The following is a 576,716-nucleotide window of genomic DNA, read 5'->3' on the forward strand; positions in this document are numbered from 1 at the left end:
AGGTGGAGGACAGGGGGGGCTGGGACACAGGAGGAGGACAGGGGGGGCTGGGGCACAGGAGGAGGACAGGGGGGGCTGGAGGCTACAGGAGGAGGACAGGGGGGCTGGAGGCTACAGGAGGAGGACAGGGGGGGCCGGAGGCTACAGGAGGAGGACAGGGGGGGCCGGAGGCTACAGGAGGAGGACAGGGGGGCTGGAGGCTGCAGGAGGAGGACAGGGGGGCTGGGGCACAGGAGGATGACGGGGGGGCTGGGGCTACAGAAGGACCGGGGAGGACAGGGGGGGCTGGGGCACAGGAGGAGGACAGGGGGGGTGGAGGCTACAGGTGGAGGACAGGGGGGGCTGGAGGCTACAAGAGGACAGGGGGGCTGGAGGCTACAGGAGGAGGACAAGGGGGGCTGGGGCACAGGAGGAGGAAGGGGGGCTGGAGGCTACAGGAGGAGGACGGGGTGGCTGGAGGCTACAAGAGGACAGGGGGGGCTGGAGGCTACAAGAGGACAGGGGGGGCTGGGGCACAGGAGGAGGACAGGGGGCTGGAGGCTAAAGGAGCAGGACAGGGGGGCTGGAGGCTACAGGAGGAGGACAGGGGGCGCTGGAGGCTACAGGATGAAGACAGGGGGCTGGGGCACAGGAGGAGGACAGGGGCGGGCCGGAGGCTACAGGAGGAGGACAGGGGGGCTGGGACACAGGAGGAGGGCAGGGGAAGCTGGGGCACAGAAGGAGGACAGGGGGGGCTGGAGGCTACAGGAGGAGTACAGGGGGGCTGGAGGCTACAGGAGGAGGACAGGGGGGGCTGGGACACAGGAGGAGGACAGGTGGGGCTGGAGGCTACAGGAGGAGGACAGGGGTGGCTGGAGGCTACAGAAGGAGGACAGGGGGGGCTGGGGCAAAGGAGGAGGACAGGGGGGGGCTGGGGCACAGGAGGAGTACAGGGGGGGGCTGGAGGCTACAGGAGGAGGACAGGGGGGCTGGAGGCTACAGGGGGAGGACAGGGGGGCTGGGACACAGGAGGAGGACAGGGGGGGCTGGAGGCTACAGGAGGAGGACAGGGGGGACCGTGGCACAGGAGGAGGACAGGTGGGGGCTGGAGGCTACAGGAGGAGGGCAGGGGGGGCTGGAGGCTACAAGAGGACAGGGGGGCTGGAGGCTACAGGAGGAGGACAGGGGGGCTGGGACACAGGAGTAGGACAGGGGGGCTGGAGGCTACAGGAGGAGGACAGGGGGGCTGGGACACAGGAGTAGGACAGGGGGGGCTGGAGGCTACAGGAGGAGGACAGGGGGGCTGGACCACAGGAGGAGGACAAGGGGGGCTGGAGGCTACAGGAGGAGGACAGGGGGGGCTGGGGCAAAGGAGGAGGACAGGGGGGGCTGGAGGCTACAGGAGGAGGACAGGGGGGGCTGGAGGCTACAAGAGGACAGGGGGGCTGGAGGCTACAGGAGGAGGACAGGGGGGCTGGAGGCTACAGGAGGAGGACACGGGGGCTGGAGGCTACAGGAGGACACGCGGGCTGGAGGCTACAGGAGGAGGACACGTGGGCTGGAGGCTACAAGAGGACAGGGGGGCTGGAGGCTACAGGAGGAGGACAGGGGGGGCTGGAGGCTACCGGAGGAGGACAGGGGGGGGCTGGAGGCTACAGGAGGAGGACAGGGGGGGCTGGAGGCTACAGGAGGAGGACAGGAGGGCTGGAGGCTACAGGAGGAGGACAGGGCGGGCTGGAGGCTACAAGAGGACAGGGGGTCTGGAGGCTACAGGAGGAGGACAGGGGGGGCTGGAGGCTACAGGAGGAGGACAGGGGGGGCCGGAGGCTACAGGAGGAGGACAGGGGGGCTGGAGGCTACAGGAGGAGAACAGGGGGGCTGGAGGCTACAGGAGGATGATGGAGGACAGTAGTGTACAGGAGGATGATGGAGGACGGGAGGTTACAGGAGGAGGCTCCTGGACAGGAGGCTACAGGAGAAGGCTGGAGGACAGGGGGCTACAGGAGGAGGCGGCTGGAGGACAGGAGGCTACAGGAGGAGGAGGCTGGAGGACAGGGGGCTACAGGAAGATGCTGGAGGACAGGAGCTTCAGGAAGAGGCTGGAGGACAGGAAGCTACAGGTGAAGGCTGGAGGACAGGGGGCTACAGGAGGAGGCTGGAGGACAGGGAGCTACAGGAGGAGGCTGGAGGACAGGGGGCTTCAGGAGGAGGCTGGAAGACCAGGGGGCTGCTGGAGGACAGGAGGAGGCTGGAGGACAGGAGCTTCAGGAGGAGGCTGGAGGACAGGAAGCTACAGGTGAAGGCTGGAGGACAGGGAGCTACAGGAGGAGGCTGGAGGACAGGGGGCTACAGGAGGAGGCTGGAGGACAGGGGGCTACAGGAGGAGGCTGGAGGACGGGAGCTACAGGAGGAGGCTGGAGGACAGGAGGAGGCTGGAGAACAGGAGACTACAAGCGGGGGCTGGAGGACTGGAGCTACAGGAGGAGGATTGAGGACAGGAGACTACAGAAGGAGGCTGGAGGACAGGGGGCTACAGGAGGACGCTGGAGGACAGGGGCTACAGGAGGAGGCTGGAGGACAGGGGGCTACAGGAGGAGGCTGGAGGACAGGGGGCTGCTGGAGGACAGGGGGCTGCTGGAGGACAGGAGGAGGCTGGAGGACAGGAGACTACAAGAGGAGGCTAGAGGACTGGAGCTACAGGAGGAGGATGGAGGACAGGAAGCTACAGGTGGAGGCTGGAGGACAGGAAGCTACAGGTGGAGGCTGGAGGACAGGGGGCTACAGGAGGAGGCTGGAGGACAGGGAGCTACAGGAGGAGGCTGGAGGACAGGGGGCTACAGGAGGAGGCTGGAGGACAGGGGGCTACAGGAGGAGGCTGGAGGACAGGGGGCTACAGGAGGAGGCTGAAGGACAGGGGGCTACAGGAGGAGGCTGGAGGATGGGAGCTACAGGAGGAGGCTGGAGGACAGGAGGAGGCTGGAGGACAGGAGACTACAAGAGGAGGCTGGAGGACTGGAGCTGCAGGAGGAGGATGGAGGACAGGAGACTACAGGAGGAGGCTGGAGGACAGGGGGCTACAGGAGGAGGCTGGAGGACAGGGGGCTACAGGAGGAGGCTGGAGGACAGGGGGCTACAGGAGGAGGCTGGAGGACAGGGGCTACAGGAGGAGGCTGGAAGACCAGGGGGCTGCTGGAGGACAGGAGGAGGCTGGAGGACAGGAGACTACAAGTGGAGGCTGGAGGACTGGAGCTACAGGAGGAGGATGGAGGACAGGAGACTACAGGAGGAGGCTGGAGGACAGGGGGCTACAGGAGGAGGCTGGAGGACAGGGGGCTACAGGAGGAGGCTGGAGGACAGGGGGCTACAGGAGGAGGCTGGAGGACAGGGGGCTACAGGAGGAGGCTGGAGGACAGGGGGCTACAGGAGGAGGCTGGAGGACAGGGGGCTACAGGAGGAGGCTGGAGGACAGGGGGCTACAGGAGGAGGCTGGAGGACAGGGGGCTACAGGAGGAGGCTGGAGGACGGGAGCTACAGGAGGAGGCTGGAGGACAGGAGGATACAGGAGGAGGCTGGAGGACGGGAGCTAAAGGAGGAGGCTGGAGGACAGGAGGAGGCTGGAGGACGGGAGACTACAGGAGGAGGCTGGAGGACTGGAGCTACAGGAGGAGGATGGAGAACAGGAGACTACAGGAGGAGGATGGAGGACAGGAGACTACAGGAGGAGGATGGAGGACAGGAGACTACAGGAGGAGGATGGAGGACAGAGGGATACATTATGAGGAGGATAGAGAACAGGGACCACACCATGTGAGGAGGCTACAGGAGAAGGCTGGAGGACAGGGGGCTACAGGAGAATGCTGGAGGACGGGAGCTACAGGAGGAGGCTGGAGGACAGGAGGAGGCTGGAGGACAGGAGACCTCACCATGTGAGGAGGGGTGGGTGTAGGGGTATAGATAATATTATGTGTAAGTTTAGGGAGATAAATAAAAGTGGAAAACGAAATGTAAAGGGAGGATAAAATTAAAGAGGGGTTTTATATGTTGCAGATTTGCATTAGCGGGTATTATACGGGTGCATGGGGGTGGGGGTGGCCAAAGTAAGAGTCATCGTACAATGTGGGGACCGTCACTATGCATTAGCGGGTATTATACGGGTGCATGGGGATGGGGTTGGCCAAAGTAAGAGTCATTGTACAATGTGGGGACCGTCACTATGCTTGTGGGTGGTACAATGGGCGTGGTTTAGAAAAAGGGGGAGGGGCTTTTGTCCCTCTTTCTCTCGTCCAAAAGTTGGGAGGTCTGATACTGTGTGGGTATGTTCAAGTTCATGCGGCAGCCTCACAGGTAAGGTATGTAGGGTGAGCTACTCACTCCTGACCAGTATATTTCCCAGGCACATTTTCAGGGGCCTAGATGGCTTTTTACACCTAAATAACATTGATGGTGGGGCGTGGCCTAGCGCTTGATGTAGGAGGACGTGGGATACGAGCGCTCCTCCGCAAGTATCCTGAACACCCATTCTGACCCCGCTGTACCTGGGTGATAAAGTGCTGGTCCGGTGCCGGGAGCCCTGCGGAAGAAGCGGAGCAGGGAATTGAGGAGATGACGGGTCCCCGAAACAAGCGCTCGGCCGACAAACCTGCCGAGCGCACGATCCAAGATGGCGCCCGGACTCCAGGCGGAGGCACTAGGGGATTGCGTGCAGAGACAGCAGCGCGCCTCGGCAGCTTTGCAAGGCAGTCGGGGGAGAGAACCCCTGGAAAGCGGTCGGATCCACAGCCGGGGAGCCTTGCTCTTGGGTCCAGGTACGCAGCGCTGGCAGAGGAGGAGATGGAGGATGAGAGTGAGGAGGAGATGGGGGAGCAAGGAGAAGCTCACGTGGTAGGGGAGGAAACTGCTGAACCAACGATTGCTGATGTGATGAGGGCCCTGCAACAGAATACTGCTACTCTGCTTAAGCTAACTGGCCAAGTGGGGGGCCTTAAAGAGGACATCTTGCTTTTGAGAAATGATGTGCATAAAGTGGCAGAACGCACCACAGCAGTGGAAGGGTGATTGCTGGAAGTGGAAGAGATGTTTCCCCCAATACAGCGTGAGGTGAGGGATCATTCCCAAGCAGTTATGCTCCTTCAAGCAAAGGCGGATGATTTGGAGAATAGACTGCGCCGAAATAATGTGCGGCTAGTTGGGGTGCCGGAGCGGGTGGAGGGGCAGAACCCGGATGACTACTTTGAGAAATGGCTCTTGGAAACATTCGGCAGAGAGAATCTAACACTGCTGTTTGCGGTGGAAAGGGCACACAGAGTCCCTACTCGCCCAGGCCCGCCTGGCCGCCCACCACGTCCTGTGCTGGTGAAACTACTACACTATAAAGATAGAGATAAAATCTTGCGCCAAGCCAGAGAGCGCCAGGATATAATGATAAACGGTGCCCGGATGCAGTTTCTGGATATAAAGAAACGCCTGCGGGCGCTCACAGTGCCATATTCAATGCTATACCCAGCGAAATTACGAGTTGTAGCCCTGGGCACTACACATTTTTTTGAAACGCCCGGAGCTGCACTTCATTGGCTAGACATCAATGAGCAAAGGCTGAGAAGACCTGCGGGGAATCCTGAGGACGCCTGAACACGGAACTGTGTGGGGTTCACGGTCGCTACCAGGGGACTAATACGTTTGGTTTAATATTCATTGGACAGTGTTGGGGAATGGAAGCGGACCTTCTATAATATCTGAATTGGAGTGGGGTGGAGAGGAAAATGCCGCTGAAGTTTGAAGAGGCTGTTATATAATTGTTTTTGCTTATATCTAGCATTATTCCGCCCCCTTTTTTTCTTCTTTCTCACAGGTACAGGGGGGTAAGGGAATTGTAGCGGAGGAGCGATCCGCTAAGTTACAGTTATGAGAATGGGTGATTTGTCTGTTAAGACGATATACTCTGCCCTGGGGGAACCCCTGACAGTTACAGGGGTAACCTTACGGGAAAAAGGAAGGAGGAGACTGTTGGTGGGCTGGTTGAGGGCTAGGAGGCTACAGGATAGCCCGTACCCTCTACGGAGGGGAGGTTTACAGTTCTGTTTAGGGGGGGAGTTGGGGGGGCAAGGGGAGGGATGTGATCTGGTCTCTAAGAAGTTATGTACTGGTCATATATGATGGGTGAGATCTTCTACTGTGCGTCCTGGAATGTCCGGGGCTTAGGCGCTGCAAATAAACAAAGGGCCATCTTTAAATATATGAAAGACCATTCAGTTTCCATAATGGGGTTACAGGAAACGCATTTAACGAAGGATACAGTGTCGGTACTGCACCGTTCGTGGATTAGCCACGGGTTTCACGCATTCCATTCTACCTATTCGAGAGGAGTGAGCTTGTTGGTCAAACAATCAGTACCTTTCCGATGCCATGCTTCCTTTGCTGATCCTGAGGGTCGATTTGTGGGGGTGCATTGTAGAATATACCGCTGGGATTGCATTATAGTTGTGGTATATGTTCCGCCACCCTTCTCTAGCATAACGCTGAGGGCCATATTGGAACGTTTGTCCTCTTTACCGGAGGCACCACTTATTATTATGGGAGATTTTAATGCAGTACTGGATGAAAGCATTGACAGGTTCTCTAGTGGGGGGTGGGGGGGGGGGATTACAGGTTCCACCTTACTGGCGAGATGGTGTGAAGAGTTAGGTATGCATGACTTGTGGCGGGTACGACACGTGGGAGTCCGTCAGTATTCTTGTGCCTCTGCTACTTATAGAACTATGTCGCGCATTGATATGATACTGGGCTCTGAGAGGGTGCTGCCGGTGGTGATGGAAGTGAAGTATTTGCCTAGAACCCTTTCGGATCATTCCCCAGTTGTGATGCAGGTAAATGGAAGTGGAGAGAGGGAAGTGGTGAGTAAGAATGGTGGGGTATGGAGACTGAATGCGTTTTGGTTAAAACTGTTTGAAGGGGTACGAATGAAGGAACAACTGAGAGAGTTCTTTGCCCTTAATGAAGGATCTGTGCCTAGACGGGTATTGTGGGATTATTTTAAAGTATATTTGCGAGACAGGTGTAAAAGCGAGATCAAAAAGCTTAAGGAGACTTCTAGGCAGATAGGGGCAGATTTACAAAGGAGGGTGGTGGAGTCAGAGGAGAATCACATTATGGGGGTCATTTACTAAGGGCCCGATTCGCGTTTTCCCGACGTGTTACCCGAATATTTCCGATTTGCGCCGATTGTACCTGAATTGCCCTGGGATTGTGGCGCACGCGATCGGATTGTGGCGCATCGGCGCCGGCATGCGCGCAACGGAAATCTGGGGGCGTGGCCGAACGAAAACCCGACGTATTCGGAAAAACCACCGCATTTAAAAACCGAAAAAGTGTCTCTTGGGGAGCGCTTACCTTCACCTGGTCCGAGGTGGTGCATTCCGGCGCGATGAGATGACTTTCAGCGCAGCAGCGCCACCTGGTGGACGGCGGAGGAACTACCTTCTTAAATCCCGGCCGGACCCGAATCCAGAGCAGAGAACGCGCCGCTGGATCGCGAATGGGCCGGGTAAGTAAATCTGCCCCTATGTGTGGTACCCCGGAAACTGAGAAAGTGTGGATGGAGGCAGAACATCAGCTTACAAAATTCCATTTAGAACAAGCTGATAATAAACGTATGTTCTTGAAGCAGCAATTCTATGCGGAAGGAGAACAGACGGGAAGGTTGTTGGCAAGGATGGCCCAGGGGCAAAAAGAAAATAACTTTGTGCATAGTATGCAGAATGAGGAGGGGGAGTTGCTTACAGACTCTAAGGGTATCTTAGGAGTCTTTGAAACTTTCTATGCCAGATTATATGCATCCAGGGTTAACTATTCAACGGCTCAAGTGGAGGAATATTTTGGGGGGATTGCAATGCCCAGATTGGGACAGGAGGCACGGGATATGTTAGAGGGCCCCATAACAATGGAAGAACTTGAGGAGGTGGCTATGGGCATGGCCAATGAGAAGGCCCCGGGTATGGATGGCATACCGGCTGAAATTTATAAAGAGTATGGGGATATCCTGTTACCTCAGTGGTGGGAAACCCTAAAGGAATGCTTTGAGGAAGGCTGTCTTCCTGCCTCATGTTATGAGGCATTGATAGTGGTGCTTCTGAAGGAGGGGAAGGAGGCCCAAGTACCTGAATCCTATAGACCGGTCTCCTTGCTAACGTCTGATATTAAGATTCTGGCGAAAATATTAGCCAATCGGCTGAGCAGGGTAATAGGGTCTGTAGTACATCACGACCAAACGGGATTTATCCCATCCAAATCCACGGCTATTAATATACGTTGCTTGTTTTTAAATCTACAAGTACATCAGGAGGTGGCGGAGGAGGCGGCGGTGATATCTTTAGATGCCGCCAAAGCCTTTGATAGTATAGAATGGGAGTACCTATGGGCAGTGCTGAGGAAACTGGGCTTTGGGCCACATTTTATAAAGTGGGTACAGATGTTATATAGGGCTCCCGTGGCTTGTGTCCGAGTTAATGGAATGGTGTCTGGACGCCTGTGCCTGCGAAGGGGTACGAGGCAGGGATGCCCGTTGTCCCCACTATTATTTGCTATGGCTATCGAGCCCTTGGCCTGCCTGATAAGACAGCACCCGGACTTAACAGGGTTTAGATATACCGGGGGGGAGGAACGGATCGCATTATATGCAGATGATATGCTCCTTTTCCTGGCTGGAGTAGACCGAGGCTTGCCCACGGTAATGAACCTCTTATCTCAATTTGGAGACTTCTCAGGGCTGCGCATTAATTGGACGAAGTCAGCATTAATACCTTTATGGGCATCTAGTTCTACCAGCATGCAGAGGTGGGGGATACCGGTGGTGGAGAAATTTAAGTACCTGGGCATATGGGTCACAAGTAGAGATGAGCGAGCACTAAAATGCTCGAGTGCTCGTTATTCGAGACGAACTTTTCCAGATGCTCGAGTGCTCGTCTCGAATAACGAGCCCCATTGAAGTCAATGGGAGACTCGAGCATTTTTCAAAGGGACCATGGTTCGGGAATAAAATGTGTTAATTAATTGAAAAAGAATGTCTTCTGATAAGTTAGCAGATGTATGCAAACATCTGCAATCTATTCTTCACTGTTCCGCGCGTATATTATCTCCCGACAAGTTAACAGATGTGAAGAACAGTGAAGAATAGAATAAAAACAGTGAACACAGGATCATTTAAGTGAAAAACACAGTGAAGAATAGATTACAGATGTTCTGCACATCTGCTTACTTGTCGGGAGATACGCTGTCCCGGGATCCGCTGCTCTTCTTCCACTGAAGTCTCCCCGATGTCTCCGTGCCCTGATGTCTCCGTGCCCCGATGTCTCCGTGCCCCGATGTCTCCGTGCCCCTATGTCTCCGTGCCCCGATGTCTCCGTGCCCCGATGTCTCCGTGCCCCGATGTCTCCGTGCCCCGATGTCTCCGTGCCCCGATGTCTCCGTGCCCCGATGTCTCCGTGCCCCTATGTCTCCGTGCCCCGATGTCTCCGTGCCCCTATGTCTCCGTGCCCCGATGTCTCCGTGCCCCGATGTCTCCGTGCCCCGATGTCTCCGTGCCCCTATGTCTCCGATGTCTCTGCTGCGCCAGATGTGTCTCTGCTGCGCCAGATGTGTCTCTGCTGCGCCAGATGTCTCCCTGCTGTGCGATGTCTCCCTGCTGCCGTTCCGCGCGTATCTTCCGACAAGTAAGCAGATGTGCCGAACATCTGTAATCTATTCTTCACTGTGTTTTTCACTTAAATGATCCTGTGTTCACTGTTTTTATTCTATTCTTCATTGTTCTTCACTGTGTTTTTTTAATTAAATGCTCGATCTCGAGCAGGGGAAATACTCGTCCGAGCAACGAGCCGTCTCGAGTACCTTAATACTCGAACGAGCATCAAGCTCGGACGAGTATACTCGCTCATCTCTAGTCACAAGATCTTTGGCGGCTTATATAGATTTGAATTTGGCCCCTCTGCTGGGCAGAATGAGGTCCCGAGTGTTGGTGTGGAATAAATTACCCTTATCGGTGCTGGGTCGATCCAACCTCATTAAAATGATTTTAATGCCACAATTACTCTATATATTACACAACGCACCAGTTTGGATTCCGAAGTTTTGGTTCCGAAGGATACATAGCTTGTTTAGAGACTTGATTTGGAAGAAGCGGGTCCCCAGAATTAAGTTGGAAAAGTTACAGCTTCCTAAGGGCCAGGGAGGTCTAGCAATCCCAAATGCATGGGTATATTACCTTGCAGCACAATGTCAGCACCTCGGGGGGTGGGATATGCCTGGCTCGGAGTCATGGTGTCCGAGGGTTCTGCAGCATTTCTGTGGTCCATTGTCTCCAATGGCAGCTTTGGAGGCGGGGGTCTTTGGGAGAGTAGCTAGGGGACACCCGACAGTGCTCTTGGTTCAGAAAATATGGGGAACTTATAAGAAGATAATGGAAATAGGGCCCATTACAAAATATACCTCTTTATGGGATAACCCATACCTGGGGGAAATATATATGCTGGAAGGTATGCAAGGGTGGAAACAGCAGGGAATAAAAATGCTTGCACAATTATATGACCAGTCTGTACTGAAATCATTTCAGCAATTGGTTGATGAATTTGAGCTACCCCGTTCGTTGTTCTTTCAGTACCTTCAGATTCGCCACGCTGTGCAGGCTCAATTCGGCCCTGAGGAAGTGATGTTTTCTTCCATCAAAGTGATGCAGGGGGTAGTGTCTGCTAAGCATATGAGGGGGCTAATATCTCTTTTATATATGGTCTTACTGGATAAGGTGTTGGGGGACCCAATGGCAGGGGTTAGAAGAAAGTGGGAGGAGAGAGTCGGGAGCATGGAGGACGAGGAATGGGGGGAAATATTGTCACCTCCAAGTACGCTGTCTATAAATGTGGCACAGAGGCGATCACAGCTGTTCTTACTCCATAGAGTATACCGGACGCCACAGGTGTTGCAAAGGATGGGTTTGAGGGGGGATGCCTGCTGTCCGAGGTGTTCAGAGGTGGATGCAGACGGTGCTGGAAATGATACACAGGGTGTTTGAAGTGGTGGTGCCAAGGAATCCAAAAGTGTGTATGTTGGGGTCTGTGGGAGAGCTCGAGATTAATAAAAATACAACAGCTGGAGATTGCTAAGGTGTTATATCAGGTGCGCAAATCTATTGCCATGCACTGGTTGGATGCTGCCCCGCCGAGGGTGAGGGAAGTGCAGAAATTATTGAATAATACCATATGGTTGGAGCTGAAGGTGTATGTGAGAAGAGGTGCGGTGGATAAATTTGAGAAGCAGTGGGGAAAGTGGCTTGCATGTCCGGGGATGGCATCGGAGGAATTGTCGCGGAGCTGGATGCGGGCCAAACCAGGGGGAGAGGTAGGAGTTTAGAAATGATGGGGTATCCTAGTGGAGGTGGGGACAGGAGGGAGTGGGTTAGGAAGATTGCAACGGTGGACCAGATCACAGGGAGGGAAAGGGTTCTGGGGAGGAAAAGGGGTGGGTTTTATTGCATTATCATTATTTTCTCTTTGATGCAGTTTGTAATATGCTTGAAATGTAAAGCTGTAATTTACTCTGAGATATCTGCGTTAATAAAATGATCTTTGATTTAAAAAAAAAAAATAACATTGATGGTTATATTATATAGAATTTTCTCCCATAAATTTCTTCCTCATCCAATCCATTCCCTTCCTTGGTTGGACTTGATGGACATGTGTCTTTTTTCAACTGTATAAACTATGATACTATGATCCTTTATCCATCTACCTGACTTACTGATTTGGCAAGCCCTGTGTAGCGCTGCATAATCTGTGTGTGCTATATTGACCCCTAGGCGCACCAGGACATTATACTACGTACTACATTATAACGTCCAGCTTCTGGGACCGGCTCACGAACTGGCTCAGAAGCTGCAGCTGTCTATCACAGCTGACACAGCGCGCTAACACCCGTGATCGGAGCTGACTCTGATCGCGGGTGTTAAACCCTTACAAGCCGCGGTAAAGCATGACAGCGGCGTGTAAGGGTGTTCCTGCTATGGATTGGATCCCCCGTGCTGCTTACCGGGAGATCCGATCCACTTCTGGGCAGCCCCGAAGACTGCCTAGTGCTCCGGTGTCCCTGGCACTCAGATCCCTTCCGGGTCTGACTGTAAACTGTCTGAGCATGCGCCTGCAATGAAAAAGTATTGTAGAGCAGTGTATTGGACTTGAACCAGCGATCAGAGCATCGCTGGTTCAAGTTCAAGTATGTATAAGTAAAAAAAGTTAAAAACACAAAAGTACTAAAAAATAAATACATGAAAAATATAGGACCCTAAAATGACACTTTCCCATAAAAACACTTAATAAAGTATAAAAAACACAAACACACAAAAAACCGCCTCAAATTTGGTATTGCCGCATCCGTAACAATCTTTATAATAAAACAGAATCGTTACTGGACCTTCACGGTAAATGCGGGGGGGGGGGAATAACGCAAAAAACGTTCCGAAAAAAGATAATTTTTAATTAATACCTTTTAAAAAATGCTCTAAAAAGTGATTTAAAAAAGTTACGCACTCTAAAATAAGACCACTAACCAGATTTGTAAGCCGAAAAATAAAAAAGTTATGCATATGAAAGTCGGTGATGCAAAAATTTACATTTTTGCCTAATTACTTTTTATTCAGTCAAATGGGAATAAAAAAAAAAAAAAACTACCGTATATACTCGTGTATAAGCCAAGTTTTTCAGCACAAAAAATGTGCTGAAAAACGTCCCCTCAGCTTATACACGAGTGTATTACCCCCAAAAAATTACCCACTTAAAAAAATAAAATTAAATACTCACCCTCCGATGTCAGCGCGGCTCCCCGATGTCGGCGCGACTTACCGATGTCCCCGATGTCAGCGCGTCCCGTCTACTTTCTTCTCCGTGGCTCCTCTTCTTTCTTTCTTCTCTTCATGGCCGCGCATACTATGACGTCAGCAGCGGCTGCGTCATAGTATGCGCCTGCTAGAAGAAAACAAGGGGGCGCGAGAAGAGTGAAGAGGAGCGGCGCTGACATCGGAGGGTGAGTATTTAAGTTTATTTTTTTAAGGGCCGTGGGCAGGGCCGATTCTAGCATATTTGCTGCCTGAGGCGAATATTAAAATGCTGCCCCCCCCCCCCCCCGCTCCCTGTTAAGTAAATCCTTAAACTTTACTAACAACCCTACAGACAGCTCCCTGACACTGTGTGACTGACTACAGGATCTGAGAGGCATTAGTGGAATCTAGTACCTTATAGATGACAATCTCTTCCATCAGGAGGACTTTATTCCGGGTTCTCCAATCCATGACGTATCAAAGGTGAATTCACGGCCGGATATCTTCAGCTCTGCGCAGCACATCTCCACCCGGCGTCCCTAAAAATACCACAGTCACTTACAGTATAAAGTCTCCTGGATAACAACACTGCGCTCCTAAATAATATATACCCCTCACAACACAACTGACCGCAATCTCCCCACATATAACACATCCCTTCATTATCCCTGCTCTCATATATTTAAAGGCCTCGTTATTCACCACCCAATTAAATTATATACAGCTCCAATATACAGATCCCCTACAGCTTAAATAAAATCTTGCCCCACATATACATCCCCCCAGCTTAGTAATATACTGTATCCCATATACATCCCCCCAGCTTAGTAATATACTGTACCCCATATACATCCCCCCAGCTTAGTAATATACTGTACCCCATATACTGCCCCCAGCTTAGTGATATACTGTACCCCATATACAGCCCTGCAGCTTAGTGATATACTGTATCCCATATACATCCCCCAGCTTAGTAATATACTGTACCCCATATACATCCCCCCAGCTTAGTAATATACTGTACCCCATATACTGCCCCCAGCTTAGTGATATACTGTACCCCATATACAGCCCTGCAGCTTAGTAATATACTGTATCCCATATACATCCCCCCAGCTTAGTAATATACTGTATCCCATATACATCCCCCCAGCTTAGTAATATACTGTATCCCATATACATCCCCCCAGCTTAGTGATATACTGTATCCCATATACAGCCCCCAGCTTAGTAATATACTGTATCCCATATACATCCCCCCAGCTTAGTAATATACTGTACCCCATATACTGCCCCCAGCTTAGTGATATACTGTATCCCATATACAGCCCCCAGCTTAGTAATATACTGTATCCCATATACATCCCCCCAGCTTAGTAATATACTGTATCCCATATACAGCCCCAGCTTAGTAATATACTGTATCCCATATACATCCCCCAGCTTAGTAATATACTGTATCCCATATACATCCCCCCAGCTTAGTGATATACTGTACCCCATATACAGCCCCAGCTTAGTAATATACTGTATCCCATATACAGCCCCCAGCTTAGTGATATATAATATATAGCATCCCCCCCCCCAGTATAAAATAATTATGGCCCCATATAATATATATAGCATCCCCCCAGTATAAAATAATTATAGCCCCAAATCCCCAAATAAAATATAGCATCCCCTCCCCCTAGTATAAAATAATTATGGCCCCAAATAATATATATAGCATCGCCCCCCTAGTATAAAATAATTATGGCCCCAAATAATACATATAGCATCCCCCCCCTAGTATAAAATAATTATGGCCCCAAATAATATATATAGCATCCCCCCCCCTAGTATAAAATAATTATGGCCCCAAATAATACATATAGCATCCCCCCCCCAGTATAAAATAATTATAGCCCCAAATAAAATATAGCATCCCCTCCCCCTAGTATAAAATAATTATGGCCCCAAATAATACATATAGCACCCCCCCCCCCCAGTATAAAATAATTATGGCCCCAAATAATATATATAGCACCCCCCCCCCCTAGTATAAAATAATTATGGCCCCAAATAATACATATAGCACCCCCCCCCCCTAGTATAAGATAATTATGGCCCCAAATAATACATATAGCATCCCCCCCCCCCCAGTATAAGATAAGTATGGCCCCAAATAATACATATAGCACCCCCCCCCCCCTTAGTATAAAATAATTATGGCCCCATATGATATCTATAGCGTCCCCTCCTCCCCCAGTATTAAACGTTTTCTAGCCCTATATAGTACCCCCCCTCCCAGTATAACATGAAACCTCCCCACATTTAATTAAAGTACATGAAAAATAATAAAATCGTACTCACCTGCAGGCAGCTGCTCCCTCGGCGCGGCTCCCGTCTTCACGCGGCCTTCACTCCGGTCTTCCTGTGTGCCGCCGCTCCGCACAGTGACACAGGCGCATGACGTCATGACGCCTGTGTCACTGCTTAGGACGGAGCGCGCAGCTGCCGGAAAGGCGCTGCGTCGCTCCGCATATAAATCGCGCCTGTGTCTTAAAGAGACAGGCGCGATTTATTTAGCTGGTGGGCGATTCGGGCGTTAATGGACGCCCGAATCGCCCACTTTAGAGCGGCAAATTTCGCCGCCCTTTACAGGGACCCGCATTCTGCCGCCTGAGGCGAGATTTTCATCTCGCCTCATGGCAGATGCGGCCCTGGCCGTGGGGGCAGGCTGTATACTACTAGGGGCAGGCTGTATACTACTAGGGACAGGCTGTATACTACTAGGGACAGGCTGTATACCACTGGGGGCTGCTGTATACTACTGGGGGGCTGCTGTATACTACTGGGGGCTGCTGTATACTTCTAGGGGCTGCTGTATACTACTAGGGGCTGCTGTATACTACTAGGGGCTTGCTGTATACTACAGGGGGGCTGCTGTATACTACAGGGGGGATGCTGTATACTACTAGGGGCTGCTGTATACTACTAGGGGCTTGCTGTATACTACATGGGGGCTTGCTGTATACTACATGGGGGCTGCTGTATACTACTAGGGGCTTGCTGTATACTACAGGGGGGCTGCTGTATACTACTGGGGGCTGCTGTATACTACAAGGGGCTGCTGTATTCCTCTGGGGGCTGGCAGGCTGTATACTACTGGGGGGGTTTGACCAATGCATTTCCCACCCTCGGCTTATACTCGAGTCAGTAGTTTTTCCCAGTTTTTGGTGGTAAAATTAGGGGTCTCGGCTTATACTCGGGTCGGCTTATACTCGAGTATATACGGTATATAAATTAGATCTTTTCATAATCATGGAGACCCATAGAATAAAAATAATATACTATTATTATGGTATGGTAAATGGCCAAAAAAAAAACACCAAAAAAGTTCCTAAAAATTGATGATTTTCATTTCCTCTACCTACAAAGAGTTAATAAAATCTCACCAATTAGCTATAGATGCCCCAGAATTATGTACCAGAAAAGTGCATCTCATGTGGCAAAAAATAAGCCCCTATAGGTCCACAATAAGAAAACAAAAAAAATTATAGCCTGTATAATGTGACATATCAAATCTGATCTGCATGGCGCCTCCTTCCCTTCTATGCCCGGCCGTGCGCCCATACATCAGGTTACCACCACATATAGGATATCGGTGTATTTGGGAGAGATTGGGTATCAAACTTTGTGGAGCCTTTTTTTATTTAATCCATTACAAATGTTTAATTTTCCACCCAAATGAGTGTATTGTCAAAAAATATTACAATTTGTACACCACACCTCCATTTTGTTTTAACCTCTTAAACTTCTTAAAAGTGGTTTTTCATACGTTGAGGTGTGTAGTTTCCATAATGGGGTCAGTCACAATTCTAGCTATTTAGGCCTCTCACAGTCAATAAAAAGTTGAGAAGGTCCACCTAAATATTAGTTTTGGTGATTTTCCCAAAAATTTTAAAAATGCCACCCAAATTCTGAGCCTCATAACATTCTAGTAAAATATGTGGAATCTTAAAAAACCATCCAACATAAAGCAGACATTTGGGAAATGTAAGTTATGAATTTATTTGGGTGCTATGACTATCTGCATCAAAAGTAGAGAATTTAGAACTTTGAGAAAAAAAGAATTTTTCAAAATTTTTTCCAAATTTAGTTTTTTTTCACAACTAAACACAAAAGATTTCATCCAAATTTTATAAACTAATTTGAAGTACAATGTGTCACGAGAAAACAATCTCAAAATCCCCTGGATATCTTATATTGTTCCAAAGCTATAACCACTTATATTTCAAGGATGCGACGTTTCGGTGTATCCACCTTTTTCAAGCATACAGCATAGTGACCAGTACGTATAATCTGTACGTCCAAAAATTGAATCATTTCGGTCGACTGGACCAATGTAAATTTTATGTCTTGATCATAAAATTTACATTGGTCCAGCCGACCAAAATTATTCAACTTTTGGACGTACAGATTATACGTATTGACCAGGGTCTAACTACAGACTTATACACAAAGCCGACCGATAGAAACACCCTCCTGCGCTACGAGTGTAGTCACCCTCGACCTATGTTAGATTCATTATTACCCCTTAGTCAGTTCTTATGGGAATAACCATTATTATATTTTGATTAGAGATGAGCGAACACTAAAATGCTCGGGTACTCCTTATTCGAGACAAACTTTTCCCGATGCTCGAGTGCTCGTCTCGAATAACGAGCCCCATTGAAGTCAATGGGAGACTCGAGCATTTTTCAAGGGGAAGCTTGGCCAAACACCTGGGAACCTCAGAAAAGGATAGAAACACCACGGAAATGGACAGGAAACAGCAGGGGCAGCATGCATGGATGCCTCTGAGGCTGCTTAATCGCACCATTATGCAAAAATTATGGGCAACAGCATGGCCATGACAGAGTGACCGAATGAGGCTAGATAGCATCTAAAACATGCAATAATTGACTCTGACACTCTAGGGGACGGCATGCAGAGGCAGCGGCAGCAGTGGCAGGCTAGAGAGTCTCATGGCGACATACCCTAAATGGACTCAGGTCTCGGAAAAAGAAGGAGGTGAAATGATTTCCTATGTGAACAAAAGGTTGACGGTATATATAGTCGATAACACAGCATGGTGGCGACATAGTGACCAAGTTCCATAACGTATCTGGTGAAACACCCGAAAAATGAGCCTGACACAGCTCTTTTGATAAGGGGACGACATGTGAGGCTTTCGCCAATCCAAGCCCCTGTCTCTAGGCTACTCCCTAAACAGCACTTCTAAGAACCTTTTGTATAAGATCAAGTGTAGTAGCGTTCTTATAAGTTTAGGATATGGCGGGTGAGGGGAATGTAAACAGATGCGCAAGAAGCGCTGAAATAATATCAGTAAATGATAAAAGTTTGCCAGTATATTTTGTGGATTACACAGCAGGGTGGCGACAAAGTTAACAAGTTTGATGTGGAAGCCATGAAAACAACCCAAAATTCTGCCTGACACAGCTCGTTTGATAAGGGGACCATGTATGGAGGCAGTGAACTAGTAGTAGATTAAAGGTGCTGCAGTTAAAACTATGTTAGTTGGATCTTGAGATGGAGCTGGCGCTCCGCTGCCAGGCGAGCTTTCGCCAATCCAAGCCCCTGTCTCTAGGCTACTCCCCAAACAGCACTTCTAAGAACCTTTTGTATAAGATCAAGTGTAGTAGCGTTCTTATAAGTTTAGGATATGGTGGGTGAGGGGAATGTAAACAGATGCGCAAGAAACGCTGAAATAATATCAGTAAATGATAAAAGTTTGCCAGTATATTTTGTGGAATACACAGCAGGGTGGCGACAAAGTTAACAAGTTTGATGTGGAAGCCATGAAAACAACCCAAAATTCTGCCTGACAGCTCGTTTGATAAGGGGACCATGTATGGAGGTAGTGAACTAGTAGTAGATTAAAGGTGCTGCAGTTAAAACTATGTTAGTTGGATCTTGAGATGGAGCTGGCGCTCCGCTGCCAGGCGAGCTTTCGCCAATCCAAGCCCCTGTCTCTAGGCTACTCCTCAAACAGCACTTCTAAGAACCTTTTGTATAAGATCAAGTGTAGTAGCGTTCTTATAAGTTTAGGATATGGCGGGTGAGGGGAATGTAAACAGATGCGCAAGAAGCGCTGAAATAATATCGGTAAATGATAAAAGTTTGCCAGTATATTTTGTGGATTACACAGCAGGGTGGCGACAAAGTTTGATGTGGAATCCATGAAAACAACCCAAAATTCTGCCTGACACAGTTCGTTTGATAAGGAGACCATGTATGGAGGCAGCTATATGGACGACTTTTGGAGGCAGCTATGGCAATGACGTGTGGAGCCAGCTAGAAAGACGACATGTGGAGGCTGCTATGGAGACAATTTAATTTGGATAGTGCCTGTATGTGGCAGTCCAAAAAAGTTTTTAAACCAGAGGAGCAGGTAGGTGGTCCTCCAGAAAAATTAAAAAGATTGAGTGCCTGTATGTGGCACTCCCAAAAATTGCTTAAAACAGAGGACCGGGTAGGTGGCCCTCCAGAAAAATTAAATACATAGAGTACTATAGCTAGAGCCAGTTGGCCCTGGCAAAAAATAGCCAGTTTCCTATGCTTTAGTGTACAAAGAGGAGGAGAAGGAGGACAATGAGGAGGAGGAGTGCATACATTATTCAGGTTGAGCTTCTTTCACCTGGTGGAGAATGAAAATCCGGAGAAATCCAGGCTTTATTCATCTTGATAAGCGTCAGCCTGTCAGCGCTGTCAGTTGACAGGCGTGTACGCTTATCGGTGATGATGCCACCAGCTGCACTGAAAACCCGCTTGGACAACACGCTAGCGGCAGGGCAGGCAAGAACCTCCAAGGCGTACAGCGCCATTTCGTGCCACATGTCCAGCTTTGAAACCCAGTAGTTGTAGGGAGCTGTGTGATCATTTAGGACGATGGTATGGTCAGCTACATACTCCCTCACCATCTTTCTGTAAAGATCAGCCCTACTCTGCCGAGACTGGGGACAGGTGACAGTGTCTTGCTGGGGTGACATAAAACTGGCAAAGGCCTTGTAAAGCGTACCCCTGCCAGTGCTGGAAAAGCTGCCTGCTCGCCTACTCTCCCTCGCTACTTGTCCCGCAGAAGTACGCCCTCTGCCGCTAGCGCTGTCAAAAGGGAAATACTGTTTCAGCTTGTGCACCAGGGCCTGCTGGTATTCATGCATTCTCACACTCCTTTCCTCTCCAGGGATGAGATTGGAAAGATTTTGCTTGTACCGTGGGTCCAGGAGAGTGAATACCCAGTAATCGGTGCTGGAATAAATTCTTTGAACGCGAGGGTCACGGGATAGGCAGCCTAGCATGAAATCTGCCATATGCGCCAGAGTCCCAACGCGCAAGAATTCACTCCCCTCACTGGCCTGACTGTCCATTTCCTCCTCCTCCAACTCCTCTTCTTCTGCCCATACACGCTGAACAGTGAAGGACTGAACAATGGTCCCCTCTTCTGTCTCGCCAACATTCTCCTCCTCTTCCTCCTCATCCTCCTCCACCTCCTCCGATATGCGCTGAGAAACAGACCTAAGGGTGCTTTGGCTATCAACAAGGGAATCTTCTTCCCCCGTCTCTTGTGACAAGCGCAAAGCTTCCGACTTCATGCTGACCAGAGAGTTTTTCAACAGGCCAAGCAGCGGGATGGTGAGGCTGATGATGGCGGCATCGCCACTGACCATCTGTGTTGACTCCTCAAAGTTACTCAGCACCTGACAGATATCAGACATCCACGTCCACTCCTCATTGTAGACTTGAGGAAGCTGACTGACCTGACTACCAGTTCTGGTGGAAGTTGACATCTGGCAGTCTACAATTGCTCTGAGCTGCTGGTAAACTCTGGATAACATGGTTAATGTTGAATTCCACCTCGTGGGCATGTCGCACAACAGTCGGTGAGCGGGCAGTTGGAGGCGGCGCTGCGCTGCCCTGAGAGTGGCAGCATCTGTGCTGGACTTCCTGAAATGCGCACAGATGCGGCGCACCTTCGTGAGCAAATCAGACAGATTGGGGTATGTCTTGAGGAAACACTTAGCGACGGCACTGCTGCTGTGCCTAGAGCTACCGACTGATGGCGCCATGCCCACGGATGGTAATTCGGAGGAGGAGGTGGAGGAGGGGTGGGAAGAGGAGGAGGCATAGTAGGCCTTTGAGACCTGGACCGAGGTAGGCCCCGCAATCCTCAGCGTCGGCAGTATATGAGCAGCCCCAGGGTCAGACTCGGTCCCAGCCTCCACCAAGTTAACCCAATGTGCCGTCAGCGATATATAGTGGCCCTGCCCGGCAGCACTCGTCCACGTGTCCGTGGTCAGGTGGACCTTGTCAGAAACGGCGTTGGTCAGGGCACGGATGATGTTCTCTGACACGTGCTGGTGCAGGGCTGGGACGGCACATCAGGAAAAGTAGTGGCGGCTGGGGACCGAATACCGAGGGGCGGCCGCCGCCATGAGGTTTCGAAAGGCCTCGGTCTCTACCAGCCTATAGGGCAGCATCTCCAGGCTAAGCAACTTGGAGATGTGGACGTTGAGGGCTTGGGCGTGTGGGTGGGTTGCGCTATACTTCCTTTTGCGCTCCAGCGTCTGGGGTATGGAGAGCTGAACGCTGGTGGATGCTGTGGAGGATCGTGGAGGCGAAGATGGGGTTTTCGCACGGGAGGTGTTTGGGCCGTGGTCCTGGGCAGGGGGCTGACTAGCAGATGACACAGGGGAAGGAGCAGTGGTGTGCCCGGCCGGAGGTGAACGGGCTTGGTGCCATTGAGTGGGGTGTTTAGCATTCATATGCCTGCGCATACTGGTGGTAGTTTAGCTAGTAGTGGTGGAACCCCTGCTGATCCTGGCTTGGCAAAGGTTGCACACCACAGTCTGTCGGTCATCCGGTGTTTCTTTAAAGAACCTCCAGACTTCTGAAAATCTAGCCCTCGCCACGGGAGCTTGACTACGGGCAACATTTGGCGCTGATGCACCAGCTCTGGCCCTGCCTCTCTGTCTGGCCCCACCACTGCTTCTTCCAACCTGTTCTGCTATAGGACTCGCCTCCGTCTCAGAAGCACTGTGTTCACCTGGCCTATCAACCCAGCTTGGGTCTGTCACCTCATCATCCTCCGATCCCTCAGTCTGCTCCCCCCTTGGACTTCCTGCCCTGACAACAACTTCACCACTGTCTGACAACCATGTCTCCTCATCGTCCGACACCTCTTTTCACACTTCTTCCACTACGTCAATAATGTCATCATCACCCACAGACTGCGACCGGTGGAAAACCTGGGCATCGGAAAATTGCTCAGTAGCAACCGGACAAGTGGTTTGTGACTGTGGGAAGGGTCCAGAAAACAGTTCCTCAGAGTATGCCGGTTCAAATGCCAAATTTTGCTGGGAGGGGGCAGACTGGGGGGAAGGAGGCTGAGGTGGAGGAGCTGGAGGAGTGCTGATTTCGGTGACATGGGTGGACTGCGTGGAAGACTGACTGTTGGACAAATGGCTAGAAGCATTGTCCGCAATCCACGACATCACCTCTTCGCACTGTTCTGGCCTCAACAGTGCTCTACCACGAGTCCCAGTAACTTGAGACATGATGAACCTAGGGAGTGTAGCTCTGCGGCGTTCCCCTGCTCCCTCATCAGCAGGTGGTGTCTCACCCCGCCCAGGACCACGGCCTCTGACCCCTGCAGTAGTTGGACGCCCACGTCCACGCCCTCGTCCTCTACCCCTAGCCCTCGGGTTAAACATTTTCAAAATTAAAGTGTAAACTTCAAATTTTTTTTTGTGTGTGTTTTTTGTGTTTTTTTTTTTAAACAAAACGATGCTATCCTATTGCCATGGCTAGTTTCTAACCTACACTGACAGCACACAACTGGATTTTGTGCTGTGCCAGATGACTTTGAGTTATAAGATAAATAAACGTAAAAAATAAATAAATCAGCAGACTGTGCCTAATTCAAATCAAACCCCTAATAAATTGTCCCACTTCGGTGTTTGAGGTGGATATGTGTGTCACTAAGAGCTAAACACAACGGTCGCAAGTCTCCCAGCAAATTCCTCACAATATGGTACTAGCTGCACTAGTAATGCCAGCAAGCCCAGCCACAAGCACACAAAAAAAAGGAAAATATAACGCTATTGTAGGCCTAAATAAGCCGTTGGGGTTCTCCTATGGGTATTTTCTAGCCTACACTCAAAGCACACTGCTTTGCCAAATAACTTTAAGTTCTAAAAAGAAATAAACGTAAAAAAAAAATAAATCAGCAGACTCGGCGTAATTCAAATCAAACCCCTGATAAATTGTCCCACTTCGGTGTTTGAGGTGGATATGTGTGTCACTAAGAGCTAAACACAAGTCTCCCTGCAAATTCCTCACAATATGGTACTAGCTGCACTACTAATGCCAGCAAGCCCAGCCACAAGCAAACCAAAAAAAAGGAAAATATAACGTTATTGTATTGTATTGAGGTGGATATGTGTGTCACTAAGAGCTAAACACAAGAAGGACTGTTGGGTTCTTGTAGAATCACTCCTGCCTAACACTATTCTAATAGAACACCCTAACGCTTTCCCTGACCAGCAGCAGCTCACTCCCTAGCGGCATCCAGACAGAGAATGACGCGAGCAGCGCGGGCAGGGGCTAGTCTATTCCAGGGTCACCTGATCTGGCCAGCCAACCACTGCTATCGACGTGTAAGGGTACCACGTCATGCTGGGTGGAGTGCAGAGTCTCCTGGCTTGTGATTGGCTCTGTTTCTGGCCGCCAAAAAACAAAACGGCGGGAGATGCCATTTTCTCGAGGGGGCGAAATATTCGTCCGAGCAACGAGCAGTTTCGAGTACGCTAATGCTCGAACGAGCATCAAGCTCGGACGAGTATGTTCGCTCATCTCTAATTTTGATAGATCAGACATTTTGGGACGTGGCGATACCTAACATATTTATGATTTTTACTTTTTATTTAAATAATTATATCAGTTCTAGGGAAAGGGGAGTGATTTAAATGTTTATGTTTTTTAATTGTTTAATTTTTTTACTTTTTTAATTAATTTTTTTTTTACTATTTTTCAAACTCATTAGGGTACTTTAACCGGTTAAGGACCGGGCCCTTTCCTGTTTTTTCATGTCCATTTTTCACTCCCCACCTTCAAAAATCTATAACTTTTTTATTTTTACACGTAAAGAGCTTTACACGTGTGACAGCTTGTTTTCTGCGTAACAAATTGCACTTCATAATGATGGTATTAAATATTCCATGCCATGTACTCGGAAGCGGGAAAAAAATTCCAAATGCAATGAAAATGGTGAAAAAACGCATTTGCACCATTTTCTTGTGGGCTTGGATATTACGTCTTTCACTGAGCGCCCCAAATGACATGTCTACTTTATTCTTTGGGTCAGTACGATTAAGGGGATACCAAATTTGTATAGGTTTTATAATGTTTTCATACATTTACAAAAATTAAAACCTCCTGTACAAAAATTATTTTTTTGATTTTGCCAACTTCTGGCGCTAATAACTTTTTTATACTTTGGTGTACGGAGCTGTGGGTGGTGTCATTTTTTGCGAAATTTGATATTATTTTCAATGATATCATTTTTAGGACTGTACGACCTTTTGTCACTTTTTATAGATTTTTTTAGATTTTTCAAAATGGCAAAAAAGTGCCATTTTCGACTTTGGGCGCTATTTTCCGTTACGGGGTTAAACGCATTGAAAAACCGTTATCATATTTTGATAGATCGGGCATTTTCGGACGCGTCGATACCTGATGTGTTTATGATTTTTACTGTTTATTTATATTTATGTCAGTTCTAGGGAAAGGGGGGTGATTTGAAATTTTAGGATTTTTTATTATTATTTTTTTTTTTTTAAACTTTTTTTTATTTTTATTTATACTATTTTTCAGACTCCCTAGGGTACTTTAACCCTAGGTTGTCTGATCGATCCTATCATATACTGCCATACTACAGTATGGCAGTATATGGGGATTTTCTAACTCATTCATTACAATGTGCTATCAGCACATTGTAATGAAGGGGTTAAAACGAAATAGCCTCGGGTCTTCGGAAGACCCGAGGCTACCATGGAGACGGATCGCCGCCCCCCGATGACGTCACAGGGAGCGGCGATCCCAGGTAAGATGGCGGCGCCCATGCGCCGTTATCTGTTTGAGGCTGCCGGCAGCCCACGCTGTAAAAACACCCGCGATCGGTGCTAGCACCGATCGCGGATGTTACCGGTAAGCCTTTGCTGCAATATGCAGCAAAGACTTACCGGCTATGGAGAGGGCTCAGCCCGTGAGCCCTCTCCATGTAGCGCGACGCGACCGCCGCCGTGAATACACGGCGGGTGGTCGCGAACCGGTTAATTGTCTGATTGATTCTACCACATACTGCCATACTACAGTATGCCAGTATATAGGGATTTTCCACATAATTCTTCACAATGTTTAAATCACACATTGTAATAGATGGATTAAATCGAGGGAGTCTCAGGTCCTTGTATGACCCAAAGCTGTCATCGTAACTGATCGCCGCTTCCGCTGACCTCACAGGGTGCGTCGATCAAATCCAATATGGCAGCACCCACACATTGCGGGAATTTAAATGCCTGCGGCAGCTTTGCCAGAGGCATTTACATGGTTACCACCACCCGACCGCAGCATTTACAATATGCAGCAAATACCCAAATGGTAAAGAGCTGACTAAGCCTGTGAGCCCTCTCTGTCCTCCCACTCCCTACTTGCGTCATACTATTACATTGCGCTTCTGGAAGGGGTTAGAATAGAGTTATGGCTCATTAGAAGCCTAACGAACTTGTATTTAGCAATGTATTTATAAGATTACTCTAGAAGCCATTTTCTTTGACTTTTTTTTACATATAATGAATACAATTAAATATTATATTAAAATGTATATGAAAATATTTGGTAAATTTACACAATATTTAATATAGTAATACAATAATTTGATACTGTAATAGGGCATTCAGTGAAATTCAATAAAAACAATATTCATAGTGAGTGGTAAATGGCATAAAAAACCTAGCACAATCACTTACTAAGCAAAGTATCTGAATCCTGGTATAGAAACAACTGTAGCAGGGTTTGCCAGACTGGTACTGAGTGACTCCTGAAGTCACGGGGGAGTCTGAATCTGAAAGATGTCAATGTTGTTAAGAGTTGTTTTTTCTTAACTACAACCACAGTACTCAAAATTCCTGTGTTTACAATTTATCGTATCATAGTATATAAGGCTGGAAAAAGACGCAAGTCCATCAAGTCCAACCTTTAAGAATTAAATAAATGTTTTATCCCCATAACCCGTGATATTTTTTCTCTCCAGAAAGGCATCCAGGCCTCTCTTTGCGATAAATATGTGGGTTTTGGATTACTGTTCCAGCACTTGGTCTCTAAAAGGTTGGCCGTCACTGTTCAAGATGATGTGGATATTTAACTTCATGATTTTTGCTACTGGGTAAACAATAATTTTTCTCTAAACCTCTTCTGCTCCCACAGGATGACAACCATGTTTATAATGAATACTAACCATGACTTGCAATGCCTTCCACAACCTGTCCCCTCCAAATGTCTCTGAACTCATTAACCAATACCGTCCCACACATAATCTCCATTCATAGTATCATAGTATATAAGGCTGGAAGGAGACGCAAGTCCATCAAGTCCAACCTTTAAGAATTAAATAAATCTTTTATCCCCATAACCCGTGATATTTTTTCTCTCCAGAAAGTCATCCAGGCCTCTCTTGAACATGTACATAGAGTCCGCCATAACAACCTCCTGCGGCAGAGAGTTCCATAGCCTCACTGCTCTTACAGTAAAGAACCTTTGTCTATGTTGATGGTAAAATCGCCTCTCCTCTAAGCGTAGAGGATGCCCCCTTGTCCTGGTCACAGACCGAGGTTTAAAAAGATCTTTGGAGAGATCCTTGTACTGTCCGTTCAGGTATTTGTACATTGTAATGAGGTCTCCCCTCAGTCGTCTTTTTTCTAAACTGAATAATCCCAAATTTTTTAATCTGTCAGTGTATTCTAGTTCCCCCATTCCCCTAATAATCCTGGTTGCTCTCCTCTGCACCCGTTCCAGCTCTACTATATCCTTTTTATACACTGGTGCCCAAAACTGTACACAATATTCCATGTGTGGTCTGACCAGGGATTTGTATAAGGGCAAAACTATGTCTTTATCATGAGAATCTATTCCTCTCTTGATACATCCCATTATTTTATTTGCTTTAGCAGCAGCCGCCTGGCTCTGGTCACTAAAATTAAGTTTACCATCCACCAATACCCCCAAGTCCTTTTCAGCTTCAGTTTTACTAAGTAATTGACCGTTTAGAACATAATTATACTTTTTGTTTCCATGGCCCAAGTGCATAACTTTACATTTATCTACATTAAACCTCATCAACCATTTCTCTGCCCATCCCTCAAGCTTCCACAAATCCCTCTGTAATGCTAAACTATCGACCTCAGTATTTATTACTTTACACAGCTTAGTATCATCTGCAAATATTGAAACTTGACTGTGTAAACCCACTACAAGGTCATTAATAAAAATATTAAAAAGAAGTGGCCCCAATACTGACCCCTGTGGCACTCCACTGGTAACATCAACCCAATCTGAGAATGTGCCATTAATGAGCACCCTCTGTTTTCTATCACTAAGCCAATTACTTACCCAAATACACAGATTTTCTCCTATTCCCAGCAGTCTCATTTTATATACCAACCTTTTATGTGGCACGGTGTCAAATGCCTTTGAAAAGTCCAGATATACAACATCCACAGCGTCCCCCAGATCCAGTCTTGAACTTACCTCCTCGTAGAAACCAATCAGATTAGTCTGACAGGAGCGATCTCTCATAAACCCATGCTGACGCTGGGTTATAAGGTTGTGCACAGTGAGATACTCCAGGATAGCATCTCTAATAAACCCCTCAAATATTTTCCCCACCACAGCAGTTAGACTCACAGGTCTGTAGTTTCCAGGATCGCTATTTGATCCTTTTTTGTATATTGGTACCACATTTGCTATGCGCCAGTCCTGTGGAACATAACCAGTCCTCAGTGAATCTTCAAATATTAAAAATAACGGTTTGTCTATCACCGTACATAATTCATGCAGAACCCGGGGGTGTATGCCATCTGGCCCAGGTGATTTATCTATCTTAGTGGTTGCGAGGCGGCGCCATACCTCTTCCTGGGTTAAACTGTTGACATTATAAAAAGAATTAACATTATTCCTCATTGTGTCTTCCACCAGGGGATTTTCCTGGGTAAAGACAGTTGAGAAGGCGACATTCAGTAGATTGGCCCTTTCCTCATCTCCTTCCACCATGACCCCCATGTTATTTCTAAGGGGACCCACACTCTCTGTTTTTAGTTTCTTATCATTTATATACTTGAAAAATAATTTGGGATTATTTTTGCTCTCCCTGGCAATATTTCTCTCAGTCTCTATTTTTGCGGCCTTTATCTGCTTTTTACAGGATTTATTTTTCTCTCTATAATCCTCTAATGCCTCATCGCTACCTTCACGTTTTAGCACCTTAAACGCTTTATCTTTCTCGCTTATTGCTTTCCTTACAAGACTAGTTAGCCACAAAGGGTTTTTCTTGTTCCTTTTATGCTTTTTCCCATAAGGTATGTGTTTCTCACAGGACTTTTTCAGAATATATAAGAAAAAGTCCCATTTTTGGGGTGTACTTTTGTCTTTGAGAACATTATCCCAGTCTATGCCTTTAAGGTCTTCCCTTAGTTGCTGAAAATTTGCCCTCCTGAAGTTTAGAGTGTTGGTCGCCCCTTCACTAACGCTCTTAGTAAAGCATAATACAAAATCAATAATATTATGATCACTATTCCCCAGGCTCCCCCCAACCTGTAGTTTTGATACCCTATCAGGTCTGTTGGTAAGGATAAGGTCTAGCAGTGCCCCCCCTCTTGTTGGCTCCAGGACTAGTTGCGACAGGTAATTGTCTTTTGTTGTTGACAAGAACCTGCTACCTTTGAAGGACCTGCATGTTTCTGCCCCCCAGTCAATATCTGGGTAATTGAAGTCCCCCATGATAAGTACTTCACCTTGCTCTGAAGCCGCATCCATTTCACTTATCAGCATCTCCTCTGCTGCCTCCATTATATTTGGAGCCTTATAACAAACCCCTAGTAATATTTTATTATTCTTTTTCCCTCCTCTTATCTCCACCCATAGGGACTCCACATTTGCGTTACTGATGTCATCTCGCAGGACGGGCTTGAGGCGAGAATTCACATATAAACAAACCCCTCCCCCTTTTTTATTTATACGATCCTTTCTAAAAAGACTATAACCATCTATAGCAACAGCCCAGTCATAGCTACTGTCCAGCCATGTCTCGCTGATACCCACTATATCATATTTCCGCTCCAACATCAAGAGTTCCAGTTCCTCCATTTTGTTTGTGAGGCTTCTGGCATTTGTGTACATGCACTTTATATGGTTATCCCTGTCCGTATTCCTTTTGTCCTTATTCCCCAATCTCAGTCCAGCCCCCCTTCCTCCCCCATGGACTATGACTCTTCCCAGCTCTCTATGTACACTGTCTATTTGCCCTGCACAAGTGTAGTTGCCCTCCCCCCAGGTCTCTAGTTTAAACACTCCTCCAACCTTCTAGCCATTTTTTCCCCTAAAACAACGGCCCCCTCCCCATTGAGGTGCAGCCCATCCCTACTGTAGAGCCTGTAGCCGACAGAAAAGTCAGTCCAGTTCTCCATGAACCCAAAACCCTCCTTCCTACACCAACTTTTGAGCCACTTATTTACCTCCTTGATCTCCCGCTGCCTTTCTGGTGTGGCACGTGGTACAGGCAGTATTTCGGAGAAAATTACCTTTGAGGTCCTTGCCCTGAGCTTATGGCCTAAATCTCTGAAATCATTTTTAAGGACCTTCCACCTACCTGTTACTTTGTCATTAGTGCCAATGTGGACCATGACCGCTGGTTCCTCACCAGCCCCTCCCAGTAATCCGTCAACCCGATCCGCAACATGCCGAACCCGAGCACCCGGCAAACAACACACTGTTCGGTATGCACGGTCTTTGTGACAGATTGCCCTGTGTGTTCCCCTAATAATCGAATCTCCCACTACCAGCACCTGTCTGACCTTGCCTGTGCTTCCATTCCCCTGGTTGCTAGCGGCCACGTCTTTCTGCAGCATTGCTACCCCAGAGCTGATATCCCCCTCATCCGCCAGCCTGGCAAACTTATTGGGGTGCACCAGATCAGGACTAGACTCCCTACAACTCTTCCCTCTACCCCGCCTTCTACATGTTACCCAACTAGCTGCCCAGGACCACAGGACCTGCAGTTTCACTCTATTACCAGCTGCTCTTCCCACAACCTATCCAGGACTTCTCTTGTGCATCTCCCATACTCTGGACCGCTCTACTAAAATGTGTCAGACTGTCCCCCCACCTTCCAAACCTTCAGACGTAACCTGAAAACTCTCCTATTCAGGATCACCTACAATACACAATAACTGCTCTGCTCCCTCACCTTGTCTCCATCTTCCCTCCCATATAGATTGTGAGCCCCCATGGGCAGGGTCCTCCTTCTGCTTGTCTCCTGATCACGGAAGTTTTGTATTTTGTACTTGCATTTGTTTTTGTCTTAATGTAATGTATGTGAACCCCTTACTGATTGTACAGCATCATGGAATTAATGGTGGTCTATATGGATGGATGGGTATAAATTAATCTTCAGATGATTTTAAGACACAATGCACTTTTAACAAATTGGATAACTGGTGACTTAATTTTAGTTCTAGTACCATGCCAGGTCATATTTACCAATAGGCACTAGAGATCCTGTGCCTAGGACATCCAGTTGTGGAGATGGTGTCCAGAGGAGCAAAGTATTTTATTTTTTTAATCTCCTCCCAGACCAGACTGACAGGGTGTCATAAACTTTAGGTTTTGGTAGGGCTACCATGGGGGTGAGTACGGCTGATACCCCTCTGAGCTGTCTGGTCAGAGCACTGAGAAAAGCTGGATGGTATTGCAGAGCGGTAAGTGCTTTGACTATTTTGGTAGAGCCTCATCATTACTTTTAATTTATTTAGTGAGGAGGGACTCCCCACTGTCGGACTATTATATATATAGTACATTAATGCAGTGAATTAGAGATGTATAGTAGAGAATAATGGAAGAATATAGTCTGGTCAGATGAGACCCAAATGCAACTTTTTGGATTCCATAATACATACCATGTTTGGAGGCCAAAAGGTACTGCATATCATCCCAAAAAGCACCACAGCAACTGTAAACTTGGAGGTGGGAGCATCATGGTGTAGAGCTGTTTTTCAGCATACTGACAGCCTTCACATGATTGAAGGAACGGATGGATGGACAAATATAATCTCAATCAAGGGACAATAAAATGATCCTACCCCCAAGTGCTACAAGTGTAATGGCATTTACTCTTCTCTCCTTACATTGATTGTCCTGTTTCTTAACACGTATCTCATCAACTATAGCCTGTGTCCATTTGTATACAAATTTGTTTTCTATTTAGATGTTGTCTTATACTATACCTGATGAAGAGACCTGAGTAGTCTTGAAAGCTAGCAATTGTCAGCTTTTTTTTAAGTTAGCCAATAAAAGGTATCATCAACTAAGGACTATCATCTTTCATATTTTTAACCACTGGCAAACACAGTACAAATAATCTCGTAGCGTTTCAAATCTGCTGCCAGCTACCAGGATTTCATCATAACAATCATCCTAAACCCAACCAAGGAAACGCTCAATTGCTTTCAGAGAAATTATAATTCATTTATTTAAATAGCGCACACAGATTATGGAGCGCTGCACAGAGTTGCCAAGTTGGTTCCTGTCCCCAAGGGGCTCACAATCTAAGCAACTTACCAGTATGTTTTGGAGTGTGGAGGGATCTGGAGGACCCAGTGGAAACACAAGAGAACATACAAATGCTTTGCAGATGTTGACCTGGATGGGACTTGAACCCAGGGCCCAGTGTTGCAAGGTTGTAGTGCTAACCACTGAGCCACCTTGCTGCTGCTAGAGAAAGAAAATAAAGCTGCTAGAACGGCCCAGCCAATGACTCCAATAGAAAATCTATGGAAGGAACTAAAGCTAAGTCTTTATAGAAGGATGGAAGGATGGAAAGATTTTAAGAGTGGTTGCAAGAATTGTCCAAAATCCTACCTGATCAATACATGTGACTAGTTTCTCAATACAGGAGGCATCATGAAGCTCTCATCACCAATAAAGGCTATTGTATGCCAAAATTGGTATTGGTATAGATGCACATATTAACAGTTACAAGCAAAAGGGTACCAATCTGTACATCTCATCATCCACTACAGCTTTGAATGTGAAACTACCATAATTTTATAATTCAGAAATTCGACTAGCACCAATTTAGCATATGTCCGGTTTTGCAAATTCTTGTGTTTTGCTCCTGGTGGTGGAATAATATTTTTCTTCTTGAATACTACAAATTGCAACCTGTTCTCAGAGTCCCTAATAGCTCATTTTGTTATGTGGTTGATTCCCAAGTGAAAGGTTACTGTTTCATATCAAGTAGCAGCCTTGAAGAAGATTTCCCAAGAAAAACAGCATCATCTAGCTCATAGATTGTAGATTCTGAGCCAAGAAAATCGCGAACAGCATCATATGAGTGCCATAACAATAAAAACTTAAATCCATGCGCATCATTCTACAAGTTGATTTTAGATGGATAACAACTACAAACAGATTACTACACTTACAGTGCCTGAATATGTGATTAACCTTGTTTTATCATGCTTTATTTTGATAGTAGATTTTCTTTAATTTAGATATAGTATATATGTAGCCCAGCACACTACCCTTGTATACTGTATATGTAGCCTGGCACAATCCCCCTAGTATATATGTAGCCCAGCACACTCCAGCCAGTTTATATGTAACCCAGAACACCCCCCCCCCCCAGTATATAAGTAGCCCAACACATGCCCCAGCATATACTGTATGTAGTCTATTACATGACCCTATATATATTTAGCTCAGAACTTGCCCCCAGTATATAGGTAGTCTGGTACATGACCCCATATATATGTAGCCCAGTACATGTCCTCAGTATATATGTGGTCTGGCAAACGCCCCCATTATATAGGTAGCCCAGAACATGACCCTTGTATGAATGTATCCTAAAACATGCCCCCAGTTTTTAGGTGACAAAGCACATGCCCTCAATTTATATAGAGCACAGAAGAAAATTTTAAAAAATTTATACTTACCTACACAAGCTCCCTGCTGCCTTGCCCTCGCACTTTTTCTCCTCCTGGATACTGGCAGCATAATGATACCCAGCACCCCCTGGGTCATACAGAGGGAGCATACAGCATGCTTCCTGTGCTTTTAGTAATCAGCTACTGTTGACTACTCCTGATGGCCAGGACTGCACCCCCCAGGATGGTGCCCTAAGCAATTGCCTACCCTCACTTACTCCTCATCCCAACCACTTGCTAACTGCATGCAACTTTAACTCTTTATTAACCAATTCTGGGTATTTCCCTTGTCTGTTATCCGGAAAATGCTTCTCTGTAGTCCCGCTGACTTTGTATATATCTTTACATCTTTGTAGAAAGATATAATATACTATATCAATCTCGGTAACACTGTCTTGTAGTTTCTAATATCTGACACAAGATGGCGCCATGAGTTTCAATAAAAAATACAGAGACACTTGAATCAATGTTGCATGTACACTAGAGACAGACCTTGCAGAGGAGTTCAGTGATTGGAGGTTCCTATTTCCCTTTCCTTCAGGTGTAAAGAATATTCACAGAATGACTCAGCACCACTGTCTTAAGAAAACAAAGGGCATGAAACTGCCTGTCCCAAGATAAATGGACAGCAACTTTATAAGTAAGCACTGAAGTAAACACACTACAATTGCGGTTCAATGTAGGTTGTGAGTCGGAATTACAAGAATCTTTAGGATATAATGTATGTATACAGTAACTTCGCCAGCAGAATAGTGAGCACAGCTCTGGAGTATAGTATAGGATGTAATCAGGATCAGTACAGGATAAGTAATTTAATGTACGTACATAATGATCCCATTCGCAGAACGTTGATCGGATGCAGCTCTGGAGCATAATACAGAAATATAATGTCATGTATGTAAAAAAACGACTCCACCGGCAGAATAGTGAGTGAAGCTCTGGAGTATGAAATAGAATGTAAATAAGGATCAATACAGGATAAATAATGTTATATATGTACGCATGGGGGTCATTAATCAGTGCTTCTATGCCTGAAAACTGGTGTAGAAACCCTGAAATAATCGCAAATGCAAAGGTTTCAGTAGGACGCTGCATAGCTGGCAGGAGGGGCTGCGACATTATCATACACTGGAGCAATCACCCCCATTGACTCCACCAGCAGAATAGTGTTTGCAGAAATAGAATATATTATAGATTATTAACTCAAGCCAAGTATTTTTTTGTATGTGTACAGGGAACCCCCACTCCCACCTTACCGAGTGCATAGATGGCGCTACAGGGGGTGTGCAAACATTAAAATACTAAGTTTCCTAAGGCGCTTGGGTGACATAGCCTGAGCTCCCCAAGCTAATTGGCATAACTTTTATATTTCTCTTATCGTGAGATATAGAGTTATAATAAAAGTCGTACTAGGACACATCTACCATCACTAAACTGACTTTGTCCCAGGCGACCGTGACAGTGGGACAGAGCCCAAAAAACAGGACTGTCCCTCTGAATCCGGAACATTTGGGAGGTATGTACTCATTGTGCCCCAACAAAGACACTATATAGACTCACTGGGGGTCATCGCCTTTCAAACGGAAAACTGGTGGTGTTTTTTCCTTTCTCTTGCGCCTTAATTTATGAAGTGTAGGCACCACAATATTGGTGTTTCCCGACACTCTCGCCTTGTTCTTTTTTTGGACACAAAATTGCATCACCGCTGTAGCCACACTGTCCCCTCCCCCTGTAGCCTCACTGCCCCCCCTCCCCCTGTAGCCACACTGGAGCGTGCAGCTGCCTTCTTTCTTCGGCATGTGCCTGCAGTACACGCCGGCTCTGAAGCCGGCACACGTGATCTGATGACATCATCATGTGCGCTGACTTCAGAGCCGTCGCATACAGTGCGGAGTGCCGCTTCTGGGGAACGTGGAAAGGTTAGTTTTGGATTCTGCCTCTATACTGCTCTCCGGACGCGCGCAGCATAGAGGCAGAAAAGCACACAAGCCGGATGGTGGTCATTTGTATCAGTGTCTTAAAGTGACCCGGCACTTCCCCGGGTTAGCCGGGTGCTGGTGCCAGGCCTGTTTCTGCCAGAGAAGTGCAGGGAGTGCCAGTTTCATGAAGAATGTGTGACACATTTCATGAAGCTGTCGCACACTGCACCCTCTACAGGCAAACTGCACATAGTGCAGTTTGCACAAGTTTTGCCAAATGTGGGCTTATACATGTATTTTCATTCATTGGGCCACAACCCGGAAACTATATATATACACTCACTGTACCCCAACACACACACTGGGGCACATTTACTAAGGTTTTTGCGCCGCTTTGCAACGCAATTTAGTCGGACTGTTCACGTTCTTCTAGGTTAAGTGTGTGTACCGGGATTGTGTCAGAGTCAAACACCTTTTGTGGCGCAGCTGCGCTGGCTTCCATGCAACACAAATTAGGGGGCATGTCATCAGATAGTCTGACTGATTTGGACCGAGAGTCGTATTTAACTTTTACATTGTGTTGCCCACCCTATGTTAAAGGTGCACTACAAAAAAGATGGTAACTCTGTAGGACCAGTGCAGGGAAGCGACATATTCGTGATTTCAGGCTACATTAAAGACGGACGATGCACTTTCAGTGAACTCGATTGACCTTGTAAATAAATGGGCCCCACTACCATTTATATTGTATACACTTACTGTGCCCCAACACTGACACTATTGCCTAGATTAACTAATAGTGTGGCAAACTGTACTAATGTGCAGCGGGTATTCATGAATTCTGGTGTACTCAGTTCAAGGGGCGTGTGCGGTGGCGTAACTAGAAGCTGATGGGCCCCAGTGCAAAGTCTGTGCCAGGCCCCCGACTATAATGTATGGTTTATAGTAATAGTTTCTTCTCATATGTGAAAGTGACACCATAAGGGCCCCCTAAACCACTTGGGCCCGGGTGTGATCGCAACCTCTGAACCCCCTCAAGTTAACCCCCTGGGCGTGTGCCAACATAAATGTGGTGTCCAGTGCAAATATGCAGAGGAACGTCCCTTTCTGTGCACATGATTGTGTCATGCCGTGCATAGTGTACCTACGACATAATAATAGCACAAACACTTCATAAATAGATGTGCAACCAGTTTGTACACATATCGTACTTATGTGCAGTCTACACGAGAATTCAGGTGCAGACTGCTTAGTAAATGTGCCGCTATACATCCTATAACTGTGCTCCAGCACAGACACTGGGGCCCATTTACTAAAACTAAATGAAGTTTGCCTCTGTATAGTGCAGGCCTTAGTAAATGTGCCCCACTTGACTTATTGATTGTAAGGTTTAATTTTTACATTGTAAATGTTTGTGAATGTTTGGACATGTTACTACAATAACTGAAACTAAAGCCATCAGGTAGCCATAGCCTTAAACAAAACACAGCACCCATGAAGCATCTCCTTGTGTGGTCCTGTATAAGATATATATAATGTCATGTGTCTATGGAGTGCACCCACCTATCACACTATCCCCACTAAGGGTTAAAGCAGCAGCCCTGTGTCCAGATGTTGCAGTGTGACCAATCAGGGAGAAGCCAGGAGGAGCCTGCATGTTCCTGTCTCTCCAGAACAGAAAACTCAGCTGTTCCTGGAACTGCAGTTCTCCAGCAAGGCTCTGTGGACCTGGTGTCTCCCTGCACCCCTAATCATTGCACCCATGACTACCCCACCCCTAATCACTTCATACCAGAATCCATGCAGCCTCCCCTGCTCATTTCACATCTTACCATTGACCCCTTGATAACTGCACCCCTGGATCTTATGCTCTCTGGAGGCTGCAGTTTGCTGCTGAGAAGAGTCATCTCTGTGCATAGAGCCAGGTATGAAGCCAGTGGTGTTGCGTCATGTGTAGATGGGGGGGTCCCTGTCTGGGGTATAAGCTTAGTGTCCTTATGTACCCTCTGCCAAATACCCTTCTCCTCCACTGCTACAATAACCCCTCTACCCGTGTATCTTCTACTCCATAACAATAGTCCTCTATTTGTACAGTCATGTACAGGCAGTCCCTGGGTTATGTACAAGATAGGGTCTGTAGGTTTGTTCTTAAGTTGAATTTGTATGTAAGTCGGAACTGTATATTTTACCATTGTAATCCCGGACAGAACTTTTTTTGGTCTCTGTGACAATTGGATTTTAAAAGTGTTGGGTTGTCATAAGAATCAGGATTAACAATAAAGCTTCATTACAGACACCTGTGATAGCTGTTACAGCTGATCAATGTAGCCTAGGACTAAAGTTTGTACCAATATCCAGAGGTCCGTTTGAAACTAGGGGTCGTATGTAAGTCGAGTGTTCTTAAGTAGGGGACCGCCTGTATACAGTAATTCCTATAATTTCCATCATAAACCTTCTCCTGGCTACTTTCTACTCCATTACCTTAATGCCCCTTCAGCTGATGTACCCTTTGTGTTATCACTATAGTAATGTATGTCCTCTTCTGCCCAATTCTCTAGTGCTACAATCAACACCTATTTCGGGGCTCATGTTACTAGATTAACACTTTCCTAGACTGTACTATTTTTAGTGTTCTTAATTACTACAGTAACACCTCTCCTCATTGCCCTTTGCTCCGTTACAACCATAATCCCTGTACCTCTCTTTTGGAGTGATCTTTACTTTATTCTTACAGAAACCCCTTTCCAGGACTATGATTTACTATATTTCTGCAGTATCCTCATTCTTTGGGTGCCCTGGGCTGTCCTATAATAACAATATTTATTTATATAGCGACTTCCTATTCCCTAGCGCTGTACAAATCCTATGTTCCTCTCCAGAGTAAGCCTATGCTTCCTGACTCATAACTTACCTCCTACTGGGTTCTCTATAGTAACCCTAAAACAATTCTCCAGGCACACCTTCTTGTGGTTATTCTTTATTTAAATAAACTTACCATACATTTATTATCATGTCATAACACTACTAAACTAGTACTAACGTACTACTACTACCTACTTCTACTACTACTAACTACACTACTAACACTACTACTGGCTAACACGTTACACAACTTTTTTCTTGGAACACTACTAAGGTGCTGTAGACTTTGGGAATCTCATGTTCAACCTCAAAAAGTGACAAAAATGAAGATTGTAGGTTCAATATTCTGCAGGTGTGATCTACAGCACAGAGATTTAATCTATCATCCAGAGGCGTCATCTGCCCTTTCAGCATTTCTGTCTCTGAACCTCAGATCCTAAATTTAGAGTATGTTGTGTAAACTTTGTAATCCAACCAGTGTTTATAAGGGAAGGGGTATCCTCTGTATGGCCCTGGGAGCAGGAAATGTCAGACCAGTGTGGCACCAAACACAGGATACAGTCCTTTTAAATGATACTAACATAACTGCAGTGTATATAAAAGCTTAAAAGCATGTAAGAAGAAAGTGACCAACAGTAAAACATTTTACATATAAGCTGCAAAGACATTTACTTACACCCCTATCTGACTGATTGCTGCTATGTATGTGCTCCCGATTGAAGGACTGTTGTTACTTAAAGGACATTTACCACCAGGATGAAGGACTGTAAACCAAGCACACTGACATACTGGTCTGTGTCCCCTTTAGACAGGATCTGCTCTTCTTTTAGATTCTTATGCCCTTGTTTTTAATGAAAAAAAAGACTATAAACAATATGCAAATGAGCATGAGGGGCTTCAGGTTCCATTGTCACCTATGGAGCCTAGAGCCCCACAGGTTCATTTGCATGATTTTGAAACACCTTTTTTTTAAACCAGGGCAGAAGAAGCTAAATGAAGGGTAGATAAGATAAACCATATTAAATAGGTTATTGATCAAGACTCATAGTGATGGCAATGATGGTATTGAAGGCTCATAATGTTCCATTATTTCTTATAGACTGTGAGAGGCTAGCCACAATAGTCTCTGGAGCTATGATTAGCTAAAAGATTATATAGTGTATAGATTTACAAATATTCTTGTTGCCATAGTTGTTGCCTCCATCTTGCCACTAAACATGACGGGTGGATATGGGATGGACCCTCACTTTATTTCAACAACTTAGACAAGAGAAAAACACGGTATTTGAAAAAAAATACACAATCACATAAATTAATGGGTCAAAATGGCCACAGCTTTATTTAAATTACTGGAATAAAACAATCAGAGGAGGAGTCAGGTGACATGCTAGGGGTGGGATTCCCCAATACCCCAATCTAAAGCTGCCTGACATACAGCACCCGGCCAGACATCAACAAAGGGGGGCGGCACGCTCTGGCTGCCATTCTGACAGAGCCAGTATACTTTAAGGGCACCAATGACCCTAGTGAAGATTATCCATTGTGTGCTTCACCACCGTGCCCGCCCCTGGCTGCTTTTACCATTAACAGACCCTTGAGGCTGGCCACTTCCAAAGCTCAGCCTGTTGACCACCATGAGGTTTTACATCCTCTATAAGTTAAAATAGTCCACCAATAACTTGCCTGCACCTTCCACTCCTCCACCGCAAAATAAAAGCTGCGACAGATAAGAAAAAGCCAAACTTTATGGCCTGACATTGACTATTCCTTTCATTTTTCAATTTTTTTTTTTTTTTGCGAAAGCCATGAGAGATTTTAATGTCCAGGCAGAAAATTTTTTAACTATGGGCAAACTCCGACTCACAAAGAGTCATCCCACAGCGCTCAGAAGAGGAAAACCCCCCTGTGGAGGAAACCTCTAGGGATTCATGGCTGAAGGATCACCCTTCCCCTGGGCTTAGGAGGATAACCCAACCTCATCTCATCAACAATCAATTAAAAATTTTACATCGTACAAGATAAACAGTAATGATAAACAAAGTCAAAATCCAACAAATAACAGTTACAATCAGTTTCATATCATTATACTTGTAATAGTTAAAATAACCAGTTGTAGAATAGTGATAAAAAGTGGTTGGGTGGGAGATACATGTTTCTATCTGTTCTTCTAGAGAAAGAGAGATATGGGACAGGAAGTGACATCTACTCCTGAGCCCCGACCTTCTTACATCACTGCACTGTACACCACCTACCCTGTTCTCTTACATTACTACACTATCCCACCTACTCTGTTCTTTTAACAAGGACCATCATCTTACATCAATACTAGTACATTAAATTCAGGTGTTATAGGTCCCCCCCTACCACTGTCATGTTCCCCCTTTGCCTATGGCTCCGGAGTTGTCATTCTGTCTGCCAAACAAAAACAGGATGGAAAGACGTAGCAACTGCATCTTTTTATTATCCTGCAGCCTCCGCCGGCGCAATGTATAAACTTAGCGGACGCAATGGCCGGCTATGGGGAGCAGATGCAGTAGGTTGCATCACTCCCCACAGCCCTGCCAGGTGCACACGTCCCTCAGCAGGAGGGAGCACCCGGTGATGTCACTGTCCATATCAGGACAGTGACACAATAGGGGGAACACCCTGTTCATCGACGTACACTTGTCCCCCTACATTAAGGTGGGAGGGGGGCCCCGGAGGACGTATCCCACTGTTTAGGTCTACGTCGGAATACTCCTGATGTGTCCTTACAACGTATGACACAAAATGTGATGTGAACCCAGCCTTACTTTTAGGTTTCAAGTTTCATATCAAGCATTAAAAACCAAAAATTGTTTCCTTAATTGACCTACAAAAGGGGATGTTCAAAACAAGAAGTCCTGTTTCCCCAGAGTCTGAAACACCTCATACCCAGGTACTCACTTTACATCTGGAGGTGTCTCTTTATTTTCATAATATCATTATATTTATAGACCACATCTCCATATATGAACAGGTAATGTCAGCTGCTTTGCAGATAATGACAAGATTGCAGGGTTCACAGGTAAATCCCTAAAACATGAAGTTGGACACTAACAGATTGGGCAATTATAACAGACTCACAATCATTGACAGAGAATAAAATCACATCCGATCACTATATGGTGAGATGGTAGGGAGAAGGGAGTACATATTTTTAAGCAGTGACTCTGCTTAATACATGGGTCAGTGGTCTCATTACTTGTAGTTACTTTCAGCAGTGATGGGGTTAATGATACCACCTTGAAATGTGCCCAGAGCTCAGTAAACTTTCCAATTAAATCCAAGATGAAAGATATTTAGAATTGCAAGGTCTTGTTGCCGGGATGATGCCAGCTCCATGGTAACCGATTTCACTGGGATTGAGACAAAAAAAAGAGGTTTGTGCAAATCTTTGGAACGAAAAGCAACCAATGATAAAATCAGAAATGTGCAGGGTGCTAGGGGCCAACAAGGTTTATTCTGCAGGCAGCTGGACCCAGGCTAGCATACGCTGCCCACATCTGGGGACTCATCAATCCCAAGGAGCCCTGTCTGGTATATCCTACTTGCAATTAAGGGACCTGTCTGTTATATGTAAACCAAAGCCTTGGGCCTATATATAATACATGAGGCCCAGACTGGTATATCACACCTGCACCAATATCCTTATTAGCAGTCACTTTATCATGGACGACCTCCACCAGAGCAGGTAAAGCTTATGGTACAGGTTTGGGCGTGATGGAACTGTTCCAATGTGCGCTGCCATATGATGGATGCCCTGCCCCAGACCTCCTGATCTATCTGACGGGTAGCTACATCGGCGGCCAGAAGTACACCAGCTTCTAGTGGAGTCTAAAAAACACAGGGGGGATTTATCACTGCTTCTACGTCAGATTTCTGGTGTAGAAGCAGTAAATAATTGCAAATAAGTGCATGAAGTTGCGACTTTAACAGTGACTACGCCACTTCCACATCATGTTTACGTGGATGGGGGTGTAGAGAGGCGCGGTAGTTGACGGTGTGAATGGGCATAGAACGTTCCCGCCCTGTGCCTTTGTAAGTTTGAAAAGCTTTCATTCGCAAGTTTTTTCACAAAACTCCCCCAAAGACTGAATGAATGTCTGAATGCAGCTATGTGGCCTCTGCTGACCATGGATAGACATGTGAAAAGGCACAGGTATAAGTTATAAGTAGTTATAAGTAGAATTGTAGAATGGAGCAGCTGGTTTACAGGCGCAGCATTACTCCATTATCTCCATGGGACTGTGATTGGCTGCTGCAGATGTTCAGGGTGTGTTTTCAAGTGATTTCACTGTCACTTATCTGTACAGTGACTTTACTGGGAACCTCCCTATGAGGGTGGATGCAATACATTGCAACAGTCCCCTGTAGGCTCCAATGGCCTCCGCTGAGCGTATATACATCACTCAGCATGAGGGAGGTGGATGGAAAGGCACTGCTTACAAAAAGAAATGCCTCTGTCTGCCAGTATATGACTACAGATACTTTGGGAGCGTATTTACTGAACATATGAAGAAAATGAGATGTGAATGCAGCCTTACTGGAACATTCATCATTTACATGTGACTAGTGTGGTTTCCTCTTCACTTATAGGGATTGCTGTCCTAGAAGTGAATATAGAGAATGGTGGGCAACCTAGCGTGCCACTACTCTAACCATATGTGCCACTTGCAGACCATTAGGACCCCAGTGATCAGACGTCCTTAAAGAAAGAAGTCCTGTGGGTTTTCCCACGAAAAAAGTTAGGGCTTATCTTGTCGATTGGTGTGGGTCTCAGTGATAAGACCCCCACCGATGAGCAAGTTAGGCCCTGTAGGGCCTAAATTAAATAAATGTATAGATATATGTGGGCCTTGTAGCTATTTTGAAGGAGCATCATCTCACTTAGCAAACTACTTTTTTCTAAAGACAATGGGGCTTATTTACTATGGTTCCCGGCTTTCACGCAACACAAATCGGGGGGTGGGCCGACGGACAATCCAACGGATTCGGACAACACGCAGGATTTAACATTTAAAATTTTGTAACAAGCCAAGCACTTACATGCTCCGGGAAGAAGAAGGTGAACTCCGGCGGACCTGATCGGGGAAGCGATAGATGCAGGATATCGTGTGCACGCTGGTTGTGAATCCCGGCAGACTTCATTCTCTTCGGACATTCCGGATTGGGGATCACGCAGGGACCAGGTAAGTAAATGTGCCCCAATGTCCCGCATTTATTAAAGCGTTCGCGCCAGTTTTCTGTCTGACTTAGCTCTAAAAAGAATGCGTAAACTGCTTGCACATGTAATCAGGGCCGGATTATAGGCGGGGCTCCCACCATTTTGCCCCCCCAGGGGGCCCCCACCAGATCGCGTCCCCCGGTCCCTGACTCCTCAGTCGCCGCCTCCCTTAGTTGTCCGCCCGACCTCGGCACATGTCACCACCTCCACGCATATCCCCTTGCATGGCCTGCCCGCCCACCTGTCCGCCCCCCGGCACAAGTTACGCCTCCCCGCCCTTCAGCTGCATGGCCGAGCCGTCCGCAACCTTCCCGCCCACCCCGCTGCATTGCCAGGCATCCCCGCCCGCTCGGAATCCCGCTCGCGCTCCCCCCCTCTGGAACAAGCAACCTTACCTTGCATCCCCACGCCGCCACCCCCCCTTCTGCCCAAACAGACAGCCATCCTCGGCATCCTCCACTCCTCCCCGCTGAAACATTCACCCGTTCCCCGCGCCCCCCCCCCCCCCCCCCCCGCCGGAACATCGAGCCGTCCTCCGCTCAGAAGGCCACCAACCGCCCAAGCTGGAACATCGAGCCGTCCTCGGCTCCACGCGACCGCCAAACCCCCGCCCCCCCCCTCCCGCCGGAACATCTAGCCATCCTCCGCTCAGAACGCCCCCCCCCCCGTGGAACATCGAGCCGTCCTCCGCTCCACGCGAACAACCCCCCCCCCCCCCCCGCTGCCAGAGCTAGAAGTCGTCCTCCGTTCTGCCCTCCCCCCCCCCCCCCGAACAAGCTGGCATCCTCCGCAAGGCCCCCGATGCCAGCCCTACCCCCGCCCGCCCGCTGGAACAAGCAGCCGTCCTCAGACCCCCCAACCCCCCCGCCCGAACACCCTCCTCACGGGACAGCCGAACACCCTAAAATGGTAAGTATACATTACATATTTATTTATCTGTGTGTATATATGTATATACTGTGTATATGTGTATATATGTATATACTGTGTATATGTGTATATATGCATATACTGTGTATATGTGTATATATGCATCTACTGTGTATATGTGTATATATGCATCTACTGTGTATATAAAGTGTATATATGTATATACTGTGCATTTGTGTATATACTGTGTATATATGCATCTACTGTCTATATATTTATATACTGTGTATATATGCATCCACTGTCTATATGTGTATATATGCATCTACTGTCTATATATTTATATACTGTGTATATATGATTCTACTGTGTATATAAAGTGTATATTTGTATATACTGCAGGCCCGGCGCCAGCACCCGGCCAGCCCGGGCAAGTGCCGGGGCCCCGGGGTACTGGAGGGGCCCACTCGGGCCCCCGGATCAATTGTACCAGTGTCGCTATAAGACACTGGTACAATTGATCACCATCCGGATGGATCACATTTCTGCCTCTATGCTGCGCTGGTCGGGAGCGCAGCATAGAGGCAGAATCTGCAACTCACCTGTCCCGGTTCCCACGATGAGGCGCTCCGCAGGGTATGCGACGGCTTTGAAGCCGGCGCACATGATGACGTCATCGGGTCACGTGTGCCGGCTTCAGAGCCGGCGCGTACGGGAGGCCCAGGCCGAAGACAGCTGCAGGTGCTGCGCCGGGGGAACCAGGACAGGTAAAATACTTCTTTCCCGGAGGGGGGGTTTCAGTGGGTCCGCAGGGGGAGGGGGGAGGGATGGAGTCAGTGTGTATAGAGGGGGAGGGGGGGTCAGTGTGTATAGAGGGTGAGGGGGGGTCAGTGTGTCCGCGGGGGTTGGGATGGGGTCAGTGTGTATACAGGGGGCGAGGGGGGGGGGGTCAGTGTCTCCGCGGGGGGAGGGATGGGGTCACTGTGTATACAGGGGGAGAAGGGGGTCAGTGTGTCAGCGGGGGGGTCATTGTGTCAGCGGGGGGGGGGGGGTTCAGTGTGTCTGCAGGGGGGAGGGGGGGTTCAGTGTGTCCGCAGGGGGGGGGTGAGGGGGTCAGTTTGTCCGCAGGGGGAGGTTGGGGGGGTCAGTGTGTCCGCAGGGGAGGGGGGGTGGTCAGTGTGTGGGGAGGGGGGGGGAAGTGTGGCCACTGGAGGGCGGCCCACGGAGGGGCCCACTATGGCTCTGTCGCCCAGGGGCCCACTAAAACCTGGAGCCGGCCCTGATATACTGTGTATATGTGTATATATGCATCTACTGTGTATATGTGTGTATATATGCATCTACTGTGTATATGTGTATATACTGTGTATATATGCATCTACTGTGTATATGTGTATATACTATGTATATATGCATCTACTGTGTATATATGTAAATACTGTGTATAGATGAATATACTGTATTTATACACGCATATATTTGTACAAGCATATATATATGTGCACATTTAAATATATGCACATATATATATATATATGTATATATGATGTATGTTTATATGCTGTGTATATGGTATGTATGTATATGCTCTGTATACTGAATGTGTGTGTGTGTGTGTGTGTGTGTGTATTTCCCGTATGTGTGTGAAAATGCTGTATATACTGAATGTGTCTGTATTTGCTGTATGTGTGTATATTCTGTATGTATATGCAGCATGTGTGTATATGGTGTTTTTATACTGCATGTATATGTATATATGGTCAGTGTATACTGTATGTGTGTATATATATATTGTATATAATGTGTATGCCGTATGTGTGATGTATATATACTGTATGTGTGTATATACTTTATGAGTTTGTGAATACTCTGTGTATTAGTGTATAAATGTATATGGGTACATAAATGTGTGTGTGTACTTGTATATATATGGGTGCAAGCATACGAGTGTAGAACTTTATGTGTGTATATAAAGGTGTGGATATATCAGTGTATAAATGTGTGTAATTGTATAAACTGCGGGACTGGATGTCTGGTGCGGGCTAAGGTGTATGTTACATGGGACTGCATATCTGGTAGGGGTGAAGGTAGATACAAAGATGTGTTACTGGGGTGAGGCGGCTGTGTATAGCTGTGTTACTGGGGGTGAGGCGGCTGTGTGTAGCTGTGTTACTGGGGGTGAGGCGGCTGTATGTAGCTGTGTTACTGGGGATGAGGCGGCTGTATGTAGCTATGTTACTGGGGGCCAGACGGCTGTGTGTAGCTGTGTTACTGGGGGCCAGGCGGCTGTATGTAGCTGTGTTACTGGGTGCGAGGCGGCTGTATGTAGCTGTGTTACTGGGGGCCAGTCGGCTGTATGTAGCTGTGTTACTGGGTGCGAGGCGGCTGTATGTAGCTGTGTTACTGGGTGCGAGGCGGCTGTATGTAGCTGTGTTACTGGGGATGAGACGGCTGTATATAGCTGTGTTACTGGGGGTGAGGCGGCTGTATGTAGCTGTGTTACAGGGGACCAGTCAGCTGTATGTAGCTGTGTCACTGGGGGCGAGGCAGCTGTATGTAGCTGTATTACTGGGAGCGAGACGGCTGTATGTAGCTGTGTTACTGGGGGTGAGGCGGCTGTATGTAGCTGTGTTACTGAGGGCAAGGCGGCTGTATGTAGCTGTGTTACTGGGGGTGAAGTGGCTGTATGTAGCTGTGTTACTGGGGGTGAGGCGGCTGTATGTAGCTGTGTTACTGGGGGCCAGGCGGCTGTGTGTAGCTGTGTTACTGGGGGCCAGGCGGCTGTATGTAGCTGTGTTACTGGGTGCGAGGCGGCTGTATGTAGCTGTGTTACTGGGTGCGAGACGGCTGTATGTAGCTGTGTTACTGGGGGCCAGTCGGCTGTATGTAGCTGTGTTACTGGGTGCGAGGCGGCTGTATGTAGCTGTGTTACTGGGTGCGAGGCGGCTGTATGTAGCTGTGTTACTGGGGATGAGGCGGCTGTATGTAGCTGTGTTACTGGGGACGAGGCGGCTGTATGTAGCTGTGTTACTGGGGGCGAGGCGGCTGTATGTAGCTGTCTTACTGGGGGCAAGGTGGCTGTATGTAGCTGTGTTACTGGGGGTGAGGCGGCTGTATGTAGCTGTGTTACTGGGGTTGAGGCGGCTGTATGTAGCTGTGTTACTGGGGGTGAGGTGGCTGTATGTAGCTGTGTTACTGGGGGCAAGGCGGCTGTATGTAGCTGTGTTACTGGGGGCAAGGCGGCTGTATGTAGCTGTGTTACTGGGGGCAAGGCGGCTGTATGTAGCTGTTACTGGGGACGAGGCAGCTGTATGTAGCTGTGTTACTGGGGGCAAGGCGGCTGTATGTAGCTGTGTTACTGGGGGTGAGGCGGCTGTATGTAGCTGTGTTACTGGGGATGAGGCGGCTGTATGTAGCTGTGTTACTGGGGATGAGGTGGCTGTATGTAGCTGTGTTACTGGGGGTGAAGTGGCTGTATGTAGCTGTGTTACTGGGGGCAAGGCGGCTGTATGTAGCTGTGTTACTGGGGGAAAGGCGGCTGTATGTAGCTGTGTTACTGGGGATGAGGCAGCTGTATGTAGCGGTGTTACTGGGGGGGGGGCTGTATGTAGCTGTGTTACTGGGGGTGAGGCGGCTGTATGTAGCTGTGTTACTGGGGACGAGGCGGCTGTATGTAGCAGTGTTACTGCGGGGATAGTGGATAGTGAGCAGGAGGACGTGTATGCACGCTGCACTGAGTGGGGGCCTCCACCAGATTTTGCACCCAGGGGCCCCCACCAACCTTAATCCGGCCCTGCATGTAATTATTAAGTGTCTGCACCAGTTTTGTGTAGTGGCTGCACTGTATCTGACAACACAAATAAAAGTCTACACCTAAAGAGGCGTGTTATTGTTTGCGCCACATTTATTACTGATGCCACAGTTCTGCAGCTTGAACAAAGTTCCCCCAAAAAAATAATGGTGCACAATTCCTGAGCAGTGCAGGGAGCACTCGTCACACTCGACAGGCAAACTGCATATAGTGCTGTTTGTACTAGTTTCAATAGAAACTAGTACAAGCAAAGAGCAGAGAACTAGCCTGAGGACAGATTATTTGGGATCCTGCCTCTATATTGTGTGCAGTTTCGAGGGTCATTTGGTGAAGCGCTGCTTTATAATAACATTATATCCATGGATAATGAGGACACAATCCCCCTGCCTTAATCAGCACACTCTCTATGAGGAGGAGAGCTGGAAATCTGTCTCCCGTACGCCCACACATATCAAGTCCCAGTTATCTCACACCCCATATCCAGTCAGCTGTCATCACCAACACATGAAACACAGCTTATTCCTACACAGCGACCCACGCAGCAACCCAACAGAAACACAGGTAAGGCACGCAGGGTTAACAGGAGAGTGTACAGTAGTTCTACAGACTATTACACAACTGGATTCTCCATAAACCTGCAGAGCATTGCACTGTTCTCTTAGTATTGTTTCAGATTCATTGTAATATATTTTGTAGATTATTGCAACACTGTCCTCATTAAAGAGTTAAAATGAACATTGTTCTGCTCCATCCTGACCCATATATATGTATTAATTGGTATATAGCACCGACATATTCCACAGTGCTGTGCAGAGATTGCATCTGCACCACACTTACATGACACATGATCTGACCTATCTGTCAGATAAGTAATTTCTCATATGAGACCCTAGAACCTGCCTATGTGCAAAATAAGTCAGTATCTAAATCTATAAGCTCTCTGCAATCCAGCACTCTCTGTTTCAGACTTGGGCTGAGGAGGGGGCAGGGTTTTCTGCCCACAATATAAGGTTGATCTTCTGATTCTGTTCAGAAGTGACCTGAGTGCAGTCATCCAAAAACCAGGGAACTGAAGGAAATTACAGAAGAGTGAAGCAGTTTACAGTCTATTGCCCTGCATGAATGGGTGTAATTCTTCTAAATACACACAGTACTAGTCCTCAGCTCTTATTCTGTATATATGGACACTGCACAGTACCACTTCTCTTGTCCTGTATACTGGGTGAAATTCTCAGTATCTGCTCTTATTCTGTATATATGGACACTGCACAGTACCACTTCTCTTGTCCTGTATACTGGGTGTAATTCTCAGTATCTGCTCTTATTCTGTATATATGGACACTGCACAGTACCACTTCTCTTGTCCTGTATACTGGGTATAATTATCAGTATGTGCTCTTATTCTGTATATATGAACACTGCACAGTATCACTTCTCCTGTCCTGTATACTGGGTGTAATTCTCAGTATCTGCTCTAATTCTGTATATAAGGACACTGCACAGTACCACTTCTCCTGTCTTGTATACTGGATGTAATTCTCAGTATCTACTCTTATTCTGTATATATGGACACTGCACAGTACCACTTCTCTTGTCCTGTATACTGGATGTAATTCTCACTATCAGCTCTTATTCTGTATATATGGACACTGCACAGTACCACTTCTCTTGTCCTGTATACTGGGTGAAATTCTCAGTATCTGCTCTTATTCTGTATATATGGACACTGCACAGTACCACTTCTCTTGTCCTGTATACTGGGTGAAATTCTCAGTATCTGCTCTTATTCTGTATATATGGACACTGCACAGTACCACTTCTCTTGTCCTGTATACTGGGTGAAATTCTCAGTATCTGCTCTTATTCTGTATATATGGACACTGCACAGTACCACTTCTCTTGCCCTGTATACTGTGTGTAATTCTCATTATACACTCTTATTCTGTATATATGGACACTACACAGTACCACTTCTCCTGTCCTGTATACTGGATGTAATTCTCAGTATATCCTCTTATCCTGTATATATGGACACTGCACAGTACCACTTCTCTTGTCCTGTATACTGGGTGTTATTCTCAGTATCTGATCTTATCCTGTATATATGGACACTGCACAGTACCACTTCTCTTCTCCTGTCCTGTATACAGGGTGTAATTCTCAGAATCTGCTCTTATTCTGTATATATGGACACTGCACAGTACCACTTCTCTTGTCCTGTATACTGGATGTAATTCTCAGTATATCCTCTTATCCTGTATATATGGACACTGCACAGTACCACTTCTCCTGTCTTATATACTGGGTGTAATTCTCAGTATCTGCTCTTATCCTGTACATATGGACACTGCACAGTACCACTTCTCTTGTCCTGTATACTGGGTGTAATTCACAGTATCTGCTCTTATTCTGTATATATGGACACTGCACAGTACCACTTCTCTTGTCCTGTATACTCGGTGTAATTCTCAGTATCTGCTCTTATTCTGTATATATGGACACTGCACAGTACCACTTCTCTTGTCCTGTATACTGGGTGTAATTCTCAGTATCTGCTCTTATCCTGTATATATGGACACTGCACAGCACCACTTCTCTTGTCCTGTATACTCGGTGTAATTCTCAGTATCTCCTCTTATTCTGTATATATGGACACTGCACAGTACCACTTCTCTTGTCCTGTATACTGTGTGTAATTCTCAGTATCTGCTCTTATTCTGTATATATGGACACTGCACAGTACCACTTCTCTTGTCCTGTATACTGGGTGTAATTCTCAGTATCTGCTCTTATTCTGTATATATGGACACTGCACAGTACCACTTCTCTTGTCCTGTATACTGGATGTAATTCTCAGTATATCCTCTTATCCTGTATATATGGACACTGCACAGTACCACTTCTCCTGTCTTATATACTGGGTGTAATTCTCAGTATCTGCTCTTATCCTGTACATATGGACACTGCACAGTACCACTTCTCTTGTCCTGTATACTGGGTGTAATTCACAGTATCTGCTCTTATTCTGTATATATGGACACTGCACAGTACCACTTCTCTTGTCCTGTATACTCGGTGTAATTCTCAGTATCTGCTCTTATTCTGTATATATGGACACTGCACAGTACCACTTCTCTTGTCCTGTATACTGGGTGTAATTCTCAGTATCTGCTCTTATCCTGTATATATGGACACTGCACAGCACCACTTCTCTTGTCCTGTATACTCGGTGTAATTCTCAGTATCTCCTCTTATTCTGTATATATGGACACTGCACAGTACCACTTCTCTTGTCCTGTATACTGTGTGTAATTCTCAGTATCTGCTCTTATTCTGTATATATGGACACTGCACAGTACCACTTCTCTTGTCCTGTATACTGGGTGTAATTCTCAGTATCTGCTCTTATCCTGTATATATGGACATTGCACAGTACCACTTCTCCTGTCCTGTATACTGGGTGTAATTCTCAGTATGTGTTCTTATTCTGTATATATTGACACTGCACAGTACCACTTCTCCTGTCCTGTATACTGGATGTAATTCTCAGTATCTGCTCTTATTCTGTATATATGGACACTGCACAGTACCACTTCTCTTGTCCTGTATACTGGGTGTAATTCTCAGTATCTGCTCTTATTCTGTATATATGGACACTGCACAGTACCACTTCTCTTGTCCTGTATACTGGGTGTAATTCTCAGTATCTGCTCTTATCCTGTATACATGGACACTGCACAGTACCACTTCTCTTGTCCTGTATACTGTATGTAATTCTCAGTATCTGGTCTTATTCTGCATAGATGGACACTGCACAGTACCACTTCTCTTGTCCTGTATACTGGGTGTAATTCACAGTATCTGCTCTTATTCTGTATATATGGACACTGCACAGTATTACTTCTCTTGTCCTGTATACTGGATGTAATTCTCAGTATCTGCTCTTATTCTGTATATATGGACACTGCACAGTATTACTTCTCTTGTCCTGTATACTGGATGTAATTCTCAGTATCTGCTCTTATTCTGTATATATGGACACTACACAGTACCACTTCTCTTGTCCTGTATACTGTATGTAATTGTCAGTATCTGCTCTTATCCTGTATATATGGACACTGCAAAGTACCACTTCTCCTTTCCTGTATACTGGGGGTAATTCTCAGTATCTGCTCTTATTCTGTATATATGTACACTGCACAGTACCACTTCTCCTGTCCTGTATACTGGGTGTAATTCTCAGTATCTGCTCTTATTCTGTATATATGGACATTGCACAGTACCACTTCTCTTGTCCTGTATACTGGATGTAATTCTCAGTATCTGATCTTATTCTGTCTATATGGACACTGCACAGTACCACTTCTCTTGTCCTGTATACTGGATGTAATTCTCAGTATCTGCTCTTATTCTGTATATATGGACACTGCACAGTACCACTTCTCTTGTCCTGTATACTGGATGTAATTCTCAGTATCTGCTCTTATTCTGTATATATGGACACTGCACAGTACCACTTCTCCTGTCCTGTATACTGGGTGTAATTCTCAGTATTCTCTCTTATCCTGTATATATGGACACTGCACAGTACCACTTCTCTTGTCCTGTATACTGGGTGTAATTCTCAGTATCTGCTCTTATCCTATATATATGTACACTGCACAGCACCACTTCTCTTGTCCTGTATACTGGGTGTAATTCTCAGTATCTGCTCTTATTCTGTATATATGGCCACTGCACAGTACCACTTCTCTTGTCCTGTATAGTGGTCCGCAAAGTGCCAGCATAAGGCACAGAAGTAAATATCCTGTTCTTGAAGCCACTTCCAACAGCCTAACCCTTGTAAACCCTTGCCCTCCCAGGCAGTGGTCCCAGCTGCAATTACACAGTTCCCCACTTTTGGAGACCTCCTTGCGAGCTGATCAGTCTCCCTAGGCAGCTCATAACATTGAGAGGGCGCTAATCGCAACAACTACCTACCCTATGCATCGGCAGGGTTGTTGCACTTGCTTCTTCTCTGTGTTGCTCCTCATCTTTGCTGAGGTCCATGTTATCTATCTGTTTAAGGTCAGGAGTCCTTGGTGTAAAGTAATAGTCATGTAATTTAGAAATGGTGAGTGTTTAATATACAGTATAAATTGCAACAGCTTCCTAAATTTGATGAGAGATTTGCAGTTCATATTTATTCTTAACAATGAGACCTTCAGCACAGTAATATCTGCTTTGTAAATGTCAGGATGTGGAGCTGCATTGGGGTCCCAAGGGTGTGGGGTGAGAGAATTAACACATTATTATATCAAAGTAAATGGAATTAATTTATTGGGTACCATGTGAGTATGGTATACCTAGAATTTCATATCTGAAAGGGTTTAAAAGGTAACGTCAGGCCGACCCGACCCGAGTATAAGCCGAGACCCCTAATTTTAACCCCAAAAAACTGGAAAAACCTTTTGACTTGAGTATAAGCTAAGGGTGGGAAATGCATTGGCCACAGGCTCCCAGTATATAGCCAGCCCCTGCAGTATATAGACTGCCAGCCCTTGCAGTATATTGCCTGCCAGCACACTGTAGTTTATAGCCTGCCAGCTCCCTGTAGTGTATAGCCTGCCAGCCCCCTGTAGTATACAGCCTGCCCAGCCCCCTGTAGTATACAGCTTGTCAGCCCCCTGTAGTATACAGCTTGTCAGCCAGCACCCTGTAGTATATAGCCTGCCAGCCCCTGTAGCATACAGCCTGCCAGCCCCCTGTAGTATATAGCCTGCCAGCCCCCTGTAGTATATAGCCTGCCAGCCCCCTGTAGTATATAGCCTGCCAGCCCCCTGTAGTATAAAGCCTGGCAGCCCCTGTAGTATTCATCCTGCCAGCTCCTGTAGTATATATCCTGCCAGGCCCTTTAGTATAAAGCCTGTACTATTAGCTCCACATCAATATGTCACTTCCTGATGACCTGGAAGAATTTCACCTACCATCCAGTGAAAGCCTGACCAATAGGAGTTAGTAGTGACATCAATATGTCACTTCCTGATGACCTGGAAGGGTTTCACTTATCATTCATTGGAAGCCATTGGCGGATACATCTATCAGTGATGTGTTGCTTGGCAACTATAATAAACTTTCATACTGATTGGCCAAAGTGACATTTTGATCCCACCCAGAAATGATTTATACCCTCCTTAGCTCCTCCCACGAATCAGTAGCCCCGATCCCCTGATGACACTGGTGCTCCAGCGAAACATGTCATGGGGGAGGGGGCTCGTGAATGTGTTTTAAGGTGTCTTGTTTGAGGCTGCTTAATTATGTCAATCGCTGCAGAGATACACTTAACGAATACACTAGTTTGAGGGGAATTATTCCCCCTAAAGGGATTTGTTATGTGTAGAAGCCCCAGCAAGTATTTTTAACATTCTTTATTGAGGGAATTACAGCAATGTATATTTTTCTAAGTGAACATTAACAAAAGTTACGTTTTAGGCCTGACCGATAAGGCTTTTTCTGTCTTAGGACAGTTTGTAAATAAGTATATTGGTACCTTGGCAGTCCTAAAGAGGGCTAGCGTTTCTATAAATTCAAAACTCTAAATTACCTTTATGTCTATGTTCTTCCAGCACCTCTCACTATGAACCCTAAAACAAGATGAGAAGATGATATCACTAAGTGAAAAGTGTGTCACTCACAGATCTCAGTGGGTATCATTTAATGATGATGGGACCTTACAAGGTAAACAAGAATAGTGAACAAATACTAGAAAACTAAACCAAATTTCTGTCTCTTTTTCTCGGTTCCCTAGATGTCCTCGTCTCTACCTGATCAATAAATTAGCATTACTAGATCTGCCATTTTGCTTTCCAAAATATCTATTGTTCATTTTGTGTATTAGATGCAGGGCTGGATTAAGACCACCACAGAATACAGCACTGTAAAACTAAGCTTACGGCTCTAGAAAACTATTTGATTACCCTTTAGATAAAAGAAAAAATATTTATTTTATTTATTTAATTTATATAAAAAATAAATAAAAATCGCTGTTCTAAAAAAAAATTGCTTAAGATTATTGTACTTTTATTAGCCTCAAAAACATCAACATGGAGATCCCAAGAACACTGCCAGTCCAGGACACCACCATTACACTCCCAGAGCAGCACAGAGGTCTATGAGGACAGCAGCACAAGCATCGGACCCCACAACGATGATACTGCAAGTGAGAATGCCTCTGGGACTGGTTCTGCAGGTAATTGTCATGTCTCCATGTATAATATATCATAATATTGTCTTCCCTGTAAAAGGTGATGTTATAAATGTTAATAATATAAATATTATTATTCATTTGTTTATTTATAGAGCACCGTTAATTCTATGGTGCTGTATAATCAATGAGGGGTTCACATACATTACATTAAAGGAAATCTACCATTTGTTTTCATGCATTGTGAGCCAAACATACCTTGAGAATATGATGCAGAAACATATCTTGTTCAATCCCTGATCCGAGTGGTTTTGCTCTAAAAACAATTATAGAATTCAGGATCTTGGGAAAGTTGGGTTGCATGCTGCCTGCCATTCATAAACACATTACACGGAGCTTCCTGAACTGTCCAGACAGGACTAATCAACCTGAGCTGGATGACTCGTAAACAGCACCTGGGGGATGGTGCAGCAATTGATTACTTCTGCCTATCAGAGACAACACAGTGATAACATCATTCTCTGGAGCAGTGCATTATTACGGTGAGAGGAGATGTGCCAGCAGAAAAGCCAGACACAAGAGCGACTAGCCTCATTAGCATAATTTTATAATTGTTTTTTTTTTTCAGAAAAACCACTCAATTCAAGGATTAAACCAGATATGTTTCTGCATCAGTGTAGCTACAGCATTCTCAATGTATGTTTGGTTAATAATGCATGAAAACAAATGGTAGATTTCCTTTAAGACAAGAACAAATGCAAGTACAAATACAAAACTACAGTGAACGGGAAAAAAGTGAAAGGAGGACACTTTCCATTAGGGCTCACAATCTATATGGGAGGGAATATGGAGACACCAGATGAGGGAGTAGAGCAGTGCAGTAATTGTGCATTGTAAGCGATTCTAAACATTTGGGTTTTCAGATTACATTTGAAGGTTTGGAAAGTGGGAGACTGTCTGCCACAGTCTGGTAGAGAGCGAAACCACTGAGAATTCAGAGGGCAACATATTGTCAGGATATTTGTCAGGTTCACCAGGGTGGCGACTTTAATTGTTCCAATGGAGACAACCTCGCTTGAGTCTGACTACCATGTCTACTGAGTTAGAGCATGAAGGGAGCAGCCATACACTTATAACATATAACATATAGCAGTGATGGCGAACCTTTTAGAGACCGAGTACCCAAACTACAACCAAGGCCCATTTATTTATCGATGAGTGGCAACACAGAAATGTAATTAGTGATTTGTACTCCCTGCTCTGTCACAGCTCTGATTCATATCAGCCACCAGATGACACCAATAAAGCAGAAAATAAAAGAAATTTGGATGATCATTGTAGCTTCCCTCCAGGGTCCCATAAACGGGAAGAATTGTCAGGACAGGAGCTACAATGATAATCTAGATCTGTCCACACCTTCCCACTCCTCCAGTAGTCCCAGGTACTCCTGTCACTTTAAAGGGAACCTGTCACCAGGAGACCCATTTTTAGCACTCCCCCAGTCCCCACAGAGCATAGTACATACACTGCCAAGGTGTTTTTATATAAAAAAAAATAGGTTTTACAGAAAAAAAGATATGTTATATTGTACCTTTCATTAGCATCTGCTGTGTGACTAGGCAGTTGCCCAATAGGAGGGGCTGGAAAGGAGCAGTTTCCCCCCCCCCCACCCACCCACTCTTGGGAAACATGTGACGTTTTCAAATATATGAATAACTCCCCACACTCGGGATTGGCTGTAGAGGAGCAGGGGGCGTCGCTAAGCCAAGTGATGGGTATTTTCATATATTTGAAAAGGTCACATGGAGTAGCTGTTCCCCAAGTGTGTGTGTGGGGGGGGGGACTGCTCCTTTCCAGCCCCTCCCATTTGGCAACTGCCTAGTCACACAGCACATGCTAATGAAAGGTACAATATAACATATCTTTTTTTCTGTAAAACCAATTTTTAATACAAAAACACTTTGGCAGTGTATGTACTATGCTCTGTGGGGACTGGGGGAGTGCTAAAAATGGGTCTCCTGGTGACAGGTTCCCTTTAAAATAGCTCTGTGCACAGCAAGTTTTGGGCTGTCTGGGACTGCAGGAAGATACCTGGAATCCTCTCTGGTGATGGCCTGGGTGCCCACAGAGAGGGCTCGGAGTGCCACCTTTGGCACCTGTGCCATAGGTTCGCCACCACTGACATATAGCTTGTATTTTCTTATTTATACTTCAGAAGAGACATTACCAGACACCCACTAATAAAGGGATCATTGCCCTAGTTCTGAAAGTAAAGACTTGCTGTCAGTGAACTGGAACATTTTGTTCACATTCAGATGTTGAAAACCTTCCCAATCCTACAGGAGTCTTGCTCACAATGTAGTTAACATGCCCACACAGTCCCTTTAAGCTCAACAATTCAGAGTGAAACATTGTAACAAACTATCAGGATAAAAAAGGAACTTGTGCAGGTGATATGACACTAGCTATGTCACATGTGGGTAATAATCCCAGTCTATTAAGAATATGCAGAACGTTTAGTGCATCAAAACATTATTACATTTGCATTGCACTCTAGCCTGCATATAGACATTTTAAATTTTAATCTGGAAACTCCAGTAGGTTACCTGCACACAGATGTTGCAAAAATTGGCAAAAAAACAGATGTTAACATCTGTTTATTACGTCTGATTTACATCATATTGGCTTCCTTTTTGGATCCATCGATTTTTAACAGACAAGGGAATTGCATCAATCTTATAATCCATGTTTTAAACGTCCATTAAAAAAAAGGTGATTTTTTCACATTTATTCAATCAGGCAGCACTGGGATGCCACCAGGACAACACAGGGATGTCATCAAAGTGCTGTCCTTTTTTTATTATCTGACGCATTGACATTTGACTAGGACATCTTCTACTTGTTGGCAGAATGGATGCATGTTCCAATAGAATAACGGACATATGCATTGATTTATTAAAAATTATTGCATTGAGTGCAGCCGTGTGCTATCTGTTCAAAAAATGAATGGCAAACAGACATTTTTAACTGTCATGTGCTTCTGCCCTTAAAATCCTGTTCTAATACATGTGGATTTTAGACACAAATTATATGTCAGTTTTCAACTGGCATGCTACAGATTGCTAACTCTCATTAACCTGAATGGTACTGTATTAGGCTGCTTACACATAGACCCAGGACCCGGATGTAGCATATGTTTGGCTGTAGTATCTTTTTTTCCAGCAATGGCCATTCATACAGCTAGAACACGGCCACCATATACCTCATGTTAAAGGGGCCTTACGCTTGGTTTTTCCCCTCCTAACAATCCATTAATGGGCAATGGGGCAGATTTTTCTGTGCTTCTACGCCATAAAAACTGGTGTAGAAACACTGAAATAATCACAGTCACAATTTGGCTACTACACCATGTGGACATGGAGGGGGACAGAGGGGGCAGTTGGCAGGTGGGCAGGGCCTTTATCATAAAATATGCGTACGGAGCTATGATAAATGTACCCCCCATGTGTATTCACCCAGAGTTTATCTCATTACCTGTGCAGTTGAATATAATTTATTGTTCTCTGTTATCAGTCATTTCAGGCTTGTTTGTAGCTCTGTTGACTGTATTACTTGCTTCTTTGTTGTATCTGTGTGAATGTTGCATACCCTGCTGTCTCCTGATGAAGATGAACTAACACAATTTGCCCTTCTTACAGCAAAAGTGTCAGGTTCATTCAGCATAAAAAGTATCCTGTAGGTTTAGCATTGCCGCAGAATAAAATGTGTCTGAGAATCTTGGGGACTAAATAGAGGAGCAGCTGCAGGGCAGGAAGGGGCAAAAGAGTTGGATAGGGGCCCCAGCAATAATGTGTGATGTCAGGGACACTAGGAACAATGGGTTCTGGCCTGGATCCTGCTGGAAGCCTCTGTGCTGCAGAGCATTGTGGGGCCTGGAACACAACTCTCTGCCGGCTTTGTATTTGGTTATTGAAGGGAAAAGAGAAGAGATCCTTGGGAGATTTTCGTCTGTATAGAAAGAAGTTTGTGACCTGCAGCTGCCACCACATATAGTTACACACAAGTCATGTATGTCCTTATGCAGGGCTTAGCAGGTTCATTTGTGTAGTGTTTCATTGGGAGTCAAGTTGTATTTGTATAGTGGCAGGGGAAAAGGGTTCATGTGTGTTGTGTGGCAGGCTAACCAGGTCATGTGTGTGGGGTTGTGTGGCAGGATAGCCTCGCAGGGGTCAGTGAGGTTAAGTGTGTTGTGTGGCAGGCTAACCAGGTCATGTGTGTGGGGTTGTGTGGCAGGATAGTCTCACAGGGGCCAGACAGAATATGTGTGTTATGTGGCAGGCTAACCAGGTCATGTGTGTGGGGTTGTGTGGCAGGATAGTCTCACAGGGGCCAGTCAGGTTATGTGTGTTATGTGGCAGGCTAACCAGGTCATGTGTGTATGGTTGTGTGGCAGGATAGCCTCACAGGGGTCAGTCAGGTTATGTGTGTTGTGTGGCAGACTATCCAGGTCATGTGTGTAGGGTTGTGTGGCAGGCTTAGCCTCACAGGGGTCAGTCAGGTTATGTGGCAGGCTAACCAGGTCATGTGTGTGGGGTTATGTGGCAGGATAGCCTCCCAGGGGTCAGAGAGTTTATGCGTGTTATGTGGCAGGCTAACCAGGTCATGTGTGTGGGGTTATGTGGCAGGATAGCCTCACAGGGGTCAGTTAGGATATGTGTGTTATGTGGCAGGCTAACCAGGTCATGTGTGTATGGTTGTGTGGCAGGATAGCCTAACAGGGGTCAGTCAGGTCATGTGTGTTGTGTGGCAGGCTAACCAGATCATGTGTTTGGGGTTGTGTGGTAGGCTTAGGCTCACAGGGGTCAGTCAGGATTTGTGTGTTATGTGGCAGGCTAACCAGGTCATGTGTGTGGGGTTGTGTGGCAGGATAGCCTCACAGGGGTCAGAGAGTTTATGCGTGTTATGTGGCAGGCTAACCAGGTCATGTGTGTAGGGTTGTGTGGCAGGATAGCCTCACAGGGGTCAGTCAGGTCATGTGTGTTATGTGGCAGGCTAACCAGGTCATGTGTTTGGGGTTGTGTGGTAGGCTTAGGCTCACAGGGGTCAGTCAGGATTTGTGTGTTATGTGGCAGGCTAACCAGGTCATGTGTGTGGGGTTGTGTGGCAGGATAGCCTCACAGGGGTCAGAGAGTTTATGCGTGTTATGTGGCAGGCTAACCAGGTCATGTGTGTAGGGTTGTGTGGCAGGATAGCCTCACAGGGGTCAGTCAGGTCATGTGTGTTATGTGGCAGGCTAACCAGGTCATGTGTGTGGGGTTGTGTGGTAGGCTTAGGCTCACAGGGGTCAGTCAGGATTTGTGTGTTATGTGGCAGGCTAACCAGGTCATGTGTGTGGGGTTGTGTGGCAGGATAGCCTCACAGGGGTCAGTCAGGTTATGTGTGTTATGTGGCAGGCTAACATGGTCATGTGTTTTGCGTGTCAGTGTAAATAAAGGGTCAGTGAGGTTATGTGTGTTTTGTGGCAGGGTAAGCTCAGTCATCAGTGTTATATGTCAGGGAGAGCCAAGTTTATTGTATGTATATGTGTTTTGTGGTATGATAAGCAGGGTCATATGTATTGTGTGCGGGGGTGAACCAGGTCAAGTGTTTGGGGTGAGTCAGGTCATGTGCGTTAATGTAGTAGGGGAAGCTGGATTATGGTTTGTGTGTGGCAGAGTATTCTTTGTGTCTTAGTGAGTCAGGTCTTGTATGTTGTGTGCCAGGATGATTTAGGACATGTGTAATGGGTGGCAGGGTTAGTAAGGTCTTGTGTGTTTTGACTGGGGCTACAGATGTGAGTGGTGTGTGTACATGTGTGGTGCAGCTGGCAGGGGGAATGTATAGAACAGGTGTGGGGAGGGAGATCTGCCCCCTGCAGAGTGAATCATCACAGACAAGTGACTGAGGTGGAGCTGGAGGTGGGGGTAAGGGGGCTGGTTTCTTGTGAAGGGGGAAGGGGTATTTGCTCCATTATTTTAGTGTAGACCTGTGACTGCTGCTGTCTCACTCATACATTAGACACAGGACAGGCTGACCAGACACTATGAGGCTGCTCCCAGGTAATAACATCTACCATATCCTGATCAATACAAAAAGAAGGGAGGGGGGTTACAAAGTATCCATGTCACATGACGGTGCAGAATACACAGAGGCGGATATATTGTTTCATCTGATCCCTATAATCTACAGCTTCAGCCCTAGTTTATGTAGTAACCCATACAAAATGATTGTGCACAACAGCAAGGCAGTCACCCAAAAAACAGGGTTCATGAAAAGAACACATTTTTTTTCAAAACCTTTCCCATTTATGTGCAACTAGTAGTACAATTCAGCGTTCATAATATTGTGTAACCTGTTTGTGTCAATGATAACAACATTGTAGCAGAAAGCAAACTTTTTTGACAATTTGCTGGAGCTAAACCTTGGTTACCCCCTGTATTATACAGTTTATATAAAAAGATTACCTTTATAAGCTGCAGTCACTTTGTTTTATGTTACAGTAAGTACCGTTAATAAAGGGCCTTTTAACAAATAGCTGCACTGGCATAGCTTACCATATTTAGACGATAAAATCTCAACAATATTTTGTTTGATTCATACTGATCTATCTTTTTGATGCATCTCTGTAAAAAGGGGAATTTTAAAGACACTGTTGGGGACAGTAATCATTTGTTTCGCAGGGTCTGTTTTTTGGTGCACAAATTGTCTGGTTTGGATGTTAGATTGCAGCAAGAGGGCTTAATGAATTGGCATATGAAAGAAAAGTGTCTGAATTGACTCCATATTCATGAAGGTGAACTAAAACTTGGTAGAGCAGCTTTTTGTTGCTCTAATTAAGTGCCAAAATCAGTGCCAAAAAAAGTGTCAGGAACCGAGAAGTTCAGACTCAAAAGCTCTGCACCGAAACGAAAGGTGCAATTGTAAAACTTAGAATGTGAGAAAATACTTCTTGTTCAAGTCAACAAATCCTTTATTAATTGTTCATAGCTCGCTCTCATCAATTTCTTATTTAGTGTAAAAGACGCTGGATTTCCTGAGGAGATCCCTGGACATAAGGACCCGACCAGCAAAAAGGGAAGTTCTGAAATGTGAAATAAGATGTTAGTTGCATTCAATGAGAAGACCCTGGGTAGCCATGGACAGTGGTCATCAGGCAAGGTGTAAAAACCTCACACACGGGGATGGCAACAGAGGGGTTAATAAGGGAGCTGTTGTGGCCTGACCAGAGACTTCTGAACCGCGAATCCCTTGAGTGGCATTATTATTTCTTAAAGAAGCCCAAAGTGGCTGCCTACCTTTAAATGCACAGTAACTACACTAAAATGTGTGGTGTGTAGGATGGTGTAACCACTAATTTCTTGACCTTCAGAGGTTAATGTGGGTGTCCTTGATGATAAGGGCCAGGAAGCAGGCGAGGCAATCCAATGGCTCCATTTGAGTAAAGCTACCCGGTTACATTTGTCCATTACATTGAGGCACATACGCTACATTGAGGCACATCCTTAGATGATAATTAATGTTATGTATGTAGTGAAGCCAACAGTGGAATAGTATGTAGTGAAGTGTAGTATGTAGTGAAGCCAACAGTGGAATAGTGAGTGCTGCTTATGTACCGTTTATTATAAGTAACCTGTAACTTGGTTTTCAATGAATATGAAGTTGGGGTGGGAAAAAACATACTTAACCACTCCAATCCCAGCATCACCCCCATGGGACTATTTCAACCAATGAGTTGCAAGATGTTACTTCCTTTTCCAGGGGACTTCACTTCCCCTGGGGAACCCCCATATTATTGTATCTACTTGCAGGTCCCCAAACCCAATGTACCAGAGCACTTATGGAGCATGGAGCCAGAGCAGGATAAGTATGTGTTTTTTTTACCACATCGTCCCCCCATATTCATGGAAAAACACTTCAAGAACTTTATTCTGGCCATATATTATATAACAATTTGTGTCTCATCAGAGTATATTGCATTCACCACACGTTTAGGAGTATGATGTACATCACAATCAATTCTTAAAAGGATCATAATATTAACCCAATGGAAAGAACGTGGGAGTGCCGCTTATATCCTTTTGTATGTGGTTAAGTTGCTGTAGAAGTGACTTTGACTCCATGTTTATGTGATTTGGGCTCTAATATCTGTACCGCATTTGGAGAACAATAGTTACCTGTGCAGGCAGAGACTTGAACATTACATCTGTGCAGACATTAGAACCTGAGCTCAGACCCCGCAGCAGACAGGACACGCCAGGACATGAATGCACACAGCATTTAATGGATGCTTACTATATTGCTAAATGTATGTGTTCTGTTCTGCTTTTAAAGGTGCCCATACACCTTAAACTAAAGTTGATATAAATGGATGACTTGAACCAAAACTTGAGCTCATTAATAACACACTGTCATCATTTGCATAGAAGGTAGTCATATTCAATATTGTCAGAGCAGGGGACTTAGACTGTACAGAAGTCTACATCTCACCTAAATAACAAAGTGCTGGAATTGTAGGAAACACAGAAAAAAATGTAATGTAAAAAAAACCACCCTGATTTTATATGAAATATGAAATCATCCCGGAAATGTCTGCACATGAATGTTCCCAATGCAGAATAAATGTGGCTAGGGTAATCTTTTCTGGATAAATATATCTTGACCAAACCCAAAGTACCAAGTCATGGCAAGATTTTAGCTACATTCAAAACACATGACTGTGCAGTGGGCAGATTTTACACACTGAACATACTCCTAAGGAACGCATTCTGAGCATTGTAGTCGAAAATATGATGATGCATGGAGTCAATGCTCACTGTCCTGTCCTCGGCAGTGAGTTTTGTCTTTAAAACCATGGCCCACAGAAGGGCCATGCGTTTTATCTTTTAGATGAAGCTACAATCTAATTATAACTTGGTAGTTTGGGTTTGGTCGAGAGCCCTATTCTTCAAAATTACATAGCCATACTTGCTTCAGTGAGTTCAGGTTTATAGAGTGGGAGATACTAAGTCAAGGGAATGCACACTGATACTCCTGTGCCACAATCTGGGCCACACCTGCAGAAGATGCTGAAGGTCCCCTCATCTCCTGGCACTTGAACATTTTCCTTAAATATACTGCAATAACCATTGAAGTCTTTCACAACCTTTTGAACCTTCTCCAACTTTATACAATTGCATCCAAGAACATCATTGCAGATATCAGGCTTCAGAGACCCAAAATACTGATGATCTATCCTATGGATCATTATAAAATTCCTAAAAATCTCCTTAAATTTTCTTAAGCTCCAGTTCAAAATGTGTATTTCCCATCCTGCACATGAAAAGTGCAATATCACGGGACACATACAACGTGGACGTGGGTGTACGCCAATGACAGCCCAGGCAGTTGGCTCCTGCACATGGAATCCATAGCCATATGGATGAGCCCATAGAAATGAATGAGGATGTGGGCTAGCATTTCAAACAATAGCTGGCACACATACCAAATACGCGCTTATGTGCAAGGGGGTCTATATTTGCCAATCAGAAAAATTTTCATGGTGTCCTTGTCTTTACTGGCCTACTCTGTGTCAAGTGTTTACCTGAGGCGCGACTTCAATATTACTTGGGTGACTTTTGCCCCCACAGTTCCTGTCACTGTTTGCATTCAGGGTGTGTTGTGACGTTTTGCGGAAACTGCAGCTATAATTCAACTTTGCTCTTTTAATTGTCTTCATCTTGTTTCCTTCTCTATTTATTATTATAACCATTAGATTATTCTCACTTCATGGAGCAACTTGGCCCAAGAGCTCACGCTCATCCAGGGAAAGTCTTCTCTCTCACTCCTTCTTTCATTATTCCCTCCAGTCTGTGCCCTCCCCTCACTCACATGAAAGGGAATGAATCCTCCCCTGAATGACGGCTCCTTGCTCAAGCATGCACAATGCATACCTCACCCCACACACACATTGCTCTGCACAACACAGACGAGGCTCTGCGGGGCTCAGGGTGAGTGTACCACTTACTTGGCAGGTACAGGAGAAAGTTATCATATGTGCTGGATGTGGTATGGACAGGGGTAGGTGTTATGGACAAGTTCACAGCTCAGGTAAGTGCGGCTCAGCACACCTTGGTTTTATAATTAACTGTTGGCAGCCCAGACTGGAGCAGTGGAACTAGATATTAGCGATTTGAGTTTTGGCAATCATTGTTTCTCAGTCCATAAATCATCCGGATATAGTAGTGAAGCAATTTGTTGCCTATGATTTGATTTTACAAGAATTATAGAAAAATCTTCAAATTGAACTTTTGATTTGGTTCTATCTAAGAGTGGATTAGTAAATCAGGTGAAGTCATCACTATTGCATCTATCAACTTTAGTGGTGCTGCATATCTTCACCTGCACACATAGGCTTGTGCACACTATGCTACTGTGTTATATGGTTAGGGTCTAGGGACAGGAGTTTATTTTTGTTCAATAGACTCTGCAGCATATGTTGTGTATGAAGATACATGGAGAAAAGCAGCCATCTGCTCCCCTGTCATCCCACAGTAATCATAAAGAAGGCGGCATTAACTTTGTGCAGTGACAAAAATCTAAATTAGAAGCACTTGGATTGTAAGTTCTGTAGACAAGTCATTTGTGCCCCAAGGTAAGCACCTACCGTAATCTGTACCTTGGAATTCAGTGCATCTTATTTATTCTCAATACCCTTATTTACTTAGTGCACACACATTCCATGGCACAGTACAAAGGCTAACATTACTATATCATAAGATGTGTGAACCATCAGCTTCCCATCACCGCAGGGAAAATGTCATTGTGGGGCAAACATTGATGCAGGTACTTTTCTTGAGTGTTTCAATGATGCCAATACTCACATGGATGCAAGACTTTGGCTTGAACTGAAATACCCTTTGTTATGGCCGACCAAAGGCAACGGATGGACTGACTCATGTAGCTGCTGGGTTCCGGGGTTGTACATTCAGCTCTGCTGGTCTCTCTGTCAGATTATAGTCCCCGCGCCAAGTCACCACTAGAAAAACCTGTTTTGCTTGTCACTTGTGAAAAGAGCTTGAAGTGGAATCACATTGAAAATAAAACAAATGTATACTCAGGAGCCAAGTATAGATTTGCAGGATTACATAATGATGCCATAGAGGGAGAATGTATGAGGAAGCATCTTAAAGTGGAATCTCCTAATTAAAATCACTGCTTGTGGGGAGGAAAAGAGAAGAAAAAGAAAAGAGAAGAAATAAAACTATTGACTACTATTGTGCTTTATGAATGGAAGTCACACAGCTGCACTAAATACTATACATGTTAAATCAGTGCCCGCAGTCATTATTTTACTGTATGAACTGTGAGAACAATCAGTTAAAAAGGAAAATTGTCAAAAAGAAAATTGCTGTAAAAAAAAAGACAGTAACATTCAATGGGGCACATTTACTAAGGGTCCGTTGGACACATTTCTGTCGGGTTTCCGAATACTTCCGATTTGCCCTGAATTGCACAGGGGTTTTTTGGTGTATGTGATCGGATATTAGTGCATCGGCGCCGGCTTTCATGCGACACAAATCTGGGGGCATGGCTGTCGGACAACCCGACTGATTCGGACAAACCCCGGAATTTAAAATTCAAATTGTGTCACAAGACATGCCCTCACGTACACCGGGAAGAAGAAGGTAAACTCCAGCGGACCTGAGCGGGGAAGCGACACATGCAGGAAATTGGATGCACGATCTTAGTGAATCACGGCAGCTCCGACGGGTAAGTAAATGTGCCCCATTGTGTTCATTTGCAGGTAGCATTAGAATCTTATAATTGTCCAAGAGATTATTACAATGTGGGGGAATTATAAAAGAAGCAGTCTCTAATATTATGGAAAGATCTCTGGAGACTTTATCAGTGTAGGAGAATCATAAGAGGAGCTGCCGATATCAGTGATTGTAGGGAGAAGGGCGGTATCTACAATTCTAATACTTATTCTGTCATAGAAATCTGCTTTCCCCAATAATAAAATGTTGATAACAGGGAACTAACCTATTAATATAATAATAGTGTGCTCTTTTTCCCCTAAAAATTGTTCAGAAGTGCATGGTCCCTTTAGTGTCTCTCAGAGTGATGATCTATTAAATCCCATTGATATTGGTGGCTAAGTGGGTAACACTACTGCCTTGCAGCAATGGGGTCCCTGGTTCAAGTCCCACCCAGGTCAACATCTGCAAAGAGTTTGTATGTTCTCTCTGTGCCTGTGTGGGTTTCCTCCCACACTCCAAAAAACATAGTGTTAGGTTTATTAGATTGTGAGCCCCATGAGGACAGGACCGATTTGGCAAGTTCTGTGCAGCGCTGCGTAAATTGTAGACGCTATATAAATAAAGAATTATTATTATTATTATATGGCCGCCATAAAACTTCTATTGAACTTGTCACTCTTCTTTTCTAAACCCCAGGATGGCAAATTTGCTAAGTTCTATAATGATATACCCAAAACTGGATGTTCATATGCCTGAAGAAACTAAATAAAAACATTTGTTGGAGCACAACTGTAGTCCATGCTCTCCATGGCATGCTTAACCTCATATTTTGCTCTGCAGCCTCATTGGCTCTGTTATTGACCAATGTATATTCATACTACTCCATGCTTTGTCAGTGTCATGCAAAATTAGATTTTAGAATGAATTTTGGATTGCGGAGAGATGTGACCCATGGTCATGAAATGTTTCATGCAAGGTGCCAATGGGTGGAGACTGAGGAACTGCCAGTGTTGGGCAAGGGTCTTGTACTGAGTCTATAAATTAGTGTACTTAGGCCTCAGGGAGACTTGTCAAGAGTCATGGGTCATGGAGGGTTTAGCCTGACGGTTGTTCACGTGCCTCATTAGTGTTTGAGAATACAAATAGAATGAGAAGTTTTCCCTTCAGTGCGGGTCATACCAGCAGATGATGCAGGCAGATAAAAGATGAAGTTTTGCCATGGAGGCTACCACCTTACTGTGTTTACAGGTAGTATTCAAAATTAAGTTGTGCCCTTTAGTGCCGCAGAAGAACTTTAATGCCTCCTACACACAGGTACAGACTCATTTCACACCAACTGCACAGGAAATTCTGACAAAAAAAATCTGCTGTAAATCTATATGGAATACATTCAGATATACTGCAGGTTTCCATGCAGCCTTTGGCTGCATATTGTACAGAGAACTCATCATCTGCCATTAGGAGAGGAGAAATTTAAAGTGTATTATCAAAATTATTTGGTGCAGTGTGCTCATTAACTTAAAAATCCAATTGATATCAAAGCTACCCTAATTAATAGGAAATTTTCCACCCAGAGAAATAAGCTTCCAGTATCTGTCCTGAGTGGAGGAGACCAGTTAACCTGCCGCAAGTTACAGAGTGCATCTGCCATTTATGTGAAGTCAATTCTGAGGGTTGATGTGTAGCAACACCAGTGAATATGGAAGTCGGTGTCTTATTATTCCAGAGACAGATGAAGACTGTGGGAAAAATAGTACTGTAAGGTACACAACACTGCAAAAGTGGAGTGTGCCAGATTCATGAATTGTGGAGCACGTTCTTCAGAAATCTGGCGCTCCCTGCACAGCTTTAACAGTACACCAACTATTTTTGGTGCACCTTTAATATAGAGCGTGTGACACAATTCTGTCGGACACTGCATGATAAATGTGGTGCACAGTCCGACTTTGCACCGGAACGCCCCTTTCAGTGCAGAAATTTGTGCTGTGTCGGGAATAGTGCCATGGACACTTCTTAAATAAATGTGCAAGCAATTTGCACTAAAAAAAAGGTGCAAAGCCTAATAGAAAACTGGCGCAGGGGCGAGAATGTAGTTGGGGCCACACCAGTTTTTTGCATAGTGGACATGTAGAACCGCCCCTGTGGCCACTACCCTACGATCCCATTTACTTAAAGTGGTGCACCATTTCAGTCTGCTTCTTCCACTAGGACAACCTTGCTCCTTTCATGTGATCTTGTGAGAATTGTAACACTATAAATATATTAATATTTCTAAAACCATCATCTAATAGCATTGAGATTCTATTAGTCTGGCACAGAATAATCCAAAAAACAGGAAGTACTGGAGCCTGTTATTTCCCGTCTTCTGTAGTGACGGATTTTCTAGGTTTTTTTTTATCTTGTGCTTAGCATTTGCCCTCTGGAGGTTTGCTACTCAGGCACCAATATCTTATCTAAGGACTAGGTAAACATTTTATCAGGCTAAGCAGTATCTATGCAGTATCTATGAGGCTTTATGTGTAACAACCAATCCACATAAAGAGCCAGACTGTCTACTAGCCAAACTTATAAACACATATGCAATATCATACCATCTCAGTACAAGCTAATCATTTACACATTAGTAGGCAAGTTAGATCAGAGCCCTGAGTGTATATATATATACAGCATTATAAAACAGTTGTGGTAAAACCAACTAAAATGAATTTTCCTGAGTTTTGTGTGCTGGTTATGTGTTAATTTGGTCACAGACTACATGTCATGCCTCTCTTGTTGTTGTTTGGTTGTTGTTGGTTACACACAGCAGGTTTATAGACTTTTAAGCTGAAGCTATTTCCCCAAAATTGCAGAATGTATAACCATATCAATATGAGAGAAACACCAGGATACCATAGAGCTTTGGAAGAAACCAGTGAGAGCGAGAGCAGCTTCTGAGACAACAAAACAGAGCTGTGAATTAGCATCTCCTAGAAAAGGGAATGATTCCATGGTGTAGTGATGGATGGATGAAAAATGACAATTAGTAATCCATTATTTCACTAATAGTTAATAGTTATGTGTTAACATGGAACATAGAGCTATGGCTAATTTAGAACCTCTAAAAAACTGTGTGAAATTCATGAGTGAAAATACTTTTGTAATTGTCAAATTACAGCCTCACTTTCATAGCCATATCTTTACCATCTCATGCCCAAAAATCACAATAATGAGTAAACAGAGTTAGAAAAGTAGCGATTCATTCTAGAGGATTGAAAGAAAAAGTATCTTCTCACAGAAAACCCACGAATCTATGATTTACCTCTTCACAAGCAGCATGATAGAGTATGGAGAAAGATAGAAATTCTATTTTTTGTTAGCTCATTCATCTACTAAGGGTTTTGGCGTCTGGACTGCTGGTGACATCATATGTTTGGTGGTGATGTCATCCAATGGGTGAGGATGTTTGCAGCTGTGGTTCCCTCATAGGACCTATAAAAATTGTTTGAATCTAATCCTTAGCCAAAGGGAGGCAACTTTGTTAACCCTGAGCTGTGAGTCCGGATATTAATGATTGTATCTATTCACTGTTATCATATTAAATCCATTTCAATGATGGTGGCTGTAAGAAATATTTCTCACGAGTTGTAAGGCACCAGCACCATTTGTACTATTTTACTGATATTGTATTTCATCTAGAGGCTTAACAGAAAGATAAAGATGTCATTATTTTAATCATACAATCAAACCTGTGGTTATAATGTGTGGTTCTGATGCTTGGCACCAGCTGCACTATTCTTATTAATGGGGCAAATTCCTTGATGCCTTGGATACACCAAGTGCAGGAGCTCTTCTGTAATAAACTGAATATGTTAGTACTTTCTAGCATCAGATCTGCCCTCGGCGCCCCCTCCCTGCCTCCCTATCTGGGTGTGTGGCGCAGTTTCCCAGGCTCCTTCATAGAACAGAACAGATTCCCTCTTAGCTGCCATAGTAACAGGTGGCGGGATTCCTTCTCTGCGATTCTTTGTATCTCTGTTGTTTCAGGGATTCTGAAGGGAGGGATTCTCTATCCAGTTCTTGTCCTGGGGGTGGGGACTTTTTCCCCCTATTGACCCCTTTCTTCTCTATTAACTCTTTCCTGTCCAAGCCTCCAGGGTATGACTTCGTCTAGCAGGTGTAAAGATCTGTGGGAGCATTCAGAAGAAGACCAAATGTCTATTCACAACAGCAGTATGTTTAAATATATGTATTTGTGCTGTGAAATTCAGGCAAACGTTCAACCCTATATAAAAACTTGCCTTATCCTATATATGTGGCCATAATGTTTAAATTCATAGGTTTCACAGGTCACAACTATTATTCCAAATGAGACTGAGATCACATCACATTTTTTGCCATACGTTGTAAGGACATATCGGGGTGATTCCGATGTGCCCTTATACAGTGGGATATGTTGCCCGGAGACCTCTCCTCCTCCCTGACTATAGAGATTGGCTGCTGCCGATGTATGGGGGTGTTTCCCCATTGATGTCACTGTCCTAACATGGTCTCCCCTCCTGCTGTGCAACGTATGCGCTCAGTGATTGCATCCGCGCCCATAGGCTTCTACTGCCTTCGCTGACGTCGCTCAGCAGGAGGGAGGTAGATGGAAAGATGTAGCTTGCTAAGGGTGCATCCACCGGCGGGGAATCCCACCTTGCTCTGGAGAGGAGGAGGTGGTGACCCCTCTATCTTTTACCGGTGTACGGCGTAGAACCGTGCCACACATGTGTGCCTGTAAGTGATCTCGGCCAAAAACTACTGTTTTAAAGTGGTTGATTTCCTTCTGCACTAAGCTTATTACTACAAGGTTTACACTAGGCACGTTGCAATGTGTTCATACAAGGTGCATTACTAGAAGTCTGAGACTAGGGGTCTTAATCTATGGGGGAGATTTATCATGCACTAGCACTTTGTGTGCCAGCGTATGATAAAGCCTTGTTGCCATGGCTTAGACCTCATGATGTATCTCCCGTCCGTGCTGGCAGACAAAAATGTGCTGTGTCCGACCTGGTGTAGTTTTGCATAAAAACCTGAGAACATTTAGCGGTGGATGTTCTCAGGTTTTTAAAAAAGAATTCAGGCACGGGGCAGAAATCCCAGCCCACTGCGACCCTTCATACCTCCTTCATGCCCACATGAAGCGGGCAAGAATTATCAACTATTGCAGGGCCTCTACAATAGAAAACTGGTGTATAAGCACTGATAAATCTCCCCCATGAGTCTCACACTAGAGGCATTAATATGAATGCAGGATACTAGCTGCCTTATCCTGTTTCGGGAGCTGCAGGCTGAGAGGGAGACCATAAAATCATATGTATGTGATTGTATAAAATGTGAGAGCTTGCGTTTCTGTGTGTGTGTTATATATATATATATATATATATATGTGTGTGTGTGTGTATGTGTGCGTTATTTACGTGGGTGAGGGGTGAAATTTGTGTGCAAACACTGAGCTATTGTATTATCTCCACGAATGATGAGCAGTAGAAGTTTGTGACCTTTCTCTGATGGAATATGATTTACATGAATCAAATCCCCGCCCCCCCCCCCCCCCCCACACACACACACCCCTCTTCTACCCCAAATGCCTTGATTGGTTCTTGTTTTATTAAATGTCCATTGTACATTATTTATGGCGTGTTTCACTGCACCATTAATGAACAGAAAACCATCTACAACAAGTGAAAAGATGTTTTTATCTGGAGGCTAAAAAACTGTTTTTAAAACTTTTGAAAACACAATTGAAGTTTTTTCTTAGTTTGTTCAAAACCCATTTTCCCTTCCATGAAACGTTTGTGTGTTTATCACACAGAGAATTTTTTTAAATACATTATTCCAAATCTTCAGCTGTGAGAGTATTAGATCAGTACAATTTAGGATAAAATTAAGAATACAGTACTCAAATTCACTAATAAGGGATCTTGAAATTGTCTAGAAATAACTAGATAGTTGTGATACTGTTCATTACCCAGGGGCAACTGTTTAAAGAATTCTGATTTTTGGTTTCAGACCTAACATTGCAGTGCTCATGATATTTTAGTTGTCAGGCTAAGATTTCTGATTGTGCCCCTGCTCACAACACTTCTCAGTACTCATAAAGAGTTAATGTCATTAGACTCTGAAAACAATAAAGGATTCCAACTCCTGAGTGTCAATGCCCTGCAGCCTCCGCCTGTTAATACTTGGGCATGTTAAGACTCAGGAGCCTTGTGGACAGTTTCCAAACCAAAATTCCCACCTAGGGCAGCACCAGTCATCAGGAGCGTCCTGCACTGCCCTGGGGGTGCATATAGTCTACATGAGCATGTGATTAAGCAAGCAGAATACAAGACATGGGGCATTGGAACAGATATGAGGGTAGAAGATGAAGTGTATATAAGGCCCCCTGCACACAACTATATATGGGAGCTATAAGATAGCCGCACAAATTGTGGCTAGCTCACAGCCCACATGGTGGGGTGAGACATGGTGCCTGCATGCTGAGTGGCCATGCCACAAAATATACTTTCTCCTATTAGTGGCCCATATTGCACACATGGCCATGTGCATGTAGTAGCCTAATAAAGGGACAGGTATCTATGTACAAAGTTCAAGAGAATTTATTTCTGTTAAATGCACTGAAAATGGTTCTTATTTATCATCCTATAATACTTAAGGCATTGAAATTCCTGTCACAGACTGTACAGAGTCCCATTAAGGGCTAACCACTCTGTATATATAGCTATGATGTAAGGAATCCCATTCCCATAAGTGTGGTCAGCCCGAAACACAGGACTGCCCAGACCGTGATGGGAGCCCCAAAACACAGGGGGTTGGTATTCTTTGTACAATTCAAAGGAAAAGGTATTCCTGTATAATGTAGGGACAGTTATTTCTATAATACATAGAAGGCAGATGTACAAGATAATTACCTCTGTATCTAGATCTACTAATTCAACATTTTTTTTTGTTTAATACATTTAATACATATATGGGGTACGATGAAAAGGATACTATAATAAGTTGCTTATTACACTTATAAGGGACGACAGGTTCATTGAAATAATTGAGAGTGGGTCACTAGTTGTTTCCTGCTATAGGGATTATGGTAACTAGAATATGGAGGAAAATGAATTTATATCATAAATCCTAGGAATTAGATGCTTACATGTATATATACAGCCCGTGGGAAATGTAATAGGAATTGGGGTAATAGGAAGAAATGGACATATGTATATTGTCAATATCTAGAAGGGCATAACAGACACTATGGACAGGAAAGGGGCTCATTATTAGTACAGGCAGTCCCCTACTTAAGAACAGCTGACTTACATACGACCCCTAGTTACAAAAGGACCTCTGGATTTTGGTAATTTTCTGTACTTTAGTCCCAGGCTAGAATAAACACCTATAACAGTTATCACATGTGTCTGCAATTAAGCTTTATTGTTAATCTTGGTTCTTATGACAATCCAACATTTTTAAAATCCAATTCGGTCACAGAGACCAAAAAAATCTTGTATGTAACCCGAGGACTACCTGTACCACAATTTTTTACAGGATATGAGATGCAGAGTGAGAGAAGATTTTGTTTTCTCCCTTTGCAGCGTCCTAGGTTACCAAGATAGTGACATTGCACCCGCTCTATTAGAGACAGGAGAGGACGTCAGACACAGTAGGCTAGAGAAAGTGCAAGGTGCCGCGAAACAGGGCAAAAACTGATTAGATCAAAGTCAAATATTTGGCCATATCACCATATGTTGCTACAGCTATTTTGCCTAACTGGAAAACTGCTATTTAGGAGTTGAAAGAAAAATTTGCGTAGATCAATACAGCATCAGAAATTGGCCTCCATCCATGGGGTACATATTCCATATGGGAAAGAAGTTGGGTTTGATGGAATTTAATATCATGAATCATCTTTTTTGTCTAACTCCTGGTGGTAGTAGGTGTGGGGTGATCTGAGGGTTTAAAATAAGGGAAAAAAGAAACATTTCATATGATATTAATTGCAATTGGAATGTTATCATGATATGATTGGATATAATAATTTGTTCTTGTATTTTATTTTATTGTAATTTGTTTGAAAGGCAGAAGGTTAAGATTTCTAGGGAGCATCATAAAAATGGTAATTAATTGTGGAAGATATGTTGGAGATATGTTTATATATTTAATCTATGTGACATAGGCACTGTCAGGATCAGTGTCAGTGGATCCTCTGTACCACCTCGGACAATGACTTAACCCGACACCTGGGACCGGAGTCTAAGTGGTACCTGGTTTTCACCAGAGGCTGCCACAGGCAGGAGGTCCAGACAGGGAGCACTGGATCAGACTCGGGGACGTAGCAGAAAGTCAGGATCGGTGCCCTGGCCCTTTAAATTGTGCAGAGTCAGGGAAGCACGCAACAAGCCACGGGAGACACCGCTGCAACCTGCCGAGGTGAGAGGCGTAGTGGGTGACATGGAGGTACACGGGTTTGCCTGCGACCCGAGACATGGGTCGCAGGGGCACCCTTGACAGGCACACAATATTGTCCTAAATAATTTGCCTTGTAACTGTTTTCCAAAAGTTAAGGAGCAGTATTTATTATAGTAGTTCAGATGGATGAAAGTTTTTTTTTTTACCGCAAATCAATAACTCTTTGGATGTAGAATAACTTTGCCTATTATCTTTGTTACCTATATCCAGATTGCTGTACCCTCAGATTATCTTAGTACTGAAGTAGCTCCTTTCTCCGCCTGTGCTGACAAACCTTGGAGTCCCTCCTGTTAACAACTCTACCGATTCATGGACAGGTAGGGTCTGCTGCTTCCTGCTAACAGAGGAGGCGGTCATGTGACTGTGATCTCTGTGTATGTAGCAGGGCTGGAAGTGTTCATGACTGTGGATACATATGTATGCTACACAGAATAGTGAGGTACACAGCACTGTGTAGAGAAGCTGTTAACCCTTAGTATTCACACTATACACTTCATGTAATGGATTTACTTATGATTTCTACCACTTATAACATTTTCCATGCTCCTCCATGTGATGGAAGCTGCCAGCCTGTCACCATATACATATTGTATGTGCAGTGTTCAGTGGATTTACTTGTGGGATTCTAAATAAATTTAATGCTAAATTACTTTGAGAGAGTACACAAGGCATCATGGGATCTGTGGGCAGATTGAATTGACCTCAGTTTGAGGGCATAGACAGACAGACATTAGTCTCTGGCCACTTTACCTCTGGTGAGAAAGATTTTTGTCAAACACTTTCAGAACAGAAAATGCCACTTTGGAAAGAAAGGGGTGAGCAGCATAATATGGGCATCATTCTGTTTGATTTTAGAGTTACACTTTAAGTTTCATATTTATTATGTAATGTTTTATTCTAAATTTAAATAAATAAAAAAGAAATACATTTACATTGGAAGCAGTATAGTTTTTCATAGATTGAAAACATAAATTGTGCCCCAGGTCTGGGGAAAACAGTAGAAGGAAAGTTCTATTCTGTAAAATGTTCCCCGCCTCAGTGAGCTAAAAGCTGCTGTGTCCTCCTGCAATGCTCTGCAGTATGTGGCGATTGTTTTTACTGCAGCACATCACAGCCAATGACCCGAATGTTATAGTAATTGTTGTTGTATGGGGTCGAAGTATTGTTATTGTTACTATGCCATGAAATAAGTGAGGTTTGTGAATGTATTTTAGAAGCATATTTTATCATATAGGGCTATGGTTTGTGCAGGTCTCTAAATAGCTCACCACAGAATCACAAGGGGCTGAAGCCATTACAGCACTTCAGTTTTCTTCTCTTTAGGTATTCACGTTAGAATTCACTGCTGCAAGTGACACCTGTGTTCTATATGCGACCCAGTTTTCATCATGTTTAGTTGCTATGTGATCTGCAGGCTGGAAAGGTTTGAAAGGTGCCCATGCTGGAAAAATAAAGACTAGGAAGGGCAGTACAACAAACAGGCTTACAACAAAGTTTACTGAAGCTTAACGGAGTTGTCTAGGATCATAAATTTATTTATTGTTGGTCCTTTGTGGGATGTATATACGTCGCCATATATACATTGGATATATGTCCCCTATATGTATGGAGCCGTATGGTGCAATGAAAAGATAGGACATGGCCTATCTTTTCTTGGCATATCGCGCCGTGCACCATGTTCCTCTATGGAGAGGGGCAGGGGTGAGCGACTCCTCAGTGAGCCTCCTCTCCTCGGTGCCGACGTATGCCCACCATGCTACGGTACGGTCCAGTGCTGCCCCTTCTGTCATTGCCAGCCAGCAGGAGCCAGAGGCTGTAGGGAGATGTCTCCACTCACCCAAACTATACCAACAGATGCCTGCAGTGAGACGAGGCAGTAAACTGAACCCAAACAGCCTGTGACAATTACTGTCCCAAAAAGCCAACAGGTTCCCTTTCGAGGCACAGTGGAATTGTTGACATAAAACAGCTTCTCAATAAATTAGAATATCAGCAAAATTTTTTTCTTTCAGTAATTCAATTCAAAATGTGAAACTCACATATTCATTACAAAGTGAACTTTTTCAAGTATTTATTACTTGTAATGTTGATGATTATGGCTTACAGCCAAGCAAAACACAAAAGTCATTATCTCAGAAAATTAGAATATCTATATAAGAACAACTGGATACATTTTTTTTAATACAGAAATGTTAGCCAAATGAAAAGTATGTACAGTAAATGCACTCAATACATGGCCGAGCTCCTTTTGAATGAATGACTGTATCACTGCGGTGTGACATGGAGGTGATCAGATGATGGCGCTGCAGACGTGTTATGGAAGCCCAAGTTGTGTAATAGCAGCCTTCAGCTCCTCTGCATTGTTCGGTCTGGTGTCTTATCTTTCTCTTGACAATACCCCATAGATTCTCTATGAGGTCAAGGTCAGGCGAGTTTGCTGGCCAATCAAATTCAGTGATACTGTTTTATAAACCAAGTATTGTTACGCATGTCAGTGTGGACAGCTGTGACCCGTCCCTGCATGGTGTCCTACAAAGCTTTCTTGCAGGTTCTCCATGTATAAATATCCTCCTCAGTGGATAAAGTTGATTTTTTTCCTGATTAATGTCTTCTAATTACTCTTATATATTACTGTCATATACAGTTTTGTATAAATATCAGCAGCATTAGAAAGTGTTATCACACTGTATATAATACACAGCCTCATGATATTCTGCAGCACATTACACCCAAGTAAAATGAGCAGTATCCAAACAGAAGCTGCTTCATGCAAAAATCTAAATGTGGGAACTGTCCCCTGATGAATCAGTGACACCACAGGTTCCTGGAGACCCTCATGTCACTATATGAAGCATGGGCATGTCATTAAGAAGTAGTGTCAGCTTTCAGAAACGTGGCTGAATCTGGATCCTGTAAAGAAACTGCACTGATTAATGATATGTGTGGATGTAAGCCACCGCATGTGCTCACCACAAGGGGAAGCCACAGAAAATATATCCCTATTCCTATAAAATGTACACCACAATGCAGTGGCTAAAAGCAGAGAGTAAATGTGATTACATGTCATACCGGATCCCGACAAGATGAGCAGAAACCCCTTTTTATGGCTGACAAATATCACCACATTTTAGATCTAGTTATACCTATAGAATCTACATATTTTATTTCATTTTAGCTCTTTATAGTGTTGGTGCCAATTGTCCCTTAGGTTCCCTTCCGCTAAAATGTGGGTGCCAAAGGCTCCGTGAACTGAACGGTTATGTCTCAATTACACACAGATTATACCATTATGTGGTGCTTTCTAGAGGTAGTGAGTCACATGCTGACAGCTGTCTTGTCCTTGTGTATCCCCGGAAATCAACACGAATTCATAAATTACAGCTGTTGTAGGTGCCGTTCTTAAGGATGCTAATCTTCCATACACAGCAGTATCACACCTGATAGTCTTAAAGGGGTATTCCAGGAAGAGGCATACATTATACACAAATGGGAATAGAAGCTAATATGTAATTAGTTGTTATTTAAAATTTTGCTCCTCTGAAAATGCTGTGGAAATACACTGTAATGAGAAATTAAAATGCTACTGGCCCTTTAATCAGTCCATTGATTTTCTCTGCATGGAGAAGACACAGGACCAAAGATGGCCTCTGGTCACATGTCCACATCACATGTACTGCCTGGGAAGGTCATGTGATCACTAATATGTTTGGCTGTAGTCAGTTGGTTGTAGTGCATTCAGTATAGCCAGTGTTGTAGTGAGACACCATTTCTGTGAGGTAATGTGCATTGATGGCAGTTACATACATCATTACTATGGTAACAGAGCAGGACAGTCTGTTACATCATCACCGGGAGCAGAGCATAAGAACGAGGAGGAGTTACTGAGGACTAAAGGGTCATGGGACTTGTAGTTTCCAGTGGAGGCCATCTTGGTGATAACTCCGCCTACTTGAGAAAGCCCATAACATTTTGTGAATCATACAATCAAACTATTTAAGCTCCATGTTGTGCCTAATGACATTGAGTTTTGTTATATTCATTTATTTATAGCATTCTGCTATACATCAATTACAGCAATCTGTAACAATTTGTTTGACAATAAGTTCCATAAATTACCCATGTAACAGATAGTCATGCCAACAATGTCCACTTTCTCACCCAATGTGTAGAAAGTCACAACATTTTCTGGAAATTCTGGTCTGTAGGGCTGGTAACAGAATATACCCAAGGGATTGGCCACTGCCTATTTTTCCCAGTGAAATTTACTCAGTAATAACTAAGGAAACTACATGAACTGAGTCTTTACTCATCTTTCCGGAGTCACTACCTCGGAACAGCAAAAAGCGCCTAATTCTCCTCTTATCTAAGCACACACTCCCTGCTCCTGTCACTGCCTCTTCCTGAGCTAATGAGGGGTCACTGCTCCGGCTGTCGATGAAGAGAGTCTGGGAATGAGCATTACGTCCTGTTTACTTCATCTGCAACCAGCTTGTGAACATTTTGTTTCACAGCTCCTTCCCATAAAACTGAAAATCACAGCAAATATCTTTGCAAGTCTCCTTTTTTGTACAGGTATCAAAATTGTTAAACTTGTTTAGCTATAATTATTTCTATTTGTGTCTAGAAAAGCAGGGCCACACTTACAAATATGGCGTATGTTAAAGCTCCCACCGTATTCCAGTTATATAGACAGGCATTGTGTTACTAAACTAGTAGACGATAACTGTGGATGCTGGGAAGCCCTATTGGTACTCATGTGACCTCGTAGGGTAACATCACATGTGTGGGAATAATTCATGCAAATTCTTTGCTAATATAGGGCCAGGTATAAAACAGATGAGATAAATTTTTGTTAAAACTACAAGTGCTCAAGATTCAGATGCAAAACAAAATAGAAATAGTGGGTTTCTGGATGTGGAGTAGTCTTTGTACATGAACCTACTGCTGTATCAGGATGCCAGATTGCATGACCAGTCAATGTTATTAATATCTCCTCAACAAATATAATATCTAAGCAGGTTGGGGCATTTAGTGCTCTCTATTTTAGGACTTCAATTTGTATAACCCTAAATGATTAAATTCCTCTGTATCCTTCAGGTTTTCCACAGCAATTTTAATAATCATGTTGTAATTCCTTCTTCCAGATAACTCATCTTTCCAGGAAGATGAAGACCTAGACATGGAAACTTTCAACTGGCCTGGTACAGTCAATGGTCACCCGGAGCCACAAACAGGGACTCGTTTCCCCAGCTGGGTCACCTTTGAAGATGAAATCATAACACCCAGTCCAAAAGACTCTCTTCACAAACCAACAGAAAACCCACAATCACCCTCTACTCCGGACAGGAACTTTAATAGTGTCAGAGCATTAAAAAAAAGAGAGCGACCCAAGAGCTCGCTAGTTGACTTCTCCAGAACTCAGAAACTTGACTTTTCCACATTGCACAGACAGCTTTCACTAAATTCCACTCCAACCAAGGCTCCAAATCCATTTCTTGACGAGGCCTTGAAGGATGTGCAGCCTTCCCCAATTAACCCATTTAGCTCCTTCTTTGAGGAGCAGGAAAAACGCTCTCAACACTCTTCAGTATCCACTGAGCCAGGTTCAAGCCAAAGAAATTCCATCTCTATTCTTGCTGAAGAACTCGATACAGAACAGTTTGAAGACTACCGGAAGAAAGTCCTACAAGCGGATGTCGTAGAACAACTCAAGCAGATTCAAATTGAGGATCCAGATTCTCCTGGCAGCCCTTCTCTACCAGATGACCCTTTAAAATTTGATGAATCTATCGGTCCCTCTTTGACATTTACCAAGCCTCAACCAAATGAAGGATGGCCAATGCTATTAAGAATTCCAGAGAAAAAAAACATTATGTCTTCTAGACACTGGGGTCCCATCTATGTGAAAGTCACAGGAACTGGATTTCTACAACTCTTCTATGAAAAAGGTTTGGAAAAGCCATTTAGAGAATTTAAGCTGGAGGTCAACCATGAGATCTCAGATCCTAAGCTCCAGAACTACGATGAGAGTGGAAGGATTCACACTATCCGTATAGACCGGGTACTATACAAGGAGAAACGCAAGTATCAGCCAATGCCACTTGTTACTCACACAGGAGAGAGGGAGCAAGTAATAAAGTTGGGAACAACTGATTTTTCAGATTTCATCAGCTTTATCTCAACCGTTCAAGATGTTTTGTTCCACCTACCTGCCACAGTGGACCTAAGAACCATGCACCAGAATTACAATGAGGAGGAGATCACTGTAGATGTCAGAGATGAGTTCAGAGGAATCCTGGCCAAGAAGGATAACCAACTTCTTCAACACTCTGTGGTCACACATATTAATGTTCTTAGTTTCATGTCAGGAATGGTAGACTGCAAAATAGGACTCAATGATGTCCTCATAAAAGGTAATGAAGTAGTGTCCAGGCATGATATTATGCCAACCACAACCACCAAGTGGGTACAACTACATGACTGCCAGTTCCATTCATCAGTAGATGAAGAGGCATTCCACAGCTCCAGAGCTATTGTGTTCACCCCACTTGATGCATGCAGATTTGAATTAATGAGATTTCAGACTGTATTTTCTGAAAAGACTTTGCCCTTCACCCTCAGAACTATGGCCTGTGTTCGTGGAGCAGAGGTTGAGCTACAAAGCTGGGTGATCATGTCTACTGGCTTTTCCTCTAACAGAGATAGTCTATCCCAAGTTCCCTGTGAAAATGTTACTATTCGACACCCAGTGCCATCAGAGTGGGTGAACTATTTCCGACGAGACAGTGTACTTGGGGAGAAGTCCTTAAAGGCTAAAGTCAATAGGGAAGCCAGTTTTGGTTCTCCAAGCTTCTCTGGCTCAGAGCCAGCCATGAGAGTTACACTGGGAACTGCAAAATATGAAAACGCTTATAATGCCATTGTATGGAGGATCAGCAGACTTCCTGATAAGAACTCAGGTAAGAATAACTCATATCAGATAATACACTATAACTATCTTATATCAACCTCTTGAAGAACCAGGCCTTTAATTTGGATTCATCCATAATTAAAGGGAACAATTAAGGTCCTGAAATGCCAATGTTTTTGTATTGTGGCACAGAGGATTATTGGTTCTTTGGAGTTTGTAGTTCTTAGGAGTTACTACAGCTCCAGATTAGAGATACATTAAGTCTTATTAAAACCACTTAAGATAAAAGGAAAAAGTTTTTTTAAATAGATGATTAGTAACAAGCAACTTAGAATAGATGTAGTGTAAGTCCTGGGAATTTCTAAAGAGGTCTCTTTTCTTTTAGGATGGAGCCATCCCCACTGTTTTTACTGCCACTTGGAGTTAGGCTCAGACAGGGAAGTGCCTCCAGCCTTTGCCAAGTATGTAGAGGTGGAATTTTCTATGCCTGCAGCATCTGCCTCCAAGACAGCGGTGCGTTCAATCTCAGCAGAGGAGAGGACAGAACTCAAGAAGTGGGTGAACTACTCTGCTCATTACCACTACAAGGTAAGAAAGTGTTACAAATTAGGAGACCATCATGAATTACGACCATTTTTGACTTATCATTTATTAGAACTAGTCTAGAAATATTGTAGTCTAGACATAAAGACATGGATGCCAATTTGTGATGCAAGGATGGTCCCTCCTTTATTGTCTACTATCTTGTAAAGGAAGGTCATGAAACTTGCCTAATTTCTTTTTTTCTTTTTCAGGTGGAAATTGAGCAGAAGAAGACTTTGAACCCTGATGCAGATGAAGAGACTATAGAGAATCCTGCTGAATGTGTTGCCCAATAGGTTTTCAAGAAAATTCAAGTGGGTCAATTACTGAGGCCTTCATGATAATGAAAAATAGAAGGCGCCCATCTTCATGTGTGGCAATGTTTAACCACCACAGGAGGTGATGTAAAGCTGACTGTTGGATAACACATCCTGATTAGCTGCTGATCAAATTGACATTGTTAAGATTAAAAGTTGCACTAGAGGACTTTCATAGAGGACCAAGGAACAGGGAGATGTAGAGCGCTGTACTATAATGCGGAGGATCGCACAATTGGTCTGTAGTCACCTTCTTCCACTGATGACCTGATATAATTCTGCCAGAAATTACCTTGGGGGGGGGGGGGGGGGGGGCACCCAGGTGACATACAGAAACACCCTGCTCAAAAATTCTCATTAAATTGAACAGAATTGATTTGCAGAGGAGTTAGTTTTTATAATTTTGTTTTTACTTTATACAGGTATACTGTGAGCTTCCAGGTTTGTTTGGCTTCATGTTTTATATATATTAGAGCATATTTATTCAAAGTGTCTCAAAGTTGGTGCAAAGTTAGACTTGACAGTCATAAACTGCAGAATGATCATGCTGAATGATCATGTTCACATTGTGGTATAAAGTGTAATTCTGATTTTAAAGCATATCTATCATCAGATTACTGGTAATATACTGTCCATAAGGGCATGCTCCTTACCCCTTGGGGTTGATGGAATCGTTTTTCATTAAATCCAGCACCTCATTAAGGTGACGTCACCTGAGCGCCTCATGGCTCCTCAGTCTCCTAAAATATTCATGTCCCGTTCTACACCTACACATACACTCCTTCCCTCCCATTTATCCCAGATAGCCAGTGATGTCGGCCCCCTGTCTGCACAACTCACGCATGCGCGAGAAGTCTATCCAGCGCAGCCGGCAGGTTACCAGTGAGGCTGTGCAAGGAAAGACTTCTCAAGCGTGAGCGCGTTTTGCAGATAGACTCCTGATGTCACCGGCTGCCTGCGGTAAGTGGGAGGGAAGCAAGGTTGCATGTAGAGTAGGAGAGGGCGTTAATATTTTAGGAGAAATCGGAGCCATGAACAGCTCATTTACATATATTTCTAAACTTAATTTGTTTGCTATGATGTGGTGCTGGATTTATTGAAAAACAGTTCCATCAACCCCTAGAGGTAATGAGCAAGCCTGTGAGGACAGTCTTCTATCAATAGCTCTTATTATGCAAGACAACTTTGCTTATGACTATAAAGTTGTTGCATCCTCTGTGCTGCTTATCTATTTGAGACCATAGTTTGTTTAGTATAGACTCTAACTGCTGGATGGGAGTGGCTGCTGCTCCATGCTCACTCTGGAGCAGGTCAAGTGTAGCTAGCATGGAAGCCTTGTGTTTGTGTTTCTCTCTGCATGCAGAAGTGTCCTTTTTTTTGTCTCTCTCTAGGCACCTCACACTTTATCATAGACTCTTCACTCCTCGACCAGTTTCTGCTCTCCAGACACTATCTTCACAGTATGGGAGCTGTTAACCCTTGTTGCTCAACCAACACAGACAATACACTTCATGAAACTTTTTCACTGCTGGCTCCTACTAATTATTCCATGATCTTCCATTTGATGAAAGCTGTAGTCACTGTATATATCCTGTACATGCAGGATTTTCCAGGTGGAATCTCATTGGAATTGCTGCTAAGTTACTTTATAAAAGAACGCATCATGGGAACTATGTAATCTGCTCAGCTCAGTGCAGATAGAGGAAGAGGGCAATCTCTAACCACTTCTCTGAGGAATATTTTTGACAAGTAGCTTCAGAACAAAAATTGCCATTAATCTGGAAAGCAACTTAATGTGAGCATTATTCTGTTTGTTTGAAAGGGGGAATCATATAAGACAAATTTGGTAAAATTCATTCACATGAAATCAGAGTTACACTTTAAGTTCATCTAGATAACATTTGCACCTCACTTTGTTGATTTAGAAAAATTTGCCAATTTTTTGAAACTTAAGTCACATCTCTTTTGTGAGACCACACTCCATTTTTCTTTTAAAAAAAAAACCCTAAATATTATATAGTATAACACCCTCAATTATTGAGGGAAAGATATCTTGACCCAAATGACAACAGATTTCTGCCCAAGGGAACCAGTGTAGTTTATCTGCACAGTCAGAGCTGCGAAAACATCATCCATGCTCCCATTATGCACTGCTTTCTGGTGACAGGAAACTACTGGAGAAACTGGATGTGACTGTGGTTAAATACAGAGTGTTAGTCCCCATGCACACGACTGGGCAGTTTATATGGCCGCAAAACTTTCTGCAATATCCCGCCCCCACAGAGGTCTATGGCACCCGCAGGTGTCTTTAGTGTTGGCTGATCGGCTTTCTATGAAGAGAGGAGAGAATGAAAACGTCTTCCTTGATTTTCCTTCATTCTCTGATCCCGCCATATTTCACAACATCTTTTGCAAGTCATCATGCACTTAACTCTCCTGCCAGAAGTTGGTTGTAATGTTATTATAATTATATAATTACCAATCCTGGCACTGGCGTACAGTTCTTCATACTCAGTGTCCACTTTGCCCCTGGTTATAGGCGACATGAGGAATGTCTCTGTAACTTTACATATTGCACTATATAAGGTTTACACTTTCTGCATTGATATATGGTGGTTTGCTTCACTGGTTAAAATGAACCTGTCACCATAAAATCTGAAGGGAGCATGTTATAGAGCAAGAGGACCTTATTCCATGAAGTCATGGAGGCACTTATCTCTGTGATTGACAGCTTTTTACTTGTATCAGTAATCCAACAAGTAGAAAATTAGACTTGGATCCTGTCTTACATTCCTGTAATTTCAGCACCACCCAGTACACAGTTAGAGGGGGAAGTGCTCATAATTAGCATAACTTTAGAAAGCAAAAGGCCATGGATAACAAATATTAGATTACCACAGTCACAGTGCCTTGATCTAGTCCCCTGGTTTATCATGCTTAACACCTTACCGCCAATGTTACTTAAGGGCTTAGCTATCAACAAGTGATCTGTTCCCAGAAGCCAGACATCGACCCCTTAAGGACACAGTCTTTTTTACGTTTTCATTTTTCATTCCCCATTTTAAAAATTACATCAGTCTTTTAAAATTTTCTGTCTACACAGCTGGAAATAGCACTTCCTCGTGATGGTATTTATTATACCATACCATGTACTGGGAAATTGCTAAACTATTCCAAATCCAGTGAAACTGATGAAAAAACACATTTGCACCATTTTCTATTGGGCCTTGTTATTACAGCTTTCACTGTGCGCTCCAGATGACACATCCCCTTCATTCTTTGGGTCGATATGATCATGAAGATATTAAATATAGATATATATATAGGTTTTATTATGTTTAAGTAGAATTTTTAAAAATGTAAATATTTTGTACAATTTTTTTTTTAATTTTTCCCTATTCTAGCAAAAACTTTCTTGAAGTGTTGCACACTTAGGAGTTACCCAGGTCCAGGAGCGGTCCACAAAAGGCCCTATAATAAAACAGAAAAATATTGACCAGAGCTCCAAAGATTCTTTGTTTGATACTTTGTATCTCCAACCAATGATCCACATTTACTCTGATAAAAATAGGTCACCATTCAGACCAATAGCATTGAGTTTTTACTCTTCCTTCATTGCCTTTATTCCTGGTGACGAATCACTGGCAGAAATACCCTGGGTTTCGCCAACACGGCTTATTCCGGGGCGTTGGAAGAAGCCGTGTTGGCGAAACCAAGTGTCGGGCGGACATGTGAGGTTGGTGTCCCATTTTGTACTTTTGATATGTGCATTTTTATATTCATTTTGAGTATATTGTATTCTGAATAAATGTAAAACTTAAATGACGTGCTACGCTATCCATTCGCGTATTTCTTCTAGTGATTCGTCACCAGGAATAAAGGAAGAGTAAAAATGCAATGTTATTGCTTTGAATTGTGACCTATTTTTAGCATCTGCGGAGTTGTTCTGATCATCGGTAGGAGATACAAAGTACAATGGTTGCTGGTGGACATTGGATGCATATAGAAAATCTTTGGAGCTCCAATCAGAGTAAAAAAAAAAACTATATTTTTCTCTTTTATTGTTTTTCGTATTCTGATGCCAATAACTTTTGCAGACTTCAGTCTAAAGGGCTGTACAAGTTGTCAATGAGATGACATTTTTATTGCTACCAATGTGGAGACCTTTTGATCACTTTCTATGAAAATAATGTAATGTATAGGTGTGTTGGAAAATGGCAAAAAAGTGTTGTTTAAGACATATGGGCAATATTTTCCGCTAGGGGGTTCACCACCGGGACTAACCATTTTTATATTTTGATAGATCGGTCATTTCGGGAGATGACGATATCTTACATGTTTATTTTATATTTCATTTATTTATTTTTATATCAGTTCTAAGGGAAGGGGGGTGATGTAAACTTATTCAAAAAAAGTTTTTTTCTACTTTTTTTTTTTTACTGTATACTTAGACCCCCCCTAGGGTACCTAAACCCTAGAGGGTTTGATCAATGCTAACATATATTGCAATACTACTCTTATATATGGGGAGTTTCCTATGGCACACTATTATAGATCCTGCTGAATGACAAGCCTGAGAGTATTAAAGGGGTTGTCCGAGACTTTTAAAAAAAACAAAAGGTGGCCGGGAGGGGGCTGCTTAAAACAATAAAGATGTACTTACCTTCCGGCGCCTTCCAGGCCGCGGGAGCAGTGCTGGACAGAGCTGCGAACTACACAACCAACCGTCCCGCATATACAATGCTGTGAATAGGGACGGGTGGGCGTGGCTGGCCACGGCCGCCCGAAAGCTGAGTTCAGCACTGCTCCCGCGGCCATCTTTGATTACATGGCACGCGAACTGGAGCAACAGCAGCGCGGGACACCCAGAGGACACTGGAAGGCAAGTACATCTTTATTTTTTTTAAGCAGCTCCCTCCCGGCCACCTTTAGTTTTTTTTTATTAGTCTTGGACAACCCCTTTAAGCCCCTTCCACACTGGCGTTTTTCACGCGCAGAACTTGCATTGCACTCTGTCCCATTGTATTCAATGGGTCTTTCTTCATTAGCGTTGGTTTTCACGCGCGTCAAAATCGCAGCATGCTCTACTTTTGCGTGTCACGCGCGTTTTTCACGCCCCATTCAAGTCTATGGAGATGCATCAAGAACGCATTGCACTCGCAATCATTTCAAGTGCAATGCGAGTGCAATGCGTTTTAAACGTAAGGGTTGCCAGGTGACCAGAATAACAGTATTTCCCCTGCTCGCGATCGAGCATTTAATTAAAAAAACACAATGAAGAACAGTGAAGAATAGAATAAAAACATTGAACACAGTGACCACAGGATCATTTAAGAGAAAAACACAGTGCAGAACACAGTGCAGAATAGATTACAGATGTTCGGCACATCTGCTTACTTGTCGGGAGATACGCGCGGAACGGTGCGCCCAAAATAGCATGTGAAGAACAATATATATGTGTGTGTGAAGAACACATTGCAGATGTTTAAATACATCTGCAATGTGTTCTTCACACACATATATATTGTTATTTTATTCTATTCTTCACATCTGCTAACTTGTCGGGAGATAATATACGCGCGGAACAGTGAAGAATAGATCGCAGATGTTTGCAACTTATCAGAAGACATTATTTTTCAATTAAATAACACATTTTAATCCCAAACCATGGTCCCTTTGAAAAATGCTCGAGTCTCCCATCGAATCGCGCGTGAAAAACGCGCCGAAAACGCAAAAACGCTAACAACACGTGCGTGAAAAACGCAAAAACGCTAATTACTCCAAGGAAAAATGGAACAAAAACCCAGCCAAAAACTTCAGTTTTTCACGCATTGCACCCTGACGTGAAATGCAACGCTAGTGTGGAAGAGGCCTTAATCATACTCCCAGTCGTCACAGCAATGGATCACAGCGGAATGAGGTCACCGTGTGAGGAAGTTGGGGGTCTGTAATGAGTTCGTGATCTGGACCAGCAGCTCCTGGCAGCTTTTCCTGGTCATTTAAATGGTTAAAAACCAGGCCCGTGGGCCTCTTCATACACCCGCTGCCGCACTATGACAGTGGGGAATGTCAAGGGGTTAATACTGTCAAAAGTTTGTTGCCTCTACCCCTAAATGGTTACTGTAGCACAAGTAGGCCTGTAACATGCCCTAGAAACTATTAGACAGCAGTGTTCATTCATTCTTGACTGAAAAGTCACAAAGTTGCTTCTAGATTTCAAATTTTCCTGGTAAGGATTTTCTTCAAATTTGCAACGTTTTGTTGCATTTTACAATTGTGTCTACAGCATCTGAATCCACATGATAAATCTTCATTAAGGTGTATGAAATGAAAAGTGCAGTGGGTTGGTAAAAAGTCATAAATTTGGCTTAAATCAGGCAGGTTCCAGACATTGGGGCACATTTACTAAGGGTCCGAACACCCCATTTTCATCAGGTTTCGTGATTTTTTTTCTGTTTTGTGCTGAATTGCCCCAGGTTTTTGGCGCATGCGATCGGATTGTGTCGCATCGGCGCTGGCTTGCATGCGGCACAAATCCGGGGGTATGGATATCGGCCAACCCCACTGATTCGGACAAATTGCGGAATTTAAAAAGCAAATTGTGTCGCAAGATCAGCACTTACATGCATCGGGAAGAAGAAGGTGAACTCCGGTGGACCTCAGCAGGTAAGCGACACATGCAGGAAATTGGACGCACTATCTTAGTGAATCGCAGCAGACCCGAATCGTCGGACAACGCACGGCAGGTATCGCGACGGGACGGTTAAATAAATGTGCCCCATTTTGTTTCTATCATCTACATTTCCATGATGGTGGCTAGTCTTATCATAGGGATAATGTGGCAAATAATTGCAGTCCACCTTTCTACCAAAGGTAAGGCCATGATAGAAGAGAACTGGAGGGGTTATGTGCAGTGTTACCAGAACTCAAGCCCTAGGGACACAGCTAGAAAACCTAATTTAGCACAAAAATATACATAAAAGGTCTAGATTATAGAATGTATTTGCTTATTTTTTTACATTTAAGGATTTCTAAATAAACATTTAAAGGAAATCTACCAATTATAGCTGCATTCCCCCTTTGATGCTGCTGGGTAGCTTTCAGAAGGGTGAATACAGTTATAAATTTATTAAGACTCCTGCTCTTATAGTTTGGTTAAAATGTACTTTACTTTTCATTAGATAAGCTGTGGGGGTCATTACCAGAGCCTCTCTAGTCTTTAGGGCCCTGGCTCTACTCCCCTCTCCCCAGACCCCTCTGCCTGCTGTAACTCGTGCAGCATATCCTATTTGCTGCTGAGAAATTACAATAAGCAGAAGGCATGGGAGAAGTTCACCAGGGATCATGTCAGAGCCAGAGCCTGGGACCAGAGGGGCTCTGGGGGGGGGGGGATTCATCACTTCACTACATTTACAAAAGATTAAAGTTTATTTTTAACCAAACCACAGGAGAATTGCACCTAAAAACGTTTAGATGTATTCACCCTACTGGGAGCTACACAGCAACATTAAGGATAAATACAGCTATAAACCAATGGTAGATTTCCTTTGCCTCAGAATTGCCTCGATGAGCTTACAACCAGCATACAAAAATCCCAGATATGATATGGTGTAAAATGAATATTGTATATGGCAACCTGCTCTGTACCAGCATCCAGTGGTGAGACTGGAATACAGCAGATATTGAAGGCCACATCCTCCTGCCTGCTGCAATGCTTTGGTTTCTCTGGCACTGAGCATAGTGCATAAACTGAGCATAGGTGCATAGCAGATATTATTAGACAACATTCTGTAATGAAGTACAATATATGTATACATCTTGTAGATGGGATCCTGCTGCCATCTGATGGTCATATATGATACTGCAAAGACCATGAAAAGAAAGATTTTGCACCATCTTCCAGCAGATAAGGGTGATGTCACACATGGCGTTTTTAGTTAGTGCGTTTTCAGATCGTAAAAAACACGTGTTTTTAAAACCCGGATGCGTTTTTTACTATCTAAAACGCACTAACTAAAAGCGGCCCAAAAGAGTTGACTATTTTTATTCCTTTTTAAATTAATTCCTCAGAGGAAATGACTACTAGATTGTCTGCTATATATGTACAAAGTCAATAAAAGGTTAATTTCTGGCTTACGTTTTTTTTTTTTTTTTGGGGGGGGGGGGCAGTTATAAGGGGAGGGTATAAGACACTACCATCTCCTTGCCCATTTGTTTCCCTGATATCCTGATATGACCACTCTGATTGCCCATTATAGAAACTGCTTAAAGATGGTGGCAACTATGGTTCATATGTCTAATGTTTACATGAAAGATGATAAATGAAATGGCAAAACTCTTTTAAATACAGGCAGTTGTTTGTTCTTAAATTGAATTTGTATGTATGTTGGAACTGTATATTTTATCATTGTAATTGCAGCCCATTTTTTTTATTGGTCTCTGTGACAAATGGATTTTAAAAATGTTGGAACCAGGATTAACAATAAAGCTTCATTATAGACACTTGTGACATCTGTTATAGCTGATTATTGTAGCCTAGGGCTAAATACTATAAATTGCAGACACCTGTGATAACGGTTACAGCTCATCATTGTAGCCTTGGGCTAGAGTACAGTAAATTACCAACATCCAGATGTCCGTTTGTAACTAGGGGTCATCTGTTGGGTGTTCTTAAGTAGGGGACTCTAATAGAGAAGATTTAAGTTAATAAAGTTGAGATAAAAAAGAGGTGATCATAGTCTATTTTTACTGTCATTTTATTAATTGGCTGTCAAAGATACAGTTCTGAAAAAAATGCATCGCCTTTGATCTGTATGTTTTTATATAAAGGGACATAATTTAAAAAAAAAAAAAAAAAAAATCAGGTCCTTAAAGGGGTTTATCCATGAAAGAAAGTTCTCAAATTCTATTCCCGTAGTGATATTTAAAAAAAAAAAAAAATCTTTATTGTGTAACATAAATTTTAATTGGGTTTTAAAACAGAATCATAAAGTACAAGGAGATAATACTCCAGGGTGGACTCCCGGGGTAACCAGCGTGCACTGATGCAAGTAAAAATGCAGATATCCATATGTCGATTGGGAAAAAGGGAGGGGGAAAAAGATGGAGACAAGGGAAAGGGGAATAAACAAAAGTATACATACCAGAGAGGATGTTAAAGTAGCATCAACCACAATATTAAGAGTTAACATTAACTATAACAACAACAGTAATATGTTCCCTATAAGTTTCCACCCACTAGCTTTATCGCTGTTGAGCTAGTTGATTACGTGAGAGAGCAAAAAATAAAGATCATTTTAAACCCCCTTACTTTACAATTACAAATTTACTATTATCATCAGTGATGGTCAGTATAAGATACCAGAGTGTGTACGGGACTCTCTAAGCAGTGTGGGGAATTGCTCTGGTAGTTGACAGTGCAGGAAGCAGTGACACACGCAGGTTTAACCCCTTAAGGACGGAGGGTTTTTCGGCCAATTTCTCGCTCTCCAACTTCAAAAATCCATAACTTTTTCATTTTTCCGTGTACAGACCTGTGTGAGGGCTTATTTTGTGCGTAACAAATTTTACTTTCCCGTAATGCTATTTATTTTAACATGCCGTGTACTGCGAAGCTGAAAAAAAATTCCAAATGTGGAAAAATTGAAAATAAAACGCACGTGCGTCACGTTCTTGTGGGCTCAGTTTTTACGACTTTCACTCTTCGCTCCAAATAACACGCCTACTTTATTCTTTGGTTCGGTGCGATCGCGGTGATACCAAATTTATACAGGTTTTATTGTGTTTTAATACATTTTCAAAAATTAAACGAATGTGTACAAAAAAGAAAAAAGAATTTTTGCCATTTTCTGACGCTAATAACTTTTTCATACTTTGACGCACGGAGATGTGTGAGGGGTCATTTTTTGCGAAATGAGGCGACGTTTTCATTGCTACCATTTTGAGGTCTGTGCGACATTTTGATAATTTTTTATTTCATTTTTTATGTTATGTAAAAAGGTGTAAAAGTCGCATTTCGGACATTTGGGCGCCATTTCCCGCCTCGGAGGTCACCGCCGGCCGTAACCGTTTTTATATTTTGATAGATCAGGCATTTTGGGACGCGGCGATACCTAATATGTCTGTGATTTTTACTGTTTATTATGTTTTATATCCGTTCTAGGGAAAGGGGGGTGATTTGAACTTTTAATATTTTATTAATTTTTTTTATTTTTTAAACTTTTTTTTTTCTTTTCACTATTTTTTAGACCATCTAGGGTACATTAACCCTAGATGGTCAGATCGCTCCTACCATATACTGCAATACTACAGTATTGCAATATATGGCATTTTTGCAGGTCATACATTACAATGAGCCACTGGCTCATTGTAACGAACCTGCATAAACCATGTAGCCTCGTGTCAAAAGAAGACCCGAGGCTACCATGGTAACCGATCGCCGCCCCCCGATGACGTTCGGGGGCGTGGCGATCGAAAAAAAGATGGCGGCGGCCGCGCGCCGCCGTCTTTTAAACGCCGCCGGCGACCTCTGTATGAAGAGGACTCAGCCCGTGAGCCCTCTTCATACATCCCTTATACCTCTGCGCCGTAGAGCTACGGCGCAGAGCGTTAAGGGGTTAAAGTCCAATTTAAGTGTTTATTCACACTTGCAAAATAGAACACAACTTCAGCCTTGGCTTAGGCACATGCAAAAAAACATTACAAAAGTAATTCCTGCCCGGCTAGGCGCTGTCTAATACATTTGACGGACCCTAGCTATCCGGGTACCAGGCTGCCTGGCACCTGCTCTTGGCCAGCAGCAAGACAGAAGACCCTCAGTTACCTTTGCTGTGAGAATGCAATCTCGCTTTCAGCTCTCCAGGTAGGGCCCCCCTTACTGCTTCTGGCCTGCAGACTAAATCAGGCCCTAATGAGGCCTGTGACCCGCACCTGTGGGCAATTCACAAACCCAGGACCGAAGCCCGAGTGGAGTAGGAGTCCCACTACCAGCCTACCCCTACTCCATAATAAGCAGGCCCAGTGCGGACATTACAAATGTGTCTGTGTTAGCTTGGCCAACACAGACAAAACAGACTATTCCTGCTTATCATGTCTGCATTAACCCTTGGGTTACTGCAGACAAACCCAGGGCTTCTACCACACACCCTTCATCTGCCTGTAGGACAGATAGCGGTTTTCCCACACAACACCTCTCACTTTCTTACAGCAGACACTTCATGATTCTTCTGTGCTATAAGATGTTGTAACCACAATATAGTTAGATTATCAGGGTACAGGTTTATCTAGACTTTTATTTAGCTTCTGAACATTCACTAGTATCTGACACATAGAAAGAGAGATGAGACAGATCAGAGATGAAGAGATCCATGAGATGGATATAACAAACAATGACACTCTCAGCTCTTCTATATCTTGTTCTCGTAGCTTTTAGAGTAAGTCTCTGCACACTGCTGCTTGCCGGAAGGAAGTGTCTGTGTTCGATTTCATCTTGTAATGCAGTTAAAAAAACTGTCTTCAAAGATATACACAAATGAGCTGGGATGAGTCACTTTTAGAGGCTGGCAGGAAGCTCACGTCAGACATCACAAGACGTGCCTAGACTGAGCTCCTCTCCTGGTTAAGGATCCTACTAACTATTTTAATGGTAAAATCAGGAACCTTGCACTCCACCAGACTTGCCCGAGACTCCAATGAAGCCGGTTCCCCAATATTTAACTACTTCCAGCCTCTCCCGCCCTGCTCACCATCGCTTTCCAGTGGCTCCCACCTCTCCTCACCACAAGGTCAGCCATCTTGCCTGTGGCCTGCACGGAGCACACACTCGGAGAGGATCCTTGAGACACCACGCGACGCAGCAGCCCTGGGGAGAGGTGAAACATCATTGCCCCGACCAACGGACACCTCCCACGGGACACAGACAGAACTGGGTGTGCAGTGAGAAAAGGCCTCTTTAACGCACCCTGTCGAGTTCCCAGTGAAGCAAGTCCCCAGACATCTTAGAGGTCAGAAGACCACCTGAGCCCTAGGGCCCTACACACAGACTATCTTCCTCAACCAAGCATAAACCAGAGGACACAACACTCCCCCATGACCTTCCTCCGCCTGAAGTGACCACACTCGCTGGATGCCGAGAAGGCCATTGATTGGGTAGACTGGGAATCCCTAGAGGCGACCCTGTGTCACATTGGAACAGCTATGTTGGCCAAAATTAAAGCCCTATACTCATACAAGTGTGCCCAAGTAAGACACCCTCCCTCTCCTTCATGATCAGCAATGGAGCAAGGCAGGGCCCTCTTTCCCCCCGGTTATTGAGCACCTGCATTATGTTCAGGCACGAATATCACTGGTTTAGGAGAACAGGAATACACATGCTCCCCATTCGCAGACGACGTGTTATTGTACCTCACTAACCCAGAATCCTACCTTCCCCACCTGATGGACACCCTCAATTGAGTTCTTCACCAACCATAAAATCAATACCACTAAATGTGTTACTATGGGAGTGGAGCTGTCGGCAAGGCAAATACAAATTGTCAGGGACAATTTCGGATACCTACCCACTTAACCATGGCAAATTCCTTCAGTTCTTACAGCGTGACCTCTCCCACTGGAAATCCAAAAAAAAAATCTCCTGGACTGGTAAGATCAATTGCATAAAAATTACTGTACTCCCCAGACTTTACCTTTTTCAAACAATTCAGCTGCCATTTCCTAAAGGCTTCTTTAATAAACTAGGAGCCATCCTAAACAGGTTAATTAGGGCGTCCTCTCCCCCCAGGATAGCAAAAGCTACAGTAGTTAGGAGAAAGCTACAACTACAACTACTTCATGACCTCCAATCTAGCGTGTGTCCTAGACTGGTTCCATAATGCCTCCTCTAAGCTCTGGATACAGTTAGAAGGACATCTTGCACCAGCTCCCCTGACCATCCTTCCATGGTCTTCAACATACTCAAGCATCACATATTCAATATCCTGCTGGCCATACAGAGACATTACACAGTCTCATGATTATTCACCTGCGACAGCCCCATAGTCCCGATCACAAACAACCCAGAATTCCCCCCAGACAGCTCCGCTGACTTAGCACCTTTGAGGACAACCTCACAGCTCACTTTTCAGAAGGTGCTTTGCGACGGCGCCCTTCCTCCCCAAACAAAAGACATTCTATCCAAAGCAATAACCCCATGCAAACAATGGGAATACATGCAATTAATTCACTTCTACGCATCCGAAAGATATAACCTCGACCTCCATAGAGATAACACCATTTGCAAAACTGTGTCTTTTACCGTCGGGAGTGCCGCATGTGATCTCCGCAATTTATGTGGACAGAATTGGGATTGGTGTTACAGGATAACATCCAGTGTAAGGCTACACACATGCAAACAAATCTAAGCAAAGAGGACAAGAGAGCATGTGTACAGTAGCAAACAAATAAAGAATCACTTTATTGAAAAAATGGACAAAAAGACAACATCAGCAAGACAGACAATGTATAAAACTAGAGATGAGCGAACATGCTCGTCCGAGCTTGATGCTCGGTCGAGCATTAGGGTACTCGAGACGGCTCGTTGCTCGGACGAGTATTTCCCCTGCACATTGCAGATGTATTTAAACATCTGCAATGTGTTCTTCACACACATATATATTGTTCTTCACATGCTATTTTGTTCGCGCCGTTCCGCGCGTATCTCCCGACAAGTAAGCAGATGTGCCGAACATCTGTAATCTATTCTGCACTGTGTTCTGCACTGTGTTTTTATCTTAAATGATCCTGTGTTCACTGTTTTTATTCTATTCTTCACTGTTCTTTACTAACTTGTCGGGAGATAATATACGCGCGGAACAGTGAAGAATAGATCGCAGATGTTTGCAAATTATCAGAAGACATTATTTTTCAATTAAATAACACATTTTATTCCTGAACCATGGTCCCTTTGAAAAATGCTCGGGTCTCCCATTGACTTCAATGGGGCTCGTTACTCGAAACGAGCACTCGAGCATCTGGAAATGTTCGGCTCGAGTAACGAGCACCCGAGCATTTTAGTGCTCGCTCATCTCTATATAAAACCAATTAAAAAGGAATGCACCCTGGTGCACCCGTCGATAAACGACCGGAGCCCGACACCTGATAATGTCGGGATATCCGGACCCGAGTCTCACAACACCATCTCACAGCTCTAATAAATGAAGATAACACAAATGGGACATGTGTCTGCGGTAAAGAATAGCTATACCAACATATGATCCAGTCAGTGAATGAATGGTAAGAAGCACAAATGTGCAAGAGATTCTCTGTACCTGGAAAATGTACAATAATAGACCCACAAGGCACAGTACCCAAGCGATAATTACCGTGAGGTGTGAGACGGCGGTGAGGACCCAGGACTGATGGCCCCACGCGTTCCGCTGCGTACCGCAGCTTCTTCAGGGGTGCCTCACTGATGTAATACCTCAGCTATATGTACCTGTATAATAAGCCGCAAATGTGCGGCCGGTGTGTGGCATCCGGGCGCGTTGACGGGGAGGAGCCTGCCACGGCGCGACGTCACTTCCGCTGACGCGGGCCGCCGCGCACGCGTACACGCTCTCAACCCGTATCCAGGCAACGCTCTGATACTACCGGGGATCGGGTGAAAGTGCAATGTGCCCATGTAGTGTGAGACCGTAATGCCTATTTTGGCAGTAACAAAAGAACAACAAAACACAATATTTATCCCGAATGGAGTTATCCAGGCACCATCACATCCACACTCAAACATATCCCCGCATGGGCCCATGCACACTCATACCCCACACACACCACCACATGCTAGCAAGAATAATTCAAGGTAATGACATAATGAAAAATAAATGCATGGTTATAAAAAAACTCCAAGGTACTAGAGTTAGTCAGTAAGTCCATACATGTCTTAAATCTATAACCTTCATGAGGTAAGGCTACACTCAGAGATGGGATCAGAGGTGTTTTGCAGGAGGCAATCTTGGATTCAGGCAGGCAGATGAGGAGAAATGATTTGTGATGAGCCGCTGTGTAAGGTGAGGGTAAAACTCCTATAGGATCGAGTGCCAGATCTGCAGAAGAAAATGGCAGAACAGCACATAATTTAGAGATGCCCAGGGAGGAAAGCTGTCGCCCCCAAAAAAGATGTATGATATAAAAGGCAATGATGGCCTTGAGGTAACTGGGGATGTAATCCTCCTGACTGGAGGTTGATGTAAGGGGGGGGGGGGGACGGGGGGACGGGGGAAGAGGAGGAAAGAAAGGGAAAAGAAGAAGAAAGGAAGAGGAAAAAAGGAAGAAGAGGAAAAAAGAGAAACAAGGAAAGGAAAAAAAGGAGGAAAAAAAGGAGAGAGCCAGGAAATGAGGGAGAGAAATTTGAACAATGCAGGACCAGAAGGAGGGATGGTGACCGCGTGGGCGCTGATGAGAATCTAAGTGGTAGAAAAGCTTGAAGTGAGGGAAGTGCTGTGGTGGGTGCCTAGGTGGGCTGGCCCCAGGAGGGAGTGGGGGGCCTGTGGAGTGCAAAGAAGATGTCCTGGTGGAGTGACTAGGTGTGTCAGGTGGGAAAAGGATGTGATGCCATATATAAGGTAATAATGTGCCCACCTGTGGAGAAGGGGGTGCCTGGAGGATGATGCGTGGAAGATCGAGTGTGAAAGTGTGCGTGTATGTGCATAAGGAAGGGGTCACGTGGTGCATAGGGTGGCCCAGGGTGCACAAAAAGGTGCAACAAAATACAAAGCACAACAGTGAATGTGTGAAATAACGTGAGCAAGGGGGAAGGGGGAGCCAAAAAGGGGTGCAGTGTGCTGGTGTGATGAAAATATGCCACCTGGATGCTTACTTTTTGTAGAAGCCAGAGAAAAGCAATTCTTCGTTCATCCCCGAGGGGGCCAATGTTCCCAATTCGAAAATCCATTTGGATTTGCTTCCAGGCGGAGCAAGGCCAATAAAGTGATTCTTTATTTGTTTGCTACTGTACACATGCTCTCTTATCTCCGCAATTTATGGCATCTATCTCGATTAACTAGCAGAACCCACGTTCCCCTATGTCACGGCATGGGAAAGTGAATTGCATAACACTTTCTCCCCTGAGGAATGGCCATAAGCTATGCCACAAACTTTCGACTTCAGGTAAAGCCCAGGAGACCAGTTTTAAGATCTTGGTTCCCGCTAGACTACACACAATGCTAAATATTTGGTGGGAATGCCTGGAAATACATCACTTCTAGACAAAAGCTGTAGATTTGATTCGCGATCTCACAGGTCACAATATAACAAACACTCCTGAAACCCTGTTACTATCTATGCTCCCGCTCTCACTCGCCAAGGTAAAACCTTTGTTGTCAGGCTTCCTACTAATCACCGCACGCTCGATCACACCCAGACTGTGGAAATCAACACAATCCCCCTCGGTCTCTGACTTTGCACTTACAAGGAATGGAGGAACTTACGGCAGACAGCAACAGCTACGGTGGCAAACATATTCAGACTTGGGGCCCTGGGTGACTTTCAGACACTTACCCACCTTTAACTCCTGGACCTGATATGTTAAGCGCTATAATTACATAGCCCCGAGACCGTAACTATGCTCCCTTCCTATCCTACTCCCAATGCTCCTTCTGACCTTCCTCCCCCTTATTTTCCCTACATGCCCCCCCCCCCCTCAAATTTGTTTCCTTTCTTTTTGTGTTGTTAAAGAATTGATTCTCTCTCTGTTGAAACCTACCATAATCCACAATGGAGGTCCCTTAACCAATCATACATAAGGTACTTATAAAAGCCTTCGCATTGGAGACCCAACTACATTTGTTCTATGCTTCATGGTTACTTATCCACTTTAGGTTTCCACCCTTGTTCAATCGCCTTTAAGGCCGCGGTCACACGTACCGCTAGGCATCCGTCATAACACGACGCTAGGGCACAGGGGGAGGTCCTCGGCCCGAACGCACATGCGTTTCCAGAAAAACGCATGTGATCGGCTTAACAATCGCATGCGTTTCCCTGGAAACGCATGTGCGTTCGGGCCGAGGACCTCCCCCTGTGCGCTAGCGTCGCGTTATGACAGACGCCTAGCGGTACATGTGACCGCGGCCTCAAGGTGATCAGGTTAATTTACATGTTATGCTGTATATCATCACCTAATGTTGAAATATGTGAAATAATATGTACCCACTTGTTTTTCAATGGACAGTATGTATTGTTAACTTGTGGTACCTCAATAAAGGACACAAAAACAAATCTCATCTTTCAAAATTCCTTCACAATTGGTGCCGAGGTGGAATGAGGGAAATGATAATTGTGATTCATGGCCGTGCATTAGGAATTGTAATTATATCAGGGCTTGTGAAAATGGTCTAAAGCGGTCCTGGCCTACCTGCACAGGACGTGGTTTAGAATGTGATAGCTGCTTTTCCTACAGCTAGGACTCATCCTAATTCACTGATATACAAGGCTGACCGGTCCAGAAGATAGAGCTGGAATAGGAATGGACCTATTCCTGTGTTTGCGTCCGGGGAAGTCTTCTTTAATTCAGCCATCGATGGGTGAGCAGAGTTCTGATACACGGGTGCCGGTATTCGCGTACTGTATAAGTGCACAGGTTTGCATCGCTTCAAGGTGTGTTCACACGTTCAGTTTTTCAAATGTGGTTTTCAAGGCCAAAAGCAAGTGTGAACCACAACGGGCTGAGCCTTATTTTTTTTTTTTTTTTTTATTCCAATCCTAGTTTAGACACCAAAAACTAAAAACTGCAACTGAAAAACTGATCGTGTGCCTTCATAACAAGCCGTTACAGGACCGCCCACAATTGGACTGTACCACATATTCTCTACATAGGGGGGTAGACACTTCATTAGTTTCTGCCTGCCATGTGTCAACACCGGTAGCACACATCGTCAGCTCCCGCAGTGCTGTAGTTATAGAGCAGGCCACACATCGCCATCATTCCTATGAGGATCATGCCGCTCGGGGGACCCTCCATATGGTAGCATGGAGGCTGCAGTACACCCCCAGGCGCAGTGCAGGGCTGTGCACGAAGCCCGGGAAGTAATGGGGGGGGGGGGGCATAGTGAAAAAGAAACCCCTCCCCCACCACCTTCACAAAACCGCGGATTTACTGTACCGACGTAAACAAAGTCTCTTACAATGTAGCGGGTGAGCGGGAGGTCACTACACACATTGTTGTCACGTATCCAGCGCTCTAGAAGCGCAATTCTCCACACGTCTCCTCAGCCACAACCCCACTGCTCACCGCCCTGCGCGGCCGCCCTTTTACTATGGCACCTCAAGGGTTAAGAGATGCGGCTCACCTTGTGCGTGGGGACTACAACTCCCGGCATCCTCCACTCCGCCCCGCCCCTAGTGACGCGCTCCTCTCGTGAGACTTACCTCCCCCCATGACCTGCTGGCTGCGTCTCGGCGCTCGGTGTCGGTATATAAAGGAGAAGCAGCGGCCGAGAGAGGAGGCAGCACCGGGGGCAGGGGAGCGCTCACTGCGGGACATGGCGACCGCGGCCAACGCTAACCCCGTGGTAAGAGCCCGAAGCCCCCATAAGGCTGCGGGTCACCAGGGGGTCGCACCCCGGACGAACCGTCTCAGGGTGTCACCACACAGCCCGGTGTACGGGATTGGGGTGTGTGGGCTGATATTAGGGGTCCCCCGTGTCTGTAGGCAGCACTGGCCGGCTCTAGGTGTCCTGCGGGCCGGGGTGTGGGGGAGGGCTCCTCCATTACACATATGGTGGGCTCACTCTGCCCCTGCGGGTTGTCTGTATTGGCTCCCTGCACTATCTGGGTCAGACTTCTTAGTGTATTGATCAATGTCTCCTAGGCGTGACCCCCAGATTCAGAGTGTTAGGAGGGCGCCCCCTTTTATTAAGAGGCTTTAGCTAATCAATCTCTGTGGGGTGTATAGCTATTTCCCCCACCCACTTTAATAAGACATTAGGCTGGGGGGTACAGCAATTTTTCAGTGTAGGGGATCCATCTATTATAGGGGTTGGGACAGTGATCCCCCCCCCCCCCCATATTTGAAGCTCCGCTATATAATTGGGGAAGGAGATGGACCCTCTTCAGTTTTAAGCCCATCCATCATTGATGTGGGGGGGGGGGGGTACAGCACCTCTTCAGTGTGAGGGATCCATCTATTATAGGGGTATAGGACAGCAATCCCCCATATTTGAAGCTCCGCTCTATAGTTTGGGAAGGGGGCAAGGGGATAGCAGCTCTTCAGTGTAAGGGATCCATCTATTATAGGGGTTTGGGACACTGATCCCATATGTGGGTGGGTAGTCTCACCAGTTGTAACCCTGTCCATCATTGAGATGGGGGGGGGGGGGGTACAGCACCTCTTCAGTGTCAGGGATCTGTTTCTTATAGGGGTATTGGACAGCAATCTCCCATACTTGAAGATCCCCTGTATCTTTGGGGGGTGATAGTTAAACCCACTCCAGTTGTAACCCCCTCCATCATTGAGTGGGGGCTACAGCACCTTTTCAGTGTCAGAGATCCGTCTATTATAGTGGTATGGGACAGTGGCTTCTCCCCCATATGTGACGCTCCTCTGTTATTTGGGGGAGAGTCTCCCTTCTGTTTCCTTGTCTTTGTGGTGAGGCACATGAGCCCCCTCTGTCAGGGCAGTAGTGGGGCATCCTCCCTCACCCCCAGGTGCTGTTGTGTAATGTGATGGTCTGTAGTGTAAGAAGCGGCATATATTACATTGTGTTCTATGGCAATACTGTCTGGCTACATTGTTTCTCTTCTGCTGCTCCTCATCCCCCGGCCGCCTCTATATACACTGAGCTGTGCAGGGGGAGGGGATGAGCCCTGCTGACGTCACTGCCCTTCCCCCCCTGTATATATAGTGCAGCGCGCAGTCCCTGGTGAACAGAGCTCTGCGTACAGCAGCCATAGAGCATAACCTACAAAAGATCTGAGGCTCGGGCTGGAGGGTTACATGGGGTCATGTAACCGGTGTAAGCATAATGATTTTATAAGTGTTCTGTGTACCCAAACCTGATCATAGCTTTAGAGTTCAGTGATTTTTATTATTTTTTTTATATTATTATTATTATTTTTTTTAATATCCGTCCTTGTTTGTGGAAGGAGAGTTCTGACTGCTGCAAAACCTCTTGGTTAAAGCATTAGGGCTTCTTCAGCTGTCATTAAACTTGGGACTCTGCTTCGGCTGAGAACTAACTAGACTTTTGGTCTGCAGCCTCCCCTTCCAATGATCTAAAATGTCTTTCAGCCACAAAATGAAGGAGATTTTCCACCAAAAAAAAAAAAAAAAGCTGCGGAGGCTGTGTATTGGTCAAGGTATCACAGACATCGAAACAGATTCCCCCGTTCCTTACCCATATTGTTGACAGGGGGACTTCGTTTATGGGTAGTTGGGTGGTTCTGTAACACACTGTCGGACCTGTTTGCAGGGACAACAGGATCTTCCACCATATCGGCTGTCACTTTGGAGTTTACTTCTTGACAGCTAATGGCACTTGTTTAGAGGGTGATATATAGAAGTAGCGCTATATATGTGAAAGGTATTAATATCCAGTCCTCTATAGTTATGTATTTTACCTGCACAAATACCTTGCAACAGAATAGATATTGTGTGGCTGAAGTGTTTAAAGGGGTTATACAGGATTGGGAAAACGTGGCCACTTTCTTCCATAGACGGTGCCACACAGGATTCATGGCTTTTATTCATTTAGATACACCATCTATGGACAACTGCTGTTTTAGAAAAAAGCAGCCATGTTTTTGTAGTCATATAAAACCCTTTTACTGCATTGTTCAGACTGGATACCATTGTCACAAACTCTGTTGTATCAGCAGGTCTTGGTCAGCTTTTTGATATGCAGGCAGACCCTGGGTTACGTACAAGATAGATAGATTCTGTAGGTTTGTTCTTAAGTTGAATTTGCATGTAAGTCGGAACTGTATATTTTATAATTGTAACCCCAGCCAAAATTTTTTTGGTCTCTGTGACAGTTGGTTTTTCAAACTTTTGAATTATCATAAGAACCAGGAGTAACCTCTTAATTGCAGACACCTTTGATAACTGTTACAGCTGATCATTGTAGCCTTGGACTGAAGTTCAGTAAGTTGCCAATAACCAGAGGCCCATTTGTAACTAGGGGTCGTCTGTAAGTCGCTTGTTCTTAAAGGAAACCTACCACTGCTGGCATGATAAAATCATGCGAGCAGACCACCTGGTAGGCTATTTAATACTGATGCCGGCACATACTTTAGTTAGGCACGGCGATCGTTAGTTTAGATAAAAAAATGTTTTACTTGCCTATGAAAATATTCCTCCGGTGCTACCCCTACGTCATCTTCGGAAGGGAGATGTCTTTTGATCTTTAATTATTCACGCCTCCTTCATTGTAGCCGTTTCCTTCGGGTGCCGAGAGCCGTGACGTCACCAAGCTCTCGGCACCTATCGCTGTCCGGCTGTGTGAGAGTTAGTATCTGCGCATGCGCGATAGGTGCCGAGAGCTTGGTGACGTCACGGCTCTCGGCACCCGAAGGAAACGGCTACAATGAAGGAGGCGTGAATAATTAAAGATCGGAAGACATCTCCCTTCCGAAGATGACGTAGGGGTAGCACCGGAGGAATAGTTTCATAGGTAAGTAAAACATTTTTTAATCTAAACTAACGATCGCCGTGCCTAACTAAAGTATGTGCCGGCATCAGTATTAAATAGCCTACCAGGTGGTCTGCTCGCATGATTTTATCATGCCAGCAGTGGTAGGTTTCCTTTAAGTTGGGGACCACCTGTAAACCCGATTCTAGTCAGTGACAGAAAGTGGCTATGTTGTAATGCTGAGTAATGAAAAATGTTTTAAAAACTGCTAGAACAGGGATGGAATGCTGATGTTTAACCCCTTAAGACTGCTGCATGAGGGTTTTTTTTTCCGTTTTTCGCTCTTCACCTTCAACAGTCCCATAACTTTTTCATTTTTCTGTGTACAGAGCTGTGTGAGGGCTTACTTTCTGCCTTACAAATAACTTCTTCCTGTCGTAATTTATTACTCCATCTTGTGTACTGAAAAGCTGATAAAAAATCCATATGTGGTGAAAACTGGTGGGCTCCGTTTTTACGACTTTCACTGTGCGCTCCAAATGATACATCTCCTCAAGTCTTTGGTTCAGAACTTTCACGGTGATGCCAAATTTATATAGGTTAATACATTTTTCAAAAATTAAACTAATGTGTAATTAAAAAAAAAAAAAATTGTTTCACCATCTTCTGACGCCAACTTTTTCATACTATGGTGTACAGAGCTGTGTGAGGTGTGATTTCCTTGCAAGATGAGCTGACATGTTCATTCGTTACCAATTGGAGTACTGTGAAACCTATTCATCACTTTATAATTTCTTTTTTTTTTTTTTTCTTTTTTTATGTGTAAAAGGAGCGTTTTGGAGATTTGCGCTATTTTCCGTTATGGGGTTCACCACCCGTTTTAGAATTTGTGCATTTTGAGACCTGGAAATAAATATTTTACAGTATTGACATTTTCAGTTCTAGGGGCGATTTGAATGGGGTTTTTTTTTTTTATATATTACAATGACTAATAATTATAATGAATCTTCAGAAGCCATGCAGTTTCTGGTCTGACAGAGACCAGAGGCTGTCATGGCAACTGATCGCGGCTCCCCAATGACAACCCAGGGAGCGTCGCTTGTAACAAAGATGGTGGCTCCCATAACCTGTCTTTAAAATGCTGCCAGCGGCATTGAAAGAGTTAATACCTGTGATCGGTGTAGCACTAATTGTGGGCTGAGCGGTGGGTGTTTGCTGCATTATGCAGCAAACCCCCACCTCTGTATGAAGAGGACTCGCCCTATGAGCCCTCTTCATACAGCCTCAGCACCTGTATGGCGTAGAGCGTGAAGAGGTTAATGTTGCGACGTTGTGTCCATATTAGTTGCCCAGTCACCCTGAGCACACAGCTATCTGCTGGCTGTCTGAATCTGTTCTCTTGTGTTGCAGCCTAAGCTATACCGCTCCGTTATTGAGGACGTAATTAATGATGTGCGAGAGTTGTTTCTGGACGAGGGTGTGGATGAGCAGGTCCTGGTGGAGCTAAAGACAGTAAGTATCCTAATCTGATCCCCTTGGCCCCGTCCTGTGTGCCCGTGTCTTGACAGCTTTCCTCTCCTCCAGCTGTGGGAGAACAAATTGATGCAATCTAAGGCAGTGGATGGCTTCCACTCAGAAGAGCAGCAGCTTCTACTCCAGTCCCAGCAGCAGCACCAGCAGCATCATCATCACCATGTACAGGCGCATCAGCCCCAGCAACAGACCATCACTCACCAAGCGCCAACACAGCAAGTCCTCATACCAGCTGCCCACCAAGGTAAGAACTGTGTAAGGACTGTTTCCAGAATAACATACAAGTGCATCTTAATAAATTAGAATATCAGCACAAAATTAATTTTCAGTAATTTAATTAAAGTGAAACTTGCATATTATATAGTCATTACAAACAGAGTGAACTTTTTCAAGTGTTCATTAGTCGGTGATTAAGGAAAACCCGAGTCATTAGCTCAAATAATTAGAATTTTATATATTTAAAAAAAAAAAAATGAACTCAGAAATGGTGGCCAAAAGTGTGTACAGTAAATGCACTCAATACTTGGCATGGAGGTAATCAGATGATGGCGCTGCTGAGGTGTTATGGAAGCCCAGGTTGTGTTAACCCAGCTTTGTGTGGATTGGTGTCTCATCGATTGGCAATACCCCATAGAGCCATAGATGAGCTTGCTGGCAAATCGAGCACAATCGAGTCAACAATTTTTCAAGACCCTCCACACACAGATATGCCCCATGTCGTGATACAAGTGTCACATTCCATTTGTCAAGCCACTTCTGACAAATGGACAACAGAAGTGTCTGACTTGGGCCAAGGAGAAAAAGAACTGGGCTGTTGCTCATTGGTAAGAGTAAATTTTGCATTTCATTTGGAAATCAAGGCCCCAGAGTCTGGAGGAAGAGTGGAGAGGCACAATCCAAGCTGCTTGATGTCTAGTGTGAAGTATCCAAAACCAGTGATGGTTTAGGGAGCCATGTCATCTGCTGGTGTAGGTCCTCTTTGTGTTGTGAAGATCAAAGTCAATGCAGCCGTCTACATTTTGGTGAACTTTATGCTTCCCTCTGCTGACGAGCTTTTTGGAGATGGAATTTTTATTTTCCAGCAGGACTTGGCACCTGTTCATACTGCCAGTACCAATACCTGGCTTACTAACCACAGTATCACTAATCTAATTATACATGGTTATATAATTATAAATGACTCTTGGGTTTTCCTTGGGTGTAAGCCATAATCAACATTAACATAGTTAACTTTTTCAAGAGTTTATTTGTTTTTAATGACTCCGTATAAGGCATTTCACTCTTTGAATTGAATCGGTGGAAAAACTTTTTGCTGTTAATCTAATTTATTGAGATGCAACCAGAGGTCGCGATAACTCCTCTACACGCGTCATAGTCGTGTTTAGAGACTGATTTACTCCCCCAAAAAATCATCAAGCGTATTAATACGCTTGGCGACTTTTCCTGTGAGCTGCCGCTTCCAAGCGGTGATGGCGCCGGCTGCGATCCTGCAAGATATTCTCTGCAGGATCGCAGCGCTGAGTGGCTGGAGGCAGGACAGAGGGGGGCGCCGATAGATAGGTGAGAGATGGAGGAGCCGAGCGAGGGGTGGGCCGGGATATCTGTTGCCGGAGCTGTGCTCCTGATCTGTGTGCAATCGTGCACACAGCCAGTAACAGGATCATGCTGTCTGTGACAGCCCGATCGTATACTGTGACAGGGGCCAATTAAAATCGGTCTCCTGTCACAGCAGCCCCTGTATACAGCGAGAGGCTGCAGGGAAGGTGCTGTATGCACACACTCTGCATGTCTCTGTATACAGATCACTGATGACAGTGATCCAATGGGCTCTTACCATTAGATCATTGTTATATGTGATCTATATTTGAGTAAAGCAAGGAACACATATATTATGTGTTCCTCTCTAAATGTGCCTCCTGTAAACAAAAAAAAGTTATGTTCCCAAACCGCAGAAAAGAAATTAAATAAAATTTCAGCAGCATCAGCCCCAGACTGGTCTGGGGGCTGCCGTCAGCTATAGTCCGCTCTGTAGACAATAAGGCTGCATTCACACAAACGTATGCCCACCAGGCCGTAGCCGGGTAGGCATGCGTTCGGTGCCATGGAGAGGAGGGGGTGATCCTACCCCTCTCCTTTGAAATGCATTGGGTACTGCCCGTAACACAGGGAAAGACATGTCATTTTCCCGTGTACGGAGCGGTATCCGTGCGGCCATTGCCATCTATTGGGGTAGTACATACGTCCCCCATATGGTAGTGTGAATGCAGCCTGAGGGTGAGGTTATTACATAAGTTTTCAAACGCATCACAACAGCTAAGAAGAGATTTGCCCAATTACATTGCTGTCAAAATTTTGTTTACAAAACACTTGCAATAAAATTGCGTTGATGGATGTGTTAACATAAGAACAGCTGAGAAGAAATTTGCCTAATTACATTGCTGTCAACATTGTGTGTTTGAAAACGCCATGTGTGAACACACCATAAAAATGTCGTGCACCACTCGTTTAATTCATACTTGCTATACGAGGGCGCATTCACACGATGCGTTGGGTTTTTGACGCATTCCAAAGGCTTCTATTGCATATGCTGAAACGCAATGTTACTTCAACATGTGAAACCTTTGGATATGTCATAAACGCATAAAAAAAGGTGTGAATGCGCACTAAAGGGGTTTTGCCGAGAAGTCAAATTAGACCCTATCCTGTGGATAGGGCCTAACTTGAATTTTTGGGAAAACCCTTTTAAGCACAGAAAACAGGAGCTGTAACTTTTGTATTAATAGACTTCTCAACACTATATATACGCCTGGGAGTTATACATTTATTAGTGAAAATTTCGTACTCCTCCTGGGTTAAAAATACTCAAATTGTGAGAGGAGTATTATTACCCTTCTGGAAAAATGTTAGTGCGACCTCTGGATGCAACTGTGTATGACAACTTTCATAGTTCTCGCTCAGTTTTTGGGCATGTACTCGTCATTGTAGCTGGATTGGTTGGAAAGACTACAATGTCAGTCTTCTAGGTGTCATTCGCCTTACTTAAATAAAATAAAACGTAACAAAGGAATAGCTGGTTTGTTTCTCATAGAAGGTTTGGGGTTTAGCACCACCACTACCATGATCTGTACACACGGTTTTATCGTTCATATTGCAACATTGATTTGGTTTTGTGATTTCAGCTTCACAGCAGCAAGTTCTAATCCCAAGCAATGATTCCAAGCTGATCCAGCACATGGCTCCGCAAGGAATGGTACAGTGTGGCATTCAGTGGGAGGGGGGGGAGGGGAAGGGTGTTACTTGGCAAGGAGCTAGTGGCTCTTAGTTATGCTTGGGGACTTTATATGGTGACTCCTACAATGCTGCTCATCTTTTACAGAGTGCAGCAGCCACCGCGGCTACTCTTGCATTACCTGCTGGCGTCACCCCTGTACAGCAGCTCATAACCAACTCTGGTGAGTATTAAGAAGTAAGTGGGCATGTGTCCAGTTTGGGGGATACAAGGTCATCTTGTGGTTACATGTTCTGATAAGACTCCTTGCCCTCATCACAGAAGAATAGACTTATTGTAAATGATAGGTGGGGAGCCGTAGTACAGCTAAGGTTACACTTTTTACTTATGTTTAAACAGCTGTGTAGTAACAGAGGGTTTGGAGAGGTTAGATTTGGCATAAATTCCTAACATCACTCATTTCTTACCTCTTGATGTTCTAAGCTGATATTAACATGTTTTTGACCACTGGGGTCACTACTGAAATATATCCATGGTGGACCTATAATCATTGTTCACCACGAAGGGCCATTTTTAGTAGTGGAGCTTCGTCAGGTAGTCTTGTGTTGGATGAGAACATGGCTCTGATTGGCCCATAATCTGTAGGATATTGGTGGGAATTATTGCCTATATGCCATTGTGTTTGGTATTGTAAAGTTCTTACACAGCTATGTTTAATCATCATTGAAGGGGTAGAGTTCACTACAATTCATCCTACGTCTTAGACACTAGGATTATAATGTACTCCTGTTTAACATCCACACAGAACTACAGCAATGCAATATAATGTGTATTGAAAAATAAACAAAAATTACTAGATAAAAAAGACGGCGTCCGTGTATCGGAACATTACTACGCAATTCAATTTGCACAATATATTCTACATGAACCAACAGTATTGGTGAACATGTGATGTACTCAGTCGTAGTTCTGAGAACATATAGAGATGTGCTGTGATTTTAGTTTGGTTAACATGCAATATTTCCCACAGGTCAGCTACTGCAGGTGGTCAGAGCTGCCAATGGTGCCCAGTATATCATCCAGCCTCAGCAGCCCATGGTCTTGCAGCAGCAAGTGATTCCCCAGATGCAGCCTGGTGGGGTGCAGGCCCCTGTTATCCAGCAGGTGAGGAGGCTTACTAAAGTGTTGGGTGGTAGAGATGCTTTCATGTGGTATTTACCTTGGGGTTTCTTTGCTTTATTAGGTTTTGGCACCTTTGCCCGGTGGCCTTTCTCAGCAGACTGGAGTCATCATACAGCCTCAGCAGATTCTCTTCACAGGCAACAAGACCCAAGTCATACCAACCACGGTTGCTGCTCCTCAAGCGCCAGCACAGGGACAGCTCTCTGTGGCGAATCCCCAACAGCCCCAGCAGGGGCAGCAGCAAGCTCCTCTCGTCCTACAGGTTGATGGGGCTGGAGACACTTCTTCTGAAGAAGATGAGGATGAAGATGAAGATTATGATGATGAAGAGGAGGAGGACAAGGAGAAAGATGGTGAAGATGGACAAGTAGAGGAGGTAATCTCCTTCAAAGGCCAAAGTACTGTTCCTTTTGGCCTTTTTTTTTTTTTTTCTGTCTGTTGCTAATGGTGACAATAATTCTAGTGCTGGGTTCAGTAATTTGTTAAATGTTTCCACAGGAGCCACTGAACAGTGAGGATGATGTGAGTGATGAAGAAGGTCAGGAGCTCTTTGACACAGAGAATGTTGTCGTTTGCCAGTATGATAAGGTAAGCTGCCATTGTAGTGGCGCAAGTCACTGATTCTGGCAAGTGACCCAAAGCATCTGTTACATCCACAAATTTCCTGCACTGCACATGTATGGCACAGTGGACTGGTCCTTAAAGATTTCCATCGGCACACCATTGCCTGCTGCAGGTTCCTTAGATGATGCATTTAACAAGCTAGTCCCAAGTATTTGTTTTCAGTTATTCACTGGATTGAGGACATCTAGCTAATTGTAAGGGTCCAACTTCTAGGACCCCTGCAATCATAAGGACAGGAGTACCCACTCTTCAGAGAATGTCAATCCCATTCTCCCTAATAGATGGAGCAGCATGATGAGCATTTGCCCTGTTGTATTCAATTGTATGGGTATGATGTAAATAGCTGGACACTATGTCCAGCTATCTTCAACTGCTCCCACAGTCAGTTTTTGGAGAAACTGGGTGCATGCTTGATCTTCTGTTCCAGCATTACTGAGATGCCCATTCTCTGGAAAGCTGGGAGTCCTGCTGTGATCGGTGGTGGTCTCAGCAGTTGGACCCTTGCCATTAGTATTGTGGTTAAGTGTTCGCTTAAAGGTAATCTACCACATGGATGCAGTGCTTCCAAACCAGAACATTTACAAGCAGGTGTGTCACCTGAAAAGGAGTCCATTCTCTGTTTTTGATAATAGCTTAGTTTTTGATTTAAAAAAAAAAAAGACCAGGCTCCTGTCTGGTCTTGCCTGCCACCTCCCTCCCCAGCCAGAGTTGGTCGTAGAGCACAATGCGGTAGACGGCCACACATGCACGGGAATTGCAGAGAGCTGGCTGGGGAGGGAAAGGAAGAGGCAGAGAAAAGTGCTGAATGGAGTAGTGAATATTTAACAGATAAAAGAGCCAGAAGGGGACTCCAGTGATGGGAGCCCCTGAGACTCATTAGAATTATTTAAAACCTATTTTTTTTCATAAACGAAGCTATTGGAAGCAAAAATAACTGTTCCTGTTTCAGTAGGCACACACCAGCATGTTATTTGTGCTTGGTTTAGAAGGACTGCATCCGTGTGGTAGATGATGTTAAGGGAGCTGCCTTTTAAGGTAGCAAAGAGAGGCATTGTTTTCCTTGCCCAGTCCTGGAAAACATTTGCATATTTCCATTTTTTTTTCTTTAATGCTTGAAACAACCCTTATTAATAGCTCATCAAAGCAATGGAGACTTAAAGAAACAGTCCAACAACGCCCCCCCCCCCTCCTTTAATGAAATGTCCAGCAGCACACATTTTCCTGTTGATTGAAAAAAAAAAAAAATGAACTGTGTACGATCCTCCCTGATGTCATTAAAGGGCACCAGTGCCACATCATACAGTGTACGCAGTCACTGCCGGGAGATGAGTGCAGAGTTGTCTTACATTCATAAAGTTGATTATCTTCCCTGTATAAGTGGAGTTTTTCGTTTTTTGGCCACAAAAATGGTGCTGGAAAAACTCTGCTTATAATCAAATATATACATATTATGTATGTATATAAAATATACATTATGTAAAATGAAATTATTCTTGGTTTTCTCATAGCCAAAATGATGACTAATATAAGGGGAAAGTATTTATTCTGCACAATGAAAGTTTTAAGGTGGGGTGGGAAATGTTCCACAGTTGCATAAAAATATCTTTAAAAGTCTCATGTACCCCATTTTAATGCTTATGAAAATTGCAGACTGCCTTTGATTTCACAATTTTAACAGAATAAATGTTAGGCTGTAGAATCTGGAGATGCAAAATATCATTTTGGGAAAAAATAAGTAAAAGTAGTAAAACAAAGGGTTATGTCAGATCCTTAGACATTTCAGGTCACATTTTAGCTGCTGTGCATCTAACATCATCTCCTAAGTATTTCCAAATGACAATGTGCAGATATTTGACGCCACTAGATGGCAGTTATGTCTTCTGAAGAGAGAAGATCCTTCTCTTACTTACTGCTGGCTTCAGACTGTGCCCTCTATTGTAGCTGGGAGCAAAGTTTTCTTTTGGGAGAATCTACTTACAAGGAATTTACGGCGTCTCTGATGTTAATGAAAGTCAGAATTGGGTGCCCTATTGCCATTACCATTTAGAGGCCTTCCCCTGAATGTTTTTTATTTTTGACAGCTAGTTGTTAGAGTTGGCTCTACTGCAGACATGGCCTGCATCCCATTCTAATATCTTCATATTTTTCTCCACCCTTCAGATCCACAGGAGTAAAAACAAGTGGAAGTTTCATCTCAAAGATGGAATCATGAACCTCAATGGTCGTGACTTTGTCTTCTCCAAAGCCATTGGTGATGCTGAGTGGTGAGCCCCGATACCATCCAAGGTTTTTAAGGGGCAAGTGACTTTGATTTTAAACAAAAAATGAGAGAAAAATGAGACAAACTGGTTTAAAAACCTTTTAAAACCACATCTGAAGAACAGGACTTGCCCCCTTCCCCGACACCAGTGACAAGAGACTAACGCTGCATCAACCTGTGGGACTGGAACATTACATGGTAGAGAAGTGACAGCTGACAATGGACTGCCATTTGCAGCCTTTCTTTTATGGGTTGATTCCCTTCTTTCCATATTATAAGAGTTTGATCCTCTGGAAAGTTTTACTTCACAAGATTGTACCAAGTGTTTTTATTTGGAGGCATTGGCACCTCTGCCTTCCTAGGTACCTGCTTTACACATATTTTACCTGTCTCTGCCACTTTCCTGTACCCCAGTCAGCCATGTGATGCCCATGATTAGGGGATCACCCCAAGTTGTTCAAACCAGTGTCTGCTTGAAGTCTGCCATATCTTCCCCTCTTTATCTCTGGCTCCGTCTTCATCTGATGGTTGGCTGTGCGGCTAAATGCTCCATCGCTGGCGTTCGTGTGATCTCGTAATTTGGGTTCTGTGTGGTGGGACATTGATCTACTCCTGATTCCTATAGATCACTGCATCGCTTGTCCAGAGCTGGCTGCCTTACTCCTGTAGTGCTTTACTATCCTGAGGTGCTGGCAATGGTGATTAAAGGGAGGTGGGCTACATATTTGTACTGCCTTGTCTAGTGCCTAAAATCATGCAAGAAACTGGCTTTCAATTAGAAGTGGAGCCCTCTCCTGTCTACTGGAGGGTCTGCAGCATTCTCCCTTCAGTTCTGATTTCTTTGTGTGTTTTTTGTATGGGGATCCTGTTTCTTTTCAGCCTGTGAGCTAATGATGGAAGATGAATGATCATGACTTGGGAGCCTTCCCCGTGATCTTGCTGCCTTACACAGCACATACAGACTGGGGAGGAGCTCTGGTACATGGCTATCGGACCTTGTAAGTGTAGGAGGCCGAGCAGCTTTTTATCAATGTGAAATCCTTACTGTGGGCTGCTCCTGAGAGACTTGGGTCCGATTTTCTCTTTTTCCCCCCTTTTATGGGGACTGGGGTTTTTTGAGCTACTGTCACCTGCTGTTGTACATACAGTTCTGTGGAGGGGGGCAAAGCTATTTATTATGTCTGTCTGTAAAATGCTGTACAATGGCAGAATGAGGTTGCATTTCTTATTTGTCTTACTGAATTTTAATGCCACGCTTTAGACTCTTCATTAGGAAACTTATTTGATTTTATTACGTTTTAATATTTTACCTTTGCAAATACCTTTAATTAAAAGTTATTTTAAAACTTGATCTTTTTGTTTTCTGTATAATCTGAACATTCATGAAGAGGATCACTAAACCAAGAAACGAAATCCACGGTGAGGGGGGGCAACCTCCTCATACCACCAGGGTCCCATGACAGGAGGGATCATTGAATGGGTTAGTTCATTGTCATAAGTTTTCATATACAGACAACTTGAGGTGCCGTTTGCAGTGCCACAGATTTCCAGAGTTTAGAGAAAGGAGGACAACCAGCAATGCATGAAGTAGTAGGGGAAATATATGGTCACTATTTAGGCCTAAAGCACAGGGCCATAGATGGGACTGTGAAATTGCGACTTGCTCCTCTCCTATAAAAAGGGTCCATTGTGCACTTTGCATTGAGTACACTTTCTCGCCACACTGCAAAATACGCTGCAGGTCCTATTCCTGCCTGGCCATTCACCCTTTTTAGATCAACCTGGCTGAAATGCGCCGATAAATGCCCCAGTTTGTGGCCCATTTCTGTTGTGTGAATATGGCCTCAAAATATTTTACTCTGGAGGGAAAACGCATCACATTGCCACATAGACAGTGTTAGGCAGCAGGTCTGGAGAGCTGTTGAATCATAAGGGTTTTAAATGCAGGTAGAGAGGAACAGATCTTACAAAACAACAATGTAGATAGTAAGAGACTGAGGAGACGTGTATATACTTTAATAGGAATTAGGTCAGATAGTGATCCTTAGCAATATTTTGGGGGTATAAGATGGTCAAAACCTTGTAGATATTGGACCACGAGTTGGAGAGAGTGCAATGCCTCCTTAACACACTCACTTGGGTGTGTTAAAATAGCGATTGCTTTTTAAAGCCTCATACACGCAAATCAGTAGATATTTCCACAGATTCTCTATGGAAGTCTATAAAAGGATAACTGATTGGCCTTGCATACCCCTCAGGGGTCCAAAATCTCACTTTTCCACTTTGTACCCCATGACGGCCTACCTGGAGGATGCCCCTTGACCTCTGCAGGCACAGGAAGAAGAGGTTAAAATCCCCTACCTGCATCCTCCCGCCAGTGTTCTTCCTGTCCCTACCGAGGTCAGGTCAAAGAGAGGTGCCCTCTCTCCTCCAAGGGGGGGGGGCGCGACGGCAGCTGCAAGTTACTCGGGTCATGCCGTCTGCGTTTAAATCTCACTATGATCTTAGGTCTAAGTACTCTGGTGACTACTGCTCCAGTTCTGCTACACGCTTCTATAGTCCTTTACCATGGCTGCTAAAGCTAATCCGATTTTCCTGCACCCTCCAGTCTCTAAGTGGGGCCTTGGTATTGGGTTACTAAGTATCCTCTATTTGCCTTTTAGGACAAAGTCCCGCGGTCTGGGGGCAAAGGCAAGGGGGATAAGGCAAACAGACCTGAAAGACCCAAGAAATCAGACAGGAGTAGAGCCAAAAAATGCAATGTGTTTTTGGATGAATTGAAGGGATTCATAGAAGGAAAAAGTGGTTTCCTCTATAGCTGTGGCTACGTCTAGGGCTCCCCCATGTAAGAAGCCTAGACCAGAGCCAGAATACTCACTTTCAGAGGAAGGGAGCGATTCAGAAACATTGTCATGTTCTATAGTGGAGACAGAGGATCTGGTAAATCCTCAGGATTCTGTTAATACTACAGATTCAAGACAGCTATTCCAGACAGACCTTGGAAATAGGATTATTATACCTAAATCCAAGGAAGACAAATTATTTGGAGGACTAAAGGCAAAATGTCAAAGGGTATTCCCCTTGAACGACACCCTTAAAGAATTTGTGTCAGAAGAGTGGAGAGAACCTGAAAAGAGCATGCTAATATCGAAAAATATTAGAAAAAGACTAATTTTGGAACCCGAAGACTCAAAACTATGAGATTCCTGCCGTAAAGTGCTTGTGCAGGTTACTAAAACTGCGAGGGAAAACAGATCTTCCCTTTGAAGATGCAGCCTGGTTAAAGGATCCAATGGACAGAAAATCTGATTCTCTGTTAAGGAAAGCCTGGGAGACATGTATTTGAAATCAAACCTAACAGCTACATCAGTCGCAAGAAATTTGCTATACTGGTTGAACAAGTTAGAATCCCATATTAAATAAGGAACTCCTAGAACAACCATCCTGGAAAATTTTCCTTTATTAAAATCGGCAACAGCCTTTTTAGCAGATGCTGCAGCAGACGGCGTCCGCCTTTCAGCCAAAGAGGGGGCTTTGACAACCGCATCAAGAAGAGCGCTATGGCTGAAGCAATGGAACAGAGATATCCTTTCGAAAACCAAGTTGTGTTGCCTTCTCTTTCCAGGAGAATTTGACGTTGGTCCTGAACTGGACACTATACTTGAAAGGGCATCAGACAAAAGGAAAGGTTTCCCGGAGAATAAACCAACACCCAGGAAACAGCCCTTTTGGGACTTCAAGAATCAAAAGGATACGTATAAAAACAAAGGGAAAAGGGGTTGCTGGAGCTACCCGAAAGGAGGTAAAGGATTCCTTTTCTCCACCTCATCACATCAAAATAGAAGCAATGACGCCATTGTAGGAGGAAGATTGTTAAAATTCGGAGAGGAGTGGCTAGAGATTACCTTAAATCTCTGGGTTTTAGATATCCTTCTTCATGGATACAAGAGAGAATTCATCAGACTTCCTCCTACAAAATACCTGTCACCTTCTCCCTCTATGTCCCTAATGTCTCCCAGTCTTATTTGGCAGGAAATCTCCTCCTTATTGTCATCTTGTGGGCAAGAAAAACTAGGATTTTATTCTTCTCTTTTTCTGGTAAAGAAACCAAACGGATCAAACCGACTGATTATCAATCTGAAGAATCTCAACAGCTTCATTGTCTACAGGAAGTTGTAGACACACACATTATCCACAAAAATGCATTTTTTTGCACCATAGACTTAACCCCTTTGGTGATCGCCCGGGCTCAGAAGCTGAGCCCGTGCGATTGCCGCGTGATCCCCGCGGTACGCAGTAGCCGGGATCCCGCGATAGTCATGATCCCGGCTGTTTAACCCTCTAGATGCTGCAGTCATGGTGACCGCGGCGTTTATGGCGCATCCGCGCAACGATCGGCACCCTCCGATAAGGACCTCAGGGCTGTCTCTAGTAGCTGCCTGTTAGGATCGTGCACTGTGGATGATCTAACAGTGCAGCTGTCAGCCTATGCAGAATGCATAGGCTGACTATGTAATATGCTGCAATAGATTAGTATTGCAGTATATTACAATGAACAAGTGATCAAATGATCACTTGTTTGTCTCACCCTGGGACAAAATAAAACTGTAAAACATGTTTAAAAATAAAAGTGAAATTAAAAAAAAAATTATTAAAGAATAAAAGTCCCCTGAAGTCCCTTCCCATGCAGTAATCAAATAAAACTTAAAAGTGAAAATCGCCAATAAAACGCCACATATTGGGTATCACAACGTCCGTAACAACCCGTACAATAAAATAAAATTGTCACTAAACCCGTACAGTGAACGCCGTTAAAAAAAACACAAAAACTCACAAAAATTATGAAATTTTGACCACATAAAAAGCAAAATTTACCCCGACATGATACCAAGAAAAAGTACAGCTTTGTCCCGCAAAAAATAAGCTCTAAAACAGCTCTGTAAACATAAAATTTAAATGTTCTGCCCATTGTTACCTGGCGATGCAAAACCAAGCACATTTCTCACAAAATGAGTTCTATATTCTGCAAAACAAGCTAACCATAAAGCCATATAAATGGGGTATTGCTGTAATCGAATAACCATTTTTATGGTTCGGTGAACGACTGGGGAAAATATGCTAAAAACCATAAAGAAGAATTAATGATTTTTTTTAACCACTACCAAGAAAGAGTTCATGAAATCTGATAATTAGCTATTGAACTCCCTGTAAATGATGTACGTGAAGAGTGGATCTCATCCACAAAAAATAATCCCCCTTATGTCCAAATTACAAAAAAAAAAATAAACATTTTATAGCCTGTAAAATGTGACACTGCAGATCTGCTCTGAATGGCGATCCTTCCGTCCTCTGCCCGACCGTGTGCCCATACAGCAGTGACCATCTCATATGGGGTATCCTCGTACTCGGAAGACCATGGCGATCAAACATTGTGGAGTTTTTCATCATTTAATACTTTGTAAAGGTTTAATTTTTGGCCAAAATGAATATATTGTCTAAAAAAATTGCAGCTTGTAAATAACACCTCCATTTTGTTTTAACCCCTGTGTAGCATCTAAAGGGTTAACACACTTCTTAAAGTTGATTTTTTTTTTTACAAATTGAGGGGTGTAGCTTCTAAAATGGTGGTGGCGTTTCTCAGACAGCAGGATGTATTGATTGTATAATACCTAGACGATCTGCTTATTATCGGTCAGGACAGACGGAATCTAATTTCCTCAAAGGATATTACTACAGGAACTCTAGGAAAATTGGGATGGATAAGTTACCAGAAGTCAGAATTATCACCAGCCACAGTAAGAAAATTCCTAGGCGTGAACCTAAATTCATGTCTCCAAATGTCATTCCTTCCACAGGAGAAAGGAGTTCACATTAGAGAGCAGATAAAAAAATTCAGAAGATCACTTATCTCAATCAGGGACGCCATGAAGGTCTTGGGTCTTCTAACAGCGTGCATCTCTTCAGTAACCTGGTGTCTGGCTCATACCCGAGTTCTACAGAGATGGATCCTGAAGTTCTGGAACAGGAGGGCTGCATAATAAAGTGATAATCCCTTCAGCAATCAAGGAAGATCTCCTATGGTGGCCGGAAGCAAACTTAAGAAAGGGAATATATTGGAGAGACAGTCCTTATATATCTATACAGACGGACGCAAGTCAGAGTGGCTGGGGAGCAGCACTTCCTCACCATTTTGCTGTGGGTTCCTGGATGGAAGCAGTTTCAAGAAAGATCATCCAACTATCGGGAACTGAGAGCAGTTTGGGAGGTACTCAGCTCAAACACTTCCCTACTAGCTCATCACCACCTATTGATACTGTCGGTCAACACCACAACAGTATCTTGCTTGAAAAGACAAGGAGGAACCAAATCTCCATTACTAATTTTCGAAAATGTTCCGCAATGGGTGTGGGTTGAAAGATTTTTTTTCTGTCTCTCGGCTTCCTTCTGCATTTTGTCATAGTTTTTTATGGAGTATATGTGCTCTCTAATCCTTGTTCTCATCTCTCGGATGGTTTTCCCCACATATATCAGCTTACATGGGCATTGGAGGGCATAAATTACTCCAAGTGAGGAGCAGGTAATGTGTTCCTTTATGTTATAATTATGCCCATCCTTATCCTCAAATCCTGTTGTTCGTACCAGGATTTGGCATGCCATACATAGTCCACATGGATAAAATCCTGCATATTTATGGTATGTTGCCTTCTTGGTTTTACAAAAGTGGCTCTGTACCAGCATATTGCCTATAGAAGAACCCTTTCGGTACCCACATGAAACCCTCTCACCTACCACTTTGGCTAGATCGGGATCCAAGGTAAGTATTCCCCAATGGCGATTTAAAAATCTGATCTGTGAATCTACAGTCTTAGGTTTTACTTGTAGCAATGAGGATCTATCAGTGTGGAGTGCAGCATTGTATGCTTTCTTTATAGACCGACCCGAGTAGGATCTCTGACGTAGACGTTCTTTCAGGGCTATTGCCCCTTCTTTAAATCTTTCCAGAGTAGAACAATTCCTTCTCAATCTTAGGAATTCTCCTTTCGGGATACCTTTGATAGTCCAGGGTAAATGCGCACTCCCTGCATGTAACAGGCTGTTAGTAGCCGTCTCTTTCCTATACATTCGTGTTTGAATTGAGCCATCCTGATCCACCTCAATATTGATATCCAGAAAGGGAATGGAAGTTTTGCTGTGCATGAGGGTGAGTCTAATATTACACTCAATTTCGTTAAGATGTGATATAAATTCCCTCATGGTCTCCTCTGATCCCTTCCAGATGAACACCACATCATCTATGTATCTTTTCCAGAGTACAATATGATGTGTGGATTCCTCCAAGGTGTCACAGAATACCCGCTCTTCCTCCCACCACCCAAGGAACAGATTGGCGAACGTGGGTGCGCAAGCTGCACCCATCGCCGTTCCTTGGGTCTGGAGGAAGAAATGGGCATCAAAGACAAAATAGTTATGGCGAAGTACAAAGAGCAATGCTTCCAGAATGAATTTCTGTCGCATTAAGCTTTTGTCATTGTACCTTTTTAGGAAGTAATTGACAGCCTCGCAGCCCACTTGATGACCAATGCTCGTGTAGAGGCTTTCAACGTCTACTGTGACGAGGATTTCGTCCTGTTCCAGAGAGGTGCCTTCCAAGTCTTTCAAAATCTGCATGGTATCTCTTGTATATGAGAACAGATCTAAAACGTAATGTCTTAATTAATTGTCTAGCCAGCGACTTAATCTCTCGGTCAGACACCCGATACCGGACACGATGGGCCTGCCCGGTGGAAGTTTAAGGCAACATATAAAATGTTGCTACTTTCGGGTGCCTGACCGTGAGAAAATCCACAAATGTGTCCACAAATTGAAACACTATTAATAGTATCAGAACAATTTAGTTGCCATGCTAGAGATCTAACACGGAGATTTAAGGAACATGGATACCCCCACAAAATAATATCGAGAGCCTACCAGAGGGCATGCAAAACTGAATGAAGTGCGACCTTTGAGCCAAAAGATAGACAGAGAGACGACAAGCCAGTCTTGGTGGCCAATTTTAATAATCAATGGCAAGATGTATACAGCATCCTGTCCAAGAATTGGGGGATATTGAAGAGCGACAACAGGCTCATACCCCATATTCCAGAAAAACCACGTTTGATAGCTAGAAGGGCGAGGAATCTTTGACTCTCTCACACACAGTCATTTTCAAAGACCAACTATGCCCTTGGGACATGGACAGCGACTTACGGGTACTCAGCCGTGTGGGGATTGTTCAATATGCCCCTTTATATCTCGCGGGGATGTTTTCTGCCACCCTAAGAATCAAGAAAAACATAATCTACGGTCATTCATCAACTGTCGCTCTCGGAATATCATCTATTGTCTTCAGTGCCCCTGCTCCATGTTATATGTTGGTCAAACCACACAAGAATTCAGAAAACGTGCCCAGAAGCACATCTCCACCATCACTAATGCAAACCAGGATTTCAGACAGGGCAAAACCCTAACAACTGTGGCTAGACACTTCCTCCAATGCCATCAGAGCAACCCTCGTGGACTTCGGCTCATTGGACTTGAAAAATTACAGCTGAATATTTGAGGAGGAGACATCGTACCGGCCCTTTTATGGGCTGAAACGAAATGGATATCGTTTAAATGTAAAGCCCCAGAAGGCATGAATGAGGATTTCTTTTTCGGAGGTTTCTATGGTAATTATGTTCACTCTCACTTTCTTTTTTGGTCACTAGGGGAGTGGCTTCATCTTTTTCACTTTTTTCCCAGGTTATGTTCACTTTCAATTCACCATTCCGGGTCACCTCCAGGTGTGACTTCACGTGACCCCTTCCACTCTCTTCGATACACATTTTGGGTTTGTGAGTAGCCCTAGAAATTCATAAAGCATGCTCAGCACTATCACCCACCCCACCTTGGGGCACGTTCGGTTATTCCTGTCACTTTTCCATTTATATACAACATTCTTCGAGTGGTGAGTATCTTCTCTGGCAATTTTCCGGGGACACATTAGGATCATCACCAGGGCATGCGACTGCCTTATCCCACTCAGTAGGCACTTCCTGTTGTAGAGCACTTCACAGGTTTATAGTATAATACCTCATTCACAGACATTTTATTGATTGTTCTAATTTGCTTTACTTACCTTTATTCCACAGAGAATTACTTGTCTGGATCTGTTGTCCTAGGTTTGTTATTTTGCTGATCTTTGGCCCTAACTTATTCTTTGTATGGTCATAAGACACCTCTTTTTCATCAAGCTCGCCCTCACGAATTGGATCCATCATGTACGGGCCTCTCCAGCTGGGCACCTCAGCGCATCTGGATCTGGGTTCCATAGTTTTATTCACAGGCACAGGCACAGGCATATAATTTGATATGAAAAATACTCTTGATATATACACAAAAAATCCTTTACAAATTTTTCTATGTGAATAGATATATGTTTTACTGTATTTGTGAATCTATTGTCCTTTTTTGGGGGTGATCATCTCTTTGTCGATACCGGCAGCTCTTGGCAGATGCACTTACACTTTATTTTTATAATATGGAATAGTGGTATGGATGTTCATGGGCCCATGAAAGTATGTGTGAGTGTATGCATGGGTTATATTCACCTATTTATTTAATGTATATCCATTTTCATGTATTTAGACATTCAGTTTATTTGGTCGTGATTTTTGAATAATAATTGATGCACTTATATATTAGTGATGGTTTATCATGTATTGAACTAAATTATTATTTGATATTTATGTTATTATCATGAAGTTTACGTTTAGCCACTTGTAGGATATTTTGAATTGTTGGTTATTTATTGGTATGAATATAATTACTAGATAGCCCAAAAGCATGCACTAGTTAAGCACATGCACATACATATTTAGTAAATACCAGTGTAATTTTTTTCCCCTTGCCCAATACATCGTGATACAGGCACTTTGTCATAAGGCTTTCTTGGTCTCTTTTTTCATTTTATTTTGCATGCCGGCTGCCCGGACAATTAGAACGTTAGAACTCCGGCTTGTATTGTACCTTGCAATCACATTACGGGCATCAGCACGATTACCCAATCGTGCGGTGTGGCGCATGCGCGAACACTTACTTCTATTCAGACATGATAGTTACGAGGTAGGAATCTTCCATTTGCGGCACATGCCACTTCCGCCGGAAGTCACATGACTTGAACTCAGCTGACATTGTAGATCCGCTCCCCCATAAAACGGGCATCACACAGCAAGTTCAGTACCCCTGAGGAAGCTAGGTTACTAGCGATACGCGTGGGGTCTCCTCCCCAGCCTTTTTACCCCCCCTACCGCACCTTACTACAGGACATCACTACAGGTAAACCATGTGTGGTTCCCGGGCTTGTTGCCACTTTACTTAATAGTTACATGGGGTTTTGTCCCCCATATTTCTAACATCTGACTACTCAGTCAAAACACATTTTTGCTTGGGAACAAGCACGGTTTTCTAACCTATCTACCTCAATCTATTGCTCTACATTTATGCAGAGGAAGGGGTTCCTCTGCAGGTAGGGGGAGCTGGTGGTGTGCAGAGCAACCAACACTACCATATGCAGAGTTGCTCTGTTTGATTTGTATTTGTGTGCGTTGTATACACTTTTAGATGTTTTTATTGTTGTCTGTTCTTGTTGTGTTTTGAATAATCAATAAAATTGTATATTTTTGGTCATATAGCATACATCTATATGTTTATTTGCTTCTCCCACTCTTGGGACACCCCTCTCGCCTACACCTTCCCCCCCTATTCCCCTGATCGCCAGAGTCCTGGAGAAAATACACCAAGCAGGGACAAAGACTATATCCATATGTCCAAACTGGCTGAAAAAAAGCTGGTACTCACTACTGAAAAGAATGACAACTCAGGACCCAGTAATACTGGCAGTATCCAAAGACCTTCTGGTAGTCCAATCTATCACCCGAATCCGGGAAGACTCCAGAAGTCACAAGGACTTTCTTCTGATATCATAAAGACTCTAAAGGCAAGTAGGAAACCAGTCACGTTTGCTATATATCACAAAATATGGAAGAAATTTTCTTCTTTTTGTTTAGATAAACCACCTTGTCAATCTAATCAAAATTTTACAGATTCTTGGAATTGGGTCTTTCCACCAGTACTCTAAAGGTCTAGGTCTCGGCTCTTGGCGCCTTCTTCGATCAACCTCTCATCGAGCACAGGTGGGTCAAAAGGTTTATTCTAGCAGCATCTAGACTAAAACCCCAAGTCCTTAAGAGGACTTCCTCATGGGATCTTTCATTGGTCCTTCATTGGAACCATTTGAACTTATTGCTCTTGCTAGTATGAAAAACTTAACAATAAAAACAGTGTTCCTGATAGCTATAACTTCAGCAAGGAGACTAGGTGTACTACAGGCTATATCTATAAAAGAGCCTTGCATGAAAATTCTCGACAATAGAATTATTCTTACGTTAGATCTAAATTTTATTCCAAAGTTGGTCTCAGACTTCCAAAGAAATCAGGAAATCATACTACCTCCTTTCTGTGAGAATCCATCCTCTGAAAAACGTAAGACGCTCTGTTATATAGAATACTTAAAAGCAACCGAATCCTGGCGTATCGATTCTAACCTCTTTATCCAATTTCAGGGGAAAAACAAGGATAGGAAGGCGTCCAAGGCAACTATCGGCAGATGGCTGAAAATGGCAATATCTTCGTGCTATGACATCCAGGAAGCTCCAGTACCTTCAGGAATAAGAGCACACTCAACAGGAGCTTTACCACGTCCTGGGCCTCTTTGGAACAAATCTGCAAGGCTGCAACTTGGACTACTTCTTCTAGGTTTTCAAAACTTTATAGGCTGGACTTGCCTTCCACAAAGGATTTATCCTTTGGGTGGAAAGTTCTACGAGCAGTAATCCTTCCGTAAAGGACTACTTATATTGTAAGTCTCCAGGTGGGCTGTCATGGGGGACGAAGTGGAATTAGTTACTCACCGGTAATTCTATTTCCATTAGTCCACCATGACGGCCTATATATTCCCACACTTAAGAACGGTGTTTCTTGAGTTACATTGTATTCACAATGATAAAGTTTGTATGTGATTGAAACATATAAAATAAATCGTTGTTGTATCTTCCTCACTGTGGTTATTTTGTAGTCACTGGTGGTGGGATGCGGGGAGGGGATTTTAACCTCTCTTCTTTCTGTCCCTGCAGAGGTCAAGGGGCATCCTCCAGGTGGGCCGTCATGGTGGACTAATGGAAATAGAATTACCGGTGAGTAACTAATTCATTCTTTTCGTTGCAGCCACCAATTGTGCAAGTTCTCCCACTTCAAAAGATGAGAACGTTTTTTGTAAATTATGGTGGATCTTGCATGGAGCTCCAGACCAAGGAAGATTTATGGTCATCTAGTGTTTCTTCCATTTTCTATTAAATGTGCCATCATTTGTTGTCTTCTTACCAAGATTCTTGCCTATTGTCCTGTAGCCTTGTGCAGGTTTACAATTTTGTCCCTGGTGTCCTTAGACAGCTCTTTGGTCTTGTCCATGGTGGAGGGGTTGGAGTGTGAGTGATTGAGTATGTGGACAAGTGTCTTTTATACAGGAAACAAGTTCAAGCAGGTGCAATTAATATAGGTAATGAGTTCAGAGTAGGAGGAGCTTCTTAAAGAAAAGCTAACAGCACTGAGAGAGTGAGAATTCCTGCTCCTTGGTAGGAGATCAAATACTTATTTCATGCAATAAAATGCTAATTCATTATTTAAATATCATACCTTGTGATCTTCTGGATATTTTTAGATTCTGTCTCTCACACTTGAAGTGTACGCACAATAAAAATTGCAATCCTCTCTATTTTTTGTAGGTGGGAAAACTGGTATCAAATACTTATTTCCCCCACTGTATTAACAAACTATCCATAGCCAGAGATCTTACTCAATCTTTGTGAAATATTACATTAAATCTCAAATCTTCCCCATTTGGCACTTATGTATCTGAAGTGTCTGAGAGCAGAATTGTGTAGTTGTTCATGGCAACCAATCAGAGCTCAGCTTTAATTTTTCCCACAACTGTTTATAAAATGAAAGCTGCGCTTTATATGGTTGCCATGGGCAACTAGAACAGTTCTGTTCTCAGATCCTTCTCATAATTATCCCCTCCAAACTTCAATCATTGCAGTTCTATTTAGAACTGATTGCTTCCTTGGGAGTACTACGTTGAAACATTTTTTCACTAGACTTTACAAGGTTGAGAGACACTTGTCTATATGTATGATATAAGAAATATCAATTGTAAGTTGATCTGTCAGAACCTTGTCAAAGAGTTTAATATCAATATTGAACAATAAGATGATGTAGAACTCAGCCAAATATGGATGTTTATTTCTCTTTGGAATAACAGCGATGAAGGTCTCTTCAATTCAGCAAAAAAGAGTTTTATTTTTAATGTTTTGCAATTGATTCAGGGTAGAAGTCTAAACTCTGAGAAGTTACTGTATATGTAGGATAAGACCAGTAGTCCTGTGCAGTGCTCATATATGTATATAGGATGAGAGAAATACTATACTGCAGTGTGCGTTTGTGCATAAGTAGTAGTATGACTGTAGAGTCCCTATACATAAAAAATAAAAGTTGTATTTTTTTTATGCAGGATAAAAGTAGTAGAAATGTGTAGCGCCCATATATGCAGTATAGTACCCTTAAAGGAAACCTAGCACTGTTGGAAAATGGTATGTTTCCTTTAAAGAAAACCTACCATTTGATTTGATGCATTATGAATAGAGATGAGCGAGTATACTCGTCCGAGCTTGATGCTCGTTCGAGTATTAAGGTACTCGAAACGGCTCGTTGCTCGGACGAGTATTTCCCCTGCTCGAGATCGAGCATTTAATTAAAAAAACACAGTGAAGAACAATGAAGAATAGAATAAAAACAGTGAACACAGTGAACACAGGATCATTTAAGTGATCTGCTAACTTATCAGAAGACATTCTTTTTCAATTAATTAACACATTTTATTCCCGAACCATGGTCCCCTTGAAAAATGCTCGAGTCTCCCATTGACTTCAATGGGGTTCGTTATTCGAGACGAGCACTCGAGCATCTGGAAAAGTTTGTCTCGAATAACGAGCACTCGAGCATTTTAGTGCTCGCTCATCTCTAATTATGAACCAAACATACCTTGAGAATACTGTAGCTACACTGATGCAGGATCATATTTTGCTTAATCCCTGTGCTGAGTGGTCTTGCTGACAAAACAATTTTAATAAAATTATAATAATGAAGTTCTGTTGCTTCTGTGCCTGGGCTCAGCGCTTTTCCTGCTCCAGAGGATGATGCAATCACTGTTCTCCCTGCCAAGCAGAATAATCGATTGCAGTATTGTTACTATGCAGTAACTAAATAGACAGAATAAGAGTGGTATTATTAATAATAATAATCTTTTATATAGCAACATCAAATTCCATAGTGCTTTACAGATTACAGGCAGTCCCCGGGTTACGTACAAGATAGGGTACGGAGGTTTGTTCTTAAGTTGAATTTGTATGTAAGTCGAAACTGTATATTTTATAATTGTAGATCCAGACAAAAAATTTTTTTAGCCCCAGTGACAATTGGAGTTTAAACATTTTTTGCTGTAATTGGACCAAGGATTCTCAATAAAGCTTCATTACAGACATCTTACAGCTGATCCTTGCAGCCTGGGACTATAGTAAAGCATTCAGAAAGCTTCACCAGAGGTCAGAGGGGTCTGTCTGTAACTATGGGTTGTCTGTAAGTCGGGTGTCCTTAAGTAGGGGACCGCCTGTATAGTATTACTGTCATGTGCCCATAGATAAAGAATTCTCAAGGTACTTAAAAAGATGAGAGGCCTTTAATTGATGCTGCACAGAGATTGCCAAATCGGTCCCTGTCCCCAAGGGCCTTACAATCTAATCAACCTACCAGTATGTTTTGGAGTGTGGGAGGAAACCAGAGTACCCACAGGAAACCCAAACAAACACGGAGAGAACGTAAAAACTCTCTTCGCAGATGTTGACCTGGATAGTATGTTGGCCCATTCCTCCTTGCAGATGTCTTCTAAAGCAGTGATGTTTTGGGGCTGTCGCTGGGCAACATGGACTTTCAGCTCCCTCCAAAGGTTTTCTATGGGGTTGAGATCTGGAGATGGGATAGGCCACTCTAGGACCTTGAAATGTATCTTACAAAGCAACTCCTCGTTGCCCTGGCGGTGTTCTTGGGATCCCTGTCATGCTGAAAGACCCATCCACGTTTCATTTTCAATGCCCTTCCTGAAGGAAGGAGGTTTGCACGCGAAATCTCACAATACATGGCCCCATTAATTCTTTCATGTACATGGATCATTCGTCCTGGTCCCTTTGCAGAGAAAAATAGCCCCAAGGCATGATGTTGCCACCCCATGCTTCACAGTAGGTATGGTGTTCTTTGGAAGGGACTCAGCATTCACTCTTTTCCAAACACGCCGAGTTGTGTTTCTACAAAACAGTTCTACTTTTACTCTTCTGGAACATCGAGGTGCTCTCTAGCAAATTAAGAGGGGCCCGGATATGTACCGGCTTAAGCTGGGAGACTCATCTGGCACTTCAGCATCTCAATCCCTAGCAGCACAGTTACTGAAGGTAGCCTTTGTTATGTTGATTCCCGTGTGGTTCTGGTATTCTTGTTCACCATTCTTGTGATCATTTTGACCCCACGGGGTGAGATATCAAGTGGTGCCCCTGATCGATGGAGATTATCAGTGGTCTTGTATGCCTTCCACTTTGCTCTCACAGTTCATTTATTTACATCAAGCTGCTGCCTATTGCAGAATCAGTCTTCCCAGTCTGGTTCAGGTCTACTATTTTGTTTCTGGTTCCAATGACAGCTCTATGGTCTTTACTATAGTGGAGTTTGGAGTGTGACTATTTGGGGTTGTGGAGAGGTATATTTTATACTGATAACAAGTTCAACCAGGATTCATTACTACTGGAGGACAGTGGAACCTCTTAAAAAAAAGTTACAGGTCTTTGAGAGCCAGAAATCTTGCTTGTTTGTAAGTGACCAAATACTAATTTTCCACCATAATTTACAAATACATTCTTTACCAATCGGACAGTGTGATTTTCTGGTTTTGTTTTAATATTTATCCTATATTTTTATTTAGTTGAGTTCTACCTATGAAGTCATTTCTCTCTCATCTTTGGAAGAGTTTCCACAGTTGGTGGCTGAATAAATACTGTTTTTTCCCACTGTATGTTTAAATCTCCAAATCTCATACAACTTTGTTTTCCTTATCTTATGTTATTAAAAAATGCAGTGAAGTAAAAATGCTTTAAAAATAAAATTAGATTTTTTTTCATTAACAAAATACATTTAAATCATATTGATATTTTTTGTAATAATTTTTTGCTGGGGAAGGGGGTGGGTGCAGATCCAAAATGACTGCACTAATAGCTGTCATTCAAGATCCTTAATGTACCCTACAGGGTGCAGTACAATTGCAATATATGGTGATAGATTTGTATTGCAGTATATGTAAAAATAGTAAAATACTGGATCTATTAAAAATAAATAATTATTGCATATGTTGAAAATTGTAAGGGAAAGAACAATGTCATCTGGTTCCTCGAAAATTCACCCATACACAGTTTTGTACAACAAAGTCTGAAAACGTTACTGGTATTAGAATATAGCACAAAAATATATAAATATATTATTATTTATTTTTTTAAAATTTGTCATGCCTGTATACTTCTCTCTAAGAAAATTTAAAAAAAAAACTATTTTCCACAGGAGCATTTAAAAACAGAAAAACAAAAACGGAAAAAAATGGGAACCAGTTAACATGAGCTGTTGGATTATTACAGCACAAAGACAGGGTTCATTTCCTAAAAGGGGGAATCTAAAATTGAACTTAAAGGGGTATTCCAGGAATATGAAGGTCTGACACAAAAACCCATGATGATATAAATAAATGAATGCAACAATACTCAATGTCATTTGTCACAAAATGGAGCTTAAATAGTTAAATTTTATGATTTACAAATTTTATGGCCTCTCTAAAGTAGGTGGAGTTATCACAAAGATGGCCGCCACTGGAAACTACAAGTTCCATGATCCTTTAGTTCTAAGTAACTCCTCCTCCCTCTTGTCCTCTGCTCCTGGTGATGATACAACGGACTTTCTTGCTCTGTTACCATAGTAATGATGTGTAACTGCCATCAACAAAACACTGGCCATACTGGATGCAGTTCAACCAACCAACTACAGCCAAATGTAGTGGTAATCACATGACCTGCCCAGACAGGTGCAGGACATGTGACCAGCGGCCATCTTCTGTCCTGTGTATGCTCTGCAACGGACCGCGCGGAGGAAATGAACGGACTGATTAAAGGACCAGTAGCATTTTTATTCTTCATTACAGTCTATGTCACCAGCATTTTCTGCTAAGGGGAGCAAAATTTTAAATAACTAATTACATATTTGCTTATATTTTGAGTACCCATTTGTATATGAATTATTCTGATTCCTGGAATACCCCTTTAAGGCAAAATATGACTCTTCTCGTATTCACTTGACGTTGGAGGAGGTGAACAGGCAAAATTTAGTATAAAGAGTCATCTCATCTTCGAGGCATATAAGTGACTTTAATTAAATACGGTGTCTGTTGTTGTTCCAAAAAAATTTTAGTCTATTATTAGTACGTCACACGTCGGCTGCGGGTATGTGGAGAGGGCTCATGGGCTGAGCCCTCTCTATACAAGGCATATCGCAGCAAACCCTGCAGGTGTAGCGGTAGTTTTGCTTGCTGCGGTAAAAAGCCAGCCGCAAACCTGCCATCTTGGCTTCTATTGTTGTTTCTACAGCGATGATCTGTTGATATGACAGCCTCGAGTCTTTGTAAGACCCGAGGCTGTAAGTTTCTGATAATTTTTTACAATGTGGCAGTGGCACATTGCAATACATGAACAGTAAATTCCTCATATAGCGCCATAATGTAATATGGCAGTTTATGGTAGGATCAATCAGACAACCTACGGTTAAAATACCCGGGGGGGGGGGGGGGGAGTCTGAAAAATAGAAAAAAAACAAAATAAAAACCTAAAAATTAAAATCACTTCTCTTTCCCTAGAAGTGATATAAAAATAAACAGTAAAAATCATAAACATGTTAGATATCAGCGTGTCCCACAAACGTCAGGTCATCTTGGAAAAAAAATGACATGTCACACAGGTATGTACACAAAAGTATGAAAAAGTTATTGTTACGGGTGTTCCTGCAACCCATGTCCTGGGTCATAGGCACACCAGTGCAACCCTCTGTCCTCCTGCACGTCCGTGGCAGCCTGACTCACCTGCCCGCACTCCAGCGATGTCTCCTGCGGTCTGGGCCCCGCCTCCTAGGGCGCTTCTCACGAATTAAAGGGCCAGTGTGTTGCTGATTGGGGCTGATTATCCCTTGTTCTATAAATAGCCGGCCTCTTCCTGCAAACCCCACTGGATCTTTGTGCTCTATGCCTCTGAGAAAGCTGTACCCTGCTGCCTGTGTGATTTCTGTTGTGACCTCCTGCTACATCCCCCCCCCCTTCCAGGAACCAGGAGACTTTGTCTAACGCCTTCTCAGCATCTACCGTAATAAAAAAAAAAAAAAGCTGTTCTCTTTATTGACACTTTAAACCCAGTCCTTTGCTGTCAGGACCCTCCTAAACACTTTTAGTCACGGTTTTTCTTCTCACAAACCATTTTGTTCTTCTGATATCAAAGTTGGCATCTCCTTAGCTAATCTGTCTGCCCTTTAGTCATTTATTTAATGATCTTTTGTAATTTTAAGTAGTCCACTTATTTCTCTTGTATTCTTAATTTGCCTTCATCTGGTCCATAGAAGTTTGAATATTATTTATAAAATACCTTATTAAGAATATTCAACTTCACTTTGCACTTCTCTCCCCACCCCTCCCATGCCCCCTATGGCCTAAATGTGTTTTTTTCTTTCATCCTTTCCAAACTAATTTCAAAACTTAAAATGACAATCCTGCTTTATGTGACTATAAAAAATTCCATTTTATTGAATCTGAATCTTTTCCTTTCCTTGCATATTATCTCTCTCCACATTTTCTTTGTACCTGTAACACACCTGCCTATACTCAACGCTTGCTTTCCAATACCTCTCCTTTATCCTCTTTTGATAACCTCTTGTATAAGATATACAGTTTAGCTGTTTCACAAAACAGGAGCGGGTCTTCTAATGCTTCTCTGTTTTCTTCAGCCTTCTCCTTTAGGGATTCAGAAAACTGGGTGATATATACTTACTGGGCTGAAAAATGATATATATCAGTTTCCAACCCAGTTAGTGATCTAACTCTATCATAGATGTTTCCAGCTTCTACCGTATTCCTAAACTGTAATCTGGCTAATAAATAATTACCCCTCCATGCTGTAGCTTCATAGGCTGATACACTGTGCATGAGTCCGCCTGTCACCATGCACTGCTGACATGAGGTAGGCTATTACAGATCACTATCCATGTCAGGCCTACGAATCTTTAAACCTCATTTCTATTGTTTCAATGTTATTGCCCTGTGATGTCTTATTTTATGTGCATATGAACGCCATGACCTGATGGTGAATATGAATATGATGGTGCCATATAAAAAAAGATTTGATTTTTTTTTTTATTTATTCATTTTATCAAACATTGTAGGAAAATTGGCTGCATCCCCAAACTGAGTGCGACTTCCTAATCTCTGGTGCTCCAGCAATTGTTTGGGTTGCTTTATGGGTAAATGAATAAATCCCTGCAGGGTACTACATAATATTATGGCTGATCAATGTATATATTGTAGTAGTGAAGAGAGAGAGTCCCTACCACATTTCCAGAGGCTCTTGTCGTATTTGTCTGAGAATTTACCATTGACTATAGAAATCTTTCAGGCTTCTGTGCCATTTTAAACTCGCTGGATTCCTCTTCATCATTAAGTGCTTCATCAGTCTTAGCGGTGGATGAGCGGAGCTTCATAATTAGCTGCTTCCTTTAAGCTGAGCCAGACGAGACACTATAGACCTCAGGCCTCGCTCACCAGTGCTCTGTGCATCTAGGGCCCAATGCTGAGAAACATTGCCTCTTTCTTTCCTGTTCTTGTGCATACAAAGCAACAGGTTATATTTAGAAACTCTTCGACATGAGGCAAATAATTGTTGTTCTGCACTATTCCCACTCAATGAATTTGATATTAACTCCTTCAAACCTGAATAGGCACTGCTGCCTGGTTATGGTTAAATCCTGGTACATTGCAACAAATAATCTTTTACATGTAAAACTATTGGGTGTGGGGAGAGATCATAACTACCTGTTCCTAATCTTTGTGGCTATATGGGTACTTTCTTATAGGCTTCATTAGGCAAGAATAGGATTACATGTGCTGTTTTGGTGTGCATTGAACACTGCTGAAACAACAGATGTTACCTTATGATACAACAACCTTATGGACATTGCTGACTGCATAAGTTGTGGAGGGGTTAATCCGACCTGGACGGCTCCTTGAGTAAGTAAGCACTGAAGACAAATCCCTTGTCCCACTGTGACATCATAAGGACACTCGCACCTCACTCACCCATAACCCTGGCAGGTTTTATCACAACAAACCCTTAATCTGACCCAGGAACCTGCGTGATGAGGCCCTATGACGCATAAGACGCCTTATGTTCTCATCTGAACATTTTTATTTCTTTGTTCCAAGTTCAGTCACTATAATCACCTCAATATCCACCATACAGTATTTTATACATTAAACTAAAATGGATAAAATAGTGAAATATCATCCATATTTTCACACCATGATGGGCAGAAATCTCAGAATCCATCAGCACACTGCACATGCAGCCCTGGAGATGGCTGTGACGTAGCATGTGTGCTGTCATGCTGTAGTTACAGGTGTTACACTGTACATTCTGTTACTTCCAGCAGATTATGTTGGGTTATATGCTCAGGTCTTATTTGTGAGGGCTGGTAGCCCCTTAAATGTGTGTTGGTCCTTCACCAAACCGATATTCAGATAGTGGATGGATTATCCATTATAATAGTGGTATGGTCCAGCACTTGGCAACACTGAAATTGATTAAAAAACCTCTGCTTTATGCTTTATTTCAAGTCACAAACAGGAAAACGCTACAGCTCGTATCGCCAATGAATGATGCATCCTTAAAGGACACCTGTCATCAGGTCTCTGTCACTATTTCTGTCACCTCTACCTGTTGGAGCAGCTTACAAGGATCCCATCACAGCCTTTATCTAGTCATTTCATACATTAATCATTATAAAATAATCTATTCTTTATTATGTAAATTAGGTTGGTCACATGGTCAGAGGCAGTGATGTCACTCCGGTTACCCCTCCCCTCTCCCTGCTCATGTCTGTGTGTAATGTATAGTAAAGCATTGCTAGTGTGTGTGCTGCATCTGCTGACATGCTGCATCCTCCTAATACACAGAGACACAGACATCAGCTACACAAGTACCTGACATGTTCTGCTATAACATGTGAGCGACACAGACATCAGCTACACATGTACCTGACATGTTCTGCTATACACATGGCTGCCTGGAGCTGTTGTATCTCTCCTATACACACACAGGCTGCAGGGGGCGCCAGCACCAGGAAGCACATCATTATACAGCCTCACACTATTATACAGGTTGTCAGTCAAGCTCTGGGGGTGCTGCTGTGCCTCCCACTCATGAATAAGCTGGACAGCTTGAATATGCTAATGACTCATTGGACATTTCACAGGTCATTTGCATACAGCTTTAGGACCTCATTGCTTAGGTTTACAGGCATGTAGAGGGATAATGAAGAGATATAGGCAATGCTTTCTAATGGCAGTTTATGAATATCTATTTAGATTAGAGGGGTTATTTTGCATGACGGGTTCTCTTTAATTAGCCCACATCAAACTCTTTTCTTTTGTTGGTGTGATTGTTTGGTTTGTGGATTGTCGTGTTGAAATGTGAAATTCCTCTTCATCTCCATCTTTTTTGCAGGTGCTCAAAGCTTTTGTTCAAAGTTACCTCCATAAATTCCTACAGCAGAGTTCCAGCAGCAGACAAACAAAGCCTCCAAAAACCTTGACATTGTGGGCATGGTGCTATTTTGATGATGTGTTATGTTGGCTTAATGTAGTGTCACCAAAAATACATTTTGCAATTAGACATGGATGTTTTTCTTTGTAGTAAGTCATCATACCACCAATCCACACAATTACCCTCAACCCATAACTTTTTGATTGTTTTGTTGCCATCACTGTATGAGGGGTTTTTTTTAATGAAGGACCAATTGCATTTTTGAATGGTACCATTTTTGAGCAGACAGCCTTTAGAACATTCCTCACAAGCGTGTACAGCCCATATATATGTGCAGTATGGTGCCACGATCAGACGGTGTTACAGGGGAAAATTCTTCCTAACTGGACCCTCTGCTCTATTATTATATATATATATATTACATATAGCGTAAATGGATACAGTTTATACTGACCACAGTCACTGATATTCTGTGGTGAGATGTGTGTGTACTGAAGCCGTTTGGTCTTTAACATATGAGAAGGCTTTGAACAGTAAGAAGCCACCATGAACCAGGCGTGAGATTCCCTGCACACACTGGGGTCTATCCTAAGAGGGTCTTAAGGTGGGATATTTAATCCCTACACATAGGGATATTTAAGGTGGAAAAAACAGAAATCAGGCTCTTGCTTCCTGACCCCCCTGGACAAGCAGCACTTAACTTAAGTAACCAGGTCATATATTGTGTGTGCTTTCTGTGTATGTATATAACTTTATAAGAGTAATTATAACATAGAACTTATTATAATATAGTATACTTTATACATGTACCTATAGATATTCCAGGTGTTATGTGTTTTACCATATATATACATAACTAAGTGTCTACAGTGAGTGTGTATATATTAGTGTAACTACATGTACAACCTGTAGCCGTATCCCATCCACACGTGTATTGGAGGCTATCGTGCATGAGTCTCTATATGTACATGTATATGGTCAGGTACTGGATGTGACTCCTGCTTCAGGATATATCCAGGAGCTGCCGCAGTGTTAGAATATATTGTATATACATACACATTACTGGGGTCCAGGGGGGGTCAGGGAAGGAGGTTTGTGTGTAGTTGTGTTCTCTATGTATTTTGTATTGTATTTTATGTAGTTACTTTGTCACATGTTTGTTGTTAGTAAAGTCTTTTTATATAAAAGTATCTGCAAGGGTTGTATGTTATTCCTGTGATATATGAAGGACTGGAATAGGTGCATATGGTAAGTAGCACAGACTAAGGGGCTGGACAGAACCAGCTTTCTAGTGGACTTTGCACGTTCTTTTCAGTGCAAACTGCTTGCACAAGGATTTAAAAAGTGTCTACGCCACATATGTGTCATAGCTGCATTATTCTTCATGCAACACAAATTTCTGCACTAAAATGGGTGTTCTGGTGCTCAGTCGGACCGTGCGCCACATTAATCATGCAAAGTTCGACAGAAGTTTGTTGCATGCCCTGTGTTAAAGGAAACCTACCAATTCAAGTGGTAGGTGTAAGAAGGCAATACCGAGCACCAGCTCAGAGTGAGCTGGTGCCGGAGCTTATTTTTGTTAGCGTTTGTGCGCTAACAAGGAGAAAATGCCCCTCCCCCTGTACACATATACAAGATAATCCACAGAAAATAACATCAATACAAAAAAATACCCTTCCCCCATTCCCACCCCTGCAGTCTGCCCAACATTCTCTACCCATCTTTTCCTACCTACATTACTGTATACACAGCACTCTATTATGCATTATAAATAGCATTTAAACCCTCAGACCCCTATCATATCCCCAGTAAACCTCCACATCATAGTATCCAGAACTGTTGTGCAAGCCACTTACTCAACTATTTCTCAAACCTAAGTATTAACCCCAGCTTAACTTACACCATCAGCTCCAACTATATTGTACTACTTCACATTCTCTTCATATATGTATTTCTGATATGACACCAAAGGCATGTAGCTACTAGAAATGAAGATAGGGATAGGGGCGTCTGACCTGCCACTCCCCCTGCAGCCTCTAAACTTGGCTCATCTCAGGAAATTACAATTATGTCCATAAATATTTGGACAGAGACAACATTTTTTCTAATTTTGGTTCCACCACACTTTTTGCTCTCCATCATTCTGGAATAGGTTGATCTTGGTTTCATCTGTCCAAATAATATTTTTTTAACAAAGTCCAATGTAGTCTTTTTATTCTTGAGGCCTATGTATTTTGAAGGGTTTCTCTTCACCATGGAAATTATTATGTGATTATCCAACACTGTTCCATGGGTGTCCATGTCTTTTTGCATTGATGGATTCACCATTGATTTTTTTTTTCTCTTTCTCAGGATATACCAAATGGTAGATTTTGCCTCTCCTAATATTATAGAAATTTTTCTGATGATTTTTTTTTCTATTTTCACAGCTTAGCCCATTACCAATCTGTGACCTATCTGTAGTCACACGTCGGCTGCAGGTATATGGGGAGGGCTCACGAGCTTGTGGTGATACCCCTTTAAGTCCATTCTATAACTACAACTTGAATACGGTATGTTTCAGTAAAAAAAGCAAAGCAAAATCATCAGTGTCCAAATATTTTTGGACTTCTTCTTTGCTAATTTTCACATGACTTTTTTCGTCAGGAAAGATTTCTCCTGGTAGTTTAATGAGGTAGAATCTTTTAAGTAAGAACCGTAAAAAGGCTGTAAATTTATAAAGGAAATAAAAGAGAATTCTTGCCTCTACAACATATATGGCCAAGCTTGTTACCTCTGTAAGCAATCAGTAGTTTTAAAGATGATGTGCTGTGCTACTGGAATAATCTCTCTTCTTCTCTCCCTGGCCTGCTGACTAGTGTAATTCACCACGTGAGCAGGCATAAGGAAGGAGCTGTACTGCCTCTTGCCTCAGGTCTTTCCTGTCCAACTTGTGACGTTTACAACCATACTGTATGATAAAACGCTAGACGGCACTGACTGATTCCTCTGGCCTCAACCCCCCTTATCCTACCTACACACAAGACAATGGGGCTTATTTACTAAGGGTCCCGCGGATTGCACTTTCTACGACTTTTAGAAATTTTTCGGATTTGCGCCGCTGTGACAGCTATTTAGAAGGGGATTGTGTCCCGCGCGATCGGATTTTGGCGCGATCGTGCCAACTTTACTTCTCAGCCAAATTCAGGCCGTAGGAAAATATGGCATGAGCATACAGCAAATACATTAGGACATTTGCTAGCTGAGGAAAATATGCCTAGCACATGCCATATTCTCCTAGTTGTGTGCATGAGGGCTAAGGGCTCATGCACAAAAACGTATATTTCCAGCCATGTTCTATCCGTACCATACTGTACCATTTTCATATGAGTAGCAAATGTTCACATTTACTACAATGGGCAATACAGACATCTATAAGATAATATAGATCATATCCTATTTTCTCCTGTAGTTCCGTATATCCCATAGAAGTCTACAATGGGTAGTCAAGTAGACCTGGAGTTGTGGCCTTTTTTATGCTGCCATACTAGCTGATACGGGTGAAAAACGTGCTGTATTTCTGGCCAAAATACATTTATATATACAGAACATAAAAACACATATGTTCGTGTGCATAAAGCCTAAGGCTACATTTACACAAACAAGTGTTCACCAAAGTGAGCACACGTCAGCGCGCTGGAGAGGAAGAGGGATGAGAGCTGCTCACGCCTCCCCTCTCCATAGGAAACAGTCCCAACGGCTGCAAACGTGTGCGGTACAGTATGGTGCCACTTGTGTTCAGCACCATACAGTCGCCGGGTCCCCATAACCGCCCATGGGGAAGTATGTTTGCGGCCAGATATATATGTCCCCACAATGGTCGTGTGAATGCAGCCCAAGAGATAGGACTCTGGAAAGAAGGTAGAGCCTGTGAATGTGTCAAGGGCAGTAAAGGACCATATGTTATGAACAGGAATGACAGCTGATGAGCTAAAAGACATTTCTGAACCAGAGGACTTGACTTGGCATTGCAAGAAAGTGGAACAGAACTTTTAATAGATGTATTTTGGTAAATTACCTAATAGCCTCTCACACACACATTCCAAGAAACTCAAAGTAAAGTGGCCAACCCCTTTAACCAAAAAATATTATCTGCAGCTGTGGTTGTGAGTGAAGTAGGATTATTTCTAAATAAGTAACACAAAGGTGAATTCAAAATGTATTTCACATTTTAATCTGGGAATCATTGTCAAACCATTCACCCCTACACAGACTTTCTTGTGGTCCCAGCCATAAGATCAGCTGTCACTCTAATACCTTGCGTGACATCATCTCTAACTTGGACACATGAAGTATAAAGTTCTCTATTTCCTGCGCAGACTGCAGTTGGCTATTGATCTGAGTGTCAGTGTGCAGTCAAGTGGATCACAGGATTCTCTGTATTTACAGTAATTTCATGTCTTTATATATTTTTTCTTGTCAAACCTGAGATGTTGATTCACAATCTGGTTAAATTTGGTTCCTTGAAATTTTTTTCTCCTTCCCATTTAGTCCTTAATTTCCAGGAACTGTCTGCAGGTGACTCCCTATTCCTATGAGTGGATCCTTCTGCTGTCTCTCGCTGATTTGAGACGTCTTCAAAATGTGCAGAGCAATAACATCTAATATCCCATTTTCCAAAGGAAGAGAAAAAAATGTTTGTTTTACTGAAATTCTATCTTCCCTGTCTAAACCCCTCCTTCATCTGAACCAGTGACGAACACAGACATTTTAAGGGAAAAAGCAGACACCAAATGGAACAGATTTATTTTTAGTCGTTGTTTGTGTGGTTACATGGGATATTTACAGAAGAGATCACAGCTTCACTTTCTACCACCATTCAATTGACATCCAAGTCACACAACCTTTCTATTGTCCACGATCCATCTACACTTATAAAAACATTGTTAATGCCCTAAATATATGGGATCTGAAAGTTTTATTAGCAATTATAATTTCCTTCTAAAATTTTACCAAATGCAAATGTCTTTTACAGGCAGTTCCGGGGTTACGTACAGAATAGGTTCTTTAGGATTGCTCTTAAATGGAATTTGTAGGTCTGTCAGAACACATATATTTCCAGTCTGTACAGGTCTGTAACTCCAAACAAATTTTTTTTTGTCTGAGTGACAATTAGATCTTCAAATTCTTGTGTTGTCTTGGGTACAAGGATTATCAATAAAGCTTCATTACAGACACCTTACAGCTGATCATTGAAGCCTTGGAATAAAGTAAAGCATCTAGAGAGCTTCACCAGAGGTCACAGGGGGCAGAGAGGTCCGTCTGTAACTCGGGGTCATCTGTAAGTCGGGGTCTCCTTTAAAGGGGTTTTCCCACGACAAGAAATTCTCACATCTCAATCCCCTAGTGATGTTAACACAATAAAGATCATGTTAACCCCTTACTTTACAATTTTACTTGTATTGCTGTTTTAGCTCCTATCACTCTCTAGGCTGGTCAGTGTTAGATTCCAGGGTGTGGGCGGGGTCTCTCTTAGCAGACATATTACTATATTATCCATCTAGTTCTGTGGGTGACAATGTGGTTACATTATCAGTGTACAGGTGTATATAGACTTTCATCTGGCTTCTGTACTAACACACTGACAAATCGAGAGAGAGATGAGACAGATCAGAGATACATGATGCCTATTACAAATAGGCTGACAGACTTTTACATTGTTACACTGTGAGCTCTGCTACATCTCACAGATATGTGTGTGCCTCCTCCTTCCTCCAGATAACTTATTTTCTTGTAGTTGTAGTTTCTCTCTGCTCATGATGTCCTGGCAGGACGAGTATCTCTAGGCTCTGTGCAGGGGGTGTGGCTACACACATTCAGCAGAGAGAGAGAGACAGAAATCTCATGTGCACGCTGCAAATACAAGTCCAAGATGGCGGCCCGACCCCAAGTCAGAAGTTACAGGGTTCTTTCTAGGGGCAACTGAAATTGTGTACAGCAGGACTGATAAAGACAGGTTGGACCTATATCTGTGAAATGCTGTATTTTTGTTAATAGCAGTGAATTAGAGAATGTGTTATTTTGTTATCCTGAGTACATATAAGAAACTTGTCTCATGGGATTACCCCTTTCAGTCTGGTACCATCTGTATCTGTAAGCAATAAGACCAATAAACAGTGGGATTGAATCAGCTTTCATAGACTCCTGAGAATAAAGTTGGTCCAGATATACAAGAACGATTCATGTTGTCATTGGAAAGGATGGTGGAACTGCCATTCAAATCTTAAAGACAAATTACATAGAAGTTCATGTTGCCATCCAGATTCCCTAACCTTGAATAAAGGGAGGGAGAATGGTCTTCAGGTTCTAGATGTTGACACCATATACAGAATTGACTTGCCTGGAGGTGAAAAACCCATCGTAGTTAATAGGTAGTGGTCAAAAGTTAGCACCAGGGGTCCCTTTTTACTCTACTGGTGGTCAGATTAGAAACCGTCACATTGCAAATGCTACAACACAGTCATGCCACAGTCCTCCAAGAGTGCGTCTTGCTTTGCTGCCCCTTCTTGATTTTCTTTAATAAAATCAGGAATGGTTGCCAGGGTCTGCCCAGTGCCACCACTGCTCCTCTGCCCATATGAGCCACTGCTGTTTTTAGCAGAAACCGTTTGTCCACGATAAATCTGTGCCTGATGCTCACAGATGCCAAACTTACTGAGAAGGATGAAAACATCTCTACGGAATGCTTTTGTAAATATGGCATAAAGAAAAGGATTGGCGCAAGAGTTCAATGGGTAAAACAAAACCAGAAGGATCTTAGAGTTGGAAACAGTGATAAGGGGCTTGTTCATTATGGCAGACAAGGCGTAGAAGGAAATGGGAGCCATGCAAAGGAAATCAGTAAATATTAAGACGGCCATACGCTTGGCTATCTTTGTGTCTTTGTCTCCGGATTTGTAATGAGGATTTCGCACAGTGATGTATATTTTGATGTAGCAAGCACAGATAATAACAAAAGCTATGATGTTTAGCATCAAAACCAAGATGATGTAGGCTTGAGCAAGTGTGGATTCTGTGTCCATTGGCAAACAGATGCTGACTTTTATGTAGCTGCTAATCCCAAACAATGGTAAGAGGGCCAAGAAGAAGCAAAAGACCCAACCTCCTAGCATAATAAAGGTGGCATGTCTGAGGCGAATCTTACGATCCAGACGCATGGCAAATGTGATGGCGTACCAACGCTCCAACGTTATCACAGTTAGTGTGTACACAGAGAGCTCGCTGGCAAACACTGTGAAGAATCCAGCTGTGTTGCACCCGGGTCCTGTCTGCCAGTTAATAGCATAGTTATAGTACTCAGATCGGGTGTGAAGGTCTTCAGATGCTATAAGGAGAAGATAGATTCCCATGCAAAAGTCTGCAAATGCTAGGTTGCACATGAGGAAACGGGGCACAGTCAACTTGTAATGACTGGTGATGAGGATGAACAAGACAAAAGCATTTCCCAAGATGGCCAAAAGATTGACAAACCAGACCACTATTCTCAGGAAGTTGTAGCCCATGATGTCCTCACATGGGTTAAATTCATCTGGGGTGGGTGTGCACACCAACTTCTCAGTGCCATCACAAATGTCATACACATCATAACTTTCAAAAACTGTTGTATACTGTTCTTGTGCATTCTTTATTTCTTGCCCAAAGCCAACCTCTTCATCTCCCTGGTCCTCAAAAAAGACAGAGAAATGGCTGCTGCTGTGAAAAGTTGTAGACTTTGTATTCTCCGTCTGATCTGGATCTCCATCCATGTAATCTTGGTAATATGGGCCGATTCCTACAAAGGTCCTTATTGAGCGCTTCTGGTGGCCACTGTGGAGATAGGACTGGTTGCATAAAAAAGACTCTAGGTCACTGCAGAGGGAAGCCGACATACAAATATTCAGTGGATTGTGGTGCAAATGTAGAGAACACAAAAAAACTCAACAATTACAACATGACATTGAATAAAAACTGAAACTGCTACTAAAATGCCTGGGTTTTTGTTGTTATGTACTGGAACAGAGGGAAAGTGCAGGTGGCTTGGAGGTAGCCAGACAATGATATCGTGGCAATTTATGTCTAATGTGCAATAAAAATATAGTGGGGCTTATTTACTGAGGGACCCCCGGACGCACTTTCGTCAGATTTTCCAACGTTTTCGGGATTTGCGCCACTGTGACAGGTATTTAAAAGGGGATTGTGTTGCACGCGATCGGATTGTGGCGCATCTGATCGGACGATCCAACTGATTCAGACTGGATTTAACTTTCAAATTGTGCCGCAAGATCAAGCACTTACACGCGCGAGGAAAAAGAAGGTGAATTCTGTTGGACCTGAGTGGGGAAACGACACATGCAGGATATCGGGCGCACGATCTTAGTGAATCGCGGCTGAGTGCATTCCGGTCGGAAAATGCACTTTCGGGGAACACGTCAGGACTGGTAAGTAAATGTGCCCCATTGAGTCTTGTATGGAAGACCATGGCTCCATTCTCTGTACAAATACCATACATGTACCGAAGATTATTTTTTTATGGTAAAGACAGTTAGTATTCTGAAGTGAGATGCAAAATTTGTTGTATAAAGTCAGAGGCAGCGGGTTTAGCAATTAATTAAAGTTCTCCTAACAACAAGGAACAACTTCACCCAAATGGGGCATGTTATTATGTAATGTAAGTAGAGAATCTTAAGCCAAACTTATTAAAATGTGAATGCAATTTACTACATTTAGTGAATTTCACAAAGTTAAAAAGGTAAGTCTATGCCTGCTGTAAGCAAGCACGCATTATATGCATCTATATGGATTCTCTTATTTATCTACATTGTTTAGATGACACCCACTATACAATAATCACAACCACTTAATTTGGAACTTTTTGTAATTAGGTAAGCCCACATCAAGATTTTCAATTGCAATAACATTTTAAAAACGGCCCTTGTTTATCAATGAGGGCATGAGTAGAATGACCTGTCCTGGACTAGTCCTGCTCACTGAAGGGAGGGCATGTCAAACCTCGCCAAGAACTGGGAAGTGCCTCACAGTTAGAAAAGCATTCGTCTACACTGATTTACTTTTAAAGATCTCAAAATTTTAAAAATAATAGAAGAAATGTAAAAATACACAGTCTAGATAAAAGTCACAGAGACTGCATCCATAGGACCATATGGCAGGTGAGGACATAGCTGGGGCTGTATGGGAAAAATGAGAGTTTATAACCCTCCTAGAGCTCGTGTTCGTGATACTGCATTGTATAACATGTAAATTATGTCTAAATAAAGTTTTGAATGATAAAAAAGTTTACAAACCTCTTTTTCTTCGTCCAGTTGGTGAAGGCACAGCAGTGACTGGGGTAAGACAGCTCAGCTATAGCCAGGTGAACAAACGTGTTCAGGGGGGGCAGTTTCTTAAGGTACCACGTGCTCTGTGCCAGAAGATGTTTCAGGTACTTGAGGCCTTTGGTCGGAAGTGAGGAAACAGCTGTCCTAGAGATGTCCCTGGATACATAAAGAACTATGATGAGGGGCTGCACAAAGGTGGCTCACATAACCCAGCCGACTACTATAAATGACTCCATCTAAAAGCCTGACCACATAGGAACATAATGAAGGAACTGCCATGATACACGGTTACAGATGGATGGCTCCAGCACCAATGTTATGGCCAAGAATTTGTGCAAAGAACATCCTTTAATCGTAGTTCCTCACTAGACTTACTCTTTACTCAGCAGTATTTTGGCCACTATCGGAATGGTGTGTGACGGCATGACCCAAACACCTCTTACTGGGCTGCTCGCCTGTGAGTGCTGCCAATGGTCGGCGTTACCCTGCTTTACCCGGCCAGCCTGCCTTCCTCTTGTCCTCCGGGGGGATCGCCAACGACGGCTGCTGAGCACAGAACCGCCAAGGAGGTGCGGCGTTGGACGGACCGAGGGAAGGATCCCGGTTCCCAGCTGGAAGACTGGGGGCGGGAGTGAAGTACCCATAGTGGCTATTACATTCCCGGTGAGGTACTCTCTGGACAGAGACAGTACCCCGTTCCGGTGCGTAGCGGGAAGGTACTTGTGCGTCTGAGGTGTCCCTGCGACGAGGAGTGAAGGGGGCTGCTGACCATTTGAACACCGCCTGCATCGCTTCTCTTGATACACAGCCGGCTCCCCGAGATGTCCAAGCTGCTGGAGCACTCCACTGTGACGCTAGGCTGATCGATACCCGAAGGTTGCAAGCGGGTGTGAAAAAAAAAAAAAAAGACTTTTCTTTTGGCTAAGTATTGTGACCAGCTGGTACAGTGTACTATATATGAGTTGCAGGCATGCTTTATATGGATGGTAGCAGCTGATACACCAATGCACTGTAACACTTTGTGACCTATCTGGCATAATTTTGGCCACTATCTTGCATCATTGTTTATGCGCCACTGCCGTGGTTCCCTGCATGATTGCAGTTTGGCGTTGCTGTTTTGCGGGGAAGCGGGGACACCTGAAATCATATATCAATAGACCACTAGACACAGTGTTTGGCCATGAAATAGGACACAGTTTCTTATTCAGGGACCGATTTAGCAGTGTAAAACAGCCCTAAACCAGGAGTAGGCCCAAATAATTTTTGATAGTACCATATCTTTATTTTTCCATTACTGAATTTGGCTATTCCATTGGATAATTCTGGATAAGTCTGGACTGTCCACAGACCTCATCCACATGGTGTAACTAAAATCAGCAGTACTATGAATTTTAAACCCACAGCATATCATCCACTGCTGCAGTCACACGTGGCACTTAACGCATGCATTTCAGCATAAAGCATTGGAACATCTGAAGAGAGACTTGCCTAATTAAATAGCTGTTAACATTTGTGTTTACAAAACACTATCATTGCAATGTAAACACATTCGCAAATGTTAACAGCTATTTAATTAGGTCAAACTCTTATCACTGTTGCAATGCGTTTTGAAGCTGACATGTGACTGCACCCTTAGGCCACGGTCACACGTTCCGCTAGTGATTAGGCGATTATGAACGCAACACTAGCGGAATGTGTGACCGCGGCCTTACAGTCCAAGGGTCCAAGGTTTCAGTTTTTCTTGCAGGTGAGCTGAAAATAGATAACCTGTTGTAGGTTTTTGCAGTTTTAGAGTGCATTCACATGTTCTGTTTTTCAGATGAGTGGAGTGAAAACAGAGTAGGAACAGCTTCTCTCATTGATATATTCTGACCTATTATCATAAAAGCCTGCTTTTGGCTTCAAAAATTGGTCAAAAGCTGACTATGGCACTGGCAAACATCACTTACAAGGTTGTGGGTCCAGACATAACCCCCATAAAGACTTCCTTGTGGAGCCCACCCAGACGTTCGTTGTTGTGCAGATCCCTAGAATAGAAGAAAGAAGGTTTCAGATGTTGGAGATGAAGCCAGCTAGTGGTTTAGGCACCGTCTCCTGCTAGAGGAGTGTTACTGGGTGTTACCAGCTGGCTCTTGTTTCTACACAACTTATTAAAATGCATTGAGACATACAGAGGTTTTCCAGCAATTCATGCTGGAGTCAGAGCCGGCAGAAGTGACCTTCAATATACATGCTGGACAGGAACCTGCAAAGAGCATCACCCTCAGCTACCAGCAAATGTGACCAGACCAGACAGCTGACCTCTAATACCCAGAATATATGGGGTTATCTGGCTCATTGGCAGAAGGGAATTGTTTCAGCGTGGGAAGAAAGAAACTTACAAAACCCCAGCAGCCTGGCAAGTGGACCCGCAATGCTTTCCCTGCGTTTTAACAAGCCACCTACACCCTGTCCCTCCCAGAGGTCTGCAGTGTGCAAAACGCTTAATGTTCTCAGGCTGAGAAAATAAAAACTTCATAGAACCAAGATTAGAATAATAACCTCCCCACCCCTATAATACAGACACCAGTGATGACTGCATACCTAGATCAATCATTGGAAATGTGTGGGGAAACAAAGGGTTAACAGGAAAGTTAGAGATTCCAGTACCATGAGCCGCAAAACTGTAGAAACTGTGCAAATATACAACCTGGAGTTAAAGAAAACCCGTCATGCAAAATAACCCCCCTAAACTAAATATATTTTCATAAACTGCCATTAGAGAGCATTGCCTCTTTCCCTTCATTGTCCCTCTACATGAGGTCCTAAAGCTGTATGCAAATGACCTGTGAAATGTCCAATGAGTCATTAGCATATTCAAGCTGTCCACTCTATTCATGAGTGGGAGGCACAGCCACACCCCCAGTGCATGACTGACAGCCTGTATAATGATGTGAGGCTGTATAATGATGTGCTTGCTGGTGGCCACGCCCCCTGCAGCGTGTGTGTGCATGTGTGTGTGTCTAGGAGAGATACAGCAGCTCCAGGCAGCCATGTTACAGCAGAACATGTCAGATTCATGTGTAGCTGATGTCTGTGTCTCTCACCTGTATATTAGGAGGATGCAGCATGTCAGCAGATGCAGCACAGACACTAGCCATGCTTTACTACACATTACACACAGACATGAGCAGGGGGAGGAGAGGGGAGGGGTAACAGGGGTGACATCACTGCCTCTGACCATGTGACCAGCCTCATTTACATGATAAAAAATAGATGATTTTACAATGAATAATGTATGAAATAACTAGATAAAGGCTGGGATGGGATCCTTGTGAGCTGCTCCAACAGGTAGAGGTGACAGGACTAGTGACACAGACCTGATGACAGGTGTCCTTTAAAACATTTTCTTCTCCACCATTTCTCAGTTATATCTGTTGCTGGAAATGTAATGATCACTAAGGCTTGTAATCCAGCTTTCTAACGGACCAGAACTAATATATCTGCAGAATACCAGAATGTCAAAAAATATGCATTTTGTGTTCTTGTAGTATATTTATAAATGTATCATTCTGTGCATACAAAATAGATTGTGGACAAACAGAACCCTATATTTTACCCTTTGCAATTCACTTTCTATTTTTAGTAACCTCAGAAGTAGCTCTACGTTGCAGCCATGGTTAAAGATAGGGCAGCACTGTGGCTGGCACTTCTGGAGTCCTGGAGTCCTGCAGGTCCTGAGTGGGTAGCACTTCTGGGCACGCTGGGGTCCTGGTTTCAAGTCCCACCCAGGTCAACATCTGCAAAGAGTTTGTATGTTCTCTCCGTGTTTGCGTGCGTTTCTTCCGGGTACTCCGATTTCCTCCCACACTCAAAAACATACTGTTAGGTTGTTGAGATTGTGAGCCCCATGGGGACAGGGACCAATTTGGCAAGCTTTGTGCAGCGCTGCATAATCTGTAGGCGCTATACAAATAAAGAATTATTATGTTGTTGTATAATATATTTTTGCTTACTACTTTCATTTGGACAGGGTGGACATCTGGTTACTTCTGGTAGAGTAAACTGGGAACTTCTAATGTACGGAAAACTGTACAGACTACATCCATCGCAACATATGACACAACCCCAGAAAGTGTCCATCTACAGAAAGTGATTCACATCAAAAGCTGTGTGTCTATCATGTGTGGGAGAAGAATCACTTTTTCTTTTTTCCATAGTGGTACCATACCATTGGAAAGTCAGCACAAACAGGGATTATTAGACATGTTGTTAGCTATAGGAAAAGCCCTTGCGTCAGGTTCTAGAGGCAGCTCAGATGACTGTAAACCAGCGGGCAGAAAGCACAATTAGAGGTGCCGTGTGGGTGTTTGCTCTCCTGCACCGAGGATGGGCACTCCCTCCTCAACTAGCAGCTCTTCTGATGTTTGCTTAGGACCACTCAACGTGCTACAGAGGTCAGGACAGGTATTAGCTGTAGGCAGGAAATGTCAGATACCTTACACCCAGGCACAAGACAAGCTAACATCTCGATAATCTCTTGCATAACCACCGCCGCACACTCAGGGAATCCTAGAGACTGACGGCTCCTCTGTCAACACAAAAATGGTACCAAAGAGCTCTTCACCTCTTATGAGGACAAGTCTCTGGTGTTTATGTTATTACAATCATTATCAGTGTTAATCCTTGTTAATCTCCATTTGCTTCCTGTCTTTTTCTCTATCCAAAACTATATTCGCAATTCTGCAAGTTTGCTGTTAACTCTCAGGCTGGTGAACCTTGCACAGGACTGCTACATCCCGCTGAATCAATGCCTGCAAAGAGCATTACCTTCTGTGCCACAGGGAGGGGAAAATATACTTAAAAATCTAAGTTAGACGAGTTCATAAGGCAGGTTTGTTCCCCTTTCCATTGTTGAAAAGCAGATACAATAGTGCAGCGGTCCAAGCATTGTTTACTGCTATTAAATAAACCAATGAGCAAAACATGTGCAACATCCCCCACCGGGGCCTAGCCTTTTCTTGGGGCCTGGAGACAGCCTGGGCCCGCAGTACCTGAGTGGCTGGCGGTTGCGGCCTAAGCACGCTTGTGTCACGGTGCTTGGTATGGGGAACCGGAGGGCTGTCCTACAGCCTGGCAGGTCTCCAGCAGGGTGGTGTTGGCAAGAAATGATGAGGGAGAGGCTGCTATAGCGGATCTCCCTGGGGCAACCCTTTGGTGTCTAGAGTATGAGTCTCTGTGTGGTGGACAGGGTGCCCGTGATGGTGACAGCCGGAGTAGCAGGGACCAGACGGAGGCAGAGGTTGAACAGAAACACTTACAGTTCTTTATTGGAACCGACAGGAACATCAGCAACGTGCCTTTAACAAGATGGTGGAGTACTGAGATGCTTTTGGAGGGAGCCTCAGGAGGTAGATCGCCAGCCTGGATGCAGAGGGCAGGCTGGGAGGTAGCTGTGTCCTAATAGGAAGCTTCAGCTTGTCCTGGAGTGCTTCAGGTATCACCCTTGAAGGTAGGATGATATCCCTTTCCTCACTAACTCTAATCTATTAGCTCCACTCTTCAGAGGCAGGGGCTAGGCTCTTCCTGCTCTTATCTGGTATGCTGGCTGAATAGAGTCTGGACTGGGGTAACCCAGTCTGCTTCTCTTCTCATCTGAGCTAGGCTAAACTAGTTTCTAGCTGTTCTGATCTTGTGCCCTGCAGACCCAGAGGGTCTGACTGGAACTGGTCTCTTCTCCCTCCTGGGAGAGACTGCTCTCCTCTCTCTCCTGAGAGAGACTTCTCTAGAACATTCCTGGCCAGGGGTTTTGTAACTCCCCTTGTCAGGTGGTGGCTGCTCCTCCAATTACATCTCAGCTTACATTAGACAGAATGCAATACAAGTGATTGGATGACAGATCATACAAAACACTTAACTCCTGCCTTGCCAGGCAGGAGCTACCACTGCAATGTCCCCTGTGTGATGTGATGACATGCTGTGGGACGTATTCGCAAGCACTCCTTCGCCATTGCATCGGCGAGGGTGTTGCATACCCCTGGGGCAATTGAAAGAGCCGCCCTCGGCTCGACTACGGATTGGGGCGCAGAGGTAGATACGGGCACTTCGGGGAAGTGCAGGCTATGTGAGGTGTAGGGACAAACCGCCCATGGTCCTGGAGACAGGCACCTGGGTTGGTGTCGGACTAAGACAAAAACATGTAAGTGCTTAGTATGACAGTTGGTCGCTAACGCCATTAAACCGAACTGTACAGTAGGAAAGGTGTGGTGTCATGTCCTGTAATCCACTCCTTGCACCAAGGCCTGTATATTTGTTATGTAAACACTTCTTCCCTGGCGGCAATTATATAATGTGTATATCTGCATTGCATTGGCATATGTAACAGAATAAGACATTGTACAATGTACAAGTACCTGCCGACTGACACTCTTACCCTTTGTATGAGTGGCATCCAGGTGCTATCTCTGTAACACCCCCGGTCCCCGAAGGACCCGCAGTTTGCGGACTACCCCCACGTGCAAACCTCGGTTTGAGGGATAAGGTAGCGGTCAGGGTTTTACATAGAGACGGTCCGACACAGTCACACTACAACCTGAAAAGCCTATCAGAGGTTAGTGCAAACTACTGACATAATTGACAGTGTGCAAACATTTTGTAACTCACATTGGCTTAGGAGCCCAATGGGTACACATCTTGAACGTTACAAATGTTACAGATAGGTAGGCTACTCAGGGTAGCAGCATAAAATGTCTCTTTACCTGCAAAGGAAAGGCATGGAAGTGCAAACATAATGTCCGTACCTAAAAGGAAAGGCATTAAGTGCAAAATAATAATAAATTACATGGCAACTTTTCCTGGTAGTATCCGGCGAAAGTCTCACAGAAGGTCTTTAATGACAAAGTTCATCTTCTGGGTACAGCCCTTGATGTGGGGAAAAGTGCAATAAAGAAGCAAAGGGTCTCCTCTTTGTGTAGAGGGACAGAGTCCTTTGGTAGGAATCTCTGCTGTGGCAGAGGAAGGGGTGCTATCATAGCACAAGACAGTAGAAAATCTCTTGACTGAGATAAATAAGGGTAAGAGTCTCAGGAAAGTTTCTGGCTCTGTAGGGATAATGGAAATAAATATACAATATGTACACAGTACCTGAAGAAGGCTTTCAGCCCATCAGGGTTAATCTTCTTGCTGCTCAAGAGCAATGGCTGCAGGCATGAGAGCAGGAACTGCAGCATGGACATCATCAGCCTGGGTGAGGAAAGCAGTGTTGAGATCTGTCACCTGAAGACATCTGGTGGTAGAAACTGGAACTGCTAACATGGGCCACCCAGAAGCTGGAGCTGGAACAGCAGGGAGGTCATCTGCGGCGGCAGGCATCTCAGCAAAGGAAGGAGACAGGCACTTCTCTGGCTGACCTTCTGTAGCTGGGGGCGCTGTGGAGCGCATGATGATGACCGCAGGAGCTGTAACTTCTTCATTGCTGACAGCTGAAGGATTGTTGTTCCTGGACTGACCTGTAGCTCTTGGGGGCGCTGTTGCGCTGGCAACCTCTGTAGCTGGCAGGGCGTTCTCACCGGACAGCCTGGGCCTCTTAGCAGGTGGTCCTGGATACTCCGCAGGACGGTCAGCAGCAGTAGATAAGGGGTCAGGCCCCTTTAAGAGAGTCCCTTTTGTAGCCGGGCCTCCTATGGGGAGACGTTGGCCCTCTGCAGGGAGGCCGGACTGTACCCCAGCCGGGGCTAAGGGAGATATAGTGACAGTCACTGTGATATAGGCCCTGGGGGCCATGGTACTCACATTCGCGGTGGTCCTCAGGAGGTCCGGAATCGGAGGAGGCAGCCGCTGTGGAGAATCCGCCATTGAAGACTGCGTACGGGAGACAACAGTAAGCGGTGCAGCAAAGGAAGGTGCCCGAGGCTCGTGGGCAGGCCATGCAACACTTGGTTCTTCATTTCGGAGGCTGTGCGGCATGTCGGCAGGACAGGAGACAGCACGTGGAGAAATCCAAGATGGCCGATTAACCTCTCTGATGCTGGATGGCGGCTGCGCGGACTCTGAGGTACCTCGTGGGATCTCACTGGCGTTGCAGCGCGGGAGAGTTTCGCGCCGGAGGGCGGAGCTTGAGTCTTTCCCGCCAGGAGCTGTGGCGGGCTGAATTTTCTGCTGCGCCACAGCGCGCTGAGGCAGGATTCGCGCCATACACGCATCGCTTAGCGATGCCTCTGCGTTTTCCCGCCAGTGAGGATTTGGCGGGCTGGAATTACTTGCTGCGCCACAGTCTCTGAGGTAAAATACTTCAGGCGCGGCAGCGCCGGATGTAGCAGAGCTGACAAAGTTCTTTGCAGGGTTTAACCTCTTGAGTGCTGGAGCGGAGCTCGACAGCACGTGGCAGCAGTAATACAGTCAATGTGAAATATAACACAAAGTCACTTCGGCCTATACCCGAATGGCAGCAGGGTTAGGCAGCACAGTAGAATTTCAATAAAGGATAGTCTCTAGTGCCAGAATAAGGCACAGAAGTATATATCCTGTTCGTGACGCCACTTGCAACATCCCCCACCGGGGCCTAGCCTTTTCTTGGGGCCTGGAGACAGCCTGGGCCCGCAGTACCTGAGTGGCTGGCGGTTGCGGCCTAAGCACGCCTGTGTCACGGTGCTTGGTATGGGGAACCGGAGGGCTGTCCTACAGCCTGGCAGGTCTCCAGCAGGGTGGTGTTGGCAAGAAATGATGAGGGAGAGGCTGCTATAGCGGATCTCCCTGGGGCAACCCTTTGGTGTCTAAAGTATGAGTCTCTGTGTGGTGGACAGGGTGCCCGTGATGGTGACAGCCGGAGTAGCAGGGACCAGACAGAGGCAGAGGTTGAACAGAAACACTTACAGTTCTTTATTGGAACCGACAGGAACATCAGCAACGTGCCTTTAACAAGATGGTGGAGTACTGAGATGCTTTTGGAGGGAGCCTCAGGAGGTAGATCGCCAGCCTGGATGCAGAGGGCAGGCTGGGAGGTAGCTGTGTCCTAATAGGAAGCTTCAGCTTGTCCTGGAGTGCTTCAGGTATCACCCTTGAAGGTAGGATGATACCCCTTTCCTCACTAACTCTAATCTATTAGCTCCACTCTTCAGAGGCAGGGGCTAGGCTCTTCCTGCTCTTATCTGGTATGCTGGCTGAATAGAGTCTGGACTGGGGTAACCCAGTCTGCTTCTCTTCTAGCTAGGCTAAACTAGTTTCTAGCTGTTCTGATCTTGTGCCCTGCAGACCCAGAGGGTCTGACTGGAACTGGTCTCTTCTCCCTCCTGGGAGAGACTGCTCTCCTCTCTCTCCTGAGAGAGACTTCTCTAGAACATTCCTGGCCAGGGGTTTTGTAACTCCCCTTGTCAGGTGGTGGCTGCTCCTCCAATTACATCTCAGCTTACATTAGACAGAATGCAATACAAGTGATTGGATGACAGATCTTGAATCATACAAAACACTTAACTCCTGCCTTGCCAGGCAGGAGCTACCACTGCAATGTCCCCTGTGTGATGTGATGACATGCTGTGGGACGTATTCGCAAGCACTCCTTCGCCATTGCATCGGCGAGGGTGTTGCACATGTCTCACCCAACCCCCTGCTTTCTCTCTGCTCTCTGTGTAATCTAACAGCTACAGGAAGTGCAGGGGAGGGGAGACCTGTTCTGCTCATTGTAGCAGTTTGTGCAACTGCAGCATGGAGGCACTCTGGAAACACAGTCTGAGTCTCATTAGCATAATGAATTGATTATAAAAGGAAAGAGGCCATGGATAACAAATATAAGAAGAATACCAAAGTTACAGTGCCTGGATCTATGAGTAAGGCCCCTTTCACACTTGCAGCATGTGCCAACTGGATCTGTCGGCCGGAACGCTGACATAGTGTATTTTAAATTAGTTAAAAAATTTGGATAATATCTTTTGTGTTTAGTAATAAAAAAAAAACGGAAATTTGTCAGAAATTTCAAAAAAAAATCTTTATTTTCCAAGTTCTATATTATCTACTTTTGATTGATATCTTACATTTCACAAATGTCTGCTTTATGTTTTTTTTTTAATTATTCCACATACTTTACTACAATGTTATGAGGCTTAGAATTTGGGTACCATTTTTCACAGTTTTTGGAAAATCTATGTATAAACCTATAATTGTAGGGACCTGCTCAGCTTTCGGGCCGAAATAATAGCAAGACTTGTAAATTACCCCATTATTATAACTACACTCCTCAATGCATGAAAAAGCACTTTTAAGAAGTTTTTTTTTTAACTCTTTAGGTGTTTTATAGATGTTAAAACAAAATGGACAATACATTCATTCTCTGTGAGAAATTAAACATTTGCAATGGATTAAATGACAAAAAGCTCCACAAAGTTTGATACCCAATATCCGATATCCAATACCCCATATGTGGCGGTAAACTGCTGTATGGGTACACAGCCGGGCATAGAATGGAAGAACCATACCATAAAAATATGTTATTTTTATTCTACGGGTTGCCACGATTATGGAAATTCCTAATTTATATAGATTTTTAATATTTTTTCCCCAATTTTACTGAATAAAAACTACCGTATATACTCGAGTATAAGCCGACCCGAGTATAAGCCGAGACCCCTAATTTTACCACAAAAAACTGGGAAAACCTATTGACTCGAGTATAAGCCGAGGGTGGGAAATGCATTGGTCACAGACCCCCCAGTATATAGCCAGCCAGCCCCCAGTAGTATACAGCCCAGCCTGCCCCCAGTAGTATACAGCCCAGCCTGCCCCCAGTAGTATACAGCCCTGCCCCCAGTAGTATACAGCCGTGCCCCCAGTAGTATAGAGCCGTGCCCCCAGTAGTATACAGCCCTGCCCCCAGTAGTATACAGCCGTGCCCCCAGTAGTATAGAGCCGTGCCCCCAGTAGTATAGGGCCGTGCCCCCAGTAGTATACAGCCGTGCCCCCAGCAGAATAAAAAAATAAAGATATATACTCACCGTGCGCCCCGATGCGCAGCGCTGCTCCCCCGATGGCATCACGGCTCCTATTCTTGCTTCAGCTTGCTGGGCGCCGTTATGTTCTTCTCGCGGGCGGCGCCTAGTATGACGCGCCACTGCTGACGTCATACTAGGCGCCGCCCGCGAGAAGAGCATGGCGGCGCCCAGCACGCTGAAGGAAGAAGAACAGCCGGGAAGCCAGAAGAGGAGCCGCGATGACATCGGGGGAGCAGCGCTGCGCATCGGGGCCACCGGAGGGTGAGTATATAAGTATATTATTTTTTTAGTCAATTTTAGTCAGTATTGACTCGTGTATAAGCCGAGGGGATGTTTTTCAGCACATTTTTTGTGCTGAAAAACTCGGCTTATTCACGAGTATATACGGTAATATGAAGAAAATATTCTGCATCTTTTCAGAGGCATAATATTATTCGGCTGACAAATCTGGTTAAGGGCTTATTTTTTGCAAGTGTGTAACTTTTTTATAACTTATTAGAGCATTTTTTAATGGCATTAAAATTAAATTATCTATTTTCAGAACATTTACAGGCGGTCCCCTACTTTAGAACACCCGACTTACAGACGACCCCCAGCTACAAACAGACCTCTGGTAATTGGTAATTTACTGTACCTTAGCCCTAGGCTACAATAAACAGGAGTTATAAAAGGTGTCTGTAATTAAGCTTTTTTGTTAATACTGGTTCTTATGACAACCCAACACTTTTAAAATCCAATTGTCACGAGACCAAAATAAATTTGTGTGGAGTTACAATTATAAAATGCGGTGATACCAAATATGTGTGTGTGTGTGGGGGGGGGGGTGTTTGTGTATTTGTGCTAGAGCACGGTGTCAGCTACGATATGCTTCTGATGCCGACTCTGCTCGTGAGCCCCTTCCAAAAGCAGGACGTGATGGAGCGTCCTGGTGTGGGAAGAATACTGAAATACATAAGGGTTAATATGGAAATACTACAACCTAAAATAAACCATATAAACATAGTATTACTGCTGTTGTAGCATAGACTCACAGCTGTTATAGCACCTGATCGCCACCATATTTTGTGAAAATTTGCGATTTTCTGATTTATAAATAATATGCTCATCATACAGTTGGTCTAACCTCCCAAATAGGTTACTAACTAATATTAACCATACGTCTGCTTTATGTTAACGGAATTTTTAAATTTTATTTTATCATGATGTTAGGAGGCTTACAAATTAAACAGCAATTTTCAAGATTTTCAAGGAATTCCTATTTATACAGGTTCTAAAAGTTCTATTGATTAGACACTCCCCTTAAACTGGTCAAAACTGCCTTTGTTAAGCTTGTTAACCCTTTAAGCATCTAACAAGAATTAAAACAAAATGGAGGTTCTATACAGAATTTTAAAATTTTGACAAAATGTTTATTTAGCCCTAAAGTTTAAATGTTCATGCAGGATAAACAGAGAAAACATGAGTATTGCAATACAACACATGTGGATATAAACCACTTCATGGACCCATAACAGAGCGCAGAAGGGAAGGAGCACATTTGCGCTTTTGAAGAAAAATTTTGATTACTATGTTTTTATGACCAGAACCGTGGAAAGCCCTCACAAATGACCCTATTATAGAAAGAAAACCACTCAAATAATTTGCCATGGGGAATACTGAGAATGTTAACACCACAGATGTTTTATAGGAATTAACAATGGCTCATATGAATGAAATTGGCAAATTTAAATTTTAGAACAGGTTAACAGGAAAAAGTTCCCCCTAGTATGTTACCCAGTTTCTGTAGAATGCAGGAATAACCCACTAATTGTCTTTTGGAAGGCAAATTTTGCTGTAACAAATTTCAAGTGCAGGATACTAGAACAAGTGAAACCACTAAAAAGTGACCTCATTTTGGAAACTTAACCCTTCAAGGAATACAGTAACAGTATTTTTTGGGGTGGCAATACCTCATCAACTACATTTTATTAACTTTTTTTGGCAGGGATGAAAAATATATACACCGAATGGCATATATATATATATATATACATAATGTAATTTATGTTTTACGGGTCAGTTCTATTACAGCGTTATCTCAATTATATAGCTTTTTGATAACTTTTTATTACATTTTTGTTTGGTTGGATGCACAAAAATCTGTGTTTTTCCAATTTTTTTTCTTTGGGTGGTCACCACACAGATTCACTACTGACGGGTCCTTACGGTCTCTGTGATACCATATATGTGTAGTTTTGTGTTCATCTTTCTTTTTTATCATATGCAGAAGTTTTAGAATATAAGGCATTTTGGGGCCTTTTTTTTACTGTGCCTCTCTAGGACTTGAACAAGTAATTATCTGATCACTTGTCCAAACTAATACACTAATGTATGGAAGTGAATTAGAGTAGTCACCCATGCAGACGCATTGGCTGACATGCACAGTGACCGTGATTTTTCTGTACACAGGTTCAGCAACTAGATGAGACAGGGAGAGCTTGACTTGAGTGCAAAACTTTGTCTCCTTAATTTTAAACAACAATTTAGATCTCACTTCAAAGTTGATTTTTTGCATGATGCCACTGCACTGGCCAAGATAGAAAAATAATCTGGAATGTGTTAATCTGCTTGACAAACTACTGGAATATTAGGCCAGCTTTTCTTTCTCCTGACGACATCTGATGTTAGAGGAACGTCAACAGATCCCAATACACATAAAATGTCAAGTTCATTAGACATCAGTCCAATATGTATTTCCATCTTTGCTCACTAGTGAAAGCAGGAGGTGCTAGTTATAAATCATAGTGACTGTGGAGTATTAGAAATTCCCAGTAACAGATGAGTATGGAGAATTATAGTTACTTCTAAGAATATGAGGGCGGGTCCTACTTACTGCTGAATTTTAGAGGGTTCTATATGATGCAGAGTACAAGTGTCCCAGTGACTGCTGAGTATTTAAACCTTTCCCAAGAAGAAATATATTACATTAATGGCGATGATACTGTGTTGAATTTTGGTGCCCCGTGAATCAGTGACTACTTACACGACAGTCAGGTTGGTGCCATTGAAGGCATGGCTCTGCAATTCAGTAAAACCATTGTTGTAGAGTTTACTGAGGAAACAGAGGAGAAATTAATAAAATAGAAATTCACATAAAACATGAAAAACAGTGTAGAAGCTTTAAAAACTACTCACAGGGTCAGAAATCCACTAGACAGTCCCTGAAATGCATTGGAAGGCACAATTGCCATGTTAGGATTATCCGCAATCTCCCTGCAAAGAGACCAAGAGGATAAGCAGACTACTCTTCAGAGCAGTAAATCTCAGTAGATATGATGCATGATAAACCATTGAACCTGTGGTATAGCTTGTGGCTTGGCATGAGTAATGAAGCTGTGCAAGTAGCCAATGCACCTAACATGAGGTTGGTTTTTCCACTAAAATTTCCAACAATTTATGGTCTAATCAAAAAGTTTGCAACTGTACAATACATATTTTCTAGTAAATAAGTCCCTACCTGGCTTGCCCTTCCATTGTTATATTGACTACAGTTTCCCAGCTCTGTTAGCAAAAAGTGGACTACAGCAAGTAGTGCCACCAGAGGCCACCACTACCAGGGAACGAAGAGCACTGAAACTAGGATCCCTATCTTTAAGCTCTTCATCTGACTTCCAGTGTTACACACCCAGAAGCCCTGCGTGAACTGAAGCCAGCAGTCCCAGACAAACAGTGGCAAGCGTCCAGTCAAGGTAAACCACATAGCCGTGGGACTCATAGGTACAGCAGACCCACCAAAAGCTGCCAAAAACAATAAATGGATTGTGGGGCATAAATTTATTACGCTTGTGATGTATATTTATTAGGTGGTGTAAATAAATTTATTAAGCGGTGCGGCAAATGAAAAAAAAATAATTTGTAGAGCACTATATAATTTCATTAGGTTGTTTTTGTATTGGGGCGTCTAGTACATATAATAATATAGTAAAGAGTATGTTCTATGCGTGGGTGACACAAAACACTGTGTTCAGTTGTGAGGAATATATATAATTTAGAAGCACAGTGTGGAATACGGTTGTTATCCAGAGGATACTATACTTTAAGTGACTCTTTTTGGAGCCTAGTGTAGAGATGTGCTGCAAAACCAGTGCAGGGTTAAGTCCCAGCTTGGTGGTTTCTTTTTGAAAACCAGCAGCTATTATTCAGTCACGATATAGTGGTAATGGTTGGGATCTTCTTCAGTAATCTCTTATAATGGTAATATTTGGTTCTGGTATTGGTCTTTAGGGCTACTTTACATAAGATGTATTGTTCTGCTGCAGCAATATGCCCTTAACCATGTAACCAACTAATCATGTAACTTACACAAAGACACTGCCAAACAGAGAATGAATTTGACTTAAATCTGGAAAAATTGACAGGCCGGTGTTTAAAATCCCTCTGAAAAAAAGAAGATACCACATTTTAAGTTCCATACACAAATCACCCCCAAAACCTCAGACTATTAAAGAAACAGTACAAGTAAAACCTCTGATCTTCTGATTCATTATAACAATGTGCTTGCACCAGTTTTCTGTCTAATAAAAAGATATGTCTTTGTGTCTGTTCCACTTTAGTGTTGTGGCTGCACTTTGTCCAACACTTTAATCTGTGCACCTATAGGAGCGAGGAACTGCTTAGTCAGAGTAAGCAACACATTTATTATTGCTATTCAATACAATTGTGTCACACGCTGAAAGTGCTCCAAAAAGATTGCACCAAATAATTGAACACTGTGCACCAATATTGTATTATCTGGTGCACCATGGACATTTTAAAAATCTGGGCCAATGTGTGAGTGAGAAGAGTGTCAGCCTGACACAGCACTAGGAGCTTGATCACAGGCAACATCCCATCATCTACAGCTCACAGAGGGGAAGAAAGATAGCAGCACCACATCCCCAAGGTGAGAGACCACGGATCCCCAAGTCACATTGGCACAGAGATGTTATTTTATCTGCGCCAGTTTTTTGTCCACGTTTGCATAAAAATCTTTGGAGCTTGTACATGTATTTGTTATGTTCGTGCACCACAGTCGTGTCGTGGTTACATTTTGCTGACACTTTTTAATACTGTACACGTAAAGGGGCACGGTAGTGTGTGTTTGTGGTTTTCAACACATTTATAACTAATATGTGACAAAATATTGAATTAAACGGCAAAATGCAAAGTGCACAAAAAAAAATATAGGTGCAACTGTGTCTCATCATAAAAATTTACCAGATTACCTAAGAGCGTGCGACACTATTAAATAATGTAGCACAACTTTCACAAAGCAGGTGCAAAGAAAACTAATGCACAGTGCACCAGCTTTAATATATCTGGGCCGTTATGTCCAGTAACAGCTAAGGGACCCAGCATAGAGGCCAGGACCTACAACAAAGATGAACGGACCCGGAAATACTGCCACACTGGCGGCCGGATTGGCATTTGAATATCACAATTTTTTTCCCAAATAAACTCCAGTTAAGAGCAGTTGTAGGCAAGGGATTGCTTAAACATTTGACACTTTTATGTGACTTTTCAGACAAAAGACTCACATGGTCTCATTTATCAACTACTAAGATAAATCGGGAAGCACAAAGCCTGAAAAAAAAATAGAAACTTGTTTCCAGACTTAAAGGAAACCTACCACGTGAAATTCAACTTGTAAGCTTCAAATAGCGAGCACCAGCTCAGGGTGAGCTGGTGCCGGAGCATATTTTTATTATTCTCCTAAACCGCTGTATTGCGGTTTAAACACTTTAGTAATCTTTATATGTGAAGCCGGTTCGGTGCACCATGCGCGCGTGACATCACCGGCTCTCTGGCACTTTCTACCACGATGTGGCGAACCGGCTTCACATATAAAGATGACAAAAGTGTTTAAACCGCAATACAGCGGTTTAGGAGAATAATGAAAATATGCTCCCGCACCAGCTCACCCTGAGCTGGTGGTCGGTATTTGAAGCTTATAAGTTGAATTTCATGTGGTAGGTTTCCTTTAAGATTAATGGTTCTCATTGACTTTATTGGGGGGGATGGGGGGGACGGGGGCGGGGGGGGTTAGTAAGGTAATAAATAGTTCCTTGTCTTTTCACATTGCTTTTTGGGTCAGCTGTCCTATTCAGGGTGCCGTCACACGTAAATTGATGTGATCGGTAGCCAGCACCTTATGTCTTGCATTGTTTGATAGCACCCTCAATAAACTTGAAGAGGCTTTACTTATGGTGTTCACGTAGTACCTATTAAAGTAAGATTGTGTTTACATCGCATTTACTAAAACACGCAAACGCCACGTGTGAGCGCAGCCTGAGGTGCGGCCTTCAACAACTGTCCTAGTGTTTTCAATTACGCTGGGAAGCACCCAGGTAGTCAAGTGCACTAAGGGGAGTGGTGTCAGTAATAAAGCAGCAGGGGAGTTTGTTGCAGTTAGTATTTATTACTTATCTACTTATCTATTCCCATAAGTATTATTTTATTTTAGTACAACCTATTTAAGGTGTCTGTGTGGTACACTGAGAAACAGTGCCAATATCTCATAAATGTAAACTAGCTGCGTGCTGAATACACCCTATTGTACTTACAGGTAATTTAACATTGGCAGATCCTTGAATGCCCCGGCTTCAATACAATTGAGATTCATAAGACTTCGGATTTCTCTGCAAGAAAAAAATAAAAATAAAGTGGCTTTCAGCAGAAACATGAACTTGGTTTGTTTCAGACCTCCACCTCTGGCTTTTCCAGACTTGTCTTGGAGTTTTAAGCCGATGCAGCTCAGCATTCTCCAGAAACAGAATACACATCACTGCAAATGAGAGGAAAGAGTGCCCCACATACTGACTGGTGACAGACAATTTTCTATGACCCTTTTACCCAAGGAAGGGGTTAAGCAGTGAGGTGAGCAATCATAACCCAATCCATATGTGCTTAGATCAGAACTTTATCAGCTATAATCCCAGTCAGTATGATGTCAGCGGGCGTAGCATAGCACAAGTTTTGGCTGACCCCCTGCTCAGCCTGGAAGTGGCAGCAGGTTGAGAGCTGAGCGAAGGGCTCTCTAGAAACATGTGTTAGTCGCCTCTAAACACAGGTCCCTCCGACTGATGTCAGTGCCATGATAGCTCATCCAGCAGGGGGCGCTGAAGCTACTGAGCTAGATCCCTATCCAGCAAGGATGCAGAACAGAATTTCTACTGAATGTACAACAAATTGCTGAGCTGAAATAGGGAACATTGTTTTAACACAGTAATGGATTATAATATAGGCGGTTTGGGAGGTAGCCCAGGGTACAAGCCTTCTAGGGCGTCCATGGCCACCCAAACCACCCACCAAATTTTATACTGAGAAAGATGTGTTTAGACCTAAATGCTTGTGTTCAGTAAGTAGCAACATGCTTTGCTGCTACTTACCTAATGCAAGCATTTAAGTCTAAACACACCTGCGTTCCTGGAGGAGATTCTGTAATTCAAATGTAATTCAATCTTGTGAACATGGATGTAAAGTCCAGAATTAGGTAGGACATATCAAAAGCAATTAGTACATCTGCCAGCTCCTATTGTAGCCCATCACCTCCCACTCATATTGTGGAATCTCATCTCCCCCTCATATTGTGGCCCCCTCTCATCTTCCCCTCATATTGTGGCCCCTCTCATCTCCTTTTCATACTGTGGCCTCTCTCATCTTCCCCTCATATTGTGGCCCCTCTCATCTCCCCCTCATACTGTGGCCCCTCTCATCTCCCCCTCATACTGTGGCCCCTCTCTTCTCCCCCTCATATTTTCAATCCTCTCCCTCATATTGCAGCCTCTTATCTCTTCCTCGTATTGCAGGCCCCCTCTCTTAGCATTACTCTACGGCTGCCGGCATCACAGCCTCAGCAGGGGAACGATGAGGATGCAGAGAGCTAATAGCTCCTTGCACCATCCGGTCATTTAGTTCTATCTGTGTATTCTACTGACACAGATAGAGTTGAAGTCCCGACACGGACATCGGGGGCGGAGTCAGCGGCAGTGGGGGGGAGCGGCCAGCACCTGGCGGGGGCTGGAGCTAATGTCCCACCCTGTCCCACCAATTTTCCCAGTAGCAGATTCTGAACAGGAGAAGTGAAAAGCTTGGCAGAAACAAGCTTGGTTGGTGATCTTTGTAACAAATATAGTAATAGGAATAATAACAGACTGAATATTTAACCCATCAGCTACTGTATTACCTGATGTGTGGTAGATCTGACCCCAGGAGCTTGAGCTCTGATATCAGGACAACATCTGTAAAGTTGTATCCAGGAGAATCTGCACTTGCCATCTAACTTTTTGGCAGCTCCCCCACACTGGAATCTGAGAAGTGTCAAAATCTCCTCATTTCTATAATTGCCCCACAAGCCGCCAGTATCACACCTTATAAACATACACTGTCTGCCGCAGGTTTATTTTCCTTTTCTACTCTTACATAAAGTTTTTGCAGGCCGGGAGCTTAGAATAACACAACCAGCCATTACCAGCAACGTCCTTTCTGGCATCTGTGTGGGAGGAAGCTGAGACTACTGCTGGATTCTGGAGTAATGTAATGTGCTGTGGAGCTTCACCTCTCAGGACAACTATAGTCTCTGATGCTAATGTGACACTGATTGTCATAGATGTATGAGAACTGTGTCTGCCACTATTATAGGATCACTCAAGCTGACTCTGTTAAAGGGCACAGATTTCTTGCAAACGTAAATATAAAATGCAGCTGCATAACTGGATAGAGTTTTACAGAATTTTCTTTGTCTTTACACTTACACAGGCCACAAGTGATTGACTACGCACTAAAGAGAGCAATTTTTATGTGTTTTAATAGATTGAAGCATTATATAGCATCAACATAACAATATCTCAGTGGTAGCGCAATGGGATCCCATTCGCTTCAACATATGTAAATTTACTCTTGGGTAGAAGGATAATATGGGAGGTTTATCATTGCCTGAAAACAGTTGTATAACCTGTGATTTATTCACAATTCCCAGATATTCCACGCAAAAAGAAGAACCAATCCTGTTTCAGATGCACATGCCAGCATGTAAGTATGCTTGGTCTGGAAATACTGCATTCATGTGGTGGATTTCCTTTAACTATTAACAGAGTTACAATAGCCTGTCATATGTGTCAAGTGTGCATACCCATATTTTGTAAATGGTTGAAACTGCAACCTTATGTTAACTTCTTGGTTCTTATTTCTATCTGTATCAAGGGCACCTCAATTTACTATCCATGGATAGTAAGATATTACAAACAGCAGCCGTTTGACCCAGGAATTACTACTTTCCTCTTTTCTCAGTAGTAAGTCCCACAGCAGGCTACGAAGACTGGTGAGTTGATGTGTATTTGGGGACTCTGCACAACACAGGTTAATAATAAGGGGCTAATGGAGCAAATGAAGAAAAATGAAGAAAAAAAATTGGGGGTAAATGCAAGATGTAGAGTTTGTATACTTTAGGTTACAAAGGGATAAAGAGAATGATGGAAAAACTTGGAGCCAAATGGAAAAAGTTGTCAAAGCAGCTTGGACCAAATGGAAAAGATGGAAAAAGTGTAGAGCTACATAGTACAGTCGGATACATCAATGGTAACTGGAACCTTGTCATTGGATTCAGTCAATGCAATCGTATCTGCTACTAAATGGTCATTGAGTGGTGCTAAGGAGATTTTTATTCACTATGAGCACGAGCACGGCAGTATCATTCTGTTATTTTGTATTTGTCTAGTCTGGAGATATTTAGCCATAAGCAATTATAATTATTATGGAATATACATTAATGCCCCTCAAAGGGGTTGTCCACTTTCAACAAATAATTGAGATGGATTGAGTAAGGAAAGTAGAAGCCGAAAAACGCGTTTGCAACCTACCTCGAGGTGCCGGGATCTTTTTTCCTATTGATACCAGTTTGTTTGTCCGCGAGCATGAGGGAAGGGTCACCGAGTGCTGACCGGCTACCAATAAGTTTGAGTAAGGAAAAGTTATACAATTATCCATTATACTTTCCATATCAATTCCTCACTGCTTTCTAGATGCTTGCTTTGCTTCTATATAAAGCTTCTAAGTTTACTTCCAGTGGTAATCAGTGATAATAACGGATCATGCATCTGCGTGTACATCACATCACACGGACAGATTCTTACCACTGGAAGTATATAGAGAAGCTTTCTATAGAAGTGCAGCTATCAGAGATCTAGAAAACCATGAGGAATAGATACAGAAAGTACATTGAAAAATTGTATAACTTTTCATTACACAAATAGTATCAATTATTTACTGAATGTGGCCAACCCATTTAACACTAGCAGCCCTATTTACCTCTAGAAAGCAGTGCATATTATTATCTTAATTGAATGAAAGTGACTCTATAATGCAATATTTGCAAACATTTGGGGTCCTTATTTTCCCAGAACTATATTTAATTATTCTTGTAACATATTAGTCACACCCCTATGGGAGTTTGCCATGTTCCTACAACCCATTTCTTAATGCTTCAGTTGGGATACTGTGGTTAAACATTTGAACCTCACTCCTGCATCAGTGTATATGTATGTGTGGGTTATTATGTGCACACATCCATGTCAGTGTCAATGTATATATGTACAGTGCATTAAAGGACACCTGTCATCAGGTCTGTGTCACTAGTCTTGTCACTTCTACCTGTTGGAGCAGCTCACAAGAATCCATCCCAGCCTTTATCTAGTCAATTCATACATTAATCATTGCAAAATAATCTTTTCTTTATTATGTAAATTAGGCTGATCACATAGTCAGAGGCAGTGATGTCACTCCTGTTACCCCTCCCCTCTCCTCCCCCTGCTCATGTCTGTGTGTAATGTATAGTAAAGCATTGCTAGTGTGTGTGCTGCATCTGCTGGCATGCTGCATCCTCCTAATACACAGGTGAAAGACACAGACATCAGCTACACATGAATCTGACATGTTCTGCTGTAACATGGCTGCATCCTGGAGCTGTTGTATCTTTCACATACACATACACACACAGGCTGCAGGGGGCGTGGCCACCAGCAAGCACATGGACATACCTCCCAACTTTTGCGGAGGAGAAAGAGGGACAAAATGCGATTTTTTTACCCACAGAAGCCACACCCTATCCACGCCCCCTAACCACACCCCTTGGCCACGCCACTGCTCATACCTCCAACGCATCCACTGACACCAATGTATATATATATATATATATATATATATATATATATACACACACACATACTGATTAACCCCACTGGCACCAATATATATTTATGTATATAATTGGGGGGCATATTCCACTCCCCCTAGACAACGAGCATACACCCCCCCAGACAACGAGCATGCCCCCCCCAGACAACGAGCATGTCCCCCCCCAGACAACGAGCATGCCCCCCCCAGACAATATGCCCCTCCCCTAGACAAGGAGCATGTCCCCCCCTTGACAACGAGCATGCCCCCCCCTAGACAACGAGCATGTCCCCCCCCTAGATAACGAGCATGTCCCCCCCTAGACAACGAGCATGTCCCCCCTAGACAACGAGCATGCCCCCCCCTAGACAACGAGCATGCCCCCCTAGACAACGAGCATGCCCCCCTAGACAACGAGCATGCCCCCCCTAGACAACGAGCATGCCCCCCCTAGACAACGAGCATGTCCCCCCCCCCTAGACAACGAGCATGCCCCCCCTAGACAACGAGCATGTCCCCCCCTAGACAACGAGCATGTCCCCCCCCTAGACAACGAGCATGTCCCCCCCCTAGACAACGAGCATGTCCCCCCTAGACAACGAGCATGCCCCCCCTAGACAACAAGCATCCCCCCCTAGACAACGAGCATGCCCCCCCCTAGACAACGAGCATGCCTCCCCCTGGACAACGAGCATGCCCCCCTAGACAACGAGCATGTCCCCCCCCCCTAGACAACAAGCATGTCCCCCCTAGACAACGAGCATGCCCCCCCTAGACAACGAGCATGCCCCCCCTAGACAACGAGCATGTCCCCCCCCCCCTAGACAACGAGCATATCCCCCCCCCCCTAGACAACGAGCATGTCCCCCCCTAGACAACGAGCATGTCCCCCCCTAGACAAAGAGCATGTCCCCCCCTAGACAACGAGCATGCCCCCCCCCTAGACAACGAGCATGCCCCCCCTAGACAACGAGCATGTCCCCCCCCTAGACAACGAGCATGTCCCCCCTAGACAACGAGCATGCCCCCCCCAGACAACGAGCATGCCCCCCCTAGACAACGAGCATGCCCCCCCAGACAACGAGCATGTCCCCCCTAGACAACGAGCATGCCCCCCCCTAGACAACGAGCATGCCCCCCCTAGACAACGAGCATGCCCCCCCTAGACAACGAGCATGCCCCCCCCTAGACAACGAGCATGTCAGTCCCCCTAGACAACGAGCATATCCCCCCCTAGACAACGAGCATGTCCCCCCCTAGACAACGAGCATGTCCCCCCCTAGACAACGAGCATGCCCCCCCCCTAGACAACGAGCATGCCCCCCCTAGACAACGAGCATGTCCCCCCCCTAGACAACGAGCATATCCCCCCCTAGACAATGAGCATGCCCTCCCCCCCAGGCAACGAGCATGTCCCCCCCCCCCCCATGGCTGTGTGTCCTTTTTTGTGTGTTTGTGTTATTTGTGTCTTCCAGGACCGTACCTGCTGTGGACTACTTCGGATTCGAAGGATTACGTCGATAACCGACATTTCTAACAAATAAAATGGTCAACGAGGGTGTGTCTGCGTTCTTTGTTTAATTAAACTTATATTTGTTAAAAATGGTGTGATTTATTTTTTTGCGACACTTCATAGTTTGCCGTAGTAGTGGTGCCGGCTAGATGACGGTGCTCATTACTAAGGGCTGGCCTTAGTGTTTGTCTTAATTTTTTTGGCAAATTCACACTAACGCCCATACCATTACCCCGGTACCCACCGCCACCAGGGGTGCCGGGAAGAGCCGGGTGCAAACCAGTACCTGACCGTCTATAGATGGTCAGGTAGTGGGGCGGCTGCAGGCTGTTATTGTTGCGCTGGAATAGCCCCCTAACAGTGGGCTATCCCAGCTCAGTAATGGCAGGCTGCTGCTGCTTTTTTGTATCTGGCTGATTTGAAAAATAGGGGGCACCCCATGCCGTTTTTTCTTCAAATTTTTGACAAAAATATGCGTGGGGTCCCTCCTTAAAAGGGGGCTCCCAGGCTGTTTCACCCATTTTTACAAAAAAATGGGGGGAAAAACGGCATGGGGTACCCCCTATTGTTCAAATCAGCCAGATACAAAAAAGCAGCAGCAGCCTGCCATTACTGAGCTGGGATAGGCCACTGTTAGGGGGCTATTCCAGCGCAACAATAACAGCCTGCGGCCGCCCCACTACCTGCCAATCTATAGACGGTCAGGTACTGGTTTGTACCCGGCTCTTCCCGGCACCCCTGGTGGCGGTGGGTACAGGGGTAATGGTATAGGCCTTAGTGTGAATTTGCCAAAAAAATTAAGGCAAACACTAAGGCCAGCCCTTAGTAATGAGCACCGTCATCTAGCTGGCACCACTACTACGGCAAACTATGAAGAGTGTCGCAAAAAAATAAATCACACCATTTTTAACAAATATAAATTTAATTGAACAAAGAACGCAGACACCCTCGTTGACCATTTTATTTGTTAGAAATGTTGGTCATCGACGTAATCCTTCGAATCCGAAGTAGTCCACAGCATGCACGGTCCTGGAAGACACAAATAACACACACTGTGGCGGATGCACTGAATTATTGTGACATGCTCCGTGCACCCGCTCAATAAGATGTCCCCAAAATGGTATTAATATAAGTGTCATCTCATACCGCAAAAATGACACCTTAAAGAGGACCTGTCACCCAGAAATTCGGCACTAGATGTTACTAAAGTAATCAGCTCCTAGTGCTAAACCAAACGCAGCGGTGTTACACAGAAACCTCTGATAACGCTAACTAACACTGCCGCACTGTACACTACAAACGCCGGACCACTCTCAAAGCGGCGTATTCATGAGGGGGTGGGATTGTGGGCATGACACGCGGCAGTCACCGCCAGCCTATGGAACGAGCGGGGCGGTCAGGGGAAGAGGGACCGCCCCCTCATGAATACGTCGGACCCCTTTGAGAGCGGTCTGGCGTTCCTAGGGTACAAGCGCAGCGGTGTTTGTTAGTGTTATCAGAGGTTTCCGGTAACGCTATCAGTGTAGCACTGATGCGTCTGTCTTAGCACTAGGAGCTGCTTACTTTAGTAACATCGCTGGGCGCATTCACACAGTGCGTTTGCCTGTGTTTTCATTGCGTTTGAAATGCATTACAACAGCTGAAGAGAGGCGATTTGCCTAATTACATTACTGTTTACGCTTGTTAACGCATGCGTTGACATTGCGTTTAGAGTGCGTTCTGTAAACGGAAACGTTAACAGTAATGTAATTAGGCAAATCGCCTCCTCAGCTGATGTAATGCGATTCAAACACAATGAAAACGCAGGACATAACGCACCATGTGATCGCGCCCTCCTAGTGCTGTTTTTCAGGCTGACAGGTCCTCTTTACACAGCTCTGCACACCGAAGTATAGAAAAGTTATTGGCCTCAAAGTATGGCAAAATGAAGAATTTTTTTTCTACAAAAGATTTACATTTTTTAAAAAAATCTAAAACATAATAATTCTTCTATAAATGTGGTGTCTCTGTGATAGTACCGACCAAAGAATAAAGCAGAGGTGTCATGTGGGGCACACAGTGAAATCTGTAGAAACAGGGCACAAAAGAAAATGGCGCAAATGTGTTTTTTCACCAATATCGCTGCATTCGGATTTTTTCCTGCTTCCCTGTACATGGCGCGGAATATATAATACCGTTACTAGAGAGGACAATGTGTTACACAGAAAACAAGCCGCACACAGCTCTGCACATGGAAAAATAACAAGTTATAGAACATTGAAAGTGGGGAATTAAAAACGGAAACGCAAGAATAAATAAGAGCCTGGTGGTTAAGGGGTTAAGTCACATCTAGTAAAATAAAAGCAGAATAGCAGGCACTGGGGGGGGGGGGGGTGTCCTATTTGGCAGGGGGTCTATGAGAGTATTTAACACTTGAGCTGCCTATGCAGACAGCAGTGACAGATACCTGACATCACTGCTGCTGCTGCTCCAGGACACTCCCGGCTCTGCTACATCATGTGCTGTCTCCTGGGCTGTGAGAGGGGGGGAAGAGGGGGAGGGGGCAGAGAGCTGATATACACTTACAGATAAGAGATCCTCCAAGGCTGCAGCCTGTGCTCCATTCATAGAACAGCCCTGGGGGAGGACACTGGGCTCTCATTGGTCCCTGGGCTGGGGGCGTTGATGGGGGAGGTGCCGGGCTGTGCAGGAGATTCCACGGACCTGAACACAGCAGGAAGAGGGAGGCTGCGCTGGGGGCGGGACACGGAGCCGGGACAACCACAGGTAGTGCGGGGGAGGGACTAATCGGGACTTTATCTTAGCTGCCCGTTCCAGCGGGACAGGGGTTAAAAACCGGGACTGTCACGCTGAAATCGGGACAGTTGGCAGGTATGCATGGAGTAGTCATTACACCATTATACAGGCTGTCAGTCAAGCAGTGGGGGTGTGGCTGTGCCTCCCACTCATGAATAAGCCGGACAGCTTGAATATGCTAATGACTCATTGGAGATTTCACAGGTCATTTGCATACAGCTTTAGGACCTCATTGCTTAGGTTTACAGGCATGTAGAGGGACAATGAAGAGATAGAGGCAATGCTTTCTTATGGCAGTTTATGAAAATATATTTAGATTAGGGGGTTATTTTGCATGACGGGTTCTCTTTAAGGCAGAAGACCGACACAATTCCCTCCCCACCTTCAAGGGGCCTAGGAGCTGTGGTCTTCAGACATATACTCTTATACTGAATAGTATTCATTTATTCCACAACCTCACCACTATAATGTATTACTGCACATATACATCCACTATTCAGGTAACTCATTTGTAACATAAAAAGCACCATTACACCACCAACCCCAATTTATAACAACTATTATTGTATGTACTAAAGTAATAAGAATGTGGTGTGACCAGAGCATTATAAAAGTGTTGAATATAATGATCCTCTTATTGAATGTGATTATTTAGACCTTTCTACCCCATGATAAATGTGCCCCTATAGATCTCGTATTCCATTAATCCTATGGATCTCATTTAGAAAGGTTTGTTGGGGGGATACTCACATTTCAGTGATCTTTCCAAGTCCTTGAAAGGCTCCAGATTCCAATTTCCTTAATTCAGTGTCCAGGGTTATAAAACTGCAGAAAGCAGACGTGTCATCATGTTAAGTAATTTATAATATATACAATGCTATAAATTAGAGGCACATTATTAAAAGGCCTGTATAGGAGGTGTGAAGTGACTATACTGGGGCATGTTAGTAGAGTAGAATGGATATGAGCTGACTATGCGATTAATACAAGGTAGTATACAAAAACCTTTTTGAGTACTATAATCGGACAATAAGTAGTACGTGTATACTGGTGATGATGTTGCCAAAATTTTTCTTTATTCTGACGCATTGTAAATCCATAGAAGAACAGCGCTGTTTCGATGTTTATGCATTTCATCAGTAAAGCATAGTTGATTTTTTGATTTTTTTTTTGACTAGAGTCAGGAAGTAAGATCTTTCCTTACAAAGACTTTGCCAATTAAGTCCGCCCAGCCTGGTAAATGTATTTGCATATTTCCCAGACTTCCACAGAAGCGCGTCAGTGGCTATAAGTCTCCATGTGCTATCTATATATAAGTCCATCATCTAGTGGATAAAGGCATTGTATCTCTATGGCTTAGTAGAGAGTGGAGATTGTGAGTTTTAATCCGGTCTTTAGTTGGGAATCTATTTCTGCTTGCATAAATATACCCACGTCATGTGATAAAACTTCCTGAAAGTCATATTTGATGTTAAGAAATCTGCCTTAAAACTTAGCTAAAAGAGGCAATTTTTTCCTGATCAGAAAGGCTAATGTTTCTAGCCTCTTAGACTTTTCATTACATGTAATAATCTAATCTGCCAACACTAAACCCTTTTTGGCTCTCTATGCTTTAACAATGAGAATGTGCCCAACACGGAATCCTAAATAGGCAGTCCCCGGGTTGCGTACAAGATAGGGTCTGGAGGTTTGTCCTTAAGTTGAGTTTGTATGTAAGTCGGAACTGTATATTTTATAATTGTAACCCCAGACAAAATTTTTTTGTCATAAGAACCAGGATTAACAATAAATCTTAATTACAGACACATGTGATAACTGTTATAGCTGTTTATTGTAGCCTAGGGCTAAAGTACAGTAAATTACCAATATCCAGAGGTCCGTTTGTAACTAGGGGTCGTATGTAAGTCAGGTGTTCTTAAATCAGGGACTGTTTTCAATATTTCGTCATACATGAAGAATCAGTGCCAGAACAAAAGGGTTTGTAGAGGTCACAGTTGGGACTTATTTTATGATCAGTGCCACTTTCCCTACAGGAGTCTCGCTAGTATGGATAATAGTACTTGATGCAGCCAGTATCCACGACCGTTTATCGAGAAGCTCACTGGTTAAGCCCTATAGCAGACACCCATTGAAAGGACACTGTCATCCATTTTTACAACACTAAACTCTCAAGGCATTTTAGAACACTAAACCTCCCACAGGCCCTTATGTACCAGTAGTTTTATGTCCCAAACAAAGCTGGATCATCATTAGTGTGTCTCTAGGCCTAGATCTTTTGGGGGTGGCTCTAGGCCAAAATATCCAGGCCTGGGCTCTGGACCTATTAACTGGAGTCCCAGATGTCTCTAGATCAGCAGGAAACTTTCCCTACTGTTCTGGTAACTTTCTGCTTATTATAACCTTTATCTGCGTTCACAGGAGGCAGATAGAGATGAGTACGGAATAGGGGATGGAGACATCAGCTCCTCTGCTACAGAGAGAAAATGTGTCACAGAATTTCACTGCGTCTCATGCTTCAAGAACAGTTCTCGCGAGAACGAGGCACGGTGATAATGAGGCAGGCCTTGTCCTGAACACCGACAAGAAAAAGAAAACAGTTGACCTAGCCCCTTTAAGGGATCTATATTGTTTGCTAAAATCCAAGCCATGTTTAGATCAGAACTTGGAGTTGTCATGAACATCTCAGCCGAAATAAACAATCTCGGGCAAAGAGCGACTGATCTTGAGCAAAACATGACTGATATTGTCAACTAACTACAGTTGCTACAGGAGTGAAGTGCGAATAACTGGAGAATCATAGCAGGAGGGGCAATCTCCAAATTATAGGCCTCCCAGAGTCCATTACCGTTCTATGTGAGGCTGTCTTTAATCACTTTGCTGCCTTGTTGCCAGAGGTGGTTACATTCATAGGACTCCTACCAAACCGGTAAACCGTTCACAACTAAGAGATTTTGTTCTTAAGATGCACTACTCGGAAATGAGGGATTATCTACTGTGTGCGCCCAAAATGTGGTGCAACTAACTGGAGTTATATGCCGAACTGGCTCCATCTATCCTAATCATTTGCCGATCTCTGTGCGTAATCAAACAATCACTCCAGAGAGCAGGAATATGCAACAATTGGGGCTTTCAATTCTCACTACAGTTCCATGTGCAGAATCAACAGCGCACTGTGTGCACTCTGTCTTGGTGAAGGACGCTCCTGGTCGCAAGTCATCAAACAACACTTTCCCCCTGTGATTTCTCCACCATCATTAGACACTGTGGACTAACTTCCTCTAGATCACCCCAAATAAGTTCCTGAGATAACCTATTCTAACTACTGGTTACTCACTGTCATATTGTTCATCAGGCATGATGAAAGCTCCAGTCCGGAGCTGAAACACGTCGCAAGTCTATAACAATAAGTGACAATATACTCACAAGGCTCCAATCCCTCTTTGGTTGTGTCAAGCGCCGATCCGAACACCTTACCTTCATCCACAGGCTTTTGCATCTCCTTCCGCTGTTACCGAGGACGACTGGCCTGGGTTCAACACGGATGATACAAGGATCGGCTGCCATCACTACTCAAAGATCATATCCAAGGCTTACTTTCACTGGGCATCAGGTGAGAGTTTCATCAACACCCATTTTATTTATCTACATTTGCAGTATTACACTAGGGTTGCACCCCTCTGTCCTGTGCTTATTACCCTGGTGGTTGGACGCAAAGCTTGCACCCGTGTGCCCCCACTCTCCAGGTACCTCTTTTTTTAAATAGAAGTGGGAAATCAACAGTACAAAGTCAATTTGTTTTCAGATGATCTCTTGCTCATGGTCACGAAACCACATACAACCTTGCCTGATCTAGACAGATTTGAGGCAGGCTCTGTCCTGAAAGTGAATTACAACAAAACAGAAGCGCTATATTGTAATATCCCTATACATAATGTAATATCCCTAATACATAAAAATTGCTCAATCTACACTACGGTATTGCCTTGCAGGGTAAATACACAAGATTAAGTCCTCTTTTGAAACGCTATATTCTACTTATTAAACCCCACTATACAAACAGCTTAGATGGCAAACAACATTGCTGCATGGAATAACTCTATGATCTCTTCAGTGAGAAGGATAAATTTAGGGAAAAAAATCCAAAATTCCTCTGCTTATTTAGATGCCTCCCTTTACCTTTTATTTTTAAAGGTCTGTTCCCCACCTGCTTAAATATTATTATGCAGCCAATGAGCCCAATTGACTACTCTTAATGCCGGCCTAGCTACTCTTTTGTGGTTTATCTTTGAATCCAGTCTCCTTCGACCTTCCACTCTGTTAGCCACATTCTGGGACATGGACACTCTCCTAATTTACGTGCCACAACCCCCTACATCTTCTACTTTTTGAAACTCTGGCGCCAACTGTTCTTCCAGACATCTACCCATTATTTCACATAGGAACTTTACTTTGCTCCCTCAGCTCATCCTCACTCATATCTATGGTGGAAAACTAGGAACTAATCCCCTCCATGACCCCATATGAGTTCATATGAAAAAAACTACTGTATTTCTAGAGGTATTATCTCTTCGCTATATAGTATATTCAATTAACCCTACAATGACACAAAACTCCTGTTTATGTTGCAATGGGTATTCAGATGACACGTATATGATCATGTGCCCCATCTACACTAATTCTGTATATATTTCTGCCTTAACGCTACCACTTTTAGAACCTGTAAATAAACATTTTTTAAAAACTTTTTTTTACCATTTGTTATTTAATCAGTTTTATTAATAGTGAGATAGATAGATAGAGATAAATTGTTAATCTATACATATATATGTGTTTCTCAATAAATTAGAATATCGGCCATTTTGAATTTTAGTATTTTAATTCAAATAGTGAAATTCATATATACAAACAGAATGAACTTTTTCAAGCATGAATATGTATTTATTTAGTCGCACATTGGTCATTTGAAATTCTTTTGCAGCCCCTGTAGCCAGCTCTTTAAATTATATGGGAAGAATAGGAGCGCTACAAGGTGCGGCACTATTCTTTCCATCAAAAGAACAGAGCTAACAAAGACCCAATTATAAGTTCTGGTCTTGTGAGAAGAGTCCACACTGCCAACATGGTCCTTAGCCCCAGTTCACACTTGCATTAGGGGTTTACATGACACTTTCTGTTAATCTATACATATATCAGCCATTTTGAATTTTAGTATTTTAATTCAAAAAGTGAAATTCATATATACAAACTTAGTGAACTTTTTTAAGCACGTATTTATTTATGTTATGTTATTTATGGTAATGATGATTATGGTTATAGTCAAGAAAAAACGGTCAATATCTGAAAAGATTAGAATATTATATAAGACCAACTGTTAAAATTTTTTGAATACAGAAATGTTGGCCAAATGAAAAGTATGTACAGTTAATGCACTCAATACTTGGTAGGGGCTCCTTTTGCATGAATCACTGCATCGTGGCATGGAGGGGATCAGCTGATGGCGCAACAGAGATAGCAACCTTTACCTTCTCTGATTTTTAGGTCTGGAGTCTCTCATCTTCCTCTTGACAATACCCCATAGATTCTCCATGGTTTAAGATCAGATGAGTTTGCTGGCCTATAGGCCTATCAAGCACAGTGATACTGTAGGTATTAAACCTTTTTTAATTACTTCATAGACTGCATTGACTCCAGCAGCAGACTAATCCATGTGAAACTTTCCCAAATTTTTGAATGGCCTTTTCTTAACAATCCAATCAAAGCTGCAGTTATCCCAGTTCTTTGTGCACCTTTTCTACAACTGTTTTTCCTTCCACTTAACTTCCCATTAACATGCTTTGATACAGCACTATGTGAACAGCCGGCTTCTTTAGCAATAACCTTTTGTGGCTTACCCTCTTTGTGGAGTCTGTCAGTGACTCCCTACTGGACATCTGTCAACTCAGCAGTCTTCTCCATGACTGTGTCGCCTACTGAATCAGACTAAGGGACCTTTTAAAATGTGAAGGAAGCCTTTGCAGGTGTTTTGGATTAATTATTCTAATTTTTTGAGATAGTTACTTCTGGGTTTTACTTGGCTGTAAGCCATATTCATCAACATAAATAAACACTCAAAAAAGTTCACTCTCTTTGTAATCACTCTATATAATACGAGCTTCACTTTTTGAATTGAATTATTGAAAAAAAAATCTTTTTGCTGATATTCTAATTTATTGAGAAGCACTTGCATATACTGTATATAAATAGATCATAGATCATGGTTAAATGTGAGATGGATAGATAGATGGATGGATAGATATATGGTTCAAAAAAATAATAAGCAGCATTCAACAGGTACTTAATGTAAAGAAGCATAAGATGGCAACTATCCCCTATTTCATATGCAACTGCAGCTTTTTGTCATCCATGCGATTTCACTGTTATACACTCTGCAGTCAACACTGTCTGCGTCATGAACCCTATTTTAGGGTGCTCAATCCTCACATAAACAGCTAGCAACATATAGAGATAAAGAAAACGGGAGGGCGCTCACCAAGATGAAGTTTCTGATATTTCTTCAGGCACATTTTCCTTTATTAGATAACCAAAATGTTACATACCAGGGGAGACTCAATGCACTCAATGCACAGCAAAAACAGCGACAGGTTTGTTCTCTAATAAAGGAAAATGTGCCTGAAGAAAAAACAGAAACTGCACCTTGGTGAGTGCCCTCCTATTTTCTATATATATATATATTCAACAGGTACAATGGGGGAGTTTTTATTGTAGGTACACTTCAACTATGAGAGACAGAATCTAAAAAAATTCAGAAAATCACATTGTAGGATTTTTAAATAATTAATTAGCATTTTATTGGATGAATTTAAGCAGTTTATACCATGGAAAAACAGAACATAATATTTAGTACAGAAACAAATTACAGAGGTCATACTTTCCTGTATTTTTTGACCAAGTTTGCAGCCAGTATTTTGGCCCAGTCAGATTTTCGAGGCAAGTGGAGTTTATACTAAAAAGTTCTATTTTGTGCCTGGACATGTGCTGGCATGAGCAAGGGGCCCTTGCAAGCCCTGCATGATTTTCATCCATGATGGTGTAGTGTCTTATGAATGGTAATCTTTGAAACTGTGTTCCCAGCTGACCTTTCTCAGAATTGTCCTTACCCCAGGAGATTAGATCTTGCATGGAGCCCCAGACCGAGGATCTACTGTTTCTTCCATTTTCTAATAATTGTGCCAACAGTTGTCTTCTCACCAAGCTGCTTGCCTATTGTTCTGTAGCCAATTGAGTCCTCGTGATGGTCTACAATTTTGTCCCTGGGGTCCTTAGACAGCTCTTTGGTCTTGCCCATGGTGGGAGAGATTGTAGTTTAACTGTTTGACTGTGTGGACAAGTGTCTTTTATAAAGGAAACAAGTTCTAACATGTAGAATTAATGCAGGTAATGAGTGCAGAGAAGGAAGAGCTTCTCCAAGGAAAACTGACAGCGCTGAAAGAGCCAGAATTCTTGCTCATTGGTAGGGGATCCAAAACTTATTTTAGTCAATAAAATGCTAAATAATTATCTAAACATCATGCAATGTGATTTTGTGGATTTTTTATATTCTCTCACAGTTGAACTTTACATACAATAAAAATTACAGACCTCATCATTCGTTGTAGGTGGGAATACTTGCTAAATCTGCCTGGGATCTAATACTTATTTTACCCACCGTAGATGGTAAAAAAATAAAGCTTAGTGCTTTTATGCCATGTTGTATACAAGGTTTCAGCTAACATAGCTTTTTTAGCTTTAAAAAACTTTTTTTTACTATCTTGTTGTGCTGCTTAGACATTCTTTGTGTAGATAGCTAGATGATAGATAGATGAGATGGACTGATAGAAGAGATAGATATCAGGAAGAGATAGACAGACATGAGATACAGTGGTGGCCAAAAGTATTGGCACCCCTGCAATTCCTTCAGATAATACTCAGTTTTTCCAAAAAATGATTGCAATCAAATTCTTTGGTACTATTATCTTCATTTAATTTGTCTTCAATGGAAAGCCACAAAAAGAATTGTCAAAAAGCTAAATTGGAAATAATTCCACACCAAACATAAAAAGGAGGAGCACAAAAGTAATGACACTGTTTGAAAAATCATATGATGCTTCTCTAATTGAGAATTGAGGATTCTAGTTGAAATGGACTAAAGTTTACTCTACCTCTGTCCTTTATCCTTGTGTGTACCACATTGAGCATGAAATGAAAGACCAAAGAACTGTCAGAGGACTTGAGAATCAAAATCGTGAGGAGGCTTGAGCAATCCCAAGGCTACAAGTCCATCTCCAAAGACCTGAATGTTGCTGTCTCTACCGTGCGCAGTGTCATCAAGAAGTGCAAAGCCCATGGCACTGTGGCACCTCCCTAGATGTGGACGGAAAAAAAAAATTGACGACAGATTTCAACACAAGATTGTGCGGATGGAGGATAAAGAACCACTTCCAAACAAGTTCAAGCTGCCCTGCAGTCCGAGGATACAACAGTGTCAACCCGTACTATCCATCAGCATCTGAATGAAAAGGGGCTATAAGGTAGGATACCCAGGAAGACCCCTCTTCTTACACAGAGACAAAAAAGCCAGGCTGGGGTTTGCCAAAACTTACCTGAGAAAGCCTAAAACATTTTGGGAGAATGTTCTCTGGTCAGATGAGACAAAAATAGCGTTTTTGGGAAAAGGCATCAACATAGAGTTTTCAGGAAAAAAATGCCTTCAAAGAAAAGAACACAGTCCCTACAGTCAAACATGGCGGAGGTTTCCTGATGTTTTGGGGTTTCTTTGCTGCCTTTGGCACTGGACTGCTTGACCGTGTGCCGAAAAACTCACTCGCTTATACTCGAGTAAAAAAATAAAAACAAAAGTAAAAACTCACTCTGATGTCAGCGGTGGTTTTAGCTTTGATTTTTTTTTTTTAAATGGGACAGGGGGCTTCTGGCTGCCATATACTGGGGGCGCTGGCTGCTTTATACTGGGGGGGGGGGCACTGGCTGCTATATACAGTGGGGGCTGCAATACACTGTGGGGGCTGCAGGCTGCTATACACTGTGGGGGCTGTAGGCTGCTATATACTGTGGGGGCTGCTACATACTGTGGTGGCTGCTGGCTGCTACATACTATGGTGGCTGCTGGCTGCTACATACTGGGGGGGGCTGCTATATACTGGGGGGGCTGCTATATACTATGGGGACTGCTAGCTGCTATATGCTGTGGGTGCTGGCTGCTATAAACTGGGCAGGCTGTGACCAATGCATTTTCCCTCTCGGCTTATACTCGAGTCAATGGGTTTTCCCAGTTTTTAGCGGTAACATTAGGGGTCCCGGCTTATATTCGGCTCAGGTTATACTTGAGTTTATATAGTAAATAATAGAAATGCAGACTTTAGTCTGAACTGAGCCTTCCATGAGGTGGCGCGTGTAAAAATAGGCATGAAACCAGTTAATGGCCAATGTTGGTACCACATGTCAAAAACAAGCATTTCAGTGCAAACAAACAGAGTGACATGTTAAAGGTACCGACTCAATATATAGTTTTTGGAAAAATATCAAATATCTTTATTTAAATTCATACTACAGACAAGTTGAAAACACTTAAAAGCACCAACATGTGCAAATTCATGTCCTATGTAATCAGTCAAATATGTGCAAAATTATGCAAGGATTACAATAGCAGCCATGTAGATTAGAGATGAGCGAACACTAAAATGCTCGGGTACTCGTTATTCGAGACGAACTTTTCCCGATGCTCGAGTGCTCGTCTCGAATAACGAACCCCATTGAAGTCAATGGGAGACTCGAGCATTTTTCAAGGGGACCAAGGCTCTGCACAGGGAAGCTTGGCCAAACACCTGGGAACCTCAGAAAAGGATGGAAACACCACGGAAATGGACAGGAAACAGCAGGGGCAGCATGCATGGATGCCTCTGAGGCTGCTTAAACGCACCATTATGCCAAAATTATGGGCAACAGCATGGCCATGAAAGCGTGACAGAATGAAGCTAGATAGCATCTAAAACATCCAATAATTGACCCTGACACTATAGGGGACGGCATGCAGAGGCAGCGGCAGCAGGCTAGAGAGTGTCATGGCGACATACCCTAAATGGACTCAGGCTTCAAACCAATGGGTGGCAGAGAGGAACCAAAGGAGGTGAGCAAGAAGCGCTCAAATAATATCGGTACATGATAAAAGTTTGCCAGTATATTTTGTGGATTACACAGCAGGGTGGCGACAAAGTTAACATGGAAGCCATGAAAACAACCCAAAATTCTGCCTGACACAGCTCGTTTGATAAGGGGACCATGTATGGAGGCAGTGAACTAGTAGTAGATTAAAGGTGCTGCAGTTAAAACTATGTTAGTTGGATCTTGGCATGGAGCTGGCGCTCCGCTGCCAGGCGAGCTTTCGCCAATCCAAGCCCCTGTCTCTAGGCTACTCCCCAAACAGCACTTCTAAGAACCTTTTGTATAAGATCAAGTGTAGTAGCGTTCTTATAAGTTTAGGATATGCCGGGTGAGGGGAATGTAAACAGATGCGCAAGAAGCGCTGAAATAATATCGGTAAATGATAAAAGTTTGCAAGTATATTTTGTGGATTACACAGCAGGGTGGCGACAAAGTTAACAAGTTTGATGTGGAATGCCCTGTAATAGCTCTTGGGCGGTGTGCCTTTTATCGCCTAGGCTCAGCAGTTTGAGCACCGCCTGCTGTCGCTTAGCGACGGCACTGCTGCTGTGCCTAGAGCTACCGACTGATGGCGCCATGCCCACGGATGGTAATTCGGAGGAGGAGGAGGTGGAGGAGGGTTGGGAGGAGGTATAGTAGGCCTTTGAGACCTGGACCGAGGTAGGCCCCGCAATTCTCTGCGTCGGCAGTATATGACCAGCCCCAGGGTCAGACTCGGTCCCAGCCTGCACCAAGTTAAGTGTAGTAGCGTTCTTATAAGTTTGGGATATGGCGGGTGAGGGGAATGTAAACAGATGCGCAAGAAGCGCATGATGCGCATGGAGCTGGCGCTCCGCTGCCAGGCGAGCTTTCGCCAATCCAAGCCCCTGTCTCTAGGCTACTCCCCAAACAGCACTTTTGTATAAGATCAAGTGTAGTAGCGTTCTTATAAGTTTAGGATATGCCGGGTGAGGGGAATGTAAACAGATGCGCAAGAAGCGCTGAAATAATATTGGTAAATGATAAAAGTTTGCCAGTATATTTTGTGGATAACACAGCAGGGTGGCGACAAAGTTAACAAGTTTGATGTGGAATCCATGAAAACAACCCAAATTTCTGCCTGACACACCTCGTTTGATAAAGGGACGATGTATGGAGGCAGCTATATGGACGACTTTTGGAGGTAGCAATGGAGACAACGTGTGGAGGCTGCTATGGAGACAATTTAATTTGGGTAGTGCCTGTATGTGGCAGTCCCAAAAATTTTTCAAACCAGAGGAGCAGGTAGGTGGCCCTCCAGTAAAATGGAATAGATTGAGTGCCTGTATGTGGCAGTCCAAAAAAATTTTCAAACCAGAGGAGCAGGTAGGTGGCCCTCCAGAAAAATTGAATAGATTGAGTGCCTGTATGTGGCACTCCCAAAAATTGTTTAAAACAGAGGACCGGGTAGGTGGCCCTCCAGAAAAATTGAATAGATTGAGTGCCTGTATGTGGCACTCCCAAAAATTGTTTAAAACAGAGGACCGGGTAGGTGGCCCTCCAGAAAAATTAAATGCATAGAGTACTATAGCTAGAGCCAGTGGGCCCTGTCAAAAAATAGCCAGTTTCCTCTGCTTTACTGTACAAAGAGGAGGAGAAGGAGGAAAATGAGGAGGAGGAGGAGTGGATCAATTATTCAGGTTGAGCTTCCTTCACCTGGTGGAGATTGGAAATTATGAGAAATCCAGGCTTTATTCATCTTAATAAGCGTCAGCCTGTCAGCGCTGTCAGTCGACAGGCGTGTACGCTTATCGGTGATGATGCCACCAGCTGCACTGAAAACCCGCTCGGACAAGACGCTAGCGGCAGGGCAGGCAAGAACCTCCAAGGCGTACAGCGCCAGTTCGTGCCACATGTCCAGCTTTGAAACCCAGTAGTTGTAGGGAGCTGTGTGATCATTTAGGACGATGGTATGGTCAGCTACGTACTCCCTCACCATCTTTCTGTAAAGATCAGCCCTACTCTGCCGAGACTGGGGACAGGTGACAGTGTCTTGCTGGGGTGACATAAAGCTGGCAAAAGCCTTGTAAAGCGTACCCTTGCCAGTGCTGGACAAGCTGCCTGCTCGCCTACTCTCCCTCGCTACTTGTCCCGCAGAACTACGCACTCTGCCGCTAGCGCTGTCAGAAGGGAAATACTGTTTCAGCTTGTGCACCAGGGCCTGCTGGTATTCATGCATTCTCACACTCCTTTCCTCTGCAGGGATGAGAGTGGAAAGATTTTGCTTGTACCGTGGGTCCAGGAGAGTGAACACCCAGTAATCGGTGCTGGAATAAATTCTTTGAACGCGAGGGTCACGGGATAGGCAGCCTAGCATGAAATCTGCCATATGCGCCAGAGTACCAACGCGTAAGAATTCACTCCCCTCACTGGCCTGACTGTCCATTTCCTCCTCCTCCAACTCCTCCAACTCCTCTTCTTCTGCCCATACACGCTGAACAGTGAAGGACTCAACAATGGTCCCCTCTTGTGTCTCGCCAACATTCTCCTCCTCTTCCTCCTCATCCTCCTCCACCTCCACCTCCTCCGATATGCGCTGAGAAACAGACCTGAGGGTGCTTTGGCTATCAACAAGGGAATCTTCTTCCCCCGTCTCTTGTGACGAGCGCAAAGCTTCCGACTTCATGCTGATCAGAGAGTTTTTCAACAGGCCAAGCAGCGGGATGGTGAGGCTGATGATGGCGGCATCGCCACTGACCATCTGTGTTGACTCCTCAAAGTTACTCAGCACCTGACAGATATCAGACATCCACGTCCACTCCTCATTTTAGACTTGAGGAAGCTGACTGACCTGACTACCAGTTCTGGTGGAAGTTGACATCTGGCAGTCTACAATCGCTCGGCGCTGCTGGTAAACGCTGGATAACATGGTCAGTGTTGAATTCCACCTCGTGGGCACGTCGCACAACAGTCGGTGAGCGGGCAGTTGGAGGCGGCGCTGCGCTGCCCTGAGAGTGGCAGCATCTGTGCTGGACTTCCTGAAATGCGCACAGATGCGGCGCACCTTCGTGAGCAAATCAGACAGATTGGGGTATGTCTTGAGGAAACGCTGAACTATCAGATTTAACACATGGGCCAGGCATGGCACATGTGTCAGTCTGCCGAGTTGCAGAGCCGCCACCAGGTTACGGCCGTTGTCACACACAACCATGCCTGGCTTCAGGTTCAGCGGTGCCAGCCACAGATCAGTCTGCGCCGTGATGCCCTGTAATAGCTCTTGGGCGGTGTGCCTTTTATCGCCTAGGCTCAGCAGTTTGAGCACCGCCTGCTGTCGCTTAGCGACGGCACTGCTGCTGTGCCTAGAGCTACCGACTGATGGCGCCGTGCCCACGGATGGTAGTTCGGAGGAGGAGGTGGAGGAGGGGTGGGAGGAGGAGGAGGCATAGTAGGCCTGAAACACCTGGACCGAGGTAGGCCCCGCAATCCTCGGCGTCGGCAGTATATGACCAGCCGCAGGGTCAGACTCGCTCCCAGCCTCCACCAAGTTAACCCAATGTGCCGTCAGCGATATATAGTGGCCCTGCCCGGCAGCACTCGTCCACGTGTCCGTGGTCAGGTGGACCTTGTCAGAAACGGCGTTGGTCAGGGCACGGATGATGTTGTCTGACACGTGCTGGTGCAGGGCTGGGACGGCACATCGGGAAAAGTAGTGGCGGCTGGGGACCGAATACCGAGGGGCGGCCGCCGCCATGAGGTTGCGAAAGGCCTCGGTCTCTACTAGCCTATAGGGCAGCATCTCCAGGCTAAGCAATCTGGAGATGTGCACATTAAGGGCTTGGGCGTGCGGGTGGGTTGCACTATATTTGCGTTTCCGCTCCAGCGTCTGGGGTATGGAGAGCTGAACGCTGGTGGATGCTGTGGAGGATCGTGGAGGCGACGATGGGGTTTTTGTGGCAGGGTCCTGGGCAGGGGGCTGACTATCAGCTGACACAGGGGAAGGAGCAGTGGTGTGCACGGCCGGAGGTGAACGGGCTTGTTGCCACTGAGTGGGGTGTTTAGCATTCATATACCTGCGCATACTGGTGGTAGTTAAGCTAGTAGTGGTGGAACCCCTGCTGAGCCTGGTTTGGCAAATGTTGCACACCACAGTCCGTCGGTCATCCGGTGTTTCCTTAAAGAACCTCCAGACTTCTGAAGATCTAGCCCTCGCCGCAAGAGCCCTCGCCACGGGAGCTTCACTAGTTGACACATTTGGCGCTGATGCACCAGCTCTGGCCCTGCCTCTCCGTCTGGCCCCACCACTGCCTCTTCCAACCTGTTCTGGTCGAGGACTCTCCTCCATCTCAGAAGCACTGTGTTCACCCGGCCTCTCAACCCAGCTTGGGTCTGTCACCTCATCATCCTCCGATCCCTCAGTCTGCTCCCCCCTCGGACTTCCTGCCCTGACAACAACTTCCCCACTGTCTGACAACCGTGTCTCCTCATCGTCGGACACCTCTTTACACACTTCCACTACGTCAAGAAGGTCATCATCACCCACAGACTGTGACTGGTGGAAAACCTGGGCATCGGAAAATTGCTCAGCAGCAACCGGACAAGTGGTTTGTGACTGTGGGAAGGGTCCAGAAAACAGTTCCTCAGAGTATGCCGGTTCAAATGCCAAATTTTCCTGGGAGGGGGCAGACTGGGGGGGAGGAGGCTGAGGTGCAGGAGCTGGAGGAGTGGCGATTTCGGTGACATGGGTGGACTGCGTGGAAGACTGACTGGTGGACAAATTGCTCGAAGCATTGTCAGCAATCCACGACATCACCTGTTCGCACTGTTCTGGCCTCAACAGTGCTCTACCACGAGTCCCAGTAACTTCAGACATGAACCTAGGGAGTGTAGCTCTGCGGCGTTCCCCTGCTCCCTCATAAGCAGGTGGTGTCTCACCCCGCCCAGGACCACGGCCTCTGACCCCTGCAGTAGTTGGACGCCCACGTCCCCGCCCTCGTCCTCTACCCCTAGCCCTCGGGTTAAACATTTTTAAAATGAGAGTTATAACTTTAATTTTTTTTTAACTTTTTTTTGTGTTTTTTGTTTTTTTTTGTGTTTTTGAGTTTTTAAAAACAAACAATGCTATCCTATAGCTATGGCTATTTTCTAGCCAAGTATGAAAGCACACTACTATGCCAGATGAGATGACACTGAGTTATTAAACAAAATAAACGTAAAATAAAAAAGGAAAAATGGCAGACTGTGCCGAATTGAAATCCAACCCCTACAAAATTTTCCCACTTCGGTCTTTGCAATGGATATGTGGGTCACTAAGCGCAAAACACAGCGGTCGCAAGTCTCACTACAAATTGCTCACAATTGGCTAGTAGATGCACTGCAGCAAGTACAGCCACCAGCAGATCAACCAGAAATCAAATATATAACGCTACTGTAGGCGCAAGTAAGCCGTTTGGATTCTCCTATGGCTATTTTCTAGCCAAGTATGAAAGCACACTAATATGCCAGATGAGATGACACTGAGTTATTAAACAAAATAAACGTAAAATAAAAAAGGACAAATGGCAGACTGTGCCTAATTGAAATCCAACCCCTACTAAATTTTCCCACTTCGGTCTTTGCAATGGATATGTGCGTCACTAAGCGCAAAACACAGCGGTCGCAAGTCTCACTACAAATTGCTCACAATTGGCTAGTAGATGCACTGCAGCAAGTACAGCCACCAGCAGATCAACCAGAAATCAAATATATAACGCTACTGTAGGCGCAAGTAAGCCGTTTGGATTCTCCTATGGCTATTTTCTAGCCAAGTATGAAAGCACACTAATATGCCAGATGAGATGACACTGAGTTATTAAACAAAATAAACGTAAAATAAAAAAGGACAAATGGCAGACTGTGCCTAATTGAAATCCAACCCCTACTAAATTTTCCCACTTCGGTCTTTGCAATGGATATGTGCGTCACTAAGCGCAAAACACAGCGGTCGCAAGTCTCACTACAAATTGCTCACAATTGGCTAGTAGATGCACTGCAGCAAGTACAGCCACCAGCAGATCAACCAGAAATCAAATATATAACGCTACTGTAGGCGCAAGTAAGCCGTTTGGATTCTCCTATGGCTATTTTCTAGCCAAGTATGAAAGCACACTACTATGCCAGATGAGATGACACTGAGTTATTAAACAAAATAAACGTAAAATAAAAAAGGACAAATGGCAGACTGTGCCTAATTGAAATCCAACCCCTACTAAATTTTCCCACTTTGGTGTTTGAGGTGGATATGTGTGCCACTAAGAGCTAAACACAACGGTAGCAAGTCCCCCTGCTAATTCCTCACAAAATGGTACTAGATGCAAATAAAAAAAAAAAAAAGTAGAACGTTATTGTAGCCCTAAGAAGGGCTGTTGGGTTCTTGTAGAATCACTCCTGCCTAACAGTAAGCTAATAGAACACCCTAACGCTTTCCCTGACCAGCAGCAGCTCTCTCCCTAGCGGCATCCAGACACAGAATGATCCGAGCAGCGCGGGCAGCGGCTAGTCTATCCCAGGGTCACCTGATCTGGCCAGCCAACCACTGCTATCGACGTGTAAGGGTACCACGTCATGCTGGGTGGAGTGCAGAGTCTCCTGGCTTGTGATTGGCTCTGTTTCTGGCCGCCAAAAAGAAAAACGGCGAGAGCTGCCATTTTCTCGAGCGGGCGAAGTATTCGTCCGAGCAACGAGCAGTTTCGAGTACGCTAATGCTCGACCGAGCATCAAGCTCGGACGAGCATGTTCGCTCATCTCTAATGTAGATATGTGCAAAGAATAAGCAGTGGTTGCTGTGAAACCCTCTGCCCTGTAATACCCGCACGATGCAATCAATTTCCTAGTATAATATAAAGCATAAATAAATACAATCAAAGCTCTATATGCTGTGAAATGGCTAAATAAATGAAAAGATATCACTGGGATAACAGGAGGGGGGGGGGGAATTGCACATGTTGGTGCTTTTAAATGTTTTTAACTTGTCTGTAGTATGAATTTAAATAAAGATATTTGATATTTTTCCAAAAACTATATATTGAGTCAGTACCTTTAACATTTCACAGTTTGTTTGCACTGAAATGCGTGTAAAAATAGGGTAACTTTTAAAAACTAGGTCATGTTTGTAATAATATGGTGCTGTGTGTATCAATACATAAATATGTGTACTAATAGTGTAATGTGAATAACAATGAGGAAATAAGTGATGTGTGCAACAATGTGGTTATATTTGAACAATAAGTTGTGTGAAATAAGAACGTTATGTATGTACTAATAGAGTAATGTGAGCAACAGTAAGGTGCCGTGTTATCAATAGGGTAACGTGTATTGATAATGGGATGATATGTAATTATGGGGTGATGTGTCCATCAATGCAATTGTATGTGGGATAATGGGGCTCATTTACAAAGAGTCCATGGAGCGCATCTTCGTCGGGTTTCCTGGCGATTTCTGTTTCGCGCTTTCCGATTTCCGGCGCTGGCTTACATACGACAGAAAGCGTGGGGGGGGGGGGGGGATGGGGGTGGAGGCCGTCGGACAACCCGATGGATTCGGACAACGCGCTGGATTTAACAATTAGAAATGTGTCACAAGACAAGCACTTACAAGCACCAGGAAGAAGCAGATGAACTATGGCGGGCTTCGGCACAGAAGTGACAGATGCAGCAACTCGGCGCACAAACTTAGTGAATCGCGGCAGACCCGTATCCTCGTCGGACAACGCACCACGGGATCGCGACAAGACCGGGTAAATCTGCCCCAATTTTTAGTAATATGGTGATTTAAGTAACAGCTGGGAGATACTATTTAATGTTACATGAGATCAGGAAGAGGTTAGTGTACTATGACCCTTACCACTGGTTCACTCCTGCCCCCATACTTACATCCTGCTGATGTTGGGGACATTAGTAAAAGCTCCTCTGGGAATCATCAGGATACGTGTCTCCACCAAACGCCTAAAAAAAAAATGACACAAGTAAGTGATACAGCAATCTGTGAGGTTTCCGAGACATCTGCCAGAGTCACAGACACCATAGCCACCAGCTGACAGGTGATTCCACACTCATATTTACACTACCCATGCATCATATTGGTGCACAGACTCCTTGCCCTGCTGGTCTTGTTGACTTCCCCAATTACATACTGCAGCCAATCACAGGACTGACACCATTACACGTATGATCATTACTGCTGGAAGGTCAACTCGACCAAAGGGGATGAATGAGCAAGAGCAATGGGCTAGTAAAGTTTTTATTTATTTGCTTAATTATATAAATGTAATCATATTTAATTCCATGCACATTATCAACTTATTGGGGGTCATTTACTAAGGGCCCGAATTGCGTTTTTACGGCAATTTACCCGCATTTTTCAGTTTTTGCGCCGATTTTTCCTGAATTGCCCCGGGTTTTTGGCGCACGTGACCGGATAGTGGCGCATCAGCGCCGGCATGCACGCGCCGGAAATCGGGGGCGTGGCCGTACGAAAATCCTACTGATTCGGAAAAGCTGCCGCACTTAAAAGAAAAAAAGTGTCGCTGGACACGCGCTTACCTGCACTCGGCCCGGCTTGGTGAAGTTCAGTGCATTCAGCGCAGCAGTGACACCTGGTGGACGTCGGAGGAACTGCCTTAGTGAATTGCCGGAAGACCCGAATCCTCCACACAGAACGCGCCGCTGGATTGCAAATGGACCGGGTAAGTAAATATGCCCCATTATTTCCAATTTTAGAAATCTGCTTTAGCAATCAAGGTTCTTATTAAGTAGCAACAAGCTCATCACCAAATTAGTATACAGCAACATTACAAACATGAGATTGCGATGATGGGATTCAGGACCTGGAAGTTAGCACGGTGCTAAGATGAATCAGTTCCTGTTTAGTGTGATCAGAAAATATCCATCTGTTTTATGGAAAATCTAACATGAGGAGGGACCAGCTCCTCAAGCTCAGCTCACAACCACAGGGGAGACCATGCCAGGGCCGCACATCAGCAGAATAGCTGCACTGCAGGAACATCACCTAATTGAGGCAATTATACAAACTCTCAGAGTTCTGATTTCAGGAAAAGAGAGTCAAGGATCAGAGTAAACACAACCCAGGAAATTCCATCCGCATGAACGCACACGTCCCTCTCCCATCACGTAAATATGGGAAAGATGTGAGTAATTGATGGATGGAGAGCAGAAAGTGGCACCTGTCTTGAAGAGGCACAATCTGTGCATGTCATATAGCGCCAGGTTACACTGATGGTGCGTTCACACATTGCGTTTTGGTTGCGTTTATATTGCGTTTTGAAAGGCATTACAACAGTAGAGGAGAGGTGATTTGCCTTATTACATAATTGTTAAAAATTGCCTTAACAAAATGCAATGTAAATGCAATATAACTTGTCATTAACAATGTGTTAACGCATGCATTTAGTTAACATAGTGTTAACACATGTGTGTAGCAGTATTGGTTGTGTTTTGTGAATGTTAACAGTAATGTAATAAGGCAAATCACCTCTCCTCAGCTGTTGTAATGTGTTTCAAAACGCAATCAAAACACAACGGGGCTCATTTACTAAGGGTCCACGGACCACACTGTCGTTGGATATTCCGACGATTTCCGATGTGCACCACATTTAACTGGGGATTTTGGCACACACGATCAGATTTTGGTGCATCGCGCCTGCTTTCATGTGTCACAAAATGAGGGGGGAGCCGTTGGACGATCCGACTGATTCGGACCAGGCGTGGGACTTAACACTAAAATTGTGTCGCAAGCCAAGAACTTACATGCACCGGGAAGAAGAAGGTGAACCTGAGGCAAAACTGAGCAGGGAAGCAACAGCAACAATAATGATACATATAATACAGGCGGTCCCCTACTTAAGAACACTCGACTTACATACAACCCATAGTTACAAACGGACCTCTGGATATTAATAATTTATTGTACTTTAGTCCTAGGCTACAATAATCCTCTATAACAGATATCACAGGTGTCTGTAATGAAGCTTTATTATTAATCCTGGTTCTTATGACAACCCAACATTTTTAAAATTCAATTGTCACAGAGACCAAAAAAGTTCTGGCTGGGATTACAATGATAAAATATACAGTTCCGACTTACATACAAATTCAACTTAAGAACAAACCTACAGAGCCTATCTTGTATGTAACCCGGGGACTGCCTGTAATAGCAACCACAGAGGGACCAGCAATAAGGGCAATAAGGACTTGTGGGTGGTTTACTGTTCCATATTGACTTGATAGGTGTCCTTCAAAGGAAATCTACCATCAAAATAAAGCATGATAAACCAGGAACAGTTACTTATACAACTAGACACCATGACTGCGACAATCTTCTTATATTTGTTATACATGGTCTTCTTTCTACTATCAACTTTTAAAACTATGCTAATGAGCCTGTGGAGCTACCCTAGTCCCTCTGTGATCTAGCCTTACAGACTGTTATACTGTCTCACCCTCTCCCCTACTCTCTCTCAGCTTTTGTGCAGCAGTGAGTGTCCATGGTTTATCATGCTTGATTTTGATGGAAGATTTCCTTTCAAGGACACCTACCACCAGGATGAAGGATTGCAAATCAAAAATACTGACATACTGTTCTGTGCCCATTCTGGTAGGATCCACTTTTCTTTATGCTTTCTATGCCTTTGTGTTTGAGAAAAAAAGGCTTTCAAAATTATGCATATGTGCCTGATGGGCTCCAAACTCCATTAACACCTATGGAGCCCTATGGAACCTTGAAAGCCTTTTTTTGGAAAAACAACAGCATATGAAGCTAAAAGAAGAGCAGATCCTGCCAGAGGGGGCATGTATCAGCATATCAGTGTACTTGGTTTACAATCCTTCATCCTGGTGGTAGTTTAGTCCAAGAAGGTTTTAAGAAGGTTTCTCATTGGAGGACTTCTAAATGTACACGGTGGGGCTCATGTACTAAGGGCTTTGCCAGCACCCGGCAAACCCGGGCAAGTGCCGGGGCCCCCAGCTGCTGGGAGGGCCCACTCGTGGCCAAACCCACGTCCCAAGCAGCCTGGCCGTGCCGGGTGCTTGTGCCGTAAAGCGGCGCTCTGTGTGCTGCAGGACGCTGCATCTCTGCATGGCCACGGTCACAGGCTCCGCTAGCGTCGCGTTCATAGCGGAACCTGTGACCACGGGCTGGAGCGCTGTGAGGCTGCCGGTAGGAGAAGGAAGACGGAGAGGGGGAAGCTCCGGACCTGAGCAGAAGGCTGAGGTAAGTATTATTCTTTTATTTTGAATGGTCATATTTACTAGTATAGGGGCTGTTAGTAATGAATGGGACATGAGGAGGGGGCTGTATGTAATCCATGTGGGGAAGGGGGCTTGATTATAATGTGAAATCTGATGAGGGGGGCTGCATATAATGATTTGGGGGTCAGGAGGGGGCTGCATATAATGTATTGGGGGTCAGGAGGGGGCTGCATATAATGTATTGGGGGTCAGGAGGGGACTGCATATAATATATTGGGGGTCAGGAGGGGGCTGCATATAATATATTGGGAGTCAGGAGGGGGCTGCATATAATGAATTGGGGGCTGCATATAATGTATTGGGGGTCAGGAGGGGGCTGCATATAATGTATTGGGGGTCAGGAGGGGGCTGCATATAATATATTGGGGGTCAGGAGGGGGCTGCATATAATATATTGGGGGTCAGGATGGGGCTGCATATAATGTATTGGGGGTCAGGATGGGGCTGCATATAATGTATTGGGGGTCAGGAGGGGGCTGCATATAATGTATTGGGGGTTAGGAGGGGGCTGCATATAATATATTGCGGGTCAGGAGGGGGCTGCATATAATATATTGGGGGTCAGGATGGGGCTGCATATAATGTATTGGGAGTCAGGATGGGGCTGCATATAATGTATTGGGGGTCAGGAGGGGGCTGCATATAATGAATTGGGGGCTGCATATAATGTATTGGGGGGTGAGGAGGGGTCTGCATATAATGTATTGGGGGTCAGGATGGGGCTGCATATAATGTATTGGGGGCGAGGAGGGGGCTGGGCTGTATATAATGAATCCATGCCGTTACGCGAGTTGAATGCAAAGGGGCCCACTGAGGCTCTGTCGCCCAAGGGCCCACTGAAACCTGGAGCCGGCCCTGGTCAGCGGCACCATTGTGTCGCACCCTTTTGTGTCGCAGTTGCACTGGCTTCCATGTGACATAAATTAGGGGGCGTGCTGTCGTTTGCTCCGACTGATTTGGACCAAGTGCTGCATTTGACTTGCAAATTGTGTCTCACACCTTATGTTAAAGGTGCACCTCAAAAAAGATGGTGAACTCTGTCGGGACAGTGCGGGGAAGCGACAGATTCATGATTTCTGGCGCACAATCTTAGTGAATCGCTGTACCCAGCATTATACAGGGAATTACCACTTTTAGTGCATTTTCCGACTTTTTAAGTAAATGTGCCCCAGTGTAGTCTAGTACAGTAATACCTATAGGTTTTTTTTCAGCCAAACAAATTCTGGCCTTCCAAAGAAATACTGGGCAGACACAATAGTATAAAACTGTGAGGATCAAGAAAGTCAGACAAGAGAGTTTCAGGCAGTGTATGTTCAAGACGGAAATGTTAGCGAAAAGTAGGACACAAAGTAAAGTGAAACTCCAGTGTGCCGTCTGAAGGGACTGTCATTATAATTTTTGATTCCAACCAGACATAGTAAGACGGGCATACATCGGCGCTGCGGAGAGGAGCAGGGGATGAGCGCTGCTCACCCCCGCCCCTCTCCATAGGAAGATATCTTTTCCCGGGCTACGGAGCGGTAAGTGCCACACGTGTGCTGCACCGTACCGCTCCCGTACAGGGCCGTGAGCCCATAGAAGTGTACGGGGGACGTATATCGGCCATATATGTTGGCCGTATATACGCCCCCCATACATGTGTGTGAATGTAGCCTAAGTTTGACAGTTTCCAATGTGCTCTCTCAGACTTGTCTTGTTATAGAGACAAGCTGTTGAGAGATATAGAGCAAGAGATGACCATAACCATGTATAGGAATGTAGTTAATTGTGTTGGGTCACCAACATTTACCAATATTGTCTAAAAGTTACATACATTTTTATACTTATACATGTATATTTCTATACATTAGGTACTATATACATCGTACAGCAGAAAGAGGAGTATGGAGGGGTCCACAGGCTCTCTCCGCTGGTAACTACCTGTTAGGTGCCTTGGTCAAAGCCGACTGCGCCATCTAACAGTGCTTCCAATGGGCGCCGCCATATTGGATTGCTGTTCGGCACCCTTTGTGAGGTCATCGGAGGGCGTTGATTGGTTGCCATGGATGCTGGGCACCTTCTTAACCCCTTAAGGACCAGGCCCTTTTTTGTTTTTGCGTTTTTATTTTTCACTCCCCACCTTCAAAAATCTATAACTTTTTTATTTGTCCATGTACAGAGCTGTGTGATGTCTTATTTTCTGCATAACAAATTGCACTTCGTAGTGATGGTATTAAATATTCCATGCCATGCACTGGGAAGCGGGAAAAAAATTCTAAATGCAGTGAAAATGATGAAAAAACACATTTGCGCCATTTCTTGTGGGCTTGGTTTTTACAGCTTTCACTATGCGCCTCAAATGACAGATCTACTTCATTCATTGGGTCAATACGATCACAGGGATACCAAATTTGTATAGGTTTTATAATGTTTTCATACATTTACAAATATTAAAACCTCCTTACAGAAAAAAATTCTTCATTTTACAGTGTTCTTGCATTAATAACTTTTTCATACTTTAGTGTACAGAGCTGTGGGTGGTGTAATTTTTTGCGACTTCTGATGGTGTTTTCATTTTTAGGACTGTGCAACCTTTTGATCACTTTTTATAGAATTTTTTTCTATTTTTCAAAATGGCTAAAAAATGCAATTTGTGACTTCGGGAGCTATTTTCTGCTACAGGGTAAAACGCATTGAAAAACGGTTATTATATTTTGATAGATCGGGCATTTTCGGACGCGGCGATACCTAATGTGTTTAGGATTTTTACTGTTTATTTATATCAGTTCTAGGGAAAGGGGGGTGATTTGAATTTTTATGTTTTTTTAATATTATTTTTTTTAAACTTTTTTTTATTAATTTTTTTTACTATTTTTCAGTACTTTAACCCTAAGTTGTCTGATTGATCCTACCATACACTGCCATACTACAGTATGGCAGTATATGGGGATTTTGCATACCATCTATTACAATGTGCAGATCGCACATTGTAATAGATAGCCCCGATCATGACAGCCTCGGATCTTTGTGAGACAACGGATCGCCGCTCCCCGGTGACGTCACGGGGAGTGACGATCGGAGCCAAGATGGCGGCGCCCCCACGCGCCGATGGCTCTTTAAGTGGTCAAAGGGTTAACAGCACTGATCGCGATCGCGGGTGTTAGCGGCGGGCGACGGGCGTTTGCTTCATTATGAAGCAAATGCCCGGTGAGTATGAAGAGGGCTCAGCCCGTGAGCCCTCTTCATACTCCCCCATGCGCAGCAAGATGTTAGGGTACGTCTTATTGCGCTATGGGGTTAAGGCTACCTTAGCTGTCATTCATCCATCTGTATTACAATCTGTCAGAGACAGACTAATACAGAAGCAGTATATTCACAATATACTGCAATACAATTGTATTGCAGTATATTGTATGAGTGATCAGACACTGTAGGGTTAAATTACCCTAGAAGGTCTGAAATAATAGTAAAATTTAAAAAAAAAGTTTAAAATATAAAAAACATATATAAAAAAAAAATTAAATCACCCTCCTTTCCCCAGAACACATATAAAAATAAATACATAAAATCATAAACATGTTAGGTATTGCCACATCCCAAAATGTACAATCATAATATAAAAATGATTATTCCCAATGGTGAACCCCTTAACAGAAAATGGCGCCCTAATGTCTAAATTGCAACTTTTTTGCCATTTTGCAAACCTAAAAATTTAAATAAAAAGTGATCAAGAGGCCGTACAGTCCCCAAAATAATATCAATGAAAACGTCAGCTTGTCCCGCAAAAAAACACAGCCCCTTACAGCACAGTATGAAAAAGTTATTACTGTCAGAATATGGCAAAACTAAGATTTTTTTTTTCACAAAAGATTTAAAAAATTTTTAGTATTAAAATATAATGAAACCTATATAAATTTGGTATCACTGTGATTATACCGACCCAATAAAGGTGAAGTGTTATTTGGACTGCATAAGAAAAGATATTTAAAAAATGCCTGTAGGAATATAGTGCATCTGCGTTTTTTTGGCAATTCTACCACATTTGGAATTTGAAGTAATACCACTAGAAAATACAATTTGTCCAGCAGATAACAAGTCCTTCTATGTCTCTGTAAATGGAAAATAAAAAAGATGTGGCTTGTGAAAAGAGGGAAGTAAAAAACGGAAATTCAAAACTGGAAAATTGGCCACTAATGAAATGTAATTTTAGCTGGTGAAAGGTTCCAATAGCCTGTTATATGCTGATTTTAAAAATTATTTTGTTAGCGTTCGAAATCATTTCAGTACTTTGTGAAACTTTATTCTACATTACCTTGCTCACTTTCAGACATATTGTAAGTCCCAGGGGGGAAGTGGGTGGTGGGGGACAGCCTGTATTTCCTGAATGCTTTCTCCCTCTCCTCCTCACTTATACAGTTCCCTCTGCCTCTCCCCCCTCACTCTCCCTGCAGCTCACCACGACAAGATCCCTCTACCCGTCATGTCCATTGTGCAAGCAGGGGAGGGCCGGGGGCAGGGGGAGCTGAATGAAGTTGCTTGAGAGGAAGAATGCATAGAGGAGACTTAGACATAGGCAGTTGCAGCTGACCCCTACTCCACGGGACTCACCACAAGCTGCTGGCAGTGATCCAGGTAATGTGAAATAAAGTTTTCTAAAGTATTTAAATGATAAAAAAAATGCAGACAAAGGCAATTTCAAAATCAGCATAGCATAGGCTATTGAAACCTGTCACCAGCTAAAAATGACATTTCTGTTGACAGGTTCTCTATAAGGGAACAGAACCTTGAAAGAGTGTACAGACCACTCCTTATTAGTGCACATGTCCGAGGGAGATGAGTGGCTACAGGCATGATGTGGCGGGCGGACTTAGCACACTTCTCCCCTCAGACAATTCTGTTATTCACAGCTGCACAATACTCAGTCAGCCATGCAGCCAAATCAGCGCAGCTCTGACACAGTAAAATAAACAACCAAGATGAGAGGCAAAGTCGCAGATACTTCCCCAGCTTCAAATAATCTCAACCGGAGAAAGCTGCACTGAGCAAATAAATTCCAATTAGCTGAACCTCAGAGGGTCAATTGGAGGAAGGGCACTGTTCCAGGGAAACTAAAAGGAAAAAATTGCACTGCTAAGAGGCCATTAGGGTGCAGTTACACATTGGAGGTCATTTACTAAGGGCCCGATATGCGTTTTCCGGACACGTTATCCGAATATTTCCAATTTGCGGCGATTTTCCCTGAATTGCCCCGGGATTTTGGCGCACGCGATAGGATTGTGGCGCATTGGCGCAGGCATGCACGTGACGGAAATCGGGGGTTGTGGCCGTAAAAAAACAAGGCGGATTCAGAAAAACCGCCACATAAAAAAAAAAAAAAGTGTCGCTTGACACACGCTTACCTGCACTCAGCCTTACTTGGTGTACTTCAGTGCATTCCGATGAACTTCAGCGCAGCAGCGACACCTGGTGGACGTTGGAGGAACTGCCTTAGTGAATCCCGGCCGGACTCGAATCCACCGCAGAGAACGCGTCGCTGGATCGCGAATGGACCGGGTAAGTAAACCTGCCCCATTATGTTTACATGTTGCATTTCTAAACACAATTCTACAGCTTGAAAGAGGAGTTCTGCCTACTTGCATTGTGTTAACATTTCATTAACATTTAAGTAAACAAAAAGTTAATGCAATGCAGTTCGGCAAATCTACTCTCCACAGCTGTTAAATTGCATTTCAAAATACTAAGTCAACACCAAGTGTAACCGCACCTTTATTTTGTATATAGAAAAACTCCTGCATCTGATAATTTGGGGGGATTATCTGGGATCTGTCCAGGAGCAGAAAAACATGTGAACAAAGCAGAATCTATGGCATAATCCAGAATGTTTATGCACTAGAAGGGTTGCAAACCTGATTCTGATATTTTTATTATATGAAAAACTTATGCAAAGATCACAGACATTTTTCCAAAAATATCGTAAAATTTCCAAGAATTATATTGTAAGTGAAACTTATCTACAGCTCAAAATGAATGGAGAATTACAATTATATTTTCCAACATCATACAAAATCACTGACACAACAGCCCATAATAATTTATTATTCAATTTGCGCCTGTTTTTAGGCACATTAATACAGGTGTTCGCATCAGTATTGTGTTGCGGCTGCACTGTGTCCACCACAACACAATACCCTGCACCTAAAGGAGTGTTTCCCAGTGTATAAAAACTGGTGCACTCAGCATACCCACTTTGAGCGCCTGCAGGGTGCGCCAGATCAATAAAGACAATGGGGCATATTTATCATACGCTAGTGCTCGTGCGCCAGTGTATGCAGGCCCCACGGCTTTGCCTCTTGATGTATTGGGGCAGGAGGCTGCGAAGCTTTTATCCTACGCAGGCGCGGGGACTGTAACGCCCCGCGCCGGCCCACTCCCAGCCCGCCGCGCACCCCCTTCATGCGCATTGGGGCAAATAATCGCAAGTGCTAGCAATAAGCTAGCATTTGCGATTATTTCAGGGCCTGATAAATGTGCCCCAATGTCCCAATCTTCATTGACCCCATGCACTCTGCACACTAGTTTGCCTCACTAATAGAAAATCTGGGCCATTATATTATTTTTATGAACCCTGGAAAGAAGTGTCGTAGTTTTACAGAATGACAATGTTGATGGGAATACATACAAGTGCTTCTCAATAACAGCAAACAGTTATTTTTTACAGTAGTTTTTTTCAGTATAGAGTCCAGAGGCGTAACTACAGGCGTAGCAGCTACTGGGCGCATGTGCTGCAGGGGCCCGCGGCGCACAGACAATGATAGGGGCATATGTACTAAGGGTCCATGGATCGCATTTCCGTCGGACTTCCCAACGTTTTCAGGGATTGTATGGCGCCGGCTTTCAGGTGACAGAAATAGGTTGGCGTCTCCACCAAAGCGCTCTAATAACAAAGATCATCCCTCCCGTACCCCTCCAATTCCCCCCCCCCAGCCAGAGAGGAGGGCATGCTGCTGCAAATCATGTGGTGAAACCTGTGCTCACAACACTCAGGGCATAAAGGAGAAACCCGTCTATTGCTCTGTTTCGCCCCCTTTGGTTAGAGTGAGGCTTACCAGGCCTGATGCTTCCTCGGTCCGCACCCCGTCTGATTCGCTTACCTCAAAGACCTGGAGGTGCCGCCATTTTGGAGAGGAGTCAGAGAGACAGTGAAAACACGGACTTCACTTCTACAGGTAAGTTTATAACCTATACAGATAGCAGGCATTCTGTGTAAACTCTGATGCCTGCTATCTATAGGAGACCTGCTCTCCTAGGAAGTGAAGATAGGCCCCTGTTGGTACATGTTATTAGTAAAGGGAGGCCGCTGCTGGACATGTTATTAGTGAGGGGAGGCTGCTGCTGGGACATGTTAATAATGGGGGAGGCCTCTGCTGGACTTGTTATAAGTGATGGGAGGCCGCTGCTGGGACATGTTATTGGTTATGGGAGGGGGCTGCTGGACATGTTATTAGTGAGGGACAGCCACTGCTGGGACATGTTAATAATGAGTGGAGGCCGCTGTTGGACTTGTTATTAGTGAAGTGAGGTCTCTGCTGGGACATGTTATCAATGAAGGGAGGCCGCTGCTGGACATGTTATTAGTGAAGGGAGGCCAATGCTGGACATTTTATTTGTAAAGGAAGTCTGCTGTTGGACATGTTATTAGTGACAGGAGGCAGCTGCTGGGACATGTTATTAGTGAGGGGAGGCCACTGCTGGACATGTTATTAGTGAGGGGAGGCCACTGCTGGAAATGTTATAATGGAAGGGAGGTCACTGCTGGACATGTTATTAGTGAAGGGAGGCCACTGCTGGACATGTTATTAGTGAGTGGAGGCCGCTGCTGCTGGACATGTTATTAGTGAAGGGAGGCCACTACTGGGACATGTTATTAATGAAGGAAGGCCGCTGCTGGGACATGTTATTAGTGAAGGGAGGCCCCTGCTGGACATGTTATTAGTGAAGGGAGGCCGCTGCTGGACAAGTTATTAATGAGGGGAGGCCACTGCTGGACATGTTATTAGTGAAGGGATGCTGTTTCTGGACATGTTATTAGTGAAGGGAGGCCAGTGCATGTCATGTTATTAATAAAGGGAGGCTGCTGCTGGACATTTTATCTGTAAAGGAAGGCCGCTGCTGGACATGTTATTAGTGACGGGAGCCCACTGCTGGGATATGTTATTAGTGGGGGGTGACACTTGTAGCCCATGTCCTGGATACGAGTGTATAAAATATGAAGATAATAAGGTGATACACACTGGGGCTTATTTACTAAGGGTCCGCAAATCAACCTTCCTAACGTTTTTGGGATTTGCTCTTCTGTGACAGGTATTTAGAAGGGGATTGTGTTACACAGGATCAAATTTTGGCAACAGAAATCGGGGGGCGGGCATTCGGATTCGAACTGAGGGCGGGATTTAACTTTAAGCACTTACATACACCGGGAATAAGAAGGTGAACTCTGTCTGACCTGAGCGGGTAAGCGACACATGCAGGTTATCGGGTGCACGATTTTAGTGAATTGCCCCAGAGTGCATTATCGTCGGAAAAATGCAGTTCAGGTGAACTCCTTGGACAGGTAAGTAAATGTGCCCCACTTTGTGTAATTATGTAATTACATACATCTGAGCACCATATGTGTCTCCTGATGATTCTCTCCTGGTACCACACATCTACTGCCAGACACTGGCTCACTGCTGTCATCTAATGGAGACCAATGGCACTGCACATGACAGGATGCTTTATGACAGTGATGGCGAACCTTTTAGAGGCCGAGTGCCCAAAATGCAACTCAAACCCTTCTGACTTGAAGTGAAGTGCCAACACAAAAATGTAACTAGAATAACAAGGTTTTAATTGAGAAAACATAGCTCAAACGTTACAATCTTTTGTATTACAATAAAAACACTATCAACAGAGCTCAAAGGTTTGCATTTTCTGTGCTTTTGAACAATTAAAATGGGATCTGTCATAAGTTTTGATCACGTATAGAAGTGGTTGAGATCCGAACTTGGTTGCTATTGGTTCTGCTCAGACAATTCTGATAAATCTCCCCCAAGTGTTTTTTTAGACGTAACTCCAAAACATACTGGTAGGATGATTAGATTGTGAGCCCCATTGAGACCAATTTGACAAGTTTTGTGCAGCGCTGCGTAATCTGTGTGCGCCATATAAATAAAGAATTATTATTATATTACACACGAAGCTTGTTTCAAATCGCATCAGTTTCAGGCAAAACGCAAGTGCGAACAGGCCAAGCTCAACGCAAGTCAACCACATTATGTAAACTAAGACTACATGTGGAGACAGCTAGTTAAGTGGTTTAAATGATCCCCCCAGAAATATTACTTACATATGTGTAACTTTGTGGGGAACTTTGTAGTTAACACTGACAGTACACTGCTGCTGTCAACTGCTCGTGTAAAGTTGTGCACTGTTCAGGGGAAAGAATGGGGGGGGGGGGGCAGAGCTCATAGTAAACCTGCATCTGATTGGCTGAGGCTGTGCTGTCAGCCAACCAGCATTATACATCGTGCCAACTAAACTAAAATGTATAAAATATTTATTAATCTGCCCTGACACTAATAGGGGTCCGCTGACCCCCATCCTATGTTGTGGGAGCAGCTTTAAAATTGCCTCCTCCCAACCACCTGCATCTACCATGCATGGGTTCTATGCAGGGGTGTACCAAGCCATAGAGAGACGCCCCCCCCCCCCCCATATACTTAATATATCAGGTAGTGTCAGAACCAGATCCATCATATTGGTTTGGTGTGAAAATAAAGCAATGCAAAATGCATACAGCGTGTCGCCATGTAGTATAAAATGCATACAGCGTGTCGCCATGTAGTATAAAATGCATACAGCGTGTCGCCATGTAGTATAAAATGCATACAGCATATATATATATATATATATATTATATACACATATAAACACCTACATATACACATCACATACATATACACATACATATACTCATTACATACACATACTCATACACATTACATATATATACATATACACAGATAAACTTACTTTATTTTCTTTTATTCTACAGGAAGGTTCTCTAGGAATGCATGCAGGTTACGCTGTATGCATTCTCCATGCATACATGGGACAGAGGGAGCAGAGCAGTGCGGAGCGGGACAGAGCAGAGCGGACTGGGAGGGAGCAGACCGGGACAGAGCAGAGCGGAGTGAACCTGGAGGGAGCAGAGCAGAGTGGAGCAGAGCGGAGCGGACCAGAGCAGAGCGGACCGGGAGGGAGCAGAGCGGAGCGGGAGGGAGCAGAGCGGAGCGGGAGGGAGCAGAGCGTAGCGTAGCAGACAGGTGCTCAGGGGGATGTGGCGGCCGGTGGGTAAAAGGATGGTAAAAGGCGGAGGTTCCGGCGTCAGCATAGGCGGACTGGCGGGAGGCAGCATGTACGGCGGGCACAGGTGCGCCACGGGTTCTATGGGAGGGGCAATTCAGTCAACGCTCCCTGCCAGTCAGCGATAATTACTGCGAATGCGCGGTTTCTATGGGAGCGACTGAAACTTTCAAGTTTCCCAAGTTACCACGCATGCGCGAAAACTCTGCGGTTCTGTCTATGGAGCTTCACGTACGCGTGCCAACAGAAACGGCTTTGCGTGCCGTCTGTGGCACACGTGCCATAGGTTCGCCATCGCTGTTATATGACATGCATTAATTTAATGCAAAACACTGGCGGCTCGTTCCCGATGGATGCGGCTTGGTAGTCACAGCATTGCCTTCAGTAGCCACAAGCCTGTGCTTCCCCCAGTAGTCACAGTGCTGCCCCCAGCAGCCATTAGCCAGTGATACCCCATGTACAGTGCCGCCCCCAGAAGTAACAGTGGTGCACACTTCCAGAGCAGTGCAGATTAATGAAGACCATGCGCCAGTTTTGATTAATCTATTGAACTCTGCACAATCCACAGGCAAACTGCACATAGTACAGACTGCACTAGTTTTGATAAATGTGGGCAATCTGCTGCACTAATACGCCGCTTTAAGTGCACATTTGTTCTGTCTTGTCGGACAAGGTGCAGCAGTGACACAAAACTGACGCAAACACTTTATAAATACAATTGCAAGCAGTCTGCATGTTCTTTTCAGCACAAAGTCAGACCGAAAACTTACACAAACACTTTAATAAATGTGGGCCAATGGGTTTTGTCAGAGACACTACACAAACTGCCTGAAAACTGATTGAACTCTGCTGGAATTGTCAGCTTTTTTTCCAGGCCAAACTCTGCAACACTTGTGTGAAACATGACTAATACGCTCAAGACGATTACTAACTTGAAGCTGTAGAGGTGATTCGGTGGGTGTTGGGTGGATGGTTGAGTGTTCACTTCAGGATATTAGCTGTATCTCTGGACATTACTCCATTATATCTATGTTATTTTTCCAGTCAGCTCTTAGCCCCTCTTAGCACAGAGAAACCCTGTTTACACTGAAACACTGACCCCTTCATGGAGCGGGACAAAGATAAGAAGCTCTGTGCATCCAAATAACAGGAAGGTTGTGTCAGTAAATATGGAGGATGCCACTGCCGTATAATGAGACCATTACTCACATTCAGAGGCAGGAATTTACCTGACCTTTAATAATACTAATCTGCTCATTAACCTCTTAACGCTCAGCGTCCGATATATCGGACGCTGAGCGCAGTGACTTAGCGCTCAGCGTCCGATATATCGGACGCTGAGCTGATGCCGGTTCAGCTCAAGATCTGAGCCGAACCGGCATCGGGAAACACGGGGTGCCGGCTGTGGCTGATAGCCGGCACCCCAGTGTAACACCCGCGATCGGAGTTGTCTCCGATCGCGGGTGCTTAACCCGTTAAATGCCGCGGTCAGCGCGACCGCGGCATCTAACATGTATCTGGGGGGTCTTTCCCCCACGATCGGCCCCCCCGAACCGTTTTCGGGGTGCGCCGATCGTTGCTATAGTAACTCTGGGGTCCGATCTGGACCCAAGAGTTACCTGCAAGAATTGCCAGTAAGATGGCGTCTGTGACGTCATCTTACTGGCACAGTGCCAGCCTATGCAAGTGTATAGGCTGACACTGATAATATTCTGCAATACATCAGTATTGCAGAATATTATCATGAAGAAGCAATCAGATGATTGCTTCTTCATGTCCCATGGTGGAAAAAGTGAAAAAGTAAAAAAAAAAGTTATTCAATAAAAAAATAAAGTCATAAATCACTAAAAATGCCCCAAACCCCCAAAACATATAAAGAGACATATAACTCAAAAAAAAAGTCTAAATCATAAGACAAACCCCACATATATAGTATCACCGCGTCCGTAACAACCCGTAGAATAAAAGTAAATCATTATTGAACCCGCACGATAAACGCCGTAAAAAAAAACTGTTATAAACCCTCCAAAAATTATGATTTTTACCTTTTCAATCCCACAAAAAATGCTATAAAATGTGATCAAAAAACCATATGTACTGCGACATGATACTGGTGCAAAGTACAACATGTCCCGCAAAAAACAAGCCATCAACCAGCTCCGTAGCCAAAAAAGTAACAATGTTATGCCACTTGGAAGACGGCAATACATAAATGATAGATTTTTTCCCACATTAGGGTTTTGTTTGACAAATTTAGTAAAACGTAAGAAAATATATTCATGTCTGGTATCCCCGTAATCGTATCAACCCATAGAATAAAGATAACATGATTATTAGTCTACACGGTGAACACCAAAAAAAAAAGAAGTAAAAAATCCAGTACAGAATTGATGCTTTTCTACTCCTGTCCTCAAAAAAAGTTCCTAAATTTTCAACAATAGGTGATACAAACCCCAAAATGGTAACATTGGAAAAAGCATCTCATCCCGCAAAAAAAATGGCATCACATGGCCCCAATAACGAAAAAGCGAAAATTTTATAGCCTTCAAAAGGGGCCAACGAGGAAACTAAAATCCTGGCAGCTGCAGCGCCCTCCTTCCCTTCTGCACCTCGCTGTGCCCCCATAACACAAGTCACAGCCACATGTGGGGGGTCTCTGTACTCAGGAGAAATTGCAGAACAAATTGTATGGTGGGTTTTATCTTTTTATCTTTTGGAAATGTGTAAATTTTAGGGCTAAATGAACGTATAAGGGAACAATATGACCATTCTAAATTTCACCTCCATTTTGATTCAATTACTATGAAGATCTCAAGGGGTTAACAATCTTCGTAAAAGCTGTTTCTGATAGCTTGAGGGGTGCAGATTTGAAAATGGGTTGGTTATATAGGGGGTTTTGATGCTAAATATGTAAAATTTCATTCAAAACTGTATTTATCCCCAAAATAGTCAATTCTGAAAATCCGGAAAAGCGATATTCTATTTGTAAGCCGCGTGACATCAAAATAAATTATCCAAACATTTCAGAAATTATGAAAATGTAAAGTAGACAAATGGGAAATGTTATTCAGCAACTTATTTAGGTGGTAAATCGATCTGCCTGAAAACGCAATGATTTTGAATTTCGAAAATGGCAAATTTTTCCAAAAATTTATCATATTTTCTTTTTTTTTGTAAATAAACGCAAAACTTATCTGCCAAAATTTACCACTAAAATGAAGTACAACATGTGGGGAAAAAACAATCTCAGAATCGCTTTGATAAGTAACAGTGTTCAAAAGTTATAACCGTATAAAGAGACGCAGGTCAGAATCCAAAAAATCGGGCTGAGCCTTAAGCTACAAAATGGCTGCGTCCTTAAGGGGTTAATGTCCATGACTCATTTTATTCTACAACGTAAACTGAGATAGACACAGCGTTGGCCTGCAGTGATCATAACCATCCAGAGTACTGGGGCACAGCTCCTATGTACGCCCCAGGTTAGAGGGTGTCTACTAATTGGCCGCTCCTCATCAGCCTAGAAGAGTCATTAATCAAGAAAAACTGGAATGTGATCTAATGTTTGTTTGGTTTTTTTTAAAAAAAAAAAAAAGAAAAAATCTCACATACTTTCCTTAGACCACCACCCAGCACACAATCATGACCATATACTTATCCTGAGGAAGGAAGGGGACAATACATTCAGCATGTGAAGGGTTAACAATTCAATCAGTTTCAGGGCGCGTTCACACAATGCTTTGCTTCACGTTTTTTGATGCATTTTTGACGCATTCAAAAAGCTTCAGCCTGGATCACATTCAGCCTGTTCAAGGGGAAAAGTACATTCAGCCTGTGCAGAAAAGGATGGGAGATGGGGGGGGGGGGGGGGTGGAATCAATACAATAAGAATTAAGATGTAATGGGAAGGAATTATCTAGGAATTTCCTCTTCCACCTATATAAAGGTTTGTAAACCAAGCACACTGACATACTGGTGCCCGCCCGCTCTGGCAGGTTCTGTTCTTCTTATATCTTCTTATGCCCCCTGTTTTTACAAAAACAGGCTTTTAAAGTTATGCAAATGAGCCTGAGAGGGTCCGGGCTCTATAGTTGTTAAGGTCATTGTGTTATTATCATTTGCATACATTTTAAAAAATACATCAAGAGGAACATTCACAAGATTCAGTGCATCAGCATTGGAATTTATGTGAACCAGGGACTGGAAAAGGATTCACCAGTTTGCTTCAGCGCCACATTTAAGCTGTTCCGCTCACACTCACGCCATTTTTTTTAGTTGCTCAATTTGGGCATGGCTCATCAATCCAGATACTTTTCCTGCGCTTCTAGTTTCCTGACCCCTTTTTTGATGCAAAATCAGATCAACAAAATGCCTACAGACTTCTAAACCCTTTCATGAATGTGGTTTGACATTTCTGACGCTTACATGTACATCTTACAGTGTGCCAAATATATTAAAGAGGACCTGTCACCTAAATTTTCGCCACTAGGAGCTGCTTACTAAATTACCACAGTCACAGTGCCTGGATCTATGAGTAAGTGTCCCTGGTTCATGTCAGATGCCACTTGGAACTTCCCTCTCCACATTGATCAGCCTTCTCGTAGTGGTAGCAATTTTAGCAGTTACCTGGTAATGCTGGGATGCTTCAGGCATTAGTACCAGGGTCAGACTGGGCTTGAACATCTTTTGTCTGATAAATATGACTAGGTGGAGGGAGGCCTTTTACTACTGAAATCCCTCACCTCCCCCCAGCCTCAGCGTAATTAGCCTAATGGAGCTAGAATCTAGCATCCTTGGGTCCAGAGATATTAATATCTCTGGATAGGACCATAGCAAATGGGTCAGGTTTGGTATCAATGCGATCGAGGGATTCACCCGGATCCAATGATACCAGAACCATGACCCTATGACTTCCCCTTGAGAAGGGGGAAGTGATGTGATCGGCAATCAGTGCCCGGTGTTTTGTATTGTGTAGATGTGAGACACCGGACGCTGATTGCCAATTGCATCTATTTGCATAAAAACGCATATGCGATCGGTCGCTGGCTGCCCCAGTGGGCTTTGATCCCATTGCAAAACTGAATCAAAACGCTAACGTGTGGCATCACCCTTTAGGCCCACACACAAGGTAACTAGCTCACTTAACTTCTGAAACTTTTAGTGCTACCTGTTTATTTGTACTATGTTTACTGTATATATCTATTGAGTGTACTGTATTGACTAGTGTGCACTTAAGGCTATTCATTAAAAAATTTAACCTGTGTTGCTCTTTTATCTCAATACTGAACCAAACGTTTGTGCTTCGCTCATATACATGCTACTGGGTTGGTTCCTCACCCTATATAATCCCGGACTGTGCTTATATTAAAGGGGAACTGGTGGCAGTTCCTTGGGTTGATAACATTCTGTTTCACTGAGGATGGTGAAAGGGGTTCTATAGCCATTCAGGGTTATGATGTATTGTTGTGCCATATCCGGAAGTTGTGTGGACAACTTTAAATCACTTCCTGCACCTCGCAGAACCTGTGTTCTGAGAGAGTCTAAAAAGGATAACTAAGTGACCTTGCATATCCTTCATGGGTCCAAAGCGTCACGGTTTCCCTTACATTGGTGGAAAGCGGTGTGGGATCAAGATAATAGTGTATATGAGCATTGGATTCATACTCCCAGACACTTAAGATTACCAATAGCAGCGTTTGCATTGGGATCTTAAGACCAATTTAGCACTAGACAAGGGCAGAACGCAATTACAGTAAGGTGTGAGATACATCAAGTTGCAGTTCTTTGTTTGTTGCCAACAGCTGTAAGAATGGCAGGTAAGAACAAAGGCCGGAAGAATGCTGCCACAGCTGTGGACATTACTGAGGACGATGCAGTACCGCAAATGGACCAGGAGGAGGTGGGGGCGCTATTGTTCAAGGTGAGGCGAGCTCTGCCCAGACTTCCTAAGGAACCAGTTGCCAGTGGTCCGTTCCACATTGGACCCTCCACTGCTTGCCCACTCACATGGCCTGATGGGCTCGGCGGCCATCTTGCAAGCTGCCTTGACCAGTTTACAGGCAGCGAACCATGATGCATAAGAGACCCTCATGGCTGCTTCAGAATGACAAGAGAGAGCGGAAGCAGAGGCTACAGAAGGCAACAGGAGCGTGAACACCAGCTGAAGATGCTCCAGCTACAACAGTTGCTCCTGCTAGTCCAGTGTGGCCAGAGAACCATGTGCCAGAGCTGTGGACTGAGGACTTTACCCTGCTGGATAAAGTTACTGACTTTGCTGGCTTTTGAAAAAACTTGTCAACAGTACCATGTACCTGCGGACCAATGGGTTTGATACCTTACCCCGGGTCTCAGAGGGAAGGCCCTGGAAATATTTGGCTATTTGTCTAGCGAGACCACCCTGACTTATGGGGATATCAAGCAGGCTCTGGTCCGTCAGTACAACCTGACCCCCGAGTCCTGTCGGAAAAAAGCTTTGGAATTTGCAGCGGGTGTCTGCTGACAGCTTGCCTGACCACATGAGGGCTCTACTCCGTGCAGTCGACCAGTGGACCTCAGGACTGGGACTTGCCACCTTCCAGCTGAAATCGCCATCGAACAGCTTTCGTGGATTTGCCAGGAGGAATTACAGCAGCACATTCGTGACCAGAAACCCAAGGATGCTTTCGAAAAAAAAAAAAATCTGACTCTGTAGGCCAGTAGACTTGCTGGCTGGAGAGGGGGTAAGACGAACACCATCCCTGTCAGGGAGACCATCCCTGCTACCCCTGCCCCTTAGCTCAAGGGGGCATCTGCCCATGCTCCCCTCTCCACATCAGTGGATGAACCGGCTTCAGAGAGCCAGGACACTTCAAGGTCAGGTGTCAATGGCGCCAGAAAGACCCAGAACCGTCCTTGACACTATCTCCTGTTTTGGGTGGGGTTGGTGAAAGGTCACATGATAATTTGCCATACCTACTGCCATGAATGTGGGGGTGGATAGAGTCATGGGTCCCACTTTGCCCTTGGGGGAGGGGACCATCCAAGCAGAAGGTCAGGTTACTATAGGAAGTGGCCTGTCAGCCTCTGGATACCTGTTGTCCTCTGACACTCCTAGTGTAGGGAGAGACAGGGGGCTAATAGCTGCTGGGGGAAAGCTTGCACAGGAGGACGGGAAAATACTGGGACTAGTGAAGTGTTCAGGTAAGGACTCTGTGCCTGTGCAGAGCTTACCCCCAACTGGACTGTCTGGCGACTGGGTCAGAGGTGGAGAAGAAGTGGATGCTACCTACGCGCAATCGGAGCTTTGCAATCCCTCAGGGGCTTGGTGACTTCCTCTCTTCTGATCAAGTGGCTGCCAGGTCAAATGGAGGCCAGGAGACAGATCAGGGAGAACTGGCAGAAGATGTGGGGGTTTCTTCTACTCTCACTACATCGAGTCAGGGGGTTCAGGTAAGAGGGCCTGCAAGTGAGGACAGGAAGGGTCTTCCTGGCAAGGACTCACTGCAGGGCCCATTACAAGCTCGACTGTCTCAGGACAGGACCTGTCCGTCTGCCCTGGCGACTGGGTCAGAGGTGCAGAGGAAGTGGATGCTACCTTCGGCCACAGCGACCATCACCACTGGGATGTACAGTCGGAGCGTTGCAGCCCCTCTGGGGCTCGCCGACTTCCTCTCTTCTGATCAAGTGGCTGCCAGGTCAGATGGAGGCCAGGAGACAGATCCAGGGGAACTGGCAAAAAATGTGGGGGTTCTTCTACTCTCACCACGTCGAGTCAGTGGTCTCAGGTAGGAGGGCCTGTCAGCGAGGACAGGAAAGTGCTGGGGGAGGTAGGCAAGAACACGCTACATGGCCCATCCCCAACTGGGATGCCACAGGACCAGGTTTGTCTGTCTGCCTTGGAGACTGGGTCGGAAGCTGAGAGGAAGCAGATGCTACTTGCGGTCACGACCATCGCTGCAGAGACGTGCATGGGTAGCGTTGAGGCCCCTCGGGGGTCCCCTGCCTTCCTCCCAAGAAGCCAGGAGTTAGATTCTGGGAAGCCAATTCTTGCCACATCCAGCCAGAGCTTTCCGGCAGCGTAAGATGCCAACGCTTGCCTGAAAGTCCAGGAGAAACTGGGAGAGTCTCCCTTTGACTCCGACTCCAAGTGGGCCTGGGACCAAGGGCGACTGTACCAGGGGACAATTCAGCAAGGTACACCAAAGGTATGGCCCAGTGACCCACATGTAATGGTACCCTGTCCAGTTTAGGCAGAGGAATCCATGGAGGATGTGTAAGCTTGTCAGTAGCTCCAGGTGGACCAAAGGTCCCAGCTGTGGGCAACCCTTCACCACTTCCGGGAGTTGCTCAGCAACCAAGCCAGGAGGAACCCGTGGGCAGCCAATCACATGGACCCCGGGGACCAAAATCCATCCCAGTTTTCAGCTTACCGGGTCCCCCCTGAGGTGGAATAGCGGAAGAGCTGGGTGACTGAGTTGGGTATCTCTCAGGCATAGAGAGGTAGTGAATGGGCACACAGGGAAACACAAAAGTGCTACCCCTTAGCGCCCTCTATAGGAGGGAAGTGTGATAAATATGACCAGAGGAAGGAAGGCCTTATACTACTCAAATCCCTCACTTGCCCCCAGCCTCGATATTATTAGCCGAATGGAACTAGCTAGTGTTACCTAACACAGCAGGAGTCCGAGCTTCAAAGGATTTCAGTAGCCGCATCTCTCGAGGCTTTGGCTGAATATCCCTCCAATTTTCAAACAGAAGACAAAGAGGCATAAAAACTCTTAAACCAATAGGTTGAATAGGGACAGTTATGGAGTTATGGTCCATCTCAGCCCAAAGGCAACTACATTTTTGGATTTCTTATCATCAGGAAATCACAGTGGCCCAATCCCTGGGGCTCTAGCATCCTTGGGTCCAGAGATATCAATACCTCAACCATGGCTGCCACCGTGGGCTAGTCGCACCTGTGGAACGACCTGATGGTACTCTGCCGCAGCAAGACTATCCTGCAGTGGTCCAGAGGGTCCACTAATCCCGAACCCTGACAGTAAGATCCGGGCCATGGATCCCACCAAGGTGTCTGGTACTGGCTGATCTTTTCAGCGTTGTTGCCCAGCAGTCCCAACTGATTGCAGCTCAAGGAGAACTGCTCAGTCAAGTTACCACCGCTCTGCAACAGCTGATCATCTCCAAGCACCAGCATGAGGCTCCAGCGGCTACTTCAGTCTTCCAGCAGCAGAACCAAGGCCCAGACTCTCGAGTGCCCGACAAGTACGATGGTGATCCCAAACTGTGCAGGGGCTTCATTACACAGTGCTCGCTGCACATAGAACTGATGCCATCGCAGTTTGTCACTGAACGCTCCAAGGTGGCATTCATCCTCAGCCTCCTTTCCGGGAAAGCCCTGGCCTATGGGACAAAAACGATCCAGTCACAGCATTCATCCTTAGCCTCCTTTCCGGGAAAGCCCTGGCCCTGGCCTATGGGACAAAAATGATCCAGTCACAGCTACTCATACTACCTTACTGGCTGAATTCCGGTCCGTGTTCGAGGAACTCGCACGGGCCTCCTCAGCTGAAACTAAGCTGCTGAACTTGTGCCAAGGAGAGTCGTCTTTGATGACGCGGCCTTGTCAGCAACTTTCATAAAGGGACTGTCTTCCCAGGTCAAGGATGCGTGGCTGCTCATGACCTGCAGTCTACTCTGAGGGGTCTCATCACCCTGGTCACCCAGATGATGTGCGGTTCATGGAGCATGCTGAAGAGTTGCATGTCACCCAGACGTGCGGTTCATGGAGCATGCTGAAGAGTTGCATCACAAGCAACTGCAAGTCTGGCTTCCACATCGGCTTTATTTAGCTCCGGTTTTCCAAAGGCAGCTCCAGTCTCACAGTCTGCAGTAGAACCTATGCAAGTCGTCCGAGTTCGACTCACAGCTAAGGAACACTCCAGATTCTGTCAAAAACCTCTGCTTCTATTGGGCTAGTCCCAAACACTTCATTGCGGCTTGTCCAGTTCGTCCCCAATGTCTGGGAATATCCAGCACCTAGGGCTTCTGGGAGAAGTGTCCCTAGGTGTGAATACAGCTTCTCCATGCCTGACAGTTTCAGCGCTCCTCAGTGTCTGTACCAGCACTCCTGTGCAAGTCTCTGCTTTCTTGGACTCTGGGAACTTTGTGGATTGCACTCTGGTCTCCCAGTATCACATTCCAGTGGTTCCTCTCAAGCAACCTGTAGTCATTTCCGCAGTCAGCTTCTCACCGTTCCGGTCCCGCACTGAACCCCTCAGTCTTCAAGTGGCAGTTGTTCACAAAGAAAAACTGTCATTCTATGTGCTGCCACGCTCCACTTCACCTGTCCTGCTGGGTCTCCCATGGCTGGGATGTCATGCAACGGTCCACAACTGGAAGACACGTGAGATCCTCCGTTGGGGTCCAGATTGCCACTCACGCTGCATGGTGACACCTCTACCTGTCCTGTCTTCTTCAGAATCTCCCAAGTCTCTGGAGGGTCTGCCAGCTTGCTACCGGGACTTTTCGGATGTTTTTTCCAAAAAACAAGTAGAGACTTTGCCACCGCACTGTCCCTATGATTGTCCCGTGGATCTCCTGGCAGGCGCCTCTCCCTCTAGACGGCTGCTATGTCCGAGTAAATGCAGAGGAGAACCTGCAGAGAGGTTTCATACTAAAATCCTCCTCCACTGCTGGCGCAGGATTCTTCTTTGTCACCAAGAAGGAAGGTTTCTTGTGTCCCTGCATAGACTATTGTGGGCTGAAGAAGGTCGCCGTTAAAAACCGCTACCCCCTGCCGTTGAATACAGAACTCTTTAATCGGCTCCTTGGTTCCAGGATGTTCTCCACGCTGATCCTCCATGGTGCTTATAACCACATCCGGATCCGCAAGGGTGACGAGTGGAAGATGGCATTTAACACCCGTGATGGTCACTTTGAATATCTTGTGATGGCATTTGGACTATGTAATGCCCTGCTGTCTTCCAGGAGTTTGTGAATGACATTTTCAGGGATCTGCTGTACTCCTGTGTTGTGGTTTTACTTCAATAATATCTTTGTCTTCTCTCCGGACCTTGAGACCCGTCAGTCCATCGTATGGCAAGTTCTTGGCCCCCTTCGGACCAACCATCTGTACGCTAAACTGGAAAAATGTCAGTTTCACCAACGCAGGCTCCCATTCCTCGGCTATAAAATTTCCGACAGAGGGCTCCAGATGGATCCTGATAAGCTGTCTGCAGTTCTACAGTGGCCACGCCCAGAAGGTCTATGAGCCATACAGAGGTTCCTGGGTTTCACAAACTATTATCAGCAGTTTATTCTGCATTTTTCTACTCTGGTGTCTCCCATCGTGGCACTTACCAAGAAAGGTGACAATCCCCGTACCTGGCCCCCTGCGGCAGAAGAGGCATTCTCCAGGTTGAAGTCCGCTTTTGCCTCAGCTCCTGTTCTCACTAGCTCTGATACAGAGAAACCCTTTCATCTTATGGTGGATGCATTCTCCATTGGAGCTGGAGCTGTGCCCACCCAGAAAGGGCCTAAGGGCCAAACTCTCACATGCGGCTTCTTTTCTAGGACTTTTTCTACCACAGAGAGAAATTATTCTACTTGTGATAGAACTGTTAGCGATCAAACCTGCTCTGGAAGAATGGTGGCATCTACTGGAGGGTGCTCTCCATCCCATGTGTGTGTACACAGACCACAAAAACCTCTTGTACCTCCAGACAGCCCGGCCTGAATCCCAGGAAAGCCCATTGGTCCTTGTTTTTCTCACGATTTAACCTGCTGATTCACTTCCGTACTGAAGACAAGAATATCAAAGCTCATGCTTCAGATGGTGTTGGAGAAGATCCAGTCCTTCGGCATATCATCTCTCCTGAAAAGCTTCTTGTTGCAGCTCTGGTGGATCTTCGGCAGCTACATCCGACGTACGTTCGACCTACTCTCTCTCTTGGGGAACTTCTTCGCTGGGCTGGGCACCCAGGTGTGAAACGTTCCGTGGCCCTCATTTCCCCCTACTACTGGTGGCCAGATCTGGTCAAAGATGTCCGGGTCGCCCGTGGTCCCATGTGGCAATGGACTTTATTACAGATCTGCCTCTCTCCTCTGGCATCTGGGTGGTGACGGTTTTCCAAGATGTCCCAATTTGTCCCCCTTCCAGGTCTTCCGTCTTCTCCACTGCTTGCCAGTTTGTTGTCCAAGTTCTGGTGTTCCTCGTGTAACCGGCTGCAAGTTAATCTGGACTTTTCTTCTGCTTACCACCCTCAGTTGAATGGTCAGGTAGAAAGGGTGAATCAGATTTTGGGCTGTTACCTCCGCCACTCTGTTTCTGCCGGTCAGGATAAATGGGCTGATTTGCTTCCTTTGCCTGAGTTTTCCTATAACTCCTTGGACTCCAGGTCTGCTGGCGCAGCTCCGTTCTTTGTGGTCTATGGACGAAACCCTTGTCCTCCTCTTACACTTTCTACTCCTTCTGAAGTTCCCAGCGGTAGAGGATCTGGTGCCATGTAAGGTACCTCGACCTCGGCTGCCCCGGTGGGCTAGTCGCACCTGTAGATCGACGTGGTAGCACCCCGCCGCAGCAAGACCATCCCGCTTTGCGGTGGGCTCTGGTGAAGACCAGGTGCCACTTAGATCCTAGTCCCAGGTGTCGGCTAGTATCCCCTCCCGCGTGGTCTAGAGGGTCCACTGATCCCGAACCCTGACAACACTCTCCTTTTGGTGCACATTTTTACTGTCTAGTCAAGCCGCAACACAAAACTGGTGCGGACACTTAATAAATACCAGCAGTTTGCCAGATTAATAAATGTGGGCCTATGAGTTTGCATTGCATTTTAGAACACCCTAGCTGTAGATCCCAGCGTTGCCCGGGATAGTAAATAACTGCTCTCAGCTATAACAAAATAGAATATAATAATAATAATAATATCTATCTATGCATCTATCTCTCCCTGTTTGTCACTCACTCACTATCCCTACCTGTCCCTCTGTCTCACTCACTTATTCTTCTCTGTGTCTCTCTGTCACTCACTCACTCTCCCTGTCTGTCTCTCTGTCACTCACCCTTCCTGTATGTCACTAACTCTCCCTGTGTGTCTTTCTGTCTTTATCCATATTACCTCACACATAAGCTGTCTTATACTTATTGCCTAAAGTAACCAATCAAACTCATATTAATGACCTGTGGCAGGACAGCAACTAATCATGGCTCAGCTTCAAACTGCCACAGCAGCAGACAATGGTTCCTGTATATGGTGGTTAGTGGCGGACTATGTGTCCCATTGGCCCCGGGCTGTTCACATAACTAGGGCCCCCCAGCGTCCAAACCAATATTTGCCTGGATGTGAGGACTTAAAGGGGTATTCTCGCCTCAGTATTCACATTCAATTTAATTTATCTGCCATATATAAACATTTCTTCAATTAGATGTTATTAAAAAAAATGTTCCTGTGTGAAGATAATTTCTCATAAATGTAGTGATAAGGTTCCTTAGAAACAAGACTGTGTCCTTGGTTACGGCCACGTCTGCTGGAGGGATTGCACAAAGAAACAAAAAGTTTCTGAATATTAAATGTCCGTAAGTTACTGCAGGTCCCTCAGCCGTCCTGTGGTAATGATTGCTGAATCCAGGTGGTCAGGCAGAGCTCATTAGCGCATATCTGGCCAACGCTGCCAAAATGTGAGGTGGTCGTATCCGGGAAGCCATCTCGTTTCTAAGGGACAACATGGCCACATTTATGAGAAATTATCTTCACACAGGAACATTTTTTTTTAATAACATCCAATTGAAGAAATGTTTGCATATGGCAAATGAATTTAATTAAATGTGGATGCCCAGATGAGAATACCCCTTTAATTACTACTCTATATACTCTACATCCTCTAGATCATTAATCTTATACTGATCATAAAGTTGAACAATCACCTTCAATCATGCTCTTATAATCCATCTATTTAGGAAAGCCGTTCATGTTCCCTAACTGCATGAAACCCTCCGCTCCAACTACCGTCCAGATGAAATCCCCAGAGAAGAATATGTGGATGCTACCCCTGGCTGGCCCGACCTCTGTGCGCTCTGCAGCTGAACTCATAGTGTGAACACTCATGTATAAGCCAGGCTGCTAATTTTACCACCAAAAAAAAAAAAAAACTGGCAAAAGTTATTGACTGGAGTATAAGCCCCAGGATAGGAAATGCATCCGCTACTCCGCTAAAATGTCCAGCAGCAGCCGCACCTCATTACGGAAAAGTCGACAGGAGAGCCCCCCTTTACAGAATTGTCTACAGAAGACCCCCTCCTTTAATGAAAAGTCCACCGCAGATGCCCCCCATTAATAAAAAAAAGTCCACGGCACATGCCCCTTTAATGAAATGTCCACAGCCGATGCCCCCTCTACTGAAATGTCCACCCCAGATGGCCCCCTTTAATGAAATGTCCACCTCCAGATGCCCACTTAAATTAAATATCCACCCCAGATGCCCCCTTTAATGAAATGTCCAACCCTCATGGCCTCCTTTAACTTAATGTGCACCCCAGATGTTCCTTTTTAATGAAATATCCACACTAGATGGCCCCCTTTAATAAAATGTCCACCCCAGGTGACCTCTTTTAATGTATTGTCCACAGCAGGGGCCTCTTGAAAGAAAAAATCTATACTCACATTCTGGCTTCATCTCCCTGGCCCTGTGGCTCCGTCTTTTCCTCGAGGCTCTGTCTTCTCCTTTTCCAGCCCGGTGCATCACTATGACGCGGCGGTGTCGCGGTCGTGTGATGTCACAGAGTAAGGCCTAAGCGGCGCAAAAACTATGACGTCACATGGCCACGCCATGAAAAGTCGCCGACGGCAGCGAGTGCGCAGGAGCGGGGACAGTAACGCCCTGCGCCGGCCCACTCCCAGCTGGCCACACCCTCCGCTTGGCCGGCCGCGCCCCCCCCCTTCACGCCCCACTGGCGTGAAGGTAGCGGAGAGGGCAAAATAATCGCAAGTGCTAGCAATAAGCTAGCATTTGCGATTATTTCAGGGCCTCTGCGCCGCACCAGTCCTGATAAATATTCCCCATACACTCAGCTTTATAAATCAGATTGCAAACGCAATCGGAAAAACTCAACGTCAGTGCAATAAATCAGCGTATTTACAATCATTAAAACTGATGTGTTGTAGAATGTGTTTTCCTGATGCTTTAGCAATGCCTTTCAAAACACAGTGAAAATGCTTTATGTCAACACCTAAGGCCCCTTCCACACTTGCGTTTTTCACGCACGTTTTCTGCTCGTGCCTTTGACGTGCAGAACTTGCATTGCACTCTGACCAATTGTAATCAATGGGCTTTTTCAGACTTGCGTTCTTTTTCACGCACACACGCGCTTTTAAATCTCGACATGCTCTACTTTTGCAAGTCACGCGCGTGAAAAACGCACCATACAAGTCTATGGAGATGCATCAAAAACGCATTGCACTCTGAGACACATGCAAGTGCAATGCAAGTGCAATGCGTTTTTCACGCATCAATTGCCATAGAAAAGATAGAGCTCAGTCCTGAGTCGAAAATGCAAGTGAAAAACGCATTGAAATTGCATTGAAAACGCGCATGAAAAACTGAGACCCTGAACAAACTCTGACTGAAAACTGATTGCACTCCGATGCAAAATGTGCGTTTTTCACTGACCAAACCCTGATCGCACCCTGATCAAACTCTGACGTGATCTGCAACACAAGTGTGGAAGGGGCCTAAGAATGTCCAGGTAATATTTCCAAGGGCTGCCGAATCCATTTCACTGGTGGGCCCTTCATCCTTCAGTCCGACACATACATTATATAATATATGTATATATATATTATACACTATTTGCTTTTTAAACTGTTTATTCTGAAAACCATTTCAACTGTTCATAGTACATGATCATATATCTATGTATAATGATTCACATTGTTGTTTTGCTTCTGTTCTTAATCATGCTATGGATCAAGTCACCAGGATGTTACCAGGACAAAACCCCGCTACGAGGCCCCACGTGAATAAGCCACAACCCTGTCCTCGAATTTCTCAGTCTTTTTTCAGTACATTTCAACACCCTCGCCGATGCAAGGCAGAGGAGGGGTTGCGAATACGTCCCACCATGTAGCTTGCAGCCTGTGTAGGGTCTAGTCAGCCCCACAGCATGTCACTACATCACACTACATAGTCCAAATAGGACACAGGGGAACAGTGCAGTGGTAGATCCTGCCTGGTAAGGCAGGAGTTAACTGTTTTGTCTGATGTCATATGTGTCAGCCAATCACCTTTGTTATACTTTGTCTCTGTGAGCTAAGATGTAAGCTGAGATGTAATTGGAGGAGTAGCCACCACCTGACCAGGGGAGTTACAAGATCCTGTCAGGAAACTTCCAGAAGAGAGCAGTCTCTCTCAGGAGAGAGAAGAGACCAGTTCTAGCCAGACCTAGGAGTCTGCAGAAGCAGACTGGAGTAACCCCAGTCTAAACTCTATACAGCTAGCATACCAGACCAGAGCAGGAAGAGCCTAGCCCCTGCCTGAAGAGTGGAGCTAATAGATAAGAGTTAGTGAGGAAAGGGGTATGTATCATCCTAACTTCAAGGGTGATACCTGAAGCACTCCAGGACAAGCTGAAGCTTCCTATTAGGACACAGCTACCTCCCAGCCTGCCCTCTGCATCCTGGCTGGTGATCTACCTCCTGTGGCTCCCTCCAACTGCATCTCAGCACTCCACCATTCTGTTAAAGGCACGTTGCTGCGGTTCCTGTCGGTTCCAATAAAGAACTGTAAGTTGTTTTTGTTCAACCTCTGCCTCCGTCTGGTCCCTGCTACTACAGCTGCCATCATCACAGGCACCCTGTCCACCACACAGAGACTCATACTCTAGACACCAAAGGGTTGCCCCAGGGAGATCCGCTATAGCAGCCTCTCCCTCATCATTTCTTGCCAACACCACCCTGCTGGAGACCTGCCCGGCTGTAGGACAGCCCTCCGGTTCCCCATACCAAGCACCGTGACACTAGCATGCCTAGGCCGCAACCGCCAGCCACTCAGGTACTGCGGGCCCCGGCTGACTCCAGGCCCCGAAAAAAGGCTAGGCCCCGGTGGGGGACGTTGCAAGTGGCGTCACGAACAGGATTTATACTTCTGTGCCTTATTCTGGCACTAAAGACTATCCTTTATTGAAAAGACTGTGCTGCCTAACCCTGCTGCCATTCGGGTTTAGGCCCAAGTGATTGTGTGTTTCTGCATTGAACTGTATTACTGCTGCCACATGCTGTCGAGCACCGCTCCAGCACTCAAGAGGTTAACCCCTGCAAAGAACTTTGTCAGCCCTGCTACATCCGGCGCTGCCGCGCCTGAAGCATTTACCTCATGAAACTGTGGCGCAGCAAGTAATTCCAGCCCGCCAAAACCTTCACTGGCGGGAAACCCAGATGACACACCAAGCTCCACCCACGCGTGAAGGGCGCGAACCCCGCCTCCTGTGGCGCAGGAAAAAATAGAGCCCGCCACAGCTCTTGGCGGGAAGGACTTGGACTCCTCCCTCTGGCACGAAGCGGACTTCCTGCCCCGCCTCAACGAAACGCCAGAACTCGTGTGGATCTTGGACAGTGAGGTCAGCACCATGTGGGGTCCTCGGCCATTCCCTTCCGTGGAGCAACCCGAGTTCTTGGAGGTTCTGGAGACCATGGTTGTGGTCTCTGCTCAGCCGGTCCGGAGGCCCTTCGCTGGGCACCGGCTGCATCGTGGACTGACCCGAGCCTTCGTCACCAGGACGTACTTCCAGGCGGTGACGGAGCGCCAAGTACCACCCGGGCGGTTCCTAGTGCCTCTCCCGGCTACCATGCTGGTACCGCGGACCCACGTGGAGTCGCCACGTGGGGAGGCCCCGACTCCTGTCGAGCCAGTGCCTGGGCCTACTGCTGCCGTGCCACCTAAACCGAGGCCTACTGCTCCTGTCGACCAGCCTGCCAGCCCCGCTGTGGTGGTTCCTGATCCTCCGGCTGCTCCTGCTCCAGTTCCGGCACCTGCCCGACAAGCTGTGAGACCCGAGCCTACACCGGAGCGACCTACCCCAGCACCGGCACCTCCGCAGCCTCGAGGTCAAGGTGAGGCCCTCCGCCGGCAACTCTGAGACGCTGTCTCGGAACAGCGACGCCGGGAGAAGGAGGCCCAGCGCTACATGGCCGGCCGGTCTACGGCGGGAGCCTGGGTGAAGCAGAACCGCACCACCGGCATGGTCCGGTACTTCGACCGGCAGCGTGGCTATGGCTTTGCCACTCAGGACTATACCGGACGGGAGGTATTTATTCCCCGCCGGTCCGTCAAAAGGCCTGACTTGCCGGAGAGACTCCGCAATCTGAGACCGGGGGAGTGCATCGAATTTTCCCTGCAGGAGGGACCTCGAGGATCCGGATCCCAGACTCCGATGAGGACCGCTACCCATCGTACTATGAGCTGTATGAGGACGACGAGTGGCCGGAGTCTCCGAATACCTCGTCTTCCTCGGCTGCGAGTCCCCGAGCGGTGACCCACGTGAATGCTCCATCCACGGTGATCGTGAGTACGGGCCCCATTGCTATTCATGGGCCGGGCATGATCCAAGGTGCCACCCCCACCGTCACCCCTGCAGGGAGCGTTGTCAGATCCCGCAGTTCCTCTGTGGGAGAGGATACCCCGGTTGGTGAGCCTTATCCGGAGGCTCCAACAAGACCCTCATCTCCATCTGCCGGTTACCAGTGGGGTGACGACCCGGCCCCAGAAGAATCGGAGCTGGAAGGAGCCGCGGCGCTGCCGCAGGTTCCCATTTACCTCTTTCTGGACCCCTCCGTGGTCCCTGGCTCTGTTGAGCCCCCAGCTGGAACAGCCAACACCCCGGGCGACAGCGCTCCTCCCCCTGAAGGTCCGGAGGCTGCTGTTGAACCTGCAGTACCTGCTACTGCCACCGGGTGTCCCCAGCCGGCTCCTACCACCGCTGAGGATGCACAGGATTCCCTACTGACTTTGGATCCTGTCCCTGCTGAACCCAGCGAAGATGTATCTGACTAACCCCTGAAGGGCTGTAGCCCTCTCCAGGTACTGTGTCCATTGTAAATATTTATTTCTGCCCCTACCCTATAGAGCCAGAAACTGTCCTGAGACTCTCACCCTTATTTATCTCAGTCAAGAGATTTTCCACTGTAATGTGCTATGATAGCACCCCTTCCTCTGCCACCGCAGGGATTCCTTCAAAGGACTCTGTCCCTCTACACGAAGAGGAGACCCTTTGCTTCTTTATTGCACTTTTCCCCATATCAAGGGCTGTACCCAGAAGATGGACTTTGTCATTAGAGACCTTCTGTGAGACTTTTGCCAGATACTACCAGGGAAAAGTTGCTATTGACTTCTTATATTGCACTTAATGCCTTCCTTTTTAGGTATGGACATTATGCTTGCACTTTTATGCCTTTTCCTTTTCAGGTAAAGAGACATTTTATTCTGCTACCCTGAGTAGCCTACCTCTGTAACGTTTGTAACGTTTAAGATGTGTACCCATTGGGCTCCTAAGCCAATGTGAACTTACCAAAATGTTTGCACACTGTCAGTTTATGTCAGTAGTTTGCACTAACCTTTGATAGGCTTTTCAGATTGTAGTGTGACTGTGTCGGACCGTCTCTATGTAAAACCCTGACAGCTACCTTATCCCTCAAACCGAGGTTTGCACGTGGGGGTAGTCCGTAAACTGCGGGTCTTTCGGGGACCGGGGGTGTTACAGAGATAGCACCTGGATGCCACTCACACAAAGGTAAGAATGTCAGTCGGCAGGTACTTGTACATTGTATAATGCTTAATTGTGTCACATATGCCAATGTAATGCATATACACACACTATATATTTGTCGCCAGGGAAGAAGTGTTTACATAACAAATATACAGGCCTTGGTGCAAGGAGTGGATTACAGTACATGACACCACACCTTTCCTACTGTACAGTTCGGTTTAATGGCGTTAGCGACCAACTGTCATACTTCGCATTTACATGTCCTTGTCTTAGTCCGACACCAACCCAGGTGCCTGTCTCCAGGACCATGGGCGGTTTGTCCCTACATATCATGTAGCCTGCACTTCACAGAAGTGCCCCTATCTACCTCTGCGCCCCAAACCATCCGTAGTCGAGCCGAGGGCGGCTCTTTCAATTGTCCCGGGGGTATGCAACACCCTCGCCGATGCAAGGCAGAGGAGGGGTTGCGAATACGTCCCACCATGTAGCTTGCAGCCTGTGTAGGGTCTAGTCAGCCCCACAGCATGTCACTACATCACACTACATAGTCCTAATAGGACACAGGGGAACAGTCCAGTGGTAGATCCTGCCTGGTAAGGCAGGAGTTAACTTATTTGTCTGATGTCATATGTGTCAGCCAATCACCTTTGTTATACTTTGTCTCTGTGAGCTAAGATGTAAGCTGAGATGTAATTGGAGGAGTAGCCACCACCTGACCAGGGGAGTTACAAGATCCTGTCAGGAAACTTCCAGAAGAGAGCAGTCTCTCTCAGGAGAGAGAAGAGACCAGTTCTAGCCAGACCTAGGAGTCTGCAGAAGCAGACTGGAGTAACCCCAGTCTAAACTCTATACAGCTAGCATACCAGACCAGAGCAGGAAGAGCCTAGCCCAGTGATGGCGAACCTATGACACGCGTGTCGGCACTGACACGCGTAGTCATTTTTGCTGATACGCGGCCGCCCAGCGCCCGCTGTCCCCCCCCTCCCTGTGTAATGTGCTACCCCTATGTTAATGTCCCGCCCCCGTCCTTGTGTTTCTGTCCCTGTGCAATGTGCTCCCCCTGTGTTAATGTCCCTGTGTAATGTGCTGCCCCTGTGTTAATGTCCCGCCCCCGTCCCTGTGTTTCTGCCCCCTGCTTACCTGTCCGGCGCCGCGTTGGTCCGCCCACCTTCTGCAACTCCTCCGGCTCCTCCAGGCTGCAATGCGCGCTGCTCGTCACATGACTGAGGCGACCTGACGTCAGGTCACGTCAGTCACGTGACCCGAGCAGCGCGGTGCAACCTGGAGGAGCCGAGCCGCCTGCAGTAAAGCTACAGGGAAGAAGACATCACTGGGTAAGTATGTAAGTTTATTATATTATATTTAAAGGGAGGGCGCTAGGGGTAATTTAGTAGTAAAGGGAGGGTGCTAGGGGTATTTTAGTAGTAAAGGGAGGGTGCTAGGGGTAATTTAGTAGTAAAGGGAGGGTGCTAGGGGTATTTTAATAGTAAAGGGAGGGTGCTAGGGGTAATTTAGTAGTAAAGGGAGGGTGCTAGGGGTATTTTAGTAGTAAAGGGAGGCCCCTAGGGGTATTTTAATAGTAAAGGGAGGGTGCTAGGGGTAATTTAGTAGTAAAGGGAGGGTGCTAGGGGTATTTTAGTAGTAAAGGGAGGCCGCTAGGGGTATTTTAATAGTAAAGGGAGGCCGCTAGGGGTATTTTAGTAGTAAAGGGAGGCCGCTAGGGGTATTTTAGTAGTAAAGGGAGGCCGCTAGGGGTATTGTAGTAGTAAAGGGAGGCCGCTAGGGGTATTTTAGTAGTAAAGGGAGGGTGCTAGGGGTATTTTAGTAGTAAAGGGAGGCCGCTAGGGGTATTTTAGTAGTAAAGGGAGGCCGCTAGGGGTATTTTAGTAGTAAAGGGAGGCCGCTAGGGGTATTTTAGTAGTAAAGGGAGGCCGCTAGGGGTATTTTAGTAGTAAAGGGAGGCTGCTAGGGGTATTTTAGTAGTAAAGGGAGGCCGCTAGGGGTATTTTAGTAGTAAAGGGAGGCCGCTAGGGGTATTTTAGTAGTAAAGGGAGGCCGCTACAGGTATTTTAGTAGTAAAGGGAGGCCGCTAGGGGTATTTTAGTAGTAAAGGGAGGCTGCTAGGGGTATTTTAGTAGTAAAGGGAGGCTGCTAGGGGTATTTTAGTAGTAAAGGGAGGCCGCTAGGGGTATTGTAGTAGTAAAGGGAGGGTGCTAGGGGTATTTTAGTAGTAAAGGGAGGCCGCTAGGGGTATTTTAGTAGTAAAGGGAGGCCGCTAGGGGTATTTTAGTAGTAAAGGGAGGCCGCTAGGGGTATTGTAGTAGTAAAGGGAGGCCGCTAGGGGTATTTTAGTAGTAAAGGGAGGCCGCTAGGGGTATTTTAGTAGTAAAGGGAGGCTGCTAGGGGTATTTTAGTAGTAAAGGGAGGCCACTAGGGGTATTTTAGTAGTAAAGGGAGGCCGCTAGGGGTATTTTAGTAGTAAAGGGAGGCCGCTAGGGGTATTGTAGTAGTAAAGGGAGGGTGCTAGGGGTATTTTAGTAGTAAAGGGAGGCTGCTAGGGGTATTTTAGTAGTAAAGGGAGGCCGCTAGGGGTATTGTAGTAGTAAAGGGTGGCCGCTAGGGGTATTTTAGTAGTAAAGGGAGGCCGCAAGGGGTATTTTAGTAGTAAAGGGAGGGCGCTAGGGGTATTTTAGTAGTAAAGGGAGGCCGCTGCTGGACATGTTATTAATAAGGGGAGGCCGCTGCTGGACATGTTATTAATAAGGGGAGGCCGCTGCTGGACATGTTATCACAAAATTAGGTTTTTCCTAAAGGTGACACAGCACCTCGTTTTTTTTGGCGAATTTTGACACACCTAGCTCAAAAGGTTGCCCATCACTGGCCTAGCCCCTGCCTGAAGAGTGGAGCTAATAGATAAGAGTTAGTGAGGAAAGGGGTATCATCCTACCTTCAAGGGTGATACCTGAAGCACTCCAGGACAAGCTAAAGCTTCCTATTAGGACACAGCTACCTCCCAGCCTGCCCTCTGCATCCAGGATGGCGATCTACCTCCTGTGGCTCCAACTGCATCTCAGCAATCCACCATTCTGTTAAAGGCACGTTGCTGCGGTTCCTGTCGGTTCCAATAAAGAACTGTAAGTTGTTTTTGTTCAACCTCTGCCTCCGTCTGGTCCCTGCTACTACAGCTGCCATCATCACAGGCACCCTGTCCACCACACAGAGACTCATACTCTAGACACCAAAGGGTTGCCCCAGGGAGATCCGCTATAGCAGCCTCTCCCTCATCATTTCTTGCCAACACCACCCTGCTGGAGACCTGCCTGGCTGTAGGACAGCCCTCCGGTTCCCCATACCAAGCACCGTGACACTAGCGTGCCTAGGGCGCAACCGCCAGCCACTCAGGTACTGCGGGCCCCGGCTGACTCCAGGCCCTGAAAAAAGGCTAGGCCCCGGTGGGGGACGTTGCACATTTAATACATTTTGTTTTTGTGTATCTAATGCCTGACAAAGACCTAAGTACCAGGCAATCATATATTGAACTTCTCAATAAAGCCAGATGCTATTTCAATCTCTACTCTGACTGCATCAGTCCTTGCGGAATGGCGGATCCCTTCATCCAACAACATGAGGGTTACCTGTGTTTATCCTTATGTCCTCATCTACTCCTTAGAAGCTAGAGCAGGCTGGACGGGGAAGGACACTGGCAGCTATTTCTACAAGCGCTTCTTTACCATTGACAGAAAAGAGCCTGACCAATGCTGTCATTACTGGAAGCATTATCATACTAGGGTCTGTGCTCATTTTTGTTTTGTGGATCATCTTCCTGCACATTAACAGCGTAGCTTGCTACCTCTCCCGCAAATTACCTTTAACTAGGTCTCTAAAAGATTACTAATGACGTTATTATTTTTATTATATTTTACACCCTAAAAGAGTTTTTTTGCTACTTCTTTCCTGAAAGGAAAGTTCTCTCTGACACAAGAAAAAAATGCCTCGCTCCTTCTTTGTCAGGAGACACATTTCAATACAACTGCATTTTACACACTTTCAGGTAGACAGTATATAGCCAGCGTTATGTCACAATGCCTTGTTGTGTTTGCCACTATCCACCTGCCGCCCGCTGCAATAAATGCAGTGTGTCCCCCAGACACTGCAATGGCCTCACGGCGCCGTACGGGAGCGGCACTGTACCGTTTTGTAGCCCATAGAAAGATAGGTCATGTCTTCTGCACGATGCCGATGTATGCTCGCCGTACTACGATACGGCAGGCATACATCCTGTGAATGAAGTCTGCAAAAATACATGTTTTGCACATACTTCTTGTAGAAGTGCTGTGTTCATTTATCAAAAACAGTGAACTGCGCCATTTGCAGCTTGCTGGTGAATTGCGCACGGTGCGCCATATTCATGAATTTTGGTGTCCTCATGAATCTGGCTCCCTCTGCACTGCTTCAGAACAATACACCATTTTATTTTGGTGCACTTCGCTCATGCAGCAGAATTGTGACGCAGACAGAATTGTGGTGCACAATCCGGCTAAGCACGAACACGCCCCCGTAGGTGCACATTTTTTCTATTGGACACAGCGCAGCGGCGACACAAAACTGGTGCAGTACCTTTTATAAATACATGTACAAGCAGTTTGCATGTTTTTAGTTTTCTAGTGCAAATTCAAACAAAAAGCTGACGCAAACACTTTAATGAATGTAGGCCAGTATGTTTTTCACACTGTCCCACTGTCCCCATAGGTTTTCTCCTTTTAGTTTTCTTTTTTTTCTCCTTTTCTGATGTAATTCCTGAAATATCTACATGAAATCCCAATTAATACAAAGTTGCTTGCAGGTTTTTAAGAAGATTTCTTGCAGATAATCACAATCCATGTGAATTCAGCCACATGGAGTAATTTCGCCACATGCATAATACACTATGGGGCACATTTATCAAAAACAGTGCAGAAATTTGTGTTTTGTTGGGTATTGTGCAGACACGACACAATCGTGTGACACATATGAGGCGCTGACACTTCTTAAATACATATGCAAGCAGTTTGCACATATAAGTGCAACGTCCAACAAAAAACTTTAGTAAATGTGGCCCTATATGTGCAGTAAGCCTTAGCCTGAATGCACATGACTGTGGAAAATGGTTATTTGCCATTTTTCTTTTTTTAATGTATGGCAAATGGCTGCACTAAATGCTAAACTTTTTAATGGATCAGTTCCCAAGGTCCGTATTGTAACTGATTGTTCAAAGGATCTGTCCAAAGCAGAACCATTTTTCTTGGATCACTCATAGGCTAGAGTTTACAGCAAATCAGCCATAAAACAATGAATAAAAAGGGATTTTTCACTAAGGAGATTTCGCATGTTTGTCAAGGCCATTTATGTTAGGGTACATTCACCACTGGGTGTTGGAGAGGAGGAGGAGTTGACCCCTCCATAGAAAATAGTGGCGCACAGCCGCAGACACGGGGAAAGATAGAGCATGCTCTATTTTTTCCCCGTGTGCATTGCAGATTGTTGCCACACATTTCTATACATCTCCACAGACGGGTGTCTGAATGAGCCCTTAGGCTGTGTTTACATAATGCTTTAGGACTTTGCCAAACGCATGTATATTTCAATCTAACCCCTTGCTTTGGGTAATAAGCAACACACTTTTGCCAGTGTCAGTGTCTTTTTCCATTCGTCCCAGAAAATATTAGGGAAAAAGATTTGGGTGGCTACATCTGCATTTATTCTGTGAGTATTGATAGTGATAGTGATCCCTCCATGGGATGGTGCAGGTTTTGTGAGTGATCTATACAGAGTAGAGGTGGGGTGGGCAGGCGATGGCAGTGCAGAGATGTTACAGGGAAGGTCAGTATAGTTTCAGCATTTTGTGTTCTGCTTCTGCTTGTGATGGTACACTGTATGGGATTTACATTCCTGCTTTTCCCATCTCCTGCAGGGTCTCTTGAAGCTGAGAGAGTGCACGTTCCAAGCAGAGAAATGTCAATAACTCCACAATCTTCAGACTCACTACACACACATAAAGGCTCCACATAGTGTATTATACTGCTCTATCTGGGTACACACTAGATTCCAAAAGTTTTTTCGGGGTCTGAGGTGTGTCTATCATAACTTTACAACTCCTATCATGGATGAGTTCATGCCATAGAAATGTGTACAATTTTGGATCATTTCAATAATTTGTGGCACAAGCACTTTTTACGACTTCTCATCACTTTTATCAAGGACATAATAAAAATCTAAACGTATTTAGAACCCTTGACATAGTCAGTGCAGGGCATTTTAGAAATATTTGTTACAATTTCAACAGATTTTGTTGTTTGAAGATTAATATGCCCCTCTGCACACAATGCTTTGCATATATGATCATTATGTAATGGAAGAATATACACCAATGGTTACATATCAGCTACGGTAGGTACTCACAGGATTTCACTGTTGTGTGGCAGCTGAGGAACGGTAGAGCGATTCCTACAGGTAACACTGGGACTTGGCTCCTTCTCACATTTGCAGTTTTCTGGGCAACTGGTGGCTGAACCGTATTCAAGGAGGAATAGGGACAGGAGGAAGAGAAACAGACTTTGTAGCATCTCTGACACTGGGAATCACATGAATCAGTATAATGATGACTCTTCAATCCTGCACAACATAATCAAAGACGTATATTGTTAATTGCTTACGCCAAGTTAGTGTTGCAGACTTCGGTATAGGCACATTGCCATGTTAGAATACTATTCCCCAATCCCCAACACTGCCAGCGACCTGCAGATATCAGCATAGTTTTCCACAACTTCTACTCTGCTGCACCAACATTCTGAAGGGCATCCATTCAAATAGACCGGCCATGAAAATGTAGATTATTGCAGAATCTGTACAATAATTATATTGTACTAGTAATATAAGAGTCCCAGTTGAAAAATCTATGTTGTCTCTATTGGACTTAAATGGTGTTACAGTGAAACGTTCAATAAAGAAATATATTGAAACAGAAATGTTATAGCTGCTATTTACTGGCGTTAGAACCAAGAACTTACAGTATTTAAATCAAATTCCCTGTAATTCACAACATCCGCAATGTACCATGTAGTACCTGTTTTCTTATATAAAATATCTCTAGGTGCAGTGTGGTCGCCTGAGAGTTTATCACATCTTTATACAGCAGTGTAGGCAAAAAAGGCATATACATAGTAGCTTAGCAAACAGTGTCACACATGATAGGCTTAGATACAACAAGTTCAGCAGACATATGAGAGTTTAAGAAACCACATTTCGCCAGGCAGTATCACACATGATGGGCTTAGACACAGCGGCTAAGCAACAGTATCGCAATTGAAGAGATAAGATAAAATAGCTCAGTAGATAGTATAACACATGATAAGATTAGATACATTAGCTCATGTGACAGTATCACAAAAAATAGGTTTAGATACTGTGACTCTGCAGATAATATTAGTTATTATGTTCTAGTTTGCAGTGCACATAGTATAATAATATTTGGTTGCCTGCTATGACAACCCATAACCAAACTCTGACAACATGGTTCTATTTAATGCTATAAAATACCCAGTATAGATGATAAGTTTGATTAAACTTCACTGAACAGTTTGTCAGAGCTGGGTAACACATTAGTAGGTGATGATGATGGTGTGAAGTTGCCCTTTATAATGGAGAACCCATCTGTGGGGGAATATAACAGCAGACAGAACACTCTGTTCCAGCATTAAGGAATTCTCTCTATTTCCTGACACAAGAAACCTTTTTCTCTATGAGGCGGCTCCTGCTGATAGGGGTTACTTGTGCTCCTCATCCCAAAACGCACCTGTATCTGCTCTGCGCCCAGTGCCCGGCTTTGCCAGTGCCACAAGACTGTGAAGTAGTGGTGCCCAGGCTTTGCCTCCCAAGGGGTGCGTTGTTCTGCCAGGTTTGGGTGCTTGTGTTGTTTCAGCCTCTCTGCAGCTTCTTCAGGTTTCATTGCAGCTCCTCAAGTGCTGCTTCAAAACTCAAGTTGCGTTTTGCACACAAACACTCAGATTCCCCCTGTGCTGCCTATGGGGAGGGGGGTCCCAGACCAGCCAAGTGCAAGCCTTTCTGACAACACAAGGCTGAGCTCCAGAAGGACAGCAGCACCACCTGCTGGTAATAGCAGTAACTGAACTATGTATTATTTAGTTCTGGTGCTTGTCCCAGAGGAAAGCCAACAAGACTTTGTGTTTCCAATACAGAGAGAATCTTGATTGACTGACACTTTGGGAAAAATTTATAAATGTGTTGGTCTTTAGACCAGTGCAGAGTAAAGCTAGACAATTCTCTGCTGCACCAGATTATTCCCTGTGTCTGATGCTGGATGATTAATCTGGTGCAGTATGAGACTAGTGAGTTGTACTTTGCACCTCCTATTAGTTGGTCTAGTTTGCCCACCACAATATTGAATTTTCAGTCCCATGGACTGAATTTTCTAGTGCACGGGTTATAAATTGGTCTAAAACTTTCAGTAAATGTGGCACACAGCTTTTCGGATGCAAATTACTCCAGTTTAATGCCGAAGCCAGATTAATGAATCTCCTCCTTTATATAATAATAATAATTCTTTATTTATATAGTGCACACAGATTACGCAGCGCTGCACAGGCATGTCAAATTGGTCCCTGTCTCCATGGGGCTCACAATCTAAACAACCTAACAGTATGTTTTAGAGTGTGGGAGGAAACCGCAGGACCCAGAGGAAACCCACGCAAACACGGAGAGAACATACAAACTCTTTGCAGATGTTGACCTGGGTAGGAAGCGAATCCAGGACCCCAGAGCTGCAAGGCAGAAGCACTACTCATTCAGCCACCGTGCCACTAGTTTTACAGATGATTAGACAAGTTACAATTCCATAAACTCTTTACTAAATGTTTCCAAACATAAAATATCTGAATCTCTGTATAATGAAAAGTTCTAATCTTGCCAATGATTTCAATAAGTTAATGAAAACCATCCAAGGCATTTTATGCTAGTCAAGAGGAAAAGCAAAACAAAACCAAGGTAGTTCCATTGAGAAGCATTGATTCCAGGGAACAAGGTGAGAGAGTCGAGGAGGATTGCCTGATAGAGAAAAAACACAGGGACAGATAGAGGTGGCTGTAGCTATTGTAACTTTCTGTCTCTCCTCAAGTTCTTTAATTAAAGAACAGAGCTGACTATTTCTCCACACTGTCCATTTAATATCTCTGAATGTGAGAATTATACAGCAGACTCTCATATTCTTTTTATGTACAGAGTAGATAGTACATCAGATAGTGTTTACTTGTTGTTTTTTTATAATTTGCTTTATTAATGGCAAGAAATCTCTACAAGGAAGTTACGAAGGGACAACTCTTGGGACACATCAGTCAGCATAAAAATACATTAACCAGTCATCATGGGTGCATTAAGAGCAGGGCTGATTCTAGCAATTTTGGTGCCTGAGGTGAAAATTCAAAATTCTGACCCCACACCCTATGATGCTACCTCACTAACTAGAAGTCAATCATTAAACACAGACATTGGGGACATCTAGTATCTAGTACCTTACAGGTGACAATCTGCTCATCTGCTCTATCAGGAAGAGGACTTCTTTATGATTTCTCCAGGCCATGGTTTATGTCTGCTGAATTCACAGTCAAACATCTTCAGCTTCATGCAGCACATCTCCACACTGCGCCCATAAAAATCCACAGTCACTTACATTATAATGGAGTGTGTTCCTAAATACACAACACAACTGAACACACTATTCCCCACATAAAACATCCTTTATATATTCCCCCATATAATTTATAGCATCTACAGCACCCACAATTTATTATATATACCAGGCCCCCTGAACTACAGCAACCACCTAATTTATACACACACCCGATTTATATACAGTTCCCCTAATTTATTTATAGCAGCTCCTATATACATACTCCCAAATTAAGTATGCAGTACTCCATATAAGGTCAAGTTTACTATATTTTTCTCAGAAATCAAAGGTGCACCTTATAGTCCAGTGCGCCTTATATATGAGCCATAATTACAGAAAACAGCTGCCTTGAATTGTGCACAGGTCTGCCACCTGCTGGTCATTCATCCTTTTAATCAGGTGTGCCTTATACATGAACCTAGACGTTTTAGCAGGCATTTATTGAAGGTGTGCCTTATAATGCGATGTGCCTTATAGTCTGAAAAATATAGTAATTAAAATCCAGCCCCTATATACAGATTCCCATAGACAGCATAAAGAGTTACCAGTACCACACAGCCCCCCTCCAGTATACACAGCCCCGCCTCAGTATTACACAGCCCCCCAATATTACACAGCCCCCGCAGTAGCACACAGCCCCCAGTAGCACGCAGCCGCCCTCCCCAGTATTATACAGCCTTCCTCCCCAGTATTACACAGCCCCCAGTATTACACAGCCCAATCCCCCCCCCAGTATACAAAGCCTACCCCAGTATTACAAAGCCCCCCCCCCCGGTATTACATAGCCTGTTCCCCCGGTATTACACAACCTGCCTTCAGTATTACACAGCCTCCCTCCCCAGTATTATACAGCCTTCCTCCCAGTTTTACACGCCCCCCAGTATTACACAGCCTACCCCAGTATTACACAGAACCCCCTCGCCCCCCCGGTTTTACACAGCCTGCCCTCAGTATTACACAGCCTCTCTCCGCAGTATTACAATATGAGGGGAAAATGAGAGGTTACAACTTGAGAGGCATAAGAGGGGTTGCAGAAAAACTGCAGCAAAACTGTTCTAGGTCAGAATTCAGCTTACATTTCCCTACAGCAGTTTATAAAATGAATGCTAAGCTCTGATTGGTTGCCAACTAGAACAGTTTTACACTCAGACAATTCTGATAAATCTCACTAAGATAAGGTCTATACACTAAATTAGCACTTCCTTCTTTTCAGAATAAATGAAATACTAATATTCCTTACAATGCTACATAATGTTACAGACAATGTAAGATTATAAAAAGTAGTAATTCCTATATGTCTAAATTGTTTCCATCCATTACTTGATGTCCCCCAAACTTCTCCGGGAATGCTCCAGTGTTTTTTCCTTAAAATCAATAACAAACCTCTATTTTTTCCACATTTAGGAACAAACTATTCTTTAAAGACCACCCCTCCAGACATTGCATCTCAGAATGTTATGTGGTCTCATCTTATGTAAACAAGTCATATTTTAACCCATTTATGCCCACCCATACTCCTTTTAACAGCAGTAATTAGGAGGCCCTCTTCTACAGCGCTGTGTTTTAATGAAGTTATAGAATACATTATGCATGGGTCGGCTGTACCTATGGGAGGCAGGACTGTGGGTGTAATTACAACCTGACTCATACACTACAAGTAAGAAGAATCAGAAGAATTTGTGGTCCAAACCATTTGACCCCTTATGGTCATAAGCTACCACAAATTGATTGTTGAAGTGTTGTCTCCTCCAACCTCATTGCCTTACACAGGTTTCAGGAAATGCCATATGCGGGTGTAATAGACTATTTTCATCATGCCAGTGATCAAAGATAATGCAAGGGGGGCAGTTACAATAATAATGGATTAATTATGGAAGAATGTTACAGTTAAAACCTACAGCTCAACCCCCAAAATGACAGCTGCAACTGCATTATACATGTATTAGTATTGGTTTACGAGTTTTTAATGTGTAAAAGTAAAAAAAAAAGTCTAATAAAATATATACAGTATGAAGATTTGAAATTAGTGGAATTGTTCTGGCCATGAGACTTGATCATGATATTATGTTCACATGGAGAGAGCACATACAAAACGCCAAACAATTGTGGATTTACAGTTGTTTAACACACAACATAAAAAATCATGATATTAAAAAATACAACTTGTACCTCAAAAACAAGCCATTATATGGATATGTGGACAAAAAAATACTATAATAATGGCTCTCTTGAAATGATGAAAATGCCAAAAAACGCGGGTAGTGCCTTGGGGGGCTAGCTTGTCAGTAGGGATTCTGCTGGGTATTGGCCATGCAATGCACACTCATTGGGGCAGATGTATCAAGTGTCTGAAAGTCAGAATATTTCTAGTTGCCCATGGCAACCAATCACAGCTCCCCTTTAAAATATTCATGAGCACTGGTAAAATGAAAGCTGAGCTGTGATTGGTTGCCATGGGCAACTAGAAATATTCTGACTTTCAGAAACTTGATAAATCTGCCCCATTATTGCAGGGACCTATTCAAACAAAGTCACTGTTAAGAGGTTACTGAGCTTATGCATTAAAATATATCTGAACATAAATATATGTTCAGATTTATTAATGTGGCACAGTGATGTGTACAATATGTGGACGTGTTGTCTAGATCTTTTATGAGTGTCAGAATGCATGTGACAAGTCATGCAGTCCAAGGTGTAGCATACAAATGAAGCAGAATGCAAATAATGGTGGAGATTTATTAGTGCTTTGCCACCAGTTTCTTGCACTGCATTATTTTGCGATTATTATCTTGACTACACCATCCCCACACCATGTGGGCAGGTAGGGGGCATGAAGCAGCACAGCTGCTGGCAGAGTGGGTGGGCTCAGAGAGTTCCTGCCCTGTGTCTGCACACTTTTTAAAAACCTGTAAAACTACAATTGTAGGTTTTTGAGCAAAACTACGACAGGTAGCATCTGGTGGTCCAAAACGGGACACGGAGGGCTTGGCCTTTATTATATGCCAGCACACAAGCGCCGGAATATGATTAGTTCCCCCCAATGTTCCTGCAAGACCCCTACATTTGCCTCCTTCCTTTTTGAACCATCAATTTTAAAGGTGATCAATCAACTGCATAAAAAAGAACTGCCCAAGTTTTCCTGAATTTCTATGTGGTGTTAAATACTTTACTAAAGTTCACAAATAAACATACATATATCTATCCCCAACATTTACTACATGAAGAAATTTTAACATATTATCCACTCTTTATAACTATTCTTGTGTATTGGTGAGGGGCAGGCTTCATGCCCTGTCTGGAAACATCGATATGGCGTCTGTACTGAATGCGGAAACTTTCACATTGCACTGCTTGCTGTGTCTATCTTCTAGAACAGACAAGACCCTTTCTCGCCGGTATTTTTAAATTGGGATCAAGTAAATGATGTTCACATTGTGCTTATCAAATTTTAAGGGCACTTGGTACAATGTATATTGTCTAATTTTTCACATATTTGCAATAAAATGTGATATACAGACACGATAGCTGAATCCTCATAAGTTTTGACCATAATAAACTGCACAAGGTGCTCATAGTTTCACGAGTAAAAATAGAAGAAAGGCTGTGAAAAGAGCTCCTGCGTGTGCTCTGCACAGATCTTCAGCCTGATGAGCTTTTGCAGCAGTGAAAACATAAAATGCAGTGTGCATAATGCATCACAGAATTTATGTCCCCTAAGACACACCCTTTGCTCCACCCCTTACTCCACCCCACACAGAATAATTCCCTCTTTAGTGCCCCCATCTCCCTCTTCCCTCTCACACTGTACCTCCCAACTCCCTGTAACATTGTAGCTCCCTCACATTGTGACCCTGCCAACTCTCACTCACATTGTAGCCCCCCCCCCAACATTGTGCCCCTCACTTCCCCTTCATATTAAGGTCCCCCCAGCAGCTCCTCCTAGGATGCGACTAGCATTTTCAGTGGTCCAGAGCAATAGTCACAGCACACACACATCTCCCTACACGATCTGCCCTACTAAATTTTGAGTTACTGCACTTTGCAGGTACACCATTATATTTGTCCAGATTCGGTTGCTAGTCTGGCTACCCTATAACAAGAGAAAAAAGCTAGTATGCATTGGCATGAAATATGTACAAATTTTATTGAAATATCATTATTCACATAACATACATCAAGGAAAACCTTTAAAACAATTAAAAAGTGTGAGGACACACATTCAAGAACAACAAGTGGATCAAGACAAGGTGAGTCGATCCACATACAACCATAAGTATATGTAATCAATTTCCACTAAAAATGAAAGTATGGTATCTAATGCCCTAGGAAAAGCGGAGACTCCTGCAGAAGTCCCTATACAAGTCACCAAAAATTACCCTAAGGTAAAAAAGCTCAACAAGCAATAATATGGTCAAAAGTAATGCACATGGATCACAACCTGTGTAGGTTCAAAGAACAGCCAAAGGGAGGTGACAAGAGCCTAGGGAAAGGGGAAGCTGCGGTTACCAAGTAGAAAAATGGCTGGAGGTACCCCACGCGTTCCGTCGCACTCCTGCGACTTCCTCAAGGGTAAGTGTCTGGCTACCCGGGAAGACCAGTTCTAGCTGAATCATTACACTCCATTGGTGGCTTTCCTGTGTTTTTAGGTCTCGACATTATCCTTTTTTGTTTGTCACTCTATTAATATATTACTAATAAAAGTTAAATTTTAATCTCCTGGCTATGGTGCCTTTGGGTTGATTGATACCCCCTTTTGGATTTACATATTTGAACAGACACAATTATACAATCACAGACATTTAGTAACTCATATAGATACAAACATATTTATACACTCATACCGTATATACCGACCCGAGTATAAACCGAGACCCCTAATTTTAACACAAAAAGCTGGAAAAACCTATTGACTCGAGTATAAGCCAAGGGTGGGAAATGCATTGGTCACAGCCTCTCAGTATATAGCCAGCCCCAGTAGTATACAGCCTCCCCAGCCCCCTGTAGTATACAGCCTGCCCAGCCCCTGCCCATTGTATACAGCCTGCCCAGCCCCCTAGTGTATACAGCCTTCCCAGCCCCCTAGTGTATACAGCCTGCCAGCCCCTTAGTTTATACAGCCTGCCAGCCCCTTAGTGTATACAGCCTGCCAGCCCCTTAGTGTATACAGCCTGCCAGCCCCTTAGTGCATAAAGCCTGCCAGCCCCTTAGTGCATACAGCCTCCCCAGCCCCCTTATGTATACAGCCTGCCCAGCCCCCTCATGTATACAGCCTGCCCAGCCCCCTGGTGTATACAGCCTGCCAGCCCCCTGGTGTATACAGCCTGCCAGCCCCCTAGTGTATACAGCCTGCCAGCCCTTTAGTGTATACAGTCTGCCAGCCCCTTAGTGTATACAGCCTGCCAGCCCCTTAGTGCATACAGCCTGCCAGCCCCTTAGTGTATACAGCCTGCCAGCCCCTTAGTGTATACAGCCTGCCAGCCCCCTGGTGTATACAGCCTGCCAGCCCCCTAGTGTATACAGCCTGCCAGCCCCTTAGTGCATACAGCCTGCCAGCCCCTTTGTGCATACAGCTTGCCAGCCCCTTGTTTGTTGTTTTTCATGACTCGAGTATAAGCCGATGTGAAGTTTTTCAGCACATTTTTTGTGCTGAAAAACTTGGCTTATACTCGAGTATATACGGTATATACACATTTACAATATATACACACATAAGGTTTTTCATATGTATACACTTATATGCACACATTTATGTGCTTATATATACATTAATACACTAATACATACAGTATATATTAACTCATACGTTATACAGTATGTACACATCCATACATTTATACACACATACTGTATAGAACATACACATTATATACATACAAATAGTATATATGCATCATTTACAGTATACACAGTATATACACAAACATGCAGTATAAACACACCATATACACATACATATAGCAAATACAAACATATATACAATATATACAGCATATACACACATAAAGTGCATATACATACACACCACACACACACTTATGCTCCTCCTTGTGCTGAAAAACATCCCCTCGGCTTATACACAAGTCTATTATTAAAAAAAATTACCCAGTTAAAAAAATAAACTTAAATACTCACCCTCCGACGTCAGCGCGACTCCCCGATGTCGGGACGGCTTACCGATGTCCCCGATGTCAGCGCGTCCTGTCTTCTTTCTTCTCCGCAGCTCCTTTTCTCTCTTCTATCTTCCGGCATGGAGGCGGCCATGGTTTCTTAGTGGCCGCGCATACTATGACGTCAGCAGCGGCTGTGTCATAGTATGCGCTTGCTAGAAGAAAACATGGCCGCGTGCATGCCAGAAGAAAGAAGAGGAACCGCGGAGAAGAAAGTAGGCGGAGCGCGCTGACATCGAGGACATCGGTGGTAAGCCGCGCCGACATCGAGGAGCCGCGCTGACATCGGAGGGTGAATATTTAAGTTTATTTTTTTAAGGTCCGTGGGGGCAGGCTGCTGTATACTATTAGGGGCTGCTGTATACTACTAGGGGCTTGCTGTATACTATTAGGGGCTGCTGTATACTACTAGGGGCTGCTGTATACTACTAGGGGCTTGCTGTATAGTACTAGGGGCTGCTGTATAGTACTAGGGGCTTGCTGTATACTATTAGGGGCTTGCTGTATACTATTAGGGGCTGTTGTATACTATTAGGGGCTGCTGTATACTACTAGGGGCTTGCTGTATACTACTAGGGGCTGCTGTATACTACTAGGGGCTGCTGTATACTACTAGGGGCTTGCTGTATAGTACTAGGGGCTTGCTGTATAGTACTAGGGGCTGCTGTATACTATTAGGGGCAGGCTGTATACCACTGGGGGCAGGCTGTATACTACTAGGGGCTGCTGTATACTACTAGGGGCTGCTGTATACTACTAGGGCTGCTGTATACTACTAGGGGCTTGCTGTATACTACTAGGGGCTGCTGTATACTACAAGGGGCTGCTGTATACTACAAGGGGCTGCTGTATACTACTGGTGGCTGATGTATAGTACTAGGGGCTTGCTGTATACTACTAGGTGCTGCTAAATACTACATGGGGCTGGCAGGCTGTATACTACTGGGGGCTGGCAGGCTGTATACTACTGGAGGCTGGCAGGCTGTATACTACTGGGGGCTGGCAGGCTGTATACTATTGGGAGGGGGCTTGACCAATGCATTTACCACCCTCGGCTTATACTCGAGCCAGTAGTTTTTCCCAGTTTTTGTTGGTAAAATTAGGGGTCTCGGCTTATACTCGGGTCGGCTTATACTAGAGTATATACGGGTACTTCACTTTTCACTTTCCTGCCACTATTTACAACAAACACAAACACATGATTACACAGATCTGATGACAAAACTTTTAAACGGAATCTGTCATAAGGAGCCATTTTTCTGGCTCCCCCATTTCCCTATATAGAATTGTCAAAGAGTTTTTATAATAAAACTGTCTTTTTCTGAAAAAAAGATAAGTTCTATCAAAGTTTCAAACCTTTCTGTATGAAGAGCTGTGTCCATTGTGAGAAAGTAAGAGGTGTTGTGTGGGAAAACCGCTATCTGTCATACAGGCAGATGAAGGGTGTGTGGTAAAAGCCCTGGATTTGTCTGCAGTAACCCAAGGGTTAATGCAGACATATAGTAAGCAGGAATAGTCTGTTTGGTCCATGTTGGCCTAGCTAACATGGACACATTGGTAATGTCCGTACTGGGCCTGCTTATTATGGAGTAGGGGTAGGCTGGTAGTGGGACTCCTACTCCATCCGGGCTTCGGTCCTGGGCTTTTGTATAGCCCACAGGTGCGGGTCACAGACCTCGTTAGAGCATGATTTATTCTGCAGGCCAGAAGCAGTAGGTGAGGCACTACCTGGACACCTGAAGGCTAAGACTGAGAAATTTGGGTAACCCGCCGTAAAAACGCGATTTGGGCCCTTAGTAAATGACCCCAATGACTAGAGGTGAGCGAACATACTCGTCCGAGCTTGATGCTCGTTCAAGCATTAGCGTACTCGAAACTGCTCGTTGCTCGGACTAATATTTTGCCAACTCGAGAAAATGTCATCTTGCGGCGTTTTGATTTTTGGCGGCCAGAAACGGAGCCAATCACAAGCCAGGAGACTCTGCAGTACACCCAGCATTACGTGGTACACTTACATGTCGATAGCAGTGGTTGGCTGGCCAGATAAGGTGACCCTGGAATAGACTAGCCCCTGCCCGCGCTGCTCGGATCATTCTGTGTCTGGATGCCGCTAGGGAGAGAGCTGCTGCTGCAGGGATAGCGTTAGGGTGTTATATTAGATTACTGTTAGGCAGGAGTGAGTCTACAAGAACCCAACAGCCCTTTTTAGGGCTACAATACCGTTTTTTTAATTTGCTTGTGGCTGGGCTTGCTGGCACTAGTAGTGCAGCTACTACCATATTGTGACGAATTTGCAGGGAGACTTGCGAATGTTATTTTTGGCTCTTAGTGACACACATTTCAAACAGCTAAGTGGGACAATTTATTGGGGGTTTGATTGGATTAGGCACAGTCTGCACATTTTGTTCTTCTAAATTCCTAAAGAAAAACAAACCTAAAAAAAAAAATTACCCAAAAAAATTTACAGTTTATATTTCTCTTTTGTCTATAAATAGACATTTATTTGGAAAATGTTGAGCCACGCAGTCCACCCATGTTACCCAAGTGAGCACTCCTACAGCTCCTCCCCCTCAACCTCCTTCCCCCCAGTCTGCCCCCCCCCAGAGGGATGATGAGGAGACACGGTTGTCAGACAGTGGTGAAGTTGTTGTCAGGGCAGGAAGTCCGAGGGGGGAGCAGACTGAGGGATTGGAGGATAATGAGGTGACAGACCCAAGCTGGGTTGATAGGCCGGGTGAAGTCAGTGCTTCTGAGACGGAGGCGAGTCCTATACCAGAACTGGTTGGAAGAGGCAGTGGTGGGGCCAGACGCAGAGGCAGGGCCAGAGTTGGTGCATCAGCGCCAAATGTTTCACGTAGTGAAGCTCCCATGGCGAGGGCTAGATTTTCTCAAATCTGGAGGTTCTTTAAAGAAACAGCAGATGATCGACGGACTGTGGTGTGCAACCTGTGCCACACCAGGATCAGCAGGGGTTCCACCACTACTAGCTTAACTACCACCAGTATGCGCAGGCATATGAATGCTAAACACCCCACTCAAGGGGGGCGTGGCTGGACCTCAAGGAAGATGGCCGCACACTGAGAGAGCTCTGCCACGCCGGTGCCTGATTCAACCCAAAAGAGAGGAGCTACCCTGGCCCCCAAACCCAGAAAGACCCCTGGAAGGGGAGTGAAGACCCCTGGACCAAAACCAGCTGCATCAGGAGGGAATACGGCACTTACCCGGTACCTCCGCTCCGTTCCCGCCACTGAACCACCGGCAGGGTCTGCACCCAGTAGCAGAATGCCAGCGAAAATGGCTCCATCAGCTCCTCCAGGGACCAAGTTGTCGCCCACAGCTCCTGCAGGCAAACGCAGCTCCCCGGACGCCACCGTGCAGCCGTCACAGGTACGAGGCCATGCGGACGCCTCCCCACACCATGCGGTCTCCGGTCGCCATCGTGGCGCCCCTGCGCCACAAATACAGCAGGGCTCCACTCTGGCGCAGCAGCGCCAAATTTCTGGTGCATCGACACAGGAATCACAGCAGGGTTCTCCCAGGCAGCAGCATGAAGGTGAGCAACCTTCCCAAGTTACCCATCCCTCGCCTATCAAGGACAGCTTGGCCCCCACGGCATCAGACCAAGAGGACTTTCAAACAAAGATGCCGCCTCTCAGATCTCCTACTATCCCGCAACCAGGGGTGTTTACACCCTGAATCCCGTATGTTCCGCTGTCACAGTCATTTGGAGATGACATTAGTGCTACCCCTGCTATGGCACGTTATGCGCACCCTCACCAGAATGGGAGTCCCCACCCGAGCAACAATTCACCGCTTCTGCTGCGGATAGGAGAACACCAGCCCCTGACTTAAGCTGGCACACTCACTTGCAGAATCTGCCCACTAAAGAGGACTTTAAATGTCTGATTGCGGATGTTAAAGAAACCTTCAAATCCGAATTCTCGGAGATGAGGTGCGATATCCAGTCTATGAACAAGCGGATACGAAACGCCAAATCTCACACACGCAACAAGTCCTGCGTACTCAGTCCTCTGTGATACAAGATATGGCCAGACATCTGGAAGACTTGGATAATAGGGGCAGACGCAACAATATCCGGGTGAGGGGCATCCCCGAAGTGGAGGGTAAGGAGGATGTCCGTTCTACTCTTCAAGCTTTGTTTTCTGCATTGCTGGATGAGTCGGAGGCACAAGTTAAGCTTGACAGGGCGCACCGAGCACTGAGGCCTAAATCGATGGGGGCGAACCCAAGAGATATCATCTGCTGTGTTCATGACTTCGAGCTAAAAGAACGGATTATGTCCCTGGCAAGGAGTAAGAGAGACGTCACCTTTAACAGTGCAGAGGTGCCGCTTTACCAGGACTTGTCAGGAATTACGCTACAGAAGAGAAGGATGATGCGACCTTTGCTGAATGTGCTACATGAACACGGGATTTCCTACCGTTGGAACTTTCCATTTGCTCTGTCAGCTACTAATAGAGTCACGACCACTCTATCTGCGAGCGCGGACCTACGAGAATTCTGCAAGGTCTGGGATATCCCGATTCCGGAGATGGATGACTGGGACCTTCTCCCTCCACCGATGTATCAGAGGCAAGAGGGAAGCCAGCCCCAGCAGAAGCGACGAAAACCGAGAAATAGAACCTTCTCCAGGGCCTCGTGTGATTGAAGGCGGCTGACCGCCCTGCTACATATCCTTTGAAGTTAATTTCTTTAGCTATGTTGGTCCGGGGGGAGGGGAGTTTTCTTTTATCTTGGTGTACCTCCGGGGTACTTCCTCTCTAAGTTTGTTAACTACATGTGCACTAAGGCGCTGGGGTGCTTCTCCCAGTGTGATGTCTTATTGTAATCTGTTGTTTAATCCTTTTCTTAAGCTGTTATCGACTTGTATTTTACAAGGTTTATAGCCTTTTAGAGGCTTCCGTTGCCACAACACCCTCGGTAAGTAGGTCTTGCTCAGACCTTTTCCTCCTAACCCTTAGGTGGTGAAGGATTCTAGACCAGCCGACAGTGCTCCCCGAGTCTAGGGGTAGATCGTCTGATTAGGCCTACACTGGAGACAGGAGGTGCCTCCTCTCTCTAGTTATAGATTGATCGTTCTATTTTATTTGTTCCCCCTTTCCTGTTGTTTCGGATCGAGTGTTTGTCCTCCTAGGTATCTGTTGTGTCTGTGTTTGTGTCGTTTTTGTCTCCCTGTTGCTCTAGGGTGCTGTGCACACGGGACTCCATTCTCTGCACTTAAAGGAGGTGTGGCAGTAGCAGTGTATAGACCTCGCCCGTCAGAAGCCGGTCTAAGGTAAAACCCGCTTAGGGTGTATCAGCCGCATCATATCCACGCTCTAACTGTTTAGCTCATCATGGTTCAGTTTTTGACTTCGAATGTGAAGGGGCTCAATTTAGCCCGTAAGCGCCGCCTAGCGCTCAATGGGCTGAAAAGGTCTAGAGCTGATGTAGTTTTCCTGCAGGAAACGCACTTTGACACCACAGGGAACCTAAACTTCGCGAGGCACCTATATCCCGTCTCCTATATGGCCTCCACAGACAATAAAAAAGCGGGAGTAGCGATCTTATTCTCTACTTCCTGTCCCGGAATCGGTGACCTCGGATCCCAATGGGCGATACATTATCATTCAGGCGCACACCAAAAAGATAAGACAGGGGGGTAGAGATTGGGGCCCCAAACCACCCCCTTAAGTCAGAATCAGAAAACCCATAAGAAAAAAAAAAAAAAAAACGCAAATAATATGCAGTAAAGTATAAAATGATGAGAACTTTATTCAATACTAATTGTGATAACAATCATAAAAATAGGCAGACAGATAAGGCAACAAACAGACAAACAATTCATCAAAAGAGACCGGGTGTAACAATAATATAGAACTCCTGTGAACAAGAAGCTGAATACATAAGACACAAATCGTCAGCATAAGAAAATTACAAACCAGGAGAATACAAATGAACATATATACAGACCACGGTCCCTAGGTGAAACACAGCCCCGACACGTGTTTCGCCACGGAATGGCTTCCTCTGGGGGAGTGCTGAAAGGTGGAACTAATCGGTATATAAATACCCGTGGACCAATCAGAGTAGCTGAATAGACGAGCGCCTGGGAGATGTGGGCGTTACCCTGACCTGGAACGTAGTTACCCATAACTGCGGGACGCCTCACGGCTATCGCGAGATAAGTCACATGACTCGAGAGCGTGACGGAATCAGAGTCACCTGACCTAAGCTACTAGATCGGAGCCCGAGGTGGAATAGGGGCGGAATTAGAAATTGTACCGCCCTCTCAGGTGACCGGAGACATCGAGAAGATCTCCAAGGTAACATATACCCAGTATAAAGGAGAACACCGGTATTACACCAATGTGCAAAATGTACTGCTGAGAAACAGTAGATATATAGTGGTGGATAATGATAAAGCCGAAGCATGGGGGAAATAAAGAGGTGATAAGATAATAGCGAACAATATATGAATCCAAAGGGAATATGTGTGAATTAAGGTATCCACAGAGGGATAGAATAAAAGTGCTAGTGCATGGGAAAATTCATATATGGTAAATAAGCGTATATACATACAAAAGGTGCAGGTTTTATAAAGTGCAGAATGCATGAAACCTAAGCTCTATGATAGCACTATACATAATCAATACATAAAAACATTTCATAATCATTGAACAAGTAATAAACAAAACAGAAAAAATTGGTGCATTGGTATGAAACGTGCTAAGTATACAAAACAAAAACGTGAATATCATGCAGTGCTCCCCATGTGCAAAAAGTGACAAGTGCAATAATTAAATCTGAGTAAAATATTGTAAAAATTAGGAGGGCTATCAGGAAGCGAGGCATAGGAATTGAAGCCGGTCGATCGAGAGGGGACATCAGTATAGCGATAACCAGGAGATGGGATGGGAGAGTCCAGCAAAAAGATCCAGGGGGTCGATCCATAGGGTCCAGTAGCTTGAAAGGACAAAACCAACTAGCTAAGAAGAAAGGCAAGAGAGAATACAAAAACATAAAAGAAAAAGAAATTAAAAATATATAAAAAATAGGGAATACCGATAATCAATCAGCTCCACATTATACAGCACCGGGATCCAAAGAAAGGAAACATATATTTACAGAAACGATACAAAACTTAAATTTTCATTAAGCCCATTAGGAACCACAGTGTTCAGTCTAAAAATCCATCTGGCTTCTATTTGCGCCAGAATGCGTCTCCAATTGCCACCCCTATTGTCGACAAGAACCCTATCGATGCCTCTTACCTTGAGAAGTGAGCCGTCACAGTTGTGGTGTAGTTTGAAATGCCTTGGAAGAGTTTTCAAATGTTTGTCAACCTCCTCATTCTTGGCGGCCTCGATCCCTAGGACATGCTCTCTGGTTCTTCTCCGTAGCTCCCTAGAGGTGAGACCAACATAAGACAGACATGTCGCTAAGTAAACGACACCTACAGTGGTACAGTTAATGTGATGAGTGATGGTAAACTCTTTCTGATGGGAGGCATCCCAAAACGTGTTGGTCGTCTCCACATTTGGGCATGCAACACACGATCCACATGACCTTGAGCCCCATTTAGGACCCTTCGAACCGAAGAGTCTATTCACTGATTGACCCCTGTGGTAGCTTCTGACCAAATAATCTTTAAGATTCTTTGATCTACGGTAGGTAATGGATGGATGTGCTGGAAGATATTGTTCCAATGTGCGGTCAATCCGTAATAGCGACCAGTGTTTCACCAGAATAGATCGAACAGCGTCGCTTTGAGAATCATATGTGGTGATGAACCTCACCTGATCATCATTTCCAGACTTTTTGATCTTACGGGTAAGAAGATCCGTTCTTTTCGTTCGCTTGGCACGTTGGTACCCTTGCTCAATTGTTCTCATCGGATAACCCCTCTCCTGGAATCGTGCCCTCATGTCTATTGCTTGTTTCTCAAAGTTTGAGTCCGTAGAACAAATCCTTCGGATCCTAAGGAACTGTCCAGTTAGTATACTTCTGATTAGTTTTGCAGGGTGTGATGATGATGCATGTAACAGTGAATTTGTGGAGGTTTTCTTCCTGTAGGCATCACTTCTGATTAGCCCATTCTCATCTACATCAAACAATACATCCAGGAATTCAATGTCGTTCCTCCCCATCCTGTAAGTAAGTTTGATATTGAGAGAGTTAGTGTTTAAGTCTGACATAAACTCATGGAGTTCATCTTCAGTACCCTGCCATATCATGATGACGTCATCATCTATATAGCGTGACCACATCTGAACCTTCTCTATATGATGTTTCGGATTCGTAAGGAAGATATCCCTCTCCCACAGCCCCAGGAACAGGTTGGCGTAAGAGGGCGCACAAGCGGCACCCATCGCTGTTCCCTGGAGCTGCAGGTAGAGGGTCTCCCGAAAGATAAAAAAATTATGGGTCAACGCGAACCCAAGAAGGGACACCACAAACGACACCAAGTCTGAGTCCTTCCCAGACATGTTTAGAAAAAACCTTGCCGCTTCTATGCCATCCGTATGACGGATGGACGTATACAGGGACTCTACGTCGCATGTTACCAAATACATGTCTTTGTCTAGATAGATGCCGTCCAGTTTCCTAAGAATATCAGTGGTGTCCTTCAGGTAAGAGGGCAGTTCTTCAACTAATGGGTAGAGATGATGATCCACATACCTGCAAATAGGTTCACACAGACTTTCCATTCCTGCAACGATCGGACGTCCCGGAGGATTGTTCAGTTCCTTATGCACCTTTGGGAGTAAGTAGAAGCTTAACACTTTGGGGTATTTGGGTAGTAGGGCCATGAGTTGGTTCCTGGTAATGATGTTATCTTCAAGTGCCCGTTCCAACATTATTGTCAGTTCCGCCGTATACTTGTTCAGGGGGTTGAATGTGAGTTTCCTGTAACAAGAAGAATCTCTTAATTGGCGTAAGGCCTCTCTCTCATAGGCCTTAACTGGCCATACCACCACATTGCCCCCTTTATCAGAGGGTTTGATAACTACATCCCTCATTTTCGCAAGCTGATCAATTGCTCTTCTTTGAGCAAGGGTACAGTTCTGTGTTTTCTCACCGTTCCTTGATAGTTTATACAGGTCTCTCGAAACTAGTTGTACAAACAATTCAATGTTTGGATGTCCCGAGAAGGGAGGAAAAGCCTTTGATTTGGGAAGTAAACCGGTGGGGAACTTACTGTTGGCTGAGTTGTCCTGTTGTTCCTCAAGCAGTTCCTCTAGAGATCTAAGTGCTTCTTGTTCATGGGAGGACGGAAAAAGTTCCAGGTCAGTGTTCTGATGAAAGTGTTTTTTAAAAACAAGTTTGCGAGCAAACAAGTGGAGGTCTTTCACTGCCAAAAAACAATCAAAGGGTGAGACAGGTGAAAACGACATACCTAGACTCAATACCTCAAGTTGTGCAGAGGTCAAATCCACATCAGATAGATTGATTACCTTAAGAGATGTTTTGCTACGTTCATTATTCTTCTCCTCTCTCACCCACCTCCTGGGTTGCTGTCTTCTATAGGGGTCAAACCTGCGTTCGTTTCCCCTTCTCGAACGAGATTCGTGACTATCCTGGGAGATGTTGGATTCTGCCCCTATTGATAATAGGGATGCCATAGACGAAGATCGACTACGGAGATTGTCTTTTTGAATCTTCCATTTGTAAATGCGTCCCAGGGTCTCATCCTGCACATCTCTCTGGAATTTCCTAGCCTTCATGTCTTTAATCTGTTTTTCCCAGACTTTGAAGGCATCATTGATCTCAGTATTAAACAACTCTTGTTCTGTCGGTGATAGCAATTGGTTAATTTGTAATTGTACATTAGAGATTTCTATATCAAGGTTTTCCATCTGTTTGGTATTATGGTCGATGATCACTTGCATCAATGATAGGGAGCTTCTAGTACAGATCTCTTCCCATTTAGTAGTAAATAGTGCATCATCAAGACCATAAGATGGAAATATTTGAATTCTCAGACCTCTGGGTATAAGATTACGTTGAATGTATGTTTCCAGAGATATTTTATTCCACCACATCTTAGTGCGGCGGTGTAATAGATTTCTAAATTTTAATTTAGTTTCTTTGACTTTCCTTAAATTTGGATCCTCTGCAGTTGCCCCCTTGTTGCCAAACAGCGCGTCCGCTTCAGACCGCCATGTCGTTTCCTTGGCCCGAAAATCCATATTGATCCCAGGTTAGATCCTCTGTAAATCAAAATATTCACAGGAATAAATCGCACACCAAAAAGATAAGACAGGGGGGTAGAGATTGGGGCCCCAAACCACCCCCTTAAGTCAGAATCAGAAAACCCATAAGAAAAAAAAAAAAAAAAAAACGCAAATAATATGCAGTAAAGTATAAAATGATGAGAACTTTATTCAATACTAATTGTGATAACAATCATAAAAATAGGCAGACAGATAAGGCAACAAACAGACAAACAAACAGACAAACAATTATCATTCAGGGTAAAATGTTTGGGTCGCCAATTCTCTTATGCAATTTGTATGCCCCTAATAAGTCTCAGGTTCGGTTTATCACCAAAGTCCTGAATAAATTAGCCAAACTTCCACCTGCGCCATTACTGTTGGGGGGTGACTTCAACGTAATTTTCTCAGAAACTATGGACCGCTTAGCAATTAACCCAACACCTCCAGCAAGATCCCAAAACAGCATTTCGACGGCCTTTCGTAGGGTTATCCGACGATTCGCTTTGTACGATCTACGGAGGGTGGGTAATCCGGGCGACCGCTCTTCACCTTCTATTCCGCTCCGCACGGCACGCACACCCGGATCGATTACTGGTTCGGGGATATACAAATATTGCGGTTGATGCAATCTGCAGAGGTGGGGGATAGTTCGTGGTCAGATCATGCGCCTGTCCATCTGGCACTCAAGGAGGATTTCTTCTCAGTCAGGGCTTGTCACTGGCGCTTAAATAAGTCCCTTCTAAAAAAAAACCTTAATTAAAGAAGAGCTTATTGCAGCTCTGAAAGAGTACTTTCAATTCAATGAGGAATCTATACCCTCCATCCCTATGATATGGGAGGCTCCCAAGGCAGTCTTTAGGGGACACTGTATGGAGCAAGGGGCCAGACTCAAAAAGAAGAGATAGGCAAACAAGAGGCAGCACTCCTGGCTAAACCCACTAAGAGTCGCCTACGCCGGCTGACAGAGAAGAGGGAGCAGCTCCGGGAAATTCAAACCCAAGCGGTAGAAAAGCTACTTGTGTTTACTAGACAAAAGTATTATGAACAGGCCAATAAACCACACTCCCTGTTGGTGAGACAGTTGAGGGAAAAAAGAGACCATCAGGTACCCCATGTCATACGGGACGTGGCTGGGGGCCTACTACATGACCCAAGAGCTATAGCATCCCGCTTCCAAGATTTTTACGCCAAATTGTACTCCCTGCCAGACACCTTGCCCCGAGATGAAAATCACAGGAAAGCAGCTCTGGTGGATTTTTTAGACTCTTGCTCCCTTCCAGGGTTGTCCCGGGAGGCGGTTGAGGCTCTTAACTCAGAACTAACACCGGATGAAATAGGAGAGGTAATAAAGGAAATACCTAATGGGAAGTCTCCTGGGCCGGATGGACTCACATACTTATACTATCAGACCTTCTCTGATGTGTTGTTGCCCCGAATGACGAAGCTATTTAATACCTTTCTTAAAGGTGAACCCCTGCCTGAGACCCTCACCCATTCGTATATCACCCTCATCCCCAAACCAGGAAAGGATGCGACTGAGTGTGCTAACTATAGGCCAATAGCACTTTTGAACACGGATCTAAAAATTTTTACAAAATTACTGGCCAACCGTCTGATCCAGTGGATCCCCCATTTGATCCATAAAGATCAGGTGGGATTTGTCCCTGGTCGGCAGGGGGGTGACAACACCAGAAGAACGATTGATGTTATTGATTTGGTTAACAAACGGGGTGATCAAGCGTTAGTTTTGAGCCTGGACGCTGAGAAGGCGCTTGACCGCCTCAGTTGGCCCTTTATGTTCCAGGTTCTAGAACAAATAGGCATACGGGGTCCCTTCCTTCAGGCATTGAAAGGGCTATACTCAAATCCCACAGCTCAAATTAAGCTCCCGCATGCGTCTTCCCCACCTCTGCAGATCCAAAATTGTACCCGACAGGGCTGCCCGCTATCCCCTCTTCTGTTTATACTGTGCATAGAGCCCCTGGCCTCCATCATCAGGCAAGATCCCAACATACACGGCATTGCACTTCGAGATAAAGAATTTAAATTGGCGCTGTTTGCAGATGATACCATAACCCAACCCCTCATTTCCCTGCCCAATTTGCAAGCTCGGTTACTACAGTACGGGCGTCTATCCGGTTATAAGGTCAACACCTCCAAGACGGAGGCCCTGACGCTTAATCTACCGCAATCCCTAGTGGACAACCTTAAAACCTTCAAATATAACTGGAAAACAGATGCCATCAAATACCTTGGGATACTGCTGACCCCCTCCTATGGCTCCCTTTACACGCAGAATTTCCCCGGTCTTTTCCGGGAGATAAGAACCCTGCTGGATAAGTGGAACTCCCTCCTCCTGTCTCTTTTTGGTAGGATAGCTGCGGTCAAAATGACCATCTTGCCCAAACTGCTCTATGGATTCGAGACTCTACCGGTATCGATTCCGTTGAGCGTCCTGCGATCTCTGCAGGCGATGATTTTGCATTTTATTTGGGCCAAAAAGAGACATAGGATTTCCAAATCAGTTTTGCTATCCCATAAGTCCAGAGGAGGCTTGTCAGTCCCAGACATAATTAAGTATTATTGGGCGACTCACCTGAGACGAATTCCGGCTTGGTCCACCTTGTGGGCTTTCTCCAAATGGATGGAAATTGAAAAATTGTGATTAGCCCCCTTTCATCCCAACTCCTACCTCTGGTCTAAGAAACCTCCCCCGACACCTAGCTCCTTGCTAGGTCTCATTGCTTTCACAATCAGAGTCTGGAAAGCTTGTATGAACAAATTCCCTTTGGTGTCACAGTGTTCCCCAATGCAGTCCTTTTTACATACTCCTTCCTTGCAATGCTCAGGGAGTGCACAGGATTCCAAGCCCTGGCATGAAAAGGGTCTATTCAGATTTGAAGATATTGTGGACTACTGAGATAGGAAGGTTCTACCATTTGAGAACTTGCAAGATAAGTTCAATCTTCCGCCCTCCGCCAACTTATATTACATGCGGGTTAGGCACTTGTTACAATCCCTGGAGAGCACTGAAACGGTCTCGATACCCACGGTATTTGAGCACATTTGTAAAAACGCTACCCACATGGCTGGTCTCATTTCAGATATTTACATGGTGTTATTGCACCCAGACCCAGAAGAAGTGATCTTGCATCCATACATGACCAAGTGGGAGGCCATAGTGGGGGAGGCGATACCGCAGGAGACTTGACAGTTGATTTGGCGGAGGGCTGCAGAGACGTCTCGTTGTGCCACGTACAAGGAGAACCAGTACAAGCTAATGATGCAATGGTATCATACACCCTCCTTGCTACATAAACTGTTTCCGGACACACCCGATACTTGCTGGCGCTGTGGTCTCGCCGGCGGGACCCTTCAGCACTTTTTCTGGAGCTGCCCATTCATACAGCCCTTCTGGCAAGAGGTGCAGGCCCTTATTCAAGCAGTCACAGCGGTAGATGTCCCACTTTCCCCTCTATTTTACCTACTGAATGTCTCTCCCCAGCCCTTGGCCAAGACAATCACCAAGATGTGCCTACACATTCTGACGGCAGCCAGATGCCTGATTTCGCAATTCTGGAAGAGGCAGGCCCCCCCTTCCCGCCAGGACCTCCTCTCCAGAGTGAGAAGTATTCGCACTATGGAGTCCCTAATTGCCTCCCTGGATAATCGTATTTTGGCCTTTGATAAAGTGTGGGAACAGTGGGATCGCTTCTGGGCGGAGGAGTTGGGGCGCGGGGAGGAGTGAAGTGGGCGCCCAACTGGGGGAGGCTCTGTCTTGAGATTCATATGTTGTCTTTTGTCCTTGTGGGTATGACTGAGGTCCCTGTGTCTCTTCTACTGGTTCTCTTTTCCTTTCTTGTGTATTAGGACTTTTGCTGGAAATGTGCTAGCACATAAGCGGATAAGTCTGATTGCATACCTCAGCTATAAGGCCAACAACGTCAGGCACCACATGAGGTTATTGGTTGCGTATGTTCAGGTCCCAACCCTGTTTGCATTTTATATTGTACGGTCATAGACCGGAGAATCGCTGTATAATAAATATGTTTTTTTTTTTTTAACTGCTTTATTGAATAGAATCATGAAATAAATGTACAGCTGCATTATACACAATTATTGGTACACAAAAAGAAAAGGATTGTGACAGTAATTGAAACACTTTCTTCCAGTAGTTGCTCAAACATTCTACCACCCGCCTACCCTACAGCATGTGTGTCTCCATAGCTGTGGTTTATTGTGTTACAGTAGTATCATAGGTATACGCCATGTCATAATACAATGCAACCATATGAACATTGCAAAGCAAACAAAACATTACTTGCGGGTGATTCTGGTAACTCTGGATCTGTAGGTGCCGTTAAAGTATCCTTATCTTATGGCCGTTTAGTTAATAAGGTTTGAGCCCCTTGAGTGAGCTCTAGCCTGAGTGCCCCTGATCTATTCCCTAGGGTCCGGGGTGTAGCGGGCCCATACCTTACGCTTCATGCCCAAGTAACTTATCAGCGATGGGATAGACATTGTCAACCTGCAGATTGTTCTTCTGCAAGTAATGCCCTGAGTCTATGAGGAGAATAGTGTGTCTCACCCGAGTCACACCAAGTACCCCAGATTTGGCCAAATTTATCTGGACAATTCCTGTGTTTGTATAAAACTGCCTCATAGGGAAGCATTTGATTGATTTGTGCTTTCCACATTCATGTTGTCGGCGTGTTGGGGTCATACCACCGGAGCGCTATACATTTTCTTGCTATGAATAATGTTTCCCGTAGGAAAATGTGGTGATAATGTGTCCAGTCTTCTTCTGATAAGACCCCCAAGAGGCACACCTCAGGTACACATGGGACCGTCAGGGTAATAAGTCTAGTGAGAAAATCTGTAACATGTTTCCAAAATCTTGCTATTGGGGTACATTCCCATATCATATGCATGAAGTCAGCTTCCAAGGAGCCACATCTAGGACAGGCAGTGGAATGTACCCGGCCCATTTTCTGCATGCGGACCGGAGTGAGGTATGCCTGATGGAAAATATATAATTGTGTCATACGGTTATTTATGGACGGGGACACTTTGGTGTGAGAAGATAATAATTCGAAGTCAATCTCCTCCGAGGATGATTGCATGAGTTGTTTCCATCTGTGCAAAGTGCGCGGTGGGCAATGCTCCGCCTTTTGCGTAATCAGATGGGTGTATAGAGGCGACACCAAACCCCGTGGACCCTGAGTTCTATATACACCTATGAGTGGATATTTAGATATCTGTGGTGGACCGTGTGGAAATTGTGATTCTAGGGCATGCCGGAGTTGAAGGTACCTGTAGAACCTTCTCTGGTCTAGTTCAAATTTTGTTTTCAAGTCTGAGAAAGAAGCCAGCACCCCATCAGTGTATAAGTCTGCTAAAGTTTGTATTCCTGCTTGTCTCCACCCCTCTGTGTCTTCCAGAGATGTTAAATGTGAATTGGGCAACGAGCCTGGGATTACCCAATGATATAGATATTGCAGTTGACCTGCTAAATAATAAAGATAAAAGTCAGGGAGCGCCATACCGGCCATCTCTTTAGGCCTTTGCAGTGTTTGTAAACTGAATTTTGATCTGGAGTTCCCCCATATGAATTTGGCGGTGTTGGAGTGTAGTTCAGAGAAAAACCTCTTTGGAACTGGCACCGCAGCGTGCTGTAGGATTTACAAACATTTTGGTAATATGATCATTTTCACTAAGTTTATGCGGCCAGCTACTGAGAGGGGTAAGGACTTCCACGCATTGTACTTCATTCTAATGAATGCCAGTAAGGGGTCAGTAATATGCCGTAGGGTGTGTTGGTGAATTTTAGTAACTATTATTCCTAGATATTTAAACTGGTGAACTACTTTGAGTCCTGACAGGGTTTCAGGTCCTCTCAAGGGGGAGGCACCCAGGGGCATGTACACTGATTTGGACCAGTTTATCTGTAGGCCGGAGTAGGAGCCAAAGGTGTTAATGATGTCCATTGCTCTAGGGAGCGAGGCTGTTGGGTTAGAAAGGAAGAGAACCATATCATCAGCGTAAAGGCCGACTCTATCTTCCCTGCTGCCTATTGTAATCCCTGTGTATTCCGGGTCTCTTCTTACATTGATAGCTAAAGCCTCCATCGCAAGAGCGAAGAGTAGAGGGGATGGCGGACAACCTTGGCGAGTCCCCCTATGCAGATGGAATTCTGGGGTGAGGGAGCCGTTCAGTAGTAGTTTACTCTTTGGCGTTTTATATAGGATGGAAATCCATTTGCGAAAATTTGGGCCAAAATTAAATCGATTTAGACACTCCATTAGGAATGGCCATTCTACAGAATCGAACGCTTTAGCTGTGTCTAATGATGCTAGTGCCCAGTCCTCTCCACATCTTTGCCCAATCTGAGCAATTACCTGCACCCTCCTTATATTGGGGCATATTTATCAGGACCTCTGCGCACCGCCACTGGCGCAGAGGCCCTGAAATAATCGCAAATGCTAGCTTATTGCTAGCTTTTGCGATTATTTTCCCCAATCCGCCACCTTCACGCCAGTGGGGCGTGAAGGGGGGGCGCGGCCGGCCGAGCGGGGGGCCCGGCCGCACTCGCTGCTGCTGGCGACTTTTCATTCGTGAAAAGTCGCCGGTTGCGTTTTTTTCTACGCCAGGCAGGGCCTGGCGTAGGATAAACGCTGCGCAACTGGCAGCCCGATACATGAAGAGGCAGAAGCCTCTTCATGTATCGGGCTGCGAATTTGCAGCAGCGGGGCTATCATACGCTGGCGCACGAGCGCCAGCGTATGATAAATATCCCCCATTGTCTGTAGTGGACCGTCCGGGCATGAAGCCAGACTGATCATGATGGATAAGTGATGATATGACCTTATTCAATCTGGTCGCCAGGACCCGGGTGAGAATCTTGTAATCTGTGTTGAGTAATGCTATTGGTCTATACGACCCGCATTCTAAAGGGTCTTTGTCTGGTTTCAGTAATACTACCACAGTGGCCTCCGAAAGGGAGTCTGGTAGTTTCCCTGCCCTAAAGGATTCAGTATACATTTCTAGCAGTTTAGGATACAACAGCTCTTTGTACTTGCTGTACACCTCTTTTGGTAGGCCATCGGGACCTGGGGATTTATTGTTGTTTAGGCCGTCTACTGCCTCCTCCAATTCTTCTAGTGTAATGGGGCCCTTGAGACTTTGAGCCTGTTCGCTGGTTAGTTTAGGGAAGAGGGTACCTTCCAGGTAACTTTCTATTTCTCCCGGGGTCCTGTTCAGGGAAGATGCATATAGGTCAGAATAGAATTGGGTAAATCTGGATGCTATGTCAGTCTGGTTCTGCAATACTATTCCTGCCTCTGACCTGATTTGTAGAATGGGAGGGGAAGACGAGTTCTGCTTAGCTACATGGGCCAGGAGTTTGGCTGACTGGTTCCCATATTCAAATGCAGTCTGCTTATAATAGAATAATTTTGTGTTGGCTCTACTTGTTAATGCATTTATGTACAGACGTCCAGTATGTAACCACAGATCCCTGTTCTCATCTGAGGGGTGTGCAATGTAATTCTGCTCCAGTGCGGCATTCTGCAGCTAGATCTGATACTTTGCGGACAGCCTCCCTTTTTATGTATTTAATAGAGGATTGCAGGCATCCCCATAGAAACACCTTCAGAGCTTCCCATTGCATTTCCCCAGACCCAGCCCCCTGGTGAGCTTCCAGGAAAGACTACAGCTGTGCCAGTGTATTGTCATGTGGCCCAATTAGCCCTAACCAGAAGGCATGTATCCGGAGTTTATGGGCCGCTGAATGGTTTGTGCCATGGATGACGCATAGCATAGGGGAGTGATCTGATGTCCCCCTGGGCAAGTATCTAATATCCTTTATACGAGTGGACAGTGCTGCCGTCCCTACAATGTAGTCTATGCGTGACAGGGAGTTGTAGGTTGCGCTGTGACACGAACATACTAGGTCTGTTGGGTGTAAGTGTCTCCAAAGGACAACCCATCCCATTTCTTTAAGGAAGGGGTCTAAGATATTTGATGCAGGTGGTGGTGGTTGATTCTGCTGTGTGCGGTGCTTGTCTTGAGAGGGATGTAGTAACATATTAAAGTCCCCCACGCAAATAGATGTTGGGGGGGGGGGGTATGATGCAGCGAATAAGGCCGCTTTTTGTAGAATGCCTCTAGAGGCCGGAGGTGGGTTATATATGCACAGGACATTATAAGGTGCGCCTTCAATGCGCGCATGAACAAATATATATCGGCCCTCGTCGTCTGCCTGAGAGGATAGAGTTTGCCATCGGAGGGATCTGTGTATTAGAAGGGATACCCCTCTGGAAGCAGTCGTATAGCAGGAATGCTGTGCCCACTGTACCCATGGTTTATTTAGTATGTGAGTTCTATTCTTCTCCAGGTGGGTCTCCTGGAGACCTATTATGTGGGGGTTTTGGATCCTAATCTGGTCAAATACCATCAGTCTCTTTCTAGGCGTGCCTAAGCCCCGGACATTCCAAGAGCAAATTCTGAGTTCACTCATATTCCTATGTAATTTAGTGGTGGAACAGGATTGCCCAATAGATATGTATGTGAGGCACCCTGAGGTGAGCGGTCTGTTTAGAAGTCATCGTGTTGCGGCCCTGCAGATCCAATGAATACACCCTACCATTAAATTGAAACATTTAACCTACAACAGACAGTAACTTGTGGAAATAAAGAACAACTGTCTTAGCGCCGGCAGCTATAAAGCCGTGGTGCTGTGTGGTCTAACCAAGTGGCTAGTGCCTTGGGGATACCCTCACCAATGAGTGGAACTAGTTGGTGATGGGTATATGCCCCTCCGTCCCTCTACCTTGTAGTCCATAGTATTATGGGAGTCATCCCACCTCTGCATGTTAATTTTGAAACCGCTCTCTACAGCCTGTGAAACATTTACTAAACATATAACTGAAAGTGCACAAAGTGATGTGTAATAGTGCAGGCCTAAGACCAAACTATATTTAGACCTGTCCTGTAGTCTGTAATTTCTTCACTTTGCCATTTAACGGGATGGTGATCCTCTCTTCTGCCGAAGCCACTGCTCTGCCTCTCCCGGGGATGTGAAGAACACAGCTCGGTCTCCGTCCGCCACTCGCAGTCTTGCGGGGTAGATCATGGAGTAGGGAATATGTTTGTCTCGTAGTTTGTGCTTCACCTCCGCGAAGGTAGCTCTCCGCTTTTGTAATTCCATGGAGAAGTCTGGGAAGATGGAGACTTTGGTGTTGTCCACTCTAATTTCTTGAAGGCGCCGGGCTAATTGCAGGATCCTATCCCGGTCTCTGCTATTCAGGAATCGTGCCAGGAAGGGGCGAGGTGGAGATCCGGATAATAAATATGTTTGATGAAGGGTTAATCCCTAGTTAAAGAAGCAGATTGTTGAAAGCTTGCATTCTCAGATCCGACAAATCCTGACTTTCTTTATTTGTATGTATTGTTTAAAAAAAAAAAAAATCTTTTACTGCCTGATTATTTGCTGACATGTGTCATCACATTGTTTGTTAAACTTTTAATAAAAATACAATTATAAAAAAAAAAACACCCCACTCAATGGAACCAAGGCCGTTCACCTCCGGCCCGGGCCCACCACTGCTCCTTCCCCTGTGTCATTTGCTGCCTCTCCTAGTCAGCCCCTGCCCAGGACCCCGGCACAAATACCTCCCGCTCGAAAACCACACCTTCGCCTCCATGATCCTACACAGCGTCCACCAATGTCTCTATGTGCAGCGTTCAGCTGGAGCGTGAGAGTTCCACACGCCCAAGCCCTCAACGTCCACATCTCCAAATTACTGAGCCTGGAGATGCTGCCCTATAGGCTGGTAGAGACCGAGGCCTTTCGCAACCTCATGGCGGCAGCGGCCGCCACTTCTTTTCCCGATGTGCCGTCCCAGCCCTGCACCAGCACATGTCAGACAACATCATCCATGCCCTGACCAACGCTGTTTCTGACAAGGTCCACCTAACGTGGACGAGTGCTGCCGGGCAGGACCACTATATATCGCTGACGGCACATTGGGTTAACTTGGTGGAGGCTGGGACCGAGTCTGACCCTGGGACCGCTCATATACTGCCGAGGATTGCGGGGCCTACCTCGGTCATGGACTCTCAGGCCTACTATGCCTCCTCCTCTTCCTCCCACCCCTCCTCCACCTCCTCCTCCGAATTATCATCCGTGGGCATGGCGCCATCAGTCGGTAGCTCTAGGCGCAGCAGCAGTGCCGTCGCTAAGCGACAGCAGGCGGTGCTCAAACTGCTGTGCCTAGGCGATAAAAGGCACACCGCCCAAGAGCTATTACAGGGCATCACGGCGCAGACCAATCTGTGGCTGGTACCGCTGAACCTGAAGCCAGGCAACGGCCGTAACTGGGTGGCATCTCTGCAACTCGGCAACTGCCTGGCCCATGTGTTAAATCTGATAGTTCAGCAGTTCCTCGAGACATACCCCAATCTGTCTGATTTGCTCACGAAGGTGCGCCGTACCTGTGCACATTTCAGAAAGTCGACCACAGATGCTTTCACTCTCAGGGCAGCGCAGCGCTGCCTGCAACTGCCCGCTCACTGGCTGTTGTGCAATGTGCCTACGAGATCGAATTCCAGAATGATTGTAGACTGCCAGATGTCAACTTCCACCAGAACTGCTTGTCAGGTCAGTCAGGTGCTGAGTAACTTTGAGGAGTCAACACAGATGGTCAGTGGCGATGCCGCCATCATCAGCCTCACCATCCCGCTGCTTGGCCTCTGGTCAGCATGAAGTCGTAAGCTTTGCGCTCGTCACAAGAGACGGGGGAAGAAGATTCCCTTGTTGATAGCCAAAGCACCCTCAGGTGTGTTTCTCAGCACGTATCGGAGGAGGTGGAGGAAATGGAGAGTCGGCCAGTGAGGGGAGTGAATTCTTGCGCGTTGGGACTATGGCAGATTTTATGCTAGGCTGCCTATCCCGTGACCCTCGCGTTCAAAGAATTTTTTCCCAGCACTGATTAAAGGCACAAGCAAAATCTTTCCACTCTCATCCCTGTAAAGGAAAGGAGTGTAAGAATGCATGAATGCCAGCAGGCCCTGGTGCACGAGCTCAAACAGTCTTTCCCATCTGACAGCGCTAGCGGCAGAGGGCGTACTTCTGCTGGACAAGTAGTGAGGGAGAGTAGGGGAGCAGGCAGCTTGTCCAGCACTGGCAGGGGTACGCTTTACAAGGCCTTTGCCAGTTTTATGTCACCCCAGCAAGACACTGTCACCTGTCCGCAGTCTCGGCAGAGTAGGGCTGATCTATACAGAAAGATGGTGAGGGAGTATGTAGCTGACCATACCATCGTCCTAAATGATCCCACAGCTCCCTACAGCTACTGGGTTTCAAAGCTGGACATCTGGCCCGAACTGGCGCTGTACACCTTGGAAGTTCTTGCCTGCCCTGCCACTAGCGTGTTGTCAGAGCGGGTTTTCAGTGCAGCTGGTGGCATCATCACCGATAAGCGTACACGCCTGTCGACTGACAGGCTGACGCTTATCAAGATGAATAAAGCCTGGATTTCTCATGATTTCCATTCTCCACCAGGTGAAAGCAGCTCAACCTGAATAATTCTCATGTATGCACTCCTCCTCCTCATTCTCCTTCTCCTCCTCTTTGTACACTAAAGTAGAGGAAACTGGGAGTGCCACATACAGGTCCTTCTGCTGTCCCCTTAGTCAGAACTGTCCATTTGTAACCCTTTGATCACAGCTGCCCCTCTGTGATCAGTACCCATAACTCCCACACTACAAGGGAGTTCCCAGTTTATTTATTTTTTGTTAAAAAATCTAAAAAAAAAAGTCAGTGTCAATCAGCGTCAGTGAGCCTCAGTGAGCGTCAGTCAATGTCAGTAAGCATTAGGCTACATTCACACTACAGTATGGGGGACGTATATACGGCCGACGTATATACGGCCGATATACGTCCCCCATGCACTCCTATGGGCTCACGGCCCTGTACGGGAGCGGTACAGTGCAGCACACGTGCCTATCTTTTCCCGTATTACGGCACCGTGCGCTGTATCTCCCTATGGAGAAGGGCGGGGGTGAGCAGCGCTCATCCCCTGCTCCTCTCCGCAGCGCCGATGTATGCCCGCCGTACTACGGTACGGCGGGCATACATCGTGTGAATGTAGCCTTAGTCAGTGTCTGTCAGCATCAGTCAGCGTCCGTCAGAGTCAGTTAGTGTCAGCATCAGTAACTGTCTGTCTCACTGATCAGTCCTGATAACTCTCAATCCATGAGAGGTTTCAGTTTCTTTGTTCTTTGTCAAAAAAACTTTAAAAAAACGCTAAAATTTAAAGTCAGTATTAGTGTTAGAATCAATCAGTGTCATTCAGCGTCCGTCTGTCAGGGAGCTTTCAGTTCCTTTTTTTTGTCAAAAAAACTAAAAAAAATGAAAAATAAGACTAATTGGTACACAAGTGTGCCCTTGTTTCAGTGCCTGGCATGTGGGACAGTCCGCAGGAATCAGATGCACCTTCCCAGACCCTAATAGGCCAAACCCTGCAGGTTGGGGTCCTCTTTTCACGTCCACTATGCATTCAGCATTATAATACATTCATGGGGGGGAGTGGACATGTCTTACCAGATGCTCAAACCGTACAATGCCATGTGGAAATGTAAAATGTGGTACAATAAGCTGGCAGTATATTTTATCCAAATGGCATTGTACAACTCCTATGTCATCTTTAGGAGCACTAGTTACCAGGGATAATACCTGGAATACCAGGAGAAGATAATTAAAGGGGTATTCCGGGAATATGAACGTCTGATACAAAAACCCATAATGCTATAAATAAATGAATGTAACAAAACCTAATGTCATTAGTCACAAAATGGAGCTTAAATAGTTTGATTTTATGATTCACAAAATTTTATGGCCTCTCTAAAGTTATCACCAAGATGGCTGCCACTGGAAACTACAAGTCCCAAGATCCTTTAGTTCTCAGTAACTCCTCCTACCTCTTATACTGTGCTCCGAGTGATGATCTAAATGGTTTTCTTGCTCTGTTACATCAGTAATGATGTGTAACTGCCATCACCAAAACACTGGCCATACTGGATGCACTGCAACCAACCGACTACAGCCAAACGTAGAAGTGGTGACCACATGACTTGCCCAGTAAGGTGCAGGACATGTGATGTGGACATGTGACCAGCGGCCATCTTCTGTCCTGTGGCTGCTCTGCAACGGACCGCGCAGAGGAAATTAACGGACTGATTAAAGGGCCAGTAGTATTTTAATTCTTTATTACAGTCACAGTCACAGCATTTTTCTGCTAACGGGAGCAAAATTTTAAATAACAACTAATTACATATAAGCTTATATTTTACTGACTCATTTGTATATGAATTATGCTGATTCCTGGAATAACCCTTTAAATGTCTCTTTGATGATGCGGCAAAGGGAGGAGAAAGTTCTACCTCTGCGACTGCTGTCTGCAGAATTGTTCCTGGGCAGCATTTTCCTAGAGTAGTGCCCCCCCATCAGAAAAAAAGTCACCCCCAGAAGAGATGTTTTGTCTGCTTCAAAAATGGCAAACGCAAAGACACAAAATATCAGTGCGACACATGTCCCTCCCACCCTGGTCTTTGTATAAAAAAACTGCTTACTCATTTACCACACATCCCTGGACTTACCAGTTTTTTAAAATTAATTTTTATACTTTGAACCCTTAATCTCCACCACCTCCATAATTCCAATTCTTCCCCTAGATGAATACAAAGTAAATGAAGACCTCAGAATCCTTGTGCAATTCTACCACTTCCAGGCTCTACCATGTGTCCAGGCAGTATTTTTTTATGAAAGCAGGAGAAATAACCTTATAAATGTTAAAGTATATTTTTCCACATTTATGCCGTTGCATGAAAATTAGGTTCTAAGTGGACGTTTTAGATAAAAAATGTGTTTCAATATTTCAGATATTCAGCACAGCTGTTCCAATAAAACAAGGGAACAACACAAGCATACATACAAAACACCTTAAAAAAATATTAAATGTGGTCTTTTATTAAACAGAGGTACCTCTGGCTATAAAGGCTAGTGTAAATCAAAATGGGACATGCAAAGCATATTGGGAAATAGCCTTAAAAGCTTCAAAATCGTTGCATTGTCACTTGAGGCCCTGCCATAAGTCCAGTGAACATATTTATGCCACTTTGGGGTATTTCTGAACTCAGGAGGAACAGCACTATAAAAATTAAGCCCATTTGCTTCACTTTCATGCTCTGCATCTGAGAAATCTGTCATATAAGTGATGAATTTGTGAAAAATGTCGCAACATTTTTTTCATGCTATATTTCAACAAAAATGGTGTAATTTCTGGGGGGTTTCCATCATTCTGGGGTCCATAGTCTTGTCACAGGTGCTCCCGTGATCCTTGTCACCCGTGCACCTCTCGGTGGTGTGGTCCCCACTGCCACGGTCCCCGCTGTCCCGGTCCCAGGTCTATACTCACCACTCCACGCTCCCGCTCCGTCTAGGGCGCGTGTGCCAGCTCTTCAGGATTGGCTTCTGATTGGCCCTGGTTAATCCAACTCAGACTTATAATCCGGCAACTCCCTTCCTGCCTCACCGGATCTTTAACATCATTTCCTGCTAAGGGAAAGCCCTCCAGTGTTACTGTGTTTCCAGTGTTCCTTCGTGTTCCGGAGATTCCAGTATTGTTTCCTGTGTTTCCCATGCCTGCTGTTTTCCCGTCATCCGTTCCTGCCTACCATGTGGCAGTTCCTGGCTGTGTGTTCCTTGTACCGTTCCAGTGTTCCATGCCCTGAGTTCCAGCGTATCTTCCCAAGCTGTTCTCCTGCTGTCACCCCAGGCTCGGACTGTGTCCAGCATCTCAGTACTACCTTGGCTGCCACCATGGGCCTAGTCGCACACGTGGAATGACCTGGTGGCACAGCGCCGCAGCAAGACCTTCCTGCTTTTCGGCGGCTCTGGTGAAGACCAGGTGCCACTTAGACTCCAGTCCAGGGTGTCAGCTAGTACCATCATCTCCCATGGTGGTCCAGAGGGTCCACTGATTCTTCCCTAAGAGACTCTGACAGTTCATCCCAACAAACTGTGACAAGTCTGCTTGTGCTGTCTGTAGCGTCCAGCTGCTTGTAGTGTACTGTGCTGTAGTGATTTTTGCTCCAAGGGTGTCCGCTTTGGGGATCTGTATACCCCAAATAGCAGTTCTTTTTTGTTGCTGAAGTGAATAGGAAGAAACCTATGTAAAATCCATCATACATGATATCTGCTCCGATGTATACCTCAAATTTCCAGTTTTTTTGGTAGATAAAGTTGATCCGTGTCAAATCAACATAGCGGCAGGGGTAACTCTGTGAGGCTGAAACTGCCATTGTCATCTAGCGGCAAGGTGTTGATAAACAACCCAAAGGTTGACGATTGTTTGATTTGGTCACCCACTTCCTCCCAGATGACATCTGACAACCTCAGCCAAGAGTCCATGGGTTCGTTAGATACAACAATTAGTTGACATGGACCAGGAGCAGGTCATCGGCCCTCACCTGTCCTCAACCAGTGTCTGTCCTGTTTATTTCCCTCAGCCAGAGATTTACTAGGTGGTCTGGGCTCAGAACCACTATACAGCGAGGACGAACTCCTTGAGGACAGTCAGCAGCTGCTTGTCAGTGAAGAGGTGGGGCAGACATCCGCTGCTTTGTGCAGTAGGCGGGAAAGTAGTGAGTGGCAGATTATGTTGCACTTGCCAGTAGTCGGGCTGTGCAAACTTGAGACCGTTGAGGAGACTGGGTGTCAGGCAGTGACAGGGAAACACAAATCGATGATGATGTAGCCGATTGCACTTGGGAGCTGGGTGAAGCCAGGGATTCATCATCATCGTCAGGAGAAGAGGGTGTCAGCTTGCGCGTCAGGCAGCGAAGCAGGCAGCAAGTTGCTACTGTGGCCGTGAGTCAGCAGGGTGGCAGCAGTGCAAGTATGGGAGCCAAACGGCCGCGGGGGACAAACCCTGTTATGCAGGTCCAAGTTAGCAGTGGCACAGGGGCTCAGCGAGGCAGCGGCATTGGTAATCACTCAGTGCAGAGTGTTGGCAGTAAAATCACCACCTCGGTGGTGTGGCAGTTTTTTGTTAAGACACCAGAGGAGCCGAGCGTGTGTATATGATGCATCTGCAGGCAGAAAGTGAAGAAGGGGCCAGGGAGCTAACATTGGCAGCACAGCCCTGCGTCAACAAATGCAGCGTCACCATTCAATGCCCTGGGAGAAACGTGGTACAGATGTGAAGGTCTATCCTGTCACCGCAGCAACAGCAGCAGCACCCAGTGGCACACATGCCATTTCAGCCAGTCAAGGCTACAGTACCTCTGCCAAAGGGAGCTGTTTGTCTTTGACAACATCTCCCTTTCCAGATGCTCCTGCTCCTCGCTATAAATAAAGGATTATCTTATCTTATCTTATCTTATGCATGGTGTCAGCAGTCGTTGCACGAGGCGATTGCAAAGAGACGTATGCATGCATCCAGCCATCCTTTTAAGGGCTAATCCTCATGTCCCCGCACTTTTTTGATAAGTTTTATTATCCCTATATGTAAATTCTCTTATGCGGCTACTGGGGCATGGAGTAGCCGCAGCTGAGGTTACAAGGCGCGGCTACGCCACGCCCCAATAGCCTCTTTTCTCCTCCCACCGAAGATCTTCGGCGCGCAGCTCCTCGTAGCTGCTGTGCTCTCGTCCGACGAATCTGCTGTCTTCGGAGCAGTGACAGCGCAGCCGCGGGCCTGCTGTTCTGCGCATGCACAGAAGGCAGATTCGTAGGACGAGGGTGCACAGCTATCTTCACATCCTATTGATCCACCTACCACCCGATCTACCTAGGTAGATTCGTGGTGGTAGGTTCCCTTTAATATCATTCACAAATGCAGCAAGACATATATACAGGCAGACAGCTACAGATACATGCATACAAACAGACAAGCATGGAGGCAAACACACACACACACTGACAGACAGACAGCTACAGATACATACAGACAGCTACAGATATATGCATACAGACAGACCAGCATGGAGGCAAACACACACACTGACAGCAGCCCTGGTATCACACAGAGGAGTATTCAGGCTTCTCCTCCTCCACTTCATCGTCCCTATTTCTTAGCTGGCAGATTTCTGCTTTACTGCAGCTCCATGTGAAGAGGAGAAGGGGGAGGTTAACCTGTAATGTGCTGAATCACACAGGCAGCTCTGTAGCCTCTGCCTGTCCTGGTGCCTTGTCCGAATGGGGGGGAGAAACAGTGCAGGACACAGCTGGTCATCACAGGAAGTAGAGATTGAAGATATGCACAGCGTGTGTGGGCCCCCGGCAGCTCTCTGGGCCCCCGGAACTTGCCCAGGTATGCCGGGTACTGGAACCGGCCCTGCGTCCAGCCACAACAACGTGAACAAGAGACATTGTTTCTCCTCAAACTGTTGCTCATGTGCCAGTGTCCGCCTCCTCCTTCTCCACCACCACCTTAGCCTCCACAAGTCTGCTCCATCATACCACATGTGCAGGGCACAGCGGTGTCACGCAGTTCTTCACCTGGTTTGCTTTGGCGAACAAAGTCACACAGGGGAGGAACTGCTACGAGTCATGCAAAAAGAAATCAATCTGTGGCTTTCTCCGCGACAACTGAAAATCGGAACCATGGTGACAGACAATGGGAGCAACATGGTGTCCGCGCTGCACCGAGGAGGGATGGCCCATGCGCCCTGTATGGCGCACATGTTCTATCTGGTTGTCAACAGATTCCTCAAGTCTTCCATGGCCAGGAAACTGTGCATGCACTTCAGCCATTCATACAAAGCCAAGCACACCCTCCTCGAGTTGCAGCGGCAGAATGGCCTCACCCAAAATAGTCTGATATGCCATGTTTCCACCCTTTGGAATTTCAGCCACCATATGTTAGGCCGCCTGTATGAACAGAGAAAATCCATTAACTCCTTTCTGCTCGCCCACTGACTTTAGACGTCAGCGGGTGCAGGTCCAGAGTCTGCAGCGACGTCTTTAGACGTCGCTGCAGTTTCTGCTGCTCACGCGCTAATCGCGGGAGCAGGACCCGGTCTCCGGGTGTCAGCGACACCCGGAGACTCTAGGGAGAAGGGAGATGCGGTTCATTACCGCTTTTCCCTTCTCCGATCCTCCCTGCATCGCGCTGAATGAGCGCGATGCATAGAGGAGCTGATCGACGCGGCCGCCGGCTCCATAGACTCGGCGGTCACGTGACCGCCGGGTCTAAAGGGGTTAACCAGAGCTGCTGGGTCTAATTAGACCCAGTACAGCTCTGATCACCTGTCCCCAGTGACGGGTGGGCATTTATCCTATAACTGAGGCTCTTATAGATGCCTCAGTTACAGGGTAAAACTTGTAATAGAAAAAAAAAAAGTAAAATGTAAAAAAAAAAAAAAAAAAGTGAAAATGTCCCCAGGGGTCTTTTATGACCTCATGGGGGGCATAAAGTGACATAACGCTCAGCGTCCGATATATCGGATGTGAGCGCTACTTGCATGGCATGGCAGCAGGCGTAGCGTGGAGGAGCAGGCGTAGCGTGGGGGAGCAGGCGTTCTGTGGTGGAGCAGGCGTAGCGTGGAGGAGTAGGCGTTGTGTGGGGGAGTAGGTGTTCTGTGGAGGAGTAGTAATAGCGTGGAGGAGCAGGCGTAGCGTGGGGGAGCAGGCTATGTGTTCTGTGGAGGAGTAATAGTAGCGTGGAGGAGCAGGCGTTGTGTGGGGGAGTAGGTGTTCTGTGGAGGACTAATAGTAGCGTGGAGGAGCAGGCGTAGCGTGGAGGAGCAGGCGTAGCGTGGGGGAGCAGGCGTAGCGTGGGGGAGTAGGCGTTCTGTGGAGGAGTAATAGTAGCGTGGAGGAGCAGGTGTTGTATGGGGAGTAGGTGTTCTGTGGAGGAGCAGGCGTAGCGTGGAGGAGCAGGCGTAGCGTGGGGGAGCAGGCATAGCGTGGGGGAGTAGGCGTTCTGTGGAGGAGTAATAGTAGCGTGGAGGAGCAGGGGTTGTGGTGGGGAGCAGGCGTTGTGTGGGGGAGTAGTAATAGCATGGAGGAGTAAGCGTTCTGTGGTGGAGCAGGCATAGCGTGGGAAAGCAGGTGTAGCGTGGAGGAGTAGGCGTTCTGTGGAGGAGTAATAGTAGCGTGGAGGAGCAGGCGTTGTGTGGGGGAGTAGGTGTTCTGTGGAGGAGTAATAGTAGCGTGGAGGAGCAGGCGTAGCGTGGAGGAGCAGGCGTAGCATGGGGGAGCAGGCGTAGCGTGGGGGAGTAGGCGTTCTGTGGAGGAGTAATAGTAGCGTGGAAGAGCAGGCGTTGTGTGGGGGAGTAGGTGTTCTGTGGAGGAGCAGGCGTAGCGTGGAGGAGCAGGCGTAGCGTGGGGGAGCAGGCGTAGCGTGGAGGAGTAATAGTAGCGTGGAGGAGCAGGCGTAGCGTGGAGGAGCAGGCGTTGTGGTGGGGAGCAGGCGTTGTGGGGGAGTAGTAATAGCATGGAGGAGTAAGCGTTCTGTGGTGGAGCAGGTGTAGCGTGGGAAAGCAGGCGTAGCGTGGAGGAGTAGGCGTTCTGTGGAGGAGTAGTAATAGCGTGGGGGAGTAGACGTTGTGTGGAGGGGCAGGCGCTGTGTGGAGGGGCAGGCACTGTATGGAGGGGCAGGCGCTTTGTGGAGGGGCAGGCGTTGTGTGGAGGGGCAGGCGTTGTGTGGAGGGGCAGGTGTTGTTCTGCGTAGGTTGTGTACTACCCCCCCCCCCCATGTCCCAGAAGTCATACACTGACTTGGAGATATATAATTTTATGGCCTCCGATATGGAGTCTGCTAGTGGGGACGAGTGTGGGGATGTTTTGTTTGTGCACCTCTTCCTCATAAAGCGACTCTGAGGAACCCCCGAGAAGGCGCTTTCGTAGTATTGCTGAAGTGCCTAGGTATAAGGACAAGAGAGAGGTTGCATCATGATTCTTGGGGTGTTTATCTCCCGTGGCAGGAGCTGGGCACAAGATGACATAATATTTTGTACTATCCATTATGCATCATCCTTGGGGTCCACCTGTGGGGTTAAAATGCTCACTACACCCCTAGATTAATTCATGGAGGGATGTTGTTTTCAAATAGGGTCAGTTCTCAGGAGTTCCTACTGTACTGATCCCCGAGGGTATCTACAAATGTAAATGTAGGTACTCCAAATGCCATTGTCTTCCGAGCCCTGCCCTGTCTCCAACAGGCATGTACCCGGGAGATGATTTTTGTGGTGTTTGCCTCCAGTTGCATGAATTGGGTAAAATACTTTTGACACTACCATTACAAATTTAGAGAAATTGCAAAGCAAATTTTACTCGACACCGTTCAATTTGGGTTACATTTGAGCCAGGATCTTATGGGTTAAAATGCTCATACAACCCTAAATAAATTCTTTGAGGGTTGCTCTTTCCTAAAATGGGGTCACTACACGGGGGTTTCTATTGTACTGGTACCTCAGGGGCATCCCAACACTAGTCTAGTGAAATGGGTGCTCCAAAAGCTAGATTTTGCTTGTCCCTTCTCCGGCCTGCTGTGTCCCCAGCCTCTAGACTATTGCTACACATGGGGCATTGCCATACCCGAAGTAACCCACTGAATGATTTTTGGGGTGTTTATCCACAGTGGGATGAGTTGGGCTGAATACATTTCTTCCTACTTTGGCACATTTGAGAAAACAATGCAATGTTTACACTGCCCCCATCATTTTGTATTACATTTGACCCAGCATCTCAGGGGTTGAAATGTTCATACAACCCTAGATAAATTGTTTGAAGGGTGCCCTTTCCTAAAATGGGGTCACTACTTGTGGGTTTCTATTGTACTGGTACACCCCAACACCAGTCTAGTGACAAGGGTGCTCCAAAAGCAAAATTTCGCTCCTTCCCTTCTCAGCCCTGCCGTGTGCCCAGCCTGTCAATTTTTTGCACATGTGTGGTATTGTCGTACTCGGAACAACCCAAAGAATTATTTTTGTGGTGTTTGTCTGAAGTGGCATGGGTTGGACACAGTGGGGTAGATTTATCAAGCAGTCTGAAAGTCAGAATATTTCTAGTTGCCCATGGAAACCAATCACAGCTCCCCTTTAAAATATACATGAGCACTGGTAAAATGAAAGCTGAGCTGTGATTGGTTGCCATGGGCAACTGGAAATATTCTGACTTTCAGACTGATTGATAAATGTGCCCCAGTATATTAGGTGCTAAAATGACATTTTTGAGATAAAAACTCAATTTTTAATATGCACCATTTACTTTGCATTAAATTTTGACCATCATGTTGGGGGTTAAAATGCTTACCACACCCCAAGATAAATTCTTTGAGGGATGTAGTTTCTAAAATGGTATAATTTCTTGGGGGTTTCTATTGCACTGGTACCTCACGGGCCCTACGAACATGACATGACCCTCTAAATCCAAACGTGTGAAAGCGGAGCTGCAAAAGCAAAATTTCGCTCCTTCCCTTCTCAGCCCTGCTGTGTGCCCAGCCTGTCAATTTTTCGGCACATGTGTGGTATTGCCGTACTCGGGACCACCAAAAGAATGATTTTTAGGGTGTTTGTCTAAAGTGGCATGGGTTGGGCACAGTATATTAGGTGCTAAAATGACATTTTTGAGATAAAAACACAATTTTTAATATGCACCATTTACTTTGCATTAAATTTTGACCATCATGTTGGGGGTTAAAATGCTTGACACAACCCCAGATAAATTCTTTGAGGGGTGTAGTTTCCAAAATGGTATAATTTCTCAGGGTTTCTATTGCACTGGTACCTCACGGGCCCTGCGAACATGACATGGCACTCCAAATCCAGACAGGTGAAAATGGAGCTTCAAAAGCAAAATTTTGCTCCTTCCCTTCTCATCCCTGCTGTGTACCCAGCCTGTCAATTTTTGGCACATGTAAGGTATTGCCGTACTCGGGACGACCCGCAGAATGATTTTTGTGGTGTTTGTCTGAAGTGGCATGGATGGGATACAATATATTAGGCAGTAAAATTACATTTTTGAGATAAAAACACATTTTCTACTCTGCACCATTTACTTTGCATTAGATTTTGGCCAGCATGTTGGGGGTTAAAATGCTCACCTCCAACCCCAGATAAGTCTATGAGGGGTGTAGTTTCCAAAATGGTATAATTTCTTGGGGGTTTCTATTGCACTGGTAACTCACGGGCCCTGCGAACATGACATGACACTCTAAATCCAAACGTGTAAAAACGGAGCTGCAAAAGCAAAATTTCGCTCCTTCCCTTTTCAGCCCTGCTGTGTGCCCAGCCTGTCAATTACTAGCACATATGTGTTATTGCCGTACTCGGGACAACCTGCAAAATGATTTTTGGGGTGTTTGTCTAAAGTGGCATGGGTTGGGCACAGTATATTAGGCACTAAAATGACATTTTTGAGATACAAATGCATCTTTTACTCTGCAGCATTTACTTTGCATTAGATTTTGGCCAGCATGTTGGGGGTTAAAATGCTCTCCCCAACCCCAGATAAATTCTTTGAGGGGGTCTAGTTTCCTAAATGGTGACATCTTTGGGAGTTTTATATTATACTGTTACTTCAGGGGCTCTTCAAGTACACTGTGGCACCACAAAACATTTGCAGTCAAATTGGCCTTCCAAAAACCCAATGGTACAAACTCTGTTCTGGACATCGCTGTACGACTAAAGAGCAGTTGACATCCACATGTCTGGTATTACCGTACTCGGAAGAAGCAGGGCAAAAATTTTGGGATGTATATTTACCTCAAATTCTTTCTGAATTTGTCCATTTTAGGGCTAAATGAAAATAATCTTTTTCAAAAATTGAAATTTCAAAATTTTCAATCCATTTATGTTTGCTTCCAGAGAAAGATTTAAAGGGTTAACAGACTTTTCAAATGCTGATTTGAATAGTTTGAGATGTTAGGTTCATAAAATGGTGTCACTTGTGGGGATATATAGTACATAAGCCTTTGTAGGGCACTTCCAAACTGAATTGGTCACTAAAAATTTAGCATTTTTCAAATCTCTTGAAAATCTGAGAAGTTGCTACTAAAACTTGAAACCTTTTCAGATTCATAAAAAAAATGGAAATGTAAAACAAATTATGGAAATAAAAATAAGACCAATGGCAAAAGGTTTCTACAAAATAAAAATTGTGGTATGACTTTTTGTCTAAAAAGTATAACATTTGAAATTTGAAAATTGTCATTTTTTTTTCACATTTTTCCTAAATTATTGAATTTTTACTAGAGATGAGCGAACATGCTCGTCCGAGCTTGATGCTCGGTCGAGCATTAGGGTACTCGAAACTGCTCGTTGCTCGGACGAATACTTTGCCCGCTCGAGAAAATGGCAGCTCCCGCCGTTTTGCTTTTTGGCGGCCAGAAACAGAGCCAATCACAAGCCAGGAGACTCTGCACTCCACCCAGCATGACGTGGTACCCTTACACGTCGATAGCAGTGGTTGGCTGGCCAGATCAGGTGACCCTGGGATAGACTAGCCGCTGGCCGCGCTGCTCGGATCATTCTGTCTCTGGATGCCGCTAGGGAGAGAGCTGCTGCTGGTCAGGGAAAGCGTTAGGGTGTTCTATTAGCTTACTGTTAGGCAGGAGTGATTCTCAAAGAACCCAACAGCCCTTCTTAGGGCTACAATAACGTTCTACTTTTTTTATTTTAATTTGCATCTTTTACCATTTTGTGAGGAATTAGCAGGGGGACTTGCTACCGTTGTGTTTAGCTCTTAGTGGCACACATATCCATAGCAAAGACCGAAGTGGGAAAATTCAGTAGGGGTTGGATTTCTATTAGGCAATAACTCAGTGTCATCTCATCTGGCATAGTAGTGTGCTTCCTTTGATACTTGGCTAGAAAATAGCCATAGGAGAATACAAACAGCTTCTTGAAGCCTACAGTAGCGTTCTATATATTTGATTTCTGGTTGATCTGCTGGTGGCTTTAGTTTCTGCAGTGCATGTACTTGCCAATTCTGAGCAATTTGTAGTGAGACTTGCGACCGCTGTGTTCTGCGCTTAGTGGCGCACATATCCATAGCAAAGGCTGAAGTGGGAAAATTCAGTAGGGGTTGGATTTCTATTAGGCACTAACTCAGTGTCATCTCATCTGGCATAGTAGTGTGCTTCCTTTGATACTTGGCTAGAAAATAGCCATAGGAGAATACAAACAGCTTCTTGAAGCCTACAGTAGCGTTCTATATATTTGATTTCTGGTTGATCTGCTGGTGGCTTTAGTTTATGCAGTGCATGTACTTGCCAATTCTGAGCAATTTGTAGTGAGACTTGCGACCGCTGTGTTCTGCGCTTAGTGGCGCACATATCCATAGCAAAGGCTGAAGTGGGAAAATTCAGTAGGGGTTGGATTTCTATTAGGCACTAACTCAGTGTCATCTCATCTGGCATAGTAGTGTGCTTCCTTTGATACTTGGCTAGAAAATAGCCATAGGAGAATACAAACAGCTTCTTGAAGCCTACAGTAGCGTTCTATATATTTGATTTCTGGTTGATCTGCTGGTGGCTTTAGTTTATGCAGTGCATGTACTTGCCAATTCTGAGCAATTTGTAGTGAGACTTGCGACCGCTGTGTTCTGCGCTTAGTGGCGCACATATCCATAGCAAAGGCTGAAGTGGGAAAATTCAGTAGGGGTTGGATTTCTATTAGGCACTAACTCAGTGTCATCTCATCTGGCATAGTAGTGTGCTTCCTTTGATACTTGGCTAGAAAATAGCCATAGGAGAATACAAATAGCTTCTTGAAGCCTACAGTAGCGTTCTATATATTTGATTTCTGGTTGATCTGCTGGTGGCTGTAGTTTCTGCAGTGCATGTACTTGCCAATTCTGAGCAATTTGTAGTGAGACTTGCGACCGCTGTGTTCTGCGCTTAGTGGCGCACATATCCATAGCAAAGGCTGAAGTGGGAAAATTCAGTAGGGGTTGGATTTCTATTAGGCACTAACTCAGTGTCATCTCATCTGGCATAGTAGTGTGCTTCCTTTGATACTTGGCTAGAAAATAGCCATAGGAGAATACAAATAGCTTCTTGAAGCCTACAGTAGCGTTCTATATATTTGATTTCTGGTTGATCTGCTGGTGGCTGTAGTTTCTGCAGTGCATGTACTTGCCAATTCTGAGCAATTTGTAGTGAGACTTGCGACCGCTGTGTTCTGCGCTTAGTGGCGCACATATCCATAGCAAAGGCTGAAGTGGCAAAATTCAGTAGGGGTTGGATTTCTATTAGGCAATAACTCAGTGTCATCTCATCTGGCATAGTAGTGTGCTTCCTTTGATACTTGGCTAGAAAATAGCCATAGGAGAATACAAACAGCTTCTTGAAGCCTACAGTAGCGTTCTATATATTTGATTTCTGGTTGATCTGCTGGTGGCTTTAGTTTATGCAGTGCATGTACTTGCCAATTCTGAGCAATTTGTAGTGAGACTTGCGACCGCTGTGTTCTGCGCTTAGTGGCGCACATATCCATAGCAAAGGCTGAAGTGGGAAAATTCAGTAGGGGTTGGATTTCTATTAGGCACTAACTCAGTGTCATCTCATCTGGCATAGTAGTGTGCTTCCTTTGATACTTGGCTAGAAAATAGCCATAGGAGAATACAAATAGCTTCTTGAAGCCTACAGTAGCGTTCTATATATTTGATTTCTGGTTGATCTGCTGGTGGCTGTAGTTTCTGCAGTGCATGTACTTGCCAATTCTGAGCAATTTGTAGTGAGACTTGCGACCGCTGTGTTCTGCGCTTAGTGGCGCACATATCCATAGCAAAGGCTGAAGTGGGAAAATTCAGTAGGGGTTGGATTTCTATTAGGCACTAACTCAGTGTCATCTCATCTGGCATAGTAGTGTGCTTCCTTTGATACTTGGCTAGAAAATAGCCATAGGAGAATACAAATAGCTTCTTGAAGCCTACAGTAGCGTTCTATATATTTGATTTCTGGTTGATCTGCTGGTGGCTGTAGTTTCTGCAGTGCATGTACTTGCCAATTCTGAGCAATTTGTAGTGAGACTTGCGACCGCTGTGTTCTGCGCTTAGTGGCGCACATATCCATAGCAAAGGCTGAAGTGGCAAAATTCAGTAGGGGTTGGATTTCTATTAGGCAATAACTCAGTGTCATCTCATCTGGCATAGTAGTGTGCTTCCTTTGATACTTGGCTAGAAAATAGCCATAGCAATAGGATAGGATTGTTTGGTTCTAAAAACTCAAAAAAAAACAAAAAACACAAAAAAAAACAAAAAACACAAAAAAACACAAAAAAAAAAAAAAAAAAAGTAAAAAAAAATAAAAAGTTATAACTCTCATTTTAAAAATGTTTAACCCCAGGGCTAGGGGTAGAGGACGAGGGCGGGGACGTGGGCGTCCAACTACTGCAGGGGTCAGAGGCCGTGGTCCTGGGCGGGGTGAGACACCACCTGCTGATGAGGGAGCAGGGGAACGCCGCAGAGCTACACTCCCTAGGTTCATGTCTGAAGTTACTGGGACTCGTGGTAGAGCACTGTTGAGGCCAGAACAGTGCGAACAGGTGATGTCGTGGATTGCTGACAATGCTTCGAGCAATTTGTCCACCACCAGTCAGTCTTCCACGCAGTCCACCCATGTCACCGAAATCCCCACTCCTCCAGCTCCTGCACCTCAGCCTCCTCCCCCCCAGTCTGCCCCCTCCCAGGAAAATTTGCCATTTGAACCGGCATACTCTGAGGAACTGTTTTCTGGACCCTTCCCACAGTCACAAACCACTTGTCCGGTTGCTGCTGAGTAATTTTCCGATGCCCAGGTTTTCCACCAGTCACAGTCTGTGGGTGATGATGACCTTCTTGACGTAGTGGAAGTGTGTAAAGAGGTGTCCGACGATGAGGAGACACGGTTGTCAGACAGTGGGGAAGTTGTTGTCAGGGCAGGAAGTCCGAGGGGGGAGCAGACTGAGGGATCGGAGGATGATGAGGTGACAGACCCAAGCTGGGTTGAGAGGCCGGGTGAACACAGTGCTTCTGAGACGGAGGAGAGTCCTCGACCTGAACAGGTTGGAAGAGGCAGTGGTGGGGCCAGACGGAGAGGCAGGGCCAGAGCTGGTGCATCAGCGCCACTGTCAACTAGTGAAGCTCCCGTGGTGAGGGCTCTTGCGGCGAGGGCTAGATCTTCAGAAGTGTGGAGGTTCTTTAAGGAAACACCAGATGACCGACGGACTGTGGTGTGCAACATTTGCCAAACCAGGCTCAGCAGGGGTTCCACCACTACTAGCTTAACTACCACCAGTATGCGCAGGCATATGAATGCTAAGCACCCCACGCAGTGGCAACAAGCCCGTTCACCTCCGGCCGTGCACACCACTGCTCCTTCCCCTGTGTCAGCTGCTAGTCAGCCCCCTGCCCAGGACCCTGCCACAAAAACCCCATCGTCGCCTCCACGATCCTCCACAGCATCCACCAGCGTTCAGCTCTCCATACCCCAGACGCTGGAGCGGAAACGCAAATATAGTGCAACCCACCCGCACGCCCAAGCCCTTAATGTGCACATCTCCAGATTGCTTAGCCTGGAGATGCTGCCCTATAGGCTAGTAGAGACCGAGGCCTTTCGCAACCTCATGGCGGCGGCCGCCCCTCGGTATTCGGTCCCCAGCCGCCACTACTTTTCCCGATGTGCCGTCCCAGCCCTGCACCAGCACGTGTCAGACAACATCATCCGTGCCCTGACCAACGCCGTTTCTGACAAGGTCCACCTGACCACGGACACGTGGACGAGTGCTGCCGGGCAGGGCCACTATATATCGCTGACGGCACATTGGGTTAACTTGGTGGAGGCTGGGACCGAGACTGACCCTGGGGCTGCTCATATACTGCCGACGCCGAGGATTGCGGGGCCTACCTCGGTCCAGGTGTTTCAGGCCTACTATGCCTCCTCCTCCTCCCACCCCTCCTCCACCTCCTCCTCCGAACTACCATCCGTGGGCACGGCGCCATCAGTCGGTAGCTCTAGGCACAGCAGCAGTGCCGTCGCTAAGCGACAGCAGGCGGTGCTCAAACTGCTGAGCCTAGGCGACAAAAGGCACACCGCCCAAGAGCTATTACAGGGCATCACGGCGCAGACTGATCTGTGGCTGGCACCGCTGAACCTCAAGCCGGGAATGGTTGTGTGTGACAACGGCCGTAACCTGGTGGCGGCTCTGCAACTCGGCAGACTGACACATGTGCCATGCCTGGCCCATGTGTTAAATCTGATAGTGCAGCGTTTCCTCAAGACATACCCCAATCTGTCTGATTTGCTCACGAAGGTGCGCCGCATCTGTGCGCATTTCAGGAAGTCCAGCCCAGATGCTGCCACTCTCAGGGCAGCGCAGCGCCGCCTCCAACTGCCCGCTCACCGACTGTTGTGCGACGTGCCCACGAGGTGGAATTCAACACTGACCATGTTATCCAGAGTTTACCAGCAGCGCAGAGCGATTGTAGACTGCCAGATGTCAACTTCCACCAGAACTGGTAGTCAGGTCAGTCAGCTTCCTCAAGTCTACAATGAGGAGTGGACGTGGATGTCTGATATCTGTCAGGTGCTGAGTAACTTTGAGGAGTCAACACAGATGGTCAGTGGCGATGCCGCCATCATCAGCCTCACCATCCCGCTGCTTGGCCTGTTGAAAAACTCTCTGGTCAGCATGAAGTCGGAAGCTTTGCGCTCGTCACAAGAGACGGGGGAAGAATATTCCCTTGTTGATAGCCAAAGCACCCTGAGGTCTGTTTCTCAGCGCATATCGGAGGAGGTGGAGGTGGAGGAGGATGAGGAGGAAGAGGAGGAGAATGTTGGCGAGACACAAGAGGGGACCATTGTTGAGTCCTTCACTGTTCAGCGTGTATGGGCAGAAGAAGAGGAGTTGGAGGAGTTGGAGGAGGAGGAAATGGACAGTCAGGCCAGTGAGGGGAGTGAATTCTTACGCGTTGGTACTCTGGCGCATATGGCAGATTTCATGCTAGGCTGCCTATCCCGTGACCCTCGCGTTCAAAGAATTTATTCCAGCACCGATTACTGGGTGTTCACTCTCCTGGACCCACGGTACAAGCAAAATCTTGCCACTCTCATCCCTGCAGAGGAAAGGAGTGTGAGAATGCATGAATACCAGCAGGCCCTGGTGCACAAGCTGAAACAGTATTTCCCTTCTGACAGCGCTAGCGGCAGAGTGCGTAGTTCTGCGGGACAAGTAGCGAGGGAGAGTAGGCGAGCAGGCAGCTTGTCCAGCACTGGCAAGGGTACGCTTTACAAGGCTTTTGCCAGCTTTATGTCACCCCAGCAAGACACTGTCACCTGTCCCCAGTCTCGGCAGAGTAGGGCTGATCTTTACAGAAAGATGGTGAGGGAGTACGTAGCTGACCATACCATCGTCCTAAATGATCACACAGCTCCCTACAACTACTGGGTTTCAAAGCTGGACATGTGGCACGAACTGGCGCTGTACGCCTTGGAGGTTCTTGCCTGCCCTGCCGCTAGCGTCTTGTCCGAGCGGGTTTTCAGTGCAGCTGGTGGCATCATCACCGATAAGCGTACACGCCTGTCGACTGACAGCGCTGACAGGCTGACGCTTATTAAAATGAATAAAGGCTGGATTTCTCAGAATTTCCAATCTCCACCAGGTGAAGGAAGCTCAACCTGAATAATTGATCCACTCCTCCTCCTCCTCCTCATTTTCCTCCTTCTCCTCCTCTTTGTACAGTAAAGCAGAGGAAAATGGCTATTTTTTGACAGGGCCCACTGGCTCTTGCTATACTTCATGCATTTAATTTTTCTGGAGGGCCACCTACCCGGTCCTCTGTTTGAAACAATTTTTGTGAGTGCCACATACAGGCACTCAATCTATTCCATTTTTCTGGAGGGCCACCTACCCGGTCCTCTGGTTTGAACAATTTTTGGGACTGCCACATACAGGCACTCAATCTATTCCATTTTACTGGAGGGCCACCTACCTGCTCCTCTGGTTTGAAGAATTTTTGGGACTGCCACATACAGGCACTCAATCTATTCCATTTTACTGGAGGGCCACCTACCTGCTCCTCTGGTTTGAAGAATTTTTGGGACTGCCACATACAGGCACTCAATCTATTCCATTTTACTGGAGGGCCACCTACCTGCTCCTCTGGTTTGAACAATTTTTGGGACTGCCACATACAGGCACTCAATCTATTCCATTTTACTGGAGGGCCACCTACCTGCTCCTCTGGTTTGAACAATTTTTGGGACTGCCACATACAGGCACTCAATCTATTCCATTTTACTGGAGGGCCACCTACCTGCTCCTCTGGTTTGAACAATTTTTGGGACTGCCACATACAGGCACTCAATCTATTCCATTTTACTGGAGGGCCACCTACCTGCTCCTCTGGTTTGAAAAATGTTTGGGACTGCCACATACAGGCACTATCCAAATTAAATTGTCTCCATAGCAGCCTCCACACGTTGTCTCCATTGCTACCTCCAAAAGTCGTCCATATAGCTGCCTCCATACATCGTCCCTTTATCAAACGAGGTGTGTCAGGCAGAAATTTGGGTTGTTTTCATGGATTCCACATCAAAGTTGTTAACTTTGTCGCCACCCTGCTGTGTTATCCACAAAATATACTGGCAAACTTTTACCATTTAGGGATATTATTTCAGCGCTTCTTGCGCATCTGTTTACATTCCCCTCACCCGGCATATCCTAAACTTATAAGAACGCTACTACACTTGATCTTATACAAAAGGTTCTTAGAAGTGCTGTTTGGGGAGTAGCCTAGAGACAGGGGCTTGGATTGGCGAAAGCTCGCCTGGCAGCGGAACGCCAGCTCCATGCGCATCATGCGCTTCTTGCGCATCTGTTTACATTCCCCTAACCCGCCATATCCCAAACTTATAAGAACGCTACTACACTTAACTTGGTGCAGGCTGGGACCGAGTCTGACCCTGGGGCTGGTCATATACTGCCGACGCAGAGAATTGCGGGGCCTACCTCGGTCCAGGTGTTTCAGGCCTACTATGCCTCCTCCCACCCCTCCTCCACCTCCTCCTCCTCCGAATTACCATCCGTGGGCATGGCGCCATCAGTCGGTAGCTCTAGGCACAGCAGCAGTGCCGTCGCTAAGCGACAGCAGGCGGTGCTGAAACTGCTGAGCCTAGGCGATAAAAGGCACACCGCCCAAGAGCTATTACAGGGCATTCCACATCAAAGTTGTTAACTTTGTCGCCACCCTGCTGTGTAATCCACAAAATATACTTGCAAACTTTTACCATTTAGGGATATTATTTCAGCGCTTCTTGCGCATCTGTTTACATTCCCCTCACCCGCCATATCCTAAACTTATAAGAACGCTACTACACTTGATCTTATACAAAAGTGCTGTTTGGGGAGTAGCCTAGAGACAGGGGCTTGGATTTGCGAAAGCTCGCCTGGCAGCGGAGCGCCAGCTCCATGCGCATCATGCGCTTCTTGCGCATCTGTTTACATTCCCCTCACCCGGCATATCCTAAACTTATAAGAACGCTACTACACTTGATCTTATACAAAAGTGCTGTTTGGGGAGTAGCCTAGAGACAGGGGCTTGGATTGGCGAAAGCTCGTCTGGCAGCGGAGCGCCAGCTCCATGCCAAGATCCAACTAACATAGTTTTAACTGCAGCACCTTTAATCTACTACTAGTTCACTGCCTCCATACATGGTCCCCTTATCAAACGAGCTGTGTCAGGCAGAATTTTGGGTTGTTTTCATGGCTTCCATGTTAACTTTGTCGCCACCCTGCTGTGTAATCCACAAAATATACTGGCAAACTTTTATCATGTACCGATATTATTTGAGCACTTCTTGCTCACCTCCTTTGGTTCCTCTCTGCCACCCATTGGTTTGAAGCCTGAGTCCATTTAGGGTATGTCGCCATGACACTCTCTAGCCTGCTGCCGCTGCCTCTGCATGCCGTCCCCTATAGTGTCAGGGTCAATTATTGCATGTTTTAGATACTATCTAGCTTCATTCTGTCACTCTGTCATGGCCATGCTGTTGCCCATAATTTTGGCATAATGGTGCGTTTAAGCAGCCTCAGAGGCATCCATGCATGCTGCCCCTGCTGTTTCCTGTCCATTTCCGTGGTGTTTCCATCCTTTTCTGAGGTTCCCAGGTGTTTGGCCAAGCTTCCCTGTGCAGAGCCTTGGTCCCCTTGAAAAATGCTCGAGTCTCCCATTGACTTCAATGGGGTTCGTTATTCGAGACGAGCACTCGAGCATCGGGAAAAGTTCGTCTCGAATAACGAGTACCCGAGCATTTTAGTGTTCGCTCATCTCTAATTTTTACCCCCCAAAAAAGAAACTGATCACCGAAATGATAATACTAACATAAACTACAATATCTCACGAGAAAACAATCTCAAAATCACAGAGATATCTTAAAGCGTTGAAAAGTTATTACCACAGGAAGAGAAACTGGTCAAATTTTAAGAAAAAGGTCTGACCATTAACTTAAAAACCGGCTGCGTCATTAAGGAGTTAATGATTTTTTTGATGATGTAAGCGAACCGGAGTACTCCACTGTGTAACTTTGATGTCAGCCACTGGCAGCTCATGTGTGATACCTGCCATTCGTTTAGGCCCTTTGAAGAGGCCACGTTATTTGTCAGTCGCCAGGACTGCGGGATGAATAACGACATTTCACTGCTCCATGTCCTGGAACTCATGCTGCAAAATCTGTCTGGTCAGGGCACTGGAGAACTGATGACTATATCTCATGGTCACATTATATATTGCAGATTTGCATTAGGGGTATTAAACGGGTCCATGGGGGGGGGGGCAAAGTAAGGGGCATTGTACTATGTGGGGACCATCAAGATGGATATTATACTATGCTTGTGGGTGAGACAATGGGCGTGGTTTAGAAAAAGGGGGAGGGGCTTTTGTCCCTCTTTCTCTCGTCCAAAAGTTGGGTTGGTATGACATTGCATCAAAGGCTGCCAAGTTGAACCTGACTGAATTTGACATGGGGCATCACCTACTGCATGATGGCAATCTTTTAACCCTTTAAAGACACTTGTTACTTACCGTATATACTCGAGTATAAGCCGACCCAAGTATAAGCCGAGGCCCCTAATTTTACCACAAAAACCTGGTAAAACCTATATATTTTTTACTCGAGTATAAGCCGAGTTTGGCTTTTCAGCACATTTTTTTGTGCTGAAAAACTAGGCTTATACTCGAGTATATAAGGTAATCAAATCAGGAAATAGGGTCTGTCTGCCTGCTTTGCTGCTTTATGTTATACCAAAAATGTGTTCAGGCAAGGTTAAAATCTTCTGAATTAGACCTGGGTTTTCATGATGGCCAGTGGCGTAACTTGAAGCTGTCAGGCCTGAGTTCAAAATGTGTGCCAGGCCCCCAATTATAATGTATTGTTGAGTAACAGTCTTCTCATATAGGAAAGGTACATATGGGGCCCCTAGACCTCTTGGGCCCCTTAACGTTACACCCATGTTGGTGACCCCTTTACATCACATGTTCTGGTGTCTCCTGATGGCACAAAGAGCCATCTCTTTTGAGTGTTCGACGGGCATAGGCTCCCCTTGGTGAGCGGATAGCTCATCTATCCCCACCCCTAAAAGGGGAGTAGTGTGGGGTGACTTACTGAACTGAGGCTCCCTATTGTATATTTAATAGGGAGCTTTTCAGGAGCCAGAAGAGCTGGCTCTTCTTAATAAGCGGTGCCTAATGAGCCAGCTCACTAAGAAGAGCCAGACTTCCCATCACTACTACACTGATGCCAATTTCTGTGACTGTTAGTTTTATGCTGATTTTAACCCTTTCCTGACTTGCTGGGTCCCGGCGAGCACTCTTCATAGCCAGTAAGTCTGCAATGCTGCCGGCGGCTTCCAAAAGATGGCCCATGCGCCGCCATCTTGCCGTGGATCGGCACTCCCCGTGACGTCATCGGGGAGCGGCGATCCGTCGCCATGACAGCCTTGGGAGTTCTGAAGACCGGAGGCTATCTCGTTTTAACCATACTGTAGTATGGCAGTATATGATAGGATCGATCAGACAACCTAGGGTTAAAGTACCCAAGGGAGTCTGAAAAATAGTAATAAAAAAAAATGTAAAAAAAAAAAGTATAATAAAAAAACCTAAAAAGTTACCCCCCCCCCTTTGCCAAGAACTGATATAAATATAAATATTGATAAAAATTATCAAAACATAATAACAGTTTTTCAAAGCGTTTTACCCCGTAATGAAAAATAGCGCCCAAAGTCGAAAATGGCATTTTGCCACTTTGAAAACTATAAAAAAATCTATAAAAAGTGATCAAAAGGTCAAGTCCTAAAATTTATATCAATGAAAACGCCATCAAAAGTCGCAAAAAATGACACACCCCACAGCTCTGTACACCAAACTATGAAAAAGTTATTAGCGCCAGAAGATGGCAAAATTTAAAAAACAAAATTTGTATCCCCATGATTGCTCTGACCCAAAGAATAAAGTAGACATGTCATTAGGGGCATACAGTCAAAATTGTAAAATCCAAGCCCTCAAGAATACAGTGCTAATGCATTTTTTCACCATTTTCACTGCATTTGGAATTTTTTTCCCGCTTCCCAGTACACGACATGGAATATTAAATGAAGTTCAATTTGTTACGCAAAAAATAAGCCAACACAGAGCTCTTTATGTGGAAAAATAAAAAAGTTATAGATTTTTGAAGGTCGCGAGTGAAAAATGGAAGTGAAAAAAAAAGGGCCGGGTCGTTAACAATTTTCTTCTCATGGATGTCAATTGAAACATTTTTTTTAGAATTATAACATTTTCCTTCAGCAATTATCATTATTTGTATTGAGTATAAAAATAGAAAATCTGCGCTTAATCCTCTGTGTCACGTGACTAATGATTGGAAGGGACACGAAGCCATAGACAGGCCCTGACAATATAATGATGACTGACATCTCCCGAGCAGCAGGGGCGGTATTGTTATCCCGGCAGATGGGTGTGGCTCTGCTATCTCGCCGCCAATCCTGCCGCCTAGCCTCCTTGTCCCGCCTGCATTGTTTCCCCCAACTTGACCTGTGATGCATGCCGGGAAATGTAGTTTCGTTTTCTACCCATGTCTGCACTAGAAGCATGGGTAGTACCACATTTCCCTGCAGCCTTTGCGTGCTGCGCTCTGCCCCGGCCGCTTTCCTCTTCCTGAGTTGAGCGGCAGGTTCAAGTTGCCATAGCTGCAGCTTCAGTGACAGTTAGTCAGGATGGAAGGACAGGTAAGACTGCTGCTCCGAGGGTCGGTGGACTTGTGTAATAACAAAGGGAACGCTCTGAGGGGACAGCCTGTATATATGTGGGGGAGGCTGACAGAACTGTGTGTGTGTATTGCGTATGACCCGCGGTAACTGTATATAATAGGTGTATGTGTAGTAGAAGAGGCTGAGGCAGGTGTGGGAGAAGTGTGAGTATAGCAGGAGTACACTATGTGGATAGTGCCAGCACCACTGTGCAGACAAAAAGTGGGGGGGGAACGACGACTTATAATTAGGCAGCCAGTTTTCAGGAGATCCTTTTTCACGTCAGATTTAGGGCTGGTTCACAGAAAGGTAATAGGGACTGCCATTTGTGGGTGCAAATCGGTTTCCTGTCATAAATCTGTCTACCACATCCAGATGGCACAATTTGGCAGATGCAACGATTGTGTGACTGATGTAACTACAATGGTACACTGGGCGAGGAGAGGCTGCAGAGTTGCCCGTGTGCAGAGCCTTCATTGCTGGCCTGCGCTTTCTGTGGTGTTGGCCAATAACTCTTTCCTCTTCACCACCATCCGCCCTCCTGTCAGGGGTTTAGGTGCCTTATAGTTTTGTTGCAGCAAATAAAGAGGAACTGGGGCTCTGGTCACTGTACAGGAAGGAAGTTGTGCTGAGTCTCTGCTATGAGCGGCTTGTATGAGCTCTGGAAAGGCTCTCTGTACACGTCCTCATCTTCTGTGATCTCCCAAGTATCCCTGCATATTCCACATTGGCGACCTGTAGTCTGTCGCTTTCTAGCTGCCATGAAATGAAGATCCTATAAACTGTGTTTTCATCTACTTCTACCCATTCAAGGACTTCCTCAGCACCAGGTCAGCAGTGGTAATGTGCAGGGAGCTAATATGTTTTCTGCAATAGTGTGAGGGGCAGGACCAGTGATGTATTGGGGCAGATTTATCAAGCTGTCTGAAAGTCAGAATATTTCTAGTTGCCCATGGCAACCAATCACAGCTCAGCTTTCATTTTACCAGTGCTCATGAATATTTTAAAGGGGAGCTGTGATTGGTTGCCATGGGCAACTTGATAAATCTACCCCATTGTGTGTGTGTACTGCTTGAAGAGACAAAAGACAACCTACAGTTGTAGATCCATGGTAGCGCAGGACCAATTCATCTAGATGATGTACCTAGTATCTCTGGCAGGTGCATCAAGGCAGCACATTTAGATAAATATAAAGTATAAGGAACTCCTTTACTCCTAATCCATGAAGTGCCCAACTTTCACGCTACCACTGATAGACTGTATATCCACTATCCTGTCCATAGTTGGTAAGTTGTCGGGCAAACCCTTAATGGGAACCAGTCACCAGAAGGCAGAATTTTACTGGTGACAAGTCTGAATAGGCACAGCAGAATTCATTACATGACACCTGGATTGATAGTCCTGCTCCCCTCTGTCCCCTTAATATCCCCTGTTAAAGATTATCTGGCTCCCTGCCAACAAGTCCTTGCCAAGTCCAAGGGTGATGGCTCTTTTCAAATTTCAACGTTCGCCTGCTCATTTACATATGTCTCTGCTCGGCCCCTCCTTCTTATTATTCACTTAAAGGAGTATTCCCATCTGGGCATTTACATTCATTTAATTCATTTTCTATATGTAAACATTTCTTCAATTGAATGTGAGAATTTCTTATAAATGTAGATATGTTGTCCCTTAGAAATAAGATGGCTTCCTCAGATACGACCACCTCTGCTTTCTAGCAGCGGTGTCCAGACATGCACTATTGACTCCTGTCTGACCACCCGGATTCTGCGATCATAACCACAGGATGGCTGAATATGCAGTAACTCCAGGTCATTTCATATGCAAAAACTTTTTGTTTCTTTATGCAATCACTCCAGCAGAGGTGGCTGTATCCAAGGACAAAGTCTTGTTTCTAAGGGACCAATTGACTGCATTTATGAGAAATTGTCTTCACGCCGGTAAAAAAATGTAATAACATCTATTTGAAGAAATGTGTGTATATATATATATATATATATATATAGCAGATTAATGAAATTGAATGTAAATTCCTAGATGAGAATACCCTTTTATTCCCCTCCCACTCTCTCACTTTTCTCATTGTGATGTTGGCTCACCGCACAGGAAACCTTGTGCCTGCGCAGTGAGCTGTACACCCTGACGCCTGCGCAGTTCTCTGTTCGGCGGTTCAATGCACCCGGCAGAGAATTGCATGTGTTGGGGCGTCTCTGTGCATTTCAACTAGGCAGCGCTCATCCCTATGTAGTTGGCCAGGATGGACGGCTCACCACTCGGGCACGACGTTCCCTGTGCTGTGAGCCAACATCGCAATGAGAAGAGGGAGAGAGTAGGAGGGGAATGAAGTGAATAATTAGAAGGGGCCGAGCGGAGACATACTGTATGTAAATGAGCAGGCGAGCGTTGAAATTTTAATAGAGGCATCATCCCCAGGACTTGACAAGGACTTGTTGGCAGGGAGACAGATATTCTTTAGCAGGGGATATTAAGGGAATGGATGGGAGCAGAGCAGTCTATCCAGGTGTCATGTAATGTACTCTGAAGTGCCTATTCAGGTAGGCAGGTTCCCTTTAACCAAGAGCTGACCACCCATTGGTATTTTTAAGCGGATCATCAATGAGCTTTATTCTGATACATGTGTTGTTGTGGTTCCTAGCACTGGTTTCTGAGGCTTGCTGATGACATGTTGGCATACTCACATCTGGGCATCAGTTACCCAGGATTAGAAAAACTTTAACCTGTTTGATGATGCAGTGGGTGATAACAACCTCTGCATCTAAGCAGATTCATAAGGCCAAGGCTCATCCAGTCAGGCATCATCGGCATCCTTACAAATGTGATGATACTGTTATATAAGGCTGCCATAAGTGTATGTCTGTTCTGCCATTACTGAGTCATGTTGTCTTTGTTACAGTTGTGTTCTGTCCATGGGTACTACAGGCAGAACCTATATCCACTAACTTAAATGACTGCATTGTCTCCTGTTTTTTTGCACAGAAGGAGTAAAATAGGTTTTCCAGCATAACGGCAGGCTCAATTTGTCACATTGATCAAGTTAAAAAAAACAACTAAACAAAATAAGTAGGCTTGGTCATATAAGGATGAAGAGGACATAGTATAAAGGAAGTGGCTCCTTATTGGGATGTTGGGTGCGGATGTCACGAGCTGGTGACTGTTCTACTTCAGTTAGATGATCATCACATGTATTGTTCCTGGGGACATTTGACATGCTATAAGAGGTTGTTTTTCTGCTATAAACGTGAAAAACTGAGTACAGTGTATTCTCTTCTGTGTGCAGCTGAGGGGTGCTGCACCTAATCCATTTATTTTGTTTAAATTACATGTGAGTTTTCTTTACCCCAACAGCCAGTTTTGGTATTTTGGTTTAGAACAGTCTTCTTTGTTTTTGTACTGATGACCTATTCTGAGGACAGGTCATCAGAATAAACTAAAGAAATGAGTGGGGCACAAATGTGCTTTGCTTTTGAGTTCTAGCTGTGGTTTTTGCTGCTAGCTCACATCCCAGGGCTCATAAACACAGCTATGTTTTCCTCAGCCCGTGTATGAACCTAGTGCCACTGCATGAAAAGTCAGAACAGGTCCCATGGAAGTCTACGGGGCTGTGAGAAAATAGAGATGAAACAAAGGTGTCGTTCCATGGGCCATTCGTATTTGCAGATCAGTTGCTAGATAAGAATAGACCTTCGGACTTTTTCATTTACTTTTTGTTTGTCCATTTATCTTTTCCATTGTTACTGGGGTTGCTCTGCAGCACTTGTCACTCTTTAGGTCTAGACAGACCCAGCAGCAGCAGTTGAGCATTGGGATCCCGGCAGATCCGTGTTTTATCATATGATTGTCTGGATGCGGGAATAATTTAGCTTACTGAAGTTGAGTGGTATGACTATGTGGCCCTTGACCAAAAAATGCTGTGCTCCCCTGTGTTAGACCTTCCATTATTAACGGGGGTATGGAGAAGGCTTACAGACTGAGACCTTTCCATACGAGCCGCTAGTATTTTAGCATACACCCACTGGTAACAAGCACAATTGGTACTGGTACTGATTGCGGGTGTAAACCGTGACAGCCTGACACCTCACACAGCTCCGTACACCGAAGTATGAAAATGTTATTGGCATCAGAAGATGGCGAAACAAAGAATTCAGGTTTTCGTACAGAGTGTTTTTAATTTCATTCAAGTGTAGTTTATAAAACTTTATAAATGTAGTATCACCATGCACGTACTGACCCAAAGAGTAAAGGAGAGGAGTTATTTGGAGCTCACATTGAAAGCTGTAAAAAAAAAAAAAAAAAATTACAAGAAAATAGCAAATGTTGTTTTTAACCAATTTCACAGCATTTGATTTTTTTTCCACTTGCAGAACACAGCAAGGAATATTAAATACAGTCACTTTAAAATACATTTTTCCCTTACGTCCCCATGACGGCCCACCTGGAGGATGACCCCTTGACCTCTGTAGGGACAGGAAGCAGAGAAGTTAAAAGGCCCCACCCCGGCATCCGTACTCCAGTGTCTTCCTGTCCCTACACAGGGCAGGGAGCAGAGATATATCTCTCCTCACGGGCCTCCTCCAGGGGGGCAGTGGGGGGAGCACAAGTCTGCAGGCACGGGCCGACCCTTACCCTGCCAGTTCCCGGACCTCGCTTCGGCGCATCGCGCGTCCTCCCTGGCTCTGCGGGGAACTGTTGTGCCGGCTCTACCCCCGACTCCGCGTAGTTCCAGGGTACCCGGATGTCGGAGCACGCGTGGTGGCTCCGGTCACGTGCTCCGACGCTTCATTGGTGAACTTCCGGTCGCACCGGAAGTGACGATTGGAGTCACTGATTGGCCGAGGCCGGATAACGTGCTGCGGCGCACGAATTACAGGACTTCCGGTCGCACCGGAAGTGACGTTTGGGGGCTCGGCGGCGCCAAAATTTAAAAGGTTTGGTCGCAGGTAGTCACTCTGACTCTGAGGTCTAGATCACCTACCACTACGCCGATAAGGTACTGTACACTAGGCTGATGTGTTAATGTACTTGATTCTGCATATATTGTACTGCTGTATGTGAATAAGCCCCCCTTACCTATGATTATAGGACCCATGGAAGTATCTATCTTTTCTAGCGAGGTCCTGGCCATGGAATCTTCTGTATCAGATCCCCTGTCTACAGGCCTTGTGAGTGTCTTAAAGATTAATGGGGCAGGGGCTCTATTCATATATATGTTATATCCCCTGTAAATACTAAGCTGTCACTTATCTCTTGGCAGGAGCCTAAAGAGAAAGTGAGGAGCAAAGATCCCTCTAAAGATGGGAAGAAATCAGCCTGTCGTAAATGCAACATGTGCAATACAAGGCTTAATTCTAATTATAAAAAACCAGTATGCAAGGAATGTCTGGATAACCTTCTAAAAGAAGAGCGAACAGGCTTTAGGGAAGAGATACGTGCCTTCATTAAGGAAGAAGTCCATTCTTTTGTAGCCTCCTCCATAGCCTCACTTAGCCTCCCTGGGCCTCCACCCAAAAGGGCCTTAATATGTGCCTCAGAATCAGACCCTGACTCAGAGGATAATTCCTCCTTTAAGGATTCTTTAGAATTGGAGCCGTCCACTTCTCTATCCGCTTCAAAAATGGAATCCAGATATCTGTTTTCCTCTGACGACTTAGACCAATTGCTTAAAGCCATTCGTGATACTCTAAAAATTGAAGAAGTGGAAGAAGCTAGATCCATTCAGGATGAGCTGTTGGCATCCTTAGATCCCAGAAAAAGAGGGTATTCCCCATTAATGATACTCTCAAACAACTCATTCAGGAAGAATGGAGAGATCCAGAAAAGAGGATTTCTGTGTCTAAGGAATTCAGGAATCGTCTATTATTTGACGAAAATGATACTAAATTCTGGAATTCACCTCCCAAGGTTGATGTCCAGGTAACAAAATTAACAAAGCGCACTGACCTGCCCTTTGAAGATTCTATCCAGCTAAAAGATCCTATGGATAGGAAAGCTGACTGTTTACTTAAAAAAGCTTGGGAGTCTGCTATGCTTAATCTAAAAGCGAATGTAGCCACTACCTCGGTTGCTCGTACGATGTACTTCTGGCTATCTGAGCTGGAAAATCACATTAGGGAAGGCACTCCCAGAGAGCTCCTATTAGAGACTCTTCCAACTTTAAAGTCGGCTACTGCCTTTATTGCTGATGCATCTGGTGAATCCGTCAGGTTCTCTGCAAAAGAAGGAGCATTGTCCATTGCAACTAGAAGAGCGCTATGGCTAAGGCAATGGTGTGGGGATTTCAGGTCAAAGTCCAAACTTTGCAGCATTCCATTTGAGGGAGAATTTGTGTTTGGTCCTGAACTTGACTCTATTCTGGAGAAGGCGGCGGACAAAAAGAAGGGGTTTCCTGAGGTTAAAAAGCCACCCAGAAAACAGCCCTTTCAGGACTTTAGAGATCGAAAAAATTCATACAGAGGCAAAGGCAAGCAAGGGCGCTGGAGCCATCCGAAAGGAGGTAGAGGTAGAGGCTTCCTCCTCAGCTCCAGTAATTCAACCTCATTTGGGAGACAATGACGCCAGAGTGGGAGGAAGGTTACTAGGGTTCCTTGCACGATGGTCCCAGATCACATCCAACCCTTGGATTCTGGACATAATAAAGCAAGGGTACAAGCTAGAATTAACATCTCTTCCTCCCCACAAGTTTATCCTTACCAGGCTGGGGTCTCAAAAGTTGACTGTTTTAATTTTTCAGGAAGTCCAGAAACTCATTCAGATGGATGTAATTACACCTGTTCCAGAAGAAAAGTGGAAGGGCGGTCACTTCTCCCCCTTGTTCCTCATCCAAAAGCCAAATGGATCCCACAGGATGATTTGCAACCTCAAAGGTTTGAACCAGCATCTCTTGTACAGGAAGTTCAAGATGGAGTCAATAAAGTCTGCAGTAACCCTGATCCATCCAGGAGCCTACATGTGCACGATAGACCTGAAGGACGCATATTACCACGTCCCTATCTACCTTCCGTCTCAAAAGTTTTTGAGGTTTGCAATAGTCTCACCACAGGGGAAGAAACTATGCTTCCAATACAGGTCTCTACCTTTTGGGATAGCATCAGCGCCAAGAGTGTTTTCAAAAATCATCATAGAGGTCGTAGCCTTCTTAAGAACACATCAAGTCCTGGTCGTTCCATACCTGGACGACTTACTCATAATAGCGAAAAATCGAGAAGAACTTATTCTACACCGAGACTTTACAATCCAAACGCTACAGAATCTGGGATGGATTATAAACTGGGAGAAATCTGCCTTGCATCCGGATACTCAGATCCTTTTCCTGGGAACCCTCCTGGACTCTGTGGACCAGAAATCTTATCTTCCCAGAGAAAAGTCAGAACGCCTGGTAGGTCAGATCAATGTTTTCCTCCATCGCCAGAGATGCTCGATAAGAGATGCTATGAAGCTCCTGGGGCAGTTAACATCTTGCATCCAGTGTGTCCAGTGGGCACAGAACCATACGAGAATCCTGCAAGGTTGGATACTACAATCATGGGACAAAGATCCCCTACATCTGGACAACTGCATCAGCATTACTCCTGCGGTCAAACAGTCCTTAATGTGGTGGACCATTCCTACACACCTACAGAGGGGAGTTCCATGGCATCCTTGGCCCCTATCTATAGTCCAGACAGATGCAAGTCAAAAGGGCTGGGGTGCGAATATAGCAGGATCCTTCTTCCAGGGAAGTTGGCCTCCTCATATCCAAAGAATGTCATCCAACTATCGAGAACTGAGAGCAGTCCTGGAAACCCTGAAGACAGCCAGTCATCTTCTGGTGGGACAACACGTGAAAGTCCTGTCGGACAACTCAACAACAATAGCCTACCTACAGCATCAAGGGGGTACAAGATCTCCAGACCTTTCAGACCTCTCGAGCGAAATATTCTCATGGGCAGAATTGAACATCAAGTCCTTATCGGCAGTTCATCTGAGAGGGAAGGACAACAAGGTGGCAGATTTTCTGAGCAGGAAAAAACTAGACCACAACGAATGGTGTCTGAACCAAAAAGTATTCCAGCTTCTAACCCAGATGTGGGGAATACCTGTAGTGGATCTGTTTGCCACCAGGGAAAATACGAAAGCGGAACTTTTCTACTCTCTCAGTTATTCAGAGACCACCTCGAAGTTAGATGCATTCAGCCACAAGTGGGACGCTCCTCTGACATATGCCTTTCCTCCTCTGCCTATAATTGCAAGAGTTCTCCGGAAAATTCAAAGAGACGAATCCAAGGTCATTCTCATTGTTCCCTTCTGGCCCAAAAAGAGCTGGTTTCCGCTCCTAAAGAAGATGGCTCTAGCAGAACCTCTAATGCTACCCATTCAGGAAGATCTCCTCCATCAAGGGCCGCTTTTTCATCCGAGGCCACAAGATCTCAAGCTCTCGGCCTGGATCCTGAAAGGAGCTTTTTGAGGGCAAAAGGCCTTTCGGACAAGGTAATCTCTACTCTACAATCCAGTAGAAAACCAGTTACCTCAGCTATATACCTGAAGATATGGAAGAAGTTTATTTCTTTCTGTGGTCCAGCAGTTCCCAATCAATCTTCTCCTAATATCTTACAGATCTTAGAATTCCTGCAAGCTGGGTTCGACATGGGCCTTAAGACTAGTACCCTTAAAGTCCAGATTGCAGCACTAAGTGTGTTCTTTGATTCATCCCTGGCGGATCATAGATGGATAAAGAGGTTTGTAAAAGCAACTGTCCGAATCAGGCCCTCAGTTAAACCTTCAGTAGCTCCCTGGGACTTATCCTTAGTGCTAAATTTTCTTACTGGACCTCAGTTTGAACCAATTGAATCTGTAAGCCTTAGAAACCTTACCTTGAAAACTGCCTTCTTAATTGCAATCACTACTGCAAGAAGGATTGGCGAGATTCAGGCTCTATCTATAAATGAACCTTATTGTTTAATTTCAGATGACAGGATCATTTTAACGCTTGACCCAAACTTTGTCCCCAAGGTTTGTACAGCTTTCCACCGAAACCAGGAAGTGGTCCTACCTTCGTTTTGCCAGAATCCAAGAGCCGCTAAGGAAATCAGCTGGCATTCCCTGGATGTAAGAAGAATAGTACTCAGGTACATGGAAGTCTCTAAGAGCTGGCGGAAGGACTCTAATATTCTTCTCCAATTCCAAGGGAAAAACAAAGGGAAGAAGGCCTCAAAATCGTCCTTATCCCGATGGATAAAAACCGTTATCAAAGAGGCTTATGAGGCTCTGGAAATGGCTGTCCCAGATAACATAAAAGCCCATTCCACAAGAGCAATGGCTACCTCCTGGGCTGAAAGAAGAGGAGCCACAATTGAGCAGATATGTAAAGCGGCTACCTGGTCGTCTTCTCTTACCTTCGCTAAACATTACAGATTGGACATTCCGAATAACATGGACCTTTCCTTTGGGAGAAAGATACTACAGGCCGTAGTCCCTCCCTAAAAAATAATTCATCTGGTATATCTCCAGGTGGGCCGTCATGGGGACGTAAGGGAAAAAGTGAATTAGTCTTACCGGTAATTCCATTTCCTTAGTCCACCATGACGGCCCATATATTTTTTCCCACCCTAGATATGTCATTTAATGTATTTATAAACCTGCTTGATTTAATTGTTTGTGCATATTAACAGGCAATAAATCGGGTTGCATCCAAGCCGGTGTAGTTATTTGGTAGACACTGGAGTACGGATGCCGGGGTGGGGCCTTTTAACTTCTCTGCTTCCTGTCCCTACAGAGGTCAAGGGGTCATCCTCCAGGTGGGCCGTCATGGTGGACTAAGGAAATGGAATTACCGGTAAGACTAATTCACTTTTTTACGCAGAAAACAAACCCTCACAGTTTTGTATGCAGAAAAATAAAAAACTAGTTTTTAATAGCGTAAAAATAGGACTACGGCCCAGGTCTCTTTTCCATAACACAAGGTCCTAGTTTATGAGGAATGGAAGTTGATGGGAAGACCAGGAGGTGGCGCTGGTGTGACAGTTTGCAGGCTGTTACCTGGAGCTGCACACCACATATGTAGTCATACTCCTGCAGCACCTCTTTGTGCTTATTTTGATATGTAATAATTTATCATGATTGCAGTGTAGGCTGATGTATGTTGTAACCTTAAGTTCTACATTGTGTATTGTGGTGTTTTTAAACCGATACCATCTGTAATTGCAGCTTTCCTAGTATTGAAGGTGGGTCAGAGCACTTCTTATCATCTACACACATTGGCCCACATTTACTATTTGCAGTTTGCCTGTGTAGTGTGCAGAGGGCGCTAGATTCAGGATTTGTGGACAGAAACTTGTGCTGCGTCAGGTGTTGTGCAGCACCACACATATGTGGTGCTGAAACCTCTTAAATGGTTTGCACTGAAAAGAAAAAAAAAAAGGTACACAGTACACCGTCTTGTACATTGGTGCCAATGTGTAGTACTTGCTGGCTGCAGCTTTAGGGCTTTTGGAGTAAGCCTAAAAATGTATGGACATGCCTGCATGCGTTTCTGTGGGAACGTAGAAGCGACCGGGCCAAGCCCCTCCCCACTACATTCGATTTTGTTTTGAAACGCAATGTATGACCGCAGCCTGTTGGTACTATTCCGGTTAATACCAAACACTCTACAATCCTTTATTTCGGGGTTCTGTCAACACCTTAATGACCACCGGATCGGGTTTTTTACGGTGGTCATTCAGGTTCCCCATTCTGATGCACCACCTTACTACATAGTATCATAGTTTATACAGTTGAAAAAAGACACTTGTCCTTCAAGTTCAACCAAGGAAGGGAAGGGATTGGATGAGAAAGGGATATAGGGGAAACAATTCTATATAACATAACCATCAATGTTATTTAGATCAGCATGTCAGCAAAAGATTGCAGGAGATCCTGGATTTTTAACCCCTTATACGCCACGGTCCTGCACTTCCGCAGCTTGTAAGGGGATTTATCCTGGTTCCTGCTGCATCCCTGTTGTTTGGCGTATTCCCCCGAGGCTGCTGGGTCCCCTGTACACCGGGCTTTGCCTCCTGCAAGACCTTGCTGCAAGTAACTGAGCATGCCTCCGCATGCTCAGTTACTTACATTACATAGTGCAATACATGTAAACAAGTGTGGAAAAGTAAAAGTATTTTAATAATAAAAAGTAAATAAATCAATAAAAGTTCCCTAATCACCACACTTATAAAAATCTAAGTATACAAAACACAAAAAAACCCCTACATACACTCACCGGCCACTTTATTAGGTACACCATGCTAGTAACGGGTTGGACCCCCTTTTGCCTTCAGAACTGCCTCAATTCTTCGTGGCATAGATTCAACAAGGTGCTGGAAGCATTCCTCAGAGATTTTGGTCCATATTGACATGATGGCATCACACAGTTGCCGCAGATTTGTCGGCTGCACATCCATGATGTGAATCTCCCGTTCCACCACATCCCAAAGATGCTCTATTGGATTGAGATCTGGTGACTGTGGAGGCCATTTGAGTACAGTGAACTCATTGTCATGTTCAAGAAACCAGTCTGAGATGATTCCAGCTTTATGACATGGCGCATTATCCTGCTGAAAGTAGCCATCAGATGTTGGGTACATTGTGGTCATAAAGGGATGGACATGGTCAGCAACAATACTCAGGTAGGCTGTGGCGTTGCAACGATGCTCAATTGGTACCAAGGGGCCCAAAGAGTGCCAAGAAAATATTCCCCACACCATGACACCACCACCACCAGCCTGAACCGTTGATACAAGGCAGGATCGATCCATGCTTTCATGTTGTTGACGCCAAATTCTGACCCTACCATCCGAATGTCGCAGCAGAAATCGAGACTCATCAGACCAGGCAACGTTTTTCCAATCTTCTACTGTCCAATTTCGATGAGCTTGTGCAAATTGTAGCCTCAGTTTCCTGTTCTTAGCTGAAAGGAGTGGCACCCGGTGTGGTCTTCTGCTGCTGTAGCCCATCTGCCTCAAAGTTCGATGTACTGTGCGTTCAGAGATGCTCTTCTGCCTACCTTGGTTGTAACGGGTGGCGATTTGAGTCACTGTTGCCTTTCTATCAGCTCGAAACAGTCTGCTCATTCTCCTCTGACCTCTGGCATCAACAAGGCATTTCCACCCACAGAACTGCCGCTCACTGGATGTTTTTTCTTTTTCGGACCATTCTCTGGAAACCCTAGAGATGGTTGTGCGTGAAAATCCCAGTAGATCAGCAGTTTCTGAAATACTCAGACCAGCCCTTCTGGCACCAACAACCATGCCACGTTCAAAGGCCTCAAATCACCTTTCTTCCCCATACTGATGCTCGGTTTGAACTGCAGGAGATTGTCTTGACCATGTCTACATGCCTAAATGCACTGAGTTGCTGCCATGTGATTGGCTGATTAGAAATTAAGTGTTAACGAGCAGTTGGACAGGTGTACCTAATAAAGTGGCCGGTGAGTGTATTTTGTATCACTGCGTCCGTATTAATCTATACAATAAATGTAATCGCTGCCGGCTCTCTGCGATGTGGTGGCACCGTGATTATTCACAGCGCCGGACAAATGTTATATATATATATACATATATTCGGCAGGCATTGTGAATAAGCCCCTCGCGGCCGTATCGCAGAGAGCTGGCAGCGATTGCACAATACATGCTATTCTTACAGGTCCCCGCTGACAGGGTCGTGGAGGGGTTGTGTAGGCCGCCCCCCTTATGAATACCGCCGACTTCTAGGGGACAGGATACGGGGACACGACATCTTAGTTTTAATCGATCCGACTTCTTGCCAACCTACATTTAAAAAAAAAAAATAAATAAATGAATAGGGCTGGGATTAGGGGGGGGGGTGTGTTACAGGTCCTCTTTAAAGGTTCCGCTACCAGATATGTTTTAATTGTCTGATGATGTAAGATTTATTACCCAGCAGCATTGAGGGACCTTTGCCATTAGTGTAGCTCATGACTTTATCTTACAACTTAGTCATCACAAGTTGGATAGTTGCTGTCGCCACTCCTGTATTGCTTGTCCCAATGCGTCTGGGTGTAATGTAGCTGCAGGTGCACTGCCTTGGGCTCATGTGTAGGGGGCAGTGTAGCACTTGGTATATTGAAATTGGCCGCTATGCTCCAGTCACTGACTTTTGTATTGAGCAGTATTTTATTGGCTGACAGCCGCGCTCTCTGCAGGGCGCTGCCTGCTGAATGATAGTTATGATGCTATTAATGAGAGCAATTCTTCAGCATTGAGAGAAAACAAGCCATTGAGCTGTCCCCTTGGAGTCAGTGTAGTATGTTATTCACAGTGCTGTGTATTGCCCTGAGGCCAGCAGGTCCTGTCCTGTCTTGCCTCCTAATGCCTGCGCCTTGGTTCAGTGCATGCATGCAGCACCGTGTTGTAATATTTGTCATGTCCAGCAACATCCACCCCCCCCCCCCCCCCCAAATGATGCTTGTTCCTTCCTGTACAGAGTAATGTCCTGCTCTGTTCTAGTGACAGCGTGCGTGGGAGCTGGAGATGCGGTTGTATGTAGCACAAACCGGATTACAGGTGACAGGCACCATAATAGAGATGTCACAGCGTGCTGTCAGCAGTGGATTATATATGATCTTATGTATCTCAGGGAAAGGCGGATTTCATCCTCTCTCTGCTCCTGCAGAGAATTGTGGTGTCAGTAGCAAGCCTCTGTAATACAATGTCCTATTCTAAAGACACATGGAGGCAGCCCTGTATAGACATCTCTCTTCTCCATATACTGACCAACGCATAGTTGCATATTCTGCCAATTATTGTACCATGGTCCTCTGTGTGTTGAAGTGTGCATTCTGTGATGTGTCTTGGACCTACAGTTTAACATACAAAACAAGCAGCAAGGTGGCTCTGTGGCTAGCACTACAGCCTTGAGCTCCTGGGTTCAAGTCCCATCCCGGTCAACAACTGTAAATAGTTTGTATGTTCTCTCTGTGTTTGTGTGGGTTTCATCTGGGTCCTCCGGTTTCCTCCCACACTCCAAAAACATACTGGTAGGTTTATTAGATTGTGAGCCCCAAGGGGACAGGGACCAATTTGGCAAGCTCTGTGCAGCGCTGTGTAATTTGTAGGCACAATCTAAATAAAGAATTATTATTATTAATAATCAGACTTCTCCACTGGTAAGCACTTTGCTAGTGTCCACAAACTTACTGGGGAGATTTATCATAAGGCAGGATTTTGAGCAGTTGTCTATGTGTTAGGCTGGCAGGTTTCCACCAGTCGGATTTATTGTCCGGTGTATGTGCAGTGTTACCTGCCTTACATGTGACGGCTGTATGTGCTCTATGAGAATAGACTGCACCAGTTCTACGTACGTTCTAAAATTTAGAAAAAACTTGAGCAAAATTGAGCAAAGACTGTAGTAGCAATGGAGTCACATACATCACCTCCTATGTGGTGTAGTTTTGCGATTAAATTTGCGTTCTCTTGAAAATTCTCAGTTGATAAATGTGTTGTTACACACTCTGTGGTGTATTATTTCCGACATTGCATGACTTTAGAGTTGCGTTTTTTTTCTCGCTAAAAAAACCCTGCAAAAAACAATGTTTGCGCCAAAACTTGCGACAATTATATGCCAAGAAGCTACATAGGACTATGATAAATCTCCCCCACTGTGTCTTGTAACAGGTAACTGCATAGTGAGTGCAGCTGTGTAGTATTATACAGGTGTAACTCTTGATATGATTGATGTACACAGTGACTGCTCCAGCTGAACAGTGAGATCATATCTGGAATACAGGATGTACCATAACTCAGGATGAAATAAGAATAAATATTAAGTCATCTCTGTTTTCTTACACTTCTTTCCATCTCTGCATGTTGACTTCTGTAGGACCACTTCTGTTGTTCTGTATGTAGGTCCATCCCCGTGTATTCACTTTCTCACACAGTTTGCACAAAATATACTTTGAGATCTGCTTGAATTGTAACATCTTTAGTGAGGAGACAGATTTTGTTGTATTCCTATAACATCTCGGCGGTGTATACTGGCATGTGGTGGATGACCCGTGCGCCCTGCTGCCATCCTCTGGTTAAGATGGTGAAGTCCTCGCTCTGTCTGTGTGCTCTCTGCTTTTTATGGGCCTGAAGAACATAATTTTCCTGCAGGGGGGGTTTTGGCCGCTATCCTTCGCCGGTGCGCGATTAATCTCCCCCTGTGTGTGTAAAAGAGATCTGGAGATGCCCACCTGTTGAAGGTTAGGAGGTTTATTAACCCCTTAATGGCAATTTTGAAAAAAAAAATGGATCTTGTCAGGTATGGGCAAATCTGTCATGTGTCCCTATTATGATTTTGGAACACTTAAAAATATTCCGGTGATTTTTTTTTTTTTTTTTTTTTTTTTTCCTTTCTTGTGGCGCATTGTACTTCATGTTAGTTGAAAAAATGTAAGTGATAATTTTTGTGTTCCGTTTTGCTAAAAAAAAAAAAGTAAATTTGGCTGTTCAGAAAAAATTCTCCATTTTAAAAGTTTGAAAAATGCAGATAGTCAGACCACCCAAATAAGTGGATAACTAACATTTCCCTTATGTCTGCTTTATTTTGACATGTTTGTTAAATGCATCTTCTCATTTTTGTAGGTTGTTAGAAGGCTCAAAACTTTAGGTGCGATTTTTCACATTTAATAAGAATCGCCAAGACTTGCGTTTTGAGTGAGCTGCTTGGGTTTCAAATGACTCTGAGAGGGCTAAATAAAAGCAAAAAAACATAAATTAATTTCTGAATGGAGGGAAAAAAAATTGATTCTTGTTTTGGGCTTCTTGTGGGGGACACCGTGAGTTTTATTTGGGCCACTACGATTACAGTGATACCTGATTTATATAGTTAACCTTTTATTTTCCCAATTTAAGAATGGAAAAAAAAAAATGGAGAAAATCTGATTTTGTTTTAGCATTGCTGTTTTTACTGAGGGATAACTTTTTTTTAATTTTTAAAAAGTTTAGAGGATTAACAAGACTGATATCTCAGCAATCAGAGGGGCTGGAAACAAAATTTAAAGTGCCCCTGATTCTATGTAGCAGCCCTTAAAGAATGGTATGTTAGTCCCTAATGTGTGAACGTCCTCTTTAATTCTCCATTTCCCTGACAGAAACATTATTAGCAAAACATTTCTCTAAACTTAAATGGGTATTCCCATCTGGGAATTCGCATTTAATTAATATACCAAGTATACACATTTCTTCAATTGCATATTGTTAAGAAAATGTTTGTGTGACGATAATTTCCCATAAATGTAGCCATGCTGTTCCTTAGAAATGAGATGGCTGTCCTTGGATACAACCACCCCGCACTCTTCCAGTACAGTAGTGGCCAGGCATTCATTATTGATGCTGCCAGACAACCTGGATTCTGTGTTCATTTCTTCCAAGGCACCTGTGGGACAACCAGTGACTCTCGCCATTTCATATGCAAAAACTATTTGTTTTTTTTGTGTAATCACTGGAGCAGCGATGGTTATACTGAAAGACGGCTTATCTTCACACTGGTACACTTTTTTTTTTTTTTAATAACGTGTAAATGAGGAAATATAGGAATATGCAGATGAATTAAATTAAATATGAATGCCCAGATGAGGATATCTCTTTAAGAAGACATCTAAAGCAGTTTCGGTTACACTTTCTTAAAGGGTTATTCCCACAAGTTTCTTATATGTACTCAGAGAACGTGCTATTTTGTTATTCTATTTTACTGTTATTAACAAAAATTCAGAATTTCAGATATAAGTCCAACCTAGTGAACTTAAGTGAGTTGAAAAAAGCGGAGTTTGAAAAAGAGAAGTCCACAGAACTGTAAGTAACCTACATTTTATATCTCTTGATTTATATACTTATCACTGTTTTGTTACTAGGATATGGCTAGCAAGATTGGTGGTATGCTCCAGTGCACACTCTGCCGCATGTATACACTGCTGGAGCAAGAGTTCGAGGGTGAATACCGCTGTGACAGATGTGCCCATATTTTTCTACTGGAAGCTCGTGTTAGAGATCTGGAGGAAGATATTGCACGGCTGCGAGCAATTGACAATCTTGAGAGGAGTATGCTGCTCACTGAGCAAGCAATAAGCGGGGTAGAAGTGGAGGGTGGAGAGGAAAGCCAGCAGGGCCAGGTGGGTAGCTGGGTTACTGTAACTAGAGGGGGTAGGAAGGGGTCAAAGAAAAGGAAGGCCAACTCTGACTCTGAACATCCAAGCAAAATTGCAAAATTGTGCAATGATGTAAGGACGTCAGTGTCAGAAATGGCAGCCCTAGCGGATCCTGCTCTCCCTCACAGCCGGGGGAGCAGACCAGCTAGTAGTAGGGTGGATGGGAGTGCAGGTAAGCCAAGGCAGCTAGTGGTTGTAGGGGACTCTATAATCAGGAAGACGGATAGAATAATTTGTCGCCAAGACTGCCTCAACCGAATGGTTTGCTGTCTCCCTGGTGCCAGGGTTCGGCATGTGGTGGAAAGGGTGGATAAATTACTGGGAGGGGCTGGGGATGACCCAGCTGTCGTGGTCCATGTTGGTACCAATGACAGAATAGATGGTAGGTGGAGGAGCCTGAAGAATAATTTTAAAGAACTAGGTTCAAAGCTTAAGGAAAGGACCTCCAAGGTAGTATTCTCCGGAATCCTACCTGTGCCATGCGCTACACAGAGCAGACAGCGGGAGCTCAGGGAGTTAAATGCATGGCTCAGATCCTGGTGTAGAGCAGAGGGATTTGGGTTCCTAGAGCATTGGGCTGACTTTTCACTGGGGTGCAAGCTGTTTTCTGCAGATAACTTGCACCTAAGTGGAAGGGGGGCTGCTGTGCTGGGGGAGAGGATCCTAGCAGGGGTGGCGGAGTATTTAAACTAGGCTCGGGGGAGGAGGGAAAGGAAGACACTGAAGGGGTAGACAGGTCAGAGAGGGGGCAGGTTATGTTGGTGGGTGGTGATGTGGGCTGTGTATGGGGGCCTAAGGCAGTGGATAAGGAGATCCACAAGTTGCAGAACAGTGGTGAGGATATATGTGCCAGTAAAATTACTTTAAATCAGATAAATAACTGTGGAAAATTAAATTGTATGTTCACAAATGCCAGAAGTATCTCAGACAAAATGGGCGAGCTTGAGGCTCTGATATTAGAGGAACAGTTAGATGTTGTTGGTGTAGTAGAGACATGGCTCGATGCATCGCATGATTGGGTTGTTAATATTCAAGGTTTTACACTCTTTCGGAAAGACAGGGCAAATAGGAGGGGAGGTGGTGTATGTCTGTATGTCAGAAGAGACTTAAAAGCGATTGTGAATGAGTCAGTGGTCTCAGAGTGTGAGGAGGCTGAAACTTTGTGGGTTGAAATTCAAAGCCAAGAGAGCTTTGAGAAAATTATTTTTGGTGTAATTTATAGACCCCCTAACATCTCTGAGGAAATAGAGGGTCACCTATATAAACAGATGGAGCGGGTTGCACAGGAGGGGACCGTAGTGATAATGGGAGACTTTAACTTTCCAAATATAAATTGGGGTCAGGGCTCGTCTTCATCTATGAAGGGGAGACATTTTATCAACTTTCTGCAGGATAATTTTATGTTGCAGCTTGTAGAAGATCCCACAAGAGGTGACGCATTGTTGGACCTTGTGATTTCTAACAATGAGGAGATTGTACAAAATGTCAGTATCAGGGAACCCCTTGGGAACAGCGATCATAATATAATTATTTTCCTCTTAAACTTTAAAAAGCAGAAACAGGTGGGAAAATCGAAAACTTTGAATTTTAAGAGGGCTAATTTCCAAAAATTCAGGGCTGCAATACAGGATATAGACTGGGATCAGATACTGTCACATGGTGATACTAATGTTAAATGGGAGAAATTCAAATCTATCCTGGGTTTTTATACTTCTAAATTTATTCCAATAGGTAACAAGTATAGACGGGCTAGATTACACCCCGCGTGGCTTACAGCTACAGTTAAAAGGGCAATTAATGAGAAAAAGAGGGCATTTAAAAAATATAAATCTGATGGGTCACCAGAGGCTTTCAATACTTACAAAAAACTTACCAAAATCTGTAAAAAGGAAATCAAATCAGCCAAAATACAAAATGAAAGACAGGTAGCTAAAGATAGCAAAACAAATCCCAAGAAATTTTTTAGGTATATCAATGCAAAAAAAAAATGGGTCAGAACAGGTTGGACCCCTTTATTCTGAAAATGGGGCATCGGTGACTGGAGACCAGGAGAAGGCAGAGATACTTAATAGGTTTTTTAGCTCCGTTTATACAATAGAAGAGAGAACTTCTGACTTGGGTGGTGCAAGTGCGGGTCATGGATCCTGTGATATACTAGGCTGGCTAAATGTAGACATTATCCAATCTAAGCTCAATAAAATCAATGTGTACAAAGCTCCTGGACCAGATGGGTTACACCCCAGAGTTCTTAACCCCTTCACGCTCCGTGGCGGATATATCCGCCACGGAGCGCAGTGACTTAGCACTCAGTGGCGGATATATCCGCCACGGCGCTTATGCCGGCTCGGCTCTGGATCAGAGCCGAACCGGCATCGGGAGACACGGGGTGCCGGCTGTAACTAATAGCCGGCACCCCAGTGTAACACCCGCGATCGGAGTTGTCTCCGATCGCGGGTGCTTAACCCGTTAAATGCCGTGGTCAGCGCGACCGCGGCATCTAACATGCATCTGGGGGATCTTTCCCCCACGATCGGCCCCCCCGAACCGTTTTCGGGGGGCGCCGATCGTTGCTATAGTAACTCTGGGGTCCGATCTGGACCCCAGAGTTACCTGCAAGAACTGCCAGTAAGATGGCGTCTGTGACGTCATCTTACTGGCACAGTGCCAGCCTATGCAAGTGTATAGGCTGACACTGCTAATATCCTGCAATACATGAGTATTGCAGAATATTATCATGAAGAAGCAATCAGATGATTGCTTCTTCATGTCCCATGGTATAAAAGTGAAAAAGTTAAAAAAAAAAAAAAAAAAGTTATTCAATAAAAAAATAAAGTCATAAATCACTAAAAATGCCCCAAACTCCCAAAACATATAAAGAGACATATAACTCAAAAAAAAGTCTAAATCATAACACAAACCCCACATATATAGTATCACCGCGTCCGTAACAACCCGTAGAATAAAAGTAAATCATTATTGAACCCCCACGATAAACGCCGTAAAAAAAAACTGCTATAAACCTTCCAAAAATTATGATTTTTACCTTTTCAATCCCACAAAAAATGCTATAAAATGCGATCAAAAAACCATATGTACTCCAACATGATACTGGTGCAAAGTACAACATGTCCCGCAAAAAACAAGCCATCAACCAGCTCCGTAGCCAAAAATGTAACAATGTTATGCCACTTGGAAGACGGCAATACATAAATGATAGATTTTTCCCCACATTAGGGTTTTGTTTGACAAATTTAGTAAAACGTAAGAAAATATATTCATGTCTGGTATCCCCGTAATCGTATCAACCCATAGAATAAAGATAACATGATTATTAGTCTATACGGTGAACACCAAAAAAAAAAAAAGTAAAAAATCCAGTACAGAATTGATGCTTTTCTACTCCTGCCCTCAAAAAAAGTTCCTAAATTTTCAACAATAGGTGATACCAACCCCAAAATGGTAACAATGGAAAAAGCATCTCGTCCCGCAAAAAAAATGCCGTCACATGGCCCCAATAACGAAAAAGCGAAAATTTTATAGCCTTCAAAAGGGGCCAATGAGGAAACTAAAATCCTGGCAGCTGCAGCGCCCTCCTTCCCTTCTGCACCTCGCTGTGCCCCCATAACACAAGTCACAGCCACATGTGGGGGGTCTTTGTACTCAGGAGAAATTGCAGAACAAATTGTATGGTGGGTTTTCTCTTTTTATATTTTGGAAATGTGTAAATTTTAGTGCTAAATGAACGTATAAGGGAACAATATGACCATTCTAAATTTCACCTCCATTTTGATTCAATTACTATGAAGATCTCAAGGGGTTAACAATCTTCGTAAAAGCTGTTTCTGATAGTTTGAGGGGTGCAGATTTGAAAATGGGTAGATTATATAGGGGGTTTTGATGCTAAATATGTAAAATTTCATTCAAAACTGTATTTATCCCCAAAATAGTCAATTCTGAAAATCCGGAAAAGCGATATTCTATTTGCAAGCTGCGTGACATCAAAATAAATTATCCAAACATTTCAGAAATTATGAAAATGTAAAGTAGACAAATGGGAAATGTTATTCAGCTATTTATTTAGGTGGTAAATCTATCTGCCTGAAAACGCAATGACTTAGAATTTCGAAAATGGCAAATTTTTCAAAAAATTGATCATATTTTCTTTTTTTTTGTAAATAAACGCAAAACTTATCAACCAAAATTTACCACTAAAATGAAGTACAACATGTGGGGAAAAAACAATCTCAGAATCGCTTTGATAAGTAACAGTGTTCAAAAGTTATAACCATATAAAGAGACGCAGGTCAGAATCCAAAAAATCGGGCTGAGCCTTAAGCTACAAAATGGCTGCGTCCTTAAGGGGTTAAAGAACTCAGTTCTGTTATTGCTGTACCGCTGGCTAAAATCTTCAGGGATTCTGTAATGTCTGGTGTGGTGCCAAGTGACTGGCGCAAGGCAAATGTGGTGCCAATATATAAAAAGGGCTCTAGAACTTCACCTGGCAATTACAGGCCTGTAAGCTTAACTTCCATTGTGGGGAAAGTATTGGAAGGGTTAGTAAAAGACTACATACTGGAGTATGTGACATCAAATAGTATAATAAGTGACAGCCAGCATGGGTTTACTAAGAATAGAAGTTGTCAAACTAACCTTATCTGCTTTTATGAAGAGGTGAGCAGATGCTTGGATGGAGGAGCAGCTGTGGATATTGTGTTCTTGGACTTTGCAAAGGCATTTGACACTGTCCCTCATAGACGCCTGATGGGTAAAATTAGGGCTATTGGTTTGGCAGAAATCATTTGCAATTGGATTGAAAACTGGCTGAAGGATCGTATCCAGAGAGTTGTGGTCAATTATTCCTACTCGGAATGGTCACCAGTTATGAGTGGTGTACCCCAGGGTTCTGTGCTTGGCCCACTACTATTTAATATATTTATTAATGATATAGAGGTAGGAATTAATAGCACTGTGTCTATTTTTGCAGATGACACCAAACTGTGTAGTGTAATACAGTCTATGGAGGATGTTCATAGGCTGCAGGGCGACTTGGACAAACTGAATGTTTGGTCATCCACTTGGCAAATGAGGTTTAATGTGGATAAATGTAAGGTTATGCACCTGGGGGCCAATAATCCAAAGGCAAAATATGTCCTTGGGGGAGTAAATCTGGGAGAGTCCCTTGTTGAGAAGGACCTGGGGGTACTAGTAGATCATAAATTGAATAACAGCATGCAATGTCAATCAGCTGCCTCTAAAGCCAGTAGGATCTTGTCATGTATCAAAAGTGGTATGGACTCTCGTGATAGGGATGTAATATTACCACTATACAAGGCACTGGTTCGGCCACACCTGGAATATGCTGTCCAGTTCTGGGCACCGGTCCATAAAAAGGATGCCCTGGAGCTGGAGAGGGTTCAACGTAGAGCCACAAAAATGATAAGGGGTATGGAGGGTCTCAGTTATGAGGAAAGATTAAAACAACTAGATTTATTTAGTCTGGAAAAGAGACGACTACGTACATAAATATATGAATGGTCCATACAAAAAATATGGTGGTAAGTTGTTTCAGATTAGATCAAATCAAAAGACGAGGGGGCACTGTCTCCGTTTGGAGAAATCAAGGTTTAATCACCGGAGGCGACAGGGCTTTTTTACTATGAGAACGGTCAATCTGTGGAATAGCCTGCCTCAGGCGCTGGTCACAGCAGGGACAGCGGATAGCTTCAAGAAGGGTCTAGATGCCTTTTTACACCTAAATAACATTGATTGTTATGTTATATAGAATTGTTTCCCCTAAATCCCTTCCTCATCCAATCCCTTCCCTTCCTTGGTTGAACTTGATGGACAAGTGTCTTTTTTCAACCGTAGAAACTATGGAACTATCAGTCCTGCTGTACACAATTTGTTGCCCCTAGAAACGACCCTGTAACTTCTCACTTAGGGTTGGGGGCCCTCATCTGTGTGATGGCCATGCTTGCTGAGCTTGTCTTTCTCTGCTCTGAGCCTGTAGCTTCCCCCCTCCCCCCGCAGTCTAGCACGGAGCTTACAGACACTCGTCACTCACATTGTGAGCAGAGAGACTGCAAACTCCAAATTACAAGGAGATAAGTGATCCAGGGGAAGGGGGAGGCAGGCACATATCTTTGAGAACAGATATGTAGCAGAGCTGAAAGTGTAAAAGTCTGTCAGCCTCTGTGTAATGGGCATCTCATGCATTTCTCCTCTGTCTCATCTCTCTTTCTATGTGTCCGTGAGTTAGTACAATGTCACTAGCCAAATGAAAGTGTATATATACCTGTACCCTGATATTCTAACCACTTTGTCACCCCACAGAATTAGATGGATTATAATCTGTCTGCTAAGAGTCCCCGCCACACCCTGGAATTTTGCACTGAGCAGCCTAGGGAGTGATGGGAGCTAACACAGCAATTAAACTGAGTAACTTTGTGGGATCTTTATTGTGTTAACATCACTAGGGGATTGAGATGTGAGAATTTTCTTTCGTGGTAAAACCCCTTTATGCTGTTAAGACCAAAGCATTTTCTAAGGAATATAAATCAATATATGCCCTTTAAATAGGTTGCATTAACACCTCTACAAGCTTTGCACAGCCAGTTTTACCCCTTCAGAAAGGCTTGAGGCGATTAAAGGACTTCTCTATCCTCTGTCTGGGCCGTGAGATGCAGCCCCTTTATGCCTTTATGACCACAGCTCCGTTACATGACTTTCTGAAGCAGTGGAGATGGAGCTGGAACCAGGGATGGGATTGGGGGTTTTAAATGAAGCTCCCTCACCCCCACTGCCCCCTGTCAGTGGATGCAGCCTGCTCTCAGAGGACAGCGAAAGCTGAGGGAGAAGGCTTCCTGCTGCCTGTGTTTCTTTAGCAGCTTCTCCCCCAGCCTGTGTACTGAACTGTGCTACATCACGCATGTGATGGGTAGCACATGTAATGTCCTCTAGGTTCTTGGCGCTGGAGTTCCTCATCTACGTCATGTAAGGTAGAAACCAGTGTGCAGTGTATGTATAGGTAATGGTGTTTGCGTGTAGTAATACAGGCGGTTCCCTACTTAAGAACACGCGACTTACATACGACCCCTAGTTACAAACGGTCCTCTGGATATTGGTAATTTATTGTGCTTTAGTCCTAGGCTACAATAAACAGCTGTAACAGTTATCACAGGTGTCTGTAATGAAGCTTTATTGTTAATCCTGATTCTTATGACAACCCAACATTTTTAAAATCCAATTGTCACAGAGACCAAAAAAGTTCTGTCTGGGATTACAATGATAAAATATACAGTTCCGACTTACATACAAATTCAACTTAAGAACAAACCTACAGACCCTATCTTGTATGTAACCCGGGGACTGCCTGTACAATAGTGCTGTGGCTGCTTGGGCTTCATACAACTGTGATTAGTCAGGGACATGTGTCCATCATATAACCACCGTTTCATGGATGAAAAACCGCCTACATATTAATTCATGATGTGTTTTTCTTCTTTACACCGCAGCATAGAAAATGGATAATATATTATTCTCTCATTGCTTATAAATTTATTTTGAGCTGTTGTTGTCCGGTCGCTGTATTCTTTTAGTTAATCTGAAACCATTAATAGAAAGATATAGAATTGGTTGCAAAAGTATTCAAACCCTTTTGAGGTTTTGGCAATTTTTAAATGTTAAAGACACAAATTTATATATATTCACTTCTTCAAAAAAAACCCCATGCCAGACATTTCTCATGCAGAGCATCCCTGAAGGCTCCCTGTAATTAGCGCGGGTATATGCCTGTAAAGCCTCCCAAAGGACTTGGATATCTGTTAAACTTTTTTTTATATATATACAGACCCTGCATTGGGATGGAAAGATATGAAACTGTAGATTTCCTTTTAAAGGAGATTTTTAAAGAGTGAATACTTTTGCAACCACCGTATATGGATGAAATTGTGTCCTTTCTCTGCAAAACCTTAAAATGTTATCACTGCAGAGAAGCATTAAGTGAGAATCCCCTCAGACTACATAGGAGCATTGCTCCAGGTGGAGACATCGTCCTGTGTGCTGCCATTATCTTTCCTTAATCATCTCTAATCTCTATAGGAGTGAGCAACCTTTGCCTGGATCGGAGTCAGGATTACAGCATCAGGCGCTGGTCCATTTAGAAATTGCCGGCAGGTTATTCATCTCTCCAGTGCTGCGGGCTCTTGGTGGCTATTAACCACATATATGTAATATGGGCTTAACGTGTAATCGGGTAAAGCCCCCCCCCACACGCTCCAGTGTTTGGATACACGGCTTTATACACATTCTGATAAGCAGCAATTATTACCGTGATTGCCGAATCCTCCAGCAGCTAAAATGCTGGCAGCCTGAGTGCTTGCTGTAAAACAAAGGGCCAAGTGGGGTGTTTGTGGGGTGAGTGATCACGCGGCCATTTTATTGCTGTTTCTGCTAAACAGTAATTACCCGACACTCGGCAGCTTTACACTGACATTGCTGCAATTAGTCCCACAATTAGAGCCTTCATGTGGGCCGCCGCTCTGCACTAAGAGCACGGGGCCGGGTTCTCCTGCTGCCAGCAAAGAGGTGCTCATTCAAAATCCAATCAGCCGGAAATTTCACTGCCTGCCGCCCAGAACTGCGGGATAAACCTGTGAAAATGCCCAAGTAACGGTTATTCCATACCAATAAACGAGTCCTCGTTAAATCATCTTCGCCATCACGTCGCTGGGGACAACTGAGGGGGACAGACCTGAAATATTTCTTAATTGGCCTGAAATCTCTACATTCTCCAGCGGGGGATTCACAAGGACATCAGCTTTCTGCCGAGTCCTTATCTGTGTCATAAAGCAGAGAGTCGCAGAGCTTGTGGTGTGCCACAGTACATTCATTTATAACTATCAATGTCACTTACCTCTCTACATACTGATAAATTACAGCAGAGGCAGGTCACTGTACACAATCATGTCTTAAAGGGGTCATCTGGGCATTGACATTTAATATAAGTACGGTATGTATATGGCAGATGATTTGTCTTCAATTTGATGTGATATAAGAAAAAATGAGATGATAATTTCCCATAAATGTAGCTCCTTAGAAATGATTGTTGTCTTTGAATATGACCACCGCTGCTGGAGTTATTTGCACTAAAAAAAAACCCCAAACAAACGTTTTTGCACCTGAAATGGGCTGGAGTTACTGCCTGTCCCATGCCCATCCTGTAGTAATGATCGCTGAATCCAGGTGGTCAGGCAGGGTTCAATGGCACATGTGTGGCCACTGCTGCCAGAGCAGAAGTTTCCAAAATGGGGTCATTTGTAGGGGGAGTTACTGTTCTGGTACTACAGGAACTTTACAAATGCGTAATCTCACCTAGCAAAGTCCTCAATTTCTGCCCTTCAAAAGCTCTTTGGGCTTCCTGTCACTCATTGTGGCCCCTAAAGTACTTTAAGTTCACATGAGGGGTATTGCCCTACTTATAATAAACTGCACAACACAATTTGTGATGTTTTTTTCTCATGTATGTTTTTTGCTTTGTGTGGAGTTTCTAAAAAAAAAAAGAACTCTTAAAACCCTTATAAAAATGAATTGGTTTTGATTGAATTGAATCTGAAATTTCCTTAAAATTTGGACAATCTCTGTTCACATTGTGCATGTCATAGTAAAATAAAGTATAAAAAATTGTCAACATAAAGCAGACATATGGTTAAGGTTGGTTAGTAACCAATTTGGGCAGTTAGACTAACTAAAAAAAATTGCATATTTTTTTTTTTAATTTTTTTATAAATAAGTGATAAAAATTTCAACCAAAATATACCACTAAGTTCAAGATTTATAACATTATAACTGTATATGGTGACACATGGCAGTTTTGGAAAAGTGCGCCTATAGGCGAAAATGATCGGTGCTTTTAAGGGGCCAGAGCGCCTCAAGCTCTTTTTGCAAAATTTTTTTGCTTAAAGCCTTTTTTTTTTTTTTTTTCAGTATATAAAAAAAAAAAAGGCATAAGAAGAGTGAGCCCTGCCAGAGGGAACACACAGCAGTATGTCAGTGTGCTTGGTTTACAATCCTTCATGTCCTTTAACCCTTTCACGACCGGCCGCGGGTGAATGGTGAGGGCTCACCGCACCGATCACACACATTGCTGCCAGCAAAGCTGCCTGCGGCTTCAAAAACATAGCGGGGCACGGGCTCGGCCATCTTGCAAAAGATTGTCGCTCTCCGTGACGTCATTGGAGGCTGTCTATCTAGTTTTAACCCTTTCATTACAATGTGCTATCAGCACATTGTAATGAATGAGGACGAAAATCCCCATATACTGCCATACTGTAGTATGGCAGTATATGGTAGGATCAATTGGACAACCTAGGGATAAAGTACCCTAGGGAGTCTGAAAAATAGTCAAAGTAAAAATTAAAAAACTAATAATAAAAAAAATTTCAAATCACCCCCCTTTCCCTAGAACGGATATAAATATAAATAAACAGTGAAAATCACACATTAGGTATCGCCGCGTCTGAAAATTCCTGATCTATCAAAATATAATAACGTTTTTTTCATTAGTCTCCTTGTCTGTCTGGACAGCTGCTAATTGTTTTCAGATACACTTCTCACTTCAGGAAAAAGCTTCTTTACGTAGTGAAGTATATTATAATGTTTAGTATTTTCATATGCTCTATTGATTTCGGAAACAAAAACCTATTTGCTTCAAAGGTTTAGTTACTCTTTAATACTGGCAATAGACAGACATGAAAAGTCACAAGAAGTATCATTGTATGTCATCATGGTGCCAGATTATGATTTTTAAATGTGTGTTTTATTTTCAACTCTTGCAGTAGTTGGTTGTACACATGGCAGATTCGTCCAGCGACTCTGACTCCCACCTCCGGTCTCGATTTAGCAGGAAGGGTCCTCTACGGGCGTCACAGATGCATACCAGACCACGAGCAGTGGGGGAAGTCTCTGAAAAGATCCATAAGCTGGCACATACATTACAGGTACCCCATGTTGTCCCCTTCATCTATTGCCCATTCTCTATCTATTATATCACTCCTGTTATGTGCAGGGTTAGTGTCTGAGGTGGTTTAAATGCAATTGCACATCATTGTATGTATGGCATTTACTAGATGTATGTAGTGCAGAGTGTTAAGTACCGCAGGATACTCTGATTCACTATTTACATAGTGTATATATCTGATCTATGGGACATAACATAGGTGTCCCATATCTTATATTCTCTTTTAGCAGTATTTTGCAATTTTTCTTTTTTTAACTTGCTGTCTATAGAATTAGGATATATATATATATAAAATATATATATATATATATATATATATATATATATATATATATATATATATATATATATATATATATTTTATTTATATTTTTTTTTTTTTTTTTTTTTTTCTCTTTAAGGATACCAGTCGAAATCTAAAGCAAGTTGATGAGATGCTTGGACAGTACAGAGAGTACAACTCTGATCAGACAGAAGCCATCACCACTGTGAGTGGTCAGCCTATGGTTGTTATCCTGTTATCCTGTTGTTATTGTTGTTATTTATTGTTATTATTGTGTGTATATAAGGGCAGACCCCGGGTTACATACAAGATAGGTTTGTTCTTAAGTTGAATTTGTATGCAAGTGAGATCAGGTATATTTAGTAAGTGTAACTCCTGCCAAATTAATTTTGTTGTTCCTTTGACTATTGGATTTAAAGACAACAAGGAATAACAATAATGCTTCATTTTGGGCACCTTTCGGTAAATCATTGCATTTTTGGACTGAAGTACAGTAAATTATCGGCATCCAGAGAACTTCACCAGAGGTAACAGTGGACAGAGAGGTCTGTTTGTAACCGAAGTTAGTGTCCAACGGACGTCTGGATTTGGAGTGATACTTACAGTAAAAGTAGAAAATTAAATTTAATTCTGATCCAACTTCAGTGGAAATGCCTCAAGACAACTAAATGAGGCTCAGTATTATGTTTGACCTCCAGGTGTCTAAGACCTCTCTACCACACCTCAGCATGCTTCTGATGACAGTGGATGCTCTCCTGAGGGTGCATTCCCATGTGGCGTTTTTAAATGTTACAATGAGTATTGCTACTCTGGAAGTGATATTCTTCATTGCTGTAAGTGTAAGCAAATATATAAACATTTTCACATCTGCTTACACTTGTAATGTAGCAAAACACTTTGTAACATATAAAAATGAATGCGTTCAGATGCACACGTTCTGGCGCATGCGTTTCAACACATCCAAAAAGCCACATGTGAACACACCATCAGGGATTTCCTCCCAGACCTGGATTAAAGCATCTGCCAACTCCTGGACAGTGTGTTGTGCAACTTGGCGCATTGGTGGATGGAATGAGACCTCATGTCCCAGAACTGCTCGGTTTAACTGCATGTCTATAACATTAATGCTTTCATAATGCAGGAACTGCTGACACCCCACAGCCACATGAGGTCTAGCATTGTAATGGATCAGAGGGAACCCAGGACCCTCTGCACCTACATATGGTCTTGCAATGGTCTTGGGATCTCATCCCAGTACCTAGTGGCAGTGACGCTACGTCTGAATAACACATGGAGGATTGTGCACCCTCCAAAGCAATACCTCCCCACACCATTACCAGCAAAGGGCACCAATGTTGAATCATCTTGGTGTTCTCTGGCAAATACCAGTTGCCCAGTACGGTGTGGTGTTGACCTGCAAGCACATCACCGACTTGTGGACATCAGGCCCTCCCACCACCCTCTTGAAGTCTGCTTCTGACAGATTGGGCTGCTGGATTGTTGCCCTCCTATGGCCTGGTGTACTGACCTGCTCCATGCTCTGCACCCTGTGGTAACAGCCACAGCTCACAATGAAGTGCTATCCTGGATGAGCTGCACTACTTGAGCAGTGGAGAACAAAGTCACCAATTGTGCAAGTTCTTCCACTTAAAAAGATCAGAGGTCTGTAGTTGAGGTCTACCTATGATGTCAATTACAGACCTCTCTCCTCTGGGAGAACTTTTGTCATGTATGTATGTATGTATGTTGCATCTTGCCACCAACTTTTATTTCGGGAAGCTGCTTATAAATTGCAAGTGCTATGGGGGGACGTTTCTGTGACTTACGGACAGTGTCCCTGAAGAAATCAGCAGCCATACAAGGTGAGGTATTCAGACAAATATTTGGGTGACATACAAAGCATTCACTGCTTTATATTTTAGCCCCTAGGATTATATTCTGGAGAACATCTACTTCTCTATTTAGCAATTAGAGGGAGTGTTTTTCATTGCGCTTCTTGTCTATGCTATTTCTATCTCCCTTTATTCAGTTTCGGTGTGATTGGGACCTGACTTGTCAGTGTTTTGATGCCACACAAAAGCTTGACCTCATGAGAGCAATTAACCAGATAAGTGATGGAAAATAAGTTCTCAATCTATTCACACAGTCTGTAATTAGCTCTGATAATTAGCTGTGTAGGAAGTGACTGTCAGACGAGGAGGCAGGTGATGTTTTAGGGAGCAGCAACAATCTGCAGTCTGGAATCGGGAGCATAAGCAAGATGAAGTTCCTTGATGCAATGTAATGTGGTAACATTTTGCAGAAAGAAAATCCTCTATTTCCTAGTACACAGTTTCGATATTTGTAAATGTTGCCATTATAGTTATTAGGAATAACCGATATGGAAGTTATTTTCAAATGTACAAATATTAATTGGTGTGATCACTTCTTCATTTCTTTGTTAGACAGAATTCTTAAAAAGTACCGCAAAAAGTAGCTGCCAGATGGTTTATGGATGTAATACACACGGTTATGCCAGTTTCATGTCTTTACGACAAGGATATCCTTCATTTTCAGAGTTATGTGACTGCTTCATCATTGTAAAAGAAATAATTCAGCAAGTTTCTTTATTATTAATATTTGTTCAATTATTTAACTTTTTCTGAACGCTGCCTATAGGGTGTGGATGTGAAGAAGTTACATCCAAAGGAAGGGTATGTTCTCCCAGGGGCCGAACTTGGGGCATTGTCTAGAGTAGGTAAAGTTATAACTAACGTTCACTTCTCTATCGGATAATTTTTTTTCTTCAGAAATCAATAGCTCTGGTTATGTAGGACATCTTGGCTTATCACTTTCATTTCCTTGGCCTATTACTTTCATTACCTTTTATGTGTCAGTTTCTTTGCTATTCTCCTCCATTTGGATAGTCACACCAGAATCCTGATTTCTCCACACTCTCCGGCACCGGTATTAATTGTAGGCCAGGCTCTGAATTATGTAGATTTGTGCTATAACTGACCATAGCTAATGCGTCACTAAAGGGCATCCTCAAAATGTCCCTCTCTGCCACCCACTTGGTGTGTAGATGAGGTAAGGACGGAAAGCACAGCCAGGAATTGTGACTTTTTGCGGCTTCTATGTTGGTGCAGGACATGATAAACCGGACCCCAATAAATTTGACTGAATATTCTCTAAATGTCTATTCAGCTGCGCTGAATTTATGTTAGAGGCCAGAACTGCTTCTGCTTTGGCCAAAGCACCACAGTTGAATACAGAGGAGGAATTTGCCCGGACCAGTCCACGACAGCCCTGTCTGGAGCATGAAGGTTTTTTTCAGCAGGTTCAGACAGGACCTCCATACCCTCAGCTTTAGGGTGCAGAATCTTGCAGTCTGAAGATGACACAGCACTGATGCCAAGAGCTACAGTTCTGTTGTAATAATGTGCAAATATTGGACCTCCTAGAACATGCTAAAGTTAGAGACTGCTCATCCCTAATAGAAATGCGGTCGATTGAACTGCCAGATAAAGCACATGCTTGATTTTGAAAGCTCATGAGGTTTCATTGGCACATTTCCCCCTTGCCCCTTGCTGGTGAGATTTGTATAAAAACTGTATTGCTATCCCACAGGCAGCTTATTTCAAAGGTGAACTTCACTACCAAAGCTTGAGGATTTGCATTGTCCCAGACTTCTCGACAGTCCTTCAGTGGACCAGAGCCGATAACCTTTTTCTACTTGTCTACAAATAGCTTACAAGGAAAGTGTCTTGTTCCTACCCACCCTGAGCAAAGTGCCACAGAAACCCTCCTTATGCACCCTTGAAGGTTTCTCTCATTTCCCTGCAGTTAACCATCCCTGTTACAGATTACAGGCATTGACAATACTTTGCAGACTCGATCCCTCTGCAATCTGTACCTGACTGTTCTATGGAATAGACTACCTTGCTTTGTCATCAATTTAAAATCCTTTGGATATTTGATCCCAATAATGACATTTCGGTCTATGTGTGCTTTAATAACCACTAGTTCTTGAATTTGTGACACAAGAGCATTATGCCTTATTATTTTACAATTAAAGGGGTATTCCAGGAATAAGCATAATTTATATACAAATGGGACCTTAAAATATAATATAAGATAATCCTTTATTAGTCCCACAGTGGGGAAATTCACAGCTAATATAACTGCTAATGTGTATTTAGTTGTTATTTAAAATTTTGCTCCCGTTAGCAGAAAAATGCTGGTGACATAGACTATGATTGAGAATTAAAATGCTACTGGTCCATTAATCAGTCATTAATTTCTTCCGCGCGGTCCGTTGCAGAGCATACACAGGACAGAAGATGGCCGCTGGTCACATGTCCACATCACATGACCTGCACCTGCCTGGCTGTAGTCGGTTGTTTGCAGTGCATCCAGTATGGCCAGTGTTTTGGTGATGGCAGTTACACATCATTACTATGGTAACAGAGCAAGAAAACCTGTTACATCATCACTGGGAGCAGAGCATAAGAGGGAGGAGGAGTTACTGAGAACTAAAGGATCTTGGGACTTGTAGTTTCCAGTGGCAGCCATCTTGGTGATAACTTTAGAGAGGCCATAAAATTTTGTGAATCATAAAATCAAACTATTTAAGCTCCATTTTGTGACTAATGACATTAAGTTTTGTTACATTCATTTATTTACAGCATTATGGATTTTTGTATCAGACGTTCATATTCCCGGAATACCCCTTTAAATTTATTGTTGCAACCTTGGTGGCTCACCACTAGCTCTTGTACAACCAATGATCATCAGTATCCCAGATCAACTCCGCATTTATCTGCATCGCAATAGTTTGGAGGAAAAACACTCTGCTTTCAGGGATGCCCTAAAGTAGTACCTTCCTGGTTATATTCAGTGGTTGTAGGAGACCCCTTTTTTCTGTACAATACTTATTGCAATACTATCTGGTGCCCACCAGCTTTACATACCCAATGGTGTGTTATTCCCATACCTTGGATTGTCCTGAAGTTGAAGTTGCTTTGTGCAGTTCATCTTTCATGTGAAGATGGGCTGCTTTAAATGTTACTTTTCTAATGGTGTTCCTGTCACACCTAGAGCCATTGAGTCCCTACCTGAGCTGCACAATGAAGAACCCATAGTCTGGGTGACCTGTATACACTCTCCTTGAATAGCCTCTACAAGGTGGTCATCAAATTACAATAAAGTACTTCTACAGTTATCTCCGACATGCCCAATTCCCATCGATCCATCTCTTCCCATCATCCACATTTTGGACTGCATAGCTAAATCTGGGTTAACTTCTACCATGTCTAAATACTCCTTGGCAGGATCACTGGAATCTCATTGCCTTTTGACCCCACTTGGGACTATTATAGATTCTCCTTATACTGACTTCACAATACCTAAAAGCATTTTGGAACATCTCTTGCCGCTGCATTCATATCTGATGTTTCTGGGAGAATGTGAAAGATAGATAAGTTTGAGGTACAGATGGTACTTGCCCCCGAAATATGTGAATTTGAACTTCATGATGAAGAACCCTGTTACTGACTAGAGAATGAATAGCAATGTAGTGGATGGACATCCAACCAACGGTGGGCATACAAAATGTCCCTTAAAGTTTGAGGTCGGGGAAGGATATTGCCAATCTACTATGGTTCCTTCCCATCCTGATGGTCTTACCATTATGCCACGTGATATCCATTCTGCACCTGCTTTAATCTTTGATGGCTGCTCCAAGAGCACAGTATGATTTTATATGTATAATTATTGCACTCGAACACTTGGCTTCATGGATTTCAGTTGCATAGTTTTTTTCTTTTTCTAAATAAGTGCTGCCGTATTTTCTTTGATGTACCTATTGTCCTTTTCCCCTATGGACTGAACATAAGTGAAATGTCCATTGTTGTTTCCTGTTCAGTCAATGGGTTAAAAAAAAAAGAAATGGGGATGGGTGTAAATCTCTGCTGGGATATCCTTTATCTTTGAAATATTGTTAAGTCACCTTTTTACAGTTTAACACACTATTTTAATACCTCTTACACAGCTTAAAGAAACCCTGGAACAGTCCATTGAGCAGCTGCGAAGCCAACGCCTTTCCCGTCTATCTGGTGTCAGGAGCGCGTCTATGTCCAGTCTGTGTGCCAGTGACCTGGATACTACAGCAGGTTAGTCTTGGTACAGTACAGCAGTTACATACCAGTCATTGGACGAGTCTAGACAGGTTGTATTTTATATACCTGTCATGTCTTTTATCTAAAGGTTCTGGAAATCGTCGTCTTAACCCTACATCTCCTCTGAAAGACTACGGAGACCTGGGGGTCAATAGACGCCGCCGGTCTCGATCAGCTAGTGTGCGCTTTGTCGATGAGGCTGGTGATCATGAACAGGTGAGGCCAAAGGACAAAAGAGAAGCGGAGATTGTTATAATAATGAGTCTTCAGAAACCTTACAAGTCGCAGTACATTTATTTTTTTTGTTTTGCAGCTTCATTCCTTGCACCAGTCTCTGCGGGATCTGACTAGTGACCAGTTGAGACTAAATGACGATCTAAGCAGGGAACTTGCCTACAGGAACAGGTGCCCATCTATAGATTTATAGTTAGTGTGTTCTGATTTCACTTTTCTTGGTGTTCTCAGGATGAACAACTCCATAACAAACTCATAATAACACTTAGCATCTTAGGATTTAGCTTCCTATATTGCCCAAGCCTTATATATTGATCATAAAACGCACTATTTATGCTTCATGTTTTAGAACTGAAGTGGAAACCAAGAAAGCCCTGCAAGAATTGACTGCCCGTCTTGATCAGGCACAGCAACAGGAAACGGTGAGTGCATTGACGTGTGTCCTGGGTGTTGGGAAGTCGTACCTTCAGCCGGCAATTATTCGGTGCCAACATTACCCCTGGTTTGCTGGCTGGATGTGGTTTTCTGCATTGATTGAGCTTCTCACTGCAAGCAGTTGTGTCTTCCTGAACTTCCCTATGTTATTGCTTTTATCTAACTAAAGCAGCTTGTAACAAAGACACGAGTATGGAAAAATGTGCTGCATACACTGAATATTCATTATCAGTCGAGGCTTATAGTGATATGTGGATATAATTTGATATATTAGTTGAGTCAGTGTCTGTCTTGCATATTAACCCTTTCACAGCGGCCATACGGCTATGTGTCAGGACACTGGCCAAATTCAAACCGCTATATCTCCTGAGCCCTGGAAACACAATATAGATATCATATTAAACAGGAGAATCGTCCCTTTAATATATCAGGATTGTATGTGAATGTTTCACAGGACCAGTGATATCCACTGTTAAAGTTGCAGTATGAAATGTGATTTTATACACAGCTTTCTATTTCTGACTGTAAATTAGAAAATGGATATCTCCGTTTCTGTGAAACTTCAAAACACAATCTGGCGTTAACATTGCGGTAACACATGCTTTTGTAAACACAATGTTAACAGCAATGTAATCAGGCAAATCTCCTCTTCTCAGCTGTTGTAATGCCTTTCCAAACACATGCGTCAAAGGATACTTGTCACCACAAATTAGAGCCCCCATCCAAACATACCTACTAAATCTACTCCCAAGCCTCTTTCTAAACCAGTCCATTTCATAATCCTGGCTTTAATCAAACTTCACTAATCATCCCTTAAGCATACGAGGGCGGCTCAATAAGTACCCGTGTTAGAAATTAGGACACCATTTAAAAAAAAAAAATGATAATTTTTTTTTTATTTTTCAACTTAGTCCCCTTTTAGAAAGATACACTCCCATCGTTCCTGCCATTTTTTTTAACCCCTCCAAAACATAGGATTTGTCGAACTCTCCAAAATACACCTCTGTCTCGGCGATGACTTCCTCGTTTGAGCTAATTTTTTTTTTTCCCGTAAGCCATTTCTTCACATTAGGGAGCAAGAAAAAATCGCAGGGAGCCAGATCGGCTGAATACAGGGGGTTCGGCACCAATTCATAACGCAATTCATGCTGTTTGGCGGTGACAACTCCAGATGAAGGTGCGTTATTGTGTTGAAACAGCGCCTTCTTTTTTTGGCAAATGCGGCCGTGTCTCCTTTTTTGTCGAAGCGGTCCAATAACTCACTGTAGTATATTGTCCAGTGATCGTTCTTCCTTTTTATAAAAAAATCCATCCAGATGACTGTTCGCATCCCAAAAAATCGTCGCCATGACCTTTCCGGCCGATGGGACCTTCTTCACCTTCTTTGGAGCAGGTTTACTGGGAGTAATCCATTGTTTTGATTATTTGTTTTCTGGTGTGTAATGATGAATCCAGGTTTCATCAACGGTGACAACTCGACACAAAAACTCCTTTGGATCTTGCATAAATTGCTCCAAACACTGCTTCGAAGTTAACAGCCGCATCCACTGGTCTTCCACCGTGAGCAAATCGCAGCACCCATCGGGCCGACAATTTTTTTTCATTGGCAACTTATGTACAATACGATCCGGTTGACACGCCTACGCCTCTGCTACTTCGCGCACTTTTGTTCGTCAATCAGGGGGTATCATGTCGTTGACTTTTTGAATGATTTCCTCGGCATCCACGTCTGCCAGGCGTCCTGGTCTTCATCAAAAACGGATGTTCGCCCAAATTTAAATTTCTTGAACCAATTTCTTACTGTCGTAATAGATGGCGAAGTGTCCCTATAAACGGCATCCAACTTTGCTTTTAGGGCCCTAGACCTGGGGGCAGCATGGGGGGCCCAGGGGTGGGGGATGGGAAGGGCCCTAGACCTGGGGGCAGCATGGGGGGCCCGGGGGGGGGAGGGCCCTAGACCTGGGGGCAGCATGGGGGGCCCGGGGGGGGGAGGGCCCTAGACCTGGGGGCAGCATGGGGGGCCAGAGGGGGGGGTGAGGGCCCTAGACCTGAGGGCAGCAGCATAGTTGTTATATTCTTGTACATGGTTTGGGCTCACCACAACATGAGGAACTGTATTGCGGGGTCACAGCATTAGAAAGGTTGAGAACCACTGCTTTAGACCTTTATGTGTTATCTGAGGTCAGGCCTCCTAAAAAAGTAAAACTATAATCGATTTTGAATGTCTTGTTGGTGTCAGTATGCATTGTATTGGCCAGAAAGGCCTCAAGTTGCTTTTCATTAAAGGGGTTGTCCGAGTTAAAAAAAAACTATATGTGGCTGTGAGCAGGCTGCCTAAAACAATAAAGCTGTACTTGCCTGCCGGTGCCCTCCGGTAGCCAGCGCTGCTGTCGCTCCGGTCCGGGCGCCATGTAAACAAACATGGCCGCCGGAGCAGCGCTGCATTCAGCTTCCGGCTGAATGCCCGGAGGGCACCGGCAGGTAAGTACAGCTTTATTGTTTTAGGCAGCCCGCTCACAGCCACATATATTTTTTTTTTCAAAACTCGGACAACCCCTTTAAGGTATTCTTATTACCATAACATTGTTTTGATTTGCACATAGGGAGCTATATGGTATTTAGCCCACTGACTGGCTGAGAGCAAGCACTTTCCTCAACCTGCAAGAGTGTTCTACTTGTGTTTTTTTTTTAAAGATTTATACCATTGCTGACCTTGTCTTTATCATTAGGTTTCACAGCGAGTGGAGCGACGACTTCAGCAACTGGAGCAGGAGATGAGAACAGAGCGGCAACAAACTGAGAGAAGACAAGATCACCTAGGTCATGTGTCCGCTCAGCTGCAGGAGGCAAGTCTTCATCCGTATTATTCTCTCTGCATATCTCATTCTATGCAGCGTCTCACAGCCCCCCCCCTGTACAGCTCTAGTGTTTGTACAAGCCATTATTTCTTTGTTACCTGATCTTTCTTGCAAGTCTTCACTTTTGTTGGAATCAATTACATATTATGTTATTAACAGGTCTCCTGCTTTTACTTCATACATTGTATCCTGCCCATGTGCCCATAAAAAAAGTTCAATGCACAGCCGTTTGTTTTACCTCAAGTTTCTATTGGGAAAATCTGTGGTATAATAGCTTGCTATTTGAAATATATTCCAGGAGGAATCAGGTAGATGCTACTCTGCATATAGGGCAGGACTGTCATAATCTTTCAGAAAGCCTGACAGCAGATTTTGACCTGGTCAGTAACCATTGTATGAATATAATCATCTTAAGGACTCTTTTATCTGTTGCCATGGTAAAGTAGATCTCTGGTTTCATAACCATTTTAAACAAGTTGTTTTGAGAGGAGGAATCCGATATAGAAAACAGAAAGATGCCCATATTGTGTTCCTTGTCCTTTTCTTTCCAGAGTTATGCATTCTATTTTGAAGCCACTTGTCAAAAATCTTCCTCTGCCTCAGTGAGTAGGGTGGAGCCTTACTTTGTTCATATTTATGACCTAGTTTACTGCATCCTCTCCACTTCCCAAGATCCTTGTGTTCTCTCAAAAACTATACACTACATGTAAGCAAAGGGTTGATAGCTTCCCTGTTGTGAAGATGGTATTTGGAGAGAGGAGTCTATGATACAGCACAAGGTGTGAAAAGAGACCCATAAAACTGTGTGGAATCACAGACTGGGATTAAGCAATTGACAGGGGAACAGAGGAGATCCTCTGTCAACCTTGGGGCTTATTCACATGACTATAATGGGGGCTGTGATCTGGCTGCACAACTTGCGTCCGGATCACAGCCCCCATTTAAGTCTACGGCATCCAGTCATGGTGCGGTAAGGACACGCTGTTGAGCCAGACCACGTCCGAACGCCTACTCCTCCTCTCTCCTTTTCCCGGCTGTGTGCTATGCTATGTTCCGTCCCAAGGAGCACATGACCCTCTGAATGCATCCTCATTCTTTGCAGAAGACTTGTGCGTTTACTTTGGGGATATATTGACCTTTGTTCCATGTTTGGTCCTTTAAAGGAAATCTACCATCAGAATAACTGATCGTAGATCACTAACATGTACCTCTGCAGCTCATAAATTGAGGGGCTCCATTCCTGCCCACAGAGGGCTTAAGACTCCTTTACACTTAATGACACTTAATTAAAAAAAAATTATAATAATTGCTTCCATTCCAGGATGTGGAAAACAGACTAGAGGACTGCAGAGGTGACACATAGTGATGGTAGATTTCCTTAGTATTAAATAAGTAATTAAAAGCAAATGGTGACATATAATCTTATTAAACTATAGGTAATTCTCCAATCATATGATTTCTTCAATACACAGACACCAGGTAATGATATGATGGAGAATATATCTAGCGCTGGCTGCTGATACCAAGCATTATTGCTGATCATCCCTGTCATCTATTTTCCGGGCTCCCACCCCTCCACTATTAGGGTCACCAGCATGTCGCCTCTCACAAGACTCCTCTCTTGTTCTTCTCAGTCAGCACAAACCAAAAACAAAAAAAGTGTGACTACAAGAGGCTTGTACTCTCATCTAGCAATTTGATTTTATTCTGTCAAATCTTCCCCTTTTCATTTGTCAAAATCTCTGTGTCGCTCTTGTCTCGCTCAGCCTGAGTATGTTAATATTCCCTTCCACATCCAGGCTTTTCTAATGGAAATATGCACACTTAAAAGAGAAGAGAAAGAGAGAGATTGTTGTTATTAAAGGTTTAAAGATGCCCCGGGGACACTCCATTACCGTTCACACTGTTCCTCCTGATTTAAAACTGTTTAGGGCAATCAGAATCCTGGAGTCGCTAAGAGAATAGCGCAGCAGCTTGTAAGGGATTCAGAAAAGAGCAAGCGCTGCCCGACATGAGAGGAGATGAGGGATGGCGGCCAAGCGGTGGGCCGCAGAATGGTGCCCCGGAACAGCAGGGCCAGGGAATTATTTATTTAACTATTCTTGTATGGCAGATGTGGAGGATCTATATTTCCTTAATGATTTCCTATGTTTATTACACTTTGTTCTTTTTTTTGTTTTTTTCTGAAACTTCAAGCATAGCTTTATATTGCGGTGTAGCTTCATGGTTCATGCCGGGTGTTGTAGTCTCACAACATCTGGAGATCTAAAGGTCGTGGAAATTATTTTATATATTTATTTATAATTGGAATAAAATATAAAATAATTAACACTAGTATTGATAATAGTTTGGAGCCTCATAAAGTGATGGGCAGTAATAGCAAACAAACACCAGTCATCTGCATGCCATCGCTTGTTGGACTTTTACTACTGTTTTATAGGGGATGTCTGTGCTTTACAAAAAATGTAAAGCAGGTCAGCGTTCCGATCCAACTACAGGCAGTCCCCGGGTTACGTACAAGAGAGGTTCTGTAGGTTTGTTCTCAAGTTGAATTTGTATGCAAGTCGGAACTGTATATTTTATAATTGTAACCCCAATGCGTGGTTTCTATGGTTTAAGAAACAGGATTAACAAAAAAGCTTATTTGTAGCCGAAGGCTAGAGTACAGTAAATTACCAACATCCAGATGTCCATTTATAACTAGGGGTCGTATGTAAGTCGGGCGTTCTTAAGTAGGGGACCGCCTGTAGTTTCACACGTCTGGTACACATAGAATGTGATGCAGTATCAGGTGTGCGGCAGTGGACGGACAGAAGCATTGGCCTCTGCAAACGACAATAGGAGTGCCAGAGGAGGGTGGTGTGTGTGTGTGTGTGTGTGTTTTTTTAAATTTGTTTGTTTGTTTGTTTTTGTAGCCCCGTCAATCTGCTATGCACATGGGCAACCTACATAAACTAAGCAAAGCCAAATAAACAGTGTACAGCCTTTTGTGCAAAATGATCATAAAAGCTTAACCGGACTGTTTATGTTAGGTTTCCTTGCTCAGACAATGCAACATTGGAAAATGAATTTTTTTTAGATATTTTTTAATATTTATAATTTATTATTCTAATTAATTTTTTTTATTAATGTGCATTGTTTCATTATTTACAGATTTAGTTTTTTGGGGGTAGGAGGGGGAATTGTTATTCCTTTATATGTTTGAGAAAATTTAAAAATGATAGCTTCATTTTCAATATTTTGCACTGTTGGCCACCAGAGTTAGCAGCAGCTACCATGTTATAAGACAATGGGGCAGATTTATCAAGTGTCTGAAAGTCAGAATATTTTTAGGGGGGGGGGGGCTACTGTAGCAATGACTGCCACTAGGTCTTATTTTCAGGGGAGGCCTTGTATTTATAAGCTGCAAAGAAATTGTACCAGGTCTTATTTTCGGGGGGTGTCTTATTTTAGGGGAAACAGGGTATGTACACTGCCAATGTACGCAGAACAGTCATAGGAGAATAGGGATGGGATCTGAACTTGTTACCTATCCTGTAGCAGTGAACAGTGATGGCATCATGATGGGGAAGAGTCAGAACCCGGATCTATCCAATGCAGGATCTCAGTCACAGTTTTGTGAAGTTATTACTGTCAGACATACACCTTTTAAATTTTACTACTGTATGGTTTTAATAGTTGCCTCGGACTCTCTGATTATGATCATGATGTGGAGGGCCCGGCATACTGACATCCTATGTTCTCATTTATGACTGTAACTTTTTATTACTTTCGCTTACCACACTACAGGAACTTAAAAAACGGGAATCTAAGGCTGGTGAGATGGAGACATCACTGAAGGATAAGCTTGGAAAACTTGAAAGTGAAAAAGGCCAGGTTAGGAATTCAAAAGTTCATGTTTGGTCCTATGGAAAATATTTAAAATAAAGAGAAATGTTAAAAGGGCCCTGTGTGGCTGTACTCATCTAGTCATGTAGCTCTATGTAAACATAAAGACTAATTTCTGGTGGTCACGGGAGACTGAGGTAGTTCTGACCTGAAGAAATGTAAAGTAACTGATATGTTTACTTGTAAATATCCATCTCTTCTATGTCCTAACTGAAGTTAAAAGAGGAGTTGGAAAGATATCGGAGGAGGCTCAATCAAACGGAAGGAAACCGGGAAACTCTGCTCTGCCAGGTGCCGTATGTCCAAAAACTCTTTCCTTATTAATATACAATACCTTACTGGAGCATGTGAACAGCCACTGAAATATCTGCAAAATGTCTTTAACAGCTACAGAATCTTGAGTAAAGGCATTTTATTGTGTTTTTCAAGAGGAAGAGGCCTTTCTAAAAATGATTTGATGTGCTTACAAAATTAAAGGGGTTGTCCACTTTCAGCAAATATTTGATATACCGTAGTTTGTGTAAGGAAAAGTTATCCAATTTTCCAATATACGTTCTGTATCAATTCCTCAGTTTTCTAGATATCTCCTTGCTGTCCTTCTTTAGGGAGCTTCTATGTTTACTTCTAGTGAATAGACATCTGTCCATGTGATGTGATGTGATGGACAAGCGGGTGCATGGTTTGTCATTATCACAAGAGCAGTGCACCTGAATGTCCATCACATGACCATGGACAGATTTCTAAGTAAATTGGAAAATTGGATAAATTTTCCTTACAAAAACCATATCAATTATTAGCTGAAAGTGAACAGCCCCCTTAAGCTCCAACTAAGGGCTCAATCAGAAGTGTGATATCTGTTTGCAGGGCGTATTGTGTCCACATTTTTTTTTGTCTGCAAAAAAAACTTGATGGTTTTGTAATGTATTTTCTGCCCTACTCCAATTGTTTGCTTCGCAACATTTTAGATAAAACGGACCAAATGTGGATGTCATCCGTGTGTCGCCTGTTTATTAGCAGATCCATTTACTTCTATGGAGTTCCCTGGTCCACATGTGAGAAAAAAAATGGGGCATCCTGCAAAAAAATAAAAAATAAAATGGACATGTGAATAGACCCATAGAAATAAATGGGTCAGTATGCTATCTGCAAAAAAAAAGATAGCATACTGATATCAAAAATTCCCATTTGAATAAGCCCTGAAGCTGTAGTTTCCTCATATGAATCAATCGTATGTACATATAACTAGGGGTCGTATATATACATACATACGGTCCCCAATTTAAGAACACCCAACTTAAAGACGACCCCTAGTTACTGGCGGACCTGTTGGTAATTTACTGTACTTTAGCCCCAGACTACAATGATGAGCTGTAAGTGTTATCATGAATAAAGCTTTATAGTTCATCCTTGTTCTCAATTTTTTTTAAACTTCAAAACAAAATTGGCTAGAGTTACACTTGTAAAGTGTACAATTCCAACTTGCATACAGATTCAATTTATGAACAAATTACAGAAGCTATCGTGTATATAATCTGGGGACTGCCTGTGTGTATATAATAAGGGAACGTGTTAATTTTCATTGTAGGTGGAGGATCTCCGAAGTCAACTTATAAAGGTGGAGGAGGATCGAAACCACTTACAGCACCAGGTTTCCCAAATGTCCTTTCAAAGCCAACATGAAAACCTTGAGGAGCAGCGGAGGATCCGTGCAGGTAGCCTCATCACTTTTTGTGATGTTCTGCATTTTACTAAACTTACAGGTACAATAATGCATGTCACTGCACTTATTAAAGAGTCTACCACATCCCAACTGTACACAAGTAAAACTAGCCTTCATTTTTCAGTTTCTCAGCATTTTTTTTAGAGAAATGTGTCCACCAGGGTTAAAGGAAACCTACCACTTCCGATGGTGCTTCTAAGCAGCAAATGCCGTGCACCAGCTCAGGGTGAGCTGGTGCCGGCGCTTATCTTCGTTATGTTCTCAAACAGTTTTAACCCCTTAACGCTCTGCGCCGTAGCTCTACTGCGCAGAGGTATAAGGAGTGTATGAAGAGGGCTCACGGGCTGATCTATGACAGATCTATGGGAAAGAGGAAAAGTATGTCTGGAAATCTTATAAAGTGCTCCACGCAGAGCAAGTTGACTTCCTTTAATGCATGGTTTGGAATAGAAGTTGTAGAATAGTGGGAAAGAAAGGAAACTACCCTGATGACTATGATCTGATTCCCCAAGATCTAACCAATGTTATCGTTTTGTGTCCTTTCAGCTGTAGAACGATCTGAACGTGAGAAACAGGACCTGGAACGTCAGATCGTTGAACTGCGCACTCAGGTGAACCAAAATGCTATGCTGTCTGAGATTGATGATCTAAAGCGCAGTCTCAACCAGAAGGACAGAGAAAAGGTTCAGCTTGCAGAGCAACTAGAAGTACGTACACACATTTTTTTTTTTTTTAACAGGATCTATAGAGATTAACGTTAGTTATTCCTCCCTTCACAAGTAAAATCATGACTGGTCTTCTTGTGCCAAATCCCACTGACCCAAGAAAGGGACAAGTAATGGAATATGTTGTATACATTTCCTCCACTACTGTATTTGGTTGTTGTGTGTTTTTTTTTTTTTTTGTTCTTTTTTTTACCTTCTCTATTTGTACAGTGCTTTGTGCCACTCAGTTGGTCCATGTAATATGACAATATGATGTTTTCAGACGCATCATTACTAGTTCATGCCAGGTTCAGCCTCCAACATCTCACATGGTGCCAGAAAAATACCAGTGCAATCATTGTCTCTTAATGTCACACAATCTCCTCTCAAAAGCTTCTCTCTCTCATAAGCAATTAGACGTCACTTAAAGATGTTATAAATCTCTAGAACACAAGGTTACTGCAGCGTCCGTGCTGCCAAGTCTATAGAAAAGGCTTTATTATTAGACTTAGCTCTAGGCGGATGGAGAGTAACCACTTTAATACATCACCTCACAAATCCTATGCTTTAACTTATTTTAGAACAAAAACAACTTGTCCCCACCATTATTTCAATAAATTGAGTCTCTTTCAGATTATCCTCTTAATCTTGCAAGCTTGAGAAGTCATCTAATGTTTTAGATGGCGCTCAACTGTACAAAACAGTGTCCCCAAACTCATGAATCAGGCAGCATAATGCTTGTAGTGTTGTTTTTAGGATGTTTCAGCACTTCTCCTCACCCCCCAGACTAGAACATATATTGCACAATAGTGGAGGTGCTATCGGTGTTGTTTGGGTGCCTATCCTATACTGGAGATAGTAACGAGGGATAATACACATATGCGATCAGCACTAGTGACAAAAGAAAAGTTTACCAGTATCAATACACAATAAAAAGCAAAACATAAATCGTGAATATCACAAAAAGGAATAAAAAAGGCACAGGCACGGCAACACCGTAGGGAGGTACTAAAGGGGCCCAAGTACCGACCATACCAAAAAAGACTAGATAGTCTGAAAAAGTGTAATTTATCGTAGAAAATTGTATCAGATTGAGAAGTTATGAGTCAGGAAAAACGGTATTGTTTGTATATATATATATATATATATATATATATATATATATATATATATATATATATATATATATATATATATATTAGAATTTTGTGATATTTACAATTTTATTATATGTATTTTTTTGTGTATTACTGGTAAACTTTACTCTTATCACTAGTGTTGATAGCATATGTGTAACATTTTTAAATTAGTATTAATGGGGTTATCCGGCTGTTAAAAATTACTGAGGGCCGGGCTGGGGTGGGCTAGTTAAAAATAATAAACGTGTACTTACCTCCTCCGGTGCCGCTGATGTCCTGCGCTGCGGTCCCTTCGATCCGCGCCCCTGTTTGTTTACAGGGGCACAGAAGACGTGCACAGGGAACTTCTGGTCCGCGATGTGGCCGGCTCCTCCCATCCGTTATAAGCGCTGGGAGATGGTGTCGGATGGGAGCTTCCGGCCAGCCCCTGTATACAAACCGGCGCAAAGAAGAGACTGACAGCGGCGCGGGAGATCGGCAGCGCCGGACGAGGTAAGTACATGTTTATTATGTTTAACTAGCCCGGCCCTCAGGATTTTTAAACAACCGGATAACCCCTTTAAAAAGTTTTACGTCTAGTGGGAGATGGTGCTCGTTTTTTGTATATTATCACTTGTAGTGTTATGTTCTCTCACCCCTTTGTTGCCCAGTACAGGCCATTCTGAAAGGTTACTGATGTGAAAAGGGGAAAGACACTAAAGGGGAACAGGAGTGCATTGCCAGACCGTTCCAGTTGATCCAATCCAGTATTGGGTTTCTTTCAAACTTTTTTTCCTAACTTTTAGGCCTTAAACACAGACCTGGAGAAGCGGGAGCGGCAGCAGCTGAGGATCTTGCAGCAGGTTAAGGACATCCAGGCCCGTTATGAGATGTGTGAAAAGGAAAGGAGACAGTTTGAGAGCCAGAATTCTGAGATGGGGCAGCAACTTGAGGAGGTGACCCAAGAGGCTGAAAGGTGCCTAACTGAGCTAAGACAGGCAGAGGCCCTTCGTCTGGAAGCCGAGAAGAAGAAGGAAGATCTAAAGTCTAAGGCAACAGAAACTGTCAAACATTGGAAACTGAAATGTAAGAAGCTGGAACGAGAGCTCCACAAAAAAGAGGAGTCTGTGAGTTTGTCATCCAAGCAATGCACAGAAGTAAGTCACCATCTCATCTGATTCACTTCAAGTGATCATACAGGTCTACTGCTTTGTTCAGAGGTAGAAGAAATGACGATCATCTTACTAATTCATCAATGCTTTATCGGTCCCATTAGTCTATTCTTCCAAAACCCTCTAAGCAATTACTGGCTAATGTTTAGGCCTCTGTGCACTGGTTGGAAAAAATAATTATTAGCTGTGATTACTGTCACAGAGCAGCACACTCTATTATATTATCTCCTTAGAGACCAGCGAAAGCTAACCGCCTATGGGAATTGTAGTATTCTGTGTTTACTGTAGATAAGGTTTTGAGAATAGTTAAAACAAACTACGGACAGTCCCCGGGTTACGTACAAGATAGGCTTTTCAGGTTTGTACGTAAGTTGAATTTGTGTGTAAGTCAGAACAGGTATATTTTCTAATTGTAAGTCCAGAAAATAAAATTTTTGTCCCAGTAACGATAAGATTTTCTAAATTTGTCATTTTCTATTTGCTATCATGGAAGCAGGGTATATAAATAAAGCTTCACTACAGATGATCATTGTAGCCTAGCACTAAAGTAGAGCACCCAGAGAGCTTCATTATTGTGTTTTTCTATCAGAGGTTCATTTTTCCAGCCATTTTATCACAAAAATGGATATGAAAAGGTGAAATTTAACATGATCTTGACTGTGGCTGCTGGAAACATATAAATGAAATCACTTTATCAAAATCCACTTTTATATGGGAATCCAGCCAGCTAGGCCAACCGCACGTAGCTAGAAGTTGTCTATATATTGAGCTCATCTTTATCATTCACGTTACATATTACCTGGGTTTCTTTTTTAAAGAACTGTGATTAATTAAACTCTTTTGTTCACAGGCGTTGAAAGAGAAGGAGGAATTAAAATGTCAGTATCAGACCACTGTACAACAGGCAGAAAACTTGCGCAAGGAGCTGGCAGAGGTGTTGAGCCGCCGGGCTCAGCAGGAGGAGGAGTTGCATCTACGGGAAGTGCAATTAACGGAAATCCAGGATCAACGGCTGGAGCTGGAAAAAGAAGTGCGAGAATCACAGGAGCTTGTTGCACGTCTGCAGGGTAACATCCACATTTACACCATGTGGTGCCTTATTGGAATTTTACTTGGATAAAGGTGGCAAAAAGTAATGTTGATGTGCCTTATATTGCAGTGCAATTGTGCTGTGTATCTGTAAAGTTTACATTTAGAAAAGCATTCTGGGCATGTCTAATTACAAACTTAAAGGGTTTATACCAAGTTTACCAGGATAGGGAGTTAACAAGTTTGATTGCTGAGGGCCTTACTGCCCAAATACCCACGATCACAAGAACAGGATCCTCAACAATCTGAGGAATCTTCTCACTAATGGATGGAGCTGCAGGACAGGCATGTTTCAGAAATTGCAGAGAATGGCGCTTGTTGTCTCCTGCACTCTCATTGATAATGAATGGGAGTGGCAGAGATAGTCGAGCGCTGTATTTGGCAATTTCCAGCTGCCCCCATAGTATTGGCTGGAGCGGCATTTTGCATGCTGATGCACCCATTCTACAGAAATCTTCCAGTCGTGTGATCACGTGTGTTCCCAGCATCCTAACTTTAAACTGTTAAAAAGAGGAGTTTTGGGGTACTGAAAAAACATTTCCACTGATATCCTGTTGACAGGAGGGAAGGTTACCTCCAAATTATTTAGGAGGAATATTCATGAAAGAGAACCTACCATTTGATTTGATGCATTATGAAACAATCATACCTTGAGAATGCAGTAGCTACACTGATGCAGGTTCATATCTTGGTTAATCCCTGTGTTGAGTGGTTTTGCTGATAAAACCGTTATAACATTATGATAATGAAGCTCTGTCGCTTCTATGGCTGCTTGAGTGCTTCTCCTAGCAGGTGAGTTTTTCACTGCAGGAGAGGATGATGTAATCCCTGGGTTGTGCCTGAAGGCAGAATAATCAATTGCTGCACCATTCCCCAGCTGCTGTGTATGAGTGAACCAGCTCAGGTGACTCCATTTGTAATTGTTTATGTAAGTCAGCCTGACCCAGCTTTCCCATGGTCCTGAATGTTAATTGTTTTTTTTTTAGCAAAACCACTCCACTCAGGGATTTAGCAAGATATGATCCTGCATCAGTGTAGCTACAGCATTCTCAAGGTATGTTTGCTTCATAATGCATCAAATCAACTGGTAGGTTTCCTTTTAAATATTCTGTGTGAGCAATAGAACATCAGGACAAATGTTCATTCACAGAGAGCAAGCCGAATAAATCAAAGCCCAAAAGTATTTTAGAAATGTCCAAAATGTTATGTTTACACAGTAATTCTGTTGACCCTTATTGATGCTGTGAATCTTGTCTGCCTAATGTATATATTACTGTAGTAAATATATAAGAATATATTCCATTAGAAAGCCATGGGTTATGTCCATTGCTTTTTATCTGTGTTGTAGGAGAGCTGCAGCGGCAGGTTCAGCTCCAGGAGCAGTTGCAGGAAGACCGAGAGAGGCTGCAGGAAGAGATTGTGTCCGCTGGCCGAGCTCAGGAAAAGAGTAACGAAAAAATCCTGGAGCAGCAGGAGTCTGTGAGGGATCTAAGTGCCGGGAGGGCGGAGTTAAGCAGTCGCCTGTCGCAAGAGGAGAAGAGTAATAAGGAGCTGAGGAGGAACCTCTGTGAGGCTCAGAAGCAGGCTGAGTTTGCCCGAGAGGAACTGAGCTCTGCAGGCAGGCAGCTGAAAATGGAGAGGGATGTACACCAGCGGGAACTGACTGACCTGCGCTCTGCTGCTCAGACAGCTAAAGCCAAACATGAGCGCAACATTCAGGAGATGTTGGCCCACTTCCGGCAGGAGAGGGAGGAGCTGGAATCGCACATCCGTACCCTGAAGGTAATGTGTGATGTGAGGACAAATTCGTAACTGCATGTATTTACATATCTTTATGGTCACATTACACAAAAATTTCACTTCTTTAGTTTCTACTTTTTTTTTTTTTTTTTTTTTTAAGAACAAGGTAATGGTCAGGAATCACATTTTCTTACATTGCCTTGAGAGCTCAGTAACCGGCACAGCACCAGGAGGGATTTGATTTCCCATCTCTGTGGTTCGTAGAGGTGAACATAATCTGAGTGTTTTTAAATCTATTATTAAAGTTGTGCAAGTAGTCTCCCTGCCAAACCACTTGCAAACACTGACAGTCCTTAAGTGATGTCATTGTCACTTTCAGCAAATTTAATACAGGAGTAGATATTATTGATGGACATGTTACACTGTACATATGGTGTCTGGTGATAAATCACTAAAGCTGTGTCCTGATAACTACTAGCTGAGATAGATTCTTGTAACCTCAAAGTTGCCTCCAATATGTCCATCACCTCCAGGTCAGGCAAAGCAGGGCACCAGTCCACTTGTGGCTCCATCCCATTATATAGATGGTCTGAGCAGTCTATAAAAAAAGCTAATGGGTGTAATTAATCTTATAGCCCACAATCTGTTTCATGTGTACCAAGACAGAAAAAGTTCTAGCTCGTAAATATTCAAAATTTTAAAAAAACCATTGGCCCCCACCGGACGTCTGGCCATCCAGACCAAAAAGACTGTGGACATTTCTCCAAACTTTAATAGTGGCCCCTAATGTGGGTATAGTCCTAACCAAGTCAGGTAATTCAGAATCGTATATCGGAATCAAGGTTGTAAGGGAAAATTGAGGGAAGAAATGAGCTTCTAAGGCAGGGCTAGCAAAATGCAATTATTACCTTAGCGACATATCGCATATTAGCAGCTAAACTATAGAGAAAAATCTCAGGCATATTTAAATACCCGTGAGATTTGTTGTTGGAGTTTAAACATTCTAATTCGGATTCTCCATTCACTGCCCCATATAAAAATCCTAAAAGCCTTGTTGAGGGTTTTAACATTGGACTTTTATATCAACATTGGTAATGTTTTGAATGAAATCTATCAGGCCATGAGAATATAGGGAGACTGGATCAGCTATGATATTCATTCCCAAATATTCAAGAGCCAATCAGAAAAATAGCAGGAATGACCTGTTTAGGGTTAGAAACCAACAACAGGATATCATCTTCAAACACCAACCGCTTAGTTTCAACCCCATTTATGTATATGCCCTTAAATGAAGATCTTGTAAAACCTGTGAAAGGATATCCAAAGCTAGATAGAAAAAGTAAAAAAAAAAAAAAAAAGTTAAGCACTAAAGTTAACACATTAGAAAAATAAAAAATACATGAAAATATAAACCCTTAAAATGTCACTTTCCCATAAAAACACTTAATAAAGTATAAAAACCACAAACACACAAAATACTGCCGCATATTTGGTACTGCTGCGTCCGTAACAATCTATATAATAAAACAGAATCGTTACTGGACCTGCACTGTAAATGCCGGGGTAAAAAAAAAAAGCAAAAAAAATTCCTAAAAAAGATGATTTTTAATTAATACCCTTTAAAAAATGCTCTAAAAAGTGATTTAAAAAAGTTACGCAAACTAAAATAACACCACTAAAAAGAACAATCCTTCTTGCAAAAAATAAGCCCTTAATCAGATTTGTAAGCCGAAAAATAAAAAAGTTATGCATATGAAAGTCGGTGTTGCTAAAATTAACATTTTCGCCAAAAAAACAATATAAATGAGGTTTTTTCGTAATCGTGGAGACCCATAGAATAAAAATAATATACTATTTTTACGGTATGGTAAACGGCCAAAAAAAAACACACAAAGAAAGTTCCTAAAAATTGATGATTTTCATTACCTCCACCAACAAAGAGTTAATAAAATCTCACCAATTAGCTATGGATGCCCCAAAATTATGTACCATAAAAGTGCATCTCATGTGGCAAAAAAATAAGCCTCTACAGGTCCACAATAAAAAAACAAAAAACATTATAGCCTGTACAATGTGACAATGCAGATCTGCTCTGGATGGCGCCTCCTTCCCCTCTATGCCCCTCTGTGCGCCCATACAGCAGGTTACTCAGTGCACTCGGGAGAGTGGAGTCTTATTTCATTTAATCCATAATCCACTTAAAAGTCGTTGTTCATACGCTGAGGTGTGTAGTTTCCATAATGGGGTAATTTACGAGTCTCGCTATTATTTAGACCTTTCACAGTCAATTAAAAGTTGAGCAGGTCCATCTAAATATTAGTTTTGGTGATTTTCCCCAAAATTTGAAAAATGGCAAACAAATTCTGAGCCCCATAACATTCTAGTAAAATATGTGGAATCTTAATAAACCATTAAACATAAAGCAGACATTTGGGAAATGTAAGTTATGAATTTATTTGGGTGCTATGACTATCTGCCTCAAAAGTAGAGAATTTAGACTCTAAAAATAAAGAATTTTTCCAAAAAATTTTTTTTTCCATAACTAAACACAAAAGATTTCATCCAAATTTTTAAACTAATTTGAAGTACAATGTGTCACGAGAAAACAATATCAAAATCCCCTGGATATCTCATAGCGTTCCAAAGCTATGTCCCGTAAGGGTTAAAAAGGACATGCGACATGGGGCAGACCTACCTCATGCCACACTCTACATTTACAGGACAAGAAGGTTATTTGTCAACTTATTCTGAGGTTTTTTTTTTTAATGTACTTGTAGGCAGAGCTGATTGACACCAAATCTCTTGTGAAGTCTGAGCGCCAACGACTGGAGAAAATGAAGATCGAATGTGATAAACTTTCTGAGGAAATGCTCTGTGGCAGAGAGGAAAGTGCTGCTCTTAGGTGCAAGTACCAGCTGGCAGCACAGGATATGGAAGAGAAGGTACAATTTCTGTATTATTGTTACACTATTTATATAATAGGGTCATGTAATAGGGTTTTCGATTTTGTGAATAAAAATCAGGATAATGGATAAATATTATCTAAGGACAGTCATTCCCCATCCCCAGGATACAGGTTGAGTGTTTTATCAGCCAATGCTCCGTTACCAAAGGTCTCATTAAATTGAATAGAGCCCTGACCGACCATACTTGTCATACTTGTTCTCAATCCCGTGGATAGGAAATAATAATAAATTCTTTAGTTATATAGTTATATATTTACCGTATTTCTCAGACTATAAGGCGCATGAAAAATCCTTTGACTTTCTCAGAAATCAAAGGTGCGCCTTATACTCCAGTGTGCCTTATATATGAACCGTACTTGCAGACAACAGCTGCCTTGAACAGTGCACAGGTCTGCCACCTGCTGGTCATTCATCCTTTAAAATCAGGTGCGCCTTCTAATCCGGTTCTCCTTATATATGAACCTAGATGTTTTAGCAAGCATTTAAAGATGGTGCACCTTATACTCCGGTGCGCCTTATAGTCCGAAAAATACGGTAATCTCACAACACCAACCCCTATATAAAGTTTTTCAACCAAAAGCAAGTAATGTTAAAATGTGTAAATCTTTATTGATAAAATTCATGAATGGACAGTGCAAATGTTAAATACAAAAAGTGGGACATCAGCAGGCAATGTGTCCACAATGAACACAACTCCTTGACAAAGATCTGTGGGATAAGACGTTGTAAGCGCAGTAGTAGTTGGCAACCAAAAGCTGCTGTTGGTTACAACCTGCAGTTAGCAGTTCTTTCACTAACCACTTGGAGGCGCCTCAGCATTATTTTACTTGTTACTTTCCTATTGGCGATTGAGAGCAGAGGTGAACATTTATTGCTGCATTTACAGAGATTTCAAGGTGTCTATGATAAAATAGTAAACATAACAGAGAAGTCTTTATCTGTTTTTGATGATGAATGCACCACAGTACAACATAAGATCTTCTATGTGATGGTCTAGTAATGTTGTGTAACTGGTTGGGATTATTTTGGGCATGTGTACGTACATATGAAGCACATGTGAAAGAAGCAGATTTTTGCTTTGATCAGGTAGACCCTTATCACAGGATCAGTCTGTAACACTGAGTCTCTGCCTGACATGTGTGATGGGGATGCCTCAGCAGTTATGGCAGGGATGTCAGCAGGGGGTCACCCTGCAGCCCCTGCTGCTGCTCTTATGTGGCAGATGTGAAGAAAGAACTGGCATGTAACCAAGAAGCTCAGCTCTGTCCGCTGTTATCCCAGTAAAGAGAGACAATCTTGGATAATAACACTTGTGCACACATAGTAGACGGGGTGCCATGCTGTCTGCTGATGATACAGGGAACAAAGCAGCTAGTATACAGCCGGTGCCACCATAAGAACAAAGTTATCATCCGCTTGATGCAAAATTACTGCTGTGTTACCTTCTGTGCTATGATGTATGACCCTATGTGTTGGACATCAAATCCTGTATCAAAGTGACGCTTTGCCTTTCACACATAGTTGCAAATTAAAATTGGTTAGCGATTGGATGTGTGATGTGGCGTGCAGACGAGGAGCAGATGTTTGCTTTGCTGGATGTTGGCTGGACAGATGTTTACTGTCAATTCTAATGGCAGTGTCTTCTCTTACAGGATCACAAACTGAAGAAAATGGAAAGCGTCAATCAAAACCTTAAAGAAAAGCTCAACTCTCTAGAAACGGAGCAAGAAACCATTCTAAGTGCCATAGAGACTGAAATCAACTCCGCCTGTCAGATATTGTCCAGAAGCTCCGTGGAGAAATTTAAAGTAATCCCTTATTATTAACCCTTGTTCAGTCTTGTGTCCGACTAGGATTTGTATGTAATGATGACATACACATACTGATACTGTCCCTATCATTGATGATGTTTATGAGAATAGCAACCAAAATATCAAGTTGCCTATTTAAAGTACAACCGTAAAGTATGCAAACTTGAGCAAATGAGCAATTCTCGTATTTGCGCTAATCAGTAGGTGTTTTATCTGCTAGCAGAGGCTTTACCATGCCCCCCTTGCGTGCTCTTTATTTGCCATGCTTCTGGTAACCATGGGAAACCATATAGGACGAGAGGAGCAGTAGTAGAATAGTGCAAGAAAAGAGGACCTTGAGTGATTTCACAAGCAGGTGACTCATCACATGCTTTAGGTCGGCCAATTACAAACTTGCTTTCCTGATTCTTATGAATGCCTTTGGCTGATGTCACAACCAGGAAGTCCCTCCCACTTCAGGAATAGCTGAATATGATTTATAAGAAGGAATGATAGATCTATACCAGGCTGTATATCATTATAGGAAGAAGCCAGCAGCAATGATACAGGCATGGTTGGAATTGTTGTCAAAGGAATTTTTTTTTTTTTGTCAGGAACTTTACAGTTACGCTTTAAAGGCATACCTCCCAACATTATAAAGGTGTTTTTGCATATAACCCCTCCCCGCCCCCAGTATGTCCGCACAGTGTAATACCTAGAATAATTCCTCTTACACACTATATACTGACCCTGTACAATGCCCCACTCCCCCTCCCCTCCTATTGTGGTCCCTTTCTATGCTCCCTCTCTTATTATGAACCAGTCTCTGCTCCCCCTCCCCCCTCATTGGTCTCCTTTTCTCTGTTGCCATTTCTTATAATGTCCCTTATCTGCTCCGCTTCTTATTGTTCCCCCTCTTTGCTCCCCTTCCTTACTACAACACCCTTTCTGCTCCCCCTCTTATTATGTTCCTTATCTACGCCCCCACTTATTATGCCCTTTATCTGCTTTAAATTGAGGCCTCTCCCCCCTCCTGGTTATTAAACAAAAAACTTTACTCGCCTTTCCATCATTCCTCCACAGTCCTGCTTCCTCCTCTCCCTGGGGCTCCAAGTTGATGAGGCATTCTCCCTATTATCCAGGACAGTTGGGACCTAAATTTATAGGGCCTTTATGCAGTTATTGACAGTTATTGTGGTAGGTGGGAACCTAAATCTGACCTTCCAGGTATGCCCTCTCAATTACACTATTTTGTAGGCACAACACATGAAATGCTGCAATAAAGAGGGATTGAAGTGCAGCATACAAAAGAGCAGGGTTTTTTTTTTTTTTTTTTTTTTTTAAGTTATGTAAATTCATTTTATAAGTTTTTGTAGTGTTTCTTTTTTCATTTTTTTATTTTTAATAAAATGTACAAGAATAGTTTTAGATGGCTGATAGGAATAGTAAAGTGTAATGCCAAAAATCCCATCATTACTTTCACCATTGACTGACTAAAAATAATGTCACAGAGCAGTCCTATAAAACTGCATAGACCTCAGTAAGTCTTCTCCAGCCTATTGCTGCCTATGGCCATGAGGCTACAAAAAATACAATAAATACAAATAATCTACAGTCCGCAGATAAAGGCAGATTAAATAGTTGTTTCTATTTGAGTGGTTTTAATAAAAAAATGTTAAAAAAAAACATGATTGGCATTCGGTTAAGGTGTAGAGAAAGATGCACACAAACTTAAGCAGGATCTTCCTCCCTATTCTTTGTAGGAGACTTCTGCATCCACAGAGTTACAGATCACATACTCTTCTGCTAGCTACACATATAAGCATCACATGACCTCCCCCACTTGGCAGAGTAAGCAGGGAGCAGAACCCCATTCCTCTGTGAAACGGTCCTGTATCTTTTGTGTAAACAATCAACACTGATACACTGATAATCTGCACAGAGAGAGGAGATAGAAATCACAGGATTCTTTTGTGACAGGCTAAACTAAGGATGATAGCAAAGAAACTGATATACATAGGTAATGAAAGTAATAGGAAAATTAGAGCTACTGAAAATAAAATATTATTGGAGGGACACTTTAATGTTGGTTAATGTATCACCCCAAAACTGGCTTGCAAAAAAAAAGTCTATAGAGAGCAACATAGAAGAAAATATAAAAAACATTGTTCCTGATAAGTGACGATGGGTACCCTGCTCGCAGTTAAGAAGCCCAAACTTAAAACAAATAATTGATATTGTTTGTGCAAGGAAAAATTATAATACTGTATCAATTATTCATGGTTTTCTAGATCTCTGCTTTCTGTCCTGGGAAGAATGCAAATAAGTTTTCCAATGTGTTAAATGGAAAACAATACCTCCTTTTGCTTCCTTGAAAGGCAGCCCCCTTAACATCAAGTATGACCTACAAGAAGTCTAAAAACATGATGTGGAACCTAGTTGGGTCTCCTCAGTACAGTGTAGGGAACGGATTTGGCTGTGTGACTATTGACTAGGATCAGACAGTAGGTGTTCTCCTTAAGGAGACAATGCCAATTAAGGCCACCTTAAAGGCATGTGGAGACTTAAACACCTTGGAAAACTTATTTGCATTCTTCCCAGAATTCCCTAGTGGAGCATCTATGGCTTTAAGTCTCCACATGCCTTTAAGGTGGCCTTAATTGGCATTGTCTCCTTAAGGAGAACACCTACTGTCTGATGCTTTCTGTCCTGCTATACAAAGCTTCTACTTCCAGCGGATAGAAATCTGTCCATGGTCTTGTGATCATGTGACCGTTGGTATCATATAGCATAATCAGACAGATTTCTATCCACTGGAAGTAAACAAAGAAGCTTTCTATAGCAGGACAGAAAGCAGAGATCTAGAAAACTGTGAGATACAGAGAGTATATTGGAAAATTGTATAACTTTTCCTTAAACAATATCAATTAATTGTTGAAAGTGGACAACCCTTTTAAGCAGATTTCGATTGACTCATGCACTCTGTCTAGGTTGGAATACACCATTAATGAAAAATAATTAATGAAAACTTTTTTATGTTGTACTAAATCTGTGTAATTTCTTCCAGCCTCTAAGCGGTGCTGCACACCTGAGAGAAGACCCCCATTACTGGCTAGCAGAGACTAAGGTAAGGCTCTGTGTAGTGTTCACCTCCTCTGCTCCCTGTATAATAGGCCAGAATACAAATGTGTGACTGCTGGCCGCAGACGTCCTCTAGTGCTGCACAGGAATGTCTCCTCCTTTTAATATAGTCTCTATGGGCCTCTGGATATGATGGGGAAATGTCCCTGCTGAGAGTAGCATCTGCCTGGAGTGAGCAGCTGTGTGCACGGTCGGCCACACAGACTGCAACAGCTGGACAAGATCTCACACATATCTGCTCTTCTCTCCCGCCTCCATACTGGCTCTCACTCTCATTAATTTATTCTAATGATTTATCAGGGTGTACATGCCATTATTGTTCTGTACATGGGACATACTGTACGCCCTTATGCAGTACAGTACACAAATCTTCTCAGGACAAAAGATTTCTTCTCCAGCAAGATTTCATTGTTTGTACATGTAACCACTATCTGTACTGATTACCAGTATTAAGAAGTACAGCTGCTAACCATCCAACTAATGTCATCCCTAGATTGCGTCCACATAATTCTTATCGGGCTCCTGCCTCCCCCCTCCTCCAAAAACACAGACTTTAGCCCATGGATCCCCCCTCCTCCTCCTAATATAGCCTCCTCTACCTAATACACAGACATCAGCCCTGTACCTTCTTTTCCACTCTGTCAGATATGCCAAGCACATGTAGTGACTTGCCACCACCACAGGGCACACTGACCTGTTCCTCTAGCTTTTGAATATGCAGATACACATGTTTAAGGGAACCTTATATTCTTGCCAGTCTTCTGTGGCCTCTGTACCTGAAGATGAAGCCATGTGGTGATGGTCCAGGAATACAGATGTGTATGTGCTTTGCAGGGGCCAAGGACACCTGCATGAAAATATTTTCCTACTACAATTCTGGATCGTGGTCACCTGGCAGCCGTAGCTTGGTGCACGAGTTTCACAAGTCCTCCCAGAAATAAGGATTTTGCAGGGAGAAGGGAAAATTAAATGATATGTGCAGCAGAGGCTGCCAGTAATGTGGTGAGTTTCACGGCTGTATTGTGTCTGGCAAGGTTGTAGTTGGTCATGGAAAAATAATGTATGTGGCTGCTGGATCAGAAGGGCAGACCGCACGAGGTGAAGTGGAGAGTAGTTTGTGGATTGACCAGTTATAGTTCAGAGCGTCCGTAAATGATTAAAATAAATATATCAAGAATGGAAACTAATGTCGTGGGGGTTGAGTGAGGTAAATACACTGCAGAAATAATGGGCTTTCAGTCCAAATGCTCTTAAACATCGAGACACTGTATGACAAAAAAGATCCTTTCCCAATTCCGTGCTGAACTAGAGAGCAATTCTAGCTGCAGTGTTGAAACTATTACCAATGGAGATTCTCTGTTTTATCCTGTCCTCTCTTTCATTTGACTTTCGAGGGTGAGCAGCCTTCTTTGGGGACTTGAATGAGTATTCGATGTTACAAAGATGTAACATTCTAGAAATCACAGTAGTTTCTCTTGCTATAGCTGATAGGGTCATCCCTTCAGCTTTCATCTGGACAACCCGCTGCTGGAGGTTGTCTGGATGAAAGCCAAGGGGGAACTTGGAACGCCACACCATTAGAAAGTTAGACTGTCAGTTAAATTTGCCACATAATTAAGAAATAAGCATCAGGTGCCAGATTAACATGTGCGGCCACATGTGACGATTACATTGCGTTAACAAACGAGCAAACACCCGGGGGTGGGCTTGGCCTGGTTGCATATGTCTTTCCATGAAAAACCTTTAAAGAATGCAACACACCGGGTGCCGGTTACCAATCTTGTGCGGTTCCATGGAATTAAAGGGGTTGTCCGACTGTTTAAAAAATTCTGGAAGTCGGCTTGTTTTTTAGCTTCTGGTCGGCCGAGGTGGCCAGCCATGCCCACCCATCCCCATATCTCAGTTAATAAACAGGGGCATGACGCCAGGATCGGCAGAGTAGGTGAGTACAGCTTTGTTTCTTTTGAAAAAAAAACCTCCCCAACACGCCTCTAGAATTTTAAAAACTGTTGGATAACCCCTTTAAAGACTGGGGGTTTTATATACAAGAACTGTTATTTCTACCCCTCAAGCTGCACACATTCCACAAGATCTTGTCCTTGTACAGAAATATGATGCAGTGACTCCTTGTCCGCCCTAAATACAGGGAGTCCTTGCATCACATTTCTGTTTGATGCAAGGACACTCGTCCTGTGCAATATGTGGGATCAGACCAACATACAGACCTGTTTCCACAGGCTGCACACATCTGCCTCAGACTGAGCTAAATACTCCATATAGACAAAGGTCATAAAGGTGATAAAAACTGCGACGTTTTCACTCCAGGAGTCTTTGTCAAGCATTTTTTTACTCTTTAACAGATCGATTACGGGGTCCATTAAAATAATGGTCATGATCTCTGTTCCATTAAAATGTGTAACATTTATTGCAGCTGTGTGCCAAGCATTGAAAGACGGGCAGTGCACAGATGATTTTCGCTGTTGTGCACCACTGGTCTAAATGGCTTTTGCTCATTATAAATCAAAAGATGATGGGGGTTATTATTTTCGGTTTTGTTTTCATCAGACAAAACTTCACTGGCTATGTGAAGAGATAAAGGATCGAGAAGAGCGGGAGCGGAAGCTCCACATTCAGCACCAGCAGTGTCTAGAACAGCTAAAGGAACACAAAGTGAAGAAAGAAACTGAAAAAGAGGAGCAGCATCAACAGATAAGCAAGCTGGAACAACAACTGGAAGAGGCTCACAGGGACAAAAAAGGTAGGGGGTGCTCGTCGGGGGTAGATGGATATCCACCACCCTCTGTTATATAGCTCTGGTTCATGTGAGGTGCTTGGTCTGGAAGCTTGATATTGTCTTTTGTACCCCTCCATAGTGACAGTGAGTGCTGGAGAGATTAACTTTTCTGCATCAGCAGATTTTTGGGTGTGTGATGTATATGGAACATGTGGCTGCTGATAGACTCCAACCTCCAAATATTGCTTATTGAGCACAGTTTCCCTTTGTAACATTTTTAATGTGCAGCCTTCAAGAAAATCATAACTTTTTTTTCTTCAATATATGCATACATGTGGCAGAGAGAACAGCTAATTAATCGGAAACAGAGAAAACCACTGTAATATATTGTGTGGTGAGGATAGCTGAAAATTTCACCAATCTACATAACCGTAATACTATTCTCTCTAGAGAATGGATAGGCTGTATTCTCAGTGATGTCACTGCTGCTCTCTAGTGATGGATAGGCTGTATTCTCAGTAATGTAACTGCTGCTCTCTAGAGAATGGATAGGCTGTATTCTTAGTGATGTCATGGCTGCTCTCTAGAGAATGGATAGGCTGTATTCTTAGTGATGTAACTGCTGCTCTCTAGAGAATGGATAGGCTGTATTCTTAGTGATGTAACTGCTGCTCTCTAGTGATGGGGCTGTATTCTCAGTGATGTCACGGCTGCTCTCTAGAGAATGGATAGGCTGTATTCTCAGTGATGTCACCACTGCTCTCTAGTGAATGGATAGGCTGTATTCTCAGTGATGTCACCACTGCTCTCTAGTGAATGGATAGGCTGTATTCTAAGTGATGTCACCACTGCTCTCTAGTGAATGGATAGGCTGTATTCTCAGTGATGTCACCACTGCTCTCTAGTGAATGGATAGGCTGTATTCTAAGTGATGTCACCACTGCTCTCTAGTGAATGGATAGGCTGTATTCTCAGTGATGTCACCACTGCTTTCTTGTGATGGATAGGCTGTATTCTCAGTGATGTCACTGCTGCTCTCTAGTGAATGGATAGGCTGTATTCTCAGTGATGTCACTGCTGCTCTCTAGTGAATGGATAGGCTGTATTCTCAGTGATGTCACTGCTGCTCTCTAGTGAATGGATAGGCTGTATTCTCAGTGATGTCACTGCTGCTCTCTAGTGAATGGATAGGCTGTATTCTCAGTGATGTCACTGCTGCTCTCTAGTGAATGGATAGGCTGTATTCTCAGTGATGTCACCACTGCTCTCTAGTGAATGGATAGGCTGTATTCTCAGTGATGTCACTGCTGCTCTCTAGTGAATGGATAGGCTGTATTCTCAGTGATGTCACCACTGCTCTCTAGTGAATGGATAGGCTGTATTCTCAGTGATGTCACTGCTGCCCTCTAGTGAACAGAATTTCTGTATTCTTATTTCTGGCACCACTGCTCTGTAGTGACCTGTTTTTTCAGTGATCCACTTTCTTACAGAAATCAGACAGATCATGGAAGGTTTTAGGGCTGTGCTTATTGAGGGGATATAACCTATCTTTGCTTGCACAGTGTTGCATGTTATAATTTCCATTGTCTCAGAGAAGCTGTATATGACACTAGCTGTAAAACTTGTCAGATCCTGTAATTATAATCCATTATCCAGCCAAGGTGGCCTCACAACACTCAATTTAATTTCTTCCCCGGGGATTCTGCGTAATGAAAGGCATATAAGCCATGTAAAGAAAACTCAAAAAGATAATGGAGCTAATGAGGGAGTAAAATAAGTGTAGTCCTGGAGAAATCTGTAGCGGTAGTGAAATGATCCCTCCCACTCCAGGCACGGACTCCCGCCATTTAGTTTACGCTGCTCCTTGCTCTGCCAAGTGTTGAATCGATGCTATTATTATAAGCACACTGAATCGCCTTCACCCATCTATAGTAAATTCTGACGCAGTGCAGATTTCTATAGGCTTCAAGATCTCAATAAAATGTCAATAAAAAGACGTCAATTTTCTGTTTGAACATTGCCAACATGCAACCTTTACAGCGTGTAAGGGTCATACAGAATGCTGCCTCTTTTCATGATCTGTGTGAAAGTCTTGCCGTTTCTCCCGCTCCATAGTCGTGACTCGGGCAGTTTTCTTTTTGCAGGATGACCTCACTTGTGTTGTGCACGGTTGCTCAGTGGGGTGTATGAAGACTCAATGCCCATCTGTGAGCTTGATGTCAGAACTGACGTAGGTGTTAAGCGTCTTACAAAAGCCCAAGTGACGGGCTTCCTGGACGGCATGTGGCTGACGCGGCTTGAAGTTGAATGCAAGACCCCTGTTATGTTAGGACTGCTCGGAGAGCCCTAACACTAATGTCTTAATGCCTTTTTGAGAAGTCACATTCATTGTCTCTGGTTAGTCTCATACAGTGTGGGAAAGTTCCTGAAACTTTATGATGAGCAAATTAACATGGAAGTTTTTGGATGAAACTTTCTGTGAATATGGCAGCTCTACATTTTGTACATTGGGTCCAGATTTAGTGTTTTTATTAGATGCAGTAATCTTTTCTATGGCCCAGTACCACATTTCCTGGTAACAAGCCATCTGTGGCTATTAGCATAAGATCAGCCAGGCCAAGATAGAATGGAGCCAGCCAGGAGAACATCTGCTCGTTGTAGCTGCACAATACATATCTTAGGTGCTGCTTTAGTCTTTAATCCAGTCTAGTTATAAGGGATCATGTGGCCACAGAGACTTCTGCTTTATCCCATTGTAAACTCTACAATAAACATTGCTCCAGCCAGGAACAATAAGTAGATCGACATCTAGAGGATGGATTGCCATGAGCATTTGCTGGGGTTGAGCATACTGTTACTTTCCAACAATGTTGACAATGTGAATTCAACCCGTCTGCCAGCCAAATTCTGCAGAATTCTGTGTTTTGGTACTAGGTGTGCATAGGTTTACCTTCCACATCATGAGAAAGTGATGCCCAACAATTTGTTACTATAAATGGGAAAATGAACTTTCCTTTTAGTGTCTGAAAACTTTCTTACTTCACTAATCCTAGATATAAATGCTCTGTAGGCTCTTGTGTTCCTGGTGCAGAGAATCAGTCCGGAAAGATTTCATATCTGAGGCTCGCCCCAGAATTCGTGCCACCTGCTACCTAAAATTTTGCTTTACATTTTTTGCTTTGCTGGCCCCAAGGCCTATAAATACATATGATATGCTGAGGGGATTGGTGATTATTGTTAATTCACGTCAGATGCTGGAGTTGAGGGTCAATGATTTGTGAAATTCATTTCCTCATGAGGCCACCTCAGACATCTAGTCTTGTACCACAGCTCTAGCCAACATCTGACAACACGTTGTTCAGTAGTGGTTTGGGGCTTTTGTTGAAAGGGAACCTATCACCAGGGACCTCATTTTCACTAAAGACAGGTTGCAGAAGCTTATTAAATCGGCAGTGCAAAAATGGGTCTGCCTTTTCTAAGCATTTGCATTACAGTATAATCGTGTGTTATAACTTACCTTACACCCAGACAAAATCCTAGGGTAGTCACAGGGATTGGGCTTTGGTCTGGATGTCTGTGTTACTAACTGCTCAGCTCCTAGCCCCCACATTTGTTCTCCTGTATAGCTCCTCCTCCTACTCCTTCACAGAGCTTACAGCCTGGTGAGATGACATCAGTGGGGGAGGGAGGAGCTGTACAGGAGCACAAAGGTGGGGGCTGAGAGCTGAGCAGTTAGTAACACATGTTGTTTTTTGAAATGCATCCAAACCAAAGCCCAACCCCTGTGATGTACCCTGACAAAATCCTGGGGTAAAGGTAAGTTATAACACACAATTATATTGTAATCCAAATGCTTAGAAAAGGAAGAGAGGCATTTTTGCTCTGCAGGTATGATGGGTTTCTGCAACCTGTTTTTATTGAAAATTAGGTCCCTGTTGACAGTTTCCCTTTAAAGGGGTTTTCCGATGAACACAAGTTAGGCCCTATCCACAGGATGGGGCCTACCTTGCTGATAGGTAGGGAGCGCAGTGATGAGACCCTGCAGATTACAAAAACTAGGGGTCTAATGGGGTCCCACTTACCTCTGCCGGACCCCTCGTTGCTCCTTCAGAGTTAAGGAGCAGATGGCCGCACATGACTCTTCTGCTTCATTTATCTCTATTGAGCTGAGTGAAATGGCCAAGTCCGGCGCTCGCCAATCTCTGTCAACTCCAAAGAGAATAATGGAGCAGAACGGTCATGCACAGCCGTCTGCTCTATTACTCTGACGAAGCGACGAGGAGTCCGGCAGAGGTACGTGGGACCTCTTCGGACCCCTGGCCCTATCCTGACGATAGGGCATAACTTATGTTGGTGGGAAAACCCCTTTAAATCACTGCCTTAAACTTGACTCTTTTACAGGAGGACTCTTCATGTGTATAGTGATCCTGAATACTTCTGCTGTTCACCTAGGGAGAAAGAAGTCAAGAGGGCAAGGGAGATGTTACTTAACCTTCTTTTGTTTTTTGACACCATCAATTACACCTGCAGGATGAGGTTGGTGGCTCCTGAATTTAGAAAGGCGTAGATATAAGATCCAAGGGTTTTAGCTCATGCCCTGGGGCGTTTGGAAATCTGTTCATGACAAACTACAATTTGCCGTCACTCTGCTTCCCAGCTGGTTACATTAGAAATTCTTAAACTCATTAACAATGTTCTCAATGTCTCTCCCTCACTACACCCTCCTGTTTTGCTTTCCACTGCAATAATAAGGAGTTTTTTGGACACAGCTGCAGGGGTGTTTAGATTTTTGAAGGGCAAGGCCTAGAAGACCTCAATGCCAGGGCATGTCTGTATTGCATTAAACACTGTAAGTACATCTGATCCCTGTAATCTCCAAAGACTGTCAAACTTGAACCCATTGAGTGCCTTGACGGACCCGCTGCATGTTGCCGGAGCTTATCATCAGGGTTTCTGGTGAGGAAGAGGTTAACTGTATCCTGTACTGGAGAGAACTGCGGTTTTTAAAATGACTCAGTGAGCCATATCCCCCAGCAGTGTCCCATGTTTGAAGGCTGGGGACAGGACGTGCTCAGAGTTTGTAAACTTAAAGGGGGGTTAAGAAAAAGGACTCTTGAGTATCTGGCCTGGTTTTCCCTATTTGTCCTCCTGTGATCTCTGCCACTGAAGCCGGAGCATGACCTGAACCGAGGCCCTGGATTCTGCAAAGCTCTACCATAGAAACGTGTGGGAATGTGTTTGTATGTATATGTGTAAAGGGTAACAGAAGGATTAAAATGGGACAAATGCTTCTATGTTTGTTCAGGCACAAACATGGCTTCTTCTGAACAGTGGCCCACAGTCTGCTACAGTTCTTCTCGCAGAACATGCCTGGTTATACAGAACCTATATACTATGTACCCGGAGTATACAGATTACATAAAGCCATGGGGACCGGAGAAGATAAAGGGACAAGCTCGCTCCTACCACCACATGATGTCAGAGTTAAAAGGGCACAAACTGGTAAAATGCTACAAATGTCTTGTTCTCAGTTTACACAACATTTGCAGAAACATTCATAATGGTGGATTGAATTCTTTGCATTATGTGAAATGAAGATGTCTCTGCAGATGTGCCGCGGTACATCCAGCTTTCTTCAGTAGAGCATCTTTAGCTGTATGTGATGGATCAGAGCGTCAGCAGAGGCTGTGCAGCAGTAGTAGCCTCTCCTTCCCCCGCTTGGCTAGGCATACGAGGTGTCCTTTGGCTGTTCCTGTTGTTGGAATAACCTGTTGCTCTGTTTAAGAAACTTTTTCCATTCAATTTTTTTTTAAGTTTCTTGAACTGCGCTGCTCCTGACCTCATCTCACCCACCATAGAATCTCAGGCTTCTCCTTGGTAACAAGTACTTTGGTTGTCAGGTCGCAAGTAGCTAAGAAACCTGCATGGACACTGAATATTTCAAAACAAAAAAAAAGTGCCAGTGTTGAGGCAGAAAGATGATAGGGGGGGTTCCTTGTGAAGTTAAAGGGGTTGTCCACTTTTAACAAATAATTGATATGGCATGAGAAAAGAGAAGTTATACAATTTTTCAATATACTTTCTGCCCAAAATTTTTCCCGGTTTTCAAGATCTCTGCTACCTGTCCTTCTGTAGAAAGCTTCATTGTTTCTTACAGTGGATAGAATTTTGTCCATCGTCTTGTGATGGACAGCCGGGCGCACAAGCCATTATTATCAGGAGTCTCTGTGGTGATAATGCACCCGACAAGACCAAGGACAGATTTTTATGCACTGGACATGAGCTTAGAAGCTTTCCATAGCAGGACGGAAGTATAATGGAAAATTGTATAACTTTTCATTACTTAAACTATATCAGTTGTTTGCTGAAAGTGGAGAGCCCATTAAAAGACTACATGTATGTTGATGAATTTGTAACACTGTTGGAGGATCTGGTTCTTTAACCCTTGTGAACTAATACCGAGACAGAAAACTGGATGCAATGTTGAGAGGACTGGGCACAACAGGCACCACTATCCTATTTTCAAGGTCAAGCGTATCTTCTTTGACGTCTAGGGCTGCCTGATCCTCTGGTTTTAGCACAGTTGACCCTCTTGCACACATATTTTATCACTCAGTCCGCAAGCCAGGGCTTGTAGTTCAGTTTTTACATGTGTTTTTTTACCAGTTTTTTGCATCATTTCTCAGCTATCTTCTGGAAACACTGGCTGCTAAACCTGATAACCATAGAACAATCTACAAAAAATAGAGACCCATAGATTACAATGGGAAGAAACTAGATGCAAAAACAGCTAAGAATAGGGCAGGACACGAGATTACAAAGCACTAGGGAAAAAAAAATCAATGGTTATAAGTCCATTAAACAAAATAGAGTTGTAAGTTACCCGAAAAAATACTGTATAGAAAACGGACCACAAAAAACTTTTAAGGTGGGCTGTGTCTGACTATCTGGTCCACAATAGGACCACCCAGTTGACATTAGAACAAATTATATTGGTGGCTGGAAATAACAGCAATGATTAACAGAACAAGTATGTATATTTCAATCTACTTTGCTCCCTCTGCTCTATAAGATGCCTGCAGATTGCACTGCTTTTATTATGGTGACTGGTTGACTTCATATAGAATTATTCTGCCCAGTGCTGCAGAGTGCACTTCCAAAACATAACCAAGTAGGTAAGCTCTGCTACTTTCACCTTGCTGGTCCCTAGTTTTAGTGTGGGTTTTCTGTAGCTCCGAGCTACTTGGTATTGTGTGGTTATTCTAGGAACCACGAGCGCTGAAGATAAATGAATTTGGAAGGAGTCTTCCATTTAACTGCAGATACAACTCCCCTTCCTTTTTTGTGAGCATGAAAGAGTTAATGCTGTAAAGTTGTGCCTGGTGGCGTACATTGTAATTAACATGTTGGCAGATATATATGGAGCTGGTGTCAGTGATTTATTGAGCCAGTATTTCTGTTCCTCAAGGTCTGTCTTTATTTGGCGTATATCACGGGGTGGGGGTGAGGTGTGAGCCGGCTCAGGGAGGATGCACAATCTGCGCTACCTGTCACTTTTGATATGTGAGGATCATTTTCTGCATTTTTTCTGCACGGCCAGGCGTTCCGATCGCAGTATAGATAATGCAATAAGGGGACCAGTGGTTTGTGAACAATAAAGCACAGGGGACACCTCGGCTAATCAATCACCTGCACTTTATGGCTGAGTGAATCTTGGCCAGAGATGAGGTAGCGAATTTTCGGTGTATCTGCTCATGCTGTAACAAACCGCCCTTCAGGTGAAATGGATGTGTAATCTCATCCTTGCAGATGTGGTTGTGAGATCTGTTGGCTAGGAGTTGAAGCTGAAGGACTGGAATAAATGCTTGACTATGACTCCACATGGCTGGACCCTCATAGGCCTGGGGCTTGTACCATGTACCAAGCTGGTGGAACCTATAGGAACACCATAAAATGATGTAAAAGTATCTTCTCACCATAAGCTTAGTTAAAGACAATCATATGTCTGTGATGCATCGAGATACACAAAAGAGCTTCTCAATAAATTTGAAGATCAGCAAAAAGATTATTTCAGTAATTCAATTTAAAAAGCAAAACTTGTATATTTAATTACAGAGTGAACTTTTTCAGGTGTTTATGCTACTGTCATTACGTAGTCCTGATCTACAAAAATTAGAATAATTAACCCAAAACACCTGCAAATGCTTTCTAAGCATTTTAAAAGGTCACTTATTCTGGTTCAGTAGACAACACAATCATGGTGAAGACTGCTGACTTGACAGATGTCCAGAAGGGAGTCACTGTCACCCAACAAGCCACAAAAGGTCATTGCTAAAGAAGCCTGCTGTTTAAAGTGCTATATCAAAACATATTAATGGGAAGTTAGGTGGAAGGAAAAAGTGTGGTAGAAAAAGGTGCACGAGAAACCGGGATAACACAGCCTTGACAGGATTGTTAAGAAAAGGCCAATTTGAGGGGGATTCGCAAGGATTAGACTGCTGCTGGAGTCAATGCCTCATGAGCCTCCACACGCCGATGTATCCAGGACATGGGCTACAAGTGGCACTCTCCATGCATCAAGCCACTCTTGACCAATAGACAACGTCTTACCTTGGCAAAGGAGAAAAAGAACTGGACTGTTGCTCAGTGGTCCAAGTTGTTGTTTTCAGATGCAAGAGAATTTTGGCATTTCCAAATAAAATACTGAGTCTGGAGGAAGAGTGGAAAGGCCCATCAAAGCTCCTTGAGGCGATGCTTGAAGTTTAGTGTAAAGTTTCCACAATCAGTGATGGTTTGGGGAGCCATGTCATCTGCTGGTGTAGGTCCATTGTGTTTTATCAAAACTAAAGTCAGCACAGTCGTCTCCCGGGACATTATAGAGAACTGCATGATTCCCTCTGCTGACAATCTTTTTGGACATGGAATTTTCATTTTCCAGCAGGACTTGGCACCTGTTCACACTGCCAAAAGTATCAATACTTGGTCTAATAACCACAGTATCAATGTATGGCAGCAACCTTGCCTGAGATTCTCTATGGGGTATTGTCAAGAGAAGTATAATACACCAGACCCAACAATGCAGAGGAGCTGAAGGCTGCTATTACACAACCTGGGCTTCCATAACACGTCTGCAGCGCCATCATCTGATCATCTGTCACACCACAGTGATACAGTCATTCATGCAAAAGGAGCCCGGCCAAGTATTGAGTGCATTTACTGGACATTTAGCCAACATTTCTGTATCAAAATTTATTTATGGTGGGTCTTGTATAATAATCTTATTTTCTGAGATAATGACTGAATTTCTTCGGCTGTAACCATAATCATCAACTTTACCATAAATACTTGAAAAAGTTCACTCTGTTTCTAATAATATCTAACTTTTTTAACTTTTTTTTGAATTGCTGGAAAAAACTTTTTTGAGAAGCAATTGTAGTTTGCAAAGCAATGGCTTTAAAGATTGTCCTTCCTGGTGCTTGTATGTGGATAATGTAACATCTATCAGCTCCTTGCCATTGGCTGGTGATGAGGGAATGAGCTTGATAAAGAAGAGACCCATATAAGCCTGGAACCGAGTTTGAGTATCAAGTGTTAAAAACGGCAAACTTTATTTACAGCAAGCATAGGTATGGATGCCAGCTAACAGGGATTGTGCCATATATACAGTACATAAATGCACAGCTAGGACACCCTATAAAAAGTGAACATGCTGTAACATATATTGTGAGCTTGACATCTCGGATCTTGTATATCTTTGTTCTCCAGGAAGTCTTTCAGGAAAATGTTCAACCCAAGGTGAAACTGGCTTAATGGGACACTGCTTGTACCCCACTAAACTACCAGCATCCTCAGGTAGGGTATGAAATGACCTTTCTAGAATTCCCTATTTTATGTGAAATCTCCTCCAAAGCCTTATGAAAATGAGCTGGGAAGAGCTATATTTGTTTTTAAGGTGAATCGCTTTTGGAGGCTGGACGTGCTGTGTTATCACTGCAGTTACTCTTATCTGTGGTTCTATGATACCTTGAATGTCTACCCATTCAAAAAATATGGAAGAAGTGCGTCTGTAATAGGTTACCGCCCCCTTGGCTAGTTTGAGATTATTTACATATGTGATAGGTAGTTTTCAGGGCCACAGCAGGAATCGCATGAAATATATCACTCCTCTTTTGAACTGTGACAGGACCATTTTAAATTTGTGCTGTGGACAGCAAAACTTACATTTGGGAGTGTCCCAGAGTTTACTATGGCCTGGAGAGCATCCACCACCGTCATACAAGTTTTAGATTTCATTCTGTAACTAATGAAAATCTTAATTTAGGACAATAATTATTTGCTAAAACTGAACTGTGATTGAAGGCCCATGCTCATGCTGCCGCAGAAAGTGTTCCCGAGAGCCTAGATGTAGCTATGATGAGCATCCTTTGTGGGGAACATAAATCTCTTCTGCAACGCCCCCAACAACTCCGCTCAGTTTTATTACTATTAGAGAATTCTGTAAGTCAAAAGTCAATTATAATACACTCAGGAAAAAGAACCACAAGTGCATCTGTCTGGACCACCCAGCAGGATGCAGGGTTTGCTGTCCACGAATCACTATACACCCTGTAAATAAACTACAACTCCAGGTTTAACAGTTCAGTTTAAAGGTAAAGTGCAGTAGGCTTGTGGCTTTATTCCTCCTACACTGAAGGATCACATGTCCTACTCCAGTTGCACCCGGAGCTGCATTTACACTATTTTTACAATGAAATATTAAAAGCGGAGATGTAAGTGTCAAATTATTATTATAGATATTATTTTCTAGGCCTGGTATTTTAGAATTTACCGTATATACTTGAGTATAAGCCAAGACCCCTAATTTTACCAACAAAAACTGGGAAAACCTATTGACTTGAGTATAAGCCAAGGGTGGAAAATGTATTGGAAATGCATTGGCCACCAGTATATAGCCAGCAAGCCCCCTGTAGTATACAGCTTGCCCAGCCCCCTGTAGTATACAGCCAGCCCACCCAGCACATAAAAAAAATAAACTTGCATACTCGCCCTCCGATGCTCACAATTCTCGGTGCGGCTCCTCTTCAATCTTCTCTATGCTGCAGTAGCCGGCATGCGATCTGCCGGATGGACGCGTCTCTGCCGGCTATTACAGCACAGAGAAGATAGAAGAGGAGCCGCGCCAAGGATTGGGAGCATCGGAGGGCGAGTATGTAAGTTTATTTTTTTTTTTATGTGCTTGGTGGGCTGGCTGTATACATAAAGAGAACCTGTCACCAGGAGACCCATTTTTAGCACCCCCCTAGTATACATACAGCATACATACACTGTCAAGAGTTTTTGTAGTGACTATGAGCGGGGGCGTTGCTAAGCTGGGTGCTGGGTATTTTCATATATTTGAAAAGGACACCCGGAGGTGCGGTGCACCCCCCCCCCCAAGTTTGGGAAACCGCAGCTCTATGTGTCCTTTTCAAATATATGAAAACACCCATCATCCAGCTTAGCAACGCCCCCACTTTTTTTTTTTTTAACAAAAACTTTGGCAGTGTATGTACTAAAATGGCTCTCCTGGTGACAGGTTTCCTTTAAGCTCCATTGTTTCCAGCACAGTGCAGCTCGATATCACTATAAATTTCCTGCTTTGTTTATTTCTACTATATGATCTTGTTTCACAGTCCTGGCAGCAAACATCTGCCAGAATTGAAAATGCAGCTCTAGATGTAACTGGAGCATAAATAAGAGAAATGTCAGAAAAAAAATGAAACTTTATTTATATAGCGCCATCATGTTCCATTTCGCATTATAAATCATAGGGAACATATACAAATATAATATTACATTACAGAGTACAAACCATCATATGGAACAATAGGAGTGAGGGCCCTGTTCACAAGAGCTTACATGCCATATGAATAAAAATGGCATGGATACCAAACCTAAAATCTAAATGTAAAGCCAGCTTCATAAGTGTCATGTAGGGGGCAGACTTGTGACACCCCTGAAGCAGCAGTCTACACAAACAATACAGGATCTGTCACCGAGCAGCCATGTAACCCAGAGTCAAAGATCAGTCCTTGTGTTTGCTTACTGGGCTCATAATCCCCTTTCTGATGAGTCAGTTGCTCTGGCACAGAACTGTACCAGCCGACATCAAACATTGCAAGTTCCAATTGGGTTACTTGGCATTGTGTGAGCCCATGCAAGACATGGAATGTGTCCCATGGCTCCTGCTATAACTGGCAGCGCTTCTGTTCACTCCGCACAATCTCATGTATGCTTTTATTTCTTTTTTATCTCATCTTCCAAACCATACAAAGCCTTTGATCAAGTCAAATAAGGAAAAAAAAAGTTGTATTTTCCCATCGATTTCTGCCCAACTGCGTGGTCATGGCTGCAGGCTGTTTAGCCTGTGACCCTTTACTTTTCTTGGTTGCTTCAGCATATTCAGCAAAGCTAATCGTGACTAGAGAAGAGACCTCACATAATAAGGAATGAAGTTTCAGATGTTTGAGACCCTTGCCCCCCTTTTCCAGGCCTCTATATTTGAGCCTATGGGTAATAGTGTTCTCTTTTCATTGGTTTCAGCTGTCTTTCTTTGGCTGCTGTAGCACCCAACTTTCCCAAACATCTGAATGGGAGGGACTTGGACTGGTTGCTGGGAATATTTTTGGGATTGGTTGTTCTACACTACATCCCTAGTAATCAGATTGTCAGACCAAGCAATGGACAATGTTGGATTGACCACTGCTGGTTACAATGAAGTCGGTCATAGCAGGCTCTATTTCAAGGGTACTGGGTAGAGATGCTCTATAGGCTCAGCCTCTTTGCTTCGAGGCCCCTAACATAGCCTGCCATGGGGGATGCCAAGCCTCATAGACGATGGCTGTGCTCTAGAGCTCCTGCTCCACCTTACGCTCAGTCTCTCTGTCATTTGTTAGTCCTTGTTTATGAATGAGGGTTATCCCAGCAATAGCAGCTCTTGGCTGCCAAGGTCTACCTCTGTCAGCACGCTGGTCTCTGCCTGCTCTTTTTATTCAGCCAGGGATTTGGCCAACATTCATATTTACTCAGTAAACAAACAGATCAGGAGCCTGTAATCCCAGGAAATATTGAGCGTTACCAGTGACACCAATTCTGCAAATGTCAGAGGCCTCTAGTTGCGCCTCTGACCCTATGAACTTTGGTTAGTGACTTTAGTATGAAAGGACCTTGAGGTCTAAGCATTACATAAACAGCCCATCCAGTTTTCATGTGCCAGGTTCCTCCACATGTGGTCCCTGGTGGTCTCAGAACCAAGGGACTGGGGCTGTGGGTCACATTGATAAACTTGTGTATGCCATAGTAATATATAATGTTATATAGCGCACACAGATTACACAGCACTGCACAGAGCTTTGCCAAATCAGTCCAATCAGCTCCAAAGTCTTCCATATGGACAACAAGGAATGGGAGAAGTGTTCTATACACAAAGCCATTATTATGACTAGCGCCCCTTTTAAAATGCTGAATAGTTTGGGTAATAATATGTTTATTCAACACACCCCTCTTTTATATTTATCAAATGATGCCTTATTGTGTTACGCTGTTATTTTTCATATTCACTGTTGGAGTGTGGATATGGGGTTGTCATGCTTTACAGCTTCATCCTGTATGTTACTCATTTATATGAACTGTATTGCTTTCACTAGGTTACAGCTGCCTCACATGTCTCATTGACCTATGATTGTGATTTTATTAAAGCTGGTAAATTGCAGATATAGTGAACACTGCGCCAGTGATGAACACCAATGGACAGTGCTAGGAGGATTAACTCTTTATCTCTCACTAAACCCAGGTACTTGACTGACCAGTGCCAAACAATCTGCTATTGAAAATATGTAGTTCTCACTGCCATAGACATGGGGGGGGGGGGGGGGAGTAATATGTCCTGGATGGACACGTTTTACATATTCACTGAAAATCGCAGGAAACGCTGGATAAAAGACTGAACTGTATCATCCTGCAGCGTACTGTAAAAATAAAAAGTGTATGTTCAGTAGAAGCTATAATAGCCTCTGGGGGACAGATGGCATTTTATGGCATCCGTCCCTGGCCTACACTGAATGTAGACAGTGTGTGTTTCCCTGTCATATCACTGTCCATATATGGACATCGGCAGCAGAAAATCACTACCCGCTAAAGTTTGCTCCTTTTGTGTGTGCCAGTGATTTAACCCTCCAAATATAGAGGCACCTGAATATTAGCAACAGCAGCAATTCCCTGCCATCTGCTGATGTTTGCTCCTGGTATTCCAGTGAGCATACCCCGTGTGTGTGCAGTGATGTAACTCACTAATGTGGAGACTCCTGAACATCAGCAGCAGCAAATCACTCACCACTGGCAATGTTTGCTCCTCCTGCTTTCAGGTGGGAGGACGTATTCCCCTGTATATGCATACTGATGTATATGCAGGTGGTCCCCTACTTTAGAACACCCAAAGATGATTAAGAATTATTATTAATCCTGGTTCTTAAACAACCCAACATTTTTAAAATCCAAATGTCACAGAGTCCAAGAAAATTTTGGCTGGGGTTACAGTTCTAAAATATACAGTTCCGACTTAATTACAAATTCAACTTAAGAACAAACCTACAGGGGCATATTTATCAGGACCTCTGCGCCACGTCAGCCCCAATCCGCCACCTTCACGCCAGTTTGGGAGTGGGCCGGCGCGGGGCGTTACTGTCCCCACTTGCTGCCGCCGGCGACTTTTTGTATGTGAATAGTCGCCGGCTACCCCGATACATCAAGAGGCTGAATCCTGATATGCAGCAGTGGGGCTATCATACGCTAGCGCACAAGCGCCAACGTATGATAAATATGCCCCACAGAATCTATCTTGTACGTAACTCAGGGACTGCCTGCACTTCCATGAAAGGGGGAAAATAAAGGTATGCATGTAGCCTTACTTGTCAATACTTTAGATATTGGGGATTATTTATCACTTTTATTTATTACCACTTTTGTGGCACACTAGCATTTCTGATTATTTCAGGGCATCTGTATCGCTAGCACTTGGGATTATTTTCCCCTTTACACCACCTCTGTGCTAGGGGGTCATGGAGGGGCGTGAAGGGGGCACAGCTTTCCAGGGCATGAACTACAGGGGAGTGGGCTAGTGTAGGGCCAGCACCAGCACACCTCTTGATGTGTCCGGCTTTGCTGGAGGGTGGATGGGGCGTCAGCGGCATATGATCTATGCTCCTCATTGTGTGAATGAATGGATTTTAACAAATCCTTAGTTGTGAGAAGTTTTAGTTTTTACTTTCAGCAAGCAGAGATCTTCAAAATGGGGTAGCGATCTTGTTGCATTTTGGAAAGCTGCCGCCGTCTTCATTATCCAGGGATTACGCTTTATTTATAGCAGACCAGACATTGGCCTGTCTATGGAACATGACCAAGTAAATGTACGTGCCAGGTCCCCCACCAGTCACTCAGGTCCTGAGTATTAATATCTTCAGAGGAAACTGAAGGGTTAACCCACCAGCCTCTGCTGTGACTAACCCCACTAGCAGAATCATAAGCCAGATCTTCATTTGTTATCTTGTGTTTCTTTAGCTCAAGGGAACTCCCAGTTAATGCCAGGCACTGCCAACTGTAGTGATCGGCAGCCGTTCAAGTCCTGTCACGGGATCCAGATTATTTCCGCCTGGCTCCAGAACAGCCTCTACCCCTCATAGGGTATTACAAAGGCCAACAGGATGTAACTGAGAATAAGGCTGAGGGGCGAACACTCTGCCCTGGCACAGCTTTAGTCGCCTCCCACACTTTTCTTGCCAGTTTCGTGCTGACTGCACCTGGAAAATGAAAATGTTCTATTCCCTGATAAGAACATTCAAGGAATGTTCCTTATCAGTTAGATATTCTAATAATTACATTCAGATGCACGTCTCATTAAAATCCTGCAATAAATTCCCAAGAAATCCTGAATATCTGCAGCTGTGATACAGCACACAGCAAGTTACTGTAGGCTGAGGGTTACTCATATCCTACACTACTCAATTATTCTTAGTAGTGCTCATCCTGAGCTACCTGCTTCACCAACAATGGTGTATTTGCTTGAAGTAGCACAGATTAGCCACCCTTAGAGATGGTCCAAAGTTTTTGATATAGCATAAGCCAATGAATAGGTGGCATGACCTGGACCAGATCGTCTAAGGATCATTCTGCTCTGGCCACAAGGCAAAAAAGGTACTCTGTACCTTACTGTCAGTCAGCTGTCATGGCAGCCAGGCTCGTCCTGTGCGCCGTCTTGTTCCGCAGCGACTATGTGATACTCTTTATCTCAGTGATAAGATTTCAGTCTCCAGAAGGTATAAACGTATTTACTTTTCTGCAGGAGAATAAAGGTGTAGGGATGATTTACTGCTCCCGGAGGGGATATTACTACGATAACGGAATCAATCAAGAGCCCTTAGCAAAGTCAAATAAAGGGTTTTGCTCCAACGCAAAATAAAAACACTAGTATGGTGATGCAAAAACAAATGAATTTCTCAACAAATGAGTTCCATATTCTGCAAAGCATGTCAACCATAAAAAGCCATATGAATGGGATATCGCCGTAATCGTGGTGACCCATGGAATAAAGATAATAAATTATTTTTAATGGTATGGTTTATGGCCATCCTAAAAAGGTAAAAACCCTAAACCAGAATTAATGATTTTTTTTTCTCTTTTTGAGTTAATAAAATCTCATTAATTAGCTATTTAAAACCCCTAAATGATGTACTTAAAAAGAGGCTATCATACCGCCCATATGTCCACATTACAAAATATATAAACATTTTATAGCCTGTAAAATATGACGATGCAAATCTGCTCTTAATGGCGCTCCTTCCATTCTAAAGCAGTTTACCAACACATATGGGGTATCAGCATACTCAGGAGAAAGTGGGTATCAAACTTTGTGTAGCTTTTGGTCATTTAATCCATTGTGAATTTAAAATTTGTTGGCCAAAATGAATGTATTGTTACAGATTGTAAATACCTACATTTAGTCTTAACCCCTGTAAAACACTTTAAGGGTTAACAAACTTCTTAAAGTTGAGTTCTCATACATTGAAGGGAGTAGTTTCTATATAAGGACAATTTATGGAGTTTTACCCTCTCTTAAAAACGAAGCGGGTGCCTGTAAATATAGGTTTTGGCGATTTTCATAAAAATGTGAAAAATTGCACCCTTGTGGGCTGGAGGTCATGCTCCCTGGTGGTCATGTTGGGAAAGGGTTATTCAGACTCCACCAAAATTGTCACCAACTCCACCACCCTGATGTTAACGCAATACGTTTATAACATGTTAACATTCTAGTAACTAAACACTAATGTTAGTGCAATGTTAATATATCGTTAACAGCAATGTAATTAGGCAAATCTCTTCTCCTCAGCTGTTGTGTTTTAAAATGTATTTAAACACCATGTGTTGGCCTAAGGCCACATACGTGTAGCACTCGGCCACATTTACTTCAATAGACGTTAAGGTCATCCATTTGAATAGCCATATTTCTCAGAGCCAGCTTCCCATGGTGAGCGGTGCTCACTCCCCCCTGCCTCCTGCACACGGCCGTATACTATGCCCAGGTAGGGTCCGGGTTATCCCACAGACATGTGCAAGGGGCCTAAGAGGTTGTACACCTCTGGAAAAAGTCAGCCTGCAATGTGCTCCTACACTTCTTTAGTGGTGGATGTAGGAAGCAAAACCTATCCTGTAACCCTGTTTGGGAGGATTTCATAAAAAGATATATCCTGTAATCCTCACAGAACTGTGCACTTATTTAGTTCAGCAGAATTTCACATGCATTTTTTTTCTAAAGCTTTCTGTAGTCTTTACCTTTTTATTTTTTTATGCCAATAATTGGATCGTCTTTGGTCTTAGGATGGAGGATTCCATGACCGCAACCATTGTGCTTGTAATACAAGATAAGAAAACCCGAGGCGCCATCTGTGATACAGTTCAAAAACAAGAGCAGATAAGGTGGTGTTCAGCTTTGGTTTGACATTCCATATTTGTACCCGTTATACATCAGTCGCAGGCTGCCTGGTTTCACCTTCTTCCATTTCCATGAAATGTAAAGATTATAAAAAGCACTTGTATTTCCTTCAGAGGGAATCTACATGTCCTGAACATTATGTGCCAGACACCTCTAATGCTATTGTGCAAATATTGGAAGTTCTCCAGCTGACACAGCCCCAGTTTACCTGCTTGACTGGTGGGGGGCACGGGCGCACCTCCTTGTTTTGTACTGAATCAACATCTTGGCTTCATTTCAGATTATTAAAATTGCAGTCCCCCTCCTTTCCCTTAGGTGAGCTAGGGAGGGAGAGGGGAGAACATGGATGTTGTTTGCCTACTGGGAGAGGGGTCTCCTGGATGGATATGTCAGTCTCCAAGCTGTAGGACATAATGGTCTGTTTTTTGTTTGATGTCTTATCCCTGACACTTGTGCTCATATGTACATGTAGATCCTTTCTCTGACCAGCTTATTGGTGCCAAGAGAGTCCAACCGAGGACCTTCAGGTTATTTATCAATGGAGAATAAAGGCTTCATGGCAGCCAATGGGTACATTCACCCATACATGGTCACTGGATCCTTGTTCTTGTGGTGTAGGAAGTCTTGCCATGTAGGTGGTAGCATGCTGAATGTTAACAGCCATACTGACGTCACTCAAGTCAGACTGAGGACTGACCAGATTGTGTCTTTGCTTTTATTCATCTGCTGAACATGATAAACCCGTTCTTCATCCATTCATGTGGGATCATCTGTGATAACTTGTACAGCTTTGTAAGCAGGTATGAGGTGACATTACATGGTGACTCTATTCCAGGTGAAGTGGGTGAACAGAGGAGTGTTTCTCCTGGTATGAACTGTGCCTATACACCTCTTAAGCATGGCAAACAAAGACTGCTTGTGGATTGGAGAACAGTGGATACAATCCCAAAAGTACAAGGTGTACCCAGTGTACTAAAAACAACTCTCTTTGCACCTGAAGTTGTAGATACACTTTTATATTTTTTTTTTATCCCTGATTTTGTTCCTTTCTAGGGAGAGAACCTATAAATAAAAGTGGCATCGATGGTGACTTAAGCTTCTATCATTTCTGTGGCATCAAGTGCAAGTTTTCTGTGTGGCTGTCAAGTCAATCTTTTTGTCTGGTGCCGCCTCCTCCTCTCTGGACTGAGCGATCCTGTAATGTGGATGTGTGGTGACTTTTTGTATGAGGAGGTTAAACCTGCTCCACGTTCCATCATCCAATGTCTTGTGAACTGTGTGGTGGTGGCAGCGGGTGCCACTTGGCAGGAGCACTCTGTTATTTCTGGGTGTCAGTCTGCAGGACTCCAGGTCTGATCTTTCTTTCTTGGACCCGGAATACCAATTCTCTGTGTGCTGAGTAGACAAGTCCTTTTGTTCACTGTTTTTCAGTTATTTTCTGTGTGTTTTACTCTAATATCTCAGTGTCTCGGACAGTGTCTGTGTGACCTAAGAGAACTTGTGCAATTTAGTCCTCTTGTATCGCTTTGCTTTGGATAGAAGAGGATACGCTGTGCTGTGTGTTTCCAGTGCACGTACTCTGGATCTGTCTAACCATAAGGTGGTGCAAGTGGAAAGCATCATGTACATCTGTTGTCTTTTGCTGTTTGTGGTAATCTTGATTAATTTAATTGAAATTTCACTTCCCACATTTGTTAGAACTCATTTTATTTTGATTGTGCACCAAATACAATAATAAAAGGAATTCAGTATTATTTCATCATATGTTTACAACAGAGGCTGTGATAAGTCAAACAGATTGTTAGATTTATCCAAACATGTGAAATCGGTGCCACTCAGTACCTACGTACATTGCGTATATTAACACACCAGCGTAGGAAAAAAATCAAATGGTTATGACTCCAACCCGAACATACCCTTCCCCTGTCACCCCCCCCTATAGCATTCCTATTTACTAGGCCACAGGCTGATTCCAAAGATCCTGTACTGTAACTGAGAAAACTAGCAGAATATGAAGTAACCAGAGGGTTGCACCGGTTTCCCCAAACTCTGTTCAGTTTATCTGGATCCCTATTTCTGAATATTGGGTCATGGAAAGGAAGAACGGAGGTCACTTGCTTTCTCCACATTGAAAGGGACAAAGGGTGCTGGGACATCCATCGTAGGGCTATAGCTTTTATAGCAGGAAAAGGGGTCTCCCTTAGTTTCCCACATTTTCAGTTTTCATTTCTGTACCCAATTCAAGTTCTTTGCTTGCGGTGATTGAGAAAGTTCTTGTCTTAAGGCAAGAGCAAGATTTATTCCACTTCTGTGTTTAGCTTACAAGAAGTTGTATGGACCGGTTACCATGTAAGAAGCTCTTTGTGACTACATCTGTACAGGTTGTCATTCAGTTTTCTTAGATTGCCAGCAGAGATCTTCGAAATGGCAAAGTATTCAAGCTCAAAGGGGGGAAATTTATTAAAACTGGCAAGTGCATGTCTCAAATCAAATGTGAGTGCTGGTTTGGTACTCATTTCTGCCAAAAAAAAAAAGTAAGGTAAATGTATTGGTGCCATGGGAGGGTCAGCAACCTTCCCCCTAAACGTTGCCGAGTATGTGTGTAAAGGGAACGACTATTGCATGTTCTAAGTGTGAGACCTTTCTACAATATAAATTTGGCATAAAGCATTTTATACATTCCCCTAAAGTCTTAGAGATTTGGGGAACTTTGCATTGGACAATGAGGAATCTTTATATAATGAAGACTGGGATCTTGTCCTGCTTTGACCTGACGTTGTCAGTGTCAGTTAAGGTCCCGTGTGCCCTCAAGATGACATGTGAATGTAAGGTTTGGCACTTTTGACTGAGACTGGTAGGAAAACACAGAGACAACAGATGGAGGACATTTAACATGTTCAGGGCAAAACGCATAGTGACAAAGTTCAAATAATCAATATCTCCAGTTATTGTGACAGCAGGCAGGATCCTCCAGTGCTCCTTGTGTTATAATGGCCTTTCCACTTGGCATGCACATGGCGTGCCCACTGAGAAGCACAGCCACGGCCTCACATGGAATAAATCATGGCGCACAAAGGGCAATTTAATGGAGGGCAATAAATAATGGCCCCACAAAAACTGACCTTTCCAACCCAAACACATTAATTCCATCCCAGTGGCCTCAGTGGGCAGATATTGTGCTGACAATACAACCATTTGGATTCTTTTTAGTGTGAATTTGGGGAGGTGAGTTCTGGCAAAAGAGGCCAAAACCAAACAGAAGCCGCGCTTTGCTTTAATTTCCTGCTTCTCTCTCACCACCTGTATAAACTTTCCCGCGGTTAATCCAAAAGATTTTCAACATTTCCCTTGAAGTTCCAGCTTCCTCCATCTGAAGGGGCCTCAACAGCAAAGACAGGATTTACATTCCCTTGGCTGCCAGAAGGAACAGAACTGTGTGAGAATATTAGAGCCCGGTCACATGTGGAAAAAGGAGCCGGATTCCCAGACAGAGGAAATGTCTCCAGCTCACAGCCTTCCACAGAGCACAACACACATTTCTCATCCAAGTCATTGGGGTGCCCCATGATCCTCGATGTACTATGAGCCACCTCCGCTCCACCATCACTGACGCTTTGTATCCTTCCTTCTCCTCTTGTATATCTTTTTCAATGCTCCTGTTGGTCTGAGGACAAAGATTTTTCCAGTATTTCTGCCACATTTGCAACTTTTCTATGAAGCGCTGCAGGATGTTGTCTTGCCCCGAGGAGGACACAGAATTGATTCCTAGCTTTATCTTCAATGCACAATTTAGTTTTTTGTTTTTTTTGTTTTAGCATCAACAACATTCACCTTGGAGAAGCCGCATGCTGTATCATGAACGATAAGGTCTTGTGACAGTGCATATATCTTATCATTGTTTGCTCTGACGCCACAACATAACATAACTTTATGGAAGGGAATAGCATTGATTATCCTCTATGCAAGTCTCAGTGACTTGACAAGGGCCATATAGTGATGGCTAATAGACCAGGAAATGCTGTCTCCAAAACAGGTTCTTAATGTGCATTAGGTTAATACATGTGCTCCAGTATACAACACTGGGTGAGCTGCTTGCCCAAGGCTGAATGATGTATATGGGGAGATAAAACAAGAAAGACACTGAAACACAAATTGATAAAAAAAAAAGATGGTGCAAGCTATGATATAAAGTTGTCACAATGAAGGTCTGCTTTGGGTTGAACCTTGAAATATTGGAAGATCACTTGGTGTGTTTTTCTAGTAAAGGGATGGCCCCACGATGCACTATGCAAAGGAGACCATGTAATGCTTCAAAGCTTTGGCTAATTCATGTGCATGTTACTCAGATATACCTCTAAAAATTGGTGCTGGCCAAGCATCTCTATTGGCAGTATAATGCACTTTGCCAGCCAAGGACAGGGTCAGCTTGTTTCCAAACTCTTCCGCTCCAAATCTGACATCCCCCACACTGCAGGCAGAGCTGTTTGTGTCTATCCATTGGGGGAAATTTATCAAAAGTGTGACGTAAAACTGTGCTAGTTGCCCATGGAAACCAATCAGAGCTCAGCTTTCATTTTATAAACACCTGTGGGAAAATGAAAGGTGAGCTCTGATTGGTTGCCATAGGTGACTGACACTTCTGATAAATCTTTCCCTATATAGTGTGAAACCGCTACTCCTACTCCCACTGATCGTCATGACCTCTCCTATGGAGTATTTTCTCTAAACGTTTCATCTGTAAAACATCAAAACAGTTGCTATTCACTATTCAGTACTGTTTTGGGAGCCAAATCCAGAAGTGGGGCAGGAGATTTACACTTGCTTTGTGTTTTAACTCACTCCTGGATTTGCTATGCAATCCTTGATGCTAAATATGGTAGATGTGAAGGAGGATTGGGTCTAAACCAGGCGTTCTGGTTTTTTTCAGGCCACTCTTGGTTTTGGCTGAATCCACAAACCTAAATAGCAAATCATAGCCAGAGTAAGTCAGGTTGGATGGGCATAAACCCTGAAAGGATTTTTTAATGTGCTGTTGAGTTTGGATCAAACTCTTTCTTATCTTTAACATCAGGCGCTTTTCCTGCTTCTGCCGACAAGTAAAAAAAATGGCTCATCCCTGCATAGTCCCCCCATACCCGCTCACAAGTTCGCTAGGACGGCTTCCTCGCGCACAGATAAACCTCCCATGCTCGCTATCTAGCTGTGACACTTGTGCCAAGCCTTGCAGTTTGTGTATTTATTATTTTCCTGACAGCCATTCCATATCTTGCCGCTTCCTGCGCTCCCAGCAAAAGCTGCAGAAACTAATTTTACTGGAGCCAATTTAATGCAGATAAATCTCGGTGAACGGCAGAAATGGGAAAGAGATCGTCCCTGAACAGGACTTAGATTAGGGCTTGACGGGGGAAGCACAGCAGGAGGAGGAGGGGAGGTGGCTGTATATGGGATGCTTAAAGCTTGGTTTCAAATTTGCAAGAAAAAGATTCAAATACTTTTTTCAATATTTTTTCACCCATTCTAATTTTTTTTAATTAAAAGTGTTTGACCTGCAACATAATGTATATTGCTGAGAACAAGCTTCAGTCTTGGCGGCATTGTGATGGTCCCCCCATAAGGTGAATGCTGGATGTTATGGCTTATGGCAGAGCTCACAATCCATTTTGGGACGGGATTGCAGGCCGCCTGCAATAAGACCACAGCTGGATCCAGGTACATTTATAGGAGAAGTAAAAGTAGCGATTGATTACTATGAACAACCACTGTCCCATTACGCCAGCATCTGACATCTGCAGCTTGTTGGCATACTGCTAGTTACAACCCATTACACTATGATCATGAACGCAATGAGACTTTCTATATAATACTTGCTATAACCTCAGTGTCCATAGATTATAAAGCAGATTCTATTGCACTGACCTTGATGTGTTCTGGTTTGCAGAGTTATTGGACAGGACTCGCAGACGAGATGAGGAGATGTGGCTGCTGCAGGTGAGTGACCTCCCCCCTTCCCCATGTAATAACACCAGCGCCTGTGCATCTTCGGGTTTGTAGATGATTCAGTGACTTATTTTTAGAGATCATCGTGTCCCCAGTTGTATTTTCTGGGTTGCTGTGACCCTCCGTGTAATGACTTGAAATGTGATGAGCCCCGTCTGACTAAGGAACATCTAAATACACTCTCATTGTCAGTGTCCTGCGTTTTGTGTAATTATTTGAACCATTACAGCCGCTTGTAGAGATAGGGCCGCTGCAGATGACAGATGTTTTATTACATATTTGTCTGAAGAGCTTGTGAAATGCTCCTGTTATAACAAGTGCAAGATGAAAACCAAATATAAATTGCAATGTGAATATTTCAAGCTTCATATGGAGCAGGTTGCCGGGACCCATGTAATGCTGACCGTCACCATAGAAAGACACTGTTCCTTCTTTACATTAGAATGTATCAGATGAGGGGCAGGTACAGTGTAAAAGTGTAGATAATATGTTGCTACTAAACATTTCCGCAAAATCCATCATGATAAACCATGGACCCTTACTCGTAGATCCAGACACAGTGACTGTGGTATCTTCTTATATTTTTTATCCATGGCCTTTGTCCTGGATTTATCAACTTTTGGGGCATTACCAGAGTCCCTCCATGTTGCAGATTCACAGGCTGTTAGAGGGTGCAAGAAGCATTTCCCTCTACTACAGTGTGTTGAATTTTCTCTGCTGCAGTGAGATTACATGATGAAGGAGCAGGGGATGGGTTAGACAGTGTAATAGCATAGCGGCATAGAGGGGCTCTGTTAATACCCCCAATGCCCTTCTGACTTATTTGCATAATTTTAAAAGTTGAATTTAGATGGAAGAAGGCCATGGACAACAAATATAATACCTGGATCTATGAGTAAGTGGTTTATTTTGATGGTAGATTTCCTTTCATTTACATTATTACATGATTATCAGGAGAGATGAAAGATTTGTTGATGTGTTTAGCGCAAAGATTTCTACAGTAAAACATACAAGAGTACAGGCGGTCCCCTACTTAAGAACACTCGACTTACATACGACCCCTAGTTACAAACGGACCTCTGGATGTTGGTAATTTATTGTACTTTAGTCCTAGGCTACACTAATCAGCTGTAACAGTTATCACAGGTGTCTGTAATGAAGCTCTAGTGTTAATCCTGATTCTTATGACAACCCAACATTTTTAAAATCCAATAGTCACAGAGACCAAAAAAGTTCTGGTTGGGATTACAATGATAAAATATACAGTTCCGACTTACATACAAATTCAACTTAAGAACAAACCTCCAGACCCTATCTTGTATGTAACCCGGGGACTGCCTGTATGTGCGACTAGATGCAAGTAATTTACCATAAACTTGAAAACAAGGCTCTTAACCCTATAATTAACAGTCGTGAAAAGGCATTAATAACTAAATAACAATTGTTTGCATTTTTGCTCACATGGTTTGGGGGTATTTATTAACATTCACCCCACGGTGCTCTGTTGCCAAACTGTTGAGGCCCCAAGAGATACAGGGCAATTTCCGCCAGGATGAACCTGCTTATACCAGGTGAGATTTGGCAGAGATTTCTACTATAGTCTCAACTGGTTTTCCTGCAGAGACTATTATCAATCCTGTGGGTCAGGATGTTTAGAAATGTAATTGCTACCAAAAATTTTCTCTAGAGTTACAATTCTAAAATATACCTGTTCCAACTTGCATACAATTCTGCCTCCTTGTACTTGGGGAAGGTCTGCTAATATTCAACTACAGACCTATAAAGCTCTATGTACATATGGGATATACTGTGTCAATTTTTTTACACGATACCTTGTGTTACATTCATGTCATGTGACCAGAGTGACATCAACGCAGGTCCTTTAGCCTTCTAACAATAGCAAGCTGTACACCATGTATGTGATCGCATGAAACCACACACAGCCTCCATGGAGGATGGAGAGGAGTAGAAGTCCATGGAGGCTGCTGTGACTTCATGTGGGGTACAGCTTGCTATTATTAAGAGGCTAAAGGACCTGAGATGATGTCACCCTGGTCACATGACATGAACTGCTGAATAGTAAGGTGGCATGAGGAGGAGTAGATGGGAGGGGGCTGGCTGAGCAGGACACTCGCCCTCTGATGCCAGGTTATATAAGATAAAAGGAGATTTATGTGGATTTAAGCAAAACAATTTTTAGCAAAAAGATGGCGGTCAGTTAATAAGGGCTCTATAGGAACCTGTCACTGGCTGTATATGTGCAAATGTGGTGACAGGTTCCCTTTAAGTACACACCTAAAGATCCTACCCTGTACGTAACCCAGGGACTGCATGTATTGACTGTTTTCTGTGCTATTTTGTGTGTACTCATGGGGGACATTTCCACTTAATACTATGTTTAACGGTTTTGTTTTCAAATTTTGTGCTGTAGTGGGGGCATTGCAGGATTACAGTGGTGTTTGAATTGCAGAGGAAAAATCCCTCTGGTAGCAGTACTTTTGCAATGAATCTGGTTAGGCCCAGCAGCTCTACTTATCCCTGTAACACCCGGCCATCACACGACCATAAAATGGAGAGAACAGCACTGCCGCTGTGTCTATTCACTACATAGGACATTGTAGTGAAGACGAGAGAACACAGAAGCGGTAATAAACCTGCTGCAATCTGTACAGAAATCATAGAAAAACTGGCAAAAGACATTAAAGCAGCAGTAGAACGAAAGGTGTGGCAATAAAACACTAAGAAATTAGAGCTAATCAAAGGTGTTCATTATTCAATGATAACCCTTCATTTACAGGATACTAGACACTGGTAAAGGTAACTGTTATGTAATGTCCTCTCCCAGAGGATGTTGCTCCTGTCCTGCAGAAGGTTGTGTAGCCCTGGACTGGTTGCAGTGGATATCAGGGGGTATAAAACACTTGTGTTGTGAGATGCTGTCAGTTAAGCAACTGGGTGACCCGTGGAAAGTGAAAGCAGGCATGTTATTTGATATAATATGACTTTCCTTTTCTTCCCCAGGATCGGGTTGTGGATCTGGAGCGGGTAAGTTGTTTGAAAATTATCTGAAAAGTTTAAAATAGAACATTTTAAGAAACTTTAACTTGTATTTGTAGTATATAAGGTTGGAAAAATACAGTGTTTTTTTCTCCCCTCAGTCTTATTTTTTTCTAAGCTGAATAACCCCATATCATTGTATTCTAGTCGTCGTCCCCCCCTCATTCCCCTAATAATCTTGGTTGCTCTCCTCTGCACCCGTTCCATATCTACTATATCCTTTTTATACACTGGTGCCCAAAACTGTACACAATATTCCATGTGTGGTCTGACCAGGGATTTGTATAAGGGCAAAACTATGTCTTTATCATGAGAATCTATTCCTCTCCTGATACATCCCATGATTTTATTTGCTTTATTAGGAGCTGCCCGGCTCTGGTCACTATAATGAAGTTTACCTTTTATTTTATTCTAAAAGCTGTGCATGAAGCACACTGCCTGAAGAGCATACGCATATTCTAATTCAGCATTTTATGGATTTAATTGTGAGGTGCTAAGGCTGAGCCTCTACAGTTTCTGCATTTGTTTTAGAGATATGCCTCGTACAATAGTTAAAATGTTTTGTTTTCTATAAACTTGTTTTTGGTTATAAACTAGTCTACTTCGGGCAGTTTTGAAAAACCTCACAGTGCCCTTTTTTACTCTTTATCTGCCAACTACATATCTCATATGTCCTCACATGGTGTCATCTCTATGATCAAGGACGTATGAGATGCATCCTGGATTCTAGGAGTCATAACTTTGGATCCCTGGCACCTGGAATCTTAGGGATTGGATCAGGAGATATGCACATTTAACCCCCATAAGAGCCAACCACTTTAGAGCTTTTGGATCAAGCCTGTTTTTTTTGTTTTTTTTTAAATCTGCCCTGTCTCACTATAAGAGGTTACAATCTCCAAATGCTTCAATATATCGATGTAATTTTGAGATTTTCTCATCACACATGGTACTTCAAATTAGTAGGAAAAATGTGGATGATATCTTTTGCATTTAATTATGAAAAAAAAAATGGAAATTTGGCAGAAATTTTGAAACATTCTCATAACTTACATTTCTTGAATGTCTGCTTTATGTTGGCATAGCTTTTTATGCATCCTCTCATATTCCTAGGCTGTTACCAGACTTAGAATTTTTCACTATTTTTACAGGCACCTACTATTGGTAAAACCCAATAATTTTCCCCATTATAGAAACTACACTCAAACATGGACATTAACAAAATGGAGGTGGAATTTACAGTTTGTAATTTTTTTTTGCACAATACATTAATTTTGGACCAAAAATCTAAAATTCACAATGGATTAAATGATAAAAAGTTTAATGCCCTAATTCTCCTGAGTAAGCCAATACCAAATATGTGTTGGTAAACTGCTGTATGGGCACATGCCTGCGCATAGAATGGAAGGAGGCGCCATCCAGAGCAGATTTGCATGGTCTTATTTTACAGGTTATATAATACCTATTCTTTTGTAATGTGGACTTTTCAGGTACATCATTTAGGGGGTTTAAATAGCTAATAATGAGACTTTATTAACTCTTTCTTCGTGGGGATAAGAAATTTTTTTTTTCTTTTTGTGGGCTTTACACTGTACCATAAAAATATGTTATCTTTATTCTATGATACCCCACTTATTTAGCTTTTTTATGGTTGACCTGTTTTGCAGAATACAGAACTCATTTATTGAAAAATGTGTTTCTTTTTTTTTTACATTTTTATTTTTATATATACAGAGCCGTTTTAGGGTTTGTTTTTTGAGGAAAAAGCTGCACTTTCTATTGGTATTGGGTTGGGGTAAATGTTACTTTTTAAACACTTTTATCCTTTTTTTAATGAAGCTGGATGTGAAAAAATCATAATTTCTTTGAGGTTTTTTTTTTTAAAAAGGAAAACTTTTACGGCGTTCAGCATACTGGTTCAATAACAATTTTATTTTATTGTTCGGGTTGTTATGGATGTGGTGACATCGAATATGTAGTGCTCCTTTGTTATCCCATCAGCTCAGTTTGTGGGTATAACGTTTTTTGTTTGGGTTAACGCTGTAAGGAAGACTGCAATAATATATTTGTGTAAAGCGCAGTGAAATTTACTGCAAATATTGCCATAGGTTTGCCAACACTGTTCTACAGTATAAACAATGTACACCTATCTGTTATGTGATCATGTAAATGCTTTAAAGGAAACCTACCACTTTAAAATGACCCTTCTGACCCACAAATACCTTAAGCTAGCTCAGGATGAGCTGATGCCGGACCATATTTTCAATTAAACCAGAAACCGCTGTATTTGTACAAAAATGATTTTCTTGTGGTAGTAAAATCTCCCTTCGGCGCTTCTGTAAGCGTCATGCGGCGCGCACCCCAGACCCTGCTCCGCGATCACGCTCTCGTCAGCGCCGCTCCCGTCACTAATTTTGCTGTGCCCGAGAGCCGGTGACGTCACCGAGCTTTCGGGCACACTAGCGCATGCGCACCACCTCCTCCCGGCACGTCGCGGCCGGATCCCATTGCGCATGCGCGAAGCCTCGTAGTATCGCAAGGCTTCGGAGAGAAGACCGTGGGGGTGAGCGAACATTAAAAAAACACTATGCTCGCCGCTCCCACCAACGAAAGGCTCCCTCCACTGCCACTACGAGGCTTCAAGACTTCGCCCATGCGCAATGGGATCCGGGAGCGACGCGCCAGGAGGAGGTGGTGCACATGCGCTAGTGTGCCCGAGAACTCGGTGACTTCACCGGCTATCGGGCACAGCAAAATTAGTGACGGGTGCGGCAATGACGAGAGCGTGATCGCGGAGCAGGGTCCGGGGTGCGCGCCATATGACGCTTACAGAAGCGCCGAAGGGAGATTTTACTTCCACAAGAAAATCATTTTTGTACAAATACAGCGGTTTCTAGTTTAATTGAAAATATGGTCCGGCATCAGCTCATCCTGAGCTAGGGTCAGAAGGGTCATTTTAAAGTGGTAGGTTTCCTTTAAGGACCCCAATGCTGAAGGATTGCAATAGTCCAAGATGAGTAGTGCTTTATTTTAGGCTCCTTTTCACTGCGTGAAATGTAATCTAGTAATCCAGAATATTTCATGGTCCAACACTGCTGTCCACTTTAAACTCTTGAGAGAGTTTTTTGATGGGTGGTTTCCCCATCCATAGCCTTTTTTTTTTTTTTTTTTTTTTTTTTCATTTTGTTACATCACGTTTTTGTGGTAATTAAAATTAGTTAAAAGACGTCTACCATCAGAGAAAGTTCTGTAGAATCACAGACTGGGACAGAGGGACTGATAGGGAACAAGGGAGATCTTGTACCTACAATACTGTGCAGGAAACATCTGCACATGACCTTCTCCCCTGGGAGCAGGGAGCAGCAGCTCCCCCCTTCCATGAAACCGATCAGAAACGAAGTGTAAAGAAGCTACCGACTCACAGGGCTTATCAGCACATGGAGAGGAAGCAGCTATTGCAGCTCTGAGGTAATCTGAGGGTTATAGCAAAGAAACTACTGAATATAGGTAACAAAGATAATAGGCAAAGTTGTTTAACATCCCAAGTGCTATTGATTTGTGGGGGAAAAAAACCCTTCACAGTTACTCTTTAAGGGATGAATATTATATATATATTTTGTAAATATGTCATTGTTAATATACGCATTATGTGTGGTTTATTTATTTTGCTGATGGAACACTATAATTTCTCCTCGGGGGATCCATAAAGTTTTATTTATTTTCATCCAAATGTATGTACCCCCCCATACTAAGGATGAAGAGCCCCATATGAGGAAACCAGGTCTGCTACTACTGTAAAGATTCCTTGTTATTCTTCAGCACAGTACTGTGGCAGGTAACAATAGGCACATATTCGTGATCTTATCTAGGGTGTATCCTGTGCGGGACTGGCAGTGGCAGGTCACTTTATCATCTCTGCCTGTTACTGTGACTAATTGTCAATTACTGATTACCGAGTGGCACAATTATGTTACAAGGTGCAGGAGCCACAGTGCCAGGAATTAATTTCTATAGAGATGAGATTTGTTCATATTTTTACAAAGAGCATGTGTTTACAGGGCAGACCATGCATGTCTGGTTTATTTATAGAAAAGTGCTGAAAGTTTTTACTTCTTTGTTTTGGATCACACAGAGATCTGATATTGTATAATGCAGTTGTCCTCGTGGTATAATGGAGTTAGGGATTTCTTTAAGTTTTCATAGTACTTACTTTCTGGTTTTTCTTCATGCATAAAATTTCTCCTTTAATGGAACCAGTCACCAGGGAGCTCATCTTCAAAAAAGACAGGCCCATCACACCTGCAGTGCACATATGCCTTTCTGCCTTTTCTAAGCATTTGCATTAAAATATAATTGTGTGTTATAAATTACCGTACACCCCGAGAATCCTCTGTTAGCCCTTGGGGTTGGGCTTTGGTTTGGATGCATTTCAAAAAACAACATGTGACTTGCCTGTGCTGCAGACTGCTCAGCTCTTTCTGCTCCTGTACCGCTCCCCCTCCCCCACTGATGTCAGCTCACCAGGCTGTGAGCTCTATGTAGGAGCATGAGGGAGGAGCTGTAAAGGAGCACAAAGGTGGGGGCCGAAAACTGAGGATTCAGTAACTAAGACAAGTCATGTGTTTTTTTAAATGCATCCCAACCACAGCCCAACACAGATGATTCTCTCAGGTGTAAGGTGGGTTATAACAAACAATTATATTTTAAAGTAAATGCATAATAAAGGCAGAAAGGCATATTTGCACTGTAGGTGTGATGGGCTTCTGTAACCTGTCTTTAGTGAAAATGAGGTCCCTGGTGACAGGTTCTCTTTAATGTAGTTTACTCTTTTACAGTAATTAGTGCCTGAATGATCAGGCCCCAAGCATAAGAGATACTACACTAGTGAAGCTTGTGCGTTCAGGGGGTCCTACAGTACTGCTCCTAGAACAGAGATGTCTGGCATCCCGCTTAGAAGTGCTGTAAGTCCTTCCAGTCAGTCAACGGGGATAGCAGTCAGTGTACAGCTCTTCACAGTATATCACCCAAATCTTAGTCCTAGTCCCTTCAGTGCCTCATATCATGATCTGTCATTTTGTATGGGAAATCCTTTTCACTGTAGGTTCCTCTGTATACCACTTCTTCTTGTAAATCACATTGTATGCTGTATATACCCTTGCTGGCATGAACCTGCACACGGCAACTGTACTTTCTGGACAGATTTAGTATTCCAAGGCAGAGGGTACCAATGACCCCCGTCAGAGAGGACAGTAGTAGCACCAAAGTAATGTTATCCAATCCTGGGTATAATTTCTTATTTTTTTTTGTTCCCTGTTTTATCGGTATACTTGGAAGCAGCTGACAGATTAAGTGTTAAGTTACTTTGACACTTTGTATCCAAAGTAACAAACTGCTTGACAAAAATCTGATCTACTGAAAGGACAGCGGCGGCGGTAGCAGAAGGAAATTATTAAAGCCTCCACTTTTGCTAGTGACAGCCCAGTGATTGGAAGCTTTATCTCCCATCTCCTCTATGCGGATTGTACTTGGAGACATCGAGAAGCGCGTCTCATAGGTTTTCATGTTTTCTCTCATTGGGAGTAGAGAAAGTGATGCACCTTCAGCATGTGGAGCTGTGAAGACATTCTCCATCACATGCTCAGCCTCAAGGAGTTTGTAGAACAAAAAATTCAAGCTAAATGGGGATTATTCTTGAGGGGAATAAAAAGGTCAAGCGATGAGAATTCTTTATGAAATGTTCTTGAACAGTTATAAGTGTTAAAGGTCTCACAGCTAAGGCGAGTCCTGGATACCTTCCTTGAGAACATATGCAGGTCTTCCATGATAGACCAAAGGAATCAATCCTGGTTGTTCCAGTGTTTGTAGCTATAGGAAGACATAGGGTCACACTTGTATCTGAATCATTGTCTGTAGAACCACAGACTTTGGGAAAGTTTATTGAGTACGGGAGTATGAAAGAGAATGAGGTAAATGTACAGAATGTTAATAATCAGAAGACCCCTCACAGCTCCTTTTTTGTCTATCACACAACTGGTAGCCACATACTCTTCCACTGCCCCAACTTAGGAGTGGGCCTCGCCGTTGCTTAGTCCTCTTGACCTGCCCTGGTTTCTAACTCCTCTTCGTCAATGAATAACAACATAGAATTTTATTCCAGGTGACAACATTTATCCATGTGTAGCTCTTGTGGCCTCTTAAGATTCCATTTTCATTAAACAGATCTTTAAAACATAGTACAAATATTAACTGCTGGCAGTATGTTATAAAGGTGGAGGAGCTATGCAGATTGTACACAGTGTCCTATCTGCAGGTAGCATGTTATAGAGCAGGAGGAGCTATTAAAAGTATATCTCAGTCCTTTTCATGTTTAGACAACAATGAGTCTTCCCCATCGTTGACTGAATACTGTCTCTTCATGCTTTAGATATATCTGGATTAATGACTTTTCCCACAAAACTTATCAATCTGCCCCTCCTGCTCTATAACCTCTGTGTGTCAGGTGCACAGTAAAAGAAAATCATTCTATAGTGACTACTTCACAGCTTTTCAATTTATGACCTTATTAAGATATGTAGGAATAGCTACTTTCATAGACTGGGAGACAAAATCTTTGTCCTGATGAAGACAGAAGCATACACTAGGAGTATGTTCAGACAAAAATATACACCGAGAGCATGGCTTTAAAAACCATGTATTATAGAGCAAGGTTCTATTTAAAAATTCACATTTTTATTAGTAAAAATTCACGATTAGTCCCTTATGTTCGACTGAATGTGCAAAATTTTTATATGCCACTTGGAAAATTTGACCGCTAATTCACTTTTTCTACACTCCAATTTCAAATTATGTTAGTCTGATTTAGACAGTAATGGTTCAGGAATCTGACATCCTTGGTTCGATCCTAACACCCTGTTTGGGACCTCTCCTGCTGTGGCAACAACTGGACAATGCTGTTAAATAGAGTATACCACTTCTGAAGACCTTTATACTCTGCTTATGCAATAGGAATGTCCTGTGATTACTATCATACCTTTATTATTTCTGCCCATTTTCAAGATATTCCCAGTTTAATCCTTATGCTAATGAGATAGTTGGGGCAACCAGATGTGTCCAGTGTCGCTCCAGGCTTTACACAAGACAAATCTCCTGCTTATGTGAAAGAGAGGGTAATGGTCCAGACAGGGATAGCAGTGCTGCAGGTGCTAAGGTCATAGCCTGTGTGAAACTCGTTAGCATACAGATTTAGGCTACATTCACACACATGTATGGGGGACGTATATACGGCCGATATACGCCCCCCCATACACTTCTATGGGCTCATGGCCCTGTACGGGAGCAGGATGGTACCACTCCGTAGCCCGGGAAAAGATAGGACATGTATGGGGGACGTATATACGGCCGATATACGCCCCCCCCCCCCCCATACACTTCTATGGGCTCACGGCCCTGTACGGAAGCAGGACGGTGCCGCACACGTGCGGCACCGTACCACTCCGTAGCCCGGGAAAAGATAGGACATGTCCTATCTTTTCCCGTGATACGGTGCCGTGCGCTGTATCTGCCTATGGAGAGGGGCGGGGGTGAGCAGCGCTCATGCCCTGCTCCTCTCCGCAGCGCCGATGTATGCCCGCCGTACTACGGTACGCCGGGCATACATCGTGTGAATGTAGCCTTAAGAGGGAATTTCTCAACATATATAATGGATAAAAAATGCAGTTATTTTTATATAGCATGCTGCCAGCAGATATTAATGCCTGGGGAGGTGGTAGACCCCCTTTAAGTGCAGGAACGTACAGTAAAGACCCATTCATGTAGCTAATGTACTATTAGCCATAATACATTACAGTTATATCCTGTGCAAGGCCAAGAAGATATTTCTGAGCATGACACACTTTAACTTACCTGTAACCTCTCATACTGTCACTCCACTATTACTGCTGTGGTGAAAAAACCTGTGTATTTAACACTTCAGATTACCATATTTCATAAATTTCTGTGCCAAATAAGTTTCCTGATAACTTTCCTCATGTGTCTATATCAAATATTTCAGAAGGGTAAAGCCTGTCGCCAAAATGCCATGGGTCAGGAAATTGTTATCTCGGGCTCAGAACGGACACAATCAAATCTGTATATTCATTCGTCTCATTTGGGTAATGTTGATGCTGCAGTGACCATCGTTGGAGCATCTTCTAATTATATCATACGTTTTCTATTACGTTGATACCATAAAGTAAAGCGGCTCTATTCTCATTTGCTTTATTGAGACAATTTCATCTGCATGTTTGTTTTACATCCTACAAAGAAGTCATTTTAATTGCAACATATTCTGGTAAATTGGATTTTCAGTGAATTGCTGCACCTACAGGCCGCAGTAATTTGTAGTTTGTAGTTGAGAACATCTGTCAGGTTCCTCGCAGTCGGCGCAGGGTGCTCTTCCAGTATAGTGATGAGTTCTGTTCTACTCTGTATTCCACACTTTCATAGCACTTCCCAAGTTTTGATGCTGGGTCCAATATTCACTATTCACACTAGTGTATGCAATGTCTTACCTGCTCACTCTTGTCTTCATTATACAGAGTACACGCATGGCCCTGGACCACCTGGAATCTGTACCAGAAAAGCTCAGTCTCTTGGATGACATGAAGGATCTAAATGTGAGTATATACCAGGAGATAGAAGCTTTATGTTACATAAACCCCTTTACTACGGTGTGCTTCCAGCTTCCCTTTACTCAGCTATTAAACCATTTCAATGCAAAAAAGTATCAGAAAGTGCTTTTACAGGGTCACTACAATAACCATCTGCGTGAGTCCGGTATGTTCTGCAATGGAAACAAAGGGAGTTGAGTTGAGAAGAACTTTGTCAAGTCGGTACTGCAGCAAAAAAGTTGTGTATCTTCCTGTTCATTTATAAGAAGATTAAAGATCCCTTTCTTGGATTGCCATTTAAGTGACACTATTAAAAGCAATAACATGTGCCGATCATTTGGCAGGCAAACTCCACTGTTACAAGGTGTCTCAAGGCCTCACGCTTTACTGCATAATAACAAATGTCTGTTCTAGCAGAGAGATCCTACGGACGCAAGGCTTTTACCTTTAATCTCTGGACCCCAAGAGCTGAGAAACGGCAGAGTGCTCACAATGTGCACTTGTCATGAATAGACCCCTAGGACATTGGTATTCACTGATCTAAGGAAATATTCCGGTGTGAGGGAACAAAGGAGGAAATACAGTACGGAGCGACCTTGAGAAAATGATCTGAATAGGGCTGGCATGAATGAGTCCTATTCTTTAAGCTGCAGTGTCAGCTCTCGGCTATAGTGCAACTCAGACCTTCCGCCACAATTGGGTCCTGTGGAGGGAAAATGCTTTCTGCAGAGAGTGATGGGAACGTGCGGACACAGCTATGAGAAATGCATTGTTCCATTCAGCCACATCTCGCACTCCGGGCCTGGGATTAGCTGCCTCCTGGTCACCAGACCTGCTGCATTTTAACATTTCTTTCATATTTGTGTAGTGGACCTTACTAGAGAGAATACAATCCCAGATAATGGGGGGTGGAGGTTTAGTAGTGAGGACCAGGATTGGCTCTGGGATGGGATATCGGTGGCTCACGTGCTGTATTATTCTGGGGATTGTCCCATATGTTGGTATGTGTGCAGAGTGATGGAAATGGGAAACAGGTGTGCCGCCATGGTTACGCATTGTGTATCACATAAGAAGGGGCTGATTTAACCGCAGCTAGCGCACACTCCTGCTTCATCCTCTAGTAACTGGGGCCAAGATATAGAGAATCAATTATAAGGACAAAGAAACCCAATACATTTCATCACAGCATAATACATCATTCCTGTCTGCTGCTGCTCAATGCCAGAAGCTGGGAACATTTCTCCAATAAATTCTGATCTTTGACTTGACCACATGGACATATGCTAGGGGGAGGGAACACGCCATTATTGTGCGGGGCATCCATGGGTAAGCCACATGAGAGCTGTCAAATTTTGTGGTTGTAGTGCTCATATCCTGTCGACTGCACATCTCAGGTGACCAATAGAGATCACGTATAAAAATGAAGAAAGAAGTGCATGGAGTCCTTCCAGCATCCTTCAAGTCATCCAGCCCAGTCAGCTAAGGGCCTTTTTATAGGAAATCTGCCATCAAAATCAAGCAAGATAAACTTGTTCATAGATCCATGTACCATGACTGTGGTAATCTTCTTATATTTGTTATCGATAGCCTCCTTCCTTTTACAATGAACTTTATAATTATGCTAATTATTCTGAAGGACTGAATAATTCTGAAAGCTGAAGGAAGCAGTGGGGAAGGGGAGATGGTATAGCAGCCTGGGAAGTTGCAGCGCAGAAGGACTCTGGTAACACCCTCCAAAGCCTTTCTGGCTCATTATCATACTTTTAACACTTGATTTTAGAAGGAAAGAGTCCACAAAATAACAAATTTAAGAAGATCTCAGTGTCTGCATCTATGAGTAAGTGTCTCTGATCTATTATGCTTGGTTTTGGTGGTAGATTTCATTAAACAGATTACTTATACTCCATTAGGGAATGAAAACCAAAAGGCGCAGGTATCCTGCCCTGGTTCTTCATTATTTACCGCCTGAAATCTGCTTACATATAGAAACTAATAGGAGGTGCAACGTACGACCAGTCTTATACTGCACCAGTCTTATACTGCACCAGTTTTATCATCCAGCACCAGATACAATTATTAATCTGGTGCAGCTGAGAACGGTCTAGTCTCTAGCACAGAAACACAGTTGTTCGTGGTGCACAGTTTGCCCCTTAAGGAGCTACTCACGGTATAAGACCGGTCCACACAGTCTTTGAAAAGTCCACAGAAATATAGAAAATAATTTCACTATGACCGGAGCTCCAAATATTCTTCTTCTCCCTCGTTATTCCATCTTAAAACACTGATGAACAGCACTAATCCTCAGTTTCTCCTGCTGAAAGTATGTCACCATTCAGACTAGCACCATCGCACTCTCATTCTCCTCCTTTAATTATATTTCTAGCTGGAAGAAAATATGCAGGCAGATGGTGTGGTACGTTCCAATAAAGTTAAAATTTATTTCAGTTCATCATACTCACAAGAGTCCATTAAAAATGCGCATATCACAAATTCACATAACGGGACGCTAGCTTTTTATCCGCCCGACCCAGGGTTTCGCCGGCAAGGCTTCTTCCGGGGCGTTGCTAGCGTCTCACACACCCGTCCCTTCTTTTATACATGTTCCTAGTCTACGACATATAGAACTTTATTCTCATCTCCTCTGTCTAGTCTCTACACTGCACTTGTCTAATGTACAACATATTAATACATCTCCTCCATTATGTCCCATTTTCCATACAGGACTCTCACCTACAAAGAGAAGTGATGGAGGAAAGGTATGCTCAGTACCGAGAGATTGTTGGCTCCCTGCAACAACAGCTGGAAGACTCCAAGCGCAGGATCCAGGAATACAGGGTAATGAGCTCTGCTACAGGAACCTACTATACACATAGATCAAAAGATATCCAAGTGAATTCTAACCACATTCCAATTTCTAATAAACTGTTCATTATACAATGATTAGATTGTACAACCCCTTAAATGTGTCTGCAGGGATGTAAGACTAGGGCTGTTCCTAGACTTTTTATCATATTATTACTGTCCAAATCCATTAAGTAACTCCGAGTCGATGTAGTCATGATGAGCAGTTCGGCTTTGCTGGAACAGTTGCATGATAATTGCTAATGATAAAATCGTTGTGAACTTGCTGCTTGGTTTTCAAGAGTTCCTTGTAACGGCATGGTGTGCAACATACACAGGAGAGCCACTGTGAACGTGCCAGAATTGGGGAATAAGTTGTAATCCGCTATCATCCATATATTGCGAATACAAGTGTTATAGGTTATTCAGTGCGGGATTTACACATGCAGCATATCTGTTATTGCTACGAATTCCACCCAGGTTGTCTTTGCCTGGCAATTTTCGAGACAGTATCTAGTATGCATTAAATGATGACCATAAAATACATGATGAGACAGAGATGGTCTTTCTAGCTGCATTTAGGAAAGGGGAAGGTTTAAGAGCAGGGGACCAGCTTTCTTATGTTACCCATATATCCTAATAGGAACAATGGGTTTTTTTTTTTTGAGTTGTTTAAAGTGCAGATCTATTGCACAGCAGAATATCACGGAGGCAAAGATCTGTCAATAGCATTGATGGATTCCATGTAGCAACAGGAGAGTTGTTTTTACCTGACTTTTTTTTTTTTAGACTTCAGTAGCAAAGATTGTAAAAATTGTGTCACGCAGACACTTATTAAATCTGCTGACGGAGGAGGATCTTTGCTTCCAATAAAACATGATTACATTTCTATATTTTCCTTGATAGAGCCCCAGGCTCATCTCTCAGCTGCACTCCCCTACACCCAGCCCCAAAAAACGATCCACTTATTATAGGTTAAGTCTTGTAACAATGCCAGAGCACACCCATCGCCTCACAAAGCCTGCAAGTGATTGCAAGCACCAAACCAAGGAGAGAGGTACAGCAACACTTCAGTCCTCTTAGGTCAAAATTGCATCCTAAAAACTATATCCACAAGAGATTAGATTGTAAGAGCCCTCTCCATTAGCTTCCAAGGAGAGGACAGTTCTAGGTTTAATTGATGTCATTACGTTGTCTCAAATAATGTACTCTACATTAGTACAGTCTCTTAGAGCCAGGAATATATGACACCTTCAACATGGCAATTTGATTTACAGTAACCAAAGTATATTGAGCATTTGGGTCTGTGAACTGTGCCAGGAATTCGGTGAGCACAGCTTTGGTCCTTACAGCTGGAGTTGTCACCACTTCTACCCAATAGTACTGGCATATGTGTGCAGTCAGTCATGAAGCCAAGGTATTATAGCTATGAATTGTGTTCCAAACCAAGATGAAATCTCATCTGTCTGACAGGTTCTTCTTGGCTCCTGGGTCTAGATCTCCTTGATCTAATAAATCCAAAGTTCTCACATTGAGGGATGGCACTGACAGGAGTAGTAGGATTCAGCTGACTGTAACGCTGTGTTTTTGGGATGTGAGATTAATCTGCTGGGCTCAGAGATGACTGGGTCAGTAATAACCAGAGGCGGTTACAGGAAGCTTACAGATTTTTATAACTCTGGTATAAAGAGCCACATGTTCACCTAGTAAATAGTTCCTTTGTTTGCCTGTAGGGTTCTTGCTATGAAATGTTACATCTTAGTTGTGAACTGCATGTCCGGCAAACCCTTTAATGGGACTTACCAATTATGAATATTTTTTTTTTTAATACCATAAAGGAAGAAAAATTGAAGGCAGATGTCCAGAGTACCCGGCTGTCAGCTTTATCCGCGTCCATAAGAGGAAGCAGCAACTTCTTGTCCAGCTCTCAGCATTCGGACACTAACTGTAAGTGTATAGTAATTGTAATCGGTGGCGGACGCTGGCTCAGCTTAGCCTGGCTCAGTATGAAGGTTATTGGTTCACACTCAAGTAATTGTGACATAAGCAGCCATGGAATGTTATTACTTTATTTTTCGGACTATAAGACACACTTTTTAACAAGAAAAAGTCTAGGTAAAATTGCCTGTATCTTATATTCTGAAGGTCAGGAGGATTCAACACTGCCGGACCCTCCTGACTGCTGTCCAGGAGATCGGATAAAATGCTTTGTCAACAATTCACCCAATCTCCAAGAGAGATTTCAAAGACCGTTCCCTCTCACTTCCCATCCTGACATGAGAAATACCTGCAGGTAGAGTGAGGTTTGAAGCATGTGACTGAGCATATGTTTCATCACTTTAATGTCCAGAATGGATGGATGTAGCCAAGCTGTATGTGAGTGAATAGATGGGTGTATGTATATAGCAGATTTGTGAGTGAATAGATGGATGTAACAAATTTGTGTGTGAGTCAATGGATGGATGTAGCCGAGCTGTATGTGAGTAAATGGTTGGATGGATGTAGCCGAGCTGTATGTGGGTGAATGGATGGGTGTGTGCATGTAGCAGATTTATGAGTGAATAGATTGATGTAACAGATTTGTGTGGGAGTGAATGGATGGATGGATGTAACAGATATATGTGTGAGTAATTGGATGGATGTAGCAGTGCTGTATGTAAGTGAATAGATGGATGTAACACATTTTTGTGTAAAGGCATTTCTGCCTCTGCCTGCTTTTGATTTTCACCCACTTTTGAGAAAAGTCACAATTTCTTTTTGCAAACATGGTGTGCACCAAAAACTGTATTTTAAGATACATATGTCAATAACTCCGGTTCCTCCACAGCTGAAAAGAAGGGTAAATGCACTTGCCCAGATTTTGACACCATTTGCTTGGAGATTTTAATGCAGACCATCTTGGTGGCTCGTGTTTCCCTGGATAGCTCAAGGTCTGTGATGTCATGTATTGATGTAGCAGTGCTTGAGGTGTAGATTGAGGCATAGAGGGTTACGCTGAGGTGGTGCGGGCTCTTTGCTGGTTGATGTTTTTACTGTGATGTGACGAGTTAATGATTTGTGTGTAAACTCCATCTCTTGTCGTGTAATTGTTTCCACTACTCAGGGCGAGCGTGGTGCAGACATAACCACTTCCTTTTTACTCCCAGCAGTGCAGTGACCGAGTGAAAAGGTCTTTCTGACCCCGGTTACTTAGTGAAGTGCTTATTCTAGCCAGGGAAGTACATTCATCTGAGTACAGATAATCACATCAGGCCACATTCCTGGATCTCTTCCCAGTAGTAGTATTGTGTGCATTGGGCAGGGGGGGGAAATTGGGGTTACTCTCTAGGTGGGCTGTATTCCTTGGCTCTCCCTAGTCCATGATGCTGAGGTCTCAGATACAGAATACATTGTAGATAGGACATTCCTTACTTTATAATCTGTCCAGTTCTGGTGGCTAGATTAAATATGCCTTGTCTTCTTTCATTTCCTTTAACAAAAAATCCAAAGAGAAGTTGGAGGTCTAGAATATGACGTTAGAAATGGGGTCCTTGGTGGGTCAGAGAGGTCAACCTGGGTTGATTTTTTTTTTTTTAAATTAGGTATTATGTAATAAAGAGTTTTTGCAAACTTCTACTATAAGTGCATCACAATAATGAGCACCAAGAAAGAGCATTGTCCACATTGTCAAGTTGTTTAGTTTTATAAGATACATACAAGAATTATATTGTCTCCTTTTTAAAAAAAAATTAAATTAAATACAAAGAGACAATGTTTAAACCCAGACTTGGTAGGGCACAGGGCACATCACGACTGCCAGCAAGATGTAGCATTTCCCTACTAGGTGTGGTTTACCAAAGCTGCCGGCATGTAGCGGCTCTCCTATGGGTGTATACTTACTAATGTAGTCACACATCTGATGTCACCCCAGCGCATCTTCTGTATAACATGACCTCATTCTCATGGAAGTATTTCTATATAAAAACGCTGTGGGAAAGGGAAACTACAAGTGATCTTTATGGGAGTTTTTTTTATCTATTTGTATTATCCAATTCGTATAAGGGGACAAAGATAAACTCTTGTTTCGGTAACTACAACACCAAGGTTGAGGCCACCAGGATATATAACGTAGATACAGAAAATTGCAGCATTGAAGGATGGAGAAGAAAAAGACAAAAAGGAAAATAAAGCAAATCTATTAATAAATAAACATTAAATCTGATTTACAATTTCAGCATTTTAGAAATCTTAAGATCTAAATGGAGAATCCAAAAGTCCTCTCGTAACAGTTTATTGTCTCAATCACCCCTTCTTTTAGTTTAACAATCTTTTCTAGTACAAAGAAGGAGAAAAATTTCATTGATCATTGATGATCTACAAAGTGTTTGGAAGCCCCAGGCGCCTGAGGTTTACTGTGGGTAATATAACTAATATGATCATGGGTAATATAACTAATATGCCTTAGCATTTAACCACTTCAAGAGCCAAATAGTGTGGTATACTGGATTAAAGGCTTACTACATCACACCAATTCAAAAGCTTTATTTCCCATTACCTGTCTCCCTGCAGGCAGTGTGTAGGGAGTCCCAGGGGAGGGTGATGGGGGACCAGTCTGTGTGACTGTGTTTCAGTTGCTTCTACTCAACAACATCCATCTCCCTCCCCTGCCTGCCTAAAGGTGTTTTCTCCCAAAAAGAAGTTAGGCCCTATCCGTGGCGCTTTGAAATTTCCATCGGCTCCATTACTCCGACAGAGCAATGAGGGGGCCGTTGGAGGTACGTGGGACCCCATCGGACCCCTCGATTTCGTGATCTGTGGGGTTCTCATCACTGAGACCCCCACTGATGAGCAAGTTGTGCCCTATCCTGTGGATAGGGCCTAACTTCTGTTTGTGAGAAAACCCCTTTAATGCACATGACAGGAGGCGGGGGAGGGATGGTCTTCAACTTTGTGGAACATCCATGATCCCTGAAATTTTCTGTCAATGAAATTACTTATATACTTATATCGTAGATGGAATCAGTGTAATGTTTCTAGGGGATTCCAAATATGCTGGATGTGTCTTGCTTATAAGTTCCCAAGGAAGTACACTGCACAGGACTTCTTTTATTAGAACTCTATACACTGTGATTGCGGCAATGTAAAGTTATAAAAATGATGCTAATCAGTCTGGAGTGCTCCGGCCACATCAGCAGAGCACCTCAGAGCGATTTGTCTTATAATTTATTCACTGTCCCCTTACAATACAAGTAAATTGATGGTGGGAGCCAAGGGCACGAGTCTTAGAGAAATATTTAATATTCCACCGTCCCAGCCTTTTTGTTACTCCCGATATATATAATAAGTTGCTGATTCTAAAAATAGATTTTATATTTTATTTTTCTGCCTGCTAATTTTGTTTTTTACCCAAGTGTATCTTTGTCCCCTTATAATAATCGGATAATGCAAATAGATAAAAAAAACCTCCCCTAAAGATCACTTGTAGTTTCCCTTTCCCACAGCGTTTTTATATAGAAATACTTCCATGAGAATGAGGTCATGTTATACAGAAGATGCGCTGGGGTGACATCAGATGTGTGACTACATTAGTAAGTATACACCCATAGGAGAGCCGCTACATGCCGGCAGCTTTAGTAAACCACACCTTGTAGGACACATGGGAAATGCTACATCTTGCTGGCAGTTGTGGTAAGTCACGCCCTGTGACCTACCGAGTCGTGCTTTAAACTTTGTTTCTTTGTATTTAATTCTATTTAAAAAAGGAAACAATATAATTCTTGTATGTATCTTATAAAACTAAACAACTTGACAATGTGGACAACGCTCTTTCTTGGTGCTCATATGTTACCTGGGAGCAGGGGTGTACCAAGCCTGTCTGCTGCCTGAGGCGAGCCATAGAGAGACGCCCCCCCCCCCCCCCCCCGCCAATATATGTGATATATCAGGGAGTGTCAGGACCAGATCCATCATATTGGTTTGGTGTAAAAATAAAGCAATGCAAAATGCATACAGCGGGTATAAAATGCATATAGCGTACCGCCATGTAGTATAAAATGCATACCGCGTACCGCCATATAGTATAAAATGCATACAGCGTACCGCCATGTGGTATAAAATGCATACAGCTTATCACCATGTGGTATAAAATGCATACAGCTTATCACCATGTGGTATAAAATACATACAGCTTATCACCATGTGGTATAAAATGCATACAGCGTATCGCCATGTACTATAAAATGCATACAGCGTACCATCATGTACTATAAAATACATACAGCATACCGCCATGTAGTATAAAATACATACAGCATATCGCCATGTAGTATAAAATGCATCCAGAGTACAGCCATGTAGTATAAAATGCATCCAGAGTACAGCCATGTAGTATAAAATGCATCCAGCGTACAGCCATGTAGTATAAAATGCATCCAGCGTACCGCCGTGTAGTATAAAATGCATACAGCGTGCCACCAAGTAGTATAAAATGCATCCAGCGTGCCACCAAGTAGTATAAAATAGATACAGTGTACCACCAAGTAGTATAAAATGCATACAGAATACCACCATGTAGTACAAATGCTGCATATACATACAGCATATATACACATAAACAAACAGTAGATACAGCATAGACACACACAAACATATATACACATATACATATATACACACACACATATAACATATACACACACATATATATATATATATATATATATATATATATATATATATATATATATACACATATTACACATATATATATATACACATATTACACATATATATATATATACACATATTACACATATATATATATATACACATATTACACATATATATATATATATACACATATTACACATATATATATATATATACACATATTACACATATATATATATATATATATATATATATATATATATACACATATTACACATATATATATATATATATATATATATATATACACATATTACACATATATATATATATATATATATATATATATATACACATATTACACATATTACACATATATATATACACATATTACACATATTACACATATATATATATATATACACATATTACACATATTACACATATATATATATATATACACATATTACACATATTACACATATATATATATATACACATATTACACATATTACACATATATATATATATACACATATTACACATATTACACATATATATATATACACATATTACACATATTACACATATATATATATATACACATATTACACACACATATATATATATATATATATATATATATATATATATATATATATATATATATATATATATATATATATATATATATATATATATAAATATAAAGTAACCTTACCTGTTCTTGGAAAGTTCGGGGCCTTGTCCTGCAGCGGCGGTGGCGCAGTGCGGGAGCCGGGAGCGGGTAGGTCGAGAGCCAGGAGCGGGGAAGGGGGGGGGGGAGTGAGCGGGGGTTCAGACGGGATGGAGGGGGAGCCGGGAGCCGAGAGCCTTGAGGGGGGGGGAGCGGTAACGGAGCCTGGAACTTGAGCGGGGGCGGGGGAAGCAGGGAGCCTGGAGGGGGAGGGGAGACATGAGCGCAGCGGGGTTGAGAAGGGAATGGAGGGGGAGCCGGGAGCGGAGTTATGGGCGGGACCAAAAGTATACGGGGAGTGGGGGAGTTTGATGCAGGCAGGGGGGCGGAAGCTCGGTGCCGGCGGCGTCGGGGGGCGGGCGCAAGGTGCCGGCAGCGTCGGGGAGCAAGGTGGGCTGCAACGCGGTCCCGTCCGGCGTGCGGCCCGGGAGCTCAGTACCGGCCGGTGCCGCCCCCTCGTTGAGCAGGAGGCGCGCCGCCTGAGACGAGATGCTCAACTCGCCTCATGGCAGGTGCGCCCCTGCCTGGGAGGGCTAAAGAGTTTCTCAAGGGGAGGGAGTAGGCAAGTTCCTCTAGACCGTTTTACAACTTTTGTCTGTAAATGTTTTTAGATGTGGGGACCAGTTTAACTTGACGAAGAACTCCATAATGGAGTCCTACTTTACCCTTTTACCACATCGTGTTGCTTGCGTTTGCCCACTGCATGCTTTTTAAAGGATTTAAATAAAATGTAGATTTTTATGGATTATGGCTCTGGATTTTTTATTTTTCTCCACAATTGTCATTAACCGGGTGAGCAACCACAACCTACGTCAGGTTTAACACAGGGTCTATAGACCTCTAGGTAAGCGTTCACACACACACACTGCTAGTGGGGAGACAGGTAATAGGCAATAAAGCTTTTGAATTGGTGTGATGTAGTAAGCCTCCTGTATACCACACTATTTGCTCTTGAAGTGGTTAAATGCTATAAGCTAAATTACTACAGGCAAATTCACGACAGGGTCTATAGACTTCTAGGTAAGCGCTCACTCAAAGGGCGCCTTTATTGTGTGATATATCTATAAATGTATCACTGTACTGAGGCTTGTTATTGGTATTTAGTAATCTAAATAGCCCGGACAGGTTCCCTTTAATCTATCGATTTAGTCAGAATATTCTTTGTGCAATCTCTCAGTTTACCATACACTACCGCCTGTTCCTAGGAGAGGGCAGCATAAACACCCTCAGCTTTCCCTACACAGACAGTCCCCGGGTAGGGGTTCCATACGTTGTTAAGTTGAATTTGTATGTAAACCGTATATTTTATAATTGTAGATCCAGACAAAAATTCTTTTTTGCCTCAGTGACAATTGGAGTTTCAAAATTTTTTGCTGTAATGGGACCCATGATTATCAATAAAGCTTCATTACAGACACCTTACAGCTGATCATTGATCATTGCAGTCTAGGACTAAAGTAAAGCATTTAGAGAGCTTCACCAGAGGTCACAGTGGGCATAGGGGTCGTCTGTAAGTCAGGTGTTCTTAAGCAGGGGCCGCCTGTAATCTATCACTATTTCTTGTTTCAGCTCCTGTAAAAAGAAGGCATCCTCCATGTTTTGAAACTATCAAAGATCACACCATGGGCATTGCTGCCTCCTGAAAGAATGACTGGATGACTACTCTCTACCTTGATGATCACAAGTGGTTTGTGTGGCAATGAGTATATCATTTACATATAATCATATAAGGAAGGCAAGGAGCAGGGCTCCCTCTGGACCTGCTGCAGGGCTGAGTCCGTTCCTGCAGAGATCCTTAAATCATGCGTTGTGCCCTGACTGTGCCTTACACCTCCTGGCATCCGTCTATACCACACCGGCATATAAATGCTGCATTGACAGTCAGATGGGGTATCACATGCTTTTGTACTTACAGACTTGACATGAAATGCTGCTAAAAATAAATATAAATCTGATTTAACATGATTTGTGCATTGCTGTGAATGATGATAACTTTGCAATAATAAATCATATCTCAATGTTCTTGCCCAACTCTTCACTATCACTTCTTCAATTTCACATTCCATCTGTAGTTCTTGCTTCATATTTTTATCAGAATCTTATTTAATATGTAGTCTCCAAAATGGGGTCATGTTTAATGGTCTACTAATATTTTGGGACTTTTAAGCCCCTGTATTGGCACAGTTGTATAATGATCACCACAGTCGGTGTGAAATATCATATAGTGCTATTATCCTTCTCAGTTCTATCTGCAGCAGAGCAAACTGGTAGCCGTCTCCTGTGGCACAAAATACACTGCTCAAAAAAATAAAGGGAGAACTCAAATAACACATCCTAGATCTGAATGCAAGAAATATTCTCATTGAATACTTAGTTCTGTACAAAGTTAAATATTGCTGAAAACAAAATCACAAAAAAATCAGCAATGCAAATCAAATTTATTTCTGCTGCTGGGTTGTTGCCCTCCAACTCCCTCCACGTCTCCTGGTAGTACCTAAAGCCTCTGGACATTACCAAACAGACACTGCAAACCTTACCACAGCTCGCATTGATGTGCCATCCTGTATGAGCTGCACTATCTGAACCACCCTGTGGGTTGTAGAGTCTGTCTCATGCTACCACCAGTGTGAAAGCACCACAAACATTCAAACTTGACCAAAACATTTGCCAGAAAGCATCAGTACTGAGAAGTGGTCTGTGGTCCCCACCTGCAGAACCACTCCTTTATTGAGTGTTTCTTGCTAATTGCCTGTGAAATTGATGGTCAATCAGTGTGGCTTCCTAAGTGGACAGTTTGATTTCATGGAAGTTTGATTTACTTGGCGTTATATTGTGTTGTTTAAGTGTTCGCTTTATTTTTTTGAGCAGTGTATATTTTGTACTAAAATGCCATTTCTTTGGTAAAGAGAATGTTTTGTCCAAACACTAATTCAATTTTAATGTTTTCTAAATAAATACCTGGAGGGAGTGTAGTTTCTAAAATGGGGTCACTTCAGAAAATAATCACAATCTAATCTAATAATCGGAGACCTCTAATCATAGCGGGCCTCGAATGTCAGAGTACTAATATCCTAAGCCTTGCAGCGTGACCAGGGACAGTTTAACCCTTTCCTTTTTATGCGCAGAGTTGTCAGAAATTGACTATGACAGTAGAATAATATTAGAAGCCTCTGACCAGTTTTATTATCCATGATAAAAGAAAGCCAATCAAACACTGACAGCAGGAAGAGATTACAAGTCATGAGATCCTACTGTACCTGGGGAAGTCGGCTGCAGTAATAATGTGGGTACCATCTACAGCAGCGGTTCTCAACCTGTGGGTCGCGACCCCGGTGGGGGTCGAACGACCAAGACACAGGGGTTGCCTAAAGCCATCAGAGCCACGATTTTATTGCATTTTTTGGCATGAATACAATATACTTAATATTCCATGCCCTGTACTGAGAAGTTGAGAAAAAATTCCAAATGCAATGAAATTGGTGAAATAATGCATTTGCATCATTTTCTTCTGGGTTTAGTTTTTAAAATTTTCACTGCACCCTAAATGACACGTTTCCTTTATTCTCTTGGTCTACACAATCACTGGGATACTGAATTTATCTAAGTTTTATTACATTTTTTAAAAAAATTAAACTTCCTGTACAAAAAAAAAAATTTTAGTTTTGCCATCTTCCTATTCTGCAAGATGAGCTGACGTTTTCTTTGCTACCATTTTGGGGACTGCACAACCTTGTGAGCACTTTTTAATACTTTTTTTTTTTTTTTTTTTTTTATAGCCAAATGGCAAAAAGTGGCATTTTGAACATTTGGGCACCAATTTCCGTTACGGAATTCAACGCTGGGAATAACGGTTATTATATTTTTAGCGGACATTTTGGAATGTGGTGATATATATTTTTTTAGGGAAAGGTGGGTGATTTTTATTTATTTTTTTTTGTATTTTTCCAACCCCTTAGGGTACTTTAACCCTAGGTTGTCTAATTGATCTCACCATATACTGCCGTACTACAGTGTGTCTTAGTTTTTGAAGGTCTTGTGCATGCAGGCGTGCGTCTATACTACTGCCGCCACCTGCTAGTTAGACAGCCCAGATTTGATGTCTGACACTGGCTAGGAATAAGCTAGGGTACTGCATCAATTAGTTATGGCATAAAGCCACTACCTGTATTTGTGAAAATAGTGGTGACTGGTTCCCTTTAACCCCTTATCGTGCAACCACCAGTAATGTGCTCGGTAAGCACCCTGAGTGATCAGCTACTTTATCGACAAAATTTTCGAAAATAGTTCTGACACCATTGGAGAGGGCAATCAGTATGTCAGACATGGATCTAGTGCAAACACCAACCGTGTGCCTCTACCCATTCAACCAATTTGGTCTCCAAAAAGGGCATATCCCAGATGAAAAGAGGAAAAATCTTGTTTTAAAAAATCCATATCAGAGGGTATCCTAGTTCAGTGAGTGTTGGGGCCACATGCATAAACCAAAGTATCTAAAATACAAAAAAATAAGAATTAGTAAAGAGAATTTTTACATTGTAACATAAATCATGTCCTTTCTATGAAGATGCATCATGTTAGTGTAGCTGAAGGCTATGGGGCTGGACTCAAATCAAAGTGCCCAAGCCAAAGTCTACATTCAAGACCCATAGGTTGTAGTGTTTGCAATCTATAAATCCATTCAGTTTCTCGTTTTTTTTTAGTACCTCTTGTTGGTGGGACATGGTCCACAATCCAAATGTTCAGTTGGTGAATGTTGTGTCCAGCTTTAAGAAAGTGGCGAGGGACAGGGAGATCCTATGATTATTAAATCTCAATCTACATCCCGTGGTAGTTTCTCCCACAGTTTGGGGCACGGGCACATCAGAACGTATATTACAAAATCTGTTCTGCAAGTAGTGTGATGTTTCAATTTGTACATTTTTTTGTGTGAGTGTACAAACACATCACCTTTTACTATGTATCTGCAGTGTTCACAGCCTGGTTTTAATTTAGTGGCTATATTTAAGTGTTTAGAAGACCCAATGTCACTTTTAACTAGAGTCTATCACAAAGGTTCTTGACTTTTATAAGAGGAGGGAATTAATTTCTGAACATAGGAAAAAGAAAATGAAACTCTGCAACACTGCAAGTTAAAATCTTGTCTTCTTCTGAAGAACCCTTATTTTCAATAGTCCAGTAAAACATGGCAAGCATATCCCCCACATGTGCAAAAAACTAGGTAAAAAAGACTACACGTTTCTGCCGCTCGATGCACCCTTAGTCATGGCTACTTTCCCAATGAGTGCACTGGAATAAGGACCGCTCCCAAGCAACACCTGCGTCACCTGACCAAGGTACAGCCAAGGGGCGGACCAGATTCCAATACTCCATACACAACTACTTTAAACATTACATGTTCACATAATTAAAAGATATAATGGAAAAACACAATAAAAGATATTACAAATCATCATATGAAATCGTTTGGCCGTCCCCTATGTGTTCGGTGACATAGATCACTAATCACATTAACTGCAAATGTTCCTGTTCGGGGTTTGACACTCCGGCCGGATGGTAACATCTTTCAGAAGACTAGATGCAGTGTATACGAATATCAGGAACCTATCCATCTGGCAAGTGGCGTTCTGCATAATATGTATATTCGCTTCTAGCCAATGTATAAAATACTCACCTAATTGTACGTTTCATATAAATCTAGCAAAGACATATGTCAAATCGGAAAAGGGCTAAAAACGAGACCCGTAAATTATAAATCCCAGGACAAGAAAGTGGTGAAAGCGAATCTAACACGACTCCAGCAAGAATTAATAATGAAACTTAATTTTGTGTCTATGGTTCAGGCCTTTTGGGAACCTCGTATCAAGATGAAAGATCCCGCAAGATTCTGGATCTATCCCCTCCTCTTGTCAGAGGTTTTATTTGTTCAATTACCATTGTGTGTAGAGAAGATAAACTGCCCTCGCCATGTCTCGCCAGACCCGATAAATTTCTCTTTCTCTGCCCTTGTTCCACAGTATTCAATTTAAACCAACTACCTATGTCTCTTATATGTTCCAGAAATGTCTGCTTGAATTTACGAATGCTACATCCGACATATGATTTATGGCACATAGTGCAGTCCACCACATATACCACATGATCACTGTTACAATTTACATGACTATTGATCTCCTCCAGAATTTAAAAAATATTTGGTCGGTGACACAAAGTTACAGGTTTTACAGGGGTCACTTACTTAAAAAAACCTCTGTGTTAACCCTCGATCGGAACAAACTAGAAGATACATGGTTGCCTATAGTTTTTGTTCTTCTTGAGACCACTCTACCCCCATTGTCCAAAATTTTGGACAAGGCTGTGTCCTCGAATAAAATTGGTAAATGTTTGTGAATTATATGTTTAATTTGATGGAATTGGTCTGAAAACTGTAAACTCAAAACAGGAGCATCATTTTTCTTTACATTCTCCTGAAAATTGGCCTTTCTATCTAACATGCTTCTCGCTGTTTACTGGCTACTATGCATTCTGCTCTCCTGAGCGTCCAATGTGGGTACTTCCTATCTTTTAAATTCCTCTACATTCTTATGGTGCTCAGTGAGAATCGACCAATGTTTGCAAATTAATTTGGTGACATAGTCACAATGTGATCCATATGTCATAACAAATGGGTTTTTTTAGGCATAGAAGTAGGTTTATTTTGACCAGACAACAATGACTTCCTGTCCTGTGCTTTGGCCCTTGTCTTATGTTGTTTGGTAGGTCTTTTCGGGTAACCCCTATCCACAATTTTTGACCAGGTTGTCATCCTCCACAATCCTCAAAACTCTCAACATCATTTGCCTCTGGGTAGAGACACACGATTGGTGTTTGCACTAGATCCATATCTGACATACTGATTGCCCTCCCCAATTGTGTCAGAACTATTTTCAAACTTTTTGTCGATAAAGTAGCTGATCACTCAGTGTACCGACTGTGCACATTACTGGTGGTTGCATGATAAGGGGTTAATATGGCCAGTTTTGAGACAATATGGCTTGTGGTTCCCTTACGCCCACTTAGCCCGGCACCCTTCTATAATGCACACGTACCTTTTATTCGGGATATGGGCAGTTTTCCCTTATTAAAGATCATCAGACTGCGTGGTAGTCGTCTATTTACCTCAGAGCTTGACACTTACAGCGATAGCAGCACAGCCATGAACTCCCTGATCACCCTACTAATTTCTCAGGTATGTTGTACGGGCACGCTGACCAGTCACTTGAGCTCGGCCATGTTGGCAATTGTTACGTTCTTTAGCAGGAGCGGTGGTTACCTACCAACATACCTACTCTGTTTGCAATAGCTCCGTTCATGTCACATTGAGGCTTCCCGGAATTTCAGTCCATTACAAATACATTACAATTTGTATTTCATGATCACTATATGTACTGTATAACACTATAGGAGCGATGTATGTATTTTAATAAACCGGTGTGCTTCCTCAATCGTTTTCCCTCACCTGTGAGTAAGGTGAGTTGAGGCTGGCACCCTTTTTCCGGTTATACCATTGTACTGGTCCACTTATACGTTTGGCTATATCCGCAATAAATATATTGCACATTTGGCGGAGACATACATCACTTCATCTTCAGTGGAGGTTGTAGCTGTGTCTTTCTCCCTCTGTGCCGGCGTTGTTCATCCTGGTCTTCTTCCTAGAGGATTCATCACAGGCGGACGTCCCTTCTGCATTAGGTCCAAAAAGTAATCTTCTACAGGCCATGAGTTATCACTGCTTCTCCTCCAGGACGCAGGCAGTGTGATGTTATGGATGTTGGTATCTTCTCTATGCAACATAGGTTGCATAAACGTCATTGCTTGGTCAACAGTACAGGCATAGTCATACACAGAACCCAAGCAGCGGTCACATCACTCTGCCTGAATCCTGAAGTAGCCATGGGTGTCTAGGGCACTCTTGCTGGGTGCGGCCCAGAATAGTAACAGAATGGCAAACTCTGCAAGATGTGGCCACGTTTCAGCTTCTCTGCCCAGTAGGGTGGTAAACCCCAATATACCAATGTTCCATGTAAAATTACATTTTATTTAGCAATAACTGAGGGGAACACTAAAGCCCAATATACTGCAGTTCCACAAACAAATAAGAACTGGCAGAGTATGCAGGGGGTGGGTTTAACCCCAATATACTGTCGTTCCAAGAACAATTAGAAACTGGCAGATTATGGAGAGTATTTTGTACCACCCATGGTGACACCAAATTTGTTGCAAAGGGCAAAAAAAAGAAGCAAGTATTGGTTGCCACGTCCACTTGAAGAGACAGTCTGTTTCTCTGGTTGCTATCAAACCTCTCTTCTACTGTGTGTCCATTTGGAGGACATAGGAGTCTGCCTATTAGACATCCACTGTTGTATATTTTTTGGGGGAAAATATGTCAAAATAGATGAGGAGGGATAGTGAACCACAATATATTGCATTTCCAAGAACAATTAGAAAGCAGCGGATTATGCAATGTATTTAAGGGGGATGGTGAATCCCCCCCCCCCCCATATTCTGTAGTTCCATAAACAAATAAGAACTGTCAGAGTATTCCATAACTGAGGGGACTAGTAACCCCAATATACAGTAGTTCAAAGAACAATTAGAATGTGGCAGATTATGGAGAGAATTTTGTAGCCCCAGTGGTGACCCCAAAAAATGTTTGTGATGGGCAAAAAAAGTGAGGAGCCAGATTACTCTAATGCATTACAACACATGCAAACAAACCAGCAGAAGACAGATGTACAGAACTTTTTTGGGTTGTGTACAACCATCAGTCTTCTGCTGGGTTGTTTGCATGTGTTGTGATGCATTAGAGTATATCTGGCACCTCACTTTTTTGCCATTTTTGCAATTTCTTGGCCAACAGCTTCATCAGCAGCAATATGAATTGTGTATACTGCCCATGACCATTTAAGTGATCAATCACCCCCTGGCCTGTACACTCCCAGTAAGCCACAAGACTATCCCTTCTCATCCTTTCACTGTCCCTATTGCCCATTCTCTCCCTTCACTCAGCATCAGCCTCTTATCCGAAGATGAATCAGTAAGAAAAAGCCAGAGATGGCGCAGAGGAAGACCTTTTTATGGGCTGTGGTACCCTGCAATCTCACGGGTTGGCTCTCAGCAGGTTCTGACGTGCTGTATTGTTACCAGGCTCTTCTTTTCCATGTTCAGTGTCGTGTTAGGCTCTATTTTGGGAGAACTTGGTTTCAGAGAATTGCCAGACAATTTGCATCCATGACGAATCTTTTTCCTGAAGTTTTGATCAAATTCGAGGTCCTCTGAATAAGTTTATTCATCATAAAATTATACTAATCGGAGCGTACATGTACAAGCCAAACCTGATATTTAGGTGTAGATATTAACATGTCCATGAGTGGTCCAACAGAACACTGTCCATGTGGAAAGCTAATTTTCCAGGAGGAGAAAGGTGTCGACTAGAGATGAGCGAGCACTAAAATGCTCGGGTACTCGTTATTCGAGACAAACTTTTCCCGATGCTCGAGTGCTCGTCTCGAATAACGAGCCCCATTGAAGTCAATGGGAGACTCGAGCATTTTTCAAGGGGACCAAGGCTCTGCACAGGGAAGCTTGGCCAAACACCTGGGAACCTCAGAAAAGGATGGAAACACCACGGAAATGGACAGGAAACAGCAGGGGCAGCATGCATGGATGCCTCTGAGGCTGCTTAATCGCACCATTATGCAAAAATTATGGGCAACAGCATGGCCATGACAGAGTGACCAAATGAGGCTAGATAGCATCTAAAACATGCAATAATTGACTCTGACACTATAGGGGACGGCATGCAGAGGCAGCGGCAGCAGTGGCAGGCTAGAGAGTGTCATGGCGACATACCCTAAATGGACTCAGGTTTCACCAAAGGAGGTGAAATGATTTCCTATGTGAACAAAAGGTTGACGGTATATTTAGTCGATAACACAGCATGGTGGCGACATAGTGACCAAGTTCCATAACGTATCTGGTGAAACACCCGAAAAATGACCCTGACACAGCTCTTTTGATAAGGGGACGACATGTGGAAGCAGCCATGGAGACGACTTCCATGATTAAGAGCGACAGTATGGGGCATTCATATTGCGCTGCTATGATTGCAACTTCAGGTCTCCAGCATGGTGGCGACAGATGGGCCGAGTATCTGGTGAAACACCTGAAAATTCTGCCTGACACAGCTCGTTTGATAAGGGGATGATGTGCTGCATATCCTCTCGTGCTCTAGCGTCTGGGGTATAGAGAGTTGAAATGAGACATTGGTGGACGCTGTGGAGGATCGTGGAGGCAAAATGGACAGGAGACAGCAGGGGCAGCATGCATGGATGCCTCTGAGGCTGCCTAATCTTGGGATGGAGCTGGCGGTCCGCTGCCAGGCAAGCTTTTTCCTGTCCAAGCCCCTGTCTCTCGGCTCCTCCCCACCCAAAATGGGCCTGGGGGCCAGAAGCGTTTACTTTGAAAAAATTATAATTTTCAAAGCAGGCCGGGTCATTTGAATATTTCACCTAGGAATAATGGAATAACATAGTGGTTCTATTTTTAATTGTTTTTACAGAAATGGTTCCATGATTAAGAGCGACAGTATGGGGCATCCATATTGCGCTGCTATGATTACAACTTCAGGTCTCCAGCATGGCGGCGACAGATGGGCCGAGTTCCACTATGTATCTGGTGAAACACCTGAAAATTCTGCCTGACACAGCTCGTTTGATAAGGGGATGTATGGAGGCAGTGAACTAGTAGTAGATTAAAGGTGCTGCAGTTAAAACTATATTAGTTGGATCTTGGGATGGAGCTGGTGCTCCGCTGCCAGGCGAGCTTTCGCCTATCCAAGCCCCTGTCTCTCGGCTACTCCCCAAACAGCACTTCTAAGAACCTTTTGTATAAGATCAAGTGTAGTAGCGTTTTTATAAGTTTGGGATATGGCGGGTGAGGGGAATGTAAACAGATGTGCAAGAAGCGCTGAAATAATATCGGTAAATGATAAAAGTTTGCCAGTATATTTTGTGGATTACACAGCAGGGTGGCAACAAAGTTAACAAGTTTGATGTGGAAGCCATGAAAAAAAAACAAAATTCTGCCTGACACAGCTCGTTTGATAAGGGGACCATGTATGGAGGCAGTGAACTAGTAGTAGATTAAAGGTGCTGCAGTTAAAACTATGTTAGTTGGATCTTGAGATGGAGCTGGCGCTCCGCTGCCAGGCGAGCTTTCGCCAATCCAAGCCCCTGTCTCTAGGCTACTCCCCAAACAGCACTTCTAAGAACCTTTTGTATAAGATCAAGTGTAGTAGCGTTCTTATAAGTTTGGGATATGGCAGGTGAGGGGAATGTAAACAGATGCGCAAGAAGCGCTGAAATAATATCGGTAAATGATAAAAGTTTGCCAGTATATTTTGTGGATTACACAGCAGGGTGGCGACAAAGTTAACAAGTTTGATGTGGAATCCATGAAAATAACCCAAAATTCTGCCTGACACAGTTCGTTTGATAAGGAGACCATGTATGGAGGCAGCTATATGGACGACTTTTGGAGGCAGCTATGGCGATGACGTGTGGAGGTAGCAATGGAGACAACGTGTGGAGCCAGCTAAAAAGACGACATGTGGAGGCTGCTATGGAGACAACTTAATTTGGATAGTGCCTGTATGTGGCAGTCCAAAAAAGTTTTCAAACCAGAGGAGCAGGTAGATGGTCCTCCAGAAAAATTAAATAAATTGAGTGCCTGTATGTGGCAGTCCAAAAAAGTTTTCAAACCAGAGGAGCAGGTAGGTGGTCCTCCAGAAAAATTAAATAGATTGAGTGCCTGTATGTGGCACTCCCAAAAATTGCTTAAAACAGAGGACCGGGTAGGTGGCCCTCCAGAAAAATTAAATACATAGAGTACTATAGCTAGAGCCAGTTGGCCCTGGCAAAAAATAGCCAAAATAGCCAGGAAGGAGGCTGAGGTGGAGGAGCTGGAGGTGTGGTGATTTCGGTGACATGGGTGGACTGCGTGGAAGACTGACTGGTGGACAAATGGCTAGAAGCATTGTCCGCAATCCACAACATCACCTCTTCGCACTGTTCTGGCCTCAACAGTGCTCTACCACGAGTCCCAGTAACTTGAGACATGATGAACCTAGGGAGTGTAGCTCTGCGGCGTTCCCCTGCTCCCTCATCAGCAGGTGGTGTCTCACCCCGCCCAGGACCACGGCCTCTGACCCCTGCAGTAGTTGGACGCCCACGCCCTCGTCCTCTACTCCTAGCCCTCGGGTTAAACATTTTCCAAATTAAAGTGTAAACTTTAAAAAAAATGTTTTTGTGTTTATTTTTTTTAATTTTTATTTATTTTTTAACAAAACGATGCTATCCTATTGCTATGGCTAGTTTCTAACCTACACTGACAGCACACAACTGGATTTTGTGCTGTGCCAGATGACTTTGAGTTATAAGAGAAATAAACGTAAAAAAAAAAAAAATCAGACTCGGCGTAATTCAAATCAAACCCCTAATAAATTGTCCCACTTCGGTGTTTGAGGTGGATATGTGTGTCACTAAGAGCTAAACACAACGGTCGCAAGTCTCCCTGCAAATTCCTCACAATATGGTACTAGCTGCACTACTTATTCCAGCAAGCCCAGCCACTAGCAAACAAAAAAAAAAAGGAAAATAAAACGCTATTGTAGGCCTAAATAAGCCGTTGGGGTTCTCCTATGGCTATTTTCTAGCCCACACTCAAAGCACACTGCTTTGGCAGATTACTGTGAGTTCTAAAAAGAAATAAACGTAAAAAATAAATCAGCAGACTCTGCCTAATTCAAATCAAACCCCTAATAAATTGTCCCACTTCAGTGTTTGAGGTGGATATGTGTGTCACTAAGAGCTAAACACAAGTCTCCCTGCAAATTACTCACAATATGGTACTAGCTGCACTACTAATGCCAGCAAGCCCAGCCACAAGCAAACCAAAAAAAAGGAAAATAAAACGTTATTGTAGCCCTAAGAAGGACTGTTGGGTTCTTGTAGAATCACTCCTGCCTAACAGCGCAGGCAGGGGCTAGTCTATTCCAGGGTCACCTGATCTGGCCAGCCAACCACTGCTATCGACGTGTAAGGGTACCACGTCATGCTGGGTGGAGTGCAGAGTCTCCTGGCTTGTGATTGGCTCTTTTTCTGGCCGCCAAAAAGCAAAACGGCGGGAGATGCCATTTTCTCGAGCGGGCGAAATACTCGTCCGAGCAACGAGCAGTTTCGAGTACGCTAATGCTCGAAGGAGCATCAAGCTCGGACGAGTATGTTCGCTCATCTCTAGTGTCGACCACAGGGATGGTGTTTTCTGGACTGATCACAGTTGTCCTAGATTTGTTTTGTTGTTGTTTTTTCCTTTACCTATTATCAGCTTATTAGTCATATATTTCTAATATGAAGAGTTAGTGAGTCGGGGGTTTTCCATGATGTCAAAGTTCTTGCGTGGTATACTGGTCCATCCATCCAACTACAAAGTACTTTAAATAAAAGCTATGCCAGTATATACATGTATGTATGTATGTATACACCATTCATTTAAGTGCAGAGTGTAGGAGTTGGTGTTGGATAAAGGGATTAGGTTTTAAGCAATAAAGTAGGTAAACATAGAAGAGTTAACAGAGAGAGAAAATTAATGTAGAAGAGTTTACTTGGGTAATGTGATAGGCCTGACTAAAAGGTCTTTATTTAGGGCAGAAGTTAAACTGTGAATGTTGGGAAATGTTGGGCTGTATGAATATTACAACCCCTACCATTACATACTTCCTACATCTGGTACTTGAATCAAGCTTCTTGGGGAATGGAGGATGTTCTTTCTGCTTTCAATTGGCGGTTTCAGGACCTTTGTGTACATGTGTATTGAGAGCATGAACAAATATACAAGGATTCCATTGGAGGTTTTGGTGGCCATGGCCCCCCTAGGAGGCTTTGGCCTTACGCTACCGCCCAAACCACCTATATTATAATCCACTACTGCATGCATGACACATATTATACAGAGGTGAGAGAGGAAATGCATTCTTGGGTGGATGATTAACCAGCACAATGAATGTTATAGGGTACAAACATCCATGAGTCATGGAGAAGATGCTAAGTTCTAGAGATTATTTTGAGTTGCAGGTGACATAATTAAGCAAGTGTTTAAATATTAGGAGCAGTGGCGTAACAAGACTCTAATGGGCCCCGGTGCAAACTTTGTATTGAGGCCCCATATACCAGAACCTTCACGGGTCCCACACACGGTACTTAAGAATACACATTTACAATATATCTGGAACATCCACTAAGTTTAAGCTGCACACACATATAAATATGTAACTAGTAATATTGTACTGCACACATATACCAGAATACGCTGCAGAAGCACCCTGCTCATCCACACGTACGCAGTGCCAGGAACACCCCACTCATTAACTCGCATTGCACCAGCACCCTGCTCAGCAATTTGTGTGCTGCATCAGCACCCCACTTATCAATTCATATGCTGTGCCAGCACCCCTAACTAAAAGTACCACAGCAGAATGCGCATTAAAAATAATAAAATAATTACTTACCTTGCAGATGCCAGCAGTCCCCTGGCTTCAGGCTTCCACTGATGCAGCCATTACTGGTGCCATCAGCACACGTGCCTTGCTCATAGAGTGATCGCAAGCTGAGGAAGCTCTACGGACAACTTATACCGTGTAAGCCAGTTGAAGAAATTCCTGTTGTTTTTGATAGGTAAAATGAAGTAACCTCCTTGAGATTGTTATATATTTCAGTTAGCCATTAAAAGGTAAAATGTTACAAGCAAGCGTTTGAGACAGCTTAAGTCCCTCCATCAGACACATTGAACAGAGAAGGGAACAAAGATGGCACCACTATATACCGACCTCTTCATGGCAAAACTTCAAAACTATTTCCTGGAATCGTGTACCACTGGTTGTGACTTACAATCCACATTTGGAAATACTAAGAACAACCTCAAGAAAACTCAACCACATACTTCACAAAGATGACCGCCTAAAGACAATGTTCCCGGACCCTCCACTGCTGTGCTACAGGCAACCCCCAAACCTGAGGAATATTGTGATCAGGAACAAGGGACTTTTCCCTGTAATGTCAGGAGCGCTCTCTGATTTTGACCACAGACAGGATACAGATCCTCAACACAGCAGGAATATAACATCCCGAGGACAATTTCATGTTCTCCTTCTAATTTAGTCTACCTGATTGTGTGCACAAAATGTCCTGTGTGTGTGTGTGTGGGGGTGGGGTGTCTTTATGTTGGAGAAAAAGGACAAAAACTAAAAGCCTGGATGAGGTATCATCACCACTTAATAAAATATGAGCAGAGACCTCGACCTGTGGCCAAACACTTCTGAACTCCCGGCCATAATACCCTGGATATGAAGGGCAATTCCCAGTCACGAAATGAGAGACAAATTTGGGAATGCAAATTTATTACTCTCTTTGACACCCTCCACACAGGACTTAATTTAACAAGGGGATTCATGACCCACTACAACATCTAACCAATGTTCACCTGAGATAGTGGGGTCATCAGACACTCAAGAGTCATTAACTTGGTTGCAATAAAACAGCTCACAGCTTAATGAATCTAATTAAGGACCTCTTGTCTCAACCCTTTATTATTGCTATTGTCTTTTTGTTTTTTTGCATCACTTCTCTGTTCATTGTGTATAAAATCTGTATCACTTCAGTAAGCCTGTTATACCATGCCTGACGAAGGAAAAGCTTGCTTGTAACATCTTACCTTTTTCAGGCTCACTGAAATATATCACAATCTCAAGGTTACTTCATTTGACCTATCAAAATTGACTAGGATTTTTTTCATGCTGCATTTTTCTCTGACAGTGTTATATGGCAGTGGTCCACAACCAGAGACCCCTCATGGGCCCTGTAAAAGATAATATGTGTGCCTCGCGTTTACCCTGTACCTAGTACCAATTAATATAATGCCCCCTTTCCTGCAGCCCCATTGATAATGCCCAATTTTTTCAGCCCTCACCATATAATGTCCCCTTTCCTGCAGGCCTTTCTTAAAGTTCCAACTTTTTTGTGGTCCCCTCCATGTAATGTCTCTTTTTCTGTAGGCCCCTCCATATAGTTTCCCCTTTTCTGTAGCCGCTTCTTTATAATGCTCCCTTTTCTGTACCCCCATTTTTCTAGTCATTCCCCTCTACTTATAACAGCCCTGTGTCTGCAGCCCCAAGTGTGTGCCTCCTGGATGCAGAACCATGCACATCCATCGCAGAGAGAAGAGGACTACCGCTGCTTTGGGGAGTGAGGGAAGGTGACTTACAGAAGGTGACTTTTACAGAGTGTTTTATTCACAGTCTGGCCATCGAGGACCACTGTTATAGCGGATGCAAAAAAAAGTCCAGTGGACCATTGTTGGCATCATATGTATTATTGGAAGGTGTTTTCCATTCATGTGTCATTGACAATTGAAAATAGCTGCCCGGGGTGCAAACACAAGCAGAAATAGTACCTGCTTGTGTGCATGGGCCTCTTTAGTTCTGTCCAAGTGATGTCAGATCTAGAAAAAATAGCATGTGTACAACTGGCCATAGGTCCATGTTGGAGAGGGAGGTGACATCACGCAGGAGATCTGAATAATTAGCAGCCCGGAGCTCCGGACATCTCATCCCGCACTCCAGCCTGCTAATTATATGTCTTTTTTCAGGTGATTCCAAGTTGTCAACATTAATCTCTTACTGACGCGCGCCGGGTGTGGGTGTATGGCTGAGCCCTCTCCATAGACGGTTTGAATCCATTTTTGGGCCGATTTTAAGCTGTCCGTTAAAATAACGCATGCGTTTTTTGAAAACACATCAGTTTATGACCGGTTTTACCAATTATCTTAATTAAAATGGGTCCAAAACACATGTGTTTTTTAACGGATTGCTTAAAAACAGCCCAAAAACAGGTTCAAACACAGGTCTTTGCTGCATAACGTGTTATCCCCGTGAACCCCTCCGGGAAAGCTTCCGGCGGCTTCAAAAAGATGGAGGCCCGTGAGCCCTCTCCATGCACCTGCATTCGGCGGCATACTAATACGGCGGCGCCCGTCGGGAAGGGGTTAAAAAATTGCAAATGAAAACAAATGATTCATGTGCCCTATTGAATAGCAATTGTGCTTTGGATTGCCATCAATTGCAATTGATTTAACACTACACAAATAGTTATTGCTGGGTGGTGGACCCCTACTGATCTGAATAATCTGTGAAAACCCTTTAACCACTTAAGCATATCAGATCAGATCACTCTAAATAGCAGGGTGCAAAGGGGAGCTACAAAACATGAATGCAGATTAAGCAGATTATGAGTTTGTGGGGTATGATCTAAACCAGTGATGGCTAACCTATGACACGCGTGTCACTGCTGACACACGTAGCCATTTTCACTGACACGCGGCTGCCTGAGAGTTAAGTTTCATCCTACATGATCAGGTGGCTGAGAGATTGCACTGAGCTTCCAGCACTCCCCCCTCCTCCTCCTCCCCCGGGCCGGCCCCTCCCCATGTGTGAGCTGTGCCTAGTGTCTCCAGTCAGCACAGGTATCAGCATGGGGCACAGCAGGAGAGGTGACCCGGCCATACACCCAGGAGGCTCCTCTGCAGCTCCTGATAGTTGTGGTGGGGGTAGGATGGCAACACAGTCAGAGGCCACATTGCTGCTGCCTTGTGTGATGTCCCAGCAGCTGCCACCTCTACACTGACCATCTCCACAGCAGGTATGAGGGAGGACAACAACTCCCATCATACAGTGAGTAAGGTCAGTGCACTGTATGATAGAAGACAGTCATCAGGGCTTGTGAGTCAGTTTTGTGACGTACAAGCCCTGAAATAATCGCAACGCCTTGCAAATCGCCAGACATTGCGATTATTTTGCTCCGCACACCTTCTCCATGCCAAGAGGGCATGAAGGAAATGCGGACAGCGGCGCCTGCGCCCTCGCTATAACCTGTGAACTTTCATGACTGAAAGTTTGCAGGTTACTAAGCAATTTCACACCTGTCTGATTGTATGGCAGTACATAGTAGGATCAATCAGACAATCCACGGTTAAAGTACCCTAGAAGTTAAATAGTATACATATTTGTTATTTAAACTATAAATATCACAAAAATATGTTTTTTTGTCAAGGTGACACACCACCCGAATTATGCTCCGTTTTTTGGCGAATTTTGACACACCAAGCTCAAAAGGTTGCCCATCACTGATCTAAACTGTCGATACCTTCTTAGAAAAATAACAATAAAGTGAAGGTTGGATTCCTGGACAGTGCAGCTTTTCTGTTGGTTGGCAGGAAGGAAGTTTCACTCACTCCACAGGCTCTTATATGAAGCACAGACACTTGGCAGCTTGACCTTGGCACTAGAACATCAATGAAAAACATACGGAAAACATATTTCCTAGCACGGGAAGAGCATTAAACGCTTTTTCTAATGCTGCAGCACCATGTGTCATAGGAATCAGTTCCAAGCAGAAAATGATGCTGCAGTTGTGCTCCTAATCGATGAGAGACCATATTGAAGTCTCCTGTGTGAAGCGTTTGGCTGGTAGAGGCCACCTGCGATGGTTCGATCACATCAGCTGCTTGTCTAATGTACATTCCGGACATGGAGTTGCCTTTCAAAGAAAATATGACTAACATTCCCAAAACGGCACAAGAAAAATTTATCATTTTCCCCTAAACATGCATTTTCCATTCGTGAATTTTCCACATGCGGTTTTGTGGTGGAAAAGGTTTGGAACAGAAGAGATTTTTTTCCGTTAACCATCTCAGTGGTGCTGTTGGCGGGGGGAAGTGTGCCATTTGATATTGTGGTGATTCTACTCCTGTCCTGCAGGTGCAGAAGGTTTCAGCAAAGCAAGTAGTGATTTGGAGAATACAGGATACGTAATGCATGTATGCAGTTGGCAAAATTTGTCCAGGTCTGATGTACAGGCTGTATCTTAGAGTAAATGATATTCTGCATACACACATTAAAACACAATTATATTATGCACACTTCTCGTCTGCTGGACGGACTTCAGCACCAGCACTGTAACAGTTATTAAAGTGCCTGTACTGAAGTCTGTCCGGCAGACAGGAAGTCCTTGAATCATATTTAGGTATAATACAAGGACTCTCCTTCTGTTCAAGTTGTGCAGTTCGTGAGATTGAGCCACAAGCAGGACAAAATGGGTGGCATGTATTATCTTCTTTCTGCCAGTTTTTTGGCTGTATTTATCCCCCTTGCTGCACCACGTGCACCATATTTATGAAATTTTGGGGCCACTATATTGGTTCTTTTCCGATACTCACGCCTTTTTTTTTTTTTTTTTTGAGGGGGGCATAATTTGGACACAGCTTTGAAATCCTGAGGGCACGTTCACACGTTGCGTTTTGGTTGCGTTTTCATTGCGTTTGAAACGCATATACAACAGCTGATGTGAGGTAATTTGCCTAATTACATTAGCGTTTACGTTTGTAAACGCAATGTTAATGCATGTGTTAACAAAACGCATGCGTTAACATCGCGTTTACGATGCGTTTTGTAAACGGAAACGTTAACAGTGATGTAATTAGCCACCTCTCCTCAGCTGTTGTATATGCGTTTCAAACGCAATGAAAACGCAGGTCAAAACGCAACGTGTGAACGCGCCCTGAAAATTTTCCTGCACGTCTAGTTTTCTAGCACTTTTTTGGCACATACTTTAGTCACACACTGCGCATGCGAAACGCTAGTGCTACGTTTCCCAGAGCAGGGGGCCGTGCCTCAGCTAGATATGATAGCGCTACTTGGGACCACACCCTTAAAACTGGAAAAAGCTGGTCTGAAGAGTTTTATTTTACCTCCGTAAATGTGGAATTACAACAGACCAATTTTGGTCACACACCAATTCATTAACTCCTTGTGCCAAAATCTAACATCCCAGTGTATATTACCACACAATTTCCAAAAAAACTGATTCTGCGCCAAAATTGATGAATAACCTCAATGTGCAGGAATTAACTTTTTGGCCTCAGCTCTAAGGGTGATGGTACACGTGGCATTTGGAACACGTTTTTGGCCCAGTCCGTCAAAAAATGCATGCGGTTTTTGAAAACGCATCCGTTTTTGACCAGTTTTAATTGAGATAATTGGTCAAATCTGTCAAAAACAGATGCGTTTTGAAAAAACACATGCGGTTTTCGAAAATGCATGCGTTTTTTGAAGGGCAGCTTAAAAATGGGCCAAAAACGCGCTCAAAACGCCACGTGTGGCATCACCCGAAGGCTTCCTGCCCATGAATAAGACAAAATCAGCCAATAATAAGGCACAATAGTGTCAGTTTTTTTGCATTAGTCTTGTATTTTTTTTTTTACAGATTATTATCTCACACATTATCATCTATGAGTGATCTGTGAAAAAGAGTTTTGACAAAGAAATACCCTATTTTTTAATGGAACGGTGGCACAGTCTGTATAATTAGGGTTATATGCACTGATCCATTAAAAGATATTGCATCTAGTGCAACTGTGTGCTATCTGTTCATGGCCCACAACTCATTAGTGTCTTACCCAAAGCCTTGACCTGAACCCGATCAAACATCTCTGGGAAACCTGAAAATGGCTAACCACAGAAAATCTCTGACTGCATGAGAGGATATGCAGAAAGAATGGTAGAAAATCCCCAAATGCAGGTGTGCAGATCATGTCCCATCATCAAACCCAAGAACTTTGGAAACTCATTTTTGTATTTTTCCATGTACAGAGCTGTGTTATGGCTTATTTTCCCCATAACAAATGACACTTCAAAATGGTGGTGTTGAATATTCCATGCCGTGTACAGGGGAGCAGGAAAAAAATTCCAAATGCAGTGAAATTGGTGAAAAAACGCATTTGGATTGGATTTTACGGATTTCACTGTATGCGCCAAACGGCATATCTACTTCTATTATATTCTTTGGGTCAGAACGATTACGGGGATACCAAATTTGTATAGGTTTAATAATGTTTTCATACATTTACAAAAGTTAAAACCTCCTGTACAAAAAATATTATTTGGATTTTGCCATCTTCTGGTGCTAATAACTTTTTTATACTTCTGCTATTTTTCAGGCTCCCTTGGGTACTTTAACCCTAGGTTGTCTGATCGATCCTACCATATACTGCCATACTACAGTACAGGCGGTCCCCTACTTAAGGACACCCGACTTACAGACAACCCATAGTTACAGACGGACCCCTCTGCCCCATGTGACCTCTGGTGAAGCTCTCTGGATGCTTTACTATAGTCCCAGACTGCAATGATCAGCTGTAAGGTGTCTGTAATGAAGCTTTATTGATAATTCTTGGTCCAATTACACCAAAAAATTTTAAACTCCAATTGTCACTGGGGCAAAAGAAAAAAAATTGTCTAGAACTTCCATTATAAAATATACAGTTTCGACTTCGGACCAGTATAAATGACAGGTAATTTTAAATGACTGTAGTCTTAAAATTACCTGTCATTTATAGTGGTCCGATCCGATTTTTAGCCTTACAATGCAGATATAGGGCCCTATATCTTGCCAGCCATATCTCTATCTCTAAAGCGCTATATTTTTAATTTTTTTATTTTTTCAAACTAGTTGTTCTTTTGTTACAAAGACCAATTTTTAACACAGACGTCTGTAGGTCTGATTTTTATATCTGCATGTATTTGGGATGTACAAATAAATATTAATCTATTTAAGAAATCCAGAACCTTCCTTATTAGTGCCCACCTACACTTATACTTTATGCAATAGCTTTGACCTTTTCCCATTGGGTGTTTTAGGGATAAGGTGGTAGCACATAAGGACGGCTAGATAAATTTGATAAGTGCCACTAAATTTCTCAAATGTTGAATAATGTTTTCACCTGCTGGTTTATGAATATGCAATAACCTTCATGTGAATTCTTCATACATGCTTCTACAGCTGAGTTGACACTGTTTATTGGTGTAAGTAATGGTTCAATGCAGATTAAAGGACTGTCTCAGGTGCCTCACACTCAGGCCTCATGTACATGACCGTGTTGGGGTAATGATTCAAGGCTGCACAATTCAAGGCCCCCATGTGACACCCAATTGCATTGTCCAATTTTTTGGCGCAAATTGTGTGGTTTATTAGCCTAGGATTTTAGATTGTGCTTCAAGGACTAAATAAATTGCTGCAAGGCTGCAAAGTGTCTGAAATGACTACACATTCATGGAGGTGAAACAGAACGTTGTAAACTAGCTTTTGGTTGGTCTAATTATGTGTGCAAAAACAGAAATGTCCAACAACTAGAAGTTCAGGAATAGTGCTGGGTTTCAAAACCTACGCCCGAATTTAGAGACATAAAAAAAGGTGCGAGTGTGGGAAAATAAACTAAATTGTGGCACGGAGACATCATAAATATGGCGCACGAAGCGTAGCAATAAAAAAGTCTGACAACAAACTGACAGAAAGCAAATAATAAATGCCCCTGACTGTGTCTCTGAGTGAACCATGACCTGGCCTATCGGCTTTCTATGGAGAGGGGAGGGGTGAGGAGCGCTCACTCCTCCTGCATCTAGCCGTGTGCTATGCTGTGTTGAGTCCATATGAGAGTTCTTTCCCTTAAATGCATTTGTGGTATTATTAGGCCTTTTATAATTTTTGTACCTGTATGAGCCCCCACCATACCCAGTGAAGACTGCTACAACAATCTTATGTGATCACAATACTATGTAATGAATAAGTGCCCCCTGGATCAGATGCACCTAATGCCTTTCCTAACAGCGGGTGTGTACTGTAAGGATTATCTCTAATGATTGTTCTTGACATGCCATCTAACAAGAATGGGTATGACTAGTAAGGCATAGGGCGGGCATTGTGTTTTCTCAGTTTGGAATGTATCACTGGTGCCAAGCAATGACAGAAGAGCTGGCACAAAGCCTGAACTTTACCAGTGGATCCATTAAATATAAAACTGATCCCAGCAGAACATTTATGGATTTTGCCCAGGGGTTGACAGTACAAGAGGGGTGAGTGTGTCACCGTGGTTCTGTTTCATACAGTCTAGCTATCATTTGTGCATGTTGCTGGAGACAGAGATAGGTGCCCAGAAAGTGCCAATACTGTGCCAACTCTTTACAAGCTGAGAATGTGCTGGCAGGGTAGCTTGGGTTGAAATTACATATAATCTTGTCTTTTATCACTATCCATTGAAATGTCAGAGGTCCATATAACGTGCTATACTGGAAGGTGAAGCTACATTTATTGGATAAGAAAGCCAGAAAGACAAAGAGATTGCAACAGTTATTAAGGAAATATATATATTCAGGAAGAAGTCCAGCAATTTGCATGAGGATAATGCTGCAGAACCTCTATCATTACCTTGGGCATTTAGTATACATTCCATTGGCATCATTAGTTCAGGAATTTTATGGCACAATATTCTTTCTGCCTTGTATTGCTTAACTGGCTATTATGACTATGCTGATTATCTGGTTCTGAGCTCTTCCTTGGTTTGATTTCTGGTTCTCCTAGGCTACGCCCTATCAGTATTCCTAAATATGTTTCATTACTAGCTACTCTACCATCTTTAGCCTTTATTTCATCATAACTACCCCCCCCCCCCCTTTTCTGACTACATCAGTGACCACAACCTGAGGCTCCAACTGGGAACAGCCATAACTCTATTGCGGAGTTAAGGCTGCAGAATGGAGATTCACGTGACTCTACATCATTGTCAAGTGTTTTTAAGAGATCTCTGTAGGTAGTGAACAGAGATAATGGTAACAGCATGTTCAGTGGCTCTGTACAGCCTAGTTTCAAATAGAACATGCAGTTTATTGTGTTGGGTATGCTAAAATGTGAGGTGAAGATCAGCCTTAGAACACATGATTATGGAGAGCTCCTGAAGGTGACACTGTAAAAAGGTGAGCAGAGGCTGCCTGTGGACTGCTACATGGAGAAGACTTCTTACATTCTAAGGCCTCCAGCACATGCATGTCGTTTTTGGATGTGTGCTAGCCGTTGTTTCAATGGCTCGCATATATACCCATTCTACAGCCTTATACACATTGCTGCGATTTCCAGAGCATGAGCCGGCTACCTGAGCCACAAATAATTGAGCAGGTTCTATTTCTGTCCGTCCTTGTGGTTTGGGCAATCTTTTACTACGGTCATCACCTTGACACACGGGCCACAGACAAAGGACCACAGAGTTGTTTGGACCAGAGAGCACAGTCGTGTGCAGGAGGCCTAAGGGTGCTAAATGAATGTAGTATGCATAAACGCTAGTCAACTTACATTTCAGCCCTAGAACTGGGTGTGTAGAAGTAATAATAACTGTGACTCTCAAGTCACATCACGTGACGTGATGCACTACAGCGCCTCACAATTTAGCACATAAAGCCCCGTCCACCTATACAAGATGCCATTTTATGGTCAGGAATGTCTGGCTAATGAGGTATCAATTTACATATTGATAAAGCTGAACTATTAATAGATGTATATTGGTAAATTACCTTATATCCTGCCCCCACTTACACACATTACAAAAAACATATGGTAAAGTGGCCAACCCCTTTAACCTTTCAATCTATTTACGTGTTATCTTAATAGCAGATGCTGGATCCAGTGTAAGAAGATCAGGAACAACTAAGACTTTCATGGTTATTAACCCCTTCCCGACATTTGACGTAATAGTACTGCATCGCGGGAGGTGCGTTCCCGCAAAATGCAGTACTATTACGTCAAACTTCTGGCGCCGGCTCCTGAACGGAGCCGGCGCCAGAAGCTGCGGGTGTCGGCTATATATTATAGCCGACACCCGCCTCTAACACCCGCGATCGGAGATTTCTCCGATCGCGGGTGTTAACCCCTAACACGCCGCGGTCGCGCTGACCGCGGCGTGTTAGAGGCATTTAAAAAGTATTTGATGTCAATCGGACCCCCCCGCGGCACTTACCGGGGGGGTCCGCAGCTCCGATCGCAGCCCCGGGACTGCCGGTGCCCGGGGCTGCGCGATCTTCCTCCCGGTGCCGGGTCCGTGCCTCCTGGAAAGGACCCGGCTGTAAGACACTGGGCATGCGCAGCATGCTCAGTGTCTTACATTACACAGTGCAATACATCTGTATTGCACTGTGTAACCTGTAAAATAGCTTGAACAAGTGATCAGAAGATCACTTGTTCAAGCTAATATGTAAGTTACTGTAAAAAAAAGTTAAAACAATAAATAAAGTTTTTTTAAATAAAAATAAATAATAAAAGAAAGTGAAAGTCCCCCCAAACACCACATTTCCCTGTACAAAAGTAATAAAGTATAAAAAAACACTAAATCACAAAAAAAACTCACTTATTTGGTATCGCCGCGTCCGTAACAATCTGTACAATAAATCCTAATCATAATTGGACCCGCTCGGTGAACATGGTAGAAAAAAAACCCCAAAAACTTGGCAAAAATTAAAACTTTTTATCAAATTGCTTTACAAAAAATGTTCTAAAAAGTGATCCGAAAAATTTACAAGCACCAAAATGATACTACTGAAAAGAACAACTTGTCACGCAAAAAATAAGCTTACAACCAGCTCCGTAAACCAAAAAATACTAAAGTTATGCTGCTATAAAAATGACAATACTAAAACAAATGCAATTTTTTCTATTCTAGTTTTCCTTCAATAAAATTGGACAAATATAAAATAAACTATATAAATGAGGTATCACCGTAATCGTAGTGATCCGTAGAATAAAGATAATATATTATTGTTATGCTACAGTGAACACCCCCCAAAAAAATGCTAAAAATCCAAAACAAGAATTGATGATTTTATTTTCCTCTACATATAAAGAGTTAATAAAATTGCTTCAATAAACTAAAAACCCACTAAAATGAAGGTTTTTTTTACAGTGCATCTCGTCTCGCAAAAAATAAACCCTTATTTGTTTAAATTGCTTAAAAAATAAATAAAGATTGTATAGCCTATTCCCAACGCGCGTTGTCATAGAACGGTGCGGTGGGTAGTGACTTGCCCACACGGTACAGACACCATGATCGGGGCAAGATGGCGGCTGATCCTGACGGCCATCCATCCTGCCCCATGGACCAGAATGGTTCCATCCCCCCCACACCCCCAGTTCACGATCCCTGCTATTGGCTCATCAATTCAGACGAGCCAATAGAAGCGAATTTACTTATGACGTCAGTAATTCCGATCACCATGTCTGTAGACACGGTGATCGGGGCAGGGTGGCGGCTGTTCCTGACTGCCACCAATTGTGCCTTGTGCTCCAGAAGGGTTTTGCTGCCCCCCTCTGTCCATGTTTGCCGCTATTGGCTGGTCGATTTGGTCCAGCCAAAAGCAGCAATATTCGTCACAATGGGCATCGCTAAGGTGAATAAGAGCAACACTTGGCAATAATTTCCCTACGGAAAACGAAGATATGGTACAAAAGCGCTGGCCGTGCACATTGTACAGATTACGCTGTACAACTCTTACGAGCTGTTCCAATGTGCAGGTCCTGCCGTATCATTTCTCCGTTTTCAAGAGGAAGGTATTAGGAAACTAATATTGGGACAAGAAGGACGGGGCCCCAGTACCTCTGGTTTAGATGTTCCTGTGTTTTGCCAGGACAGCATTTTCCCGGTGAATTCTGCTGCTTCTAATTGTAGGACTCAATAAAGAGTCTGTTCCAAAAGAGGAGTTCGGATGGACACTATATACTACTAAGAGACCTGCGACAACTCTAGAGTGACAAAAGTTTAGTTGGTCCCTTGGTATCATCTACCTCCTTATACGCAACACATTCACAATTCACGCCCAACCTGTTGTGAATTCATTTAGGTAAAATGAATAATTGTAACAACTGTTAGGTCCCGTTGCTCCCTATAACCCTCCATTATTTCATAAGGGGCGCCACATAACGGGCACTGAACTCTCCCGAAATAATTGCAATTTCCATCTTGGACTCCATTGCACATCATATTTGGAAACCACCTATATGTTCAAAATGCTCATTTCACCACGTGTATTACCCTACACCACATATTACACCTTGCTATATTCCCCAAGGGGTGTACATTCAACAATTAGGGTCACTTTTCGGGTTTTCCTCTGTTTTGGTACCACTACGGCTCTCCAAATGTATCCTGACACATGTGAAGGATTTCTTGCAAATTTGGCCTCTAAAAGACAAACACCCCTCTTTTCCTCTACTGTGCGCCCATAAAGCATTTTATATGCACATGTGGGGTACTTCTACACTCGGGAGAAATAGTTTTACACCTTTTTCGGGGTTATTTAATATATTATCCCTTGTGGCTTACAAAAATTAGGGGTAAAGTGACATTTATAGGAAAATGTTCACCTTTTTTATGTTTAGGGCCTAATTGGATCATTCACCTGTAGGAGCAAATACATATATTACACATTGCAAAATTCTCTAAGGGGTGTGCGTTCAAAAGTTAGGGTCACTTTTCGGATTCTTATCTGTTTTATACCGCTAGGGTTCTCCAAATGCATGTCAAACATTTCTGTCAAATTTGGCTTATAAAAGGCAAACATCCCCCTTCCCTTTTACTGTGCGCCCATACAACATTTTATATACACATGTGGGGTACTTCTACACTCGAGAGAAATAGGTCTACACATTTTGGGGGGTTATTACATATTTTTATCCCTTGTGGCTATAAAAAATTAGGGGTACAACGACCTTTATAAGAAAATTTTCACCTTTTTCCTATTTAAGTCCTAATTAAATCAAACAACTTTATGGACAAATACACATATTACACCTTGCTAAATTCTCTAAGGAGTGTGCTTTCCAAAATGGTGATACTTGTTGGGGTTCCGCTCTGTTTTGGTACCACTACAGCTCTCTAAATGCATCCTGACATATGTAAAGGATGTCTGTCAAATTTGGCTTCTAAAAGGCCAACGCCCCTCTTTCCCTTCTGAGCTTCACTGCGTACCCATACAACATTTTATTTGCATGTGTGGGGCAATTTTATACTCGGGAGAAATGCTAGTACACATTTTTTGGGGTTGTTTTATCTTTAATGCCTTATGGGATACAAAAAATAGCCGTAAAAGTGACTTTTTTGGGAAAATGTTCATATTTTTCCTTTTTGGGACCTAATTGAAACAAACACCTGTAGGGGAAAATACACATATTACACCTTGCTAAATTCTCCAAAGGGTGCACTTTCCAAAATGGTGACACTTGTTGGGGTTCCCCTCTGTTTTGGTACCACTAGGGCTCTCCAAATGCATCCTGACACTTGTAAAGGATGATTGTCATATCTGGCTTCTAAAAGACCAACGGCCCTCTTTCCCTTCTGAGCCCCACTGTGTACCCATACAACACTTTATATGCAAAAGTGGTGCAGTTCTGTGCTTAGGAGAAATAGTTTTACACATTTATGGGGGTTGTTTCATCTTTTATCCCTTGTGGCTTACAAAAATTTGGGGTAAAAGTGACTTTTTTGAGAAAATTTTCACCTTTTTTCCCTTTTGGGGCCTAATTGAATCAAACAACTATTGGGGCAACTACACAAATTACACCTTGCTAAACTCTCCAAGGGGTGTACTTTCCAAAATGGTGTCTCTTGTTGGGGCTTTCCTCTGTTTTGGTACCATTATGGCTCTCCAAATGCATCCTGACACATGAAAACTTTTTCAGCCATATTTGCCCTGCAAAAACGAAACAATGCTCTTTCCCTTCCAAGTGCCCCCCTGTGCCCGTGCAGCAGGGTACAGTGACAAAATGGGTATTTGCATACTCAGGAAGAATTGCCCCCAACATTGTAAAATGCATTTTCCTTTTTAACCCATTGTGAAGGTGCAAATTTTAGTGTTCAATGAATCTATTGTAAGATAAAATTACATTTCTGTAATTTCACTTTCATTTATCTTTCACCCTCATGAAACGCTCATAGGGTTAACAAAATTCCCAAAGGTTGTTTTGAATATTTTGAGGGGTGTAGTTTCTGAAATGGTGTCATTTGTGGGGGTTTTCTGTCATGTAGGCCTTATAAAGTCACTTCTAACTAAATTGACCCTCCAAAAGTAGGTTTTGATGATTTTCATGAAAATCTGAAAAATTGCACCTAAAGTTATAAGCCTCCTAACATCCTAAAAAAAGGAAAAGATGTTTGAAAAATGATGCCAAGTTAAAGCAGACATATGGAAAATGTTAGTTATCAAGTTATTTTAGTGATATGACCAACTTTTCAAAAAGTAGAAACTTTTGAATTTGGAAAACATTGTTTTTTTCAAAAATTTTGCCAAATTTCCATTTATTTCATAAATAAATACTAAATATATTGATTAAATTTCTCAACCAGCATGAAGTACAATGTGTCACGAAAAAACAATCTCAAAATCAACTGGATATGTTAAAGCGTTCCAAAGTTATAACCACTTAAATAGACACATGTCAGATTTTAAAAAATGGGCCGTGTCAGGAAGGTGAAAAGTGGCTTCAGCGTTAAGGGGTTAAAGACTTCCCTGCAGTGGAAATTTATGAATTATATTTAAGAAACTGCAAAAACCGCAAACAACGTGTCTGCTCTTATCAAGTGGATGATCAGAAGGTTGTATCCATAATTTACTAGTTATTTCCCTGCAAAAATGAGGCAACCAAAGCCAGAGCATAGAATATGTTAGTCAGACTTTAATATAATTACCCGATCACTAACACACTGCATGACTGAATGGTAAAAAAGTGATGCAACATGCCATTTAATTCCTCTTCTCATAGTTTAGATGAGGTAATCCCTAGGTAAAATACGTCCCTTGGCTGCCCCCCCTCAGGGGATCGCTACAATCAATGGCAATACATTTCTGATGAAGGAACATAAACGCCACACCCAGTTTTGGTCAATGGGATAATCAGACTTTCTTGCAGTCTCAAATTTTAGATGATTCTTAAATGTTTGTATTACTTATTTTATTATGGATCCAGTGTTGGACTGGCCAACCAGAATACCAGAATACCATCTAGTGGGCCCAGGGTCACAGTACTTAACCCCAGGGGTCTATTATAAGAACATCCAGTTTGGAGGATAATAGGGCATATTTTCTTGGTGTGGATGTAGATGGATAGAGATAATTGTATCTGGAGGTCCCTTGGAACCAAACTGAATGGAACAGAATAACTGCACTGTCGACATAAAAGAAGCCTAACTAGAAAGTTATGAAAAATTAAAAATTATGAGGAACCGAAACAAAGTCTATTCAACGTTGTTCAGATAATGATGAAGCTTTACATAAAAGAGACTGGGCGACAATTCTTTAACTGCACAGCACCCTGCCCAGGGCAACAGTGCAAAGATGGAACACAGATGGAAGCATGAACTTTGCACTGGCGGGGATTGTTGTGATGAGATCATCCCTCAAGTCAGTATCACACTCTTGAACACACATTTGTTTGGCTCACCCTGATATTACATTCAGTTCTTCTTATAGTGACAACTCTTAAGGTGAACAGTGTTTACTGCACGCAGCAGGAAAACTGCTTCATCAGCTAAATATAGAGATCTGCTCATCTACATTCAGCACATGGCTGCCAGCCGGTAGTGTGCAAACATGGATCATTTGTGGAGTTTGGGAGAAGAGCTTTTGTTATATCATCCCCAGTACATCATGTATTTCTACTTATGATTGGTCATTCCCTGGTCTTAATGATTGCTGCTGAAGCACTCACACATATAAAGCAGAAAATCATAGACAGATGGAATTTTTTTATGTCTTTCTTTTGTTTAGTGAGCCCTTTCTTTTTTGTTTTTAAGAAATATTCTCTCTTCATGCCTAGCAAGTGGTTGAGTTTGTCCTGGTGTGATGAGAAGTTGACTAAGTGATGTCTTGCCTGCATTCCATATAATGTATTACATGAGAAAAAAGAGAAAAGCTGCATCTGCATATCTATCCCCCTCCTCCTGATTCACTTTATAAGGTCTTTATCAGAGTTTTCGTTTCACTGAAGAGATTTGTGGATATTTACAAAGAGAGGAAGAAGGAAAGATAGAGGGTTAAAGAACTGTCCTCAACAGGAGCATAACGATCGCAAGGGGTGCGACTGCGACCGGGCCCATTAAGGGGAAGGGCCCGCACCAGTTCACTGCCGTGTGGACACCAGTTGCAGCGCTAAGTAATTGAGGCAGTTCACAGGGCCCCTCTCCGTAGCGCTGAAGCCTGTCACTGTTGTACTCAATCGAGTACCAGAGGCTTTAAAATCATGGAGGGAAACGCAGCAGGGCCTTCCCCTTGCAACGCCCCTGTTTTCAGCCACAAGTCCCTGATGGCAGCTAGAATCAGTCTTTCAGGAGGGATAACAAGCTGCAGAGCTGGTTCTTCCCCGACAACGTAGGATGCACGAGAGAGAGCATCAGCCTTGACATTCTTTTCAGGGATCAGGAAATCAAAGTGTGAAAAGAAAAGGGACCAGCAAGCCTGTCGTGGGTTGAGGTGCTGAGCAGTTTGGAGGTACAGGAGGTTCTTGTTGTCTGTATATACAGAGACCAGATGACGAGCTCCTTCCAAAAGATAGCGCCATTCTACCAAGACAAGTTTAATAGCCAGAAGTTCACGATCTCCAGTGGAGTAATTCCTCTTGGCAGCGGAGAAGGTTTTAGAGAAAAACCCACAAGTGAGCGTTTGGACTTTGGGCCCTTTCTGGGTGGGAACAGCTCCTGCACCTACAGAGGAAGCGTCCACTTCAAATTAAAATGGTTTTACAGTATCAGGCCGTATAAGGACAGGGGCAGAACCAAAGGCAGACTTAAGCTTGGAAAATGCTTCTTCAGTCACTGGAGGCCAGTGTTTAGGATCAGCATTCTTTTAGTTAACGCCACAATGGGAGACACGAGAGAGGAAAAATGCGGTATAAACTGCCGGTAGTAATTGGTGAAATGGTATGGTATGATAACTTGGTTTGATCCATCTGTAGACCCTTATCAGAGATGATGCATCCGAGAAACAGAAGACTCTTCTGATGGAACTGGCACTTCTCTAGTTTGGCATAGAGACGATTGGCTCTTAGGCGCCTAAGAACTTGTCGTACGTGGACTTGATGAGATTCCGGGTCAGAGGAGAACACCAAGATATATCGTCCAGGTAGACTATGACACAGGTATAGAGCAAGTCTTTGAAGATGTCATTGAAAAATTGCTGAAACACTGCAGGCACAGTCCTAAGGGCATGACCAGGTATTCGAAATGCCCGTCACGAGTATTGAAGGCGGTCTTCCACTCATCGCCTACATGGATGTGGATGAGGTTATATGCAACCCGCAGATCCAGCTTGGTGAAAATCTTGGCACCACGTATATGGTCAAAAAGTTCCGTGACCAGGGGTAGTGTGTAGCCATTTTTCATCGGGACTTTATGGAGGCTGCGGTAGTCGATACACAGATGGAGGGAGCCATGCTTCTTGGCCACGAAGAAGAATCCAGAACCAGCAGGAGAAGAGGATTCTGCAGATTCTCTTTGATATAGGCCAACATAGCCGCAGTCTCAGGTACAGAGAGTGGGTATACATGACCTCATGAAGGAGATGTGCCCGGTAGCACCTCAATAGGACAGTCGTAGGGACAGAAGGCAAACATATATCCACCCACCTTTGTGACATCCAAGTTGAGTATAGGTGAGAAAATCAAGAATTGTTGCCAGGGCAACAAAAGCTACTACTGAAACGATTCATCCTGTTAAAAACATTAGCAGAGAAGGTCAGAACAGGTTTGCAGATACTTTAAAACTCATACAGGTTCCCCGGCACTCCTGACATTATTTGGCTGTTAGTACTATGACCGGAGTATGTAATGCAGTGTAAAAAGATGAAACAACACCTATATCATACAGAAAATATGTAATCAGTTTAAAAAATTCATAAAAATGTGCTGAATTCAATTCTGTTGCTTAACCCCGCTGGACCCAGGGCTTCCATCTTCATAATCATAATAATGTGACGATCCCAATAGGACACATCTTGACACATTCTAAACTGGAAACCTCAAACAAGAGAGATTACTATCATGGTTCTCTTTGATATGTGCAATAAAAGTCGTGAAGAATCTTTTCCTGTGGTAATTGATTTGAAATGTTCACAAAAGTGTAAGTATTAATGACATATGCAAAACAATCCAAAACAATCAAGTCCAATAGAGAAGTGCTGGTAACTTCCCCCCACAATTAACCTACAACACCCTAAAGAAATAGGGGAACTTACACCATGTGTCTTTTCTTTAAAAATTTCACATTTTATTTAATCAAAGAAAGTAAACATTACAGTACAATAAACAATAAAAATGATCCCAAATAATATAATGGGGCTCTGGCAGCCAAGCTATAGCAAAATCAGAGAGAACATTATGATACATGCATAGGTATTCACATAGTTAACATAGTCATTTCTTTATAGTAAAGGTTTAGATTTAAATTACCTTGCTGCTATGGTTGTCCTGAGCCCCTCGCCCCGACGCGCGTTTCGCGTATTTCTTCCTCAGGAGGCGTATGGTCTTGTCAATATAAAAGCAACCAAATGGATGAGTTATAACATAAACTACTAACTTAGTTTTTCAATTTACAAAATCATTTAAAACTACATCAGTGCCACCAACTTTGATGTTCCTGCTGAATAGACAAGCACTTCAAGCTCTTCAAAAATCCCCCAAATTTCTGTTGGATAGCCTGAGTGTAAGGACTATGCTGGAAGGAAAACACAAAGCAGTTGTTATGAACCCTACTAATAAACAAAAACAGAAATAAAACTAAATCCTGCACGGCACTGACTACGCATAGACCTTCCCACACTAGCAACTGGAGGGCTTTTCCCTGCCAGCTACAAAAACAACTTACAGCACTTACATGTGGCTCCCTCAAAAACAGGTTTCTGGGTCTCCAGGTAAAGAGAGCCAACTGCCCTCTAACTACCGCTTTCTGATCACTCAGATTAACTGGGCACGCATTAACTGGGCAGGAGCTACTAGCCAGAAAGGCAGTTTTGGGAAGAAGATGGCTGCTCCTTAAAGGCGGAGGGAAAGAAAAGAGGAGGGGGAGTGAAGGCCCTAGTTCGCCCCCATCACTTCTTGCTGCTGTTTCTGGAAAAAACTGTTGCTGAGAGGCTCCTCTGTGGGTCCTGGAGCCTCTAAGTCTGACACACTGCAGGGGTCAGTATCTTACCCTGCTCCCCTATATAGTTACTATAGTAACAATGCGACCACAATGGTATCAGCGTCACCTTAAAAACCTTTTTTTTTACTTAAAATAAGACACAACAAAACCATATAAATTTGGTATTAGTCATATGGACTGCACAGTGAAAGCCATAAAAAAGAAAAGCCTGGAAGAAAATAGCGCAAGTGCGTTTTTTTGTCAATTCCGGAATTGACAAAAAAAGCACTTGCACCATTTTCTTCCAGGCCATATACTGGGGGCATGGATTGGATGTATATATACTGGGGGCATGGCCTGGCTGGCTATATGCTGGGGGCAGGCAGGGGTCTGGAAGCTATATACTGGGGGCAGGCAAGTAGCTGGCAGGCTGTATACTGGGGGCATTGGCTGGCAGGCTATATACTGGGGACAGGGCCCATGAGCTGACAGGCTGTATACTGGTCAATCGAGACTCATCAGACCAGGCAACGTTTTTCCAATCTTCTACTGTCCAATTTCAATGAGCTTGTGCAAATTGTAGCCTCAGTTTCCTGTTCTTAGCTGAAAGGAGAGGCACCCGGTGTGGTCTTCTGCTGCTGTAGCCCATCTGCCTCAAAGTTCGACATATTGTGCGTTCAGAGATTCTCTTCTGCCTACCTTGGTTGTAACGGGTGGCGATTTGAGTCACTGTTGCCTTTCTATCAGCTCGAACCAGTCTGCCCATTCTCCTCTGACCTCTGGCATCAACAAGGCATTTCCGCCCACAGAACTGCCGCTCACTGGATGTTTTTTCTTTTTCGGACCATTCTCTGTAAACCCTAGAGATGGTTGTGCGTGAAAATCCCAGTAGATCAGCAGTTTCTGAAATACTCAGACCAGCCCTTCTGGCACCAACAACCATGCCCCGTTCAAAGGTACTCAAATCACCTTTCTTCCCCATACTGATGTTCGGTTTGAACTGCAGGAGATTGTCTTGACCATGTCTACATGCCTAAATGCACTGAGTTGCCGCCATGTGATTGGCTGGTTACAAATTAAGTGTTAACGAGCAGTTGGACAGGTGTACCTAATAAAGTGGCCGGTGAGTGTATATATACTGTCTAAACTTCCTATTACTTTAGTTTGCCTCTGACTTTTTGGTGCAAATTATGCCAAAAACGCCATCATTGTTTATAAGTTAAACCCTTTCTCATAATTTACAAACATGTTCTATTACATTTACTGTAGAATTCCACTTCTGCTTAAGAAGATGATGTTATAATTGTTAAGCATTTTAATCAGTCATAAAAATACATTGAAGGTCAAACATAGCAAACACCTAACTCCACCCAGGTCGCACCATAAATGAAAACATATTTTACATTAATTCCTGCTATAGATAAAAAAAAAATTCCTTAGCAATGGAGCAATCTGGAATGAAAGTGCTGAACTATTTTTATAGATGTAATAAAATAAATTGAACAAAATCTATATTGTTTATATCATTCTCACTCTGTGCATGTCATCTTTGCTCTCTTCTGCAGTATATTTAGACGACTCTGCATATCTTCGTTTCCTTTTTCACATACAGAAGTAATTATATAGACTATTTTATATCTTGAAAACAGAGAAATAGAAGAATACTGGAGTGACACCAAAGATAATTTCTTCTGTATTAACAAAGCAAAGATTTCCAATACTTTCTGCCAACGAAAGAAAACCTTGGGGTGTCAATATTTCAGGATCTGGTCACAGTTACTCTTTAACAACATTAGGAGCAAGTTATTGGGCCTGTAACAAAGCTCCTTACTCAAAGTGAATGGCACCTTATGAAGCCTTGTTATGTCCCTCCCTAATGTTGCATTTATTTGAAGGTCCTAACTCCTGCTCATGTCTCCTGTGCTGTCTTCTCTCATTGTGGCCAACATCTGGGGATTAAGGGCGCACAGAAATGAGTTGGACAATCATGCAGTCTGCCTCATAGGATGAAATAGGAGGCTTATCTGATTTCTAGTAAATTTATGAAGTCTGGGCAATTCAATTGTACAGGTCTAGGTGGTCTCAGGTTAAGTCTCCTTATACTTGCTGCCTGTTCCAGAGTCTTCTCTGAGATATTTCTAGCAGTCTAAGGCTACATTCACACTAACGCGTGCCCGCCATGCCGTAGCACACGTCAGCGCATGGCAGAGGAGGAGGGAGTGAGCGCAGATCGCCCCCCACCCCTCTCCATAGAGATACAGGGCGCACGTGCCTTAACACGGGGAAGGATAGGATATGTCCTATCTTTTCCGGACACAAAGTGTCCATTGACGACCTATGGGAGACATATATACGGTGCCGAATGTAGCCTAAGCTTGGATTTACTACAGGAGATTAACAGCCTGCTGCTGTTGTCTCACAGCTGAGGGCAACCCCCCTCCATCAGGCCACAGCTCTTCCTATCCTTTACAGAGCCTGTCTAATGTTGCAGCAGCCTACTACTTTTCCAGCCCCAAGTTACTGGAACTGGTTCGTGAGGTTCTAATAGACTGCATCCAAGCTACCTTGGACCTGGCAGGCGTTTTCTACCTCACCCCGTTTCTTAATGGAGTCTTGGGTCTTGGAAGAAAAAGACTTTGAGTTTAATGTGCATCTCCACATGTGATATCACAGGACTTCCCTCTACCATCTACCCGAGGCAGCCTCCCCTCTTCTTGCATCCCCTTGCTTGCCCTGCCTGGTGTGGAAGAGGTATATTCTTCTGGACCACTCTACCACCACACCATTGAGCGGTAGTTCACGCTTCAGCCAGACACTTAGGTACCAGAGAAATCCAGCTGCGCCCACATCAAACATTGCAGCTGAAGTGTATGGGGGTGGTGGTGGAGGTTTGTATGGCATGGAGACCTGTGAATCCACTAAGCAAAGGTTAAAGACTGTTACTGAGGACCATAAATATACCTTCCAAGTTTTGTGTTGGAGAAAGGACAAAAAAGATTTGGCAAAACTCTGTGTAGCGCTGCATAATCTGTGTGCACTATGTAAATAAAGGAATTATTAATTATTATTAAAAAGTGTCGCAAACACATTCCCCCACAAAAAAAGTATTTTACCTAACTTAATGACCCCTAAGCAGCTCCCCTTTTCAATCTGGCCATCCTCCCTGCACCCCCTCTCACTGTGCGTTCCCTCTCAATCCCCCCCCCCCCCCTCTCTTGTGACCATACTCTGCTAACATACCTCATTGTTCATTTCTCTTCTATGGCCATAATTTATTTCAATATAGTTTCTTCTTCCAGTTGAATGTACATATGATGACTTACATTACCCACAGTCACAGTGTCTCAGTAAGTGCCCCTATTTTATCATGTAGGAAAAAAGCCACAGATATGCTGTGTAAGGGCTGTTTCACATTAATGTGTGCAGCCTATGTAAATGTGGACGGGAGTCCCTGCATTATATAGAAATATAATGCAAAGACGACCAAACAGCCGCGCCATAGTATTTACTATACCATTTCCGTCCTGGCAGGGACTCCGGTCCTCTGCACTGTGTGCAGCCCATGGGATCGTGGGACAATGTGACACATTTACACGGGCTGCACACATCTGTCTGAAACAGCCCTTACTCAATGAAGTACAGTATACAGTTTCCAATTGTCAACTGCATCATTCATTTCTGAATTATAAAAAATTGTATAGAAAGGTTTAGTTTACTTTAACGTGAACTAATGACAAGGCAGTAATTTATGATAGAGCAATAGGGCACTTGTTATAAGTACTTCCTTGTCCTGTGTGTTGGATTTAAAGTTGCAAGTTGGCTTGTTGTGTGTACATGATATGCAGATAGGCTCCCATGACTCAGGTATCGGCTCATTTACACAATATACTGGGGGTGGTTGGCTCTACTGTTCTTTTTTACTTCTTAATCTCTCTGAAAATAGGACAGGGAAGGCTCCACAATAGCAGAGCATTCCTTAGTAATGACTGGGTATTGAGCAATATTTACAAGCTGGCATTACTATGCCAGGGAAAGCACTGTACATACATTTGGGTCATCCCAGAGTCTCCTTGGCTTGTGTTATGAACATAAGCGCCTATCGTCTTTCAAGAATGATCTCTGATTTATGCCAAAACTAGCAGAGGCACAGGCAGCCAGTACGGGAACATTTAAACTGTGCCTATCTCTGTTATGAGGACTGTAGCTCTCTGGAATGGTCCGAGAAAAAGTGGGGCTGTTAATATATTAACTGAAATATGGATTGAATTGTCATCTCAAAATGGGTTGAATTGTAATTTATTCTGTGCCAGTTACTTTCCCAATAGACAGTGTGTCATTGGTTATAGAACAGTCACCCAGCCTAAGAACTTTACAGATGTAGTGATGTACATGGCAACTGTCCAAATAACAATCTGCATTAAAATTATAGATAAAAACAGAGAACAAGCTCCTGCCTTCAATTACACTAGATTGGGGCACATTTATCAAACACTGGCTCTAATTGCATCAGCCGATGCTGCCTCCCCCCCCCCAGGCACAAGCCAGATATATCAGAAGGCTCCAGCCTCCTGAAAAACCCTGGCATATAATTGCGTCTGAACATGCGCAGGCTAAATTGAATGTGAAGCCACGGGGCAGCAATGTCGCATGCCACCCACTGCATGGCGCGGCACCACCCTTCCCTGCCCCACCAGCAAACTTTGTCGGAGAAGTTGCAATTCCTGCCACTTCTCAGAGAATTTTGACTAAATCACAGCTTGTACGCCTGTTTTCAGGCATACAAGCTATGATAAATGTGACCCATTGGGGTGGACTTTGACAGACTTTGCACATTCTTTCAGGTGAAAAAGGCATGCACAGGCATTTAAGAAGTGTCTGCGCCACTATTGTGTCCCCTCGCAACCCTTTTATGGCGCAGCTGTGCTAGCCTCCATGCGACACAAAGTAGAGGGCGTTCTGGCGCGTGCGGGGTATTTAACATGTGTTGCACGCCCTATGTTAAAGGTGCACCACAAAAAAGTTGGTGTCTGAAAGTCAGAATATTTCCAATTGCCCATGGCAACCAATCACAGCTCCCCTTTAAAATATTCATGAGCACTGGTGAAATGAAAGCTGATCTGTGATTGGTTGCCATGGGCAACTGGAAATATTCTGACTTTCAGACTGCTTGATAAATCTGCCCCATTGTGTTACTTTTGCACTATTACAATTATGTAAAATGAAGATGCTGCACTTAGAAAAATTTACATTTGTGTTGTGTTCTCTGTCTCTTCTGTTTTCCAGGGGATTTAACTTCCTTGGTTGTCACCTGGTACAAGGAGGCCGCTCATTAGATGAACCGGGTCCAGTGACCCACCGAAACAACGTGAGAGCCAGAGGGATGTAAGTGTGTTCTTTATTTCTTTCCGTAAAGGTCATAAGGAAAACCCCATGAACAGATACATATAAAACCAGATTCCTTCCTCTGTAAATATATACGTCTTGATGTATAGTGACAATAGAGGGCAGCTGTGGGATACGTCCTCCTGTTCAGCTTCTTCTCCTCTGACAGCACTAACAGGGGAGAACATTGGCAGCAGGCAGAGATTTGCTGCTGCTGATGTTCAGGGTGTTTCCATATATGCACAGTTACATCACTGAGGGAACACCCAAATTTACGCGGAGGCTTTTTACAGAAAGCAATTTACCGTAAGTTTATTTTAAGTTATGTGCAGGTAAGGTAACCAAATAATAAAAATAGTGGCTTTTGGATTTTTCTGATACAGATGATACAAAGTTTCTCCAAGTCTTTCCACTCACAGGCCCTATAAAATTATGCATTTTAGATTGTAGTTAGGAATTTTTATATGAGGCGATGCTGTTGTAAGAAGCTGTTCTTCCCAGGGCTCTGCACCCTCTGTTATAACTTTCATACCTAGAGGAAATTGTTCCTTAACAAATGCAGGTAGCCACAGGAATATTCCCAGCAGCCCTATCACAGTTCAGGAGATTTGTTCTGCTTTATAAAACGGTTACTGCAGTTAACTAGAACGAGAAAAGAACCCAGAAATTTAAGGGGACATCTCTAGAAAAAAGTGACCTTATAATTAAAACTAGATCTTTCATCATCATCAGTTAGCCAGCCCTAAGCATGATGATGGTTGTACGTATATATCAATTTTGTATCTTCCATTACCTCCTTTTGTCCTATATAATTTCTATTTTATACAGTATATACCTACACAGACCTGGTTTGAAATGTGATCCGGGTATGTGTAACCACAGTTATTAAGTACCAGGTCATTAGGATACCACTGTTCCAGTTTATATTAAATGATATATAATTACATTTTTAGAACTATATATAACACATGCATCTCTTTTTATCTAGTTGCAGGTTAGTAATTCAATATCAAACACCGAGCTTATACTTTAAGACACACTGGGATATTAAAGTGTAACCGTCGTGTAACTTATTTTTTCCATTTGTGTAGCGGGATGTGTTTAAAAACATTTTTCTAATATATTTTATTATGAGTTTTATGAGCTTTTATTAAAAATTTACAGACAAGCTTCCCTTGTCTGTAAATGTCTATTGCTATGTCATGTTTATCCTGTATTATTTTTTCTTTATTAACTGTTAAATATTCCCCTGCACTTAGTAAAACTATTTCATTTTTGTTGTCACTAACGATCTGCTGGGGATAGAAAGATGACAGATAGTAATCAGAGGTCACAGTCAGGGGGCAACTTCAGAATTACAATAAAGTTTAACACAAAGACGACACATTTGCCTGTGTGCTTCGGGTTGACTCATTGGACAGCACAGAGACATTCTTTTCTATGGTTTCATACACACGGCCAAGGTAAAAGTTGTATTCAGATAGCTTTGTAATGGCTGATCCAGGCCAGCAAAACGGACAAGCTTTCTGCATTTGCTCCTGAAGCTCAGTTTGTATCTGGTGCAGAGCGGCTGTCAGATGCATCCAGAGAAAAACCCGGATTCAGCAGGACAGTCACAGATTTTGGCTCCGTTCCAATGTCCCAAAAAGCAGGAGGTACGTCCTGGGATATCAACTCTATGGGCATCCCCTGGGTTTCGACCTTCTCCCATCTGCCCACACCTCTTTTCTTCCACCAGCTACTATCCTGTTTCCCCAAAAATAAGAAAGCGTTTTATATTAGATTTTGCTCCTAAAGATGCTCCAGGTCTTATTTTCATGGGATGTCTTATTTTTCCATGAACAAGAATTTACATTTATTGGTGAACAAAAAATCAACTTCTAAAACATCCTTATAACTCTCCAGAATTATTGGAATATTTGGCCCCAATCTCTCATGTTTAGCAATATCACTTTCCTTAAATGACCACTTCATGTCCATGTAGCTGCGTGTAGCGCATTTGTCCTGCAACAGTCAGTGATTTTATTCTTCAAATTCTTCACCTATGTCACAACCTATTGCAGCATTGAAAAAAATCTAGTAATACTGATGTACAGCTTGGGGTGAGATGTGGCAATGACTGCCGCTTGGTCTTATTTCCAGGGAAGACCTTATAATACAAAGATTGAACAAAATTATACTAGGTCTTTTTTTTGGGGGTTTGTCCTATTTTAGGGGAAACAGGGTAGTTTATGCCGCATGATCATATACCACTGCCCAGCTGCTGCTGTTCTATCCTACTCAGCTGATCATGTTTTGCCCCTCCTTATCTGCTCAGTCTTATCTTCTGACTCCCTCCCACCTTAGCTCCTCTTGTGCCCCCTCTGTCTCCTAACTACAAAATCCACTGCAGAAGAATGGTTAGTAATGATTTATAAAAACAGTTGAAAGACTAGTCTTCAGTTGATAATGTCTTTTATTGGCTAACTAAAAAAGGTGATAACAAAAAGGTGATGCAAGCTTTTACTTAGGTCTCTTCATCAGGCATGTTATAAGACAACATCTGAATAGAACACATATTTATATTTGTATACGCAGTAAGGCTATGTTGATGAGACAAGTGATAAGATACAGGACAATCACTTTATGAAGAAAAGTGCACACTTGTGGCAAATGTTCTAGCACTTGGGGAATGAGATGTTTATTGTCCCTTGAATGAGATCTGGTCCGTGGCAGTGATGACCCTACTAGGTCTGATGGCTATGTGCACCCAACTTAATGCTTGTTTAATAATAGCATATGAATTTGCTATGTCTTTGATTGTTCTGACTCAAAGAATAAAAGGGATGTGCATTGGTCCTTATAGTGACAGCTGTAAAGTCAAAGCCCATCAGAAAGAAGAGCAACTGCATTTTTTGCCAATTCCACATTTGGATTTTTTCAGCTTTCTTGCAACAGAATAATAAATGGTGGCACTAGAAAGTACAATTCACCCCGTATATACCAAGCCCTCATACCGCTCTGTACTTGGGAAAATCAAAAAGATTTGACATGTGGAAGAAGGGGAGGGGAAGAATTCAAGGACTTAAGCTAGAAGAAGAGAACAGTGGAGGAACAACTGCATAGAGTAATACTGTGCATCCTTTAATTATCACATTGCATTTACATTCTTTTGGGCCTCCCTGCCACCTTGTAGTGCTTGGCAGCTTCTACAGATACATCCTTTTGTTCCAGTTTGTGTAATTGGTGGCACAGATTTTAGTGGCATCACAGTAAAGAACAGGTGAGAGACTGACACATGTAATACCATAAAAGAAGACATGGGAAACTTAACTTGTGTTTGACTCCCCCACCCCCCCAACAAAAAAAGCATACTATGTCTAGATACAGAACTCCACACCACAAGAAATAGGTAGATGCAAATCAAACAAACGGGCTCATTGACTAAGGATCGCGGATCACATTTATGTCGGACTGTGCGTCTTTTTCTGTATTGAGATTGTGTCGCGCGTGATTGTTTTTTGGCTTCCATGCAGCACAAATTGGGAGGCATGCTGTCAGACGTTGTGACTGATTCCACATGAGCGCGGGATTTAACTTTCAGATTGTGTCACAAGCTCAAGCACTTACATGCACCACCTAAAATAAGGTGAACTCCGTCAGACCTGAACGGCGACACATGCAGGATATCAGGCGCACAATCTTGAATCGCGGCAGAGTGCATTATCCTCATACAATGCACTTTAGGTGAACTCCGTTGGACGGGTAAGTAAATATCTTAGTGTAAATGCCACCTGTGTCCAAATAATTTTCCCTAGCCATACAAGAATGGCAGACAAGCTGAACGAGTCAGAAAGAGGTCAGGGAAGATCTAATTCATCTGAACTCTCAGTGAGAACCTCCTGTAGAGAAAGTTTGTCTTCTGACTACATGGAAACCTTACAGTTGTCATGCCTGCCATAATTTCCAGCCTTGTAGGCTTCACCCAGTGTACACCATGCTAATGCTGGAGAACACTTTGTAAGTGTCAGCTTCACAATCAAGACAATCAATTCCTTAACAGAGCTGTTTATATAAACCACAAAAAAAGCTGGATATAAACACTTTTAGGAGGTGGGCTACTTGTTTATTCTGCAGACATGCCACACTGTATTCCCATTGTCAGCTAGGAATACGAGCTGAAAAACACACGTGACCCTTGAGCTCTGGTGTCTGGTTTGCAAACAAACAAGAATTAAAGCAAAGTTTGTTGTGGGGGGAAGGGAAAGGTGTTGTCACATGTAATTTATGGAGAAGTCATGTGCACTGTAAGCCTCAATAAAACTATACAATAGCACATGTTATATGAAGAACCTACATAATAAGTGCTGTAAACACTTTTCTTGTGCCAATCTGTGTCTCACTCTCTCACTTTCTGCCTTTCATCCTCAGTGAAACTAAACAGCTCATCACAGACATGAATGGCATGTAATATAACGCCTTGTCACCTCTGACGCCGAAATTGTCCAGTCACTGTGAACATACATTACGTTACTTACCCTGTACTGATCCTGAGTTGTAACCTACTTTATACTCCAGAGCTGCACTCACTGTTCTGCAGGTGTAGTCACTGTGCACCTACATCAAATTACTTATCCTGTGTTAAATCCAGTATTATATTCCAGAGCTGCATTCACTATTCTGTTGTTGGAATCACTATGACCTTGGACTACTGAGCTGCATTCTCTATTCAGCTGGTGGAGTTACTGGGGCACATTTACTAAATACAATGCAAACTGCACTATTTCTGGCACACATTCTTCTTGATTCTTACGCCCACTGCACTTTACTTTTTTTGGTGCACCTTTAACACACTTTGTACTTTGCATGTTAAAAGTGGAGCAGTGTCCGAATGTGCAGCACAACGTCCATTTCAATGAAAAAATTTGTGTTGCATGAAGAATAGTGCAGCTGCTAAAAAAACTTGCAAAGTCCTCCAGAAAACTGGTGCACGTAGCTTAGTAAATGTGCCCCACTATGTATATACATGGCATTACTCATCTTGTACTGATTCTACGTTACATCCAGTAGATCTTTTTAATAAAATTTCAAGTATAAATAATGTGAATGCAAATAAAATAATAATGTATTAAGTTTATGTGAACACAATTATTGCCTTGTGCTGGCTGTCTTAGGTCATTGACCTCTGACAAGAATAGACATTGTACAAGTTTGTGAATGACAGTTGTAGCTGGACTCTGCAAGACTTCCCCCATCACTAAAGACTATTTATAGATTTAGTTGCACATTCTAGCTTTATCATCAGCTTCATGTAAAGGACATACCTTATATACTCGAGTATAAGCCTAGTTTTTCAGCACAAAATTTGTGCTCAAAAAACCTAACTCGGCTTATACTCGAGTCAACTAAAAACATAAAGACAAAACTCACCTTTCTGACGTCACCCATAGGTCCTCTTCTGTCTGAGACAGTCTGAGACAGAAGAGGACCTATGGGGGACGTCGGAAAGATGAGTACAGTGTTATTTTTTTTCCTACTACAGGGGCTGGGCAGGCTGTATGCTACAGGGGTTGGGCAGGCTGTATGCTACAGGGGCTGGCAGACTATATACTGGGAGGCTGTAACCAATGCATTTCCCACCCTCGGCTTATACTTGAGTCAATATGTTTTCCCAGTTTTTTGTGTTGAAATTAGGGGTCTCGGCTTATACTCCGGTCGGCTTATACTCGAGTATATACGGTATATGGCATCATGGGTTCTCTTATGTCATAAGTCACATGTTTATGAAGATTGTGAGGGGCAATCCCAGGATTTCACTATATATAATAAAGTTTATTTGAATGCTCTGGGGGGGGGGGGGGGAGGTGGATGGAGCACTAAGCAACAACGTGTCACCTGTGTCTCTGTCCCTACTCCCTACCCCCACCATCTCCCAATGGGGGGATGACTCTGTTCTCTCTGTATGTCTGTCAGTCTGTCTGTCTCACTCTCACGCCCATAGATAACTTGCTGTAAGCCGCTGCAACGACATTACCAATATTTATAATATATATAATGTAAACACTATGGAGAAGTCCCAGGTTTTCACGTACATCACACACAGGACATCCCCCCAGTATTATTATAATTGCAAGTTGTTTAGCCACAGGGGGTCAGGCTTGGCTTCTGGCCTTATACAATTCAGTTCTAGACTGTGTTTATATATAACCAGAGGCTACTGTCAATTCTTCCCGTTAACTTATCTTTATTTCACTGAACCGAGAAAAAGGGGTCTCTCAGCCTTTCCAGGTTGTGGGCGAATATGGTCCCAGAGGTCATGTGGGCCACTCTCTCTCACTTCCTGTGCTTCTCTGAACCTGTGTATCAGGGGTCGTCTGTGAAAATGTATTTACCTTGCATACCCGCAGGGGGTGCAGAATGTCACAAACACAAAACCAAAGTTGGTAATCTCAATATTATCATATTCAATATACACAGAATGATTAGAATTCACCTGCTGATTCAGAGCACTTTTTTAAATTATAAAAATTAAAATTTTTCAAACACCAAGAATAAATAACACCAGATATCATATACTACATCCCTACTCAGCCAATGATCATAGCATAAACCAAACCCACTTACAACCTAAAATAAAAGAGTGGCACAATGATAGGGTGTGGAGGTGGTGTCAGCAGCAGCAGCAGCAGGAGCCCACAGAGTGTCACAATGATAGGGTGTGGAGGTGGTGTCAGCAGCAGGAGCCCACAGAGTGTCACAATGATAGTGTGTGGAGGTGGCAGCAACATGGAAAGCCAAAGAGTGGCACAATGACAGAGTGTGGAGGTGGTGTCAGCAACAGCAGCAGCAGTGGGAGCCCACAGAGTGTCACAATGATAGAGTGTGGAGGTGGCAGCAACATGGAAGCCACAGTGTGTCACAATGGCAGAGTGTGGAGGTGGCAGCAACATGGAAAGCCACAGAGTGGCACATTGATAGAGTGTGGAGGCGGCGTCAGCAGCAGCAGGGGCCCACAAAGTGTCACAATAATAGGGTGGGGCATTTTAGAGACTTTTGGCGGCTAGTTTTTGCACTTTATGTATGATCCTGTCTTTTTACTTGTGGTACATGTTCAGTTTTTCCTATCCGGGCAGGCGCAAATTTTGACTTCTTTTTGAGACTTTTTGTTGCAAATGTCTCAAATCCACATGGACACAAGCCACATGAGGGGGTTATATACAGGAGTGGACACTACTGTTAATTTGGGATTTAACATGTTGCATTTGTAATGCATTTTGAAACCTATTACAACAGCTGAGGAGAGTGGATTTTCCTGATTACAATACTGTTAACATTTGAATTTACAAAATGCATAGTAAACGCAATGTTAACAATGTTAACGTGGCATTTATATTGCTTTTTGAAAATGCTAATGTTAACAGTAATGAAATAAGGCAAATCACCTCCGCTCAGCTGTTGTAATTAGTTTCAAAATGCATTAAAAATGCAATTAAACTGCTACGTGTGACCTCACCCTTAGAAGTAACCAATAAAAAAATGCAAAAATTTAAAAATTTTGACAAAAGAGGTTACTGTGCAAAATGTTAAACAGTTAAAGCTTGTGAAATAATTCCAATTCACATATTAAAATCGGGTCCATGAAAAAAAAAAATTCCTTTGCACCTGCCCTGGACCAGGTGCAGAATTGCGCCAAAATTGGCGCAAAAATGGCAAAATGGCGCACAGAACACCTGGATAACAAAGATACATATGGCACACTGCACAAGGTGCAGACCAAGGCGTACTTGAAAAAGAACAGAGTTAAAAGTTGCAAAAATGGTGCAAAAACGGCAAAAGTCACTTGGCTAGCTGAAAGTATGATACATGTGCCCCACAGAGTGGCACAATGATAGAGTGTGGAGGTGGCGTCAGTAGCAGTAGCAGCGGCAGGAGCCCACAGAGTGGCACAATGACAGCGTGTGGAGTTGGCGACAGCAGCATGAGGTCAGAGAGTGGCACAATGACAAATTCTTTAGGTGGCAGCAACATGGTAGGCCACAGTGTGGCACAATGACGAAGTGTGAAATGAATTTGAAGTTTGAAACAAATTCGAAGTTTGAAATGAATTTGAAGTTGAAATTTTCAATTTAAATTTGAAGATTACAGACGCCACATGCATCCTTCATTACAATTTTCCTGAAAATATCATGTCTTTGCCAAAAAAGAACTACAAAGGCGGCACCAGCAGCAGCAGCAGCTGCTCAGGTCCGAGAGTAGCACGATGATAAATTCTTTAGCTGGCAGCAACATGGGTGGAGGCCACATTGTAGCACAATGACGAAGTGTGGAGGTGGCATAGCAGCATGAGGTCAGAGAGTGGCACAATGACAAATTCTTTAGGTGGTAGCAACATGGAAAGGCACAGAGTGGCACAATGATAGAGTGTGGAGGCGGCGTCAGCAGCAGCAGGGGCCCACAAAGTGTCACAATGATAGAGTGTGGAGGTGGCGTCATCAGCAGCAGGAGCTCACAGAGTGTCACAATGATAGGGTGTGGAGGTGGCAGCCACATGGAAAGCCACAGAGTGGCACAATGATAGAGTGTGGAGGTAGCAGCAACATGGAAAGCCACAGAGTGGCACAATGTTAGAGTGTGAAGGTGGCGTCATCAGCAGCAGGAGCTCACAGAGTGTCACAATGATAGAGTGTGGAGGTGGCAGCAACATCGAAAGCAACAGTGTGTCACAACGACAGAGTGTGGAGGTGGCAGCAACATGGAAAGCCACAGAGTGGCACAATGATACAGTGTGGAGGTGGCATCAACATGGAAAGCCACAGTGTGTTACAATGACAGAGTGCGGAGGTGGCTGCAACATGGAAAGCCACAGAGTGGCACAATGATAGAATGTGGAGGCGGCATCAGCAGCAGCAGCAGGAGCCCACAGAGTGGCACAATGATGGAGTGTGGAGTAAGCAGCAACATGGAAAGCCACAGAGTGGCACAATGACAGATTGTGTAGGTGGCGGACAATTCCAGTCCCTGGTAAAGATGGTGGGAGGCAGATGGAGCAACTGGCAGCAGATGTGTGGCATCAGGTGGTTGGCAGCATCAGAATAGTGGCTGAGGCAGGTAGTTAGAATCCAGACTCATTTCTCAAGGTTTGGGGGAGGCGTCATGGCTGATCTAATCTGATGCATAAGGCATTGGTGTGTTGAAATCCTGATCAATCCAAGCCTGATTCATCTTGACAAGCGGGTTCTCCTTGGGGTAACGATGGCCACTGCCGCACTGAATACCCGCTCTGATGCCACACTACTGGCTGGGCAGGAGAGCTTCCCTACTGCAAACTCCACAAGTTGAAGCCACGCATCAAGTTTAGCTGCCAAGTAGTCCAAAGACTCCAAACTTAAGCTGCTGCTGATGCAGCTGCTACTGCTCCTGCCTCCCCCATCTCCCCACAGCAGCTGTGTCAGTAATATGTGAGCAATCACTGCCAGGAATCCCCTGGTCAGACCTGACAGAGGATGGACAATGGTGCACAAAGGCAGCAGCAAACTGTCTTTTCAGTATTTCTCTATAGTACGCCAGTTGTTCCTCCCTCTCAGCAGCTGGAAAAAATTTACCAATTTTTGACTGCTAGCGAGGGTCCAAGAGGGTAGAGAGCCAAAACTCATCCCTATGCCAGATGTTGACTATTCGGCTGTCTCTAGTTAGGCAAAGCAGCATGCTGCGGGCCATCTGCGCAAGTGACTCTCAGGGACTCCCAGCCTCCATCTCCACAGTATACTGCCACAGTGTTTCTGGGTCATCTGCCTCGTCTTCTACCTCCTCCAGATGCTCGTGCTCCTACTCTCTTGTCAACTGAGTGGAAAAACCATTGATTTCACCAGACTCTGCTTGTGCTCCAATGTCCTCCTCCTCCAGTTCAGCCCCTACCATACTCATGTGGCCATGAGAGGTAGTCGCCACTCCTCCAGTGCCCTCACCAGACAGATTTTGCAGCATGAGTTCCAGGACATGAAGCAGGGGAATGACGTTATTCATCCCATAGTCCTGGTAACAAACAATGTCGCCTCTTCAAAGGGCCTGAGCAAATGGCAGGTGTCACACATGAGCTGCCAGTGGCTGACATCAAAGTTACGCAGGGGAGTACTCCGGTTCACTTGCATCATCAAAAATTCATTAATGGCTTTTCTCTGTTCATACAGGCGGTCTAACATATGGAGGCTGGAATTCCAACAGGTGGAAACATCGCATATCAGACTATGTTGGGGGAGGCCGTTCTGCTGCTGCAACTCGAGGAGGGTGTGCTTGGGTTTGTAAGAATAGCTGAAGTGCATGTACAGTTTCCTGGCCATTTTTAGAATGTCTTGTAGATGGGTGGAAGACTTGAGGTACCTATTGACAACCAGATTGAACACGTGCGCCATACAGGGCGCATGGGCCATCCCTCCTCAGTGCAGCGCGGACACCATGTTCCACTTGTGGAGGCTGATGTGGTGGTGGAGGAGGAGGAGGCGGACACTGGTGCATGAGCAGCAGTTTGACAACTTGGAGGAGAAAGCGCCGTCTCTTGTTCAAGTTGTTGTTGGCTGGGCAGGAAGCACATTCACCCTATCCCGTAAAGGACATGTACCGGCCCTGACCATAGTTACAGCTCCACACGTCCGCGCTGCCGTGCACCTTGGAAGAAATTGATTAGCTCAAGGACTGGCCCACCTTCTGTTCAACATATTTGTGAAGGGCTGGCACTGCCTTTTTGGAAAAAAAAATTTGGCCTGGACTTCTCCACCTCGGTTCGGCACAAGCCATTAGTTCTCTGAAGGATGCAGAGTCCACAACTTGGAAACGGAAGGACTGCAGTACCAACAACTTGGACAGGAGCACGGTCAGCTTCTGCACCTTAGGATGGCTGGACGCATACAGTTGTCTCTTTGTAAGCGTGTCATGCAACAACTGCTGCCGCTATGCATAGTGAAGAGCAGGAGCATCTGGACCGGGAGATAATGTCAAAGACAAACAGCTCCCTGCGGCAGAGGTGCTGGAGCCTTGACTGGCTGAAATGGCATGTGTGCCACTAGGTCCTACTGCTGTTGCTGCAGCGGCAGGATGGACCTCCACATCTGTACCACATTTCTCCCAGGCCATTGAATGGTGACGCTGCATATTTTGATGGAGGGCCATGGTGCCAATGTTAGCTCCCTGGCAACGCTTCACTTCACAGATTCTACATATACACACGCTCGGCTCCTCTGATGTCTTAACAAAAAACTTGGATCTGCGAAGCAGTGTTTGTGCCCCGCGGCTGTTTAGCTCTTGTCCTCGAACTGCTGCCACCCTGCTGACTCACGGCCACAGTAGCGACTTGCTGCCTGTCATGCAAGCTGACACCCTCTTCTCCTGACAATGATGATGAATCCCTGGCTTCACCCGGCTCCCAAGTGCGATCAGCTACATCATCATCGATTTGTGTTTCCCTGTCACTGCTATTGTCCTCAACGGTCACAGTATGCACAGTCCAACTACTTGTAAGTGCAACATAACCTCCCGTGCCACTCTCCACATCTCTACTTTCCCGCCTACTGAACAAAGCAGAGGATGTCTGCCCCACCTCTTCACTGCCAAGCAGCTGCTGACTGTCCTCAAGGAGTTTGTCCTTGCTGTGTAGTGGGGCTGAGCCCAGACCACCTAGTAAATCTCTGGCTGAGGGAAATGAACAGGACAGAGGCTGGTTGAGGACAGGTGATCGCCACTGACCTGCTCCTCGGCCATGCTAACTAAGTGTTGTATCTGAAGAACCCACAGACTCTTGGCTGGGGTTGTCAGATGTCATCTGGGAGGAAGTGGATGACCGAGTCAACCAATCAACAACCTTTGGATTGTTTCTCAACACACTGCTGCTAGATGACAACGGCCTCACAGAATCACCCCTGCCACGACTTCCCCTTACTGTTCTGCAACCTGTACCTGCTCCACCTGCCACCTCTCTGTGTGACATATTGGATAATCAACTATGTTGATTTGACACGGATCTACTTTGGCTAACAGAAAAACTTTAAATTTGGGGTATTTAGAAACACAAAAACCACCCTGGGATACAAGCAGAAATCAATACAGAAAGTATGTGGATTTTACACAGATTTCTTCCAATTCACTTCAGCAACAAAAAGAACTGCTATTTGGGGTATACAGATCTCCGAAAACGGACACCCTGGGATTGAAGCAGAAATCACTACAGAAAGTATGTAGATTTTACACTTATTTCTTCTTATTCACTTCAGCAACAAAATAGAACTGCTATTTGAGGTATACAAATCCATTGCAAGAAAGCTGGCTAGCACAGCCCAACTCATGTGTTGGTCAACCGCACAACACCAACGTGAGATCACCGGGTGATGCACAATACCATCTTGTCCCTAATGCTGTCATTTGCTCCTTGTACGATAACAAACCGGGTATTCCCACCAGTCACCGGAATTATCTCTGTTTATAAAAACCTTAAATGTACTGAGAAACAAGCTGCCCACCTGATCGGCGTCTTACTCAGGCTCCAGCACAAGACCGGAAGACAGAACAATTTAGTCCAGAGTAACAATGTCCTACTGCGCTTGTGCACCCCGGCCGGGGCATGATGTTTACAGGTAGCTAAGCAACCAGTTAGAGGCACTCGCATCCTGTGAAGCCCCACCAAACAGATGGTTGTAAATGTAACTCATGAGTGGTACACTGTTGCATCTACTGTAGGTAGATGCAAAAAGTAGGTGAGAATGAACTGACCCATGTCGTACAGCGGCACAATGACTGCAGAAGACGACGTACTCAATAACAATGATAATAACGGCGTGCATAGTCAAACAAAATGCGGCGTCAGTATACTATGAAGGCGCATCAATAACTTGCGAGCAGCGTGGTACTGCATGTGAATCAGTGCTGAAATAATTTTAAATGAGCTAACACCTATTGTTGAACGGCACAGATGCGATGGAAGACGGCGATTAACACCAACGATGGTTATAACGGCAACATTGCTATTCTACATAAATATGGAGCCTGCATAGCGCCATTATTGTGGTTAGATGAACAAAAAGCACAATACAAGCAGGAAAAACTTGGTCAGTTCCCTAATCATTGAGTACCAAGTAACATAATTTCGCCACAAGGTACACAAGTTTATTTCCAAAATTCCAACACATGTAAAAACAAAGCATTTGAGCAATCTTCCTCTGAGTACCACAAGATACAGATATATATTGTACAACAAACAGCCATTCAATGTAAATTTGATCACCGCACTGCCTGCAACTCAGGGATGCCACCTCTGAGCGACCTGAGGGCCACCCGTAAACTATCATTAGAGTCTGCTACCAGATACTTGAACTGTCGCACATGTCAATGTGTCCCTGTTGTCTAATTGCTCAATTACAGTACCTACAAAATGCTCATTAGGAAGTCCAAGGTGAGTCTAAACACGTTCATGGCACAGACGAAAATCCCATCACCCACAATCAATCTCAATATCTGTATTTGTGCATACCATTTGGCTGGTGTAACTGTCCACATTTGGTATACTATAGTCATCAAATATATGCCAAATGATTCAATTCAGAAACGAACATTTGTCCTTAGAATGTATATGTACAACATCTGTGAAAAAAAATGGAAAAAGGAGAGAAAGTCCAGGTTATCTTCACAGTCAGGGTTCATCCAGAACCTAGAGAGATGCTATCATAGAGTCATCATGTGTCGGTCTTGCAAGTGTCTTACGTCCACTTCCAGACACGTATTCGATCCTTTATTCTTCGTCGCACTCAAATAAGACCAAAAAGGTCCACACATGGTGAGTCGTAGGTTTTTTCCCTTATTATCTTTCTTTCTCGGGATCCACTGGAGTTCCCCATTCAAGGTAGGTTCCACATCAAGGAGGAAAGGATCAATTAAACCTAGAACACTGCAAAAGAAGTAATTAAACAGTTTTTCTTCTAGATATTTTTTGTGTCATTGTTGATTATTTTTTGTGTGTTGTGTTGGTGTTTTTAGTTGAATATATACTAATTCCTATTGAACGTGTTAAATGATGTAATACTGTGTTTAATATTCCCTAGTGAATTGTTAGAGTCTATGTGAATGTAAGTATAACAAAACTGATAGCTTCACCTAATTATACAGGTGTATACCTGGTCATGTATATTATTATTGTGGAGGCATGGTCCTGAGTGGTCCTGCGGACATGATCCTATAAGTTAGTCGCTACCCCATGCCTATGTATATATACTCGTGTGGAAGAGTGTGTACAGTGAATGTAGGCCTTATGGGCCCATATTAAAGGGGGCCATAAGGGCCCAAACTAAAAAGGGTGGGGACCACGGAATATGGCCCCATCCATGCGTGTATACCGTGAAAAGGGGCCATAAGGGCCCATGCCTAATAGTGATCATGAAGGGGGGAAAAAAAAAGAAAAACATCAACTGCAGTATATACCGAAATATAAGCTGGTTACTACTAGAAAATAAAACAGTGTTGTTTATAGTCTAACATCTTGTCCCTAATGCTGTCATTTGCTCCTTGTACGATAACAAACCGGGTATTCCCACCAGTCACCGGAATTATCTCTGTTTATAAAAACCTGTGAAGAGGAGTTCCTCATTGAGGCCCTGCGGAGAAAGGCATTTCAATTTAAAAATACAATGAGCCTCCTGTCGCAATAGCTCAGCAGTAACATTTCCACACCAAATATTGGGCTGAAGCTTGTCAATGCCCACCACTTTTAGACCTCTTGTCTTACCCCCATGATTCGTTCGAAAATGTGTGGCCACTGAGGATAATATCCTTCCTTGTGAAAAATGTGAGTGCGCATTATTAATGCTTGATACATGTTTCTGAGTTCTTTTTCTTAGTTCTTGTGTAGTCTGTCCGTATATGGATCTCCCATAAAGGACACCCAGGGATTGAAGCAGATATCACTACAGAAACTTTGTGGATTTTACAATATTTTCTTCCTATTCACTTCAGCAACAAAATAGAACTGCTATTTTGGGTATACAGATCCCCCAAAATGGACACCCTGGGATACCAGCAGTAATCACAACAGAAAGTATGTGGATTTTACACAGATTTATTCCTATTCACTTCAGCAACAAAAAAGAACTGCTATTTGGGGTATACAGATCTCCCAAAACAGACACCGCCATCTTAAGTAATTATGATGACTTTCTTTTTACCTTTTGCCCAATCATCCTCAGGAAATGACCAACCCCTTTTAAGACATATTGAGGTGTTTATCCCAGTCTCAGTCCCTCCATTTAAAGGAGTTAATCCATTCAGGGCCAGAAAACGTTTTGAAAGTTCAACCAGAGGTTGATCAGTTGCACCTTTCTTAGGTACCTTGGACAGCGTGGGAGAAGATCTCCCTTTATTTTTTCTCTTTTTCTTCTGATGTCGGCAACAGGTCCTCCACAGCTCTGTGCACACGGCCCACCCTGCGCACTCCATGATGTCAGCAGCGGTGGCTGACATCACAGTTGTACGCCAGCCGGGCCATGTGCACGGTGCTGTCGTGGACCTAGCGCCGGCATGAAGAAAGAAGAGTGCTGCCCACAGAGCTATCGCGGACCTGCCACGCACATGAAGATAGAAGAGGAGCTGCCCGGGACATTGGAATGGTGAGTACTCAGTTTATATTTTTTTACGGCAAAGCTCTACACTACAAGGGGCTGGCTATATACTTCAATGGGCTGGCAGACTATATATTAAAAGGGGGGCTGGCAGGCTATATACTAAAGGGGGGGCTGGCTATATACTACAAGGGGCTAGCGGGTTATATACTACAGGGGGGCTGGCGGGCTGTATACTACAGGGGCGGGCATGCTATATACTACAGGGGCTAGCAGGCTATATACTACAGAGGGCTGGCAGGCTATATACTACATGGGGCTGGCAGGCTATATATTACAGGGGGCTGGGAGGCTATATACTAGAGGGGCTGGCAAACTATATACTACAGGGGCTTTCAGGCTATATACTACAGGGGATGGCAGGCTATATACTAGAGGGGCTGTCAGGCTATATAATAGGGGGGCTGACTATGTACTACAGGGGCTGGCTGGTTATATACTACAGGGGTTGGCAGGCGATATACTACAGGGGCTGGCAGTCTATATACTAAAAGGGGCTGGCAGGCTATACACTACAAGGGGCTGGCAGGCTATACACTACAGGGGGCTGGTGAGCTATATACTGGGGATGCTGTGACCAATGTATTTCCCACCCTTGGCTTATACTTCAGTCAATAGGTTTTCTCAGTTTTTAGTGGTAAAATGAGGTACTTCGGCCGGGTTATACTCGAGTATATACAGTATATAAGTCTGCAGATAGTATCAATCCTGCCTTACTGCAGAACACCAGTGACTGTCTCTCTGCTGTCTCTAACATCATGTCCTCCATCTTGAAATTTGATCTTTCCAAAATGGAACTTTTTGTCTTTCCACCATCTACTAACCGACCTAACCCTAATCTCTCCTTTGCCATCTGGGATGTCTCCATAACCCTGAGACAACAGGCCCGCTTTCTAGGGGTTGTGCTGCACCTTTCCTTTGCATTGTATATTCAGTCTGTTAACTGAAAACATCTACAGAATCCACCCATTGTTTACAACTGTAAAATCCCTTTTAAATGATCTTCCACTTACTAAACTCTCTTCTCTGCATTCACTCATAACGCAGCAGCAAGGCTGCTACACGGATTTGAGAAAAGCTAAACCTCTATCATCTGTGAGCTCAATTTTATTACAGTTTCGTCATGGAAATAGCCGGGTTTCTGGGTCATTAACATGGGAAAGATGAACCTGAAAATCAGAGAGGAAAACCTCATCCTCCAACTTTTACAACCTAAATGAAGGTAGATTTTTTGACCTTGCATCCAGGGGGTTGAAAGAAACCATTTTTTAAACAATAACTCTTTTTTTCTCAGTATCACCTTCATTAGCTCTCCTTTTCTGGGGCTTCTTTCATTTGTTTTTTTCTATGCACTCAGGTCATGCACTTTGGAGCACCCACAGGGGCCCCAACTCTGGTCACACTTGTGCCCTCCGCATAATGTGTAGTATCATTTGGTTGTTCTTGGATTTGGAACAGGCACCACAGATATTCACTTTCCACAAAGTTCATATAATCCCAAACACTGGCACAAAACAGTAATTTATTGTTTGTTGGAGAGGGCCAAAGCCTCATGACACTGCCATCCCTTCTCAGCCAATTGATCAGTGACAACAGTATTAAGGCTGCATTCACACCAATGTATGAGGGACGTGGACGGCGTCTATGGCGATCGGGCTTAGTACAATGAGTGCTCATCGTTTTGAGCTGTGGCGCAAAGAAGATAGAACATGCTCTATCTTTGACCGTAAGAACGTCCGTGCGGCTCTATTTTATATTGAGAGGGGAGGGGTGAGCAGCACTTACCTCTTCTACTCTCCAGTGTGCCTACCACCGGCTACTTCACGTTTCTGTGAATGCCACTTAAGAGATGCTGAGGCAACCAAAGGTGACACTAGTTACAATTGATGGAATTACCACAGCTGAACTACGCTTGCTCTCCGAACTTTTGACCAATATTTTACCTGTTCCCCATTGTTACATAAAACAGAATTAGAGCCTATCACCCCACCAGATTTAACTATAATCTACCCACTCCTCAGCTTGGCTTTCTTGGATAGCAGGGCCTGCACAGAGATCTAACTTGGCGGCCAACTCAGGGGTCACAGGCAGGGGAGTAAAGATGTGACTCACTACTTGTTGCTTTGGCTTGAACTTTTCCACCTTTTTCCCGCTGCAGGCCCTGCGCCCCAGGTGCCTCCTCAGGCAGTTCATCTCCAACAGAAACTCAAGCAACTTGATCTTTGCCTGGCTGTTGCTGTCACTGTCCTCCTCTGAGTGAGGTATCACAGCTGCTTGTCCTGCAGGTCGCTTGCAGGCTGCCAGGTGTCTTTTCCTGCTGATCATCATAATCATCCTCTTCCATGACCTCATGACCTCCATGAGCAACTTTCTATGTGCAGCAGCAGAAGAACCACTCTTAGGCTACGTTCACACGAACGTATGGGGGACGTATATAGGCAATTGCTTAACAGTGCTGAACGGGAGCAGCACCGTACTGTTCCATAGCCTGTAGAAAGATAGGACATGTCTCTATGTTAAGCCATGGAGAGGGGCAGGGGTGAGCGCCGCTCTCCCCCTCCTCCTCTCCTCAGCGACGATGTATGCCTTACCCACACTGGCAAGTGTATGAAGATCACAGCTTCTCCGTCTTTTAATAGACCTAAGGAAAGTAAGAGGTGCTGGAGTGCTGCAACTTCTGGTGGAATTTCTTAACCCAGAGTCCTCCACTCTGCTGGACAGTTACTGTCCTGACCTTCTTGCTGACCTAGTTCAGGAAACAGGTGTCTGACTCCCTCACTCATGCCCAGAACCTATCTCTCTGCCACTAGAGATAGGCGAATCGATTTGAACAAAGTGGAATTCGTTCCGAATTTTAGGAAAACTTAAATTCGTCATGAATCCAAAGTTCGCGGTGATTCGTGGGAACAAATTTTTTTTTCTCCTTTATCACCAAAATGGTCGAGAGCACAACGTGTTACATGGGGCAGAGAACTCTGGGAAGAAGAAAGGAACACCCTCGTTGACACGTGCAGACCTGTAAGCCAATCAGTGACCGGCAGGCCTATGTGATGTGATGCCAATTCCAATCTTGGCATTTCACACTGCATGTGCTGCCTGTAGCGTCCAGCTGCTTGTACTGTACTGTGCTGTGCTGCTCCAATCCCAGGGTGTCCATTTAAGGGGATCTGTATACCCCAAATTGCAGTTCTTTTTGTTGCTGAAGTTACTAGCAAGAACTCTGTGTAAAATCCCCATAGTTTATGAATTGATTTTTGCTCCAATCCTAGGGTGTCCATTTTGGGGTATCTGTGTACGCAAATTTCAATAGTTTTTTGTTGCTAAAGTTGAGGGCAAGAAATACGTGTCAAATCCACATAGTTACTGGAGTGATTTTTGCTCCAATTCCAGGGTGTCCGTTTTGGGGTATCTATATACCGCAAATTTCAATAGTTTTTTGTTGCTAAAGTTGAGGGAAAGAAATACGTAGTTGATTAACCACTATGTCAGACAGAAAGGTGGCAGGTGGAGCAGGCAGAGGTCGCAGCATAGTAAGGGGACGTTGCAGCAGGGGACGCTCTGTGAGGCCAGAACTGCCATTGTCATCTAGCAGCAGTGTGTTGTTCAACAACCCAAAGGTTGTCTATTGGTTGACTAAGTCAACCACTTTCTCCCAAATAACATCTGACAACCCCAGCCTAGAGTCTATGGGTTCGTCAGATACAACACTTAGTTGGCATGGCCCAGGAGCAGTTCAGCTGCCCTCACCTGTCCTCAACCATCCTCTGTCTTGTTCAGTTCCCTCAGCCAGAGATCTACTGGATGGTCTGGGCTAAGTGCCACTATACAGCGAGGACGAAGTCTTTGAGGACAGTCAGTAGCTGCTTGGCAGCGAAGAGGTGGGGCAGACATCCGCTGCTTTGTGCAGAAGGCGGGAAAGTAGAGATGTGGAGAGTGGCACGGGAGGTTGTGTTGCACTTGCAAGTAGTCAGACTGTGCATACTGAGACCGTTGAGGAGAATAGCAGTGACAGGGAAACACAAAACGATGATGATGTAGCTGATCGCACTTGGGAGGCGGGTGAAGGAAGGGCTTCATCATCATTGTCAGGAGAAGAGAGTGTCAGCTTGCGCATCAAGCAGCAAGTCACTATGTGAGTCAGCAGGGTGGCAGCAATGCGAGGACACGGAGTACAGAGCCCACTACGCAGGTACAAGTAAGAAGTGGCACAGGGGCTCAGCGAGCCAGTATAATCACCAACTCAGCGGTGTGGCAGTTTTTTGTTAAGACACCAAAGGAGCCATGCATGTGTATATGAAGAATCTGTGGGCAGAAAGTAAAGCATGGCCAAGGAGCTAACGTTGGCTCCGAGGCCCTGCGTCAACACATGCAGCATCACCATCCAATGGCCTGGGAGAAGTGTCGCTCAGATGTGGTGGTCCATCCTGCTGCCGCAGCAACAGCAGCAGCAACTAGTGGCACACATGCCATTTCAGCCAGTCAAGGCTCCAGCACCTCTGCCGAAGGGAACTGTTTGTCTTTGACATCATCTCCTGGTCCTGATGCTCCTGCTCCTCACTACGCATGACACCAGCAGTCGTTGAAGGAGGCGCTTACAAAGAGACAACTGTATGCGTTCAGCCATCCTAAGGTGCAGAAGCTGACCGTGCTTCTGTCCAAGTTGTTGGTACTGCAGTCCCTCCCTTTCCAAGGCGTGGACTCTGCACCCTTCAGAGAACTAATGGCTTGTGCTGAACCGAGGTGGAGCGTTCCAAGCCGAAATTTCATTTCCAAAAAGGCAGTGCCAGCCCTTCACAAATATGTAGAACAGAAGGTTGTCCAGTCCTTGAGCTCATCGGTTTCTTCCAAGGTGCATGACAGTGCAGACATGTGGAGCTGTAACTACGGTCAGGGCCAGTACATGTCCTACATGTCCTTTACGGCCCACTGGGTGAATTTGCTTCCGCTCAGCCACATCAACAACTTGAACAGGAGATGCTGCTTTCTACTCCACGTTGTCAAACTGCTACTCCTGAGCCAAAGTCCGCCTCGTCCTCCTTCTCCACCACAACCTCAGCCACCAGTGCTGCTCCAGCATACCACATGTGCAGGGCACAGCAGTGTCACGTAGTTATACACCTGGTTTGCTTGGGTGAACGAAATCACACAGGGGAGGAACCGCTCCACGTCATGCAAGAGAAATTAATCTGTGGCTTTCTCTGCAACAACTGAAAATCGGAACCACGGTGACAGACAATGGGCGGAACAGGGTGTCCACGCTGCACCGAGGAGGGATTGTCTATGCGCCCTGCATAGCGCACATGTTCAATCTGGTTGTCATCAAACAAGACATTCTAAAAATGGCCAGGAAAATGTGCATGCACTTCAGTTGCAGTGGCCGAACGGCCTCCCCCAACAAAGGCTGATATGCGTTGTTTCCATTTGTTGGAGACCGCCAGTATGAACAGAGAAAACCCATTAATGAGTGATGCAAGCAGAATGAAGTACTCCCCTGTGTAACTGTGATGTCAGCACTGGCAACTCATGCATGACACCTGCCATTTTCTCAGGCTCTTTGAAGAGGCCACGTTATTAGTCAGTCGCTAGGACTACGGAATGAAAAATGTCATTCCACTGCTTCATGTCCAGGAACTGATGCTGCAAAATCTGTCTAGTAAACATCCGGCATAGGCATGAGTTTAGGCTCTCCACCCTCTTGGACCTTCGCTACCAGTCAAAAATGGGTGACTTTTTTCAAGCTGCCAAGAGGGACAACTGCCAAGAGGAACGTCTGGTGCACTATAGAGAAATACTGTGCAGACAGTTGGCCGCTGCCTATGTGCGCCATTGTCCATCCTCTGTCAGGTCTGTCATTGTGCCACTCTCTGACCTCATGCTGCTGCTGCCACCTCCACACTTTGTCATTGTGCCACTCTCTAGACTACCATGTTGCGGCCAGCTCCAGAATTTGTCATTGTGGCACTCTGTGGCCTACGATGTTGCTGCCACCTCCATAATTTGTCATTGTGCCACTCTGCGGCCTACCATGTTTACGCCACCTCCATAATTTCTGTCAGGTTCTGTCGTCATCTGGGGAATCATCTGATGTCAGTGTAAAAAGAGTGCACTCTTTGATGGTATAGTGGGATCTTGGCCCTCAGCTCCGCCCTTTCGAGCTGCCACAGACATTACCTTGTCAGGCTGTGTTCCTGCTTCACTTATTTGGTGAAGTTGGCCTCTTTAAGTGCCCATGGAATTGAAGAGTGAAGTGATTCTAAGAGCGGGGGCTGTCATGTGCGTGTCATACTAAAACACAGCATTGTTTGAAGACCAAACCACACTCCCTATGCATATTAAAGCATGGCACAACGTTCTACAGCAACCTACAGGATCTCTGCACCCAGGAGATACCTGGTTTTTAACGTGATTCGTCATGATTCGTTTTGGGTCGAATCAAATTTCTTCGAAACATTTGCCCATCTCTAGAAACGCAACATTCATGATTTCGGGCGCACGATCTTAGTGAATCGCCACACGCAGCACTACCGATGGACAATGCACTTTCAGTGAACTCCAGTGACTTAGTAAGTAAATGTGCCCCATTATTTCACACGTTTGTGAATGCAAACTGCATGGCCAGGGGATTCATTTTGTGCACGTTTGGCAATGGGACAGAAAGGAAAACCAGAAAACATTAATTAAAAGCTGGGTCCCAATACTTTGGCCATAAAGTATAATGATGTTAAATTTCCCACACTGAACCTGCAGTATAGCCCATATTATATTCTAGAGCAGTGATGGCGAACCTTTTAGTGGCCGAGTGCCCAAAAACAACCCCAAACCCCCCTTATTTATCGCGAGGTGCCAACCAGAAATTAAAGCAGTAACTTATTGCTCCCTGTTCTTCAACAATTTTCGATCATATTGGCCTCCTGAGAACAAGATGGAAAATTTACATCATTGTAGCTTCTTTCCAGTGTCCCTCTGTACACAGAGAATCACGGGGCCAGCGAAAAGGTCCTCCAAAGGTAATTCGGCCATGTCTATTCATTCTCCCTCTTCCTACAGTGCCAAGTAGCGAAGTAAGTATCAAAATATGACGGAAAGCAGCATCTTTTAAGTTGCTTGGAGCTGCAAGAAGATTCTTTGAGACCTGTCTGGTGTGCTGGGGTGATGACCCGGGTGCCCACAGAAAGGGCTCCGAGTGCCGCCTCTGGCACCAGTGCCATAGGTTCGCCACCACTGCTCTAGAGCTATAGCCATTATTCTGCTCAATAGCAATTATTCTGCTTGCGCTCAATCTACCAGATCGATGATGGCATTTAAAGCATTCAGTCATCTATTGCTATTATATTGACCAAAGGCAAACGATTATGCATGTGAAATCATCAGAATGGTTTTGTTATTGTAAAGAAAATAATATGTATTTAAGAGTATAGGGCTATTATGGGGTCAGGACTCAACTTTCCATCCAGTAACAGGTTTTTTTGCTGTGTTCATTAATACTTAAAGGAAACCTACCACTTCCGATGGTAGTTATAAGCTGCAAATGCCGTGCACCAGCTCAGGGTGAGCCGGTGCTGGCGCTTCTTACGCCTGAATAGATAGTGGTCCCGCGCATGGTGCACCGAGCGCGGACCACGGTGCGGTGCTGCTACTTGTATATAAAGATTACTAAAGCGTTTAAACGCTTTACATCTATTTGATAACATAACGAAAATAAGCGCCGGCACCAGCTCACCCTGAGCTGGTGCACGGTATTTGCAGCTTATACCCACCATTGGAAGTGGTAGGTTTCCTTTAAATACAAGCTACTGTGAACAAATATTATTCTAGCTAAACATATACATTTATATCTGATAAGTATACGATAGGGTATTTCTTTTACATTTAAATACATGTAAGGTGTTGGCTACTCTTATATGGCTTTGTGCAGTGATTGCTAAAACTGGGATTTTCTGCTCCAGTAAAGGCTGCGCTTCCTGTGGAACTACTACTACTACTACTACTACACAGTGGATACTAGATAGAAGCAAAGGACAGAGAGAACATGTGAGCCTCTGTAACTGCTTGGGGTGGCGCCCAATTATTTTGGCTCTGAGCACAGACTACCTCTGCATGCTGTACTACTCAGAACATTATAAATAGTCATAACTAATTGAAAACAGAACATGAATCAGACTACTGACAAACGTTCAAAAAAGTATGTTCACGTTATCATAACAGTATGTCTCTGTTTACTACTGGAGCCTTACTGGGAACAAATATTGGCTGCTCTTTTGCTATACTTTTAATAGCATGAGACTCCCACACACTATGTGAAGATGGACACAAAGGTCAACAATAAAAAAAAACATGTGCTGAGATTCAGAGTATGGTCAGGTCCCCGGAGACCACAGCCTAAAATAACAACTAAAAATGCTATAAAACAAAAAGTGGACAAAACACTGGGAAAATTGCACAATAATACACTTTGAAAGATTTTTTTTTTGTTAGAGATTTAAAAAAAAAAAAAATAAGTAAAGAAAACATTTTTCACAGTTGTTGAATACCCCAGAGAAAACGATCCAGTACATAAAAACAAAGGGTTTATTCCAGGGCTTAGATTAGGAAAATATAAGACAAATATACAAAAATAAAGTAAAAAAGATTACAGTTTTTGTAATGCCCAAGCAGGGTTGCTCATATGATAACAGTCCATAGGTATAAAATGGCATTGACGTGATTCTTGAAGCAAACTTTTACTAGCATGAGTGGTGCTATTGTATGTCACTTTATAAAGAGAAAAAGTAAAAACCAACACTGTTTTCCCCAGTAATGGCGGATCTTCATATAAAGGCGGTATAGGCAGGCCCCTGGGAAGCTGAAGGCCACACCCACCCATACCCAAACCCTATATGAAGATTACCAAGTTAAAAAAAACAAGCTATTCTCACTTCCGTGGGTAGAAGAAGCCGGAGGTGAGTATGGTGTTTTTTTTTCAATGTTGACATTTTTGTGAAGGGGGGGGGGGGCCTGCTATGAACATTTCATTAAAGGGGTTATCCGGGTTTAAAAAATTTTTTATGGCCGGGCTGGGGAGGGCTATTTAAACACAATAAACATGTACTTACCTCATCCGGCGCCGCGGATGTCCTGCGCCGCGGTCTCTTCGATCCGTGCCCGTTTGTTTACAGGGGCACGGAAGCCGCGCACAGGGAGCTTCCGGTCCGCGATGTGGACGCCTCCTCCCATCCGTCCCTATCTCTCAGCGTTGTAAGCCCTGGGAGATGGTGCGCATGGGAGCTTCCGGCCGTCCGGAAGCTCCCTGTGCGCCCTTGTACTGAAACCGGCGCACAGAGGAGACCGGCCGTGGGGCGGGACATCGGCAGCACCGGAGGAGGTAAGTACATGTTTATTGTGTTTAAATAGCCCTCCCCAGCCCGGCCAGAAGAAATTTTTTAAACCCGGATAACCCCTTTAAAGGGGGGATCTGCAGTGGCCATTACATTATAGGGGCTGCTCACGTGGCCATTTCATTAAAGGGGGCTCTGCTGTTGCCATTTCATTAAAGTGGCCTCTGCTGTGGACATTTCATTAAAGGGGGCTCTGCTGTGGTCATTTCTGTAAAGGGGGCTCTGTTGTGGACATTTCTTTAACCCCTTAAGGGCGCAGGGTTTTTTCGCTCATTTCTCGCTCTCCAACTTCAAAAATCCATAACTTTTTCATTTTTCCATGTACAGACCTGTGTGAGGGCTTATTTTGTGCGTAACAAATTTTACTTTCCCGTGATGTTATTTATTATAACATTCCGTGTACTGGGAAGCAGGAAAAAAATTCCAAATGTGGAAAAATTTAAAAAATGCATGTGCGGAAGTTCTTGTGGGCTCAGTTTTTAAGACTTTCATTCTGCGCTCCAAATAACACCTCTACTTTATTCTTTGGTTCGGTGCGATTGTGGTGATACCAAATTTATACAGGCTTTATTGCTTTTTAATACATTTTCAAAAATTAAACAAATATGTACAAAAAATGAAAAAAATGTTTGCCATCTTCTGACGCTAATAACTTTTTCATACTTTGGTGCATGGAGCTGAGGAAGTGTAATTTTTTGCAAAATGAGCCTGCGTTTTCATTGCTACCATTTTGAGGGCTGTGCGACATTTTCATCACTTTTTATTACATTTTTGGACACGGCGATATCTATTGTGTTTGTGATTTTTACTGTTTATTATGTTTTATATCAGTTCTACGGAAAGCGGGGTGATTTGAATTTTTTATACTTTATTAATTTTTTAAATTTTTTTAAACTGCTGGGTTTTCCTTTGTAAAAACGTATGTAGAGTACACTTTTTTTATTTAAATAAGAGAGGCAATAGAAGACGAATGCACAAAGTATACACAATGGCCCACATTTATTAAAGCCCCAGCACCAGTGTTTTGTCAGACTATTCAAAATATTTTCAGTGGAAACTACTTGCACATGTATTTATACTATGCTCGAAGCAACACAAATTTCTGCACATAAAGGGGCTTTCCGATGCGGAGTCGGACCCTGCGCAACATTTTTTATCGCGACTTCACAGAATTGTGTAGCACCCCTTTGTTAAACATGCTCCAAAAAAAGTTGCTGGAGCAGAGCAGGGAGCACCACATTCAAGAAGAATGTGCAACACATTTCAAGAATCTGGCACACTCTGCACAGGCTAACTGCCCCTAGTGTGGTTTGCAATAGTTTTGATAAATTTGGGCCAATGTATGATGTAGAAAAATAATGGAAATATTTTTTGTAAACTGGGGAAAGAAAATTATACAAAGTAAGTGAAATAATGGAGGTTATCTAACACCAGGCAGAAAGATTGTAAACCAAACACACTGACATACTGGTGTGTACCCCCTCTGGCAGGATCCACTCTTTATATGCCCCTGTTTTTAAGAAAAAAAATCTTTACAAATTATACATTAACACTAATGGAGCCAGGAGCCCTTCAGGCACATTTGCATAATTTTTAAAGCATTTTTTTTAAAACAGGGCATAACAAGCTAAAAGAAGAGCAGATCTGCCAGATGATGCACACACCAGTATGCCAGTGTGCTTGGTTTACAACCCTTGATCCTGGTGGTAGATGTCCCTTTAGTTTACAATGGAGATCATTCTAATTCTAATATGTAGCATCCACATGTTCAGTGTCCTGGGGGAAGAGTGCTCTAACATGACCCACTTTTCATATTCAAAGGACCCTTTGGCAGTCAGAACTGTGACCTTGAAACACCTTATATAGGAAACGATCCCATTAGCACTTAAAATGGAAAGAAATATGCTATTTATCAATTGCCAACCTATCCTCTCCTCCATATACAGAAATTTAGTATACAGCAGCTACGCCAAGGTGTTCTGGATGTGGAGCCATCTTGTTAACACAATAGCTCATGGCAAAATTCTTTTGTAGAAGAGGAGGGGTGTAGGCAGCTGCTCTCTGCTGTAGATGTGGGAATGAGGCAATTAGTGACGGATAATTGAGCTGGGATAGTAGGCAGCAGACTAGGCCACTCTATGTGGAGTAGGTTAGTAATCAAACAGCCACATATACTGCTCCATAATTCAGTATGTGTCCAAAGCTCCACAGAGCATGCCTTCAGCTCCACTGAAGGCTCCAATGTGATTTCCACCCAGCTGCTAAATGTCCCCCCCCTTTAAAGGGAACCTGTCACCTACTTTGTCACCTACTTTTAACCCACTTAACTATGAGTAGTCTTCAGTGTATTTCGGATACCTCATTCTGCCCAAAGGGGCTGAGCGTTTGCATTTTATATTTCTCTACGACATATCTGTTGTATCTGTTGTTAACACTTTCAGGGATAAAATCAGGGATATCAGTCATACCAATTGATTTTATCCCGGAAAGTGTTAACAACAGATACCAGTCTCTATGTCGTAGAGAAATATACTGGATATATAAAATGCAAACGCTCAGCCCCTTTGGGCTGAATGAGGTATCCGAAACCATCATGTAATAGCCCCGGATGTGCTAAAAATCCATCCGACCATCATGTAATGGCCATTTGTACTTACCATATTTTCATCTTGGTCTTTGCGGCTCCGTTCCATTCCGGCTCGGTCCTTGTGGTCCTTGTGGACCATAACCACTAGTCACCTGACTCTTGGCTGGGTCACATGACCCTTTCCAGTTACTACTTCCGGAACCTTGTGTTCCAAAGTGCAATCCGTGTGCGGTCCACCGCCTAGTTCCATCTACCATTGTGAACTTGTGTAGAACAGGTAGGCAGCACAGTGAGAAACAAAGGGGATTTAATCCGTGTGGGTGCCGACTACGTCGGTCTGACCCAAGACCCAGTTACATGGAGGTAGTAGAGAAAGCAGCAGCACTCCGTTTTCCTGGTTCAGGATATATTTATTCACATGTGGATACAAAGCTTGTAGCTTGAAAATGGCTACATTGAGCTAGCCGAAACTTAGCTTTGTATCCACATGTGAATAAATATATCCTGAACCAGGAAAACGGAGTGCTGCTGCTTTCTCTACTACTACCATTGTGAACTTAAATTAATTAATTTGTTTCAGAACAGTATGAAACATTTTTAACGATGTAAAGGTTTTTTTATTCCTAGGAACTGTTATGCTAAGTTACTTTTTAACTCCTCCCTCTTTCTCCATAATCTGCTCATGATGTCACTTCCCATGTGGGGATATAAATTACCATATGTACCATGCTTTTTTAGACCTGATGAAGCGTCCGGTATAGAGGAAGTGAAACGCGTTGTCCATGTTACTATGTTTTTATGTTTTCTATTTTTACTTCATCATTGGTAATAAAACCATTTAAAATTAACCATCTGGATCGGTTGAGCGCCTTGGAAATAGTCCTACTTTTTCTTCTGAATCTACGAGGACGGAGGTGAGCCCCTGCCCTTTGGAGATCTTATATACTTCAGGAAACACTCAGGTCTTTTTTTCAGTTACACCCACTATTTTCCTGGGTGAAGTGGAAAAAATAGCAGCAAAGAAACCTCAGTACATATCCTAAAAATCACTTATATGTTTGGAAATGCTAATATGCTTTGATTCTGTTGTAAGACGTCATTGAACTTAATAGTAACACGTCTCTTACATGTAACTTCACATCAACATAACGTCTTAAAGAGAACCCATCAGGCAAATTAACCCCCTAAACCAGTGGTGGCGAACCTTTGGCACGGTTGCCAGTGGTGGCACTTAGAGCCCTTTCTGTGGGCACCCAAGCCCTCACCCCATCACAAAGTTTGCCATATACGACTCAAGGCTTTTTCCTGTTGTCTAATACAGCCCAGGATGCTCCATGCTCAGCACTATTTAAAGTGACATCCTTGGCTGGCAGGACTACAGGAGGAGCCAGAAGGGCTGGATAGAGATGGATTGTCATTTGAGCTCCTGCTCTGGGTCCCCTGATTCTTCCTCTTCAGGGGACCCCAGGGGGAAGCTACAATCCAAATTTCTCCATCTTTCTATTGTATTGGTGAACTCAGGACGCCGAAACGTTTAAAACCTGTAATACAGCAGGGATCAATACTGCTTTAATTGTCATGTTGGCACTTTGCAGGATACAAGTGGGTTTTGGTTGTAGCTTGGGCACTCTGTCCCCAAAACGTTCGCCAGCACTGCCCTAAACTAAATATATTTTCATAAACTGCCATTAGAAAGCATTGCCTCTATCCATTCATTGACCCTCTACATGTCTGTAAACTTAAGCAATGAGGTCCTAAAGCTGTATGCAAATGACCTGTGAGATGTCCAATGAGTCATTATCATATTCAAGCTGTCCAGCTTATTCATGAGTGGGAGGCACAGCCATACCCTCCCCCAGTGCTTGACTGACAGCCTGTATAATGATGTGAGGTACAATGGTGTAATGGCTCCTCCATGTGCTTCCTGGTGCTGGCGCCCCATGCAGCCTGTGTGTGTATGAGATACTCCTATACACATGAGTGACAGTCTGTATAATGGTGTGAGATATAATGGTGTAATGACTCCTCCATGTGCCTCCTGGTGCTGGCGGCCCCTGCAGCCTGTGTGTGTATAGGAGAGATACAACCGCTCCAGGCAGCCATGTGTATAGCAGAACATGTCAGATACATGTGTAGCTGATGTCTGTGTCTCACACATGTGTATTAGGAAGGAGAGCGTGTCAGCAGATAAAGCACAGACACTAGCAATGCTTTACTATACATTACACACAGACATGAGCAGGGGGAGAGAGGGGAGGGTTTACAGGGGTGACATCACTGCCTCTGACCATGTGACCTGCCTATTTAACATAATAAAGAAAATATTATTTTATAATGATTAATGTATGAATTAACTAGATAAAGGCTGGGATGGATCCTTGTGAGCTGCTCCAACAGGTAGTGGTGACAGAAATAGTGACAGAGACCTGAATACAGGTGTCTTTTAACCTCTATACCCTTGCAACTACCACACATTTGACCATTTAAAAGGATTGAGTTTAGAGAGATCCAAAGCAAGCCAAGAGTTTTATGTGCCCAGAGCAAGCTGGCATGGCATGAAAAAGCTACGTCTGGCGTATTTGAGTAGGGAGCTTCCAGCTGCACACAGGAGAAAAATGTTGGCTACTCTGAACTTTGGAATACTTTGTATTCTTAGAAATTGGAAAAGGACAATTGAGCTGGTAGAATTACGTAACATTATGTTTCACACTTGTTAACCAGAACTGATGTAACTAGTGTTCATTGGAATGAGTGCTGAACAATGTCCCAGAATGTACGTTCTGTGTATTGTATGATAAGGGTACAGTGTATTCTGTGCCTTCACTACAGGTCTTGGATCCTGTACATCCAAGAAGAGAACACACAGTTTTGTCTTTTATCTCTAGACAAAAATTGACAGCTTGTTTCAGAAGTACAATTCAGAGACTTTTTGTGTTGATAACAGTACATACATCAGTGTGGTCTGTATATTCAGCACTTTTAACTCAAACACTGTAGAGTCGGTGAAAAACATTGACGCCAGAAAAACTTCTACGTTGTACGGACATATACATTTTCATTTAGTACTCACTCACATTGATATTAATCTATAAACTTTTTGTAAACTGTTACATAAAGCGAAAGTAACAATAAGGAGTTGGGTTTGATTCAGTTCCTGAGTTTTATGTCAAATAAGGAGAATGTCAATGTTTTATAAATATTCTTTTGTCTCACCCTATAAAGAAGGACTTGGCCAGCCAAAACTGGGTCCAAATTTCATTATATATTGACCTCTAAAAAGGCCTTACATTGGAAAACAGTTTACCATTCCGGCAATAAATATAACACAGACATTATTAAATCGAGTTTGTCATCTAAGAGACCATGGAGCTTATTTACTAAGGGTCTGCAGAACGCACTTTCGTCGGAGTTTGGAAATGTTCGAGATTTGCGCCGCTGTGACAGCCATTTAGAAGGGGATTGTGTCGCATGCATGGCTTTCATGCAACAGAATCAAGGGGCGGGCCATTGGACGATCCGACGGATTCGGACTGAGCGTGGGATTTAACTATAAAATTGTGTCGCAAGACATGCACATGCACATAAACGAAGAAGGTGGAACACCGGCGTACCTGATCGGAGAAGCAACACATGCAAAAAATCGGGCGCCCAATATAAGTGAATGGCGGCGAAATGCATTCCAGTCAGACATTCCAGATCAGGGAACGCTCCAGGGACTGGTAAGTAAATGTGCCCCCATGTGTCATTCAGGCAATGGTGATAACTTGTGTGAAATCATCACTACAAAAATGAACTTTGATTTGACTCCCACATGTTTACTAATAGCTTCCTATGTCTGTCAGCAGTTTTACATACTTAACCTTTCAACAAACTTTAAATAAATCAATAATCCAGTGTGACTGCATGAGGAGTTACACTATTGCTCGACATTATATAACTATTATTCCTCATTTTAACTGCTTTCTCCTCTGCAGCTTTTACCTGTAATTTGTAGTCGACTCTGAGATGGTGATGTGACTGAGCTGCCTCTCTTTTTCCCTTCCTCCATGCATAGAGCATCTATGTATTTTGATACTTCTGTGAATCAGCAGGGATTTCAGAGACGTCAGAATCTAATCAGGAAGGGAGAGAGTATGAGAGAAGCCAATTTTAGAAACACTTTTCTCTAATAGGAAATATTACAGTTCTTGTATTCAATTGCACAAATTTATTAGTTACTGACTAACTGAGTTTTTAAGGTTTTGGCAAAGAATATGTTCCTGGGACATACAGATCCTAGGCCCCAATAGCTATTAGTCATGGATCAGACAGTCCCATTTCTCCAGTAGCCAGTAGTCACACTTCCCCCAGTAGGTAATAGTCATGCTGCCCCCAGTAACCAATAGCCACGCAGCCCCTTTTAGTTTACAGTCACACTTCATCCAGTAGGTAATAGTCATGCTGCCTCCAGTAGCCAGTAATCACGCAGCCCACAGTATCCAACAGTCACATAGACCCCGGTACCCAAAGGTAAGACTGCTAAAATTACAAAATATGACATTTATACCCATAGTCATTTCAAAATCAGGCAATTTAAAAATCACCTACTAATCAACTACTCAGAACAAATTCATTCTTGGCAGAGTATATGCTGCTGCAACATACAGATTCTAGGCCCCAGTAGCCAATAGTCATGCAGCCTACAGTCTAAGTCCCGTTTCCCCAGTAGCCATTAGTCATAAAGCCCCTATTAGCCAACAGTCACAATTCCACTAGTAGCTAATAGCAATGCTGCCTCCATGTTCCTCCTCCTGCTTCTCCTATGCCCAGGGCCGGATTATAGGCGGGGCTCCCGGGGCTCGAGCCCCGGGGCCCCCACCATCTTGCCCCCCCAGGGGGCCCCCACCAGATCGCGTCCCCCAGTCCCCGACTCCTCAGCCGCCGCCTCCCTTAGTCGTCCGCCCTCGGCACGCGTCTCCACCTCCACGGATATGCCCTTGCATGGCTTGCCCGCCCACCTGTCCGCCCCCCGGCACAAGTTACCGCCTCCCCGCCCTTCAGCTGCATGGCCGAGCCATCCGCCCCCTGCCCGCCCATCCCGCAGCCTTACCCTGCATCCCCCCGCCGCCACCCCCCTCCTGCCCAAACAGGCAATCATCCTCCGCATCTACCGCTCCTCCCCGCCGGAACATTCATCCGTCCTCCGCTAGCCACCCCCCGCCCCCCGCCTGAACATTCAGCCGTCCTCCGCTACCACACAACCCCCTCCTCCCCCTCCCGCCGGAACACTCAGCCATCCTCCGCTCCCCGCCATCCCCCCCGCCGGAACATTCAGACGTCCTCCGCTCCCCGCGCTCCCCCCCGGCAACATTCAGCCGTTCTCCGCTCCACCCTAGCCCCCCCCCCCCCCCTCCGGGACATTCAGCAGTCCTCCTGTCCCCAGCCCCCCCCCCCCGCCCCGCCGGAGCATTCAGCCGTCCTCCGCTCTCCGCGCCACCCCGCCCCCGCCGGAACATTCCCCCGGCGTGGAACATGCTGTTGACAACAGTCCAGGGCCCTGAAGAAACACACCCCCTGCGCCGCCGCCGGGGCAAGAAGTCGCCTTCCGTTCCCCCCGAACAAGCAGTCATCTTCCGCAAGGCCCCCGATGCCAGCTAGAACAAGCAGCCGTCCTCAGCTCCCCCGCCCGAACACCCTCCTGATGGGACAGCCGAACACCCTAAAAGGGTAAGTATACATTACATATTTATTTATCTGTGTGTATATATGATGTATATTGTGTGTATATATGTATATACTGTGTATCTGTGTATATATGTATATACTGTGTATCTGTGTATATATGTATATACTGTGTATATGTGTATATATGTATATACTGTGTATATAAAGTGTATATTTGCATCTACTGTGTATATAAAGTGTATATATGTATATACTGTGTATATATGCATCTACTGTCTATATATTTATATACTGTGTATATATGATTCTACTGTGTATATATAGTGTATATTTGTATATACTGTGTATATGTGTATATATTGGGGCACATTTACTTACCCGGCCCATTCGCGATCCAGCGGCGCGTTCTCTGCGGTGGATTCGGGTCCGGCCGGGATTTATGAAGGCAGTTCCTCCGCCGTCCACCAGGTGGCGCTGCTGCGCTGAAAATCTTCTGAACGCGCCGGAATGCACCACCTCGGACCAGGTGAAGGTAAGCGCTTCGCAAGCGCCACTTTTCGGGTTTTTAAATGCGGCGGTTTTTCCGAATACGTCGGGTTTTCGTTCGGCCACGCCCCCCGATTTCCGTCGCGCGCATGCCGGCGCCGATGCGCCACAATCCGATCGCGTGCGCCAAAAACCCAGGGCAATTCAGGTACAATCGGCGCAAATCGGAAATATTCGGGTAACACGTCGGGAAAACGCGAATCGGGCCCTTAGTAAATGACCCCCATTGTGTATATATGCATCTACTATCTATATGTGTATAGATGAATATACTGTATTTATACATGAATATATTTGTGTAAGCATATATATGTGCACATTTAAATATATGCATATATGTATATATGATGTATGTTTATATGCTGTGTATATGGTATGTATGTATATGTTCTGTATACTGAATGTGTGTGTGTATTTCCCATATGTGTGTGAAATGCTGTATATACTGAATGTGTCTGTATTTGCTGTATGTATATGCAGCATGTGTGTATATGGTGTTTTTATACTGCATGTATATTTATATATGGTCAGTGTATACTGTATGTGTATATATATATATATATATATATATATATATATAAGGTGTATGCCGTATGTGTGATGTATATATACTGTATGTGTGTATATACTTTATGAGTTTGTGTATACTCTGTATTAGTGTATAAATGTATATGGGTACATAAATGTGTGTGTATACTTGTATATATATGGGTGCAAGCATATGAGTGTAGAAATGTATGTGTGTATATAAAGGTATATATGAATATATCAGTGTATAAATGTGTGTAATTGTATAAACTGCAGGCTGCATGACTGGTACGGGCTGAGGTGTATGTTAAATGGGACTGCATATCTGGTAGGGGTGAAGGTAGATACAACGATGTGTTACTGGAGGTGAGGCGGCTGTCTATAGATGTGTTACTGGGGGTGAGGCGGCTGTGAGTAGCTGTGTTACTAGGGTTGAGGCGGCTGTATGTAGCTGTGTTACTGGGGGCGAGGCGGCTGTGTGTAGCTGTGTTACTGGAGGTGAGGCGGCTGTATGTAGCTGTGTTTCTGGGGGCGAGGCAGCTGTATGTAGCTGTGTTACTGGGGGTGAGGCGGCTGTGTGTAGCTGTGTTACTGGAGGTGAGGCGGCTGTATGTAGCTGTGTTACTGGGGGGTGAGGCAGCTGTATGTAGTGGTGTTACTGGGGATGAGGCGGCTGTATGTAGCTGTGTTACTGGGGATGAGGCGGCTGTATGTAGCTGTGTTACTGGGGGCGAGGCGGCTGTATGTAGCTGTGTTACTGGGGCTGAGGCGGCTGTATGTAGCTGTGTTACTGGGGGTGAGGTGGCTTTATGTAGTGGTGTTACTGGGGATGAGACGGCTGTATGTAGCTGTGTTACTGGGGGTGAGGCGGCAGTATGTAGCTGTGTTACTGGGGGTGAGGCGGCTGTATGTAGCTGTGTTACTGGGAGTGAGGCGGCTGTATGTAGCGGTGTTACTGGGGACGAGGCGGCTGTATGTAGCTGTGTTACTGGAAGCGAGGCGGCTGTATGTAGCTGTGTTACTGGGGGTGAGGTGGCTGTATGTAGTGGTGTTACTGGGGATGAGACGGCTGTATGTAGCTGTGTTACTGGGGGTGAGGCGGCAGTATGTAGCTGTGTTACTGGGGGTGAGGCGGCTGTATGTAGCTGTGTTACTGGGAGTGAGGCGGCTGTATGTAGCGGTGTTACTGGGGACGAGGCGGCTGTATGTAGCTGTGTTACTGAGGGGATAGTGGATAGTGAGCAGGAGGACATGTATGCACGCTGCACTCAGTGGGGGCCTCCACCAGATTTTGCGCCCAGGGGCCCCCACCACCCTTAATCCGGCCCTGCCTATGCCGGCTTCATTGAGTTATCTCTCCATTACAGAAAATTAAAAACAATATCAAACACATGGAGAGGTCTCCATAACTGTATTCAGAGTGTTTGTTGGTAGTGACATGTTTCTTGCCAGAAATAAAATTCAGTATGAGGGATATGACAGGGGATGCTTTGCAAACAGGGCTCATGATAATATATTGAAACTTCAGTTTTTTAAGATTTTGTGGTTTCCAAATTTTCACTGAAAGTTGAAAGTCTTACAGCTTCTGTGATGGAAAGTTCATGTGCACCTTCATGTTGCACCTTTCATAATGTTATATGATACAACAATATGTGTTGACCCCATCAATGGCACAAACATAGCTCCCAACCGTCCTGGACAGTTGGGATATTGTCCCGGCTTTTCCTGCTGTGTCCTGCAGGTCCTGACAAGAAGCGCTTATCGGGTCCAGGAGGCGGATCGCAAAGGTGATGTGCGGGACACAGCTCCTCCCTCTTTTCTTGCTCTGTGTACCCACTTCCGGTGCTGCTGCTGATTCACAGCATGGGAATAGAAAGCCGGAGGTGGAACAATACTGCTGTCAGCTCCTCCCACAGAGCTTCTGGGGGGGCCGTGTGATAGGAGCTGCTGGTGGGTGCAGTTTGAGGGGCGCTGCTGAGGGGGGCGGTGTGAGGGGAGCTGGGGGGGCACAGCTACTCGGGGAGTACTCTGAGGGGAGCTGCTTTGGGAAGAACTGTCAAGGGAGCTACTGGGGGGTCCTGTAAAGGGAGTTGATTGGGGGGTCACTGTGATGGGAACTCCTGGGGGCACTGTGAAAGGAGCTTCTGGGTGTGCAATGTCAGGGGACCTGCTGGGGAGCACTGTGATGAGAGCTGCTGGAGGGAGCACTTTGAGGGATTCTGGGGGGGTGGGGCACAGCTACTAAGGGGTCCTGTGAGGGAGCTTCTTGGGGGACAATGTGATGGGAGCTGCTGGGGGAACTGTTAGGGCAGCATTTAGGGGGAACATTATGAAGAGCAGCTACTGGGTTGCAATGTGAGGGGGAGATGCTGCTGAGGGGCACATTATGAAGAGCGGATACTAGGGTGGCACTGTGAGGGCAGCCACTGGGTGAGGGGAGACACAGTATGAAGAGGCACTGCTGGGACACCTATAATATGAGGGGGGCCTGAATATGAGGGAGCCATAATGGAGGAGATGGGCGGCATTAAAGTCTGTGAAGGGGTACTAAGGGGCGGGGTAAAGGGTTAGATTAGAGGGGAAACTTTTTTCCCTCTTTCGCCACTCTAAAATTTGGGAGTAATGGCACAAATAGGGGGAGTGTGCACTTGGACAGCAGCCTTTCGCTTTCTGTATTGGTGGACTGTGCTGTCTAGTAAGGGTGCAGACACACCAGCATCTGTGTTCTTGTGCTGTGGTTAAGACTTCAATGTCCTCTTCAGTCTTCTGAAGTCCATGTACACTGCAAATTAAGGCTCCCATGTAGGCGTGTGGAGTCTTATATCCAAGGATGCTCCACTATGGGGATTCTGGGAAAATATGCAAAGTTTTCCAGAATGGGATAAGGAAAACCTCGCCTCCTTTAGATACCTTGTAAGGCATGACATGAAGACCTTCAGGAAGCCGCATGACATGATGCTGGAATTAACCCCTTAGTGACCAAGCTCATTTGCGCCATAATGACCTATTTTAGGCCTATTAAATATTAAAGGCCTATTTTACAAAACCAGCATGCGTCAATTTACCTGGTTATAACTTTATAAAGCTTTAACGTACCGAAGTGTTTTTAAGTTTGTTTTTCCATTACATTTTGTACTTCAAAATACTGGGAAATTTTGTTGATATATTTGACATTTATTTATGCAAAAAGGTGAATTTAGTAAACATTTTGAAAAAATGTGCTATTTTCAAACTTCAAAATGTCTTACTACCCAAGTGAGTTACTAACTAACATTTACCATATATCAGCTTTGTGACGGTCAACATCTGCAAAGAGTTTCTATGTTCTCTCTGTGTTTGTGTGGATTTCCTCCGGGTCCTCCGGTTTCGTCCCACACTTCAAAAGCATACTGTAGGTTGATTAGATTATGAGCCCCATTGGGGACAGGGACTGATTTGGCAAGCTCTGTGCAGCGCTGCATAATCTGTGTGCACTATATAAATAGAGAATTATTATTATTACCACCAAGACGAAAGACTGTAGGCAAATGAGCCTGAGGAGCTCCAGGCTGCATTAACACCTATGGAGCCTAGAGCCCCTCAGGCTCATTTACATAGAGTTCTTCATCCTGGCGGTATGTCTATTCCAGAAGAAACAGACTCCCAACTATAGACAGCTTTATTGGAAGAGCACAGTATTTACAGAGGTACATACGTATAGGGGCACCTTTACTTACCCGTCCCGTTGACACCACCGATCCGGAATGTCTGAGGAGGATTTGGAGCTGCCGCGATTCACTAAGATCGTGCAACCAATTTCCTGCGTGTGTCGTTTCCCTCCCAGAGGTCCGCCGGAGTTCACCTTCTTCTTCCCGATGCATGTGAGTGCTGATCTTGTGACACAATTTGGTTTTTAAATTTTTAAATTCTGCGGTTTGTCCGAATCAGTCGAGTTGTCCAGCGCCCATGCCCCTTGATTTGTGTCGCATTTAAGCCGCCGCCGCCGATGTGCCACAATCCAATTGCGTGCGCCAAAAAAATGGGGGAAATCAAGGGCAAATGAGAAAAAATAAAGAAATCTGACGTAAATGCGTCCGACAGACCCTAAGTAAAAGTGCCCCATAATGTATACTGTATCACAGCACAGATCAAAGTCCAAAACTGGTGCAAAATGGAGGTTTTTGGTGGGATCCAGATGGCAGTGCTACTGGGATTCTCCCCGAGGAAGATGTTGTGCTTTGAAGGTGCTGACCCAACTCACAACAGGGGGTCCATCAAGTCAGCCATAGCCTGACATGCTCTCACTGCTTCCTTGCAGTAAAGATATAGGTGCACATTTACTAAGAAAGTGGGAAGACAGAGTTCACCAACTTTTTTGTGGTGCACCTTTAATATAGGGCGTGCAACAGAGTTAGCATGTTAAATCAGGCACACGGTCCTAGTTTGTGTTGCATGATTGCTAGTGCAGCTGCGCCACAAAACTGTTGCATGCGACACATTTGTGGTGCAGACACTTCTTAAATACCTGTGCAAGCAGTTTACAATTAAAAGAATGTGCAAAGTTAGTCAGAAAACTAGCGCTTAGTAAATGTGCCGCATAGACTCCTGCTTGGGCAGTGTTGCTCAGACTTCGGGTGTACATGAACGACCAGAGGGGCAGTTCCCCTTAATGGCCATCCATGATAAGTCCTTGTGCTTGTTGAACAGTCTGCTCCAAGACACATAAATTTTCTTGATTTTCTTCATTTCCTGAAGTATTTGATATTATTAATTTTCTTGAATTTGTGATTTGTTAGATTCCAATTATCCCTCCACCCTTTTAGTAGATATTTTAGTAATGTACTATATGGCATTCCATGTACATATCTCTCATCACAGCCTTTTTTTCTATCCCCTTGTAGACCAGATCTAACTTGACAAAGTAAAATTTGATCTGCTATAATTACCTTTTTTCGTGTATGCATTACGGTGAAGGCTAACATTATATAAAATAATTTCTGCATTAAATAAAAGAAGAAAATAAGTCCTTTATATGTGTGTGCCATGTTTTTCTATATGGACATAAGCCCAAACAGTCCTGGCCGTGTCCTGGGTAACTCCCGGAACGGATTCCAACAAGTCTTTGGCTTGGATGAGCTGGTTCACTGTCTTTGGTTTCCACGGATCTGGTTTGAGTCCCTCCACAAAGCGGAGCCATGGATATTTCCGCAGATCTGTCAGATGAGTTCCTCAGGGTCCTTTGCACACGGTCACAAAAAAAAAAAAGAAATCTAGAGCAAGGTGGAGATGTCCAAGATGCCCTTGCTTGGCTCCTAGAACATGACTGCTCGCTTGACTCTGTCCATCTTGGAGCACCAAACAAAATGGAAAAAAGTCCTGGTAACCGCCTTGCAGATGGGGCTGGGGGTGGCCGTGTCTGTGCCCAGAACCTTTATGAAGTCGCGCTGAAAAGTAAAGGGGAAGGAGGCAGAAGATTAAGTTCCCAGTCTCCGAAAAGCATGGCCTCCGACGTCTTGAAGTTGACTTTTGTCCCCCAAAAGCCTGTCCGAACTCCTTGCAGGTTGTCACTAGTGCCCTTGCGACCCTGATCTCGGGTCGCAGGTGCACCCATGTACCTCCATGTGGGCCGCTGCGCTCGCCGTGCTACTGTCTTTGTTAGATTTAAAGGGCCAGTGCACTGATAATATAGTTATATATATATACTCAGGATAACAAAAGAACACATTCTCTAATTCACTGTTATTAACAAAATTTCATTTATATAATTCCAACCTGTCTCTATCAGTCCTGGCGTATGCAATTTTGGTTGCCCCACAGGATCTGACCATGAATCTTTTATCTTCTATCTTTGGGAAGGGCAGCATGCGCAGACTTACTCTACAAGTTGCAGACAGATACGGTCTCTATGGCAGGGGAAGGAGGCATATAGCAGAGATGACAGTGTGTGTTATAGGTGAGTTAATAAAGTGTCATTGTGTGTTATATCCATCTCATGGATCTCATCATCTGTCTTGTCTCTCTTTTTCTGTATGTCAGATACTAGTGAATACTCAGAAGCTAAATTAAAGTGTAAATAAACCGTGGACCCTGATAATCTAAGCACATTGTCAGCACACAGGGGTCATAATGTGTCTGCCTAGAAACATGAATAAAACTGAGTGAAAGTAAAAGTGTTATAATTTGCAAACTTTCTTTCATGGGCAAACCCCTTTGAGTATAATTAGTGGAAACCCGGTATGTTTTTGTTGATGCCACGATATTGATTTCTTAACTTATTTATCCCCTTTTTGTATTTGTAATGTTTAATATGATGTATTATATTATGAATGCTTTTCACATTTTTTACTTTTGTTTTATTATAGAAACTTCAATACAAAAATTCTATGCAATAAAGAGTGCATCTGTGAGTTTAGTGTGTAAGTGCACCTGCCATACTCACCCTGAGGGTGCAGTCACATGTGGTATTTGTGATGCATTTCACATGTTTTACATGTTACCATGCATTTGGCTGTTTTGAAAGAACAAAAGAAAAATGGTTAAAAATCCACTTTATTAAGAAAAATAAGGTTAAAAAACTTTAATAGACGTCCATTATAATTTGGACTTGGATTGTTTGCTGGCTCTCCAACCCAGATGTCCGTGCATCATCGCACACAGTTTATCATTATGGAGGTGAGCTGAACTAAAAAACTTTTTTGGATTCTTTATGTAAAACGCTTGCATTTCCAAAATGCGTTTACAAATACATCGCAAACGCCACATGTGCCTGCACCTTGAAAGCTTTTTGTGACCTCTGAATGTAAAAATAAACTAAATAAATATGGTTAAAAACAGCTCTATTGTAGTATGGCTGTGGCTATGATGACTATTGACCATGGCTTTGTGTGTCAGCCTGTATGGTAGTCTTTGTTTTCATATACCAGGTGTTCTTGATCAGCTCATTCTTAGCTAAGAGAAATTCACATTTCAATGATATTTCAACAGACCCATAGCAAAACAAAAGATTTGGCAAGCAACAAACAAAGGGGAATGTGTTAAGAACAGGCTTTAATGCATGCTTAAGTCATGTACATTTCACATTAATAAATATTAATATGCCACAATCTACTTAAGAACAGCAGATCTGTAACAGGTGGGGCGCAATACTTGGAAAACATGAGATCGTAATCTAAAATCCAAAGAGCGAACTTGGTCTTAAAAAAAGCATTTAACTAATTAGCTGTGCGTGTTCTTATCCATAATCTTAGCAATAAGCACGCACCAACTCACTGATTCCAGACTTGTGAAATAGTGACTTTGACAAAGAAAAGAAACAGCATCTGTTTGTGAGTTTTTTATCCACAAAAAATAAAAAAAGATAACATTTAAAGGACATATGTTCCCTCTGCCCAGCACATTGCACCGGATTTATAAGCGACTCTGGCGTCTTGCCTAACGTAGAATTGCACTATAACCTGTGCCAGGAATGGGTGAAATCATTTTCATGGCTTGTACGCCACCCATGGATCAAAAATGGAACAAAACTGCAAAGTTTTACAATCCTCAAAATGAATGAAGTTAGTGTGAAACCAGGCTTAGTCCTCTCCTCACCATTTTGTTTTCCATAGACAGAACATCCATTGAATGTGACTATTCTGAAGTTGTACCATGTATCGAAAATTCTATACTGTTCAATACTTGAAAGAGAATGGTTCATTACCAGGGTCATGTCATTTTCAGTACTGAGTAAGGCTACATACATTCACACGACAGTATGCCAGCTGTACCGTAGCACGGCGGGGTAAACGTTGGTGCCTGGGAGAGGAGGAGGGGGTGAGCGCCACTCACCCCCGCCCCTCTCCATAGCTATGTATGGCTCACGGCCCTGTATTACCCTGTATAACCCCTTAACGTCCAGGCCCTTCTTTAATTCTGTGTTCCCATTCTTCACTCCCCACTTTCGAAAATCTATAACTTTTTTCCAAGTAAAGAGCTGCGTGTTCAACAAATGGCATATTTTATGCCATGTACTGGGATGCAGGAAAGAAATTCCAGATGGAATGAAATTGGTGAAAAAAATGCATTTTTGCCATTTTCATGTGGTCTTGGTTTTTACGTCTTTCACTGTGCACCATAAATGACACCTCCCCTTTATTCTTTGGGTTGGTACACTACATTTATATAGGTTTTATTGTGTTGAAAAAATGTCTTTGTTTCACCATCTTCTGGCTCTAATAACTTTTACGTTACTTCAGTGTGTGTGGTGTCAGTTATTGCAGGATGATGTTTCTCTGATGCCATTTTGGTGAGTTTAGGACCTTTTGATCACTTTTTATGACATTTTTTATATGTTACAAAATGGCGAAAAAGTGCAGTTTTGGCGCTATTTTCTGTTACAGGGTTAAACATTGGGAATAACTGTTATTATACTTTGATGGATCAGACATTCTGAAATGTGGGGATACCTAACATGTTTATGATTTTGACTGTTTATTTATGGAATTCTAGGGAAAAGATGGTGATATGAACATTTAGGTTTTTTAACTTAAAAAAAATATATATTTCTTTTATTTTTCAGACCCCCTAGTGGGTCCTATTAATCCTACCATATACTACCATACTACAGTATGCCAGTATATTGGGATTTTACACAGCGGCACATTGTAACAGATCTTCAGAGAGCATACAACCTCAGGTCTTATAATGGTGACCACTCGCTGCCTGTCCATACCTTGCATTTATCTTTCACTAGCATTTTTTCCCATTTGAGTATTGTATGACTTGTTTCACATAGGCATTAGCCGTTTACTTTTGTACCTACATTTTCCCATGTCTGGTGGCTTCATTGCATTTATGACAGATCATCTTTTGCTGGTTTGGTAGTACATGTGATCTTGGCCATTACCTTGTGGCTTTTCTATGGAATACTTTATTTCATCATTTTTTGCAGGACTTAGGGCTCTATGTAGGACATTGGTTTGTACCTCACCTTGTCCACATATAGGTGCTACAATTTGCACACCGTTTTAGTGTTTTTATGCTTCTGTGTGTTTGAATTGTTATTTATCTAATTAAAAATAGTTTGTAAATTCGGTAAGTTTTTTCATAGTTTTTTCTTGTTGTGTTTATAAAGGGTTAACACCGTGATTGGTGCTAGCACTGATCGCTGGTGTTACCGGCAGGTGTTTGCTGCAATATGCAGCAAACACGCACCTTGTATGGAGAGTGCTTAGCCCCTGAGGCCTCTCCATACATGCGCAACCGACGTGTGGTGTACTTATATGTCACACAGTGGTAAATGGGTTAAACAGTAACAGATAAATGGCTATTTTCTAAAAAGAACTAAAACTTGCCTTGCAAAACAACATGCAAAGCCTGTAAAAAGTATATTTTTTCCATTGCAAAGTATCATTTTGGCGTAGAGAATCGTGATACTACACCAAGTATTGGTATCGAATTCCAAATGCTGGTATCAAAAATAACTCTAGTGTATTGAGTTATTTCCTTTTTTTAGAGCTCATGGGAAAGTGATAAAAACACATGTACATGTTCTGTTTTTGTGATCTATAACTTCCAATAAAGCCAATTGTACAAGAAAATCATCAATGTCCCTAATAATGGGTGCAACTAGCTATGACACAAAAGTCCACAATGAGAAACTGAGATTGAATAATTTTCCTACATGGTATGTCCTACACTTTCATCTATATGCTTTAATACTATTCCTTTGTGAGAAAATGTGGAGTTGTGGAGAATTCTACTTTACAGATGACGTTAGAGATCAAAAGGTAAAAGTCATAAGCTTGATTTTTGACAACTAGCAGTCTCCATGAACAATCCCTGGATCTTGTCATTTCAAGTAAGGTCAGGAAACAGAAGGCAAAACTTAGTGGGGGGCAAAAAATGAATGTCCATAGAGGCTTTCAATATAAAGTCAAATATAGGCTCACAGTAAGCAGACAGGGTTATCTGATATGTGTGCAGCTTAATCAGAGGAGATGCATATGGGATTTTAGTGGAGGAAGCTGTCATGTTATTGGAGTCATATTTTCTATATATACCACAGTGTTCTCTTTAAAGGGAACATGTCACCACATTTTTCACAAATACAGTTAGTGACTAAATGAGACCATTTTTAGCTAAAAATTGTTTTCCTCACATCCCCATAAAATCAGATTTGTTTTCTTGAACCTTGGCAGACGGTACTAGCAGAAGGTAGCAGTGAGACCGGCCAATCAGGAATAGGGAGGCAGGGCAGTGCAGTGAAAACTGCATATGCAGAACCCCATTCATTTCATTGGACTCACCTCAGATGAATTACATATAAGTTTACAAACTGATTTTTTTAACATTGCAGCCATGGAAAGGAACCCCTTAACAACGCATGACATATAGTTACGTCACGCTTCGGCTGAGGGTGTTTGGAGAGGTCTCTCTGTAGCCAGTGAACGTTTGCTATATACCAGGAAGCTGGAAAAAATGAGGTGAAGTTAATGAGAAACTACAGTTGCGCCGTTTTCTTACAAGCTTGCTGAAAAAAAACATCCAACCAATTTTTCACCATTAAGCCACCCATTTAGATTTTTATAAAAAAGTGAGCAAAAGGTCTTACAGTCCCCAAAGTGGATTCAATGAAAAAAATCACTCTGCACATTTTTCTTATTTTGTTTGTCATGGAAACATAATAAAACTATATAAATGAAGTATCTCCATGACCAACTGACCCAAAGAATTAAGGGGATGTGTAATTTGGACTGCATTGTGAAAATCATAAAAAGCAAGCTTGTAAGAAAATGGCGCAACTGTTCACCATTAATTTTTTCCAGCTTCCTGATACATGGCAGAGAATATTCAGAAAGTGAAAATTGTGTTGCAGAAAACAAGCCCTCATACACCTCTGTAAACAGAAAAATAAAAAATGTGTGGCTTTTGTCATTCTTCAAACACTGACCTACTTTATAAACTGTGTGACATTACTACCCTCAACCTCTTATATGATTTAGTTATAAACTAATATGCTATACAGCCTATGCAAAGGTTCGACCATAATTTGCATCCCATTCCTTTTCATTAATTAAGTACAGTAAATGAATGCAATACACATCTGACATAAGCCCTATGCAATATCACATTGCTAAAGCTGTAACTTACCATGTGGTAGCTCAGGACAGAGCACTAACTACCTCGTTGTGACATTATCCGTTTGAGAAAATCTTATTATCTGACCTCTCAGATTGTACAAAGTGACACCAGTGTTTACAGGCCGCGTTAAACCTGCATTCTAAGACATTAACATGCAAATGCAATAAAATTTAAAACATACATAATTATCTATTAACGTCTGTAAAGGCTCATAGTTAATCCGGCCAGCTGCTCTCCACAAACATAATACTAATGATTTCTGCAGAAACCATTGTATACCGAGCAAGTAAAGATGCTCGCAAAATGCACACAACCTGCTGAGTATACAGCAAAAATAATCTAAGAACGTACTGACCACTGTATCTGTAACTAATCTGTTAGAGGGGTTGTCCAAGAGCGTAAAAAACACATTGGTGGCAAGGAGGGGGCTTCTTAAAAAAAAATAAACATGTACTTTCCCTTTGCACCCAATCCCGTCCCGCAAACAGGCGCACGGAAGCCACGCTGGCCTTCCCTATTCCCAGTGCTGTACAATGCTGAACAGTTGGGCGTGGAAGGCCACCTCAGCCGGCCAGAAGCTGAATGTAGCACAACTTCAGTGCCCCTGTTTGTTTAGATGGGGCATGAACCAGAAAGAAGGCAGCATGGGATGCCGGGAGGGACCACGGAGGTAAGTAGATGTTTATTTTCTTTAATTAGTCCCCTCCAGGCCACAAATGTTTTTTTTACGCCCTAGGTCAGGGATGAAAAATGTTTTCAAAAGAGGCCAGCGTGTGACATCACTTCAGAGATCATCTGCAGTTTACTTTACGTAGCCACAGCAGTGAGGTGAGCAAATCCCAACCTGTAGAATAGGAGCAACATCTCTTATAATAAAATTAAAACAGGAATCCAAAATCAAATAAGTGTCAATATACATTGGGGCTTATTTACTAAGGGTCCCACGGCCGCATTTTCATCGGTTTTCCCGAGTTTTCAGGTATCGCGCCAGGGATTGTGTCACACGTGATCGTTTTGCATCGCAATCGCGCCAACTTTCACGAAACTCAAATGGGGGGGGGGGGGGCAGGCCATCGGACAATCCGACGGATTTGGACTACACACAGGATTTAACTTTGTGTCGCAAGCCATGCACTTAAATGCACCAGGAAGAAGAAGGTGAACTCCGGTTGGACCTGAGTGGGAAAGCGACACAAGGAGTAAATCGGGTGCACGATCTTCATGAATTGCAGCAGGTAAGTTGGTAGGTGGATCAATAGGACGTGAGGATAGCCCTTTTAAGGGCTAATCCTCTCGTCCCCGCACTTTTTTGGAAACTTTTATTAGAGTTATATGTAAATTTTCTTATGCGGCTACTGGGGCGTGGAGTAGCCGCATCTGAGGTTACACGGGGCGGCTACTCCATGCCCCGGTAGTCTCTTTTTCATCCTACTCACAATCCTCGTCCGCCGATCCTCGTAGTTGCGCGCCGAAGATTGTGAGTAGGAGGAGAAAAGAGGCTACCAGGGCATGGAGTAGCCGCCCCGTGTAACCTCAGATGTGGCTACTCCACGCCTTAGTAGCCGCAAAATTTACATATAACTCTAATAAAAGTGCGGGGACATGAGGATTATCCCTTATAAGGGCTATCCTCACATTCTATTGATCCACCTACCACCCAATCTACCTTTATAGGTAGATTCGTGGTGGTAGGTTCCCTTTAAGTACACACACTGGACTACTGTTTCCTGCAAAATCTGATGAAAGCAGGGCTGTGGCGTTGGTAAGCCAAATCTCTGTGTCTGATTGCTCAGTATCTCTAGCTCTGACTCCCACATATACTGGGCAAGTTTAAGTGCTAAGTTTACAGTAAATAAAGGTGGTCCCCTACTTAAGTACACCAGACTTACTGATGACAAACCTCTCTGTCCACTATGACCTCTGGTGAAGCTCTCTAGATGCTGTACTTTAGCCTCGAACTGCAGCTGAAAGGTGTCTGTAATGAAGCTTTATTGATAATCCTTGGCCCATTACAGCAAAAAATTTTGAAAATCTAAATGTCACTGGGATAAAAAAAAGTTTTGTCTACAGTTACAATTATGAAATATACAGTTCCAACTTCCATACAAATTCAACTTAAAAACAAACCTTGTAGGTATATCTAACAATTTCCAGGAAATTAGAGGAATTGCCTCATGAACAGTCAGTTTTGATGAACGTTTCAACTTTCAATATCAGGCTTTTCTTTGTGAACAGCTCACGAAGTGTTTTACATAAGATGGCACAGTCTAGCAGTGCTAGATAACATGAAGACTTGGCTTCTGTACCTATATAATTTTCATATATGTATTTCTGAATTTCAGATGTTAGAAAACAATATTCCCCTCATATTGTATGCATAGTGTCTAGAATCCATTAGAGCAGCTAAACTATACAAACATGAACTCAGAGGAAAAGCAAACTAAAAAAAAAAGCAGTATACAAAGAAAACATACACTGGACAATCCTGCCTGAAGGTGTTGTCCACTTTGAGCACATTTCAGAAAATAATCTATATTGTTTGTGTAATGAAAAGTTACACTATTTTCCCAATATATTTTCTGTATCAATTCCTCACAGTTGCCTCTGATCTCTGCTTGCTGTCATGCAACAGAAAGCTTCATCATTTACTTCCTGTAGATAAACACCAGTCCATGTTCATGTGATGTCACACAGATGCACGGCTAATGCTAACGAGCCGTGCACCTGTGTGACATCCCATGACTGTGGACTGGTGTTTATCTAGAATCTTCCTATAGAAGGACGATCTAGAAAACAGATAATTGATAGAGAAAATATATTGAAATATACACTCACCGGCCACTTTATTAGGTACACCTGTACAACTGCTCGTTAACACTTAATTTCTAATCAGCCAATCACATGGCGGCAACTCAGTGCATTTAGGCATGTAGACATGGTCAAGAAAATCTCCTGCAGTTCAAACCGAGCATCAGTATGGGGAAGAAAGGTGATTTGAGTGCCTTTGAACGTGGCATGGTTGTTGGTGCCAGTAGGCCTGGTCTGAGTATTTCAGAAACTTCTAATCTACTGGGATTTTCACGCACAATCATCTCTAGGGTTTACAGAGAATGGTCCGAAAAAGAAAAAACATCCAGTGAGCGGCAGTTCTGTGGGCGGAAATGTCTTGTTGATGCCAGAGGTCAGAGGAGAATGGGCAGACTGGTTCGAGGTGATAGAAAGGCAACAGTGACCCAAATCGCCAAGGTAGGCAGAAGAGCATCTCTGAACGCACAGTACGTCGAACTTTGAGGCAGATGGGCTACAGCAGCAGAAGACCACACCGGGTGCCACTCCTTTCAGCTAAAACGGGAGATTCGCATCATGGATGTGCAGCCGACAAATGTGCGGCAACTGTGTGATGCCATCATGTCAATATGGACCAAAATCTCGGAGGAATGCTTCAAGCACCTTGTTAAATCTATGCCACGAAGAATTGAGGCAGTTCTGAAGGCAAAAGGGGGTCCAACCCGTTACTAGCATGGTGTACCTAATAAAGTGGCCGGTGAGTGTATATATATATATATATATATATATATATATATATATAAGATAAGTGAAGACATTTCTTCCCCTCTGATCTGTAGTGGAGGAGCTTCACTACTGAGCATGAGCAAAAAGTGCATCCACATTCATCTTAACTAAAACCCTACATTCCTAGATCAGGAATAGAACAGATACTTAAATCTTAAATTTCTCCAAATTCTGAAAAAAAAAATTCTAAGTAATTGTAACAATCTATTATATATTGCTGGAGTTGGTGCATTTTATCCCGTTTCCCAATCCACCAAAAACAGGCAAACAAGCAGTGATTTATTTGCAATTCCTGGTGCAGAGCTGAGAATTACAGCTTCTTCACCCCCAGGGCTAATGCTGCAGCACTAAGGCCAGAGCCCCCTGATAGATCAAGTTCGTTTCAGGGTGTGGGGGCAAACTTACACCAAGGTATGATACAAGTACCCCATTATGTTACAATCAGCCACTTAACGTTTTATTTCTGGAAGAGACATTTATAGACCAAGAGTAGTACCAAATTTACAGTAATGCAAATAAACTAAATGTAGACATATCTAGTGTTAAGAGGTTACCATTTATACTGGAAAACTCTGGTAACCTCCTTTCATAAGGAAATCATGACAAATTTAGGCTGTAACTTCATGCATTAGATAAACTGCATTGCACATGTATTTATAAAGCATCTGTGCCAGTTTTGTGTCGCCACTGAATTGTGTTGAACAAGACAGAAAAATGTGCACCTAAAGGGGAGTGTTAGTGCTTAGTCAGAGTTTGCGCCACAATTCTGCAAAAAATGGTGCACACTTCCCAAGCAGTGCAGAGGGCGCCAGATTAATGGCGCCAGTATTGATTAATCTGGTGCACTCTGCACACTCCACAGGCACACTGCACATAGTACAGACTGCACTAGTTAAACTGCACATAGTACAGACTGCACTAGTTAAATAGATAAATATGGGCCATTGTGTCTTTCAACTGCCAAATTTTTGTGGCAGCAACAGTACAAAATGTGTACAGAACATGAAAACCAAAAAAGGTTATTATTGTTGTATGTGTCATAAACCTTACCTAGATGACCACCAGACTCCTCTGTTTCTCCACAAACAGAGGCCTACCTGAAGGCTTACTTCTCTTGGCTCCTCCTCTTCCTTTGCCCTCAGTGCCATCTGACTGGGTTGACCTGGCCTCCTTAAACAGGATTGATGATTTGTGATCTTAAGATTGTTGGAGACAAGAATACAAACCAACCGCAAGCTCTCTGCATACATCAAAGACTACTCAAATGGATTTATGAATACACCACTGAATAAAAAAGTATAAAAACAGAAAACTTGTAGAGTGACACATTTCATAAAAAATACAGTCATGTATATCTTGGGAAGTTTGTACGTACCTCACCTATCATTAGGACCCATTAGCTTATAAAACAAATGCCAAACCTAAGGGTATGATATTGAAAAGGAAGGGAGTGTAGACAAGACTTTAATTCTATACATGTAAATATATAGTAAGAGAGCTCCTAATAGCACTATTACTATAAGCTACACAGACCATGTGAAGAGTACTTGGAGTACTTTTAAGCTAAAAAGTGGTGTATAAAAACCAGATCTTATTATTATACCATTAGGACAATGCTTTCCAGCTCAAAATATGAGTCAGCTCCAAAGTAAACATAGAACACAAATTACTAAACAGCTATAAAAAGAACAAGCGACCTTCCAAAGCTCAGCTCCACGTGACAGTAGCAAGACTGAGCCAAGAAGATTGAGCTGGGATAGATGGAGTCATACTCCTGGTCAGGATCACAAAGAGTAGGGGGGCATGAATGCACAACACAGGAGTCCTCATGTCCCAGGTGCTGCTGTTCCAGAAACATGGACACAACATCAGGCTGATTTACTGAGTCCGTCATTTATTTTATATGCTTGGGAACCTTGCCAACAACACATGTGAAAACACACTCCAGTACAGTAACCCCTTCACCATTCAGACCCCTAGAGAGAGGGCTGGGAGTCCACACACTCATTTAAAAATGTTTTTCATTTTTCAAGCTTTGTTTATTCACTTTGCAGAACTGTTTGACATGAGAGTTACTCTTTTGGAAATGTTTAGAAACATACAATAATTCCAGTTACAATAAAGGGCATTAATAAAACACTGAGCAGGAGACTGCACATTGTCTTACCCACGTGCCTCAGCACTGTACACATACCAGTACAAATCCATGGTCTACAACCATTCAAGGATTTGTTTTTGAATTATGATAAAGTTACAGACGATAGAGGTTGTATGGTCTAGACAGACATGGTTTGCAGTAAGGCCAGCTATGTGGGTCCTGCGGGCGAGAAAAAATCATTGTCAACATTGTATATACTACGTGTTTCATTTGAGGAGGATGTCTACTGTAGTTTTCCTAAGATTGACAACTGAAAAACTACCGTGGGGTATTTCTTACTTCTAAGCAAACTGTTACAATTCTGCTGCCTTCAGAGCTGAAATCTCTGTGCTAAAAGGTGTTTCTATGTTTAAGACACTGATGATATTTTGTCTACAATATTGGATCTATGGGGACCCAACTAATTTGCAATCTAGAGTGCATGTCAGAACCAACATAGTGAAGTGTTGGAAAAACACATGCCACTCATAAGTCACTGGCCCAAATTCACTAAAACATGTGCAGTTTGCCTGTGTATATTGCAGAGGTCACCAGATTCAGAATTTCTGGGGACATTCTTCATGAATCTGGTTCCCTCTGCACTGCTCTGAAAGAGTGCACCACTTTTTTTTTGGTGCACCTTTAACATAGGGCATGCAACACCTTTCTGCCAGACTTTGCATGATAAATGTGGCACACGGTCTGACTGAGCACCGTAACCATTTCAGTGCAAAAATTTGACACAAAAGAGTTGCTAGTGAAACAAATGTGGCGCAGGCACTTCTTAAATACCTGTGGAAGCAGTTTGCACTGAAAAGAAAGGGCGAAATCCAACAGAAAACTGGCACAAGCACCTTAGTAAATGTGGGCCACTTTATCAGTGTTCTGGGTTTTTCGAGCTCTGAAAGGGAACCAAGCTGAGGTTGGTTTGATTTAGCCACTTGAAAGGGAAAAGGGCTGTGCTTCCAGGACCATTCTCTTATTGGTATAAATATATAGAGCACCATTAATTCCATGGTGTTCTGCATTTGAAAAGGGATTCACAGATATTTAACTCTAGAATTCACAGATATTTAAATCTAGAATGATTACAAAAGGCATAAAACTTCACCTTTCTGGCAAAAGTGCCTTGCATTCACGGGCTCAAGATCTACCGTTAGGTCCATAAATATTTAGACACTGACACAAGTGATATTTAATTTTTTACCCATTTACTGAAACATATTCAAGTTATAGTTGTATAATGGACATAAAGTACAGCTTTTCAGCTTTCATTTGAGGGTATTCATATTAAACTTGGGTAAAGTATTTTAGAGTTTCATCTCTTTAACATGTGCCACCAGTTTTTAAAGGGGCCAAAAGTAATTGGACAATTGGCACAAAGGCTGTTTCATGAGCAGGCGTGGGCAAATCCTTCATAATGTCATTCTAAATAAAGCAGATAAAAGGCCCGGTGTTGATTTGAGGTGTGATGCTTGTATTTGGAAGATTTTGCTGTGAAGAAAACTCATCCGAGAAATTGCTACAGTATTAGGTGAGGCAAAATCTACAGTTTGTTATATCCTGAGAAAGAAAGCACTGCAAAAAGATCTAGATGCCGATGGAAGACAAAAGTGGTGGATAATCGCAGAATAATTTCCATGGTGAAGAAAACCCCTTCACAACAGCCAAAAAAGTGAACAACACTCACCAGGAGGTAGGTGTATGCAAATCTACCATAAAGAGAAGACTGTATGAAAGTAAATACAGAGGGTTCACTGCATTGGAGCAAGCAGGAAATTGCTTAAAAAAATCTAAAAAAGGCAGCACAGTTCTGAAAAAGAAACATTATATGGACTGATGAAACCAAGATCAACCTCTTCCAGTATGACGGAAAGAAAAAAGTATGGCGAAGGTGTAGTACAGCTGATGGTCCAAAGCATACTACATCATCTGTAGTACATGGTGGAGGTAGTGTGATGGCTGCCAATGGCACTGGTCCCTAGTATTTATTTAGGATGTGACACAGAATAGAAGCAGCCAGATGAATTCGGAGTTATTCAGAGAAATACTGTATTCTCAAATCCAGTAAAATGCAGACAAATTGATGGGTCAGTGTCTTAATACAGATGGAGAATGACCCAAAACATAAATCCAAAGCAAAGAAGTGGAACAAACTTTTATTGCCAAGTCAGTCATCGGATCTCACGCCACTTGTGAGAGACTAAGCTTTAGACAGAATGGACCACAAACAAACATCAACTAAAAAAAACTACAGTAAATGGCAGACAGAGCATTAAAAAGGAGGAAACACAGTAATATCTTATATTATTTAATTTGTCCAGTTACTTTGGAGCTCCTCAAATCGATGTGTTTAAAAAATGCTTTCATTTTTTTTCAACCCAATGAATTAAAGCTGAATGTCTGAACTCCAACTGCATCTTAATTGTTTTGTTCATAATTCATTTTGGTAATGCATACAACCAAAATAGATAGAGGAGCAGTACCCCCACGCTTGGGAAACCTATTTTTTTATACAAAATCTCTTTGTCAGTGTAAATACTATGCTCTGTGGGAACTGGGGGTCTTAAGAATAGGTCTCCTGGTGACAGGTTCCCATTAAGCATATAGGGGTGTTAGAGAGTTAGCACGAAGACCACAGAGAAGAATGTTGCAGTAGTCCAAGCAGAAGACATTGAGGGCATGGACTAGCAATTTTGTAGCCTCTGGGTTGAGATCAGATCATGGATCAGATCTGAGAGAGGTTCTTGAGGTGGAGATGGCAGGTTGAAATAATGGCCAAGATGTGTTAGTTCAGGCACCAGCAGCTGCTGTTAATAGCAAATAGGCACGGGTTCTGTTGAAGTAAAAGCCATTGATCTAATACTGCGTGCCTTTCAAAAATTGGGTCTACAGCATCTTAAGTCGTAAACATACGATTAAGGGGCCCCTTTACTAAGGGTCCGCGGACCACACTTTTGCCGGGCAATCAAACGATTTCCGATTTGTGGCGCATTTAAAAGGAATTTGTGTGGCGCGCGATCGTATTGTGTTACATCAGCTTTCAGGCGACACAACTCAGGGGGGGGGGGGCAGGCCGTTGGACGATCCAACTGATTCAGACTAAGCGCAGGATTTAACTTTTAAATTGTGTCACAGGACATGCACTTACATACACCGGGAAGAAGAAGGTGAACTCCGTCGGACCTAGGCGGGAAGCGACACATGCTGGATATCAGGCGCACGATCTACGACGGACAGTCCGGATCAGGGAATCGCGACTCGGACGGGTAAGTAAATGTGCCCCTTAGTGTCTATGTTGTCTTTATACAATGCAATCTTTATATACAAACACTAACTAATATTACGGGAAGATGACATGTATCCGGTTATAAGGCCTTTAGGAACAATTTTTGAAGATATATGGTATAACCTTTAACATAAATAAAGAACTGTCTAGTTCTAGTGTGCCTGAAAACTGATGCTTAAATTAATCTCCCCCATAGACATGGGTTAAAAAGAAAGACCTAACTATTCAGAGTTATAGCAAAGCTAATATTATCAAAAAGAGCTCAACGCTGCATAAAAATGGTAATAGAACTTGAACAAAAATTCGGATTAGACTATAAATGTATTAAAAATACATTAGACTGTTTTCAACATATTTTTTGTACATTGATAGTCTTACTGGACCTCAGATCTGCCCTAGTTTACTGAGCTCTGGTTACCCTTTTTGTGCAGCATTGAGTGCCTTTTGATCATATTAGCTGTGGTGTAACCCATAAATAGCAAGTGTTCAACCCCCCCCTACTTGTGCATTTGGTACCTGGTAAATGTTTATTATGTGTATCATACTGTTTTTGGTGTAGTTTTAATTACTTGTACTAAATGTGTTATAAGTGGACTGTTTCTGATGCTTCTTAATCTTAATTTGGTATGAGGATTTACCTTGGGTTGCCCCACACAACTTGAACACTTTTTTGTACGTTGAATATTAATTGTAATCAACTGTAATCATTACAACAGGGGTCCCCAAACTACGGCCCGCGGGCCACTTGCGGCCCGCGGACCGTTTTTATCCGGCCCCCATCCCATCCAGTGCCGAGCCCCGGGATCCGGATTTGTTATTTGGGAGCCCCCGGGCTGGCGTTCCAGTAGGGTCAATGATTAGGCCGTGGCCTATGATTGGGCCACTGCCTTCGGCAGTCGGCAGGGGCCTCCGTCCATCCGGACAGGAAGCTCCTGCCCGTCACTGAATAGTGCTCAATGCGGTGGAGCGATGTAGGTGGAGCGATGTGGCCGGAAGACAACCCCGGCGCACATCGCTCCTTGAACCTGGATGCGCGGCCACGTGATTACGTTATCACGCGACCGCGCACCGCTTCCTGTCCGGCAGCAGCCAGAAGAAAGAAGACGCGGGAGCCAGAGGTAAGTACAGGGTTTTAATTTATTTTTTTTAAAACAGCAGTAGAAACATTGTGGCTGCCCTAATATATGAAATTATGGATTATGGGGCCATTATAGAAAATAATAATGGAGGGGCAGCATAGGGAATAATTATGAGGAGCAGTATAGGAAATAATTAATTATGAGGGGGCAGCATAGGGAATAATTAATTATTTCCTATGCTGCCCCTCATAATTAATTATTTCCTCATAAGGGGTAGCATAGGAAATAATAAATTATAAGGGGCAGCACAGGAAATAATAAATTATAAGGGGCAGCATAGGAAATAATAAATTATGAGGGGCAGCATAGGAAATAATAAATTATGAGGGGCAGCATAATAAATAAATAATTAATTATGAGGGGCAGCATAGGAAATAATTATGAGGGGCAGCATAAGAAATAATTATGAGGGGCAGCATAGGAAATAATTATGAGGGGCAGCATAGGAAATAATTAGTTGTGAGGGGTAGCATAGGAAATAATTAATTATGAGGGGGAGCATAGGAAATAATTAATGGTGGGGGGCAGCATAGGAAATAATTATGAGGGGCAGTCTAGTAATTAATGGGGGGGGCAGCATATTTAATAATTAATTGACCCAATTAATTCATTAACTGGGCCAATAAATAAAACAGTTCACAAAGGGGTGCAGTATATTAAATAATTAATTGAGGGGGGCCCAGTGTATTACGGATGCGGTCGCATGTACCGCTAGCGCTGTAATTTCTTATATTTTTTTTTATTTTTAAACTTCAGTCCGGCCCTCCAACGGTCTGAGAGGGACAGTGATCGGCCCCCTATGTAAAAAGTTTGGGGACCCCTGCATTACAGTGTTGGTGGTTCTGTTAAGCAAGGAAGAAGGGATTCTTTGCATCATACATCACTATATGATATATAATGTGGTCTATCCATGACACAGGACACTGCATTGTCTGTGATCATAGACCGACCACAGCTAGTGTGGAACAGCCCTAAAGCAGCAAATTATATCTCCCATTGCCAAACTGTAGTGTAAAATATAATGCATTATGGCAACTCACTGGAGATTGTTGCGGTCAGATCAGGGGATGATTAGCTGACCAAAATCTGAAAAGCAAACCTTCAATTGAAGCAACTGAAATTTGCAGAAGTTGCAGTCTTATATCAGAGACAATTAGGTTTTGAAAAGTAAAGCAGTATTCTTTAATGTGACAGTATTGTGCTAAACTATTTGTCAGTATTTACAGTGGGTACAGAACCTTTAAATTTTTCACTCTTTGTTCATTGCAGCCGATTGATAAGAACAAATAAAGTTCATCAAATAAAATTTTTTTCATTAATGTACACTCTGCAACTCATCTTGACAGAAAAAAACAGGAATGCCGTCTGCTCCTACTTCATTGGTTATGCTCCTTCATTGGAGTCCAGCTGTGTTTATTTAAACTGATTGGACTTGATTACGAAAAGGCACACAGCTGTCTATATAAGTCCTCACATCTTACAGTGCATGTCAGAGCAAATGAGAATCATGAGGTCTAAGGAACTGCCCAAGGAGCTCAGAGACAGAATTGTGGCAAGGCACAGATCTGGCCAAGGTTACAAGAGAACTTCTGCAGCACTTAAGGTTCCAAAAAGCACAGCGGTCTCCATAATCCTTAAATCCTTTCAACAAGACAATGACATTCAGCACACATCTAAAATGACATATCAGTGGCTTCAGAACAACTCTGTGACCATTCGTGACTAGCCCAGCTAGAGCCCTGACCTAAACCCAATTGAGCATCTCTGGAGAGACTTGAAAATGGCTGTCCACAAATGTTCACCATCCAACCTTAGGGAACTGGAGAGAATACTCAAATCCAGGTGTATTCCGAATAGCTCAAAAGGTGCTTCTACTCAATGCTGAGCAAAGGGTCTGAATACTTTGGACCATGTGATATTTCAGCTTTTCTTATTTAATAAATTAGCAAAAATATCTACATTTCTGTCTTTTTTTCATTAATGAGCAATCTTACAAATAGGCTACAATGAAACAAAGAGTGAAACATTTAAAGGGGTCTGAATACTTTCTGTACCCATAATACTTTTTCTCTATAGGAGCCACTTCTAGTTTTGGACTCTTTGTTGTCTTCAGAGTTGATCTTTTGGAATGATTTGCCATAAAGCAAATTAACATGAAAAGATTATTGTTGGTCCCCTACTTAAGGACACCTGACTTACAGATGACTCCTAGTTAAAGACAGACCTCTCTGGATGCTCTCTGGATGCTTTACTATAGTCCCAGGCTGCAATGATCAGTTATGAGGTGTCTTTAATTAAGTTTTATTGATAATCCTACAATTGTACCTGGGGCAAAAAAATGTTTTCGTCTGAATCTACAATTAAAAAATATACAGTTTTGACTTATCTACAAATTCAACTTAAGAACAAACCTTTGGAACCTATCTTGTACGTAAACCGAGGACTGCCTGTATATATTGTTTTACATTACATCATATTTCCGCTATAGGCTATGTATATCTGGGCTGGGAAACATAATTTCTGCTACATTTCCTAATTCAGATACAGCTTTTCTGAGTTAAATGTAAAGCATCATAGATAATGATAAAGATATTAACTTCTGTAGGTGTGGATACCACTTCTGTACCACTCAAAAATAGGTGTCTCCTGATCACTGTTTTGTTTAAAGAGTTTTTCCGACTTTGATGAAAATTCTAGTGGTGGGCTGTGGGTTGTTAAAAAAATCTGTACTTACCTCCTCTGGTGCTCCTGGTGTTTCCCATGCCGCCGTATCTGGATATCCTGTATCTGCTTTTCAAATAAATCACAGGAAACCCCACTTAAAAACATTCGTACATAGGCAATAACTACCATTTTAACAATGCATGAATTGGGCAGATTGAAGGAGTCAGACTTTAGTCATATGGCACAACAAGGGACCCATACAGCTGTTGCCCTGTGAAGAAAGAAAATAACAATACAAAAATAAAAAATATTAATTTAAAGGATATATTTGTCTATTTTCAATTGTTTCATAGGAGAAAAGGGTCTGTTTATGAAATAAATTACTTAAACATATTTACAAAAGCCAACAAGAAACTTGGACTGATGTAGCAGCTTAGAAGCCTGCAAATGTTCTAGCAGAGAAGAATAAAAAAAAGAAGTTGAAACATAAGACATTATAGAGCTGCTGATGACAATGTTGGAAATTTCCATTTAGGGAGGAAAGTCTGACCTCATGAACTTTATGGTTTTGGGCAGTGATTTTGCTGAGGTTCTCTTCTTTCTTCAAGAGCAAAAAAGCATGAACAAAGATATCATTATCACCCAATTACAAAATGATCATTGGGGGGGGGGGGGGGGGGAATGGCAAGGTCAGGATTTGTCCAAGATCACACAGAGCGATAGAGAAACCCGCAAATCTGTGCACCCAGATGATTGTTTGTGTAACAGGGCACATGGGGTCAGGTCCGTAAGCTATCTCCTGCACTACCTCTATGCACTAAAAACTTTACATGTCCTTTTAACCGCAGGCTGAGTTTACTCTTTTTATAACCTAATCTTAAAGAGGCTGCCAAGGATCGTGTTTGAGAATAAAAACAGACGTCCATGCATCTCAGGCAAGTTAAAAGGCAGAACATCTGCCACACTAAATCTTTCAGGATGTGGAACTAGCCAGAAAAAAGTAGTCATTTATTCAAAAACTAAGAGAGAGGATTTATAACCCGTAAGAGAGGTGAGGAGCTGTGGGAGTTTCATATCACAGCCTCCACATCGTACAGGTGCAGGAGTAACAGGCCTCCGACACAATGTGACAAAACATATGCACAACAACAAATATGATGCGGGAGTGTTTTGGCTGCATTGATTTGATTCTATGTAGCAGAGTGTTTGATACTGTCTTAAAGCCACAAACTCTCTGAATTGGTCATAAATGGCACTGATAGTAAATCAAACAAATATGCCAGTACTTTAGTTTAGGGATCACAAACTGGTACAACCTGCTACAACTCAGCACTTATCACTATGGACATTAAATCCAGCAATATAAAATACACATAAGACTACAACAGCCACAATTTATACCTTTCCTTGTCCTGGAGACGAGCCAGCTGCTAGCATGGTAAACCCCTTACATTGAACGGCTCATTCTTCCAGACTTGGGGGTTGTACATAGTGTTAACTACCTAAACCATGTATACCCTGAGATGGGATTTGTGTCTTTCCACAGATTAAAAGATTTTCAAATTCCTCCTAACACGATGTTTAGGTTCTTTCAGCTTAGACCCACATCAGCTTCTTAGGGCTTCTTACGACAAAGGTCGCATTAAATCTCCTAGAGGGAGCATATGCTTATATGCTGGTGGTCCTGAAAAGAAACCTTTTATTATAAACATACCCCACTATATCATCAACCCTCATAAGTGTTTGGTCAGTTACATGTTAAGAATGAATGTGTAACCCATGTTTGAGATCGATAATATAGAGTATACAGTATTAAAAATGTGACAAATTCACACAAATATATTTCTAAAAGTGCAAGCGACATGACATTCCCATCAGATGTCAGTTACAACCCATTCAATCTGCACTGGCAAATACATCAAACTATTTATATCCATAAAGTAGGTGTAAAAAGGAGAAAAAGTAATGAAGACATGAAGAGGGGTCCAAAAAGCCATGAAAGTCATGACACTGGAGGAAATATAATCAGTAATTATCAAACAATCTGTTATTTTGTGAAAATTAATATTAGCTGGTTCAACTAATGGCCTATAAAAAGTTGTCTCATTACCAAGGTGCCCGACAAGAAACATCTCATGATGGGTAAAACCGGTGAGCAGTCTCAAGCCTTTGCAACCTTATTATTGCAAAATATACAAATGTCATTGGTTACAAAATTTGTAAACTGAGAGAGTACCAGCTCCACCAGCAGCAAAAAACAGTTGTTATTTACAACCTGACCCCTGCTGCATCTGCCCTGAACAGTCATGATCAAGGTTGAGCTAAGTAGTTATGGAGCTAGATAAAAGGAAAGAGGTTTCCTCTGTGCCCCTTCTCCCCAGCTTTGGGGCGATACCTGTTGGTTACCAGTTTCTGAAGGCTATTAGGCACAGCCCAAGGCTGGGTCTAATTGGCTGAATGTCAGTGAAAATCTGTAGAGAAGTATTACAGTGTATTGTGACTGCAATCAAGGTATTTCTAGTGTACGTGCCATAGAGGGACAGTAAAGAAATTAAGTTTTAAATAAAAAATGTTTAGATAAAAATCACCCACATAACAAAGTGTCCGCCGGAGTGCATGATTGTCGGACACTCCGTATTTTGGGAACTCCGTCGGCCGGGTAAGTAAATGTGCCCCATTATGTTATTAACCCTTTCAGGACCTTGCCCTTTTTTGTTTTTTCATTTTCATTTTTTACTCCCCATCAAAAATCCATAACTTTTTTATTTTTCCATGTACAGAGCTGTGTGACGGCTTATTTTCTGCGTAACAAATTGCACTTCATAGAGATGGTATTGAATATTCCAAATTCCAAATTCCAAAAATTCCAAATGCAGTGAAATTGGTAAAAAAACGCATTTGTGCCGTCTTCTTGTGGGCTTGGATCTTACGGATTTCACTGTGCGCCCCAAATGACAGGACTACTTTATTCTTTGGGTCTGTGCGATTACGGGGATACCAAATTTGTATAGGTTTTATAATGTTTTCATACATTTAAAAAAATTAAAACCTCCTGTACAAAAATTTTTTTTGGGGATTTTGCCATCTTCTGGCGCTAATAACTTTTTTATACTTTGGTGTACTGAGCTGTGGGTGGTGTCGTTTTTTGCGGATTTTGATGACATTTACAATGTTATCAATTTTAGGACTGTTCGACCTTGTGATCACTTTTTATGGTATTTTTTAATTTTTTTAAATGACAAAAAAAGTACCATTTTCGACTTTGAGCGCGATTTTCCGTTACAGGATTAAACGCAGTGAAAAAACGTTATCATATTTTGATAGATCGGGCATTTTCGGACGCGGCGATACCTAATGTGTTTATGATTTTTACTGTTTAATTATATTTATATCAGTTCTAGGGAAAGGGGGGTGATTTGAGTTTTTAGGGTTTTTTATTATAATTTTTTTTTTTTTAACTTTTTTTTATTTTTATTTTCAGTACTTTTCAGACTCCCTAGGGTACTTTAACCCTAGGGTGTCTGCACGATCCTATCATATACTGCCATACTACAGTATGGCAGTATATGGGGATTTTACTACTCATACATTACAATGTGCTGATAGCACATTGTAATGCATGGGTTAACCCGAAGTAGCCTCGGGTCTTCGTGAGACCCGAGGTTACCATGGCGACGGATCGCCACTCCCCGATGACGTCACGGGGAGCGGCGATCCTCGAAAAGATGGCGGCGCCCATGCGCCGCCATCCTTTTGAAGCCGCCGGCAGCATTGCCGGCGGCGATCGAGGTGAAAACACCCGCGATCGGTGCTAGCACCGATCGCGGGTGTTACCGGTAAGCCTTTGCTGCAATATGCAGCAAAGACTTACCGGCTATGGAGAGGGCTCAGCGCGTGAGCCCTCTCCATGCACCCGCGGCCGACCCGTGACGTGCTATTACGTCACGGGTCGTGAAAGGGTTAAACCTATACTGGGAAGTGCATAAAAATTCAAAAGAAAAACTACTCCTAACTTGCCATTTTAGTGCTTCCTACCTCCCAATAACATGTTATTAAAACATATGTACCTTAAAATAGTACCAATTAAAACCTTATCTTATGCAGCAATAAAAAAGCCCAAATAATGCTCTGAGAATATGGTGACTTAAACAAATAAGTATTCACCAAAAGGTCTACTTATCTGCTAAATCAGTAAAACATAAGAAAACCTGTCTATGGAGTCTCCTTAACCTACAGAATGATATCATGCTTTTTTCACTGATCAATCATATAGTTTCTAAAGAGCCATTTTATTCTGTTCCCCTGCATAAAAGGGTAATAAATTTTGATCATTATGGGTTTTTTACCTTATAAATGAAGCCACTGGTGTTACTGTATTTACTCAAGTATAAGCCGTGGTACCTAATTTCACCACAAAACCTGGGAAAACCTATTGACTCGAGTATAAGCCTATGGTGGGAAATGCATTGGTGCCATCCCTTCACCCCAGTATATAGTTATCCAGCCTCCTGCTCCACAGTATGTAGCTAGCCAGCCTCTACCCCCAGTATATAGCTATCCAGCCTCTTGCCCCCAGTATATAGCTAGCCAACCCCCTGCCCAGCACTATATAGATATCCAGCCTCCTGCCCCCCATTATACGGGCAGTCCCCGGGTTACATACAAGATAGGGTCTGTAGGTTTGTTCTTAAGTTGAATTTGTATGTAAGTCGGAACTGTATATTTTATCATTGTAATCCCAGCCAGAACTTTTTTGGTCTCTGTGACAATTGGATTTTTAAAAATGTTGGATTGTCATAAGAACCAGGATTAACAATAAAGCTTAATTACAGACACCTGTGATAGCTGTTTATTGTAGCCTAGGACTAAATTACAGTAAATTACCAATATCCAGTGATCCGTTTGTAACTAGGGGTCGTATGTAAGTCGAGAGTTCTTAAGTAGGGGACCGCCTGTATAACTATCCAGCCTCCTGCCCCGCAGTATATACCCACCCCAGTCAGCCAGACCGAGTATATAGCCAGCCCCCTGTCCCCCCAGTACATAGCCAGCTCATTCCCCCAGTAAATAGCCAGCCCAAGCACCCCAGTATATAGCCAGACAGCCCCCAGCATAGTCAGCCATCCTCAGTATATAGCCAGCCAGACCTCAGTATATATACAGCATATGCTCTCAGTATATAACTAGCCAGCCCCAGTTTATAGCCAGCCACTGGCCCCAGTGTATAACCAGCCTCCAGTATATAGCCAGGCCATGTCCCCAGTATATAGCCAGCCATCTCCTAGTATATAGCCAGTAAGCCAGCCCCCAGTATATAGCCATCCCCCAGTATATAAATTCCCCAATGCACCAAATATATTGTCAGCCAGCCGCCGGTATATAAAACCAGCCAGCCTCCAGTATATAGCCAGCTCATGTCCCCGTATATAGCCAGCCCAAGCACCCCAGTATATAGCCAGCCAGCGCCCAGCACGGAGGATCACTGGTACACGGAAACACGGAGGAGCTCAGGTAACACAGGAACACGGAGGGACACAAGAACGCAGGAGACACAGGAAAGCAGGCTAATCGCAGTAAAGCTTTCTCTCAGGCTGTGAGGCACAAAGATCCGGCAGGGCTTGCGGGAAGAGGCAGGCTTATATAGAATTGGGCAATATGGCCAGCGCCAAGTAATGGCGCGCTGGCCCTTTAAATCTTGAGCAGGAGCCGTGCTCGTGCCCTAGCAGTCGGGGACGCGCGCGGACCGTGGAGGGAAGCGAGTCAGGAGCCGGGCCAGGTGAGACGCGCTGGCGGGGGCTGGGCAGCACCGGTGAGCCCGCGACCCGCGATATGGGTCGCGGGACCACCCATGACAGTACCCCCCCCCCCCTTCGGCCTCCCCCTCCTCCTGGGCTGAAGAAATTTCTACAGGAAATCACGATCCAAAATATTGTCCTCAGGCTCCCATGACCTCTCTTCTGGCCCGAATCCCTTCCAGTCAACCAAGAAGAACCGCTTCCCCCTTACCATCTTCATTCAGAATCTTCATTCAGAATGACAGGTTTCAGCAGAGATACGTGGAAAGAATTTGGGATGCGGATAGTAGTAGGAAGGCGGAGTTCATACGCCACTGGATTAATGCGCTGTAACACCTCGAACGGTCCCAGAAAACGTGGGCCCAGCTTGTAACTGGGAATCTTCAAGCGGACATACTTGGATGACAGCCACACTTTGTCACCTGGAGAGACTATGGGAGGAGGCCTGCGTTTCTTGTCCGCTTGAGTTTTTGAGCGGGTGGACGCCTGAAGTAAAGACTGACGAGTCTGTTCCCAGATAATTTTCTTCTGGTCTTCTACCAACTCTTCCACAGCGGAACATCAGCAGACACGGAGAGAGGAAGAGGTGGTCGTGGATGTCTCCCATAGACGATGAAGAAAGGAGTGGCACCGGCAGACTTAGAGTTCAGGGAGTTGTAGGAGAACTCGACTTGTCAATTAGACTGGGGGTGATACGCTGAGGAAAAGTCCAATTTCACCTGGAGTTGACTGCACAGAGAACGCCAGAACCGGGAAACAAACTGAACTCCACAGTCAGATACTATGTGCCGGGGAAGACCATGAAGCCGGAAGATGTGAGTGAAGAACAGACTGGCAAGGCGAGGAGCAGACGGTAGACCTGGCAGCGGAACAAAATGAGACACTTTGGAGAACCGATCAGTTACCACCCAGATGACAGTATTCCCAGAGGAACAGGGAAGGTCCGTGACAAAGTCCATGGCCACGTGAGTCCACGGGCAACTGGGTATCGGCAACGGCATCAGGAGACCGGCAGGTTTGAGGTGTGATTGTTTATTACGAGCACAAGAGATGCAGGAAGCCACCAAATCCTGTGCGTCTTGGACCAGATTCGGCCACCAATAATAATGAGAAATGAGGGCTAAGGAGCGCTGCACCCCAGGATGCCCGGCCACACGAGAACAATGTCCCCAAGTCAAAATCTTCTTCCGAAGAGCAGGTCGGACATAAGTCTTGCCAGAAGGGAGCTGCCGGAGGTCTACTGGAGCAGCCACAACCAGCCGTTCCGGAGGGATGATATGCCGAGGAGCCCGTTCTTCCCCAATAACATCAGAGGCACGTGAGAGGGCATCTACCTTTATGTTCTTCTCAGCTGGACAAAAATGGATTAAAAAATTAAAACGTGAAAAGAAAAGGGACCAGCAGGCTTGTCTTGGATTGAGACGTTGAGCAGTTTGGAGGTACAGGAGATTCTTGTGGACAGAATATACACTGACCGGGTGACGAGCTCCTTCCAGAAGATAGCGCCACTCTTCCAAGGCGAGTTTAATAGCCAGGAGTTCCCGATCTCCTATGGAGTAATTCCTCTCAGCCGCAGAGAAGGTTCTGGAAAAGAAACCACAGGTAAGTGTTCGGCCTTTGGGCCCTTTCTGAGTGAGCACAACTCCAGCACCCACGGAGGAGGCGTCAACCTCAAGTTGGAAGGGTTTCTCTAAATTTGGTTGCGTCAGAACAGGAGCAGAGGCGAAGGCAGACTTCAGTCTTGAGAATGCTTCCTCCGCAACTGGAGACCAGTGTCTGGGATCAGCACCTTTTTTAGTTAGGGTCACAATGGGAGATACGAGGGAAGAGAAGTGAGGAATGAATTGCCGGTAATAATTTGCAAAACCAAGGAATCTCTGTATGGCACGAAGTCCCACTGGGCGAGGCCACTGATGTACCGCAGACAACTTGGTTGGATCCATCTGTAGGCCTTTATCAGAGATTATGTATCCTAGAAACGGAAGGCTCTTCTGATGGCACTTCTCCAGTTTAGCATAGAGACGATTGGCTCTTAGGCGCCTAAGAACTTGCCGTACATGCACTTGATGAGACTCCAGATCAGGAGAGAAGACCACAATGTCATCTAAGTAGACAACGACACAGGTGTATAGCAGGTCTCTGAAAATGTTGTTCACGAATTCCTGAAACACTGCAGGCGCATTACACAGTCCAAAGGGCATGACCAGGTACTCAAAGTGCCCGTCTCGGGTGTTAAAGGTGGTCTTCCATTCATCGTCCTCCCGGATGCGGATAAGATTATAGGCCCCTCTAAGGTCCAATTTAGAAGACTTTAGCTCCACGGAGGCGGTCAAAGAGTTCCGTGATTGGATACAGGTTCTTTATTGTCAACTTATTGAGGCCCCGATAGTCAATGCAGGGACGAAGAGAACCATCTTTCTTGGCCACAAAGAAGAAGCCGGCACCGGCAGGAGAAGACGATTTGCGGAAGAACCCCTTCTGTAGATTCTCCTTGATGTAGGCCGACATGGCCGCAGTTTCAGGCATAGACAGCGGGTAAACTTGACCTCGTGGCGGGGATGTTCCTGGCAGTAGTTCAATAGGGCAATCGTATGGACGATGCGGTGGCAAGGTCTCCACTTGCTTTTCAGAGAAGACATCAGCATAGTCCAGGTAAGCAGCGGGAAGACCCTTTATGGTTCAATAAACTTTATTGCATGCGAGCAAAAAGCCTACAAGTCAGGCACATGTTCGGGTCGCAGCCCCATATTTAGTTATGTCACGACTTTATATGCATGTAGGTCTTAAGCTCAGCAAGGCAAACATAAACATACCTAGAATTCGATCAACCAGTTAAAAGTGAAACAGAAGGGGGGTGAAGAATAGGGGGAGACAAGGAAAAAAAAAAGGAAAAAAAAAAGGAGGAGGGGGGACAGAGGTTCGATCACTACATCTCATGGGTGGGAAGGTGCCCACCGTGGTCGGGTTGTTGTATCCGATTGTTAAGCCTCTTGAGTCCAAGGGAGTAGAGCAGGTGAATTCCTGAACGTCTCCCATTTGTACCAAGTTTTATGGAAAACATCATACTGGTTGTTATCTAATGCTCTCAATTCTTACATAAGTCTAAGACGATCCATCTCTTCTACCCATAATAATCTAGTAGGTGGGGAGGTGGATTTCCACAACCTAGGAATAACTAGTCTCATTGCCACAAAAAATGACGTAAAAGACCCTTTTTTGATATCTTTAAGCCTACCTGGGAGCATCGACAACAAGGCAATATCAGGGGAAATGCTCCTCGAGGAGCCACATAACTGCTTATAAAGGTCCAAATGGCATTCCAGACTGCTGCCACCACTCCACAGTCCCACCAGATATGAAGCATGGTGCCCCTTTCAGTGTGACAACGCCAGCAAGTAGGAGAAACCGAAGGGAACATTTTATGCAGACGAACGGGGGTCCTGTACCACCTAGTAAGAATTTTAAAATTAGTCTCCTGAATCTTGCTAGACACCGACATCTTATGTGTTAGGAGGAGGGACTTTTCCCACTGTTCTTTAGTGAAAGATTTGCCCAACTCCGCTTCCCAGGCCCTCATGTAGGGCAGTGCCAAGTCCTCCCCCTCATACCCAGACAACATCCCGTAGGCTAGAGACACTCCATGAGGCATCGGTTTACCCGAACTGCAAATAGATTCAAATGCCGTATATGTGGATGGCAGAGCCTGAATAGCACTTCGTAGTTGTAAATAGTGTAGCCATACCCCAGGATACGGTCTCCTGTCTCCCAGGATGTCATTTAGAGGTCGTATCCCTGTTGTGGAAAGTATCTCACCCAGAGTTTTATGACGACCATTGTCATTTAGTAGCAGAGGACAGTTTTTTAAGGTTGTCGGGATTCCGGGGAGTCCCAGAGTCGGGGAACAAGGACCGGGGACATTAATAAGTTTAACCATGGCTGCAAATTTACCCCACACTTTTAAGATGTGTACCATTAATGATGAAATATTGTAAGAATCCCAATCCTTCTTAGGGGGAAGCCAAAACAGGTCTGGGAGATGACCCATGCTGAGGAGGGAACACTCCAGATCTACCCATAACTTCCCGCTATTGCGGCTTGTCAGATCCATTACTACTTTACTTATGGTCGCCTTATGGTAGCGTGAAAAATCTGGGAGACCTGCCCCCCCTTCTTCTTTACGTCTTGTTAAAACACTATGTTTTATTCTAGGGGAGAGTCCCTCCAAACAAATTTAGTGGCTAGTTTACGAAGGCGATTCAAAAACACGGTATTTAGATCTAAGGGAACAGTCTGAAAGATGTATAAGATCTTGGGCAGAGTGTCCATCTTAAGCGTGTTCATCCTACCAAACCAGGATAGGGAAAGAGAGCTCCATGATTTGAGGTCAGTTTCTATTTTCCTAAGCAGGGGAGCGTAGTTTAAAGCGTAAATTTGGTTCGGATCTGAAGGTATGTACACACCCAGATATTTGATATGGCCTTTTGCCCACTTAAAAGGAAGGGAGGAGGACAAGGAGGAGACCAAGGCACTCAGGATATTGATGTTCAGGAGCTCAGATTTTTGAACATTTACTTTAAAATTACTTACTCTACTGTATGTCTCAAACTCACACATAATATTGGGTAAACTAACTGCCGGGTCGGAAACATAAATGAGTAAATCATCGGCGAATAGTGAGAGCTTATATGGTTTCCCCTTGACCTCTACACCCCTTACTGATGGGTGATCGAGAAGTGCACATGCCAGTGATTCCATTACCAAAATATACAAAAGGGGGGATAATGGGCACCCCTGTCTCGTGCCATTACGAATGGGGAAGGGGGATGAAACCGAGCCGTTTACTCTAACACAAGCCGAAAGATTTGTATAGAGAGCCATTATTCTGGTCCTTGTCTTTGCTCCCAAGCCCAGCCTCGTGAGCGTGGCCTCCAGGAACCCCCAATGCACCCTATCGAAGGCTTTTTCCACATCCACAGTAAGTAGACACAAAGGAGTACCCGAGCCCACAAGATCAGGGTGAGCGTTTTTAGGGTGTTGTCCCTGGCCTCCCGACCAGGGACAAAGCCCACCTGTTCAGGGTGAATTAAATTTGGAATTAATGGGGATATGCGCATAGCCAAAATCTTAGAATAAATTTTGAGATCAATATTGATCAGGGAGATGGGTCTATAGTTACCACAGTGGTTGGGGTCCTTACCCGGTTTAGGGATTACTGAAATGTGGGCTCTAAGGGATTGAGGGTCAAAGGGACTGTCTATGTCTATAGAATTGAAAAGGTCCGTTAGAGGTGTAGCAAGGACTTCTCCAAATACTATATAAAACCTAGGCGTGAAGCCATCTGGCCCTGGACTTTTGCCCACTTTCAGCTCCTTTATTACCTGCAGAATTTCTTCTGAGGTGAAGTCACTATCAATTGCTGAAGCCTCCTCTGTGGAGATAGATTTCGGGAAGTGTGATTCCAGGTAATATGAAATCTCTCTCTCTTACTGGGCGGGAACATTGGAGGATGAACCCAGATCGTATAGAGCAGAGTAGAAGTCCCTAAATTCCTGAAGGATCTCATTCGGAGAGTTTACTATAGTACCCTGAGATGAATATAAGGACATAACTGGCGCCTGTGGAGCCCTAGGGTGTAAAGTTTTGGCAAGCAATTTCCCACATTTATCTCCATATTCAAAGTAGTCTTTTTTAACCTTATCTCTAAAACATAGACTCTTTTGATCTAGTAATTGGAGGATCTTGTGTCTAATGGCTGAGATTTCCATTTTCAACAAGTCGGTAGGGGAAGATTTATTGGTGGTTTCTTTGGAGCCTAATTCAGAAAATAATGACTTCAATTTTGTGGAATTTTCCTTTTTAAGTCGCGCCCCATGTGCCATAAACACCCCTCGGATAGAGCCCTTCAAAATCTCCCATCTAACTGGCATTGGAAGGTGTTGGGCCTGTCGTGTGGAGATAAATTCCATGATTGCGTAACGTACCTCAGCTTCACACAGGGAATCATTTAACAAATTATCATTTAATCTCCATGAGAATTCTTTGGAGCGTTTACCCAGGTGCCCTAGCCACCCATAAACGGGTGCGTGATCCGACCACAGGGGGGAGTCGATAGAGCTCTTAGGACCCCGATCTAGCAATTGATGTGACACAAAGAGATAGTCTAAACGACCGTAGCTGTTATGCGTTTGGGAATGATGGCTATAGTCTCTGACCCCGGGGTGAAGTACCCTCCATAAATCCACCAATTTAAGGCTTAATAATGAGTGTCTCAGCCTACGTAGTGCCGGGTGAGAAAGAGAGGACCTACCTGTGGACGAATCCAGTGAAGGTTCAAGGGGAACGTTGAAATCGCCTCCTAGAATCAGTGCGGATCCTCCGGAAAAGGCAGCCAATTTTTTCAGGACTCCCACGCCGAAGGGAATTTGGCCTCCGCCATCGGCTAGCCACGCCCCCCCCCCGGGAAGACCCTTTAGAGACTTGAGAGACAAGGAGGAAGGTATAGTAGTGGCTGGACGAAGAGCCCTGAGACAGCGGGACTGGCATCCAGGACCCCAGCAAAGAACCTCCCCAGTCTGCCAGTTAAGAACAGGTGCATGTCTCTGCAGCCACGGAAGTCCCAATCGGACGGAGGAAGTGGAGCGGGGAAGTACGTAGAAAAACAGTCTCTTCATATGCAGGGCACCAACTTGCAGACACAGTGGTTCAGTGCGTTACTGGACTGGATCAGAGAGAATCTGACCACTGACCGAAGAGATGACCAGGGGCTTGTCGAGGCGGATCACTGGAATGTGATGCTGCGAGACCAGTGCAGCATCCACAAAATTTCCTGCGGACCCGGAGTCCAAGAAGGCACACACTTGGAACTGGCTGGTCGTACCAGCGCTGAGGAGCACAGGAATGGTCAAACGTGGAGAAGCTTCGCACATACACCTAGGGATGCTTCTCCCAAGAACCCTAGGTGGTGGCATTTCCCGAACATTGGAGACGCACAGGACACGTCCTGATGAAATGTTCAGGACTCGCACAATAGAGGCAGAGGTCTCCCTGTCGTCTACTGTTGCGTTCTTGGGAAGAGAGTCTGGCTCTGTCCACCTCCATAGGCTCTTTGGCAGACGGTACAACCGGTGACTGGAGCGGCCTCTGGAAGACAGGAGCCAGGCGGGGAAGACGTCTTGGACGAGCTTGAGGCTGCTCGAGGAGAGACTCTTCGGCACGCTCTCTAAATCGCACGTCTATCAGGGTGGCCAGAGAGATTAGACCACTCAGAGTGGACGGCAGATCACGAGCGGCCAGAGCATCTTTAACATGGGAGGAGAGCCCCTTTTTGAAATCTGCGGACAGGGCCGCGTCGTTCCAAGAGAGCTCCGAGGCCAGGGTACGGAACTGCACGGCATACTCTCCAACAGATGAATTGCCCTGACGCAGATTCAACAACACAGTCTCAGCAGAGGAGGCCTGTGCTGGTTCTTCGAAAACAGACCGGAATTCTGCCAGAAATGCCGAGAGTGTAGCAGTGACCGGGTCGTCTCTGTCCCAAAGCGGAGTAGCCCAGGCCAGGGCTTTCCCGGAGAGGAGGGTGAGGATAAATGCCACCTTGGAACGCTCCGTGACGAATTGGGACGGCATGAACTCTATGTGTAGAGAACACTGGGTTATGAAGCCCCTGCATAGCTTGGGATCCCCGTCATACTTGCCGGGCATAGAAAGATGTAGCCTGGGTTCGGTAGCAGGAAGGACAGTCGGAGTAGCAGGAGTTGCAGGAACATCTTCAGGGACCTGTTGCTGATGCTGGGTAGTTAGCAACTGTTGCAGCATGGCGGTGACTTGCTCCAGCTGCTCGCGCTATGCGGCAATCTGCCGGGATTGATGCATCACAATCGTAGCAAGATCGGGCCGACTGGGAGACGGAACCTCAGCGGGATCCATGGCCAGATCTTACTGTCAGGCTTGCGGGTCACAGCACACAGGACAGCAGCATGGAGGATCACTGGTACACGGAAACACGGAGGAGCTCAGGTAACACAGGAACACGGAGGGACACAAAAACGCAGGAGACACAGTAACGCAGGCTAATCGTAGTAAAGCTTTCTCTCTGTGAGGCTGTGAGGCACAAAGATCCGTCAGGGCTTGCAGGAAGAGGCAGGCTTATATAGAATTGGGCAATATGGCCAGCGCCAATTAATGGCGCGCTGGCCCTTTAAATCTTGAGAAGGAGCCGCGCGCACGCCCTTGCAGTCGGGGACGTGCGCGGACCGCGGAGGGAAGCGAGCCGGGAGCCGGGCCAGGTGAGACGCGCTGGTGGCGCGCTGGCGGGGGCTGGGCAGCACGGGTGAGCCCACGACCTGCGATATGGGTCGCAGAACCACCCGTGACACACACTTATCTATAATGGAGCAATGTGTGAGTAAACTACTTAACAAGTACTCAAATAAACTTAAACCCTTTACCCTTAATGCCCTAGTAAGTGTGATGTGTTCAACTTGCATTACAAGCACAATGTATGCCAGCTGGAGCATCCAGGAACTGAACTAACATACGTTCATGCCGGATGTACCAGCCAATACATGCTGCCAGTGTGATGCCTGAGGCTGCCTGCACATGACATGTGCAGTTTCACAGGCTGAAAACAATGATTCACAGATATTTCACACACAGATATTTAAAAAGTGCCAAGACAATGGGGCTCATTTAATAAGGGTCCGAACGCTGCACTTTCATTGGGTTTCCTGAATATTTCCGTTTTGCGCCGAATTGCCCCGGGATTTTGGCGCACACGATCGGATTTTGGCGCATCAGCGCTGGCTTGCACGTGACAGAAATCAGGGGGCAGCCCGTTGGACAACCCAACGGATTCGGACAAACCGCAAGATCAAGCACTCACACGCCCAAGAAAGAAGCAGGTAAACTCCGGCTGATCTCGGCGCAGCAGCGACACCAGCAGGATCTCGGACGTACGATGTTAGTGAATCACACTGGACCCGAATCATCATCAGACAATGCACCACGGGATTGCGACAGGACCGGGTAAGTAAATCTGTCCCAATGTGCTAAAACTGCACATTGAGTTATTTCTTTTTTTAACCACTTTCAATGAAACATCCTATTACACGCCTTGTACATATATCCTGTGACAGAATTTTGGTGGTAGTTTGTAATTTGCTCATTTACACTGCTGAAAATGGAAATGTGTCCAAGTTGCGTTGATTTGAAACTGGTGCACATGTTTTTATTACTGTTAATAATGAGATTGCAGGAGTTCACATTTTTGATCAATAATTTAAAGAGTAATTTAAAAGTAATTTTCTCATGAAACATCCCCTTAAAGTGACAATATCTGTACCTGAAACTCCCTCATTAATTACAGTGCTAGTATGTATATCATTGCTCCAACTAGGGACTGGCTGAGCCGGCTTTCCTGGCAGGACTGGTCTAAATTTAAACTACAATTCTGATGGCAGAAGTTATTTTAAATCTTCTACACTGCTACAACTCTTTCCCCGATTCCCCGATTCCCTCTGCTCTACCTACTTTTTTTTTTTTTACAAAAGTGTAGAATGTGGAAAATGGCAAAAATGTTTTTGCACATACAAGACAATAATAAATTGCTCCCCGCAAAATCAAAATATGGTCTCTAGCCGAATACCCTCCACCCAGTGATTATTACATATAGCATATGAAAGCTATTAGCAATGAATAATTAAAATCTATTTACCCAGCTAATAATGGGTATTGCTGTCACACCACTTTCCCCACTTTTGTTAATGGCACAATAGGGCTCCAGTAATGACATTACTTATGGACCTGCCCTTTACCCCTGGAAAATCCTTGTGTACACCTCATACTCCGTAGAATCATCCACTATTTCCAGTATGAAAGTGAATTAAAAACTAATAAAAGAAAAAGTTAAATATTCACCAATGAGTTTTTACAGATTGCAAGGAATAACAACTAATGGATTGTTGTCTGCTGCCAGTTTTCCTTTTCAGAGATTTCACACTTTTTACCATACACACATATGCAGGATACATATATGATGAAATTTGGAAAATGCACTAAAAGTGCTATTTCCGTGTATAATGCTGCATGTTGCGATTCACTAAGATTGTGCGCCAGAAATCATGAATCAGTCACTTCCCCACATTGGCCCGACAGAGTTCACCATCTTTTTTGTGGGGCACCTTTAACATAGGGTGCGCAACAGACTTTGCATGTTAAATATGGCGCTTGGTCCGAATCAGTCCCCCTAATTTGTGTTGCATAGAGGCTAGTGCAGCTGCGCCACTGAAGGCGACACAATAGCGGGGCAGACACTTCTTAAATATCTGTGCAAGACGTTTTAGCCTAGAACAGCAGTTCTCAACAAGAGGGTCCCGACCCACGCGGGGGTGGAATGGCCAAAACAGAGGGGTCGCCTAAACCTATTGGAAAAAAACCTTTTCGATGACTTTAGCTGCTGAGAAGTCGTGCTACCATCTGCAGCAGCGCTATCCAGCAGCAACTTATTTAAGTGTTAAATCTATCTGCCTGAAAAAGCAATGATTTAGAATTTCAAAAATGGCACATGTTTGTAAATAAAAGCAAAACTTATCAGCCAAAAAAACACTAAAATGAAACACAACATGTGAGGTAAAAACAATCTCAGAATCATTTTGATAAGTAACGGTGTTCAAAAGTTATAATCATATAAAGAAACGCATGTCAGAATCCAAAATATGGGACTGAGCCCAAATATAAACTGGCTGTGTCCTTAAGGAGTTAAAAATTAAAATCTTTTAACAAAAATTTCTTAGTATCATCATATTCTGACTCAAATACCATTTTTATACTTCAGTTCATGGAGCTGGGTAAGGTGTCATTTTTTGTGTGAGGAGATTACATTTTCATTTATACAATTTTGGAATCTATTTGACCTTTTGATTACTTTTTATTAAAATATTTATGGGTTGTAAAATGGCAAAAAAGAAACAATTTGGACATTTTCCCATTTTTTTTCCATTACAGTGTTCACAGCACAGGATTATCGTTCTGATGAATTGGGCATTTTGCTGATCTATAACAGTCTCCTGGTTACAAATCAAGCTGATTGACAGTTATCGCGGTGTCTAAGAGACTCCTAGCAGTAATTGTAACAGGTTGGCCCTACCTGATGACATCAGAGGGGGAGCTGGTCAGCACTAATATAGTAATTAATTAATGCCAGGAGTCTCCCATATAAAAGAGTTTATACCTGTTCTATATAGAGAAGGCTCAGCTTGTTGCACATAGTCGTATGGCAGCAACAAAAACAGGTTATTCTGATACCATGGTTCTGAGTACTATATATCCAATATAAAAGTAAAATTGGCCAAATTGTGCTCAAATTGTTAATACTTTGTGTGGCCACCAAAATTTTCCAGCACTGCCTTCACTAGGTTTTCACAGGTTAGCAATGGAATCCTCTCCCACTCCTCCTTGATGACATCATAGAGCTGGTGGATGTTAGTTACCTTGCCACCTTCTGTTTGAGGATGACCCAGATATGCTCAATAGGTCTGGATGTATACTTTACCAGTCCAGCACCTTAACCCTCAGTTTCTTTAACAAAGTGCTTAAGTTTCTTTAACAAAGTGCTTTAACAAAGTCTTATGTCGTTATGTGGAACTTCTGGGACAATGCCGGGCCAAACGATTTCATGCAGTGAAGTCTTATGACCTGGCAGTGGTAGATGGACTGCGCCTTTAAGCTCTACAGCAATGCTGGCCGCATTCATATGGCTATTTTGAAAAGACAACTTCTAAGGTTCTGCGGGCAAGGCCTGTTTTAAGTGGAACATGTCTTGTTAAACAGCTGTAGGGTCTTGGCTGGAGCTCATTTTCTTTTTTCTTTAAATCAGGTAACTTTTATTAAAGCACATACATTGTTACAGTAGTCAAATATAAGGATCATAGTTTAAACTGTATAGATACACTCACCGGCCACTTTATTAGGTACACCTGTCCAACTGCTCGTTAACACTTAATTTCTAATCAGCCAATCACATGGCGGCAACTCAGTGCATTTAGGCATGTAGACATGGTCAAGACAATCTCCTGCAGTTCAAACCGAGCATCAGTATGGGGAAGAAAGGTGATTTGAGTGCCTTTGAACGTGGCATGGTTGTTGGTGCCAGAAGGGCTGGTCGGAGTATTTCAGAAACTGCTGATCTACTGGGATTTTCACGCACAACCATCTCTAGGGTTTACAGAGAATGGTCCGAAAAAGAAAAAACATCCAGTGAGCGGCAGTTCTGTGGGCGGAAATGCCTTGTTGATGCCAGAGGTCAGAGGAGAATGGGCAGACATGTGATGGCTAATTTCCGCAGGATAATGCGCAATGTCATAAAGCTGAAATCATCTCAGACTGGTTTCTTGAACATGACAATGAGTTCACTGTACTCAAATGGCCTCCACTGTCACCAGATCTCAATCCAATAGAGCATCTTTGGGATGTGGTGGAACGGGAGATTCGCATCATGGATGTGCAGCCGACAAATCTGCGGCAACTGTGTGATGCCATCATGTCAATATGGACCAAAATCTCTGAGGAATGCTTCCAGCACCTTGTTGAATCTATGCCACGAAGAATTGAGGCAGTTCTAAAGGCAAAGGAGGTCCAACCCGTTACTAGCATGGTGTACCTAATAAAGTAGCCGGTGAGTGTATAACATCCATTTGTAACATATAAACACTCCCCCCAACCCCCCCCAGGTCTGGCTGCTTATATACCTCAGAAAGTACCTCTTATTCCAAGGCCCATAGAGCTAGTTCCTTCAGCATCCCTTTGTCTTTCCTTCCTAATTCCTACTATCCTTCAGGGCAAACCCTCTGCCATCTCTGAATTAAGTCCTCTGTTCCTATTCCAACCATTTACTCCACTGCTTCCCAAATTTCTTAATAGCTTTTCTTTTCAGGTACACCCCTAATTCCATCTTAATTGTATTGTTTAGTGAATTTTTACTTTCCAACATGCTTGGCGGGTCAGCGTCCAACCAGTGCCTTGCAATAGTCCTACGCACCTGGTATAACACCTTTGCCACCGCCATCTGTTCTGCTCTAGTGTCATCTATCCCCCCACATACCCCAATACACACACTCTTGGATCCTGCTGGATTTGGACTCCATATACCTTCTGTATTAATCGGTGAGTTTTATCCCACAGTCCCCTTAATTCTGGACACGTCCAAAACATACGTAAAATATAAGCCCCCTCAGCCAGGCATCTCGGGCATCCCGTGTCCACCCTACACCCCATCTTATGGAGCACTACCGGAGTCCTATATGCCCTATGTAATAGGAATAGTTGGGACCGCCGCTGTTCTACATTCAAAGATAATTTATGCGTAGACTCTAAAATCTCTTCCCATTCATCATCTGGTAGTTCCCCTACCTCGAGGTCCCATTTCCTCCTTGTTGTATCCATTAGATTACCCAACCTCTTATCTAGAATCACACTATACAATATTGAAATGAGGCTTCTCATGTTCTGTGCTTGTACTACCCCTGTCATGACTCCCAATGATGAAAACTCGATCTCCTCAGATTCAAATTGTGCCTGTAAACTGTCTCAATTGCAAATACTGGTAGAACATATTCCTGGATATTTCAAATTCTTCTACTAACTGATCAAATGGTTGGGTCCGTCATATACCTACCGCAGATATCCTACCCCTTTCTGTTTCCAGCTTTGGGTATTCTCCAGCATATATACCTCACCCAGATGAGGATTATTCCACAATGGAGTATACTTTGACCAAGGTCCTATCCCCATTATCTGCTTATGAATCTTCCATACTTTGGAGCTCATTTTCAGGGTGTTAGCAATCTACTCATTTTTTCAGATCCTTGGTGACTTTTTTGCCATGATGTGCCATGTTGAATTCTCATCTTTTAGTAGTGGTGTCTTCCAGGTTCTCGGCGCCAATAACTCCGTTTAGTCGTGAATAATATAAATTCCTTTTATTCATAAGCTGTGTAATACGCGTTTCGAGTCCGTGCTGGGCTCTTCCTCAGTTACATATAGCTTCACGGTTTTAAGAGAGACACAAGGTTTATAAAGTGTGATTTTTGGCGCGAGCAGCAGATGCTCTGACGTCAGGGATGTAAACATAAATAGTGTAGTAAAAAAGTTCATTCATAAAATCGGTTAGCGGTTAATACCGCTATGATTAAAGTACAAATATAAAACATAATAATTTCATACAAGACATAATAATTTCATACACAGAGGTACATTAAAATCGGAAATGGAGGATTAAAATAAGTTATGTTATGAGGGATATAAATATAAGGTGTGGATGTAAATGGTATATTAAAAATTCCATCTTAAAATCACTAAAGTTAGATGCAATATGTAATTACATCCAGATTCGTGTAAGGTATCCCTATTTGTCGCATAAGGGTCCCCTTAAAGAAGGGGGGGGAAATCAATTTATATTTTCAGGGTTATTTAAATTTCAAAGAATCGGTACCTGGGATTAATAGAGTTACCCTGTGTGGGTGGATGCGATGGTCTGTCCTCCGTTTAGGAAGTTTTATATCGGAGCGGTCTACTAATGTTGTTTCGTGCAGTGCAGCTACGGAAGCCTGGAGAGGTCAAATTGGAGCGAACGCGAAGTGATGGATGCTGCAGATTTGTTTTCAGGTCAGTATGGTTTCCGTGACCTCATTAAGGCCGGCTGGTTTGAGGGTTTTCAACCGGTACATCCAGTATATTTCTCTCTTTTTTAATACTCCAAATCGGTTGTTGGTATCGGGACTGATGTAGTCGATTGGCATAATTGAGATTTTGCCTTCTCCCTTGTGTTTGAGGGTACAATGTTTTGATAGCCCGTGGGTAAGAATTTTATGTTTAATGTTATAACGATGTTGATTTACTCGGCAATGTAATGCTTGAGTGGTCCTTCCGACATATTGTAAGCCACATTGGCATTCAATAAGGTAAATTATAAATTGGCTAGTGCAATTGAGTTGGGCTTTAAGGTTAAAGGTCTCTTTTGTGTTATTTGATTTGAAAGTGTCGGTGGTTTTTATGATTTTACAGCAGAGGCATTGGGGTTTTCCACACCTGGAGCTTCCTTTTTTAGTCGTTGGTTCTGTCCGATGTTTATATTGTTTAGGAATGCTTGGGGCTAGTAAGTTTTTTATAGTTGGGGCCCTTCTGTAGATGCACATGTGGCGCCCGTATCGCCTCTCTCCCGTTTAAATGTTGAATTCTCAGTGATGAGTATAAAAGAGTGTGAGAGTGATAACACCAGATGTAATACACCTGAGTTCTTGTAATGCCATTTTTACTTACAGGTGTACTCACTTATTTTGCCAACAGTTAATACTTTAATGACTGTAGGTTATTTTAAGGGTGCAGCAAATTTACTCTGTTATACAAACTGTAGACCCATTACTTTACATTGAATAAAAGTGTCATCATAACTTCAGTGTTGTCCCATGAAAAGATACTATAAAATGTTTCCAAAATGTGAGGGGTGCAATCACTTTTGTGAGATGCTCTATGTTTTATAGTGGTTGATGAATAATTGGAGCTAGTAATTGTTGCCTCTCCACTTATTTAGCTCTTATTCCCGGTGAGACCCATGCCATGTACAATAGGTGTCCTTTTAGATGAAGGGGCTAGTTTATAAATAGGCATATGGTCAGCTTTAGCTAAGGGGTCCAGAAGTGAAGTGTGCTTTCTATATGCTGACAGGTCAAGTGGGAGACTGTACAGATTGGACATCCTGGGTCACACTCTGTACAGGGAGAGAGGAGGTGGGTTTAAAAGATACCCACTGGTTGCACTGTCAGACCGAGAGAGGGGCATTTAAAGGAACCATCATTTTTGTTGTTAAAACCACCACCTCAAGTAACTGCTTTATTAAACTAGTTATCAATGTGAGTACATGCAATGTGAGTTGAGATGGCCTCCTATTTACTTGTTGACTCCTCCTGGGCCCTCATCCCCATCTTACACCTTTTTGGTAACACTCATTGGCATGGGCTTGCGTTTTTAGATCTATGCACTTTATTCCATCATTGGTTTGCGCCGGCTGATATTATGCACAGTGAGTGCACAGATTGTTGCACACCCTCATGCTAGATTTGCCGGTTGTGGTGACCCTACTCCAGCTCACACACAGCTGCCTTGCACATATATTTTGGAGTTAGTGTTGTGGGGTTTGTTTGTTGGGGGCCCAGGTCTGGATGACCTGACATTATCAGGTCTCAGGCTCCAGTTGGTTCTTTATTCATGGGTGCACTGGGTTTGCATCCTTTTTAAATGTTTTTATCTTTTTTGTCCTATTGATGTTTGCTTTATGTCTATATATGTATTGAAATAAAGTATTATAGTTTTTTGCTACATGACACATGCTCTCTTGTCTCTAATTTGCATAGTTTGTTTTTGCATGTGTGTAGCCCTTGATTGGGTTCAACTACTCTGACAATCCCAATTCCGTTCACTCCTGTTTACTTGGACTTATTTATATCTGAGTGTACATGTTAACGTCATTCAAAGGGGATAGTATCATTTTCATCACAAGTACACACCTTAAGTATGACACCGGAAAGTGGGATAGATCCAAATATGACTAAGAACAGAGTGTCAGCCTGCTTGGAGAGGGTGAGAGCAGCCCCGTAGGACGTTCCCTTGTTACTCGATATTCGGCCCCTCCCACTATGCATAACAGAAACAAAAATACGGACCCAAAAAGACACAAACTGCTGAAAGAAACTTAGATTGCATCCTTGGGTGCCATAGACAGAGATTGCCTGTTTATCTCATGCAATATAGATTCAAGTGTGATATCTTAGAGAAAGACCGGAGGGTCTAATAGGCAGCTTGTAGAGATCTTAGGGTGTGCTTATAAGTTTACTTGGTTCGCATGTTTGAGACCAAGACTAGGAGTGGATTAAATATAAGATGAGGAGTAACACCTGCCTCTTATACTGTTTCCCTTTACGATACACACCTGGTTTTGGCTTCAAAAACAGCAAGCAAAAACCTGAATGTGTAAACGTACCCTCAAGTCAAGCACATAATTGCTGCAGATAGAACTTTTCGGAAACTGAGGTAGAGGGAATGTGCACAAAGGTGTGGTTTAGTGATAAACGTATGTTTCAGCTGTGTAAGTGAAGTGCAGTTGGCAGGTATTCGAGTGTCCAAGGTGCACAGTTCAGGAGTGCGGTCAGACACATAAGTGAAGCTCTGCACCCTCTGGCTGTCAGGTACAGCATGCCAGCTGCCTGAGAAGTTGTGAGAAGCTGGGAGATGGATGAAGGGAGGAGTTAGTTTTATCCTCTCCTTTAATAACAAAGTCCCGCCTTGCAAGTTTTTGAGCGGCTCTTTCCCTATTCAGAGCATCCCCAGCCAAACTAATGCCCTCTCCTACCCTGACGTCAAAGAACAGATCACAGGCAAGATTAGGGTTTTTCATTTCTCTTATTGCAGCAATTAGCCTGGGACTATATAAAAGGACTACAGAAAGGGGAGGGAGCCAGAGGGGAAATCTGGGGACAAAAAGAGATAGCTGAGAGACACAGAGGCAGAGAGAGGCAGAGGGAGACAGAGGTAGTGTGGGGGAAAGTGCACTTTAGATTCTTGCAGCTTTAAAAAAAAAAATCCACCTGGTTTCCAAAACTTCAGAAACTTTTTCTATAATTCTCAGCAATGTGAGGAAACATCTGAAGTTAAGCAGCAGCTGCTTCTCTCTTCTGCAAGTACAGCAGTAGTGCAGGCACCTGTTTAGCACTGTACAATTTCCCAGTGCAACCATTTCATTCATAGAAAAGGCAACAATTAAAAACTCCTTAAATCCAGGCTCTTGTCCTGTCTGCACAGCTGAATGAAGAAAGCAGATAGTAAGTGGCATCTTTGAGGGAAGAGGTGGGAGGCACCAGGCTTGTAGCTATGGGTCTGTTGAGTGTGGACCTGTTGATCACCCTTCAGATCCTGCCTGGGTTTGTGTCAAACTGTCTGTTCTTGGCTTTGTACGACTCTGTTGTGTTGGTAAAACACGTGCTCCTGCAACTAAACCGCTCCAAATCAAGCCAGAGTCAATGGCGTCGGATGCTCACCCCAGAAGGTCTGCGCTGTGTTTGGAACAGCTTCCTATTGGATGCCTACAAGCAGGTATGACTGGCGCAACTTTTAAAGGCAACGTTTTTTTAAGAGCTAATCATGCTTTTTCACTGTTTGTTTTGAACAGATACTAAGAGAGTAAATAGAATCCCAATAGAAAATATCTAAGTAAGACATATGTTTATATACATATAAAATATTATGTGCAATATGTAATGGATTCATTTACATAAGATGACTATTTTTTTCGTGTGTGGTGGGAGACATAATATTTCATAAGATCCAGTGAAGAACACATGGCATTGAATTCATTTGATCTTTCACACAAGTTATGCTATATCTGGGTACGACAGTGCCACAACCATGTGAATCCGTTCCTCTGGTATGAGTCTGGAGGGATTGTACATTCCTCAGGCTATTAAGCATAAAATGCAGCTCATTGCCTCAGGGAACACGTTATGTGATATAAGCAATTATGTACCCTCCAAACGTACACAAAGGGCAGAAGCTTCTTATCTTCTGTATCACTGCCGGGGCAGTCTGCATGAGGTCTGCCAGTTTCGTACAGTTTCTGCTGATTTAATAACCACTCATGCTGTTCACTGAGACAAACTGTCATGTAAACCTCAGCAGACGCTGCAAGCTACACACAGTATGGGTATGCATGTTCCTGAACGCTAAAACAATGAGCTGCTCTGAAACTGCTGAAAAGTGTTTGTTGATTGTTACAGTTTTGGCTTGGGAAATGCATTAAAGACAAATACATCACTGAACAGCTTCGGTCATGTATTTTGCCACTATTAAGATGCATCATATAGAGGATAATAGGCTTTTCTATAGAATATGTAACTAGATAAAGTGCAACTCCAAGATTTAACATAACGTAGGCTAATGTAATCCTTAACCTTGAATTGATAGGTGTCTCAGGCTTTGTTTTGACATTTACAGTAAATAAAGGTCAAAGGTGCATGGAGCTATCTAAAGGTTAAAGGTCCACCTAGCTATGTACAATCCTTTGTTGATAACAATACTTATAAATGTATTACCTGTAGCGGGCATAAGTGGCACAAGGCTGCACTAGTGCCCTCTGCTGGTGCCATATGAGTGACGAGCCATTATTGAAAATATTGTAACTTTAAACTAATGATTTTATAGTCAAAAAGGTTTACAGAACAAATCAGTCAATTAAAAATAATACATGTGCTAGAAATAACACCCCAGAGGTGAGCAATCCCCAGGTGTCGATGTCTCCAAAATTTGCTACTGACATCTCAAGTTTAAGATGGTTCTCTATGCATTTGTATGGAAATTTCTATTACTGAATAGAAAGTTCAGTAGTATCCAAGTGTCTTCATGCAGAGGAGGCTAAAAACCCAGACAGTCTATGTCTGAATGACAAGAATGATACTTAATGATAGGAGGGATGACATCTCTCTATATATTTGATATTGAGCTGTTTGTGTCTCATTGATACACATAGTCCATTCAGAGACCACGCATGCAGTGCACAGTTAAACACCAGGAGAAGGACTCCTTTTCAAGCTGATCTGGTATACAACACTCCAGACCATGCTGCAATGTCACACGTGGGAGGTCTGCACTTATGTAGAGCTGTTTACAACACCTACTGGCAGAAAGAAAGAAGTAAATATTTTCTTTAGAAAACTGGCACAGGATGGGTAAAGAAATAATAGTAGATAAACTAATACTCTCTCACAGAAGAACAACGTTTCTAATGCTGGATACTAAATCTAGCTAAAAATTGTTTCCCTTACATCCCCTTAAATCAACTTGATCTTATATAACCTGAAATCAGAGGGGCGTGTCTTGCTTAGCCATCCCCCCCATCTACTCCTCCGCATGTTCCATGCATCTTCTTAGCATGTCAAGTGAGCAGGATGATGTCATCTAAGGTCCTGTTACAGCTGCAACATCTACCCCATATATGTATCTGATGACATGAAATCACAGTAGCCTCCATGAACTTCTACTGCTCCCCATCCTCCACGGAATTCTATCCCTCCCTATCCTCCATGGAGTCATGCTGTGATCTCATGTGATCAGATACATACATGGGGTACAGATCAATAAAATTTGATGAAGAAGAACTCCTCAAGCAATGTGTTTTGTATTCCACCAGTGTTCAAACAGGCAACATATTGCTTGAGGAGTGCTGCTTCATTCTATTTTATTGATGCGGATGATAATACAGTTTGGTCAAACCTTCAGAAGCCCTGCACCCATTGTTTGCTGCAAGTGCTACTCCGAATTTTTCAGCATATTTTGCATAGATTGGGTAGACAATGCAAATGCAACAGGACCTTAGATGACACTGGTCAAATGATATGAAGTGCCCAATTAAGTAACAGAGCTCTATCTCAATATTTCACACAGCAGGGGGACATGTTAATGAGGAACAAGGAGGCAGGGCAATGCAGTAACTATGAATATACAGAGCTTCGTTGGAACCACAGAAAGTGTGTCCACACATTCAGTTTTTCAGATGCAGTTTTTGATGTCCAAACCAGAAGTGGAGTGAAAATAGCAATGGTGCTTCTCAATGAAAAATCCTCAACCATTATGATTGACATCTGCTTGTGGCTTCAAAAACTGCATCTGATAAACTAAATGTGTGTTTGCACCCTTAGTGTGATGGACACAAATCAGGTGATTTGCATATACGTTTACAAACTGATTTTTTTTACATTTCAGCCATTTGCATGAGAGGTTCTCTTTAATTTACATTCATTTTTTTTTTGCATTAATGGCACATGTTGTAGCAACCTAGGCCATGTCAACTTTCCATGAAGCCATAAAAATTTTAAAATTCTTGAAATACTAAAACTGGCAGATTCTTCTTAACTATCTCCCAATGTGTTTCCCATGCCAAGGCTAAGGCTTGTCAATATGTAATGTATGATTTTTTTTTTCTTGTGGTTTATTTTTCACTACATATTTGCTGAATAAGGGGAAATGAAATATGTATGTATCTTCATGAAATGGGTGGAGCTGCAAGAGGTTTTTACTTTATTTTCTCTGGTGTTTTCGAGTAATCTCCTGGCATTCATTAATGGGTGAGATCCAGAGTGTCTCCAGGGAATGACTAAACCATGGTGAACCTGCCAGCTGTACAAAAGCTTCCCTTGGGCAGATCCGTCTGCTTTGCATTAGTGCTGAATGTGTGCAAAATAAAAAAAACGTCAAGACCTCTATGCAGAAATGTCTAAATCCCGGCTGATAAAGAGAACATGTGGTTCAGTGTCTGGGTTTGAGAACACTCCGTTACCAGAAAGCTGCTCTGGGCTGTTCTGAATTGGTTTCCGTTCTGTTATAGATGCAGAGGTACGAGCCGCTTGGCACATGTAGAACAAATGTAAAACCCCACCAAGACAAACAGTACAACTATTTTATGACTTGGTCCCAATACATATTTATAAATCCCAGAGAAGTGATACAGGTGTTTCTCTTGTACAGAGGAAATATTTCCAGCTCATTATGTGGTCTGTGAATGAGCACCAGTAGCTCTGGGTTCTAATCTCTGTTCCAGTTTATACTATTTTTTGGTGACTGTCTTAGTGGTGTGGTTGCGACTGGAATTCTAGATTGGCAGCACTTGTCTCTGGAATATACATTATTCAGCTCATGGGGAAAAATAAATTGAAAATACACAATGCACCTAAATAACCACCCAGATACATGTAAATGTGTCCTGAGGGGGAAAGTAATTTAGGGAACCTGTAATTAAATTTTGCTCTTTTTAAGTAAAGTCATCATCCAGCAATGATGGCCATACAATGAACCCAGAAGTGTCTAGTTCAAAGAGTGGAATTTGACGTTAGAATCTGCATACTTAAGCCTAACCCTCATATCCTATATTTCTCTCAAACATTCACAGAATTTTAATTTTGCTTCTCTTTTCTTCATGCAGATTTGAGATCAATGGGAGGTTCTTGCAGTTTTCTAGATTTATAAAAATATACAAAAAACATATTAAAATATGTGCAGACATCCTCTGTGTAAACTCACTTTCACTTAAGTATCTTTATTTAGCAATTCAACTTTGAATCTCCCCAAGTGTACATGCTAATTCAGTACCAGTAATCACAGTGGCATCTTTCTGTAGTTCTGGAGATACAGAGTTATCATTCAGCAACTTAAGGTGCAACCACACTTTCAGTTTTTCAGATGCAGTTTTTGATGCCAAAACCAGCAATGGAGTAAAAGTAGGAGGAGGAGTAGCACCTTTCAATTATTTGTCTCAACCCGTTATAATCCACACCTACTTTTGGCTCCAAAAACGGCATCTGAAAAACTGAACGTGTAGTCGCACCCCGACTGCACTGCAGAAAAGTAGTTCTTCCAGGTCTTGTTTGTTAAAGTTAAATACAAACTCCATCCACATGTTGCATAAAAAAAAACTTCACTGTTAAAAGACTTACACTAAATATTAGAATGCACCGCTTATCAGTTATTGCCATGGGTTTGTTGGCCAGAGACACATGACCATGGTCAGTCTGTGAATCCCAGATTCCTCAGACCAAACACAGCGCTTAGGATGTGATTCTGAGCATCATAGTGAAATGATCCCCCAGGGGACAACAACGGTGAACGGTATTACTATGATAACAATTTGGTGCTGTTTAGCAGGGAACTAGAGACTCATTGCACCATGTATGATGGTCGGAGTACTGACCCGGTCAGTGGCCAACACATGGACTGACCATGTGTCTCTGGCTTAAGTGCAAAATTCAACCTGCTGTGGATATTTTGCAGCTATTTTGGCACGTGTCCCCAGCAAAGCCTCTATGGCAGCATGACTCCTATTACTGTACAGAGCTGTGGAACTAAAGACAGAGGAAATGTTAGACTTCCCTCTCCACACATTAAAGGACACCTGTCATCAGGTCTGTGTCACTTGTCCTGTCACCTCTACCTGTTGGAGCAGCTCACATGGATCCCATCCCAGCCTTTATCTAGTTATTTCATACATTATTCATTGTAAAATCATCTATTTTTTATCATGTCAGACACATGGTCAGAGGCAGTGATGTCACTGCTGTTACCCCTCCCCTCTCCTCCCCCTGCTCATGTCTGTGTGTAATGTATAGTAAAGCAGGGCTAGTGTGTGCTGTATCTGCTGACATGCTGCATCCTCCTAATATACAGGTGAGAGACACAGACATCAGCTACACATGATTCTGACATGTTCTGCTGTAACATGGCTGCCTGGAGCTGCTGTATGTCTCCTAAACACACACACATGCACACACAGGCTGCAGGGGGTGTGGCCACCAGCACCAGGAAGCACATCATTATACAGCCTCACATCATTATACAGGCTGTCAGTCATGCACTGGGGGTGTGGCTGTGCCTCCCACTCATGAATAGAGTGGACAGCTTGAATATGCTAATGCTTCATTGGACATTTCACAGGTCATTTGCATACAGCTTTAGGGCCTTACAGGCATGTAGAGGGACAATAAAGGGATAGAGGCAATGCTCTCTAATGGCAGTTTATGAAAATATATTTAGTTTAGGGGGGTTATTTTGCATGACGGGTTCTCTTTAAATTCAATTGTCTTTTAAACAAAAGGACAACCCTTATGGGAAAAGTTCCCTAAGCCAAACAAACATACAACTTAGATATTTTTCATTACGAGATGTGTTCTCATCTTGCCGGATTTCGTTTGGGATTTTAAGAACAGAGATTTAAAAAAAAAAACTTTATTGAAAATTAAGACAATTGCATTGTACATCATGAACAATGCAATTTACAGAATCATACATATAACAATGTGGAAACAAAGCAAAGAATATCTCCATGTTTAGAAAGTAAACAGAATTGTATATCTGTACTAAATAAAAATAGTACACAAATACATCTAATAAAGAGAAAAAAACTTAACAAACAGGTCTAGACACTACTAGATGGGAACTCAAGGCAATGTGTACTCTCACCTGAAGCTGGAGGTGTATAATCAAATCAATAAGAAGGGGAATCACGACAGGAAAGCCTCTCAGTGTCTACAGGTGTATATCGGTAGCAATAGGTTAGAGAGTATGGGGGAGATTTATCTCAAGTCTCTTAGAGCAGAACTATTTTAGTTTCCCATGGCAACCAATCAGAGCTCAGCTTTCATTTCCCCACAGCTGATTGGTTTCCATGGGTAAATAGACCAGTTTTACATTGATGATAAATCTCCCTGTATAAGTGTATTTACGAGGAGAGTAATGAGTACAATCAGATTTGCACCATGTTTCCTATATAAGATTCAATTTATCCCGAGAGTTCTAGAGTTCCTATACTTGAAAATTAGAAATTAAATGATTAAATTATAGGGTAGCATCTGATTCATGTTGGATTTTCACATCTTCATTGTGGGAGTATTGGGATTGTACCATCTCAAAGCAGTACAGGGGGCCACATCATAGACAAGGTGTGTTAGGCGCACCCTTGTTCTGTATAAACGTATTGGAGTGAGGTATGCCTGGTGTACTGACAGAGCATGTTGCAATTGGAGATACCTATAGAGCGCCTTTCCCGGACATATTAAGCTTGCAGATCTTCAAAGGAAACTAATACCCTGTCTACATATATATCCGTCAAACAGCGAATACCCGCAGCTTCCCTCCCCTGCACTCCCTCTAGCCATGCAAATTGGGGCAATGCTCTGTTTTGCGATAGGGGCATATCAGCTATGATATCAGTAAAGTGAGCTATGGATTTGGTGGCATTCCAGACCTGATTTTTCATTTTAGATAATGGTAGAAAAATGTAGATAAAGGTGAGGGGAGCCCTCAAGTATGGAGCACGATTTCTGTCCCTGAAAGTAGTGAAGTAGGTGGTGCACTGTGTTCGGGAGGAGACAACCTTGTGCCCAGTGAAATATATATTGCAGTTGCCCTGCTAGGTTGTATAAATAACAGTACAAAATGCCATACCAGCTTCTTTTTGGGGCAGCTGAAGGGTTGCCAGGCTAAGTTTAAACCTAGAATTCTCCAATAGGAATGCAGTTCCTTAAAGAATTTTTTGGGAATCGGGATTGTGTTGAAGCTAGTAGAGACACTTGGGAAGGATTATCATTTAAACTAAATTTATACGGCCAGCTACCGATAGGGGAAGGGATTTCGAGGCTTTGAATTTTGATTTAACAGATGTCAGTAGGGGGTCTGTGATCTGCTGTAATGAGTGCTGGTGGATTTTGAAAATGAGTATTTCTAAGTATTTAAAGAATGTGACTACTTTTAGTCCTGAGATGAGAGCAGGGCCTTGTCATGGTGACATATAAGTCCAATTCACTTGGAGTTATGAACCGGAGTATGAACAAAATTCATCAATGATAGCGATGGATCTTGGTAATGAAGTGGAGGGATCCGTGGATATCGTCTGCACACAGACCTACTCTTTCCCCCTGGGGCCTACGGATATATCTATATATATGGCTGTACTGTGAAGTTTAAGTGTGCATTAGCAATGCATATAGCAGTTTAATCAGACATCACACAGTCTAGACAAGTATTAGATGGGAACTATTTTCTTATAAAATATTATAGGCATGAGGAAAGATGAGTAGAAAATGTTGTTACATCATTCGATTTCTCATCTAACCTCCAGCATTTTGACATTCACACTTCCACGAAGGCATTCTATTTTTATTTTTACTGAAAAGTCAATCCAAATAATACATGGTGTTTTCATTCAGCTATCTAGACCATTGTCGACCATAATCACAGCATATAATAGCAGAAAATGTTTCCTTTTTAAAACATTTTCTTCCTATACATGTGTCAATCATGTATAACAAAGGTTCTGAATAATTTGACTAAAAAATATTATCATATTGCTTGCTTGCGCTTTAAAAACTAAATCTGAAAATCCTCTTAATAAAAAAGAGAAATACACAGGAAAAAAACCACACATATCATATTTGTTCCCAGCCTTCCCAGTGAAATTAATTCAATATGGGTGGGAATTATACATTTCTCTAATTCTAAAGTAATTATAAAAAAAATTTAAATCACAGGGAAAAAAGTCCAAGCTGTATGAGAATAGGTCTCCGCTTTTTAAATTGAATTTCTGCATAATACAGAGTCCAAGTAGTGCCCTTAAGGTTAAGCCAAATACAATCAAGATACAGGAAAACATTGCATAAGCAGGAAAAAATGAGCATGAAATGGTGAGTGCCAGTGGCTTTGGTGTTTACGATGCCGTAAACTTTTAAGTACTTTTCTCACAAAAGTTTTCCAAAGCCTGTGTGAATCGTGAGAACAGCACGACGCTTGCAAGCCAAGAAAAGAGAGTATGATGGAAACGGTTTATCCATACTTTGGGGTCAGGAACCAAGCAGCTGATGACTGAGTCACTCTGGACAGAGCTGGAAGCTTATCCACTAACCCTGGATCTAGGGAGCAGTTGAATCATTCAAACCCTCAAAAGAAAACAAAACTAATATGAGTAATCAGCCAAAACAAAACTCTGGGATATCTGCACTCTTCATGTAGACATATCTGTGGCCAGTGACAAACAAGCCAATAAATAAAACAAAATAAATGATAAATTGAGGAAAACCTATGCTCACAGAGAAAATAGAATAAACGTATGTCATGTGAGAGAAACAGTCATGTAAAAAACACACATTTGAAGTATTAGAACATAATATAAAGTAGCCAGCTGCATATTAAAAAGACTACCACGTGTGCACTGGAATTGCCAAGAGATTTTAGGAGAACAAATGGCATAAAAATAAAAAACTGAAAGGTGTTCTCTGTCTTAAATTGAAGCTGAGGGATACCACTTAAAAGGAACATCCGAAAATACCGGCAAACAATCCAACCAAAACAATGGGAAAGAAATAGGGGAGATGAAAGACTTAAAAAAACCTAAATGTGGGGAGTAGAGAAGGGAGTAGAGTGCAACCGCAGGTAGGGGACATTCTCACTTGATGTGAGATAATCTAGCTCCTATAGCTTGAAGGGTACCATTGTAGAGAAGGGTAGAGACTTTGTACCATATATATATACATATATATATATATATATATATATATATATATATATATGTATATAGAATGGGTGAGTCCAGGGAAGAGTGTATAGCTCCTAAGGGCCTCGATCAGGTGCACCTAAGGATCAGTATCCAGCACACTCAAGTGTTCAGAGTTGTGGAAATTGGTGAACATGGTTGTTTCACACTGTTTCCATATCTTGCTGAAGGTAAATAGGCGTTACAGAAACATAGCGAGCTGTGCTATTTCTGTGCCTCCTAATTACCTCTATTGGAGTTGTGGGAAGAGCATAACCTCAGCGTGTTCGTCTCTCTCCGCACCTCTGACCTTGGTGCGTGGTGTAAAAAGGTATGTTCTCAGCCCATTGCAGCTTAGAAACGAATAGCCCTTTAATTTACAAAATGCACTATTAAAACCTAAATCTGCATAAAAGAGTTCATGGTTTTAGTGAGAGAGAAACCAGTGACAATCAGGCAAAATCTAGTACTTGCTAGCATGTTTTGGACTTTCGTATTCTTTGATTCTTTTGACCCTTGTTTGTCTTCTTACCATCCATTTGTCTTGGTTTTTGTCTCTTGGTTTTGAGCCATATTTGTACATCCATATTTCTGCATGTGTTTGTTCTGTTTTATCTCTCTGTGTTTTCACTTTGGAGAAGTAGGGAAATGTTGACCAGTTGTCATTAACTCTCTAAGGTAGGATAGATAGGTAGGTAGGGAAAGCTGGGTGGATATAGCTTAGGGCTCACTGTTCATGACTGTCCTTGCCTTTTCCATCTTATTGTCCATTCCCAGACAGCAGCATTATAATATTGTATGGTTTGGTTGTTTCACAAGGAAAAAGGGACTCTGTGCATCATATATCACTATGCATTGTCCTCTGCACTGTGGTCAGTCTGTCAAATCCAAACAGTGCACAATCCGTTATTTGTGTGGCGCTGGCCTAAAGGTCTACATTTTTACTCTCCAGTTATAGTTTTCAGTACTAATGTAGATCTTAGCTTCCACGGGCTATGGAGATGGAAAGTTTGCTTTCCTCATTCAGTCTAATCCAACTAGAATGAAAAATCCAACACAGAATCATATGGAAATAATTCTGGGTCATATAACAATATTGGCACTCACCATACTTGGCCCAGAAAGATCTTCTCATGGATTATTTTCCAAGCAGACACATAAGGATTAGTTCATTAAACTATCTAACAGAAAACTGCCTTTGTTGCCCATAGCAACCCATCACATCACATTTTTAAAGAACAGTGTAAAAAATTACAGCTGCATTGTGATTGTTATTACAACAAAAACAGTTTTAATCTACATTCACACTATGCATTTGAATTATGTTTAGTAGCTCAATTCAAGGACAGTGGGAAGAAGCTCATCCTAATCGCAAATGCATTTAAATCTGCAATTGGGAGAAGCTCCTCCCTACTACTCTTGAATTGTGTTTCTAAATGCAATTCAAATGCAGCATGTGAATGCAGCCTAAGGCCTTTTTGATGTCTGGTGAATATTTTAAAAGCTGGCATATAGTATGACTTTAGTGCTTCCAATAGTCCAGCAGACATCAGAAGGTAACAGACATAGGGAGAAAGCTTCCAATCCTCCACCATTTGACCTTGTGTTAGAATAAAAGTTTGCCTGGGAGAAGCCAGGTGCACAGACAGATTTAAGGGGCTTGTCCGTCTTGCTAATGAGGTGAATTTACTAGCTGATATTTCTGGCTTGATTTCAGTAATAAATATTAACCTATTGTTTGACAGAAGCTTTCCGGTCACAGTGAGCTCTTACACACATTCTCACATCACAGGCAAGAAACCTAATCACTTGTCATTGCAGATATAATTATCTCCAGCACATTGCAGCTTTCTTTATGTTTAGTAGGTGGTAATTAAGTATGTCCGGCCGCTCAAGGGCTCCAGTCTAATAGAAAGCATGCTTTTGAACAAAATTTCCAAAAGTATTAAGGAGCCTGTTTTAACAAAATATACTAAAAGGGGTTATTTTCCACAAATACAGGTAGTGACAGGTTCCCATAGAGCCCTAGTAACTATCTGACACCTTTCTTTTAGCTAAAAATGATTCCCCTCAGATTCCCATATATTCAATTTTATAGTTTTACCTGGTATCTAAGCATGGCTACAGGTGGGTGTGGCCTCCAGCATCTTCTCTCCATCCTATCTCTGTATGCTGCTCTAATGTCATGTGACCAGGGTGACATCATCACAGGTCCTATAGCTTTTGTGGCATTAGAAACTGTACACTAAGCATATATCTCATGAAATCACAGCAGAGGAGTAGAAGTCAGTGGAAGCTGCTGTGATTGTTTTATGTGGTCAGATATGTACATGGGGTATAGTTAGCGAATATTAAGTAGCTTAATGATTTTGATGATGTCACCCTGGTCTCATGACATTAGGCCACACCCATTCGACTTTCTCCAAAGATGCATAGATACCAGGCAAGATTATAACTCTGATTTTATGGGGATCTGAGGGAAACTACTTTTAGCTACAAGCAGGGTGTCAGTTACTAGGGCTCTATAGGAACCTGCCACTACCTGTATTTGTGAAAAACGTGGTGACGGGTTCCCTTTAAATATGCATTAAACCCCTGCAAAGACAAACTTCATTGCTTTCCACTTCCATAGACATACAGCACTTGGTTCTCTTTTTTTCTGCATACAAACTACTGAAGCAAATTGGAGCCATTTACTAGAAACATGGCTTGATTGACTAAGCTACAATGGTAGTAATAGGACATGTAAGTGCTGTCATTGACTAAATGGTAACATGGGAGGACTCGTGGAAATGCAGTGCCCTGCTCTGCAATGCCTATTTCAGGCAATCAGCAGAAGAGAGAATCAAAAGTCCCCGTAACCTGCCCAATACAAAATAGGAACTTTCAATTCTGCCGTCTTGTTGATCACATACTTTTTAACCTAAAGCCCGATCTTATTTTCATCTCAAAACAGAAAATCTGATCAGGCTTTCAAAAACTGGAGAGAGCCTGGGAGTGTATCCAGATGGTGCAGTTTGGTGGGGCTAGATCTGCATCTGTCAACAACAACGTGTGGTTTTCCTGCTGTGTTTTTGTTTTAAAAAATGTTAATGTTAAAAAAGTTTTACTGTGGCAGAATCACATGTCTTTTTTAATTTATGTTGTTTTCTTTATGTCTTTGGGAACTGTGGACTCATGGGTGTTGGATAAAAGAAATAATAAATTAACTGGCGAAGTCACAAAGAACAATTAGAAATAGGGATAACTTTAGTCTTAGAAACGAAGACTGTACTGTTATCTACCGTACTCTTTGTATTTGTACATTTTTCAATTAAACCCTATGCATTATTAATGGTTCCCGTTTCTTTCACTTTATAGGTGAAGTTAGGTGGAGATGCACCAAACTCAAATGTTATCCATGTGTCCAGTGCAAAACCGAACAGTACAACAACACCAGGGACACCATGTAATCTTCTTGACTTTGCCAGCTCGGAGCGACCCCTGGTTGTCAATTTTGGTTCAGCCACCTGACCCCCCTTTATAAGCCAGCTGCCGGCCTTCAGCAAGCTGGTGGAGGAGTTTTCCAATGTAGCTGATTTTCTCTTGGTCTACATTGATGAGGCTCATCCCTCAGATGGCTGGGCTGCTCCTGGAGGGGGCTCCTATGAAGTAAAAAAACACAGAAACCTAGAAGATCGGTGTGCTGCAGCTAACAAACTCCTGGAAAATTTTTCCCTCCCCCCACAGTGCCAGGTGGTTGCAGACTGCATGGACAATAATGCCAATGTAGCTTACGGTGTCTCCTTTGAAAGGGTATGCATAGTACAAGGGGAAAAAATTGTATACCTTGGGGGCAAAGGACCTTTTTTCTATAACATCCAAGAAGTGCGGCAGTGGCTGGAACAGACATTTGGAAACACAAGGCTAAATGGATAAAAATGATGTGGCTGGGCCTGGAGAAATCACTCCTAAAGACGAGCCAGTGTACTGTCATTGTGGATCATTTGTTGACACTATAACACAGACCTTTGATTTTGGAAATGAAGGAGACCACAATACAAAGTTCACTGCAAAATGTCACAATCCAGATGTGTGATGTTATCCTCACTGTGACCCCAATATCTGGCAGACCTCAAACCGCTGTTCCCTCTTGTTCTACAACAATTCACGGTAGTATGGACAGAACATAGGACGACAAAAGTGTGGTAAAAACTAAAAGCATTTTCATCCAAGGAAAAGTAAGAAAATAAGCACGAAGGGAAAGTCAGAAATCACCTCCCCCCCCCCCCCCCATCTGACAGCTGTTGTAGAGCTGAGTGGCTTGTTTCTTATTCCTGAGAAATTTTTTCAAAGAAATGACATCAAGGGAGAAGAGGGAGAAGCAGCAAAACACCTCCTTATCCAGTATTTATTATTGAGATTCCAATGTTTCACTTATCAGGTGTAGCTCATTGTTGTCTTTTTTGCTTTTTAACATAATTTATGATGTTATCATGAGTCTGCGGCATCCACAAGTGACACAGTTACCTCAACAGGGGGACAGCTGCATCAAGACTGATGTAATCTGCTCTCCCAGGAGCAATAATCTGCATGATCCACACTGTTATTTTTTATTTCTTGGAGAAGCAGGGTGGGAGTTTTAACTAGTAATATGTGGAGCCTGTAGGAGTACAACTATAAATACGCCTTCTAGTGCTCTGATCCCCACAGGATAACAATTCCAGCACCAATTACAAAGCAGCTTTAGGCAACATTTTGACAGGTGATGTTGAAAATGAACACTTATATCCTAGGTTTGGTCCTGAGGGCTCACACTACATATTGGGCTGTAAGGATATCAGAGCCCTAACAAACATACAAAAGCTCAGAGAATAAACACACATGTTTACATAAAAAGGCTCCACTTCTGTAAAGTGTTAATAGTTGGGCAACAACTCTTTAGAATTGGGATGAAAAGTTACATACATTGAAGTTTCCTTTATAGGCTCTTAAAAAAGCCACAATGTCATTTTAACAACTCACTCCACAGAGCGGCTGCTTTAAGGACTATTTCTACAACATTTGTTCTTTTTCATTTGGTTTTGCCATCATAGTTAGATGTGCTTTTGTGAAGCTCTGGATTTCTGTATGTTGTCCTTCCAGACAATGGGGCATATTTACTTACCCGGTCTATTCGCGATCCAGCGGCGCCTTCTCTGTGGAGGATTCGTGTCTTCCGGCGATTCACTAAGGTAGTTCCCCCGATGTCCACTAGGTGTCGCTGCTGCACTGAATTCTGTCGGAGTGCACTGAAGTTCACCAAGCCAGGCCGATGCAGGTAAGTGCGTGTCAAGCGACACATTTAAAAAAAAAATAAAAAATGGCGGTTTCTCATAATCCGACGGGTTTTCCGACGGCCACGCCCCCCGATTTCCGCTGCGTGCATGCCGGCGCCGATGCGCCACAATCCGATCTCGTGCGCCAAAATCCCGGGGCATTTCAGAGAAAATCGGCGCAAAACAGTAAAATTCGGGTAAAACCGCAAATCGGGCCCTTAGTAAATGACCCCCAATGTGCATTAATGACTTATACTGAAGAAGGGTTATAAATACAAGAGATATGGGGATGTGACACCCAATATCCAGGCTAAATGACTACAGCGCTTACAACCCAGTGGGCAGAGTTAGATTCATAAGCAGCGTTTATGTTGCGTTTTGAAACGCGATGCAAAGGCTGCGGGGGTGGGGCTTGTCATGATTGATTATGCATTTTCACAGAAAATTTTGTGATCGGGAACAAGCACCACATGGTTCTTGTTCCTTATCCCAAGCTTTCAGTAGAAATGCATATGTTATTGGGACAAGGCCCTCCCCTGCAGCCTTTGTGTTGTGTTTCGAAGCGCAACATAAACAAAGGGTGTGAACCCAACCTAAGAATAACCCAACCTATTAATGCTAAACTATACTCTATTTTGCTCAATTTTATGGACCAATTATTTTCATTAAAGTCAATGGCACACTGAAAATCGCAAGCAGTACATGGACTGCTGGCGCCAAAGCAGTCACTTGATCAATGCTGATAAATAGGCCATTGATATATGTTGCAATGTTGAAATGAATGTAAGCAATTTCAGTGTTTACACAGTTTTTCGTTATCAAAATCTAATCCAAATAACAACTCAAAACTGCCTCCCATAAATATCAATAGTAAGCAGTGGTTGTCTTAACTAGCTGATTTTATCCAGTTCTATCAGCACTGAAATTCTATTCAATTAATGTGAAACAAATCTGCTCCAAATTCAGGACCAAAAACAACTCTGTATGCAGTTTATCTGTAGTATAACTCTGAGTGGAGATCTAACATGAGCTCACCAATTCAATAGACAAAGAATCTTTTTTTTCATGGCTTATGAAAGTTATGGAAATAAATAACAGGTAAGAAGACCTGCCACTGGATGATCACAGGACTCAGTAGGGCCTGACTAGCACTCTTAACAAGCTGACATGGTATCCAATAGGAAGCTCATTATTAGTAAGATACAGAATCTGATACAGTAACTGAAGTGGTTGCTACTTTTGTACTTTTCTAGGTATAAATGCATCCAATGATATAAAAAGATAAAATGCAATAAGGTCTATCTTTATTTTATTTTTTTATATTTGATGACCTCACCGTTTTTGTGCCGTATAATATTATTACACAACTGTGATAACCACTGCATTTTATACAATTTTTTAGGCCTTTAGGAATTCATATTGTAGTAGAAATATACATGTTATATGTATTGAACAGAAAAGACAATAATAAAGGTAAATGCTTTTTTGTTGTCACCAGTGAAAACATTAAGACATTAAGTACTTAAAGGGGTATTCTTGTCAGGGCATTCACATCCAGATTCATTAATCTGCCTTATATAAACATTTCTTCAACTAGATATCATTAAATTTTTTTACCTGTGTGAAGATTATTTCTCATAAATGTAGTCATATGGTCCCTTAGAAACAAGACTGTCCCTGGATATGGCCAAATCTGCAGGAGGGATCGTACAAATATACAAAAAGTTTTTGTATATGAAATTCCATGTCCTCTGGTAATGAACGCTGAATCCAGGTGGTCAGACAGGACTCAATAGCGCATGTCTGGCCACCGCTGCCAAAATGTGAGGTGGTCGTATTCGAGGAATCCATCTCGTTTCTTAGGGACAACATGACTACATTTATGAGAGATTATCTTCATACAGGAACATTTTTTTTCAATAACATCCAATTGAAGAAATGTTTACATATGGCAAATGAATTAAATTAAATTTAAATGCCCAGATGGGAATACTCCTTTAAGCTGAAATAATTGTATTTTGTAATGGCATGCATCACAGCCTTGGTTACTTCTACATAGGACAAAGTTAGAAGATCTTACTAAATAGGGCAGGATGGTAAACAAATGTTTTTATCAGCATTTAAAATGCCATGGAAAGCATCTTATCAGTGAAACCTACAAGTTTTGTAGAATTACAATGAATACCTCACAATAAATGTGTCCACTAAATGGGAAAGAGTATAAAGAAAAGGCGGTCACCAGTGCTAATAGTGGCAGGTCAGAGAAGCAAACACTGACTATGTGATGGGGGTCATTATCTAAGGCTCATATTAGCACATTTACAATCCGTATAACATCGCTGTTTTGGATTCTGTAATACGGGGCTAATATAATAGTCTGGTGTGTACTAACATGTCAACATGTCATCATCACATCCATATTTAAAAAAGTGCAGCAGTTCTTAGTTTTGCCCATTTTTCCTCAACAATGTGCCCAATACAGTCTATGGGGGAGCTTGAAAAACCGATGTATCAATCAATATTTGATCAGTATTTACATGCAGTGATATAATATTTTTTTGTATGCTGTCTGTATTCTTCAAAGATAGCACACACAAGTCCTGGTCTTATGGAAGTGTGGACGTTCATAGTTGAGATCAACATTTTGTAGGAGAAGGTAACCACATATGTAATTAGGAAAGGCCTCCACATGAGTATGAACGTTAGAGGCGAAAATGTACACTCTTGCATTTGTTGCACTGTTGTAGCCTAAAGGTGTCTGTACATCCAGTGCATACAGTTATGCCCCTCAATCTTAAATCATAACTATTGTGTGCCAACTAGTCTAGTAAAGGCCCCTATAGCAGCTGCTGCAATGGAGGTTAGGCCCATGATGGCATCCATGTGCGGTCTGTGATTTTCATGGACCAATTGACTTGGCAGTCACTGACCCTGGAAGAGGACCAAAGTAGAGCTTATCCACATTAAGCCACGGCTGATGGAAAAACAGTCATTTAAGATAAAAATATACATGTGCTGTGTGGGGACCCTGATATGCAGACATAGGTAAAGGATGTTAAAGGGATATTCCAGGAATAAGCATAACTCATAGTTTAAATGGGTCATTAAAATATAAGCTAATATGTAATTAGTTGTTATTTAAAATTTTGCTCCCCTTAGCTAAAAATGTTGTGGACATAGACTGTCAGGAAGAATTAAGATGCTACTGGCCCTTTAATCAATCCTGAGACTTTGTCCCTGTAGAGAAGGACACAGGACAAAAGATGGCCGCTGGTCATATGTCCACATCACATGTCCTGGGCAAGTAGTGGATTGGTTGCAGTGCATCCAGTATGGCCAGTGCTGTGGTGAGACGCTGTCTCACTGAGGTAATGTGCAGTAATGGTAGTTACACTCATCATTACTATGGCAACAGAGCAGGACAGTCTGTTACATAAGAAGAGCATAAGAAGGAAGAGCTGTTACTGTGAACTGCGGGATCATGGGACTTGTAGTTGTAGATGACAGCCATTTTGGAGATAACTCCGCCTACTTTAGAAAGCCCATATAATTTTGTGAATCATAAAGGTAAACTAATTAAGCTCAGTTTTGTGATTAATGACATTGAATTTTGTTGTATTCATTTATGTATAGCATTATGGGTTTTTGTATCAGACATTCATATTCCAGGAATACCCCTTTAATGTTATATAGAATTTAGCTTTACTGCCCCCATTCCATTATGTGACTACTGTGACTGTGCATTTACTGTACATGAATTTCAGTTTATACAGTTTCCATCCAGGGATTAAGCCTTTGTGCTTTCTTGCATGCTGCCTTACTCTTTCCAGCCTGATGATACAAGCAGTCAATAGGTGACATTGTGACACTGACATCCAGTAATATATTATGTGATATATTGATATTCTGTTGTCTCATAATGTCATGTCCGCTGTTTATTCATATACCTGATACTTCCTCAAATGTGCCTCGCCAAACCGTCACACCAGGACTTTTATTCAACGCCCACAGTTGGACAGTGGGGTCAACGGTTTAGCAAGTGACAACATGGAAACTTAGCCATTTTATATGAGCAGGACTGAAGAATAATTTTATTCCATGTCTGGAATTGAGAAACATGTTCACATGGATTTGTTTTTGTTATTATTTGCTTTTTTTATACAACTTTTACATGTCACATGAACCTGTTATATTTTGATCACCAAATGTGTCTTGAAACTTCAGGCTGCAGCCTTCAGCACCAGTGACATCAGTACCACAACAATAGTCACTTATTTCCTTATGTTCTGGCTGACACTTATCTATTTGACCTTTGTGTATTTTATATCCTAATTTTTATAATTATTCAATTTCATAGAATATTCTTGATTTTATTTTGCTCTGTGCAGTACCACTTTACCTCCGGTTAATACAATGCTCCAGCATCAGCCACTGGCCGGCAAGGGTCATGGCAATATGGCACTGCATGAATTCCTCCTCCGCCAGATAAAATGTTACCAATAATTGCATTAATACAGAGAAATGGAACGTGAGTGATAAGCCAAATGTGACCTGTGAGTGGATGAGGCACAGGAACACCAGTGAAATCACATGATGTATCTTGCTGGGTAGAGTGCTTTTGATGTGAGTATGAAGGGAACCATTGAAAGAGACAGGCTCTCTGTTGGTGCCTGGATGGAGTCACATCAATGCACCACTTGGCAGGAATTTTTTTTAACCTCCAGATCTAGCGACTTCTTCACTCATGTTCTCTGTAAAAACTACAAGAACCCAACTCTTCACAATATGGTGCTTCAGCAAGTATCAGTTAGCCAATGTTTTACTTGTATTTTAATAAATAAATATTGGGGGTAAACTTCCATTTGTTGTTTTATGTGTTTAATTCACACATCATTTACACTTATTCATCAAGAGCTTTTTGGAGATCAGAATATTAATGGTCAATAGAGAGAACAGATAACCAATTTCAGATTGAAGAGGATTTTCCTGTTAACATCTTTGCCAATATTAAATGGGCCTATCTATCTATCTATCTATCTATCTATCTATCTATCGACTCCTCTCCTAGGCGCCGTGTGCCTGCCGTGCTACCTAAATTTCTAAGCCTAATAAAATCCTATAAAAAATTAGAGAACACATAAAATACCATTTCATCATAAAACAGACATTCCATAAGTTTTTTTCGATTAAAATAGCGAATATACCGCGTAGGGGCCAACCCGTGCCTGCGTTCTTTTGTAAAAGTTTTTACGCAAAACTATACAAGGTCCAACTTGGTGTAGTTTTGCTTGCCTGAGCCTCTGGATGTATCCGATGCAACAAAGGGGGGCGTTGATGCTCTCATATGTCAGCGCTTCTTCTCCCTCAATATGTCTTGACCTGATATGCTTGCAATGTGTTTTTGAGGGCAATGGAAATTCATCATGTGTTCACAACCCAAGATACCAGGAAACAGGGTAGAGTTTGCTTTACAATTCAAATTTACAGAGAAAAATGTGATATCAGCCTACACTTCATACATTACTTGTAGTGTCTGATTGTCTGGTTTATGTTGCACTGTGTATACATCAGAAGCATCCTATGTGTATTTACAACCGTAGCCCTGCCTGTATGTCCACACATAGCTCTGTCTGACCAGCAGTTTCTTACACATCTGTCACTTGTCACAACTCACTCTAGTTTCAAGCACATGCCCCCAGTCTCTGGATGACCTCTCCTCAGGAGATTGTGTAGCCATATTTGTCTGCGGCAACCCCAGCCTTCTAGCTGACCATTTGAGACTGTGCAGTTCAGAGAAATGGTCAAACAGAGGCTTTCTTTAGGTCCGTTCACCTTAACCCAACAGCTTTCTGCCTGTCATCTGCAGCCCCCATGGTAACTTCACTACTCCTATCCCAAGTGAATGCACCCACAGGAGAATATCATTGGAAGAAAATGTTTAACATGTTTACCTGCCCTGTTACAATTCAAATATAGAAAGATGCAGAAGAACAGGCACTACCCAAGTCTCTCCATACTGTGGACACAGTGTGAACTCTCCCCAATAGCACGGAACGGTACCTTCTCCAATCGCTGGTGTAATGGGATCTATTGTGCTGCTCTGTTCCCAATAGAATAGAAGCCAGTAGTGGAAAGTCCAAGAACAGAACGGCACTCACTTTTCTCAATCCACGATTCCTTTATTCAAGCGTTAAAACATCAGACGCTGGGGTCCACAAGGTAACAGCCTATTTCGCGCGTATAGCGCTTTGACAAAGTGCTATACGCGCGAAACAGGCTGTTACCTTGTAGACCCCGGTGTCCTCAGATGTCTGATGTTTTAACGCTTGAATAAAGGAATCGTGGATTGAGAAAAGTGAGTGCTGTTCTGTTCTTGGACTTTCCATTACCTGCCCTGTTACACAGCTTTTTTTCCCCTTTAAATAAAAACTTGTAATGACCAGTAATGTGACGAAGCCTAAGTAACACAGATCTATTTAAATGATCTGATCCTATGTCACCCTCCATTTATCCTGCTTTTGGCAGGATTGGATAATGACTGATCAGCTTAGTGCAGATTCCCACCTCTGTCTTGCAAGGTTTAGTTCCCAACTTACTAATTAATTAATCATTGACAATCTGATGATCGATTCCTTGTGGACCCAGCAGCTGCTGGAAGCGTCTGCATGCTAATTTTAGATCTGTGAACACATCAGAGGCCCTGTCACACACCTGCATACACCTCCTCAGCTGTCTACACTATGAAGAATTAGCCAACAGCGCAGATGAGGAGGGCCGCACTTCAGTCCAGCAACATTATTCAAGATCTTATCAGACTAATCTGACTTTCTTCCAGAACCTGTGTTTCATTTCCGGCTAGGAAAACCCCATCAGCAATCATAATGAATGATGTAGAATAGGTTTCCAGGCATGTACAGTGGATAGTCACATATTAACTGGATGTTTTAAATACAGGATCCTTTGTTTAAAAAGAAGTAGTAAATCCTCTGCAAAAACGTCACATGGGCCTATAGTAACATAACTGATCAGGAAAGGAATGACTTAGGTCAACGATAAGCACAAATGGCCACAGTACTTGCAAATTACAGGTGGTTGAAAAATGTGCTTTTATTTTTACCAGGGCATGGATCATCTAACACCAAAACATTATCTGATTTTGTGCTTCAAACTACTGTATTGGAGGCATCCAAGCATGGTGCATAGTGGAGCCTTTCTAGGGACTGTGAAAGGTGACCTCCAGACATCTGATGCTTATAGAGAGAAGTTTCCTGATGATACAACTCGAGTGACTATAGTCCAACACATTGGAAGGCAATTAAAAGAACTCAACTATTGTTCAACAACTTCAAAGAGGTAAGGCCCCACTTCTGGAGAGAAATTCCTTGACTGTTCTGGTGCACCTTTCCTTATTAAAAAGATTTGTGTTGAAATGAAGGATTTAGACCACCATGAAGCACAAAAGCTGTGACTACAGAGAGCCTGCACACCATTGTCCTGTATAAATTACAATAGTGCAAGCTCCACAGCCTCAGGCCTCACTCTGACAAGTAAATACCATTAATGAAAATATGCAAAGACTGAACATTTTATTAAAAAAAGTGTACCCCTTGATTTTGCGTTATTGTGCCATATCTTAATATATGACCATATCTTAAAACAGACACGGGGACATATGTATAACCTGCGCTTGTATTCTGCTTTACATCCTGCTATGATATGTTCTACTGTATATATCCTTCATTTTCCATATGACCACAGGCTATAATTAGCAGTGCAGTATTTCCCCATCAGTTTCCATATGGCTGCATGTGTGCTGAGCAGGACCAACGGGGGATCTTATATATGCAAAAAAGACAACTTGTACAGCGCCATCATGACATCATGCTTCTGCAACACTCCTGCCAATGCATAGGCTAGGTGGTTGTTGGGAATAGCACCCTCTCCTTGTCAGGATCTATCTGGTGAGCCTGTGCAACTGACTCAGAAGCTCCTGCTGGGTAAACTTAGTAATTGCAGCTTGAAGCCACTTCCTGGTAAGGCAAGAGTTAAGTATGTGAAATGTTGTTAACCAATAATATTCTTTGTACTATTGTGAAGCAAGCTGGAAGCTGATTGGAGGGTACTACCAACTGACCAGTATAAGAACTCCTGCTAGGCGGGAGCACTGGAGAAGACTCAGAGTCAGTCAGAGCAGAGAGACAGACCTCATTGTCTGAAGCACACGTCAGTTCTGCAAGTTAGTGAAAAACAAGGTCCAGTCTGCAGTTCCTGCTGAGCTGCGATCCAGACACATTACTGGGAAGCAGAAGTGTCAAGGCAAGCTGCCTGACGCTCAGGGCAAGTCAGAAAAGAATAAGTCCTAGAGCTGGACTTAGGTCCACTATCTGGACTCTGCTCCTTCTTCACAAGCCCAGCTTACAGTTCCTACCAGACTCTGAGCAACCTTCGGACAAGCTATCTCCATCAGCCTTCGAGCCTGCTGACGTGCTGCTGTATTCTAAAGTTAAAGGACACCTGTCATCAGGTCTGTGTCACTAGTTCTGTCACATCTACCTGTTGGAGCAGCTCACAAGAATCCATCACAGCCTTTATCTAGTTATTTCATACATTAACCCCTAGGGGACGCAGCCTCTTTTGGCCTAAAGGACGCGGCCCCATTTTTCAAATCTGGCCTGTGTCACTATAAGTGGTTATAGCGTGGGAACGCTATGAGATATCCAGGGGATTTTGAGATTGTTTTCTCGTGACACATAGTACTTCAAATTAGTTTAAAAATTTGGATGAAATCTTTTGCGTTTAGTTATGAAAAAAAAACAAAATTTGGCAAAAATTTGGAAAAATTCTTTATTTTCAACGTTCTAAATTCTCTACTTTTGATGCAGATAGTCAAAGCACCCAAATAAATTCATAACTTACATTTCCCAAATGTCTGCTTTATGTTGGCATGGTTTTTTAAGATTCCACATATTTTACTAGAATGTTATGAGGCTCAGAATTTAGGTGCCATTTTTCACATTTTTTGTAAAATCACCAAAACTTGTATTTAGATGGACCTGCTCAACTTTTAATTGACACTGAGAGGCCTATATAATAGCTAGACTCATAAATTATCCCATTGTGGAAACTACACCCCTCAACGTATGAAAAACCACTTTTAAGAAGTTTGTTAACCCTTTATGTGTTTTATAGGGGTTAAAACAAAATGGAGGTGCAGTCTGCAAATTGCAATATTTTTTCACAATACACTCATTTTGGGTGGAAAATTAAACATTTACAATGGATTAAATGAAAAAAGGCTCCACAAAGTTTGTTACCCAATCTCTCCCAAGTACACGGATACCCCATATGTGGTGGTAACCTGCTGTATGGGCGCACGGCCGGGCATAGAAGGGAAGGAGGCGCCATCCAGATCAGATTTGCTATGTCACATTGTACAGGCTATAATTTTTTTCTTTTTTTATTGTGGACCTATAGGGGCTTATTTCTTTTGCCACATGAGATGCACTTTTCTGGTACGTAATTTTGGGGCATCTATAGCTAATTGGTGAGATTTAATTAACTCTTTGTTGGTGGAGGAAATGAAAATCATCAATTTTTAGGAAAATTTTTATGTGTTTTTTTTTTGGCCGTTAACCATACCATAAAAACAGTTTTCTATTTTTATTCTATACTTCATTTATATATATTTTTTATTTTTTCCCATTTGTACTGAATAAAAAGTAATTTGGCGAAATTGTTGTTAATTTTAGCATCACCGACTTTCATATGCATAACTTTTTTATTTTTCACCTCACAAATTGGTTTAAGGGCTTATTTTTTGCGAGAAGGATGGTTCTTTTTAGTGGTCTTATTTTAGATTGCGTAACTTTTTAAAATCACTTTTTAGAGCATTTTTAAAGGGCATTAATAAAAAATCATCTTTTTTTCAGAGAGAGTTTTTTGAGGTTGTTTTTTACGGGGTTCACTTTGCGGATCTAATAACGATTCTGTTTTATTATGCAGATTGTTACGGACGCAGGGATACCAAATATGTGGGGGTTTTGTGTATTTTATTCAATTGTACTGAATAAAAACTAATGTGGAGAAAATCTTATTCATTTTAGCATCACCATCTTTTCATATGCATAACTTTTTTATTTTTTGGCTGACAAATCTGGTTAGGGGCTTATTTTTTGCGAGAACAGTTGTTCTTTTTAGTGGGCTTATTTTAGGGTGCATAAAACTTTTTAAATCACTTTTTAGAGCATTTTTTATAGGGTATTAATTAAAAATTATCTTTTTTCGGACCGTTTTTTGCGGTTTTTTCCTCCGGCGTTTACCGTACGGGTCCAGTTTTGATTCTGTTTTATTATGCAGATTGTTACGGACGCGGCAATATCAAATATGCGGGGGTTTTTTGTGTTTTTATGGTTTTTATACTTTATTAAGTGTTTTTATGGGAAAGTGACATTTTAGGGGCTTATATTTTTATGTATTTATTTTTTATTTATTATAATGTGTAGTGTTAAGTGTTTTTGCATATTTTTACTTTTACATACTTGAACTTAAACCAGCGATGCTCTGATCACTGGTTTAAGTCCAATACACTGCTCTACAATACTATTTTATTGTAGAGCAGTGTAAACTGTCTGAGCAAGCTTGCGCATGCTCAGACAGTTTGCAGTCAGACCCGGAAGGGGTCTGGCTGCCATGGCAACCGGGCAGCTCCGGGGCACAAGCCAGTCCTCGGAGCTGCCCAGAAGTGGATCGGATCCCCCGGTAAGCGGCACGGGGGATCCGATCCATAGGGGGAAGACCCTTACACGCCACGGTCATGCTTGACCGCGGCGTGTAAGGGGTTAACACCCGCGATCGGAGTCGGCTCCGATCGCGGGTGTTAGCGCAGGCTGTCAGCTGTACTAGACAGCTGACAGCCGCTGCTTCTGGTACCGGCTCCGTTCGTGAGCCGGTGCCAGAAGCAGGACGTTATACTACGTCCCGGTGCGCTAAGCATGTAGCACCGAGGACGTAGTATAACGTCGTGGTGCGCCTAGGGGTTAATAATTATAAAATCATCTATTCTTTATTATGTAAATGAGGCTGGTCATATGGTCAGGGGCAGTGATGTCACCCCTGTTCCCCCTCCCCTCTCCTCTCCTCCCCCTGCTCATATCTGTGTGTAATGTATAGTAAAGCATCACTAGTGTGTGTGATGCATCTGCTGACATGCTGCATCCTCCTAATACACAGAGACACAGACATCAGCTACACAAGTACCTGACATGTTCTGCTATAACATGGCTGCCTGGAGCTGCTGTATCTCTCCTATACACACACAGGCTGCAGGGGGCGCCAGCACCAGGAAGCACATCATTATACAGCCTCACATCATTATACAGGCTGTCAGTCATGCACTAGGGGTGTGGCTGTGCCTCCCACTCATGAATAAGCCGGACAGCTTGAATATGCTAATGACTCATTGGACATTTCACAGGTCATTTGCATACAGCTTTAGGACCTCATTGCTTAAGGTTACAGGCATGTAGAGGGACAATGAAGGGATATTGGCAATGCTTTCTAAAGGCAGTTTATGAAAATCTATTTAGATTAGGGGGGTTGTTTTGCGTTGCCTGTCATTGCAGTTGAATATAGAACTGTAAGTTGAATTGCACAACGTGCCTCATTGTAATCCCTGGATCCAGGCTACATCACCATCACGGGCTCCCCATCCTCCATCATCCAGGGACTCCTACACACCTCAGGGGTTTCCCCATGGAGAAACCATTGCATCAGCCTCTCCCTCCATATTTCTTGCACACACTGCCTGCTGGAGACGTGCCAAGCTGTAGTACAGCCCTCCGTTTCCAATACCAAGCACTGTGACCACAGTAAGCCCAAGGCCGCATAAGCCAGCTACTCTGGTATTCTGGGCCCCGACTGTCTACAGCCACCGAAGAAAGTCTAGGCCCCGGTGGGAGATAATATAATACACAGATTACGCAGGGCTGCACAGAGCTTGCCAAATTGGTTGCACTTCCCTTCCCTATGGAGTACAACATTCCATTGTACTGGGTGTATACATTTAGTGGGGAGAGGTGGAGCCATTTAAGCTTGTCAATTTTGCTTGTATCCCTACAGCACCAAAATGCCTTGCACCGGTCCTGTCTAAGACCCAATAGCATAACTTTAAAAGTAGATTTTGTAAGGGAGGAGGCCATGGATAAGTATGAGAAAATGGCCGCAGTCATTGTGCCTGGCTCTAATAATAAATGACACTTAAAGGGGTATTCCCATCTGGGCATTTACATTTAATTTAATTCATTTGGCATTTGTAAACATTTCTTCAATTGGATGTTATTAAAAAAAATGTTCCTGTGTGAAGATAATTTCTCATAAACGTAGTAGTTTAGAAACAAGATGGCTTCCTCGGATACGACCACGTCAGATTTTGGCGGCAGTGGCCAGACCGGCGCTATTGAGTACTGCCTGACCCCCTGGCCTCCACAATGATTACTACAGGACGTCTGTGGGACATTTCAGTAACTCCCGGACATTTCATATACAAAAACCTTTTGTTCCTTTGTGAAATCACTGCAGCAGTGGTGGCCGTAACCGAGGAAGCCATCTCGTTTCTAAGGGACAAAACCACTACATTTATGAGAAATTATCTTCACTCAGGACCATATTTTTAAATAACAACTTATTGAAAAAATGTTTATATATGGCAGATTAATGAAAACAGAATCTGAATGCCCAGACGAGAATACCCCTTTAAGGGCTTTAAGGACACGTTTTGTTGAGATTGTACCCTATATTTTACGGATCTGTATTATTGATAAGACATCGCCCTATTTGTAAAGCCAATGCCTTAAGTCCTTGATTTTCTTCTGGGCTGTCTTTCTTTTTAGGACTGGAGTCTCTTGACTGTGACATATGGAGAAAGAACAAGTCTTAGGTATGACCTAGAGAACTCCTTCCAACTCTAACTCTGCTCATGATCAAGGCCGGATTTAGACAAAGTGGGGCCCTGGGCAAAACTAAAAGTGGGGCCTCAAAATTATTACTATGTTATGAACAGTCAGTCAGTAAGAGGCTCCTTTAGCCCTGCACAATAATAACATTTTGTAGTTACACACAGTAGTATTGTAAGACAATCTGTAATGTAGGACTGGAGGAGAATTTTATAAGAGAGACAGATGATAGGTAGAGATTGATGATAGACAATAAATATGATATAGATTTATAGATAGAAGATAGATTTATAGATGTATAACTATAAAGTAGATTATGTATAGATAGATAGATATGAGAGATAGATAAATACAATAGAAGAGTGATAGAAGATCGATTGATAGATGGATAGATAATAGATAGGAGATAGATAGGTAAATAAGGTTGTAAAAAGTGGGCAACACTCCAACACTCCAAAGCTCCAAATTAAAAAAAGGTGATTTTATTGAACAAGTGGCGACGTTTCGGCATCCAAAATGTTATGCTAATGAAAGGTACAATATAACATATCTTTTTTTTCTGTAAAACCAATTTTTTATACAAAAACACTTTGACAGTGTATGTACAATGCTCTGTGGGGACTGGGGGAGTGCTGAAAATGGGTCTCCTGGTTCCCTTTAAATGAGCAATGCATCTTCTGACCTCAAAGTCCACATGCAGGGGGCCCCATTAAGACAGGGGGCCCTGGGCAATCGCCCAGTTTGCCGCCCCTGAATGCTGGCCCTGCTCATGGTAGTTCTCCATTTTAATGTTGGTGCAATGTAAATGAAAAGCTGACACTGTTTGACATTGATCAAATACTAATGGAAAACTGATGCATGTTGTATTATTATAGGTCTTTATTACAAATCTGTATTATTGAAGGGGTTCCATAGCACTTTTCTGTCACAAGGCTAAGCATGAATCAATGCTTTTATTTAATGTGAAAATGTCAGAAAGCAGTGTAAAGCCAGAAGAAGTAGTATTGAGTAGATTGTGCTGTCCTATAAACTTTTACCCACTCCACTGTAGTTTTATGTCGTTAATCAGGAAAGTCTCCTTGTTAGTTACAAAACCTTAAGGCCAGAGACATTTAAAATTTTCTTCTACCTTTAGGATATTCCTCGAATTTCATCAGTTGGCAAATGTACAAAAATTCTGCTTCATCTTTTTAATTACTCGGTACATAGAAAGCCAAACTTAATTGTTGCTATAAAGTAGTTTATGGCAATGTGTGGAACATCTTGGGGCAAAAACAGAACTGTGCTCCAGATGTGTCTGTGGACTACAGGTTACACAACCGTTACCTGCCTCCTGCGTTCATCTTTCAAAGAATTCTTTCTGGGCGTGAAGGAGCAAGTACTGCAGACTTCTGCAACAGACTTTTATCAATAAACAGAATCAATGCAGCCTATAACTAGACAAATACGAGTTAACCTATACCAGCCAAAAAAAATAAAAATTAATATTGCTAATGGTCATAAGTGACTCTTAAACTATAGTTAAAACTGCTACATTCACCTCTAATCTGCATTGTAAAGTGTAGATAGAAGTAATCTCAGCTGTGAATACATCACTGGCGTAGTGTAAGTTCCTTCCTATAGTCTTATTTTACAAAATGAGTACCATAACAATAACATGACATATCAATGACAAATACATTACAAACAGACAATTAAGGGCCAGATGTATCACTCAATATTTCTGTTGCTTTTGCTGCTTTTCATACTGGCGCACTGTTTTTGTGACAGTTTTGTGACTAAACACCAAACTAGCCGTGCAGCAAAAATTACCATGTTCCCCTAATTTATCCTACCAATTCAGATGTTTTGCTGTGCCTAATAATGTTCATCACTTGCAAATTTTCATTCAGGCGCAAAAATGGGTGCAAAAACACTGCAGGCTGAAGGTGGCGTAAACTGAGAAGCAACACAGTGGGGCTCATTTATTAAGGGTCCGAACGCCGCACTTTCGTCGGGTTTCCCGAATATTTCCGAGTGTGATCGGATTGTGGCGCATCGGCGCCGGCTTTCACGTGTGGACGTCGGACAACCCAACGGAGTTGGAAAAACCACAGAATTTAAAAAAGAATTTGTGCCGCAAATGCACCGAGACGAAGAAGGTGAACTCCGGCGGATCTCGGCGCAGCAGCGACACCTGCTGGATATCGGGTTCACGACCTTAGTGAATCCCGGCAGACCCGATTCAGCGTCGGACAAAGCACCGCGGGATTGTGACTGTACCGGGTAAGTAAATGTGCCCCAGTGTGATAAATGTCCCCCAGTACTGAGCTCTTGTGCAGAGCAGCTCATCCCAAGCAGCAGAGCTCAGCCAGTGATTACACTACCTGCAGCCTCAGTTCATGACCTTCTATTTACTAAACAATCTGCAAAAGCCTCAGCTCAGAGCAGGAGAGAAGTTTGCAGGATTTTGCAGATACTACAGAGAAGTGTCCCGTGTAGCAGGATGACCACACTGGTGTCTGAGGACGATACTGGCCAGAATTATGGGGGGACAGCAGAAGATCAGCACCGGAGGATCGTCTCCAGGAGAAGCCACTGCTGAGGAGATCACTGGGTGCTGGGTGTCACACACCTGGGCTCTGCTGTGAGGGTCATTCTCATGCTGGGGTGCGGGAGAAAAGCACTGAGGAACTTGAAAGAGCATCACATGTAAGAGCCCGAATCTAACACTGCGCCTAAATTGTGCGCATACTGTGCCTAAACGGCGCCTAAAGCAAAGTGATTAATAAGAGGCAGGAACTCAACTCATCACAGATGGTTGTAGCTTGTGATAATTCTGGCGCAACAGTGCACCATAAATAAGGCGCAAATACTACAGTGATACTTAAGGCGCAGAACAGTAATACATCTGGCCCTAAGGCTACATCCACACGAACATATGTGGGACGTATTTGCGCCGATACACCAAAATCCGATCGCGTGCGCCAAAATCCCAGGACAATTCGGCGCAAAACGGAAATCGGGAAACCTGACGAAAATGCGTCCGACGGACCCTTAGTAATTGAACCCCTCTTTATTTTATGGGTCATCACGATTACAGCAATACCCCATTTATTTCGCTTTTTTATGGTTAACTTGTTTTGCAGAATATAGAACTCATTTTGTGAGAAATGTGCTTGTTTTTGCATCGCCATATAACAATGGGGATAACATTTATATTTTTTTGTTTGTACAAGCTGTACCTTTTCTTGGTATCATGTCGGGTTAAATGTTAGTTTTTGATCACTTTTAATGCGCTTTTTATGAGGTCAGATTGTTTTTTTTGTGTTTTTTTTTTTACGGTGTTTACCGTACGGGTTCAGTGACAATTTGATTTTATTGTACGGGTTGTTACGGACGTTGTGATAGCCAATATGTAGTTTTTTTGGTGTTTTACTTAATTATTGCATGGGATGGGACTTCAGGGGACTTTTATTCTTTTTTAATAATTTTTTTAAATGCACTTTTTTTAAAAAACCTTTTTTTCACTGTTTTATTTTGTCCCAGTGTAGGATATGAACAAGTCATTTGATCCCTTGTTTATTGTAATATACTGCAATACTCAGGGTTGCCATGGCAACGATTGTCACCCAGATGTGTGCAGGGCACGGAGGGTTCCAATCGTCACGCAGATGGACTATAGACACCGTGGTCACTATGTCTATAGGGTTAAACAGGCGGGATTGTTACTCAGGATCCCGCTACCACATAGAATTTTTCACTGTTTTATTTTGTCCCAGTGTAGGATATGAACAAGTCATTTGATCCCTTGTTTATTGTAATATACTGCAATACTCAGGGTTGCCATGGCAACGATTGTCACCCAGATGTGTGCAGGGCACGGAGGGTTCCAATCGTCACGCAGATGGACTATAGACACCGTGGTCACTATGTCTATAGGGTTAAACAGGCGGGATTGTTACTCAGGATCCCGCTACCACATAGAATCACGTCAAGGTGCGGGAAGGGGTTAAAAACAAAATCCATATTGTTACTTATATAATTAACTTATATATACGTTTGGTGATGCGTTTTGGCTTGTGTGTTCACACTTGGTTTAAAAACACATTGGCCCTTATTTATCAAAAACAGTTAAAACTGTAACATAGGGCGTGTTATTCAACTCTGTAGGACACTGCATGACAAAAGTCTGACTGTGCACCAGAACGCCCCTTTCAGTGCAGAAAGCGGCATCGTATATATATATATAAGGCAGCAATGACACTTTACAAATATATGTGCAAGCAGTTTCCACTAAAAATAATGTACAAAGTCAGGGGCTTTAATAAATATGGGCCATTGAGTATCTATTATTAATAATAATAATTTTGAGTTCCTGTATGTAATCACTGTTATGCAGGTGACATTCTACTGTAAGTGACCTTGTTATTTCTATGGACGCAGTGTGCTGGACAGAACTGAAGACATCTGGCAGGCAGTATCAGCAGTAAGTCATAGTCCTCTTCCTGATGGAGTTGATCATATACTGTAAGGTGCTAGATGACACTTATGTCTGTGTCACTGTCTGATAATACAGTGTGAGCAGCTCCCAGTATGGGTAGTGTTAGTTATTAGTAATGTTGTCAGCTTTTTCTAATCAGGGTACAGGCACTTTTTAAAATTTGTCTATGAATTTAGTGGGACATATATAGCAGGGAATCAGGAGTGGGCTGCTGTTTTATTTTTATTTCTGGCTCCTCACTTTTAGTTTTGCCCAGGGCGGTTTGGGCGGTTGCCCGAGGCCCAAGCCTTCCGAGGGGCCCATGACTACCCAAACCATGCACCACATGAGAAATCCTTGTACATCTGTTCCTGCTCTCAATACACATTTACAATAGAACCATTTCAGGACCTTTGAAGGTCATCCATAGGTTTGAACCCACAGATTAAAAGAAATCAGGCAGAAGGGACACATCCTCCATTCCCTAAGAGGCTGAGTCTAGTACCATATGTAGTAAGTGAATTCAACACTGGTAGGGGATATAATATTCATAAATTCCAGGGCCCATGGTAGTCTTAATCCACCCATGAACCCAGGACCTCACTTTGTTTAAAACCATACCTGTATAGATCACCCCCAACATCACTTAGGAAAGAGACGGTCACTTATATAAACAGGAGGAGACTGTATACATCATGTGCAACTATATTTTCCAAGATATTAATTGATCATTCACTTGTAAAGTGGACATTGTATTAGGTTTTGCAGGATTACAACAGTGGACAGTTTGTAAAAGATCTTACAAGAGGTGGTGATTAGTTGGATATTGTAATTTCTAACACTGCAGAATTTGTTCAAAATGACGATGTACAGATAAACCTAGGGGACATTGACCATAATATATTTTCTCCTAAATACAGGCTGGAAAGGTCTTAATTAACCGGCTAAGGACCGGGCCCTTTCCCATTTTTTCATTTCCATTTTTCACTCCCCACCTTCAAAAATCTATAACTTTTTTATTTTTACACGTAAAAAGCTATGTGATGGCTTGTTTTTTGCGTAACAAATTGCACTTCATAGTGATCACATTGAATATTCCCTGCCATGTACTGGGAAGCGGGAAAAAAATTCCAAATGCAGTGAAAATGGTGAAAAAACGCATTTGTGCCGTCTTCTTGTGGGCTTGGATTTTACGGATTTCACTGTGCACCCCAAATGACAGGTCTACTTTATTCTTTGGGTCAATACGATTACAGGGATACCAAATTTGTATAGTTTTTATAATGTTTTCATACATTTACAAAAATTAAAACCTCATGTACAAAATGTTTTTTTTTATTTTGCCGTCTTCTTGCGCTAATAACTTTTTCATACTTCGTTGTACGGAGTTGTGGGTGGTGTCATCTTTTGCGACTTTTGATGATGTTTTCAATGATATTATTAGTAGGACTGTACGACCTTTTGATCACTTTTTATAGAATTTTTAATTTTTTTTTAAATGGCAAAAAAGTGCCAGTTTTGACTTTGGACACTATTTTCCATTACGGGGTTAAACCGTTATCATATTTTGATAGATCGGGCATTTTCGGACGTGGCGATACCTAATGTGTTTATGATTTTTACTGTTTATTTATATTTATATCAGTTCTAGGGAAAGGGGGGTGATTAGAATTTTTAGGTTTTTTTATTCTTTTTTTTTTACTTTTTTTATTTTTATTTTTACTATTTTTCAGACTCCCTAGGGTACTTTAACCCTAGGTTGTCTGATCGATCCTATCATATACTGCCATACTATAGTATGGCACTATATGGGGATTTTACTCCTCATACATTACAATGTGCTGATAGCACATTGTAATGAATGGGTTAACCCGAGAGACCCGAAGCTACCATGGCGACGGATCGCCGCTCCCCGATGACGTCACGTGGAGCGGCGATCCTTGGAAAGATGGCGGCGCCGGCACCGATCGCGGGTGTTACCGGTAAGCCTTTGCTGCAATATGTAGCAGAGACTTACCGGCTATGGAGAGGGTTCGGCCCGCGAGCCCTCTCCATGCATCGGAACGCGACCGGTTAAAATGACTAGTTTCCCCAAATTAAGGGCTGCACTTAAGAATACATTTTGAGAGCAACTATTGTCAAATAATGATGCTAATGTTGAATGAGAGACTTTCAAATCTATTCTGGGTCATTATACTTCTAAATGTATTCCTATAAGTTGCGGGCATGGACGTGGTAAATTACTTCCCATATGGTTTACAGCTATAGTTAAAAAGGCAATGAATGATAAAGAGAGGGCATTTAAAAAAATATAAATCTGGCGGGTCACCTGAAGCTTATAATAATAGATTACAATTACAAAACACTTACTAATAACTGTAAAAAGAAAAGAAAATAATCTAAAATACAAAGTGAAAGGCAGGTGACTAAATATAACAAAACAAATTTGAAAAACATCTTTACGTATATAAATGCAGAAATAAGTCAGAGCAGGTAAGACCCTTATATTAAGAAAATAATAATAAGACTTTATTGTCCCCAGAGGGAAATTATGGTGGTGCACACAGCTCACATAAAATATTAAACATATGAAACATTGACATACAAACAATATAATAATTATATAAATATACACTAAAACAACATAAAAAAAGCTGTAAAAATGTCAAGTTGTTTTTGTATCCTTGCAAGAAAAACATGCTGTTACAACTTATTCATTCTTCTAATAGCTGTCAGAATACATATCTGTAAACCTTTCGGTCCTGCATCTTAGTTGCGTGTATCTCCCACTTAAAAAACTCTGCTGACTGGTTACCACATCATCCAAAAGGATGATTTTGGTTGCTAGCAGTCTTTTTAAACCTTCCCGCAAATCTTGTATTTACAACTGAGTCCCAGGGCTCCAGATAAAACTATCTAGCTTAAGGAGTGACTGTCATTTAAAAATAACTTTTGATATGTTGTAGGGCAGGTAATTTTAAGCCCTTTTGCAATTGGATTACTATCTGAATCTTGCTCCTTCCTCTTGTATTGTGCGGCCTTCCCCCTGATATCAGTGACTCCTCAGATGGCTGTTGCTAGGTACATTTCGTCTTCAATGAGCTGACTACGGAGGTAGAGACACCCCCTTTCCTCTCCTCTCCCTGCTCTCAGCTGTTTACCTCATGGCTCAATGCCCCAGCACTCATGTTCTGCCAGGATCTCTAACTAATGTTGTAACCAAACACCTACACTCTTATCTCTCCCTCAGCTTTCCCTACACTTGTATTTAAACAAATAATCCACATAAACACAAGCTACAGCCCCACCCTCCCCATTCCCTCACACTCCACAGCAAGAAATTGCAGGAGAGACTCTCCAAGTCTTCAAGCTGCCCCATCATGTGCTATGCTAAGGGATAGATAGAGAAAGAGGGACAAAATGGCAGCACGCGAGGCCCCTAAGCCACACCCCTAATCACGCCCTAGCCATACCCCAAATTTACACCAGCAAGCATCATGAATACTGTGTGAGCACTGCAGTTCATCCAGCAGACAGGGAGTCATCGGGGAGCGGCGATCCAACACCATGGCAGCCTCAAGTCTTCTGAAGACCCAAGGCTGCTTCGGGTTAACCTGTTCATTACAATGTGCTATCAGCACATTGTAGTGAATGAGGAAGAAAATCCCCATATACTGCCATACTGTAGTATGGCAGTATATGATAGGATTGTACAGACAACCTAGGGTTAAAGTACTCTAGAGAGTCTGAAAAATAGTAAAAATAAAAATATAAAAAACATTCCCCTTCTTCATACCCTGTCCCAGGGCATCATGTCCCCATTCTCAGCAGTATGTGGTGAAGAATGTGATCAGTCGCATGATTCTGACATCCCCGCAGGTCCTGTAGGACACCCGGGAGAGGGGAGAGCAGTGCGGAGGCTCCTCTCTGGGATATCGGGTGCAGCTCTATCTCAAGGCATCACCCGATCTCCCTTACAGCGGTCAGGAGGGTCTGGCACCGCTGGGTCCTGCTGACTTTTGGTCTATAAGACGCAGGCACTTTTTAGCAAGATTATTTTCTTGCTAAAAAGTGCGTCTTATAGTCCAAAAAATATGGTTTTTCTGTGACTGTCAATTAAGTTTCTTTGCTTTACACTAGACAGGAACACTTTTTGTGTAAGGATAAATTATCCCACTGTAAAAATACTCTAGAACAGTGGTGGCGAACCTATGGCACACGTGCCATAGAGGGCACGCGGACCATCTCCCCTGCTGTCTATATATAAATCATTAGAACTCCCGGCAGGCAGGAAAAGCTGCCGACCGCCGAGAGCGCCAGTGATCTCTTTCACTGAAGGCTGCGTCTGACCTGCTCTGTGCTCATTAGTGCTGCCTAGAGACACAGCAGCATGTCAGTGCCCGCCCCTCCACTCCCTCCCCCTTCAGCCCGGGAACAGGAGGAGAGTGAGAGAGAACTGCCGGAGCATGCAGCAGCCAGTGCCCTGTGAGTACAGAGAAGTGCAGCAGGAGGGAGGAACTGCTCTGTGTGTATTACATAGGCAGCAGGCAGGCAGCTTTGGGACACTGAACAACTATAGGTGCATATTGTTTAGTGTCCCAAACTGCCCTGTATGACACATGTCTATGGCCACAGATACTGTCCTTGGCCCAGATCTCTTGTCTCTGTGCCATGCTGCCAGTGACCCTGGGGTGAACTACACTGCCCTCACTGACAGCAGGGCACAGGTGCCCAGAGCTCTGGACCAAGGGAAGTGTGTATATGTATATATGTATGTGTGTGTGGCCACAGACATGTGTCACTTGTGGTGATTTGATAGTAAATTCACCTGCCTGATTCCATGTAGATTTGCTGCTCAGTGCACCCACCCTCCACCCTACAACATACACATTACCCCACACACCCCCTGGATGGGGGTAGTGTTCCTCACTGGATGGGGGAAGTGATCCCCGCTGGATGGGGGTAGTGATCCTCACTGGATGGGAGCAGTGATCATCACTGTATGGGGGTAGTGTTCCTCACTGGATGGGGGCATTGATCCTCACTGGCTGTGGGTAGTGTTCCTCACTGGATGGGGGTAGTGATCCTCACTGGATGGGGGTAGTGATCCTCACTGGATGGGGGTAGTGATCCTCACTGGATGTGGTAGTGTCCCTCACTGGATGGGGGTAGTGTTCCTCACTGGATGGGGGTAGTGTTCCTCACTGGATGGGGGTAGTGATCCTCACTGGATGTGGTAGTGTCCCTCACTGGATGGGGGTAGTGTTCCTCACTGGATGGGGGTAGTGTTCCTCACTGGATGGGGGTAGTGTTCCTCACTGAATGGGGGTAGTGTTCCTCACTGGATGGGGGTAGTGATCCTCACTGGATGGGAGTAGTGATCCTCACTGGATGGGGGTAGTGATCCTCACTGGATGGGGGTAGTGATCCTCACTGGATGGGGGTAGTGATCCTCACTGGATGGGAGTAGTGTTCCTAACTGGATGGGGGTAGTGTTCCTCACTGGATGGGGGTAGTGATCCTCACTGGATGGGGGTAGTGATCCTCACTGGATGGGGGTAGTGATCCTCACTGGATGGGGTAGTGTTCCTCACTGGATGGGGGTAGTGTTTCTCACTGGATGGGCGTAGTGATCCTCACTGGATGGGGGTAGTGATCCTCACTGGATGGGGTAGTGTTCCTCACTGGATGGGGGTAGTGTTTCTCACTGGATGGGGGTAGTGATCCTCACTGGATGGGGGTAGTGATCCTCACTGGATGGAGGTAGTGTTCCTCACTGGATGGGGGTATTGTTACTCACTGGATGGGGGTAGTGATCCTCACTGGATGGGGGTAGTGATCCTCACTGGATGGGGGTAGTGCTCCTCACTGGATGGGGGTAGTGTTTCTCACTGGATGGAAGTAGTGATCCTCACTGGATGGGGGTAGTGATCCTCACTAGATGGGGGTAGTGATCCTCACTGGATGGAGGTAGTGTTCCTCACTGGATGGGGGTAGTGATCCTCACTGGATGGGGGCAGTGTTCCTCAGTGGATGGGGGCAGTGCTCCTCAGTGGATGGCGGCAGTGTTCCTCAGTGGATGGGGGCAGTGCTCCTCAGTGGATGGGGGTAGTGTTCCTCACTGGATGGGGGTAGTGTTCCTCACTGGATGGGGGTAGTGTTCCTCACTGGATGGGGGTAGTGTTCCTCACTGGATGGGGGTAGTGATCCTCACTGGATGGGGGTAGTGATCCTCACTGAATGGGGGTAGTGATCCTCACTGGATGGGGGTAGAGATCCTCACTGGATGGGGGTAGTGATCCTCACTGGATGGGGGTAGAGATCCTCACTGGATGGGGGTAGTGATCCTCACTGGATGGGGGTAGTGTTCCTCACTGAATGGGGGTAGTGATCCTCACTGGATGGGAGTAGTGATCCTCACTGTATGGGAGCAGTGATCCTCACTGGATGGGGGTAGTGTTCCTCACTGGATGGGGGTAGTGATCCTCACTGGATGGGGGTAGTGTTCCTCACTGGATGGGAGTAGTGATCCTCACTGTATGGGAGCAGTGATCCTCACTGGATGGGGGTAGTGTTCCTCACTGGATGGGGGTAGTGATCCTCACTGGATGGGGTAGTGTTCCTCACTGGATGGGTGTAGTGATCCTCACTGGATGTGGTAGTGTCCCTCACTGGATGTGGTAGTGTCCCTCACTGGATGGGGGTAGTGTTCCTCACTGGATGGGGGTAGTGTTCCTCACTGGATGGGGGTAGTGATCCTCACTGGATGGGGGTAGTGATCCTCACTGGATGGGGGTAGTGATCTTCACTGGATGGGGGTAATGTTCCTCACTGGATGGGGGTAGTGTTCCTCACTGGATGGGGGTAGTGATCCTCACTGGATGGGAGTAGTGATCCTCACTGGATGGGGGTAGTGATCCTCACTGGATGGGGGTAGTGTTCCTCACTGGATGGGAGTAGTGATCCTCACTGGATGGGGGTAGTGTTCCTCACTGGATGGGGGTAGTGATCCTCACTGGATGGGGGTAGTGTTCCTCACTGGATGGGGATAGTGATCCTCACTGGATGGGGGTAGTGATCCTCACTGGATGGGGGTAGTGTTCCTCACTGGATGGGGGTAGTGTTTCTCACTGGATGGGCGTAGTGATCCTCACTGGATGGGGGTAGTGATCCTCACTGGATGGGGTAGTGTTCCTCACTGGATGGGGGTAGTGATCCTCACTGGATGGGGGTAGTGATCCTCACTGGATGGGGGTAGTGTTCCTCACTGGATGGGGGTAGTGATCCTCACTGGATGGGGGTAGTAATCCTCACTGGATGGGGGTAGTGTTCCTCACTGTATGGGGGTAGTGTTCCTCACTGGATGGGGGTAGTGTTCCTCAGTGGATGGGGGTAGTGATCCTCACTGGATGGGGGTATTGTTCCTCAGTGGATGGGGGTAGTGTTCCTCAGTAGATGGGGGCAGTGTTCCTCAGTGGATGGGGGTAGTGTTCCTCACTGGATGGGGGTATTGTTCCTCAGTGGATGGGGGTAGTGTTCCTCAGTAGATGGGGGCAGTGTTCCTCAGTGGATGGGGGTAGTGTTTCTCACTGGATGGGGGTAGTGTTCTCTGCTGTATTTGCTCCTGCTTTGTGATATAATTGGTGATGTTGGACTTTCTTTAGTGATCTGTTTATTATCAGTATGGCGGTATTTATCTTGTTGTACTGGTAATGGTCATCATGTAGAAGTATTATATGTCCCTTATAGAGTGGTATGGTGTGATTTTAGGCTAAATAGACGTGTTGGCACTTTGCGATGATTACATGGACTTTGGTTTGGAGTTGGGGCACTTGGTCTCTAAAAGGTTCGCCATCACTGCTCTAGAAGATGTCAATTTATTTCTAAAATCTAAAATAACATTTATGTATGTAACAGATACTTCATCTGCAATTCACAATCCTCCAAACTGCTCCATCCACTGGTTTCAGGTCTCTGTACTATTTGTATTTGGTTCTTTCATTTGTTCTTGTCTTAATGTAATGTATGTAAACACTTATTAATCGTACAGCACCATGAAATATAAAAATAATAATAATAATAATAATAAAAAAATAACTTTAAATCAATAAAAATATAATTACATAGATATTTACCTACCCGTATTCTTTACATTGCATTCCTCCACTACTTTCTTATAGATCTATAACCTCTAAGGTATTAGCATTCACCACCCAAATGCCCCAACCCTTTTTAACACTTACCGTATATACTCGAGTATAAGCCGACTCGAGTATAAGCCGAGACCCCTAATTTTACCACCAAAAACTGGGAAAAACTACTGACTCGAGTATAAGCCGAGGGTGGGAAATGCATTGGTCAAACCCCCCCAGTAGTATACAGCCTGCCAGCCCCCAGTAGTATACAGCCTGCCAGCCCCCAGTAGTATACAGCCTGCCAGCCCCCAGTAGTATACAGCCTCCCAGCCCCCAGTAGTATACAGCCTGCCAGCCCCCAGTTGTATACAGCCTGCCAGCCCCCAGTTGTATACAGCCTGCCAGCCCCCAGTAGTATACAGCCTGCCAGCCCCCAGAAGAATACAGCCTGCCAGCCTCCATGTAGTATTTAGCAGCCCCTAGTAGTATAAAGCAGCCCCTAGTAGTATACAGCAGCCCCTAGTAGTATACAGCAGCCCCTAAGTATTATTCAGCGGTCCCCAAGTAGTATACAGCAGCCCCTAGTAGTATACAGCAGCCCCCTAGTAGTATACAGCAGCCCCCTAGTAGTATACAGCAAGCCCCCTAGTAGTATACAGCAAGCCCCCAGTAGTATACAGCAAGCCCCTAGTAGTATACATCAAGCCCCTAGTAGTATACAGCAGCCCCTTGTAGTATACAGCCAGCCTGCCCCCACGGCCCTTAAAAAAATAAACTTATATACTCACCCTCCGATGTCGGCGCGGCTTACCGATGTCCCCGATGTCAGTGCGTCCCGTCTTCTTTCTTCTCCGCGGCTCCTCTTCTCTCTTCCGGCATGGACGCGGCCATGTTTTCTTCTAGCATGCGCATACTATGACGCGGCCGCTGCTGACGTCATAGTATGCGCGGCCACAAAGAAAACATGGCCCCGTCCATGACGGAAGATAGAAGAGAGAAGAGGAGCCGCGGAGAAGAAAGAAGACGGGACGCGCTGACATCGGTGACATCGGTAAGCCGCGCCGACATCGGGGAGCCACACTGACATCGGAGGGTGAGTATTTAAGTTTATTTTTTTTTAGGAGGGTAATTCTTTTTGTTATAGACTCGTGTATAAGCCAAGGGGACGTTTTTCAGCACATTTTTTGGTATATATATATATATATATATATGTATATATATATATATATATATATACACATATATATATATATATATATATATATATATATATATATATATACGGTAAATATAATACTTAGTACAGTACTAAGCTTACAGATCCTAATTCAAAGCGTAAATACAGTACCAGGTCAATACATAAATAGAACACCAGAACTGAGCTCAGTTTATAAAATGAGCACCAGAAGTGAGCTCATAATATAAATACAGCACAGGCACTGAGCTCAATGCATATAAACAGCAATGGAACCAAGCTTAAAACATAAATATACCACCAGAATATCTGTAGATAAAGTACGGCACTAGAAGTTTAGAACACAGAATACAGCATCATAAAAAAGCACCCTATATAGTTATAGCACCAAAAAATAACCTATTAGAAATATTAACACGCCACCAGATTCATATATATATATATATATATATATATATATATATATATATATATATATATATATACACGTCCAGAAGAAAGCTCAGTACATAAATATAGCACATAAAAATGAACTAAATAAATAAAAAATAAATACAGCACCAGAACCAAGCACAGTATATAATTATATCACCAGCACCAAGCTCAGAAAATAAATATGGCACTAGAAACAAGAATTCAAACAATATAAGAGACAAGCAAAGTACACCATAAAAACACATCACCATGGAAACAATCACAAAATAATTATACAAAAGAAATAGTACCAGAATGTAAAGACCATGGAGTGTTCATAGGCATTCATATTAACTCTAGGAAAATAGAAAAAAATGTGAATTTATTGAAATTAAATAAAACTGTTAAGCCAAGCTATGGTTTTTGTGCCTGCTTAGCCAGTTACATACACCTGGGTACAGTGACAAATAAGAGATGGGTTCTCATTCCTCATTACCGAGAGATATTTTATCTGATCGGCTGATGTTTTGACTTGTACCGCCCAAGAAAAATTCCTGTGTGAATGTCTGTTACCCAAGCAGCTGGAGACTTGTTTCTATTCTTGTTCTGTCAGGACAGACACTAATGGATGTAATACCTGAAGTGATCATATTCTTTAATATAACACATTTGGCATTTAGTATTTGGATTACTTGAATCACCAACTGTAGAAAACCTGTTTCGGACCCCTTTAATTGTACATTACAGATGAATAATCTAATCTTCGGAATTAAATTTAGCATTTCTTCTCACAATACTCACACTATTTCCCCAATCTGGATAATGCCTGTAGTTTTATGTACCATAGGGAACCTGGTTTATTAAGCAATACCGATGTATAAGACATAGGGCCATATTTATCAGGGCATACAATCTGGCATACAAAACCTGAAATAGTTTTACAATCTCTTATGCCACCTCCACTCCAAGTGGGCGTGGAGGGCCATGAAAGAGCGCACAGGCAGAAGCTAAGTGAGCAGGCGCAGGGCATTCCTTCCCCATGCCTGCAACTAGGTAAAGCACGCTTAGTACCAGCATATGAGAAATGTGCCCCACAAAGTAGAAGACCGAGTACATATAGACAACATCTAACGAATCAAGAATAGTGGGCCACATTTACTAAAGCCCCTATGCCAGTTTTCTGGACTTCGCACATTCTTTAATGTGCAGACTGCTTGCACATGTATTTAGGGAATGTCTGAGATGCATATGCGTCAAGCACGCCACAAAATTCTGTGGCGTCCTGGTGCACAGTCGGACCGTGTGACACATTTATCATGCAGATTTGTGCATTGTGTTGCACACCCTATGTTAAAGATGCACCAAAAAAAAGTTGGTGTATACTGTGCCAGGGAGTTCCAGATTCATGCAGAATGTGCACCACAATTCCTGAATCTGGTGCACCCTGCACCCAGGGCCAGATTAAGGGTCCCAGGGGTATGGAGCACTTAATTTAGGATGGGGCCCCCCAGCTTGGCACCCAACGCGGGGCCCCCTTCCACAACAATATATGTGAAAAAAAGATACCACATAGTTATCCGGTTTCAAATATCAGCGCTATACTATTACCAGATAATGATACCTCAATACTGTCACCAATTAAAACTACCATAAAACCAATATTCCAAACAATTCCAAAAGATCCGTCTAAACTGTGACCCACAGCATTACCACAACATAAAGAAAATACCAACTTCCTGATATTGAACACAAGACTCTATACACAGACCAGGATTACCAATAATTTACCACATATAAACTCCATTTATTGATAAAACTTTACCGCCATATTGTTATTATATAAACACCAACCAGCACAGGGCAATATCACTAATGACACCTCTGTACAAGCCCAGATAATAACATTAAATCAGGATTATCACCACTACATAATGACTGGATAATACTGCAATACTATATGATAACCTACACACAGACCAGTATGTACCAGCATATAGTGACTATATAGTAGTAGATACCAGTCCTGCACAGAGGCTGCAGTGTCATCCAATGACTTACAGGTGACGTCCCCAATGTGGTCTCTTCCTTCCTGTCTGATCTTCCAGGAGACTTCTTCCAGCCACAATTCATCTCTGCTTGTTTATAAAACAGACCTGATTGGCATCATCCTATATTCTCCTCACATCTGACCCTCACATATATATCATGTATACCCCTCACACCTCAACTGACCACACTGTGCCCCACATATATTATATATACCCCTCACACCTCAACTGACCACACTGTGTCCCCACCAGAGGTCGCACTAACATTTTTCCAGAAGGGTAATAATACTCCTCTCACCATTTTTGAGGAGTATTTTTAGCCGAGGAAGAGTATGGAATTTTCAGTTAATACAAATATATAACTCCAAGTTGTATAAATTGTTAATAGCCAGCCCCAAACCCCCTACCTCCCCACACTGAGCAGGCTGAGGCCTCTAAATTTATTTCATTTATTTTTGGGGGGTTGAGGGCATAACACTTTTTTTTTTTTTATACGGTTAATTTTTTACTAGATAATCCTTCCCAAAAACATAAGCCTTCTGACCATCGCACTTGCGTTCACTAACTAGCAAGATGTGCAGGGCGCGATAAAGTTGTTACTTAGTGAGCACAAGTGTTTTGGTTCAGGGAGGATTTTTTTTCAATACAATGTGAAAACATTGGGGTCTTTGGGGTATTTATTTATTTTATCCCTTACTTGAAATGCCTGGATCATTGTACAAGCACTGCCACCTCCTGTGTCCTCTCCTCCTCATAGATTGTAAGCTCTTATGGCCATTGTACAAGCACTGTCACCTCCTGTGTCCTCTCCTCCTCATAGATTGTAAGCTCTTGTGACCATTGTACAAGCACTGTCACCTCCTGTGTCCTCTCCTCCTCATAGATTGTAAGCTCTTATGGCCATTGTACAAGCACTGTCACCTCCTGTGCCCACCCTCCTCATAGATTGTAAGCTCTTGTGATCATTGTACAAGCACTGTCATCTCCTGTGTCCTCCTCCTCATAGATTGTAAGCTCTTATGGCCATTGTACAAGCACTGTCACCTCCTGTCCTCCCCTCATAGATTGTAAGCTCTTATGGCCATTGTACAAGCACTGTCATCTCCTGTGTCCTCCTCCTCATAGATTGTAAGCTCCTGTGATCATTGTACAAGTCCTGTGTCCTCTCATCCTCCTCATAGATTGTAAGCTCCTGTGATCATTGTACAAGCGCTGTCATCTCCTGTGTCCCCTCCTCCTCATAGATTGTAAGCTCTTGTGACCATTGTACAAGCACTGTCACCTGTGTCCCCTCCTCCTCATAGATTGTAAGCTCTTGTGACCATTGTATAAGCACTGTCACCTCCTGTGTCCTCTCCTCCTCATAGATTGTAAGCTCTTGTGACCATTGTACAAGCGCTGTCACCTCCTGCCGCTCCCCCCTCAGATTGTAAGCTCTTGTGACCATTGTAAGATCACTGTCCCCTCCTGTGTCCCATGCAGTCCACCCATGCATAGAATTTTCAATCATAACTATTTTGTAATTTATTGAATACATCTTATATCAGGCTCAGGTAACCAGTATTAATCAATTGAACTCCCTGGGAATAGGTCAGCCACACAAACCTGTGAGAACACCACAGCAGGCACAGGACCCCCACCACAGCAGACACAGGACCCCCACCACAGCAGGCACAGGACCCCCACAGCAGACACAGGACCACCACAGATGACAACAAACTCCTTTGGAATCAAACGCTTCTCCACTCTCCTCCTTTCTCAGACTTTGCCAAGTCTGCTAGTGCGCATGTGCAGCTGTATATATTAGAGCTAGAGAGACGGGTCAGGAGGGGAGGAGGAGCTGAGACCCCTGTAAAGGTCACATGTCCTGTCCTCCTGCTTGTGCTTGCCCCGCCCCTTTTTAGTGTAATGTGATTCCCCTGCTGCTCCCTATATGTGAAATGAGCTTGGAGAAGACAGTGACCGGCAGCAGTGAGTGCTCAGGGGGCGTGGCTTCATCTTCCCTTCTGCCGGCAGAAGCAGAGACCTCTCTGCAGTGTAGTGGGTCCATGTGCACGTGACTGCTCTGTGCGCTCCGCTGTCCGCTCTGCTCCTTACACACTAGCAGGCGGCAGCTGCACATCGCTACTGCCGAGAGCCAGCGCTTTTACAAGAAAATCACCAAGCGTATTTATACGCTTGGTGGTTTTTTTGGAGAGTAAATCAGCCTCTGCATGCGTCATAGACGCTTGTAGAGGCGTTATCGCGATCTCTGGTCCCCACATATATCATGTATACCCCTCACACCTCAACTGACCACACTGTGCCCCACATATATTATATATACCCCTAACACCACAACTGACCACACTGTACCCCACATATATCATATATACCCCTCACACCACAACTGACCACACTGTGCCCCCACATATATCATATATACCCCTCACACCACAACTGACCACACTGTGCCCCCACATATATCATATATACCCCTCACACCACAGCTGACCACACTGTGCCCCCACATATATCATATATACCCCTCACACCACAGCTGACCACACTGTGCCCTCACATATATCATATATACCTCTCACACCACAACTGACCACACTGTGCCCCCACATATATCATATATGCCCCTCACACCACAACTGACCACATTGTACCCCCCATATATATCATATATACCCCTCACGCCACAACTGACCACACTGTGCCCCCACATATATCATATATACCCCTCACACCACAACTGATCACACTGTACCGCTCATTACCCCCACTACCACTGCATCATGACTGAATAATACCACCACAGCATTACCACAGCAAAATAATACCACCTAAGGCTACATTCACACGAACGTATGGGGGATGTATATACGGCCAATGTATATACGGGCGATATACGTCCCCCATACACTTCTATGGGGTCACGGCCCTGTACGGGAGCGGTACAGTGCAGCACCGTACCGCTCCGTAGCCCGTATAAAGATAGGACATGTCATATCTCTCTACGTAATTTGGCGCCGTGCGCTGTATATTCCTATAGAGAGGGGCGGGGGTGATCTGCGCTCATCCCCTGTGCTTCTCTCCACAGCGCCAATGTATGACCGCCGTGCTACTGTACGGCGGGCATACATTGTGTAAATATAGCCCAACACAAACTCAATTAAAAAAAAAAAAACAATAAATGTATTCAAATTAAAAATGAAATGCTCTGCAGATAAACAAAAACAAACATATTAGAATATAATTATATCTGATTACTCACCGTTTACTGTCTTCGTCATTACAACTTCATTACAGCCTCTATAGCGCCCCCTGTAGTTTGGGATTCTCCTCCAGTTGTGATGGATTTGCCCCTAGATGTCTTCAGCTCTTGGCAGCACATCTATGCCCTTAAAGATACCACAATCACTTACAGTGTAATGGCACCTGGATATATATACACAGCACCTACTTACTAAAGCTATATATGGCACCCCCATTTATGAATGAATATATAAAAGCTGCCCCTGCTATACAGCAACCCCCACTATACAAATCCCCCCCCCCCCCAAAACAATGGCCCATTTCATCTATAAAGTGACCTCCCCTATACAAAGACGGCCCTCTATAAAGCATCCCTCTTGCCCCGAAATGCAGTCCCCACATCCACTAAACAGTGGCTCTATACATAAATAGTACCCCCTTGCCTCTAAATTACCCCCCTGTCCTCTATACACTGTCAGTAAACATGAATTACACTCCCCTGTCCTCTCTACAGTGCCTCTATATATGAATTACAACCCCCATCCTCTATGCAGTGCATCTATACATAAATTACACCACCTGTTCCCTCTACACTTCCTCTATATATGAATTACACCCCTTGTCCTCTATACAATGGTTATATACATTAATTAAACCCCCCTATATACTGCACCCTGTGCCCTATACAGTGGCTCCTCTATATATAAATGACACCTCCCTCCCCTATACAGTGGCTCCTCTATATATAAATGACACCTCCCTCCCCTATACAGTGGCTCCTCTATATATAAATGACACCTCCTCCCGTCCCCTATACAGTGGCTCCTCTATATATAAATGACACCTCCTCCCGTCCCCTATACAGTGGCTCCTCTATATATAAATGACACCTCCTCCCGTCCCCTATACAGTGGCTCCTCTATATATAAATGACACCTCCTCCCGTCCCCTATACAGTGGCTCCTCTATATATAAATGACACCTCCTCCCGTCCCCTATACAGTGGCTCCTCTATATATAAATGACACCTCCTCCCGTCCCCTATACAGTGGCTCCTCTATATATAAATGACACCTCCTCCCGTCCCCTATACAGTGGCTCCTCTATATATAAATGACATCCCCTTCCCCGTCCCCTATACAGTGGCTCCTCTATATATAAATGACACCCCCCTCCCCGTCCCCTATACAGTGGCTCCTCTATATATAAATGACACCTCCCTCCCCTATACAGTGGCTCCTCTATATATAAATGACACCCCCCTCCCCGTCCCCTATACAGTGGCTCTTCTATATATAAATGACACCCCCCTCCCCGTCCCCTATACAGTGGCTCTTCTATATATAAATGACACCTCCTCCCGTCCCCTATACAGTGGCTCCTCTATATATAAATGACACCCCCCTCCCCGTCCCCTATACAGTGGCTCCTCTATAAATAAATGACACCTCCCTCCCCTATACAGTGGCTCCTCTATATATAAATGACACCCCCCTCCCCTATACAGTGGCTCCTCTATATATAAATGACACCCCCCTCCCCTATACAGTGGCTCCTCTATATATAAATGACACCCCCTCCCCTATACAGTGGCTCCTCTATATATAAATGACACCCCCCTCCCCTATACAGTGGCTCCTCTATATATAAATGACACCTCCTCCCGTCCCCTATACAGTGGCTCCTCTATATATAAATGACACCCCCCTCCCCGTCCCCTATACAGTGGCTCCTCTATATATAAATGACACCTCCCGTCCCCTATACAGTGGCTCCTCTATATATAAATGACACCCCCCTCCCCGTCCCCTATACAGTGGCTCTTCTATATATAAATGACACCTCCTCCCGTCCCCTATACAGTGGCTCCTCTATATATAAATGACACCCCCCTCCCCGTGCCCTGTACAGTGGCTCCTCTATATATAAATGACACCTCCCGTCCCCTATACAGTGGCTCCTCTATATATAAATGACACCCCCCTCCCCGTCCCCTATACAGTGGCTCCTCTATATATAAATGACACCTCCTCCCCTATACAGTGGCTCCTCTATATATAAATGACACCTCCTCCCGTCCCCTATACAGTGGCTCCTCTATATATAAATGACACCTCCTCCCCTATACAGTGGCTCCTCTATATATAAATGACACCTCCTCCCCTATACAGTGGCTCCTCTATATATAAATGACACCTCCTCCCCTATACAGTGGCTCCTCTATATATAAATGACACCTCCTCCCTCCCCTATACAGTGGCTCCTCTATATATAAATGACACCTCCCTCCCCTATACAGTGGCTCCTCTATATATAAATGACACCTCCCTCCCCTATACAGTGGCTCCTCTATATATAAATGACACCTCCCTCCCCTATACAGTGGCTCCTCTATATATAAATGACACCTCCCTCCCCTATACAGTGGCTCCTCTATATATAAATGACACCTCCCTCCCCTATACAGTGGCTCCTCTATATATAAATGACATCCCCCTCCCCTATACATATGCTCAATATATATAAAATACACCCCCCCATATACTGAGGCTCCTCTATATATACAGTACATACCCCCCTCCACACACACCCCCTTTCCCCCTCCAATATACATTTGATCCTTAATATATATAAATTATCTTGTGTCTTCTTTGCTGGGCCCCTTTATAACAATAAAATAATAAAAGTTCACTCACCTTTCCCCGTAGGCAGCGCTGACAGCCTGGAAGATCTGTGGCTCCTCTACTGCTGCAGTGTGGAGACACAGACGGCGCGATCTATGAGTCATAGATCGGCCGTCTGTGGAGGACAGAAGGTGCAGGCAGAGGTCACTCTACCTGCACTTCTGCCCTCTATGGTATCTGTGCCTTAAAGTCACAGTACCATATGCAGTGTGCGTGTCAGTATCGGGCTGCTATTAGCGTTTAGCAGCCCGATACTTACTAGCTGATGTCTGCGGGGCCCCTGTAGCCTGTCATTGTGTGCAGGGCCGGATCTACAGCGCCAGACGCCGGGGCCCCATAGAGAGAGGGCTGATCCCGGGGCCCGGCGCAAGTGCTCCAGGAGCGCCAATGTAGATCCGGCTCTGCCTGCACCCCTCACAGGCAAACTGCACATTGTACAGACTGCACTGTTTTTGATAAATATTGAAAAGTATATCACTGTCAATTCTTTTTTATCTCCCAATTCTGACTTAAACACCTTTTAGTCAGATCTTTTCTGGTTTATGTAGAGAGGATATTGTGATATCAGAGATTTCCCTTAGTATTGAAATTGATACTTGAGACCGGATTGGATAAAGGTAATGTGACCAATGATAAGGTTCAGAAGGTCTTGAGACAACCAATTCATTTTGCCTGTCATGAAATGTTTCTTTTGTGGCACCCTTAGAATGCTTTCTAATCTACTGATAGCTTTCAGCTGGTATCATGACTTTCTGTTGATTTTTGCACCTCTCTTTCTTCATCTGTTCATTACTTTATTCCTGTGTCATTTTTCATCATTACATATAACTTAATTTATGGAAATCTATGGTTTGATGGTATTTATTTGCCAGTTTGGACTGTATGGTTGTTATAGACAACTGTTGAGAATTTAATGGCAATAACATTGCAAATTGTGGTGATAACCTCTAAATTAACTGAGAGAGGCTCTTCTTTTTCTTCTTCAGCTACTATAAACACATGCCGGAGGCCAGGACAATCAACATACCAGCAGTGCTCACCCAGACCCCCTCATAAAATTAATGGATGGGGGAGCAGAGCCACTGTACATCCATTCACCAGTTCAACTATAGGTTATGGCTTACTTACTAAAGGTCATAGGTATAAGTTCCCATCTGAATTTATAGATCAAAGGAAAATGTTGCATAATCCATATTTCAGCTTCACCAATGTCTCTAATAATTACATGCAGGCCTCTACAGTAACTATGTCAACGGCAAAGAGGTGGCTTCACAACAGGAAGCAATAACATAACCCCTAAACTATTACCACTAAACTCATCATGCATTTTTTTACTTCCCTCTGGTGCTACACTTAGAACGTCACGCAATGTATTAACTTCTGATTTCTTTATTCCTTTATATTTTACCAAACTGTTATTTTTTTGCATTGTATATTATATCTGTTAAATGTGTCACCCTTTTTGTATAATAACCCTTTTTAAATTGTAAACACTGTCCTTTTTATATTAAACGTCCATTTAATAAGAGCCTTCTTGTGTTCTAACTATTCCATAACTCTGAGGAGACGTTACCTACATTGATTTCTTCATTTGTGACTATAATCTAATATTGGTGTATAAAATATCCTAGGTGCCTCGGCAGCCTATCTAAGATGAGGGATGGCAGCTATATGAAGGGCGGAAGGCTGTCAGAGCACCATCCAGTGAGACCCAACAGGCTCCCTTCCTGAACCTAAGTCAGCTCCAGTCAGTGAGCAGCAAGGTACCCGGTACAAACGAACAAATTTTGGAAATGTGTTAGCCATTGTTTCACAGTTACCACACATCCCCACTTATTTCTATAAAATAAGATAAAGCAGATCCTATCCCTGCCTGTATTTGCCCATGCAGTCTATTATTATTGTCTTCAGAGGTACTCAAACACTGATGACAAATGGACCACAAGACTGTTATTTACAACCCATCCATTAAAAAGTGGAGCATGTCCTGGTCTGTTTTTCATAGTTTAAAGGAATTCATGCGAAACAGATGCCACATAGATGCCAACTACCTTTGGAAAATGTATAAAACCTTAGAGAATTGGCATGGTCGTATCAAAAGCATCAGTGGGAGCGGGGTTTCTGTGATCATTCAGTAGACTCCGTGGAACCCAGTGACATTAAACAAGAAATGTAACAGGAGCCTACTAAGGAAAACCATTTATAGCCTACAAATATTGTGATATGATAGCAACATTTGCAAACAGTTACATTCATGATTAATAGCTGATCTTACATATTTCAAATTTTCAAAATGTGAGGTCTCATGAACAAGGAAGAAAGTTATTTAATGTGTGTAGAAGTTTTTTAATAAATATTCCCAGATTTTTTCATCCTTTTCTTCAATTGGAAACATGCTTTGTTGATTAATTTGGCACAAACTGCCAATAACCTGTTTGACATGTATGGGTACTCAGTTAATTTATCCATTTCTTACATGTGTTTTCAAAGCTTTCCATGTGAAAGATCCTTCTTTTGAAACATAGTCAAGTTTTTTTCTAATGCAAAAGGTTAGAAATTAATTTTACTCTTGATTTTTAGGGAAACTTTTAAAGTTTCAGAATTCTTCTTGGGATGCTATTTCTAATGCTCTCATAGTCTTCTTTGTCCTCATGGTCTGAGGCGGAGGTCGTATTTTGTTTGGTGACTGAAACGCTGCTGTAAGGGTTTTTTGTGTTTAAGATAATATGGAGAAGCCATATTTCTTCAACCGTACCCCTCCTTTTTCCACCTGACACACATGTAATGAAGGTGTCTGTGTGATTTAAGCCTCTTTCCAAATCTCAAATGACCTCATCCCACACTTTGCGCTGTTGTGTTTGTGCTGGTGTGGGCACAGGTAAATAGATAAGAAAAGCCATTACCAAGCTCGTTTGGTCTGGGTCATTACCCAGAATGCTTTCTGCTGGTATTTGATCATGCTCGGTCTATTAAAGTGTCATTATGTTGCATTCAACACTCAGTGATGTGTGAGCAGTAAATTAGGATGGTTGGCAGCCTGATAGTAACTTCTCATGTCGCCACCTCCTACACATCATTTGTTTTAACCCTTGATTTTCAGAGAGGTAAGTCTCTTACCGTAGCACATTTTTTGCATTTCATGGCTAGGACTACATGGTGAGTTCAAGAATGACACATACCAAACAGACAAAGACCACAGTGCTGCCCTGTCTGCATGGCGCCTAATGAACATGAATAAATTATCTCACAATTGCTGGTTGTAAAACAAAATATAAGGTCAGATCCCAGCAACTAGCAGGTCACTACACAACCTGCTCTTTTTACACTAGAGGCAATGAGGTCAGGGCATCACAGCAATCTTCTGCTGAGCAGCATGTGTCTCAGTCAAGTCTGCCATGTAGTTGTAGCCTTCTACATGTATTGTAAGAAAGCCTTCTGCAGGTCGCTAGTTAGCAGCAAGAAGTGAGAAATGTCCCTTACCCTGCACGTCTAATTCTCAAGCAGTGGTTGCTCTTTGTTGTGGCAGCAGCAGGTGGGATTCAAATATTAAAAACAGGTGAAAAGTCCATCCTATCACGCAGCGAGTGTAAAAATTATGCAAGCCCTAATCAACAAGTACAATATTTAAAATGCACTTTATTTTACTATTTAAATCAACCTTTATTTTTACTAAAGAAATTGATTTAATTAGTGTATTTACTTACATAGACAAAGACAGCCCCTTTACCAACTTATAAATACAAAAATGTTATGTTAACTGTATAGATCATGAGCATAGAACACATACAGACCCATGTTAAATATAGGACCAGAGCCAAAATCATACCGTAAACACAACCCAATAACCAAATTCATAAATATAGCACCAGAACAAAGCCCAGTACTTACAGTAAATACAGCACTGAAACCATATTTATACATATTTACAGCACATACAGAGTCCAGATAAGTAAATAAATGCAGCACCAGAATAATGTTTAGTAAATAAATAAAGCACCAGAACCCAGCTCAATACATAAAAACTGTACCAGAACCCAGGTAAGTACACAAAAATAGAACCAAGCTTAGTGCAAAAAATATTGAGGACAGAATTGTGATCTCATGTAATGTCAGAACTTACAGAAAATCTGATTACATCTGATCAGATACAGGCAGTCCCTGGGTTACATACAAGATAGGTTCTGTAGATTTGCTCTTAAGTTGAATTTGTATGTAAGTCAGAACTGTATATTTTATAATTGAGACCAAAAAAGAATTTGTCTAGAGGTACATAGACAATTGGATTTTTAACATTTATTGCTGTAATAGGAACAAGGATTATCAATAAAACTTAATTGCAGACACCTTACAGCTGATCATTGCAAAGTAAAGAACACAAAGATCTTCACCTACAGTGTGCAGAGATGTCCGCCTGTAACTAAGGGTCCTCTGTAAGTCGGGTGTCCTTCAGTAGGGGATTGCCTGCAAGTCTCTTTTTAATCTTTTTCTTCATCTACCCGGCTGCCATTTCCGTTCTTCCAGCCACAACTCATCTCTGCAGATACAGCAACACAACAATTTTAGGTTCCTCACTTCATCATCATCTCCTCTATCTTCTTATCACAAACTTGAAATTGCTCTATTGTTCCTCTAGAGATCATTATTATTTCCCCACAGTAACCACTATAATAAAAGTGCTCCCACACATCCACCAAAATAGTAATGGTGTCCCCACCCACAGTGCCTGCAAAGAGTTCAGAGTGCCTCCACACAGAAGCCAATAGTTATACTGCCCCCACACTGTAGCCAATAGTTACAGCCATCCACAGAAGCCAGTAGTCACAGTACCATCCCCTCAGTAGCCAATCGTCCACACCAGCACCCCCCAGCAGCCATAAGTCACAATGCCAGTCCCCAGTAGGCAATAGCATAAAATGGGGTTAGAAAACCAAGAAAAAGGCTGGCACGGCGCTATTATGGAGAGAGTCTTGTGGTAAGTTTAAATTGTTTATTCCAAAAACTGTAAACGCGTTTTGGGCGGAACACCCTTCTTCAAGTACAAATGGAAATAGCTAATCGTTGTGCGCTGGATCCATTCAGTGCTGGAGCGCCTTGGTACATGAACACCGCGTGTATAAAAGCTCAACTGGCGGAAGTGTCGGAGGATGAGCTGGAAGTTTGAATCTCTCGCTACAGCAACATGTTGCCTAGGAAATCCGAGATAACTGGAGAAGTTAAACGGGATGCGTAGCAATAGACACAGTGCCTGCCCTACAGTAGCCAATAGACACAGTGCCTGCCCTACAGTAGCCAGCAGTCACAGTAGCCAATAGTCACATTCCTTGCCTCCAGTAGTCCCAGTGCCTAGTCCTGTGATACTGTCCCAATGATGACTCACAGTAGCCAATGTTTAAAAAACATACTTTGCTGGTTCCTTTTCATCTGCCTTCTTCACCTCAATGTCGGAGCTGCAGCTCAGGGGATGCATAGTGACATCTTAGATCTGAAGTGGCTGAGTTTGAGCCCAAACTACTAAGAGACAAGAGCCATTCATTAGATTCAGGTGGTAGAGCGCCTGCAAGGGTAGTTTTAACACTGGCATGTAATACACCAGTCTAAATGATTTCCCCCCATTGTATTTGGTTGATTTATGACTAGTATGCAGCAGTTAAAGAACAACTGTAAAAGTTTTTTTTTTCCACAAATCAATAGCTCTTGGGATGTAGAACAACTTTGCCTATTATCTTTGTTACCTATATCCGGCAGTTTCTTCGCTATCCTCCTCAGATTATTTCAGTGTTGTAGTAGCTCCTTCTACTGCCTCTGCTGAAAAGCCCTGTAAATCAGTTTGATGAACAAATCTACAGTCTCACAGCAGGGGAAGAGCTGCTGCTCCCTGCTTACAGAGGAGAAGGTCATGTGACAGAGCTCTCTCTGTGTATGTAGCATAGTACTCAGGACTGGATACAAATTTTTAATTATACATTCATTACCTTATTGCAGCCATTTCTCTGTCCACACTCAGCTTTAATCCTTTCTCTTCCTCTCTGCCTGCAGCCTGGAATTCTGGTTTCTAAGAAAGATCTGTAGAGTGAAAGAGAAGGGAACAGGAAATGCAATTCACAGACTGAGGCATGAAAGAAGGGTTGAAGGGATTTGTATATGGACTGTGCTAGGTCTGGTCTCTACTATAGGAATAACAGGAAGCCGCTCCATCATGTCTGTTCTGTCTACATTCTGCTTTCATGTACTCAAACATAGTCCACCTTCTACCCCTCCAGCTGCTCAGTTTAATAAAAAATCTATTATCATCGCTAAGCCTCTCCTGAACACCAACAAGTTCTCGCTAGGCTTTGACAAGACTATAGTTGGAGAGAAGAGGGGAGCTTGAGCAAAGCAATCAGATACATATGATGAAGACTATCTACTTCAGTGTGCTATGTCCTGGGAAGAAGGGAGAGTGATAGCATCTGCTGAAAAGCGTGGCTGAGATGTCCATCACAACCTGTGTTACAGTGCTCAGCATTATGGGAAGTGAGTAAGGCTGCCTTAGCTGATGGCACAACCTACTTCAGGAGAAACTGAAGATGATATTATAAGAAGGGCTGATAGATATACCAGGATGGATCTCAAGCTAGGAAGAAGCTTGTTGCATGATATAGGTATCTCTCCAGCTGTGCTAAAATATTTTTGCAAGGTAACTTCAGAGTTTAAATTTAAATCAGTATCATAAGTCCTTATCCGCTGTCAGGCTTCAAGGTTGTGGATCCTCTGGACCACTGCGGACGATGACACAAGCCACTACCTGGGACCGGAGTCTAAGTGGTACCTGGTTTTCACCAGAGCCCTCCGCAAAGCAAGTTAGACAAGCTGCGGTGTGGTACCACCAGGTCGTTCCACAGGCGTGACTTGTCTGCAGTGGCAGCCAAGGTCGAGGTACAGAAACGGCAGGCAGTCTCGTAGTCGGGGACAGGCAGGAGGTCAGGACAGGTAGCACAGGATCGGAGTCAGAGACGTAGCAATAGGTCAAGGCAGGCGGCAAAGGAGCGAAGTCAAAGGCAGAACCGGGGTCACAACGGGAATACACAGAAATAGCACACGGCATAAACAAGCTTTCTCTAGGGCACTAAGCACAAAGATCCGGCAGGGATCACAGGAAGAGGCAGGATTAAATAGATTACCTGGGATGGTCAGCGCCAATTAATGGCGCGCTGGCCCTTTAAATCTACAGAAGCCGGTGCGCGCGCGCCCTAGGGGTCGGGGACGCGCGCATGGCGGAAGATGATGGAGCAGCCGCGGTGGGGAGCGCAGAAGCCGGAGCAGGAGCCTGGGTCCGTGAGTCGCGCCTGCGGGGCGCTGGCGTGGGGTGAGAGGCATGGGGGAGCCCGCGACCCGAGATATGGGTCGCGGGACCACCCGTGACAGTACCCCCCCATCGGCCTCCCCCTCTTCCTGGGCTGAAGGAATTTCTGCAAGAGGTCCTGGTCCAGGATATTGTCCTCAGGTTCCCAAGATCTCTCCTCCGGCCCGAACCCCTTCCAGTCAACCAAGAAGAACCGCTTTCCCCTCACTGTCTTCATATCCAGGATTTCCTTAACCTCAGAGGAGTCGGCCACAGGAAAGTTGTCGGGAGAAGCGGTTCAAGATGACAGGCTTGAGAAGAGAGACATGGAAGGAGTTCGGGATGCGCATGGTGAGAGGAAGGCGCAACTTGTAGGAGACTGGATTGATGCGATTCATCACCTCGAAGGGACCCAGGAAACGAGGACCAAGCTTGTAGCCAGGAATCTTAAGTCGGACATACTTGGAGGACAACCAGACTTTGTCACCAGGATTGAAGACAGGAGGAGGTCTGCGTCTTTTATCGGCCTGAGATTTTGTTTGAGCCGAAGCCTGTATTAATGAAAGACGAGTCTGTTTCCAAATGGTCTTAAAGTCCCGTACCAATTCCTCAACAGCAGGGACTTCCGATGGCACGGGCATGGGTAGAGGAGGGCGGGGATGCAATCCATAATTAACAAAAAATGGGACGGACCCCGTGGATGTAGAGTCCAAGGAGTTATAAGAGAACTCTGCCCATGGTAACAGAGTGGACCAATCGTCTTGACGAGCAGAAACAAAATGGCGTAGATAGCAGCCCAGGGTCTGATTAACTCTTTCCACTTGTCCATTAGACTGGGGGTGATAAGAGGAAGAGAAGTCCAATTTCACCTGAAGTTGGTTGCAGAGAGAACGCCAGAATTTAGAAACTAACTGAACCCCACGATCCGAGATGATGTGCTGGGGAAGTCCATGGAGTCTGAAGATATGATGGAAGAACTGGCTGGCAAGACGTGGAGCAGATGGTAAACCTGGCAGAGGGACAAAATGGGACATCTTTGAAAATCGGTCAGTCACCACCCAGATGACGGTATTGCCTTATGAAGGGGGTAGGTCTGTAATAAAGTCCATGGCAATATGAGTCCAAGGACGGCTGGGTATTGGCAACGGCAGGAGAAGACCAGCAGGTTTGAGATGTGATGACTTATTCCGGGCACAGGAAGCACAGGAACCCACAAAGTCCCAAATGTCCTTGGCCAGATCTGGCCACCAGTAGAACCGGGAAATGAGGGCGATAGAACGCTGCACCCCAGGATGCCCAGCCACACATGAGCAATGTCCCCAAGACGGAATCCTCCTCCGTAGAGCAGGTTGTATGTATGTCTTGCCAGTAGGTAGTTGATGAAGATCCGCCGGCACAGTCAGTACCAGTCGGTCAGGAGGGATGACATACTGAGGAGCTGGTTCCTCCCCAATAACATCCGAGGCACGAGAAAGGGCGTCAGCCTTGATGTTCTTCTCGGCTGGGCGGAAATGAATAAGGAAATCGAACTGGGCAAAGAAGAGTGACCAGCGAGCTTGACGTGGATTGAGTCGCTGAGCAGTTTGGAGGTAGAGGAGATTCTTTTGGTCCGTATAGATGTTGACCGGAAACCGAGCTCCCTCCAGGAGGTAACGCCACTCTTCAAAGGCAAGCTTAATTGCCAACAGTTCTCTGTCTCCTATAGAATAATTCCTCTCCGCGGACGAGAAAGTCTTGGAGAAAAATCCACAGGTGACAGTTCCACCTTTGGAACCCTTCTGCGTGAGCATAGCACCGGCCCCTACTGAGGAGGCATCTACTTCCAGATGGAAAGGCCTCTCTGTGTCGGGATGTACCAGTACTGGGGCTGAGGCGAACTTGGACTTTATGTTCGTGAAGGCCTCCTCAGCTGACGAAGGCCAGAGTCGGGGGTTAGCACGCTTCATGGTGAGCGCCACAATAGGAGACACCAGCGAGGAGAAGTGTGGGATGAACTGCCTGTAGTAATTTGCGAAGCCCAGAAACCGCTGTATGGCGCGTAGTCCTACTGGATGTGGCCACTGAAGAACCGCAGACAGCTTTGCAGGATCCATCTGGAGGCCTCTGTCAGAGATGATATAACCAAGAAATGGAATACTCCGCTGATGTAACTGACACTTTTCAAGTTTGGCGTAGAGGCAATTGGCCCTTAAACGACTGAGGACTTGCCGTACGTGGACTTGGTGGGTCTCAAGGTCTGGAGAGAATACCAGGATATCGTCCAAATAGACCAAAACACAGACATAAAGCAAGTCTCTAAAAATGTCATTAACAAATTCCTGAAAGACGGCTGGTGCATTACAAAGTCCAAACGGCATTACCAGGTACTCAAAGTGTCCATCACGGGTATTAAAAGCGGTCTTCCACTCATCCCCCTGGCGAATGCGAATGAGATTGTAGGCGCCTCGAAGGTCCAATTTGGAGAAAATCTTGGCTCCATGAAGACGGTCAAACAACTCAGTGATCAGTGGTAGTGGATAGCGGTTCTTAACTGTGATCTTGTTAAGACCGCGATAGTCTATGCAAGGATGGAGTGACCCGTCTTTCTTGGTTTTCCTTGATATAGTCAGACATGGCTGCAGTTTCAGGTACTGAGAGCGGGTACACATGACCCCGCGGAGGAGACGTACCTGGCAGTAGATCCACGGGACAGTCGTAGGGACGGTGAGGCGGCAACGGCTTGCTTCTTAGAAAAGACGTCAGAAAAGTCCTGATAGCAAGCAGGAAGGCCCTCCAGGGCCTTGGCAGCCACAGAAGAAACCAGGACTGGTACTGGAAGAGACATCTTCATACAACGAGACTGACAATCAGGTCCCCACCGAAGGATCTCCCCCGTCTTCCAGTCAAGAACGGGTGCGTGGAGCTGCAACCATGGTAGGCCCAACAGGATGGAGGACTTGGACCGCGGAAGTACATAAAAAGACAAACTCTCCCTGTGCAGCACACCGACTTGTATGGACAGAGGCTTGGTGCAGTACTGGACCGTGTTAGAGAGGATTTGGCCACTGACGAGACGAGATGACCACAGACGAGATGACCAAAGGCCGGGATGCCGGGATGCCGGGAGGTCAGGGCGGCATCCACAAAGTTCCCTGCAGAACCGGAGTCCAAGAAAGCTGAAACCTGGATCTGGGTACGGGTACCAACACTGAGAAGAACAGGAATCATCAGACGTGGAGAAGCTTTGGTTACACCTAGGGACGCTTGTCCCAAGTAGCCTAGGTGCTGGCGCTTCCCGGACGCTGGGGACGGATGGGACATGCCCCAAGGAAGTGCTCAGGGCTGGCACAATACAGGCAAAGGTTACCCTGATGTCTTCTAACACGTTCCTGAGAAGAGAGTCTGGCCCTGTCCACCTCCATAGGCTCTTCTGCAGATGGTGCTACAGGAGGCTGGAGCGGCCTGTGAAAAGTAGGTGCCAGGCGGGGAAGACATCGTGGGCGGACTTGGGGCTGTTCTAGACGTAACTCTTCGGCACGCTCCCTAAATCGCACATCAATTCGGCTGGCCAAAGTGATGAGACCACTCAAGGTCTCATCACTCAAGCGGCCAGAGCGTCCTTAATGTGAGCAGAGAGTCCCTTTTTAAAGGCTGCGGACAGGGCCGCATCGTTCCAGGAAAGTTCCGAAGCCAGGGTACGGAACTGGATAGCGTATTCTCCCACGGAAGAGTTCCCCTGGTGTAGATTCAACAGTGGCGTCTCAGCAGAAAAGGCCCGTGCTAGTTCTTCAAAGACGGACCGGAACTCCGCCAGAAATGTCGTCAGATCAGCCGTGACCAGGTCGTCTCTGTCCCAAAGAGGGGTAGCCCAGGCCAGGGCTTTCCCGGAGAGGAGGCTGATGAAGAATGCCACCTTGGATCGCTCCGTGACGAATTGAGACGGCATGAATTCTATGTGCAGAGAGCACTGGGTTATAAAGCTCCTGCACATCTTAGGATCGCCATCATACTTGCCAGGCATAGACAAGCGTAGCCTGGGTTCAACAGCGGGAAGGCTAGCCGGAGTAGCAGGTGCCACAGGAGCAGCCACAGGAACCTGTTGTTGTTGCTGGTTGGCTAGCAGCTGCTGCAGCATGGCGGTAACCTGTTCCAGTTGTTCGCGTTGGGCGGCAATCTCCCGGGATTGCTGGACCACGATGGTAGCCAGTCGGCCGGGTAGGCAGCGGAACCTCGGCGGGATTCATGGCCGGATCTTACTGTCAGGCTTCAAGGTTGTGGATCCTCTGGACCACTGCGGACGATGACACAAGCCACTACCTGGGACCGGAGTCTAAGTGGTACTCGGTTTTCACCAGAGCCCGCCGCAAAGCGGGTTAGACAAGCTGCGGCGTGGTACCACCAGGTCGTTCCACAGGCGTGACTTGTCTGCAGTGGCAGCCAAGGTCGAGGTACAGAAACGGCAGGCAGTCTCGTAGTCGGGGACAGGCAGGAGGTCAGGACAGGCAGCACAGGATCGGAGTCAGAGACGTAGCAATAGGTCAAGGCAGGCGGCAAAGGAGCGAAGTTAGAGGCAGAACCGGGGTCATACACAGAAATAGCACACGGCATAAACAAGCTTAGTGACATCCGCTTAGTGACCGGTCTATTTTGGGCCTTTCTTGATTTTTCACCCTTTCATTTCAAAAGCAATAATTTTCAGTCATAGCCATATAGTAGTTTTTATTTGTGCGATTTTGGATGTTATGCTTTTTTTTGCAAATTTTTTGTTTAATATTTTTGAAGTTGAACAAAAATCTATTCTAAAATATAAATATTTTCCAAATTTTTTAATTATTTTTACAATGGGGAATAAATGTCATGCTACACATATAAGACAGGTTGTAATGGAGGTAAATAAATGTAACCTTTTTTCTACAGTTTTAATTTCTCTCACATGGGGATTTGAACATGCAATTATTTGATTGCGTGTATAATATAGTGCAATACTCAGTATCACTGAGACGCAGCCTGCCACTTGAAGGGTCTAACAAGCAAATGATGAGGACAGCCTTCATTAGACCTCCACTTATCTTCCATTATAGAGAGCACCGTGCAATCGTGCCGTTGGGCGCTGACAGAGGAAAGTGAAACACTTACTGGTACAGGCGGTCCCCTATTTAAGAACACCCGACTTTCAGACAACCCATAGTTACAGACAGACCCATATGACCTCTGGTGAAGCTTTCTGAATGCTTTACAATAGTCCCAGACTGCAATAATCAGCTGTAAGGTGTCTGTAATGCAGTTTTATTGATAATCCTTGGTCCAATTACAGCAAAATATGTTTAAATTCCAATTGTCACTGGGGCCAATTTTTTTTTTGTCTGGATCAACAATTATAAAATATACAGTTTTGACTTGCATACAAATTCAACTTAAGAACAAACCTCCGCACCCCATCTTGTACGTAACCCGGGGACTGCCTGTATTGCTATGACTGCTGCATGTAAAGAGCTAACTGCTGGCTCACTCTCCTAAACTGGTGCCGGTACACATCTAGCATGATACTAAGAGTGGGTAGTCACTCTTTTAATTCCTTAATAGGTTAAGGACCAGTTAATTAGGATGTGAATAGGCAGTGCATAACATATAAACTAATCATATGGCATTGTATGTGATCCAGAAGATGGCAGATTCCCTGTAAGGGGAGTTAAAAGGGTTTTCCAGAGGTTCAAAACATGGCTGCTTTAATTCAATAACAGGACCACACCTGACCATGGTTTGTGCTGGTATTGTAGCTCATCTGTACAGAGATAAATAGAACTTTGTTGCAATACCACGCACTACCCATAGGATGCATCTGGAAAAAAGCAGCCATGTTTTTCAACCTCTGGACAACCCCTTCAAACGTGTTGATATACTGTATATACTCGTGTATAAGCCGAGTTTTTCAGCACAAAAAATGTGCTGAAAAACCTCACCTTGGCTTATACACGAGTCAATTAAAAAAAAATTTAATACTCACCGAGGCGGATCCCGATACCCGGCGGCGGCCCCCGATACCCGGCCGCGGCTCCGAATCCCGAAGTTCAGCACATTAAATAAATAAACTTAGTTCTCACATTCTGGCGATACTCACCCCTGATCCTCGCCGGCTTCCGATCCTCGGCGGTGGCTCTCGATCCCAGGCGCCGGCTGTCTTCTTTCTTCTTTTGCTGGCGGAGTCGCGTCCATGCGATCTCCCCGTCGGCACTCACTATGATGCGGCGGTGTGACATCATCAGCGGCGACACCGCCGCATCATAGTGAGCACCGGCGGGGAGATCGCATGGACGCGACTCCGCCAGCAAAAGAAGAAAGAAGAAAGAGAAAGAGAGAAATAAGCCACTGCAGGGGATCGAGAGCCACCGCCGAGGATCGGGGGTGAGTATCGCCGGAAGGTGAGAATTAAGTTTTTTTTTTAATGTCCTCAACATACAGGGGGGCAGGCTAGCTGTATACATGAGGGGGCAGGCTGGCTGTATACATGAGGGGGCATGCTGGCTGTATACATGAGGGGGCAGGCTGGCTGTATACATGAGGGGGCAGGCTGGCTGTATACATGAGGGGCAGGCTGGCTGTATACATTATGGGGCAGGCTGGCTGTATACATAAGGGGGCATGCTGGCTGTATACATTAGGGGGCAGGCTGTATACCACTTGGGGCTGGCTGTATACTACACCCTCGGCTTATACTCGAGTCAATAAGTTTTCCCAGTTTTTGGTGGTAAAATTAGGGGTCTCGGCTTATACTTGAGTATATACGGTACCTATTGTGCAGTGCAGAAATCCATCATGAGAGTCCCATGCCCGGTAAGGTGCTGTTTAAGGTGTTTGGATTGAAACATTAAGAATTAAACACAATTATATAATTTAGTTGCAATTGAGATATCTGATGTACATTACCTTGTGAGACTAACCACATGTACTATTTTCTATCCAAAAGTGGAGGGAGTGTAAATGAAATGTCCAAAATTGTCTGCAGGTAAGCAAAGAAAAAAAACTTTAGATGGCAGAGTTCTGGTGTCTGGGGCTTAATAGATTCCTGCTATCTCTTTTCAATGTCTGTATTCATTTTATGTTGGTATTTCAATAGTGTTCATGAGATAGGCGGAAGAGCTGAAAGTCATTTGCTCCCTCTTGGGAAGACCTCCAGATGTCCTGCAGATTATTCTGTCTGCAAATACACACATGTAGAAAAGCCCACCTGTTAATCTTCAGGAAATATAGCCCCATGGTCCCTGAACGGCACCCATACATAACAAGTCTCCACTCTGTCCTCACCTTATAAATCATATGTAATTAAATATGCCCTCCCAATTCCCAATAAATCTGGAAGCCTGGCTCTGAGCTTGAAATGCATTGGCTTAACCACAAGTAAAGGTTATAAAATAATGTCCTGTAACCCATTCCTACCGGCTGATAGTTCCCTAAATCATTACAGTATGATCTATAATGCGTGTGGGGATAGGGATACATTTCTAGAGAGTATGTGGGAGGTATAGGTGGAGCAGGATCATATTATTGCAGGACAAAACAGGTATCTTATCACTTCATTTCTACTATAGATTTGGTTATGTTTAATTTATCTCAAGGTTTATCTTCAATCTTGTGATATTTCTTCTCTATTGTTGCCTGGGATGATCAAATGATGTATTTTTGGTAATGTGTTTGGTAATGGCACAAAACCAATGCATGTGTTGTGCAGCCTGCAACTGCATTATCTAGTCATTATCTATATCCCATATTGGTCATTGTTTTTACCCCTTACTAAGTTTTATAAAGTGT

The 576,716-nt window shown here is 43.7% G+C and overlaps 5 protein-coding genes and 1 long non-coding RNA gene across 21 annotated transcripts; 4 read left to right on the forward strand and 2 right to left on the reverse strand.

Moving 5' to 3' along the window:
* The first annotated feature begins 36,729 nt into the window (after positions 1 to 36,729).
* On the forward strand, positions 36,730 to 83,389 carry STON2 (stonin 2). 8 transcript variants are annotated; one of them, XM_072116731.1, is made up of 6 exons: positions 36,730 to 36,973; positions 54,442 to 54,553; positions 54,903 to 55,064; positions 80,422 to 82,236; positions 82,573 to 82,775; positions 82,982 to 83,389. In XM_072116731.1, the coding sequence occupies exons 2-6, from the start codon at positions 54,478 to 54,480 to the stop codon at positions 83,063 to 83,065; spliced, it is 2,340 nt and encodes a 779-aa protein (XP_071972832.1). In that variant the 5' UTR covers positions 36,730 to 36,973; positions 54,442 to 54,477; the 3' UTR covers positions 83,066 to 83,389. The 8 variants fall into 8 exon arrangements, with proteins under 8 accessions (XP_071972832.1, XP_071972838.1, XP_071972833.1 ...); XM_072116732.1 differs by lacking the exon at positions 36,730 to 36,973 and adding an exon at positions 48,277 to 48,397; XM_072116737.1 differs by lacking the exon at positions 54,442 to 54,553.
* LOC140070341 (uncharacterized) lies at positions 39,245 to 54,461 on the reverse strand. Its single transcript, XR_011848907.1, has 3 exons — positions 54,420 to 54,461; positions 52,817 to 52,913; positions 39,245 to 41,287 (listed from the first exon to the last, which is right to left on the reverse strand). It is a non-coding gene; the product is annotated as an uncharacterized lncRNA (long non-coding RNA).
* An 18,067-nt stretch (positions 83,390 to 101,456) lies between the features above and the next one.
* GTF2A1 (general transcription factor IIA subunit 1) lies at positions 101,457 to 114,861 on the forward strand. Its single transcript, XM_072116741.1, has 9 exons — positions 101,457 to 101,625; positions 106,093 to 106,194; positions 106,267 to 106,459; positions 109,395 to 109,465; positions 109,592 to 109,667; positions 110,475 to 110,608; positions 110,688 to 111,002; positions 111,125 to 111,214; positions 113,411 to 114,861. Exons 1-9 carry the CDS (start codon positions 101,491 to 101,493, stop codon positions 113,516 to 113,518), a joined length of 1,224 nt encoding a protein of 407 aa, XP_071972842.1. The 5' UTR covers positions 101,457 to 101,490; the 3' UTR covers positions 113,519 to 114,861.
* A 25,472-nt stretch (positions 114,862 to 140,333) lies between these two features.
* TSHR (thyroid stimulating hormone receptor) lies at positions 140,334 to 284,271 on the reverse strand. Of its 5 annotated transcripts, XM_072116748.1 has the most exons (12): positions 284,161 to 284,271; positions 271,199 to 271,287; positions 229,417 to 229,629; positions 189,468 to 189,539; positions 172,138 to 172,212; positions 162,473 to 162,547; positions 160,233 to 160,307; positions 159,066 to 159,143; positions 158,914 to 158,982; positions 146,883 to 146,960; positions 144,901 to 145,089; positions 140,337 to 143,467 (listed from the first exon to the last, which is right to left on the reverse strand). In XM_072116748.1, the coding sequence occupies exons 3-12, from the start codon at positions 229,578 to 229,580 to the stop codon at positions 142,069 to 142,071; spliced, it is 2,274 nt and encodes a 757-aa protein (XP_071972849.1). In that variant the 5' UTR covers positions 229,581 to 229,629; positions 271,199 to 271,287; positions 284,161 to 284,271; the 3' UTR covers positions 140,337 to 142,068. The 5 variants fall into 5 exon arrangements, with proteins under 5 accessions (XP_071972850.1, XP_071972851.1, XP_071972849.1 ...); XM_072116746.1 differs by lacking the exons at positions 271,199 to 271,287; positions 284,161 to 284,271 and adding an exon at positions 262,068 to 262,174; XM_072116747.1 differs by lacking the exons at positions 271,199 to 271,287; positions 284,161 to 284,271 and adding an exon at positions 230,810 to 231,055.
* Positions 284,199 to 392,507, forward strand: CEP128 (centrosomal protein 128). Of its 5 annotated transcripts, none has more exons than XM_072116743.1 (26): positions 284,199 to 284,354; positions 312,387 to 312,548; positions 312,970 to 313,056; positions 318,883 to 319,003; positions 319,098 to 319,225; positions 319,323 to 319,414; positions 319,593 to 319,665; positions 322,408 to 322,524; positions 326,326 to 326,412; positions 326,641 to 326,715; positions 328,010 to 328,136; positions 328,691 to 328,851; positions 330,773 to 331,123; positions 331,989 to 332,205; positions 333,576 to 334,009; positions 336,745 to 336,909; positions 338,586 to 338,741; positions 341,791 to 341,850; positions 344,430 to 344,622; positions 354,364 to 354,450; positions 368,559 to 368,608; positions 371,639 to 371,662; positions 380,248 to 380,325; positions 383,041 to 383,154; positions 384,999 to 385,107; positions 392,114 to 392,507. In XM_072116743.1, exons 2-26 carry the CDS (start codon positions 312,402 to 312,404, stop codon positions 392,185 to 392,187), a joined length of 3,327 nt encoding a protein of 1,108 aa, XP_071972844.1. In that variant the 5' UTR covers positions 284,199 to 284,354; positions 312,387 to 312,401; the 3' UTR covers positions 392,188 to 392,507. The 5 variants fall into 5 exon arrangements, 3 of the variants coding, with proteins under 3 accessions (XP_071972844.1, XP_071972846.1, XP_071972845.1); XM_072116744.1 differs by lacking the exon at positions 284,199 to 284,354 and adding an exon at positions 285,048 to 285,205; XM_072116745.1 differs by lacking the exon at positions 354,364 to 354,450.
* Positions 392,508 to 511,383: 118,876 nt separating this feature from the next.
* DIO2 (iodothyronine deiodinase 2) lies at positions 511,384 to 531,340 on the forward strand. Its single transcript, XM_072116751.1, has 2 exons — positions 511,384 to 512,211; positions 524,543 to 531,340. The coding sequence occupies exons 1-2, from the start codon at positions 511,990 to 511,992 to the stop codon at positions 525,098 to 525,100; spliced, it is 780 nt and encodes a 259-aa protein (XP_071972852.1). The 5' UTR covers positions 511,384 to 511,989; the 3' UTR covers positions 525,101 to 531,340.
* The last annotated feature ends 45,376 nt before the right edge of the window (positions 531,341 to 576,716 follow it).

Source organism: Engystomops pustulosus, chromosome 7 (assembly GCF_040894005.1).
Source record: "Engystomops pustulosus chromosome 7, aEngPut4.maternal, whole genome shotgun sequence".
NCBI classification, from domain to species: Eukaryota; Metazoa; Chordata; class Amphibia; order Anura; family Leptodactylidae; genus Engystomops; species Engystomops pustulosus.

Excerpts from the sequence above, each read along its gene's own strand:
- STON2 (XM_072116731.1), top strand. The coding sequence starts at position 54,478 with ATGATATCACTAAGTGAAAAGTGTGTCACTCACAGATCTCAGTGGGTA. Across the intron at positions 54,554-54,902 it reads TGATGATGGGACCTTACAAG|CCTCAAAAACATCAACATGG; the intron begins GTAAACAAGAAT and ends TACTTTTATTAG. Across the intron at positions 55,065-80,421 it reads CTCTGGGACTGGTTCTGCAG|ATAACTCATCTTTCCAGGAA; the intron begins GTAATTGTCATG and ends TCCTTCTTCCAG.
- TSHR (XM_072116748.1), bottom strand. The coding sequence starts at position 229,580 with ATGCTACAAAGTCTGTTTCTCTTCCTCCTGTCCCTATTCCTCCTTGAA. Across the intron at positions 172,213-189,467 it reads GTCCCCAACATCAGCAGGAT|TTTTATAACCCTGGACACTG; the intron begins GTAAGTATGGGG and ends TGCTTTCTGCAG. Across the intron at positions 143,468-144,900 it reads AACTGGACGAAGAAAAAGAG|TGACCTAGAGTCTTTTTTAT; the intron begins GTTTGTAAACTT and ends TTCCCTCTGCAG.
- GTF2A1 (XM_072116741.1), top strand. The coding sequence starts at position 101,491 with ATGACCTGCTGGCTGCGTCTCGGCGCTCGGTGTCGGTATATAAAGGAG. Across the intron at positions 106,460-109,394 it reads CATACCAGCTGCCCACCAAG|CTTCACAGCAGCAAGTTCTA; the intron begins GTAAGAACTGTG and ends TTGTGATTTCAG. Across the intron at positions 110,609-110,687 it reads AGGCCCCTGTTATCCAGCAG|GTTTTGGCACCTTTGCCCGG; the intron begins GTGAGGAGGCTT and ends TTGCTTTATTAG.
- CEP128 (XM_072116743.1), top strand. The coding sequence starts at position 312,402 with ATGGCAGATTCGTCCAGCGACTCTGACTCCCACCTCCGGTCTCGATTT. Across the intron at positions 319,415-319,592 it reads GAACTTGCCTACAGGAACAG|AACTGAAGTGGAAACCAAGA; the intron begins GTGCCCATCTAT and ends TTCATGTTTTAG. Across the intron at positions 334,010-336,744 it reads CGCACATCCGTACCCTGAAG|GCAGAGCTGATTGACACCAA; the intron begins GTAATGTGTGAT and ends ATGTACTTGTAG.